Raw genomic sequence first — 449,204 nt, 5'->3', positions numbered from 1 at the left:
AAGGTGTGTTTCTGAATTGTGTTCGGTTCCTCCAAAGAACAACTCCTAATCAATGTTGTCCTGTAATAAAATCAGCAGGGTAAAAAAAAAAAAAACATTGATATGAAAATCAGCATCAATATTTGTTGTGGGTGTGTGGGATATGATTTTCATGATCATATAAAACACAAATATCAAATTCTTACTGAGCCTGTGAAAGCCGATCAAAACATGCCTAATGACGAGCCAAGGCAGTGTACACGAGTAGCCTAAAGGAAACTTCCTGTCCTCAATTATTTAGGACTAGGATCTGATCAAATAAATTGAAAATGACTCAAAGGTAGCAGTGGCTAGGAGTGAGATATGGATTAAATAATCCTTGACCTAAAACCTATACTTGCATTGGTAACATTGTGGTTGACTTCTTTGTCATCAAGGCTGGGGTTTTTTTGTTGTTGGAATGCTGTTAGTGTCCCCAAACCCCTCCTGAACTGTGTAACCATGTCTCTGATATAACATCAAAACGCTCCAATTTCTTCCATTAGCAAGCGATTGAAGGGAACATAGCTGCAGGTGGTGTAAGAAGGGTAATAGTTTAGCTCTGGGTATCCTTTTGCTGCATGCGTTTTGCCTGAGTGTGTGGGTGTCAATGACTACAGTATATGTGAATGGACAAAGCCATCGATCACGTGACACGATTCCTGTGTGAAGACTCAATAGCGCATTGGTCAGGTTAAGGCCTTTGCAGACTGTATGATTTTAGCCGTTTTATGGCACGATTTTGCCATCCCAGACAAAATGTCCACGTTGTCTGCAAATTCTTAGGTTGTAAACAATTTTCGGACGTCTTGGCTCGTTCAGTTGTGACAAGGTCTAAGTACCACTTTGTGCAGTCATAGGCTCCGACAAAGTTCTGGAAGTGTAACATTTGTTTTGACTTAATTGTGTAGTGTGGCTGGTGTTCCGAGCCGATAATATTATTACCGTGAATAGTCAGATGAATATATTAGTTCGATGACACATCTGAAAACAGGCTACCTGATGGGATTTTGATATAAATGCACAAAATCAGCAAACAAAATAAACATTTTATTTTGGTGAAGTTTTGCTGAAGTCTATTTGAGTTCGGACATATAAAGTTTGTACGTGAAAACTAATTCTAAAATGCATTGCTTACGTTCAGCTTTTTTTTTTTTGCAACACACTACACCAGCTCATAAGCATCAATTGACGATTGCGCTGCTGGTGCTGATACATACGCAGATCAAATACATCACTGCAGTTGAAGTAGCCTCGCAAGCAAATCGCAGAATGTGACGACAGAACTGAAGCAAATCGTACAATCTGGCCAAGTTGTTATCAATATTTGTATTTGGTAACATCGAACAATGTGACGTGATAATCGTAAAAGACGCACAGTCTGCAAAGGCCTTTAAAATGACGTCACATGGAAACATAACATGTGCAGTTTGAGCTACTCCAGAAAGTGACTTTGAAGGTTAGCTCAGTGCTGCCCCCTCTCATTGTGTAACTCAAGTTGAAGGCCGACCGGGGTAGTGCATGCTTCCATTAGCAAATAAACTATCCTAACTTCTGTGTGCGATTTAAAAAAGGACATACGTCTGGTGTATTAAAAGCATTATGTATTTGAACAGTGAATATATCATTTAAAATTTGCCTCTATACTCAAGCATTTTGGATTTGAGATCAAATGTTTCATGATTTTACATTTACATTTAAATCATTTAGCAGACGCTCTTATCCAGAGCGACTTACAAATTGGTGAATTCACCTTCTGACATCAGTGGAACAGCCACTTTACAATAGTGCATCTAAATCATTTAAGGGGGGGGGTGAGAAGGATTGCTTTATCCTATCCTAGGTATTCCTTGAAGAGGTGGGGTTTCAGGTGTCTCCGGAAGGTGGTGATTGACTCCGCTGTCCTGGCGTCGTGAGGGAGTTTGTTCCACCATTGGGGGGCCAGAGCAGCGAACAGTTTTGACTGGGCTGAGCGGGAACTGTACTTCCTCAGTGGTAGGGAGGCGAGCAGGCCAGAGGTGGATGAACGCAGTGCCCTTGTTTGGGTGTAGGGCCTGATCAGAGCCTGGAGGTACTGCGGTGCCGTTCCCCTCACAGCTCCGTAGGCAAGCACCATGGTCTTGTAGCGGATGTGAGCTTCAACTGGAAGCCAGTGGAGAGAGCGGAGGAGCGGGGTGACGTGAGAGAACTTGGGAAGGTTGAACACCAGACGGGCTGCGGCGTTCTGGATGAGTTGTAGGGGTTTAATGGCACAGACAGGGAGCCCAGCCAACAGCGAGTTGCAGTAATCCAGACGGGAGATGACAAGTGCCTGGATTAGGACCATGAGATCAAATGTTCCATAATGCATTCATTACACATCTATAAGTATTTTAGGAATGTGTTATAACAGGTCCCAACCACATATTAAAGATTGATGAAATATATCCAAAGCATATCTGTATCACATTCATGTCATACTATGTAAGAGGTCATATTTAGGTATCTTAATAGATGCATCGTTACAATGACAGCGAAGTGTCATCATTATGGCTGTTCTCAAAAGTGTGCTTCTGCCATACCAGTGTTAGTGAATGCGTCAGAATAAATGTATGCTGATATATAGCCTGTACCAACCCCATTTCCCCCACTTGCCAGTATACACCTGTGACTTAACTTCTTCTTCTCACTAAGGTCAATGCTTCAGGAAGATCCCCAGAGGGATGAATCCTCAGGGTACATTTAACAGATCAAATAATGTAGTTGTGGGTCATATCATAACTATTTTGTAACTCATTAACAAGCCCTCCTACACACAACATTTAAGTTGGTCGTGCTGGTCTATAACGCACACATGATGGGTCTATGTATGAATTCCATGCAGTCAATGTAAAGTCAATTCTATTTTCCCATTCATGGAGCATTTATAGCTAAGCACTACATGGTAATTAACTGTGCCGTTTGCTACTCTGATCTATAATACCAACATTAACGGTCTATACAGTGCATTTGGAAAGTATTCAGACCCCCTGACTTTTTCCACATTTTGTAATGTTACAGCCTTATTCTAAAATCGATTGAATAACCATTTTTCCTCGTCAGTCGACACACAATACCCCATAAAGACAAAGCGAAAAACAGATAGTTTGAAATGTTTGCAAATATATTACAAATTAAAAAGTATTCAGACCCTATGAGACTCAAAATTGAGCTTAGGTGCATCCTGTTTCCATTAATCATCCTTGAGATGTTTCTACATCTTGATTGGAGTCCACCTGTGGTAAATTAAATTGATTGGACATGATTTGGAAAGGCACACACCTGTCTATATAAGGTCCCACAGTTGACAGTGCATGTCCAAGCAAAAACCAAGCCATGAGGTCAAAGGAATTGTCCATAGAGCTCCAAAACAGGATTGTGTTGATGCACAGATCTGGGGAAGGTTACCAAAACATTTCTGCAGCATTGAAGGTCCCCAAGAACACAGTGGCCTCCATCATTCTGAAATGGAAGAAGTTTGAAACCACCAAGAGTGGTTCCTAGAGTTGGGCGCCCGGCCAAACTGAACAATCGGAGTAGAAGCGCCTTGGTCAGGGAGGTGACCAAGAACCCGATGGTCACTCTGACTGAGCTCCAGAAGGACAATCATCTCTGCAGCACCCCACCAATCAGGCCTTTATGGTAGAGTGGCCATTCGGGAACCAATCCTCAGTAAAAGGCACATGACAGCCCACTTGGAGTTTGCCAAAAGGCACCTAAAGGACTCTCAGACCAATAAGAAACAAGATTCTCTGCTCTGATGAAACCAAGGATATGTCTGGAGGAAATCTGGCACCATCCCTACGGGGAAGCATGGGGGTGGCAGCATCATGCTATGGGGATGTTTTTCAGTGGCAGGGACCGGAAGACTAGTCAGGATTAATGGAAACATGGATGGAGCAAAATACAGAGAGATCCTTGATTAAGCCTACTCCTGAGCGCTCAGGACATCAGACTTGTCCTTGAGTGGCCAAGCCAGAGCCCAGACTTGAACCCGATCAAACATTTCTGAAGAGACCTGAAAATAGCTGTGCAGCAACGCTCCCCATCCAACCTGACAGAGCTTGAGAGGATCTGCAGAGAAGAATGGGATAAACTCCCCAAATACAGGTGTGCCAAGCTTGTAGCGTCATACCCAAGAAGACTCAAGGCTGTAATCGCTGCCAAAGGTGCTTCAACAAAGTACTTAGTAAATGGTCTAAATACTTATGTAAATGTGATATTTCAGTTTTCTATTTTTTATACATTTGCAAACAATTCTAAAAACCTGTTTTTGCTTTGTCATTATGGGGTATCGTTTGTACATTGATGACAATTTAATCCATCGTAGAATAAGGCTGTAACTTAACAAAATTTGGAAAACATCAAGTGGTCTGAATACTTTCCGAATGCACTGTACATGAATTCTATGCAGTCAATGTAATGTCATTTATATTTTATCATCCATAAAGCCTTTATAAAGCATTTATTAACATGCCTCAATGATAAAAAATAATATGGACAAAACACAGAATGTTAAAGGAAATATTCACATTTTATTTACATTTTCCAGATGTAGCTAGCACAGAAAACAATTGTTGAAGACCAAGTGAAATGTACAATGAAATACTTAACTTGCAAGCTCTACCCAACAGTGCAGTAATCAATATCAAAATAGTTAACTAATACAGTATCTCAGAAATAGCCGACCCTCCTGGGCTTTTCATGCATGACAGTGTATATAGGGTGTCCCAATACTCTTCTTGAGCTGGCCGCCCGGCCAAACTAAGCAATCGGGGTAGCGGGGCCTTGGTCAGGGTGGGGACCATTCCCAAGAATGGTGCAACAAACAAAAAACATCCAGTCAGCCGCAGTCCTGTGGGCGAAAACAGATAGTGGATGAGAGAGGTTGAAGGAGAATTAAGAAGCCTGCAAGCTAACAGGCGGGCCACAAACAGTTTGTGTGCAGAACGGCATATCGGAACGCACAACTCATCGATCCTTTCCACGGAATGGCTATTGCAGCAGACGACCACACCGAGTTCCACTCATATCAGCTAAAAACACGAAGAAGCAACTCCAGGGGACAAGCTGGAGTTGGACAATAGAGGAATGGAAAAACACTGCATCATCCGACGAATCCCAATTCCTGTTGCGTCATACTGATGGCAGAGTCAGGATTTGGCATAAGCAGCATGAGTCCATGGACCCAGCCTGCCAGGTGTCAACGGTACAGGCTGGTGGCGGTGGTGTACCGCTGTCCAATCTGCAGCAACTGTGTGATACCATCGCCTCAGCATGGACTAACATCCCTGGGGAACGTTTCTGACTTGTAGAAGCCGTGTCCCGAATAATTCCGGCCGGCCGTTCTGGAGGTAAAGGGGTATCCAACCCGGTACTAGATGGGCGTACCTAATAAACTGTCTAATATTGAGTTGCACCCTCTGCCCTCAGAACAGCCTCAAGTCGTCAGGGCATGGACCCTGGGTTCCACAGGGATGCTGGCCCATATTGACTCCAATGCTTCCCACAGTTGAGTTGTGTCAAGTTGGTCAGTCTATGTTATGAAAAGAGCAGGTGTTATTAATGTTTTGTACACTCAGTATATATATATATATATATATATATATATATATATATATACACACATACAATATATAGTTTTAAAAACACAACAAATTAGGGAGGACGATATATAAAATATAGGGTCAGTGCCAGAACCAAATGTACAATGTGCAGAGATGGCGCCGACAGAGAGGGCAGGGATGGCGCCGACAGAGAGGGCAGGGATGCCGCCGACAGCGTGAGCTGCCTCACTTCTAGTCCTTAGGAACCTTTGCGGTATTTAGTTTTTTAATGGTTTATTTCTTACATTGTTAGCCCAGAATATCTTAAGCGTTATTACATACAACCGGAAATAACTATTGGATATCAGAGCGACGTCATCTTACCAGCACTACGACCAGGAATACAACTTTCCCGAAGTGGATCCTCTGTCTGCACCACCCAGGGCATTTGAACTGATCCCAGAGGCCAAACCAAAACAACGCCGCCAGAGAAGAGGAAGACGGAGCAGTCTTCTGGTCAGACTTCAGAGGCGTGTACACCACTCACCGCTCCTGAGTATATTACTCGCTAATGACCAGTCCCCCGATAACAAGGTCGACAGAATCAGGGCAAGAGTTGCTTTCCAGAGAGACGTCAGAGATTGTAACATACTCTGTTTCACGGAGACATGGCTCTCTCAGGATATGCTGTTGGAGTTGGTAAAGCCACCTGGACTCTCAGTGCATCGCGCCAACAGGAATAAACATCTCTCCGGAAATAAGAAGAGCGGGGGTGCATGTTTCATGATTCACGACTCATGGTGTAATTGTAGCAACATACAGGAACTCAAGTCCTTTTGTTCACCTGACCTAGAATTCCTCACAATCAAATGCCAACGGTATTATCTCCCGAGAGAATTACCTTCAGTTATTGTCACAGCCGTGTATATCCCCCCTCAAGCCGATACCACGACGACCCTCAAGGAACATCACTGGACTTTATGCAAACTGGAAACCATATTTCCTGAGGCTGCATTTATTGTCACTGGGGATTTTAACAAAGCAAATTTGAGAACAAGGCTACCTAAATTCTATCAGCATATCATCCAGTTGAAGCTCGCATCCGCTACAAGACCATGGTGCTTGCCTACGGAGCTGTGAGGGGAACGGCACCGCAGTACCTCCAGGCTCTGATCAGGCCCTACACCCAAACAAGGGCACTGCGTTCATCCACCTCTGGCCTGCTCGCCTCCCTACCACTGAGGAAGTACAGTTCCCGCTCAGCCCAGTCAAAACTGTTCGCTGCTCTGGCCCCCCAATGGTGGAACAAACTCCCTCACGACGCCAGGACAGCGGAGTCAATCACCACCTTCCGGAGACACCTGAAACCCCACCTCTTCAAGGAATACCTAGGATAGGATAAAGTAATCCTTCTCACCCCCCTTAAATGATTTAAATGCACTATTGTAAAGTGGCTGTTCCACTGGATGTCAGAAGGTGAATTCACCAATTTGTAAGTCACTCTGGATAAGAGCGTCTGCTAAATGACTTAAATGTAAATAAATGTAAATGTAATGTATAAACACCATGGGACCACGCAGCCGTCATACTGCTGAGGAAGGAGACATGTTCTGTCTCCTAGAGATGAACGTACTTTAGTGCGAAAAGTGCAAAACAATCCCAGAACAACAGCAAAGGACCTTGTGAAGATGCTGGAGGAAACAGGTACAAAAGTATCTATATCTATCACGGCTTCCGCCAAAGTTGGTCTTCTCTCCTTGTTCGGGCGGCCTTCGGCAGTCGACGTCGCCGGTTTTCTAGTCACCACCGATCCATGTTTCATTTTTGATTTGTTTTGTCTTCATTATACACACCTGGTTTCCATTCCATAATCATTGTTCCCTATTTAAACCTCTGGGTTCCCCCTTGGTTTTGTGACCTGGATTATTGTCTCTTTTATGGAATATTGGTTTTGAGTAAAGTAACGGTTAATACTCATCTCTGTGTCCTGCGCCTGACTCCTCCTTACCCGCATCACCGCTCAGCAAGGAAGAAGCCACTGCTCCAAAACTGCCATAAAAAAGCCAGACTACGGTTTGCAACTGCACATGTGGACAAAGATCATACTTTTTTGAGAAATGTCCTCTGGTCTGATGAAACTGCTTTGCCATAATGACCATCATTACATTCGGAGGGAAAAGGGGGTGGCTTGCAAGCTGAAGAAGACCATCCCAACCGTTGATATATTGAAGCAACATCTCAAGACATCAGTCAGGAAGTTAAAGCTCGGTCGCAAATGGGTCTTTCAAATGGACAATGACCCCAAGCATACTTCCAAAGTTGTGGCAAAATGGCTTAAGGACAACAAAGTCAAGGTATTGGAGTGGCCATCACAAAGCCCTGACATCAATCCTAAAGAGCATTTGTGGACAGAACTGAAAAAAACTTGTTTGAGCAAGGAGGGCTACAAACCTGACTCAGTTACACCAGCTCTGCCAGGAGGAATGGGACAAAATTCACCCAACTTATTGTGGGAAGCTTGTGGAAGGCAATGCTACCAAAATACCAATTGAGTGTATGTAAACTTCTGACCCCACTGGGAATGTGATGAAAGAACTAATAGCTGAAATGTATCATTCTCTCTACTATTATTCTGACATGTCATATTCTTAAAATAAATTTGGGGATCCTAACTGACCTAAAACAGAGATTTTTTACTAGGATTAAATGTCAGGAATTGTGAAAAACTGAGTTTAAATGTATTTGGCAAAAATGTATGTAAACTTCCCGACTTCAACTGTACATCCTTGTTGATTTGATGATGATGATTTAAATGTTTAAGTTGAAATGGTGCTGGAAGAGCAGAGGCAGGGCTCCTGTTGTCTTTGGGCTGACTTGTGGTTCTAAATCAGGAGTTGTTTAATAAACTGTCGAATACATTAGCTCGCTTGACCTTGCTGCAGGTAATTTAATGTTTTTTTACATGCAATAATTGCTTTGTAGACTTTACCGGACAGATTTTGCTTTCCGATTTTGTAATGAAACAAACCTATGTGTAGTTGAATTTATTCCGCCACTGTGTGACAGATGTCTTTTTGTTGTCACAGACTTATTGTATGGCACGGTGGTGTATGAACAAGTGGGTGATAGAGCAAACAATGCAATTATCACAACATAGGTTATAAAATACATTATTCACCATTCACTTCCAAATACATATGGAGGGGAGTATAATGGTGTGGGAGGTATGTTGGTTCTTCCTGGACTCTTGCGTTCCCCTCCTCCATCATGTCCACATTGACCCTGACCACAGTGACTTAGCCTTGCTACATAAAGTTGGGACATGGGGAGAGGACTGAATATTTATACCTGGCCAGGGGGGGGTAGTTTGCCCTGTGATTTTGTGGTTGTTTCCCCTGTGTCTGAGATTGTTTTGTCCAGAGACTCAAAAGCTAATTGAGCTAATTAAATATGTTTGCCTCGATAATGTAATATCAGTGATCTCTTGTGGAATGTCCTCAGCGTATTCAGTGTAATCTTTCATTTCAATAAATTATACAACAGTGTATGATTGTGTGAGAGGGCACCGATGCCCCTGAGAGAAATGATAAATCATTGGATTTCGTCCAGGGGACAATGGAAGCAACCTACACTCACTCACGGCCCACATTTCCATTTTCTGCTCAGCAGACTTGATGTATGTGGCGAGTCACATCGCAGGCCTGCTCTCTCCTCTGCTTCCCAGCTCCACCCCTCTTCCTGTTATTCATTAGTTAGGATTCCCAGCGACCTTGTGTGTGTGTGTGTGTGTGTGTGTGTGTGTGTGTGTGTGTGTGTGTGCGTGCGTGCGTGCGTGTGTGCGTGTGTGTGTGTGAGAAAGAGAGAGAGTTTGGGTGAGGTTTCACTTTTTTCTTATCAGAAATGATTGCTTATGGGTACCTTCATGTCTGTGTAAATTATTACTGTTCTCGGATTTTTTTATTCATCGATTGTAGATGTGTATGAAAATGTTGTTGTTTTTCAAAACGCTATAGATCCATTGTTTAGCTGGAATGAAATGTTTGGATCCTATATCTTTGACTGTGACATGTGGTTGTCTCACCTAGACTCTTAGAAAATTAGGTGGTATCTAGAACCTAAAAGGGTTCTTTGGCTGTCCCCATAGGAAAACCCTTTCTGGTCCCAGGTAGAACCCTTTTGTGACAGCCGAAGAACCGTTTTGTAACTCTTTTTTGTAAGAGTGTAGACAGATGAACACGCTTATTGTATGTCACTTTGGATAAGAGCATCTGCTAAATGGCAAAAATGTACAATTTTAATAATTTACACACAGATCTTATATTACTGTATTTATATATATATATATATACAGTTGAAGTCGGAAGTTTACATAAACCATAAGCCAAACTCAGTTTTTCACAGTTCCTGACATTTAATCCTAGTTAAAATTCCCTGTCTTTGGTCAGTTAGGATCACCACTTTATTTTAAGAATGTGAAATGTCAGAATAATAGGAGAGAGAATTATTTATTTCAGCTTTAATTTCTTTCATCACATTCCCAGTGGGTCAGAAGTTTACATACACTCAATTAGTATTTTGTAGCAATGCCTTTCAAATGTTTAACTTGGGTCAAACGTTTCGGGTAGCCTTCCACAAGCTTCCCACAATAAGTTGGGTCAATCTTGGCCCATTCCTCCTAACAGAGCTGGTTGTAACTGAGTCAGGTTTGTAGGCATCCTTGCTCGCACATGCTTTTTCAGTTCTGCCCAAAAATGTTCTAAAGGATTGAGATCAGGCCTTTGTGATGGCCACTCCAATACCTTGACTTTGTTGTCCTTAAGCCATTTCAAATCAAATCAAATTTTATTTGTCACATACACATGGTTAGCAGATGTTAATGCGAGTGTAGCGAAATGCTTGTGCTTCTAGTTCCGACAATGCAGTAATAACCAACAAGTAATCTAACTAACAATTCCTAAACTACTGTCTTATACACAGTGTAAGGGGATAAAGAATATGTACATAAGGATATATGAATGAGTGATGGTACAGAGCAGCATAGGCAAGATACAGTAGATGGTATCGAGTACAGTATATACATATGAGATGAGTATGTAAACAAAGTGGCATAGTTAAAGTGGCTAGTGATACATGTATTACATAAGGATGCAGTCGATGATATAGAGTACAGTATATACGTATGCATATGAGATGAATAATGTAGGGTAAGTAACATTATATAAGGTAGCATTGTTTAAAGTGGCTAGTGATATATTTACATAATTTCCCATCAATTCCCATTATTAAAGTGGCTGGAGTTGAGTCAGTGTCAGTGTGTTGGCAGCAGCCACTCAATGTTAGTGGTGGCTGTTTAACAGTCTGATGGCCTTGAGATAGAAGCTGTTTTTCAGTCTCTCGTTCCCAGCTTTGATGCACCTGTACTGACCTCGCCTTCTGGATGATAGCGGGGTGAACAGGCAGTGGCTCGGGTGGTTGATGTCCTTGATGATCTTTATGGCCTTCCTGTAACATCGGGTGGTGTAGGTGTCCTGGAGGGCAGGTAGTTTGCCCCCGGTGATGCGTTGTGCAGACCTCACTACCCTCTGGAGAGCCTTACGGTTGAGGGCGGAGCAGTTGCCGTACCAGGCGGTGATACAGCCCGCCAGGATGCTCTCGATTGTGCATCTGTAGAAGTTTGTGAGTGCTTTTGGTGACAAGCCGAATTTCTTCAGCCTCCTGAGGTTGAAGAGGCGCTGCTGCGCCTTCTTCACGATGCTGTCTGTGTGAGTGGACCAATTCAGTTTGTCTGTGATGTGTATGCCGAGGAACTTAAAACTTGCTACTCTCTCCACTACTGTTCCATCGATGTGGATAGGGGGGTGTTCCCTCTGCTGTTTCCTGAAGTCCACAATCATCTCCTTAGTTTTGTTGACGTTGAGTGTGAGGTTATTTTCCTGACACCACACTCCGAGGGACCTCACCTCCTCCCTTTTCGGCCCCGTCGTTGTTGGTAATCAAGCCTACCACTGTTGTGTCGTCCGCAAACTTGATGATTGAGTTGGAGGCGTGCGTGGCCACGCAGTCGTGGGTGAACAGGGAGTACAGGAGAGGGCTCAGAACGCACCCTTGTGGGGCCCCAGTGTTGAGGATCATCGGGGAGGAGATGTTGTTACCTACCCTCACCGCCTTGGGGCGGCCCGTCAGGAAGTCCAGTACCCAGTTGCACAGGGCGGGGTCGAGACCCAGGATCTCGAGCTTGATGACGAGCTTGGAGGGTACTATGGTGTTGAATGCCGAGCTGTAGTCGATGAACAGCATTCTCACATAGGTATTCCTCTTGTCCAGATGGGTTAGGGCAGTGTGTAGTGTGGTTGAGATTGCATCGTCTGTGGACCTATTTGGGCGGTAAGCAAATTGGAGTGGGTCTAGGGTGTCAGGTAGGGTGGAGGTGATATGGTCCTTGACTAGTCTCTCAAAGCACTTCATGATGACGGAAGTGAGTTCTACGGGCGGTAGTCGTTTAGCTCAGTTACCTTAGCTTTCTTGGGAACAGGAACAATGGTGGCCCTCTTGAAGCATGTGGGAACAGCAGACTGGTATAGGGATTGATTGAATATGTCCGTAAACACACCAGCCAGCTGGTCTGCGCATGCTCTGAGGGCGCGGCTGGGGATGCCGTCTGGGCCTGCAGCCTTGCGAGGGTTAACACGTTTAAATGTTTTACTCATCTCGGCTGCAGTGAAGGAGAGACCGCATGTTTCCGTTGCAGGCCGTGTCAGTGGCACTGTATTGTCCTCAAAGCGGGCAAAAAAGTTATTTAGTCTGCCTGGGAGCAAGACATCCTGGTCCGTGACTGGGCTGGATTTCTTCCTGTAGTCCGTGTGTCATGTCTTATTATGTCTGTTCCTGTTCTTTCTCTTCACTCTGTCTCTCTCTGCTGGTCTTATTAGGTTACCTTCTCTTTCTCTCCTCCAGCTGTTCCTCATCTCCTCTAACTACCTCGTTCACCCTTTCCCCACCTGTTCCCATTTTTCCCTCTGATTAGGTCTCTATTTCTCTCTCTGTTCCTGCTACTTTCGGTGTCAGATTCTTGTTTGAGTTTCTCATGCCAGAAGCAAGCTATCGTCTCATTTGCTTCATCCTTGTCCTATCCTGTCGGAATTTGCCTAGCAGGTGCATCCTGTACACTACTAACTGTCTTTCGTTTGCACTGTGTCCAGTTCATCTGATGCTACGTGAGATCAGGTACCACTGTTCCTCTATGACCCGCGCCTACCCAGAGCGACCTGCAGCCTGTCGCCGCTAACCCAGCTATTCTCCTCTGCTGCTAAGAAGGGGACTCTCTTGTTATTTATCAGAGGGACTTTATGTTTCATTTGTCACCCTCTCTGCGGGTTGTCTATTTTTGCCATTATCAACGTCTGAAGAGGATCTATGTCTTTCCTGTGTTCTCATTAAAGAACTCTGTTTTTGTTAAACCGCTTTTGGGTCTTCACTCAAGTGCACAACAGAAGAATCTGACCAGAAATGGACCCAGCGACTCCGGATCCTTTTCACTCAGCCGTCGAGATCCAGGGAGCGATGCTAGGCAGACACGAGGAGGAATTGTCTGCTGCTCGACATGCCGTTGAGACCCTGGCCGCCCAAGTCTCCGACCTCACAAGACAGATTCACCATCTCCGCCTCGATCCACCGGCCACTTCCAGGGTTTCCGAGTCTCCGGAGCCCAGAATCAATAACCCGCCGTGTTACTCTGGGGAGCCCACTGAATGCCGCTCATTCCTCACTCAGTGTGATGTGGTGTTTTCTCTCCAGCCCAACACTTACTCGAGGAGCACAGCTCGCATCGCCTACGTCATTTCTCTCCTTACCGGACAGGCGCGTGAGTGGGGCATGGCAATCTGTGAGGCGAGGGCTGAGTGTATTAACCAGTATCAGGACTTTAAGGAGGAGATGATACGGGTTTTTGACTGTTCGGTTTTTGGGGAGGAAGCTTCCAGGGTCCTGTCTTCCCTATGTCAAGGGAATCGATCCATAACGGATTATTCTATTGAGTTTCGCACACTTGCTGCCTCTAGTGACTGGAACGAGCCGGCTTTGCTCGCTCGTTTTCTGGAGGGTCTCCTCGCCGAGGTTAAGGATGAGATTCTCTCCTGGGAGGTTCCTTCCAGCATGGACTCCTTGATAGCACTCGCTATTCGCATAGAGCGACGGTTTGATCTTCGTCGCCGAGCTCGTGGAAAGGAGCTCGCGTTCTCCGTTGCCCCCCTCTCCGCATCACTGCCACCTTCTTCCGCCGGCTCGGGTTCTGAGCCTATGCAGCTGGGGGGTATCCGCATCTCAGCTAAGGAGAAGGAACGGAGAATCACCAACCGCCTCTGTCTCTACTGCGGCTCCGCTGGTCATTTTGTCACTTCATGCCCAGTAAAAGCCAGAGCTCATCAGTAAGAGGAGGGCTACTGGTGAGCGCTACAACTCAGGTCTCTCCTTCAAGATCCTGCACTACCTTTCCGGTCCATCTCCGCTGGACCGGTTCATCAGCTTCCTGCAGTGCCTTGATAGACTCTGGGGTGGAGGGCTGTTTTATGGACGAGACCTGGGCTCGGGAACATGACATTCCTCTCAGACAGTTAAGGGATCCCACGGCCTTGTTCGCTTTAGATGGTAGTTCTCTCCCCAAGATTCAGCGTGAAACGCTACCTTTAACCCTCACTGTCTCTGGTAATCATAGCGAAACCATTTCTTTTTAAATTTTTCGTTCACCTTTTACACCTGTTGTTTTGGGCCATCCCTGGCTAGTTCGCCATAACCCTTCTATTAATTGGTCTAGTAATTCTATCCTATCCTGGAACGTCTCTTGTCATGTGACCTGTTTAATGTCTGCTATCCCTCCTGTTTCCTCTGTCTCTTCTTCACAGGAGGAGCCTGGTGATTTGACAGGGGTGCCTGGAGGAGTATCACGATCTGCGCACGGTGTTCAGTCGTTCCAGGGCCACTTCTCTTCCTCCGCACCGGTCGTATGATTGTAGTATTGATCTCCTTCCGGGAACTACTCCCCCCCGGGGTAGACTATACTCTCTGTCGGCTCCCGAACGTAAGGCTCTCGAGGATTATTTGTCTGTATCTCTCGACGCCGGTACCATAGTCTCCTCCTCCTCTCCCGCCGGAGCGGGGTTTTTTTTGTTCAGAAGAAGGACGGGTCCCTGCACCCCTGCATAGATTATCGAGGGCTGAATAACATAACAGTTAAGAATCATTATCCGCTTCCTCTTATGTCTTCAGCCTTCGAGATCCAGCAGGGAGCCAGGTTTTTCACCAAGTTGGACCTTCGTAACGCTTACCATCTCGTGCGCATCAGGGAGGGGGACGAGTGGAAGACGGCGTTTAACACTCCGTTAGGGCACTTCTTCTTCCTTTCGGCCTCGTTAACGCTCCAGCTGTCTTTCAGGCACTAGTTAACGACGTCCTGAGAGACATGCTGAACATCTTTGTTTTCGTTTACATTGACGATATCCTGATTTTTTCACCGTCACTCCCGATTCATGTTCAGCACGTTCGACGCGTCCTCCAGCGCCTTTTAGAGAACTGTCTTTATGTGAAGGCTGAGAAGTGCACTTTTCATGCCTCCTCTGTCCCTTTTCTCGGTTCCGTTATTTCCGCTGAGGGCATTAAGATGGATCCCGCTAAGGTCCAGGCTGTCATTGATTGGCCCGTTCCTAAGTCACGCGTCGAGCTGCAGCGCTTTCTCGGCTTCGCGAATTTCTATCGTCGTTTCATCCGTAATTTCGGTCAGGTGGCAGCTCCCCTCACAGCCCTTACTTCTGTCAAGACGTGCTTTAAGTGGTCCGTTTCCGCCCAGGGAGCTTTTGATCTTCTCAAGAATCGTTTTACATCCGCACCTATTCTTGTTACACCTGACATCTCTAGACAGTTCGTTGTTGAGGTTGACGCGTCAGAGGTGGGCGTGGGAGCCATTCTTTCTCAGCGCTCCCTCTCTGACGGCAAGGTCCACACTTGCGCGTATTTTTCTCATCGCCTATCGCCGTCGGAACGTAACTATGATGTGGAAATCGCGAACTGCTCGCCATCCGCTTAGCCCTAGGCGAATGGCGACAGTGGTTGGAGGGGGCGACCGTTCCTTTGTCGTTTGGACTGACCATAGGAACCTTGAGTACATCCGTTCAGCCAAACGACTTAATGCGCGTCAGGCTCGTTGGGCTCTGTTTTTCGCTCGTTTCGAGTTCGTTATTTCTTATCGTCCGGGCTCAAAGAACACCAAGCCTGATGCTTTATCTCGTCTCTTCAGTTCTTCAGTAGTCTCCACCGACCCCGAGGGGATTCTCCCTGAGGGGCGTGTTGTCGGGTTGACTGTCTGGGGAATTGAGAGGCAGGTAAAGCAAGCACTCACTCACACTCCGTCGCCGCGCGCTTGCCCTAGGAACCTTCTTTTCGTTCCCGTTCCTACTCGTCTGGCCGTTCTTCAGTGGGCCCACTCTGCCATGTTAGCCGGCCACCCCGGCGTTCGGGGTACGCTTGCTTCCATTCGCCAGCGTTTTTGGTGGCCCACTCGGGAACGTGACACGCGTCGTTTTGTCACTGCTTGTTCGGTCTGCGCGCAGACTAAATCCGGGAACTCCCCTCCTGCCGGCCGTCTCAGACCGCTTCCCATTCCCTCTCGACCGTGGTCGTCAGTGGGGAAGACAGTTAGACAGTTATTCTTACGGTTGTCGATAGGTTCTCTAAGGTGGCTCATTTTATTCCTCTCGCTAAGCTCCCTTCTGCTAAGGAAACGGCACAGATCATCATCGAGAATGTTTTCAGAATTCATGGCCTTCCGTCAGACGTCGTTTCGGACAGAGGCCCGCAGTTCACGTCTCAATTTTGGAGGGAGTTTTGCCGTTTGATTGGGGCTTCTGTCAGTCTCTCGTCCGGCTTCCATCCCCAGTCTAACGGACAAGCCGAACGGGCCAATCAGACTGTTGGTCGCATCTTACGCAGTCTTTCTTTTCGTAACCCTGCGTCTTGGTCAGAACAGCTCCCCTGGGCTTCCTTCGTCTGCGACCGGTCTATCTCCTTTTCAGAGTAGCCTCGGGTACCAACCTCCGCTGTTCTCGTCTCAGCTCGCCGAGTCCTGCGTCCCCTCCGCTCAGGCTTTTGTCCAGCGTTGTGAGCGCACCTGGAAGGGGGTCAGGTCTGCACTTTGCCGTTATAGGGCGCAGACTGTGAGAGCCGCTAATAAGCGTAGAACTAAGAGTCCTAGATATTGTCGCGGTCAGAGAGTATGGCTCTCCACTCAGAACTTTCCCCTTAAGACAGCTTCTCTCAAGTTGACCCCGCGGTTCATTGGTCCGTTCCGTATTTCTCAAATCATTAATCCTGTCGCAGTGCGACTTCTTCTCCCGCGATATCTTCGTCGCGTCCACCCGGTCTTCCATGTCTCCTGTGTTAAGCCCGTTCTTCGCGCCCCCGCTCGTCCCTCCCCCCCCCATCCTTGTCGAGGGCGCACCTATCTACAGGGTCCGTAAGATTTTGGACATACGTCCTCGGGGCCGTGGTCATCAGTACCTAGTGGATTGGGAGGGGTACGGTCCTGAGGAAAGGAGTTGGGTTCCCTCTCGGGACGTGCTGGACCGTTCGCTGATCGATGATTTCCTCCGTTGCCGCCAGGTTTCCTCCTCGAGTGCGCCAGGAGGCGCTCGGTGAGTGGGGGGTACTGTCATGTCTTATTATGTCTGTTCCTGTTCTTTCTCTTCACTCTGTCTCTCTCTGCTGGTCTTATTAGGTTACCTTCTCTTTCTCTCCTTCTCCAGCTGTTCCTCATCTCCTCTAACTACCTCGTTCACCCTTTCCCCATCTGTTCCCTTTTTTCCCTCTGATTAGGTCTCTATTTCTCTCTCTGTTCCTGCTACTTTCGGTGTCAGATTCTCGTTTGAGTTTCTCATGCCAGAAGCAAGCTATCGTCTCGTTTGCTTCATCCTTGTCCTATCCTGTCGTTGGACAGACCTCAGCGTGGGAGCTTCTTGTTTTAGTTTTTGTCTGTAGGCAGGTATCAGGAAAATGGAGTCGTGGTCAGCTTTTCCGAAAGGGGGGCGGGGCAGGGCCTTATATGCGTCGCGGAAGTTAGAGTAACAGTGATCCAAGGTTTTTCCACCCCTGGTTGCGCAATCGATATGCTGATAAAATTTAGGGAGTCTTGTTTTCAGATTAGCCTTGTTAAAATCCCCAGCAACAATGAATGCAGCCTCCGGATAAATGGTTTCCAGTTTGCAAAGAGTTAAATAAAGTTTGTTCAGAGCTGTCGATGTGTCTGCTTGGGGGGGATATATACGGCTGTGATTATAATCGAAGAGAATTCTCTTGGTAGATAATGCGGTCTACATTTGATTGTGAGGAATTCTAAATCAGGTGAACAGAAGGATTTGAGTTCCTGTATGTTTCTTTCATCGCACCATGTCTCGTTAGCCATAAGGCATATGCCCCCACCCCTCTTCTTACCAGAAAGGTGTTTGTGTCTGTCGGCACTATGCGTGGAGAAACCCGTTGGCTGCACCGCTTCGGATAGCGTCTCTCCAGTGAGCCATGTTTCCGTGAAGCACAGAACGTTACAGTCTCTGATGTCCCTCTGGAATGCTACCCTTGCTCGGATTTCATCAACCTTGTTGTCAAGAGACTGGACATTGGCAAGAATAATGCTAGGGAGTGGTGCACGGTGTGCCCGTCTCCGGAGTCTGACCAGAAGACCGCATCGTTTCCCTCTTTTTCGGAGTCGTTTTTTTGGGTCGCTGCATGCGATCCATTCCGTTGTCCTGTTTGTAAGGCAGAACACAGGATCCGCGTCGCGAAAAACATATTCTTGGTCGTACTGATGGTGAGTTGACGCTGATCTTATATACAGTAGTTCTTCTCGACTGTATGTAATGAAACCTAAGATGACCTGGGGTACTAATGTAAGAAATAACACGTAAAAAAAAACAAAAAACTGCATAGTTTCCTAGGAACGCGAAGCGAGGCGGCCATCTCTGTCGGCGCCGGAAGATTTTGCCACGACTTTGGAAGCATGCTTGCAGTCATTGTCTATTTGGAAGACACATTTGTGACCAGGCTTTAACTTCCTAACTGATGTCTTGAGATGTTGCTTCAATATTTCCACATCATTTTCCTTCCTCGTGATGCCATATATTTTGTGAAGTGCACCAGTACCTCCTGCAGCAAAGCACCCCCACAACATAATGCTGCCACCCCCGTGCTTCACGGTTGGGATGGTGTTCTTCGGCTTGCAAGCCTTCCCTTTTTCCTCCAAACATAATGATGGTCATTATGTCCAAACAGTTTTATTTTTGTTTCATCAGACCAGAGGACATTTCTCCAAAAAGTACAATCTTTGTCCCCGTGTGCAGTTGCAAACAGTAGTCTGGCTTTTTTCTGGCGGTTTTGGAGCAGTGGCTTCATCCTTGCTGAGCGGCCTTTCAGGTTATGTCGATATAGGACTCGTTTAACTGTGGATATAGATACTTTTGTACCTCTTTCCTCCAGCATCTTTACAAGGTCCTTTGCTCTTGTTCTGGGATTGATTAGCTCTTTTCGCACCAAAGTATGTTCATCTCTAGGAGACAGAAGGCGTCTCCTTCCTGAGCGGTATGATGGCTGCGTGGTGCCATGGTGTTTATACTTGCATACTATTGTTTGTACAGATGAATGTGGTACCTTTAGGCATTTGGAAATTGCTCCCAAGGATGAACCAGACTTGTGGATGTCTACAAAAAAAATTCTGAGGTCTTGGCTGATTTCTTTTGATTTTCCCATGATGTCAAGCAAATAGGCACTGAGTTTGAAGGTAGGCCTTGAAATACATCCACAGGTACACCTCCAATTGACTACAATTATGTCAATTAGCCTATCATAAGCTTCTAAAGCCATTACATAATTTTCTGGAATTTCCAATCTGTTTAAAGTCAGTCAATTTAGTGTATGTAAACTTCTGACCCACTGGAATTGTGATACTGTGAATTATAATTGAAATAATCTGTCTGTAAACAATTGTTGGAAAAATGACTTGTGTCATGCACAAAGTAGATGTCCTAACCAATTTGCCAAAACTATAGTTTGTTAACAAGAAATTTGTGGAGTGGTTGAAAAACAACTCCAACCAAGTGGATGTAAACTTCCGACTTCAACTGTATACAGATGTCACAAATGCATCATCTGTAGAGTTCTTTATTCAAAATGTAGTTATTTAATTTGACGGTGTAAAAAACTACTACTTTTTTCTCTGAGTGCGAGGAGGATATATCGCATTTTGCAAAAAAAAACATGATTATTTGTCTCTGAAATTAATCCATCAAGGGATAGATTTGAAATAATTATGTCTATCATCGAACAACCCCATGCCATGATTCGATAGTGAAAAACACAACAATGTCTTTCATAATTTCTTTAAACAATAAATGCCAATTACCACCATTTCTGTTAATGGATATAAAGCATTTTGGAATTAAACACTTCATATTGACTTGGAGGGAATGGAAAGTGGCAGAAAGGTGGAGAGGGTATGGGGAGTCATCTGAAGAAATAACCCTGATATCATTTATCTGAAAGCTCAGGCTCAGCACAGCTCAGACCTGACGAGGATTCTTTGATCCTGACACAATAATTAAAAACGTCAACCCTGTCTTTTCTATCTGTGAGGAGGGTGGGGTGAGGGTATGGGGGATGGAGGGAGGGAGAGGCTCAAAAGAGCTGATATTTGCATTTTGACCTTCTTGATTCGGGAGAAAGGCTGTCTCTTATTCCTCGCGGCCACTCCGAGACATCAAGCTGGCACAGGTGTGTGTGTGTGTGTGCGTAATAGGGGTTTGTGTGCATGTGGGTGTATATGTGTCCATGACAAAAGATGAATGGCATATTACCAGTGAATCTCTATTTGAATAGCTAAATTGTCCGAGTGATGCGGAAACCAGGGATAATGGTCCTGTGTCCTTGTCGCTGATGGCCCACTGTCAAAGTCAAACTGAAGATCTGAGGCAGTATCAGCTTTTGTGGGGGCAAGACACAGCTCAGCAAGTTCAACAAAGAGAAGGTCATTATTTTGTAATTGTGGTGAAAATGAGCCAAATTATGTGGTCGGAGATTGATAAAGATTTGCCTATTTCCTGTCATTATATTGTAAATGTGCTGTGTGTTGGTATCGTGATGTAAAGGAATTGCTTGTTGGAGGTTATTGCTTTGTTCATTGGACCTTCTAGTAATATGCATGGTTATTGGCTAAGAACTAAGCGCAGGCGGGGTAGGCAACCCTGTTCCTACAGTATAGTGCTGCAGTGTGTGAAAGCTTTTATTCCAGGCCAGCACGAACACACCTGATTTAAATTAACAGTCAACTAGTCTTGATCTTCAATTGAATAGGTCTCTGGACACTGGACAGGAGTTGCCCATCCCTGCCTACAACTCGGAGCTAATCGGATGTGGTCACCCTCTCCTGTGGATCACCTGGTACATGTCCTCACCTCCATAGCTGTGGAAAGTAGTGCTCACCACACTGTCTCTCTCCTTTTTTGACATCATCTCTGACATTTTGTGATTAACAGCCAGCACTTTACATAAAGTCACTCTCGTGAGACAATATAACTTTCCGACTCTCCGCTGTTCCCTCACCCTCTTAAATTGTCCTTCAAAGTGGTTGCCTCTGCAAAAAGAGATTTGTTAAGACAAAATATTGCCTTGAGGGGTTGAAGGGTGTGTTCTGTCCTCACATATGAGACATTGTCACGTCTCACCTCAAAACCTTCCTGAGTCATTTTGTGCTTTAGACCCAATGCTAAATTGAAATATTGAAATGCCACAAAGAATTTCAAATAGATAGTAGGGACATCCGGCATTGAATAGGTAAAGAAACAACCTGGCCTTAAAGATGCAAGAGAGAAGTATTGTCCAGTATTATTTTAAAATAAAAGTCATGTAGGGAGTGTGTATGCTCCCGAGTGGCGCAGCGGTCTAAGGCACTGCATCTCAGTGCTAGGGGTGATTTGCCCAGTTAAATAAATTTGCCCAGTTAAATAAATAAATAAAAAATGTTTCTCATAGGATCATCCAAAGGGTACAGGTACAACAGGATGCTAGGCAGTGCTTGACTTGGGCGGGAGCTGAGTACCGGCACCTTCAATTTTCTATTGCTTGAGCTCCTTTTCTTTTTATAGAATATTAGCTCAACATAATTGTCGAGCTCCTGCACCTAAGTTTAAACAGTATCGACACCCAAATTGAGTCCCGGCACTTATTTCAGTCCAATTCAAGCACTGATGCCAGATAAAAAGTATATCTGGATCTCAGGAATAGAATATATTTTGAGGGAAACCGATCTGCTAGTTGCACCAGAGCTTGAACCCTTAAAACGGATAAGATAAAAACAAGGTTATATAAAAACTCTTGAGAACAACACTAGACACATTGAGTGCAGCACTGCCCACCTAAAAGGAGAGAACAAAGAGAAAGAAAGAGAAAAAGAAGGGTTTAGAAGGAAAGAGAGATGGAGACTGAATAATTCAATCAGTGGTCATTGATCAGGTCATTGATCATGTGAAGATTTGGAAAAACATCCTCACAGTATGAAATCCCATTCAAGGGAGCCATTTTCCCTCAGCAAAAATGTAATTTCCTCTCCACGGCAAAATGAAACACCAAATAAATGTGATCTGGAAGGCACATTTCCTCATTAAAAGATTAATTTGCGCACATTTGAACACATTTTTATTAACAGACTTTGATGATAATATTCTCTCTAACAACTGAACAACCACAAATCCTGATGGCTACCTTTAGTGGCTTTCTACATTACCTGGTTATGTCAATCAAATGTAGCTCAATCAGTCAATCAATCAAATGTATTTATAAAGCCCTTTTTACATCAGCAGATTATTATTATACAGAAACCTGGCCTAAAATCCCAAACAGCAAGCAATGCAGATGTAGAGTCACAGTGGCTAAGAAAATCTCCCTAGAAAGGCAGGAACCTAGGAAGGAACCTAGAGAGGAACCAGGCTCTGAGGGGTGGCCAGTCCTTATAAGAGTACATGGTCAATAATAAGGCCAGATTACTCTTCAAGATCATTTACTTGCAGTTATATTTGTGGATTTGTACATTATAATTTTTGTGGCAAGGCTGAGTCTTATATGCTAAAATGATCTGTACTGTGTTTGTAAGGTACTGTGGTTAGGTAGAAGTGTAGCGTTGTCCGTTCTGCGTTGAGTACTTTTAATTAGGACACTGCCACAACTGTAGGTCTGCTGGTTGGATTCTTTTTTACTTGCCCTGCACACGAAGAGACAACACACAATATTTTAGCCCTTGGCGCAGTCACAGCTCTCAGGCACCTGCGCAAGCACATGGACACTCACTCAAACACTGTCCCAAGTACTCACAAGTTACAATAGGTACCCTAGTTAGCGAGCTCGGTGAAACTTGTTAACAGAAATCTTTATATTGTCCACATTGTAACAAACTTATGGTTGCATAACAGCACATTGTGTAACATTAATTTCGGAGCCAAGAACAACATATCTTGCTAGCTAGTCGAAGGTCAGGCAAAAGAGAACAATAAGGGGGTACAGAAATACAGATAACTCGCGATGGGCCAAACCAAAATGTACAAAACTTTTACAATCACATGTATGTACAATGTTGATATGAAAAAGTGTTTGTACACCAAAAAATAACATTAGCTATGCAGCTGTAATTAAATTGAAAAAACACACTGAATTATTATTATTATTATCAAATGATTAACATCCCCTCTTGACCTGGCCTATTTGAATTGGTCCTTGTGTGCAACTTGGCGCATCATCTAGAGGAATAACATCACACTGCTACATAAGCATACAGAATTTCCCCAAAAGGCAGAATAGAGAGTGCTTGGCATCAAAGGCACATGGATAGAGAAGTGTAGATTTGAAGGTTTTCTAACTATTTCATGGTTTCCAAAAGTAAGATCAGTGGTGGAAAAACGATTGAGTCAAAGTAAAGATACCTTATTAGATAAAGACTGAAGTAATAGTGAGTCACCCAGAAAAATACTAGAGTAAAAGTCTAAAAGTATTTGGGTTTAAAATGGCTAAAATATACTTATGTGTCATAAGTGAAAATGTCAAATTCCTTAGATTTAGCAAACCCAGACGGCACCATTTTTTTCTCTTCTCGGATATCCAGGGGCACACTCCAACACTCAGACATCATTTATAAACAAAGCATGTGTGTTTAGTGACTCTGCCAGATCAAAGGCAGTAGGGATGACCATGGATCAGTAGGGATGACCAGGGATGTTCTCTTGATAAGTGTGTGCATTTGACCGTTTTCCTGTCCTGCAAATCATAAAACGTATAAGTACTTTTGGGTGTCAGGATAAATGTATGGAGTAAAAGGTACTTTATTGTCTTTAGGAATGTGGTGAAGTAAAAATACAATTTGTGAAAAATATAAATAGTAAAGTACAGTTACAGATACCCAAAAAAACGACTTAAGTAGTACTTTAAGGTAGTTTTACTTAAGTACTTTACACCACTGAGTAAGATACTATTTAAATGGAAAAAGAAGACTTTCAAAGTGCATCAGTATTCAATATGATATGTCTTTCAAATAATCACCATAGGTATTGATGTGAATACACATGTAATTCATCGATAATAGTGAAGGATATATCAGTGGAGAGTACTGTATCACTTGAGAGCGTCTTTATTGTGTCATATATTGCCATCTAGTGGATGAAAAAGACCAGTACATCTAAATAAGTTATGAATGACATGAATCATTCTAACCCACAACATCAGCGTTAGAGATTGAAATGTGGTCTACAGCCACTACATTTTTTTTGAGAATCACTGATGTTACAGTGATAAAAACACTTTAGACTGGCATATTCCTAGACTTACAATGTATTTTAAATCAATTGTGGCAAAAAATATATTCCTTAGATACAAATGTGATTCTTATAATAGGGATGCACTGCAATTTTCTTCATGTTGATTATAGTGATGAACCCGATGCACACAGCACATCGTGGACACAAAGGTCCCGAGTACATCTTCTCACACTCACACCGGTTGCACAGGCAGTATCCACAGTTACAGGTCCTCTGACACACAGAGGTTGCAGTCACTTCGCCTGTGACCTGGCAACCAAACACAAACAAAATAGATACTGCAGTTACGTATGTACTGTAGTGATATCACACACTCAAGTCTGCATTAAGAACATGCTTTTGCGTCTAGAACGATAAACAATTATGGTTTTAAGGATCAGGAGTCAAGAGGGACTTACACCTCCACAAAGCAACCCGTTAAAACAGTCACAGTTGAAGTTGTCCCACTAGCAAAACTGGCCAGTGATCCTCTCTCCAGTGTAGGGTCGGCGATCACATTCACACTGCCTGCGCACACACATTAATTTCTTGAACAGATCGGCCTTCCTCTGCACAACCTACAGGGGGCGTCACTGTCCTGTGCGGAGGCGCAACTGTGCTCCAAGATACCCAGGCTCACAGCGAGTAAGATAATACGATTATGCTGTCTGTGTGTTTTAACTTTACCTTGAAGCTATTTTATCACCCCCAGAAACCTGCTCCTTTTACTCTCTGTTCCAGATGTCCTAGACGACCAATTCTCATAGCTTTTAGCCGTACCCTTATCCTACTCCTCCTCTGTTCCTCTGGTGATGTAGAGGTGAATCCAGGCCCTGCAGTGCCTAGCTCCACTCCTATTCCCCAGGTGCTCACTTTTGATGACTTCTGTAACCGTAATAGCCTTGGTTTCATGCATGTTAACATTAGAAGCCTCTACCCTAAGTTTGTTTTATTCACTGCTTTAGCACACTCTGCCAACCCGGATGTCCTAGCCGTGACTGAATCCTGGCTTAGGAAGACCACCAAAAACTCTGAAATTTCCATCCCTAACTACAACTCTCGCTGAGTTCTGTTCTACTATCCAGGTCTGTACCCAAACAATTTGAACTTCTACTTCAAAAAACCACCTCTCTAAAAACAAATCTCTCACCATTGCCGCCTGCTATAGACCACCTTCTGCCCCCAGCTGTGCTCTGGACACCATATGTGAACTGATTGCCCCCCATCTAATCTTCAGAGCTCGTGCTGGTAGGTGACCTAAACTGGGACATGCTTAACACCCCAGCCATGCTACAATCTAAGCTTGATGCCCTCAATCTCACACATATTATCAATGAACCTACCGGGTAACACCCCAAAGCTGTAAACACGGGCACCCTCATTTTTATTTTTTACCTTTATTTAACTAGGCAAGTCAGTTAAGAACACATTCTTATTTTCAATGACGGCCTAGGAACTGTGGGTTAACTGCCTGTTCAGGAGCAGAACGACAGATTTGTACCTTGGCAGCTCGGGGGTTAGAACTTGCAAACTTCCGGTTACTAGTCCAAAGCTCTTACCACAAGGCTACCCTGCCGCACTCATAGATATCATCCTAACCAACTTGCCCTCTAAATACACCTCTACTGTTTTCAACCAAGATCTCAGCGATCACTGCCTCATTGCCTGCATCCGTAATGGGTCAGCGGTCAACGACCTCCACTCATCACTGTCAAACGCTCCCTGAAACACTTCAGCGAGCAGGCCTTTCTAATCGACCTGGCCCGGGTATCCTGGAAGGATATTGACCACATCCCGTCAGTTGAGGATGTCTGTTTTTTTTTAAATGCCTTCCTCACCATCTTAAATAAGCATGCCCCATTCAAGAAATTTAGAACCAGGAACAGATATAGCCCTTGGTTCTCTCCAGAGCTGACTGCCCTTAACCAACACAAAAACATCCTATGGCGTTCTGCATTAGCATCGGACAGCCCCCGTGATATGCAACTTTTCAGGGAAGTTAGAAACCAATATACACAGGCAGTTAGAAAAGCCAGGGCTAGCTTTTCAAGCAGAAATTTGCGTCCTGCAACACAAACTCAAAAAAGTTCTGGGACACTGTAAAGTCCATGGAGAATAAGAACACCTCTTCCCAGCTGCCCACTGCACTGAGCCAGAAATCTTGCTTGTTTGTAGGTGACCAAATACTTATTTTCCACCATAATTTGCAAATAAATTCATTAAAAATCCTACAATGTGATTTTCTGGATTTTTTATCTATTTTTTTCTGTCATAGTTGAAGTGTACCTATGATAAAATTACAGGCCTCTCTCATTTTTTAAGTGGGAGAACTTGCACAATTGGTGGCTGACTAAATACTTTTTTGCCCCACTGTATATATAGTACCAGTCAAACGTTTTGACACACCTATTCATTCAAGGGTAATTTCTTTATTATTATATTTTTTCTACACTGTAGAATAATAGTAAAGACATCAAAACTAGGAAGTGCACAAAGCTGTCATCAAGGCAAAGGGTTGCTACTTTGAATAATGTCAAATAGAAAATATATTTGGATTTGTTTAACACTTTTTTGGTTACTGCATGATGCCATTTGTGTTATTTCATAGTTTTGATAGCTTTATTATTCTACAATGTAGAAAGTAGTAAAAATAAAGAAAAATCTGGGAATGAGTAGAGGTGTGTCCAAACTTTTGACTGGTACTGTATACACTACCGTTCAAAAGTTTGGGGTCACTTAGAAATGTCCTTGTTTTTGATAGAAAATCACATTTTTTTGTCCATTAAAATAACATCAAATTTATCTGAAATCCTCAAGTCCTCAACTGGCAGCTTCATTAAATAGTACCCGCAAAACACCAGTCTCAATGTCAACAGTAAAGAGGCGACTCTGGGATGTTGGCCTTCTAGGCAGAGTTCCTCTGTCCAGTGTCTGTGTTCTTCTGTTTGTGTTAATCTTTTATTGGCCAGTCTGAGATATGGCTTTTTCTTTGCAACTCTTCCTAGAAGGCCAGCATCCCGGAGTCCCCTCTTCACTGTTGATGTTGAGACTGGCATTTTGGGGGTACTATTTAAAGAAGCTGCCAGTTGAGGACTTGTGAGGCGTCTGTTTCTCAAACTAGACACTCTAATGTACTTGTCCTCTTGCTCAGTTGTGCTCCTCTTTCTATTATGGTTAGAGCCAGTTTGAGCTGTTCTGTGAAGGGAGTAATACACAGCGTTGTATGAGATCTTCAGTTTCTTGGCAATTTCTCACATGGAATAGCCTTCGTTTCTCAGAACAAGTAACAAGACTGAAGAGTTTCAGAAGAGTTTCTTTCAGACCCCTTGATTTTTTTCACATTTTGTTACATTACAGCCTTATTCTAAAATTGATTAAATATAACATTTTCCTCATCAATCCACACACAACATACCAAGTTTTTAGAAATGTTTTTAAATTTATATTTTTTTAAAACAACTGAAATAGTACATTTACATAGGTATTCAGACCCTTCACTCAGTACATTGTTGAAGCACCTTTGGCAGTGATTACAGCCTAATCTTTTGGGGTATTACGCTACAAGCCTGGCACACCTATATTTGGGGAGTTTCTCCCATATATATTTTAAGATCTGGCCACAGATGGACCCCACTTTGAGAAACCCTGACTTAGAGTGTCTTTGGTGTTAGCCCTGCAAACATGGGGTTTGTTAGGTATGTGCAGGGGGATTGAGATACACCGAATAGAGTCTACAGTGTTTTTCTGTATACATGCCTTCATTATAAATGTATTAAGCACTGAGCAGATAGAAGTCTGATATTTTTACACATATGTGTATCCTCCTACAGTCTGCAAAAAAATGTATAGCAAAGTCATGTCAACAGCCCTCAGAGAATGCCCATATAACTTAGTTAAATACATTTTTTTCCCCTGTTTTAGCGTTTGGAGTCAAATTTAGTGCACACTGTCATTCATCTTTATTGATTTATCTGTTGTATACATTCTGTGTAAACATAAGAATGTCCAAGACTCAGTGAACCTCTCTGGAACAGGGAGGAACCCAGTAGATTATGGGTACATTATTGAAAAGGCTGTGAGGTTACAGTTCAGTGTGCAGTAGACGCTTGGCTTTCTTCATGTTCTCGGCCACTGTGGAGAAAGGGGCACAATAGACAAGAAGCTTGAGCAAAAATCCATTCACCAGGGAAGGGTTCAATTCCATTTCAAGTCATGAAGAGAATGGGAATGCAATTCAAGAATTGACTGAATTGAAATGGCCCCGACCCCAACCTTGCTTTACAAATTCTGTTAGTAGTCTAGATAGACCAAACAATTCATTATTTTAAACTTCCAGCAATTACAGTAATAATTTGCTTAATTTCTTGACTAATAATAATAATAATAATCATGCTTTCACTTTTCAGATTTTGATTTGAGCAACTGACGCCTGGATTTATCACACTCTTTCCTACTTCTTCAGCAATTTTGTCAGAAAACTTCGACACACTCTTCCAGTAAAACTTTCATATAGTATTCACCCACCCCCTCACCCGCCCACCGTTTCTCCAGCTAAGAACTATCCTTGAAGCATTCTCATTATTTTGTGGTTGCATCTCCCAACTCTCTGTCTCAAATGGTTAGTGGATGAGGTGGAGGAAGAAAGAGTAGAACCTATTAATAAGTAAGTTCAGTTTGTGTTCATGTAAGAAAAAAAAATTGGGGATGTGGGTGTGTGTGTTTAGCACGTAACAGGAGGATAACTGAATCTCATAGGACCTCATTAGGGATGAAGAGAAGAAGCGGTACACTCACGGTACGGGATGTCGCTCGGCTTGTAGGTGAACATGTGGTTACTGTACTTCCCAACAAGCTCAGCACGCACAGTCATGGATGGATCTGTAGAAAAAAGGTGTGTGTGAGAGAGAGGGGGGGATGGGGGTTGCAGAGACAGTTATCAATTTTGGAGGAGCACTATGCCAAAGCTTCAAAGCAGAAGTTATACATTCCAGACAGGGTTGGGTGTTAGAGAATGTCTGCAGCCACATGTTCCTTTCAACCAGAACACATCATTATGGGTGCACGAATAACTAGACTGTGATGCTTTATTCATACGATTCCATTTCTAACACTATGGCGACTCATACATTAGACTGATCCCTTAATCAAAAATGTATGTTGTCTGATTGTTATTAGGCTAATGGCTACTAATTAAAAGTTAAAGTTATACAAGGCACTGAATGCAGTCACATCAAGCATCTCACGGCAAGCATTAGACAGAGGGATGTACTGGGGATTCAGAATGAATGGAGATTTATTTCCTAATTGAGAGATGTCCTCAGATGACATGGGAGAAGAAAGACCCACCAACAAAGAGAATTCTTGGAACGTAGTGGCCATCTGGTGCCAGATTGGAGTCTGTAGTCTCATGCTGAAAAAGATATACAAATTACATTAAAACATACATTTATAATAATCAACATCTATCATCTCACCTTAACATTTAATATCTAACATGTATCTACAGGTAAGGAAATAATGAAATGCATGATTCAATGTTTTACCTGTGATTGGAACATGGTTATAACCCTAAAATTGCATTGCTTCCAATGAGAACATGTTGAAAAAGCATTAAAAAGATCATTACTATCAAATTGAGCATGACAAAATCCTCTTGGGCAAGTTCCTGTACGGCTTTATCAGCAGCAAACGCCTTCTTCAGAGCTGTCAAAGAGCCGTGACAGAAGGACAGTTAGTGAGAATCCCACCTTCAACCTTGACACTTTATCCTCATAAAGTGGAATTTGTATATGCATTGCAACTCCTTTTGTCATTCAAGCACTTACAAATGATCATGTCGAGAATACAATTAAATGTTGATACAAAGAGACCTGAATGAATTGTAAGGCAACAAAAGACCTTGGTTTGGGGGCCCACTGGGGTTAGATGAAGAATGTGTGAGTATAAAAGCACAGCAGTTATCACCTTGACTATGAGGACAATCCTCCATGTGATGAATGACCATCAGGGGCTTCTTACTGTTGGAACACGAGGACACGGTCAAAAGATTAACACATTCCACTGCAGAATAGGCGGTGGGCAGATGTGCTTACAGAGAAGCAAAGAATGTCTCTGGGAATATAGCAAACCCAAGGTCTGAGTGTCATTAAGGATATATGAGAGCACATAGGTTGTGCCAGTACCAAATGGCATTCTAGTCCCTATTCAGTGTACTACATTTGATACGACTCTGGTCAAACGTAGTGCACTTTGTAGGGAACAGGGTGCCATTTGGGATTCAGCCACTGAGTAAATATGAGGATTTCAGTTTCATTTTGATTTGTTTCTCTGGGGTTATTGAATTAATGGGGCATAGTGACATAATCATTGTGAGGATAGGACTGTGACATAAGCAGATACACTACATGACCAAAAGTATGTGGACGCCTGCTTGTCAATCTCATTCCAAAATCATGGGCATTAATATGAAGCTGGTCCCACCTTTGCTGCTATAACAGCCTCCACACTTCTAGAAATGCTTTCCACTAGATGATGGAACTTTGCTGTGGGGACGTGCTTCCATTCAGCCACAAGAGCATTTGTGAGGCCGGGAACTGATGTTGGGTGATTAGGCCTGGCTTGCAGTCAGCATTCCAATTTCTCTCAAAAGGTGTTCGATGGGGTTGAGGTCAGGGCTCTGTGCAGGCCAGTCAAGTTCTTCTACACAGATCTCGACAAACCATTTCTGTATGGACCTCACTTTGTGCACTGGGCCATTTTCATGTTGAAACAGGAAAGGGCCTTCCCCATGGCTATTTTCTGGCCACTCTTCCTGTAAAGCCCAGCTCGGTGGAGTGTACAGCTTAAAGTTGTCCTATGGACAGATACTCCAATCTCTGCAGTGGAGCTTTGCAGCTCCTTCAGAGTTATCTTTGGTCTCTTTGTTGCCTCTCTGATTAATGCCCTCCTTGCCTGGTCCGTGAGTTTTGGTGGGCGGTCCTCTCTTGGCAGGTTTGTTGTGGTGCAATATTCTTTCAATTTTTAAATAATGTATTTAATGGTGCTCTGTGGGATGTTCAAAGTTTCTGATATTTTTTTTATAACCCAACCCTGATCTGTACTTCTCCACAACTTTGTCCCTGACCTGTTTGGAGAGCTCCTTGGTCTTCATGGTGTTGCAGTCTCTGGGGGGTTTTTCAGGACAGGTGTATATATACTGAGATCATGTGACAGATCATGTGACACAGATTGCACACTGGTGGACTCTATTTAACTAATTACGTGACTTCTGAAGGTAATTGGTTGCACCAGATCTTATTTAGGGGCTTCATAGCAAAGAGAGTGAATACATATGCACGCACCACTTTTCTGTTTTTATTTTTAAAATATTTTTTTAAACTTTAATTTCACTTCACCAATTTGGACTATTGTGTGTATGTCCGTTACATGAAATACAAATAAAAATCCATTTAAATTGCAGGTTGTAATGCAGCAAAATTGGAAAAACGCCAAGGGGGACGAATACTTTTGCAAGACACTGTCGGTCCTACAGTTGAGTGTAGTCTGGCCCAGGAGTGGGAAAGTAAACGGAAAGGCACTGGAGCAACGGACCACCCTTGCTGTCGCTGCCTGGCCGGTTCCCCTCTCTCCACAGCAGTTCTCTGCCTCTAACCCTATTACAGGGGCTGAGTCACTGGCTTACTGGTGCTCTTCCATGCTGTCCTTAAGAGTTTTTTATTTATTTTAATTGTACCTTTATTTGACTAGGCAAGTCAGTTAAGAACAAATTCATATTTTCAATGATGGCCTAGGAACAGTGGGTTTACTGCCTTGTTCAGGGGCAGAACGGCAGATTTGTACCTTATCAGCTCAGGGATTCGATCCTTGCAACCTTTCGGTTACTCGTCCAATGCTCTAACCACTAGGCTACCTGCAGCCCCAGGTTGTGTCACTTGAGTGGGTTGAGTCACTGACGTGATCTTTCTGTCTGGGTTGGCGCCCCCCTCGGGTTCGTGCTGTGGGGAGATCTTCGTGGGCTATACTCAGCCTTGGATATTAAGTTGGTGGTTGAAGATATCTTTCTAGTGGTGTGGGGGCTGTGCTTGGGCAAAGTGGGTGGGGTTATATCCTGCCTGGTTGGCCCTGTCCGGGGGTATAGTTGGACAGGGCCACAGGGTCTCCCGACCCCTCCTGGTTCAGCTGCCAGTAATTATGCTACAATAGTTTGTGTCCGGGGGCTAGGGTCAGCCTGTAATATCTGGAGTATTTATCCTGTCTTATCCTGTGTCCTGTGTGAATTTAAGTATACTCCCTCTAATTCTCTCTCTTGGAGGACTTGAGCCCTAGGCTAATGCCTCAGGACTACCTGGCCTGATGACTCCTTGCTGTCCCCAGTCCACCTGGTAATGCTGCAGCTCCAGTTTCAATTGTTCTGCCTGCGGTTATGGAACCCTGACCTGTTCACTGGACGTGCTGCCTCGTCCCGGATCTGCTGCTTTCGACTCTCTCTCTCAACCGCACCTGCTGTCTCTAACTCTGAATGATCAGCTATGAAAATCCAACTGACATTTACTCCTGAGGTGCTGACCTCTTCAACCACCGTTATTATTATTATTTGACCATGCTGGTCATCTATGAACATTTGAACATCTTGACCATGTACTGTTATAATCTCCACCCGGCACAGCCAGTAGAGGACTGGCAACCCCTCAGAGTGTGGTTCCTCTCTAGGTTTCTTCCTAGGTTCCTGCATTTCTAGGGAGTTTTTCGTAGCCACCGTGCTTCTAAATCTGCATTTCTTGCTCTTTGGAGTTTTAGGCTGGGTTTCTGTATAGCACTTTGTGACATCGGCAGATGTAAAAAGGGCTTTATTAACACATTTGATGAATTGTTTAAACCTGTCAGCAAAGGGTGTGGCTGAAATAGCTGAGTCCACTCATTTGAAGGGTTGTCCACATGCTTTTGTATATATAGTGTAGCTATAATAAAATCTTTCACTGAGACAATTGAAAGATTGTTCTAATTTTCAAATGTACGCCACTAACCAAAAAACACAATTGCAATGTGATATGTCTTGTTGTGTATTTTGTCTAATATCTCTGTCTTGTCTTACCTTTCTGTCATTGTCATCAGGGCTTCCTCATAGGTCTGGACCCAAGTAATGTCATCCCCCCATCCTGAGGCAGAATAAAAAATTAATATAATAAAATATGTACGCCACTTAGCAGATGCTTTTATCTAAACGCGACTTACTGTCATGCGTGCATACATTTTGCGTATGGTTGGAAACGGAAATGGAACCCAACTGAGCTACAAATGACCAGATTGGACCAGACTTTAATTTGGTGTTAATGTAATGGCGGACGAGGGGCTGTTTTTAGTAGTAAAGTCCAATGGAGGTGAGATATGTTAAGTCTTACCTCTTGAGAGAGTTTGAGGGCCTTTCTTTGTTTTCTTCTGTATGGACACTTCCATGCAGGTGACAAAGAGCAAAGCAAAGAGAGACCACCGATACATGGCGTTCACCAGTTCTGAGAGAGAGAGAGGGAGAGAAAAGTCAAGTCTACCTGTTAAACATCTTTTTTTGTTACATGGTACCCTATACTAAAGAAAATCTCATCAAAATCCTTACCAAAAGTGGTGGTCAGATTCTCAACTACAATGCCCTATGCAAAAGCCAACTTCTTAATAATATCCAAATCTCGCACCAAATCTCAGGTGTACTGGCCAGATTACATTTATTTTACCAGTCAGTCACAATTAGAGTAAACCTTCCTTATGATAGGGTGGTGAAGATCTTACTCAACTATGTTTCGACAATCGGTCTATAGACTATAGACCTCAAAATCATTTCTGCATGCCAAGGATCTTGATTTAGGATCTGACAATGGAGCAATGAATGAAGACTTTGCAGGCTGTGTGTCAGAACAGGATTGACCGGTTTAATTACAATGATGCATGTGTTAGAATACTTAAAGCCTAAATGGCACAGTGAAAGGTCATATAACAATCTAATACATTTGTATATTGTCTATCACTCTTGCCCATATAAAGTGAAGTGTCATTAAAAAGGGACCCTCTCGAAAAAACTTTGATTTTTTTTTTTGTTGCTATTTCTACACAATTTCCTAATGAATATGCCCAATTACTGTATATGCCTACTAAAACAGGCCAAACTTGTTTGCTTAAGTGTCCTATTTCCTTAAAGTATTCCTTTTCCCGATAATGATACAGGTATATTTCTAAATTGTTTCTAAATGCTAAAACAAAATCCTGTACCGGTATACTGCATTTTAGAGTTAGCGTAGATTATGTTAATTTATTCACAACTTCAAACCATTCATTTGGTTGTCAGTCTGCTTCTTCTTTGGCCAAATGGCCAGGGGGAAAAGGAAGGTTTTAAACATTACTGAATGTTGACACCGATAGGCGTATACGCTACCCAGATTATTCAAATGCTGCACCAAGTGAACATAATAATAGTACAGGTTTCAACTGAGAAATGTTTTTCAATAATATAAATATCTTACCTATTGCACAGGCGTATGAGGAGTGTCTGGAGCCAACGTCCAAGCTGACAGTAACTTGGTTTTGATTTTCAGGTCTTTTTATAGACAACAGGACTTACCAAACAGGTATGGGATTGGCATTACATGAAACAAAGCAAATGAATTGTAAGCACACAAATACACTGTAATAGGAATTTCACAAAAGGAGATAAGTTGTTGCTGAAGTCAATCAAAAATCTATCCAATTTATTACAATTTGCAACAGGGATACACAACCCAGCACAGAAGAAGATAAAATGTCTAACTGGCTTCTTGGAGACAGGCCCTTTATCCTAATCAGACAGGACCAAAAGTTCTGTAAACACCAGACCAAGAGGCTCGTAGGAAGTCAAAACAAAAGTCAGTGACTGTCAGCTGCTACAGAATCACACGTCTCCACAGAATGTCATCACTAAAATACAACAGTGAATAATCAGTGTGTCCTCGGTCCTTGAACCTTCTGTCTGGCGTCAATCACTATCCACAGATGTGAGAATAATCCATAACATTCAGCTTCAAGTCTAGTGACCATTAACCTACAACTTGAGTGTCTCAAACAGAATCCTGAATATGTGTCTTACAGAAACTCGTATGTGGTACATTTTCACAACTCTTAGCGGAAAACTCCAAACTGGTCACATTTGTAATGCAGCCAGTCTTCAAAACCTGTCATTGTGCACTCATTTGGACAGTTAACGTCGCTCACCGCACAACCATTGATTCAAATATATATGTTTCTTGTGAAATGTAATGAGAACATTGGTTTAATCACCAAAACACAACATAATGGGATCTTTTCAATTTAGTCGTTTTAACAACCAGTTAATCCAATAGCAAACAATGCTAGATACGTGTTTCAAATTGCCCTTAAAAGTTCTGAAAGTAAAAGGCTACAGTACTGTAAATTACAGTAGATTACACAGTTTTCATATTAGGCAATATACTTATGTAACCCAACAAAATTGACAGAAAATCTATAAATTCCATAATATCTATCCAATGTGTAATCAAAGATGTGATCACTGAAGACATCCCCCAAAACCCATTCATGCAACAAAACAAAACATAGGTGTACTGTTTGTAATCAAATGTAAGAAATTAAATTAAACAAATGAAATGAATGAAAATAAAACATAACGTTTAGCACGGATTCATTTGCATCAAGCCGGAAAAACTTTTGGCATGGCGAATCAAAGTTTGACATTGGTCTGCATTGATGATGTCACGGGCCTCATCCATGGCCCGAAAGAGGGTGTCACGCTCATGGGGATGGTTATCTTCCACTGCCATGCTGTAAGAAATTCCTCAATATGGTTGAGGAAAGGAGAGTATGGGGTCAGGTATAGGGTCACGAATCGGGGATGGGCTGAAAACCATGCCTGAACCACCTCTGCATGGTGAACCTGACATTGTCCCACACAACGACATAGGTGACCCCTTCACCTTGACAGGCCTGCTCAATTTCATTGAGAAACACAATGAGGTGTACAGCGCTGTAGGATCCAAGTAATAACCTGTGTCTAACCACACCATCTTCAGAGATAGCTAAGCACATGGAGATGTGTTGCACATGAGGTTCTGCCCGCAGTTGCCGAGTTTTGGCCAGGTTGAAGCCTGCTTCATCAACAAAGATATACTTGTGATGGTTCACAGCAGCATCAAGCACCGTCACCCTCTAAAAATATATTTTGTTTAGTTATTTTTACAGTATAGTTCCAATATGATATTGTGAAGTAGCACAATAGCAACAGTAATACAGTATATAGTGCTGTACCTGAACATACTCAGCCCACAGTTGTTTCATCCGGTCGTTGTTTCTTTCAAAAGGCACCAGGTAAATGTGTTTCATGGATTGGGGTGAAACTAATCTGGCAGCCTCTGCCACGCTAAGGTCTGTGTTTACCACATGGTCAACGACGATGGCCCAGACTTCATTAGACACAAAAGTTCCCTGCCGTCTGCCTCCCTCTCTCTGATGTCCACCTCTTTGACGGTGCCCATGCCCACCACTTTGAACTCTTTGACGGGCCCCTTGTCCACGAGCTCTTTGATTTCTTCCTCTCCCTGGCTGTCTATCCTGCTCCATGTTGAAATTGCAAGTGTTCACACACCCCTTTGAGTATTCATTATGTATGGTTATCATGTATCATACAAGTGATTTAGATGTTTATACTTTACATACACACAAAATCCATAGTAGACAAGCCAGTTTAACATCTATAGGTTTACCAAATGGATAAGTGATTAACAAATAAGCACAGTTGGATTAAGTGATGGTCAAATGTATTTAAACAAATGAGAAGAGAATCATAAGAAAAGTATTGTGAGCATTGCGTTTTGAAAGGCAATGACTATACAAAAGGTATTTCTAGATGAAACACTGATTAGGTTAAGTGAAAAAGTCACTGTGTGATTCTATGTGCTGTACTTAGTCAATTGAAGTCGTTTTAAACTGCAATGCAGTTGATTGGTGAAGATTACATGAACATACAGGTTATTGGGGTTGACAACCATACAAGCATTATACTTCCGATTTGTACCTCAACATTGTGAAATACACATATTCAAATAGCCTAAATGTAGTCCAATCTCGCTCTGGGGCAATGAGGAGGCTCAGGATCTTTCGCCCACAGCATATTTCCCCACGCGTTTCCATGACATTTACATCGTTTTGGTCAAGTTCTTTTACTGCATTGTTAGTTGTTGCTATACTCAGCCAACGGCGCTTGACAACCGTGAACGCTTCGCGCAGGCGCATTTCAGATGAATAATGCATTGTGGGATTGGACGCTATTGACATAGCGACAGGAGAGCTGGTAGAGAAACAGTCTTTTTCCTATTTTTTTATCAATATTTTTGGGGAAATTATCATTCCAACAACTGCTATGAACGCGTCAGTGGCTAAAAAGACCCAAGACACTTTGGGGAAAGTGATAAAGAAACCGCCGCTTACTGAAAAACTGCTCACCAAACCGCCGTTTCGATACCTGCACGACATATTCAGTGAGGTGAGCGATTATTTTACTGGCTAACGTTAGCTAGGTAGCTAGTTACGAAGGTAGCTAGCTACATATCTTAAATGGGTTTTTGGAGGATTTTTACATCTAGCTAACATTAGCCCCTGTAAAAACTAGCTAGCGAGTTTAGCTAATGTTAGCTGGCTATTTAATCATGAAGCAGTTGAAAATATTTCCTAAATTAAACAAATGAAATATCTGCCACTGCACTTGCTCACTTTAGCCATCTAACTGCCATGTCGTTTTGTCACAGGACAAGTGTTGTGAGGGTGTTATGAAATGAGGCCCAACCTTCTATTCTAGGTGACAGTCAATGAGTTTCTCTTAATGCACCTGGATTGCTTGTTTGGAATAGAACTGCCTTTCCTTAAGGTATGGTGTTAGGGGGTTCACATAAACACAACTTTTAGAGCTGAACATACCAAATGATACAACATACCGTCAGAAGCATAGTGCACTTTGCTTCATGTCAGTAGGCCTTGCCATTGATGAGAGATTACAATTTGTGTGTCTGAATTCTGGGTCAAAAGGTCACAAGTCAATGGCAAAGCCTTTTTCCAAAAATGGCACCAAAATGACAGGTGGACTCAGATTAACAAACAAACTCATATCTCAAGACAAGAATGACAACATGACATTTTCGGGGGTTATACAATAATATAAGCATGTTAAAATTAAATGCACTATATATACAAAAGTATGTGGACATTCAAATGAGTGGATTTGGCTATTTCAGCCACACCCATGGCAGACAGATGTATAAAATCGAGCACACAGCCATGCAATCTCTATAGACAAACATTGGCAGTAGAAGGGCCTTAACGATGAGCTCAGTGACTTTCAACGTACACTGTCATAGGATGCCACCTTAACAAGTCAGTTTGTCAAATTTCAGCCCTACTAGAACTGCCCAGTCAACTGTAAGTGCTGTTATTGTGTGGAAACGTGTAGGAGCAACAACTTCTCAGCCGTGAAGTGGTAGGCCACACAAGCTCACAGAACAGGGCTGCCAAGTGCCGAAGCGCATAGCACGTAAAAATCATGAGTTGCAACACTCATTACCAAGTTCCAAACTGTCCATGGAAGCAACGTCAGCACTATAAACTGTTCATCGGGAGCTTCATGAAATATGTTTCCATGACCACGCACAAGCCTAAGATCACCATGCGCAATTCCTAGTGTCCGCTGGAGTGGTGTAAAGCTAGCCGCCATTGTGCTCTGGAGCAGTGGAAACCCGTTCTCTGGAGTGATGAGTCACAATTCACCATCTGGCAGTCCGACATAAAAATCTGAGTTTGGTGGATTCCAGGAGAATGAAATCTGCCCCAATGCATAGTGCCAACTGTAAAGTTTGGTGGAGGTGGAATAATGGTCTAGGGCAGTTTTTCATGGTTCATACTAGGCCCCTTAGTTCCAGTGAAGCGAAATCTACCCCTACAGCATACAATAATATTCTAGATGATTATATGCTTCCAACTGTGTGGCAACAATTTGGGGAAGGCATTGTCTTGTTTCAGCATGACAATGCCTCCTGCACCAAAGCCAGCTCTATACAGAAATGGTTTGTTGAGATCGGTATGGAAGAACTTGACTGGCCTGCAGAGCCCTGACCTCAACCCCATTGAACACCTTTGGGTAGCTTCAGACTAGATTACCTGAGAATCTACTTGACACCACTTCAACTTTTTTATACCATAGCAATATATGCATGAAATTCAATGCATTTCAATGGCCATTCGCAACTCCTCCCAGTCCTTATATGCTAGACTCATCAAACGTTTACCCCTGCCTAGGACTGCACAATGTGTGTGTGTGTGTATATGGTGGTGGCTGCTAACCTTCCTGATAGCTATTCTAGCAAAGGTGAGATTGCCAGTGTTCATAAATGCGTGCACAAACCTCTTTCCAAACAGATTTTTGCCTGGGTCTTTCTCCTATTTATTAGCATCAAAGATAAAACGTTCCATACAGGCAGATGTCATTACAGTAGGTGCATCTTGAGTGCCATAGTTCGTAGTGAACATGTAAAGAATACAGGCCTATTAAAGGTAGACTTCGCGACTGGATGTTGCCTCGAGCAGCATCGCAGATTTGGAGATGAGCGAGATGCAAGGCATCGCTTTCACACAGTATTTGCACATGTGCACAGGAGTCAATCACGTCACGCTGTTAGAGCGTGGTAGCCAGGGCCCCAAAACAGTGGTTAAATTGAGCCTTGTATTTCAAGGCTCTTAGTTGTTGCGGAAATTGACCCACTATGCTGTTTATTTTCTGCATCTACGTGATATCGCTGAGTGTGCCTTTTTTAATATCAAACATAATATCAATGCCTTTCAAAGAACTTAATGATTGGAGATTGCAGTGCGACATGGCAGGAGTCATTGTGGCAGGTAGCCTTAGAGTTCTTGGGAACAGGAATGATGGTGGTCAGCTTGAGATTTGGGGATTACCGTGAATATGCCTGCCAGCTGTTCTTTGCATGCTCCGATAACGCTCACTGGAATACCGACTGGTACCGCGGCCTTGCGAGTGTTGATCTGGTTTAAAAACCTTACTCACGCCGGTCTCAGAGAGCGAGATCACCCAGTCCTCTGGGTCCGTGGGGGACCTCTTGCATGGCTCAGTGTTGTTTTTGTCTAAGCGAGCATGAAATCCATTGAGTTCGTCTGGTAGAGAGGCATCACAGCTGGGTCTTCCTTTGTAATATGTAATGGACTGGAGCCTGTGTACCTTGTTCCTATGTGTGACCTGTTTTCAGGAAGCTAGGCATATGTCGCACATCACTACTTCACAGGAGAGCCATCTTAACTTTTTTGGGGGGCAGAAATGCCTTCTGGAAGATATGAATTTTCATGTGCCTTAATAACAAACATGTATGCCATCGGTAAATACGAATACAATTGTTTAATTATGAGCCTAGTTGCTTTAGCCACGGAAAAAGTCAGGAACCTTTCCGCTAGCCATGATTGGCTGAGAAAATAGATGGGCTGGACATGCTGAGAGATTAATTCGGATTGGTCTGCCATGTAGCATGCTTCTGTCTATAACATGAGCTGCCAGTGTGTGTAGATAATCCTTGCTACTATGACTTTTTTGAAAGATATAACGTTAGCCATGGAGAACTGCAAAAGTTGTGCTACTGCTCTCAAAATTGCTGCCCTGAAATTAGCAGGCGATGTTGACACAGATCATTGCAAAAAAGTTGTGATGGACTACTTTCTGCACACTGTCAGTGTGATCCGGAGTGACTTGACACAATGCGGACCAAACAAGCTGTACAAACAAAATGAGTTAAAGGGGTTGTAGTCTGCTGTTGAGCGTTCATCCATGCATACGGGTAAGAGTCAAGCTACATTTTCAGATATTATACGGTTCTAATTTTGTCAGTCGTTTTCATTACAAGTTAAAGCATACTGTTAGCTAGCAAGTGAACATTAGCTTGCTGGCTCGCTAATGTTACGTGTATGACCTGTGTAGTAATATTATTTGTATCTCAGAAACCCATTTGCATTGCTAGTTATAGTTTAATGTTAGTTAGCTAGCTAGCTAACACTGAACAAAGTTATTACAGCATTTCATGCATGGTGGCTAGCTATGACAATCAGTTTGTATTGCTAGTCGTATGGGTTGGGATTATGGTTCATTGTTTAGCTAGCTAGCTACATGTCTTAACAAAAGACTACTTCGCCAGATGATTACATGACCCATCAAGTTTGCCATAATCACTCCCAGACACACCTGGCTATCTATTGTATTTTAGGAACATGTGTACATGTCTGGACAATAGTGACCCATCCACTTAGCTAGAGGGCTCATCAATAGTGACCCATCAAGTGTGTCTGATAGGGGTGTGTTGACATGGCCATACTCATAGTCATAATTATATCGTCGGATTGGATGATACTCGTGATAAGATAAAACAGAAGTGTTTTAATATGCCTAAATAGATGTTGGCAAAATACCTCCCTGCACATTCTCACTGCAAAAAAACTGCAGATTAGAAGCAGCACATGGAGGGGTGTGTGTGTCCTCAATTTGCAGGGGGCTGCCAAGTTTGCTGTCACTCAGTCAGAATGCGCATTAGCGTTATCTTTTTTCCCTACCCGTTTCCACATTTAATAGCAAATGTCCTCGCCATGTGATTTATCATAGTAGCAGGTAGGAGCAATCTGAATGATCAGACAGAAAAAAGGAAAGTGATCAGGTGAAATTATGAAGTGAGTGGACAGAGAAATACAGCTTCACTGTATCCAGTCGGAGCAGCCGGATCAACGTAAAGCCCGCCCTTCTCTTTACAGACAGGCAAACTAGCCAGTTTAGTTATTTAGACTACGCACATGACTGACTCAGACAGTACAGGATGGCTTAGAAACTCTGTGACTGACACATGAGAAACATGCTTGCTGGCACCAAAAAAACATTATTTTTGTAATTATCTGTGATCGGAAAAACACTCTGATCATAATCACAACCAAACAATTACCCATATCCTTTACAATACTTGTTTTGTCCAACTAATCGGCACACCCCTAGTGTCTGGGTCAGCATCATCTAATAATTATAAAATATTTGTATCTAGACATGTTCTATTTTTGATATTGCTACTATCCAAATATGCAAGTAACCATTTGACTATCGTTTACACCTTCTATATCTTGTGCATGTGACAAATAAACTTTGAATTTATTTGATATAGTGTGTGTTTACCAGAGACACTGTGAAGAACATTACCTGCACCAAAGTCCGATTAGGATATAGGCCTAGATAGTGTATTTTAACCTGGAGTTTTTCGTTATTGTAGGCTAATACTTTTACCACTTTTAGTCTTTTAAGTCTTTGGTTTTTTACTACACTACCTTACTCACTCTGTTTAGCACATGACCTCACATGTGAATCCTTTAAAGAGATGGCTGGGGTTAAGGCTTAAGAGGGCGTGACGGTTGCTGAATAGGTGAAGACAGAGGAGCTCACCAGTAGGTGTACCAAAATATTCAATGGCCGTTTTCTCAAAAGTGGGGTTACAAGTTTGTGAACTTTCAGAATTACTTTCCCATTGCTCCTCAACTGCAGTGTATGATATATATACACAGTGGGGCAAAAAAGTATTGTCAGCCACCAATTGTGCAAGTTCTCCCACTTAAAAAGATGAGAGGCCTGTAATTTTCATCATAGGTACACTTCAACTATGACAGACAAAATGAGAAAACAAAATCCAGAAAATCACATTGTAGGATTTTTAATTAATTTATTTGCAAATTATGGTGGAAAATAAGTATTTGGTCAATAACAAAAGTTTATCTCAATACTTTGGTCTATACCCTTTGTTGGCAATGACAGAGGTCAAACGTTTTCTGTAAGTCTTCACACGCTGTTGCTGGTGTTTTGGCCCATTCCTCCATGCAGATCTCTTCTCGAGCAGTGATGTTTTGGGGCTGTTGCTGGGCAACACGGACTTTCAACTCCCTCCAAAGATTTTCTATGGGGTTGAGATCTGGAGACTGGCTAGGCCACTCCAGGACCTTGAAATGCTTCTTGAGAAGCCATTCCTTCGTTGCCCGGGCGGTGTGTTTGGGATCATTGTCATGCTGAAATACCCAGCCACGTTTCATCTTCAATGCCCTTGCTGATGGAAGGAGGTTTTCACTCAAAATCTCACGATACATGGCCCCATTCTTTCCTTTACACGGATCAGTCGTCCTGGTCCCTTTGCAGAAAAACAGCCCCAAAGCATGATGTTTCCACCCCCATGCTTCACAGTAAGTATGGTGTTCTTTGGATGCAACTCAGCATTCTTTGTCCTCCAAACACGACGAGTTGAGTTTTTACTAAAAAGTTTTATTTTGGTTTCATCTGACCATATGACATTCTCCCAATCTTCTTCTGGATCATCCAAATGCTCTCTAGCAAACTTCAGACGGGCCTGGACATGTACTGGCTTAAGCAGGGGGACACGTCTGGCACTGCAGCTGCAGGATTTGAGTCCCTGGCAGCGTAGTGTGTGACTGATGGTAGGCTTTGTTACTTTGGTCCCAGCTCTCTGCAGGTCATTCACTAGGTCCCCCCGTGTGTTTCTGGGATTTTTGCTCACCGTTCTTGTGATCATTTTGACCCCACGGGGTGAGATCTTGCGTGGAGCCCCAGATCGAGGGAGATTATCAGTGGTCTTGTATGTCTTCCATTTCCTAATAATTGCTCCCACAGTTGATTTCTTCAAACCAAGCTGCTTACCTATTGTAGATTCAGTCTTCCCAGCCTGGTGCAGGTCTACAATTTTGTTTCTGGTGTCCTTTGACAGCTCTTTGGTCTTGGCCATAGTGGAGTTTGGAGTGTGACTGTTTGAGGTTGTGGACAGGTGTCTTTTATACTGATAACAAGCTCAAACAGGTGCCATTAATACAGATAATGAGTGGAGGACAGAGGAGCCTCTTAAAGAAGAAGTTACAGGTCTGTGAGAGCCAGAAATCTTGCTTGTTTGTAGGTGACCAAATACTTATTTTCCACCATCATTTGCAAATAAATAAATTAAAAATCCTACAATGTGATTTTCTGGATTTTTTATTCTTCTCCTTTTGTCTGTCATAGTTGAAGTGTACCTATGATGAAAATCACAGGCCTCGTCTTTTTAAGCGGGAGAACTTGCACAATTGGTGGCTGACTAAATACTTTTTTGCCCCACTGTATATATACACAGTTGAAGTCTGAAGTTTACATACACTTTGGTTGGAGTCATTAAAACTTCAACAACTCCACAAATTTCTTGTTAACAAACTATAGTTTTGGCAAGTCTGTTAGGACATCTACTTTGTGCATGACACGAGTACTTTTTTCCAGCAATTGTTTAGACAGATTATTTCACTTAATTCACTGTATCACAATTCCAATGGGTCAGACGTTTATATATAAACTTAAGTTGACGGTGCTTTTTAAACAGCTTGGAAAAGTCCAGAAAATGATGTCATGGCCTTCAGAAGCTTCTGATGGGTTAATTGACATCATTTGAGTCAATTGGAGGTGTACCTGTGGATGTATTTCAAGGCCTACCTTCAAACTCAGTGCCTCTTTGACATCTTTGCTTGACATCATGGGAAAACCAAAAGAATTCAGCCATGACCGCAGAAAAATTATTGTAGACCTTCACAAGTCTGCTTCATCCTTGAGAGCAATTTCCAAACGCCTGAAGGTACCACGTTCATCTGTACAAAGAATAGTATGCAAGTATAAACACCATGGGACCATGTAGCCGTCATACCGCTCAGGAAGGAGACACCTTCTGTTTCCTAGAGATGAACATACTTTGGTGCAAAAAGTGCTAATCAATCCCAGAACAACGGCAAAGGACCTTGTGAAGATGCTGGAGGAAACGGGTACAAAAGTATCTATATTCACTTTAAATGGGTCCTATTTCAACATAACCTGACAGGCCGCTCAGCAAGGAAGAAGCCACTGCTCCAAAACCGCTATAAAAAAATCCAGACTACGGTTTGCAACTGCACATGAGGACAAAGATTGTACTTTTTGGAGAAATGTCCTCTGGTCTGATGAAAAAAAAGAAAAATAGAACTGTTTAGCCATAATGACCATCGTTATGTTTGGAGGAAAAAGTGGGAGGCTTGCAAGCCGAAGAACACCATCCCAACCGTGAAGCACGGGGGTGGCAGCATCATGTTGCTTTTCTGCAGGAGGGACTGGTCCACTTCACAAAATAGATGGCATCATGAGTCTGGAAAATGATGTGGATGTATTGAAGCAACATCTCAGACATCAGTCAGGAAGTTAAAGCTTGGTCGCAAATGGGTCTTCCAAATAGGCATTGACCCCAAGCAAACTTCCAAAGTTGTGGCAAAATGGCTTAAGGACAACAAAATCACGTGTGTGTGTGTGTGATTATAATTTTCTAGCTCTGAGTCTGTCACATTGTCCTTCTGCTTGTTTGATGGCTCTGCAGAAGTTGTAGCAGGACTTGTTGTACTTTTTTGTGTCCTAAGCCGTAGTCTCGGGGTTGAGGGCCAGGCAAGAGTAATTCAGTGTTTGTAAATAAATAAATAAAATAAAGAAATTCAATATATATTTGTTTTACATTCTTTGGGGAGAACCCTGGAATGACCCAAAAGGCTTCCCTGGTAGAGGGTTTGCTAGTGGCTGGGTCTGTGCCACAGGCTATACCAGGCTCAGCAAAGAATATCTAGGCAGAGGAAAGAATATCCAGGCAGAGCAGCCTTTACAAAACTACATCACCTGGACACAACACACTCTCTGAGCCAGTGTGAGGTCATAGGTAATTCAGGGTTAATTGCTTTTGGCCACGTGTTCTTCCCACAAGCAGCTGAGTTGAGTACACTCTTTAACCCCATTTCAATAGGTAGTTTGTTGTCTCCTCCTTCAGTTCAGTTTGTTTCACCTTTCAGTATATGCTCATACATATTTGATTAAGTGTGTTAGCAAGCGTGACTCCATTGTACTGATTATCCAAGTGTTTTCCGCCACTGAATCTAAGTTAAGCTAATTGTATTAAAGTTGACTCCTGCTTGTTAAAATAGGACATAGGCCTAGTGGCTAGCGCTCTGCTGTTTGACCAAAACTTACACTTCTGAGTGTAGCAGTACAAAAAAACAGCCCCTGTGTTAGGCTACTGGAATTGTATTTTAAAATCATAATGGGGCAACCACTGAGCAGGCTCCACTTGTCCAGCTGCCATAAATTGGTCATCTTTCACTTAAGCAATGGGGATGAACCAACCAGAAAGTGTTTATGGATATGAGTTAAAAAAATAAAAAACCTGGCGCAACTTGAGTGCAGGCGCAACTTGCCTGACTGCTCAGTTCACTTGCCCCTGACAAAAGACCAACCCTTAACGTCAATCCCTGCAAAGCATTCTATCCTCTCTCCTACAGGTGATCCGGACCACTGGCTTCATGAAGGGACTCTATGTAGAGACAGAGATGAAGTCAGACAATGTGAAGGTAAGACATTTCCTCCATTTGATCACTTGATGGAGGCCATTTGTGAAACTCCAGAACAGATTGTTGCATTAGGCCCCCTGCCTATGAATATGTAGAAATGTAATATTGTTGTACTACGTGTCAGCTCAGCTAACAGAAGCTAAATTATTTTGAAAAGCTGTGAGTGCTATTTTATATATATAATAAATAAAATGTGTTATTTTTTATTGTTGCATTTACAACTTACAAGTCCTATCATCAACTGATTTCAGCCACTCTATGGCTGTGTTTGAATGAAATGTTGGCGTATTGGCAGTTATTTAGAAAGATTTATGGAAATAAAACTTTCTGGGTAGCTAGCTAATAAACGTACAGGGCAGATAAATTCTTCAAATTCATAATTTTACACTCTATCACAGCACTGGCAAACCATGGTTGACCAACTCCCTGACAAATGGCTGACCTTTATTTGTCTTATTAAGAATGTTCATGTTCGTTCTATTCTTATTTCTAATTCTATGAAAGACACTCTTGGCTCTGGCTCGTCCACTGCTCTTTCTCTCAAGCCTTTAAATGTCAGCTGTGTTTGTGAAATCCAGGTTCTGGAGAGCTCGGGGGCTGAACGGTGATAACTGATATCAAGCAGGGTGCTCTGTTCTCACTAAGCCCAGGTTACTTTAGTGACCAGCGTAATGTTACACTGTTGGCATGGAGCTTAGGTTGTAGTCTCAACTGTGCCTTTCTGGGAACAGATCACAGATGAGGACACCGTTTTGGAATAGGCTGTCTCTACAGTGTAACAACCATAGTTCCGTTGTGCGTCAGTGTGTAACTAGAAAAGGTTGAGATTTCCCTCAAGTGCACATGGTGGAAGAGGTACTTCATATTGTTCGGTTTCTCACACACACGTCTGCATGAACTCTCCAGTAGTCTTGTGTACAATGATATCAATGGAGGGCGCACTTGAGAAAATGATGTAAAGAACCAAGTCTCAGCAGTAGGGCTGTTGCGGTCATGGAATTTTTAATCACGGTAATTAGCCAGGACCAGGACGCTCGTAATCTAACGCCTGCCTCAGATCACCCGTAGAACACCGAAGTGTGTCGTTAGAAGCGCTTTATACACAGAAGATCTCCGCTAAACAAAGGAACACGCGGTTTATCCATCTCTCTCTGATCGCCGATAACTTCAGCACAAAGTTGCCTAGAAATACAATGTTGCCAATGTCTTTGCAGTTGATACAAACAAATGACATATAAAAACAAAATATGCTTCAAATGAAAATCAGGATGGCTACATTAAAATATAAACAGTATTGAAATACATTTAATGTTTAATCGAGTTCTATTTGCTAATTTCTAGGCTACTGTCTGGAATTTGTCTCAATATATTTCATGTGTAGCCTGACGTGCGCAATGATGTGCCAAATCTGTGATTTTATTGCGTTTTTATTGGGTAAGCATTAGCTTTCTCTCTAGGAGCTGATCAGTCATCAGTGTTATGAAATAATTATAATGTTAACTTCTTGAAACTCCCCATCCCGGATCCGGGTTTGTGACTAAAGCCTCAGGCTCATTAGCATAACGCAACGTTAACGATTTCTGAAAATCGCAAATAAAATGAAAATAATGCGTCTGCTCTCAAGCTTAGCCTTTTCCTAACAACACTGTCATCTCAGATTTTCAAAATATGCTTTTGAACCATAGAAATTGACTAATTTGTGTAAGAGTATGCAAAGCTAGCATAGCATTTTGAGTAGCATTTAGCACACAACATTTTCACAAAAACCAGATAACCAAATAAATAAAATCATTTACCTTTGAAGAGCTTCTGATGTTTTCAATGAGGAGACTCCCAGCCACATACCAAATGCGCAGTTTTTCCTGAAAGCGTCTGTGTGTAGGAGAAATCGTTCCGTTTTCTACATTGCGTCTGGCTACCGAAACGAAAATTCAGTCACCTACAACGTAAAACTTTTTCCGGATTAACTACATAATATCGACCGAAACATGGCAAACGTTGTTTGGAATCAATCCTCAAGGTGTTTTTTCACATATCTCTTCATTGATATGCAGTTCGTGGAAGCTTGCTTTCCTCTCTGTATCCCATGGAAAAATACTGGCAGGTGACTTTTGCGCACCAATTTCGGCGCAGGACACCGGGCGGACACCTGGTAAATGTGGTCTCTTATGGTCAATCTTCCAATGATCTGCCTACAAATACGTCACAATGCTGCAGACACCTTGGGGAAACGACAGAAAGGGCAGGCTCATTCCTCTCGCATTCACAGCCATATAAGGAGACAATGGAAAACAGAGCCTCAAAAATCCTGCTCATTTCCTGGATGCCATCTCATCTTGGTTTTGCCTGAAGCTCACGTTCTAGGGCACGCACAGAGAATATCTTGGTCGTTCTGGACACGTCAGAGTGTTTTCTTTCGAATGCTATCAATTATATGCATAGTCGAGCATCTTTTTGTGACAACATATCTTGTTTAAAACGGGAACGTTTTTCATCCAAAAATGAAATAGCGCCCCCCATAGATGTAAGAGGTTAAGGAAAGATTTGAATTGAGAAAGCCCACCCGAGAGCAGCGCCCACTTTTTTCCCCCCTAACTATAATCGTAATAACAATTTAAATGGCAAAAACTTTGCTGCCATAGGAATAGAATGCATAGAACGGGTGTCCCCACATTCAAGTCAAGGATGGCATAATGGGAGGACTGGCGAGTGTACCCAAAGCAGGAAGCATACCCTGGTTCTGTGATTTGTTGTTTCAACTGAACTGACATTATAAAAAATACATTCCATTGCATGAGCCACATCAGTTAACCCCTTACCTGTGGGAATTGCCCTACATGGATTGGGCTAAAATGAAATATTTCTTACAGAAGAAATATGGAATGCATATGCTTAACCATGGTAGCATTTAAAAGGGAGCATTTTGCCGATTTATGGGGAAATTATTACAAGCTGAGGACAGTTCAAGACTAAATCCAAACATTACTCTGTTGATTTTATGTGCAATTTACATTTAGTAATTTTTGCCGCATTTGTTGATAACGAAATCTGGATTTCAGTAACATAGGAATGTTCTTGAAAAATGTGGGGTAGGTGCAACATAAGACAAAAGATTGACATGGGTTTGAGTGATTGATAGGTGTGAGTGGTGTTTCCAATTTGCCACATTCCTCTCCAAAGTGTGCACAGTTCCTAAGTCATTTCAATGTACTTTTATGACTCAAAGAAGAGTCTTCAACTATAAGGTGATTTAAAAAAAATAAAAAATGTTTTGCTCTCATATACCTTTTGAGGAACTCGATCAAGCACACTTGTCGTTTTTTATGTTGTTGTTTGGAACACAGCCCTATGTACCCACCTTTCACACAATTACTCTTGTTGTTGATGCAATCCAAAAAAACAGGCATAATTTGAAATCCTGTTCTATTGCCAACATAAAGCTAAACTATAAAGTATGATCTTGGTGCTAGGCTTTCACAAGGCAATTCAGAGAAGCCAATTTTGTAGTTTTGGTTTGTGTATAGAATGGAGACATGAGTGCATTTAGATGTGTGGTCCGAAGCAAATTTTCTACACAGTACAACAAACGGGCTCATTCTGTTCAGGACAACCCAGGGTATCTTGTGACTAACTCTACATCAAGCATAGTGATCATATACCTTGACACTGTATAAAGTATTACATCAGTTTTATGATATGGAGCTGTGAAGTGCCCATTTGGACTCGCAGGTATTTGGCTTGCTTGTATGACATCAAAGCGGTATTTATTATAACCCTCGACGTCTCATCGTTCAAAATATACTGAGTCCTCGTAATTTACAGCCTTTCCCCTCACTCAGAAAACAAAAAATGTGCTAAAGTTGTCCAGGTAGCGGGAGGGATTCGGGAAGCTTCTTGTCACAAGTGGTGCTCAAATTCAGATGGTCTGTCTGTCAAAATCCATACAGAGCTGTGAAGCGGAGACGCTGAGCTCTGACGTCATGTATAGCATGTAACTGCACATCCACTGCATTTTCAACCCGTATACGGGTAGGAGTGTAAAGGGCTACCATCATTTGATTGAACATTCTACATTACCATGGAAATTATTGCGTCACAATACCAGGCACCCATTGCTAGTGTACCTATTAGTTTGCCAGTCAAATTGCTAGGGTTAGCGGTTCTATTATAAAAAGTTTTCTTAAACCGTTCTGACGTTTATTTTCATGACTGCCTTCATCCTTAACAGTCGTTTTATACGGTAATTGCGTCAGACCAACTCAGCGGTTTTGTTATGCTAACCTCAGAGGAAAAAAACAACATTCCTGTTGGATGATGGACTGGGAACAACAACTTTAAGACCTTTCAATCCCTTTCTACCTCTCTCTGTCTCCTGCAGGATAAGGATGCTAAGATGGCGTTCCTGCAGAAGGCCATGGACGTGGTAATGCTGGTGAGCGGCGAGCCCCTGTCGGCCAAGCCGGCACGCATCGTAGCCGGCCACGAGCCCGAGAAGACCAATGAGCTGCTGCAGGCTATAGCCAAGTGCTGCCTCAACAAGGTCTGTCTGCCTGGAATGATCCATGTTCATGTACAAACACACACACACACACCCCAACACACACACGGTCCACAAAAGGGCCTAAGCAACATACTGTAACAAATAAATTTTACATAGACAGGAGAGGGCACTTCTCCCAGACATTGTAAAGAACACAAGATGGGCTAATTCTTGCTGCAAATACCTTGGTTGTTTCTGGCATACATGCACACTGGGGGAAAACATGTTACACATCAACATTAAAACAGTGTAATCCAGATAAAGATCATGCATGTTTACACACACTATTGGAGCTCCTGGGTCTGAAGAGGATCATTCTAGTACATTTTAATTGGACCCAGCCAGTGTAAATAAAGGGCTTCGAGCTCAGGGGAACTCTGCCATGCCTCCCTGAGGTTTCATTGTAACAGACTGTTCATACACATGTAGATTAATCGAGTAGCTAGCATACACCGCATTGATTGTAACAAGGACCACAATGGAAATAAGTCTGTAGACTTTGTGTTTTTAATCCTCAATAGTTGATGTATTGTTGTACTCGAATGGCTGACGCAACTAGATATGTATGCTACACAGGTCTTTAAAAAATGCAATTAAATTCATTATTGACAGACCGGTGTGCAGGTTGTTCTGGATAAAGATTGATGTGTGCTAGTAATCTGCAGTCCCCATACAATGCATCACCTGGAAAGAAAATGAAAATACCAATAAACAAACTTCATGAAAATTCACACAGTATGGTAGAATGTGAGTTAACGATCATGATGGTCCTCTGTGTCATGTCGTCCCTAGCTGTCCAGTGAGGAGGCAGTGAAGCGGGTGCTGACGGGGGACAAGCTGGACCTCAAAGGGAAGGCCAGCACCTCCCGTTCCCAGGACAAGGAGAACCGGGAGGGACGAGAGCGCCACAGAGACCGAGAGGTGAGACCAGACACCTGGAACTCATCGAGTGGACAAGACTTATCCCCTCAGACCATTCTAATTCTATGGATATCTGTCACCACTAGTTTCTGTCATTCAAAAACCAGTTTCTCTTTTCAACTTTAACCTCTAACTGCATCTAGACTAGTCATACAGGGGCCGTACTGCTGTGACTGTTTATTTTACCACAATGTGTTGAGGCTGGCGGGGATGGTGACAATGCAAGTGTGTGTGTGTGTCTCCCCAGGAGAGGAAGGAGATACGAGAGCACAGCGTCGGTGGAGGCCGGGAGAAGGAGGACCCGGACCAGCCCAAAGAGCAGGAGGACAGGCGAGGCAACAAGGAGAAGGAGCTCCACCGCGAGGGAGAGCGGTCGGAGAAGGCCCGCGAACGAGACCGGACCAAAGACCGCGACAAGGACAAGAGCCGGGACCGAGAGAGGGACAAAGACAAGAGAAGAGAGAAAGACGGGGAACGAGACAAGGAGAGGGAGAAGGACAGAGGCGGAGAGAAGAGCAAAGACAAGGAAACACACAGACCGAGAGACCGATATAGGGAGGAAGATGGAGACAGGGATAAACGGCGAGAGAAGGGAGAAAGGGAGAAGGCGAGAGAGACCAGACACAAACAGGGGGAGGAGAAGACCAAAGTGCCAGAGAAAGGGGACAAAAAGGTAGGGCATGTCAGCCATTCCATGGCTTTGTCCCATTTTTAAATCCTTAATGTAACAGTAGCAGCACGTGTTTCTATGAGATCTGTGTGTGTGTGTTTTTAGGCCAGAGCGTCAGAGGAGTCAAAACACCGACCACATCCAGAGGTGCCCAGTAAAACGACCAAACCTGAACCAGCGGTAAGCTCTCCCCTCTCTCCAATAAGCAGTATCTACTATTGTCAGTCATCATTTTGGGTGCGCGTAGAAAGGAGTCATGAGTAGGGTTGCGGTGTTCATTACATTTTGTCAGTCGGTTATTATCATGCAAAAGGCTGCCGGTTTCATGGTAATTGAATGTTAGTCAAGATGAATATGGATAGCACCACTCATACAAGCTGCATACAAGCCTCTGATGAGCACCTTTGGAACATCTACATTTAAAAAATTCTCGTGAATCTATTGAATATACACCATCCCAATTAAATTAATTCTTTATTTTAGGCAGGTCTAAAGAAACATGATATGGAAATGTATTTCAGAGGAACAGAATTTAAGTTGACCTACTGTAATCTGGTTGTGCACTGTGCCATAGGCTGTAGGCTTGTTCATTTAGCAGACAAGATATGCTTATAAGTTATGTGCCATTATTTTATATTATATGATTTTATAGTAAGAACAATATCATTGAACTGAGTGAAATAGAATGGATAATTTTCCCATTCTGGAGCGAGAGTGCACGCATATGAAGTGATCATTTGAAACAGGTTCTATATGCTAGATTTAGTTATTTGGCAACTTCAGTGAATGATAGACACCTTGGAATGCCTTAGAAAAAAAAAAATATATATATATATATATATGGGCTGCATGATGCTATTGATGATTTAAAAATCTCAACAACAAAAAAAGCTTGCGCTCTGTTCTTGCCTCAGGATGCACACGCTGTTCTCTCATCAAGTGATCATATTTTCATCCATCAGACTTCTCAATTTAATCTTGTTTTTATTAATATGTAAAATTAGTTTTGATTTAATGTGGCCCGTTATCAAACGGTTAAGAGAAAACAAGACATGTAGTCCATATGCACTGGAATGGTGAATAGAGGTCACTTTCCCGCCGGGACATTTTCCGCTCATGTTGAGTAGGCTACTCCGGTAATTTAGCTGTGCCACAGGTGATATTCCACCCAAACTCTGTATGCCATGGGCTCTCCAACCCTGTTCCTGCAGCTACCCAGTGCTTAATTTGGGAAACCAAGTGAAATCTGTTCGGGAACAACGATCATAACATGTATTCACAACTAAACATATTTCATTACGCTTCCGAGTGGCGCAGCGGTCTAAGGCACTGCATCTCAGAGCTAGAGGCGTCACTACAGACCCTGGTTTGATTCCAGGCTGTATCACAACCGGCCGTGATTCAGAGTCCCATAGGGTGGTGCACAATTGGCCCAGCGTCGTCCGGGCTAGGGTTTGGCCGCGGTAGGCCATCATTTGTAAATAAGAATTTGTTCTTAACTGACTTGCCTAGTTTAAATTTAAGAAAAATAAAAGCTGTTGACAGCCCTTCTCTCTGCGTGCTGAAGAAAGAAATAAAGGATAGAGTGGAGGAGATGTGGTGAGATATTCTGTAGCTAAAGGTAATGTGCCAGTCGTAATTGTGAAGGCAAAAGAAGTCCTATTACTAGGCTATTCAAAATCTAAAACAAATTCACTATAATTGTTGGATAAATCTGAATGAGTTTAATTTAGGCTAAACCAACTGTACCAAAGAGATCTTAAATCAGTATTTAAAAAAAAAAAATTCTGCCATGTGTAATATACGGTTGGTTATGTATTGTATAACGGCACAATCATTATTTTAATTCAGGATTTTTTTCGGGCTCATATATATGCCTATGGTTATGCATAATCTCTAATATGCCTATGGTTATGCATAATCTCTAATATGCATAAGGGTGTTTTTGAATTATCACCTTAGAAAGATCTGTCCATTTTGTTCTGTTAGGCTTTGAAACAACATCCACAAGGACCATGTTTTAACCTATTGTTGAACTTCTTTCTTTAAATTGATCAATCACAGTGAGTTTTAAAAGCACATAGTGTTTTGATGATAAATGTTTGGGATTTTTGAATGCGTTTGCGTTGATGTCGGAGTGGATAGAGGGACAATGGAGTCCTGAGTACCAGGCCATTAGTGACCTGATGATTGTTAGCGAGTTGGGTACTACTAACACATTTTTTTTACTGCAGTCATGACTCATGACTGCCCGTGTGGCGGTAATACGGTCAACAGCCCTAGTCATGAGTGCATTCAAGTGTGTGTGTTGCCACTGAATATTTTCTTCACAATAGACAAACGTAGGCTCTTTCTGTTCAGAACAACCCAGGGTATGACACAATGTCATCTTGTAACTGTACATCAAACATCGACACTGTATATGACATGAGTTTTAGGATTATGGAAATGTGAAGTCAAAGCAGTATTTGTTATAATCCTCAATGTCTCATCTTTCAAAATCCATAGTCCTCCTAATTTACAGCATTTGCCTCACTCAGACAACAAAACATTTGTAAAGGTTGCCCAATTAGCAGGAGCGATGGGGGTCACTTTTCGTGCGGGGTGCTCAATTTCACAACGACTGTCAATCAAAACCCATAGATCACTGCGAAGAGACACAACTCTGACATCATGTATTGCATGTTACTGTACTGCAACTGCGTTCCAATTTAGGTGTTTATCAGTGCCCAAATCTGCCATTTTCAACCCATGTACGGGTAAGAGTGTAAAGGGCTAAGGCTTGCCCTATTGCCTAGGGCAAGTGAACTGAGCAGTCGTGCAAATTGAGCCTGCTCTGAGATTGTTGAGCCTGTTCTGAGCTTGCCCCATTTGGGTAGGTGATCAAAAAAAAAATATGAATACAACCAAACTGCAAAGAATTCTAGTAGCCTAAAACTTATATTTTTGGTTCCTCTCCATCGTTTCAGTGAAAGATAAACAATTTGTGGCATTTTATGGCAGTCGGCAAGTAAGCCTGCTGAGTTTTTTTTTACTGATAACCAAAATACAAAGAATACGGGTTCTGATCTAGCATGTGTACACTGACCTCCAACCCCAATGCTGAAGATGATTAGCAGGAGGTACAGTGCCTTCAGAAAGTATTCAGACCCCTTGACTTTTTCAACATTTTGTTACAGCCTTATTCTAAAATTGTCCCTCCCCCATCAATCTACACACAATACCCCATAATAACAAAGCAAAAACAGGTTTTTAGACATTTTCCCTAATTTATAAAATAAGTCAAAAATAAACCGAAATACCACATTTAAATAAGTATCCCAAATTCTTGGGCAGGGTAGCCTAGTGGTTAGAGTGTTGGACTAGTAACCAGAAGGTTGCGAGTTCAAACCCCTGAGCTGACAAGGTACAAATCTGTCGCTCTGCCCCTGAACAGGCAGTTAACCCACTGTTCCTAGGCCATCATTGAACATAAGAATGTGTTCTTAACTCATTGAAACCGGGTGCACTGGAGGTCAATTTCGAGTCGCATAGCAAAGAGTTTGAATACTTATACTTGAATACTTGTAGAAATACCTTATTTATTTGTTAGTTTTAATACATTTGCTAGAATGTCACTTTGTCATTATGGGGTATTGTGTATAGATTGCTGAGGAATTAGTTTTATTTAATCCATTGTGGAAAAAGTCAAAAGGTCTGAATACTTTCCGAAGGCACTGTACATGCATGCATTAGGGGTGTGAGTGTTTAAACGAACTTGTGATTGTTAATGTTATTTAAAAAATCCCAAACCAAAAAAGTGTTTTTAATGTAAATCACAGTGCCGTTATAAACAAACTTCGACGAACAGGTCCCCATCATTATCATCAAATACTTATGCTAAAATGCTATAGCGTTAGTAGGAGATACAGGGTCACGACAAAGTATTTGCCCCTGTTCTGATTTAAATAGTTTTTGCAATTATTTTTTGTTACACTGAAGGTTATCAGATCTTCAACCAAAACCTAATATTAGATAAAGGGAACCTGAGTGAACAACTAACACAAAAATGTCTTCCATGAAATAAGTATCTAATAAACAAAGTTGTGCAAAACCCAATGCCCCTGTATGAGAAAGTATTTTATTATTACAGTCAATAAATAACTTGTTGTGCCACCTTTTAACTGCAACCAAACACTTCCTGTGGTTGTTGATCAGTCTCTAACATCACTGCAGAGGAATTTTGGCCCACTCTTTCATGCACAACTGCTTCAACTCAGCAACATTTATGGGTTTTCAAGCATGACCTGATAATTTTTGTCCCTGCTATAACATCTCAATCACGTTTAGGTCTGGACTTTGACTAGTCTCGGTTCCCAACACTTACCGAGTTCCAAACTGCCTCTGGAAGCAACATCGGCACAAGAACGAGCAGCCGCACACAAGCCTAAGATCACCATGCGCAATGCCATGCGACAGCTGGAGTGGTATGAAGCTTGCCGCCATTGGACTCTGGAGCAGTGGAAACATGTTCTCAGGACAAATCTGGGTTTGGCGGATGCACCAATGAATACTGCCAACTGTAAAGTTTGACGGAGTAGGAATAATTGTCTGGGGATGTTTTTTCATGGGAAGGGAAGGGAAATCTTAACACTACAGCATACATTGACCTTTAGACGATTCTGTGATTCCAACTTTGCGGCAACAGTTTGGGGAAGGCCCTTTCCTGTTTTCAGCATGTCAGGTTAATCTGAAGACAGTTAATTAATTAGATCAACTATATATTTAATTGTTACCCTATTTTTAAATTAATCATGTAACAATTAACTCATTAGGATCTGGGGCACCATGAGAGCAGTTCTTTAAAGAGTTATCATCTCCAAAATTAAACTCTAGAAGGTCTTTACCTATTTGTAAACAGTCAACTTATTAACCATAACCTCGTATCATATCACCATTCTGAACAGCCTTCAAGCATCTGCAAAAACCAAGCCTTACTTGTGATTCAGTACTACACAAATTTGTTTAAGTATTTATTTACCAACTAATTAAATGGGAACACAGGATAAACACACACACTGCACCGGTTATTGACTGGAGATGTAATATGCTGAAAACAGGTCCCTAGCGGAATGAAAACATGGATACTTGTTAAAGAAGAGATGGAGAGAGCGATAGAGACACTTAACATTGCCACATTCAAAAACTACTATCATCTACAATTACCATATATTTGCACACGAACCGCCGCCCACTTTGAGCAAGAAATCATGAATGTATTGACGTGAAATCCCTGGGTTTGCCTGGGATCTCTCGGTTAACGGGCCAGCCTTGGAAAGGGGGTTGGGCCTTTTTGCGGCACGCTTGTAAGGCCCTGATTGTCCGAAATGGTTCAACCAACTTGTCTCCATTTGTCCTATCTTTGTAGTTGTCTGTTACCCGGTGACTCGTCGTGTAGTCCTGAACCGTTCTGATTTTCCCTCCATTCGCCCTGGATCGACTAGCCAACCGTGTCGAAGGTTACCCAATAGGGTGATGATAGTAGCGAAATACGATGGTTTGAGCAGAGCAACCGGATGGTCCTACTTAAATTCGCTTTTGAAGATACCTTATCGGCTCCACGGCCTTCGTCAGAACCTTTGGGATTTTTTAAATGTGGCTAATTTAAAGAACTCACAAAAGCTCTGACGAAGGCCTTGAGGCCAATACGTAAAGCTTATTAAGGAGCAGTGATACTATCAAGAGCAGTGTGCGGGTTTCTCCTTTTTTCTCATTTTATTCAACTGTTGCCATGAACCTGCAAAAAAGTTAGCTCAGATGTGCAAGTGCCTTTTTGAATTTATAACAGTATAGCTAAAACCACTATTGGCTAAACAGGATAAATACATTATTTGATAAACACTTGTTCATTGACTTAGTGAAATGATTCACATACGCAATAACCTCCTATGGGGTTACTGACCACTATTCATTGAATTTATAATTATTAATAAGTGTGGATTTATTTGGCCTTTGGGAGAGCACAGCGCACATGGAAGAAAACAGCCGCGGGAAGGGTGCTGGAGGTTCTGCAGGTAAATTGAAATAAATGTACCATGTTATATAATTAATTAAATGACTCATGTCTGTACAGAAATGAATTAATTCATTGAAATTACTACACCAGAGAACATAAATTACCCGGAGAGGATCAATTGCTTATTTTTTTTAAATTGTGGTGGATTGTGTTGTATCACATCACGAGCGCGTAGGCCTACAGTCAGGCAGCACGCGCGACATTTCAAACAGCTGATTAGTTGTGGCTGTCAATGAACAGCAGGCCACAGCTAAAAGGCCTTTCACAATATTTTAAAATACAATTTCTGTCATTTCCTCATTGTGCAATCTGTGTCTCCACTCTTTTCATTGGCCTATGCTATTGGTTGCATTTAAGACAGGGTCATTTGTTTCATTGCTCTCAGTATGTCAGTATACCGATGGCCTACTGTAATTATGACTGTGGACGATAGTACTTCATTGCTCCCTAGCATTCATACGCAATATGACCATATTCTGCATTGTGAATTCACATGGAATGTTAGGAATATTTCTTATAGTTTTAACGGAAAACCGATTCTAAAGAACGGCAGTTTGACATGCATACTGAGCATGCCCCCATCCATATCGACGGGGCTGTAGTAGAGCGGGTAGAGAGCATCAATATCCCCAGTGTCAACATGACTAAGGAATAAACATGGTCCACACGCACCAACACAGTCGTGAAGAAAGGCAGGACAACGCCTCTTCCCCCTCAGGAGTCTGAAAAGATTTGGCATGGGCCCTCAGATCCTTAAGTTATTTTTTATTTTTTTTTCACCTTTATTTAACCAGGTAGGCAAGTTGAGAACAAGTTCTCATTTACAATTGCGACCTGGCCAAGATAAAGCAAAGCAGTTCGACACATACAACGACACAGAGTTACACATGGAGCAAAACAAACATACAGTCAATAATACAGTATAAACAAGTCTATATACGATGTGAGAAAATGAGGTGAGATAAGGGAGGTAAAGGCAAAAAAAGGCCATGGTGGCAAAGTAAATCCAATATAGCAAGTAAAACACTAGAATGGTAGATTTGCAATGGAAGAATGTGCAAAGTAGAAATAAAAATAATGGGGTGCAAAGGAGCAAAATAAATAAATTAAATACAGTAGGGAAAGAGGTAGTTGTTTGGGCTATGTACAGGTGCAGTAATCTGTGAGCTGCTCTGACACTTGGTGCTTAAAGCTAGTGAGGGAGATAAGTGTTTCCAGTTTCAGTGCTTTTTGTAGTTCGTTCCAGTCATTGGCAGCAGAGAACTGGAAGGAGAGGCGGCCAAAGAAAGAATTGGTTTTGGGGGTGACTAGAGAGATATACCTGCTGGAGCGTGTGCTACAGGTGGGAGATGCTATGGTTACCAGCGAGCTGAGATAAGGGGGGACTTTACCTAGCAGGGTCTTGTAGATGACATGGAGCCAGTGGGTTTGGCGACGAGTATGAAGCGAGGGCCAGCCAACGAGAGCGTACAGGTCGCAATGGTGGGTAGTATATGGGGCTTTGGTGACAAAACGGATTGCACTGTGATAGACTGCATCCAATTTGTTGAGTAGGGTATTGGAGGCTATTTTGTAAATGACGTCGCCAAAGTCGAGGATTGGTAGGATGGTCAGTTTTACAAGGGTATGTTTGGCAGCATGAGTGAAGGATGCTTTGTTGCGAAATAGGAAGCCAATTCTAGATTTAACTTTGGATTGGAGATATTTGATATGGGTCTGGAAGGAGAGTTTACAGTCTAACCAGACACCTAGTTGTCCACGTATTCTAAATCAGAGCCGTCCAGAGTAGTGATGTTGGATAGGCGGGTAGGAGCGGGTAGCGATCGGTTGAAGAGCATGCATTTAGTTTTACTTGTATTTAAGAGCAATTGGAGGCCACGGAAGGAGCGTTGTATGGCATTGAAGCTTGCCTGGAGGGTTGTTAACACAGTGTCCAAAGAAGGGCCAGAAGTATACAGAATGGTGTTGTCTGCGTAGAGGTGGATCAGAGACTCACCAGCAGCAAGAGCGACCTCATTGATGTATACAGAGAAGAGAGTCGGTCCAAGAATTGAACACTATGGCACCCCCATAGAGACTGCCAGAGGTCCAGACAGCAGACCCTCCGATTTGACACACTGAACTCTATCAGAGAAGTAGTTGGTGAACCAGGCGAGGCAATCATTTGAGAAACCAAGGCTGTCGAGTCTGCCGATGAGGATGTGGTGATTGACAGAGTCGAAAGCCTTGGCCAGATCAATGAACACGGCTGCACAGTAATGTTTCTTATCGATGGCGGTTAAGATATCGTTTAGGACCTTGAGTGTGGCTGAGGTGCACCCATGACCAGCTCTGAAACCAGATTACATAGCAGAGAAGGTATGGTGAGATTCAAAATGGTCAGTAATCTGTTTGTTGACTTGGCTTTCGAAGACCTTAGAAAGGCATGGTAGGATAGATATAGGTCTGTAGCAGTTTGGGTCAAGAGTGTCCCCCCTTTGAAGAGGGGGATGACCGCAGCTGCTTTCCAATCTTTGGGGATCTCAGACGACACAAAAGAGAGTTTGAACAGGCTAGTAATAGGGGTGGCAACAATTTCGGCAGATCATTTTAGAAAGGGTCCAGATTGTCTAGCCCGGCTGATTTGTAGGGGTCCAGATTTTGCAGCTCTTTCAGAACATCAGCTGAACGGATTTGGGAGAAGGAGAAATGGGGAAGGCTTGGGCGAGTTGCTGTGGGGGGTGCAGTGCTGTTGACCGGGGTAGGAGTAGCCAGGTGGAAAGCATGGCCAGCCGTAGAAAAATGCTTATTGAAATTCTCAATTATGTTGGATTTATCAGTGGTGACAGTGTTTCCTATCTTCAGTGCAGTGGGCAGCTGGGAGGAGGTGTTCTTATTCTCCATGGACTTTACAGTGTCCCAGAACTTTTTTGAGTTAGTGTTGCAGGAAGCAAATTTCTGCTTGAAAAAGCTAGCCTTGGCTTTTCTAACTGCCTGTGTATAATGGTTTCTAGCTTCCCTGAACAGCTGCATATCACGGGGGCTGTTCGATGCTAATGCAGAACGCCATAGGATGTTTTTGTGTTGGTTAAGGGCAGTCAGGTCTGGGGAGAACCAAGGGCTTTATCTGTTCCTGGTTCTAAATTTCTTGAATGGGGCATGTTTATTTAAGATGGTTAGGAAGGCATTTTTAAAAAATATCCAGGCATCCTCTACTGACGGGATGAGATCAATATCCTTCCAGGATACCCCGGCCAGGTCGATTAGAAAGGCTGCACAGCTGCACCATTGAGAGCAACTGGACTGGCATCACGGAAACTGCACTACAGAGGGTAGTGTGTACGGCCCAGTACATTGGGACCAATCTCCCTACCATACAAGACCACTATATCAGGCGGTGCCAGGAAATCCCTAAACACTGCACGACAAGCAATACCGATACACCAAGTCTGGATCGAACAGAACCCCCAAGCCATAAGACTGCTACATATTTAACCAAATAACTACCCGGACTATCTACGTTGACTCTTTTTGTCACTAACCTTTTTGGCTCCTCACTTATGCTGCTGCTACTGTTTATTATCTATCCCGTTGTCTAGTCACTAACCCTACCTATATGTACATATCTACCTCAATTACCTTGTACCCCTGCACATTGACTCTGCACTAGTACCCTGTGTATATAGCCAAGTTATATATATGTATATTCCTTGTTATTATTTTTCGATTGTTTTTCTCTGCGTTGTTGGGATTGGCCCATAAGTAGGCATTTCACTGTTGTTTACAAAGCATGACAAATCAAATTTGATACATTTATTTGTATCAATCTTTGCTGTAATTGCTCTGTCTGGTTTTGTGTTAGTGGATGCTAATTCGCTCGCTTGCTTCATTTAATTTCAAGGGCTCTTCAGCTTTGCTTGTTGCTAGGATAGAATACATCAGATTAGGATTGTGGTCCATTGTAGCTCAGTTAGTAGAACATGGCGCTTGTAACGCCAGGGTCGTAGGTTCGATTCCTGGGACCACCCATACGTAAAATGTATGCACGCATGACTAAGTCACTTTGGATAAAAGTGTCTGCGAAATTGCTTATATAGGTTTTTGATCCATATTTTTCAAAAACTGTAATCTACAGCACTCTTCATTCAGTAAAACCAGGAGGTTAAACCACCAGATATGGAAAAAGAAGTCTCCACATTTTCTCAGACGGCTATAGACTCACTACATGAACTGATGTTGAATGTGCTTTGGTTGTGTGACAGATTTGACTTAGCTTCCATAGACCACTCGTGCTAGTACCGCATGGCCATAGACCAGGACGAAATTGCCATCAATAGAAATAGACACATTTGCCTTTTTACATATTCGAGAATATTATATTATACTCATGTAGGCTATTTCTATGGTGCTATCAGTGTGATAATGGTTGATTTCTGTGCTCCTTTACCACTGGAAGCTTCCACTGGAGCCTGTTGATACAGCTGATGAGGTATCTCTTCCGTGTCCTTCTAGCCTAATGCCCCCTAGTCTAGCTCGCTAGAGCTATAAAGCATAGAACTGGGAAGGGTAAACTGGGTAGTACGGTATGAGTGTTTTCCGTGGGAGTGTACTACAGTTTCCTAGCGTAGCTGGCCATGCTTTGGAAATAGTGCTATGCCATTTACCATAGGAGCATGGTTTCCTACTGCTTTACTTCCATTGTAGCGCCGTTTGGTGGAAGTTTCGGACACGCCTGGATTCAATTTCTAATCAAATGTTTACCCTATGTTTTCTTTTTTTTAATAGGCCGCAGAAGTCACAGACAAGCAGGTAACCTCTTATTTTCAAAACATGTTTATAAGTGTGTGTGTGCACTCATAAACATGAATGGGACACACTTATTCAATCATCATCTCTCTTCTAATCTCCTCATCTCCTCCTCTCCTCAGTCTGACAGTCCAGCCAGAATACCCCGGCCTTCATCTGCTAAGGGGCAGAGGCGCATGCCCAAAGCAGGAGCCCAACAAGGTAAAAACCTCTCTGCTCCTCTCAAATATCCCAGCTTTCTAGCCTTTCACTAAAGTCATACTTCTGTTTACACAATAATATGGGTAGAGAGAAGAAAGAAAATCTAATACTTTTTTTTGTCGCCTCTTTTCCGGAAGAGTCTGACAGTGAAGGAGGTGAGTATTTCTCTCACTGCACCTATACCATCTCTCAGTAGATGGCGCTGGTGTCTTTTTCATTTAGTGATCCAGGGTGGCCATTTTTTGTGTCTCTGTTCTATAAGCCCGAGCCATCAGCATTTCTTGCTTTCAAGTCCATTGATTGTAAGTTCCAATGAAAGATGTGAGTTCTCATGTCAGCATAATCTTGTGTTGTTGTAGATGGAGACACTCCGTTGGCAGAGAGGCCAGTCCCCCTGGAGAACGGCGATGCCACAGACACAGTGCCAGCCCACATGGCCCACAGGTCTGTGTGGCGTTTGACAGTTGATTTAAGCAAATTAGCAGGGTTTGAGGGCCATGGCCTAACATTTTTATTTTTGGTCAACCAGCCACTGTTTCAGGTCGATTAAAAACATTTTTCTTTTTTTTTAAACAACATTTACAAGCAAAAATATTTTTGGGTCCATAATTACATTTAAAAAAAAAAAAAAAAAAAGATGACCATGCTTTGTAATGTTTCTAAAACAAGAAATGTATTGGTAAGAAAGTAATTTAATTTTTACAAAAAAAATCAGATGAGACAAAATGTTCAGCTGCTCCTTTGAGGGCGATAGGTTACCGTGGTAAGGGGGCCACTCAAGATGTCTGTGGTGTGAGATTTTGGAACTGACTAGTAGTAGATGCGTCTCTTTATCAGTTGAAGAAGCAGACTCAATCAAACATGGAAAAACAACCGAGCTTATGAACAAAACATTTGAAATAGTCAAATATGAGGACAGTTTTACTTTTGTAGACTTCCGAGTAAATTAGACCAACTGTTAAGCCTGTGTGCAGCGCCTCCAAAAATAAATCTATCTGCACTTAACTCCCTGCGCACAGCTCCCCAGCCATGCTGTGTTGCAGTTATGAAACAAATGGCAGAAATACTTTGAAAACTGCTACTGCAGCATTTCTCTGCTATACATCACAACTTGAACATGTGCCCTTACTTGGCTTTTGACATGTAATGCTCGCAATATAGAGCCCTGCAAATTGACCACCCACCTAAGTGTCTGGTGAAATAGACATTCGTACCCGCCAATACCTAAAATCTACCCACATTTGTCAAATGTTAATTGTATGCCCTGTTGAGGGCACCGCTCAATTTGCACAGTCAGCAACAATTGAAATGGTCTCTCCCATAACCTCACTGCTTAAACCTGAAGTTTTGGCCAATTTCTTCTCTGTGGGATAGAAAGAGTTTCGAAACATGCTACAAAAACAAAACTCCATTCACTGATGCAAACCCTCCACTTTCTCCTTTTTGATCAACCCGCCGCACTCAACGGGCGCACTTAACACTGTCTGTGTCCCAAATGGCACCCTATTCCCCACAGAGTGCCCATGTCAAAAGTAGTGCACTAAATCTAGTGAATAGGGTGTCATTTGGGACGCACCCCTGTGTATTCTCAACCCCCTCATTACATTTGATTAGCCACTTTCTCTCTCTTTTACACCACAACAAATTGCTCTGCTAGTCCCCACTCTCAATTACATTCTTCTCAGCGTAACATCAAACACATGCTATCCCATGGTAGACTGAGTGACTGACTGAATGGTTAGTGTTGCAATTGAGGTCCCAATAGAGTAGGGTTTCTCAACTCTCGTTCTGGGGACCACTCTTATTTTCATGTTCTCACTACAACCAGCTATTCCAATTAGACTGAATGAATTGGCTAGTATGTGAATAATTGTTCTAACTAAATGCAGTAACTTTTCACACTGTCCTGATCCTATCTATCTGGCTTTGAATATCTGTGATTCGTTGAAGATGTGATTCCCAGAGTTTCTTGGTTAAATGGTTCTTCTGAACCAACCAATCTGATGGCTAATTCCTGGTGTTGAATTGATGCTCATTTCGAGTACAGTACAGCATACACAGTGTGTCCCCATGATCAGCTTTGAGAGACACTGCTATGTATAATATTGGTGAGAGAGAGTGGGGTTTACTGACTGTTAAAGGAATTTCCAGGTGAACAGAAAGGAGAGCAGTAGAGGATATATGGTCTATCATAAATCAAGTTGGTTTAATACAAGTTGCAACATGGAAAACACCCTCCAGCATAGAAAATGTCTAACGGTCCCTCTAATCACACAGTACCAAATGTTCTGTAAATACCACCCAGAGAGGCTTCTACAAAGTCACAACAAAAGACTGTGACTTTGCCAGCTGCTACAGAATCAAACAATGCTCATAAGGTCATCAATATAATATCAGTGTACCGTCAGCCTGACGTCAATCACTATCGACAGAATGAGTTTTAATAAATAAGTCTGGAGTCAAGTGACCATCAACCCATGTCACAAATAGAACAATTGAAATGTGTGTTACAGAAAGGGAAAACATATAAATATGCTAAGCATTGTGTTATTTACTCTTAACTAAATATGAACTTTATTAATCTTAAATATTCCCCATTACTCTGACTGTGGCTGATCATTCATTAGTGTTGCTTGACTTTCTCATCTTCCCAACCAGCAACCGAAGGATACCTCGGCCCAACAGCGCACGGCCCGCCCCTCCTCGGTTCAAGAGGCAGGAGAGCTATGCTGACGTGACCCCGGCCGAACGGTGACCTCCCCTCATACTTTTTACTTTACTTCCTGTGTCACTATGAATGATACAGTTGGCAGCATTGCATTCAGGTCACATTTTGGAACTTTTCAAAATGTATGATTTAGCGAAAACATGTAGATTTAGGACTCACGTCAGCTCTCTTCCATAACATTTCTATCTGCAAAGTTCCACAATGTTTAGCAACTGAACCCGGGCCCGAGAAAATTATACAGTGGGGCAAAAAAGTATTTAGTCAGCCTCCAATTGTGCAAGTTCTCCAACTTAAAAAGATGAGAGTCCTGTAATTTTCATCATAGGTACACTTCAACTATGACAGACAAAATGAGAAAACAAAATCCAGAAAATCACATTGTAGGATTTTTAATGAATTTATTTGCAAATTATGGTGGAAAATAAGTATTTGGTCAATAACAAAAGTTTATCTCAATACTTTGTTATATACCCTTTGTTGGCAATGACAGAGGTCAAATGTTTTCTGTAAGTCTTCACAAGGTTTTCACAAACTGTTGCTGGTATTTTGGCCCATTCCTCCATGCAGATCTCCTCTAGAGCAGTGATGTTTTGGGGCTGTTGCTGGGCAACACGGACTTTCAACTCCCTCCAAAGATGTTCTATGGGGTTGAGATCTGGAGACTGGCTAGGCCACTCCAGGACCTTGAAATGCTTCTTACGAAGCCACTCCTTCGTTGCACGGGCGGTGTGATTGGGATCATTGTCATGCTGAAAGACCCAGCCACGTTTCACCTTCAATGCCCTTGCTGATGGAAGGTTTTCACTCAAAATCTCACGATACATGGCCCCATTCTTTCCTTTACACGGATCAGTCGTCCTGGTCCCTTTGCAGAAAAACAGCCCCAAAGCATGATGTTTCCACCCCCATGCTTCACAGTAGGTATGGTTATCTTTGGATGCAACTCAGCATTCTTTGTCCTTCAAACACGACGAGTTGAGTTTTTACCAAAAAGTTATATTTTGGTTTCATCTGACCATACGACATTCTCCCAATCTTCTTCTGGATCATCCAAATGCTCTCTAGCAAACTTCAGACGGGCCTGGACATGTACTGGCTTAAGCAGGGGGACACGTCTGGCACTGCAGGATTTGAGTCCCTGGCGGCGAAGTGTGTGACTGATGGTAGGCTTTGTTACTTTGGTCCCAGCTCTCTGCAGGTAATTCACTAGGTCCCCCCGTGTGGCTCTGGGATTTTTGCTCACCGTTCTTGTGATCATTTTGACCCCACGGGGTGAGATCTTGCATGGAGCCCCAGATCGAGGGAGATTATCAGTGGTCTTTTATGTCTTCCATTTCCTTATTTTATTTATTTTATTTTGATTTCACCTTTATTTAACCAGGTAGGCTAGTTGAGAACAAGTTCTCATTGGCAACTGCGACCTGGCCAAGATAAAGCATAGCAGTGTGAACAGACAGAGTTAAACATGGAGTAAACAATTAACAAGTCAATAACACAGTAGAAAAAAAAGAGTCTATATACATTGTGTGCAAAAGGCATGAGGAGGTAGGCGAATAATTACAATTTTGCAGATTAACACTGGAGTGATAAATGATCAGATGGTCATGTACAGGTAGAGATATTGGTGTGCAAAAGAGCAGAAAAGTAAATAAATAAAAACAGTATGGGGATGAGGTAGGTAAAATTGGGTGGGCTATTTACCGATAAGACTATGTACAGCTGCAGCAATTGGTTAGCTGCTCAGATAGCAGATGTCTGAAATTGGTGAGGGAGATAAAAGTCTCCAACTTCAGCGATTTTTGCAATTCGTTCCCACAGTTGATTTTTTTCAAACCAAGCTGCTTACCTATTGCAGATTCAGTCTTCCCAGCCTGGTGCAGGTCTACAATTTTGTTTCTGGTGTCCTTTGACAGCTCTTTGGTCTTGGCCATAGTGGAGTTTGGAGTGTGACTGTTTGAGGCTGTGGACAGGTGTCATTTATACTGATAACAAGTTCAAACAGGTGCCATTAATACAGGTAACGAGTGGAGGACAGAGGAGCCTCTTAAAGAAGAAGTTACAGGTCTGTGAGAGCCAGAAATCTTGCTTGTTTGTAGGTGACCAAATACTTATTTTCCACCATAATTTGCAAATAAATTCATAAAAAATCCTACAATGTGATTTTCTGGATATTTTTTTTCTCATTTTATCTGTCATAGTTGAAGTGCACCTATGATAAAAATTACATGCCTCTCTCATCTTTTTAAGTGGGAGAACTTGCACAATTGGTGGCTGACTAAATACTTTTTTGCCCCACTGTATGTGCTTTGCTCCATTGCCCCCTCTAAGCCCTGTGTGTGTTGTAGGCTGACCAGTGCCAAGCCCCCGGCGGCTGTCATAATGGAGGGGAAGAAGCTCTCTGAGGAGGAGGATGACGATGAGCAGTTTGTGGTGCTGGAGGCTGCTCCTCCTCCCCCCGACATGCCCGACATGGAGATGGTGAGGGAGCACATACAGTTGAAGTCGGAAGTTTACATACATTTAAACTCAGTTTTTTGTAATTCCTGACATTTAATCCTAGTAAAAATTCCCTGTCTTAGGGCAGTTAGGATCACCACTTTATTTTAAGAATGTGAAATGTCAGAAAAGTAGGAGAGAGGGGGATTTATTTCAGCTTTTATTTCTTTCATCACATTCCCAGTGGGTCAGAAGTTTACATACACTCAATAAGTATTTGGTAGTATTGACTTTAAATTGCTTAACTTGGATCAAACGTTTCGGCCATTTGCGACCAAGCTTTAACTTCCTGACTGATGTCTTGAGATGTTGCTTCAATATATCCACATAATTCTCCAGACTCATGATGCCATCTATTTCGTGAAGTGCACCAGTCCCTCCTGCAGCAAAGCACCCCCACAACACGATGCTGCCACCCCCGTGCTTCACAGTTGGGATGGTGTTCTTCGGCAAGCTTCCCCATTTTTTTCTCCATAACGTAACAATGGTCATTATGGCCAAACAGTTCTATTTTTGTTTCATCAGACCAGAGGACATTACTCCAAAAAGTATGATCTTTGTCCTCATGTGCAGTTGCAAACCGTAGTCTGGCTTTTTTATGGCGGTTTTGGAGCAGTGGCTTCTTCCTTGCTGAGCGGCCTTTTAGATTGTTTATTTTGGACTCGTTTTAATGTGGCTATAGATACTTTTGTATCTGTTTCCTCCAGCAGCTTCACAAGGTCCTTTGTTGTTGTTCTGGGTTTGATTTTCACTTTTCGCACCAAAGTACATTCGTCTCTAGGAGACCGAACGCCTCTCCTTCCTGAGTGGAATGAAGTCTGCGTACTATTGTTTGTACAGATGAAAGTGGTACCTTCAGGTGTTTGCAAATTGCTCCCAAGGATGAACCAGACTTGTGGAGGTATACAATTGTTTTCTGAGGTCTTGGCTGATTTCTTTTGATTTTCCCATGATGTCAAGCAAAGAGGCACTGAGTTTGGAGGTAGGCCTTGAACTACATCCACAGGTACACCTCCAATTGACTCAAATGATGTCAATTAGCCTATCAGAAGCTTCTAAAGCCTTGACATAATTTTCTGGAATTATCCAAGCTGTTTAAAGGCTCAGACAATTTAGTGTATGTAAACTTCTGACCCACTGGAATTATAAGTGAAATAATCTGTCTGTAAACAATTGTTGGAAAAATGACTTGTCTCATGCACAAAGTAGATGTCCTAACCGACATGCCAAACTATAGTTTGTTAACAAGAAATTTGTAGAGTGGTTGAAATACGAGTTTTAATGACTCCAACCTAAGTGTATCTAAACGTCCGTTACGTTATGAAAAATAGATTTGAGAATGCCATACCTCTATTAGTTTTTGCACATCCAGGCCCAAGCTCTCATGGTTCAATGTTGGAAGTGAAACATATAGAAACATATTTCAGGCCCTAAAATGGATAACTATTATAAGTTGCAACCAAGAGAAGAGGGCATCAGCATTGTTCATTCTAAATATTTTTGATTGTTACGCCACTATTTTGTTCTCTACAGGATCCTTCAGTGGGACTTCAAGGTGATGAGAAGCATGGTAAGCAATTTTACAAGCCAAACAATCACTTCATTTGATCTTGTAGGTGCTAAGAATTCTAGTACGTATTTCTACAACTTGGTTTATATCAATTGGGACTGTAAATTACCAACACTTTTAAAACTCCTGCAACTTGTTTATCCACAGGTGGGCTGGTGAAAAAAATCCTTGAAACCAAGAAAGACTTTGAAACATCACCATCATCTCCAAAGTCCAAAGACCAGGTAAGATGTAGTGATCTTGATCTCCACTAGAGGGCAATGCAATGACGCCACAACGACTGACAACTCTCATTCCTCTCCTGTGACTCAGTTCTAGATGTTTCCGTATCTCTCAATCAGCGTACAAACTGTTATTTCTGGAAATTCAGTACCTTAGGGATGTGGGGTTACAAAACCGAAAGCATACAGTCTATTAGCTAAAGAAAGCATATCGCAAATGGAGTGAAGTGTAATTGCACAAACCTATTGAAAATCTTGGATCACTTCAGTGGAGCTCGAGAAACAACAACATAAAGTGGGTTGATTGCATCAGCGAGATGTCTCAACCCTTTGTGTACTAATTTAATGCACTCGTTTCACATTTTGTGTTTTGAACGTGTTATTGGCTGAGAAAGTGTTTGCGAAAAGCTATCTAAATTAGGCTTATCTAGCGCCATGTCACAACAACCAGTTTGAAAGTATAGATATATTTATTTTTCCCATACTGACCGAATTGTATAATTTATAATGGAAAATCATTTGAATGAGCTGCATCGATTTAAAGGCCCAGTGCAGTAAAAACGTTTACTTGAAGTGAGTACAGGCTTAACTGAATGAACAACTGAGACGAAAATGCAAATTTGAAAGTTTAGTAAATAGTTTGAGAGATGGCCTTGTCTCCAATAAACGGCCGCCATAGCCAGATGCCGGGATGGCAGGTAGCCCTATGCTGGGCAGCTGGCATCAACTCACCAGCTGGGAGAAAGAGGTTTTGATGACAGTTTTGATGACATGTTGTACACATGAAATTGTGTCATTCCAAACTTAATCCGCAATGTTATGTTCCATTTTTGTGCGACTCTAGAGGTTTCTTCTACCAGCTGTGCTGCACAGGCTACACAGAGACGCAGCACAGCTGTTAGAGGGGAAAGTTGCTCAAGTTGCATAAAATTGAAGTTCGGAATGACACAATTTCATGTGTACAACATCTAAAGACCTACATCGCTACACTGAGAGGGTGCACATTTCTAAGCTGACATATTTGGGTGTTTTTGGAGCTTTTGTTCATGTCTTTTGTTCGCCCCCACAGTGCACAGCGAGGAAGTCTTTTGCGGCTGGGATAGGTTTCTCAAAAACAAGTGAAATCACAAAGTGTCTGCACCCTTCTATAACATGCCATTTCCATCATTTTTAGATTTCCTTCAGAAATAGTAAACCACTCCTTTAACTACATTGCATGCCCATTGTGGGGTAATTTAAGAGTCTTCCCTGGAAACAAATCCTCCTTTTGGGAGCACACTGCATCCCACTACCTTGTCCTCCTGCCCTACCTCTCCCTGTGCTTCAACCATAATCTGTTGTCTCCACATTTCATAATGGATAGGCTTTTCATTACTTCGAACATGACTTCCAGTCTGACGTAACGTATTGCTACCCCTCATCTGTTCCCCCGAGCGTGTTTATTGGCCAAAGAGAGCTCTCACAGTCACTATTTGTATAGTGAATCGGTGTGAAGGCCTCTTGTCCATGCTCCAGCGACGTGGGTTGTACAAATCTGCCTGTTTTGGGTGGTCCTTTCTGCCCAAGCGAGCTGCTTCCTCCGCTCTCTGCCCAGCTGACCACCCGACTCTGATGGATGCTGTGTTTTCGCCCGTCACTCATGCAGAAAGGCCCTGTCTACCCCCCTTTTCCCAACCCCAGCCCTCACCCATCCCTCTTCTCCGGCGAGGTCGTCTGTCCCAGGCCAGCTGCTGATGAGCGGGAAACGGGAAAAACCAGCGCTCTCATCTCCATAGCGTGCGCCAGGCTCTGTCCGGCGTTCCAGCTCCGTCACGGGTTTAGCTCGTAGAGACTCAACAGCAGACAGAGCAGATGGAGCCCCCCATTCCCAGCTGGTCTTCGGATGGACGGCTCCCCCACCCTACACCCACCCCAACACTTCAGATTGCACTGCGGCCCCCTTGTAGTTTTTATTTTTAAATAATCCGACTGAATTTCCCTTTTTCGAGGTGGGGGGTTAGGTAGCGCATAGCGTGGATCGTACGAGTAGACATGCATTCTATTCAGACTGCATAACCCCCCCCCCAGGGTTATCCTAATTGCAGCCTCATCGGTTTTTGGGATTCCAGGTTCATTGTTATAAGGAATCTATCTAATGGGGGGCTGTGTGTTGCTGGGGTGCACTGCAGTCTGAATGAAAGGTATGTCTACTCGTACGGGCCAAACTTTGCGCTACATAACCCCCCCCATCGACATTGCTCAGCTGTATAAAGGACTATAATGGTTTCCTTCCTGACATGATAGGGTTGAGGGTCAGTGTAATAGAGACGTTGCTCTCTTGTAATCACGGCAGAAAATGGAGGGTTAAAAAATGTAAATATTGAGCTTCCCCCGTCCCCTGGTGTGACAGGTCTGAAATTACAGTGGGCTGTGATTCATTCTTAAACGCTGACGTTTATCAAACACCCTGATCAGGTATGATGTTATTACCCTAACTTTTAGGGAAATAGGAACTTCATAACTTCTCTAGTTGTTTTTTTTCCCCCTTCTTCGTGAATCAGTTTTGCTATTGTTATTGCCAATGCTTTTTCAGAACATGGCTGAACTGCTGTAAATCAAAGGGCTTTTGGAGCAGTTAAGGCGCTTGTGTTTTGCCATATCCCGCCACACAAAGTGCACCATAGAAGAATTTGCTGTATATTTATGGGGACGACCTTCCCCATGACCTTGCAGAACACTTGTATATTATTGTAGGATACTTCTCGGAGGCCGTCTTTTTATTTAGACAGACTCGGGCCCTCGTAGCAGCTGCGTTTTCATAAGATTGTTTTTGTACCCTCTCCCTTTTCTTACCCCATCAAATTAGCCTTGATGAAGGTTTGCAATGTATAAATAAACGTGGCATACAAATGGATGGCTGTTGAGTGAGAGTCACGGAGGAGAAATGCCAGAATACTCTACAGAATCATCAGGAAAATAAATAGACCTCTCCCCACCAGGCCTGTGTCTTCGTAAACATTCACCTTTTTTTTGTGGAAACGTAAGGAAACGACCCGGCTGAATTCCATTAGCCATATTGCCCTTGTAAGTGCAGCATTTTGAGATTCCTGTGGAATGGGAACAGGTTTCTGAGAAATACCTTTCTGAACCTCGGAGATTGGACTCCAATGCAGACCGTGTCGTTGCAGGTGTTATTTTTCTCAAGTCGCTTTGATCACGTCAAACGATTACAGCCACATAACCTTAACTTATCAGCTTCAACCTTTTGTGACATAGCCTCCTTAGTTTAATCAAGCCCTTTACTCTGTCCGCAGTCTTTTCTAGGGGGAGGTGAGGTTCCCCTTTGTACTCCTGGGTCCAGGGCAGGGAGCTCAGTTGTGGCCCCTTAGGGGGCTACACACTGACCCTAGCATCCTGTAACCCCCCTTGCCCTTAACCTCACTCATCACCTCACTGACTCCCAGCTATTTTTATGATCTTGCTGGACATTTGGACGATGTCTTTTTTACCCGAAAAATAGGAAACCCCTGAACAACACTGGACTTATCGTCATGGTATAATACCTAGCTTTTTGGCCCCCACCGCTGACACCCTCTCTGGGGACACATTTCAAGACCCTTGGAGGTGGTTGGGTCTCATACAGTGGTGTTTATTTTTTAGGTTCCTGAGCTCAATTTTCTCAAGGAAAGTTGGTACCGACATGTAGCCTATTGTATAATATCATTTTTTTTAATATACAGTACCAGTCAAAAGTTTGGATACACTTACTCATTCAAGGGTTTTTCTTTATTTTTACAATTTTCTACATTGTATAATATAATAGTTAAAACATCAAAACTATGAAATAACATATGGAATCATGTAGTAACCAAAACAATGTTAAATCAAAATATATTTTAGATTCTTCAAAGTAGCCATCCTTTGCCCTGATGACTGCTTTGCACACTCTTGGCATTCTCTCAACCAGATTCACCTGGAATGTTTTTCCAACAGTCTTGGAGTTCCCACATATGCTGAGCACTCTTTGGATGCTTTCCTTCACTCTGCGGTCCAACTCCTCCCAAACCATCTCAATTGGGTTGAGGTCAGGTGATTAAGGAGGCAAGGTCATCTGATGCAGCACTCCATCACTCTCCTTCTTGGTCAAATAGTCCTTACACAGCCTGGAGGTGTGTTGGGTCATTGTCCTGTTAAAAAACAAATGATAGTCACTCTGAGTGCAAACCAGATGAGATAGCGTATTGCTGCAGAATGCTGTGGTAGCCATGCTGGTTAAGTTAGCCTTGAATTCTAAATGAATCGCAGACCATGTCACCAGCAAAGCACCATCACACCACCTCTGCCATGCTTCACAGTGGGTACTACTCCTGCGGAGATCATCCGTTCACCTACACTGCGTCTCACGAAGACACAGTGGTTGGAACCAAAAATATCAAATTTGGACTCATCAGATCACAGGATAGGTTTCTACCAGTTTAATGTCCATTGCTTGTGTTTCTTGGCCAAAGCAAGTCTCTTCTTCTTATTGGTGTCCTTTTAGTAGTGGTTTCTTTGCAGCAATTTGACCATGAAGGCCCGATTCATTCAGTCTTCTCTGAACAGTTGATGTTGAGATGTGTCTGGTACTTGAACTCTGAAGCATTTATTTGGGCTTTAATTTCTGAGGCTCGTAACTCTAATGAACTTATTCTCTGCAGCAGAGGTAACTCTGGGTCTTCCTTTCCTGTGGCGGTCCTCATGAGAGCCAGTTTCATCATAGCGCTTGATGGTTGTTGTGACCACTTGAAGAAACTTTTTAAAGATCTTGAAAAACCCTTGAATGAGTAGGTGTGTCAAATGTGGACGGTTCTTTTTTTATATATAGAAGTGGGGATGAAGGAAATAAGACAAGACAAGGAAATCCTGTTGAGACTACTGAGACCATGGTAGAAATGTGAGGAAACACACGTTTACCTGACCACTGTCACTGGAAATGTTAATTTGTCATATAACCTAAGTATGTCATGCCGCTCGTTGTTACACTGTTGTTGTGTGCGGTTTATACATTGTGTCGCCTGATAATTGAGGTTGATGAAGTGGCTTATTACATCATTATGAAAGCTGATACGCCGCTCTGAAACTGTCCAGCAGTGGCTAAATGAATGTTTCTTTAATTAATGACGCCCCTAGAGGTTGGTCTCTAACAGATTTCACGCATGCAACCCATTCTTCTTGTCAAAATCTTTACTTTGAAGACTGTTATTCTCCCACCCCCTCTCACCAGCTCCTTATTACCACTTCATAAATCATGTGCTTTGCATGCATTTTCTCATTAACCAAATTAGGCGTGAGAGGGTTTGGATGAATTCCACATTGTAGCTTAGCAGCCTGCACTGCAGCCAGGCCAGCAGGTCTGTGAGAAGTTTTGATCTGAAGCCCCGGCATGGGACTAGAGGCCCATCAAACCCAGTTTCCACAAGACGTAACAGTAAAACATTCTGGCACTTGCAAAGTTTCAGGTTTGGATTGATATACTCAGCAACACATTGTTTACAACACGAAACCAGAGGGGACTGAGTAGTTACTTATCCTTGCACTTTCTTGTGCAAGGAAAAGCAAGATTGCAATGCATGACATATCCCTGACAACCCCTTACCTGTATGGATTGAATAGGGCTCCTAGGAAAGAAACGATAGAAAGGGAATTGATGCGCAGCGGTCCAAGGTCGCTGCTGGGAGCCACCTGTTCCCAGGAAGGATCGCCGGCTCGGATCTCCACGGCCAACAGGGCTGGATGAGCTAATGGGAAAACCTGTCCCCCCCCCCCAAAAAAAATATTGTTCTTGGGTCGGGGTGAAAAATAGAAAAAGGAGCGCGCTGAGCCCAACTAGAGGCCCCTATAAAGGGCTGATTTATGCTCGCCTGGACAGAGTGCACCACGCAGACCAGGACTAGTTTCTTTTTGTTCTGTTTTCTTGAATTTCCGAGGGGGTCAGGCTGTGCAAGAGGACCGTAAACAGAGCGTAGCCCGGCTGGGCTTCCGCGGTGCTGCACCACAGCCGGCGGGCCGAATGAGCCGTGGCGTGTTTGTGTAGCCGCCGTGTTCACGGGGCCGAGGGGAAAGCCACCCACATTGCGGACGACCATTAGACATTTCAATCCTTGCACACTTTGCAAACCACAGAGGGAGGGGGGAGACTAGGCGGCCTGTCAGGCATTTTTGCTGGTTTCCTAGAGCAAATGCAGCAGAGTTGAAGTTTGAAGTGTTTTTTTGTATAGTTAAGTTCTATGTAGTTTAGTGTGTTTTTAAGCTGTAATTATTGAGTTAGCGTGTCATAGCGCTCAACATTTAAGTTTTGCTAACCTACCCGGCCTAACACCGTCTACATGACAGTTGGTCTGTTTTGAAGGGGAAGTTGTTGGGGAGTTTACACTGTCATGTAGCGGGAGTAGGATTTCTATGGCCCCGTAAAAGCAGGTGTTTCCATCTGGGGGCCAGAATGACACAAATTGGCCCAAGAGTTAAACTTGAAAGGGCGATAAGTGCAGTAGTTGTTACTGAATACTGTAGTAAAATAACTTCACTGCCACAGCCTGTTACTAAAATAAACAAGGGTTTAAGTCCACAGGAGTGTGGGTGGGTGCCGTCTAGTGTGTGTGTGTGCGCGCGTCTGCAGTCCCACACACACACACACCGACCTGCAGACCCAGCTGAGTAAACATCCCTGGCCTTCACTGTGCCAAGGGGAGCCCCTTCACTCTCCTCCCCTCCCAACTTGAAGCTGAGGGCTGTGGGGTGGCTGGGGCATAGCAGAGCAGGACCCCCCAACCACATGCTATACAGAGGAGGCCTTCAGCTAGTCCCCCCACATTAGCCAGCACAATTCAGCCACGCGTTTGATCCTTATATACACAGCCTAGGTTTGTATAATTCCTGCCTAGCATTTTTTTGCCTTGAAATCCTAAACCACTAAATGCAGCCCTGCGTCTGGCTCCGTTCATTTGATACTTTTTGCTGGCCAGTGTAGAATACCTTAAGGTTTATGTGATTTGGTTGAAGTAGCCTCTCTGGTAGAGAGGAGTGTGTGTATGCGTGCAGGTGTGCAGCAGAGAGGTAGAGAATTCATTATGGACATCCAAAACATATGAAGAGTTGCTTCGCAGCCCATAATGTTATCCCTATAAATTGCCCTTCCTGGGACAATAAAGACTTGCTTAAATTGTCCTCAGAAACACTGGGAAACATCAAGCAGTAGCAGGGTTTCCTCTCATTCCACGGCCACCCTACGTACTTCAAAGTCCAAGATCATCACCATCAATCTTTGGTTCTCTCCATCCCTCAAGCCATCCTTCCCCTCTCTCACAGATGTGAATTTTCCAGAATTATTCAACAATTCCTGCTTATCGAAGACGTCTCCATTCACATATAATTGAAACTGACCTATCCCTAGCCTAAATCCAGATTATCCCAATTACAGGAATAATTTTATATTTAACTGATTTGTGGTCGTAGCTGGATTTATGTAATTGTCATGTAAACACCTTACTCTGCTTATCTTAATTCGCATGAGGTCAAATTTAAAACACCTGGTTTTCTGTGCATTCTTTCACATTTTTAGGAAATGTAAACACATGAATCGGCTATCCAGCGGTGTATTTGATCTGCGCATGTGCCAGCACCGGTAGCGCAAGCCTCTCTCTTTAGCGCGAGTGAAGTGAGTTCGGAACAACTGAATGTATGCATCTTAAAAATCTACTGAACAAAAATATAAATGCAACATGCAACAATTTCAAAGATTTGACTGAGTTACAGTTCATCTGAGGAAATCAGTCAATCGAAATACATTCATTAGGACCCAATCTATGGATTTCACATGACTGGGAGTACAGCTACAACTGGTAGGCCTGATCAACGACGAAACATCCTATGGGGAGGAGGTCAGACCTGGCCAGGTGGTGCCAGAATAACAACCTATCCCTCAACGTAACCAAGACTAAGGAGATGATTGTGGACTACAGGAAAAGGAGCACCGAGCATGCCCCCATTCTCATCGACGAGGCTGAAGTGGAGCAGGTTGAGAGCTTCAAGTTCCTTGGTGTCCACATCAACAACCAACTAGAATGGTCCAAACACACCAAGGCAGTTGTGAGAGGGCACATCAAAGCCTATTCCCCTTCAGGAAACTAAAAAGATTTGGCATGGGTCCTGAGATCCTCAAAAGGTTCTACAGCTGCAACATCGAGAGCATCCTGACCGGTTGCATCACTGCCTGGTACGGCAATTGCTCGGCCTCCGACCGCAAGGCACTACAGAGGGTAGTGCGTACGGCCCAGTACATCATTGGGGCAAAGCTGCCTGCCATCCAAGACCTCTACACCAGGCAGTGTCAGACAAAGGCCCTAAAAATTGTCAAAGACCTCAGCCACCCCAGTCAGACTGTTCTCTCTACTACCGCATGGCAAGTGGTACTGCTTGTCTAGGACAAAAAGGCTTCTCAACAGTTTTTACCCCCAAGCCCTAAGACTCCTTACTATTTGCATTGTGTGCCTCCCCCCAACCTCTCTTTTACACTGCTGCTACTCTCTGTTTATCATATATGAACAGTCACTTTAACTATACATTCATGTACATACTATCTCAATTGTCCCGACCAACCAGTGCTCCCGCACGTTGGCTATCTGCATTGTCCCACCAACCGCCAACCCCTCTTTTTACGCTACTGCTACTCTCTGTTCATCATATATGCATAGTCACTTTAACCATACCTACATGTGCATACTACCTCAATAAGCCTGACCAACCGGTGTCTGTATATAGCCTTGCTACTGTTCAAATGTCTTTTTACTGTTGTTTTATTTCTTTACTTACACACACACACACACACTTTTTTTTCCCGCACTATTGGTTAGAGCCTGTAAGTAAGCATTTCACTGTAAGGTCCACACCTGTTGTATTTGGCGCACGTGACAAATAAACTTTAATTTGATTGGATGTATATGTTGGTCACAGATACCTTAAAGAAAATGGACCTCACAAGTGGGCTCAGGATCTCGTCACGGTATTTTTGTGCATTCAAATTGCCATCGACAAAATGCAATTGTATTTGTTGTCCGTAGCTTATGACTGTCCATACCATAACCCCACCTCAACCATGGGGCACTCGTTCACATCAGTAAACCACTCGCCCACGCTGACGCCATGCACATGGTCTGCGGTTGCAAAGCCGGTTGTATGTACTACCAAATTCTCTAAAACGACATTGGAGGGGACTTGTGGTAGAAAAATTGACATTTAAATTCTCTGGCAACAGCGCTGGTGGACATTCCTGCAGTCAGCATGCCAATTGCGTGCTTCCTTATAACTTGAGACATCTGTGGCATTGTATTTTGTGACAAAACTGCACATTTTTAGAGTGGCCCTTTTTTTGTCCCCAGCACAAGGTGCACCTGAGTAATGATCATGCTGTTTAATCAGCTTCTTGACGTGCCACACCTGTCAGGCGGATTGATTATCTTGGTAAAGGAGAAATGCTCACTAACAGGGATATAAACAAATGTGGTATTTTATTTCAGTTTATGAAACATGGGACGATTTTCTGCATTTATCAGAGTGCTATGAGGTAGCCTTATTTCAGATGTGTCCATGTAAACAGGATTATTGGGGAAATCGTTATTCTTCCAAAGCATGTAAACTTCTGAATCAAACTATTCTATTAAATTATCCACAATAATCACATTTATTGTGTGCATGTAACCATACTCTATGTTGTAGTAAAATTCTCTCTTGGCTTCTCTCCTCCATCACTCAATCCATCCCTCCTTCTCTCCATCCATCTCCCCTATCTATCCATCCATCCTTCCATTCATTCCTTTCTCCAGACACAAAGCCTGGTGTCGGAGGCGGCCAGGAAGAAGGAGAGGGAGCTGGTGTCCAGGGAGATCGAACGGCTGCGCTCGTCCATCCAGACGGTGTGCCGCAGCGCCCTGCCCCTGGGCAAGATCATGGACTACATCCAGGAGGACATGGACGCCATGCAGAATGAGCTGCACACCTGGAGGAGGGAGAACAAGGAGCATGCGCAGGCCCTGCTGCAGGAACAGAGGTTAGAAGGCAACACACACTTTACACACTAAAGCCTGGAGGGAGAACAAAGAAAACACACAGGCCCTGCTGCAGCAACAGATGTAGAAAACCCACAACACATTCATACACACACACAGGACTGACATTACATTTTGTGGTGTGTGTCATTTCCAGAGTGACGGACAACGCTGTGGAGCCTCTGAAGGCCGAGCTAGCCGAGCTGGAGCAGCTGATCAAGGAGCAGCAGGACAAGATCTGCGCTGTCAAGTCCAACGTCCTGAAGAACGAGGATAAGATCCAGAAGATGGTGACCAACATCAACTTCTCCTCGCGAACATGAGGGGGAGCCAAGGTCCAATAAAGGGGTTCGCTCCCTTAAAAAAAACAAGTGTTTGGCTGAGCCTGGGTTCTTACTTAGTCTGGTAACATCCGAAATGATAGAGGAGGCCTCAACTGCACTTTCATTCCTTGTCATCAATGTTCCCTCTAAACTTGGGCGTGTGCGTGGGCCCACACTTCCTCCAGGGCTGCAGTGCAGAAGAAATGCCATGCTGCGCAGAGACGCAAGAGATTGGACTTCACTGAGTTCACCACATTAGTTTGCACTATATAGATCAATGTTTTTTCTGTGATCGAATCAATATTAAATCAGCCCCTTTTCAATGCAACAAACCAAAACAAATCTAACTTTGCAAGATTGAGTCTGTGATTTTGCTGTCGGCAGAGCCAGAGCGCAACGGAGTAGAATTCTATTGGCGGGGTAGCCCACTAGCGGTCTTTCAATCACCCATGAGTTAATGCCTTTTCAGATCAGTTCAGATCAGAGCGCAGAGCGTGTGTACATTTGTTGATATTCTTTGCTAGTTAGCGAGTTGTTAGCCCAGTTATAGATAAGTATAGGTCAGCCATGGGTTGTTACTGCTTCCTACAAGAGCACAAAACATGTAGGATACATTTCAAGCTGTCTTTGAAAAGCCAGTCAGGTGAAAAGCTTACGTCTTAATTAAAGGGGCGGTATTGTATTTTGAGACGGGCTTGAATATGCAAATAAGCCAATATGCAGAGCGGTAGCCTACATTGTCTAATTCTCTGTGTGGTAATAATAATTAGTTGTATTTTATAAAGTGTTTCTTGCATCATGCAACACAATACAATTCCATTTACAATCATCTATTTGGCCCATGGTGTGAGAGACCAAGTAAAAAATTATAAATTAATATCAAGCCTTTTATAATGTTTATTTTATTTTTTAAATTTAAGTCTCATGCAGGCCTGCATTGAACGCCACATATAGGCTATATCATTGAAATCAAAAGCTATTTCCATGTGAAAATGTTATGGGATTTGCTCCATTGGTTTTGCTGGTAGGCCTACATTATTTTCATTGGCTACTGTCAAACTGTAAGGGTACAGCCTCAGAGTTCATTGTAAACGTGCACCGGAAGTTGCACAAAATTCTCACAATGTTCAAGTTTCCGCTCACAAAACCAAAAATTTGCTCAGTTCCCCCAAACAATGGAGGGAACGTTGGTTGTCATGTCATGATGAGGGAAAAAACGCCCCGCTTTTATCACCCCCTCTCTTTTCATGGTGCCTTTGTGGAACATACACACACAAACTAACTGACTGGTTATGGAGAGGGTTTGTATTCAACCCCCTAGGGAGAGAGAGACACTTGTGTTAATTTGTTAGTGCTCCATCCACTTTATGGTGATTGACATACCTTTACATGTTTTTATTAGTTTCTCATTTTTCGACATTACATACTGTTATGCATAGAATAAGGCTTGACTTGAATCTGTATATACAGTGCCAGTCAACTTTGGACACCTACTCATTCAAGGGTTTTTTTTGTACTATATTCTACATTGTAGAATAGTAGTGAAGACATCAAAAATATGAAATAGCAAATATGGAATCATGTAGTAACCAGAAAAGTGTTTGCCGTGATGATAGCTTTGCACACTTTTGGCATTCTCTCACCCAGCTTCATGACGTAGTCACCTGGAATGCATTTAAATGAACAGGTGTGCCTTGTTTAAAAGTTACTTTGTGGAATTTCTTTCCTTGATGCTTTTGAGCCCATCAGTTGTGTTGTGACAAGGTAGGGGTGGTAAAATAACAAGTCCATATTATGGCAAGAACAGCTCAAATAAGCAAAGCGAAATGAAGGTCAGTCAATCTGGAAAATTTCAAGGTCTTTAAAAGTTTCTTTAAGTGCAGTCTCAAAAACCATCAAGCGCTATGATGAAACTTGCTCTCATGAGGACCACCACAGGAAAGGAAGACCCAGAGTTACCTCTGCTGCAGAGGATAAGTTCATTAGAGTTACCAGCCTCAGAAATTACAGCCCAAATAAATGCTTCAGAGTTCAAGTACCAGACACATCTCAACATTAACTGTTCAGAGAAGACTGCGTGAATCAGGCCTTCTAATTTGACAGCCATGTCTTTGTGAGACGCAGAGTAGGTAAATGGATGATCTCCGCATGTGTGGTTCCCACTGTGATCCATGGAGGAGGAGGTGTGATAGTGCTTTGCTGGTGACACTGTCTGATTTATTTAGAATTGAAGGCACACTTAACCAGCATGTCTACCACAGCATTCTGCAGCGATATCCCATCTAGTTTGCGCTTAGTGGGACTATCATTTGTTATTCAACAGGACAATGACCCAACACAACTCCAGGCTGTGTAAGGACTACTTGACCAAGAAGGAGCGTGATGGAGTGCTGCATCAGATGACCTCGCCTCCTTAATCACCTGACCTCAACCAAATTGGGAGGAGTTGGACCGCAGAGTGAAGGAAAGCATCCAACAAGTGCTCAGCATATGTGGGAACTCCTTCAAGACTGTTGGAAAAACATTCCAGGTGAAGCTAGTTTAGAGAATGCAAAGAGTGTGCAAAGCTGTCATCAAGGCAAAGGATGGCTACTTTGAAGAATCTCAAATATAAAATATATTTTGATTTGTTTTAACTTTTTTTGGGTTACTACAGGATTCCATATGTTATTTCATAGTTTTGATGTCTTCACTATTCTACAATGAGAAAAATAAAGAAAAACCCTTGAATGAGTAGGTGTCCAAACTTTTGACTGGTACTGTATATATAAAAAAAAATCCACATCCAACCATATACATTTTATACGCACGTGTAATTTTTAAATATGTCTGTCAATTAACAATTCTGCTGTTCTTCAAAGCCTATAAAAAGCAATAGATCTGAGGTGTGTTTTAACGACTAGGCAGTCGCGAGTAGGAGAAGACATGGCAGGAGGAACAAGACATGTTCCTCCTGGCAACCACTAGCCGTAGCCGTCGGCAAGACAGCATGCTGACTTCTTTTTTTTTTACAACGAGCACGCCTAAATTGACAAATGTAGACACACACAATGAAAAATATTTGAGATATTAAAGCTAGAATTGTTCTAGGCGTACTGGTGCTCCTAAATACAAATTCCAGGTTGCACAGCAAAACATTTTGGCTGACATTAGTTGTCAGTCATCTTTTTAGGATGACGATTTAAAATTCTGTAGATAATGTTCCCAAATTGCATGTGCGCTGTTTGTGATTTGGGAGTTCAAAACTTGATCGTTCTTTCATCTGAATTGGTTTTCAGAAAAACATATAACCAATCTATCCCACCTAGTGAATATTACATGTTTTATGGAGTTTAATTTACATCTTTTTTATCAATCTTCTTAAAAAATCTAAATGATTTGTAAGATGAAGCAATATTAAGGTGGTGAAATTGCCCCACAATATATACCACATGTACAATATAAACCACATGGTTAATAAATGTAGAAAAAAAGTGGTCCACAGTTCAATTCCCGAACAACCCCACATTCTATAGTAACATGTTTATTTGTCCATAACTCTGTTTTTCGCCACACTTGTTTCACTTCCAAAGCAAACATGGTTACTTCAATTGGATAGAGATCCAAACTGTACACTTCTAACATTTACATAGTTCATTATTTAACTTCTTACACAAGTGGAGACAAGTAATACTGTGTACAGATTTGAATCCATCATTTATTATAGCAGGATTATTAGCTAGTAGGGTCGGGCGGTATTCAGATTTTCATATCCTCATGCCGTCCTTCTCTCATCCCAGGATTTATAGTATTACCGGTTTAATACACAAGGGGGTACCAAAATACGCAGAAAAAGCACAGTGGGTCAGAAGTTTACATTCAATTAGTATTTGGTAGCATTGCCTTTAAATTGTTTAACTTGGGTCAAACGTTTCGGTAGCCTTGCACAAGCTTCCCACAATAAGTTGGGTGAATTTTGGCCCATTCTTCCTGCCAGAGCTTGTGTAACTGAGTCAAGTTTGTAGGCCTCCTTGCTCGCACATGCTTTTTCAGTTCTGCCAACAAATTTTCTATAGGTCAGGGCTTTGTGATGGCCACTCCAATACCTTGACTTTGTTGTCCTTAAGCCATTTTGCCACAACTTTGGAAGTATGCTTGGGGTCATTGTCCATTTGGAAGACCCATTTGCAACCAAGCTTTAACTTCCTGACTGGTGTCTTGACATGTTTCTTCAAAATATCCACGTAATTTTCCACCTCATGATGCCATCTATTTTGTAAAGTGCACCAGTCCCTCCTGCACGCAAAGCACGCCCGCAACATGATGCTGCCACCCCCGTGCTTCACAGTTGGGATAGTGTTCTTTGGCTTGCAAGCTTCTCCCTTTTCCTCCAAACATAACAATTGTCATTTTGGCCAAACAGTTCTATTTTTGTTTCGTCAGACCTGAAGACATTTTTCCAAAAAGTACTATCTTTGTCCCCATGCGCAGTTGCAAACCATAGTCTGGCTTTTTTATGGCGGTTTTGGAGCAGTGGCTTCTTCCTTGCTGAGCAGCCTTTCAGGTTATGTCGATATAGGACTTGTTTTACTGTGGGTATAGATACTTTTGATTTGCACTTTTCGCAGCAAAGTACGTTCACCTCTAGGAGACAGAACACGTCTCCTTCCTGAGCAGTATGACGGCTGCGTGGTCCCATGGTGTTTATACTTGCGTACTATTGTTTGTACAGATAAACGTGGTACCTTCAGGCGTTAGAAAATTGGTTCATCCTTGGAAGCATACTTGTGGAGGTCTACAATTTTTTTTCTGAGATCTTGGCTGATTTCTTTTGATTTTCCCATGAAATCAAGCAAAGAGGTACTGAGTTTGAAGGTAGGTCTTGAAATAAATTTCCAAGCTGTTTAAAGGCACAGTCAACTTAGTGTATTTAAACTTCTGACCCACTGGAATTGTGATACAGTGAAATAATCTGTCTGTAAACAATTGTTGAAAAAATGACTTGTCATGTACAAAGTAGATGTCCTAACTGACTTGCCAAAACTATAGTTTGTTAACAAAAAATTTGAAGTGGTTGAAAAACGAGTTTTAATGACTCCAACCTATGTAAACTTCCAATTTCAAGTGTGTGTGTGTGTGTGGGGGGGGGGATTATTTGAAAAATGTCATAAGTAGTTTAATCGGTATTGAAAAACCATCCCATGGCTATTTCCAAATACTCCAATACTGCCCAAGCCTATTAGCTAGCACATCAAGTGTAGATGTTAACATTGGAATGCAAAGGAAGTAACACTTTTTAAAATAAGTTGCTCTAAACCTGTGTAGTAATGCTGTAATGACTTAAGTAACAGCATCAGGGTATACTAACATAGTGCTTGAGCAATTGAATCTAAAATGTTACTCCAAATTCAAAAGGCACTCTCACATCTGAGCAATCTTTTTTGCAGGTTCATGGTAACAGTTGGACAAGAGGAGGGAAAAACCTCTCGTTCTCCCAAACAGTCGTAGTACATTTTAATGAAGGTATGACATTTATACCTTTTTTAGATTTTGTGGCATAGAGAAAGTTAAGATATCAGACACGGGAGGTGATATTAATAATACTCTGAGTAAAAGAGAATGTTTTTGGATTTTCACCCTGCAGACATTCTTTCCTTAAGGTCTTAATGTTGTGAATTTGAATATGAATTATGCCCCTATTTCAGATTACTCAGATCGTTTTTCTTGAAATGTACCCAATGATTTATCGAAACTTGCTCGGTAGGTCAATGTCCTCGTTGTTGTGGTTTTACAGACATGTTCAATACGGCTTATTTACACACTTTATTCTAATATTTATGAAATGCATATTGTTATATTTGGTAGCACTTATTTGTTTTTCCTTCGCCTCCAACCCCTTTCGATGCGTGGAACGGATGTGGGTGGGGCTAGATTTCCATAAGGGTACACATTTTTTTTTTTTACTCACAAAAGCTCTGACGAAGACCGTGAGGCCGATACGTAAGCTTATTAAAGATCAGTGATACTATCAAGAGCAGTGTGCAATCTAAAGTGTTACTAAAATAATATACTGTACAAGGAATTGTTTTTACTGACTGTCCTGTAAAGCAAGGGTCCATTTCTGAACTCTTGTTTCTTTAAATTAGTTATTTCCATATATTTTTAAGATGTGACTGTTTACGCTAAACTGTACCATTCCCACAGTTGCTCTTTTAACTGTATATTATGTCTATCATAGTTCACAAATTAGTATAATTTTGTAGTGAAGTGAAATAAATGGTACATTTAAATAAAATAACTTTGTCCTTTTGATTTAGTTTTTTTATAAGTAGTAACTTATTGCACAACAATAAGCAAGGGAGGGTCTGGGATTGAGTTTATTTTAGGGAATACTGACTCTTTGCTATCGTGAGGTAAACATTACAATGGCATCTTAATAACTGCTCTGGATATCTCACGTTGCATACTGAGCAGATGACAAACGACCAGAGTTTGTGTTTCTGACAGGTTCACCCAAGTCCTCGTGGTGTCTGGCACGACCGAGTCACACTTGCAAGGAGACCCTCTCCTTTGAAGGCTGGCCCAACGTGACATAACTCAAAACATTTACATTTTCTTTAAAAAGCTCTGTATTATAACATCAGCCACTGGACTGTTTTTTTGGCAAGCCATAAAACAGCTGTGATGCACACAAAAGAATTAAGAACCCCTAAAAACTCTTAAGTGCGGTTTTGGTCATTTGGGATAGAAGTTAAGATTTTAGAAGCGCCTTTTATAAAGGCAAGTGGACACCTGCTTAAAGTAAAGACTCTGGCCTTGGTCTGAAGTGGAATAGTTGAATTAGTGCAGGCTGTAGTATTGCACATGCAGCCACTACTCCCATTGTCCCTCTGCATTTGCCCTCCTCTCGTAGAACTCAAGAAAGAGGGTAAACTCTCCTGGAAGACTGAAGTGACTTGTGCCGCGTGTAGGGTTTATATAATGGCTGTCTCTTCACCTTTAGAAAGGACAAGGTTCATCCAACTCAAGTGTTTGGACACTGAGCTTCAGAACGGCTTTCTTTGGTAATGAGCGACTTAATTTAGTGAGTGGGCCCCCACCCTTCAGTTATACCACAATTTACCACTTTACTCAAATCCATTATGTTAAATGGCATGAAAGAGTAGCTAGACACAAACACAGCCATGATATAAAGCATAGACCTTTGAAATGAAACAACATGTTTGACAGGTTCCTTTTCCCACTGTTGAGCAGCCTCGGTGTTTACAGAGCTGGGAGGTTCAGGGTCCCTACGGTCCAGTCTGCTCAGAGTGACACATTGCGCCGCCCGGCCTCCCCTGTTTATTTTTAGAGGCCGCCGTCCAGGGTTCAGCTGTCGTCAGGCAGCAATAAGCCATGCCTGCACACCACCTCCCCCGACGTGAAACCTTCAACAGCGGCACAGTCAAGTCACCTACCAGAGTTGAACAGTGAGTTGAAATTCTGCCTCAAGTTAAGCCACCCAACTCACTCACACTCTCAACTCAGACTGACTGTTGGTCCTAGACCCTAGTCTGTCTGCTTCCTTGTAACCCATGAAAGAAGCTTTATCTCAGGCCATAGTTGCTGAGTCTTACCGCTTTCAAATACTGTTCAAAAAAGGTTATTAATAGCCATGTCACTGGTCCACTGAGCTGTAAGTTGACTTACATCAAAGAAAATAAAGACACCTTTAAATTTGTCTAGTGCATGTGTGTGGTCACTACATTACCAGTCAAAAGTTTGGACATACCCACTTTTCTACATTGTAGAATAATAGTGAAGACATCAAAACACACAAGGAATCATGTGGTAACCAAAAAGGTGTTAAACAAATCAAAATATGTTATTTTAGATTCTTCAAATTAGCCACCCTTTGCCTTGATGACAGCTTTGCCAAGAGTGTGCATTCTCTCAACCAGCTTCACCTGGAATGCTTTTCTAACAGTCTTGAAGGAGTTCCCACATATGCTGAGCACTTGTTGGCTGCTTTCCCTTCACTCTGTGGTCCAACTCATCTCAAACCATCTCAATTGGGTTGAGGTCGATGATTGTAGAGGCCAGGTCATCTGATCCAGCACTCAATCACTATATTTGGTGTAATAGTCCTTACACAGTCTGGAGGTGTGTTGTGTCAAGTGATAGTCCCAATAAGCACTGCAGAATGGTGTATCGCTGCAGAATGCTGTGGTAGCCATGTTGGCTAAATAAATCCCTCACATTGTCACCAGCAAAGCAAAATCACACCACATCCTCTATGCTTCACGGTGGGAACCACACATGCGGAGATCATCCGTTCACCTACTCTACGTCTCACAAAGACACGGCGGTTGGAACCTAAATCTCGAATTTGGACTCATCAGACCAAAGGACAGATTTCCACCGGTCTAATGTCCATTGCTTGTGTTTCTTGTCACAAGCAAGTCTCTTCTTATTATTGGTGTCCTTTAGTAGAGGTTTCTTTGCAGCAATTCGACCATGAATTCCTGATTCACGCAGTCTCCTCTGAAAAGTTAATGTTGACATGTGTCTGTTACTGGAACTCTGTGAAGCATTTATTTGGGCTGCAATTGGAGGTGCAGTTAACACTAATGAACTAATCCTCTGCAGCAGAGGTAACTCTTGGTCTTCCTTTACTGTGGGGGTCCTCATGAGAGCCAGTTTCATCATGGCGCTTGATGGTTTTTACGACTGCACTTGAAACTTTCAAAGTTCTTGAAATGTTCCAGATTGACTGACCTTCATGTCAATAAGGTGGACGCTACCCTGTCGTCCGAGCTGAACATCCCCACTCAGCCCCTCTCCATTCCCATGGAAGTTAGCACTGGACGGGTGCTCTATAGGCCGGGTCACCCACAATACCACCCCCATCAACCTCCGTGTGTCCGGGAACCACAGCGAGACGATCCAATTCCTGCTTATTAAGTCTACTCAGGTTCCTGTGGTATTGGAATTATCTTGGCTCCAGTGACACAATCTCCTTATTGACTGGTCTGCTGGTGCCATCATGGGCTGGATCCCGTTCTGCCACTCTTATTGCCTATGGGATCGACCTTCTCTCAGGCACCACTCCGCCCCGGGGACAACTGTACTCTATCAGGTCCGGAGACCTACATTGAGGACTCCCGAGCTGCAGTGTTCATCTGTCGTTCTGCCTCCCCCGCTGGCGCAGGGTTCTTCTTTGTGGAGAAGGACAAAACTCTGCACCTGTGCATCGACTACCGGGGCCTCATCAACATCACAGTGAAGAACCGCTACCCCCTACCACTCATCTCCTCGGCCTTTGAGCCGCTCCAGGGGGCCTCCGTGTTCTCCAAGCTGGACCTACGGAATGCTTACCATCTGGTGCAGATACAGGAAGGGACGAGTGGAAGACTGCCTTCAACACAGCCAGCGGTCACAATGAGTGTCCGGTCATGCCATTTGGCCTTACCAACGCCCCTGCTGTGTTCCAGGCTCTGGTGAATGATGTTCTTTGCAACATGTTGAACCGGTTCGTCTTCATCTACCTCGAAGACATCCTTGTTTTATCCCACTCCACCCAAGAACACGTGCTCTACATCCACCGCCTCCTGGAGAACCAGCTTTTTGTGAAAGCAGAGAAGTGTGAATTCCATCGCTTCACCATCCCCTGCCTGGGTTACATCATCGCTGCAGGGAGTGTACAGATGGATCCCAGTGGTGGATTGGCCCCAGCATTACATCCAAAGTGCAACTTCATTGTTTCTTGGTATTCGCCAACTTTTATCGCCGCTTTATCCGGGGTTACAGCACCCTGGCTTTCCCTCTGTCTGCACTCACCTCTCCCAGGGTTCTGTTCACGTGGTCCCCAGCTGCTGACCGTGTGTTCCGGGATCTCAAACACCATTTAACCACAGCTCCCATCTTGGTTCATCCTACGATGTGGGGAATCATGAGCTTCACGCGGTGAAAATGGCGTTGGGGGAATGAAGGCACTGGCTGGAGGGGCAGAACAGTCGTTCATTGTTTGGACAGACTACAAGAACCTGGAATATCTCCGCACCGCAAAGCATCAATTCCAGGTAAGCTAGGTGGGCCCTGCTTTTCACCCGGTTCAACTTCTCCCTCTCATACCGACTGAGATCCAAGAATGTCAAGCGTGATGCGCTGTCACTCTGCAATATCCCCGCGGCTACACCCCCAGAACCCGAGACCCCCCATCCCACCTCGTGCCTGGCGATGGCTCTCAGCTGGGGAATAGGGAAGCAGGTTCCTGAGGAAAAGCATTCCCAGTCGAACCCCAGTGGGACCCAGATAACCGCATGATTGTTCCTGACGATGTCCGCTCCTCGGTCCTGGAGTCACTTCAAGCTTTTTGCAACACCGCTTTTGGTGGCCTACCATGGTTCCTGACATCTCCGCGTTCATCGCCACATGCATGATCTGTGCGCAGAACAAGACACCCTGGCAAGCTCCGGCTGGTCTCCTGCAACCTCTGCCTGTTCATCACTGTCCCTGGTCCTACATATCCCTGGACTTTGTCACGGGTCTACCCCGCCTGATGGCAGCACCGCCGTCCTGACAGTAGTGGAACGGTTTTCCAAAGCCGCCCACTTCATTCCTCTCCCCAAGCTACCCTCTGCCAAAGAGACAGCTCAGCACACAGTGCAGCACGTCTTCCGGATCCATGGACTCCCAGTGGACATGCTCTCCGTCTGAGGTCCTCAGTTCTCGTCCCGGTTCTGGAAGGCGTTCTGCACACTCATTGTGTCGTCAGCCAGCCTGTCCTCCGGGTTCCACTCCCAGTCCAACGGCCAGTCGGAGCGAGCCAACCAAAACCTGGAGACGACTCTTTGCTACTTGGTCTCCGCCAACCCCACCACCTGGAGCGAGCAACTACTGTGGGTCGAATATGCCCATAACACCCTTCCTTGCTCTGCCACGGGTCTCTGACCCTTTGAGTGTTCCCTGGGTAATCAGCCCCCACTCTTCCCGGAGCAAGAGCAAGAGGTACCCTCGACCCAGATGTTTTTCCGCCATTGTCGTCGTACCTGGAATAGACCCTGATTGGTCGGCTCTTCTCAAGACCAGCTCCAGGTATAGGTGTCCACCCGAGATCTGCCCCTTCAGGTGGAATCCTGCAAGTAATACACTTTTGTTACTTCAACACTGTCTGCATCTGGGTCTTCTCCTGAAACGTGATACTGTGGGTTTCTACAGTATTCCCCATAGCTATAATGCATTTGGTCCAATTTAAAGGGGCAATCAGCAGTTGCTACATTCATTTTTGGAATGATAAATTATATGTACCCATTTGATACTTGACGAATATAACTTATACATTTCTCATGAGCTTAGTTCAACTGTCTTAACCCATCAGAACCCTAATTGTAAGCTTGCTTTACTCCAATGTTTGTAAACAAAGAAAATGTAAATAAACACTATAGCCTCAAAACATGGTTTAAACTATAATTTTATATAATAGCTGGTCAGTCCTTGCATCTATTAGCACCGTCTATGAATTTGAGAGTGGTTCCTCCAACCAATCCCATCCATCAGCCTTTTACTGCAACAGGGGTTGCTGATTTCCCCTTTATACTGCAACAGGGGTTGCTGATTTCCCCTTTATACTGCAACAGGGGTTGCTGATTTCCCCTTTAACTGACTCCAAGAGCAGGAAGTCTCACTCTCGTCTCTCGGATAGGGAAAGCAAAAAAGAGGATCAGTGAGGTGTCATAAATATATTCCATTACAACAACAATGGCACAACGGACGGTATGACAAAGTCGTTTTGGTAACACTAGCTAGGTAATCACTTTCCTAGTTCTGGCGCTTTTTCGTAGGAGACTCCCTGCAAAGAAGCGTGAGAAGTTATTATTAGGGAGAAATGGCGGACGGCGGAGGCTTCGAGTTGGGTGATGTTGTCGACCCACCCATTGCGCCGAATATCATCTGTCCCCTTGTCACCGTTTCTGACCTACCCAGCCCGACAGCTGCAGGTAAAACACAACACGTTGAATGTTTACACTGTTCTACCACCTAGCTGTGCAAGAGAATACAGCTGCATTAGCATTATTGTGAGAAACTAGATTTATTCTCAGTAAGCTGGATGGGCTATTTGTGGTTACAATTTGCGTTGCATACGCCTGCGTAATTACGCAAACTATACCATGTTAGTGAACTATATCGATTTGAGCCCCTTTATCACTTAATTTATTCGTAATTCACTATACTATCCAGGTAATGTGTACATCAATGACACATCAAGTCAATATGTGCATGCATGGATGGTGTGTAAATTATTTATAGTCGCTATTGCAACCCAGTGGTAGTGGAAATGCTAGGCAAATCAGTTAGCACAGCATCATCTCATCTGGATATTTGGAGCTTTAGCTTTGCTCTTTCTCATCCAGGCCGTAACCTGAAGGAATGGCTGCAGGAGCAGTTCAATAAAAAGCCTGAAGAGCAGAGTGAGGAAGCGCTGCTCCACAACGCTGCTTACGTAGGAGACCTGGATACTCTAAGGAACCTGCTGCAGGAGGACAGCTTCAGAGAGTGAGTGAAGGAGGGAGGCCACTGGGCCTTACTGCACACTCTCTAACCCCATCTCCAACCTGTTTTGCACCCTTCTCACTTCCCACATGAATGTGAATATCCTATGCACACACTGTATTTAGCAAAGTCTGAAAGCCACTATCTTACCCCTTTCATATTCAACACAGTCATATTCAAGATGTAGGCCTATTGCAAGAAAATCCCTTCCACCCTTCTGTATCTTTCTTTAGTTTGTGTGTGTATGTTGACACACTTTTTAGGATACGGCACCATCGGCAATACCGCCCCTTTATTTAACAGCGTTCTGAGTGTTAAAATAGTCTACTACAACTGGTATGAGTTCTGAGCGAACATCTCCTATTGGCTGTCAGGCGGATCAACGAGAAGTCTGTATGGTGCTGTGGTTGGCTGCCCTGCACCCCTCTGCGCATCGCTGCCACAGCCGGTCAAGGGGCCTGTGTGGCCTACCTGATAGGCCAGGGGGCCAAGGTGGACCTAGTGGATGTGAAGGGTCAGACGGCCCTCTACGTGGCGGTGGTCAACGGACACCTGGACTGTGTGACCATCCTCCTGGAAGCTGGAGCTGACCCCAACGGCAGCCGCCACCACCGCAGCACTCCCGTCTATCACGCTGCACGGGTAGGCAGGGTGGACATACTCCAAGAGCTCATCAGGTGAGTGCTTTAACTTTCCATACCAATTTAGTTTATTGAATTGGATGGAATGAAGGAGGCTATAATAGCTATAGGAGGGGTCATCTGCTAGTATTTGTTGATTGAATTGCCTTGGACCAATAATGGAATTTAGGGCTCATTTTTCTTGGCGAAGGAAGGAAACCAATACATTCTGGAAAAAACCTATTGTTTTATGACACAATTATTCTCCATTACTTTTGTGTTATTGTCTGATTGATCAGTGTTGTTCTCTGTTCATAACATGTCCCATCACCATGGTTGTGTTCATTAGGACACGCAATGGAAAACGTGAAAATTAGCTTTTCTTATTGGACAGTCAGGTATGCACTAAATAGCATTTCAATCGGTGACGTCACTTGCTCCGAGACCTTGAAGTAGTAGTTCCCCTTGCTCTGCAAGGGCCGCGGCTTTTGTGGGGCGATGGGTAACGATGCTTCGTGGGTGACTGTTGTTGATGTGTGCAGAGGGTCCCTGGTTCACGCCCGGGTATGGGCAAGGGGACGGTCTAAATTTATACTGTTACACCTAATCAACACGACCCATCTCTCCAGGTTCCATGCCGACGTGGATGTGGACCACCAGCTGGGCGCCAGGCCCCCTTTTGGTGCGGCCCGCACCCTCACCACACTGGTGGTGTGCCCGCTCTACATCAGCGCCGCCTACCGCCACCTCCACTGCTTCAGCCTGCTCCTGGCGGCTGGCGCCCAGCCGGACTACAACTACAACGGACCAGTGAGCCGCGATGCGCTAGCAAAGGGTTTGGCCTCCTGCCTGCTGGATGCAGTGCTGAGACACGGCTGTGAGGCGGCGTTCGTCAGACTGCTGCTAGACCACGGTGCCAAGCCCAGCCTGGTACCCTGGGAGCAGCCCCACCGAGAGGGAGCGACCGCCGGGGGCCGAGAGAGGGTTGACCCCGAAGCCCTGCAGCTCTACTTGGAGGCCAGGAGTGAGTAGAGTTCCAACCTTCACACAGCACCATTATATTTACATTTTAGTCACTTGGCAGACACTCTTATCTAGAGCCATGAGGCGCTATGATGTGAAAAGTCACAGAAATAATAATAGTAGTAGTGGGTTGCGTGTATGAAGAGCATCTTTATGTGTTTGTGTCTATTTGACTGTCGCCTATGAGTTTATTGAAAGCTTACCGTCGCAACATGGCAGAAGTGTTTACCTGAAAAGGGTGAATGTACATACATATACATCCAAGATGGCGTAGCAGTGTAGATGTGGTTTGTTGTCCTATCGTGTACTTTTGTATTTTTCGTCTTTTTTTGTACATATTTCAATTTATTTTCAATCTCTTTTCCATTTTTAAATTAAATATACCTTCCGGTAACCCACCTGACCCAATGTGACGCGGACCCGCTATTTTTTTTAGACCTTACTTGCACATCATCATCTGCCCAACGATCACTCCAGTGTTAATTTGCTAAACTGTAATTACTTCGCTACTATGGCCTATTTATTGCCTTACCACCTCATGCCATTTGCACACACTGTATATAGGCTTTCTTTTTTTTCTGTTGTGTTATTGACTGTATGTTTTGTTTATTCCATGTAACTCGGTGTTGTTGTTTCTGTCGCACTGCTTTGCTTTATCTTTGCCAGGTCGCAGTTGTAAATGAGAACTTGTTCTCAACTAGCTTACCTGGTTAAATAAAGGTGAAATAAATAAACACTGTAACAGCAACATACATTGCACACATCACAAATATGAAATTAACACTTGCCGATACCTTTGCGATCATTGACATTAAACTAAATGTATTTGAAGAGTTTAGTTCCAAAACACTATATATCCATCGTTTAGCTGGAATGAAATATTTGTATTCTGTATATTTGACTGTGGATATATGGTTGTCTCATCTAAATGACTAAAATGTCAAATGTAAATATTTTACATACAAATCTCATATCACTCTATTGATTTATTGTTTTATATTGATGTCACAAATGTATATATTGATGCCACAAATGTATAATTTGTACATTTCTTTATAAAAAAAACAATGAAGTTATCACATTTTACCGTGTAAAACCCATCACTACTACTTATTCCTCCAAGAGTGAGGCGGATTTATAGCGTTTTGCAATAAAACATGATCATTTGTCTCTCTGAAATGAAACTATCAAGTGGTTGATTTCAATCAAATACAGTGCATTCGGAAAGTATTCAGACCCCTTGACTTTTTCCACATTTTGTTACATTACAGCCTTATTCTAAAATAGATTTTTTTTTTATAAAAAAAAATCCTCAGCAAACTAAACACACTACCCCATAATGACATAGCAAAAACAGGTTTTTAGAATTTTTACAAATGTATTAAAAATGAAAAACTGATACCTTATTTATTCAGACCTTTTGCTATAAGACTCGAAATTGAGCTCAGGTGCATCCTGTTTCCAGTGATCATCCTTGAGATGTTTGACAACTTGATTGGAGTCCACCTGTGGTAAATTCAATTGATTGTACATGATTTGGAAAGGCACACACCTGTCTATATAAGGTCCCACTGTTGACAGTGCATGTCAGAGCAAAAACCAAGCCATGAGGTTGAAGGAATGGTCCGTAGAGCTCTGAGACGGGATTGTGTCGAGGTACAAATCTGCGGAAGGGTACCAGCATTGAAGGTCCCCAAGAACACAGTCGCCGCCATCATTCTTAAATGGAAGAAGTTTGGAACCACCAAGACTATTCCTAGACCTGGCCGCCCGGCCTAACTGAGCAATCGGGGGAGAAGGGGCTTGGTCAGGGAGGTGACCAAGAACCCAATAGTCACTCTGACAAAGCTCTAGAGTTCCTCTGTGGAGATGGGAGATGCAGCACTCCATCAATCAGGCCTTTATGATAGATTGCCCAGACGTAAGCCACTCCTCAGGAAAAAGCACATGACAGCGCCCTTGGAGTTTGCCAAAAGGCAATATTCTCTGGTCTGATAAAACCAAGATTGAACTCTTTGGCCTGAATGACAAGCGCCACGTCTGGCGTGGTGGTGGCAGTATCATGCTGGCGGGATGTTTTTCAGCGGAATGGACTACGAGACTAGTCAGGATTGAGGCAAAGATGAACGGAGCAAAGTACAGAGAGATCCTTGATGGAAACCTGCTCCAGAGCGCTCAGGACCTCCGACTGTGGAGAAGGTTAACCTTCCAACAGGACAACGACCCTACGCACACAGCCAAGACAATGCTGGAGTGGCTTCAGGACAAGTCTCTGAATGTCCTTGAGTGGCCCAGCCAGAGCCCGGACTTGAACGTGATTGAACATCTCTGGAGAGACCTGAAAATAGCTGTGCAGCGACGCTCCCCATCCAACCTGACAGAGCTTGAGAGGATATGCAGAAAAGAATGGGACAAACTCCCCAAATACAGTTGTGCCAAGCTTGTAGCATCATACCCAAGAAAACTCTATGCTGTAATAACTTCCAAAGGTTCTTCAACAAAGTACTGAGTAAAGGGTCTGAATACACATGTATGTTATATTTCAGTTTTTGCATAAATTTATACAAACCTGTTTTTGCTTTGTCATTATGGGGTAATGTGTATAGATTGAGGGGGAAACAACTATTGCATCCATTTTAGAATAAGGCTGTAACATACCAAAATGTGAAAAAAGTCAAGGGGTTTGAATACTTTCCGAAGGCACTGTTACATGTCTGTCATTGAACAACCCCATGCCACATCTCTTTCACAAGTTCTTCAAAAAAAATAACAGCTAATTTACAAACATTTCTGAAAATGGATATATAGGGTTTGAAATTAAACTCTTCATTTACGTTACTTATTGATGAATTGATTTTTACATAACTAGCCTCGTCGAGAACCCCAGGCTTTGCCTAATCAGGAAAGCCTGGGGAAGTCAATGGTAGAAAGTGTCTAAAAAGGGTTGGAGACCCAGTGTAAATCAGTGACTCACGGCAACACGTCAAACCCATCAACGACCTTGCTTGGGCAGAGTTCCAAAGCGAGAGAAAACATGCTCTGACGTCGTAGTGAGAAGTTTCCCACTCACAGTCTCATACAGTATGTTGCCTGACTATAATATTTTATCTTGATACGTTAATAAATACCTACTGTGTTCATTTTGGCATGTTTAGCTGTCTAGAATATCCATTGTAATGTGCGTGCAGACTAACTAACAAAGAATTGGTAGCTAACTAGCTACCCACAAACATTGATTATTATGTTACAAGCTTGTGATGACTTTATGTAGTAATCTTGTTTAATTTCTATTGGTCAAAGGTAATACAGTAGCACGGGAGTGCGCACTGCTTCTCAAATGTACATTTTCATGCGTTCTCCACACTCGTCCTCACACAAACCTTCTAAATAAAACGTCCTCGGAGTGACACACGTCAAAACACGCAGCACCCAATCTATGGGCATGTGGGGTGGGAGGGGGGTTCTTGAAATGTACATTAAATGCAGCGCTCCAATCTAGCTGTTTCGGCCAACACAAACATCTTCAGGCTTCCAAAGGAGCGGCGTGACAACAACGTGATTTGGAGGTATGGTAACACGAGACTATTACATTACATCTACACACAATATTTGACATATCTGCACTAAGTATTTATTTTCTCTCAAACTCATTGATGACAATAACACCATTATCTTACTGTACTATCAACCAGAGGTGTGGACTCGAGTCACATGGCTTGGACTCGAGTCAGACTTGTTGTTCCCTCGGTCCTGACCCTGAATCACCACCTGGAGCAGCGGAAGCCTCAAGTCCATTTCCTGAGTGGCCTGGTCAGAAGTCTCCAGGCATCCCCGAACAAATATTTCTTGGAATCTTCATCAATGTGAAAATGGCCAGGACACAAGATGGAATCACTGCCCCTTTTTCAGATCCAGTCGAACTCAAAGCAGCTGCTGTGGATCTGGCTTTTTCTCTGATGTGGGTAGAGCACCATGTGCTGGTCAAGGAGAAGGTCAAAGAGGAGGTGGCACAAAGAGTGAAAGGTAAATATTATTGAGTTTAATGTAACTTTTTCTCATAATTTAATCCAATTGACTGCAGCAATAATACTTGTTCAGTTTAACCCACTGCATCACCAATACTCCAATACCGGCCATTTTGTTTCTGTTATGCTTTAACATGTTTTGCCAGAACTGATTCTGCAAAATGCTGAAGGGACTGAGCAAGCTGTGCCTCTTGTTGATGAGTAAAAGCGAGAGGACCATAGTCTTGGACAAGAAAAATGGCTTTTTGCAGCACACTATAAGAGGCAGAAGAAAGCTGTTGGGACCACTACAGCTAAGTCACTACCTCTGGGCGATGAACATGAAGGCTCTTTCTTCACTGTCCCGAGTGGCCATCAGGGTCTTGGCAGAGTGCGTCCAGTGCGTCCGGTGGAGCGTGTCTTCAGCCATGGTGGCATCATACTGCAGCCTCATCGTGCACAAATGACTGACAGACCTTTATTGAATTTGGTCTTTTGCAAATGCAATGCATCATAGGCCCTGAGATAAGAGAAAAAAATTAACTGTTTATGCATTACACACACACACACACGTAGTCTCCATGTTCAGGTTTTATCTCCCATCTTTGGGATTTGTATTTTTTTTCTCAGACATTCAGGCCAGTGTTCAAATTGTAGGCCTACTTGAAGTTCAGTAGCAGTTGTTTTGATGTACCTTTTAATAAATGATTGTAACTTCATGGCAGGATTGTTTTAGGTGTCTAAAATATATCTGGATAGAGACAGAGAGCACTACAATATTTTGTTTTTGTTGTCATATTGATGTATTTCCATATAACGTTTATTTGTAAAGTAATAAATATATATATATTTTTTAAAAGCATTCATGATTTGTGTAAATTTAATATACTAACTTACTCTTCTTAAAAATATGAAATGGTATTACATTTTGTGATGAGCACATTGACTTGTTTAGGACTCAAAACTCAAAAGTTTAGGACTTGAGACTTGACTTGGGACTTGCCTGTCTTGACTTGGGACTTGAATGCTAAGACTTGAGACTTACTTGTGACTTGTAAAACAATGACTGCTATCAACATCTGCATTGCTTGCTGTTTGGGGTTTTATGCTGGGTTTCTGTATAGCACTTTGTGACATCTGCTGATGTATAAAGGACTTTGATTGATATCACATCTATCAGATTACTTCCTTGAAATTTCATGACTTTTTTACTTCTATGAAATTAGACTAAATTCCTCTAGCAGTTTATCTCGGATCCATGGACCTACCGGAAAATGGTGTATGTTTTTTTTTTTTACATAGGGAACTGCTGACAGGTCAGCAAAGTTTGGCATAGTGTGCACTAGCCATAAAATTAAATGGAACATAAACCACGTTTCCATCCACAGTTTTTTATGAGAGTAAAGCCATACCGTATAATCATTAAAAAAAAAAAATGTTTAACACACCAGCTGTGATGAAAAGAGGAATTTTCTGAACAATTGTATAAATGCTGACAGATAATTTGTTTGTTCAACATGTTGGGATCTTTTTGTGTTGGTAAAATTAATTATGCAAGAAATTGAGGTGGAAACGCCTTTATGCACAAATATTGATATAATAACCATATCGAAGTAAACTTTTCAGTAAATATCGATTGCCGTTTGACAAATACAAATAATATCCATAATAATCTCATCATCACTAGCCTATATCCTCACTGCAGTATCTGTTGTTGGCTAGAGCGCACATGCCAAGTCCAGAGTGGGCACATTTGCGATTTAATGTGGCAGTTTTTGTGACAAAACTATGAGTAGAGTGGAAAATGCGATGGAAACACATTGAACTTCAGATTTTTATTCGGTACATGTTTTTGGGTGCACTACATCATCACGCATTGATTTTTATCCGCACATCACACACTGATTTTTTTGGGGTGTAACCAACACTGGTGAGAAAATGCACTTATTTTCTATATGCAGATTTTAGAATATTCACATCTGTGATCAATTGGATGGAAATATGTATGACATTCATGTAGGCTACTACCATGCGCCTTTGGAAGAGTTTTGTAGATTTATATGATATTTTCTCATAATTGCCATCAGATCAATGTTGATGTGTATCATTCAAGTTTAATGGAAAATGTCATGTCAGACTGTGTGTTTATCCTGTTGATAACAAATTCCTTCTTTTTTCCCCCAGGATGTCCTCGTAGGCTGACCTATCAATGTCGGATCAGTATTAGAAAAGTGATGGGGAAGCATCGGCTAAAACACATCCCTTCTCTACCGCTCCCGGACCCCATTCAGAACTTCCTGCTTCACCAGAACTGACTCTGGCAGGCCTTGCCTTTGATGATCGTTATGCTATTATGAACAGTGACGGACTTACCATTAGGCAGAAGAGGCAATTGCCTCAGGCTTCACATCATAATCAAGGGGCCTCATGAGCTGGGCATAATTTAAACAAATACAACTAGTCATCTTTTTGTTTATTTCTCAGCTTGGGCATCCACCCCCCACCCCACCCCCCATTCTCTGCTCAAAGGCTGGTTCAGCTGCAGCAAAATCTGCAGGAAGCTTCAAAGTTGCAAACGAAATGGGGAAGGTTTTTTTGCCTGGTAATGAGACCACATGGTTGTCAAACATATACCTCCCAAAAAGTAAATGAATCCATATAGCTGAAGAATAATAGATCAATCATTTATTTCTATACAAATACACTAAGTGTACAAAACATTAGGAACACCATCTCTTTCCATGACATAGGCTGACCAGGTGAATCCAGGTGAAAGCTATGACCCTATATTGATGTCATTTTTTTGTCCACTTCAATCAGTGTAGATGAAGGGCAGGAGATGGGTTAAAAAAAATACTTTTACACCTTGGGACATGAATTGTGAATGGGCAAGACAAAAGATTTAAGTGTCTTTGGGGGGGTATGGTAATGTAGTTGATGCCAGGCGCACCGGTCTGAGTGTATCAAGAACTGCAACGCTGCTGGGTCTTACTCGCTCAACAGTTTCCCATGTGTATCAAGAATACACATGGGAAACACCCAAAGGACACCCAGCCAACTTGACACAACTGTGGGAAGCATTGGAGTCAACATGGTCCAGCATCCCTGTGGAATGCTTTCGACACCATGTAGAGTCCATGCCCTCACGAATTGAGGCTTCTCTGAGGGCAAAAGGGGGTGCTAATGTGTTCCTAATGTTTTGTACACTCAGTGTACAGTGCATCAGAAACATTGTTTATTGCTTGTTTGCTGTGACAAAGCCTCCATTCTCTGTATGAGTCTGTATGAGTTGCTTCTTGACTTACTTGCATACCTTCCACATAATTGCAATAATTCCAAAAACATATTTATTTTCTATTTTCTCTCTTTTAGGGCTTTCTGTACCACCTACAAAGTGATCTGCAACTAAAGCAATATCTGTTTCCCCCTTCTTCCCGTCTTTTTGCAGAACAAGAGAGCGCTATCATTTATCTTTCTCACACCCGCTTCCAATTTCATTTTCTTTGGAAAGCACGTCTTTGCCTGCCATTAGTCCTGTTTATACCTGGCACTAACATGGGTCTTGTGTCCTGATCTTGTTCAAATGTACATTTTAATGCTTTCTCCACACTCCTCAGTTCACAATGCATATTTTAACCCCTGTAAATCTAAACCGTTGGGGGGGGGTCATACAATGGCTCATATAGCTATTTGATTTTTAATTTTAGGACCCCTTTAGGTATAAAATATATATATATATTAGAACATTTGATAAAATATAGAATTTTGCGTTAATACTCTGGCCTATAGAAACGGATTGAATAACATTCATAAATGGCAAAAAATACAAGAACAAAAGATAAGGAACAAGGAATTATAAGGGAACAAGGATATATATATATATATTTTTACACATTTAACCCCCTTTTTGGGAAGGTACAAAACTACCCCAATACTTCCATTAATAAAAATAAATAACAACGGTACCGGTAACCTTATGACGAGTCCCGTGACAAAGCTGGGGAACGCCATCTTTTCCATAGAGTGGTCATAATAGTTTGGAGTCTGTAGACGTTTTCACGGGAAGAACGATTTTCAGGATGTCTCATAGTCTGACAAATATAGCTGTAACTCGGCAGCCTTCCACAGCAGATGCCATAGGTGGCCTTCTCTAGTTTAAACTGATGGATTTGGATGGGGATATTTTTATTGTTATTTAGAGATCATCATGCGGGCATATTGATGAGACTACGGCGACAAGTGAATAAACCGCCCCTACCCTCTGTTCTATTGGCGAATGTGCAATCGCTGGAGAATAAACTGGACAAGCTTCGTTGGAGACTGTCCTATCAACGGGACATTAAGAAATGCATTTTACTATGCTTTTCGAAGTCATGGCTAAACAAAGAAATGGATGATATACAGTTGGCTGGGTTTTCCATGCATTGACAGGACAGAACAACAGCACCCGGTAAGATCCTTGGGGGTGGGGTGTGTCTCTTTGTCAACAAAGACTGGTGCGCAATCTTCAATATTAAGGAAGTCTCGAGGTTCTGCTCAAGCTGAGTTAGAATACATCATGATACGCTGTAGACCATACTATTTACCAAGAGAGTTTTCATCTATTTTTCGTAGCTGTCTATTTACCACCACAAACCGATGCTGGCACTGAGACCGCACTCAACGAGCTGTATAGAGCCATAAGCAAACAAGAAAATGCTCATCCAGAGACATGCTCCTAGTGGCCGGTGATTTTAATGAAGGAAAACTGAAATCCGATTTACCTAATTTCTACCAGCATGTCACCTGTGCAACTACAGGTGGGAAAAAACTGTACACCACCTTCACTCCACACACAGAGACACATATGAAGTTCTCCCTTGCCCTCTATTTGGCAAATCTGACCATAATGCTACCCTCCTGATTCCAGCTTACAAGCAAAAACTCAAACAGGGAGCACCAGTGACGCGCTTAATACGGAAGTGGTCCGATGAAGCGGATGCTAACTACGTGATTGTTTTGCTAGCATACTGTAGACTGGAATATTTACCACAATGCCATTGTCCCCACAGTGACAGTACATACATATCCCAATCAGAAGCCATGGATTACAGGCAACATCCGCATTGAGCTAAAGGCTAGAGCTGCCGCCTTCAAGGAGCAGGACACTAATCCGGGCGCTTATAAGAAATCCCGCTATGCTCTCGATGAACAGGCAAAGCATTAATACAGGGCAGAGATCAAATCCTACTACACCTGCTTTGACGCTTGTCGGATGTGGCAGGGCTTGCAAACTATCACGAATTACAAAACTAAACCCAGCCGAGAGCTGACCAGTGACGCAAGCCTACCAGACAAGCTAAATGCCTTCTATGTTCGCTTCGAGTCTAGCAACACTGAACCATGCCTGAGAGCACCAGCTGTTTCGGATGACTGTATGATCATGCTCTCCGTAGCCGATGTGAGTAAGACCTTCAAACAGGTGGCCATTCACAAGGTGGATTACCGGTACGCGTACTCCAAGCATGTGCTGGCCGGCTGGCAAGACTCTTCACTGACATTTTCAACCTCTCCCTGACCCTGCCTGTCTGTAATACCTAAATGCAGACTACCATAGTCCCTGTGCCCAAGAATGCCATGGAAACCTGTCTAAATGACTACCTCCCCGTAGAACTCACACCTGTAGCCATGAAATGTTTTGAACGGCTGGTCATGGCTCACATCAACACCATCATCCCAGAAACCCTGGACCAACCCTAATTTGCATAATGTCCAACCAGATCCACAGATGATGCAATCTCTTGCACTCCACACTGCCCTCTCCCACCTGGACAAAAGGAAGACATACCTACGCAAGAATGCTGTTGACTGCATTGACTACAGCTCAGCTTTCAACACCATAGTGCCCTCCAAGCTCATCACTAAGCTAAGGTCCCTGGGACTGAACACCTCCCTCTGCAACTGGATCCTGGACTTCCTGACGGGCAGCCCCCCAGGTGGTGAGGGTAGGCAACAACACATCTGCCACACTGACCCTCAACACGGGGCCCCTCAGGGGTGTGTGCTTAGTCCCCTCCTGTACTCTGTTCACCCACGACTGCCTGGCCAGGCACGACTCCAACACCGTCATCAAGTTTGCCGATGACACGCGGTGGTGTGCCTGATCACCAACGACGATGGGTAGGAGGCCAGAGACCTGTCAGTGTGGTGCCAGAACAACAACCTTTCCCTCAATGTGATCAAGACAAAGGAGCTTATTTTGGACTACAGGAACTGGAGGGCCGAACACATTGACAGAGCCGTAGTGGAGCGGGTCGAGAGCTTAAATTTCCTCGGTGTCCACATCGCTAAGGACCTAACATGGTCCAAACACACCAACACAGTCGTGAAGAGGGCACGACAACGCCACTTCCCCCTCCGGAGGCTGAAAAGATTTGGCAGATCCTCAAAAATTCTACAGCTGCACCATTGAGAGCATCTTGTCTGGCTGCACCACCGCTTGGTATGGCAACTGCTCGGCATCTGACCGCAAAGCGCTACAGAGGTTAGTGCGTATAGCCCAGTACATCACTGGGGTGGAACTCCCTGCCATCCAGGATCTCTATAACAGGCGGTGTCACCCAAATCATAGACTGTTCTCTGCTAAACCACAGAAAATGGTACCCGAGCGCTAAGTCTGGGACCAAAAGGCTCCTGAACAGCTTCCACCCCCAAGCAATAAGACTGCTAAATAGTTAACCAAATAGCTACCCGGACTATCTGCATTGAACCTTTTTGCACAAACTCTTTTCGACTCTATGCACACACAACTGGACTTTACCCACAAACTCACACATACTTACACTGACACTCCAACCTATATAAACACACACTCATAACATGTACACACAGGCACACATTCGCCACACACACACTTACATGCTTACACACTCATCACATATGCTGCTGCTACTGTCTAGTATCTAGCCCGTTGCCTAGTATCTAGCCCGTTGCCTATTCACTTTACCTCTACCTATATGTACATATCTACCTCAATTTCCTAGTATCCCTACACATCGACTAGGTACTGGTACCCCATGTATAAAAGCTATCATTGCTCATTGTGTATTTATTCCTCAGATTAATTTTTAAAAATTGTATTCTGCTTTGTTGGGAAGGGCCCGTAAGTCCGCATTTAACCGGTAGTCTACAGCTGTTGCTTACAAAGCATGTGACAATTCAAATTCACCAATCTAACTGTTGGCTAATCCACTGAGCTAGAACCATCTTTGTCCAAAAGCATTTCAGCATCGACCCTTCCAGTCTGAGTAGAAGACATTACAACAGGAAGCACAAGCTAAGTGCTGAGTCGTGTGTTATAAATATACCATAATGTTGATTGGCATTGAACTGAAGAAACAGACTGGGGCAGCTGCCCACAGCTTTAGCTACAGACTTCTGGGCAAATATCAAGATGACATCCATCGCTAAAAATAGGCCTTGGATATAATGGAAGGCTCCTTTGAGCTTTGGGGAAGACGTCTACGAAGATTCCCATGATGCTTTATGTCCAGTTCACCAACAATCCCTGGATGTGACTGGAGCTTTGGCGTACAGTATGTTCCTGGATGCTGTGACAGTGAAAACCACATCTTGTTGGAGTTGTAAACAACACAGTAGGGGGAAAAAAAGCAGGGCCTGGGAACTGTTGGACGAGCCAGTGGTACTGGAGAACAGCGCCACTGTAGAGACCAGGGATTCTTGGTCCAGCTGGTCTGGCCAAGGAGGGAAGAGAAGGGCTCTCTAACACTCAGACGCACACATTCAGAACCTCTCTTTACTCCTGTATTTGGAGGTATATTCCACAGTCAGTCCCCAAAGTTGAGATTAGTTCCATTACTGTTCACAACCCATTGCTCTGAAGTCTAATCCTTTCCCACAGCGTGCGCTGTATCACTGCAGCAATCACAGACTTTGGAGAACAGCGGCAGTTCCACTTAGGCTATTGGAGGTCAAGGTGGAAGCCCAGTCTTTTTCATGTTGTTTACACCTATCCGGTCCAGCAAAATGTGTTAGCCACAAGACTCATAGGGCAATGGAACTGAGCCACGGTAGACTCTGAAGCCGGCTCAGAGGGACAGCAGTAATGTAGCAATGCCTCTCATTTCCCCAATTCATCAGTGGAACTGGAGGGGAGCCACTAAGCTGCCTGCCACAAGCCCCACATGAGAGGCTGAGGAGCAGGCAGTCTCCCTGGACCTCTACCCTCCTGGCTCACACTGCAGTTAAACAACATTTGTATTTTCTTTTGTTTATGCCATTTGTCTGGCGGAAAAACACACTATCGATTGTACTGAGGAATGAAACAGTGCTAGGGTTGGCTAGACAGTTCATTTGTGTCCATTGTCCTGTTCTGTGTACAAATGTTCTTCAATGCCATGCTGTGTGAATGGAGGTCATAAAATGTCTGAAAACATGAAGGTAGTGTTTGAAAGAGGTTTAAGAGCGCAACGCATTTGAGCTCTAGATGGCGTGGCAGTCTGTCTTTCGCTCTCTTACATTCCCTCTCCTCAAGGGGAGGGGAGCAGCTGGAAACCTCAGTATCTGTGTGAGTGCTCCTTCTCCTCCTCAGATGTCATTCAACCAAGTCTCAGGGCATCAATAACAGGGCATATACACACACAGACACACGTAGATAAGCTGCTGTGCACTATGTTAGATGAACGTTTGTGAGGAATGGACAGTTGTCAAACCAATATCCTTCTGTGGTGAGTTTCCATTGCAAGGAGGTGCTTCAATGGTTTTGAACCCTTACCAGCCTATGTAGTCCCCCCCAAGGTTTCAGCACAAATACACACACACACACAATCTTGTGGATACCCTCAGACATATCTGGATTCATCAGCTCATGTAACAAGGGCCGAATTATTGCCGTTTTCTTTTCTACATGTACTTACTTGATCAATTATCACTGATTGGCCAGCGAGTTCACGCATTTGGTTTCCCAGGTCTGAATACGGTATGATTAATGGCCCCCTGACTTCAGTCCCGTTTCTTATCCTATCAAACAACTTGTGAATGTTCTATTATGTTGTCTATTTTATTGTGTTATATTGTTTATTCTATAATTTGTTTGTGCCACTGCAATTGAAATCGGGTCTATCTGCAAATAACACCACAGTGTTCTGTTGTTATTTGACATGCAAGAGATGTTAACTGTTTTGTGGCCCACTTTTTAAGATGGCTTTTCTTCATGGAATGACCACACCACGTACCGTTGTTAAGTAGGAAACTGGAATTAAGCTTGCTTCCAAGTGTGTGCGCACATGCACACTTTTGTGTGTGAGAGAGAGTAACTTTCTGTTCTTATTGTGAGCAAAAACAGCTGCAAGTTGTTAGTTCCACACAATCTTTTTGTCTACCTCTTTATCGAGACTCCTTTTTACTTGCAGTTACACTGGCATTTTACCCTGTCTGTAATTGCCATGCACCTTTGTTTGTATGATCTCATACCTAAGACTTTCCAGCACTCTTACTTTCCTCAAACGAACACACTGCTTTCTGCTGTGTTTATTTCACATCACACGAACAACAGACAAGTAAGTGCATGTTTCCAATACATGACATTTAGATCCAAGAAAAGTCAAGCTGTATACATAAAAAGCCAGGAGGCCAACTTGGTTCACTCACACGAGCAGAAGACTGTCACGAAATCAAATATGAATGATTTATGGTCCAAGAGAAACAGTGTTTTCTGTTTGTAGCCGTGTCAGGTCAATTAAACAGGAAGGACAGGGTGTGGTGTGTGAATGTTGATCATATTTTATTGACGTTTCGTAATGTAAGCCCTCCATGTGAAATACAGTACATTTGTATGTCCCCGAGTGCTTTTCCTCTATCTACTGCCACACACACACGACACACACAGGTTTCACACACAAATTCCAGTCTTATTTGTCTGGTGTGAAAAGAGAGGAAAGTCTCTAGAGCTTTATTCAAATCATTACGCAAGTTATGTGGCCCGGAAATATTGAACAAGGCATATTTACCAGTAAATGTGTGCTTGTTGTAATTAAAGGAAACCAAAATGGCTTAATGGTGTCTCATTTGGCTTTTTCTGGTAGTCGAGAAATGTGGCTTTGCGCAGGAAGGAAGTCATAGCTTCTGTAATTATTGTCCCATTTTTACCACATATTGTTAGACAGAATGTTACCCTTTAATATACATTGAGAATACCAAACAGTATACCCCCCATTTTGCACTCAGAACAGCCTCAATTTGTTGGGGCATGGACTCTACAATGTGTCGAAAGCGTTCCACAGAGATGCTGGCCAATGTTGGCGGCAATGCTTCCTTCAGTTTCGTTAAGTTGGCTGGATATCTTTTGGGTTTTGGACCATTGTTGATACACACGGGAAACTGTTGAGCGTGAAAACACCAGCAGCGTTGCAGTTCTTGACACAAACCGGTGCGCCTGGCACCTACTACCATACCCCGTTCAGAGGCACTTAAATCTTATGTCTTGCCCATTCTCCCTCTGAATGGCACATGTACGTACACAATCCATGTCACAATTGTACCAAGGCTTAAAAATCCTTCTTTAACCTGTCTCCTCCCATTCATCTACCTTGATTGAATTGGATTTAATAAGTGAGATCAATAAGGGATCATAGCTTTCACTTGAATTCACCTGGTCACTCTGTCATGGAAAGAGCAGGTGTTCTTAATGTTTTGTACACTCAGTATACCTACTCAGCTTATAGTACTTCACCTTTATCTCCTAATTTCTGTTACTGTTACTTACATTTGTTCTGTGTTACTCAACTCACTGAAGACAGCAATGTTCCACATTTTGAATGCAATAAACAAAAAACAAACAACTTTAAAGGCTAAATAAAGTATTCATGAACCTTTTATAAAGTCCTCATAGAAGCCATGTTAAGGGTGGGAAAAGGGTTACGCCACATCTGGCAAAGTGCCAAATGTATAGACCTGTTTTAACCCTTTTTATACTGTGAATTTGCTTCACAAATCATGCGTGAAGCAGCGATGTAGACATTGTAAAGGGTTTACGGAAGCTTACACCTTTTAATGTTGTTGTTCCTTAAAGGCGAGGTGTCTATTATGCCAAACTACCTTATTGCTTCCATAGAGCAGGGGGGCTCATGGAGATTTTTCCACAGCTGAGAAACGTTGGCAGGGGAACAAAGCTCGAGTCGTGGTGTCTGAGGGAACACAGACTGCCCCTCCTCACCAAACGAACTGGGAATCATCAATCTGTAAAAAAAAACAAAAAAAAAAACACCATCCGACAACAAGACCTCAGAAGAAAGGAAAAAAAGAAGAAAAAGAGGAAGAATAATCCCGCGGCTACCACTGTGGGAATGTTGTGAAATGGGTTTTCTTGGAGGCTCCCGGCCGGGAATCCCACACTGGAACCTGCAGGCATGGAAAGAAGGGCCCGTATCCCGGGAGAGGAGGCCTATCCAAAGGGTGTGTGAATCGGACGGTCCAGGCAGAGTGGTTCACAGGGTTCCGCACAGGATGAGGTCACCGCACCATAGATCATCCTGGGCACTCCAGCCCAATGGCACCAATATTGTACCACTGAAAACCCCCTACTGCACACACACAAACACACATCCTGTGTAACTCGAGCCCATGGCACCAATCTTCCCATCAGGGGCTTCATGCATCCCAAAACTCAGAGGGGGCACAAAGTATGTGAGGATTGCTGGGGGTTGGTTGGAGATTTTTGCATTTTTCAAACAGCTGAAATTGCTTTTATACTGCAGTCTAGAGCCATTATCATTATGCTAAATTCTATGTCCAAAAATATCTAATTATTTTATGCATATCTGCATACCTCTTGAGCTGTCTGTATCCTCCTAATCAATGTGATGATGTTGAATCAACATGGAAAGACAGAGTGTCAGGCCATCGGTTTTTGTCAAGAACTGCAACTCTGGGGGTTTTTCACGCTCATCAGTTTCAAGAATGGTCCACCACCCAAAGGACATCCAGGCAACTTCACACAACTGTGGGAAACAGAGTCAACATGACCCAGCATCTCTGTGGAATGCTTGACACCTTGTAGTGTCCATGCCCCAAGGAATTGAGACTGTTCTGAGGGCAAAAGGGGTGGGGGGCTGCGATTCAATATGAGGAAGGTGTTCTTAATGTTCTGTACACTCATTTTGTGCATATATACTGTATATATTTGGTAAACAATAAAGAAAATCAATTAAGGGTCAACATCTAAATATTGCTCCCAGCGTTGATCAAAGCCCAGAACGCTTATATTCTTGATCTGACAGTTCTAATCCCGCCTGCCTCTTTGTGAATGAGTGGAATCATGAACAGTGGTTTGTTCGTTATGTTCACCTGCGTCACCTGCATTTTCCTCCCAGATTTGCCTTTTTAGCAGCGTATTCACTCTCTCAAACTGCGAACTCCGCCCTCTCACAGCACAGGCCGAGGGTCTGAGATGTGAATCGAACTACCCCAGCTCAGTTGGCTCAAGTATTCAACTAGAAACGCTGCTGACAGTGTGTCGGCGAGATGCTGGACAAAATGCCATTTTGAAATCTTTCCGACTTCTGCAACTCCTGCCGTGTCTACAGACATCACAAGCAAGAACCGACACTCAGAGAATTAGTTCACAACTGGTAAATAGTCGCTTATAGATATACATGTACATCTGAAATTACATTTGTGTGTGAGAGAGGGAGAGACTGACCCCTGGGTCTGACAGAGAAGGGGCCTAGCTCCAAGCCCCCGGTTGTGCGCCACATCAAATCAACCATTTCCTCCCTTGGATAAGGAGCTTCCCAGATCTCCAATAAGCAGAAAGACAGAGAGAATGAAAGAAAGAAAGAAAGAAAGAGGGGGAAAGAGACATTCAGAGGGCTCCTTCTGGCAAAGAGCACCGTTTTGTCTGCAGCTCCCCCCTGCTCCAAGGCTTCTCCACTTTCCCTCTGCGTCAAGGGGGTTGTCCATTAAATAATGGAGTTGTCAGGTAAGCTGCCCCTGCCTGCTCCCATCATCTCAATCAAAAACAGTTGCTTCCAAGCTAAATCTATACTGCGAGTTCATTATGCCTTTGAGAAAAGATGATACTGAAAACAGTCTGTGTGGAAACGCCGGCAACAGTAGACATGGAACACTAGATCGCGTGACAACAACACACTCACGCATGGCTTTCTGAGTGCCTCTGCCCTCTTGATACCTCCCCACTCTGTCACAGCTGTCAGGCGTGTGTCGCTTGCTAAATGTGTGTGCTGCCTGCTACGGGTATGTGTTGCTTACCCTGAGTCATAAATAACCAGGGAACCTCAACTGAGAACCTGTGAAACTGAAAACACTCAAGTAATTTACTAATAACTAGCGATAAGATTAATTCCACTTAACATTCATCCAAAGCAAAATCATGATTCAGTTATTCCATTTCTCACTTGGAGGGATTATTTGTTCACTGAAATTCCTTCTTCCACAGTATTCCGCAACTCCTATTCAGAACGAAGAGCAGTGGAATGATCTGGAATCTGGATGTGTGTGGAGCGTTGGTTGCGTGACAGTGAAGCCGAAATCCAGTCCTCAGTGAATTCCAAACTAGAGTATGCAGCTCTTGTGGTTTCCGAACGCGTTCTGAAGTCCAGGGGAAGAACGCTTGATTTATGCTCTTTCGAGCAGTGTCACTTCTCTGAGACCAAGCCAGAGATGAGACAGAGGAGATGAGTTGATTGTGAGAGAGACAGAGGAGCTTTGCACACGGGTATAGTGTAGATGCCTGTCATTGCCCACCGTTAATCGGTTAATAGTGTGGTGTATTAGTAAATGGTATGATGTGGCCATTCTCTTATGTTTCTCATGTGGGATTCCTCCCTGCTTGCAAAGCAGGTTTCCTAATCTTGATGGAAGCAGCTTGTGTGTGTTTTGTGGATCATTTCCAACTGTAAGAGTAAAACGTTGAGCACAGGAGGACTCCCTCAACTATTTCAGAAGTACTCAACCACTTGGTGTCAAGATCATACTGCTGATGACAATATTTTAGTGGTGTGAATACATTGTTAGTGCAAGCGGCCTTTTGAACCGTAACCAAGGTAACCATGTATTGATAGATTCATGTCTCTGTTACCATTTAGCCTACACTACAATGTTACATTAGAATGGTATGTACATGCAGTTCATTTTTTAGTAAAGAAGAGAGTGTCCTGCTGTATCATAAGTAACTAACAACAGTTTTAGTGGAAACAACCAGGCCACAACTCCCTCCATCTCGCCACCTGGTATGGTGATGGTGGTGTCCTACCCAGCTAAAGACTTAGGGCACTGGTGCACACCAACAGCCATTAGCAGTGTTATTTTTTTAGGACTGGCCTGTGAATCCTCCTCTCGCTGTTTCATCTACTGATTTGTTAAGAGGACAGGGAACCATTAGCACATGCAGCCTCTGTAATTTAGCCGTCAGAGAAGGCAGGATGCTCAATTTACGGCACTCGCCTCACTTCTCATTTTCTCGCCCACACGCCAGCAGCACAGTGTGTGTGAACTCTATGGCCCCTAGCCTGAACCTCCCTGACAGGCAGAGAGAGACTGGAGAGCAGAGAGAGACTGGAGAGCAGAGAGAGACAGGAGAGCAGAGAGAGACAGGAGAGCAGAGAGAGACAGGAGAGCAGAGAGAGACAGGAGAGCAGAGAGAGACAGGAGAGCAGAGAGAGACAGGAGAGCAGAGAGAGACAGGAGAGCAGAGAAAGACAGGAGAGCAGAGAAAGACAGGAGAGCAGAGAGACGGAGCATAGGGAGAGAGAGAAGGCCCAAAGAGAGAGACGGAGCTTAGGGAGACGGAGAAGGACGGAGCAAATAGAGAGCGAGAGAAGGACAGAGCTTTATAGCTAGCGTGTCATTCCTGATAGGACAGTCGTGGTCTCGGGGAGTGGGACGACATCTTCATGGCCCCCTTAACGCCCCGGGCCAGCTGGTCAGCACACACATCTGATTTTTTACTCAAACTCTAAATCAACCTGATCATTTCAGTCAAGCCACCGAGCATCTCACTTTTTTATGGAATTGTTTTCAGTTGAGCATGATTTTACATGAAGGTCAATATTAGCAATGGTTCAAGAGATTTTGTGGAAGGCAACTGAATAAATATCCCTTATTAGGACCTTTTTGTGCCTAAACTTAGTCATTGGTATTCTTGCGAAGTACCACCAGTTCATGATAATAACAATGGATTTGATGTAAAAAATGAAGATTGTGGTTTTGACAAGTCATAAACAGAAAGGGATGAGACCCTTGGAGTGGAGTGAAGTGGAGGTGGTTCGGGGGCTCTGGTTGGCCGCCATATTCCTAACCCCTCCCTGTGGCCAGGATCATTGCTGTCAGGGGGTCCAGGGCATAGCACCATTTACACCCACCCAAACTCCTACACCCACCACCACCCAATAACATTTACTATCATAAACACTGGGTGTTTTATTTTGGTCCAGGTCCAGTTCTGTGAACAAGAGACCAGGCTGAGTATGTGTGTGACTGTGTGTGAGCGTGTGCGTGTGTAAACGATGTGAAATGGCTAGCTAGTTAGCGGTGTGCGCTAGTAGCGTTTCAATAAGTGACATCGCTCGCTCTGAGACCTTGAAGCAGTTGTTTCCCTTGCTCTGCAAGGACCGCAACTTTTGTGGACCTATAGGTAACGATGCTTTGCCGGAGACTGTTGTCGATGTGTTCAGAGGTTAAAGTCCAAGTTGAGGCGAGGAGCGAGACGGAAGCAATACTGTTACATGTTCCCAGGGTGTGTGTGTTTGTGTCAAATGTGTCCTGCATGTGGGCCCATACACACTTCCTCCCATCTCCCCTCTGCCCTGGGACCCAGAGTGCATCCCTTCCACCACCCCCAGCTCCAGAGAGGGGCTATAATCACCCGTTCCCTCCCATTGAGAGTGCACTCCCTCCTGGCTACCACCTCCTCCCCTCTCCCCCTCATTGCCGCAGCCACCTGCCCACACTCAGACAGATCCCTTTAAACCACTAGATTTAACCTCAAGTATTGGCTTTTAACCTACATACCAGTATGTTGACCACATGTCAATATTAGCATTATACTGTAGAGGCTAATGTGTCAAAATCCTCTCACATGTCCACGTAGTTTCAAAACGGGTCAACAACAGTTCATAAGTGTCGGCATATGCTGAGCAGACCGTTACTAAATATGGATGCAAGCGTAGATATGGCGAATATATGGCAGATTGTGGCAATTTATGTCACATATTGTAATGGCAACGAGACTGGTGTGGCTACGAGTTGAACCAGACGGCTCATTCCAAAGGACCCCATATGACAACACACACACACCAACACCCTCCACCTTCCCTGTCTGCAGCCGTTGTCATCCCCCAGAAGATATCCAGCGCTTTTAGCAACTTTACAGATCTCTCAACTCTCCTTCCTATGTATGGGCTTCTGCTCTTATATTTCATGGCTTTACCTGAAGAGAAGGAGTACACATTAAAGGTTGAGTTAAATTGTGATCCTTTATTCCAGACACTGGAGACAGTGTAGCGCTTGGGATGTTTTGACAGTGTCGTAAAGCACAGGTTCACGTGCTTCACGGTAACTGGCCTTGGCCTGCCTGTCCACGGATTCCCAGTGTATACTTTCCCTCTCTGTCTGAGGAGCTCCTATAATTCAGGCAGCCCTTAATTTGAAAGATGTAGGTAGATTCAGGGATACACATGAAAAAAAATAATGGTTCCATTTTCTGGGGATTGAATAGTAACGGTCACAATTCCTGTCTGCCATGAGGATGTGGATCCAATGCCGTAGTATCGTAGGCAGCTGCTGAAACAGACCCTGAATCTCCAAAATGTCCGTTATTTATTTATCTATCATCTGGGTTTATTTATTCTTCCTCTATTCACTTGTAGGTCATTTCCTATGAGAGTAGCTTGTATATGGGATCTCTACTGTATATACATACAAAGACACCCACACACAGTACATTCTTGTTCAAGGTGACACCGACAAGCACACGCAGACGCACACACACTATCATATGCATACAGACAATCACACGCATGTTTGGAAATAAACAGACTCTACACCCACCCACTCTCTCATGCACATATCGTACTCTACCCTACAGTAGGAAAAATGAAGAAAGGCAGTAGAATGTAGAGGCAGTGGAGCAGAAATTAGCTGCACACCCAGAAAGAGATCACAGGAGGATAGAGTATCATCCACCACAGTGACATATGTTGACTCCTAGCTGGAGAGTTGTCCTTACTGTTTTAAGCCTCTTTGTTGAAATGTCTTTTCTAGAGCCATTACAGAAAGGAAAGAGAGAAATGACTGAAGCTGCTGTTCTTACTCTGTAAAACTCAGGGGATCATCAGCAGACTGAGCTGCAGGAGAATAAAGAAACCAAGTGGCATGTGATGATGCTACAGCCGGACAGTCCTCAACGTGAGGCTAGCATTGAACTCAACATGCGAAAGTGCAATTCATTTCAACCTGGAAGGAAAAGGTGTGATTCACACCACTTTCTCAATGCTCATAGATGAATACATTTTGTATAAAAAAAGAATCACATATTGCAAACGCCCCTAGTCTGTCCTGTACGTGCCTCAAGGCTTTGTTCTACACGGGTCCCACGAGGAGGACCGCCATCTAGCATCTCCTTGTCTCCTGGAGCTCAGTGTGAATGCCATCCTCCCTCCCCCCGCTCCACCCTCCCACCCACACCCGCCTAATTCAAAGCATCTTGGGGCGAGTGCGGCGGAGAGAAGGATGTGGTTTAAGCAAACAAAAGAATCATAAAGACAGGATCAAAGGGGACACTGGAAATCCATTCCTTCTGGGCACGTCGGATTTTGCAAATAAAAAAAAAGGGAAAGAGAGAAAGAAAGAAAAAAAGAGGAAAGAAAGAAAGAAGCCGACTACATATCTCAGCTCATGCTGCTCTCTGATTGATGGAGTGGACAGGAGATCACTGCTCTCCCTCCTCCTTCACCCTCCCTTCTTCTTCCTGTCTTCTAAAGACGTCCTTCTCACGTCTGAGACAAAAGGATGTGTTAGGTATTTTTCATAACGCTATTTATAAAGCATGATATTTGACCCAGTGTGTGTATGCAAGTGTGTTTGTGTGAAGGCACATGTTTCTGTGTGTGCGTGCATGCGAGTGTCAAAGGCAGCCACAGATGTTGGCAGAAGTGGATGGGAATTATGAAGCTCAGGCCATCAGGAAGTAGTGTGTGTTGTGCCGTATAGAGCCCTGTGCTTGGCCACACATTTAGTTAGCAGGGCCTGCAGGGCTGAGCGCTGGGGATGTTTTAGCAAGTCACAGCTGCAATGTCCCTCTACCCTTTTAGAGCAACACACACACCGGCAGGCCTATACACTTCACACAGGGATACACAAAGTGGTACACAGAGGTTTCCTAGCTGAAGCCCTTCCAAGCCATGCAAGGCCCAGCCCTGTGCTCCTCCCAAACTGATATCCCCAAGACACCAGTGGATTCTGGGTCAAAAGGGAGCAGAGCCTTGCTTTTGCATGAAACCACATATTTTCGGTATGATGCATCCATCCTCACAATTCAACTGGTGCTGACGTTTTTACACTCAATTTACAATATGTAACGTCCCAGAATCCACAACACATTTTCTGTACAAAAATAAGAAAATATATTATGGACAGACATGACGCAGAATCAAACAGCCCACGCGGGTGAGACTACATAGCGTTACTCAGCTTGTTAGATTTATTTCTCAACGGATCAAAGAATTCAACATTTTCACACACAAAAAAACTGGAAAAACCACAGGATGACACATTTTCCACCGCAAAAACAAATGTGAACATTTCAAGCCTCGTCCATTCCAAATGAGGAAACACACACACAGGTCTGGTGGGAAATACATATTCCAGATTCATCCCTGAAACTCTAGCACTTTCCCTCTCGAGGTCCAGGCTATTGTTTGACTATGTAAAGGGGCCGCATGTCCAAAGGGGTTGGCACGTTTACAGTAAGGGGGGTGTATGCTTCCAAGGTTTACGTACAAATGCAACTCATTTACCCACACCCGCACAAGACAAAGATTTAGGATCAAGGGCCTGATTACCGGCATGTCCACCAATGTCCTTGTGGTCTGTCTTACATAGGGGAAAACTCGTAGAAGACTTAAGACACGGATCAGTGAGCACCGCATCAATATACGGACAGGTGAGACAAATAATCTGGTTGCTGCTCATTTTGTACAAGCTGGACATCCTATTAGCTGTCTGAGATACATTGGAATAGAAGTGGTCAATATGTCACGCAGGAGAGGTGACATTGAGAGGAAACTTCTTCAAAGAGAATCTTTCTGGATTCACAGGCTCAATAAGCCTTAATAAGGAGTTCGATCTAAAAACCATTTTTATAGTTTCAATGTCTAAATTGTGTTTTGTTTTTTTATCCATGGTGTGACTGGGTTTTTGTGGTCTGTCTTGAAGTGGGTACAACAATGAGACTGTATGATGATGTTTCTGACCAGGGTCGAGACTCGGGACAGCGAGAGGAAAGCCTTGTACAAACTCACCAATCTGGTTGTGAGGTTTTCTACGCTCAATGGAAGGCAAATATCCGAGGCCATTGACTTTGCAGGACTTTATTGTGCGTATCCCATTTATACAACTGGAATTTTTACTGGACCAAGTCAAGTGAAGTGCCACAAAATGGGATTCACAGTATATTTATCAAAGAGACACTTTAATACAATGTGATGGATGTTTATGTACTTAAAGAAACGGAACATTTCTTTGCCAACATTGGGTCAAAACAACAGGGTAGCACAAGCAACATTTGAATCTGGGTACCAACCATTTTTTATCATTAAGCCATTGGGGGTGGCAAACCTTCCTCCTGAACAGTTACTGGGTGTGCATGCATTTGCTCCAGGCCTGCGCCGATGAGGCCTGGTGAGCAGCTTATCAGTAGAGTAAGGTGTGTTAGAGTAGGACTTGAGCAATGTAAGCCTGGAAGTTTGATCACCCATAGGACATACTGCTGCTGTAGTTACAGTAAACGAGCCGTGGGGCGGAGGCGGTGTAACGCTCTAGTGTCCCCATTCTACAGCCTGGAGCTAGTCCACATGCCTGGTCTCATAGACTAGACGTGATTTAGTAACGTTACGTTGTCACGTTTGGTATGGTTACATAAAACAGATGGTGACTTAAGGTAAAAACATAAGTAGAGTGGATGGGTGGGCATATAACGTGAAAGTCTAGCAACCCAAAGGTTACTAGTTTGAATGTTATCACAGACTATTTTAGCTAATTAGCAACAGCAGACTAAATTAGACTACTTTTTAGCTACTTTGCAGCTACTTAACATGTTAGCTGACCCTTCCCCTAACCTTAACCATTTTAGCCAACCCTTCCCTAACCTTACTCCTAAACATAAACCTAACCTTAACCCTAACCCCTTACTCTAACCCCTAGCCTAGCTAAAGTTAGCCACCGAGCTAGAATTTGTAACATATCATATGTTTGGCAAATTCATCAGGTAGTATGTTTTGCAAATTTGTAGCATATAATACAAATTGTAATTGATAACATATCGTACGAAATGTGTGATGGACGTCCACAAATTAATACATACCATACGAAACATAACATATCATACTAAATGGAGCATCTCGGATTTACGTATAGAACAATACGAAATGCTCTGAGACCAGGTTGAGTCCACAGGGGGTTTGATCTAGCTGCCAAAGCCATTCACAGTGAACCAGCAGTAAGACGGGCCTGCGTAAGAGTCGACCTAGGCAATCCTCCATGACAGCTGGCATTCCCCCGCAGCCTTAAAACAATACACATTCACTTCCCGTGATGGCAAGGAGTACACGTTTGTTTTCTCATGACGGGGAAGAAAACACCCAAATCATGTGACGGTGAAAAATAAACTTGGAGATGGAAAAGAGAGAAAGAAGGCTCTAATGAACACGCAGTGCGGTGGCTAGCATAGGGTGTCATTGCATAATAAAGATGTACACCTCCCACTGCTCAGTGCTCGAACCATGATGCGCGGAGAGCTCCCAGAGTGTCGTTCAAGAGTTAGCGCCATGAAAGGCATAGCTCCAGGTCATTAAAATACCTTTGAAAATATGGGATGCTTATCAAATAATAGGAACCACATTGACTTGGTTCCCCTGTGTAGCTTGTATAGCCTGGCAGTGGGTTGGTTTGACTTAGAGGGAGAGATATCTTTACCTTTCAAGTGGCCCTTTGAAGTCTGGGCCCTTTACATGGTGCCTGGGAAAGTTGTATAGGCATTATACAGGCTTCTTCACAGTGCACTGGCTTCTACAGGGGCTGTGACCTCTGTGTCTGTCTGTGTCCCTTTCCGAATTTCAGGAAACATGAGCGGTTGGGGGGACTCTACTGTACAGTGTATATATTAGGACATACATGCTAGCTACGTCAAACACCCAATAAAAACTGCATCAAACACTGTTCAGGAAGACAAAAGCAAGGGCTGAACTTTCCTAGCAGCCACTGGGGTTACTAGATGTCCTCCAGATCCAGGTCATCATATGATCTCCGAGGAGGAATCGTCATCACATCGTCCGTTGGAATGTCTTTTGGTATGGACACAGTCAAGTAAAAAGTATAATCCCTGATCAATTCTCCTTTAGTGGATTAAAAGGATAAAGGGATGAATATCCAGAAAGAAAGATAGACAGAGCATCCTGTGAAAACATCCCAGCTTGCACAGTGGATCTGGGCCGATTCTGGCTGAGGCCCGAGGCCCGTCATTCTGGCTGAGGCCCGTCATGTGGCCCGAGTCTGGGCCGCCTTCGGCAGTATTACTTATGGCTAGGATGCAGGGATTGGGATCGGGCCGATTCCGGTGTGAATTATCTGAGCCAAATGTATTACTTGGGGCTTGTGGCTACTCTCTTGCAGATGATTACACGGGCTTCATTCAAGTTTCATTATTTATTGATTTTTCTATATTTTATGTGATCAAAAAATAAAATTAACATTTAAATTAAATTCTTTAAGAGTCCTGTTTGTGGTATTGTATTATTTTGATACTTTGTGCAAGGCAATTGATCAGCATTAAAAACTTTGTGGATGGGGCCTCCCGAGTGTCGCAGCGGTCTGACACTGCATCACAGCGTTGCTACAGATGCTGGTGCGATACCCGTGCCGCCCCCTACCGGGAGACCAATGAGGCGATGCACAATTGGCCCAGGGTCATCCGGGTTAGTTGACGGTTTGGCCGTCCTTCTCCATCGCGCTGTAGCGACTCCTGTGGCGGGCTAGATGCATGCGCACTGACACGGTCACCAGGTGTACAGATATGCCGAAAAAAATATATTATAAAATTACACAAAAAGTGTGGATGGGCATAATTTGTATGTGTAAAATGTATAATTGTCATATCTAGATTACACAATTGGGTGATTTTATATACATTTTGGGGGGGACATTTGCATCAGGCCGCTTCTGGGGGGCATTCTGGTAAGATGCCGGCACAATCGGCTGAATTCTGGGAGACGGAAACAGCTCGAGGTACTTTGGCTGATTCTGGCCAGCCATTAATTTTGATTCCGGGCCGAGTCCGACACCCGATTCCGGGCCGATTCAATCTGCCCCCCCGGAAGAGGGCCGCTTCTGGGCTGAGTCCTCAATGCTAGCTGGAAAGAGATTTATTTTCTTTCCATAATTATGTTTTTTCCAGTGTTAAAAGGTCCAACTGATTTATCTGGAGGCAAAAATACTACGGGCTGCAAAGCACGGCGAAGATCTGATCTGCAACAGACACTTATGCTCAGTGCTGGAGGTATTACCGCAGACACACTGATTTCCATACAGAGGCCAGCAGGTTACAAAAACAGTGCTCTATTCAGGCAGATGGAAAATGGGTTGGTAGTGCATGGGTGAGGGGCAGAACAGGCTGTGGGAAGGGAGGGGTAGTAGTTATGGCAGAGTGCTAGGGGTCTGGCGTAGTGGTAAGCACCCCAGACCCCGGACCACATACAGTGCCTTCAGAAAGTATTCACATCCCATGACTTTATCCACATTTTGTTGAGTTACAAAGTGTGATTAAAATGGAACTTCGGTGTCATTTTTTTTCTCCACAAAATACACTGTAATGCCAAAGTGGAAGAAAATGTTTAACGTTTGTCAAATATGAATGAAAAATAAAACACTAATATATCTTGATTAGATAAGTATTCAACCCTCTATGTCAATACATGTTAGAATCACCTTTGGCAGTGATTACAGCTGTGAGTATTTCTGGGTAAGTCTCTAAGAGCTTTGCACACCTGGATTGTACAACATTTACACATTTAATTATTTTCAAAATTCTTTAAGCTCTGTCAAATTGGTTGTTGATCATTGTTAGACAACCATTTTCCGATCTTGCCATAGATTTTCAAGCAGATTTCAGTCAAAACTTGGCCACTAAAGAACATTCACTGTCTTCTTGATAAACAACGCCAGTGTAGATTTGGCCTTGTGTTTTAAGTTATTGTACTGCTTAAAGGTGAGGTCATCGACCAGTGTCTGGTGGAAAGCAGACTGAACCAAGTTTTGTTTTTAGGAGTTTGCCTGTGCTTTTTTTATCCAGAAAAACTCTTCAAGCATAGACATAACATGACGCAGCCACTACAATGCTTGAAAATATGGAGTGTGTCACTCAGTGATGTGTTGTATTGGATTTGACCCAAACATAACACTGTATTCAGGACAAAAAGTGAAATGCTTTGCCACATTTTTTGCAATATTTCTTTAGTGTCTTGTCGCAAACAGGATGCATGTTTTGGAATATTTGTATTCTGTACAGGTATCCTTTTCACTCTGTTAATTGGGTTAGTATTGTGGAGTAACTACAATGTTTTCCAATGTTTATCCATCTTCAGTTTTCTCCTATCACAGCCATTAAACTCTGTAACTATTTTAAAGTCACCATTGGCCTCATGGTGAAAACGCTGAGCAGTTTCCTTCCTCTCCGGCAACTGAGATAGGAATGACTTCTGTATCTTTGTAGTGACTGGGTGGATTGATACACTATCCAAAGTGTAATAACTGCACCATGCTCAAAGGAATATTCAGTGTTGTTTTTTTTTAACCATCCACCAATAAGTGCCCTTCTTTACGAGGCATTGGAAAACCTCCCTGGTCTTTGTGGTTGAATCTGTGCTTGAAATTCACTGCTCAACTGAGGGACGATGTGTTTTTACTCCTGAGCTTATTCAGGCTTGCCATTACAAAGCGTTTGGATACTCAAGACATTTCAGCTTTTGATTTTGGATTATTTTGTAAACAGTTCTAAAAATGTAATTCACTTTATGGGGTATTGTGTTGGCCAGTGATACACAATCTATATTTAATCATTTTTAAATTCAGGCTGTAACACAACAAAATGTGGAAATGTTCAAGGGGTGTGAATTCTTTCTGAAGGCACTGTAAACTCCTGGCAAAGTAGGTACCCAGCTAGCACATAATGTCCTGAGAACCATACGTTTCTTAGAGCTTGGTGAGAGCGTGGTTGTCCTATGGTTCTTTTGCATACAACCTTCCCACAACATTCTGGAAATGGTGCAGGATAGTTGCTTGACTTTGGAACATTCTCAGCACATTTACAGAACTTGAAAAAATAGTATTCTGTGTTTTCTTTATTATTGTGGTTAGGCCAGGGTGTGACATGGGTGATTATGTGTTTCTCTTGTCTAGGGGTTTTGTAGATTGATGGGGTTGTGTTCAGTGTAGTATTCTAGGTAAGTCTATGGTTGCCGAGAGTGGTTCTCAATCAGAGGCAGGTGTTTATCGTTGTCTCTGATTAGGAACCATATTTAGGCAGCCATATTCTTTGGGTATTTTGTGGGTGATTGTTTCTTGTCTCTGTGTTTTGCACCAGTTCGGACTGTTTGGTTTTTTTCCACGGTTTCTTATTTTGTATATGTATATTATTCACGTTATCATCTTTATTAAAGATGTTCAACCATTACCACGCTGCATTTTGGTCCTCCTTTCCTTCCGAGGAAGAAAACCGTAACAAACATTCTCCAACTGGTTTAAGAAACAATGTTCTTCTGTGGGAATTTCAATACTTCATCTTAAGTTTCCTACAGGTTTCCTCATGGTTCTATTAAAGTCATGATCTCAGAACATTAAGAAAACGAGAAAACATTAACGTTCTAAGAATGTTATTGAAAACCATATACATTCCCTTCTGAGCATCAACAAAACTTTATTTTCTATCCTGTTTAGTGTGTCCAGGTGTGTTGGCTGTTCCCACTAATTGGCAACACCTGATCTTAATGAGTATCTTATTTTGAAATGGGCTGTTTGAATAGACTAAAATGAACAGCTTTGTAGGAGTAAAAAAAAATACATGGCATGCTAGCTCCGTCCTGGAGGCACAGTAGACTAATTCTATGGATAGGGAACAGGAGATCATAGGTTTGAATCTCGCTGATGCAAGTGCCACAATAAAAAAATTGTTTGCGTGACAAAAAAATGATATTTTTAAGATACTCTTTAATTAGGTAGGGTTTCGGGACGTTTTCAGGGAAATGGGCAGGGACTCGGCTGTCCTGACATTAGGGGGAAGCTTGTTCCACCATTTATATAATCCATTAAATAAAATGTCCCCCTATATGAATGAATGTGTTTGATGCCTGACTGACGTTTGAGTAAGAGGGGGACAAGCAGGGAGAGGTGGAGAAATTCCTTCTCACGGCGTAATCAAGGTTGGGTAAACAGGTCTCTGACATGAGGTTCCAAGGAGAATGACCGTCTGTCTTTGACATTTACCTTCCGATCAACATTCCTTCCCAGTCATACCGTCCCAGCATTCCTGATGCGTGGCTCACGCTCCCCAGCTCTGGGCCAAGCTCCAGCTCCCTCGTGGCACTTTTTCAGGAGGAAATTATTTTTCATTGCCCCCGAAAGAGCTGGCCCTTGCCAAGCGGCACTGATCCGCTCTATCCTGCTGTGGGGGTTGGCCAAGTCCTGTCTCAGGCTCCCAGGAGACAGGGCCCCGGCTTCCTCCAGCCTGGGGGGGGGGGGCAGTGGAGGGGTCAGCCCAATGGGGAGAGGAGGTCACAGCAGCCTCAGCCCAGGTTAACGCCCCCTCCACCGCCCCCTCATATACCTCTGTTCATCCCACAGAGCGGGGCCAGGCTGTATATTATCTTAAATGGACTAGTCTGACTTCTCTGAAACAGTAAGAATGTCCAATCCATCTTCACAGGGTCGTCATTACAGGAGATCTTGTCATTCCCCTGATGTTAGTTTTGCTTCATTTCAAGTCAGCGGATGCTCATTATTTTAAATGGGAGTTTCGACATGTGCTGTTAAAATTTGTGTTTTCGGAGTGCTCTGTTACAAGCCTGCGCAATCCTTGCCTGAAGAATGGAACTTAAAATAATCCTAACTGGTTTTGTTGTTGTGGTTTCTTTGGTGATTTACACATTGTTGGAAGAAAATGGTTTGTTTTTGTTCTGCTTTGTCACAGTTGAATTAGAGAGAACTCCATGTTAATGTCACTGCTAATTTGGAGGCTAGGTTAGCCACACACATTCCCTCTGGTACAGTCATGCTATGTGACTCTCATGTTGGGGAAATGATGAGTCATCCTGTAAGCTAGGTGGCGCCACATGCCTGATGCGGCTGACTCAGCAGGAGAACTGAAAGAGAACTGTATTTAGAAGACCACCGTGGAACCTCTCTTTGGCTCTCCGACAATGGGTGTCTAATTTAAGGCTCTGTTTGTATTGCAGAATTTTTTTGGGGGGGGATACCTAGTCAGTTGCACAATTGAATGCATTCAACCGAAATGTGTCTTCCTCATTTAACCCAACTGAGGCAATGTTCTCGCATTAGCGGAGACTGCATTCACGGTCAACGCTCAATATGAAATTACCTATTTAAACAATTACCTTTTAAACAGCAATACAGATTGAATAGACCCCATAACCTTTATTTAGACCGTTAAGTCCATTGAGAACAAATCTAACCATTCAGTAACAATCTAGTTTGCTTCAAGGGATGTTGGTGGTGAGTAAACATTGGGGCTCATTGGACAAGACGTTACAGGAGCACCCATGGGCAAAACCTTTGGAATTTAGTTCATTTGTTTACATTTTGAAAATTTAGTTCGCTGAAACTATTGAATTTTGTGGTTTAATCCAGCAATAGCTGACTCAAATTATATATTGTGAATAGCCATATGAATCATATGGTTCAAATATGAGGCAAAGTTCCAGGTAAACAATGACTTACTAAACATCCTGAATGTTATGTTGAATTCAGCAGCTAACATTGAGACATTCTCGCTTGTGTATTTTGTTGGGCTCTTCAATTAGCTCTATTCCACTTCATTGAGCTCTTCCCGGGCCGCCTTACCATGCTAAAAATCACCCACAAGCCCCCAAAAAAAACAAAGATCCTGAGTCCTTGGGAGTGTTGTCTGGCAAACAGGCCTCCCCAGCCTGACTCGTATCCTCACTGCGCCTGGGGAGAGGGATGGGATGAGGAGAAAAGGGGAGAATTGTGGAGCCTTTTCCGGAGCTAAGACAGACACTCCAGCGGGGAATGTGCTCAAACTGGTATCTCACAGGCCAAGGAAGAGGCCTTGGAGTGTCTCACTGTGTCTGTTGGACCCCTGCTTGCTCTTTTTTTCTCCTTCTCCTTTTCCTTCTTATTCCCTCCCTCTCTCTTGCTCTCTCTCTCCCCCTTTCTCACTCGTACTCTTACTCTATATCCCCCCCTCTCTCTCTTTCTGGTGAAAACAAAATGATTCATTGATCAAATGTTTCTCTCATGAATGCATTTTCCAGCTCCTGGGAATTGTATTTCCTGTTTCCCCTGTCCTCTGATTAGTGTTTATGTTTAGCGATCTGTTTCTTATAATCCTTTGTTTTCGCTTTTTTCCTCTCTCGTTCTCCATATGACATCTTCCAAGATTACTCAAGGATGTGGATTTAGGTGTTGGCAACAGTTGAAGCTTTCAAGAAACAGCAACACCTAAAGCTCAGGCCATTTGATCCAAACAATAAAACGTCCACATTCGATGGGCCTGCAATGGGAAGAGCACATTGCTGCTCAGTACAACAGGCACAGTGATGTCTTTTTCTTCTCTTCCCCTGCTACATTAAACAAACTGTTGTTAATTTAAACTTCAAAAAGATCTTGTTTCATTGTCATTTTTTCCAAGTTGTCTGTGCACAAAACACTCTGCTAATGCTTTGATGGAATGTCTCATCTCCAAACCACATGGTTGAGCCATCACTGCATCAAAACACGCCGTATCGAGCGTTGAGGGCGCTCTGTTTACTCTTTTGTCTTCTCTCTCACGGCGTAAAATTGGAGCAACACCGTAGCGACTGTGACCTTTCCCTGCAGGCCTCCAGGGGTTCTTGTGTTTGGCAATTATGGTTACATGGCCTCTGTGAGAGACCTCGCTTTGTTCTACTCTGCCAACACAGACTTTACTGTGGGAGGCTTTTACTGTGTTGACGTTGTGTTGTAATAACCAGAGAGAGCGAGAGAGAGAGAGGGCTTTCAGGCCGTGTTTCAATACTTTGCAAATGCATCCTCCCCTGGGTATTGGGATAACTTGATTCATGCATACATGGACTTTGTTTAGGAAAAAAGCATCACATCACAAAGTTCTACCTTTTAGGATATATAAGAATTTAAAGTATTCAAACCATTCAGGGCAGTGGTGTTGTGCCTTCACAATCGTGAACCTATGCAAGTGCTCAGAGCTAAATATGTGCAAGGGCACTTCCCCAAGAATATTTTTGTTTCTGTGCCAGGTGCAATTGTGGGATAAACATTCAGATCTTTTTGATGGTGTCTCACAGGAAACAGCACCATGGCGAAGAAGTGAGGAATTTGACTTCACATGTCTACACGTGAGCGAGAGAGTTTGCTGTCATTGTTTTCGTTTTCCTTTGCACATAGCTGTGCTCTCAATGCTAGGGTTAGTACTATGTGCTCTTGTCTCAGGGGGCATAAGTTGGCAACGACTGTGGGCACAAGGGGCAACACAGGCTTTCTGGGGGGCCATGACCCCCTAGCCCTGGCACTGTCACCTGTCCCTTTCACCAAAACCAGCCACCTAATTGCTGTCAGATGTATGCTTTGGTATGCGAACGAGCAGTCAGTGTGTGACTTCTCTCTGTTCTGAGGTTGAATTAATTTATTATGCTGTTCATAAAATATGCTTTTGAATGTCTCGCATTGAGGCTTGAGGTTACGAAGAGATGCGTAGGCGAAAGCCTCCCTCCGCAAAGCTTTGTTGATTGCTGTGAATATCTGTGGTGTATGGAAAGGGCGTACACAGTTGATAATGTCAGATCTTACAATTAGAAACAAGGGTTAAATACAAAATGCTCAGTATGCATTTAAAACGGACCCCTTGTTGTCTATTTGCTATTTCATGAAATACAAAATATCAATCCATAAGAGTTTGATTTCCCACAGACTGCTTTGAAATTTGTTCAGAGAGTCTCTTTCTTTATGATCACCTACTGTGCTGGCTTCAGTACCAGATATACATTACAGAGTTCTCCAAACATCTACAGTTAGAAGTCGGAAGTTTACACACACCTCAGCCAAATACATTTAAACTCAGTTTTTCACAATTTCTGACACTTAATCCTAGTAAAATTTGCCTGTCTTAGGTCAGTTAGGATCCCCACTTTATTTTAAGAACATGAAATGTCAGAATAATAGGAGAGAGAATGATTTATTTCACATTTTATTTATTTCATCACATTCCCAGTGGGTCAGAAGTTTACATACACTCAATTAGTAATTTGGTAGCATTGCCTTTAAATTGTTCAACTTGGGTCAAACGTTTCGGGTAGCCTTCCACAAGCTTCCCACAATAAGTTGGGTGAATTTTGGCCCATTCCTCCTGACAGAGCTGGTGTAACTGAGTCAGGTTTGTAGGCCTCCTTACTCGCACACGCTTTTTCAGTTCTGCCCACACATTTTCTATAGGATGTGGTCAGGACTTTGTGATGGCCACTCCAATACCTTGACTTGGGTGTCCAAAATGTTGCCATTTTTCATAAGACCAGAGGACATTTCACCAAAAAGTACGATCTTTGTCCGCATGTGCAGTTGCAAACCGTAGTCTGGCTTTTTTATGGTGGTTTTGGAGCAGTGGCTTCTTCCTTGCTGAGCGGCCTTTCAGTTTATGTCGATATAGGACTCGTTTTACTGTGGATATAGATACTTTTGTAACTGTTTCCTCCAGCATCTTCACAAGGTCCTTTGCTGTTGTTCTGGGATTAATTTGGACTTTTCGCACCAAAGTACGTTCATCTCTCGGAGACAGAAGGCGTCTCCTTCCTGAGCGGTATGACGGCTGCGTGGTCCCATGGTGTTTATACTTGCGTACTATTGTTTGTACAGATGAACGTGGTACCTTCAGGCATTTGAAATTTGCTCCCAAAGACGAACCAGACTTGTGTAGGTATACAATTGTTTTCTGAGGTCTAGGCTGATTTCTTTTGATTTTCCTATGATGTCAAGCAACTAGACACTGAGTTTGAAGGTTGGCCTTGAAATACATCCACAGGTACACCTCCAATTGACTCAAATTATGTCAATTAGCCTTTCAGAAGCTTCTAAAGCCATGACATAATTTTCTGGAATTTTTCAAGCTGTTTAAAGGCACAGTCAACTTAGTGTATGTAAACTTCTGACCCACTGGAATTGTGATAGAGTGAATTATAACTGAAATAATCTGTCTTTAGACAATTGTTGGAAAAATACTTGTCATGCACAAAGTAGATGTCCTAACCGAGTTGCCAAAACTATAGTTTGTTAACAAGAAATTTGTGGAGTGGTTGAAAAACAAGTTTTTATGACTCCTACCTAAGTGTATGTAAACTTACGACCTCAACTGTATCATCAGCTGGAAAGCTGTTCTCCAGTCAGTGCACTTCAAGGTAGAGCTCAGGGGTTCATCTTTGGTCAGAAGGTTAGGGGTGAACTTGCCAACAACGTGGAGGAAAACCACAGACAGAGCTGTCATTCTTTCAGATGGGCCCTCTTTGAAAATGCTCGCTATACTTTTAATAGCTCAACCTTCCTTATTTTACGCGCCCGCTCTCTCTTTTTAGTTTATATATTCTTGGCACAACCGGGAATTCTTTCCCGGGATGGATGTTTATTTTTTTCTTCATATGCCAGTTGGTAAGTGCGCGACTCGGCTCACATCCCTCTCCTTTTCCTACCTCCGGTATAGGGTTTTCCAGGATATATATTTTTTATGACATATGTTGCACTGTTATTTGTCCTGAATGAAACCCTATAGGTTGTAAGGACAGAAAAAAGCTTTCTATGAATTCCTTTTTTATCCAATACATGACCTCTTAATATCCACTTAGAATGGGGAAAATAGCAAGTTTAACAGTAAACGAGAATTCAAGCCTCTGTCAAAAGAAATAGCCAAGATCTGTGACACCTCAATAAATTTGAGATTCAATGTACCACAGAGGAAACATGTTTTTCAGTGCCGAGTCCGCCAAACAAGGTTTAATGGTGCCAACCCCTTCCTCGTGTAGGTGGATCTGGCCATGGTAACTTCCAGAGAAGCATTAGTAGTATAGGGAAGGATCAGGAAAGGATGATGATAACCAGTGGTGATGGTGATTATGGCTATGGTGATGATGATGCTGTGCATGTGTGTGTGGACGTGTTTAATTATACAATTTGACAATCTGGAGAACATCGTCGGTTTTAGGGTTGGGGTTAGGAGCTAGGTTAAGGTTTTGGGTTAGGGTTAAGGTTAGGATATGGTTTAGGGTTAGGGGACTGAATTGTGCAAGCGCACACACATGCATGCATACAGGTGCATGTGAGTGCGCAAGGTTAGGCCCTTCTTTATCCTGACTCAAAGTGAAAACATGTTTTTATAAATGTTTGCAAATGTATTGAAAATTAAATGCAGAAATATCTAATTTACATAAGTATTCTCTCCCATGAGTCAATATGTGTTAGAATCATATTTGGCAGTGATTACAGCTATGAGTCTTTCTGAGTAAGTCTCTAAGAGCTTTGCACACCTGGATTGTACAATATTTGTACATACTTTTTTTTATTCTTCAAGCTCTGTCACTCCCTGGGTCCAGGGAGAAACGGTTGACCCTCTCATCCACTCTGTCACTCACAACTTGTCGGTCTCTAGCTAGTGTCTGTTGGAAAGCAGACTGAACCAGGTTTTCCTGTAGGATTTTGCTAGTGCTTAGCTCTATTCCACGTATTTGTATCCCCCCAAAAACTCCCTAGGCCTTGCCAAAGACAAACACACCCATAACATGATGCAGCCACGACCATGCTTGAAAATATGAAGAGTGGTACTCAGTGTTGGACTTGCCCAAAACGCAACGCTTTTTATTCAGGACATGAAGTTAGTTTCTTCGTCACATTTTTTGCAGTTTTACTTTAGGGCCTAATTGCAAACAGGATGCATGTTTTGGAATTTTTTTATTCTGTAAAGGCTTCCTTCTTTTCACAGTCATTTAGGTTAATATTGCGGAGTAACTACAATGTTGTTTATCCATCTTCAGTTGTCCGGTGCCATTGGCCTCATGGTGAAATCCCTGAGCGGTTTCCTTCCTCTCGGGCAACTGAGTTAGGAAGGAACCCTGTATCTTTGTAGTGACTGGATGTATTGAGACACCATCCAAAGTGTAATTAATAACTTCACCATGCTCAAAGGGATATTCAATGTCTACGTTTTTTAATTTGTACCCATCTTACAATTGGTGACCTTCTCTGCGAGGCATTCGAAAACCTCCCTGGTCTTTGTGGTTGAATCGGTGTTTGAAATTCACTGTTCAATTGAGGGACCTTACAGATAATTGTATGTGTGGGGTACAGAGAGGAGGTACTCATTCAAAAATCATGTTAAACACTTAATGCACACAGAGTACATGCAGCTTATTATGTTTACTTATGTGCCATAAAAAAGGGGTTGAATACTTATTGACTCAAGACATTTCAGCTTTTCATTTTTGATGAATTTGTCAACATTTCTAAAAACATAATTCCATTTTATGGGGTATTGTGTGTAGGCCAGTGACAAAGAATCTCAATTTAATCAATAATAAGATGATCATAAGATGATCAGATAACAGGTGAGGTGAAAATAGTAACCTAGTAACCTAAGTTGTAGATGTGCCCATTTACTGTCACTATTGTTTTTAAGTGCTCAATGAGAATCCACCTCCTCTCTATCCTATGCTCCCTTCATTCTCTGCCATAACATTTCCTCCACTCAGACCCTTTAAGAGGAGGGGAGTGACAGTGCAAAGCAACACTTCCTTTCTCAACTCCGCCCGGCAACAAACCCAGCCAGACGGTCATTAGTTCGATAATGTGTCCACCAGCCTCTCTCTTTGGTGACCTCAGAAGTCCCCTAGGCTGTTAAGGCTATCTCATGAGGGCTGGGTGCACCTGCGTGTGAAGGCCCCGAGCCCCGGGACATCATAAGGTCTTTATTCCATTGAGGTGAAGTAGAGAGAGGGGACTGGGGTATAGCTGCTATAGTATTCACATCTGGCCTGATTAACAGAGGGATGGCTATAGAGTACACTCCCTGGGTCCAGGGAGAAACGGTTGACCCTCTCATCCACTCTGTCACTCACAACTTGTCGGTCTCTAACTAAACTCAGCAAAAAAAGAAACGTCCTCTCACTGTTAACTGCGTTTATTTTCAGCAAACTTAACGTGTAAATAGGTGTGATATTCGGATGTACCGTTCCTGTGCAGGTGGTCTGCCACTGCGAGGACGATCGGCTGTCCGGCCTGTCTCCCTGTAGCGATGTCTTAGGCGTCTCACAGTACGGACATTGCAATTATTGCCCTGGCCACATCTGCAGTCCTCATGCCTCCTTGCAGCATGCCTAAGGCACATTCACACAGATGAGCAGGGACTCTGGGCATATTTCTTTTGGTATTTTTCAGTCAGTAGAAAGGCCTCTTTAGTGTCCTAAGTTTTCATAACTGTGACCTTAATTGCCTTCCGTCTGTAAGCTGTTAGTGTCTTAACGACCGTTCCACAGGTGCATGTTCATTAATTGTTGGGAAACAGTGTTTAAACCCTTTACAATGAAGATCTGTGAAGTTATTTGGACTTTTATGAATTTTCTTTGAAAGACAGGGTCCTGAAAAGGGGACGCTTCTTTTTTTGCTGAGTTTATATTGGCTTTCACTCATCTTCAAGGGGCAGAGAACGCCGACCTCTGTGAACTGTTATCCCATCTTGTCTGGCATATTTGGTTTGCCCCCAAACAATTGGTTTCCATTTTCTTATCCGAAGTGTACTTTACTCGCATAAAAAGGTTGAATGGAAACCTGGTTAGTTACACACAGCAAAAGTGAGATGGCTGGAGCTGGTTGACCAGTCATCCAGGAAGAAGGTTGTGGCTGTAGGCTTTAACGCCCTCGGTCAGTCCAGCCCCCTGAAGGGGTGTTTGTGCAGGGCCAACTTTATGGGGATGATGCCTTTTCCAGAGCGGGCCAGAAGCCAGGGAGAACTGTCCCAAAGTTCTAATGAGAGTATGTGGCTGCATGTGTCACAGCCTGTGCCTGTGTTCAGAGGGCCTTGTGTAAATCCACACACATACAAGTGTACACACACACACACACACACACACACACACACACACACACACACACACACACACACACACACACACACACACACACACACCAACCTTAAAAAACTCACAGTGTTACTTGAGTGTATGACTGTTTTTCTCTCAATGAATTTGGCACATTTCTGCCAACAAAGTTCCACATTCTTAAAATGTAAAGTCATATCATTCTAGTGCAATCTGCTCATATACATTCATCCAAATGGACACAGTATCTGCTGTGGATCAGAAAGTGACATAAACCCCCACCATTATGGTTCACTGGGAGACACAAATGCAGACCTTCTACGTCCTTAAATAGGTGCAGCGAGGCCTGGAAATCACATCCTGTTGACTCTTTGTTGCATTCAGGAAGTGCGCTTAGCCGTGACGGGGTCCACCAATCACATTTGAGTCCCAATCCAAACCATCTCGAGTGAGAGTTGTGGTGGGAGGCATATGAAGTTGTTCTTAAGTTGCCAGCTAGTGATACAGAGTCAGATATCTCCCACACACCTGATGGCTAAGGTTAGGATTGGTGGTTGGGTAATCAGATCCTAGATCTGTGGTTAAACAAAACGAGACAGGGCTATCACTTTAGTCATGGCAGTCTAAGGCTCCTATCTCTAGCAACACACATGCCCCGCCCACCTGAGGATCAGTCTGTGTCAGCCATCTACACTGTGTACAAAACATTAAGAACACCTGCTTTTTCCATCACACATTGCAGACTAACCAAGTGAATCCAGGTGAAACTATGATCTCTTATTGATGACATTAAATCCACTTCAATCAGTGTAGCTGAAGGGGAGGAGACAGTTTAAAAGGATTTTTAAGCCTTGAGACAATGGATTGTGTATGTGTGCCATTCAGAGGGTGAATGGGCAAGACAAAATATTTGAGTGCCTTTTGAAGGGTGAATGGGCAAGACAATGGTAGTAGGTGTCAGGCACAATGGTTCGAGTGTGTCAAGAACAGCAACACTGCTGTTTTTTTTGTGGAATTGAAAAAAGTTATAATTTAATATCATTAAAATGTTTACAAATTAGATGCGTTGAAATGAAAGCAACTTCCGAAAATGAACTCTAGAATTATAGGTATATTATGTCTGATCTTGCCAACAATGTAATGCATAAATAAGTATGTGTAATCTATAGCCAAGTTTGTTGACTTTTAATCCGAGGCTATCCTGCTATTGAGTTATGCAACAGAATGTGACAACAACAGTAATTAATGAGGCAGTCTAGACAGCGCAGGTAGGCTTAGACAGACCAAGTTTTTGGTGGTTGCAACCCCGTTCCACCCCTTTATGTAAATATATTCACCTTTATACAAGAGGTGGGTATTCTCCTGAATGCTGATTGGTTAAAACCACATTCCAGCCCGTGTCTATTCCAAAAGTTGCCACCGTCTAAATCTATGACGTCAAAATGCCTATTTACTCTGTTCCATCTGACTGCGCAATCCACCGTCCATTCAGCCCAGCCAGGCACTTTATAAACTTGATCTCCAGTATAAAAAGCCTCTAGTTTAGTATTATCTCACATTTCTTTTAGAATAGTTTTCAACAGCGGAGGTTTGTATAAACCTGCTGTCTGTCTAGCTAACATTTGCAACATTGTTTCAATATTCAAATTCGATCTCCTGCTGTCCCATAGTAATGAACGTGTTGGGACGAGAGACAGGCAGGTAGTGTTTCTCAGCCAGTCGAAATCACGAATCAGCAGGCATCATTTTTATGGATATATACAAAGAAATGTCAATTGAAAAAAGGTCAAACGAAACGAAGTGCAAGCAGTTTGCAGTCTTTCCAGCTTCAGTTTGAAGTGATTGTGTTATCTGTGTTGTTGGCTAGGTCCCCAGAACAACAGTGTCCTGACGAGTGAGCACATTTTCTATGCTAGGCAAAATCGCACCTCATTAGATTAGATTCAACTTTGTCATTGAACAAGTACAATACAACGAAATGCAGTTAGCATCTGACCAGAAGTGCAAGTAAGAGTGCAAAAAAAATGTACAAGTAAAGCAAGTAAGTACAATGTATGTTATTAAGTGGGATGTATAAATGTGCAATGAAGGCAAATGGCAAGTGCAAGGAGGCATGCAAATGAAATGTAGGGATAGCAGCAATGAGGTTACCGAGGTAGACATGTACATGTACAACTGAATAATGTCCTTAATCATTTGCAAAGCAATGCCAGAGTCCAGTAGGACCGTGAAGAGTGCAAAGTGAGTAAGGCAACAAGGTCCCAGAGAGGCAGTACTAAGCGGAGGGCGGGTGGATGTTGGCTCGAGCCGTGTCAGAATTCAGCAGGGTTACAGTAGCTGGAAAGAATCTGTTCTTGAGCCTGCTAGTGCGGGAACCTGTACCGCCTGCCTGATGGTAGGAGGGCAAACAGTTTGTGGCATGGTCCCTGATGACGCTGCACGCCCTACGCAGACTCCAAAGGTCTACGATGGCAGGGAGCTGGGTACCAGTGATGTGCCGGGAGGTTTTCACAACCCGTTGCAGTGCCTTCCGGTCGGCCACAGAGCATCCTCCAAACCACACTGTGGCGCAGTTAGTCAGAATGCTCTCGACCGTGCAGCGGTAATAGTTCCCTAGGATTTTGGGAGACAGGCGGGCCTTCTTCAGCCTCCTCAAAAAGTACTGGCGCTGCTATGCCTTTTTGACCAGGTTTGAGGTGTTGATGATCCAGGAGAGGTCATCTGAAATGTAGACACCCAGGAATTGGAAGCTGGGCACACGCTCCACCTCAGTGCCATCAATGAGAACTTGGGTGTGGTTGCAGCTTTTAGACTTCCTGTTATACACAATGACCTCCTTGGTTTTCTTTGCATTGAGGGCCAGGTTGTTGTCAGCGCACCATGCAGCCAGGTGCCTGACCTCTTCCCTGTAGGCTGACTCGTCATTGTCACTGATCAGGCCTGCCACCGTGGTGTCATCTGCGAACTTGGCGATGGTGCTGGAACCGTGTACAGGAACGCAGTCGTAGGTGAAGAGGGAGTACAGGAGGGTGCTCAGCAGGCAGCCCTGTGGCACACCGGTGTTCAGGGTTGAGGAGGTGAAGTTGTCTAAACCTGACAGACTGGGGTCTATTTGTTAGGAAGTACAAAGTCCAGTTACAGAGTGGGGCTGATCCCTAGGTCATGGAGTTTGGAGACCAGCCTAGACTTTATTTACAAGTCTTAGAGGCATGGTTTTTGTTTGATGTTTTCTGTTATCTCATTGTAATGGATGTATCCAAATAAACGTCACTGGAAAACAGCTTAAACAAATGCAAATGCGGCTACTTTGCTGTTAATCTGGCTGCACTTTGACGTGACTGTAAAGTAGCGGTAGTTGGCCAGCTAGCAAGCAAGGGATAGGAACGTTGCCAGCCAGTACGCCAATGGAACATTTAGAACGAACGTCTGGGTTGCTTCCATAGATGCAGAACAAAAACACTGAGTCGTGTCCCTAGCAACCTAACCGATAGAACAAATGACCAGCTGGCTTTATTTTACTATGCAAGTCTGTTAAGAACAAATTCTTATTTTCAATGATGGCCTGGGAACAGTGGGTTAACTGCCTGTTCAGGGGCAGAATGACAGATTTGTACCTTATCAGCTCGGGGATTTGAACTTGCAACCTTTTGGTTACTAGTCCGATGCTCTAACCACTAGGCTACCCTGCCGCCTTGGCTTGGTTAGCAACCTTCGATTTGTGTCGGGACTATCGTGTGGAAGAATGAAACAGTATGAATAAATTCATCAAAATAATGTTTATAATTAAAATATGTCAATCATTATTTGAATAACCCATTGTATAAAAGTGATAATGCTTGGCCTCCCGAGTGGCACAGCGGTCTAAGGCTCTGCATCACAGTGCTAGAGGCGTCACTACAGACCGGAGTTCGATCCTGGGATGTATCAATACCGGCCATGATTGGGAGTCCCATAGGGCGGTGCACAATTGGCCCAGCATCGTCCGGGTTAGGGGAGGGTTTGGCCGGGGGGCTTGACTTCGGCTCATCACGCTCTAGCAACTCCCTGTGGCGGGCTGGGCGCCTGCAGGCTGACTTCGATCGTCAGGTGAACAGTGTGTCCTTTGGTGCAGCTGGCTTCCGGGTTAAGCGGGCGGGTGTTAAGACGCACGGTTCGGCGTGTCATGTTTAGGAGGACGCATGACTCGACCTTTGCCTCCCGAACCCATTGGGGAGTTGCAGCGATGAGACAAGATAGAAAAGGGGGTATTTTTGAAAAAATTGTATTTTTGCCCTCGAAGCCAGTGTTTGCGGGACTTTGTATTGAGCCAATACATCCTACAAACACCAGCTTCTTGGGCATTTTCACATAAATGGAAATACACCCAGTGTATGAGGTTTATATCGTACTATCGTACTATTTATTTTAAGAAAAAAAGTGAATACTAGATACCATTAGAAAATGTATATATGACTGCATTCTAAGAAAGTGACATTTTACAGTACATTGAATACCTGAATTCCAAACAAAATCTCTGAACTCCATTAATTATTTATCCATGCCAGTAAAATGTTTTATGTGCTATAACTCAACCATTGTCTGATGGATTAAAAAAATTCTAAAAGTTTGGAGTACCTTCATCCACTGTCCAACTGTTGCATTTATTATAATTGTTGTTAAAACTTTTAACAATTTTGATGACCATTGCTAGCCTAGATGAAAAGAGCTGCTTGCAAACATGGCAGACTCAAAAGATTGCACTTGGCTGCCATGCCATGCCCCTGGCGTGGAGTAGACTAGTTCCCAGAGTTATTTGGAGAGAGATTTTATCTGCTTTCTCACTCAACCATTCAAACAAACAACATTTGTTTCAATGAGAGGGAATCCAACACTAGTTTATGCCCATTAGAGGTAATGCCACTATAGTTTTTTAATGGTAAATATATGTCACATTTATGGGTGGGTGGATGGAGGTGTGTGTGTATGCTTGCGTGTGTCTGTGTGCTTGCGTGTGTCTGTGTGTGTGTTGTCAGTAGTCTGGGATGCTCCAACTTTACTCTGGTTGGTAAATTGACAATTTCAATAAACGATACGAAATCACATAATTGCGCACATCCCAATGAGCTTGTCATTACTTAAACTGTGCCGTATAACTCAAAGAAACATGAAAGGGCAGGTGTGGTGGGAATTGATTTTGATAGGCTGTTTTTAATTGGCCATTTTCATTAAGTTCCTTGTTTTCTTCAAAATAACTCCCAAGTCGAGGCAACTTCAAAACCAGCGACCAGATGTGTTTGTGCACCGGTTCCAAATACCTTTTCTACTTTCCAGCCTGCATAAAAGGCGCAGTGTCTGGGGAATTCGGATGTGGCCGGCCTACATGGCAAACACAACTGAGATGCTTATGTAATGCTTATGTAATGGTGACGTTCTTCAGTCCCTGATATGTCTGGCCTCCGGTCTTTAGTGTCGTCTAGACTAGCGTTTCCCAAACTCCATCCTCTGGACCCCATGGGGTGCACGTTTTGTTTTTTGCCTTAACACTACAAAGCCAATTTAAATTATCAAAGCTTGATGATTAGTTGATGATTTGAATCACTTGTGTAGTGCTAGGGCAAAAACCAAAACGTGCACCCCTTGGGGTCCCAAGGCCCGAGTTTGGGAAACTGTTCTTGACAAACCTTAGAAGCATCATCATTTGCCAACCAACACGGTGACAGTGGATCTGTTTGCCATTTACAGGGTCAAGGTAAAAGAAAAACGACTGAAAGCTGACCCCAGCTTCATTTGTATACATATTGTTGGCTACATCGAGCAAGTCCTGCATTTGACAGCCGCTTCTTTCACTCCAATCCAAACCTGGCCTAGTCAGCTGCACGTGACCTGCCACTCTGTCTGGCAGAAGGTTCTGACAAGCCCTTGGGCTCGAGGCTGTGCTTCAGGTCAAGAGCAAAGCGGGAAATTAAAAGTAGTTCTCCGTTTTCACCATAACAACTTGGTTAATTTGAATAAAGATTCTTACAATCGAAATCCTATACTTTTGTGCCAAGAGAATAGACTGCTTGGCTTTTAAATCCTCCATGTCTAGCGGTGGAATGGAAGGCGAGGCCTACCATGTAGTGTACGTGTAGGCTAATAAAACATTTAAACATGTCTTAATGAGGACAGAATTCAATAGAACTATTGTTTTGGAAAATAATCCAGTTTTTCTTTCCCGCTACTACCACGATATTCAAATATGATAAATAAAATGGTCAACATTGTTTCGTAAGGATCTGAAACAATATTTTGATCTACAGTTTGAGAATTAAAAGATGGTTATATGCCTATGGACGTTAGGCCTATAACCTACTGTAGGTTCTATGTAGGCATATGCCGGACAATATAGCCTTTAAATCAGAGGCAAAACGAGAGGAAAAGAATGTCGACTTGATGCCAAAACTTCAGTCATATCTTTGTACACATTAATTACCGCACATTTCCTCACCCCGTCGTTATTTACGCCAGCGTTTCTGACTCAAACTGTTTTATGGGCTTTTAACCGTGTAAAAACAAGATGCTTAGCTCGATAGAAAAGCATTCATTAATCAAGTTCTTTCAGTTTCAAACTCCACGTAGGTTTGAACCATAACACTACCGTGGATGCGAAGTGGTCAGGCTTTGGAAACATTGGAGTTGTCGGTTCATTAATTACATGTAGGCGAATTATAGTAATTCGATCCTTGAAAAATAAATATTGCTTTTCAGCGTTTCCAGACGTTGAAGCAAACAGACAAGCGGGGAGAAAAAAGGAAATTAGTCAAACGTTTTCGTCAGGGGAGAACGGTAGCCTATCTTTCCATCGATATGAAGGTTATTTGTCTAATATGCGTGCATCCCATGCTGATATTTTTATTACCTTTGGTCTTGGACCAAACCTGGCAGCCTGGTCGCATAAACTAGACGTAACATATTAAACGTAAATCTGGGGCTGGCATTAGTATGATATGTTACCTTTGGTATGGTTAAATAAGGCAGATAGTTACTTAATAAGGCAAAAACGAAAGTAGGGTGGATGGGTGAGCAGATAACGCCCAAAGGTTGCGAGTTCGAGTCTCATCATGGACAGCTTCATCCTTTTAGCTAATTAGCAACCTTTCAACTACTGAACCTAACTCCTAAACTAAAATACCCAAAGGTTGTGAGTTACTACTTTTTTAGCTACTTTGCAACTACTTAGTATGTCACTTAACCCTAACCTAACTCCTTAACCGTTAACCTAACTCCTAAACTTAACCCTAACCCCTAGCTAGCGTTAGCCAGCTAGCAACTCAAAGGTTGCGAGTTCTAATCTCATGATGGACAACTTTTGCAATTTAGCCTAATTAGCATCTTTTCAACTTCTTACTACTTTTCAGCTACTTTTCAACTACTTTGCATGTTAGCTAACCCTTCAACCTAACTCCTAAACTTCACCGTAACCCCTAACCCTTAGCCTAGCTAACGTTAGCCAGCTCGTTTATGTTAGTCACCTAGCTAGAATTTGTAACATATTATAAAATGTGCAAATTGGTAACATATATTGTACATTTTGCGAATTTGTTACGTATGATAAGTTTTTCAAATTCGTAAAATATAACACAAATTGAAATTCATATACATATCATACGAAATGGGTGGTGGATATCAACAAATTCATACAAACCATATAAAACGTAACATATAAACTGAACTAAAATATAAACTCAAGATGTAAAGTGTTGGTCCCATATTTCATGAGCTGAATTAAAAGATCCCAGAAATGTTCCATATGCACAAAAAGCTTATTTCTCTCATATTGTTGCATATTTTTGTTCAGTATAAATGGAGGGTCCCGGATTTACGTACAGAATAATATGAAATACTCAGACCAGGTTGAGCCTGGAATAGTGGTCAAGTGCAATAACATCTGTGATGACTTAAGCATAAATTATTTCAACGCCTTGTTCAATTTTGGAACCCTCTATTTGAGGCAATAGAGACAATGAGCCTTTGATAGAAGAAAAGGTAGCCCTGTGAACAAAGCAAAGGACACTGCTTTGTGTGTGACTTCTGCATCAGAAATAAGACTGTTGCTTGTCTGTGCTGAAAATGGGCAGGCTTGCAGGTCAACGTTTAATATTTAAATAGAACATTCCAGAAATGAATTCAGAATATAGTGAAATGTATGGGCCATGTTGGATGTAGGCTAATTTGCTCATTTATTAAGATGACATGAAACCATCTCTATTAGTCCGTTGGCTGGGCCTATGGAGCATAATGTAGGCCTATTATAGAAGATGATACAATTGTCCATCACCTCCCACCATGCCTTCACCTGTCTTATGTTAGCCCTAACTGTGAGTTTATACTAGGAAGCAGCATCGCACGGTGAAACATCAGAAGACACACATTTTTAATGGAAGGAAAGCGAGAGAAGCGGAGTGGGTAGGGGAAATGAACCCGAGCAAGCTGAACAGGGCAGGACTAAAGACGGAGAAAGTTTAACTTTATTTAAATCGAAGAAAATCCTGTATTTAAATATCGCAACGGGAGTGACAAATCAAAGCTCACCATACATAGCTTCCAACCTCTACTAGATTGGTTGCCAATGGTGTTGATACCTATCACCATGGGCACAGCTTTAACGGGGAGACATTTTGAAATCCCCCCCCCCCACCAGTTTTATAATTTGATATTTGATTGTGATGAAAAATGATGCAACGGTGTGCTTTAGGACCATGCGGACGCCTTCGAGCAGTCGGGTAGTCTGTTTTGAGTGTTTATCCGACTGGATTTAAAAAAATGTAATTCATTAAATAATTAAAAATGATGTCCCCCCCACTTCTAAAACCAAAGTTGTGCACCTGCCAAGCAATACCTAGCTTTCTTGCTAGCTTGTTAGCAACCACATGAGGCTAGAGTGGTCAAAGATTGTCTACTATATCGAAAAGATAGTCAAGTGACTGCTCTAACAACGGAAATACATGTACACTACTGTTCAAAGGTTTGGGGTCACTTAGAAATGTCCTTGTTTTTGGAAGAAAAGCTATTTTTTGTCCATTAAAATAACATCAAATTGATCAGAAATACAGTGCTGACAATGTTAATGTTGTAAATAACTATTGTAGGTGTAAACGGCAGATTTTTTATGGAATATCTACATAGGCATACAGAGGCCCATTATCAGCAACCATCACTCCTGTGTTCCAATGGCATGTTGTGTTAGCTGATCCAAGTTTTGCATTTTAAAAAGCAAATTTATCATTAGAAAAACCTTTTGCAATTATGTTAACACAGCTGAAAACTGTTGTTCTGATTAAAGAAGCAATACAACTGGCCTTCTTTAGACTAGTTGACCACGGCTGCGTACTATTGTTTGTACAGAACGTGGTATCTTCAGGCTTTTGGAAATTGCTCCCAATTTGCTCTACAACTTTTTTTTCTGAGGTCTTGACTGATTTCTTTAGATTTTCCCACGATGTCAAGCAAAGAGGCACTGAGTTTGAAGGTAGGCCTTGAAATACATTCACAGGTGCACCTCCAATTGACTCAAATGATGTCAATTAGCCTATCAGAAGCTTCTAAAGCCATGACATCATTTTCTGGAATTTTCCAAGCTGTTTAAAAGCACAGACAACATAGTATATGTGAACTTCTGACCCACAAGAATTGTGATATAGTGAATTATAACTGAAATAATCTGTCTGTAAACAATTGTTGGAATAATGTGTTGTGTCATGCAAAGTAGATCTAACTGACTTGCAAAACTATAATTTGTTAACAAGAAATTTGTGGTGGTTGAAAAGCGAGTTTTAATGACTCCAACCTAAGTGTATTTAAACTTCCGACTTCAACTGTAGATATTCCATAAGAAATATGCCATTTCCAGCTACAATTGTCATTTACAACATTAGCAATGTCAACACTGTATTTCTGATCAATTTGAATGTTATTTTAATGGACAAAACATGTGCTTTTCTTTCAAAAACAAGGACATTTCCAAGTGACCCCAAACTTTTGAACGGTAGTGTATAAGTCCTCAAAGATGGAAGGCAGGCGGTAGGAGGCGAGATCAGGTGAGACCATTCTAGCCAATTAGAGGGCAGATAAGTGTGTGAACAACAGGCCATAGAGATAGATAGAAGACATAATGATGCTGTCACAGATGGTATAATGGCACAGATAGCCTCAATGTTTATCTCCATTTCAAAGTAGTCCATTTTCTTCATTGGCTGATGGCTCCCAATTTGTAGGAATTACCCACCTTTAAAAGGGTGGAAGTCCACAATGGCAGTGTCCATGCTAAAATTGATTGTAATCATGATGAGTCTATGACAACAGGCAAAACTACAATAGTAATTTTTTTCAAAGTTGCCAAAATTCCTGCTTACATCAGTACAATCGTAACAACCTAACCATTATGAAACTTTTATTCAATCAAATTATCCTCACTTAGCTAATTAGCAATATTTTTGTTGTTGACCAAATTCAACACTCATTGACCTCCATACAAAAATTCCTCTCTTCGTGGTCTTTATTTTGGTGGACAGATTTTGGGCTGCTGGGACTAGACGAGTACCGCTTGTAAAGCGTAAACAGCTGGTAAGGACAGCTTAGCTTTCGTTTCCTAAGTCGCTTGGAAGAAATGAGTGCTCCTAACTTTGAACAATTACATGCCTTCTTGATGGAGTGTGGCATATAACAGCATGACACGTAACTGAATAGAGCCTTCCCACTGCACAAACTGGTTGAATCAATGTTGTTTCAACGTAATTTGCTAACGTATTGTGACGTGGAGTCTACTTGGGAAATACATTGGATTTGAAAAAAGTAATCAACTGTTGTTTTGAGTGACATTTCAACCACAGGATAATGTTATGGTAACCAATTTAACAGACAAACTAAAATATGTTGAATTTGTAGCTTTGAAACAATGTCAGATAGTGGATATAATGTTGACTATCAGAAAAAAACAGTAGGCTGGATAGCACCTCCCACTGGGGGGGGGGGCAGTGATATCTTCAGCTATTCATTTGGTCTACTGTCCCATGTTTTAACCAAGCCCAGCCCAGCTTAACTTTGATATTGCCACTGACCACTAGCAGTGTTCAATATTTGTGAAGGATAAGATCTCACTGTTGCTATTGAAGTCATTCCAAAGGGTAGGATTAACAGAGCAAATTAAATCAAAAGCTTGTAGTCAGTGCACGTGACAACAGGTGTAGACCTTACACTGAAATGCTTACATTTCGTGTAAACATCTTTAAAAGTCATGCAGTATATTGTTACATTTTAGTCATTTAGCAGATGCTCTTATCCAGAGCGACTTACAGGAGGATTATTTAAGATATTGTTTGATGAGGTAGGGTTTCAGAGGTTTTCGGAAGATGGGCAGGGACTCTGCTGTACTTGCTTCAGGGGAAGTAAAGTGTAAACAGGCAGGCTGCGGTGTTCTGGATAAGTTTCAGGGTTTTGATGGCACAAGCGGTGAGCCCAGCCGACAGTGAGTTGCAGTAGTCGAAACAGAACAAGTGCCTGGATTAGGACCTGTGCCACTTCCTGTGTGAGGTAGGGTCATACTCTAAGGATGTTGTAGAGCATGAACCTGCAGGAGCGGGTCACTGATTTGATGTTTGCATAGAACGACAGGTTGAGGCGCCCAGCCTTGAGGGAGTGGACAGGAGGATTAGATGGTTCACGGTGTCAAAGGCAGCAGATCGATCTAGTAAGATGAGAATATAGGAGAGAGTCAGTTTTAGCAGTGCGTTGAGTCTCCGTGACAGAGGAGCAGTCTCGTTTGCGTGACCCGTGCAGGTCAAGAAGATTTGACAGAGATCACAAGAAAGTTGATCAAAGAAAGCATGCTCAAGTGTTTTGGAAAGAAAAGAAAGGGATACAGGTCTATAGTTTGATGTCAGATGAGTTGAGTGTTGGTTTCTTGGGGTGCAACTCAAGCCATTTTCAAGTCAGAGGGGACACAGCCAGTGGTCAGGGATGAGTGAAGTGAGGAATGGGAGAAGGTCTCCAGAGATGGTCTGAAGAAGGGAGGAGGGGATGGGGTCGAGCAGGAAAGTTGTCAGGTGGCCAGGCCTCACTAGTTGCAGGATGTCAACTGGTGAGAGAGGGGAGAAAGAGGTCAAGGCATAGGGTAGTTCTGTGTGTTAGACCAGTGGACTCAATAGGCTGAGTGAATGCGGTCAAGTGAGGGGAGGGGGAAGGGTGGAGGGGGAAGGAGAAGGTTTAAGAGTTTCCTATGGTTAGAGGCAGAAGCTTGACATTTAAAGTGGCTTAAGCAGTGGATACAGTTGGAAGAGAAGGTAGATCGGAGGGAGTGGAAGGCTGATATGTCCTATGGACGTTTAGTTCTCCATTTTTTGCTCACCTGCCCGCAGCCCTGTTCTGTAAACTCGTAATGAGTCACTCAGCCACGGAGTAGGAGGGGAGGGCCGAGCCAGCCGGGACGAAAGGGGACAGTGCGAGTCATAGGATGCCTAAAGGGAAGCGTGTTAGGGTCGAAGAGGCAGAATCAGGAGACAGAAGGGAGAAGGATTTGGCAGAAAGGAGAGATGATATGATAGAAGAGGAGAGAGTAGTGGGAGAGAGAGCGAAGATTGTAACCATGCATGACCATCTGGGTAGGAGCTGAGTGGTTAGGGTTGGTGGAAAGGGAGACAGAAAAGGAAACAAAGTACTGATCAGAGACCTGGAAGGGGGGTTTCAGTGAGATCAGTAAGTGAGCAGCCTCTAGTAAAGATGAGGTCAAGCATATTGCCTGCCTTGTGAGTTGGAAGGTATTGGGAAAGGGTGAGGTCAAAAGAGGCAAGGAGGGGAAAGAGAGAGTTGAAAGAAATTAACGAAGGCAGACGTTGTAAGGTTGAAGTGTTCAAGTACGAAGAGCGGTGAGCCATCGTCAGGAAATGAGCTTATCAAGGTGTCAAGCTCATTGAAGAACTCTCCAAGGGCACCTGGTGGGCGATAGATAACAATAATGTTAACCTTGAGTTTACAAGTGACAGCATGGAATTCAAATGAGGAGATGGACAGGTGAGAGAATCTCCACTTAGGAGAAATTAGTAGACCTATGCTATCACCGCAATGATCATATACTATCGGACTATGAGAGAAAACACAGTCAGGGGAAGAAAGAGCCGCTGTAGTAGCAGTGTTCTCTGGGGTGATCCATTTCTCCATCAGGGACAAAAAGTAAAGACTGAAGGGCAGCATAGGCTTAGGTGAACTCAGCGTTCTTCAACACAGATCGGCAGTTCCAAACGTTGCCAGAGATCCAGAATTCCACATGGGTTGTGCGCGCAGGGTACACTAAATTAGAAGGGTTGCAGCCAAGGGGTGGGGAGCATCTGTAAAGCCTACAGGTAGAGGTGCAAACAGGTATAGAAAACACACATTGTTGACAAAGCTAACAAAAAATAAGTGCAATATGAGAATCTGTAAATAACTAGGTAAGATACTCAAGTGAGAGGGTGGTGTGAAGACCTCCTCTGTTTCCTTGAATACCTCAGCAGGACATCTCAGCAAAACCGTCTTTGTTCCCACCACTGACACAACCGCCGCTTACAGCTGCTGCTGAGAAACCAGGGGAGACTGAATAAATAACAATAATTGCTGATTGCCTAGGAGAGGTGAAACCACTCCCCCTCCAATACAGCCACTGATTACCAATATAAGTCACTCATTGCCCTGCCCCTTGATCCTGGTTGATGTGTCAACGACTATCTGCAAATTATGAGCAGTCAGCAGTACACATACCAGGTAGACCACCGGGAAATCGGGCAACAGTCATCAACAGCTATTGATTAAATTCAACCCAGTGTTCAACTAAAATAGACAATACATATGCCTAGGGTTTCAAGCTTTGGTTGATTTCAAATGTAATCTTCAAGTTAATAATTAATATGTTAGATTCACATCTCCATCTCAACCAAAAATCTATGTTAAAGAATAGCACTAAAACAAATCAAACTTTTTTAAGTGCATTTAAAGTTTGATTTGATTTGGAGACGTGAATCCAACATATCAGTTATAATTTTTTTTGACAACCTAGAATCAAAGCCAGACTAACTCAGTGGCACAAAATCTCCTTTAAATGTTGATATTTGGTTGCGTTGACAACCAAACATAATTCAATATCACTTTTGCTGTACAGTAAATAGCCTATTAACTTGTTGACAACTTAACAAAATTATATGTTTGATTCCCATCTCCAAATAAACCAAAAATAAAAGTTAAAGAATGTGATTAACCCAGTGGCTCAGATGAAGCCATTGAAGCATTAGATACATCTCTTTTAAATGTTGATATTTGGTTGCATTATCAACCAAACACAATTCAATATGACTTTTATAATATAGTAAATAGCTTAAAGTTAAGGCTGTGTTCGAAACTAATGTAACAGTATTTATTTTCACTTAAAACGAGGCAGGGTAGCCTAGTGGTTAGACCGGAAGGTTGCTAGTTCAAACCCCCGAGCTGGCAAGGTACAAATCTGTCATTCTGACCCTGAACAGGCAGTTAACCCACTGTTCCTATGCCGTCATTGTAAATAAGAATTTGTTTTTAACTGACTTGCCTAGTAAAATAAAATAAATAAAAAACATCTATGGCAACATTTTGAAATATCTCCAAGTTTCACCATCAGCCCTAGGTTTCAATGTCTCAATCAAATATTAATATAGAAATATAAAATATTACCCAAATGTCCACGTTGTAATGACGTGGTGTGCCCAGTGGGTTGGTACTCGAACCACTAAAGAGAAAGCAGGCCTTGCATTCTGCGTTTGCAATGACAAACACTCCCCTTTCAACGAAAATCGTAAAGACTGGTTAAATCAAACACATATGTTAGAAAATGTAAACATATTTACTAAATACATAAGAAACATATATACTTCCCATGGGCAGCAGACACAACATTTCATTAACTTTCCCCGTAATTAGAGGCTATCTTCTTTCACAGGCATAATAAAAGTAATAGACTTTGCGAATGTACTTGCTTTGTGTGGTAAACAGACCAAAATAATAATAATGAATAAAAATAGTTTTGTTTCGGCTTGCTTTTTGTTTTCTAATAGCATTTTTGAATACAAAATGCAATAGACAAGTTGATGCAGGAAAATTATACGTGCCTGACTTGCATCAGACCATACTCAGGTTTGCCACAACATAGACTTTTGCAATGGAAGCCCCTTGCATTTAAAATTCGATCTGTATTGTTGTACCAACACCCTCAACATATTTTACTTGTCTTGCGTTGCTCGTTTTGTAGGCCTATTAACGAAGTCTTAAATTGGGGGCTGTGTCGCTTGATAATTGAGAGCGCTATCATATGTTTCTGACAGTATTGTGTGGCACGAACTGAGATCTAATTATAAACCTATTCTATTCAGATGCCACCCGGTTGACCAAGTGCTAGACGCGGGGCAAAACTGGGCATGAGGCCTCTCAAGGAACGAATGGCAAATAGTCTACGTCGTTTTCTTTGTAAATATGAGGCTACTCTTTGCCCGTTGTATAGGGAACAACTTGAGTAAAGTTTCTAATTGGACACGTGTTTTCCTTCTGTCGGTTATTTGAAGATCAACTGATTCCTTTGTATCTTGCTCCGCTTTTTAAAAGGCAATGAGTGATCTATTAGGGGGGGGGGGGCATATGTGTCCTAATTAGGTCCTTTTCAATCCTTTAGAATATACGCGCGCCCCCTGCTGCGAGCACCCCGCGGCCAGACATGGAAGCCCAGGAACTATTTAATGCTCGGGATGTGCGCTGCGCGTGTCACACAGTCCAGAGATTACAAGTGACGTGTAGCGTACAATCAGACGGTCCTCACAAGCACTTTATTTTGAACTAGGGACTTTTAAACTAGGCACCGATTTCGTGTAGCGGGCTACACGTTTTCTCCTGCCGGGTAAAAACAGTTTATTGAATTGAACAATAATACTTTAAAATGGAAGATGTATTATTTGACTTGGATCAAGATGGCACTACAGACTTTGATTTCTGGGGCCAAATGGACCTTAACTTCCAGTTCCAGGCCCAGTTGGACAGTCTGCTCGTTGACTGCACCACGGTCACCGGCCAGCTTTCGCCATGGTCCTCGTTCGGCGGCCAGTCCATGTTCCCGGACGCGCAGCTGACCTTCACAGACCTGGACTCGCAGTCTCCCGGCCTTGGCGCTGGTGCTGAAGTGGACAGCTCCTCGGCGCACGAGCCCCACGAGATGAGCAAGCGCAGGCCGCTGCGGTTTGTGCCCCATCACCCGTACAAGATCCAGCGACACGCCGCCAATATCCGGGAGAGGAAGAGGATGCTGAGTATCAATTCGGCGTTCGAAGAGTTGCGGTGCCACGTGCCCACCTTTCCTTACGAAAAGCGCCTGTCCAAGATTGATACCCTGAGACTCGCCATTGCCTACATTGCCCTCCTGAGAGAAATATTGATATCCGGCTGCGACCCCAAGTCATATTTGGATGAATGCATGAAGAATGGTTACAAGAATCAAACCAATGCAATATGGAACACAAGTGGTGAGCCGAATATACAAATAGCCTAATTACTGAAAAAGTATATGTTGTCAGAACCATGTTATATTATGCAATGAGATTGCATTTATAAACAATTCGATTCTTTGCTTGAAAGATAAGGTTCTGAATCTGTTCCATGGTGCAAAAGCTCCTGCAATAGGCTATATCTGGCCCCTTAGATACTTTTGCCTCCCACATGGCCGTAATTATATGCACTTACACGTAGAAATAGTCAATAGGAAAATTGAGAATGTGTAATGGCTATAACTTGACCAAATAGTCTACTACAGTAGACTCCCACTGGACACAAACTGGTTGAATCAACTTTGTTTCAACGTAATTTGCCAATTTATTGTGACTTGGAAAATGTGGTCAAAGTCATCAACATAAACTATTTTTTTAAGGGTGAAATTTCAACCCCAGGATTATGTTATTTTGGCAATCAAATTTCAACATAGTCCGAACCTCACATAAAATATGTTGACTTTGTACTTTTAAAACAATGTTAGATTTTCAACATTATATCCACGATCAGACAAAAATAAATAGGCTGGGCAGCACCTCCTACTGGAGAATTGATCTATCTACAGCTACCCTTTGGTCTTCCATCCAGGGTTTTAATCAAGCCCAGCTATGATATTTGTCACTGACTATTATTACCAATGTGCTATTTGAGAGATCATTTTACAGTAACCACATTTTGAGGTTACTGTAACTATAAATGTCTTATGTAATCGTGCATGTTCAAGATAGAATGCATAGGTTGTTGGCTCTTCACAGATCTGTGGAGATCTTCACAATTGCTGTCATAATCTGCGCAATCCAGGTAATATGGTTCTGCTATTAGATGAAACAGTGATAACACATTAATCTGCTGTAGAAATAAACAGCATATCGGACATTGTATTCCCAGTTGAACTTTGCTGTGCATTTTAAATGGTTGTAAGCGCAGTGATAGACATTTGGGTGACAACTAAACCAAAAATCCATCATTTTTTTCTCCATTGGAATTTGGTTGTGCTTTTTAGATGGTTGAAAGCAGAGTAATAACCCATTGGAAATTCAACTCACTTTTGTCTGTCTTTTCTTATGTTCGTCCTATTTCTATTTCTCGTGTGTTTTTATGCTACTTTACTTTTTAATAATTTATTTTTTTATAGTATTGTTGCGTTGTTGGGAAAGAGTAAGAAAGGCATTTCACTGTACTAGTGCACGTGACAATAAAAACTTTGATGGCATTAAGGTAAATCTATATATTTTTCCATTGGAATTCTAGTTTATAAACCAATACTGTGGCCCATATGTTTTATGACTTAATGTTGGGTGTGGGACATTACCAAACCCCATTCACGAAAATTGCAAACAGCAGACAGGATAGACCCAAGGAAGGATGAGGTATTTATAATTAAAGTGTTTATAATTAAATTAGCACATGGAGAAGGGCAGCATATGCTAATAGCTGACAGCAAACTCCAAAGCTCATTGGCTCTTAATTGAGTTTGTGTCACTTAAACAGCTTGCTTTGTTTATGTTTGTTGTGTGTTTTATTCCCAGCTGTCTCTCTCTTTGGTGTGGGTGCTCAAAGGCTCCCCTTTGCCAGAGCACAAGTATTCTCGCTGCACTCAATGGTTGGCTGTATACTTTAGTTAACCAATTCTGTGGGGCTCCACTCCAGCCATATGGAGGGGGCATTGAGGAGTGACTGTACCCCTTTGCTCAGCCCGGACCTGCGACTTATTAAACAATCATTAAAATGTATCTAAAGATGTATCTAAAGCCCCATGTTTGCCTTGCTTTTGTCCCGTCTCACTCTAGATCTGACAGCCCGGCTCTCCTGGATAAAGTGGGATTAACTCAGGATGGAGCGACCCAAGTACGTAGGGGGGGGGGGGATTTACGCCCTCTTCTCTGTCCGTGTCAATGGCAGCATCACATCAGGGGCTGAGTGACATCTGCAGACTTCTCACCAGGTCGTGCACCTCTCTCTGCAGCCATCCGCGCCCGTCACAGCTTTTATTAATTGAATGTGTTGTGGATTGGTAATTGAGTGTCAGTGTTTCTCTGGAGTTGCCCGTTGTTTTACAGTGAATGGGGGACCGGGGGCAGACTCAAGCCCATGGGGATGGTGCTTGTCACAGGGGAGCGAAGCAGGCTGGCATGGGACTGAATTAACCTTGGTAAAAAAAATCAAAAAAAATCGTATGGAGTATGATACTGAAGTGTTCATTTGAAACCTTTTGCTGTTGTTCATTAGACACTGTTACAAGGGACTTGATAATGTAAATTAGACTGTGTGACACCCACATTTCAGTAAGTTAATTTATCCCAATTAATTAATCATTGTATTTATTTTCATTAATTAATGTATTTATTCGTCAATTTGTTTATTTACTTATTATTTTGTATTGATACTTTTGGTTCTTTTGTATTATTTTGATGTATTAACATTCCTTTTTTATTTAATGATTTATTCAACTTTTCTAATTTATGGTTGCTAGTTGTTTATATTTAAGCAATTATGTATTGTCATCAAATGGACCATTTTGATATTCATACTACTTATTATGAAGATACATGTATATTGTTTTTCTAGTGCTTGTGAGTATTGAGGTGAAACTGTAAAGCTGGGTTGGACTGGGGAATGGATTTGTGCTTGATGGCAAATCAGGGAATTCCTAACACAATGAAATTAGGCAGTATGTTTTCCAGATGATTCCCCCCATGCTGACTGTATTCCTCTATGTTGGTTAGGAGTTTGAAACGAAGATGGAATTAATCCAACCAACCTGTGTGTATTTGTAATGGTTCCCGAAGCCCTGTTGGTGACATTGAATCTGCAGCTGTGGTGTCCAGGCCCACTTTAGAGACCTTTAGCTTTCCCTCTGCACACACACAGCAGCATTTGGTTTAGCCATTTCCCTTATGGTTAAAATACATACTCAGGTGACTCCACATTCTGTTCCCACTTAGCTGGCTCTATTCACTGGGACCAGCTTAGCAAGGTCTCACTGACACTGTCACTGTAAATGACTCCCAATGTCATCATGTAATCCATGGATGTCAATGTAGTGCCTGTCTACTCATCTACGTATGGTTTAGTCAGAGACGTAGTAAACAGAGACAGAAGGCATATACCCAGTGCACACACTCCCTCTGTTCTCCTGCACGTGTACTTTTAGTGCTGCTAATGACCCTCACTGGAAACATTTACGCAGGAACACACAGCAATATGGGAAGTCCATTTGGGTGGGGGAGACTTAAGGGGGGATGGCGGTGAGGTTTCTCAGAGGACCCTAAATGGGAGTGTCACCCCTCCCACAGGTGTGTGTGTGTGCGTGTGTGTGTCACCTGTGGATCCATTCCCACCACCTCCTTCAGGGTTACACCCTTTCTTTAACCACCACCTTACACCACTCCCCTCCATGCCCCCTCTACCCCCCACCCCATGTTACATAGACAGGGCAGGTGTTGTCTTTACTCCCCCTTTGCTCCATAGCCTACTGTACACCTGTTTTACTTGACTGTGGATGTAAGTAAGTGCTTTACACTATGGACTGTGAAATAAATAACTTTGTTAGTTTCTATGGTTGTTTACTCAACTTACCATTCATCACAACATCAACAGCCATTCATCTAATGTCACAATTCATGTAATGTGCTTGATTATCTACTGATCTTGGAGGTAGCCTATAATGAATTACTTTCTGACACCTTTGACTGTAATGCTCGTTGACCACTACCTCCCTCTATTGGAAACTATTGGATAGGCATTAAGTGGTGGGGACTGGGGAGCAACCGAACATGGAACAATCTTTCAATTACAGGACAGTCACGCTTTTATTGATTACGGTAGGAAAAATATGTAGAAATACAGAAAATGTAAATCACACACACAATCAAGCCTTTTCCTGCGGTCTTTAAAAAAATGGATGTTTTATTTTCCCATCTGTGGGTAACATAACTTTATTTTTCATTTTTGTTTGTACAGGTATTTTGTTACATATACAATTTACATACATGGTTGGCCTACTTTTATACACAGTATTGCATAGCATATAGTTTTTTGAGATACACATTACATAATAGTGCAGAAGGCCTACTCCAGCCTTTTACTTTGATGACTAGGCTAGAAAATAGGTCTACTTACTCATGATCTCGGTCATTAAATGTAAGGGGAAATCGGCTAATTGTGATTATTGGACAAAGATAAATGATAACTTGATGGACATTAAAATTCTAATCTATCAGTGTTTTCTGTACTGAACTTAAAAAATAAAGTGATCATAAACCTCTAAGGGCTCTGTTCAATCTGTATCACTGAAGTGTTACAGATAGCGAGCTGCAAATGTAAAGGTAATTTCCTATTAAGGCCTACAGCTGCAGCGTTAACCTTGAATGCAATCTCTGCGAAGGCGGGGAACATTGCCTTTAATTTTCAATCACGCTGTAACGCTGTAATTTCCACGATACGGATCGAATAGAGCCCTAAATTACTAGCTATGACCCTGACCCCAACAGCACGCCTAGCCTAGAATGCCTTTCGTATGAGACAAGTGAGCAAAGAGATGGGAAATTCCGAGGTCCACTCCAATCTCCATAAGCACTCCGTTACGGATGTCCACAACAGAGTGGAATCACAACGGCCCCCTTGCGTTTGAAGGCTACATTGAGAGACGGATTCCACATACTTTGTGATAGCTAGCAACTTGTAAACAATTATCCATTCCTATAAGTGAGTACTATTTGAATAGTAGTGTTAAATATTACACATCGGTTGTTAAGCCAATTATATTACATGACTGTTGCCTCCTGTTTTAGTTTATTGTTGTGATGCTCTGCAGCTAGCTTGACTTGCTATAAAGTTAGAGAAACAAGTTGAGGAAAAAGTAATTAAACAAAACATGTTTTATTATCACCTGAAACAATCTATTTATCATGTCTTGAATAAAAAAGGTCATATTTAGCAATCTCCCAAAATAAATGAGATCTCTATGACAAGCGACAGGATCTCCTCCGTCTTGTGTTACAAACACTACACGTGTCCATTCAGTAGCGTGGTAAAATGTTGTGAACATGACGTATGGCATAATGAAATACGTCACCAGTCTGTGGATTGCGTCAAGATTTGTCTAGTTTATTTTTTGCGTCCAATGCTTGTTTGTTGATTTAACATCCGGTTTAGTCCTACCAAAACGGACAAACTCCACTGGGTTGCTAGTTTGCTGTGAGCTGGCAGGTGTATTTATCCGGCGACCTCGTGAAAACCCGGGCTTATATAATTAGCCCATCACATTCTGTTGAGTGACACGGGGATCCAGAGGAAGTAGAGCGAAATGCTACAAATCTCCGGGAGAATGAAAATGATGTTGTCAATTCATCAGTCGGCTACAGTATGGAGGGTTCGATCTGGATTGGGGTAAACCCACTTTTACAAACTCGAAGCAGTTTCCCTGACATAATAGGACATGCTCAGACTGCTGATACAGTGGGGAGAACAAGTATTTGATACACTGCTGATTTTGCAGGTTTTCCTACTTACAAAGCATGTAAAGGTCTGTAATTTTTAGCATAGGTACACTTAAACTGTGAGAGACGGAATCAAAAACAAAAATCCAGAAAATCACATTGTATGATTTTTAAGTAATTAATTGGCATTTTATTGCATGACATAAGTGTTTGATACATCAGAAAAGCAGAACTTAATATTTGCTACAGAAACATTTGTTTGCAATTACAGTGATCATACGTTTCCTTTAGTTCTTGACCAGGTTTGCAAACACTGCAGCAGGGATTTTGGCCCACTCCCCCATACAAACCTTCTCCAGATCCTTCAGGTTTCGGGGCTGTCGCTGGGCAAGACGGACTTTCAGCTCCCTCCAAAGATTTTCTATTGGCTTCAGGTCTGGAGACTGGCTAGGCCACTACAGGACCATGAGATGTTTCTTACGGAGCCACTATTTAGTTGCCACTATTTAGTGTGTTTGGGGTCGTTGTCATGCTGGAAGACCCAGCCACGACCCATCTTCAATGCTCTTACTGAGGGAAGGAGGTTGTTGGCCAAGATCTCGCGATACATGGCCCCATGCATCCTCCCCTCAATACGGTGCAGTCGTCCTGTCCCCTTTGCAGAAAAGCATCCCCAAAGAACAATGTTTCCACCTCCATGCTTCATGGTTGGGATGGTGTTATTGGGGTTGTACTCATCCTTCTTCTTCCTCCAAAGATGGTGAGTGGAGTTTAGACCAAAAAGCTATATTTTTGTCTCATCAGACCACATGACCTTCTCCCATTCCTCCTCTAGATCATCCAGATGGGTCATTGGCAAACTTCAGACGGGCTTGGACATGCGCTGGCTTGAGCAGGGGGACTTTGCGTGCGCTGCAGGATTTTAATCCACCTGGTCATTGACCAGGTCCTGACGTGTAGTTCTGGTCTGATCCCTCACCTTCCTCCTGATCATTGATGCCCCACGAGGTGAGATCTTGCATGGAGCCCCAGACCGAGGGTGATTGACCGTCATCTTGAACTTCTTCCATTTTCTAATAATTGCGCCAACAGTTGTTGCCTTCTCACCAAGCTGCTTGCCTATTGTCTTGTAGCCCATCCCATCCCAATTGTGCAGGTCTACAATTTGATCTCCGATGTCCTTACACAGCTCTCTGGTCTTGGCCATTGTGGAGAGGTTGGAGTCTGTTTGATTGAGTGTGTGGACAGGTGTCTTTTATACAGGTAACAAGTTCGAACAGGTGCAGTTTATACAGGTAATGAGTGGAGAACAGGAGGACTTCTTAAAGAAAAACTTACAGGTCTGTGAGAGCCGGAATTCTTACTGGTTGGTAGGTGATCAAATACTTATGTCATGTAATAAAATGCTAATTAATTACTTAAAAATCATACAATGTGATTTTCTGGATTTTTGCTTTTTTTAAAATCATACAATGTGATTTTCTGGATTTTTGCTTTTAGATTCCATCTCTCACAGTTGAAGTGTACCTATGATACAAATTACAGACCTATGCATGCTTTGTAAGTAGGAAAACCTGCAAAATCAGCAGTGTATCAAATACTTGTTCTCCCCACTGTATGTGTATATGCAGGATGATAGAAATTGCCTATGTTTATTTTAAGAAAAGGCCTATTGGTTAGGCCAGGGCTTCTGATATGTTTTAGGTTTGAGCCTGAAATAATAATGGAACAACAGCACACAAAAAAGTACATGACAGAAACACTATTTGAATATTAGTATGAGATAGGGGTTATGATAGGGTAAGAGTTGTACTAAGCTCCTCATAAAGCATTTACAGCCCATTCTTCAAGAAAGAATAGGTATTATTAATTGAAATAACCATTGTGGCTTTTAGTAGACTGTGATGCCCCAATTCACTCACAGCAACATTGTTCTGTAACTGGGTTCCATCATATGGCTCTAACTTGTTATACTTCTCTCAGAAGGGCAAAACATCAGCTGCCAGGAAAGGGCTGCTTTTGGAACTGTTTATTGGTGTAAGATGAAAAATATGGCCGGCATGTCTATACTTACATGAAACCCGCTCATGGAAGGGATTCCGTGCGATATCGCACACTGAGGTCTAAGTGAAATAAGAAGTCTATGGTAATGGGGGCAGGTAGCCGAGCGGTTAAAAAGTGATGGGCCAGTAACTGAAAGGTGGCTGGTTTGAATCCATGAGCCGACTAGGTGAAATATCTGTCGATATGCCCTTGATCAGGGCACTTAACCCTAATTGCTCCTGGAAGTCGCTCTGGATACGAGCGTCTGCTAAATTACGTAAATGTAACATCACACTGCATCTGGGCTTTACTTCCCATCAAAATGAATCTTCGATCACTCTGATGTTCAACGTCTATTCTCTCCATCCTCCTGCTCAAGCACAGTCCTCAGACAATTTATATTTTACAACTCCCCATGAAATGAGTTGCTTTCTACAAAGTCTTTGTTCAATACGCATCTTTTATCTGGACCGCAGGCCCAAAATTCACTCCTGGGCCAGCAGTGATAGACAGTCTTACAGACTGTGGCTTTAATAGGAAACCAAGTGTGTGTGCCTAGGAAATTAAATACATAAAAGCTTTTACATTTTTTTTATAAAGACCATTTCAGAACTCACAATATTACAAAATAACAAAACATTTCATGAGAATCTCCTAAGTTACAATTAAGTTAATACATTTGATTCAAACCATTTAATTACAAAATAACAGCATCACAAATACCTGAAGTAATTTGGAAAGGCGAGAACAGGAAGAGCCATTTGATGAAGCAGAAGCCGAAGAGAAATGCTGACTAAACACCAGACCGACCGGTGGCCAGTCGGTCTACGCCTCTTTAATAGCTGTGAAACGCTAGTTAAATACCTCATCTGCTTTTCTCATTACCATTCCTCTTCACAGGGCCGCTGTGCTGCTTTAGCCTGGGAGCTAATAACTCAGAGTGGTGTGTGGGGAAAGCCTGCTGTCGTCTTTACAATACGTCTCGGGGCCCTTTGCTGATGGGGCCAAACGGCGGGGGGCCCCATTTGAAGTATTCTCAGACGAGCATTGGGACCTTCAATAATTTCCTCTTTGGATTGGAATCACAGCTCTCCTGGTGCCCAGCACAAACACTCTAAGCAGAGAGTCTAGATAAACAGAGACGCTTTAAGGCTTTTCTAGTTGTTAAGCACTTAGAGGGCTGCAAGCGATTGTAGCAGTGGTTGCTTGTAATGCTAGTCTAGCCTGGATAGAGAAATTGCATGTTAGCATGTCCATACCACCATACTTTTACTCAGTGTGTGATTTTATTATGAAGTGATCATATTGGTGTCTGGCTTGAGCTCCACAAGAGTGAGGTTTATTGTGCTGTAGATAATGCATAAGTCCACTCAACTCCTTATACAAGGCCTAAGGATATGGGCCTGGGGTGTAGGCTAGGTGATATGTAAGGAGCTGGGACTAACAGTTTACTGTAAGTGTTACCTCAGTGTTGACATCCGCTGACGATGACCCCATCTTCACCCCTACGTCTTAGCCAATCAGCAAAGCAAACAGGTCCCATGTTTGCCTATAGTCTTTAGTTTGGTCATCTCCCCTTTGGCCCAGTCCAGCCCAGCCTTAGCCTTCCAGACCACCTAGGCACTGTGTACCTAAACAGGGCACAGTCAACCTAGGCCCAGCAGCTATGCTTTCCATGCTAACCTCGGCACCAGGGTCACAAATACAATGCTAATTATGCTAGCTGTGTTAGTGCAGGAGGCAGAGGAGTGAACTTCCCTCTGTCAGAACCCTACTGACCGTTCCCTCTCCATTCCCTTTCTCACTTTCTTACTTAATTAGTATTTGACTCTCTGTCCCATCAGCAAGAAACCCTCTATTCCAGACGGTGTTTGAAGCTGGGTTCAGATCCTGGAGGTTGTGCATGCATAATGAATATAATTGCATTTTCGCCAACATAATTGCTCTGGCAACACCGTTTTCTTTCACTGTCAAGTCAACGAAACGTGTTTGAGTTGAGTGTGAGTTGAGTCTCACTGTGGGGGGAAGCAAGGGGAGAAAGTTCATGACTTTGCACTAGGGCCCCACTTTCAGTGGAGAGAAATACCAGTTTGATTTTTCCAATTCCCAAAGCAATATGCACAGACAATAGGAACAACGTTTTAGTTTTTTACAACATGTATGCCTCAAACATTGTTACCATGGCCAAGTGAAGCATTTTGATGGAAGTATCCCAAAGGTTTCTCCATTATATACTCATTTAGCTGCAGTCTCTAAGTTACACATTTCTAGAAAACTACTGATTAAACAGATAGACATATTAGAAGTAACTAGCCAGATGTTTTTGTTGTTGATCTATTGACATTTTGACAAGTCCCTTTTTTGGGCCCAATATGCTAGACTTCAGCATTGGGCACAGTCAGCATATCCTGACCTGAGTGTAACTCCACAGTGAGGATAGGCTCCTTGCACATAGAAGTGGAAAATTCCCACCTATTTTGCTCTCTATACCCCTGAATGTACTGGAGGTCTGTCCACACTGGATATTGAACATCTATTAGAAACCTGCATCATATTAAACAATACTAAATGCTTCATTGTTACACACTGCTCCTAGACATTTCCACTTCACAATAACAGCACTTATCAGTTGACAGGGCAGAAATTTGGTGAAAAAGGAAAGGTGGCATACTATGACGGTGCCACATTGGAAGTCACTGAGCTCTTCAGTAAGGCCGTTCTACAGCCAATGTTTGTCTATGGAGATTGCATGGCAGTGTGTACTCGGTTTTATACATCTGTAAGCAATGGGTGAGGCTGAAATAGCCAAATCCACTAATTTTGTATATATAGTGTATGAATCGAGAGCCACTGAGAGGTATACTACAGTGAAGAATGAATCTTTGTGATTTAGTGCCTACGGTTTTATGGCCCCACTAACTGGCCCCACTCACTGATATTGCCTCTTGCTTCATTCACCAAAGGGGCTTACCATAAATACAGGGTCTGATTATCAAACTATAGTGTGTGATAAGGGGCGGCAGGTAGCCTAGTGGTTAGAGCGTTGGGCCAGTAACTGAAAGGTTGGTAGATCAAATCCCCAAGCTGACAAGGTAAAAATCTGTCGTTCTGCCTCTGAACAAGGCAATTAACCCACTAGGGTTAATAAGAATTTGTTCTTAACTGATTTGCCTAATAAAAATGTATTTAACAAAATTACCTGCGTGCCAGGCATATGATGTCATAAGTATAGAAAACCTTGGGCTTCCCAGAAAACCTCTGCCTGGTTTTAGTCCAGGACTAGGCTTAATCAACATCCCCCAAACCAGCCCCAAACAGAAACTCTGTTTAAACCTGGCACCAACATGGGTCATGAGTCGTCATCTTGTCTGTTTTACACTTTTAAGACCTGATCAAAATCAGTTCACAATGCATCTTTTAATCATCAACACCTGTTCAAAAATGTGGACATTATCTGGACATATTGTCTATGACTTGGGGTGTTTCTTTCTCAACGTTCTATCTCACAGTAATCAGAGATTACATTTGTAACTCTAAGAGTCTATGTTCTCTGGTGTTGCCCGAACTTGTATAACCAATACCTATGAGGACATTTTCATTGGTAATGCTGAAGAAGTCCTCCTTACTGGAAAAGAGTGCTGCAATATGGGGAAATCTCTACATTTTGTTGAAAAGCTACTTCCTCCTTGATTGGGTAATGGTCGGCAGTAGTGGTGGTGTTGGTAGTAGTCAGAGATGGACCAGCTATATTGGGTAGTTCTACTAGCAAATGCCAGATGGGCTAGTCCATCTTTAATCAAGTGGGCCTGTCTAAATTGAGGAAAGTAATGCGCTGATGTGTGATCCTAGAGGGGAAAAAATGGGCCCTGTGTGTTAGAATTGCATGGCCTGATTTCTGGCCCCAGTCTTTCCCTGGTAGTAGTGGTCCCTGAACAGGTGATGTTTACAGACTATAGTGTGTGTGGGGGAATTGTTTACTCTCCTGGTTCCCTTCATGTGTCACTCAGTGTGTCCAAGGGTGGCTAACAGAGCAAAGTTTGTCCTCATGTAGCAATTCAGTGTGCCACATCGAACGTGATGTTTAACCTTTTACTGCAGTGGGCTAAATCAGGGCCACACAGTGTTTTATTGGTCATTTTAAACTAATCTACTTTGAAACAAAAGTATACACCTCACACACATGGTTATGGGGCTTAAAAAAAGAAGACACCTATACCATGTCAGATATAGAGTTGAAATGTATTACATTTTGAGTTTGCATCCCAATAGTGCACTTTATATACATCACAGAAGACTGTAATATAACAAAACTGTTTGACATAGAAACACCAGATTTTTGGAGTTTCCCTTTAAATAATGTTAATTAATTAGGAAATTAGGCAAAACATGGATAACATTCCAACCATGAGGCCACTAGGTCATTTAACTGCAGGAAAGGCCTACAAGCTAAAGCAGGACATTTGTGTGTTTCAGAGTAATGACGGTACTAGGAAATGCAGGTTTGGAAATACAAGCAATAGCAATTGCAGAGCAACAGGTATCGATCAGTATGTGATGTGAACGCTAATCTGTTCATGGAAGCAGCAAAACCAGTAGCAACATTAAAAGTGATTGCACTGTTAGTAATTGACACAAGCAGTGCTACCGATGAAAACCAGCTGGAGCTCTTTCTCTGCTGAACATCTTTTGTTCATCTTGGTATGAAACACATGCTCTCCCTCACACACCATGACACATACACACACGTGTGCACACACACACACACGGATGGACACACACACACACACACATACATACACACACACACAAACACACTGTGCTCTCATCTGACTGCTTTAGATCCACTTGCCAAGATCATTTGGGGTAAGCCTTGTAAGGGTTGCGGCCCAAACCCCGAGGTAACCAATCTTGGCATGCACATGGACAGTAAAATTCCACTCATCACAGAATGCCCCAACAAATCATCTCGTTCATAACCTTTCATAACACTTCCCTAACCTTTGTCAGATCTGAAGCCCTTGGCGGGGGCCAAACCCATCGATTTGGCTTTTTAGGCAGACGCTTCATAAAAGCCTTGACTGATGCCGCACATGCCGGGTCATCTTTTTATTATTCTTTTTTTCCACGTCTCCCCCCGGCCACTCGTTGTCTATTTATTACCCTGATCTGAAGTCAGCATGCTGCATGCGGAGGATGTGTGTCGATTGATGTGACAGGCCTCTGTAGAAAAGATCTGGGCTTATTAAGTGGAGGCTGGGCCCATGTGGAGCTGGTTTGGAGGTGTCAGGGAGATATAAATGCGTCATTCTGCCCGGGTGAAATACGGCCCTGAGCTCATCTTTGATCTGATGCGGGTCATCTCATACACACACATGCACATACATGCATTGCAGACACACACACACACACACACACACACACACACACACACACACACACACACACACACACACACACACACACACACGCTGATGCTCAAAGGAGAGAATCACCCCTCACTCTCACCAGGATAAGGCATCAATCTAACAGGTGTTTTACAACATGAAATACAGTATAAGTCAATTATGATGCACTATAAACATTGACTTGTGTCATGATAAAGACAAAACGCCCATATAGGTTGAGTAGCTGTTGTCCCATTAGCTACTGCACAAGCAACAGCTACTCTTCCTGGGGTCCAGGAAGAACATACACTTACATGAAAAACTATAAAAATGTAATAGACAAGAGCAGCTTAAGATATTAGATAAAAATAGAAAAAAAATGTAAAATAGAGTTAACTTGAATTCGATGAAACTGCTTATTCTTGCCCAGAACCACATTGTATAGCCCCTGTTTAAAATCAGCCTCTCTAGCTTAGATCCTCTCCCCTGCTCCCCCCCTAATCTATCCTAGGTAAACTGGCCCCCTGCAACCCTGCTGACATGGAGCAAAAGGTCAGGGGGCATAATCAGAGGAAATCTGTGTGTGTGTGTGTGTTTGTATTTTAAGTCCTGCCATGTCTATTGATGGTTAATGCATATTTCTAGAATGTTAAATATTACATACAGTATTTCTTCAAACCCAAGATATCATCAGCTTCAATTACTAGTGACCAAACTTGACCTTTTCGGAGACTTCCCAGAGTCGGTTTTGGGAGCACTGGGCGTGGGTAAAAGCAGTGTGACATGCATTATTACCATCCTAGTCAAAGAGATACACCAGACCCGGCACAGAGATGGCCGTACAGGCAGGGACCTTTGAGAGGCTGCCAGAATGTCCTCACACCAGGCCCACTTACATGTGTTCAAAATAATTGCGCAACTTAAAAAAATTGGTCTCTGCAAAAAGTACATCTGAGATCCGCTTATTTTCAGGAGGCTAATGTAACAAATAACACAGTAAATGCATTCGGCCTCCATATTTGTAAGACATATAAACATGTAAACCTATATAGCTATTTTGTCAGTAGGCTTGGCTGCATTTTCAAGTGTCGTTCATAAAGTTAATTTTAGAGCAACTCAATCTCACACTCAATTCGTGCAAATATTTACAAAATGTATTTCAGCAGATTTTGTGTGGCTTAATTTGTGTGAACATACACACACTTTTGTGCGACTTCATTCATAGGAAACTACATTTTTTGGGGGGCCAACTTCAGAACAATCTTTTGCACTGCATCTCAATGCTAAAGCGTCACTACAGACACCCTGGTTCGATCCAGGCTGTATCACAACCGGCTGTGATTGGGAGTCCCATAGGGTGGCGTACAATAGGCCCAGGGTTGTCCGGGTTTGGCCGGTGTAGACCATCATTGTAAATAAGATTTTGTTCTTAACTGACTTCAACAAATAATTGGACGTTTTTACAGCAATGCATGAAGGGCAATGGTGTTCTCCACTGCCGTTTTTGTCCCACATTTATTTATATAAAAACACAAATGTGCGAACAACCCAATTTTTTTATCAACCAGATTATCATCTAAATAATAGTAGCCTTATTTGTTTTTTTTGTATATATGCCAATACTGTTTTCTATGCTTGTTTTCACTTAATACTTTAGGATACTGGTGCACTTGTAGTCAAAAAGGCCCTTTTTGGTGTAAGCAAGTGTAGGCCAACACGATTTTCTTCATAACGCATTTCATATTTAGTGGAGCCTACATTACAACATTTTCTTCTTAATGCATTTAATACAAGGCTGTCTCCAGATGTTTTATTTTTTGGTATAGATGAAGATATTTGGGGCGGCAGGGTAGCCTCGTGGTTAGAGCGTTGGACTAGTAACCGAAAGGTTGCAAGTTTGAATCCCCGAGCTGACAAGGTACAAATCTGTCGTTCTGCCCCCGAACAGGCAGTTAACCCACTGTTCCTAGGCCGTCATTGAAAATAAGAATTTTTTCTTAACTGACTTGCCTAGTTAAAATAAAATAAATTTTTTGATTGGGGAATGGTTATACATTTTTATGATGGGAAATTATAATACACACCATAATATACACACACACACACACAGAAACACTTACAAACATATACACACACTCACTTTGTTTGTACTCATGTTATAGCCAACTCATGACTTCTGTATTAATTTTATGTGGCTCAGTCGGTAGAGCATGGCGCTTGCAACGCCAAGCGTCGTGGGTTCGTTTCCCACTGGGGCCACCCATATGCAAAAGTAGTGGCCCCAGCCGACTTGTAAGTCGCTTTGGACAAAAGCGTCTGCTAAATGGGATATATATATAAAAAATTTATTTAAAAAAAAAAAACGTTTTACCCCTTTTTGTCTCCTCAATTGGTAGTTACAATCTTGTCCCATCGCTGCAAAGGTCGAGAGCCATGCGTCCTCCAAAACACGACCCTGCCAAGCCTTACTGCTTCTTGACACACTGCTTGCTTAACCAGGAAGCCAGCCGCACCAATGTGTCGGAGGAAACACCATACAACTGGCAACCATGTCAGCATGCATGTGCCTGGCCCGCCACAGGAGTCGCTAGAGCGCGATAGGACAAGGACATCCCGGCCGGCCAAACCCTCCCCTAGAATGAATTATTTTTAATAAAATATTTGTAGTTAGAAGTCGTGTATTCATTATCTTTAAAAGTTTGCAAAATTTCAGTAATGATTAAGATGGTTAAATAGTCATTCATCTCTGTTTGATATATCTTTTGGTATATTTGCCATTTTTATACATATTCTGTTTCCAATGAAGAAAGCAATAAGCTATGTTCAATGTCAGCAGCAATTTCCAGTGAGAAATGTTCAGTCTGAAGCCATTTGGCGGTGGGTTTCACAGCCCTATAATAATGATACAAGTTATATCACATTAAAAAGGGTTTTATTTACAATCTCTGGTGTATAACATGTTGGGCAAAGTGGTATAGGAGAGTCTGTCATATAACCTCTAATATGAGTTCAGTTTTCGAAATGAGAACCAAGAGGGGCCTAGCTTCATCTTTCATGACTGGGAAAGGCCTCGATTCTAGGCAGCAGAAATCCTACATCCTTCTCATTAGATCAAACAGGATGGATCAACAGTGATTCATATCACTGGTTTGCATCCTTAAAAAAGGACAGTTGTGTTTTGCTGCACAACACACATTATTTGTCTACCCATATTATGTGGGTCATTGTCAGGTTATTTGATACATGCTTCAGTAACAACAGAACACCATGGTTGTAATAACACTTTAAACAGGTAGTTTGTAAATGTGTAGAATGTGTTTGCTTCGGGTCCACACTGTTAAGTTAACTTATGTAAAGTAGACAGTCACAGAGGATTTTCTTTTGAATAACTGGTCAAGGCATAGCCCTTTCCATTTAGCTTCAGGCAACGTTAATGTAAGGCTTGACTACCTGTAGTCACCTGTAGTGACTACTTCTATCCGTCATGCCCATTGTTGCTTATCCATTGTTCACTAGCTATATCAATGTAATTACATTCCAACACAATGTTGAAAAACAGAATGCTTCCCACCACTAGACATGAGCTGGACGTGATCGCAACGCCGCCACCAATGTAGCGGAAAAAGTGAAAGCTGCAACAGGGACTCTAACCAGGGCTCATACGTGGCAAAGTGAGCTCTAACAGTCATTGCCATGAAAACCTAGGCAGAGGCAGTAGGCCTACAATGCATGCATAGTCCTTGTTACGATAGTCTAAGTATATAACATGATTGACAAAATAATCATAATCATCATGAAATGGCCTTGGAAGTGCCAACATAATTTGTTACTTTACATTATCCATTATCCATTTAACTGCTTAATTGATCATAGTCCAGACTCGTTATAGTTCAAATACCATGCAGTTGCACCAGGGAAATTTAAACCAAACAGATTTTCTTTGCAGGTCTTCTGTTTCCCCACATTTATTGATTAATTTATTTCCCATCATGAAAATGTATCCCCATTCCCCAAGAAATACCTTCATCATATGACACAAAAAATCTGGAAAATATAGTTTTTTTCCTCTAATCTGGCAACCCTCACCAAATCAGACATAGCACCAGGATCCTAAAGTATTCAGCAAAAACAAGCATAGAAAACAACATTGGCATTAATCAATTAAAATAAAAACACAAGGCTACTATTACATTATAATTTTTTCGGTGACAACCTGGTTTGATTAACAAAATTGGGTTGTTGACACGTTTTTTATATTTAAATAAATGTGGGACACAAAAAAGGGAGTGTAGAACATCATTGCCCAAAAAGCATTTGCTTCAATAACTGTCAAAAATTGTTCCGAAGTTTGCCCCCCCCAAAAAATATTTTCCTATGAATGAAGTCGCACAATTTGGTATTTTGGTATTTTCACAAGAATAAAGCCAGACAAAACCACAGAAAAATGCACGAAATCTGATTAAATATTTTTGTACATATTTACACGAATTGAGTGTGAGATTGTGTTGCTCAGAGAGGTATTGAAGTAGGCTACAGTATTTGATTTCATATAATTGACCGTTTATAAGAATAACATTGCACAAAATAAAATCTATATCTTGCATCTGGGTGAATATAATCACTTGTTATTCGGCTTCATCCTTCACCAAGCAATTAAACTCATGGTGCAATTCAAGTATTTCACAATTATGAGGAAGGATTTCAATTAATTATATCTTAATATTACAGATAAATGTATAGGTAAAACACATATACAGTGGGATTTTACTCCAATGTTAAAAGCATTTTGGTAGCAGACAATTCGGCCCTTATTACGAGCCACTTGCGCACCGTTATGTGTAGAAAACATGACATCACACATGAAGAGGTGGAACTTTGCCAAAAGGCCAATGCGAAATGTCCACTGGAGGCATTCACAGAAACATTCACAGACTTCCACATGATAAAAGCTGGGAAAGCATACATACTTTTGATTAATTAGTGAACTAGTGTATCTATTCCCAGCTGTCTGTATAGGGTAAGTATTTTCTATGTATTCACAAACTAAATGTTCACTGAACTTATAGATTCTCTCTGCTAACCGCACGGCAAGCGGTACCGGAGCGCCTAGTCTAGGTCCAAAATGCTCCTTAACAGCGGACTATTTACATTGACCCCTCTTGTTTTCACACTGCTGCTACTCGCTGTTTATTATCTATGCATAGTCACTTTACCCCTGCCTGCATGTACAAATAACCTCGACTTACCTGTACCCCGCACATTGACTCGGTACCGGTACCCCCTGTATATAGCCTTGCTATTGTTATTTCATTGTCTAACTTTTTATTTTGTTTTATACTTTAGATTTTTCAGTAAATATTTTCTTAACTATATCTCTTGAACTGCATTGTTGGTTAAGGACTTGTAAGAATTTCACGGTAAGGTCTACTACACCTGTTGTATTCTGCACATGTGACAAATATACATTTATTTGATTTTGAATAGAAGGCCTATTGAGATGCATCATAGAGAGATATCAACTATATATTATTTAGATTACATATAAGCCTATATATATGTAGGTTATTATTTATCGTTTATCTTGATGTCACTATATTAAGATAGTCAGTATAACGGAATTAAATGGGTATTGTTAATTAATATCCAATTAAGAAACAACACACTTTTCATAATTTTAATTATGCATTTATCAAATAAACGTACTATATTTGGAATAGGAAGGCTAGAACATGAATTATTGCAGATAATAATAATAGACCTATTGTTACTTTTGTCATATTTGATTGTTTTGACATGACCATCAACTATGTTCTGACTGAAAGTCGTGGCCTGCTAGAATGATGGAGTGTAACCTAAGACTGTTCCCTCCTGTTTATTAGCTGGCCAATCAGAGTCCAATACTGCCTCCCCCTCCACTCAGACAACTATTTAGCATCTGAAACTTGGATAAAGTTTCCCAAAAAAAGTAAGGAAAAACGTCCTGCGAGAGAAGGACGGTGCCAAGCGTACGTTTGAAAGTAGTGTATCAGACTCCCAAGACGTAAAGAGAAGAATAGTCGTAGAGTAAGACATTTTTTAAAACGGCTTTCTGTCGGTGCCTGGCTGCATATTCGGATATATTTTCTAACTCAGGCTTCAAAAGTGGAGACCGTTTTTTCTTCGATATCCTTACATTTCTTTAAACGAGAAATGGAAGAGGGCTCAAGTTCTCCCATCTCCCCTGTGGATAGCCTAGTGACCAGCGAGGAGGAGTTGGACAGACAACAGAAAAGATTTGGAAGGAAGAGGAGACACAGTAAAAAGTCGAGCGAAGACAGCAGTCCGGGTTCCGTGAAACGGGGCAAAAAAACGAGTCCAAGCAGCAATCAGTCCTACGAGGAGTTGCAGAACCAGCGGTGCCTGGCCAACGTCAGGGAGAGGCAAAGGACACAGTCGCTCAACGAAGCCTTCTCGTCTTTACGCAAAATCATCCCCACTCTACCCTCGGATAAACTGAGCAAGATCCAGACACTAAAACTGGCCTCCAGATACATAGACTTCCTCTATCAGGTGCTGCAAAGCGACGAGATGGACAACAAGATGTCGAGCTGCAGCTACGTTGCGCACGAGAGACTCAGTTATGCGTTCTCGGTGTGGAGGATGGAGGGCGCGTGGTCAATGTCTGCAACGCACTAGCACCCAAAGCCCTTCACTCATTGCCAAAGCGGTAGGTGGCAAATGCAGCTTTTACCTCCCATGAGACGAAACAAAACCAAAAATAAGTCCTAAATGATGACGATGATGATTATTATTATGCATACAAGTTGTGAACATAAAGAGTAGGCCTATTCCTCTAGGCTAGCCAAATTTAACAAGTGATAATAATGGCGAACCTCACATACAGTAGTTATAGCATTGGCACTGGTTAATGACCCTGGGGAAACAAATATTAGGTTGTGGCTTTAGCTGAAAGTCAGCGTCAGGTAGGCTATTGATTTCAAAGCGAAACCAGGTCCCCTCTAATTCTATAGGTAATAACAATGGTATAGTGAATTATGTACGGAATAATTGTAACCTACCCAATTGCTCAGTGAATTTGTATGATCAAATTAATCTGGTAGCTCAATATGCTACAAATAACATTCGTACACATCCATGCCATACATTTCACCAGTCCGCGCGCACCCGGAGTCTGGCGCGCAGAAACGCGTGTGGATGACCTGAGCATGAGCCAGGTTAATACACAGTTAAACAAGTGCTCCATCAGCATTGCTTGACAACAACACTTTTGCTAAATGAGAAGAAAACGGTCTTTAAAATAAGTTAGTGAGGGTCATGGAGTACTTAATTTACAATAAGAATATGGCTGCTTCATGATTTATGGACATGGAAACTTGGTGTTATTAATGTAAATAATGGTTTTGGAACATTGTTTACTTGCCAAGCACCGAGGTAGCAACCAAAGACAACTATAGCTTCACTGACACTGGGGGAGTGAATAATGGTAGAAACGTATGGGGGTTTTCCCAGCTGAGAGTGGCATGACAGCTCGAAAACACATTAAACTCTGCGGTGAGATGTGAGTCTTGCAGTTAGTCCTTGTCCGTTCTTTAACGACATTTTAAGACGGAGGGCCTATGGGAGAGAGAGAGTGGTTGGCCGCATAAAAACGCAGTAGACTTGAACAGCCTACCATGGGTAATTTACATTCACAATGGAGAACTTTCTTGTATGGAGGCCGCAGGAATGGCAACGCTCGGCTTGGGCCGGAGAGGTTAACCCAGCGTTTGATTAAATATGCGAGTCATTAGGCCTAAAGGCTATCTATACTGGCTGGTTGCATGTAAAAAAAAATGGATACGGTATTTTGAAAGTTTCTACTTCCCTTATCATTGCATACCGTTACCCAAACCGTTGTGCGGCTTTGCGCTGTGAAGCAAGTCATTGAGACGTATTTATGCATCACTATGCATGCCACACAACACTCTGAATGCATTTGTTTTCTTGTCCAGTGCCCTTGACCTAATTAGAGTAGTGTAAATCTAATGCACATTTTGTCAAATGGAGAATGAAGATATGAAGATATGGCATAGGCTACAAGTTCAAAAATCAAATAGGAATGGTTAGGAATGGTTTGCTGCTTCAAATAATTATTATAAACATTGTTAATATGCCTAGGCCTACTTCTTTCTAAAGGAGTATAGGCCACACATTTACCTATGCTATTAAATGACATGTCTGCTCTGAATAGGTTAGACCAATTCTAGTGATGTATTGGAAAACATATTAAAGTCGTATATTAGTTGAACATGGATTCAAAATCGTGACAGCGAAGGACACATTTCCAGTGAAATAATGCCTGTTTTTGGTTTGTTTAGCTCCATGGACTGGAACCATGTAGTTTACAGACCGCCCACTCGCAAATCAATCGATCACCAGAAATACTTTGTTGTCTTAGGCTTTAAACCAGCTCTTCTGTAAAGAGGACAAATAAACGACACTATGGCGATTTGTGTAAACACTGTACATTTGAAGGTGGTCCTTCTCGAACTTAACCGGACGTCTTTTCAATATCAAATGCTGCTGCCAATGCTGTTTGGGGTTTCATTAGCCTGTGTGGAATGTCAAAGGAAAATAAGAGAAAAACCCAGAATGACATGTTATTTTTCTTGGGATGTGGTCTTTACATTAATTTGTTCTCATTAAAACGACATAATTAAAATATTATCAACAATTTATGAGGCTCAAATCAAAACTAGGCCCAGAGACTTGGCTACTTATACGTGCATTAGCCTATAGGCTGATGTAATCAGCTTAGCTCTTTTTCCTCCTCACATGGGTTATTGAACAAAACGAATACAAATATGTTTAACCCACACATACTCACTATGTATAGCAAATTCTAGCCTAGTAATATTTATTAAACGAATTCAAGAAACAAAACGGCCATCTAAAGTCTAATAGAAATATAGGCTAATTGCGGCATTTACACTTTGCCTCATAAATTACTGAAAGGAAATGTAGCCAACTGTGGATGAAGTAAAATGCATTTGCATAGACTACATTCGGAATAATATAACTGCATAAATATTTATCATAGATTTATGATGCTGTATGTTCACTCTTCCATAGAAATGAAAACATCCTAAAACGGACAGGTGCTCATATCCCTTACAGTCTATTTGGCCTGCTCTGTTATTTTCCAGTGATGCAATTACATAGGCCACTGTGGTTTATGCACCACATTTAAAATGAAATCCCTTTCCGTTGTTGACATATGGTTTCACTCAGGGCGAAATAATTGTTTCATTAATGACTTCCTATGCCAGTGAACGTTTCAAATAGACACTTGTGCCACCCTTAAGGCCAATAAACAATGCACGGTGTCATTGCTAGCCTTAGCATTCTCTTTCAGGAATTAAGTGCAATAAAGCTATGCATGTGATGTATTAGTTATACTATATTGTAAAGCTTTTGCTTGATAATATATATGCAATAAATCTGTAATATTGGTAATTGGTGCTAACATTTTGATGTGTTTTTTTTTTTTTTACCGTTATAGACTGTTTACTTCTACAAATGAATGAAGACACCAAATCTATTGAAGAACCCACGAACCTCAGAAACATTGTCAAGAGACGTAAATGTGACACACAGCTCTCCTGGAGTGCGTTGAGTGCAATTACCTAATACATGGAACAGTGTGAGAAGGAGTCAAAATAACCTTGAAAATCATGTTGCATACTCAGACAGTGTTGTCAGACAGTGTGGTATGACGCTTCTTGTGTCTACTGGTGCATTATCACGTTGTTTTAATGTCGGTGATGATAGTAGGAAAAGCCATATTTGATATTTTTTGGGGGGAATTATATTTCGTTCTGTTTTTAAAAGCAATACATAGAAGTATATAAATGTTTCTTATTGTACATACCTGTAAGTATCTTCAGCTTGTAAGGGACCAATGCAATTTAGAATACGTTATTGAAGTACGCTCCATGGATGTTCAACTCCGTTTTTTTTTGTTGCCTATTTATTAAAACACATATTTTTGAATGATGAAGTTGAGCCCTTTGATTTATGTTTCCATAGAATACCGTAGCAATTGTGCCATTATGACATATGCTATATCCCCTATATTATATATCAATGTAAATAATTCCAGTAGGCTACATAAATAAAAAAGTTTAAACTCAAATAAACTGAGTAAAAACCATACCCTTTTTTTTCTCCTGATCGTTTTGCATCTTGTTTGAGATTTAATTAAGAAAAACAATTGCATTATTTCTTTGTGACTGTAAGAAAATCCACGACACTACTGTGTGATATGTGTGACTATTGTTACTCGCGAATGACTATTGTTACTCGCTAACAGTGTTTGTTTGTAGTAGGGTCTCTGCCATATTTTCTTCGGATAATTTCATAGACTAGGCGAAAACAAACACTCCTTTCACTGCTTAGTGTGAGATTATGTTGAGCTTTTCTTTCTCTTGTTGTGGAAAAAAAATCACCCGCTAAAATCCGCCAAATTAAAACTGCCGGGCTTTATTAACCGCGGGGGTAATTCGAGCCAGTTTCGAACCAAAGGCATATAAAAGTATTGTCCGCCTTAATAACAACGTAATCATTTAAATAGCGATGCCGCGAGGGGAATTCTTTAACGAGCAAGGGAGACCGAACAACCGCAGATAACGACAATAACTACCGCGCAGCTTTTAAATACCGGGCCCCTAGTAGACCTCTTAATTTTCTCTTTCAATCTAACCAACACACTCTCAAAGCATACAATTGTTTACATTCAATTTTCCCAGACTTGGTTAAGATATACATCTCTAAACAGTGAAAGGACCTTATTGTTAAACACAGTTTGCGCAGTGCGGGTCACTCAGTGCAAGTTCAGCGTTTTGGCATTCATTCCACTTTGACAAACCCTTGCTATAACGTTGCTGTTTACTTTTATTAGCTTGCATGCCCATTGTCAAATTATAGGGTTATTGTCATTTTGAAAAAGGTGCCAGGCTTACAAAAACGTTGAATTTCACTGCATGGCGCCTTCGGGAAATATCATGAAAATTACTTGTAAAAAAAGCAAACTCACCTATGGTGGTTAACCATGATGTTAAGGCATGTAAGACGAATGCCTATTTTGATAACGATGCCTCAACATAGAAGCCTGACTGCAAGCTACTGGCAGACATACACCAAACAACCTGAATAAAGTTCAAGATGAGTGTTCAAATCCTGGTGGAGGAAATCTGGCAGTGTTTTGAAGTGGAAGCACCTGCGATGTACAGTAATGTTCTCCAGTTGTGATGCTCTTGGATGCTGCAGTAGGCTAGCCTTTAGCCTACTCAAATAGGAAGCTGTTACGTGAAGTCACATAGGCCTATCTATTTCCCATGCTCACACCTGCATCCAATCCAGTAGCCCTAGGCCCATATTCATTGCACGCACCTGTTCAGGGCCTCGTTTCCCAGAGACTTCGTAGCGTTAAGATCATCGTTAGAACTTTCTTACCATGTAGCCGAGGTGTTTTCTCTAGGAGCTGATCCGTCGTCACTATTGTGGAATAATTATAATGTTTAAGGTGAGATTTGAATGGAGAAAGCTGATCCGAGAGCAGCGCTGCTTTCTTTTGATCTTATCAGTACAGCATCAACACATGGTTTAATGCACTTACCAAATGTTCTCTCTACTTGCTTGTTTGGGAAACACTTGAAAAATAAAGCTGCATCTGGTATGCTGATTTTACATCTCAACTGGAAAACGAGACCCAATTCAATTAAAGCAACAAGAAGAAACAATCTTTTTTACATTTATTTTATAATAATGCATATTTAAGCACCAAGGGCCGAGGTATATTGCCAATATACCATGGCTAAGGGATGCTCTTATGCATAACACAATGCGGCCCTTAGCGTGATATATTGGCCATATATCACAAACCACCGAGGTGCCTTAAGCTGTTATAAACGGATTATCAATGTAATTAGAGCAGTAAAAATACATGTTTTGTCATACCCATGGTATAAGTTCTGATATACCACCCTGTTAATAATTATCAATATAATATCAATATGTAATTTAACAATAGCACAGATGTTTAGCCTTCTTTGAATAACGTTTTGTCTATCTTACAATTATGTATAATTTAAGCCTGGAGGGGTACATTGTTTTGCAATCTGTATGAAGAATTTGAATATATGTGGTTCTGATTGCAATCAGATATAAAGTGGCAATTAAATGCTACATGTTATGTGGTATTAAGTGACTTATTGATTAAACCCTGGAACAAGTCAGGTATGGATGTTCATGCAACAGTGTAGAAGAGTATATGAATGGATAGCCTATATCCAAGTAGCCTAGAGGTCTGTGCACTGCATATTCAACAGTGTAGAAGAGTCTATGAATGGGTAGCCTATATCCAAGTAGCCTAGAGGTCTGTGCACTTCATATCTTGCAAGTGTGAAACGATTCTTAGCATAGTATAGGCAACTATAAGCTATGAATTTGAAAACTCGACACAAAATGTATTTTCAACATCAAATGTTAGATAATTTATTATATTAGGGCTATTTTCTTGCACTAAAAAGTTGAACTAATTAAATTCAAGAAAGTCATGTTTAGGCCAATGAGCTCATTTGAAAACGGTATTAGACTATAGTCTTGTTGGTTGACCGTGCATTGTAGTCGTGGGTAGTCATGGACGAGGTCCAGGTGGAGATCTGAGTAGGCCTATGCCAGGTCCATTTCGACCTAGTTCGGCCATCGGCAGCGCGTTTGATAACGGCTCATTATCCCGCGCGCTCACAGCCAAGCAACACGGGAAATCGCCCGGGGCCTACTGCTCAAGCAGCGCTAGAGCCCCAGATGTTTCCTGTAAAATCAGACGGAAAAAGCTACAAAATTTTAATTTGCAGTAAAAGGGATAAAGTAAAGGTTTATAAAGTAAAGGTTAAAGTAAAGGTTCCCGTGCGGCCTCAAATAGGATTTCATGTTCAGCAAGGTCGCTGAAATGCTAAGGTTATCATTGGGGGGAGGGGGGGGGGGGGGGGGTTGCGGCATGACTGAAGCGATTTTTGGTGTGGTAAAGCTCAAAGTCAGTTGCAACTGCCATGGTGTCGACCCGACCTCGCATGCTTGCTTGCTATGGAATGAGTCAAGAGGGCTGAGTGTGTGAGTCAGAATATAAATGGGCATACACTGTCATTATTGGAGGAAATAGAGAAACCATTTGATTCAACCAAAGGCCTTACTACAGTGGGGAGAACAAGTATTTGAAACACTGTCGATATTGCAGGTTTTCCTACTTACAAAGTATGTAGAGGTCTGTAATTTTTTATCATAGGTACACTTCAACTGTGAGAGATGGAATCTAAAAACAAAAATCCAGAAAATCACATTGTATGATTTTTAAGTAACTAATTTGCATTTTATTGCATGACATAAGTGTTTGATACATCAGAAAAGCAGAACTTAATATTTGGTACATAAACCTTTGTTTGCAATTACAGAGATCATACGTTTCCTGTAGTTCTTGACCAGGTTTGCACACACTGCAGCAGGGATTTTGTCCCACTCCTCCATACAGACCTTCTCCAGATCCTTCAGGTTTCGAGGCTGTCACTGGGCAATACAGACTTTCAGCTCCCTCCAAAGATATTCTATTGGGTTCAGGTCTGGAGACTGGCTAGGCCACTCCAGGACCTTGAGATGCTTCTTACGGAGCCACTCCTTAGTTGCCCTGGCTGTGTGTTTGGGGTCGTTGTCACGCTGGAAGACCCAGCCACGACCCATCTTCAATGCTCTTACTGAGGGAAGGAGGTTGTTGGCCAAGATCTCGCAATACATGGCCCCATCCATCCTCCCCTTAATACGGTGCAGTCTTCCTGTCCCCTTTGCAGAAAAGCATCCCCAAAGAATGATGTTTCCACCTCCATTTTTCACAGTTGGGATGGTGTTCTTGGGGTTGTACTCATCCTTCTTCTTCCTCCAAACACGGCGAGTGGAGTTTAGACCAAAAAGCTCGATTTTTGTCTCATCAGACCACATGACCTTCTCCCATTCCTCCTCTGGATCATCCAAAATTCAGACGGGCCTGGACATGCAATGGCTTGAGCAGGGGAACCTTGCGTGCGCTGCAGGATTTTAATCCATGACGGCGTAATGTGTTACTACTGGTTTTCTTTGAGATTGTGGTCCCAGCTCTCTTCAGGTCATTGACCAGGTCCTGACGTGTAGTTCTGGGCTGATCCCTCACCTTCCTCATGATCATTGATGCCCCACGAGGTGAGATCTTGCACGGAGCCCCAGACCGAGGGTGATTGACCGTCATCTTGAACTTCTTCCATTTTCTAATAATTGCGCCAACAGTTGTTGCCTTCTCACCAAGCTGCTTGCCTATTGTCCTGTAGCCCATCCCAGCCTTGTGCAGGTCTACAATTTTTTCCCTGATGTCCTTACACCGCTCTCTGGACTTGGCCATTGTGGAGAGGTTGGAGTCTGTTTGATTGAGTGTGTGGACAGGTGTCTTTTATACAGGTAACGAGTTCAAACAGGTGCAGTTAATACAGGTAATGAGTGGAGAACAGGAGGGCTTCTTCAAGAAAAACTAAGAGGTCTGTGAGAGCCGGAATTCTTACTGGTTGGTAGGTGATCAAATACTTATGTTATGCAATAAAATGCTAATTAATTACTTAAAAATCATACAGTGTGATTTTCTGGATTTTTGTTTTAAATTCTGTCTCTCAGTTGACATGTACCTATGATAAAAATTACAGACCTCTACATGCTTTGTAAGTATGAAAATCTGCAAAATCGGTAGTGTGTCAAACACTTGTTCTCCCCACTGTATGTAGAATTGGCTTCAGCTTTTACAAACAAAACAAGTGGGTTTTAATGTGCTGCTATAACGATGAGGAAGATGAAGATGATTATTAGAATTATCATTATTAGTCAAAGTAGTTAGTGGTAGTATTTTTGTAAATTCATATGTGTGTGAGAGTGGAGGTGCACAGCATGTGGTGCACTGGGTACTACAGTGCTAGGCCTATACAGGCCTATACAGTCCACTAACCCTGCCAGGCATCATTTTGACATATGGGCACCCACTCAGCCTAGCTTGTACTGTTTATTATTCCTATTTAAGTAGATCCTGATTAGTGTGAACAATATTCACACTAATCCAGGGACGCTGCTCAAAACATGGAACGTGACGCCCCCGTGGCCAAAAGGGAATAGACAGAGTTTCTCCTCCTCGTCCTCCTCCCTTTCCGTCCTTAATCAGGATCGGTAATACTTTGATCCCCTACAAAGAGGGCCCTCATCATCTGACCAGGGACTGTGGGGAGGGGAGGGGGGTATACGTTGCACCCATGTGTAGAGAGTAGTATTCTGCACTCAGCATTGCAGATGGCCCTAAGCATGTCATCACAACAGAAGGATAGAAGGAGCTACTTCTCTAACGTTGACATTAGCGCTTTACCATGTGATAAAGCTGTCATGAGAATACTATTACATGACATAACATGAGTACTAACATTGTCGGCTGACTTAATACTGTCATGTGTTTTTTTGTGCCATCTGTTATGAGTGTTATGTAACATGGCAGGTGTTTGTCTCTACCATGGTGGTATGTTGTGACAGCCATTATGTTGTTAAGGTGATGTGTTATTACTTTGACAGTAGTCCTCATATCGGTAGATGGCAGGCTGACAAAATGTGTGGGTGTGAGGTCAGTGTCGCCTCACTCATTGTAAGAGCCCAAAAAGTCATATTTTCCAGTGTGTGAATCCACATGCTTATAGGGCTTTTCCCATACTGAGCCAAACCAAGCTGAGTTGGCCTGGTTACACACCCACCATAGTTGCTGGAACTGTGGAGAAAAGGACAATGTGAGAAGTATTCTAAGCTGTGTTTGGGTCGGCACGATAGTGTATAAAAGCTGTGTGTGTGGCACAGTGTGTGTGGCACAGTGTGTTAGCCAGGTGGGGCTTGCTTACATTGTACATAAACACCCCTACAAACTAAGGTTAGCACTCCATCTGAAAACAGAGTCTTCAGCAAATCCCCTGTCATTTGTCAGAGCAAGGGATAAGTGATGAGGTACTGGAAACTGAGCTTTGAGCACAGAGGAGTGGAGGAGTCCAGAGAGATGGATGGATGAGATGACCAGGGAGGGAGCTCCAAACACTGGATCCCTAACCATCCTCCATCTTCCATCCTCCTCCCATCCCTCGCTCTTTCTCTTCTTGCTCTCACCCTTGTGGGTGGCCCCACAAGCTTTCTGAGCTTTTTTTTTTTTTTTTTTTTTTTTACATAAGAGACTGTAAAAACACCAGGAAATCAGGAAAGTGATTTTAACTTAAGAAATCTGTTTCCAAGTATTCTCACACATAATAGAGAGACAGATAAGATCATATACAAATAAGCAAGGCTTAAAATGATTATATTTTAGTCAAACATATCTGTTTGGGCTTCTTGCGGTCAATTTGCAGTCTACAAACTACTTGTAATTGCACCCTGACCATCCGCTCCAGAAAAAAACGACCCGCGGCTGAATCTAGTTGATAATCCATGCAATAGAGGTGTCGCTATAGAGTATTTCGTGCCCACCGTCCAAGCACTACAGGAGGTGTGTGTGGTTTGTGTGTGTGCAAGCGTGTGTCCCATTCTATTCTGTCCCAGTGTCTCCCCTAAGCCACCTTCCCCCTTCATCCTTTGGAGTGCCAAACCTCCCCCTCTTCACCACTCCACATCCCCGCCCCTCCCCTCTCACTCCATTCCACCACAGGGAGATTTCCGCCCGGCTCTCCGAGTGGAGGAATTAAACTGGACAAGAAAATGGGTTAAGAACACTAAAGTGGTTGTAAAGTTGGCTGTAAAAAGGCAGTGGTGGAGGAATGCCAATGCGGGCCAGGCAGCCATTGGGGAAATAACCCACCGGACTGAACTGAAGTGGCCTTCCAGCCCAAGGCCTCAGCCTAGGAGTTTGGTTTCTGTTTGTCAGCCTTTTAAGTGGGTTTAATAGTGTGGTTTCTTTTCAGACACCTGGGCCCTCTGGTCCCACACACACTCTTGCTTAGAGGACGGCATAGTTTAAAGTGCTAACTAGACATGCACATAAGCACACACGCACACACACGTGCGTATCAGTACACACACACGTACACACGTACACTCATGCAATTAGAAAATGTTGGAAAAAAATCATAATACGGTAGGGAACATATCCTATCCCCTTTGCCCTTCAGTTGTTGTCCTGGCAATCTCTCCCTCAACGTGATCAAGACAAAGAAGATGAGTTGTGGACTACAGGAAAAGGAGGACCGAGCACGCCCCTATTTCTCATCTACGGGGCTGTAGTGGAGCAGGTTGAGAGCTTCAAGTTCCTTGCTGTCCACATCACCAACAAACTAACATGGTCCAAGCACACCAAGACAGTCGTGAAGAGGGCACGACAAAACCTATTACCCCTCAGGAGACTGAAAAGATTTGGCATGGGTCCTCAGATCCTTGAAAGGTTCTACGGCTGCACCATTGAGAGCATTCTGACTGGTTGCTTCACTGCCTGGTATGGCAACTGCTCGGCCTCCGACCGCAAGGCACTACAAAGGGTAGTGTGTGCGCTCTACTACATCACTGGGGCCAAGCTTCCTGCCTTCCATAACGTCTATACCAGGCGGTGTCAGAGGAAGGCCCTAGAAATTGTCAAAGACTCCAGCCACCCTAGTCATAGACTGTTACCTCTGCTACCGCACGGCAAGTGGTACCAGAACGCCAAGGTCCAAGAGGCTTCTAAACAGCTTCTCCCCTCAAGCCACAAGACTCATGAACAGCTAATCAAATGGCTACCCAGACTATTTGCATTTATTTATTGTTATTATCTATGCATAGTCACTTCAATAGTCACTAGAACTCTACGTACATTTACATATTACCTCAATTACCTCGACACCGGTGCCCCCGCACATTGACTCTGTACAAGTACCCCCTGTATATAGTCTCACTATTGTTATTTTACTGTTGCTGTTGAATTATTTGTTACTTTTATTTCTGTTAATTATATATTCTTTTGGTATTTTTCTTAAAACTGCATTGTTGGTTAAGGACTTGTAAGTAAGCATTTCACTGTAAGGTGATACATCTGTTGTATTCGACGCATGTGACAAATAAAATAACATTTGATTTGATTTGAATTCCACCTATATATTCCACCATTGGTGCAGTAACTCACTGCAGTCTCTGTCTATGGTCAGAGCTGGACTTGTGTGTCCAGCCTGTGTGATTTGTAACAGTTTAAACAGAAGGCCTTGATCCCGGTCACCTCTGTGGCTGAAACTTGATCTGGCCCCAGGCCCAGCCCCTCACTGTGACATGTTTGCACACCACACCACTTTCCTCTTCATTAGTACAGGTTCTGACCCCGGGGTCACCAAGGGTCAGCACAGGTCAGGCTACCACAGGAGCCCACGCTCTCACTCACGCTGTCCTTTTCTCCTGCCATGTTCTCTCGCTCTCTCGCTCTCTCTCATCCTGCCATACTCTCTCCTTCTCCCACTCACTCACTCACTCACTCACTCACTCACTCACTCACTCACTCACTCACTCACTCACTCACTCACTCACTCACTCACTCACTCACTCACTCACTCACTCACTCACTCACTCTCCTCTTCCCTCTTTCTCCTTGTTTCCCTCCAAGCTCTCACTATCTCACTCTGTGTTCACTCTCCCCTTCTCTCCTTCCATGCTTTCACCAATTATGTCCTTCACAGTGAGTACTCATCTCTTACACAGTTCAGTGTTAACTGATACAGGATGATAGTAAATGGTTAGTGCACAATACAGTGTGTTTGTGTGTGTGTGTGTGTGTGTGTGTCTCCTCCCCCTAGTGGTAGCTCGTTGAAATAAGCAACAAAGTATTCTAGTAGAGATGTGGTTAAAATATTTTGTGTCTCTTATCTCATCATTCCAAGCAAAACCGTTAATATTCTGACCTTCAGTCCTTTCACAGTACTGCGTACGGAGTACTGCGCGCAAAGCACATCTACTAGATCATGTATTATGAAAGATGGGTGACATCATTTTATGAGATTATATCTAGATAACATCTATTGCAATACAAAGGACAACGAGGACAAGACACACACCCAACTTGAATAGATGGTGCTCCTCTTTCAGCCAGTGTGACTTAAATAACAGAGCATCATAAGGTGACATGGCCAGTTTGTCTTGGCATTAACTTGCATTGTGTCGTCATACCTCTAAAGGTAAAATGTTCAATAACAATCTACAATATGCACAGCAGTTCAATGGTCAATTGGGGGGAAAAAACATTAATTCATAGTTTAACATGAATAATTTGCAGTCAACTTTTAAAAGTTTGAATTACAAATAACAGAACTAGGATGACTAACACAGTAATTACCTTTACAAGCCCAATTGGGGACACTTTCTTCCAGATCATCATTATAGCTATTGTTAAAGCAAACAACAACTTTGTTTAGTTTGGGATGTGTGTGTACTGTGGGAGTGTCGGACATGTGCGAGTGTGTGTGTTGGAAGTGTGTGTGTGTTGTATGTGTGTGAGTTGGATGTGTGAGTGCGTGTATTGGACATGTGTGTGTGTGTGTGTGTGTGTGTGTGTGTGTGAGTGTGTGTGTGTAACAAATGCATGTGGTAATGTATTCCTCATGTGGAGCCTATAGGATAAAACATACAGTCTCTTTAACAAGGTTACTCCTGCCTGGGGGAATTGTGGTGCCAATGATCTGAGCCGAGCTAAAATTAAAACTACTCGGAGGGGGTAAAGCCCTTTCCTCCCCTCCTTTCTCTCGCATGTTCCATTTTTTATTTTTTTCTCATTGAGCAGGAAGGTGATAGGTCGCCTGTATAATTTGGTTTTACACAACAGGCATAAATTGAGGTAAGTTTGGCTCTGTGTGTGCCTACAGAAGGTGTGTGTGGAGAGTTAATGTGAAAAATATGGCTTTAGCACTGTGGGCTACTTCTGAAGTCTCTCAAAAAGGAAGATGCAGGGAAAACATTTGAATGTCCCGAGGAGAAAGACATTAATTCCTGAAGACAAGTGAAACTCAAATATGTTACAATTGTAGATTTTTGCATGACATTCTTCTGGCATGCAACGGCATCATTGTAAATGCATTTTTACATGCATATATAGTCTAGTGGAGATCGACTTTATAACAAAAGAATTTGGGTGAAACTTCCCCGTTTAATAATTTTGGGAGTGCCACCATACAACGTACTGTGTGCTTCCATTGGCAATGTTAGGGGTCTGATGGTCCGTGTTGTGTATTTGAAAAGTGGTGTGGGGTTTTCTTCTCTTGCTGTGTGTTTAGTCTAGTGTTGAGCCATCCACACACACCGAAAGGACACACACACACACCGAAACACAAACAGATGTGCCCGCACACACGTACGCACGCACGCACGCACGTGCACCCATGTACTCACACACACACACACAAACACACACACACACACACACACACACACACACACACACACACACACACACACACACACACACACACACACACACACACACACACACACACACACACACACACACACACACTTGTTTTATTATCCGTGTGAGGATCAAACAATTGGTTCCCATTCAAAATCCTTAACCCTAACCATAACCTTAAGCCCAAACCCTAACTTCTCACCCTAAAATTGCCCTTTTCCTCGTGGGGACCGGCAAAATGTCCCAACTTGTCTTAAGTCTTGTTCTACTATCCTTGTGAGGACACACACACACACATTGGGGAAAAAACAACCATTGGAGAAGCGTCTCACATTAAACACTGTCCCATTCAGCTCTTGCCCAGTAAGAGAGCAATGTGTGTGAGACAGGACAGAGCTGAGATACTAGGTCCATCTTCACCCGGTCACTGTGACCCGGAGGCCCAACCCTTCTGTTCCTCTGGCCTGACGCACTATATAACTTACATAACAAATCCTTCCTTATTGTCCCATGGGGAGCAGTGTGTGTGTGTGTGTGTGCGTTTATGTGTGTGTATGTTTGCGAAGGACAAGATACTTGAATTTCGCCGCTGGGGCCCCTGTCATAAATACGCCATCCTTATTGCCTGTAGGTCACATGGTTAGGGTTTCCGATAACTGCGATCTGTAATTTTCAGCGCTTGTCATCCCCCAGCTGTCCTCGACCTTATCCATAGCCACCACGGCCACTCGGGCCTGCAATTAAAAATGATGTGGGAATGATGAGCCACATTCAGATACGAGGCCTTTTATAATATGGGAACTGGTAATGACAGAGCGAACTGACACGGGGAGGCAGGAAGATGGGTAGAGAGAGAGCGAGAGAGAGGGGGAAAGAGAGCGAGAGAGAGGGAGAGGGAGTGATAACCACCACAGATGGGACTGTCATTGTGGGATGAGGTGGAAAATAGCTGGGGGTTTTCCGGGGGTTTTCTGCCAACCAATGGCCCTGCCTTCTGGGGAGTTTTGTTGTGGGAAAGAAGCGACCATTTTGATTTTTGTGGGCTGGCCATAGGAGAGGTTCCAAGATGTGTCGTAACTAAAGGGGGAAGAGCCCTGCCCCTTTGCCGTTCAAGGGTCGCGGAGATCAGCCGCCTGCAGTGTGGGACGACGCAAAGTAATCAGCGGGACGTTTGGAGTTGACAGCAAGACGGTAGGTCTGCTTGCTGGGAGCACAGTCGGTTGTTACCCCGTCTTAGCAATCCAGGACCGCTAAAATAGGAGCGCATTATTTCGCTTTCATGTTGGCTTTGTTAGTCTCATTGATCTCCTGACAGGTCTCTTTCACATCTTGTGAGATGGTAAATATTGTCACTCACATCTCAGTTTGCTCTGCTCCTATAGAGGTGCTCGAGACTTGTCCAGGTCTCTTTGCCTTTGCCACATTACTGTACTCCAACCATGTTGATTTATGAATATTCAAACATCACTGTGACACCAGCGACATTGTTTGCATTTAGGCAGGGGAAGACTAAGGAAGACCATATAACAGTGGTACTTTTACAGTGTTTGACTGACCAGTAGCAGGCTTGGGTCTGTTTTTGTTTGGAGTGTTGTATTAACGCCCCCCCCCCCCCCAACCCACCCCAAACACAGACAATCTTGTGTTTATTTGGACACTGGGGTTGACCTTTGACTCTTCCAAATGGGTGGCTACTGTGAAGCCTAAAGGGCCTAAAGGTATCAGCATGCGCCAGTTTGGCTGGCGCCTAGCCGACCTCGGCTACACGAATCAAACGAGTGTGCTCGCATACTCCATTAAAAAAACTTTGATTAAAAAAAAAAAAAAAAAACTGCAATACAGTACATTTTGTGACGCCGTAGCCAGAATGAATGTTAACTAAATAAATCTGTGATTAATTTTGATGTTTTTCCAAGGAGCTCAGAATGACAGATTTGTACCTTGTCAGCTCAGGGATTTGAACTTGCAACCTATCGGTTACTAGACCAACACTCTAACCACTAGGCTACCCTGCCGCCTAGTGGTTTGTACAGTAATTAGTAAAGTATTTGATCATAGTATGTTCACAATTTGTAAATGCTTAATAATGTACTTCTAATCAGTTATGTCATGAATGGGATATTTATTAACATTAGTGCATTTGAAAATCTGAATATACATGCACTTACTAACATATTAGTTGATGATTAAGATAGATCCTTATAACCATTTAGTAGACAGTACTTGATTCTCCACCAATGGCTACAAATAACCTAAAACATGCAACGGTAAAAGAAGTTGGTTATACAAATCTACATTAATCATCAACATGATGTACTAGTAAATGCAGGTGCTCACATGTATGAATACATTCACTAACACTGACTAAATATCCCATTCATGAAATATATAAACACATGTATATGCATTTAAATGATGAGTAAAAACATGAATCAATCAATCATCTTACGAGTTGACAATAACTACTTTATAACTGGTTTAAATGATAAACCACATACAAATTGTGAACATACTTATTATTTTACAAGTCATTAATAAATGATTTAAGTGTTTATAAATGTGTAAATTACTATTTAGAGATTGCTTACTGACATTCACAATTTATATATAAATGGTTACTGATAAGTAAAAAAGAGGTTTCTGGCTTTCGGTTTCATCAATTCATCCCTTTCAGATCTAGAATTACTTTAAAAGGAGAAAGGATGTATTCCTATATTGAAGCATAACATTTATTTAGTTGTAGTGGTAGAACGATTTTGTAAGTATTCACAGGGTGTCACCTCGTTCTCAAGATCAGTGCAACATATTTTGGTTGAAGTGTGGATTGGAATGTGTTTTCTCATACACTGGGACAGGGTCAAAAATGTCCCCTAGCCATTCTCTAACCACTTCCAGCATAATGAATGTGTCCCTCTACTATTTGCTTGGTCACAGATTTATAACAACAAAAAGCTGACTTGCGACATCACAGCGGCTAAGAAATGCCTTCTATGCATGTACTTTGTGGGTTAACTCATCACAATTGACATATTATAGAACTATCATTTCTGAAAATATTCAGACCCCCTTGACTTACACCACATGTTGTGTTACAGCCTGAATTCAAAATGGATTTGTTTTCTCTCACCCATCTACACACAATACCCCATAATGACGAAGTGAAAACATGTTTTATAAATGTTTATTGAAAATTAATTACAGAAATATCTAATTTACAGACGTGTTCACACCCCCAAGTCAATACTTTGTAGATGCACCTTTGGCAGTGATTACAGCTTACAGAGTCTTTTTGGGTAAGTCGCTAAGAGCTTTTCACACCTGGATTGTACAATATTTACTTTATTTTTATTTTTTATAATTCAAGCTCTGTCAAGTTGATTGTTGATCAGTGCAAGACAGCCATTTTGAAGTCTTGCCATAGATTCTCTTGGCAATTTAAGTCAAAACTGTAGGCCACTCAGGAACATTCAATGTTGTCTTGGTTAGCAACAGCGTAGATTTGGCCTTGTGTTTTAGGTTATTGTCCTACTGAAAGATGAATTTGTCTCCCAGTGTCTGTTGGAAAGCAAATTGAACCAGGTTTTCTAGGATTTTGTCTGTGCTTATAGCTGTATTCAATTTCTTCCTAGTATTACCGATGACACGCATACCCATAACATGATGCAGCCTCCACCATTCTTGAAAATATGAAGAGTGGTTCTCAGTGATGTGTTGGATTTGCCCCAAACATAATGCTTTGTATTCAGGACAAAAAGTACATTTCTTTGCCACTTTTTTTTGCAGTATTACTTAAGTGCCTTGTTGCATGTTTTGGATTATTTTTTATTCTGTACAGACTTTCTTCTTTTCACTCTGACAATAAGGTTAGTATTGTGGAGCAACTACAATGTTGTTGATCCATCCTCAGTTTTCTCATATCACAACCATTAAACTCTGTTTCAAAGTCATCATCGGCCTATTGGTGAAATCCCTGAGCGGTTTCCTTCCTCTCCGGCAACTGAGTTAGGAAGGACGCCTGTATCTTTGTAGTAACTGGGTGTATTGATACACCATTCAAAGCCTAATGATTAAAAAACACTATTATTGAACACTGAATGAGTCCATGCAACTTATTATGTAATTTTTTAAGGACATTTTTACTCCTGAACTTATTTAGGCTTGCCATAACAAAGGGGTTGAATACTTACTGACTCAAGACATTTCAGCATTAATTTTTGATACATATCTTAAATGTTCTATAAACAGAATTCCACTTTGACATTATGGGATATTGTGACACAACATCAGTGACATAACATCTACAGGTAATACATTTTTAATTCAGGAAAAGGGCTGTGAATACTTTTGGAAGGCACTGTATGTCCTATCTGAAGTTTGTGAGTATCTGGGTACATGACTCAAGTACCGATTCATGTATGATTCAACATGGGCCTCGAGTTTGCATTACAATCTTAGCCTTTCCTTTTTTTGTTCAACCAAAGACCACTCATCTGACCATATCCAAACAGGAAATAACAACAAGACAGTGTTTTTTTCCCAAAACATTAGATTTTATAGTGTAGATGTCAAAGAGAAAATGTTAGAGGAAAGGACCCAGGAAAAAAAGCACTATTCTGTAACAATGGAGAGATAAAGACAATTAAAAAAACAGAATATGCATGTCATACATTCTGTAAACCTAGAACTGCTCTTTTTTTTTTTTTTTTTTTTTTAAACCACAGTGGTCACAGATATTACTGGCTGAAATGGAATGGACAACCCTGACGACGATATAGACCATTCATCTGGACAGAGCCCTTTGATATCTCCAGATGTCTCGAAACAAAACCCATCCGTCCCTCAAATGATAACACCCCCCCCCCCAGAATAAAAATCAATTGGTCTATGCAGTTGTCCCCCCGTCTTTAGTTTCCCTAAAACAGTTTTTCTACATAAATACAATAAAATCCATTGTCTGTATGTCACAAGTGCTAGATAAAGATGTTGTGAAGTATTCAAAGTCATTCAATTTGTTGAACATTTTCACAGGTAAAAAGCATATCTGTCAGACCAACAGGGAGCATCGTTCTTCCTCATCGTAGCTCCCGGGAAGAAAAAAAAACCAGTGGAGCAAAAGAACGAGTTCCCACGTCATGCTCTCGTTCTCAAATCCCGATGTTGTAAAAAAACGTACTTCTGTCCATTCAGTGCTCTTTCCTTGTGCAGATATGTTACAGGGACAGAGACAGGCATGCAGACACACAAACCATGCAGATATGTTACAGAGGTGGTGGAAGAGTGCAGTAACCCAACAACCAGGCCCTTCTAATAAACCACAGACAATCCTCAGGCCTGGTTTGGAGGAGAGGATAAAAAGCAGGAGAAGAAGAAGAAGAAAAAAATGCCCCATGATAAAACAATTAAAAACAAAACAAAATGGAATGTCTTTTGTTGAGCATGATTAAGATCATGTTCAAATGACTTATCTGGACACGCTGATAACCAGACAGTATATAGTCCCTTTAAAAAATATTGTTTGAATACAAGTGACTAAGCCATGGCGGCCATTGCTGTGACTGGTGTTTCCAAGCATCCTGGGAGAGCTCTGGATGATAGCTTATAAAAAGGCCCCCAATACAATAACAGCAACCACAATTGAGACGCAGACTGGACTTTTAACTCGTAGTCTGCCCCCTTGGATGAGACTGGGTCCATTGAGATGACCCTTGACCTCACTAGTCATCTTCTACAGCCGTCAAAGGAGAGGGGCGGTTTGGGCAGGATGGGTGAGGTTAAAGGGTGAGAGGGGAACTATTGATGGGTTAACTATGACCCTTGGGCTTATAGTGTTTAGTCATTACAGGGCAACTCTTGTGTAATTATCATGTCATTCCAAGGCAAACCCTACTCAATTACACATCCTTTAATAGATAATATAGAGAAGGTTTTACAAACACAGTTAAAAGTGTTTGGTTGTTGGTCAGAAAATTTTACCTATGTAAGTGTGCGCAATACCAGTGGTCTTCGCACTGTAAACTCATGCTTGTCAGTATTTTAAATGGAGGAGACATCAGAGCTCCAGAAACAAGTGACTTTCAACTTTTCTATGTAGTGTCAAGTATGAATAGAGCCTAAGTCAGTGGTGTACACTGTAAAGAAACAAATGGGATGCTACTGTACTGAACCCTCAGCCAAGGCATCCAGGAATAATGAACAGTGCCCTCTGCAACACCAGGAAGTGCCAAACCAGACCAGCGAATGAAACATGAGCAAATCACCTTGAAATACTAACTTTTTTCCTCCCAAAACAAGATTGTAATATGTAATAATATATAATATACTTTTAGATTTTTTTTGTCATATATAAATCTACTATGAACAGACAGTATAGTAAATACACAATTGTTGGAATCATTATACAAAGTAGAAATATTTGCACCCCCCCCCATCTCTCTCCATCCCTCCCCTTACAACCCCAGATCCTTTTGCCATGAAAAGGAACTGAACTCTCACTTGATCGTGAGACAAGTCAACTGTAGAAAGTGTAACAGAGAGAAAGAACTGAAAATAATACAAAAACAACAGGAATACAAATGAAAAGTACAGAAACCAGAGACACAGAAGTCCACTTCAAAAGACAAAAACAAAAACAAATGAAAAAAATACCAAAAAATATTGGTAAAAACCACACAAATGAAGTAGTCATCAAAACAACTGCGTTGGAAAAATCCGTAAGAAAGATCAATGCAGAAACAACATCAATCTTCCCCAATTCTTCCTCCTTTACCAAAAGTAGAAACAAGTGATTATGACTTCAATGGAATAATGTAGAAGGTAGTTGCCCAGAGGCTAAACATGAGTTGGGGGTGTGGGTGTTCAATACACCGTATACAGATCACTATATCATTCATTCTCCATATTCTGCACTATAGGTGTTTGAGAACTAAGTCAACTGTATGTGGTAAGAAAGTTTTTGGACAGCATGCGTGCAAATGTATTGTATATACAGTTATTTAATGTGTCTCACACAAGATTGAATACACTTTCCTGAACCAAAAAAAAACCCAAACACTCCTAGCAGTAGCTATGACAACTGTGTCTGAGTGTATAAAGAGTTTGTTCACTGGATTGCGACGTGACACTCACGTACACACGCATGAACCTGTTCGCTAGCACCTGACACTTTAAGAGCACCTGTGTGGACAGAGAACATGGGTGCCACTTGCTCCTCTCCGAAAACTCACAGAGGTGGTATGTCCGTCTAATTGCTCTGTCACCATGGTAACAAAGACACATATTTTTTTTGTGTGAACAAAATGCCAAAAGAACGGCTCATTGTATCTACTGCCCCTAAATGACTGTAAGATCGTCTGAACGTTGTGACATTAGAACGTTTTGAAAGGTGAGGGTGAAAGTTAACAAAAATGGGGCAACTCTTCTAATTCTCTCATAGAGAACAACCTTGAATGTAAAGTCATGATAGTAAAATCTGTCTTATAAGCTTACAATACTACGTGGATCCTGACTATTGCGCTGATAGCAACGTCACGCTTTGGCTTAATTTCTTGTCTTACTACTACTATTTTTGAACAGCATTCTCGTTTAAGATGGCAAGTCTCTCTAGTACAGACTACAGTGCATGCTAGCTAACTCTTTCGAAGAGGTGACGTGTATTTGGTTAAGGGTTTATATACCAGCTCGCTACATCATTGGCTGATGTTTCAACCGTTGATTCAACCATTCAGTTCCACTGAAAAAGACTAACCATGTTAGTCCCTGTGTAGCATGGCAACTACCTTCTAAATGACAGTAAAGGGGTTACGACGAGGTCAAAGGGAACAGGGATGGGACAGTGGGCTACAGGGAATTCAGGGTAAACATGCCAAGGGCCTTCTGTCTATGTGCCATCGTGCTGGCATTTCCAGTCTCGCCACAACATAAGGGGATGAGGTTTGAGGGCGAGAGGAGGGCACCTCTCTCCCCTCGAAAACTCATTTAAGGCAAAGCTCTTCGTCGTGAGTTCATCGTAGAATCCACCAGGCTGGGAAAAAAAGGCACAAACTCAGTCTTTTTACTGTCTGTCATCTCGAACCAGAAGACCTGGTCACACGTCCATCGTGCTCTCGCTCTCTTCCTCGCTTTGTACCTATCTTACAACACAAAAAAATGTCTGCTTTCGCCAATCAAAAAGTTGGCCAGAAATTTCAGCAAGCCCTGCGACGTCTCTCTTTTCTCAAAGTCTTTTTGTGAATGGTAACGACTGAAAGTTTGTAAACAGTGTCGGAATTATATCATAGGGCGCTGTTGCTGTTTTTCAGTGAAAGGAAAAAGGAACAAACGACATAAAGATAAAATGAAAGAAGAGTGCTAACTTAGCAATTCGGTGTCTGGAGTGGTACTTCAGACAGAGTGTGTCTGTTACAAAAAAAGCATAGACACTCAAGGTCACCTTAGATCCCACTGGTCCTGAAGTAAAGACCCGAAGAAACCTGGCAACCTGAGGCTCCTTGTGTTCTGCCTCCATACATAGAGACAGTACAACATATCGGCGGCCTTTTAGTCCGTCCACTCCGGATGAGCGAGATAGTGTCGTCTTCTGTTTCCGTTTCATAACCACTCAACATTGTCCCCTGTCCCCCCCGGGGCTGATGTGCCTTCTAGACAGGGCGTGGGAGGGGCCAAGGATTGGGGTCAAATTCAAACGGAGGTTAGTGGTTGGCTGAGGACTAAATGGGTGTTTGAATGGTAAAGGGGGCGTGGTCATCCCTTTACAGAGGCACCTCCTCCTCCATAGGCTCCTCCTCACTCCTGGAGAAAGACAGGACAAAGACACGTGTCACAAACACAACAACCATACTCTATACAACCATAGACCGTCGTCGCACACACACACACACACACACACACACACACACACACACACACACACACACACACACACACACACACACACACACACACACACACACACACACACACACACACACACACACACACACACACACACACACACACACCACCTTGGGAGAGACGTACCTCCTCTGCTTGTTGGCCACAGAGAGGGAGGCCATGGCAGTGACGGTCTCGGCCTCCTCTGTCTCACACTGACGAGCCTCGCTCAGAGAGTAGCCCAGTGTGGAGGCCCCGCGCTGCAGAGATCGCCAGTATTTACCTACAACACACGACAGGACAAAGGTCAAAAGGTGATTATTACATAGAGCAACTGGACAAGATGGCAAACAACGTCTGTTATCCAGGGCCGAGTGCTGTTGTTTACTCTATGGTAAATGCATGCTGGCAAATCAAATGGCAAAATCATTTGCTGGTTGTACTGTAGCTTGGAGCTGGGAAATATGAACCAAAATAAATCCATATTGCAATAAATTGGCTCAATTGATGCGATAACGATAAATAGAATCCGTTTATAACATTAATGTGCTCCACAGTTATACTTAGTACTACTAGTTTGATGGTTGTAGCCATCAATTGTCCCATTAACAATCACCCATATTAGAAAACATATTTAATTTCTAACTTCACATTTCTCGTCAGGTGATCGGTAAAATCATTTTGGGTTTATCGTCCCAGCTCTATTGTGGCCCATAGATTGGGACCGTTTCCCGTGTGAGTAGAGTAAAGGGTCACGCACCATGTTCCTCCAGCACCTTCTCCATGGAGTGGACAGCGTTGGGGTTGGGCCTCTGCTGCATCACCTCCTCAGGGATAGGATCCAACTGGACGGACAACACGCACACAGGAGTGAGTGACAGGTTAGATACAACACGGCGATAGCAGAACAAAAGAAACGGAAGATCTAAAGATCACCCCCCTCTGTGGATGACTACTTCTGACTGGGGACCTCTGCCCAGTGTTGAATCACCCAGCCAGTCCAGTGGTGGAGAACAATTTGATTCAATAACAAAAAAGGCTCACAGATGAACTGCAGCCTCCCACTCGAGGAGCCACTCTACACCACAGGCTACAATGTGTGCTTTGTGCTGGGTCCTGCTTTACACACACACATACAGTGCGCACACACACACACACGAAGAGAATGGCGCCGGAGGGAATAGCAGTCTTTTTACGGGCTCCTGACCAATTGTGCTATTTGGTGTATTTTTTTGTGTGCTTATTTAAAAAAAACAATGTAACGTTTAATCATTTCCTATGACTGAAAAGAGCTTCTGGACATCAGAACAGCCTATCACTAACCTCGATTTGGACGAGGACTTCTACTTCAATGAGTCGGAGGCGAAAGACATATTGAATATCCCTGACCAGGCACTTGAAGACGGAGCTATAGAGGCTGGCGCACAGGCCACCTGGTGAGACTACGGCGGCGAATGAATAAATCGCCTCTACCCTCTGTTCTATTGGCAAATGTGCAATCAGAGAATAAACTGGATGAGCTTCATTCCAGACTATCCCATCAACAGGACATGAAGAACTAAAATATACTATGCTTCTCTGAGTCATGGCTGAACAAGGACATTGATAATGTACTGTACATCTAGCTGGTTTTTGTATGCATTGGCAGGACAGAACTGCAGAGTCCGGTAAGATCAGGGGTGGTGGTGTGTGTCTCTTTATTAATAACAGTTGGTGCGCAATCTCTAATATTAAGGAAACCTCAAGGTTCCGCTCGCCTGAGTTAGAATACCTCATGATAAGCTGCAGACCATACTATTTACCAAGAAAGTTTTCATCTGTATTTTTTGTAGCTGACTATTTACCACCACAAATTGATGGTGGCACAGGGCTGTTTTTCTAGCACAGACTGGAATATGTTCCGGGATTTATTCGATGGCATTGAGGAGTTTACCACATCAGTCACTGGCTTCATTAATAAGTGCATCGGTCCCCACAATGACCATACGTACATATCTCAACCAGATGCTTGGATTACAGGCAACATCTGCACTGAGCTAAAGACTAGAGCTGCCGCTTTCAAGGAACAGGATACCAATCCGGACGCTTATAAGAAATCCCGCAACACCCTCCGACAAACCATCAAACAGGAAAAATTTCAATATAGGACTAACATCGAATCCTACCACACCGGCTCTGACGCTTGTCGGATGTGGCAGGGCTTGCAAACTATTATGGAATACATTTTTAATTTTTACATTTATTTTACCTTTATTTTACTTGGCAAGTCAGTTAAGAACAAATTCTTATTTTCAATGACAGCCTAGGAACAGTGGGTTAACTGCCTGAATGACAGATTTGTACCTTTGTCAGCACAGGGATTTGAACTTGCAACCTTTTGGTTACTAGGCCAATGCTCTAACCACTAGGCTACCCTGCCGCCCCAAATGGGAAAGGAAAACCCAGCTGAGTGCTGCCCAGTGACGCACCCTACTAGACGAGCTAAATGCCTTCTATGCACACTTCAAGGCAAACAACATTGAACCATGTGTGAGAGCACGAGCTGTTCTGGACAGCTATGATCACGCTCTCCGTAGTAAGATCTTAAAACAGGTGAACATTCACAAGGCCATAGGGCCAGACCAATTACCAGGAAGAATCTGCTGACCAGCTGGCAAGTGTCTTCACTGACCTTTTTAACCTCTCCCTGACCCAGTCTGTAATACCTATATGTTTCAAGCAAACTACCATAGTCCCTGTGTCTAAAAAAGCCAAGGCAACCCATCTAAATGACTACCCCCTGTAGCACTCACATCTATAGCCATGAAATGCTTTGAAAGGTCATGGCTCATTACTAAGCTCATGACTAAGCTAAGGACCATGGAACTGAACAACACCCTCTGCAACTGGATCCTGGACATCCTGACGGGCTGTCCACCGGTGTTGAGGGTAGGCAACATCGAATCCGCCACGGTGACCCTCAACAAGGGGTGCTAAATCCCCTCCTTTACTCCCTTTTCACACATGACTGCATGGGCGGGCATGATTCCAACACCATCATTAAGTTTGCTGATGACACGACGGTGGTAGGCCTGATCACCGACGATGAGAGCTTCAAGTTCCTCGGTGTCCACATCACTAAGGACCTACATTGGTCCCAACACACCAACATAGTTGTGAAGAGTGCACGACAACGCCTCTTCCAACTCAGGAGGCTGAAAAGATTTGGCATGGCCCCTCAGATCCTCAAAAAGTTCTACAGCTGCACCATTGAGAGCATCTAGACTGGCTGCATCACCGATTGGTATTGCAACTGCTCGGCATCTGAATGTAAGGCACGACACAGGGTAGTGTGTACAGCCTAATACATCACCTGGGACTAACTCCCTGTCACCCTGGACCTCTATGACAGGCGGTGTCGGAGGAAGACCTTGAAAATTGTCAAAGACTCCAGCCACCCAAGTCATAGACTGTTGTATCTGGTACCACACAACAAGCAGTAGCGGAGCGCCAAGTCTAGAACAAAAAGGCACCTGAACAGAATCTACCCCCAAGCCATAAGACTGCTGAACAGTTCATCAAATGGCTACTTCGACTATTGACATTGACTCCCTTTATTACAGTATTTAAAAAACAATTGTACTTATTTTACACTCCCTTGTACTGGCTCTAAGCACAATCACACGTTACACTGACACACACACACACACGCTGACGTCACACCCGCACACCAGCACACACACCCGCACGCACGCACGCACGCACGCGCACGCACGCACACACACACACACACACACACACACACACACACACACACACACACACACACACACACACACACACACACACACACACACACACAGGGATACTCTGAGTGTTAGGAGAATCAGATGAAGGAAACAGGGCATTCCCCAACCTGCTTTTCCAATGATTACATTTTCCTCTGGCTCACTGTGTGTGCTGCATTTCTTTACCCACTTGTGAGCAGAACCATTAAAATAAAGCCCCAAATACTTCCATGTATAAACACTGGATGAAATATAGGCACACAGACGTCTTTTTGCCCTATCATAACCTTGCTGAAAAGAAAGTGGAGGAGGAGGAGGAGGTAGAAAAAGGCTTGAAACATTAGAAGAAGAGAATGTCAGAAGAGAGGAGAGGAAAAAGGGATCGCCGGTCGGTTCCGTTCGGCCCAAGCTGGAATTTTAGTTTTAATTAAAACAAATAGAGGGTGAGGAGGGGGTGAGGAGTGCGAAGGGAGAGGCCAGTCTAGAGAGAGGGATACTTTAAACCTGGCTGTGGCACGACAAGCTGCATTATACACACACATACATAAGCATGCACATATGCACAAGTACACGCACACACAGCCGCACACACCAGTGATGCGCGTGTTGACGCAATAATCCGCAGTCGCCGCGGTGGGTTTAGGCTCATGAAATATAGCGAGGATGAAGGGCAGGGTGGGGGTGGGCGGGTTAAATAAAGAGAAAACAAAGCATTAAAAAAAAGCCATAAATGTATCATTCTTGTGCAATTCATATCTAAAGGCTACATTGAGGTTTTTAATTTCCTTATTTTGATCTGCTATTAAGTGCGTAAGCCTAAGCTTCTTGGCCTAAGTGTACGTGCACCAAACACACGCCAATCACCTTTAGGGAACTTGGGCAGGAAAAGTTAACCATGTCGGAGTTTAGTTCAATAAGAGAAAGCTGTGAAATGGAGAGTTGAAATTAAAGAGAGGGGCCATAACAGTAGCCTCATATTTGGGAAAGATGTCATGTGCGATGATTGAGGCGCTACACAAATTTGACAGTCACAGGACGGGGGACTTAAACTATGGCACGTCAAGGGAAATGCAAAAGGAAGCAGTTCTTTCAATAAAATGATACACCAAGTGTACATCTGAACTCGGGAACAGGAGTGGAGGAATACTATTTTATTTTAGCATCTTGAGAGAATGAATGCGCGGTTAGGGGACATCTGTAAATGTGCAATCGTTATCAGCATCATAAAAGCTGATAGTTTTTCAAACACATAAAATATGCATCCATGCCAAAGCGAATTCTTATCAGAAACATGTCGGGTCATTTTCACAGCAATTCCCTGAAAACCGTTTAGGGACAAACAGAGACATTTGTTTCCAGTTCATTTTGCGTTTTCTCCCTGGTCCCTAAATGTCTTTGCTGTGCGAGAGAAGCAGAGATGAATGAGAAAACTTTACCGACGTCAACAACATCGAAGCATTCATATCGATGTGTGACACATTTTCTGGTGAGCAAACTTGATTTAGTCTTCCAGGGCAACAGAAGAGAAGCTTCATGTATCTATCTTTGACTGAACAGCGCATTTTCTATATTTGTAGGTTAGGGTCGAGTGCGGCTCCCAGATTTAGACTTTATCACATATAGTCGGATGGTTGCGGATGGGTTATTAGCAATTGCCCGTGGGTGCGGGTGAACAAACAGCAAACACACACTTCCCCACACACACCAATACTGGGGCGGCAGGGTAGCCTAGTGGTTAGAGCGTTGGACTAGTATCCGAAAGGTTGCAAGTTCAAATCCCCAAGGTACAAATCTGTCGTTCTGCCCCTGAACAGGCAGTTAACCCACTGTTCCTAGAGTGAAAATAAGAATTTGTTCTTAACTGACTTGCCTAGTAAAATAAAGGTATATAAAAAAAAAACCCTATAATTCACTCCCTTGAGCAGCACATGGATGGCTGCAAATGTAGAGGAAATGCGAACGTGTGCCTCTACTAAGATCAAGGTCTGGGGCTGTCCAACACACACATGCGCATAAGAGACAACAGAGGACTTTGTTCACTTTGGGGGTCACTCACACCAGGTCCTAAGTGACGCACCATACCCACCAAACAGAAGGAGTTCCCTCTCAAAGCATCCCTACAGAAAAACTGTTTTCACAGTATTAATATCTGTATATCATCCATATTCACACTGCTCTGATATCAATGGTCTTCAAGGACCCCACTAATACTGCTGATTTGGTACAGTCCAATCGTTGCCCTTGTCAGATAACTGCTAGTTGTCACCCACGATGAAATCGGTTTTGACGAATGATGTGTCTTGTCATAGAGATCTGGCTTTTACAAAATGATTGGCACAAGGGGGGCACAATATGAATCAACTGACCGCTGCATCATTTGTGCTGTTGCTTTGTTTGATATGGTCACCCTAAGGGACCCTTGAAATACTGCTGAGTGAGTTCCCTATTACTCATCCTTCTTTTTCCTTTTGTTAAAGTTGGAGAAATTAATTTTTACAATAGTGAGCCAAGATCCACAAATGTGTCCGTGTGTGTGTCTATGCCCCCTATTGTGTTTGTGTTCACCTCCGGTCCCTACCAGCCAAGTAATCTCTCCACCACTAGCCCCCCCCCCACCCCTCTTCCCCTGCCCCACCACTAGCCCCAGAGACCCGCTGCCTCCAGACTGGCCTGGCACCGTAACCAGGGAGGGGGTCCCCACATGGGGCCAGGCTGGGGGGCTCGGGGGGCTGTCTGTCTGTCAGCTTGACGGGCAGCTGTAAACTTTAATGGCTCTTGTCAGCACACTCCGGGCCTATCTGGCAGGTATGACACACACGGCGCTCCCCGCGGCATCCACAGTGATGCAAGGCCTTTATTTGAGTTTCTACCCCCATCCTCCCTCTTCTCTATCTTCACAGCAAGAAAACCATCAACTTTTTCCAACAGAGAGCAAGAGAATAGCTTTTATTGGAAGACGGTGTCCGTTGCTGCCTGCATTGTGTAAATCCAAGCCTTCAAACGCATGAGGGGGAAGCCAACAAATTCGAGACACCACACGAACCAGAGGCTCTGAAGGAATGTGGCCCCGGAATGAAAAAAAAAACATTCTGGGGAAGGCAGTGAAACCATAACACTGGTGGGAGGAATTCGACTTGTTCAGCAGACTCAAGACACAAGGCATCTATTGTTTTTTTGTTTGTATTGCATGTACGTTGGATCGACCACTGACACCAGTTGATTACGTTATATGCTAATTGAACGAGCTAACTAATTATCGAGCAGAGCAGGTAACCTTTTTTGCTGCATTGTTACATTTCCGTTCGCTAAAGAGGGTGAAACGCCAAAGCCAGAGAAAGACAAAACGGACCATGCTTAATGTAGCTAGAGGGTAAGCACAGAGGATAACCTCATCGGCGACTGGCAACAATTAGCGTATTAGCCTGTTGTTTATCAAATAATTGCTAACGACCACAATTTGGATGAGAGGGCGCAACATCTGTTTGCACACTACACTCAATTAGTCACGAGGTCAGAGTTGACTAGCATCGTCGCCAATGCATCATTCATGAGAAATTTAACTAGAGAGGCTTTGGCGATTACGCACTCAAACGGTGAAGTAAAAAAAGGCCTGTATAGTCCATTCACCAATTTGTATCAGTTTTTTCCCCCAACCTAATCCGAGCCACTTTCAAAGGGAACCCAACGCTCATTAAAGCAAAGCTTGTCTTAACCTGCCAATAAAACAGGGGAATATGTTTCTCACTGTGGAGTGGCCAGTAAAACGCTCGATGCACAGACTACGATCACACGGGAGGCAGTGGGGCTGTAAACCCAATCCAGAGGTTTGGCCCTGATTGTGAACTTATTTAAACTGCTAGTATGTCTACATTTGAGATCGTATTCTTAGGCCAATGAGAGACCAATTAATTTTTTGGGTAATGCATTTTAGTCGCGTTGCTTGAATAACATAACTGAAAGCCCTGCTTCTGTGACGTGACAAACAAATAAAGCAGTAGACTAGCTGACTGGCTCATTACCCCTTCATCACTACCTAACACACGCATCCACAAATACACACAACCCCATTCCTCTCTATCTGCCTCATCAAATCGCCGCTGGCGAGAGTCATTGCGCCGCATTCCATCTCCATTACACTGGACCTTATGCAAAGACTGATAAAACACTCGCTTCCTGCCATTTTGATTAGAGACATTTGAACTTTTATCTGTTATTGTCTTCCCTGCCTTGTGTTCTCCTTCTTGTGCCGTTAAGACTTGTTGAACCGGTCATCACACTAACAAGGGACTGATCTGCACTTGTTCAAAGACTGGCTGGGCTTCCCAATGAGAAGAGGCAATGAAAAACACAGCGGGTTTGGCCAATCACCAGTGTCTAAATACGGCGGCGGCTCATGGGCAGTCAAAGGCGACTAATGAGCCGTGTGTTCCAACTCCTTATCAATGGTAATGTGGCGTTTCACGTGTGTTCCTGGCTCTGCATTTTTCCACTTGCCCAACGTCCGGAGTGAAACTCAAACCCTGGAGCTTGCTGGTTTATGACAATAGCTTCCTCCCCAGACTTCGAATGATTCCCCAATTTCCTTTGATTCTCCGATCTCTCTGGGCCTGTCGGTGACCCTGTCGTGAGAGGTGTGAGGGTAAGAGCTTTCAGATGTGGGCTGGTGACGGGGTCCCGGAGAGAAGGGCGAGAAGGGAGCCCTATGGGGCCAGGGCTGGTGCCTCTTTTTCGACTTCCAGACTCCCCGCCTTGCTCACCCATCGACCCCCAAAACAGCCTTCTCTCCTGGCTACTGAAACCTGAAACCTTCTTAGCCCCAATCCTTTCAGGAGTAGCCTTCCCTTGTTCCTCTTCTTCCCCCCTTTCTCTACCCTCCTTCATGGCTCCATATATTAAACCAAGCCATAACCCTCAGTGGTAAATTGAAGGAACTTTGGCGATCCAGCTCAGAGCTGTTAAGATTCTAGTTCTTCTGACATGTTGACGTTGGTCCACTGTGGAGCTTAAATTCCCCTTCAGGCATTGAGGTTTCTTTGGTGGGTTCAGAACAGTTTGACCGCATTTGACCATGTTTCACTCGGCCTCTCATACGCGCCCAGCATGTCCCGGTCACTCTGAATCGAAGCTGCAACCCGTTTGGGGCGCGGTCGCCTGTTGGTCGCTGCTTTCTCTTTGTCCGGGGGCGGCTGGTAGCAGTGACCACGTTTTATTAGCGTGATCCAGCGTTATTGTTCTGTTTGTTTTGCATCGGGCCCAAGATCCACATTGGAGTGGAGCCATCCGGTCTTTTATGGTTCCAAGAGCTTATTTACTGCCTTGTCTGGAGGGAGGACTGGAATAACACAGGCACCAAGGCCTCTTATCAGCCAGTCTAGTATAACCTGACCTCGTTATCTCTTCCTAGCCGTATCCTCTATCTATACTCAACTTCACCAGCATCTTGGGCAATACTAACAGTGAGCATGACTATTCATTATACATGTGCATCCTTATCTTCACGTTTAGCCAGCTAGCTACTCTTCCAATGTCTCTCACTCATTACTCCAGAAATGTGGACAATTAGCCGGTGCGCACATGAAAAGAAATCCCAGCGGTGCCTCCAAATTTGCTACCCATTCTGTTGAGCTTATAAAGTAAACCGAAATGCCAAAAGGTACTGTTTACTTGACTTTTAATCATGTAAGCATGAGGTTTACAACAATAACAAAACATTTAGAGTACATACCACTCTTTGGTGCACTATTCGAGTGAGGTGTGGGTGAATGTATTGGTGTTTAATAAGAGGCAGTACATTACGAGATATAGCCCCACACACCTTGTTAATGGAGGTTTTAAAGTCGCACTGGGCAAACTGGCTAACGGCTTCAGCAGGTTATCTCCTTGTCTGTGTCCCAAAAGGCACCCTATTCCCTACACAGTGCACTAAAGAGCCCACGTTAAAAGTAGTGCACTATATAGGGAACAGGGTGCTGTTTGGGACACCACCTATGTCCCAAAAACAGAAAACACGCAGAGGGTGTGTGTTTGTGGCCTGGGTCGGTCTGCAGCAACACATAGAGGCGGTCACTTGCTCAAAATAAATTAAGTTTATACAAACGCAGGACTCAGGGGCCTGGAAATTCACTTTTATCAGAGGCTCTATTTCAGCCTCTGACCACTGCTCCCCCTCGGTTTTAGACATTACATCAGCACTTCATCTGTGTGTACTAGGCAAGGGTCAGCACTAGCCAAGGGTCAGCACTAGCCAAGGGTCAGCACTAGCCAAGGGTCAGCACTAGCCAATTTATTGTCTTTTAATACGTCAGTTTATTTCAAGTGCGATTATTCATTATTTATAAAGGACGCCATGGTTCCTATCGTGCATTACATACGAAATAGGGTGCCATTTGGGACGCAGTCAGAGAGTTTGTTCAGCTCCAGGCCCAGCCTACACACTCCCACAATTAACCTCAGATTGTACAACTTAAAGCTTGTTACTTCCTCCCTTCTCCCTGGCCACTGGCCATGGGATCCTCCCACATTGGGCGTTGGGGACAGAGAGAGAGAAACAATAGATTAATAAGGGATGGAGAGAAAGAGAGAGGATGCAGAATAAAAAACAGGGTCCCTCCATCTCTCAACTCACTGTTCCAGACTCTCTCTTTCTCTTCCCCTCTCCATCTCTCTCTGTCAACTCACTGTTCCAGACTCTCTCTTTTTCTCCACCTCTCTCTGTCAACTCACTGTTCCACACTCTCTCTTTTTCTTCCCCTCTCCATCTCTCTGTCAACTCACTGTTCCAGACTCTCTCTTTCTCTTCCCCTCTTTATCTCTCTGTCAACTCACTGTTCCAGACGCTCTCTTTCTCTCCCCCTCTCCATCTCTCTGTGTCAACTAACTGTTCCAGACTCTCTCTGTCTCTCCACCTCTCCATCTCTCTCTGTCAACTCACTGTTCCAGGCTCTCTCTTTCTCTCCACCTCTCCAGCTCTCTGTCAACTCACTGTTCCAGACTCTCTCTTTCTCTCCACCTCTCCATCTCTCTCTGTCAACTCACTGTTCCAGGGTCTCTCTTTCTCTCCACCTCTCTCCCTTGGCAGAAACATTGGGCCAAGGCCCTTTATGCATCACACCTCTGGCTGAGCCTCTGATTGGACTAAATGTGTAGAGACAGTCTCCCCAAACAGGTGCAGTGGCAAATTATTGACAACAATTATAGAAACCCCTCCCTCATTCTCAGTCTTACCTCGATTCCTAGCAAAGCAGAGACGCAGGCTTCAGAGGCATCGCAGATGGCAGTGAGGTCATGGCCCCCCTCCAGGGCCAGTACCAGGCGTCCCCCGGCCAGCCCCATCAGCTGCCTGGTCAGGTAGCCGAAACCTGGGGACAGGAAATGCCAGTGGTGGGGGTTAGAGTTTGTCTATGGCAACTCTGGCGCTTGGACGCCGATCAAAAAAATGCAGACAGAGAGTAAGGGGAGGAGGGAGAAAAGGGTATTGCATCATATTTTCTCTTTTAGGTTTTAGAAAGAGAAGGTACCACAGATTTACTGGGGGATAAATGCATAACACGAGACAGATTTCATCTTAATAAATGTGGCTTAGTGTTTTGGCTCGGGCCACCAATGTTTGTTCTTCTGGGGGTGCATTCCGCCATAGCACCCTCAACCCCCCCCCCCCCCCCTACGCCTCCTCAGACCCCCCCCCTCTCTGTAAGCCCCAGCTCTAGACTGAGATCTCAGAAATGGTTTTAGGGAAAGCGCTTTGCTGGCACGCTCACGGTGCTGCTCTACACGGGCCAAAGACAGATGCTTTCAAACCAACTTGATCCTGTAGCTTTGTGAACATGAGGGGAGGGTAAGAGGTTTCCTGCTCTGTGGCATGAACAGGGCATTACAGTTGGATCTGATCGCATGCGGGGGTGTGTGCTTGTGTGTCACCAAAGAGTGCCATGGTTATTAATGCTAGGAGATGTGAGGTAAAGTAGGACTGGTTGTGGTGTTACTGGCGGATTACCATCACAATAGTGTTGATAGGCAATGCTGATGTGTCCATCATGGCAAGGATATAACTAGGCGTAACCAAAGTACATATTCGATAGATTCTGGGAGTGGCTCAGGTAAATGTTAATTTGGGATTAACGAACCTGAACAAAGTGCGAGAATGAGGTCTTAAAATGAGGCAGCAAGTGCTTGTCATGTAATGGAATATAGATTTCCCATATGATCTGTAGGCCTACCTGATGTGTCTGGTGTTGTTTCTCTCAACAATGATATACTTTACCACTCAAAAGTTTGGACACATCTACTCATTCAAGGGTTTTACTTTATTTTTAAAAACTATTTTATACATTGTAGAATAATAAGGAAGAAATCAGAACTATGAAATGACACATATGGAACCATGTAGTAACCCAAAAAGTGTTAAACAAATCAAAATCATTTTTAAATTTGAGATTCTTCAAAGTAGCCACTCTTTGCCTTGATGACAGCTTCACACACTTTTGGCAGTCTCTCAATCAGCTTCATGAGGTAGTCACCTGGAATGCATTTCAATTAACATGTGTGCCTTTTTAAAAGTACATTTGTGGAAATTCTTTCCTTCTTAATGCATTTGAGACAATCAATTTGTGACAAGGTAGGGTTATACAGAAGATGGCCCTATTTGGTAAAAGACCAAGTCCATATTATGGCAAGAACAGCTCAAATAAGCAAAGAGAAACGACAGTCCATCATTACTTTAAGTCAATCTGGAAAATGTTAAGAACTTTGAAAGTTTCTTCAAGTGCAGTCGCAAAAACCATCAAGCGCTATGATGAAACTGGCTCTCATGAGCCCCGCCACAGGAAAGGAAGACCCAGAGTTGCCTCTGCTGCAGAGGATACGTTCATTAGAGTTATCAGCCTCAGAAATTACAGGCCAAATAAATGCTTCACAGAGTTCCAGTAACAGACACATCTCAACATAAACTGTTCAGAGGAGACTGTGAATCTGGCCTACATGGTTGAATTGCTGCAAAGAAACCACAACTAAAGGACACCAATAAGAAGAAGAGACTTGCTTGGGCCAATAAACATGAGCAATGGACATTAGACTGGAGGAAAGTACAAATTTTAGATTTTTGGTTCCAAAGTGTCTTTGTGAGACACAGAGTAGGTGAACGGATGATCTCTGCATGTGTGGTTCACACCGTGAATCATGGAGGAGCAGGTGTGATTGTGCTTTGCTGGTGACACTGTCTGTGATTTATTTAGAATTCAAAGGGCACACTTAAGCAGCATGGTTACCAGAGCATTCTGCAGCGATACCCCATCCCAACTGCTTAGTGCTTAGTGGGGAACTATCATTTGTTTTTCAAAACTAGCCAAGGGTCAGTTTTTTTTCCAAAAAACCTCCAGGCTGTGTAATGGCCATTTGACCAAGAAGGAGAGCGATGGAGTGCTGCATCAGATGACCTTGCCTCAAACCAATTGACATGGTTTGGGATGAGTAGGACCGCAGAGTGAAGGAAAAGCATCCAACAAGTCCTCAGCATATGTGGGAACTCCTTCAAGACCGTTGTGAAAGCATTCCAGGTGAAGCTGGTTGAGAGAATGCAAAAGTGTGTGCAAAGCTGTCATCAAGGCAAAGGGTGGCATCTTTGAAGAATCTAAAATATAACATTTTTTATTTGTTTAACACTTTTTTGGTTACTACATCATTCAATATGTGTTATTTCATAGTTTTGTTGTCTTCACTATTATTCTACAATGTAGAAAACAGTAAAAATAAAGAAATGGAGGGAGAGAAAATAAATGGAATTTGAAATATAAGTCATTATGCAGATGGCAATGATCTGGATGGTGAGAGAAGTATCCACAAGTGGAACGGGAAAGGGGGGGGGGGGTGAGGAAAAGAAAGAAGACCTCAAGAATTTTGGGGAAACTGAGAACGATAAAGAATCTACATACAGTGAGGAGAGTGAGCGCGTTAAAAGGGGTAGTTCGCCCTATTTTCATACTGTAAAAATATTTGTCGTACCATGGAAGTAATCTATGGGCCCGGAGTGAATGCAACCGACACTGTGTACATTGCAGCCACTCCTTGTCCAAACTACTTCTAAGAGAAGGATTTAAAGAGTCTGAAACTAGTGTAAAACCCCCAAAAGACAACAGAGAATGGGGGATGCAAAAGGTCTCCTAAACTATTCAAGATTGTACAGAAAGCGTCAATAAGGAGTATCGAAACCGACCAAGGGAAACAGAAAAAGGACAAGGAAACGACTGCCGTGAAGAAGAGAGAGATGAAAAGAGACAGTCGACAATAAAGTGGGGAGGTTGTCGGGTAGGGCTGTTGTGGTGACTGTATTACCGTCACACCGGCAGTCACGACCACAGTCAAATTCCACGTGACGGTAATCTCCTCCTATGACCCATTCTAAATCTAAAATAATTTCACATATTAGTAAAGACAATATTAAATTGAGAACAGTCCGATGGGTGAGAATATTATAACTAGATGAGAGAACAGTCTGTGCGGGCCTAAAGCAAGGAACAGAGCGCAAGTTTTGCTGTTGACTTTTTCAAAATCACCAATAGTTGCATCATGCAGCCCATATATGTTTTGATGTCTAAGACATTCTAAGGCTTGTATCATTCACAACTAAAGTTGCCAAAAAACTCTATATCTAGCATATAAGACCTGTTTCAAATGATCACTTTTACACTCGGCATAGCCATTTCATTTGCGCACTCGCTCGGGAATGTCCTTAAAATATCCTTAATATTTTATTCAGCTAAGTTCAATGATATTCTTCATACTATAAAATCATACAATATAAAATAATGCACAGGATTTATAAGCATATATTGTCTGCTAAATGAACTAGATAATGGATTTATTGTGATGGTGTACACTGAGTGTACAAAACATTAGAAAGTCCTGCTATTTCCATGACAGACTGACCAGGTGAATCCAGGTGAAATATATGACCCCTTATTGATGTTGCCTGTTAAATCCACTTCAATCAGTGTAGATGAAGGGAATGATTTAAAAATATACAGTGCCTTGCGAAAGTATTCGGCCCCCTTGAACTTTGCGACCTTTTGCCACATTTCAGGCTTCAAACATAAAGATATAAAACTGTATTTTTTTGTGAAGAATCAACAACAAGTGGGACACGATCATGAATAATTTTGCACGCCCAATTTTTCAGTTTTTGATTTGTTAAAAAAGTTTGAAATATCCAATAAATGTCGTTCCACTTCATGATTGTGTCCCACTTGTTGTTGATTCTTCACAAAAAAATACAGTTTTATATCTTTTTGTTTGAAGCCTGAAATGTGGCAAAAGGTCGCAAAGTTCAAGGGGGCCGAATACTTTCGCAAGGCACTGTATATATTTTTAAGCCTTGAGACAATTGAGACATGGATTGTTTGTGTACGCCATTCAGAGGGAGAATGGGCAAGACAAAGTATTTAAGTGCCTTTGAACGGGGTATGGTAGTAGGTGCCAGGCACATCGGTTTCTGTCAAGAACTGCAACGCTGCTGGGTTTTTCACGCTCAACAGTTTCCTGTGTGTATCAAGAATTGTCCACCATCCAAAGGATACCCAGCCAACTTGACACAACTGTGGGAAGCATTGGAGTCCACATGGGCCAGCATCCCTGTGGAAAGCGTTCGACACCTTGTAGAGTCCATTCCCTGATTAATCGAGGCTGAGGGCAAAAGGGGGTGAAACTCAATATTAGGTAGGTGTTCCTAACGTTTAGTACACCCAGTAAACTGATTTATTATACTTTTTGAAATGTATCAGGCCTGGAGATGCTAAACGTGTTTACGTTAATTAATAGTCAATTACCGTGAGACCAGCTGTCATTTGCATGACAGTGAGCAGATGACAAAATGATGACAGCCACAGCCCTAGTGGCGAGTCAAAAGAAATTGAAGGAACAAAAGCGACAGTCTAGCAGTGAGATGACCGTAGGAGAAGAGAGGAAGGAGGGAGAGACCCACAGGATGACCAACCAGAAATGCTCATCACCTTCCCCTTCCTTTAATACATGTTTGGTGTGGTAGGATTGTAACAGTGTTATACTGTAGTAAAGACATAGGTGGTGTGTGAGTTTCAAGTTTGGGGATGCTTATAATTTATCCTACCATTTCTACCGATCTGCGCGCCAGTTATGATTTTTCAAATGTGTATTTTTGTGGAACAGTTTAATTTCAATAATCATTATTTTGTTTCTCAAAATCATTGTCACGTGGTCAATCATGCAAATCTCAATTAAAATGATAAAAATCTAAAAGTTCAAATTCAACTAATGCGAGAGCAACACCCTCTACCATATGGACACATTGATACACCGTGATCCATTGGCGGCTAAAGAAATCAACGCATGGAACTCAAATATTGTTACGGCGTTCTTCGTTTGTCGAAAGAGAGTCGGACCGAAATGCAGCGTGTTGGTTACTCATGTTTTTTAATAGACAAATGACGATACATGAAATAACAAAAACAACAAACGGAACGTGAAAAACCTATACAGCCTGTCTGGTGAACACTAACACAGAGACAGGAACAATCACCCACGAAATACAAAGTGAAACCCAGGCTACCTAAATACGGTTCCCAATCAGAGACAACGAGAATCACCTGACTCAGATTGAGAACCGCCTCAGGCAGCCAAACCTATGCAACACACACCGCTAATCAGCCACAATCCCAATAACTAAAAAACCCCACTATGAATTACAACAAACAATAAACCCGTGTCACACCCTGGCCTAATCAACAAATTAACTAAAACACAAAATACTAAGACCAAGGCGTGACAAAGATAGCTTATAGGCCAACTTCCGTCAACTAAGTAAAATACATAGGCCTAAAGCTGACAAATAAAATAGAAAATATCTTGATGAAAATGCAGGTTCTTTCAATCGCATTCATCTCTCTACTCCGACTGTCTGCCTCCCTTTCTATCCGTGAGCTATCGCTGGTGATGTATCAAATCAATCAACTGGGTCCAGCATAAAACTGTCCTAGCGAACTTGCAAATTATATCAACCAGCCTATTCCGGGTCCTCAGAGATTCCTGTGCCAGTGAGCTCTGAACAGACAGCTGTTTTTGCAGGGAAAAGTGTTTTAGGTATTTTATGACATTTCCACTTGATACAGTGGGGCAAAAAAGTATTTAGTCAGCCACCAATTGTGCAAGTTCTCCCACTTAAAAAGATGAGAGAGGCCTGTAATTTTCACAATAGGTACACGTCAACTATGACAGACAAAATGAGAAAAGAAAATCCAGAAAATCACATTGTAGGATTTTTAATGAATTTATTTGCAAATGATGGTGGAAAATAAGTATTTGGTCAATAACAAAAGTTTATCTCAATACTTTGTTATATACCCTTTGTTGGCAATGACAGAGGTCAAACGTTTTCTGTAAGTCTTTACAAGGTTTTCACACACTGTTGCTGGTATTCTGGCCCATTCCTCCATGCAGATCTCGTCTAGAGCAGTGATGTTTTGAGGCTGTTGCTGGGCAACACGGACTTTCAACTCCCTCCAAAGATTTTCTATGGGGTTGAGATCTGGAGACTGGCTAGGCCACTCCAGGACCTTGAAATGCTTCTTACGAAGCCACTCCTTCGTTGCCCGGGCAGTGTATTTGGGATCATTGTCATGCTGAAAGACCCAGCCACGTTTCATCTTCAATGAACTTGCTGGTGGAAGGAGATTTTCACGCAAAATCTAACGATACATGGCCCCATTCATTCTTTCCTTTACACGGATCTACACGGATCAGTCGTCCTGGTCCCTTTGCAGAAAAACAGCCCCAAAGCATGATGTTTCCACCCCCATGCTTCACAGTAGGTATGGTGTCCTTTGGATGCAACTCAGCATTCTTTGTCCTCCAAACACGACAAGTTATATTTTGGTTTCATCTGACCATATGACATTCTCCCAATCTTCTTCTGGATCATCCAAATGCTCTCTAGCAAACTTTAGACGGGCCTGGACATGTACTGGCTTAAGCAGGGGGACACGTCTGGCACTGCATGATTTGAGTCCCTGGCGGCGTAGTGTATTACTGATGGTAGGCTTTGTTACTTTGGTCCCAGCTCTCTGCAGGTCATTCACTAGGTCCCCCCGTGTGGTTCTGGGATTCTTGCTCTCCGTTCTTGTGATCATTTTGACCCCACGGGGTGAGATCTTGCGTGGAGCACCAGATCGAGGGAGATTATCAGTGGTCTTGTATGTCTTCCATTTCCTAATAATTGCTCCCACAGTTGATTTCTTCAAACCAAGCTGCTTACCTATTGCAGATTCCGTCTTCCCAGCCTGGTGCAGGTCTACAATTTTGTTTCTGGTGTCCTTTGACAGCTCTTTGGTCTTGGCCATAGTGGAGTTTGGTGTGTGACTGTTTGAGGTTGTGGACAGGTGTCTTTTATACTGATAACAAGTTCAAACAGGTGCCATTAACACAGGTAACGAGTGGAGGGCAGAGGAGCCTCTTAAAGAAGAAGTTACTGGTCTGTGAGAGCCAGAAATCTGGCTTGTTTTGTAGGTGACCAAATACTTATTTTCCACCATAATTTGCAAATAAATTCATTAAAAATCCTACAATGTGATTTTCTGGATTTTTTCTCTCTCATTTTGTCTGTCATAGTTGAAGTGTACCTATGATGAAAATTACAGGCCTCTCTCATCTTTTTAAGTGGTGGCTGCACAATTAGTGGCTGACTAAATACTTCCCCCCCCCCACTTTGTATGGGATCATCAGATCAGTATAGTTTTCTCTTTCACACTGTGGCTTGGTGATTATCGAGGACAGGAGACGGTTGGAAAGATTTGCCAAATACTGTGAGGAACTATTATCATTCGCAATGGATGTTTAAAAAAAACAGACTTTGTTGACTTACTGTGTGAGGTGAAGAAAAAACAACTGAGGAGCTCAGCTTAGTTTAAAAAAAGTAGTTTTTTTTTTAAAATTACCTTTATTTAACTAGGCAAGTCAGTTAAGAACAAATTCTTATTTTCAATGACTGCCTAGGAACAGTGGGTTAACTGCCTTGTTCTGGGGCAGAACAACAGATTTTTACCTTGTCAGCTCAGGGGTTTGATCTTGCAAACACCTGGTTACTAGTCCAACGCTCTAACCACTAGGCTACCTGCCGCTCCGGCAGTGGTGGACGTGGTGAGTTAAGACAATCAGAATTAAGCACTTTCCTACATTTGCAAGGAGCACGCCAGGTACGTCTGTGTGTGTTCAGTCGCGCGTACTCCCTCAACATTATCAGGACCCGAGAAACCTGACACATGTTCATTGATCACTAGACATCAGATTCGACCTGCTTGCTTACAGCTGCACTAGGGTCGGACAGCATTCCTGTGTAGATTAAGACACCGTGGAGCCAGCGCGTAATATGGTTCGGAAACATACCTCAATCCAGGGATGAGAAATGCGTTGTACACCGAATTGTCCCATTATCCCAACTGTTACACCGAGAGGATTGAACGACTATTTGTTTTTCTGGGAAACTGTTCTTTTCATCCTCATGCTAGCTAGCAGTAGCCACAGCAGCCATTATGGAATGGCAAGTCACGTTGAACAACAAAGGAGCTGATTGGCTGACATTCCAAAATGGCTGCGTTGGCTACTGCAAGCTAGCATGAAGACGAAAAGGGCAGTTTTCTGGGAAAACTAGCAATATTTCAATCTTCTAAATGGAGCAGTGTGGATAAAGGTTCAATTTGGAGTACATTGGCATAATGTCATGGAGCAGGCATGTCTAATGCCGGCTCCATGGTGTCTTAATCTAACCATGTTCGGACCCCAGTGCAGCTCAGTGTAAACAAGCGTTAACGGTAAGGGAGGTATCTTCTGGCAAATTGCTCACATGGAGCACTACAAACAAAACACAATGAAACAAATGTACAAAACTCGTAAATTAGGGTTATGAATTAAACCCCAAATTGTTTCTCACAAGTGTCGCAAGTTGTGAATGCTACAAACAACGTTTCCATTCCGAGAAAGAAAACGGGATATTTATGTAAATAATACATGCATTAACAGAAATGCATGTAACCAAATTACGGGAAATAATGGTACATTTATTACTGGTGATATATTGAGAAAAAATAAACAATTAAAGGGCAAACTATTCACACAATTAAACAGTGAATGCGCAATAATTGGTGGGACACAGCTGAGCGCATTCTGGAGAGAGAAGCACCATATCTTCTCCACATACCCCTCCCCTTCTTCTATCTATCTATTTCTCATCTCACCAGAGAAATTATCAGAGCGAGCAAAACAGCGCCCCTCTGTCTTACTATATGTAGCCAATGTATCTGATGCTGTCTGGCCAAAAAGAGTATGACATGCCATACCCATTTGTGACTTGTTTCAGGAACCCAGGGGTATGTCTCGGGTCACTACTTCACAGTAGAGCCATTTGAACAAACATTTTTTTTAAACAAAATGCTTTTTTTTGGGGGGTCAGAAATTACTTCTGGAAAATGTTTATTTTCATGTGCCTTAATAACAAACTTGTATGCCATCTGCAAATACAAATACAATTGTTAAATTACGAGCCGAGTTGGTTTGGCCACAGAAAAAGTCAGCAACCTTCCCACTAGCCATGATTTGCTGAAATAATGAGTGGGCTGGACATGCCGAGAGATGAGTTCAGATTGGTCTGCCATATAGCACACCATATAGTCTTTTTGAGCTGGTAGGTATGTGTAGGTAATCCTGTCTAACATGTTTAAAAATATATATATTGTGTAGAAGAAATTCATAAGTGTTGCTCTCCAATTTCTGGAGGACTGAGTTTTGAAATCAGTGAAATTAGAGTATGATAGCTAAGGAGATGGAGAAAACACCTATTTCCTGATTATATCTTCAAACTCAGGCCAACCATGGCATACGTGTCAGGGAGAAAAGTCCATCCATTATGTATATGCTGATCTAGGATCAGTTATGTAATTTACGGGAAAATATTATTTTGGCAGGGAGCACTCTTACTCTGAGATGCTTTGTGAGTATAAGCCCTACTGGTGACCAGTGATGATCATTGCAATTATCTTCTTTCCTTTATTTGAATTATTTCCTTGTTTTTTCTATACTATTTATACATTTCTTTGGGCATTTTATAAATAAAATGCATTTCTTAAAATGAAAGGGTTATGTGTGATTTGCTTTTGTGAGACAAAGACTAAGTGTGGTTGATGAAAATATAATACTAGTGCACACCGCAGAGTGGTCCATTGAACTCACTAGCATCAGCCACAGCAATGCTAATAGCTAGCCTAGAAGTAGCACACTGCTACACACCGCAAAAGTAGCAGGCCCTCTCAGATCAGCCCAGCAAGAGGAATCTGATTTAAACTGATTTAAACTGTCATCTGTCAGAACAGCACATACGCATGCTGGCCAGCCACAATGTTTTATAAGTCTGAGTTTTTTTAAAGTGTGGTTGCAAGACACTCCCTCCTCATGGCCAGAACTAGTGTTTCTGCTTAACTCTGTTTACCATTTACCACTCAGCATGGGCTGAAACACCACATCAATGCAGCCTTTCTTTTAAGGGCGATATGATCTTTAGAACATATCTGAGTGCTGCCTTTAGACTGATAGGCAGAAGGAATGCTGGTTAGGAGAGGTAACTGGGCCAATACTAAAAAATACAGTCTCCTTGCTCACTGATCTGTAAGTGATTGTAAAAGTGAAGGTACGTTTCCACTGTATTGCTTTCAGTAATCCAACCTGGTCAGATCAGTAATTACCTCAATGAAGGAAAAAAATAAGGATGTATTTTGAATGTATTGAAAAAGGCCATTTGTTTATGGTAGGGCAGCATCATGGCTGGATACGTTTCATTCATAAGCAGTGGATTGGTGGAGAGAAAAAGAGGGGAAAGGAAGGAAGTCACTTACATTTGGCTGTTAGCTTGTACCCTCCCAGGGGTGATGCGTGGCCGTCCACAGCATCGAATCCTGAAGACACCAGAACCACGTCAGGAGAAAACTCATTGGCGATGGGCATCACCACCGTCCTGTGAAGGGAGAGAGAAAAAAAAGGGAGTGGGAAAGAGAGCGAGAATGAGCCCGTTAATGCCACCATCCCCTGTTGTGACTCACCTAAACATACGTATTGAGAGACACCACCTAGAGCAAGGATCATCAACTAGATTCAGCCCCGTGCCAATCTTTTCTTGTGTGGATTGTCAGGAGGCCAGAACATAATTACAAGTCATTTGTAGACTGCAACAGACCGTTTCAAACCTTGCTTACATTTGTATACGATCACATACACTGAGCGTACAAAACATTAAGGACACTTGCTCATTCCATAACATTGACTGACTCTGGTGAATCCAGAGCATTGGGCAAGTAACTGAAAGCTTGCTGGTTCGAATCTTTGAGCCAACAAGGTGAAAAAAAGTATGTTGCTGTGCCCTCGAGCAAGGCACTAATTGTTCCTCTAAGTTGATTGGATAAGAGAGTCTGCTACATTACTTAAATATAGCCAATGAACCACTTACAGTGTAATGTACCTGCTCATTTAGCAGCCACTTTCATCCAAACAGTCAGTGAACAACACATAACAGTACATAACCTCCTATACAGGAATCAAGCCACATATCTGGTTTTGAGAACCACAAGCTCCAAAAAACTGAGCCATAGAAACCCCCCGAACGACACAGTGAGAGAAAGGAAGAACTCAGGTCACACGTCAGGGGAGCAGTACATTTACATTACATTTAAGTCATTTAGCAGACGCTCTTATCCAGAGCGACTTACAAATTGGTGAATTCACCTTCTGACATCCAGTGGAACAGCCACTTTACAATAGTGCATCTAAATCATTTAAGGGGGGGGGTGAGAAGGATTACTTTATCCTATCCTAGGTATTCCTTGAAGAGGTGGGGTTTCAGGTGTCTCCGGAAGGTGGTGATTGACTCCGCTGTCCTGGCGTCGTGAGGGAGTTTGTTCCACCATTGGGGGGCCAGAGCAGCGAACAGTTTTGACTGGGCTGAGCGGGAACTGTACTTCCTCAGTGGTAGGGAGGCGAGCAGGCCAGAGGTGGATGAACGCAGTGCCCTTGTTTGGGTGTACGGCCTGATCAGAGCCTGGAGGTACTGCGGTGCCGTTCCCCTCACAGCTCCAGTAAAAGTGAATAGGAGGAATTGAATACACAATGATACTGTAGTTCTGAGGGGACGACACGTTGTTGGTCTGTGTTTATGGCTCTGTGGGTGTGCGGAGTGAGACCTTAGAATCCACCCTCTCTCCCACAGCTGATGGAAGGAAAATAGATAGATAGTGAATTCAGTGTTTTGGTCGTACTCATCAAGCTTTTCACTGAACCACATGTACACGTGCATTGTGCATGTAATTGCGCTCATAATGCGTTATACACGGGTGACGCATAGAAAGTGATCAATCCTTTCCCCCGTATCACGACTGTTGTTAAACATGCTCTTTCCATGTGTAGAAATACAATTTGGTTAAGGCAAATTTCTCTTTTGTGCTGTGGTTGTATAGCTGAAACAGCGTCGCATAGCTGTTCCTTTTACAGATAGGCTGTCAATATTGTGTAGGTGAAGTTGCAAAAGGAATCTGCCTGTGATGTGTCAGTGTTGTGAAGTTGTCTGCGACAGTGACAGCATTGTGTAGACGTTTGTAATCATACTGTTTATTCGCTGTGGGACATCTGATTGACAGCATGAATAGCTCTTCCAGTGTAGCTGTACACTGCCTGCTTTTTGGGGCCGGCAGTATTTGGGTAGGCAGGGTTTTGGTGTGACTGAGAGGTGGCTCAGGGCCGTGTTGTAGTAACCCTCTACTTTGCTGACCTCAAGAACATGGCGCTTGTCTCCTGGCTGCGGGCGTGGCGGGTGAGCGGGTAGCATGCCCAAAGCTCCTGAGCCCGCTTTCCTTCCATTCCGCTATCGCCGCCACAATTATAGGCCTCCACTGAGCAAACCACGCCCCCCCCCCCCACACACACACACACACACACAGCTGTCTGCAGTGGCGGCCTTCACCCAAGAGGGAGAGGAGGTATTTTTAGGAGGCTCCGTACCTCAGACAGCTGAGATACACAGAGGAGAGTGTGCGTCACTGACTGTGTCAGCATGCCTCTGGCACTTGGGTGAAGAGAATGAGTAAGAGCTCCTGAGGGCGCAGCGGTCTAAGGCACTGCATCTCAGACCCTGGTTCGATTCCAGGCTGTATCACAAATATCTGTGATTGGGAGTCCCATAGTGCAGAGCACAATTGGCCCAGCATCGTCTGGCTTAGGTTTTGGCCGGGGTAGGCCATCATTATAGATAAGAATTTGTTCTTAACTGACTTGCCTAGTTAAATAAAGGTCAAATAAATAAAAAGTGACAGAGTGAGGAGGTGAAGGATATAATGAATGAGACCAAATGAGAGGATGAGTAGAGAATGGAAGCATACCTTGGTGGTAGAAATACATCTAAAGAGATGCAACGAGAAAGCAGTACTGTTATGTAAGTATTTGTTCAGCTGCTTTAAAGCGCACACACACACACACACACACACACACACACACACACACACACACACACACACACACACACACACACACACACACACACACACACACACACACACACACGTCAAGCCTCAATCAAAAACTGCACGCATCATCAACCCCCCCACAACCCCTCTCTAAAACAGACGACAACCTTGGGAAAGCCACAGTGATCCATTAGAGAGCCAGTGTGAGTGGAAACAAGTTTTTTTTTTATAGGCCTGCTATGGAGTGAATCAGTGGATATCTATGTGGTAGATGAAAAAGGCTTGGTTAATAAGGCTAGCGGATAACGAGTTTTAACAAGATTTACGACGCCGTCTTAGCTACGGGACATCCTGGGTTTGTAGGGTGGGATCCAAAAACCTTCCTGCCTCCATCAGCTAGTTCCTGCCTGTAAAGTGTCGTCGCTGAGGTGTGCTTCGATGTCGAGGGAAAATTTATACTGTTCTGCTCTGCCATGGCACACAGTCGCACCGAATGTGTTTGTTCAGATTAAAGGCGCAATATGTAGCTTTGTGTGCCTTTTAACCAAATTCACATAAAAATGTGAGGTACTGTATACATCCGTTCTTCTCATTGAAAGTCAGATAAGTGGTAGATCCGTTCTATTTCTACATTTTGTTTTTGCGTCTTTTTACCTTCAGTTTAGATGGTACAATGATTTTCTATACTTTACATTGCTTGTTTTGTAGCAAACTGAAATTAGGGGAACATTTCAGAATTTTGGCAACTAGGTAATGCAGAGTGATTTCTACACATTTAATTTAACTAGGCAAGTCAGTTAAGAACAAATTCTTATTTTCAATGATGGCCTAGGAACAGTGGGTTAACTGCCTGTTCAGGGACAGAATGACAGATTTGTACCTTGTCAGCTCGGGGATTTGAACTTGCAACCTTTCGGTGTCAGCTCGGGGATTTGAACTTGCAACCTTTCGGTTACTAGTCTAACGCTCTAACCACTAGGCTACCCTGCTACCCCATTGTGCCTTTAAATAAAAATAAAGTTGAATAAAAAGTGCTTACAACATGTTTCTGTATTACCTGTTGGACATTTAGTTCCTCAATGCATGGACCTTGGTTGGATTGTGTGCATGTGTGTCTTTGTATTGCTGTGAGAGAGTGTGTGTGTATCCCGACACTGTGGGGGAGCATGCTTGGGAGGACCTGCTAAACCTCAGGGTTGAACACCTCTTTCTCCTGAGACAGTCAGGCCTAACATAAATCCCCCTGACCCACTATAATATCCTCATCACACACCAACACACACACCCAGACTCTCTCTCTCTCACACAAACACACGTATAGGTGCCACGTAGACACACCCACCCGCACATTGACTCGCTACCAGTACCCCCTGTATATAGCCTCGCAATTGTTATGTAAATTCCTTGTGTTACTTTTTGATTTAATAGATTTTTTATAAATATTTTATTAACTCTATTGCATGGTTGGTTAAGGGCTTGTAGTAAGCCTTTCACGGTAAGGTCTACACCTGCCGTATTCGCCGCATGTGACAAATACAATTTGATTTCATTTGTAATTCATCCTCTCTAGCATTTCTGTGAAGATAACACCGCCACCTCTATGACTACTCAATGCGCTCGACCTATAAAGCTCCCCGAACCCACCGAAACCCCGAAGATCAGTTCCGCAGGTGGTCGCCCAACACGTCAACTTTCCCATAGAGGTGGCTCTGGAGTCTGCTATTCCTTCTCCTCTGATCTTTACTGGGGCATTCCTGTAGCTATTGGATTTGAAAAGACGAGATGAGCCACGTCTCTCTCTCTCTCTCTTTCATCTGCACTGTTTTCTTTACCTTTTTCCCAGTGAGGTTGTGTGCTTAGAGTTTGGGAGAGAATAGACTAGACGGAGGTGGGAGATTTGGTCAGAGTGCTGCCGTAGATTAACACTTTTTGGGGGATTGAGTCTTTGTGTAGGGTACTTTGTTCACAAATAGTTCACCCAAGTTCTCAAAATGGCATCCATTCTCTCATTGCGCTGAGTGATAAGATATGCAGACGCACTAACACTCAAACACGAGCGAGCGCACACATACCTCTTTCAGAATGGAGGCAGCTTTTCCCTCAGTGGCATTGACAAGAAACAGGGAAACCTCCCTCTCTAGGAATACTCTCCATCTTCCACTCCTCCTTTTCATCCCCTGTGTGTGTGTGTTTTCATGTGGACTGCTCAACAGCAAATGAGGAGGAAGAGGATATAGCATGACTGGACACACATGACTTCAGTTTACAATCGCTAATTAGCAATACCTCATGTACAGATTCCCCCTGCGATGGACTGAGACCGATTGCGGGAGCCTAGAAGTAGAACCGTCAACTGCCAGGCACCCGAAAAGAGATCCATCCTCACTGTCCGGCCTAATCCACCCAGGAGGGGCACGCCAAGACCGGCTAGGGTAGTAAAATAGACCCCCCCCCGGATACAATACCTCCCAAACCTACTAACCAACAAAGGGTTAACGCTAGCCATGCCTACATGTTAGGCTCAAAGGCTTTTCCGACCGTTCACAAAAAAGCATGGGAGAGCAGGCAAAGAGACAGGGTAGAAAACACATACACAGACAGACACACACACACTTCAAAGCCTTGTCATCTGGCGTTGCGGAGAGCTGGTTTGAATTAAGCTCAATTCTCCTCTCTGTTTCCAAGTTCATGGTGAGAGAGGGAGCGAGAGGGAGAAAGAGACGGTGCTTCTGGTTTTCATTAGGGACCATTTTCTTATCTTTTTTTCTCTCTTTCTGGAGTCTGGCTTGATCCCCTGCAAATGCAACGTGGCACTGGCTGTGAAGGAATTAGAAGATGACGCCCGCGAGGCAGGCATCCTCTTACACAGAGAGAGAGAGAGAGAGAGAGAGAGAGAACAAGAGAGAGAAGAAAGGAGAGAATATGCTGCTTACAAAACAAGAGACAAAATAAGGAGTGAGATGGGGAGGATGTGTGCGTGTGTGTGTGTATGGTTTGTGTGTGTGTGTGCATGTGTGAGAGAGAGTAAGTGTGTATGTGTCTGTGTGTGCCTGTGCTTGAGAGAGAGAGAGAGAGAGAGAGAAAGACAGAAAGAGACAGAGGGAGAGCGGATATATGGACTGTTGGGCTATGCTGGCCTTATTCCTCTGGGTTCTGTTAATCAGAGAGGCCGAGGAGAGACTCTCACTTCCGCACTGTGGAATTGAAAAGCGCCAGGGGCCAGCTGAGTGACATAAGGGGAAGACCCACGTATGCCTTCTCTTAGTTCAATTCAAGAATATTTATTGACATGGAATGTGTAAGAATTGACATTGCCAAAGAAAACATATCAAATCAATTGCCCTCTCTCCCCATCTACTTGTGTAGATCTCATGGGTTTGGATAGGTGTAAGCAATATGGTGGAATTTCCACCTAGCCTGTCAGAGGTTGAGGTGAAGCTAGGAAGTAAAGTTAAGGTTGTATCAATCACTTACAGTATCTCATAAAGGTCATGAACTTTACTCGCTGTCAGCCTGTCAGGTCATTGCTCGAGGACTATATAACCGAATCAACTTTTAGAATATCTGCCGTGGCTGAAAATCTACCTTTTCAAATTACGTTTTTTGTTGTTGTGGGGAAGGGGAATTAACAAAGAGGCAACTCAAATTAACTCTAAAGGCTTTTATTAGACTACATTTAAAAGCAGTGAGAAAAAAAAATCATGCTGCGAGAGGTATCAGATCCTGACAAATAGGTTCCGGAATGAAACAGTCCAAAACTGAGAGGTGCCGGATCCTGTTCCAGCAGGATCAAATTAACCATTGGATATATTGCTATAGAGAAAAACAGCCAATGGATGCCAAGATACATGAGGCATGACAACAGCGTGAGGAGCGACAAAATACGGTTTTCTGGCCTGAACTACTACAGTGTCACAGAGTATCAACAAACAAGCTGTCTAACCCTTTCCAAACAGTTGGTCTTGCAGTTCTATCACTTGCAGCATCAACATTAGGGGGCAGGATGGTTACTAACAATTCATTGTCAGAATCTTAAGAAGTTTCCAAATGTAGCTTCCAAAAGATCCACTTTACACTGAGCCATCACGGGTAGGACGGAAGACATTTTGGCACCAGTACGCTGTAGTTTCCCAATTCCTTGACCAGAAAGACTGGTGTTGGGTGACACTGGCTTCTATACATTTAAGGGGGAGCTACTCTTCTTGCTTGGTTGAGAAACAACAACAAAGGATAGATTTGAGCAACGCATAACATTTTGCCTTGCTTTAAATGGCTCTACAACAACAAAAGAGACACTATCTGAAGATGGGCTACAGGTGATGCAGACGGTAGGGACACAGCGCTTGAGGGTTTTTCACGTGTTGCATATACTGTCTAATAAATGTCGTAGGTACATATGCACCCTAATATGTATCATGTTCCACATCTCAAATGCTATGTAAATCCATATGGCATATATGATATTGTGGCTTGTACAGCACGTGCTCCATCTGCCTTGGATGTGAGAGGGCCAGTTTGGGGTTAGGTGAGGAGCAGGGTTACCGTTGGAAGTCGGAAGTTTACATACACTTAGGTCTCAGTCATTAAAACTAGTTTTTAAACCACTCCACAAATTTCTTGTTAACAAACTCTTGTTTTGGTAAGTTGGTTAGGACATCTACTTTGTGTATGACACAAGTAATTGTTCCAATAATTGTTTGCAGGCAGATTATTTCAGTTATAATTCACTGTTTCAGTGGGTCACAATTCCAGTGGGTCAGAAGTTTACATACACTAAGTTGACTGTTCCTTTAAACAGCTTGGAAAATTCCAGGAAATTATGTCATGGCTTTAGAATCTTCTGATAGGCTAATTGACATCATTTGAGTCATTTGAGTTTCAGTGTACCTGTGGATGTATTTCAAGGTCTACCTTCAAACTCAGTGCCTCTTTGCTTGACATCATGGGAAAAGCGAAAGAAATCAGCTAAGACCTCAGAAAAAAATTTGTAGACCTCCACAAGTCTGGTTCATCCTTGGGAGCAATTCCCAAATTCCTGAAGGTACCACATTCATCTGTACAAACAATAGTACGCAAGTATAAACACCATGGGACCACGTAGCCGTCATACCGCTCAGGAAGGAGACGCGTTCTGTCTCCTAGAGATGAACGTACTTTGGTGCGAAAAGTGCAATTCAATCACAGAACAACAGCAAAGGACCTTGTGAAGATGCTGGAGGAAACAGGTACAAAAGTATCTATATCCACAGTAAAATGAGTCCTATATCGACATAACCTGAAAGGCTGCTCAGCAAGGAAGCTCCAAAACTGCCATAAAAAAGCCAGACTAAAGTATGCAACTGCACATGGGGACAAAGATTGTAGTTTTGAACTGTTTGGCCATGTTGACCATCGTTATGTTTGAAGGAAAAAGGGGGAGGCTTGCAAGCCGAAGAACACCATCCCAACCGTGAAGCACAGGGGTGGAAGCATCATGTTGTGGGGGTGCTTTCCTGCAAGAGGGACTGGTGCACTTCACAAAATAGATGGCATCATGAGGGAATAAAATGATGTGGATATATTGAAGCAACATCTCAAGACATCAGTCAGGAATTTAAAGCATGGTTGCAAATGGGTCTTCCAAATGATCAATTACCCAAAGCATACAAGTTGTGGCAAAATGGCTTAAGGACAACGAAGTCAAGGTATTGGAGTGGCCATCACAAAGCCCGGACCTTAATCCCATAGAACATTTGTGGGAAGAACTGAAAAAGCGTTTGCGAGCAAGGAGGCCTGCAAATCTGACTCAGTTGCATCAGCTCTGTCAGGAGGAATGGGCCAAAATTCACCCAACTTATTGTGGGAAGCTTGTGGAAGGCTACCCGAAACGTTTCACCCAAGTTCAACAATTTAAAGGGAATGCTACCAAATACTAATTAAGCGTATGTAAACTTCTGACCCCCTGGGAATGTGATGAAAGAAATAAATCATTCTCTCTACTACTATTCTGACATTTCACGTTCTTAAAATAAAGTGGTGATCCTAACTGACCTAAGACAGTGAATTTTTACTAGGATTAAATGTCAGGAATTGTGAAAAACGGATGTATTAAATGTATTTGGCTAAAGTGTATGTAAACTTCCGACTTCAACTGTATGTGGAGATTGAGATCTGGGGTACATTAGGGGGGCACGGTATCCTGGTTATCATAGCATAGTGTGCAGCCAGCCATTGAGTGAGTGAGTGAGTGAGTGAGTGAGTGAGTGAGTGAGAGTGAGAGAGGCTTGATGTGTGTCTACTGGTACCGGCAGCTCAGACAGCTCATCTTCAAAGTGGGGCATCGCGAATTGCCCTCTGCCCTGCATCCCACCATATGTCTGTGTTTGTGAGTGTATGCATCCATTCATTGGTGGGTGGGTGAGTGTGTGTATGCACACATTGGTGCCTGTGAACATGCGTGCATGAGTTTCGAGTGGTGTTTGTGTTTTCTTGTGTGTTTGTGTTGTGTGTCTATATGTGCTTGCTCGCATTATGTGTGTGTACAGTGCGAGTGTGTAGGTGGGTTATAAATAGCCCCAGACAGCGGACCTAATGGAGTTCAGCCATGGCATCAGCCTGCTTGGCAGATAAAAGAGCCTTGCCTCGGCCGTGCACTACAACACATCATACTTCATGTTTCATGGCCTCTCAGCCATATAGAACCCACTTACTGTTATTTTTGGACTGGAGCTTTTCACACAGTCATGGTGAACCATGTCCTTTTTCCCCCAGATGAAATTCTCTCAGTACTTCTGCTCTGGATGAGATGTAACGTTGATGTAGTGTATCATGTGAATAGATATTACTCTAAAATAGACAATGTGTGGACAATATGTACACTTTTGGGACTATTTATTTGGTTCCATTGTACAGGGCAAATTAATCAAGTGCACCTGAAGCGTATGGAATTATTTGACATATGTATTTGACCGAGGTTTGACTCCAAATTATGTTAACGTGGTTGTATTTGTGAACATCACTTGTATTTTTGGCAGGGATATTTGACATAATTTGCCCAATCCGTTTTCGTAGTCCTTTTGTTTTTGTTTTCTTCTCTCTAAAAAAAGTCTACTGTTGTCCTGAGTCTGTGATCAACCATTTCTATGTACTACGTTCCAATCCTAACTACTAACAATAGCTTACTGTATCAGTCACTTTGGCTTAAGTTGAAAGCTGTGGACATAGACAACACAGGGTATTAATTTAGATCAAAGGCAAGAAGGCAGTGAGTGATATCGGAGTGAATTATCCCTTTCATGTGCCTCTGTAGACTTGCGGCCTGACAGTAGGGTGTACAGTGGGGTCCAAAATGATTGACACCCTTGATAAAGATGAGCAATAATGACTGTATAAAATAAATAATTCAAATACTGTGCTATATTGCATACTCCAAAAAAGTGGGAAATTATATTATAATAATATAAATGCTCAGAGAAATATATTTTGCTTAACAAGTATATATATATATAGATATATTTGTTTTCTCCAAAAAGGTATGAGTCAAAATTATGATAATAGTAGTCAAAAGTTTAGTAAGTAGTCAAAAGTTTAGTATTTGGTCCCATATTCCTAGTAAATTGGATTATAAATAAAAATAGAATATGTTTCTAAACACTTCTACATTAATGCAGATGCTACCATGATTACAGATAATCCTGAATAAATCGTGAATAATGATGAGTGAGAAAGTCACAGAGGGTCAAAGATCATACCACCAAGACATGCTAACCTCTCACCATTACCAATAACAGGGGAGGCTAGCATGTCTTGGGGGTATGATCTTTGACCTTCAGTGACTTTCACACTCATCAATATCTCATACTCTCAATATATCTCAGTATTTGAATGATTTAATTTATACACTCATTATTGCGCCTCTTTATCAAAAGTGTCAATTATTTTGAATCCCACTGTATATGGTTCCAGAGGTGGGAACTGTCAGGACAGACAGACCACTGGGACATTCAGCCTGTTGAAATACAACCCTCTCCTCAACCGAGTGCTCCCTAAGCACTCCACACTCCAACAGCCAACCCCCACCGCTGCAAATTCCCAACTAAACAGGCCCCTCATTTTCTCGCTTTTTCACTCTTCGGTTTTCATGCGCTGGTGTTCCCAGCTTAAGAAAACATCACCATACTCTGTGGTAGCTAGTCTGTGTTTGTGCGTTACCTGAAGGCAGCCAGGTACTCTGCGTCTCCCATGGGTGGTTCTAGCCCCCCAGTGAAAGCCATGTTCACATTGAAGCCCATGCCTGCCCCAGTGCCCACCTACAACACACACAACACAACATAGGTTAGTCACGCATACAACAGGCAAAATTACACACACCATACACCATAACATCTGAACATTGATTGACCATTCCTCTGTAGAGGGACCATATCGAAGCCCTTTCTAGTAATATATGTAGTATCTCTAGGAAAAGACTGCTGGGATTCCTGCTATTTACCTGTCAAAGCTCAGATTACAGCTGCCAGGCAAGAGCACACACTATTATATGCACGCACACACACAAGTACACGCAACACACACTTTTACATTAAGTCTGAGCAGTTTACAAACAACCTCAATAATCTGAACGAAGTGGAGGTTGGCCTCATCATTAAAAAACATGTATCAGGAAATGCTACAATAGGATTACTGTCAATATTGTAGTAATTATTAGGGGAGAGCCAACAACAGTTGAGTTTTCTTTATGTTGCCAATTTGACTGTGAATAACAGGAACATTTCCAAAAATCTATTTTCTGGTCATTATTGGTTATTGAGCCAGGGATGGCAGAAATTATAGTGCCCGGTGTTTGACTGAATGGTGAAACACGGCCACCATTTAATTTGATGATCAGTGTTCAACTTAGTGAGTGGTTACCAATCGGCAAAATTGCTATAACTTTCAAAAAATTCCAAGGTTCCCCCTCCTGATTCCGGGAAGATCCTGGAATCAGGAGGGAATAAGTCAGAAATCCTCCAACCAGAAATTCAGGAAAACCTGGGGATTTGGGGAAAGTGACAAGAACCCTACGCTTCAGTACATCGTTTTTCATTAGCAAGAGGAAAGCATTGGTGTGGGAAAAAATTCTGGCAAAATGTGTAGAATTACAGGGAATTAGCTTTAAAACTGCAACTGTTCTCTCAGTCCCATGACAAAATGTGTAGAATTGCAGGAAACTAGCTTTTGAACTGTAAAATGGTGTCAACGCCATTGCAAAATGTGTTGAAATACTGGAAATGTGCTTTCAAACTGCTCCCAAGGATGAACCAGACTTGTGGAGGTCTCTTTGCTCCATGGCAAAATGTGTAGTATTGCAGGAAATTTGTTTTAAAACTATAAAATGTTCTCTTAGCCCCATGGAAAAATGGGTTGAATAGCAGGACATTTTGCTTTGAAACTGCAATTTGTCTCTCAGCCCCATGACAAAACATTCAGAATTGCAGAAAACCAGCTTTGAAACTGCAATTTGTCTCTCACCCCCCCCCCCTGCTGCTGAAAAAAATCATGAGGGAAACACCACACACACACACACTCCGCCACTCACCTCATCAGGCGCTCCACTGCCGGGGAAGAAGTTGCCATCATCGTAGCGATGGAGTGACAGATAGAGAATGTTGGGGTCGCTGTAGAATGCTTGTTGCGTGCCATTTCCATGGTGAACATCCTGACAGACATGGAGAGTGGCGGGCTATGGTTACTTCCTGACTAACAACCGATTTAGGAACAGGTCTCCACATTCAAATCCTATCCATAAGCATTGTGCGCTAAACAACATCAACCTTGAGTCAGTCGTCAGATGGGCAAAGAAGACTAATAGCAAGTGGAAACCAGAAAAAAATGTTCTCCATTGTCATGCTTAGCCACTATCTAACATCCTACAACCTTTGTGACTAGTTCCGAGGGTTATTTTAAGAGTCTGTTTTACAAATCCCATTGCTGGGTGACAATATCTATTACTTTCCATTTAATTTCAGTAGACCTACCTACATAGTCAAACATAAAAAAGTGACTTAAGCTTCTATATCGAGGCATGATCTGACACATGAAAACTTTTAAAGAAGGTTATTTTTAAACTAAGTGCCTATTTCTTGACGGGACTGCATCAGAAGTTTCTATAGAGATATTTTCTAATTCAAAAGGCCTTTAAGATGTAAAAAAAGCTCCTCTTTCAGTATCTGACCAACAGTTGAAGTCGGAAGTTTACATACACCCTGTCTTAGGTCAGTTAGGATCATCAGTTAGGATCACCACTTTATTTTAAGAATGTGAAATGTCAGAATAATAGTAGAGAGAATGATTTATTTCAGCTTTTATTTATTTCATCACATTTCCAGTGGGTCAGAAGTTTACATACGCTTAATTAGTATTTGGTAGCATTGCCTTTAAATTGTTTAACTTGGGTGAAACGTTTCGGGTAGCCTTCCACAAGCTTCCCACAATAAGTTGCATGAATTTTGGCCCATTCCTCCTGACAGAGCGAGTGTAACTGAGTCAGGTTTGTAGGCCTCCTTGCACACTTTTTCAGTTCTGCCCAAAAATGTTCAATAGGATTGAGGTCAGGGTTTTGTGATGGCCACTCCAATACATTAACTTTGTTGTCCTTATGCCATTTTGCCACAACTGTGGATGTATGCTTGGGGTCATTGTGCATTTGCTAGACCCATTTGCGACCAAGCTTTAACTTCCTGACTGATGTCTTGAGATGTTTCTTCAATATATCCACAGTTTCTATCCTCATGAAGCCATCTATTTTGTGAAGTGCACCAGTCCCTCCTGCAGCAAAGCACCCCCACAACATGATGCTGCCACCCCCGTGCTTCATGGTTGGGATGGTGTTCTTCGGCTTGCAAGCCTCCCCCTTTTTCCTCCAAACATAACGATGGTCATCAAGGCCAAACATTTTTGTTTCATCAGACCAGAGGACATTTCCCCAAAAAGTAAGATCTTTGTCCCCATCTGCAGTTGCAAACCTTAGTCTGGCTTATTTATGGTGGTTTTGGAGCAGTGGCTTCTTCCTTGCTGAGCAGCCTTTCAGGTTATGTCGACATAGGACTTGTTTTACTGTGGTTATAGATACTTTTGTACCAGTTTCCTCCAGCATCTTCACAAGGTCCTTTGCTGTTGTTTGGTAATGATTTGCACTTTTCGCACCAAAGTAAGTTCATCTCTAGGAGACAGAACGCGTCTCCTTCCTGAGCGGTATGACGGCTGCGTGGTCCCATGGTGTTTATACTTGCTTACTATTGTTTGTATAGATGTACGTGGTACCTTCAGGCATTTGGAAATTGCTCCCAAGGATGAACCAGACTTGTGGAGGTCTACAATTCTTTCTGATTTCTTTTGATTTTCCCATGATGTCAAGCAAAGAGGCACTGAGTTTGAAGGAAGGCCTTGAAATACATCCACAGGTACACCTCCAATTCACTCAAATGATGTCAATTAGCCTATCAGAAGATTCTAAAGCCATGACATAATTTTCTGGAATTTTCCAAGCTGTTTAAAGGCACAGTCAACTTAGTGTATGTAAACTTCTGACCCACTGGAATTGTGATGCAGTGAATTATAAGTGAAATAATCTGTCTGGAAACAATTGTTGGAAAAATGACTTGTGTCATGCACAAAGTAGATGTCCGAACCATCTTGCCAAAACTATAGTTTGTTAACAAGAAATTTGCGGAGTGGTTGAAAAATGAGTTTTAATGAATCCAACCTAAGTGTATGCAAACTTCCGACATCAACTGTACATACCCTAGCTTGACAGTCTTTGTAAGCAGCGTTTTTTGACACAAATGTGTGTCATACTGATAAATGACATGACGCAGAGTGTACAGCGCTCTTTGGTACCAAGATTATTATGACATCTGTTTCACAGATTCTAACGCCAGACATACAGTGCCTTGCGAAAGTATTCGGCCCCCTTGAACTTTGCGACCTTTTGCCACATTTCAGGCTTCAAACATAAAGATATAAAACTGTATATTTTTGTGAAGAATTAACAACAAGTGGGACACAATCATGAAGTGGAACGACATTTATTGGATATTTCAAACTTTTTTAACAAATCAAAAACTGAAAAATTGGGCGTGCAAAATTATTCAGCCCCCCTTAAGTTAATACTTTGTAGTGCCACCTTTTGAGATGACAGCTGTAAGTCGCTTGGGGTATGTCTCTATCAGTTTTGCACATCGAGAGACTGAAATTTTTTCCCATTCCTCCTTGCAAAACAGCTCGAGCTCAGTGAGGTTGGATGGAGAGCATTTGTGAACAGCAGTTTTCAGTTCTTTCCACAGATTCTCGATTGGATTCAGGTCTGGACTTTGACTTGGCCATTCTAACACCTGGATATGTTTATTTTTGAACCATTCCATTGTAGATTTTGCTTTATGTTTTGTCTTGTTGGAAGACAAATCTCCGTCCCAGTCTCAGGTCTTTTGCAGACTCCATCAGGTTTTCTTCCAGAATGGTCCTGTATTTGGCTCCATCTATCTTCCCATCAATTTTAACCATCTTCCCTGTCCCTGCTGAAGAAAAGCAGGCCCAAACCATGATGCTGCCACCACCATGTTTGACAGTGGGGATGGTGTGGTCAGGGTGATGTGCTGTGTTGCTTTTACGCCAAACATAACGTTTTGCATTGTTGCCAAAAAGTTCAATTTTGGTTTCATCTGATCAGAGCACCTTCTTCCACATGTTTGGTGTGTCTCCCAGGTGGCTTGTGGCAAACTTTAAACGACACTTTTTATGGATATCTTTAAGAAATGGCTTTCTGCTTGCCACTCTTCCATAAAGGCCAGATTTGTGCAATATACGACTGATTGTTGTCCTATGGACAGAGTCTCCCACCTCAGCTGTAGATCTCTGCAGTTCATCCAGAGTGATCATGGGCCTCTTGGCTGCATCTCTGATCAGTCTTCTCCTTGTATGAGCTGAAAGTTTAGAGGGACGGCTAGGTCTTGGTAGATTTGCAGTGGTCTGATACTCCTTCCATTTCAATATTATCGCTTGCACAGTGCTCCTTGGGATGTTTAAAGCTTGGGAAATCTTTTTGTATCCAAATCCGGCTTTAAACTTCTTCACAACAGTATCTCGGACCTGCCTGGTGTGTTCCTTGTTCTTCATGATGCTCTCTGCGCTTTTAACGGACCTCTGAGACTATCACAGTGCAGGTGCATTTATACGGAGACTTGATTACACACAGGTGGATTGTATTTATCATCATTAGTCATTTAGGTCAACATTGGATCATTCAGAGATCCTCACTGAACTTCTGGAGAGAGTTTGCTGCACTGAAAGTAAAGGGGCTGAATAATTTTGCACGCCCAATTTTTCAGTTTGTGATTTGTTAAAAAAGTTTTAAATATCCAATAAATGTCGTTCCACTTCATGATTGTGTCCCACTTGTTGTTGATTCTTCACAAAAAAATACAGTTTTATATCTTTATGTTTGAAGCCTGAAATGTGGCAAAAGGTCGCAAGGTTCAAGGGGGCCGAATACTTTCGCAAGGCACTGTATGTCTCATATCATGTTATACAGACAGGTACTGTATGTTGCCACTGAATAACTTGGTCTGTGAAAGAATTATATTAAACTTGCTGGGCTGACCCCGTTTAGTCGACTGGTTGATTGGTTGGTTGTTAGGCTGTTGGTGGACCAAGATTTTTTTTACTTGAGCGGTAGCAAATATACACTGCTCAAAAAAATAAAGGGAACACTGAAACAACACAATGTAACTCCAAGTCAATCACACTTCTGTGAAATCAAACTGTCCACTTAGGAAGCAACACTGATTGACAATACATTTCACACGCTGTTGTGCAAATGGAATAGACAACAGGTGGAAATTATAGGCATTTAGCAAGACACCCTCAATAAAGGAATGGTTCTGCAGGTGAAAAGCACAGACCACTTCTCAGTTCCTATGCTTCCTGGCTGATGTTTTGGTCACTTTTGAATGCTGGTGGTGCTTTCACTCTAGTGGTAGCATGAGACAGAGTCCACAACCCACACAAGTGGCTCAGGTAGTGCAGCTCATCCAGGATGGCACATCATTGCGAGATGTGGCAAGAAGGTTTGCTGTGTGTGTCAGCGTAGTGTCCAGAGCATGGAGGCGCTACCAGGAGACAGGCCAGTACATCAGGAAATGTGGAGGAGGCCGTAGGAGGGCAACAACCCAGCAGCAGGACCGCTACCTACGCCTTTGTGCAAGGAGGAGCACTGCCAGAGCCCTGCAAAATGACCTCCAGCAGGCCACAAGTGCATGTGTCTGCTCAAACGGTCAGAAACAGACTCCATGAGGGTGATATGAGGAATTTGCCAGAGAACACCAAGATTGGCAAATTCGCAACTGGCGCCCTGTGCCCTTCACAGATGAAAGCAGGTTCACACTGAGCACATGTGACAGACCCCTTGTGAGACCATATGCTGGTGTGGTTGGCCCTGGGTTCCTCCTAATGCAAGACAATGCTAGTCCTCATGTGGCTGGAGTGTGTCAGCAGTTCCTGCAAGAGGAAGGCATTGATGCTATGGACTGGCCCGCCCGTTCCTCAGACCTGAATCCAATTGAGCACATCTGGGACATCATGTCTCGCTCCATCCACCAACAGACTGCACCACAGACTGTCCAGGAGTTGGCGGATGCTTTAGTCCAGGTCTGGGAGGAGATCCCTCAGGAGACCATCCGCCACCTCATCAGGAGCATGCCCAGGCATTGTAGTGTAGGGAGGTCATACAGGCACGTGGAGGCCACACACACTACTGAGCCTCATTTTGACTTGTTTTCAGGACATTACATCAAAGTTGGATCAGCCTGTAGTGTGGTTTTCCACTTTAATTTTGAGTGTGACTCCAAATCCAGACCTCCATGGGTTGATAAATTTGATTTCCATTGATAATTTTTGTGTGATTTTGTTGTCAGCACATTCAACTATGGAAAGAAAAAAGTATTTAATAAGAATATTTCATTCATTCAGATCTAGGATGTGTTATTTTAGTGTTCCCTTTATTTTTTGAGCAGTGTATATACACTATACTGTATATAAGTATGTGGACACCCATTCAAATGAGTGTATTCGGCTATTTCAGTCACACCCGTTGCTGACAGGTGCATAAAATCAAGCACAGTCATGCAATCTCCATAGACCAACATTGACAGTAGAATAGCCTTACTAAAGAGCTCAGTGACTTTCAACGTGGCACCGTCATAGGATGCCACCTTTCCAACAAGTCAGTTGGTCAAATTTCTGCCCTGTTAGAGCTGCCCCATTCAACGGTAAGTGTTGTTACTCTGACGTGGAAACGGCTCAGCCGCGAAGTGGTAGGCCACACAACCCCAGAGAACGGGACCGCTGAGTGCTGAAGTGTGTAAAAAACAAAAACACATCAATCCCTGGTTGCAACACTCGCTACCGAGTTCCAAACTGCCTCTGGAAGCAACGTCAGCACAAGAACTGTTCGTCGGGAGCTTCATGAAATGGGTTTCCATGGCCGAGCAGCCGCACATAAGCCCAAGATCACCATGTGCAATGCCAAGCGTCGGCTGGAGTGGTGTAAAGCTCGCTACCATTGAACTCTGGAGCAGTGGAAACATGTTTACTGGAGTGATTAATCATGCTTCACTATCTGGCAGTCAGACGAACGAATCTGTGTTTGGCAGGTGTCAGGAGAATGCTACACGCCCCAATGCAATGTGCCATCTGTAAAGTTTGGTGGAGGAGGAATAATGGTCTGGGACTGTTTTTCAGGGTTCGGGCTAGGTCCCTTAGTTCCAGTGAAGGGAAATCTTAACGCTACAGCATACACTGACATTCTAGACATTTATGTGCTTCCATCAAACACCTTTGGGATGAATTGGAACGCAGACTGCAAGCCAGGCCTAATCGCCCAACATCAGTGTCCGACCTCACAAATGTTCTTGTGGCTGAATGGAAGCAAGTCCCTGCAGTAATGTTCCAACATCTATTGGAAAGCCTTCCCAGAAGAGTGGATGCTGTTATAGCAGGGGGGACCAGCCCATGATTTTGGAATGAGGTGTTCAACGAGCAGGTGTCCACATACTTTTCGTCATGTACTGCTCCCTCTTGAGTCATTTGTGTGTCTTAATTAATGCATCACAGTGTGCTTAAAGCATAAGACAAGCTCAGTAGCCTATATATATTTGTTTTTATTAACACATAGGGTGTGTCTATATAGGGAAAAATACACGTTTAAAAATGTGCTTAAAAGGTGGCTCTCGGTTCGACAAAGATGTTTTTTTTTTGTCGGGGACATGCCCAACGCAGTACATGAACAAATGTTAATAAAGATAGGTCACATTATTTTATATAATAATATATGCCATTTAGCAGACAATTTTATGCAGAGGGACTTAAAGACATTTTATGCATGGGTGGCATCAGCGGGAAACGAACCCACTACCCCCTTGCAAGCGCCATTCTCTAATGACTGAGCCCCACCTTATTCTGTGTGAAAAGAAGGGAGGTCCAAGGTGAACTTACCCAATCCACAATCAAGATCTTACTGACACTGAGCCTCTGCTGCAGAAGTTTAGCTGCGATGGCCACGGAGTTGAAGTAACAGAATCCCCTGTGTGATGGAGTGATGAGAGAGAGGGGGGGGGGGTGATAGAGAGAAAGAAAGAATATACATAGAGTCCAATAGGTATTGTGATTAGGGTTCTAATAATTCGATTTTGCTTGAAATCTCATACCGTTTCCATAACAATAAGAACTGATCCAATGAGAAGAAAGAAACATAAATGACGTGGGACTTACATAGGTGTGCTCTCCTCCGCGTGGTGTCCAGGGGGCCGGACTACAGCAAAGCCGTTCTGCCAATCAGAGAAGAGGGAGCCATGTTACCCATAAGGCCTTGGGTAACATGGCTCCCTCTCACAGACTAACAGACACTTGTACTGCAATAGCACAGATAAACACATAACCCCATAAATACCTACTCACACACACACACACACACACACACACACACACACACACACACACACACACACACACACACACACACACACACACACACACACACACACACACTAACACACTAACACACTAACACACACACACACATTCCAGTTTCTCCATGCAGTATTCAGTTCTCTGCCTCTATGACCCTAAATCCCCTTGTGGCTCACACTTAATTGCTTTGCCATTGACAAGGAGGAGGGTCAGACACTGCCGATGACACACACACGCGAAAATGTTTATTCTATTCTACTGAGCCATTTACTTTATGTTCATATTCTGATCTTGTATTATTTCTTATTGTTGAGAAGGAACCTACAAGAAAGCATTTAGTGGGACAGTGCATACCATGTGTATTCTGTACTTATGACTAATAAATCTTGAAACATGCGCGCGCGCACACACACACACACACACACACACACACACACACACACACACACACACACACACACACACACACACACACACACACACACGCACACACACACACAAAAGGTATGGTTGACAGCTGAGAGCAGCAGTGCAAGGCGTGGATGTTGTGTTAATGTAGGGACTTGTGGGACTCCCGCTGCTCCTGCGCCGACTGTTTACGGTCCTGGTGTAATATGGGGACATATGGGGACTGGTAGGGACGCCCAGTGTTTTCGGGGCCCTGACTGTGGTATGTGTACGTGGTGAGGTGACCTGTGTCCCTGTAGTCCAGTCTAATGATGTTGAGGCAGCTGCTGTGGATTACTCTCCACCTCGCCTGGCCGCAGAGGATATTATTCTAGCAGAGGGACAGAAGGAACTCAGATTCCCTCTGACGATAGGGACCCGCTTTCAACGAGCTGTGTGTGTGCGAGAGAGAGCGAGTGTGGGTGATTTAAAGAGATTAATGGGATTCCATTGAGTTCTATTTTAGAAACATTGATGATGCAGATGCAAGGCTCACTTGAACAGGCATGGGGGGGGGTGGCAGGTGATGTTAGAGTCTGGTTTCCCTCCCTGCGGTTACGTGTGTGTGCGCGTGTGTGCTAAGATGGGGTTAAGGGGCAAGGTCACTTCCTGTGATCTCTAACCCTTATGTAGAGCGCAGTCATTTTTTCATGAATAATTTCAGGTCATTATTCTTAGAAAGAGAGCCATGCCCTCCATAAATCAATCAAGATGAATGGATGAACAAACGAGTCCATGAATGAATAAACCAAGTCAATAAATCTCAGTAACAACAACCAGTGCTGTTCACTAAATGGCTTACATATTCATCAACAGATACACTCCAAACAACAACCTTCAAATAACAATAGATCACATCCATTTTACGGTATGCACTAACTGCCTCCCCTAACCAATGCTTCGAATTCCACTGGAACAAGAAGGAGAGTGAACGTGCTAGTTGAAGCCCTAAGTCCTAGCTGAAACTCTCTGCGAGCGTTAGCAATTTAGCATCCTATGCCAACGGCTGAGAGAGGGATTATCATAAGTCTCCGTTACCTTACCCAGCTCTGCAGGTGGCTGTGGTGGGCAGGCTGATAAAGCCGGGGTGTTAGCGGGGACTATTAGAGTTAGCCAATTAGCGATGCCCGCGTACTAGACCGCCCCGCGGAGTTCAAACAACAGTCGGCCCTGCCAGGAGAAGCCACAGACACAGGAAAGCAGGCGGGCAGGAAGGGAGGAGTGTCTGTCTGAAAAGTGCTAATGAGAGCTGTAGGGAAGGGGGCGGGGGGCATTCCTACCGAGTCTGGAGGTGTTAAGAGAGAGCATGGCTAACAAGGCTAAATTAATGAAGCAATTTCAAATCAAATCAAACTCTACACGCCCCGAATACAAGAAGTGTAGATTTTAACGTGAAATGCTTACTTACAAGCCTTGCAGTTCAAGAAGAAAATATTTACCAAGTAGACTAAAATAAAAAGTAATAATAAAAAGTAACACAATAAGAATAACGAGGCTATATACAGGGGGCACCGGTACCGAGTCAGTGTGCAGGGGTACAGGTTAGTTGAGGTAATCCGCACATGTAGGTGGGGGCGAAGTGAGGTAGCAAACAAACAGCAAGTAGCCGCAGTGCAGTGTAGGGGGGGGTATTTCCGGTGGCTATACCCGGTGGATATTTTTATGAATTGTTCAGCAGTCTAATGGCTAGGGGGTGGAAGCTGTTGAGGAGCCTTTTTGACTTGGCACTCCGGTACCACTTGCCGTGCGGTAGCAGTGAAAATAGTCTATGACTTGGGTGACTGGGGTCTCTGACAATTTTATGCGCTTTACTACGCCTATTATTTTGGTCCTGGATGACAGGAAGCTTGGCCCAAGTGATGTATCACTTGGGCCGTTTGAACTACCCTCTGTAGCCCCTTATGGTCAGATGTCGAGCAGTTGCCATACCAGGTGGTGATGCAACCTGTCAGGATGCTCTCGATGGTGCAGCTGTAGAACCTATTGAGGATCTGGGGGCCCATGCCAAATCTTTTGAGTCTCCTAAGGGTAAAAAGGTTTTGCCGTGCCCTCTTCATGACTGTCTTGGTGTGTTTGGACCATGATAGTTTGTTGGTGATGTGGACACCAAGGAACTTGAAACTCTCGACCTGCTCCACTACAGCCCTGTCGATGTTAATGGGGGTCTGTTCGGCCCATCTTTTCCTGTTTTGCTCATATTGAGTGAGAGGTCTTTGTCCTGGCACCACACTGCCAGTTCTCTGACCTCCTCCCTATAGGCTGTCTCATCGTTGTCGGTGATATGTTGTGTCGTCAGCCAACTTAATGATGGTGTTGGAGTCGTGTTTGGCCACACAGTCGTGGGTGAACAGGGAATACAGGAGGGGATGAAGTACACACCCCTGAGGGCCCCCAGTGTTGCGGATCAGCGTGGCAGATGCATTGTTGCCTACCCTTACCACCTGGGGGCGGCCCGTCAGGAAGTCCAGGATCCAGTTGCAGAGGGAGGTGTTTAGTCCCAGAGTCCTTAGTTTAGTGATGAGCTTCGTGGGCACTTTGGTGTTGAACGCTGAGTTGTAGTCATTGAACAACATTCTCACATAGGTGTTACTTTTATCCAGGTGAGAAAGGGCTGTGTGGAGCGCAATAGAGTCTGTGAATTGTCATCTGTGGATCTGTTGGGGCGGTATGAAAATTGGAGTGGGTCTAGTGTGTCTGGGAGGATGCTGTTGATGTGAGCCCTGACCAGCCTTTCAAAGCACTTCATGGCTACCGACGTGAGTGCCACAGGGCAGTAATCATTTAGGCAGGTTACCTTTGCTTCCTTTGGCACAGGGACTATGGTGGTCTGCTTGAAACATGTAGGTATTACAGACTCGGTCAGGGAGAGGTTGGAAATGTCAGTGAAGACACCTGACAGTTGGTCGGCGCAGGCCCATCTGGCCCAGCGGCTTTGTGAATGTTGACCTGTTTAAAGGTTTTGTTCACATCGGCTACCGAGAGCTTTATCACACAGTTATCCAGAACAGTTGGTGTTCTCGTGCATGGTTCAGCATTGCTTGTCTCGAAGCGAGCATAAAAGGCATTTAGCTCGTCTGGTAGGCTCGCGTCACTGGGCAGCTCGAGTCTGGGTTTCCCTTTGTGGTCCATAATAGTTTTCAAGCCCTGCCACATCCGACGAGCGTCAGAGACAGTGTAGTAGGATTCAATCTTAATCATGTACTGACACTTTGCTTGTACGTTTGAGGGCATAGCGGGATTAGTCCGGATTAGTCTCCCGCTCATTGAAAGTGGCAGCTCTAGCCTATACGGTCACTGTGGGGATGACCTCATCGATGCACTTATTGATGAAGTTGATGACTGAGGTGGTGTATTCCTCAATGCCATTGGATGAATCCCGGAACACATTCCGGTCTGTGCTAGCAAAACAGTCCTGTAGTGTAGCATCCACGTCATCTGACCACTTCCGTATTGAGCGAGTTACTGGTACTTCCTGCTTTTGTTTTTGATTGTATGCAGTAATCAGGACGATATAATTTTGGTCAGATTTGCCAAATGGAGGGCAGGGGTGAGCTTTGTATGCATCTCTGTGTGTGGAGTAAAGATGGTCTCGGATTCTTTCCCCCTGGTTGCACATTTGACATGCTGGTAAAAATATGCTAAAACTGATTTAAGTCCCTGGCCACGAGGAGCGCCGCTTCTGGGTGAGCATTTTCTTCTTTGCTTATGGCCTTAAAACATCAGCCATGTTCTTCGGCGCCATATTAATAGACCTCACTTGAGTGGGGCTAGCGTTAGCACCGTTAATGAGGTTGGGCTAGCATTAGCATTCAGCGTCCGACGCGAGATGGCATTATCGTTGGTAATATAGGCATTCAGACAGACAGCTAGACAGACACACGATGACGAGGGACATGGAGCTAACCTTGAGCTCTCCAGCCGCCACTTTGAAGACCAGCTCCACAACGGAGCCCACAGCCAGACGAGCCGCGCTGGACGAGTGGACCTCGTTCCAAATGGTGTCGCTGTCCACCTGTGAACACGAACACACATTTATGTCATGCGCAATATATACATGTTCATGTAGAATACACAATGTAAACAGGGTAAAGCATACAATTGGACAATGTTGGACCTGGATGGCTGTGGTGCCATTTGTCCTCCCAGTCCCAACAATTCCAGAGGTATAAAGAGTGAAGAAGATATGCGCACACAAGCTACAATACAAAAGCCCCTAACCACACACAGTGTTTACAAATCCCTTGTATTGTATCAAAGCTTGCACAGGGAGAGCGGGGGGGGGGGACGGGGCCGGACGGACTTGATTGCTGAGCAGAAAAGAGACTCTCAGAGTGAGTTATGGGTCAATCCAACTGATGTGAATGACTCCCCTTACAGACAGAAACTCAGTTTGGACAGGCAGGCTTAGTTTCTTGTACATGCACGACTATCCTGCTGGCACACACACACACACACACACACACACACACACACACACACACACACACACACACACACACACACACACACACACACACACACACACACACACACACACACACACACAAAACACACAAACACATGCACATCCTGTACGTCAATCTAAAGGGTAGGGAGAACTAATTTGCTCTTCACACGTCTGTCCGTCTGAGTGTGCTTCTGGTGGGACCCCATGGGGGAACACAAAAGCATGCTAGTAGAGGTGTGATTGTAACGTCCGGGAGAGAGGTGAGATGGCTTTTATTCACAGACGTGTGTCAATATTGAGCCAAGGGAGAAGTTTGGGAGAGATGAGGGCTATACTGTAGACGGAGAGAAATATTAAATATTTTAAAGGGGGGGGAAGGCATGGAGAGTGATGTGGGATGGGGTGGGGGGAGCTGGCTAGTCCCGGGGTTGTGGAGGTGTGGGGTGTGCATGTGGTCAGAGAGAGAGAGGCCAGGCATTCATCCGTCAGGGCTGATTATGCTGACACACGCCTGCTCCGTGGCCCCAATCACAGCGCGCACACACAGTACTTCTACACACATCTTTACTCCTCTACACACCACTAGACTGCATATTGTTGCACCCCCCCCCCCCGGGTTAAGGTTGAATTCCGAGATGGACTAACCTAAGGAGAAGAAAACAGCTGGCAGAGGGAAAGATAGGCAGGAGAGAGAGAGAGCGAGAGAGAGAGAGAGAGCGAGAGAGAGACTGGCTTCCAGTCGAAGCTCGCATCCACTACAAGCCCATGGCACTTGCCTATGGAGCAGCAAGAAGAACTGCCCCTCCCTACCTTAAGGCTATGTTCAAACTCTACACCCCGACCCGAGCACCCCGTTCTGCCACCTCTGGTCTCTTAGCCGTCTTGGCCCTCCAAGCTCTTCTCTGTCCTGGCACACCAATGGTGGGACCAGCTTCCCCCCCCCTACCTCTTCAAACAGTATTTAAAATAATCCCACAGCACCCCCCACTACCTCCTCACTCCCCTCCCCCACTAGCTCTGACCCTGCGACTTTATTGATGAAAACGTACGTACGGTGGCTGTGATATGTGGTTGTCTCACCTAGCTATCTGAAGATGAACGCACTAACCGTAAGTCGTTCTGCATAGGAGCGTCCGCTGAATGACTACAATGGCAACATAAATGTAGCGAAGGGATAGAGCGAGAGGGAGTTTGTGGGGACCTAGGACCTTCTGTGAACCTCGGGGTCGCTGATAGACTCAGCATACATTGACTCTGGTGATCCCTGCCTGCTGCATTTGGCTTTCAACGGCATGAATGCTCAAGGCGAGAGTTAGAAAAGAAAAGGAGAACAGGGGGCCTTTTCAAGTCACGCCAAGAAGGACTTTGTCACGAATTATGAGTCTGCGGTGCATTTACGATGCAAAGAAGACCGGTGGGGAGGGAAATAGGTTGGGGGGAGAAGGCACGGGGGAGTTGAATGAAGATTGACGGCTGCACCAGAGTGAGTGAGTGAGTGAGTGAGTGAGGAAGTCATCAAGGAAATGAATGATAAAGTAATCGAGTGATCAAGCTAAAAAAAAATGGGAGACGTCGACGAAATGTGACAATGTACCCTGGGATGAACTGAGGAGTGTGTAAAAAAGTGAAAGAAAAGATTGAGAGAGGGAGGGAGGGACACAGCTCCAAAGTATGTCACTAGTCCCTGAAGGAGAAGAAAGTGCAACGTCGGAAGGGCAGAGCAGCCTTTGACGAAAGCGACTTGCAAGACTGAGACTGAGGAAGACGAGGCGAAAGACGCACGCCAGTACGACCAAGAGCGATAGGGGGATAAAATAGAGAGGAAAACGAGGGACCAGGGAACCAAAGAGAGTGAGGGAACGTGTTGGAATGAAAGAGTGGTAGTTCTGCTCAGGCTGACAGGGTAATTTGATGAGGCGAGGCGCTGTGCTGGGACTACAGGAAGACAACAATTTAGCCCTCATTTCCATAAAACAGAGCAGAGCCAGTTCTGTTTCCCACCGGCAGCAGCGGGCAGAACAACAGACCCAGCTAGATGCCCTCCGTGGAGAGAGAGAGAGGTAAGGGAAAGAAGAAGAGGGAGAGGGATTGAAAATCAGACCTCTGTCAACATATTGATCTAGGGAGCAACAAACACACAATCTGAGTTCACACACTCCAATACACACTCCCACACATACAGTACGCAAGGGAACACACGCCCCATGAAGACAACGAAATGCAAGCATACAGAGAGGGTCACACACATACACTAACCCAGCTGACCTTGTTCTTACCTGTCCCCCCCTCCCCTCCTTCCCAACCATCATACTGAAGGAACAGCACACACACACACAGCATTGCCCCCCCCCCAACCTCCCCCTTACCCCCCCTCCCCTCCAGTGTCCCCCTCAACACACAGATAGCGCCCTCCCACCCACTCTACAGGACACAGCTTGTTTATAGAAAACATATGGTCACAATTACCCACTCGACAGAAAGCAGAGCAACAGTTTTGGTTGCCTCTGGTGCTCCAGGGTGGTGTGTGTGTGTGTGGGGGATAACACACAACCATTATTTAGACAGGGGAGAATAAGTCGGGAGTGACTTACCCCTACCCCTCCACAAGGCAGTCTCACAAACATGGGAGTCAATGAACCTGAGAGGGAGAGAGATAGAATGGGGGTGGAGAGAGAGAGAGAGAGAGAGAGAGGTAGAGAGAGAGGGAGAGAGAAAGGTCAGAGGCAACCGCCAGAATACTCCCTTGTCACACAGTATGCCCTACCAGTCTCTCCATTCAAGTAGCATCTGCAAGATGACTACAACGTCAACTTAGACATGTCATCCCCTTTGAGATATAAACGAATCTTGACCCGTACTAATTCTAGCAAAAACGTTGTAAAGTGGAAACCCCACACCCTTAAAACAACACCCCGGCGTGATTTGAGAACATAGGCTACACCTGTGTATGTGTGTATGATTTTGTAGTGCCGTCTAATCGAGAGAGCAGCATTTCACCTTTGGGCCTGAACATTTAAAATGTGTCTAGGTGACCATTCACTATTCTTAGTGGGTCCTGAGTTGATCATTACACTTCTGCATTAATATGAATTCATATAGCAGACCCTCCTAGAGCATTGACACATGACAGAATACACAACATAGTCACACATATTTGAAGTAAACAATTTTAAAATGGTGCAAGTGGAAATAGGGAAAGTCCAACAGTCCAAAACAGTGTTTCTCCTGCGGGTACTTGGGGGTCCTTCAGGGGTACTCCGGGCAGAGCAAAATGTACACAGTGCTACAGTAACTAAAAAGGTTGGGACAAAATGACTGTTCTTCGACAGGCGCTGCTTGGTTCACTCCGATATGACAGCCAGGGTGGTCATAGTTCGATGTTTGAGCCAAGCCGTCAGTCTCCCTCTCAACCAATACGAAATATTTAGGTGATGGATCAGAACACTTTGGGTGGACGGAGTAAACACAGAGGGGTGATGTCATGGAACATTGTGTGTGTGCGTGTGTGCGCGCGCGTGCGGTCATTATTGGCAGAGAGGTAGCGGCCTTGACCGAGCTTAGGGACAGACTTGAACGAGCTCCAACTGTGGCGAGATAACACGAGAACGGAACAACAACAAATAAAATGGTGGTTGTTTAGGTAAACAAAACAAATTCTGTGGAGCTTCCTGGCTTTTTCTTTACACAGAAGGCTATAATGCAGATAATAAAGTTGATACCGGTCTGGTAGAGGAACACTATCATTAGACCAGCTCTGCCCTGTAATAACCGACAGCGGAGGTGTGAGAGGGGGGGGGGGGATAGCAGTCTACGGGAGACTGTTATTGTCGTATACACTCTCATACTGTAGGCAATCCTGTTCATGTATTGTACTTTATGCATATCAATCAAATCAAATCAAATTGTATTTGTCACAGGTGTAGACCTTACCGTGAAATGCTTACTTACAAGCCCTTAACCAACAATGCAGTTCAAGAAAGAGAGTTAAGAAAATATGTACTAAATAAGCTAAAGAAATGTTTTAAATAAAAACAAACACAGTAACATTTTCAATAACAAGGCTATATAGAGTCTGTGTGGTGGTACAGGTTAGTCGAGGTCATTTGTACATGCAGGCAGGGGTAAAGTGACTATGCATGGATAATAAACAGTGAGTAGCAGCAGTGTAAAAACAAAGGGGGGGGTGGCATTTGATTAATTGTTGGCTTTGGGGTAAAAGCTGTTAAGGAGCCTTTTGGACCTAGACTTGGCGCTCTTGTAACGCTTGCAGTGCGGTAGCAGAGAGAACGGTCTATGACAAGGGTGGCTGGAGTCTGACTATCTTTTGGGCCTTCCTTTGACACGGCCTGGTATATAGGTCCTGGATGGCAGGAAGCTTGGCCCCAGTGATGTACTGGGCTGTACGTACTACTCTCTGTAGCACCTTACGGTCGGAGGCCGAGCGGTTGCCATACCAGGCGGTGAAGCAACCAGTCAGGATGCTCTCAATAGTGCAGCTGTAGAACTTTTTGAAGATCTGAGGACCCATGCCAAATCTTTTCAGGCTCTTGAGTGGGAAAAGGCTTTGTTGTGCCCTGTTCATGACTGTCTTGGTGTATTTGGACCATGACATTGTTGGTGATGTGGACACCAAGGAACTTGAAATTCTCGACCCCCTCCACTACAGCCCCATCAATGTTAATGGGGGCCTGTTCGGCCCGCCTTTTCCTGTGACCTCCTCCCTATAGACGGTCTCATCATTGTCGGTGATCAGGCTCAGCATTGTTGTGTCGAAAGTAAACTTAATGATGGTGTTGGAGTCGTGCTTGGCCACACAGTCGTGGGTGAACAGGGAGTACAGGAGGGGACTAAGCACGCACCCCTGAGGGGCCCAGTGTTGAGGATCAGTGTGGCAAACGTGTTGTTGCCTACCCTAAACACCTGGGGGCGGCCCGTCAGGAAGTCCAGGATCCAGTTGCAGAGGGAGGTGTTCAGTCCCAGGGTCCTTAGCTTATTGATGAGCTTTGAGGACGCTATGGTGTTGAACACTGAGCTGTAGTCAGTGAACAGCATTCTCACATAGGTGTTCATTTAAGCAGATTTCCGTCGCTTTCTTGGGCACAAGGACTATGGGGGTCTGTTTGAAACATGTAGGTATTACAGACTCGGTCAGATACAGGCCAATCCTAACTTCTGACATGCATTGATAATTTGTGATAATTTGACTTCAGTTTAAGTTGGGATTCACCCTCACTATAATGAGAGCATCTACACAACTGATCCTGTATAGTGTATTAAGCACCAACATCCATTTGGGTATGGGCCATATCCACAAAGCATCTCAGAGTAGGTTTTTTGATCTAGGATCAGTTTAGCCTTTTAGATCATAATGAATTAGATTATTTGGACAGATCCTAGATCAGCACTGGTGTATGACTTACTGTCTAGTTTCTGTCGGAGTGGGTTGGTTCCATACAGAAGGACGTGGGCCTCAGAGTGAACCATCTGCAACTCCTCCAGAGTGGCTTTCCGCCCTCGGATACACTGCAGAGAGACAGAGAGACACACAGGGACCGAGAGACAGAGAGAGAGAGAGAGAAAGAGCGAAAGGGGAGAGAGAATGAGAGAGAGGGGTAGTGAGAGAGGGAGAGAGAGAGGGGGAGAGAGAGGGAGAGAGAGTTGGTAACACTTACTATGACACCTGTATCTGTGATGCTTTATCCATTAGTTATAACACACTCCTGTTTTACTAATCCCCAAGGGTCACCTGAGCTTTTGATGGACAGGAGGGATGGAAAGATGAAAAGGAGGGAGTTGAGGAGGATTGGAGAGGAGGGGGGGACAGGGTAACACCTGTAGCCAGGAATCTCCAATTAGTTACAGTGGGGGTCGTAAAGGGGGACCGATGTGTGTGTGTGTGTGTGTGTGTGTGTGTGTGAGTGAAAGAGAGAGACAAAGAGAGAAAGACAGGAGAGTGAGAGAGGAGAGCAGAGGGGAAGGGAGGGGAGGAAGTCTGGGGATGGGACTTGTTTGTTTGTTTGTGCCATTCAGGAAAAACAGAGACTGCAGCTATGCAACCAAGCGTAGCGCTGACGCAGTGAACGAGTGAGATGCAGAAGAGGTCAGACACAAACACGCACAGCGCAGAGTGTGATGCAGGATAGATCAACCCCATTTAGGAACCATTAAACTGTGTTAATAGCTCTCAGATGAAGAGTAAAGCATGCCTCTTGCTGAGCAAGTTTGTGTGTCAGTGTGGTAAACATATGTGCGCACATGTGCGTGTGTGGATGGTCACAGAACAGGTGCAGCGCGTGATAAGACCCACTATGATAAGACCCACTATTAGCTCAAATTCAGCTTCAACCCACTAGCAGCTTTTAATCTCTACCAGTGCTTCAAAACAACATAAAACTTCAAAAACAACCCCCTAAGCTAAACACTGGCTACCCCCCCCCCCCCCCCGAATGGTTATGGTTAGGATTTGTCAACGGCGTGCCCTACGGGCAACTTGCTGTAGGGTGTTTTGTCAACGGGAAGGTTGGTTTAACACTGCCCTCTCCTGGTCAGACAGGGTCTGAAAGTGGAGGCACAGGTCCATCTCAATAGTCCAGGTTGGATGGGGAAAGGCAGCCACTTTATACTGTTGAGATCGGTTGGCAAACAAGCTTCCTCAGTTACTCTGACAGGGGACCTGAATTTATACTCCAAACTGGATTCCTCTCCTTAGTCTCTGCAATGATCGAGAAGAAAAAAAATAGACTATATGGGTAAAACCCCAGAGCTGGCCACACTTTAACCTGTCCTATTACTTTAACCTGTCCTGTTACCTCTGAATCCGTGCTGAAATGAGGAATACAATGTAAGAAAGCCAGTTAACATTTGACAAGATAGTCATTTAGCAGATGTTCTAATCCTGAGCGATTTACAATTAGTGCATTCATGTTAAAGGTATACTTTGGGATTTTGGCAATAAGACCCTTTATCTAATTCCCCAGAGAAAGGGGGGGGGATTCTTCAAGACAGTCTTTAAAGAGTTTAGAGTTTCATACATTTCCGGGAAGATGGACAAGGACGTTAGGGGGAAGCCTGATCCACCATTGTCGAGCCAGAACAGAGGAGAACTCTGACTGGTTCTGAGCGGGACCCGCCCTCCCGTAAGGGGTGGGAGGGTCACGAATCCAGAAGTGGTAAGATGGAGTGATCGGGTTGGGGTGTAGGGTTTCCGTACCTCACACTTGCCCCTCAGTCCAGTCTCCTGCAGTCGGGACCAGATGCTCTGGATGCGTCCGGCGTGCTCGGGGTGTGTGTTGGTGTTGCCACACATACACTGGTGCTTCTGCATCAACGTGTCATACACCAGGCCTGGAGGGGAGAGGGGCAACGCACAGACACACACACACAGGGTTATGAAAGACAATGTTAATGCGACTGTTTGGGAGACATAGGTTCTGACAAACAGCACACGCACACTGCACTGCTGATCAGTGCGCTGGACACTGGGGCTCTCAAAGTGGTTTATGGGAGAAAGAGAGTCAAGGTAAAACATTTTGTTTTCACAGAGAGAGGACACAGACTAATCTAAGAGAACAGAGAGTGTGTGTGTGTGAGTGAGATACAGACTACAGGTTAGAGAGAGAGTGTGTGCGTGGTGTACCTCGTGACCCGTGCATATAGCCACGTTATAGTTACTCATTGTATATTTATTCCTCGTGCTATTATTTTTCCTCTCTCTGCATTGTTGGGCAGGTCCACACCGGTTGTTTACCAAGCATGTGACAAATTCATTTGATTTGATTCGTGTGAGCGTGCTTGTGTTTCTGTGCTTGCGTGCGAGCGTGTGTTTGTGTGTCTGTGTCTACACATGCGTGTGTGAGAGAGTCTGTATGTATGCGCATTTGTGTGTGTGATACAGACACGGGGTGCTTGGACACTAACCAGTGGTGAAGCGAGGCTTGGTGGGCGGCTCCTGCTGTACCACAATGGGGGGGAAGCAGGCCGAGGCGGGAGATGATTGGGCCCTGGAGAGGGGGCGGTGCACTGGGAAGGTGACTGACAGGCCAGCTGACTCCATGGAAGCCTGGTAGTTCCTTAACTGGATCATCCTCTGCTGCTCCAATAACACAGCCTGCTGCTCACACAAATACAGAGAGAGAGAAACAGAGAGAGAGGGGAGAGAGGCAGAGAGAGAAAGGGGAGAGAGAGAGAGAGAGAGAGAAAGAGAGTGAGAGAGGGGAGGGAGAGAGGGGAGAGAGAGACAGAGAGAAAGAGAGAGAGACAGAGAGGGAGGGGAGAGAGGCGAGACGGTAGAGAGAGAGAGAGAGAGAGAGAGAGAGAGAGAGAGAGGCGAGAGGGGAGAGAGAGAGAGAGAGAGAGGCGAGAGGGGAGAGAGAGAGAGGCGAGAGACAGAGAGAGAGAGATAGAGAGGGAGGGGAGAGAGGCAGAGAGAGAGAGAGGGGAGAGACCGAGAGAGACAGAGAGGCAGTGAGAAAAAGAGAGAGAGACAGAGAGGGAGGGGAGAGAGGCAGAGAGAGAGGGGGAGAGAGATAGAGAGACCGAGAGAGGCAGAGAGAGGGAGAGAGAGAGAAAGGGGAAAGAGAAAGGGGAGAGAGAGACAGAGAGCGAGAGAGAGGGGAGAGGGAGACGGAGAGCGCGAGAGAGAGAGCGAGAGACAGAGAGAAGGTTACACACGCGTAAGCTAATACACACACAACAAATTCTGCTTTTATGTGCATCTGTTGAGCTGCTGCAAGATATCTTACTAGCCAGAAGATGGCGCTTTATGCATATGAATCTATTATCATAAGCTAGACAGACAAGTGAGTCAGATGTGTGAGCGGCTTTAGGACCATTAAGATACAAATGGTATGCAAGTATGCATGCATTTAGTATCCTTTCACTTAGAATCAGCCCAATTCCTGCGAAAGCCTTTGGTGGCACGCACTGGCATACTGGTATGAAAGTATTTAGTATGAACACTATACTATAGGTTTTTGTGGTAAGGTGCTATTGGGATTCAGATTCTAAAACTGTACGGCCACTTAGTGAATTGCCAATACTGTAACTAACAGAGCAGGTTTAGACTGGGGTATCGCTCCTGCTCTAACACTTCCTTTCCCAGGGGCCCCCAGTGCTATACTTCCTGCCGGGGGATGTGGGCGTCATGGTGACAGGATGGACAGTGGATTGGATTTGGACCGACTGCAGGGCTGCATGTTAGACAGGGATGACATGGTGTTCTGGCAAAGTGTGTTTGTGTGTGTGTGTGTGTGTGTGTGTGTGTGTGTGTGTGTGTGTGTGTGTGTGTGTGTGTGTGTGTGTGTGTGTGTGTGTGTGTGTGTGTATGTGTGTGTCGGTGTGTGCGTGGCCCTCGGGAGACTAACTCAGATTCAGCAGTAGAGAGGAGGCGTGAGGCTGACCTCAGCCATTCAGATAAAAACCTGCACGCTATTTCACTTTGTGAGTAGGAGTATAGCGTGTGTGTTATTGTGTGTGCTTGCGTGTGTGTGTGTGTGTGTGTGTGTGAGTGTGTGTGTGTGTGTGTCAATACAGCAAGAGTAAGCCATGTGTGGGTGTCGGTTTCTCGTGAACTGACTAAAAATGAAAATAGCCTACATTCTGTTCACTATCACACATGCAGTACACGTGTGTGTAGTCTTCTTTCTCGGTCTGTCCATTTGGATATTCCAGCTCTCTTCAACTGGTGATGTGAATCACTTTTGTTTTTTAAATGTTGTGTGTCAAGTGTGTATGTGTGTGTGTATGTGTGTGTGTCTGTCTGTCTCCTCTCCTCTTCCCTCTCTCCTACCTGTCTGAAGAGCAGCTCCTGGTCGACCATCCTCTCTCGGTTGTCCCTCTCCTCTTCCTGAGGGTCCGGGGGCTCCTGCTTGACCGTCACCCCGCGCATGAGGACTCCTTCCTGGGGACACAGGGCTTGGTGCTCCCTTAGCTCCTCTTCTGTCTCCTCTGGGTGGCTCTCGTGCTGTCGACCCGGCCCTGGTTCGCTGGGCTTGGCCATCATCTGAGGAGGAGAGGGAGGGGGTTGAGGTCAAAGGTTAGAAGATCTGGCAGTGGGTGTGGATAAGTTACACATACAGTGCTTTGCGAAAGTATTCGGCCCCCTTGAACTTTGCAACCTTTTGCCACATTTCAGGCTTCAAACATAAAGATATAAAACTGTATTTTTTTGTGAAGAATCAACAACAAGTGGGACACAATCATGAAGTGGAACGACATTTATTGGATATTTCAAACATTTTTAACAAATCAAAAACTGAAAAATTGGGCGTGCAAAATTATTCAGCCCCTTTACTTTCAGTGCAGCAAACTCTCTCCAGAAGTTCAGTGAGGATCTCTGAATGATCCAATGTTGACCTAAATGACTAATGATGATAAATACAATCCACCTGTGTGTAATCAAGTCTCCGTATAAATGCACCTGCACTGTGATAGTCTCAGAGGTCCGTTAAAAGCGCAGAGAGCATCATGAAGAACAAGGAACACACCAGGCAGGTCCGAGATACTGTTGTGAAGCAGTTTAAAGCCGGATTTGGATACAAAAAGATTTCCCAAGCTTTAAACATCCCAAGGAGCACTGTGCAAGCGATAATATTGAAATGGAAGGAGTATCAGACCACTGCAAATCTACCAAGACCTGGCCGTCCCTCTAAACTTTCAGCTCATACAAGGAGAAGACTAATCAGAGATGCAGCCAAGAGGTCCATGAACACTCTGGATGAACTGCAGAGATCTACAGCTGAGGTGGGAGACTCTGTCCATAGGACAACAATCAGTCGTATATTGCACAAATCTGGCCTTTATGGAAGAGTGGCAAGAAGAAAGCCATTTGTTAAAGATATCCATAAAAAGTGTTGTTTAAAGTTTGCCACAAGCCACCTGGGAGACACACCAAACATGTGGAAGAAGGTGCTCTGGTCAGATGAAACCAAAATGGAACTTTTTGGCAACAATGCAAAACGTTATTTTTGTTGTAAAAGCAACACAGCTCATCACCCTGAACACACCATCTCCACTGTCAAACATGGTGGTGGCAGCATCATGGTTTGGGCCTGCTTTTCTTCAGCAGGGACAGGGAAGATGGTTAAAATTGATGGGAAGATGGATGGAGCCAAATACAGGACCATTCTGGAAGAAAACCTGATGGAGTCTGCAAAAGACCTGAGACTGGGACGGAGATTTGTCTTCCAACAAGACAATGATCCAAAACATAAAGCAAAATCTACAATGGAATGGTTCAAAAATAAACATATCCAGGTGTTAGAATGGCCAAGTCAAAGTCCAGACCTGAATCCAATCGAGAATCTGTGGAAAGAACTGAAAACTGCTGTTCACAAATGCTCTCCATCCAACCTCACTGAGCTCGAGCTGTTTTGCAAGGAGGAATGGGAAAAATTTCAGTCTCTCGATGTGCAAAACTGATAGAGACATACCCCAAGCGACTTACAGCTGTAATCACAGCAAAAGGTGGCGCTACAAAGTATTAACTTAAGGGGGCTGAATAATTTTGCACGCCCAATTTTTCAGTTTTTGATTTGTTAAAAAAGTTTGAAATATCCAATAAATGTCGTTCCACTTCATGATTGTGTCCCACTTGTTGTTGATTCTTCACAAAAAAATACAGTTTTATATCTTTATGTTTGAAGCCTGAAATGTGGCAAAAGGTCGCAAAGTTCAAGGGGGCCGAATACTTTCGCAAGGCACTGTACCTGCACCAAACCTAAGTAACGATAACTGTTGCAATACATAGTTTGTGAAATGTTCTATTTCTGGATGACCACAAAGAAAGTCCACTTCCTTCAAGCCTATGAGGGCAGTACACTATTTTCCCGATTTTCTAAAATATTTAAGCGGAAATGGAGAGTTAGTCAAGTGCTTCCCAACAGGTGAATCGGGACCCTAAGAGTGGACCGCCACAGCCAGTCCCTCTTGGGTTGTCATGTTATTGTCAATCAAGTGACTCACAGGCAGCCCAATTCTGATTTTGTTTTTCTCCCACTAACTAGTCTTTTGACCAATCGCATCAGATCTTTTCACATCAGATCTTTTTCAGAGGACCAAATAGTGAATAAAACCAATTAGTGAATAACATATCCGAATTGGCTATCTGTTTAAACGCAATCAAAGACATTCAAAAGCCTCATGTCAACACAAAGAAAATTGGGGAACCACTGATCTAGGAAAGCTGCAGCAGAGCCATATATAATCATAAGGATTCAACCCTATCCTTCATTTTCTTCTGCAATGATCCAAGTGTATTCTATCAAGTGCATCTGTTATGATACTGTTAACAGTTAGACAGGTGTTTTGGCTTCCAGTATGATCGTCTATGTGTAGATCGGTGAGTTGATACGAGTTCAAAGAGAGTTTCGCAAACATTTCCTTTCGGAGCACAGAGAAATCCATAAATCCACCAGAGGAACATGTCTAAATTTAAACGGATGGTAAACAAACGTCACTGCTCATGTCCAAACCGCCATCTATTAGCTCAGATGACAAGCTGACTGGCTGGCCCTTATGACTTGTTGCCAGAAGCTGGTTTGTTCAGATTATAAAGGTTAGTCCACCCACGGTCTCCGGGTTCACACAGACTCGCCGTGAGAAAAAGAAAAACAGAATAGATAGAGTGAGAGAGAGAGAGAAAGACAGAGCGAGAGATAGAGGTGAAGCCTCATCATAAAAGCAGAGAGAGAGTAAAAGAGAGAGTGTGAAGGAGAGAACGAAAAGAAAAGGAGAGAGGGCTGAGGTCTCATCATAAGAGCAGGGAGAGGAAGGGAGAGCGAGAGAGAGAGAGAGAGAGAGAGAGAGAGAGAGAGAGAGAGAGAGAGAATGGGAGATTATCCTCTATAAACAGGAGGACAAAGAAGGTACTTCTCTTCAAAAAACAAGTGCGGGAGAGAGGGATCAAGAGAGAACATCAAAGGGGAGAGAGAGGGGGAATGAAAGAGGGACTTTGGGGAAGGTCTAGGTTTAGAGAGGAAGGTGAAGAGAGTGACAAGAGAGAAATCAGAAATAGAGTCAGAGAAGGCAGCCCAGAGAAAGTGGAAAAGAATGAGAGCCAGACAAACTGAAGAAGATTTGACTCCGAAATAGAGAAAGAGTGCGAGAGAGAAACAGACAAGACAGAGAGAGAGAGAGAGAGAGAGAGAGAAGGAAAGAGACAAATGAGAGCGATAGAAGGAAAGAGAAGTAAAGAGAGAGAGAGTGTAATTTCAAGACTGTGGCGGATGTCGCTGTGCCAGGCCAGCTGGGTCCATCCAGCTCGGTCGCCACGGGGATGTCAAGGGTAAATACTACACCCCCCGTCCGTCCGTTCGTCCAGTGTCCCAGGTCGTAGCAACCATGTCTGGCAGACGCACGCACTGGGCCCTGTTGGCATGACGCCAGGGGAACCGGCTCATTGACGTCAGAGCACCAGTCTCTTGCCTCATCCCCCTCTAAACACAAGCCACTCTTTTTACACTTGCTCCCCCCACCCCTCTCTCTTTTATTCCCCCTGACTCCCTCTCTCTTTTTTCGCGAAATTCTCTCTATTTTTTAAAGGGGAAACTCTCTTTTGGGATTTACACCAGCTACATAAGGGATGAGGTTGCTTTGAAGTTGGATGCTAAATAAACACATTTTAAAGTTTTGGAGAGAAAGTGAGAGCCTACTGTAGTTCCTTTAATGCTTAAACACTGGTAGTTAAACAACTCCTCGACACTTAATATCCAAATATACATTTTCTTAAAGCTTTTCAGCTTTGCTGTACCTTTCATCCAAAACATGAAGCAAAAGTCTGTCTCTTCAATTACAAAACTTTTGACAGTAGATGACAATATAACAGCAATATGGAATTATTGACATCATGGAGGCAGCTGATTTAAGTAGTAAAGTGACAAGTGAGCTCTTATGGATCACCAGCAAACAATCAATGGATCCTGAGAGTCAGCAACCCAAAATATGACTGAGTTGTTTTAGCCACATGCTAACCTGGATCCTACCACTCCCATTGCTTTTCAAGCAACAATGCTAATGCTAGAAGGTTGGGAAGTAAACAAAGTCATATTCTCCATACTCTTCATTGCTGACCACTGAGAATCCACATGGATCACTTGCTAGTTCTGAGGTAAATATCGGAGGTAAATTTGTCATTTTGTTGAACTACCCCTTTAAAATGAAAACATTTATAGGCCATATTCTTCATATTCTTAATCGCTGACCACTGACAATCCAATTGGATTACTCGCTAGTTCTGAGATTAATTTGTAATGTGGTAATATCCATTGTTATAGTCCATTAAACACACAGTGATGTCAATGTGGCCATGTGTCAGTGAGGGACATAAGTAGGGGAAAACAACAGAGATTCAGAGGATAATAGCGTATAATCCCCAGGGAATGTCACGACACAGGAGAAATTCAGTAGGGAGAAAGAAAAGAGCAATAATTATCTCTCTACGCCCCCACCCTGCTCTGGCCTTATGATTCTCTATCCTCCCTAATCACCACACACACGCAAACACACACACACCAAGCTCCTTCCTGTGTGACCATATAAGGAAGCGGCTTCCTCCATACGAGGTAGTTGCTATGGCGACGGAAGAAGCGAGCACAGGAACATGCACGCAGGGCAGGCAGACTCTGGCAAACACTTAGCCGACGTACAGCTGTTGTGTTACTGCTGCTGCTGGTGGTGGGGCTGTTGCTTAATGACATAGCAGACACACACACATGTACACAATCACGCACGCCCCCGACCCCTCCCACACACACCCGCCCCCACAACTACCACCTCCTCCCAGACACACACCACACACACCTTGTTGATGTGCAGTTGCTGCTGCTGGAACTGCTGCTTGTGTTTCTCCAGGAACTGCTGGTGCTGCTGCTGGACCACCAGCTGCTGCAGGGCCTGGGCGTTCTGGGGCAGAGGGGCCGACTGGGTCCTCCCCAGGGGACGGTGCTGCCCACGCAGCTTGTGGATGGAGGGCGACTGCAAGGGCAGCCCGCCCAGGCCTGAAACACAGGAAACACCGACAACATTAAGAGGATGACCCACAAGTAACACTGGGGACCCACTAAGTGGAGGCTGGTGTGGAAGGACGGGCTGGTTGTTATGGCTGGAATAGAACGAGATGAACGGCATCAAAACACATTCATTACACTGCAGAAAGTACTATGAGCCGTCTTCCTCTCACCAGCCGCCAGTGAAATGGTCTTTCAAATCCAGTTTTTTGGGGGGGATGATGTGTTTTGGATAGTGCCTGAGACGGAGTGGATATGCTTACAGCAGGACAGACCTAGTGGGTTCTGGGACTGCTCCAGGAGCACCATGTGCTGGAGGAGGGGGTTGTGTGCTGAGCCCCCATCAGTCAGGTAGGAGGGCAGGTGGGCCCCCGGGATGAAGGGAGTGGTTATGGGGAAGCCCTGCTGCAGCCTCTCATGCATCGATAGCCTGTCACCATCCTGCTGGCCTGACGTCATCTGAAAGGAGGAAAAAAATATGCCGGTGCCCGGTGGAAGTTGCCCCTAAACGCAGACCAAGGAATCATCTAACTGTAGTGTATTTCCCTCTAATATATTACGGGGCAAAATACTGCATATCAGTGAACTAATAACTCTGCCTGACTTCACTTGGAAAAGTTGGAAACATGTAGAGAGAGAGAGAGAGAGAGAGAGAGAGAGAGAGAGAGAAAGGAGAGGGGTAAAAGGAGAGGAAGGGGGGGGGCATTCCTTACAAAAAAAAAGGGTTGAATGGACCGTCTGAGGGGGTAGAACGTGCGTCACTGACCTACTGCTGGTCATTGTCTCTCAATGGGGCCTTTCTGAAATGGAAGTGGGGCTGAAAAGCCACATACGGCAGATGGACTAGGTCTAGACAGGGCCCCCGCTATGTGGAGTCCTCCACTGTGAAAGGGCTGTGTGCGCAAGCAAGCCCTCAAAGTGGAGGAGAGGAGAAAGGAAGAACAGAGCGAGCGAGAAGAGAGCGAGAGCGAGGGAGAGAAAAGAGTACATTGGGGTGAGAGGGGAAGCCGGTGGAGAGAGAGAGAGAGAGAGTGTAGTAGGGAAAGGAAGAATGTGGGCGAGAGAAAAAAGGGGAGAACGTGAGATGTCAGGGTAGAGATGCAGAAGAGGGAGGAAAAAGTACGGGAAAAAAAGAAAATACCAACCTAACTAACGAAAGAAAAACAATGAACAACAAACAGAAAACAAACAAAGGAATGAACCAACAAGACAAAGACAGAAAGAAAGAAAGAACATAAAGAGCGAGAGAAAGCGGGAGTATGAACTCACGCTGGACGGGCCGGTGGCTGGCAGGCCCAGGGTGATGTTAGGCAGTGAGGGAGATGTGTACAGAGACAGCTGGCTCAAGGGGCCCTCTCGGCCGGCCAGCCTGTGGGCCAGGGAGGCCTGGAAACAGAGGAGCACACAGTCAGAGAAACACACACACTGAAATGCAAACACTGGCCAGATAAATAGACCCCTCTGGAAAAATGAACAGCCCCTGCAGCCTCCTGTCTACACGGGCAGTCTGGAGCACATGTTGGGTACAGAGACACACACTCAGCGCCTCAAACACAGACAAGGATATAGGGATACACACACTCGTGCACAGACACACGCAAACAAACACAAGCACGTACACACACACACACAAACAGTCACACCGGATCAAACAAGCATGGAAGCACATGTGCACACACGCGCGAACACACAGGCCTTATAGTGTGAGCCAACAACTAACAAGTAACACTTTGTTTGGGTCTGGGCCATATGAGGCAAACAGTCCTCAGCAATGTGACTGGGAGTCAACGTCAAAGCAGATTGAAGAGAGAAGAGTGCATCAGAAGCCCATGGTCACGGCAATCGAACAGCTTGACGCAGGTTCAAGTTACAGTGGCTGCTTACCTCGACTGTACTAGCGATGCCGTTCTCATTGGTGATGTTACTGGAGCTGTTGTTGGGCGAACTGGGGCCCGAGCCAGGTGCGCTGTTGCAGGCCGATTCTGCAACAAAAAAGACACAAGACATGTGGCTCCCACACAACACGCATACTGATCAAGGTACCAGGTTGGAAACCTATCGATTTCAACCCACAGAAAAGCACTAAAGTTACAGATGCAAGGGCTGTGTCGAGTTTGATTGTGTTCCGTTTGGGCTGAGTTGTGCACAGGATGCTTACCAGCCATGTCCAGAGAGCGCTTCTTGGCAGTAGTGATTATTGGACCATCCTTCCTACGTAGCAGTGGGCTACTTCTACGCTCTGTCACCTTCTGTTTAAGCCTGGACCGGAGCTTCAAGTTGGGCTCAGAGGCTAGAGAGAGAGAGGGGGAGAGAGAGAGAGAGAGAGGAAGTGAGAGAGGAAGAGCGAGAGGAAGAGGGAGAGGAAGAGAGAAAGAGAGAGCGAAAGAGAGAGAGGAAGTGGGAGAGGAAGAGAGAGAGGAAGAGAGAGAGAGGAAGTGAGAGATAGCGAGAGAGAGAGGGAGAGAGAGAGAGGAAGAAAGAGAGAGGAAGTGAGAGAGAGCGAGAGAGAGAGGGCGAGAGAGAGGAAGAGTGAGAGAGGAAGTGAGAGAGAGAGAGAGAGAGAGAGAGAGAGAGAGAGGGAGAGAGAGAGGAAGTGAGAGAGGAAGAGTGAGAGGAAGAGCGAAAGGGAGAGAGAGAGGAAGAGGGGGTCCATTTAAGCACAGCTTGAGAGCATAACATACACAACAAGGATTACAGAAATCTAAAAGGAAGAATATGCAGTTCTTAGTAAAGCCTTTTTTTACTGGCATCGCCATTGAGGGCATACTTGAGAGGAAAATGAATTGGGTTGAGAGCCACAAGAGGACCAACAGCATTATATAGGTTGATCATGACACAGATGAAGAGACCGAGGATGAAAGGTGGCCTGGCTTCCAAAATACTCAAAAAGGAGAGAGTGATGAGACACACGGCTAGTGTTACATTTTGCAAATCCACATGCATGACCAGCAGGATTCATTTGAATCAAACCAAATACTTCTGCAAAACATGAATGAATACAACACTGTAACAGGGACCCGAAGTGAAATTGTTCCACGTATTCTGTTCCGTCTGGCACATGATATAGTTAAATAAAGGTGAAAAGAAAAAAATATATATAAAAAAACATGCAGAAATATGGAAGTGGGTATTCATCAAATGACCACCCAGGCTATTTACATTAACCCGTACCCCTCCCGCCCCCCTTTTATACTTTTATACAGTTTATTTAGTAAATATTTTCTTAACTCTATTTCTTGAACTGCATGGTTGGTTAAGGGCTTGTAAGTAAGCCTTTCACGGTAAGGTCAACACCTGTCGTATTCGGCGCATGTTACAAATACAATTTGATTGATAACATTCAGGAGCTGTTATCTTTCTGAGGAGATTCTCGCTGCTCTGGCTTCCCTGGCTGTCAAAGCCCCATAGGGCTTTTGGGCTTCTCTCTCTCTGCTGCAAAACACGCATGTCACTCCGCTCTCGCTCTCCTATCCTGCTGTCTGAAACTGCATGTAAAACAAGAAAAAAAAACTCCAGACCCCAAAACACTGCCTCCCTCGTGGCGACTTCTGCTAAGCGGCGCTCAGTAGAGACCTGAGGTGAGGTCACACTTCTCCGAAATGCTTGGAGAAGAGAGCCTATGCTGGAGAGTGTTCACAATTTAGACACGATTAGTATTTGATCGATGGCGCCAAACACCACACTGTGCTGTGGCGCCGAGAATGAAATGATCACTGCAAAGGAAGCACCGCACGCGGCGCTCACCTGGTACCTCATAAAGGTTAGCCACAGCTCAAGGCATTTAGTGCTAACAAGCTACTCCTTAAAGGGGCTCCTTCTGGAAAGACTGACGGAGCAGATGTGAAACGACTTGACGAGATGAGCTCCAAAAATGTGACAAGGACGAGCAGCACTAGGGGGAAAAGAGTTCTCCAGTCTTGGCAGCTCTTGCAGACCCCATTCTTAATCAAGCCTGTCTAAATGCCAAGCTAATGAATAGCTCTTGTTGTCAAACGCTCTCTATTAAACGAGTGTGTATTGTTTGTGCCCTTATTTTCGGGTTTGCAAAACAGTCGTTTTTGTTCATTCTCGCTTTCTGTGCATAGAGGCGGATAACCTTTCTCTCCCTCCCCCTTCAGTTAGTCCGGACCAAACGCTCACCACCAGTTAACCCTTTGGCTTGGCTCGTAACCTCGTGTGAAATGGGTCTGGCTACAGAAGGCAAGCTACGCTCCATTAGCGTAGGACTCAGGGCCATGTCTGCATCAACATGGGATATTTGGTCAGGGAATGTTTGGTTGTTGGTCGTCCCATCCCTTCCCTTTCAGCTCCATGTATCCTTGAATGTGAAAAACAGGTATAAGAGTTGACCAGGTTCCCTGTTTTAATGCACTCGGAGCAGACAGAGAACACCTCTGGCCCATTTGGGACGAGCGGGGGCTTTGAGTGCGTGGAATGCATCATTTATATGAAAGTGCACTTTCAATTTGAGGGGCTGAACTTGCGGTTGGAACTTATTAAAACTTGATTGGGAATAAAAGAGCGGCGCTTCTTGTAAGTGGAGGGCACGTGTCCAAAAGGCTTGGTTAACAGGATCAGGGGAGACCCGGTCATGAATGTTGTGCATTAGCAGCTGGGGCGTATGGGAACACATTCAAAGAGACAATTCCTCCGAAGAGTCATAATGCAATCTAGCACAAAATAGCCTGACCCTTCCACTATGACTGACCGAGCGAACAATAGTCTGAAGTAGTTGACAGTAAGGTGGTGCAGACTACTTGTATCCACAACAGCTGTCTTGGCGTAAACTAGCCATAGATGGGTGATGTGTTTATTCGTGGTTTTGCCGGCAGATACTGTAGCATAGGATTTTGCGAGAATGTGCCAGAGGGGGGGGGGGGGGAAGAGAGTCTCTGTAGCTCGTGTTTGGTAGAGCGTGGGGCTTGCAATGCCAGGATAGTGGGTTCAATTCCCGGGACCACTCATACGTAAAGAATGACTGTACTGTAAGTCAGTTTGGATGAAAGGGTCTACTAAATGGTATACAGTGTATTGTTATTATATTGGTGCCCGGGTATTAGAGAACGTACATTAGAACTTTGGATAGAAAATGGGAGATAATGCTGGAGTTTCATGCTTGATGATGACGACAGTCGTATAACCAGCTTTATAAGTGAGACAGATGAAGGCGGGTCGAGCTACAGACGCGTCGACGCACTCGTTTGATTAACAGATTAGATGCAAACGCTGCATTAGCATTCACATCTCTCCTGTCGCGCTTCAGTAAAAATCGGCCTAGAACAGGCACCACATAAAACGCATGTGTCCCCCTGTAAAACACTGCAACACTGCAGAATAAATAATACACTCACTAAAGTTCCAAGGAAAGATGAGACATAAAATATGAGAGACGTCAAATTTGCCATTGGGCCTTTCGGCGCTGAGCTTTATTTGCGGTTTGGTGGACAGTGGCTCAAGCAGTCCAAGCGGGCCTAGGCCAAAGGACGTGGCTGGCAACCAGGAGTGGAGAAAGGGCTGAGAAGGGGATGGATGGGTGGATGGATGGAGGTTTGCCTGCCGTGCCAGGGTTTTCTCGGTTCTCTCACGCTCAGAGGAGAGATGGTGGGGGTAAAGTGTTGATGCAGGCAGAACCAGGGGCTTATGGCCTGTCTGCCCTGCAGGCTGGAGGAGCCTGTGGGGGTTCACCCCGGGACGCGGTGACTTTGAAGGGTGTTAATGCTGCCACGCCAAACGACTCACTGCAGGGGCCCACTGCTGACTCTAGCAGTCTCTCTCTCTCTCTCTCTCTCTCTCTCTCTCTCTCTGGAATGTCTATCTATGTGAATGAAGTTTTAACGTTATCTCAGAGGCAGCAAAAATCACAATAAACAATATCACTGTCTGTGAAATCAAACTCCACAGCTAGGCTTTAGTCGTGGTTTCTCATTTCTTCAGTGCACATTGAAAGTTCACATTGAAACATCAAGGAAACGAGACATTTTTTTCACTTCAGTTTCTCCACAAACATGGTGAAAAATAACGTCGCTCCAGCGATAGAGATGGTCCAGTCGCTGTAGTACCACAGACACGATTGAGTAAGACAGGCACGATCAAGTGAGTCAAACAGAGCTACTCCAGGAAACTGAAGAGACTCCTCTTCACATTGTGAATGGGCTGTGATTATCGTACGGTTTGATGCCTGAATGAGCATCATTATCATGAAGATGAACATGGAGATGCTCATTCTACGCTAGTTTCCTGAATTCTGAGTGGATCTACATAAAAGAAAGGAGACTTCTTTGGTACTTTGTCTACTCCTCGTTAGCTTCTATTCCTGTCCGTGATCTTCAAATCAGCGCTGAACAAAAGAGCAGGAGACCAGATTTTCGGTTTGATAACTTGAATCTGTTCGCTGAGGGTCAGTTGATGCATTACCTAAAATCTGATTAACTAGCATCTCAATATGCTGAAATGGACGCTATCTGTGTGATATTTGATCCGAATATAAGTTCACACATATTTTATGACCAATATCTCATTGTTGTCGAATATATCTACAGTATCTACAGTAAAACAATGTATATCTTAGAAGCTAGTTATTTATCATGGGCATCGCTTATCAATTACCTCCTACACTTGCAGCAACGACGTTTAAAATACAGTTGGGGGGTTTTAGATTCCCCACGTTCCAACTGTAAAATCTCCATATTAGAGATACGAGGTTGATACGAGGGAGAGAAGGAGACACGGATGAGCACGGTGACATTTTCCCTCTGACATTAAAGACAGACGAAGCCTCCTCGGAAACGCGATAAGACGGCACAAAACATTTGCAGCCTCCGCCGGCAGAGCGGAGAGAAGTAGCGTCGCAAAAGGCGGTAATGACACACGCCGCCGTCTTCACCCGTGAGTGGTTTAATAACAGCTGAACGCAGATATAAAAAAACTGTTTAAAAAAAATAAAAACATGCAGAGGGTAATGAGGTTTCAATGGAAGGCTAGAAAAGAGATGATAAATATTTCTGTCACGACGTTCCCGCTCGTCGCCAGGGGTGCTTATTTACACTGATTCTGTTGCAAAACGTTTCTTAAAACGGAAGCAAACGGAACAAAAAGGGGTGCGACCAACCGGAGTTTGTCCAATAGAAGAACTGGTTTTAGTTGCACTAATGATTACCCCTGCAGGATAATGCATTCCTGTCCACATCCCCATGGGCGGCAGGGCTGTCGGTGGCCCAGAGCACACAGAGGTTGATCTCCAGCTGGGCGAGCCGGGACAGACGCGGCCAAACGAGCGCAGACGCCGAGTGAATAATCACCGCCTAGACCCCACATTACAGGCAGGGGACTCTGCGCCGAGTTTTACACAACCAAGAGTTTCTCAAAGGCTTTGAAACAGGAAATCTCCAACCAGTGCTGCTGTGGTACCAGACTCTGCGTGTTCCTTAGACAGCCTTTTAGTTTTCTTGTGATTCTCATGTCAACAGTGTTCTGATGTTGGTGATGATATATAAAACCCTACTGGACTTTTTGACCCATGTCTTTCTTCAATGAAAATATATCCCCTTAACAACGGGAACCTTTATAAATATAGAATGGAAATAAGAAAAGGAACACAGCAGAAATGCTGAAATTACTCTCCTTATAAGGTCACGAATGAGCTCTCAAATGTCAAAGATCATAGGTGAAACGTAGTAGTAACCTGGATTGATAATCTACCCCACTGTCATATATTATCTGCCCCAACACTACAATGCTCTACACACGACACTGCTAATGATGCAGAAGCAAAGGCCGCAGGGAACTAGGGGGAAATTGCCCTGCAGTGCGTCACTGGTGTCAACAGTTGTGTCACCCATGGCAACTGTCACAAGGTAACACAGTTGGCTACGTCTACTGGACATTTTTTTATGTCTCAATTATTTTGGACCCATTTCCTCTTGCTGATCCGCCACCATATCGCTTTTAACTAGCCACTATGACTTTAGCGAACACACTTTTAGATGAGTTACAGTGTGGAAAGAGGAAGTTAGACAGGGAAGAGCTTTTTTTTTTTTTTTTTGTTATATTCAAACACAGCCAAGTGAAAGCAACACAAAAAAAACAGCGATAGTTCAATCCGAAGTGAAAAGCGCTCAGGGGTCAGGTGAAGGAGTCCTACCTGTCTTGCGGAGAGGAAAGTCGTCTTTGGGGTCGTACATCCCCAGGATGGCGTGGCTGTAAGGGGACATCCCTGTCTGGGGAGGAGAGCTCTGATCCAGGGAGCTGTGCTGGGTCTTCCTACAGAAGGGAGACAAATACACATTGACAGTATTTAATTTGGCTCCTTCAAAAGGAGCAAAGGTCGACCTTGACTTCTGAGGCAGAGGACGTCTGGTAATTGGAACTAAGATAATTCCCCATTGTAGATAAATACATTTAACAATTGTACACAGTATGACGGATAATCATCAACATGCAAGAAGATGTTGAAAAATCGAAATTCAGCTGTTCAATTATTTCTTGTCATCGTAAAATCTGCTCTTCAAGAAGCATCAAGGCACAATGGGGCCATTATTGAAAAGTCACACACACAAACACAGGATTCCCAGTTCCCTTCCCACCAGACGAAACCTGCTCTCAGGCCGACCTTTTTATTTATGGCCCGGCACTTTGCATGCCATCTCAGATTACCCACAATGCAAGTGCCGAGCCTGAAGTGGTGCGGCACCCTGTGTTTGCAAACAAACCTGCTCTGACAGGGCAATAAGCTGAAACAGATCTGATGGAGCCATAAAAGCTACGACTGCTGCATGGACCTGCTAGTGTGTGTAAGATCTGCTGAAGTTGCCCATCTGTCTGTGCCAGTCTCTCTGACTGGGTAACAATGGTCCGTGCCAGTTGCTGTGGCTAGTGTGTGAGGGGTGTGAGGGGGAATCAGGCATCAGGTATCTGTCTGCCTGTCTGTCTGTTACTGAGTATCCATCTATCCTAAGCTACCATTAAAAAATTGTGTGTACCTGTCTGTCTCTGTGTCCATTTTCCATTTTATGTGGCTGCTATTGATTTATGTGAATGCTGATTTTTACGGTACGTGGGTAACAAACAAGTAAAGAGTAAACAAAATAATGTAAAATTCCTATAAAGCCGTCAAGTGAAATTCATCTCTTAGCTAAATCAATAGAGAACGTGTCATTCATCAATAAAATGAGCGGGGCTTCATAGTTGTTAATGGGAAGAGCAGATGTCGGCACTGGCCAATCATTGGACTAGCCACAGCCTCACTTACAAATAACTTTGACAAGGAAGACACCAATGGGGAAATAAACTTTTCTCCACGCAGTCCTCTCAAGGACTTAACCATGACTACTGGTGTCAAAACTTAGGCCGTGGCTAGCAGAGAACAATTTTTCACAAAAACACACTCATCAACCTATGGAAAAACAGAAGCCTACCACAAACCAGCACAAACACACAACATCAAATGCGTTAGAGACAAGTCTGTGAACACCCCCAACCCCTCAAAGAAAGAGAGAGAAATAGAGAGTAATTTTTCCATCTCCCAATCCACAGATCTCGCCTCAAGAAAAGGTGCAGCAGTGCATGGAGGAAAGGTTGGGAGAGAGAAAGAGCAAGAGAGAGAAAGAGGGAGGGAAGTGGAAGAAAAGAGAGGGGGAGTGAGAGAGAGAGAGAGAGAGAGAGAGAGAGAGAGAGAGAGAGAGAGAGAGAAACGGAGAGAGAGAGAGAGAAAAAGTGTGGTGCCGGTGTGTTAATATTCATCAGGTGTTGCCTCTGAAAGCCTTTTCTGTGCCCCCTCTCATTCCCCCCTTATCAGAGGGCGACAGCCGAGGTGCCGGGTGATGGGTTAGGCGTCTGTGTGAGGACAGGTGAGAGCAGAGAGAGGAGGGGAGAGAGGGCGGGAAGGAGGGGTGAAAGAGTTTGGATGGAGAGGTATGGCCGATGGATGAAGAAAGAGGGGGGAGGGCAGCAAGACAAAAAATGGGGGAGAGAGAGAGGAGATGTAGAGAGAGAGTGAGGGACCAGGGAGAGAAGGATAGGGTGCAAAATCCAGGATAGACATACTGCAGAGGGAGGCAGAGCGTGAAGGAGACAGAACAAGAGAGCAAGAGAGATAAGGAGAGTGAGAGAGAGAGGAAATGAGTCCTTTCCTGTCGTCTCCCATTCACCACCTTATCTTTTGCTTGAGAAAAACGTAGTGTTCAAATATTTACAGAGCGGAGAGGTGGCATCCTCTCTTCTCTTCCCTCTCTTCAAATGCACCAACTACTTAAAGACAGGAAACTGTCAATCACAAACTACAAACAGGAGCCCATTACTTTGTACAGAACCTCATTCCTTCAACAATGTACTTCAATTCAAACAAGTCGATGGGTTAAAAAGAAAAATACAGAATAGACTAAAAGTCTGATGAGAAAAGCACTAAATATTCAACTCGGGTGAAGGCACCCAAGTCACGCACACATTTCAAGTCAGAATTCGGTCCTGAATAGTAGATTTGGTCAGTGGCACAGACAGTAGAACCCGATCCTAAATAGACCCTTAGCCCCATCCCTGTTGAACACTTGTGTAGATCTGGAAGGATTGCTTAAGCTGCAAGCAATATGGAGAAATTCTATGGGTTCCTATGAAAGATGGAGCTATTACCATATTGCATACTTATCCAGTGGCGACCCATCATTCAGGGCAGGGCCCCAACTGTTTAGCTAACTTTGATTTCATTTTAGATTTTTTTTGTGTGTGCCTGTTTTGCATGTTGTTTTGGCACTAATACGTGTTTGCAAACAATGTTAAAAAAAATAATCAACATAATCATTCAGTTAATAAAGCCGCATACAAACATGGTCTCTTTTGCAGATGTTTCAGCTTAGCACAGTGCTTTCTGTGGTGGTCGGGCAGCCAGTGGAAAATACGGAGCGCAGGGGTTGGTAATGTTCTCTAGTTGGGCTGTGAATGGCTCGCAAAATCAATGGGAAGAAATCGAAAAATTCAACCCACTTGGGTGCTGCCATAGAGTTACATTAGAAGTGCCCATCCAAGAAGGCTCAAGGTCATTGTCCACAGATAAAATGACGTCAAATCACTTTATATCTACCGTAGATTTGATTGGACTCATACTTTCAAAATCTTAGGTAGCAAGCTATCAGTCATCATCATGAATCAAGTCGACAATCAACTAGCAAATCCTTCTCCAACCTTGGCATATGAACAGAAATAATGAAGAGAAATTATACATAAAACGTATCGGTGCTCATCGGCTATTGGACATAAATAATTACACAACAAGTTGGAAATTGCAAATTCAACAATGAGTGGTTTGGAAGGAATCAGTAGCTAACTGCAAGCATTGCAAGGCAATCATTAGCCTGCTATCTAGCGGAGTGGGCTTAAAAGGATAAACATTCAACATTGGCCATGCTGTCAATCCATCATGACTTCTTTCCGCTTACAAAACAACTGGAAACTCAGAACTGGGAAATCTCAGATTTCAGTGAGTTCAAGACAACTGGGAACTCGGAAGAAAACAAGTCCAAGTTGTCTTGAAAGTACCACAAATCCAGCGAATGACAGACTTTGATGACATGGTTTGATGAAAAGATTTGCCCACGAAGGACCACCGCGCCACCTTCCTGTTCAAGTGAGCACAGCACAACAACGTGAGTCAAAAAATGTATTGTATGCTGCTGCATAAATTATGTAACATGCCAGGGAGACATGTATACTGTAGCTAAGAAAGTCATATTAAGTGTATGTTGTGTAGTAAGCTGTTAGTAGCCCATGTGCTACTAATTTGGTCCATTTTCCTCTCATAATTTAGCCTACTGTTCTGACTTGGTGGTGCACATGTAGCCTATAATCTGTTTTAGAGAAATGTCATCATTGAATATTGTAAGAGCTTTCATTGTCTGCTTATAGGCCCCCTTTATTTATCCTACGGTTCTGACTTGCTGTACAAGAAGAATACTGTAAGAATGGCCCATGTTCTGAACTCTGTCGCTGTACATTTCAAAAGTGTTGAACAAATAGATATATTGACTAAGTCCGTCCTATCGCGCTCATTAACTTCTTAATTGAAATTACGGATGGCCTCTTATCCGCTCGTCACCCCTTATGCTATAGTTTGTACATCTCAATTGTCAGTAGAAACCACATTTGTTAAAGCAAGTCAGACAGATCAGCTATGTTTTTTTAAAGACAGTAAATGAAGCTGAATTAACTGTTTCACTGCCAGACAAAGATCCGCTGATAGCCAGGTGTAGCAGTTGTAAGGTATTGAGACTGCTGTTGTGACTCCGTTGTTGGGACAGATTTATGTAGGCCCTAAGTTTGTGGGCACCGTTTGTCACAATTATAGTACAATTAATCTATTGTTTAGTGTTGTGGCATTGCTGGCATGCATAAAACATTTTTGGGGGGAGTTTGCCCCATGTACATGCTAAATCGCCACTGTACTTATCATATTAGTTAAGATCTACAGAGGATAGAGGTGAATTTTGGGTTATAAGACTGTGCAGCATCCATGAAGAACAAAGATCTACAGCATGCCATCCTTCGGCATCAGCATGGTGCCACCATAATCAAGTAAGGCTTATCCTATGGTTGGGTAAGGATGTGGGGTGTGGGTATGATACTCACCCGTACCAGTAGCGTGGGTCAGTGTTCATGCAGTGGTTGAGGCTGCGCTGAGCCAGGGCTTTCTTCTTGTTCAGGACAAACTCCTGCAGCCGCATCTTGACCTCCGTGCTGGCCACCGCACCTGGGAGAGATGATCGAGAAGCCAAGGGTTAGGGACTACAACATTTAGAGGACGTGTCATTCGTGTCAAAACAGCCAGGGGGAACACGTGTCATTCCGTTTCCTTCTACAGATATGATTCCTCCTTAGCCTTGTAGAACCAGCCTGATCGTTACACTGATATCCTTTTCCCTGTAGCTCAATCCTTTCTCTAAACTCGCAAAATCAGTGTGGTAGTAAGAGGCTAGTTCCTCCTGGCTTTGGATTCAACTTGTAGATAGATCTTCACCACATCTTTATGACATCACATTATGTATGGAATCATATGCAACCACGACTATCAACTTGGCATGACCCCGTGATATTTAGTTGAAGTACTACCTTTCTTTGTCACTTCAAAAAAATGAACCAGGTAGGCTAGTTGAGAACAAGTTCTCATTTGCAACTGCGACCTGGCCAAGATAAAGCATAGCAGTTCGACACATACAACAACACAGAGTTGCACATGGAATAAACAAAACATACAGTCAATAATACAGTAGAACAAAAGAAAACAAAAAGTCTATATACAGTGAGTGCAAATGAGGTAAGATAAGGGAGTTATGGCAATCAATAGGCCATGGTGGCGAAGTAATGAATAGGGAACTGAATCTAACGAGAGAACAGAATCGAGACGACAACAGGGTCATTCTGAGTGAGATACTAGAACGGATGTGATCTTCCCAGCTGACCTTTGTAGCCTGAAGGAGTGACTGAACAGAATTGAAGTCTGTGGGAGCATAGAGTTACACAGAGTTTCCCTAGAAGGAAAATGCATGCTTTTGTGGGTAGTCCACCGAGACTGTGGCAGTTAAATTGGCAAAAATATTTTCTTTTTTTTCTTCTTCAAACAAGGCATCACAAGGTACATTCTTTCACAGCGCTCTCTTCAATTACCACCTCGCCAACACAGTCAACACATCCCTGAGGGGAGCCTCCACACAGGGAGAGAGAGACAGAGAGAGAGAGAAATGGAAAGAAAGGTAAGAGAGTGAGAGAAAAAGACCCGAGAGTAAAAAGAGAGAGCAAGGGAAGTGTTTCTGTGCGTGTGTGTGCATACAGTACTTCCTTCTGTAAAAGTGTCAAAGAGAAACACACAATTAGTGAAAGAAGACAGAGCTGGCAACAAGTGACTAACATGTCAAGCGGTGAAGCAGTGCGGGAGGGGGGGGGGTTGGTGGTACATAGGAGAATATGATGACTGCTAATATAGACGCATTTTAAATCCCATTGCGGGACCTAAGTGCTGACATCTCAATTTGTACGCCTTGCCAATGAGGCAAATAGGCTTTTATGAGACTGCCTTGGAGGCAATTTACTGCAGCACTTAACAAAGCGCCCGCTGTTTACCATCCAGCGTTACTCTAGATGCAAGCCTATACAGATTACAGGAAAACACAGTCTGAGGTGTAACGTTTCACGGACGCCATCTTGGCACCAAAGGACATACAAATTGCAATGTTGTCGTCAAGAAACACTTGGTGCCAATACGGCTGAGTTTTCCCCAAAATGGCTGCTTTGGTGCTGATAGTGAAGCAGTGAGGTGTTGGGTCAGGCTGCCCTGACTCCTTGTGCTTGAAAAGTTATGGGGAGCCAAGGTGAGGGCGGTTCAAAAGCTGGCACAATGTCTGAGCTAGTGTTAGGAGAACGTTTGGGGAGCTTTAATGACATCTTTGGAGAGTGTGCTGTAGTGTTTTACAAGAGCTTGGGTAAAACGTAAGTAAAAAATAAAAAATAAAATAAAAAAATTGCTGGGCAGCTTTAGGAGGATTTACTACTATTTACCCAACTCCTGCTCTCATCACTCATACTGCACCATCACTGATGCTAATATGCTAACACTGTCCCACTAATACTATGATGGTGTAGCATCAGCCATGATACTGTAGATAATACTCTTTAGCCACAATGTGATAATGTAGCATTGGCCACGGTATATGATAATGTCAAGATAACCACAGCATATGATTTAGCCACAAGGTGATAATGTAATGTTAGCTTGGGGTGTGAATGTTTAAACGTTAAAACTTTTAAACAAAATTGCAACGTTAACTGAAAAACTTCCACAAAATTTGAATCACAGTGCAGTTATCACAAAACTACTACTAACATCATAAAGGGGGAAAAAAAAATATATGTTCAGTGAGCTCAGATCAACCCTTAAAGAGATGAGTGGGGCTAAAGCTTAAGAGGGTGTGAACGATGCTGAATGGGTGTAGACAAAGAAGAGCTTTCCAGTTGGTACCAAAACATTCAAAGGTAATTTTCTCAAAAGTAAAATTACAAGTTTATCACCTTTCAAAGCAGAATAACTTTCCCATTGTTCCTCAGATTCAGTGAATGATATACCATTTTGTAGCTCTGTGTCTCTGCTTTTATACAATGTAAAAGAAAAAAAAATTCAAATGTTTCTACATAAGACTGAATCAAGGCGGTCGGTCACAAATGCTCTAATCGTTTTAATGGGAAAAAATATTTTTTTAAATTGCATTGTAATCGTTACATTTTTTTTCTCCCTTTGTCACATCCCTAGTGTTAATCACAAAGAGATCATGCAGAATTGGCCACACTTTTTGATAATATAGAGTTGGCCACAACGTAGTATTGTAGCATTGGCCCCGTTATATGACAATGTAACGTTAGCCCCAATATATAAATTGTCCTTCTGAGCAACTCACTCTCCTGGCCACGCTCCTTGTTCTTGAGCAGTAGGAGTTTCTGCTCCCTCTGCTGCTTCTCCATCTCCTGCTCTTGGCGGTGTCTCTCCATCTTCCTCTGGTGCTCCAGCAGCTCCTGCTGATGCTTCAGGGCCAGGAGGTCCTGCTGGTGCTGCAACACAATGTTACCACAACATTACTACAAGGGCGGTACAACCACCTGTTGATGTTTCAGGGCCAGGAGGTCCTGCTGGTGCTGCAACAATGTTGCCACAACGTTACTACAAGGGCGGTACAACCACCTGCTGATGTTTCAGGGCCAGGAGGTCCTGCTGGTGCTGCAACAATGTTACCACAACGTTACTACAAGGGCGCTACAACTACCTGCTGATGTTTCAGGGCCAGGAGGTCCTGCTGGTGCTGCAACAATGTTACCACGTTACTACAAGGGCGCTACAACCACCTGCTGATGTTTCAGGGCCAGGAGGTCCTGCTGGTGCTGCAACAATGTTACCACGTTACTACAAGGGCGGTGCAACCACCTGCTGATGTTTCAGGGCCAGGAGGTCCTGCTGGTGCTGCAACAATGTTACCACAATGTTACTACAAGGGCGGAACAACTACCTGCTGATGTTTCAGGGCCGGGAGGTCCTGCTGGTGCTGCAACAATGTTACCACAACGTTACTACAAGGGCGGTACAACCACCTGCTGATGTTTCAGGGCCAGGAGGTCCTGCTGGTGCTGCAACAATGTTACCACAACGTTACTACAAGGGCAGTACAACCACCTGCTGATGTTTCAGGGCCAGGAGGTCCTGCTAGTGCTGCAACAATGTTACCACAACGTTACTACAAGGGAGGTACAACCACCTGCTGATGCTTTAGAGAGGGGTGGAGGGACGTGGGGGGAGAGGAGGAGGGAGAGGGAGACTAAAAGGGAGGGAGATGGGGAGAGGGAGAGGAAAGGAAGGGAGAGAGACAGTCACAGATTAACTATATAAGGTGATATCAGACAAACAAAAAACACACACTTGAACACACACCTCTCAATAGCAAATGTGCATGTATTTGATTTGAAACCAATGGCTGACGTCATATCACTCAATTCCAACAGCTAGTATCCCCTACAGGTTTCATAGCTTGGAAACAGATTATTTGAATTTCTTCTCAAGAAAGAAGTCAGCAAGAGTGAGACTAAATGCCTAAATGACTGAATGATAAAAGCCTCACTATGGACAGTGGCACAGGTGGGTGTTGACTGGAAGGGAGCAGAATTGAATACAGTCAGCAAGCTGTCAAGGCATAATGCAGAGCTAGTGATGTGTCGACTGGAGCTTTCAGACAGAGTTATTTTTAGCCTAGGTTGCCTCGCTCCCATTGGCTGAAGCTGCGGCCTGTTTGCAGAGCGAAATGTTTCTCTCGTTGTCACACACTTGTATGAGCCAGTACACAGTTTCTCAAGGACTGGAGATCAGAAAAGCAACCCAATACAACCGGCGGATCCAGTTACATTCAACACACACACACACACACACACACACACACACACACACACACACACACACACACACACACACACACACACACACACACACACACACACACACACACACACACACACACACACACACACACACACACACACACACACACACACGTACAGACATGTCCTCTCCTACACCCATTCTCTCTGTCCCTAAAACAGCACATTGACAATCTGTTGAGTCAGAATGCCCTCGAGCAAAGGCGATGGAGGGATGGAGTGAGGTGGAAAAACAGGGTGTCGGGGAGGGGGGGCAAACACACCTTAACATGCTCCTGTAGCTGGACCTCATGCTGGCGTGAGAGCTGCTCATGTTGCCGCTGGAACTCGGCGATGAGCAGCTGTCTCTGGATCTGCTGTTTGTGTTTGAGGGCCAACAGCTCCTGCTGCAGCTGCTGCTCCCGAAGACCTGGGACCTGTCCTTGGTGGCCCTGGTCGTCTGGTCGCGGTGCCAGGCCAAAGGGCTGGTCCATGCGCAGGTCCATGGGGATGGCGGCCGGGGGCACCTGCATGGGCAGTGCCGCTCTCACGTCGACTGGGGAGAGGCAGAGAGAGAATAGATTACTGACTGATTTTTCATGGTTGTTGTTTGTTTATGATGTAGGGTTCAATCAAAAGAGAAAGGATAGTCTTTCCCAAGGCTCTTTCTCACTCACTCACTCACTCACTCACTCACTCACTCACTCACTCACTCACTCACTCACTCACTCACTCACTCACTCACTCAGACACAGACACACACTAATGCACATAAGTAGTTGCAGGTCCTACAGTAGCCCATTCAATGACATTGAATGACTCATAGAATAGACACCCGAAAGGCTAATGAGTCCTCATTCTAGGACTACACGGCACGTATACTAGTTTAACTATGGCAGTTTTGACACACTAGGATAAACCAACACGCTGAGTGTGGTGCCAATGTACCACAATAGGAGTTTTGTGATGTTGGGAGTGACGAAAGGCTGCAAACAAAAGGACAAAACCACTGAGAGCAACTAATATGTGTGTATGTTCAAGCATTGTCACCATATGTGTGGACTGGGAATAGATAAAAGGGTGAAGTATGCTCACGAAGAGCAAGAGGGGTGTGTGTATTTGTGTGTGTGTTTGCGTGTCTGCGTGTGTGTTTGTGTGTGTGTGTGTGTGCGTGTGCTTCTGTGTGTGCTTCTCTGTCCGTATGTATCCCAAAAAGGATCCCCACTCATTTCCACTGAGTCAGCGCACAGCAGGGCACTAATCTCAATGCCACGAGTTCAAGGGAAAAGAACAGGACTACAATGACCCTGGCCTGAAGTGAGAGTACGGATGGGGATTAGGGCCTAACAAAAGAGGTCCCCCTCAAAAAGGTCACAGAGTTTATCAATGCAGAGAACAGAATAGACAGACAAATCTTCTTTCCCCCTCCCCCTATTAAATCTAAACTCTACTGTCCCAAAGTAACTGTCTTTCTTTAGGAAGTAACGATAGAAGTAGCCGATGCCAATGAGCTACATGGACAGTGAAAAGACAATACAAAAGAGGACATATGTGACTCCTTTCAGGAAACTAAGTGTATCTCGCGTGTCACTACTTCACAGGAGAGGCATTTAAATGTAAATATTTATTTTTATCAAAATGTTTTTTTGGGGGCAGAAATGCCTTCTGGAACATGTAAACTTTCATGTGCCATAATAAAAAATGTGTATACCATCTGTAAATACAGATTTGTTCAATTACGAGCCTAGTTGGTTTAGCCACAGAAAAAGGCAGGAACCTTCCATGATTGGCTGAGATAATGGATGGGCTGGACATGCTGAGAGATGAGCTCGGACTGGTCTGCCATGTAGCACGATTCTGTCTATAACATGAGCTGCTCAGTATATGTAGGTTATCCGCTCTCACATGGCATTTTTTGAAAGATTCTTTTCACTTTCTGGAAGAACGATTTTTGAAATCAGTGGAATGTCCAGTGGAAGCAGAGAATGATAGCTAAGGAGATGCGGAGTGAGTCGAAAGAGAACACACAGAAGGCTGTTATAAAACACTGGTCTCCAGATTACATCTTCAAAACTAAGGGCAACCATGGCATCCATGACAGAGAGAGAGAAGCGATCATCCATGTATTCGGGTAAGATAGTCTAGCTAGCTACATTTTCAGATATTATACGTTTCTAATTCTGTAAGAAAGCCATATTCAGTTATGGTTCATTGTCTAAACGAAAGACTCAACTATGCAAGTAACCATTTGACTGTACCGTTTATACCTTCTGCATCCTGTGCACGTGACAAATACACGTTGATATAGTGTGTGTTGATCAGAGACGGTAATGTGAAAAACAACATGCCCTGCACCAAAGTCAAACTAGGATATAAAGTTAGGCCAAAGAGACCGTGTCCAAGTTCTCAAATTCTCCGGTAGATTGCCCTGTGTTTCTTTAGTAATTAGCTTGCCATTAACTTGTAAATACTGATCTTGTTGTGAGTTTCTTTTCCTGTAATAATGAATACAAATTAGCTAACGTTATAATGCTGTTAGCTATATATATATATATTTAACTTTATTTAACTAGGCAAGTCAGTTAAGAACAAATTCTTATTTGCAATGATGGCCTAGGAACAGTGGGTTAACTGCCTGTTCAGGGGCAGAACAACAGATTTGTACCTTGTCAGCTCAGGGATTTGAACTTGCAACCTTCCGGCTACTAGTCCAATGCTCTAACCACTAGGCTACCCTGCTGCCCCACATGATCCTTATTTGAACTAGCTAGCATTATTTGAACTAGCTAACAAGCTAGAAACGAACCAAAATATTGTTTTAAACAGATGGTGTTAAATACACCAGTTATGCTATTCTGGACCACCAGCCTGTTGTTTCTGTGTTTATACTTTTACATAACGACAATAACAAGCTTGATGTCGGACGACAATAGAATGTTCATGATGTCACTGTGACAACTGTCTACAGACATGTCGATAGACATAGTATAAACCAGCCTTTAGTCTTGAAATCTTTGGTTGTTTAATAAACCACCGTACTCACTCTGTCTAGCACATGGCCTCAAATGTGAATCCTTAAAGAGATGGATGGGGCTAAGGCTTAAGAGTGTGTGAACGATGCTGAATGGGTGTAGACAAAGAAGAGCTCTCCAGTAGGTGTACCAAACCATTCAAGGGCCATTTTCTCAAAATTGGGGTTAGAACTTTATCAACTTTCAAAGCAGAATGACTTTTCCACTGTTCCTCAACTGTAGTGTATGATATACCATTTTCCGCCTCTGAGTCTCTACTTTTGAAATTTTGTTTTTTACATTAGATAAATGTTGCTACATGTGTCTGAGAAGAAGGGAGGGTGGGAAAAGACGGGAGGTTGGGATAAACTTTGCCTGGGTGGGTAAGGGAGGGCAAGGATGGGAGTGGGGTGATAAGCATGGCTTGGGTGGGGTAAAGAGGGGATAAAACTGTGATAAAGCTAAGAACATAAACATTTTCATACTATAATAACACTATAATAAATGAAATGTATTCTACATGAACCAATATCACTCCCTAAAAACACAACCCTATGGAAAAATCTTTATTAGCATTTCAGAATTCACCAATAAATTGGTCCACATGACTAACTAAAGACATAGAAACCGTAAAATACTTGGTAATAGGAAATACATGTATTTCCATGACAGCATTAAAAAGCATTATTCGATTGACCAATGTAGATATTTTCAAATATATGCAACTTAAAAGTTTTATATCATGACATTTTGATTTGAAATCTTTTGGATATCAGAGAAATCTTGAAGGAATCCTATTTGAGCCAGAAAAGGATACTCATTTGATAGGTAAGCCAAACAAAACCTTGCAGATAGCCTAACTGACAATCTCTTAAATAATATATATAAACTATTGGAACCAAGACTTAAAAATAACTGATATTGGCACAAGATGGAGGCAATGTTGGAACATAACTAACCAATTGCAGTTAATTTACACTTAATCCAGTATAAAAAATATATAATTTATATTACACGAGACAAAATTCACAAATTCTGCAGAGTCATGTCTTACGTGTAACACTAACAATGACTCAATACATACATGCCTTCTGGGAATGTTATAAATTCCAAAAGTTATGGGCAGAGTTACAAAGTTGGCAGTCAGAAGTATTCCAATGTAAATGTACATTTAACCCATCTGTCTGCATAGTTCAAGACATGGCATATGGGGGTGCTGTAAGATACCTGACGGGTTGGCCGATACATCTCTCATCAATCGTCTTGAAAAAAAGTATACTTACAAACTGAAAATCAACCAACGCTCTGTTGTTAACACAATGGAAAGGTCAAATGCTTTATTATCTAAATGTTGAAAGGGCGTGAGGCGACGGAGAGAAAAAAATGGTGCAGCTTAAGGCCAAGTGGCGGAGAGTGATGCGGGCGCTGGAGATGGGGGTGCGAGCATGTGGGTCTGGGCAGGTGAGATGTTGTCGTTTGTATGTGTATGTGTATGTTCTGTATTTTTATTTTTTTATTTTATCAAATTGTACAAAAAAATAATAGTCTGCCACCCTCATCAAGGAATAGCGTAAAAATGTGCTCTGTGACGGCATGGGTGTGAGGGAGGGGTGGAGGGTATGAGCACAAAGGCGGCATTGAGGGTGTATTCAGAGGGTAGGAGGGGGTAGCAAATGCTCTTCTGGACAGGAAGCAACTTTCTGTGTGGTGTCTTTGAGCTTGTTCAGCTGGAGCCTTACTGCTTGGCATGGAGATGAAGACAAAGAGCTGCTACGTAACACATACACCATATGACGTAGACACATGCATGAACCCTTAACATAAATTCTCACACATTTGTATAAACAGTCAGTGGTACAGAGTTGGTGGTGCAACAGTCAGATCTAAGTGACTCCAGTGAGCACAAGATGTTGAAAAGACAGCATCTTTTGCTCATAGGAATGAGTCTCCGTAACCGACTTGTCTTTTCAACATCTTTTGCTCATTGGATAGTTTTGATATGTTTTATACCTTCAATTCGGACAGTAGCTTCAATCCTCTGTAGGGCACAAAGGGACAATATGTGAGATGTTGGATACAATCCACAATTGGTCTACACTGTACGTAAAGAAAAAGTAATGTCTTTCTGTTGAGCCGTGTTTTACAGTTACACTCTTAGCCTAAACGCATGTTGCTGTCTGTCTTGGCAATGACTCCCTTTTGGTTACATAAAGGATAAATAGAATTACAAAACAGAAATGGGTCAGAACGAAAGAATTAGACTTCTACGGAGAGAAGCTTTGGGGCTGAGTGAAGATAAAAAAACAAACAATGTCCAGATAGTTGTTCCTAGTTATCTTTCACTTGATCCCTTCTAATCTGGGTTGGTTGGGACACTCCTGGTCATTGGCCTGCCCGAGAGGAAGAGGATGGCTCTCACACAAACACGTATGCAGTCAAACAAATCCATACACATGTGAACACGCACAAATACATGCACACACACATACACACACCCATACACACAACACACATACAGTGCCTTCAGAAAATATTCATACTGCTTGCTTTATTCTACATTTTGTAGTGTTCCAGCCTGAATTCAAAATGTACTAAATAGATTTTTTCTCACTCATCTACACACAAAATGCCATGATGACAATGTGAAAATATGTTTTTTTGAAATGCTTGCAACAGGTATTGAAACACAGAAATCTAATTTACATATGTATTCACACCCCTAAGTCATGACTTTGTAGAAGCACCTTTGGCTAGCGATTGCTGCTGTCTCCAAGAGATTTCCACACCTGGATTGATCCCAGCCATGAAAGCTGCCAGAGTGCGTGGGGACATTGCATACATCCGCTTTGACAGGCTCATTGTCCACCCTCCCTCCAAGAAGCCTGGATGGGATGAGAGAGCCAAGCCTATGGGTTCGTAGCCTCAACCCCCGCAGCACAGACACACACACACACACACACACACATACATACAGTCACACACACCAATTGATTAATGGACTGCTGAATGTATACATTTTCTCTCTTGCTTTGTCTGCTCTTTTCAGTATTATACCTGTCTCTGATAAGCTACCCAGAAAAGGGCTGAAAATAGCCCGTATTAATATATGCAGCCTTAGAAATCAGCTTCATGAAATCAATAACTTGTTAACATCAGATAACATTCATATATTAGCCATTTCTGAGACTGACTGAGATAATTCATTTGAGGATACATCAGAGGCAATACAAGGATATAACATCTATAGAAGAGACATAAATGCTTATGGGGGAGGTGTTGCTGTATAAATTCAGAACCATATCCCTGTAATGCTTAGAGAAGATCGTATGTCAAGTGTTAATGAAGTGTTGTGGTTGTGGGTTCACTTGGCGCATCTAAAGCCTTTTCTTTTGGGGTGTTGCTTTAGGCCACCAAGTGCTAACAGTCAGTATATAAATAATGTGTGTGAAATGCTTAATAGTGTATGAGATGTAAACAGAGAGGTCTACTTTCTTGGGGACCTGAATATTGACTGGTTTTCATCAAGCTGTCCGCTCAAGAGGAAGCTTCTCACTGTAACCAGTGCCTGTAGTCTGGTTCGGGTTATTAATCAACCGACCAGGGCGTTTACAAACACAACAGGAACAAGATCATCCACATGCATTGATCACATGTTTACTAATGCTGTAGAACTTTGTTCTAAAGCTGTATCCGTACCCATTGGATGCAGTGATCACAATATAGTGGCTATATCCAGGAAAGCCAAATTTCCAAAAGCTTGGCCTAAAAAAAGTATATAAGAGATCATACAAAATATTTTGCTGTGACTCTTTGTGGATGTTAAAAATATTTGTTGGTCTGATTAATGAGGAGCATCCAGACGCTGCACTTGATGAATTTATGGAATTGCTTCTTCCAATTATTGATAAACATGCACCTGTTAAGAAACTGACAGAATTGTTAAGGCTCCATGGATCGATGAGAAATTGAAAAACTGTATGGATGAAAGAGATGGGGCAAAAGGAGTGGCTAATAAGTCTGGCTGCACATCTGACTGGCTGACTTACTGCAAATTGAAAAATGATGTGATGAAACTCAATAAAATGAAGAAACTTTAATATGAAGCCAAGATCAATGATATGAAGAATGATGGAAAAAACTTGAGTACTTTAAATTAAATTATGGGCAGAAGGACAAATTCAACTCCATCTTTCATCAAATCAGATGGCTTATTTATCACAAAAACCATTTGATGTTGCCAATTATTTGAATGATTACTTCATTGGCAAAGTGGGCAAACGTAGGCAGGAAATGCCAACAATGAACAATTGTATTCATGCATTAAAAAAAAATGAAAGAAAAGTAGTGCAATTTAGAATTTTGTAAAGTTAGTTCGGGAGTGGTGGAAAAATTGCTAACGATCAATAATGACAAACCTCCTGGCATTGACAACTTAGATGAAAAGCTACTGAGGATGGTAGCTGACTATAGCCACTCTTATCTGTCATATTTTTAATCTGAACCTAGAGGAAAGGCTTTGTCTTCAGGCCTGGAGGGAAGCCAAAGTAATTCTGCTACCCAAGAGTGGAAAAGAAGCCTTTACTGGTTCTAACAGACCTATAAGCTTGCTGCCAGCTCTTAGCAAATGGTTGAAAAAAATGTGTTTGATCAAATACAATGCTATTTCTCTGTAAACAAATTAACAACACACTTTTTCAGCATACGTATAGAGAAGGGCACTCTATGTCCTGCACTGACACAAATAACTGATGATTGGTTGATAGAAATTGATAATAAGAAGATTGTGGGAGCTGTACTGTTAGATTTCAGTACAGCCTTTGATATTATTGACCATAACCTGTTGTTGAGAGAACTTTTGTGCTATAGCTTTTCAACCTCTGACATATTGTGGATTATATCTAATAGAACTCAAATGCTTTTCTTTAATGGAAGCTTTTCTAATGTCAAACATGTAAAGTGTGGTGTACCACAGGACAGCGCTCTAGGCCCTCTTTTTACTATTTGCTATTTTTACCAATGACCTGCCACTGGCATTAAACAAAGCATGTGTGTCCATGTATGCTGATAATTCAACCATATACACATCAGCAACCACAGCTAATGAAGTCACTGAAACCATTAACAAAGAGTTGCAGTTGGTTTTGGAATCATTCCATAAATCTCTAAAACTAAGAGCATTCTATTTGGTACAAATCCTGAATCTGGTCATGAATGGTGGGGCTGTTGAACAAGTTGAGGAGACTAAATTACTTGGCATTACCTTAGATTGCAAACTGTCATGGTCAAAACACATAGATTCAAATTGTTGAAAAGATGGGGAGAGGTCTAGTCGTAATAAAGAGATGCTCTGCTTTTTTGACACCACACTCCAAAATGCAAGTTCTGCAAGCTTTAGTTTTGTCTAATCTTGACTATTGTCCAGTTGTGTGGTCCAGTGCTGCAAGGAAATACCTAGTTAAGCTGCAGCTGGCCCAGAACAGAGTGACACATTTTGCTCTTAATTGTAAACAGAGGGCTGATATAAATACTATGCATGCCAGTCTCTCTTGGCTAAGAGTTGAGGAGAGACTGACTGCATCACTTATTTTTATAAGACACATTAATGTGTTGAAAATAGCAAATTGTTTGCATAGTCAATTTACACACAGCTCTGACACACACACTTATCCCACCAGACATGCTACCGGGTTTTTTTTTCACAGTCCCCAAATGCAGAACAAATTCAAGAAAAAGTACAGTATTATATAGAGCCATTATTGCATGGGACTTGCATCTCATATTGCTCAAATAAACAGCAAACCTGGTTTAAAAAACAGATAACGCATCACCTTGCAGCACAACACCTCTCCCCTAGATAGTTTGCGTGTATGCATTGATATGAAGGCTACATGTGCCTTTTTAAAGAATTTATGTAGTTCTTTCCTTGAGCTGTTCTTGTCTATTGATGTTATGTATCATGTCATTCTGTATTATGTTTCATGTTTTGAGTAGACCCCAGGAAGAGTAGCTGCTGCTTTTGCAAGAGCTAATGGAGATCCTAATAAAATACCAAATTGTGCAACATTTGAACATTATTCTTTTCAAAATTCCACCAGCTCTGTCAAATTGATTTTTGATCATTGCTGGAGAACCATTTCAGGACTTGCCATATATTCTCCAGTAGATTTAAATCAAGCCTTGTGTTTTAGGTTATTGTCCTGCAGAAAGGTGAATTAATCTCCCAGTGTCTGGTGGAAAGAGGATTGAACCAGGTTTTCCTCTAGGATTTTGCCTGCGCTTAGCTCCATTCAGTTGCTTTTGTATTTTGAAAAAACTCCCCAGTTCTTAACGATTACAAGAATACCCATATCATGATGCAGCCACCACTATGCTTGAAAATATGGAGAGTGTTACTCAGAAATGTGTGGTATTGGATTTGATCCAAACACTTTGTATTCAGGACAAAAAGTGAAACATTTTGTCACATTTTTTCTAGTATTACTTTGGTGCCAGGTTGCAAACAGATGCATGTTTTGAAATATTTTTTATTCTGTACAAGCTTCCATCTTTTCACTCTGTCAATTAGGTTAGTATTGTGGAGTAACTACAATGTTGTTAATCCATGCTCAGCTTTCTCCTATCACAGCCATTCAATTCTGTTTTAAAGTCACCATTGGCCTCATGGTAAAATCCCTAAGTGGTTTCCTTCCTCTACAGCAACTGAGTTGGGAAGGACACCTGTATCTTTGTAGGGACTGGGTGTATTGATATACCATCCAAAGTGTAATTAATAACTTCACCATGCTCAAAGGGATATTCAATGCCTGCTTTTTCTTTTACCCATCTAGCAATTGGTGCCCTTCTTTGCGAGATATTCCAAAACCTCCATGGTCTTTGCGGTTGACTCTGTTTTTGAAATTCACTGCTCGACTGAGAGACCTTACAGATAATTGTATGTGTGGGGTACAGAGATGAGGTAGTCATTTAAAACTAATGTTGAACACTATTATTGCACACAAAGTGAATCTGTGCAACTTATTGTGACTTAAGCACATTTTTTCTCCTGAACTTATTTAGGCTTGTCATAACAAAGGGGTTGAATACTTATAGACTCAAGACATTTCAGCTTTTCATTTTGAATAAATTTGTCAAAAATATACCCCATCATTTTACATGATGGGGTACTGTGTGTAGGTCGGTGACAAAACATCTCAATTTAAAATTCAGACTAACAACAAAGTGTGGGAAATGTCAAGGGGTATGAACACTTTTTGAAGGCACTGTATACAGACAGATTCACACAAGTATTCATGCACAAGCCCAATGAGCAGTGCAAGTGCACGCACACTCACACTCTCAGAGCTGCAGTTTGGGTCCACACACACATACTGGGTTGTATGATGCAACATGGCAACAGAGCAAAAAACAATCCCACTGCAACATGAGTTTAGCGGCGGGGATTTGCTGACACGCCAAGCACTTACAGTGTGTGGGGTGGTTGTGAGTGTGAGAATGTGTGTGTGTGTGAGAGGCAGTATGTGTGTGCTCTGCAGAGGTGTCACTGACGGAAGGAGACATGCTGCCGTAGCTGATGGAGATTGATTTCCTGGGATTGCTGGGCGAAGCCCGTTGCATTGTGGGAAGGGACACTTGGGCCACCACTTGGCTATACATCATGCCTAAATCAGCCCCCAGAGAGGTCCTGCAGGTCTGTCCACACACACACACACACACACACACACACACACACACACACACACACACACACACACACACACACACACACACACACACACACACACACACACACACACACACACACACACACACACAGTAAACAGTAAACAGCGAAGCTACCATTAAATCTGTACTCCATTCAATAACTCTACGCGTCTTCTATCTCATCATGAGTGTATGCAAAACAAAGATACTCTGACCGTCTATCAGATCATCTCTATTTCCTCACATCTTCCATGGAACAGAGTGACTCAGTCAATAACGGGGACTGAAAAACCGTTTGTGTTCCATTAGCAGAACTAACCCAAGTAAGTGCCTGTAGCATTCAGAGTGCAATACATGTACAAGAGCCCTAGCACACGTCAGTTCAAAACATTTCCCTCCAAATGTAACTCACTGCCTTGCTTTTCAGTGGCTGCATGTCTGCAGACTTAGTTTGCATAGCGTTTAAAACACTGATAGACTGTGGAAAAACAGCAAGCTTAGGATAGAGAAATAACAGTATTACATCAAGGCAAGCATACATAAGGATGCACATGGACCAGATGCATACGCGTTAGCAGAACCGTGCATGTGTCACACACACACAAACCCACATACAAATGCACACGCACAAACTCCTGGAATATTATGTGGATGCTTTCAACTCATATTTTGAGTCCACAGTGAGAGAAAGAACACCACGGTATAGAATATCAGGCTCTTTCTCTAATCGATTTCTACTATGAGGAGTGCCACCTGGCACGGTCCCAAGACCAATGCCAGCTAACTGGATATCCTGTGCAACAAAACAAGAGCATTGAAGTCTGCCCTATCAGAGGTGCCCTGGCCTCCCGACTGACCAATCACAGGTTGTGGACTATTGCTGAGATGACTAATGTCCTCTTTGGCACCGGGCGGATTTCAGCACGGGCTGCAACACTATACCTCCCTTAGGGCGGCATACAGAGAAGGGTGGGGCTAAGTCAGACTATAGTCGCAGTGGGGATGATGTGTTCCAGTGATTTTGGAGCCTTGATGTATGGAGAGCTGTCGCACTGAGCGACACACCTATCTTGACCTCTGACCTTCTGTCCATTTGGTCAAGTCTGTCTGGTAGTCTTCAGAGACTGGTTTCCCATTGGCTTCTCAGGATCTTAACTACACATATCCAGCAGTTCCACAGTAGTCGTCACTGTTTCCCCAGGTTTCATGTCCACCAGTTCCAATCACAGCCCCTTCAGTGAAATTGTCGTCCAATGACATGCAGTAGACTTCCACCCATGTGACGTCTGCAAGGACGCGCAAACACAAAGACAAGCATTCTCACACGTGTCAGTGTTTCCACACACAAACAAGCAACAAACACAATGTTAAACCAAAGTAGGTCAAAACGGGGCCTTCGGAGAGAATCATTCCACACATTGAGCCCTTTCAGAAACGTCCAGGCCCTTGTCTGCCCGCCGCACCCTCAAACATCTCCCATTTACGCACACTTTCCCAGCCCTCCACTCTTCACAAACAGCTCAAAGTGGTATGTGTCCTCACCCAGAAAGGCATTGTTGGGAGAAGGAGCCACCCAGCCACAACCCCCACCTCTCTAACTAACTAGGGCTCTGGTAATACCCGGACTTGTGACTATTGATGTGTCAGGGCAATGGCGTGGCAGTGACGTTCGCAGGAGTCCATAGTTAGCTCGGTTCCACAGAGAGGGGTTTGTTCTCTGGGCCCTGACAAAAGGTTTGGCGGTAACCCTCCGATGCCACGGATGCCATGAGGTCGTATGGGAAAAGGGGAGTCGTTGACCCTGCATGCCCTCTGAGACTAGGGAGTAATAGAGTAATTAAGATGGACTACTCCACCAGTGTCAGAGAGAACAAGGACTGGTCTGAGCTGGAGAGACTGATCGTCACACATTCACTGGAGTGACCGAGTGGCTAAACAAGAAAGTTCAAATTGTAGTCCTACATCGCGGTAACTATTTACTTTGACCACATTTAATTTCATTACAATGTTATAAAAGCTCCCAACTGTACTATTAAAGGTGAATTAAATACTGTACATCCATAGCATATCTGTAGCGCATTCATGTCATGCTATGTAAGAGGTCATATTTAGGCATCTTAATAGATGATTCATTACAATGACAGCGCAGTGTCATCATTACGGCTTTTCTCAAAAAGAGTCCTTCTGCCATACCAGTGTTAGTGAATATGCCAAAAGGCCAATCCACGTTTTGAAAATGATGCTGGTCTATATAGCCTGTTCAAGCCCCAATTCCCCCAAAGGCCGGTATAAGCCTGTGACTTACCACCTTCTTCGCGCCGAGGTCAATCGAGCATGAAGATCCCCACAGGGTTCAATCCTACTGTACATTTTACGGATCAAATCATTACCTGCCCTCCTCCACATCACACAATGAGGTTGTTCATACCAGTCTATAACACACGCACGAAGGGTCTATGTATTAACTCTGTGCAGTCAAAGTAAAGTCCAATCTGTTTCCCCGTTTACAAACCATTTATAGCTAAGCACTTCATGGTAATTAAGTTTGCAGTTTGCCACTCTGATCTACAACACCAACGTTAAAGGTCTATGTATAAATTATATGAAGTGAATGTAATGTCATTTCTACTTTCCCACTCATAAAGCATTTGTAAACATGCCTCACATATCAAAAATAATATACATGATAACACAAAATGTTAAAGGAAATATATATATATATATTTCAGGTGTACAGAACTGTAACACTTTAGAGTACTAAAGCATAATACATTGCAAGTTGGGGGATTATCACAATAGTAGCTGGGTTATAAAAAGTCTATTGTCCTGCTAATAGGAAACATTTGCATGATGGGCTACACATGCTGCAGTTGTGAAAAACAAGTGTTTGAAAACCTGTTTCCAAAATGCCTCCAGTTGTCCATCACTACTGTAAATAAAAACACAGCATCTTGTTTCAAATCAAATCAAATCAAATTTTATTTGGCACATACACATGGTTAGCAGATGTTAATGCGAGTGTAGCGAAATGCTTGTGCGAAATGTTTACGTTCTTTATTGTGTCACACGTAATTTGTATTTACCTTTCCAATTACTTTTAGAGTTAGGGATTTACAAATGTGCGCTTTTAATTATTAGTTACATTGTTTAGATCAAACGTGCTGACTTTTTTTCTTTAAATGATTGTTTTATGTAGGATGTAACATTTTTGACCAGTTGAAATTGTAACTAGGCCTTATTAAAGCCTTATAGCGTACCTCAGCCAAGTTAAGTTATTTTATATCGGCCTCAGCTCTGAAGAAATAGACTCCAATTAAGCCCTCTTGTTGTTTGTAAAGTCAAATAAAAATGAAGATTATTGTTGAAATGAATTGCTCGACTGGTGTAGGTTTTCTCCATCTGTTGGTGTGCAACACTTGCATAACAAGATAACTATATTTTCAGCACCAGCCTACCCGAACACCAGCCTACCCCGGCCGATGAAGGCCTACCCCGGCCAAACCCGCTGGGCCAATTGTGCGCTGCCCTATGGCGCTCCCAGTCGGATGTGATACAGCCTGAATTCTAACCATATATACACGTATATATATATTTTTCAGAACATTAACCGTGTGTAGGTAGACACGTGTGTAGGTAGATGTGGAAGGGGGGGTTCACACCGTGCTCAAGTTGTGGGGGGGGTCACACCTAGGTCGGCTATTAGACAATTCTTCAGTAAAGGTTTAATAGTTAATAGTCCATCCTGCGACACTTGTGAAAAACGAATAATAATACTTTTCCCCCTTTCCACATGTCAAAGATTCCAATAGATAGTGTTTCAAATTCAATTCTCCATTTCAGACTCATAGGAATAAATATTGTAGTGAGCAAAGCATATTAACACACTTCCACATTTACCCCTTAATTCACTAATGTTGCATCTACTAGCTAAGCCCCTCTCACATTGTTAATACTTTTTACAACTCATTCAATAAATGTTACAAAATCGCAATACAATTCATGAAACATTTAGTTCAATGTTATTTCACTATTTCCATTGTACTTTTGCACATTATGAACAGAAAACAGAAACTAGTTGCCTTAGTTTGACTGGAGAGGAGAGGTGAAAGGTCAGAGTGAGATCACGTCTGGGTAACAGCCCAGTGTTCTTGAGGCTTCTTAGCTATTTTTGTTATTTTAAATGTGAAAACGCACAACGTCAGTCATGGAATATTGAACAAAAAGGTAAACTAAATGCTTAATTCGTTTTATTTTTTATTACATTTTTTGTAGAAGCGAGAGATCACCAGGAAGTAACATTTCACTGACCTCTCACCTCTCACTCTTCTGTGCAGCCAAAAGAAAGAACGTCATGTTGTTAGAGGTTTGTAACATGCAAATGTACAATGTAAGTCTTAAAATAGTGAGATAGCTACCATTGTCAACTAAACATTTCATGAGTTTTATGACTTTGCAACTTTTATTGACTGAGTTGGAAAACGTGTTGACATTGCCAGGGGCTTAGCTAGCTGCTAGCGAGCGAGCTAGCCAGCTACATTATCAAAATGCTAGCTAGCTTTAACACACTGTGTTAGTCTGAAATGGGGAATTGAATTTGAATGCTTTGAACATAAATCTTTGTTAAATCCATTCAAGAAAAGTCATACTGAACATTTTTATTAGTAGGAATCATTGGCAATGTCCTCAGCATTAGTTTTCTGTGCTAGCTAACTTCCATCTGGAAGGTCTAAATAAAATGTTTATATTTCCCTTTAGCATTCTGTGTTGTGTCTAGGGCTGGGCGGTATCCAGATTATCATACCTTCATATTGTTCCTGTACCATACAGGGGTATACGGTATTACCAGCAGGGAAGCTATTTCAAGGGAAAGGCAGTCAAGGGAAGCTATTTCTTACCAAAGATTTTTTTAAATATGCTAATAAATGTTAACAAAGTACTTGCAAATACCCATAGCGGATGCTAGCTAAACAAATTGCAGGGACAGACAACCCTGCTCAAAGTTATACAACTATCTCAAAAGGCTACTCACAGTTTGCTGCACACATAAAACAAATATTAGACAGCAGAGATCTTGATCCAGGTCTCTGCTGTAAACCAAGAATTTTGATCTTGCAAGCTACCCAATTAGCTAGCAAATTAGCAAACCAGTGCATAGCTGGAGGCCTGAGCTGGAGATAACTATCTAAGATGTGCCAAATAAGTTCACTTATAGTTAGTTATAAGATATTTAGCTGTCAACTGTTAGTAGAGATTTTCAAGTGTCACTTGATCACCTGTCTTGCGCTGCACAACAGTGAATCACCACATCACAAAGCTTCAGTTTGTGCCATGTGCTATTTGTAAAGAAAAATACTATGTGACAGGCTCAATCAGTTGCTTTGGGGAATGGCTTTACATTGAAAACAGGGGAAACGAAGAATGCGATTTGCTTTATCTATTAACATAGTGAACAAGTTGACCGCAAGTATTTATTTAAAAAGAACTTCCACCCAAAAACGATCTTTTAGTATTTGTTTCATTAGTCCATTGTTGATATAGTCCAACAATGTTTTGCATATCAGCAATCAAGTTTTCAAGACATATAACTTTCAAAATACAGAAATACAGACGGTATCAAGTTTGTGGGTGAAGTTTTCCTTTAAAAATAAAAAAAATCACATTCATGTTAAAAACAAGCTAAAACCGTTTGAAAGGTATTGATACTATCATACTGTGGGTATTTCAATGCACCACGGTATATGGCATAGGCCTATATGGTATACTGCCCACGCCTAGTTGTTTCCCTATGATTTTTGATAAGTGAGGCATGTTTATAAATAGTTTATGAATGGTAAAATAGACTTGGCTTTACATTGACTGCATGGAATTCATACATAGACCCATCATGTGTGCGTTATAGACCAGCACGACCAACTTAAATGTTGTGTGTAGGAGGGCTTGTGAATGAGTTACAAAATAGTTACGATAGTTACTACATGATTTGATCTGTTAAATGTACTCATGAAGCATTGACCTTAGTGAGAAGAAGAAGTTAAGTCACGGGTGTATACTGGCCAAAGGGGGAAATGGGGTTGGTACAGGGCAGGCTATATATATATATATATATCAGCAACATTTTCTAAATGTGGTGAGAACAGTCATAACGATGACACTGCGCTGTCGTTGAAATAACGCATCTAAATATGAGCTCTATAGATAAGATCTGGATATGTTTAATTAACCCTTTATATAGCAATCTTTTGTCATCGGTCATCAGGTCGTACTGCTTGTGCTTCCATGTCAGATGCTTCTCTTGTTTCGTTAACGTTCCATGTCCGTTGTTAGTAAACCCTAAAGTGTATCTGCTTCCTGACTCCCTGTGTCTACGTTACAAATACGTCCTTTTAAAACGGCGAACGCCACAACAACTCTGCTTTTCAAGGGATTTGTTGAAGCCCAAGTGCAAGGCATCAGTAGACTGATCATAATTCCCCTCTTTATATGTTGGGCACCCGGGCCTTGTTCAAATACCTTTGGAATGTATCATTCCTTCCACTCTACAAATACACTCTACAACCTCGAAAGAGCTGCGATAACTTCAAGGAAGGAAGCAAGGAAGGTTGTTTTTCTTCTAAGTATCTTAACAGGCCCATGTCAGCAAGATGATATCTAATTTCCTTCCACACACTATCCCTCCTGTCAAATAAGTACATTTAACGTTTTAGTTATCTAGTCGATCAACAGTAGGTATTCCGTGCATACAATATGTATTTACATCACATTAGACCTAACTCTCCCTTTACACTCAAGTGTGGTCCAATTAGCACAATAAAATAATATAAATAAAATATTTTCAAATTATTTTTTGACCAGAAATATATTTTCAACATCTTGTGTTCATAAGAGTAGCTCATGGTGCCGGCCTCTAGAGACCTCTTCCATGTGAGTATAGTCTGCAGCCTTGCACAGCCACAGCTCTTTGGGCGAGCGACGGGTCCTTTCATACCCAGAATGCCTGCTCTACCGTTCCGGCCAAAGAAGGGGTTCGCCTCAGACTCAACACTGCTCTCTTTTACAGGAGACACGGCCGTCACATGCTCAGTCACTTCTTCCACCCTGCGGCCAGCAATTTCCAGGCCAGGATCTACACACACAGAAGTGCACCCCCCCCACCCCATAAAGAGGAGTAAAGCAGAGAAAATGTATCTATTATGCCACTGTGGCACTGAAGAGGAGTGTTCGTGTTACGAGTGGCAGTAGCTAGCTGGCTCCATCCAAACTCATCCCATTAATACAAGTGCAGTAGAGGAGAGGCACGGCAATCAATGGCTGGCGGTGCTAAGGCCAGGGCCCAGGGAATGAATACCCAATTACAGCCACTCATTCTCCCACTGTAGGGGCCAGCGAGAGCCACAGAGAGAGCCAGTGTAATCACTGCTAAAGAACCAGGGCACTCAGGGGCTAACCACGCGACCACATTAGAACGCCAAAGAGAGCTTTATGGGCTAGAGGCTTGGGGATTGGGTTTAGCGAAACAAGCTAACAGGCTAACAGGCTGTGTCTCGATAGCGCACGGCGGCGTCCTTTTCTAGTCACCTTTTCCTCTCGCTCCTTCGGCATGAAAGAACTGGAAAGTTGGAAGCGGAGTATCAGTACATTTTCTCCATATTGCTTTCACCTGGCCTGTGTTTTCAGATCGGATGAGAAGCCATTGTCGACTATTGAGAAGGACCCGAGGACGCAAGTGGAGAATTGCACAGAGCATTGTATGAGGGAAAGGCATACACAGAAAACATAACCTGGTCACTCAAATTGAATGCCATCCAAAACACGCAGGCACGCATGCGCACACACAGACACATGTTTAAGTACGCACACACAAACACACCCCAAGCTGCTTCACTCTGAATGCAGATTGTGGGTGAATAAAAGTTCCAGTTGATGGATATCCCCACTCTGGGTGGATTCCAATAGGAAGACATCACTTTGCAAGCCAGTATAATGTGACTTGATGCTGGTTTTGTGGGTGACGTTCTATTTACAATTGTTACTATTATTTTAGAAGGGCGGCAGGTAGACTAGCGTTTAGAGTGTTTGGGCCAGTAACTGAAAGGTCGCTGGTTTGAATACCTGAGCCGACAAGGTGAAAAATCTGTCGATGTTCCCTTGAGCAAGGCACTTAACCCTCATTTGCTCCAGGTGCTCTGTACTACTATGGCTGACCCTGTAAAACAACACATTTCACTGCACCTATCCGGAGCATGTGACAATACATCGTTATCTTTTTTATATTATTTTTTTTACCTCAGGCTAACACAGAAAACATACACTCAAATCAAATGCCACACAAAACGCAACCTTTCCCTCCACTAGCACAGAGTATACCAAACTCCCTCCTAGATAGGCAGAACAAAGTGCAATCTCTGACGGCTGCGTTTAAACATGACATGTTGACAGTAAATGAAACCTAATGTATAGCGCTGTCACTGAAACGCCGCTAGGAAGCAATTAGGCCAGCTAATAGGAGTCGTCGTTCGCTCTGTAATTGTTTTTTCTGGTTAAACGCTCCCACACGACATGGCCCACACACCGCACGCACACAGACACATCTGAGCAGGCACACAGACACATCTGAGCAGGCACACAGACACATCTGAGCAGGCACACAGACACATCTGAGCAGGCACACAGACACATCTGAGCAGGCACACAGACATACCTACTGTGTCCGCTAATATGGTCAAGTGCAAAAAAAGGAAGACCTATCAAAGTTGCAGCTGGCTCAAAACAGAGCGGTGTGCCCTGAACTGCACACACAGAACTACTGTAACATGCATGATAGCCCTGGTTGACTCTGCTAGTTTTTAGGAGAAATATTACAGTGATCAAACATTTCAGATTGTTTGATAACGTTCAGCTCAGACACACATACCCCACAAGACATTCCACCAGTGGTCTCTTCAAAATCCCCAAGTCCAAAACAAATTCACGTCAACGCACAGTTTTATACAGAGCCCTGATCCATTTCCAATAACTCAAGCAAACAGCAAAAAAAGGACCTTTTTAAAAATATTGAACTACATCTCGTGCAACTGGACTGTGAGGAGACACGCACACAAACACACTAAACACAAATATTTGTGTGGTTGTATTGTTTGTATCATTTCTATCCGTGTCCTGTAAACCAATCCAAATAAACAAATACATATATAATCTAATGTAGATGCACGCGAACACCCTCACAAATAAGCATCCCTGTGTGTGTGTGTGTGTGTGTGTGTGTTTGTGTGTGTGTTCGGGTGTACTACAGAGGACGGTACCACATAAAACTAGGCTGGGAGACTATGTTAAAAAACAGTGACACCAAACTGACCTTAGATCAGAAGAGTCTAGGGGTCAAGCTCCGCCTACTCCAAGTGGCCTCAATCAGCAAATACATCAAGGATCATGGGAAAGATCATAGAAATCGGATATATTTATAGCGCAGGTTCAACCACAGTAGCTACTGGACTGGTATCCCCCCCACAGTAGGGATTAAGGAATACCCATTATATCACGGATCCAAGGACCCACACAGATGCTTTAGAGGGGAAAGAGGTTCTCTGAAGACCCCTGGAGCGAGGCAACTGGTTGGCTGGAGGGGGAAAAGGAGTACAGTAGGTGGACGGACCAATAATTTTTTGTCGTTGGGTCCAGTGGGTTGCGTTTGTGGTGGTGTTTGTGATTACGGTCAGAGAGCACATGGTTGGTAAAGGAGGAGATGGGCTGAGAGTCGTGTGTTTGTGTGTCCTTTTCGTGCATACATGTTACATTTCTCCAAGAGTGTATGCTGCCTCTCTCTCTCTCTCCCACCTCCACTCTCTCCTTTCTCAAGCCATCTCCCTTCCCTCCCTTCTTTACACCCATCTACCTCTCTTCTCCTATCCTCTCTCTCTCTCCTGCCCACCTCTAATTGTATGCACGGTATGTAAACACAGTGATCACAGAGGTTCCACACACAGTGGATAAACCCACAGTCAAACATACCCGACTCAGCCCTTAGGCTCCTTATTACAGTAACGTATCTCTGGTTTACATGAGGTGCTACACTCCACCTGATCACACTCAACCACAAACTGAATCCAACCGAACTCACACTCAACCCCACTCCATCTGCCAGTCAGCTAACATACAGTTTAGAGTCATAGGTCAAATAAATCAATGTAAGGCTTTTAAAACATTAGACAACAGCGCAATGCCAAGGGAAAAGTCGTGCTGCACTCCTCTTTCAGCCAAAGCCTCAATATCATCCATCCTCTATTCCTCCCACCGCTGTCTCCTTTTCTTCTCTCCATCTGTGTGTTTCACACGCTGCTCTGCTTCACACGCTGCTCTGCTTCACTCTCCCTGTCCCTTTCTTTCGCTCCCCGTCTCTCCCTCTCCTTCTCTCGCCCTCTCACCATGTGGTGCAGGGCAGACACTCTGCGCCAGGACACAGTGACGTGGAACACACACACACACACAATTTATGCAACACACAGGAGCATTCACAAAAAACACAAGACACTAACACTACAGACTAAACACTTCCCAGTCCACGTGGTACACAATTTCAAGATTACGTGACACACATAATCCCCCCCCCCCCCAAAAAAAAATATTAAGAAGTTACGCTAACACAAATAGAAGCAAAAAAAAGGAGAAAATCAATTAACTGCATATGGTAAGATACACACAAACACACACGCTTGCTCTCTCACAGAAGAACACACAGACCCACACATCCACGGCGCGCAGTAGTAGGTAGTGGCCACAGCCATCTGCTCCATTGAGTGCTCAAGGCTGTAGAGCAGAGCGTGCAATAACACATCACCACCATTCAACAAACACACAGTCTACTCAGCCTGTCCCCCCCCCCCCCCCCCCACACACACACACACACACACACACCAACAGCCACAGACAACCCCAAACAGACAAAGCACACACACACATACAGAGGACTGGGTACACACTGTACAGCGCAGAGCTCCTCTCACCCATCAGTTGTGCTGTCCAGATGGTGTGTGGCCAACGCGATCGCTAGATCGGCCTCACTGAACCGGAGCTAAACTCTCCACCACTGACACACCACACGCCGTAAAACACAGCCTCAAGTCCACAGCAGACGCCGGTACAGTGCTCTCAGTCGCCACCTCTCTGTTTTCTCTCTCTGTCGCTCTCCTTCTCTCACTCCGCTCTGTTTGCTCTCGCCCTGTGGCTGTGTCTCTCACTGGTCCCCTCCCCTCTCTCTCTCTCTCCAGGGGCTGGTGACATCAGAGGGCAGTTTTAGGCATGCTGAGTGTTTGTGTGCCTCTCTCCCCACTCCCCCCCTACTTCCTTGAACAGGCTGATTTTTACAGAAGGGACAGACCTACTGTGGGGAACTCTGCTTCTCACTGTCTATATCCATCTTCCTCATTCTTTTCTTTCTCTCTAACTCTCTCCTTTCCATATTTTAACTCTCTCTACATCTGTCACTCTCCCCCTCCTTTCCCCCTCTTCTTTTTCATCCATTGACTTCTATGTTCTTCTTTTGTACTCTCCAGATAATTCTTAATCCCCCACTTCACACCCTTCTCATCCCTCACTCGCTGTCTTGTCATTCTTCCCTCAGCGTCCCTCTCTTTGTACTTCTGTTCATGTCTACCTCTTTTCCTATACCTCCTTTGTCAGACTTCTTGTCCTCCATCATTCCACCTTATCTCGCGCATGTCTGCTCGGATACCGCCATCGAAATGCTCTCTTTTTCCATTTCACCTGTTCTCCATCCCTTCATCACCCCTCTCATATCCCTCCATCTCCATACCTTTCCTTTTTGTTTTCTTCCCTCTCTTTCCAATCTCCTTCCCAACCTCCATCCCTCTCTCTCCCGCCCTCCCTCTATATCCCTCTCTCACTAAGTCCACATGGGTTGGGTGTGATTCCAGACTGCTATATGGCCAGTCAGTGCGCAGCAGGCTCTGGTCTACAGGGAAAGTGCTCGAGAGAAGATTTACAGATTAGCAAGTCACTGTGGCGGGGTGGCGCTGCCAGATGCCACAGTTAGATTGCCTCATTTCTCTCTCCATCTCTAATTCTCTATCAATTCTGTCTCTACATCACTATCTTTTCCCTTGTCTATCCCTTCCCTCTAACAGTCTCTTTCTCTATCTATCCCTTCTGTCTCCCTACATCTATCTTACTTAATCTCTCTCTCCTACCTATCTCAAGTTATCACTTTCTCTCTCTCCTTCTTCATCTACACTCATAGAAAATGTTTTGCTATCAAGAACCTAAAAGGGTTCTTTGGCCGTCCCCATAGCATAACCTTTTTGGTTCCAGGTAGAGCAAAATTGGTTCTCCTATGGGGACAGCTGAAGAACCCTTATGGAACCCTTTTTCGAAGAGTGTATCCCTCAATGGTACAATCACCCCCCTCTCGCATTCTCCCTTTCCCTCCCTCGGTATCTCTCTTCATCCCTCTATAGCATGAGTTAATTCGCTGGACTAGCTGACAGAGAGATCGGAGAGAAGAGAAAGATTTGCCAAAACCTTTCCTCTGGGCAGCATCTGGTTTGCGTTTCCATTCATGCATGTCTCTTCACAGTCAACAGCCAGCTGTTTCCAATGCCATCAACATCTCTGGCTGTACATTGCTTTGCCTAATGGCCTCCTCTACTCAATCTCTCTATGGTAACGGTAATGTGGATATGACTTTGAAGAGTACCCTGTCTACTGCTAAAGCTCATTGAAATATACACATGCATATGTGCGCACCTATGCATGCATACACACGCAAGTGCATACATACTATACATGCACACACACGCTTAATGTCCATGCACTGCACACACACGATTAGTCAGTCATATACATGCTTTCCCATACGATTATGCGGCCGTGTGTGGGAAACGTGAGCGTGAGTATGTACCGTGTGTCTGCGAGAGGTAACGGGGAGACATTGGACACACTGTTCCACAGAGAAGATCAATGTAGCATTTACTCCTCTGTGATCAATGCACTAAACGTATCAATAGCAGCCCTCACATATTATTATCAGCAGGATATGTCTCAAGAGGCTTTTCACAAACCAGGGCCCGTATTCACAAGGCATTTCAGAGTAGGCCTGCTGAGCTAGGATCAGGTCCACCCTGTCCACATAATCCTATTAACTATGATCTAAAAGGCTAAACTGATCCTAGTTCAGCTTTCCTATTCTGAGACCCTTTGTGAATACTGGCCCAGGAAACACAAACCTAAAGTTGGACAGCGTTCCTCCGCTGGTTAACTGGATAGAAGTTCCGAGGTCCTTTCGGATAGAAAAGTTTTGTATAAGGGCCTCCAGAGTGGTACAGGGGTCCAAGGCACTGCATCGCAGTGCTTGAGGAATCACTACAGACCCAGGTTCGTTCCCAGGCTGTGTCACAAAAGGCCGTAACCGGGAGTCCCATAGGGCAACGCACAATTGGTCCAGCATCGTCCGGGTTAGTGGAGGGTTTGGCCTGGGGGGCCTTTACTTGGCTCATCGCACTCTCCTTGTGATGGGCTGGGAGCCTGCAGGTTGACTTCGGTCATCACTTGAACAGTGTTTCCTCCGACATATTGGTGCAGCTGGCTTCCAGGTTAAGAGGGAAGGTGTTAAGAAGCGCGGTTTCAACATTTTTTTTTTAAAGAAGCGTGGTTTGGCGGGTCATGTTTCGGAGGACGCATGACTCGACCTTCGCCTCTCCCGAGCCTGTTGGGGAGTTGCAGAGATGAGGCAAGATCGTAATTGGATATCACTAATTTGGGGGAGAAAAAGGGGGTAAAAAAAAAGTGTTGTTCAGAACCGACATGATGTTATGTAGAACAGGGAATCATGTCAGCTCTATTCCTTACACTTCTGAACATTTCAGTTTGCAGAATCCTCTGACCACCCACCAACCCTGTCATGCTGCCCTGTTCTCCCCTGCACACACACACACACAACACCTGGATGTGATTAGGCCACCTTATCCTTGAGCTCTAACGTGCCTGACGTCAATAGCACCTAATGGCTCACACTGTCAATGGACCAAAACACAGGGGGGAAACCCCTCCTCACACTCAGATACACGCGCACGAACGCACGCACGCACGCACACACACACACATACACACCAAACATAAGGAAGTATATAGATAACCATGCATGCCTAGGTGGAAGTGCACATAAAAAATAAAACTTTTTTTATCTACTTCACTGATAACAAATTCAGCCATGCCCACTTGTGGCTTTTATAACCCATAACGAAGTTTCTTTCCATTTAACCTCCGCCCCACACACACACGCACAGACATACACACACAGTCACCCACATACACACCACCCCCACATGGACCTCTGGGCGCACACAAACTCATATGTTTTTATTTCCACCTCTGGATTGAGGGCCACCTTGACGAGAAATAGTGTCAACTTTCCTAAGCATGGAAGGTATGGAGACGATTAGGCATATTCATGAGCCAGCACCCTTCCAAATTTCATTCCATTATTACGGAGGAAGTCTAGAGTGACAGTGAGGTGTGTTTGTTAACTTTCCTCTCCTTCTCTGGGGTGTTTTTGGGTTGTGTTCTCCGTCTGCTGGCATGTGGGAGCCGTCTAAACACCTGCCAGAACAGTGTGCTGCGTGTGCGGTAAATAATGCATCGGCCGTAATGATGCAGTGTGAGTCTGTGTAGGAATCCGCGTGGCAGGCTGACAGATGAGGCTGATGAATAAGTCATGTGTCGGGTGTCCGCTCCAAAACAAGAAGCTCGGGAGGACAACGTCAACTCCAACTCCAACAGAGAGAGACTTTTTACCCCTCCCTCTACTCCAATTTTTTCCTCCTTTCCCTTCGAGACACTAGCCTGACTCCAAATGTGTGAAATACACCCTAATTTATTATTGATTTATATTATTTATAATACCTTGTCTCCCTCTCTCTTTCATTCTCTCTCCCCCTCTCTCTACAAGTTATCCAAGTCACGTTAGCCCTTTCTACAGGAGCCTGAGACATACAAACAGGTCATCACGGTGAAACACGCTACATCGGGCGGGCCGGTGCCAGAGCAAGATGTGGTCGCCCCTTTGATTAAAAGTCGCAATGTTAATTGTACATAGAGAAAACGTTAAATGAAATGTTTGAGGAATTACGTATAGCGTTAGCTACTAGCTAGCATTGCCTTTCACAGAGAGTGTTTGGAAACTGACAGAGAGGTTTGGTTCAGTCTGTGTGTGTGAATACGCATGCGTGCGTGCGAGAGAGACATTGTTGGAGACTGAAGGCCTTCCTTTTGCTAGTGTTTCACTGAGCCAGCCAGAGGCCCTTTGCTAGAAGGGAGGAGCAATTATTATATTCCTGAAAACAAAGTTGATGTGGTGTTTGTTAGCTTGTTAGTTTATCCCCAGCACCTAATTGCAGCCATGAATGGCTGTTTCTTCTCATGTCAGCGCACAAGGCCTCACCGAGACAAAGGACGTTCATTCAGACACACAATTGGGCTTCTACGCACACACAAACACACAAACAAAAACAAACACGAGCAGGCACAGACACACACAACCACACAGACATTAACACAAATAGATAGACAGATTCAAGCACGGGAGGTTGGAGAGAACGGGCTCGTGGTAATGACTGGAGCGGAATGAGTGGAATGGTATCAAATACAGCAATCACATGGTTTCCATCCTCCCCGCAGCCTCCTGTGGATTCTAGGAATAACAATCAAAATGCACAACTAAGGCTGCCTGCCTGCCTCTGCTCTGCTAACAAGCACTGTGCCCCCTAACCCATTACTGAACTAAACCAACACACCAACAACAAATCAACTTGCCTTTGTTCTGAACAACAAACAGTCTTGGAGATATCAATGGCCCCCCTCTTGGTTTTAAAAACAATTGGCCGGAGTTTTTGGGCGCATGATGAGCTCAAATCATAAATTTTTACTGACTCCCTCTCTCCCTTTTACTTTTCCATCCACCACTCCCTCAATGGTAATTTCCTGCTAGCGTAATCAAGAGGGGTTGCAGTAGAGAGGGGGCCATTAGCCGTTAGCTATGCTAGCTCGCTAGCCCAGTCCAGTGCACTTTAAATCATGCGGATCAAAACCACGACCCTAAATAGTTAGCATCACTAGCACTATCAGAGGGTTACAAGAGTAAAAGCAGTTAAAATGGTATATATTTAAAATGGCTATATACAGGTGGTACCGGTGCAGAGTAAATGTGCGGGGGCACCGGTGTCGAGGTAATTGAGGTAATCTGTACATGTAGGTAGAGTTATTAAAGTGAGTATGCATAGATAATAACAGAGCAGTGTAGAGGGGGGGGGGGTAATGCAAATAGTCTGGGTAGCCATTTGACTATATGTTCAGGAGTCTTATGGCTTGGGGGTAGAAGCTGTTTAGAAGCGTCTTGGACCTAGACTTGGCGTGCCGGTACTACTTGCCGTGTGGTAGCAGAGAGAACAGCCTATGACAAGGATGGCTGGAGTCTTTGACAATTTTCAGGGCCTTCCTCTGACACCGCCTTGTATAGAGGTCCTGGATGACAGGAAGCTTGACACCAGTGATGTACTGGGCTGAACGCACTACCCTCTGTAGTGCCTTGCGGTCGGAGGCCGAGCAGTTGCCATACCAGGCAGTGATGCAACCCGTCAGGATGCTCTTGATGGTGCAGCTGTAAAACCTTTTGAGGATCTGAGGACCCATGCCAAATCTTTTCAGTCTCCTGAGGGGGAATAGGTTTTGCCGTGCCATCTTCACAACAGTCTGGGTGTGCTTGGACCATGTTAGTTTGTTGATGTGGAGGCCAAGGATCTTGAAATTCTCAACCTGCTCTACAACAGCCCCGTCGATGAGAATGGGGGCGTTCTCGGTCCTCCTTTTCCTGTAGTCCACAATCATCCATCTCCTTTGTATTGACCACGTTGGGGGAGAGGTTGTTGTTCTTGCACAACACGGTCAGGTCTCTGACCTCCTCCCTTTAGGCTGTCTCATTGTTGTCTGTGATCAGGCCTATGTGTCAACAGCAAACTTAATGATGGTGTTGGAGTTGTGCCTAGCCGTGCAGTCATGAGTGAACAGGGAGTACAGGAGGGAACTGAACTTAGGGTTGAGGATCAGTGTGGCGGATGTTTTGTTACCTACCCTTACCACCTGGGGGCAGCCCATCAGGAAGTCCAGGATCAGTTGCAGAGGGAGATGTTTAATCCCAGGGTCCCTAGTTTAGTGATGAGCTATGGTGTTGAACTCTGAGCTGTAGTCAATGAATAGCATTCTCACAGATGTTCCTTTTGTCCAGGTATGAAAGGGCAGTGTGGAATAGATTGCATCATCTGTGGATCTGTTGGGGCGGTATGCAAATATCTGGGATAATGGTGTTGATGTGAGCCATGACCAGCCTTTCAAAGCATTTCTTGGCTACAGGCGTGAGTGCTACGGGTCTGTAGTCATATAAGCAGGTTACCTTAGTGTTCTTGGTCACAGGGACTATGGTGCTTGAAACATGTTGGTGCTTGAAACATGTTGGTATTACAGACTCAGTCAGGGACAGGTTGAAAATGTCAGTGAAGACACCTGCAAGTTGGTCAGCCAGCGCATGCTCGGAGTACATGTCATAGTAATCCGTCTGAATGTTGACCTGTTTAAAAGGTCTTACTCACATCGGCTGAGGAGACCGTGATCACACAGTCATCCGGAACAGCTGATGCTCTCATGCATGTTTCAGTGTTACTTGCCTCAAAGCGAGCATAGAAGTTATTTAGCTCGTCTGGTAGGCTCGGGTCACTCGGCAGCTCTCGGCTTTATTTAACTAGGGAAGTCAGTTAAGAACAAATTCGTATTTACAATGACGGCCTACACCGCCCTTATCCAAGTCCGTCTCCTTAACCCGTTATACTCTTGGAAATTGGTCTATATGGACAGGGCCAAATTGAAATGTTTCTAACAGAAGAACTATAAAAAGCATGACTATGGTAGCAATTGAGAGAGAACACTGGAGAAATTATCAAACCAAAGGTGAAGACACAGTTCACCTGACACAAGACTGAATCCAAACATTACACTTGATTTTATGTGCATTTTACATTTACTGTACTTTACACAGCATTGTTAATAACGAAATCTGAAAATACTCTGGATACATTCAGTAACATAATAAGAATATTCATGGATGTTTTGGAGTAGGTGAACGATATGAAAAATAGATTATACAGGTATTGAGTGAGAGGTCTAACTGGCGTCTCGAGCTGTATAGTTATATCTAAAAAAGTATCACTTTTTTATGTTTCACTCTTTAGATTTATATGAAATTCACTGAGGATGGTCCTCCCCTTCCTCATCTGAGGAGTCTCCACTGGAGAGAACCAATTTGTATTTGTATTTATTATGGATCCCCATTAGCTGCTGCCAAATCAGCAGCTACTCTTCCTGGGGTCCAGCAAAATTAAGGCAGTTTATACAATTTTAAAAACATTACAATACATTCACAGATTTCACAACACACCGTGTGCCCTCAGGCCCCTACTCCACCACAACCACATATCTACAGTACTAAATCCATGTGTATGTATAGTGAGTATGTTATCGTGTGTGTGTGTGCGTGCGTGCGTGCATGTGTCTGTGCCAATGTTTGTGTTGCTTCACAGTCCTCGCTGTTCCATAAGGTGTTTTTTTATGTTTTTTTAAATCCAATTTTTCTGCTTGCGTCAGTTACTTGATGTGGAATAGAGTTCCATGTAGTCATGGCTCTATGTCGTACTATGTGCCTCCCGTAGGCTGTTCTGGACTTAGGGACTGTGAAGAGACTTCTTGTGGCATGTCTTGTGGGCTATGCATGGGTGTCCGAGCTGTGTGCCAGTAGTTCAGACAGACAGCTCGGTGCATACAACATGTCAAGATCTCTCATAAATAAAAGTAGTGATGAAGTCAATATCTCCTGGCTGAAAATGGAGACATTGAATTCATAACTACATGCATATTATTCATATTAGCTCTCTGTGTACTTCAAAGGGCCAGCCATGCTGCCCAATTCCAATTTTCCTACGTCTTTTTTTTGTGGAACCTGACCACACGACTGAACAGTAGTCAAGGTGCGACAAAACTAGGGCCTGTAGGACCTGCCTTGTTGATAGTGTAGTTAAGAAGGCAGAGCACCGCTTTATCATTGACAGTCTTCTCCCCATCTTAGCTACTACGGCATCAATATGTTTTGACCATGACAGTTTACTATCTAGGGTTACTCCAAAAAGTTTAGTCATCTCAACTTGCTCTACTTCCACATGATTTATTACAAGATTTAGTTGAGGTTTAGGGTGTAGTGAGTGTTTTGTTCCAAATACAACGCTTTTAGTTTTAGAAATATTTAGAGCCAACTTATTCCTTGCCACCCACTCTGAAACTAACTGCAGCTCTTGTTGAGTGTTGTAGTCATTTCAGTCACTGTAGTAGTGGACGTGTACAGTCGTGGCCAAAAGTTTTGAGAATGACACAAATATTAATTTCCACAAAGTTTGCTGCTTCAGTGTCTTTAGATATTTTTGTCAGATGTTACTATGGAATACTGAAGTATAATTACAAGCATTTCATAAGTGTCAAAGGCTTTTATTGACAATTACATGAAGTCAATATTTGCAGTGTTGACCCTTCTTTTTCAAAACTCTGCAATCCACCCTGGCATGCCATCAATTAACTTTTGGGCCACATCCTGACTGATGGCAGCCCATTCTTGCATAATCAATGCTTGGAGTTTGTCAGAATTTGTAGGTTTTTGTTTGTCCACCCGCCTCTTGAGGATTGACCACAAGTTCTCAATGGGATTAAGGTCTTGGGAGTTTCATGGCCCTGGACTCAAAATATCAATGTTTTGTTCCCCTAGCCACTTAGTTATCACTTTAGCTTTATGGCAAGGTGCTCCATCATGCTGGAAAAGGCATTGTTCGTCACCAAACTGTTCCTGGATGTTTGGGAGAAGTTGCTCTCGGAGGATGTGTTGGTACCATTCTTTATTCATGGCTGTGTTCCAAGGCAAAATTGTGAGTGAGCCCACTCCCTTGGCTGAGTAGCAACCCCACACATGAATGGTCTCAGGATGCTTTACTGTTGACATGGCACAGGACTGATGGTATTGCTCATCTTGTCATCTCCGGACAAGCTTTTTTACAGATGCCCCAAACAATCGGAAAGGGGATTCATCAGAGAAAATGACTTTACCCCACTCCTCAACAGTCCAATCCCTGTACCTTTTGCAGAATATTAGTCTGTCCCTGATGTTTTTCCTGGAGAGAAGTGGCTTCTTTGCAGTCCTTCTCGACACCAGGCCATCCTCCAAAAGTCTTCGCCTCACTGTGCGTGCAGATGCACTCACACTTGCCTGCTGCCATTCCTGAGCAAGCTCTGTACTGGTGGTGCCCTGATCACGCAGCTGAATCAACTTTAGGAGACGGTCCTGGTGCTTGCTGGACTTCTTGGGTGCCCTGAAGCCTTCTTCACAACAATTGAACCGCTCTCCTTGAAGTTCTTGATGATCCGATAAATGGTTGATTTAGGTGCAATCTTACTGGCAGCAATATCCTTGCTTGTGAAGCCCTTTTTGTGCAAAGCAATAATGAAGGCACGTGTTTCCTTGCAGGTAACCATGGTTGACAGAGGAAGCACAATGATTCCAAGCACCATCCTCCTTTTGAAGCTTCCAGTCTGTTATTCGAACTCAATCAGCATGACAGTGATCTCCAGCCTTGTCCTCAACACTCACACCTGTGTTAACGAGAGGATTACTGACATAATGTCAGCTGGTCCTTTTGTGGCAGGGCTGAAATGCAGTGGAAATGTTTTTAGGGGGATTTAGTTAATTTGCATGGTAAAGAGGGACTTTGCAATTAATTGCAATTCATCTGATCACTCTTCATAACATTCTGGAGTATATGCAAATTGCCATCATACAAACTGAGGTAGCAGACTTTGTGAAAATTTATATTTGTGTCATTCTCAAAACTTTTGGCCACGACTGTATAATTTTGAGTCATCTGCATACATAGACACTCTGGCTTTACTCAAAGTCAGTGGCATGTCGTTAGTAAAAATAGTAAAAAAGCAAGGGGCCTAAACAGCTGCCCTGGGGAATTGCTGATTCCAACTGGATTATATTTGATAGACTTCCATTAAAGAACACCCTCTGTGTTCTGTTAGACAAGTAACTCTTTATCCACATTATAGCAGGGGGTGTAAAGCAGACTATCATAGATAATGTCAAAAGCGGCACTGAAGTTAAACAAGACAGCCCCCACAATCATTTTATCATCAATTTCTCTCATTTGTGTAAGTGCTGTGCTTGTTGAGTGTCCTTCTCTATAAGCATGCTGAAATTCTGTTGTCAATTTGTTTACTGTGAAATAGCACTGTATCTGGTCAAACATATTTTTTTACAGAAGTTTACTAACGGTTGTTAAAAGGCTGATTGGTCAGCTATTTGAGCCAGTAAAGGGAACTTTACTATTCTTGGTTAGCGGAATGACTTTAGCTTCCCTCCAGGCCTGAAGTCAGACACTCTCTAGTAGGCCTTAATTGAAGATGTGGCAAATAGGAGTGGCAATATCATCTGCTATTATCCTCAGTAATTTTCCATCCATATTGTCAGACCCCGGTGGCTTGTCATTGTTGATAGACAATTTTTTCACCTCTTCCACACTGACTTTACGTAATTCACAAGTACAATTCTTGTCTTTCATAATTTGGTCCGATATACTTGGATGTGTAGTGTCAGCGTTTGTTGCTGGCATGTCATCCCTAAGTTTGCTTATCTTGCCAATGAAAAAGTAATTAAAGCAGTTTGCAATATCAGTGGGCTTTGTGATGAATGAGCCATCTGATTCAATGAATGAAGGAGCCAAGTTGGCTTTTTTCCCCCAAAATTTCATTTAAGGTGCCCCAAAGCTTTTTACTATCATTCTTTATATAATTTCTCCTTGTTTCATAGTGTAGTTTTAATTTTTTAAATTTAGTTTAGTCACATGATTTCTTCATTTGCAGTACATTGGCCAATCAGTTGGGTTGCCAGACTTAATTGCCATACCAGACTTAATTGCCAATCAAAGTCATTGCACAATTTCTGAGCGAATATTGCATTTACAAACGGCCTCCTTTCCAGACCAGTGTGGTCTCAAACAGCCTAAGACACTCTAAACAAAACACCACTGCGGTAGGGGGTCAGGACGTTAATGTTGCTCGCGCTTACCCTAGACATCACGTCAGAGGGAGGATGCTATACGCTAACATTAACCATTAGCCTCTGGCTCCATTTGGTTGGCTTCCCCATAATGGAGGCTCTTTCCCGGATCAGCTGACAGAGCTTTGGTCACAGTGGTCTAGTGTCCGGGAGCTGGAAGCCCCAACAAGGCCTTTAGACCATATGGTGGTCATGGATAATAGATGCAGTAAGCTATATACTGACATATATAACCCCAGTATGGCTTTTAAAATACTTAAAACAATAAGCCCTTTGCCTTAAGAGGTGAGACATTAAGTTCAGAGGAAGAGTAGAGTGTATTAGAGGTGGGAGGGAGGAGTCTTATGTATACCACCTAACCCAACTATATCAAAGCTGGTACACATGAAAACATTTATATGGTGATTTAGGTGGTAAATCGAGGGTTAATGAAGTGTAAACAGTAAACTAATGTAAAGTATGGGCAGATTCTCTGAGGTCACAATCTCCAAATGTCTTTCTCTATGGTCACTGACTGTCAGACAGACGGCGTGCCTAAATCAGACTATGCCCTTTACAACATTTATAACATGGTAAAATGGAACCCCACCATAACCACGCATGCACACACCCGTGCACACACACACATACTCCTAGACAATAAACTCTCAACCTGATATTGCTTTCAGGGTAATGCCACTAAGGCAGATAAAGTAGGTTAGCACATTGCCCGCTCTGTCGGAAGACAAAAACAAGTCTGTGCCTCAGCTCCTTGCCTTACCCTTCACCAGATTTAATTTCAGTCTAGCCTGTGTGTGTGTGTGTGTGTGTGTGTGTGTGTTTAAAGAGGTCAGACTAAGATATATGGAGGCCATACCCTACGGCACGTCTGCAGTTATGTCATTCTATTTGTAACTCAATTTTGCCAGACTATCTACTCTTTTACCTCTGTCATCCCCTTGATTTTAGCCTTCTTTCTCTTGATTTTTCTCTCTGTGTCATCCCTTTATCCATCTCCATTCACTCCTACTGTCTATCCTAGTCTCTCTGTGAGGTCATCAGCCCCTGGGTAGGAGGTCTATGTCAACATCATAGTGCCCTCCAAGCTCGTCACTAAGCCAGGGATCCTGACACCGAACACCTCCCTCTGCAACTGGATCCTGGACTCCCTGACTGGCTGACCCCGGGTTGTAAGAGGAGGCAACAACAACTCCGTCACGCTGACCCTCAACATGGGGCCCTCCCAACGGCGATGAGACAGCCTACAGGGAGGTTGTCAGAGACCTGGCAGTGTGGAGCCAGGAGCACAACCTCATCCTCAACGTCAGTTAGATCAAGAAGCTGATCTTGGACTACAGAAAACGGGGGCGGATGCACAACCCCATCCACATCGATGGGGCCGCAGTGGAGAGGGTCACGAGCTTCAAGTTCCTCAGTGTCCACATAACTGAGGATTAAACATGGCACTCTCACACCAGCACAGTTGTGAAGAACGAGGCTGAAACGATTTGGCATGGCCCCTCAGATCCATAAGAACTTCACAGCTGCACCATCAAGAGCATCCTGACCAGTTGTACCACTGTCTGTTATGGCACCACCCTCAACTGGAGGGGTGAGCTCCCAGCCATCCAGGAAGTAAATGCTAGGTGGTGTCTGAGAAAGGCTTGAAATATTGCCAAAGACTCCAGCCACCCTAGGCATGGACCGTTCTCTATGCTTCGGTCCGGCAGACAGTACTGGTGCATGAAGGCTCAAACCAACAGACTCCTAAACAGCTCATAACCCCTGGCAATAAGATTGTGAAATGGCTAACAACTACTGCTCCCCTTCACACCTACGCTGCTGCTAAAATTATTATTGACTAGATGCATTACTACCACTATGGTGCTGTTCATTGAATACTGATTATCATAACCATTAGTATCCATCTATTTATCCTGCTACTGGTCAGTAATACTCCTGTTTACATGTATATGTTACCATTAGTATATTACCATAAGTATTTATATATTCCTACTACCAGTCACTTTTCAGCCCTGTTTACATGTACAGTACCAGTCAAAAGTTTGGACACACCTACTCATTATTCTACATTGTAGAATAATAGTGAAGGGATTAAAAAATAACATAATGGAATCATGTAGTAAACAAAAAAAGTGTTAAACAAATCAAAATATATTATATTTTAGATTCTTCAAAGTAGCCACCCTTTGCCTTGATGACAGCTTTGCACACTCTTGGCCTTCTCTCAACCAGCTTCACCTGGAATGCTTTTCCAACATTCTTGAAGGAGTTCCCACATATGCTGAGCAATTGTTGGCATCTTTTCCTTCAGTCTGCGGTCCAACTCATCCCAAACCATCTCAATTGGGTTGAGGTCGGCTGATTGTGGAGGCCAGATCATCTGATGCAGCACTCCAGGTGTGTTGGGTCATTGTCCTGTTGAAAAACAAATGATAGCCCCACTAAGCCCAAACCAGATGGGATGGCGTATCGCTGCAGAATGCTGTGGTAGCTATGCTGGTTAAGTGTGCATTGAATTCTAAACAAATCACAGACAGTGTCACCAGCAAAGCACCCCCACACCATCATATCTCCTCCTCCATGGTTCACGGTGGGAACCACACATGCGGAGATCATGTGTTCACCTACTCTACATCACAAAGACACGGCGGTTAGAACCAAAAATGTCACATTTGTACTCATCAGACCAAAGGACAGATTTCCACCGGTCTAATGTCCATTGCTTGTGTTTCTGGGCCCAAGCAAGTCTCTTCTTATTGGTGTCCTTAAGTAGTGATTTCTTTGCAGCAATTCGACCATGAAGGCCTGATTCACACAGTCTGCTCTGAACAGTTGATGTTGAGATGTGTTTGTTACTTGAACTCTGTGAAACATTTATTTGGGATGCAATGTCTGAGGCTGGCAACTCTAACAAACTTAACCTCTGCATCAGAGGTAACTCTGGGTCTTCCTTTCATGTGGCGTTCGTAATGAGAGCTAGTTTCATCATAGAGACTGTACCTGAAGAAACTTTCAAAGTTCAAATTGACGGACCTTCAAGTATTAAAGCAATGATGGACTGTCATTTCTCATTATTTATTTGAGTTGTTCTTGACATAATATGGACTGAGTCTTTTGTATACCATCTCGGGTTGAACATTTTGGGGAATTTTCAGAGGTGGAAACTTTCCGTGGGAATTAACGGGAATATATGAGAGTTAACGGAAATATATGCAAATTAATATTAATACCATTTAAATGTAGATATGTTTTGCATTGGATATATTTACTACATCAGATGAAGACAAACAAACCTTTTACCTTATCATATGTAGACATAATTGCAAATGATCAAATCCTTCCAATAGAAATAAAAAATATTTTTTTTTAAGTTACGAATTGAACTTTAATCAAATGGGTTCACATGGGATGATTTCACTAAACAACAAAAGAAAGGGAATATTGATCCCCAATGATCCATCACATCTCCCAAAAACATTTTCAACATACATCTGTAAAAGTCTAGACACTAAAGTTTTGGTTGTCTTCCTCTCAGGCTTCCATGTCTTCTCTCTGGACCTCCTCAATGTACACCTCAAATCAGACTCCGCGGCCTCATCTTCCCTGTCACTTTCCAATCTTGTTGAGGATGTCTCGTTGTCAGGCTCAAAAAGACTCAAATTTGTCCAAATGACCATCAATTTTTCGACCCTTGTATTGGTCGGCCTGTTGTGTGCTTGGTGTGTGTGTTCCCAAACAAGGACCAGTTGCGCTCTGAGGCGGCTACTGTTGGTGGGATTTGGATGATGATGGAGGCAACAAGGGAAAGAGCCTCAGATCCACCAAGATCCTTCCACCTGGTGGCTGATTAGATATTTTGGCACGACTGCCATATTGCATCTCCATCCCAAAGTTCTTGCTTGGAAGTGTACCTCACCAGACTGCCAAGAACCTTGCCCTCATCCAGGCCAAGGTGGCGAGACACGGTAGTGACGACACCATAGGCCTTTCTGATCTCTGCACCAGACAGGATGCTCTTGCCAGCATACTTGGAGTCCAACATGTACGCTGTGGTGTGTATGGGCTTCAGGCAGAAGTCTTCACACTTTTTGATGTATTTCAGAACTGCAGTTTCCTCTGCTTGGAGCAACAGGGAAGTGAGCAGGGCAGTACGGATTTCTTCTCCTACATCTGCAAGCAGAGTCTGAACATCAGACAAGATGGCATTGTCTCCCTCAATCTGTGCAATGGCTACTGCTGTAGGTTTCAGGAGTTTCAGGCTGCTCACCACTCCATCCCAAAATTCATCTTCCAGGAGGATTCTCTTGATGGGACTGTCCATATTGGCAGACTGTGATATGGCCATTTCTTGGAGAGACTCCTTCCCCTCCAGGAGACATTTAAACATGACAACACCACCCCAATGGGTGTTGCTGAACAGCTTCAATGTGGTGCTCTTATTCTTCTCACTTTGCTTGGTGAGGTAGATTGCTGCTATAACTTGATGACCCTTCACATACCTAAACATTTCCTTGGCTCTCTTGTAGAGTGTATCCTTTGTTTTCAGTGCCATGATGTACTTGAGGAGCAGATTTGATGCATGAGCAGCACAGCCAATGGGTGTGATGTGAGGGTAGGACTCCTCCACTTTAGACCAAGCAGCCTTCATGTTTGCAGCATTGTCTGTCACCAGTGCAAATACCTTCTGTGGTCCAAGGTCATTGATGATTGCCTTCAGCTCATCTCCAATACAGAGACCGTTGTGTCTGTTGTCCCTTGTGTCTGTGCTCTTGTAGAATACTGGTTGAGGGGTGGAGATGATTTAGTTAATTATTCCTTGCCCACGAACATTCGACCACCCAACAGAGATGATTGCAATAGAGACCGCTTTCGCTATGATTTGTTTGACCTTCACTTGAACTCTGTTGAACTCTGCATCCAGCAAATGAGTAGCTAAAGCATGTCTGGTTGGAGGGGGTGTATGCTGGGCGAAGGACATTCACACATCTCTTCCAATACACATTGCCTGTGAGCATCAGAGCTGAACCAGTTGCATACAAAGCTTGAGCAGGACATTCATCAGCACTTCTCTGACTAGGTTCCTCCATTGAGTAAAACAAACCTTCTGATTCCAGGAGGACCATGAGCTGCCGCTATCGATAAGGTGTCTGATCCATCATTTTGACCTCGAATAGAAGCAGAGGGAATGTTTGTCAGAGGTTGATTGGTGTGAGCAACGAGGGAACTTTATGCACTTGGCCAGATGATTTTGCATCTTTGTTGCATTCTTCACATGATTTGGCACAGTATTTGCAAATGTACACAGCTTTTCCTTCTATATTAGCTGCAGTGAAACGTCTCCACACATCAGATAGTGCCTGTGGCATATTCCTGTAAAGATTAGAAATAAATATGTAAAAAAGAAAATACAATTCCATGTACAGATAAATAGTTATGCAGTTAGATTAAACAACTCCTTTGTAAGATAGATGTTTTAAAATGAAACATGTATGGAAACAGGTGAATTAACACTCCTCAGTTAGCAAGCTCAAACCCACATGGTAGCAAATACTAACTAGCAGAAATTGTTACCAAGATAGAAATGATTTCAACACACTTTGCTGTAGGCTACCATTTACTAGTTAACAAGACATCAAAATATATTCACCCCACCCAGAAATGGTAATCAAAAACTTACCAGAAAGCATGTTGTCCATGGCTCAGACAGTGTAGTAGTGTGGGCTCAATAGCATCTCATTTGTGTGCAAGATCTTGAGAATCATGTACATGTGATGGAAGAGTGCACTGCACATGTGACGGAAGAATGCACTGTGCATGAAGAGGGTTGCAATTCCATTGAATTCGGGATAGTTTAACCAAAATATTCCACAAAACCTCGAATTGCCTTATGTGTATGTGGTTCACGGTTATAAGCTACATTTTTTAATGAATTTAAGCAAAATTCCCCAAATTACCGGGATTAACCTCCCATGGAAAATTTCTTGAAAAAAATCTGAGATTTACCGGAAAGTTTCCGATACTTTTCAACCATAATACCACCCGTACCTTGTCACAACACAACTGTCTGACTCAAACGCATTAAGAAGGAAAGAAATTCCACCCACGTACTTTTAACCAGAACACACCTGTTAATTGAAATGCATTCCAGGTGACTACCTCATGAAGCTGGTTGAGAGAATGCCAAGAGTGTGCAAAGCTGTCATCAAGGCAAAGGGTGGCTACTTTGAAGAATCTCAAATATGAAATATATTTTGATTTGGATAACACTTTTTTGGTTACTGCATGATTCCATATGTGCTATTTCATAGTTTTGATATCTTCACTATTATTTGACAATGTAGAAAATGGCAAAAATAAAGAAAAACCCTGGAATGAGTAGGTGGGTCCAAACTTTTGACTGGTACTATATATCTGCCTATCACATTTGACATTGTAGTAATTTAGCAGGCGTTCTTATCCAGAGCGACTTACGGTTAAGTGCATTCACCTTAAGGTAGCTAGGTGTGACAACCACACATCAGTCATAGTATAGTACATTTTTCTTTAATAAAGTGGCTATCACGCCTACACTAACACCCAGCACTTATGCTGCTGCTATACAGTTTATTATTTATCCTGCTACCAATCACTTTCTCCTAATCCCTGCCTACATGTACATATCTACCTCAAATACTCCAGTATCCCTGCACATTGCACATCTGGTGCTGGCACTGACCCTGTACATAGCTTCCTCTCTTATTGATTGTGTTTTTATACTATTTGATATCATTGGGCATGTGACAAATGTGTTGTCCATGCTGTACCCTTGCCCCGTGTCCATCTGAAGCAGTGTTTCCTAACTCCAGTCATGAGTACGAGTAAACTTTTCTATTCTGGCCCAGGACAAGCACACCAGATTCAACGTGTCACCTCATCATCAAGCACTCAATTAAACTAATCATATGTTTTTGTCCCGGGATACAACATAAATGTGTGCTGTTGTGGGTACTCATGGAATGGAGATGGGAATCACTGATCTAAAGCTTAACATTGATGAATGTATCTTGACTTAGGTCCTTTTTTACTACAGGACATAATGTGTGTGTAGTGTGCGCGTGTATCCTCCGAGGGATAATTGAAGAAGGGATGAAACCTGTCTCATACAACTGGGACAAGTGTTGAGTAAGCAACGAGAGAGCGTGAGGGCGGCCCTGGCCATTGGGTAGTATGGGCGGCATACGTTCTATTGATCAGCCACAAGGCCAGTGGGTGTAGTATTACAGCATTACTCTGGGCCAGTCGTTCTACAGCACTAAGTGCTAAGCTAGTGGGCTCCAGCGCCTAACAACATGTGTCTTAATGGTTAGGGCGTGGGCCTGACGAGATTGTTCCTATTCTCTCTCTCAGGGACCAGACTCAGTGGACTGGGAAGCTGCGAGACTCGTGACATGAGGGCCCGCAAATCAATCAATTGTTCGATCAGTTTTATTGGTAGGGTGATTTCATCGATAGTGTGATCAACTTTACTTAGCATGGTGCATATGTAAGGGACAAAGGTTTTGAAAGAAGTGAGAGGAAGAGAGAGACGCTTCCATTACCATGCACTTCATGTAGTAGTCTGCTATTTTAAAAGGTAAAGGTACTCAAGAACCACCAGTTCATCAAGAGGTCAAGAAGACAAGTCCTTGAGCAATGGTTGTGGATGTGTCAGTCAATGTATGTGTGTGAGCGCGCGCTCACCGCCACTTCCGCGGCGTGCGTGTGTGTGTTGCTGTTCTCCAGAACTGAGGCAGCTGGCTCCCTTGCTACCGCCCGCTTGCCCTGGCAACATGACCGGGCACCGATGCCAACGCGGGGGGACGGAGCAGGAGCCGTCAAGGCCATCTGTGAGGCTGGCACCAGGGCTCGAGTAGAGGGGGGGTGCCCATCTGCAAACACATGTACAGCAGGCGGGTGGCCTTTCATTGTGAAAATGAACTGCCACAAATCACTCTGTGGACTCTCTGGTCCCTTAGTGGTTTAATCACTCTGCTCAAATTAGCTAAAGGTCGGTTACTCTGTTCGTTTGGAAATATATAACTTTTGTTATCTGTTTGTTTTATAAGATATGCACATAGATGGTGCATACCAAAATAGACATATACACAAGGAAGCATGAGTTTATTACACAAGCAAACGCGTGCACGCACACACACCCCCGGCACTGCGGTCTAGTGAGCAGAATGGTCTCTGCTAGCCCAGCGGTAGCTCTGCTGTAGCAGACGGCCCCCACGGAGGGGTCAAGGTGACCCGTGATGCCTGTCCTCTGGACTACTCTCCCCCTCTTCCTGTCCTCCTCTCCTGCTCACTCTTTTCCCCCTCCCCTCCCTCTCTCCAGGCCAAATCCACAGCCAGTCATTACACAATGCCTCTGTCTGTTTCACTCAACTACACTGTGCTATAGAGGCACTGCATTAAACATGGATCCCACTGCTGTCACCAAATGTCAAGTTTGGATCTAAATTGTATACAGCACAGACATTCTATATTTGTCTTGTTCCTTCGGTAATACAGTGCATTCGGAAAGTATTCAGACCCCTTGACTTTTTCCATATTTTGTTACGTCACAGCCTTATTCTCAAATTGATTAAATTGTTATTTTTCCCCTCATCAATCTACACACAATACCCCATAATGACAAAGAAAAAACAGGTTTTTAGACATTTTTGCAAATGTTAAAATTACATAACTGAAATAATATATTTACATAACTATTCAGACCCTTTACTCTGTACATTGTTGAAGCTCCTTTGTCAGCAATTACAGCCTCAAATCTTCTTGTGTATAACGCAACAAGCTTGGCACACCTGTATTTGGGGATTTACTCCAATTCTTCTCTGCAGATCCTCTCAAGCTCTGTCAGATTGGATGGGGAGCGTCGCTGCACAGCTATTTTCAGGTCTCTCCAGAGATGTTCGATCATGTTCAATTCCGGGCTCTGGCTGGGCCACTCAAGGACATTCAGAGATTTGTCCCGAAGCCACTCCCGCATTGTCTTGGCTGTGTGCTTAGGGTTGTTGTCTTGTTGGAAGGTGAACCTTCGCCCCAATCTAAGGTCCTGACCACTCTGGAGAAGTATTTCATCAAGGTTCTCTCTGTACTTTGATGCTGCCACCACCATGCTTCACCATAGGGATGGTGCCAGGTTTCCTCAAGATGTGATGCTTGGCGTTCAGGCCAAACTGTTCAATCTTGATTTCATCAGACCAGAGAATCTTGTTTCTCATCATCCAAGAGTATTTAGGTGCCTTTTGGCAGACTCCAAGCGGGCTGTTATGTGCCTTTTCCTGAGGAGTGGCGTCCTTCTGGCCACTCTACCATAAAGGCCTGATTGGTGGAAGGCTGCAGAGATGGTTGTCCTTATGGAAGGTTCTCCCACCTCCACAGAGGAACTCTAGAGCTTTGTCAGGGTGACCATCAGGTTCTTGGTCACCTCCCTGACCAAGGCCCTTCACCCCTGATTGCTCAGTTTGGCCACGCAGCCAGCTCTAGGAAGAGTCCTGGTGGTTCCAAACTTCTTCCATTTAAGAATGATGGAGACCACTGTGTTCTTTGGGACTTTCAACGCTGCAGAAATGTTTTGGAACCCTTCCCCAGATCTGTGCCATGACACAATCCTGTCTCGGAGCTCTACAGACAATTCCTTTAACCTCATAGCTTGGCTATTGCTCTGTCATGCACAGTCAACTGTGGGACCTTATATAGACAGGTGTGTGCCTTTCCAAATCATGTCCACTCAATTGAATTTATCACATGAGACCATCACATGATTTGACTGGATGGATCAAAGTCCCTTAGACATAATGACCGGCATGACATGGCTGTTAAATCAGCCCCTGAATCGAACAATCTGACCACTGTATTTACAATAGAGGAACTAAGACTTCCACATGTCCACCGAACAATGAGGGATGGCTGATCTATTTTCCAACTTGTGACTGGGATGGTTGAGTGCTGTACATGACCTACACATCACACTGTACAGACCTGACCTATAGAGAGTGAGCTTGCGGTGTGAGTGAGTTATTGAGCGAGCGAGCAAATGATGGAGGGAGTGAGTTAGTGAATGAGTGAGTGAGCGTGTGAATGAGGGAGTGAGTGACTCAGTGCAAGAGAAAGATGGCAACAAACATCAAGAGATGATGTAGAAAAAAAATAATGTGGCCATTGGCTGAGATTACTAAAATGACCGCCCCTACCCAGTGCAATACGACATTATACAGCTAGTGGAGGATACAGTCGGCTTTCTGTATGGGGGTATAGAGATGACATACTGCTGACATACTGCAAGCAGATGGCTCAACTAGTTCCCACTGTACCCCCCTCCCCCGCCCCCGCCCAGTGGGCACCCGTATGTATAGGTGCCAGACAGGACAGACTGACCGGGGGGAGGGTCCTGCCTTCCAATGTGTGTGTGTGTGTGTTTTGAAAAACTTACCTTAGGTCAGTGTCTAGGGGGCATATTTATCTGCCTCTACTCCGGCCCAAAACCTAACCCAGGAAGCAGCTTTGAGAATAAACAAATGGTAAACAGGAAGCTCATGGGCATCTTTTCCTGCCTATAAGACAAAGGACGCAACCTAAATGGTGGCATATTCCCTATATAGTGCACTTCTTATGACCAGAGCTCTATGGGTCAAAAGTAGTGCACTACAAAGGGAATAGGGAGCCATTTGGGATTGGCCCAGAGCCTCAGTGCCAGTTGATCAGCTTGCAGCATGCATTAATGATGTGGCAGTGTGTCTGTGCATGTGCATGTGGTATGAAGAGGACCGGTATGCTCGCTGAAAATGGAAAGACTGAGAGGGAATGTGAGAGAGAGAGAGAAACAGAGAGAGAATAAAATAAAAGATGTGAATAGAAAATGAATGACCAAGAGGGAGTTAGAGAGAGAAAGACAGTGTAGGACTGTGAGAGGGAGAGAACGACAGAAAGAGCGAGAGCAGAGGGACTGTGAGAGGGAGATAGCGAGAGAGGGAAGGTGAGGGAGAGCGCGAATGAATTTGATCCGGCTCACACACAGCACTCTCCTGATTTTCATGCTCAAGTTTTGAAATGCTAATGAATCAGGGTTAATTTGCATAGTGTGCCGCTCTTCCTTTCCCTCTCTTCCGGTCTTTCCCTCTCGCTCTTTCCCTCACCCTTCCATTAACTCTCTCCAATCCTCTGCATCTCTCTTTCTCATCTTCCCCCATATCTCTCTCTCTCCCCATCTCCATCTTCTCTCTCTCTCTCTCCAGCACTTAAACATTCATCTATAATTCAGTATGCTAAATAAAGGCTGCTCAGTGAAATGACTGAGACGAGCAAACAGGGTCTGTCACTTACAGTATCCCCCATCTCATCTTCTCTCCTCTGTCGTCTCCTATCCTGCTCTCTCGTCTCCCCTCCTCTTATCTCTCTGCTCACCACTCCTTCACTCCCTCTCCACTCCTCCTCCCCTTCACCTATGCCCTCGCTCAACAAAAGATTGGCCCAACAGGACCTTTCCCTATGAGATAGAGAGAGGGAGAGAAAGAGAAAGGTTGGTTAGAGAGAGCACGAGTGGGAGAGATTTAAAAAGAGAGAAAGAAGGTTATTAAAAGAGAGAGAGAATGAAAGAGAGAGCGTACTGTAGCCAACCCTGGTCTGACAGCCCACTCAATGTGTGAGTGCGTGGGCTGGTGCTAATTTGTGTAGAGAGGGAGAAAGCTGTTTTGGCTGAGGGAGAATGGGCTGAGATTAGTGGACTGTGGAACACACACACACACACACACACACACACACACACACACACACACACACACTAATGCATAGTAATTAAACAAGCTACACACACACACACCATCAGGTGTGGGGTTCCACCTCCATTGCATCCCTCTCACCTCCCAGTTGAAGAAACGGCGAGCGTGTTACTCACACTCTATTAGTATTCACACATACAGTATCTGTCCCAACCAACCTGCTCACCCATCCCTCTTCCTCCTGTTACACATATCTGTCCCAACAAACCTACTCACCCATCCCTCTTCCTCCTGTTACACATATCTGTCCCAACAAACCTACTCACCCATCCCTCTTCCTCCTGTTACATATATCTGTCCCAACCAACCTACTCACCCATCCCTCTTCCTCCTGTTACATATATCTGTCCCAACCAACTTACTCAACCCATCCCTCTTCCTCCTGTTACACATATCTGTCCCAACCAACCTACTCACCCATCCCTCTTCCTCCTGTTACACATATCTGTCCCAACCAACCTACTCACCCATCCCTCTTCCTCCTGTTACATATATCTGTCCCGACCAACCTACTCAACCCATCCCTCTTCCTCCTGTTACACACATCTGTCCAAACCAAACAACCAACCTACTCACCCATCCCTCTTCCTCCTGTTACATATATCTGTCCCAACCAACTTACTCAACCCATCCCTCTTCCTCCTGTTACACATATCTGTCCCAACCAACCTACTCAACCCATCCCTCTTCCTCCTGTTACATATATCTGTCCCAACCAACCTACTCACCCATCCCTCTTCCTCCTGTTACACATATCTGTCCCAACCAACCTACTCACCCATCCCTCTTCCTCCTGTTACACATATCTGTCCCAACCAACCTACTCACCCATCCCTCTTCCTCCTGTTACACATATCTGTCCCGACCAACCTTGTCACCCATCCCTCTTCCCCCTGTTACACATATCTGTCCCAGACAACCTACTCAACCCATCCCTCTCCACTCACTCCAGTACACTCTACCAACAGAAAGCGTACAAATACTTTGAGCATACGCTTGAGCCTGGAGTTCCAGATGGCGCAAGTGTTGCACTTTTGGAGTTGACTAATAACCCACACACACAGTCGACACATTTGGCTTCGGCGGAGCGAAACCACCAACTATTAAAGTATGTATTTGGCGCCAGGTGCTGTTGACAAGCTGGCAGGATGTGGATGAGAAGAGCGCTGTGGTTTTCACGCGGTGTGATGTGGGCGTCCAACACGCAGCCCAGTGCGCCACATCTCCATGTTTCTATTCATTTTCCCTCCCTCACGTTGAGTGATAAACAAAAGGAAGTGGAGGAGTTTTAATATGGCCTGGCTTTGACCCAGGCTGCATCTCAATCATCAGAAGAGGCTCCCTCTCGTCATCTCCCCTCCCTCATCGGTACAGCCAAAAGAGCACTGGCCATCAATCAGAGCCTAGTTCCGCAATAAGGTTTCTTCCTAAGTTCCTGCCTTCTAGGAACTTGTTCCTAGCCCCTGTGCTTCTGTCTCTGCATTGCTTGCTCTTTCGGGTTTAAGGTTGGGTATCTGTTCAGCACTTTGTGACAACTGGCTTTATAAAATAAAATCGATTGAAATGTGATACTGCTACCAACATAGAAGGTGGGTGAAAGCTATATTCTACTTATGTCCTATCAGTCTAAAAGTAAACAGGGAGTAAAAATGACATGAAGATGTGTCAAGCTTCGACCACTACGGATCTAATCTCGGTCACATTGTGACGAGTTAATGATGTGTCGATGGCGCTTCATTCCCGCGCTGGTGTTAGAATGGTGTTGGTTGGCTCATCCCATGTTCCTGTGAACCATGAGTGTGGAGCAAGGGCTTAGGTGACACAAAAACACACGCACATGTACACACCCCATTAATAAAACTGAGAGGTCCTGCTACTACCAGAGAGCTTGCAGAGAGCACCTCACACACAAAGATACGTGCGCAAACGCACACAGACACATTCCACACAAAGAGGCTCCAACACACGCATTCTGTCTCACACACAGCACTTTGACTGAGAACTACAGCGAGTGGAGACGAGACATGCAGTCCGGTGATGAAAGAGAGAAAAGAAGAGTTCAGATGAAGAGAGTGTTTCATTAAAACTTGTGTGCAGGTTAGAGAGGGGTTACCTGGGACCAGTAAATGGATGGTCATGCTGTTTTTGCTTCTAGTTAGTGGCCTGTCCTAGAGGAGAACAACGGGTTACTACTGAGGACCCTCTTATACTGGCCTGACCTGCTGCACTCCTCGAGTGAGGGCTCACCTGTGAACATTTACTATGGTCGTGGGTTCTTCGGCAGCATTTGGAACAAGTTTAGGGGACTTCATTAGTCTTTCCTTTGACGTTCTACAAAGTGTTGTGGTGGCTAGATTAGATTACGTCTAAGTATGTAAGAAAATGCGTCACTGAAACCAGCCGGTTAGCCAGACAACCAGCTAGCAAGCTAGCCAGCCAACCAACCAACCAACCAGTCCTTCAGCAACTCCAACTAACCAGCCAACCAACCAGTCAGTCAGTCAGCCTGCCAACAAACCAGTCCTTCATCAACACCAACTAACCATCCAACGAGCCAGCTAGCCACCCAACCAGCAACACACACAAACAGCCAACCAACCGGCCTGCCGGTCAGCAATACAAAATCAACCTGGCAGTGTAACGCCACCAACCAACACGCGTTCAGTCTAAGCAACATCAACCTATTTTAGAGGCAGACAGACAGGGTCTGGTACTGATCCAGACCCAGCAACATCAAACTGTTTTAGAGACTGACAGACAGGGTCTGGTAGTGCTCCAGTCCCGGCAACATTAACCTGTTTTAGAGTCTGACAGACAGGGTCTGGTAGTGCTCCAGTCACAGCAACATCAACCTGTTTTAGAGACTGACAGACAGGGTCTGGTACTGATCCAGACCCAGCAACATCAAACTGTTTTAGAGACTGTCAGACAGGGTCTGGTACTGATCCAGACCCAGCAACATCAAACTGTTTTAGAGACTGTCAGACAGGGTCTGGTAGTGCTCCAGTCCCAGCAACATCAACCTGTTTTAGAGACTGACAGACAGGGTCTGGTACTGATCCAGACCCAGCAACATCAAACTGTTTTAGAGACTGTCAGACAGGGTCTGGTACTGATCCAGACCCAGCAACATCAAACTGTTTTAGAGACTGTCAGACAGGGTCTGGTAGTGCTCCCTGTCAGAATAAGCAACAGAGGACTTGGAAACCATATCAACTCCAATAGAAATGGAACTATGGTCACTGTGAGTTACCTAATTTACTTTACCTCTGCCTTCTAGTGAGATTATACAAACTGTCATCTCCTACCATTCTGATAGATTGGAGACTGTCAGAAAATGTGGTTGTAATGTTAATAAGTCAGTTGTTATTCAATGGGACTTTTCTCATTGAATATGGCACTTTTAAATGTTAGAGCAATCACTAGTAAAACCTTTCTTGTGAATGGCCTCATTACTGAGCGCACAGATGATTGCATGTTTCTCACGGAAACATGGCTGTCTTCAGACTGTAGTGCCACTCTTATTGAAGCCTCCCCCCAGACTGCAGCTTTTGATACTCTATCATGAAACGGAAAAAGGGTGGGGGGACAGTCTATATTTTTACTAATGCTCTCAGCTGTAAGGACTTTTCATTTGGCGACTTTGGGTCTTTTGAGCATCATACTAAACTGTTTAAATGTCAGCCACCAGTGCTGGCCATAACCCTTTATAGGCCACAAAAAGCACTGCCCCACATTCTTGACTGATTTCTCTGAACTATTGTCTATTGTCCTTGAGAACTACGATAAAATAATTGTGTTGGGCGATTTTAATATTCCTATGGACAAAGAAACTAACTGCGAGGCCATTGAATGTACGAATCTTTTGAGCTCTATGGACTTTATCCAACATGTTACTGGGTCCACCAATACTCTGTAGCTGGTTATTACCAAGGGGCTTTCTATTGGCATATCCTCTATTGTTGATGTTGCTTTATCTGATCACCACTGTGGATTTTTTTTTACTACCTATGTTGCCCATAGCACAGGGTAGTACAGAAGGCATTATTAAGTAACGCTATCTTACTGAGTGTATGAACAATACTCCACCACCTATTCTGCCTTCCTCTTGTGATGATTTAGATGATCACTTAAATAGCAAATTATGGGCAACAATTGTGTGCCATAGCTGCAGAAAAGTTGAAAAGGGCCACATCCAAACAGAGACGAATGAAGAAAATAATAAATTAAAGAGAAATTGCAAAACGGCAGAGCGGAAGTGAAGAAAGTCAAAGTTGCATGTCCATTATGATATTCTGAGAGAGCAACTTGGCATATATAAGGCAATTAGAAATGCCAGACGGGAACATTTTTATAACTTGATCACTAGTAACCAGAATAATTAGAGAGTACTCTTTTCAACCATTGATGGCCTACCCCCACAAACCTATGTAAACTTTCCTCCACATCTAAATGGAATGAGTTTGCGGCATATTTCAGAGACAAGATAACAAACATTAGGCTGGGTATCAGTCAAGCAAGACCTGATGAGAAGTTTGATGATATGTGCCCTGGCCTACCACGCAAAGGCACTATGGAGTTACTCTCCCTGGTTGACACAGACAAGCTCAGGAAAGTGATATCACAACATCAGCCTTCAACTGCCTTGTCGATCCTATCCCCACCACCTTCTTCAAAACAGTATTTATTTGATTTATTTCACCTTTATTTAACCAGGTAGGCTAGTTGAGAACAAGTTCTCATTTACAACTGTGACCTGGCCAAGATAAAGCGAAGCAGTGTGACAAAAACAACAATACAGAGTTACACATGGGATAAACAAACGTACAGTCAATAACACAATAGAAAAATCTATTTACAGTGTGTGCAAATGTAGTAGATTAGGGAGGTAAGGCAATACATAGGCCATAGAGGCGAAATAATTACAATTTAGCATTAACACTGAAGTGATAGATGTGCAGATGATGATGTGCAAGTAGAAAACAAAACAACATGGGGATGAGGTAGTTGGGTGGGCTATTTACAGATGTGTACAGGTGCAGTGATCGGTAAGCTGCTCTGACAGCTGATGCTTAAAGTTAGAGAGGGAGATATTAGTCTCCAGCTTCAGTGATTTTTGTCATTTGTTCCAGTCATTGGCAGCAGAGAACTGGAAGGAAAGGCGGCCAAAGAGGTTTTGGCTTTGGGGTAGACCAGTGAAATATACCTGCTGAAGCGCATGCTATGGGTGTGTGTTGCTATGTTGACCAGTGAGCTGAGGTAAGGTGGGGCTTTACCTAGCAAAAACATATAGATGACCTGGAGCCACTGGGTTTGGCGATGAATATGTAGCGAGGGACAGCCAATGAGAACATAGACTACATCCAATGTTGGAGGCTATTTTATAAATGACATCGCTTAAGTCAAGGATAGGTAGGATAGTTTTACCAGGGTATGTTTGGCAGCATGAGGGAATGAGGCTTTGTTGCGAAATAGGAAGCCGATTCTAGATTTAATTTTGGATTGGAGATGCTTAATGTGAGTCTTGAAGGAGAGTTTACAGTCTAACCAGACACCTAGGTATTTGTTGTTGTCCACATATTCTAAGTCAGAACCATCCAGAGTAGTCGGGCGGGCACCAAATCGGTTGAAGAGCATGTACTTAGTTTTACAAGCATTTAAGACCAGTTGGAGGCCACGGAAGGAATGTTGTATGGCATTGAAACTCGTTTGGAGGTTTGTTAACAGAGTGTCCAATGACGGGCAGATGTATACAGAATGGTGTCGTCTGCATAGAGGTGGATCAGAGAATCACCAGCAGCAAAAGCGACATCACTGATATATACAGAGAAAAGAGTCGGCCCGAGAATTGAACCGTGTGGCACCCCCATAGAGACTGCCAGAGGTCCGGAAACAGGCCCTCGGATTTGACACACTGAACACTATCTGAGAAGTAGTTGGTGAACCAGGAGAGGCAGTCATTTGAGAAACCAAGGCTATTGAGTCTGCCGATAAGAATGCAGTGATTGACAGAGTTGAAAGCTTGGGCAAGTTGCTGGGGGGGGTGCAGAGCTGTTGGCTGGGTTAGGGGTAGCCAGGTGGAAAGCATGGCCAGCCGTAGAAAAATGCTTATTGAAATTCTCGATTATCATAGATTTATCGGTGGTGACACTGTTTCCTAGCCTCAGTGCAGTGGGCAGCTGGGAGGAGGTGCTCTTATTCTCCATGGACTTTACAGTGTCCCCAAACATTTTGTAATTTGAGCTACAGGATGCAAATTTCTGTTTGAAAAAGCTAGCCTTTGCTTCCTAACTAACTCTGTATATTGGTTTCTGATTTCCCTGAAAAGTTGCATATCGAGGGAGCTATTCGATGCTAATGCAGTACGCCACAGGATGTTTTTGTGCTGGACAAGGGTAGTCAAGTCTGGAGTGAACCAAGTGCTATATCTGTTCTTAGTTCTAAATTTTTGAAAAGAGCATGCTTATTTAAGATGGTGAGGAAAGCACTTTTAAGGAACAACCAGACATCCTCTACTGACGGGATGAGGTCAATATCCTTCCAGGATACCCCGGGCCAGGTCGACTAGAAAGGCCTGCTCGCCTTTCTAAGGTGACCAAGAACCCGATGGTCACTCTGACAAAGCTCTAGAGTTCCTCTGTGGAGATGGGAGAAACTTCCATAAGGACAACCTTCTCTGCAGCACTCCACCAATCAGGCCTTTATGGTAGAGTGGCCAGTGCTTTGAGTGGCCAGTGTTATAGGGAGCGTTTGACAGTGATGAGGGGTGATCGTTTGACCACGGATCCATTACGTACGCAGGTAATGAGGCAGTGATTGCTGAGATCCTGGTTAAAGAGAGCAGAGGTGTATTTAGAGGGCAAGTTGGTCAGAGTGATATCTCTGAGGTTGCCCATGTTTACGGATTTATGGTTGGACCTGGTACGTTCCTTGATAATTTGTATGAGATTGAGGGCATCTAGCTTAGATTGAAGGATGGCCGGGGTGTTAAGCATATCCCAGTTTAGGTCACCTAACAGTACAATCTCTGAAGATAGATGAGGGGCAATCAATTCACATATGGGGTCTATAGCAAGTGGCAACAGTGAGAGACTTTTTAAAAGTAGAACCTCGAACTGGTTGGGCACAGACCTGGATAGCATGACAGAACTCTGCAGCCTATCTCTGCAGTAGATTGCAACTCCGCCCCCATTGGCAGTCCTATCTTGACGGAAAATGTTGTAGTTGGGGATGGAAATTTCTGAATTTTTGGTGGTCTTCCAACGCCAGGATTCAGACATGGCTAGGAAATAGGGTGTGCTAAAGCAGTAAATAAGACAAACTCAACACAGTTTTTAAATTGCATATCTGAAGAAGTGCAAGCTATAGTTAATCACTCCCTGTTCACAGGCACTTTCTCCACTGCACTAAAAACTGCTATTGTGAAACACCTTCTGAAGAAAAGTAATCTAAATTCTTCAGCTCTTAGCAATTTTCGTACAATCCCTTAACTTCCATTCTTTTTTTTATAATATGTTTATTATTTTACAATAAAAAAATCAAATATAAAAGACAGCAATACTAACAATGACATTCATTGTACTGTTGAATGGGATGACCAATTTAGGAGAAAACAAAACTTAACTCACACATATACAAAATAAAACAAAATCCTATTAGGTGGTACATGTATATGAAGACAGCATATAGTCATTACAAGCAGTGTAGTTAAGCCAAAAATAAATGTTGAGTGGAGCACAGCACAGAGTAGCAGCAGATCGTCAACCCAGTTATGAAGCGGGACTAGACCATTTATCCAGTATCGGCTGCCATATTTTGTAAAACATTGGACTTCTATTGGAGGTATTGTATCGAATCTTTTCCATATGTATTACATTCCCTAAATCCCGTATCCACATTTCAAAGGTAGGTACAGTCTCCAGTTTCCAAAATTGCAATATGAGCCTTTTGGCTAATAGAGTACAAAGAGAGACAGCTTTCCCTTCGTGGTTATTCCCATCAACTGTACCAAACAGAGCGGTCAATGGGTCTGGGGCTAGAACTCTATCAAAGGCTCTAGATAAATAATCAAAAATGAGAGCCCAGTAAACATGTAACTTAGGACATGTCCAGAATAAGTGGGTCAACGTCCCCTCATCCTGCTTGCACCTCTCACACAGTGGTGAGGTGTCTGGGAATATTTTATGCAGTTTTACTTTTAAGTAATGTAACCTGTGTATCACCTTAAACTGTACAAGGTTGTGTCTGGCATTCACTGAACTGTGGTTTATATTCCTGAGAGCTTCTACCCAGTCCTCATCTGAGATTTCTGACCCAAGTTCTTGTTCCCAAGCCCTTTTAATGGTGTATGTGGATACCTCTATGTGGGCCTGTAGCACATCATACAGTCTAGAGACCGGCCCTTTTGAATGGGGTTTGACAAGGATCAAGCTATCTAATGTAGGACTATTTGGCTTCATGCCATACTGTGGGATATGTGTCCTCACGAAATTCTTGATTTGGAGGTATCTGAAAAAATGTGTTGTTGGCATGTTGAACTTTCCCTGTAATTGTTGAAATTAAGCTAACTGACCATCTATGTATAGATTGCCAATTGTTGTGAGCCCCTTCTCCCTCCACTGTGAAAACACCGCATCATCCAATGCGGGGTGGAATGCATGATTCAGGCAAATCGGGCTGTCAATATATACAGTGGGTATGTTAAGAAAATACCTCATCTGTTTCCAGATCCTAAGCGTATGACAAATGACTGGGTTAGAGTCATAAGTGGATTTTTTCACATATGATGGGCTATTAACAAGTGCAGGGAGTGAGGAACGTTGACAGGAAGCCTGCTCAATCAAAAGCCATGCAGGCATATCCTTCTGTCTCATCGCAGGTAAACTTTCCCTCCAGAAAGACACAATGTTCAGATTAGCAGCCCAATAATACAGTTTAAAGTGAGGAAGGCCAAAGCCCCCCTCCATTTTGTACTTGCATAAATGCTTCTTTGAAATTCTGGCTGCCTTGTTGTCCCATAAAAATGGAGTTACTATTGAATCCAGTTTCTTAAAATGGCTTTGTGGTATGAAATTGGGTAGACATTGGAAGAGATAAAGAAACCTGGGTAGGACAACCATTTTAATAGTGTTTATACGACCAACCAAGGAGATAGGCAGAGTTTTCCAAAAATCTATATTTTGTTTAAGCTGATATATTTTCATGTCCCAATTCGCTTTCAATAGCTGATCAAGGTCTCCCGTCACTACAATGCCAAGGCTTGTGAACTTGTCCATCACTGTTCTAAACGGGGTAGATTGCAGAAATTGCATATCCACAGGCCGTGATATTGGCATCAACTCACTTTTTTGCCAGTTTATCTCGTAGCCAGAGAAAGAGCCAAATGTGTTTATCAAGTTAAGTAAGGGTGGAATAGAAGTTTTAGGCTTGGACAAAAACAAAAGAACATTGTCTGCATATAGGGAAATTTTGTGCTGTGTGTCCTTTATTTTAACAGAAGCTATATCGACACATGCCCAAATGCGAGTAGCAAGGGGTTCCATGGCTATAGCGAAGAAAACAGGCGGCACCCCTTGAACAAGCGGAATGACTGCGACATTTCTTGATTGGTTACCATGGACGCCATTGGGTGTGCATAAATAATTCTTATCCAATTAATAAATTCCTTTCCGAACCCGAAGTGCTCCAGAACCGACATCATATATTTCCACTCAATCCGGTCAAACGCCTTCTCTGCATCAAGAGCTATTACCACTGCCTCAACCTTATGATCGTGATACATTACGTTGAAAAGACGTCTCAAATTGTAGTGTATATGTCGGCCCGGGATAAAACCTGTCTGGTCAGGGTGTATGATGTCAGAAATATGTTTTCAATCTGTTTGCCAATATCTTTGTCAACACCTTGTTTACTATGGGGAGTAACGACACGGGGCGATAAGACGACATCTCCATGGAATCTCTATCTTTTTTCAAGATCAGTGCTATTGTAGCCTCATACAGTGTTTGCGGGAGTTTGGTATTTTCTTTGGATTGTTTAAACATTCGCAACATAAGTGGAGCTAGACTGGCGCAGTACTTCTTATAGAATTCTATTACATATCCATCGGGCCCAGGGGCCTTGCTGTTTGGAAATTGTGCTATCGCTGTGTTAATTTCCTCCAAAGTTATCCCAGCATCGAGTGCAGAAGCTGCCCCCCTGTCTAGTTTAGGAAGTTCACATTCAGCGAGAAAGCGTTCCATAGTTTGTGGATCAGTAGCATCGCATTTTGATTGGTATAGCTCTGAGTAAAACTGCGCAAAGCATTTATTAATATCCTGCGGATCTGTTACTATTTTACCCTTCTTGTCTTTTATTTTGTGAATAGCTCTAGATGCCTGTACAAGCCTTAGCTGTCTTGCTAATAATTTATGTGGTTTGTCACCCAGTTCAAAATAACTTTGTTGCGTTCTAGCATGTAGAGAGCCCACCCGTTTCGAAAGGGTGGTATTGTATTCATATTTTAACTTTGTGATCTTCTCAAGGACTCTATTTGAGGAATTCGTCCTAAAAACGTTCTCCTGTTCCCCTAACTCTCTTTCAATTTCTCTTAGCCTAGTATTTGGCGCGTTTCTTCCTCTCTGATGTATAAGAAATAATGTAACCTCTAATCACAGCCTTTAGAGATTCCCAAAGAGTGGAGTCGTCAACATCCCCCGTGTCATTAGTTCCGAGGAAAAAGGCAATCTGCTCCTTCAAATACGGACAAAAAGCCTCATCTTTCAGCAGGTATGCGTCTAAGCGCCACGGTCGCCGACCTGTCGACATATTGTCGAGTTTCAGGACCATGGACACAGGAGAGTGGTCCGTAATTAGAATAGGGTGATAGGTAACCAACTCAGCTGCTGAAATTAGTTTGGAGTCCAACAAAAAATAGTCAATTCTGGAATATGATTTATGAACTGATGAAAAGAAAGAGTAATCCCTGTCTGTTGGGTGCGTCAGTCTCCAAATATCGACAATGTTAAGGTTTGTCATCAATGTATTTAGACAAACACTGGCATTTGATTGTTGAAGTGACCTTGATAGCTGTTTATCTAAAAGAGGATCTAACGTACAGTTAAAGTCCCCTCCAACAATAACACTTGTATCCGAGATATTTGGTATGTCCTTAAATACCCTTTGAAAAAATAATGGATCATCGAAGTTGGGACCATATAAATTAACCAAGGTTACTGGTTTCGAATTCAGTGTACCAGCCACAATAATATACTGACCATTAGGATCTGAAATCGAGGATGAGTAAACAAATGGAATGTTTTTCCTTATCAGGATTGCTACCCCTCTCGCTTTTGCATCAAAGTTAGACTAGTATATCTGACCGATCCAGCTGACTCGTAGCTTGGCCTGAGCGGAGCGTTTAATATGAGTTTCTTGAAGAAACACTATGTCAGCACCCAGTGATTTAAGATGAGAGAAAACCTTAGCTCGTTTCACCACATGCCCTAAGCCATTACAGTTCCAGCTGACTATCTTTATTCCACCTGGTCTACTCTGTGCTCTGTCACTATGTGACATTTCTTATTTTAGAGCAAATTGTTGCTGTCATACAAAACTCAGAAGAAAAACGTCCCGCCTTGCGGGAGCTTGTCATGCCACCTGTACTAATAATAAATGTGAACATAAAACGCATACCCCATCCCCCCTCCCGTCCCTTTACTGAGTGACTTCCCCAAACGAAGCACTCCTTGGCTAACACACAAACCTTAGGGTGTCTAGACATACAGCTTGAACTAACTCGTCGTCTATAGATGCTCCGCATATACGCTAATATTAACTAACACTTAACACTTAACTCTCACGTTAGGGGGTGAGTGGCGCTAAAACATGATGTGCCAAACAATGCTATATTAGCCACAACATCTCACCAATCATAAGTCCCAAATTCTGATCTTCTAATCGAAAAGCCATAGTCCGGAAATCCAAACACATTCCTGGCCTGTATTTGGTCATTTAGCCGGCTGACACAGCCGTTCTGTATCCTCAGCCAGGGAGCTTGCTTGTCAAGAACAGATCGGCCTCTTTTGGGTCGTCAAACGTACGTGTTGATCCTGCGACTGTCACCTCAAACCAGGCTGGGAAGAGGAATCCATATCGGATGTTGGCCGCCCTGCATTTGTTGCGTACCTCATCATACTCTTTCCGTTGGTTCCTCACCTCCAAGGTAAGATCTGGGTAGAAAGACACCCTGGCTCTGTTGAAGGGGGAACTTTTGACTAGCCAGCTTGAGGATGAGATCCCTGGTCTGGGGATAGTGCAGCCATACAATGAATGGCCTTGGTGGCCCGCCCTTGGCCGGCTTCGTGGCCTGAGATCTGTGTGCGCGGTCGATCAGGATGGCCGTTTTGAAGTGTTCACTCCCCAGCAGGGCCGGTATCAGCTCCGAGACAAATTCAGTGGGTTTCCCTTTCTCAGTGTCCTTCTGGATGCCACATATTCGGATGTTCTGGCGTCTTGAATGCGACTCGAGCATTTCCAGTCGGGCTTTCAGGGTTTTGTTTTTTTTGAACGTTGCGCACTGTTTCTCTATGTCCTGTAGCCTGGCCTCGTGATCGACTGTCGTTTGCTCAACCTCATGCACCCTTCTCTGAGTTGCCTTCACAGTTTCGGCCAAAGTCCCAATACTCTTTGAGATATCAGCCAACCTTGTGTCCACCTTCTTGCTTAATGAGTTTATGGCAGCCAGTATGTCACTTTGCATAGGCTCTGTGGGGGACTCTTGGAAGCTAGCCTCTTCAGCTAACTCCTCGTGGGTTGGCGACGTTGAAATTGGTTCTCATTCAAGTTATCTTGTCATATTTGTTTGAAGATATAGGTCGTGAGAGGTTAAGATAAATACTAATTTGTTTCAAAATGGAGCAGAGCTCTAGCAAAGCACGTCTACTCCATAGCACGCTCTCTGGCGCCCCCTACCTTCCATTCCTAAGTAAAATCCTGGAGATATTGATTTTCAAACAGCTAAATATTTTTTTTGTCTTTGGACCCACCACCGCACATAAACAGCTTTAGTTAAAGTGTTAAATGATCTTAGAGCCAACACAGATGCCAAACAGCTCTCTGTCCTTGTACTGTCGGATTTAAGTGCTCCATTCGACACAGTTGACCATGATGTCCTTCTGGACAGACTGGAAAGGTTGGTTGGCCTCTCCATTAACCAGTTCGAAATTGGTTTAGGACCTATTTAACCGGTTGTCACCCTTGGCCAACATAACTCAGAGAAAATACATATCACACGTGGCGTTCCACAAGGTGCGATTTTGGGTTCATTATTGTTTATATACAGTGCCTTCAGAAAGTATTCAAACCCCTGGATTTTTAAAAAATTATGTTGCAGCCGTATTCTAAAGTGGATTAAAAAAAATCCTTAGCAATCTAAACAGACCCTTAATGACAATGCGAAAACAGGTTTTCAGAAATCTTTGCAAATACAAAACAGAAAAACCTTAATTACATAAGTATTCAGACCCTTTGCTATGAGACTCGAAATTGAGCTTAGCTGCATCTTGTTTCCATTGATCATCATTGAGATTTCTACAACTTGATTTGGAGTCCACCTGTGGTAAATTCAATTGATTGGACATGATTTGGAAAGGCACACAACTGTCTATATAAGGTCCCACTGTTGACAGCGCATGTCAGAGCAAAAACCAAGCTATGAGGCCGGAGGAAGGTTACCAAAAAATGTCTGCAGCATTGAAGGTCACGAAGAACATAGTGGCCTCCATCATTCTTAAATGGAAGAAGTTTTGAACAACCAAGACTCTTCCTAGAGCTGGCCACCTGGCCAAACTGAGCAATCGGGGGGAGAAGGGCCTTGGTCAGGGAGGTGACCAAGAAACTGATGGTCACCCTGACAAAGCTCTATAGTTCCTCTGTGGAGATGGTTGTCCTTATGGAAGGTTCTACCATCTCTGCAGCACTCCACCAATCAGGCCTTTATGGTAGAGTGGCCAGAAGGACGCCACTCCTCAGGAAAAGGCACATAACAGCCCGCTTGGAGTCTGCCAAAAGGCACCTAAAGACTCTTAGACCATGAGAAACAAGATTCTCTGGTCTGATGAAATCAAGATTGAACAGTTTGGCCTGAACGCCAAGCGTCACATCTTGAGGAAACCTGGCACCATCCCTTCGGTGAAGCATGGTGGTGGCAGCATCATGCTGTGGAGGTGTTTTTCAGGGGCAGGGACTGGGAGGCTAGTCAGGATCGAGGCAAAGAGGAATGGAGCAAAGTACAGAGAGATCCTCAATGAAAACCTGCTCCAGAGTGCTCAGGACCTCAGACTGGGACGAAGGTTCACCTTCCAACAGGACAATGGACAATGAAGCACACAGCCAAGACAAAGCAGGAGTGGGTTCAGGACAAGTCTCAATGTCCTTGAGTGGCCCAGCTAGAGCCCTGACTTGAATCTGATTGAACATCTCTGGAGGGACCTGAAAATAGCTGTGCAGCAATGCTCCCCATCCAACCTGACAGAGCTTGAGAGGATCTGCAGAGAAGAATGGGAGATACTCCCCAAATACAGATGTGCCAAGCTTGTAGAGGCATAATCAAGAACACTCTTGGCTGTAATCGCTGCCAAAGGTGCTTCAAACAAGATATTGAGTAAAGGGTCTGAATACTTATGTCAATGTGATATTTCTGTTGTTTATTTTTAAGAAATTAACAAACATTCTAAAAGCCTTTTTTTGCTTTGTCATTATGGGGTATTGGGTGTAGATTGATGAGGGAAAAAAACTATTTAAATCAATTTTAGAATAAGACTGTAACCTAACAAAATGTGGAAAAGGTCAAGGGGTATGAAAATTTACCAAATGCACTGTATTTATTACGCCTATCGAAATGTTAGCTATTAAAATCAGATCCAACAATAATATCAATGGCCTAGAAATCCAGGGCGTAAAACAAAGCTGTCATTGTACACTGATAATCCATTTTATTTAAATCCACAATTTGGATCCCTCCACAGCAACAGAGGATCTAGATACTTTTTCTAACCTCTCTGGATTAAAACAAAAGTATGCTAAGTGTACTATGTCATGTATTGGATCACAAAAAAATACAACTTTGACATTACAGTGTAGGTAACCAATAAAATGGTCTGACGGTGAAGTTGTCATACTCAGTATTCATATCCCAAAAGAAAGAAATGATCTCAGTAAAATACATTTTCATGAATAAGTTAGCAAAAATAGATAAGATCTTGCAACCATGGAAAGGAAAATACCTGTCTATTTGTGGAAAATCCCCCTGATTAACTCTTTAGTCATATCCCAGTTTACCTATTTGCTTATGGTATTCCCTACACCTAGTGACCTGCTTTTTAAATTATATGAGCAAAAAATATTCAATTTTATTTGGAACGGCAAGCCAGACAAAATTAAACGAGCCCATTTATGTAATGAATATGAATTCGGATGGCAGAAATGATTAAATATTAAAGCATTAGACCTGTCACTAAAGGCTTCAGTCATACAAAAGTTATTCTTAAATCTGAACTAGTTCTCTGGCAGATTAGTAAAATTAATAATAACTTTTTTCCCCTATATTCAGATTACAACCTCTCACTTTCAGTTATTTGAAAAGAAAATAATCTCCAAAATATAGCTTCTTTAAAAAAAAAAGCTATATAATGTTGGTTGCAATTTCAGTTTAATCCACCAGAAAAGACAGAACAAACGTCAGAATAAATATTATGGTTAAATTCAAATATACTAATTAATTTGGAAAAATATATATATTTTTGAGAAAAAATATATGAAAACGGCATAATCTTTGTAAATGATATCATAAATACGACTGGTGGAGTTGTCACCCATGCAGTTAACAAAAATATATGGAAATGTCTGCTCTACTCAAAATTACAATTAATTGTCTGTCGGAACTTGTCTGTCGGCCCTACATTAAAGACCATAATTGGTTAAAGAAAATTGTGATAAATACCAGTATACCAGTATTATTTAAGGACCCCAAAAAATTGACAGCCGTTCCATATATATAGCAAAATAGTTGGGAAGAGATTTTTGACATACCGATTCCATGGCACATGGTTTATTTACTGATACGTAAAACGACGCCGGAGTCAAAATGTAGAATTTTTCAATTGAAATTATTCTACAAAATTCTTGCACCCAATAGAATGTTATTTATATGGGGGATACAACCTTCCCAACTCTCTAGATTTTTCTGCGAAGAGACAGAAGCATTAGATCATTTGTTTTGGTACTGTCCATATGTTGCTTGTTTTTGGTCACAGGTCCAGAAATGGCTGAAGAATTGCAATATTTACCTGGAGTTAACCCTGCAGATTGCACTACTGGGTAATCTGAAAAGTCAATCGATCAATAATATAATAATACATGTACAATCTGTAGAAACTATGAGAATAGAAAGGTTCAGAACCTTTGTGAAGCATCTCAGCACAATTGAAAAATATATGGCAAATAGAAATCCAATATGGACGGTGTTAAGAGATAGATGGGAGAGGTTGAATGGAGCTGAGGTTTGGGACTAATAACAACAAGATAACTAACGTAAAACATACTGTGTCCGTAAAATGTATATAGGTTACAAACCTTTGAGAAAGAGCACAGTTTGAAAGATATGGCAAATAGAAATCAAACCGGATGGACATGGGAAATAGATGGGAGGTTGAGGGTCGAGGAAGGACAGGACTAATAACAAACAAAACAGAACTATTGTAAAATAGACTGTGTCCATAAAATGTGCATAGTATGTATAAACTGGAAGTAGAGGCCTAAGCGTCGTTGTTCACTAGTTTACTCCAATTAGGGGAGGGGTTGTAGGGTCATAAAGTGATAAAGGAAAAAATAAATTTTTTAAATGTATGTGTATGTATTTATATGTATGTATGTGTATATATTTATATGTTATGTATATGTGTGTATGTATGAACGTGTACAGTACCACTCAAAAGTTTGGACAGACCTACTCATTCAAGGGTTTTACTTTATTAGTAGCTCAGACAGTCCGCAAAAGGCTGAGAGAGGCTGGACTGAGGGCTTGTAGGTCTGTTGCAAGGCAGGTCTTCACCAGACATCACAGGCAACAACGTCGCCTATGGGCACAAACCCACCGTCGATGGACCAATGGACCAATGGATCACAAAATAGAAGGCACTTCCTCTTTGGATTTTCCTCAGGTTTTCGCCTGCAATATCAGTTCTGTTATACTCACAGACAATATTTTGACAGTTTTGGAAACTTTAGAGTGTTTTCTATCCTAATCTGACAATTATATGCATATTCTAAATTCTGGGCCTGAGAAATAGGCAGTTTCATTTGGGTACGTTTTTCATCCAAACATCAAAATACTGCCCCCTACACTCAAGAGGTTAAAACTCATATTTTCAACTACTCCACAAAATTCTTAACAAACTACTTTTGGAAAGTCGGGATGGACATCTACTTTCTCTATGACACAGATGATTACTTACACTAAGTTGACTGTTCCCTTAAACAGCTTGGAAAATTCCAGAAAATGATGTCATGGCTTTAGAAGCTTCTGAAGCTTCAAGGCTTACTTTCAAACTCAGTGCTTCTTTGCTTGACATCATGGGAAAATCAAAAGAAATCAGCCAAGACCTCAGAAAACAAATTGTAGACCTCCACAAGTCTGTTTCATCATTGGGTGCAATTTCCAAACGCCTGAACATACCACACTCATCTGTACAAACAATAGTACGCAAGTATAAACACCATGGGACCACACATTCATCATACCGCTCAGTAAGGAGACGCGTTCTGTCTCCTAGAGATGAATGTACTTTGGTTCAGAAAAGTGCAAATCAATGCCAGGACAACAGCAAAGGACCTTGTGCATATGCTGGAGGAAACTGATACAAAAGTATCGATACCCACAGTTAAACAAGTCCTATTTCGACATAACCTGAAAGGCCGCTCAGCAAGGAAGAAGCCACTGCTCCAAAACAGCCATAAAAAAGCCAGACTACGGTTTGCAACTGAACATGGGGACAAAGATTGTACTTTTTGGAGAAATGTCCTATGGTCTGATGAAACAAAATAGAACTGTTTGGTCATAATGACCATTGTTATGTTTGGAGGAAAAAGGGTGAGGCTTGCAAGCCGAAGAACACCATCCCAACCGTGAAGCATGGGGGTAGCAGCATCATGTTGTGTTGGTGCTTTGCTGCAGGAGGGACTGGTGCACTTCACAAAATAAACGGCATTATGAGGACGGAAAAGTATGTGGATATATTGAAGCAACATCTGAGGTTTGTAGTTTTTCAAAGCTTGGCCTACCGAATACACATTGAGATATGGATAAAGTTGCACTTCCTACGGCTTCCACTAGATGTCAACCATCTTTAGAAACTTGAATGAGGATTCTATTATAATGGAGGGGCTCATGAGACCTCTGAGTCAGTGGTCTGGCAGAGTGCCTTGGTCTCACGACGCACGCTCCCGACAGAGTTACCTCTCGTTCCAGTGCTTTTCTTCAGACAAAGGAATTCTTGGGTTTGAACATTATTGATGTTTTATGATAAAAACATCTTAAAGATCGATTCCATACATGGTTTGATATGTTTCTAAAAGACTGTAACGGAACTTTTCGAGTTTTTGTCTGGACGAAGTGACTGCGCCTCATGAAGATGGATCTACTGGGCTGAACACGCTAACAACAAGTGGCTATTTGGACATAAATTATGAACTTTATGGAACAAATCAGTCATTTATTGTCAAACTGGGATTCCTGGGAGTGCCTTCTGATGAAGATCATCAAAGGTAAGTGAATATTTGTGGTGCTATTTTTAACTTCGGTTGACTCCAAAATGGAGGATATTCCTCTGGCTGTTTTGGGTTCTGAGCACCGTTCTCAGATTATGCTTTTTCCGTAAAGTTTTTTTGAAATCTGCCACAGCGGTTGCATTAAGGAGAAGTCTATCTTTAATTCTGTGACTAACACTTGTATCTTTTATCAATGTTTATGTTTTGGAATCAAAACATTACTGCACGTATGGCGCCAATGTAAACTGAGATTTCTGGATATTAATATGCACATTATCGAACAAAACATACATGTATTGTGTAACATGCTACCAAATACTATTTGAGTGTATGTAAATTTCTGACCCACTGGGAATGTGATGAAAGAAATAAAATATGAAATAAATCATTCTCTCCACTAATTATTCTGACATTTCACATTCTTAAAATAAAGTAGGGAATTTTTACTAGGATTAAATGCCAGGAATTGTGAAAACTATGAAATAACACATGGAATCATGTAGTAAACAATAAAGTGTTAAACAAATCAAAATATATTTTAGATTCTTCAAAGTAGCCACCCTTTGCCTTGATGACAGCTTGGCACACTCTTGGCATTCTCTAAAAAAGCTTCATGAGGTAGTCACCTGGAATGTATTTAATTTAACACATGTGCCTTGTTAAAAGTTCTATATATTATGTATAAGCTGGAAGTAGAAGCCTGTTGTTGCCCATTAGTTCACTCCAATTAGGCGAGGGATTTTAGAGTTAGGGGAAATATATACCTTTTTTGGGGGGGGGGGGTAAATTTTGCAGACAATTACATTGATATAAGCCAAAATCTATCTGCAAAATTAAAGCTGATCTCCTCCTAAAAATAACAACTGTGAGTATACGACCACAGCCCAAAGCCACCAGTCCAGTGTGTGAGTGTGTGTGCGTTCACAAGGGTGTGTGTGTGCCTGTATGAGTGTATTCGCATGTGCATGTGTTGGTGTGACTGTGTGCATTCATTTGTGTGCATGATGTGTGTGTGTCTGGTGAACTAACATCTTTCCCCACTGAAATAGTCATTACCAAGTGTCATGCTTTGAGGGACGATTGTTGTGTCAGGTTGTTCCAAGCCGTTTCCAAGCCATTTCATACTTCACTCCCTGCTCCATCTCGCAGCCACTCTCACAAAATAAAATGACCCCTTAGCTGACATGCAGGTAATGATGATAGTATTTGACGGGTGATAGTAATCCTAGCATGTAGCAACACAAGCAGTGTGTGTACGTTTACGTGCACGTGTGCTCTCCCATAGACTCTGTGTATGGGATTGTGGGGGTAGTATGGGTTGCATGTGCGCGCAGACATGTTGCTTAGTGACGCATTCTTCCTCTGGTCTCTAGCCTTGAGCCAGACCTGCAGGGACACACATGGTAAGGCATGAGCCCACAGCAGAGCCAAACACACACAGGGAGAGAGAAAGAGGTTAAGAAAGAGCGGGAGAAAGAAAGAAGGAACGAGAGCGAGAGATGCACATGGAAAGAGGGAGAGAAAGAAAGAGATAGAAAGAGAGGAGAAAGAGATACAAAAGAGATAGAAAGATGAAAGAGAGCGAGAGAGAAAGAGACAGAGAAAGAAAGAGAAAGAAAGAAAACAAAAGAGCGAGAGAAAGAGCGAGAGAGAGAGTCATGGTGCTCCTACCAGATTGGATGTGGTTGAGGCCAGATGGCTTCAGAAGTTCCAAGGGCTGCTCTTTCCTGGGTAGTCCATCTGCAGGGGAGAGAGAGGAAGGAGAGTCCGTTTCAAATATGGTCCGCAGCATCGATAACAAAGGGGAATGTGTATAATCTACTGAGGCCCAGCTAAAAGACTACATATCCCAGAGAGAGAGAGAGGGGGGGGGGAGCCAGGGATGGACAGCAGTAGAGAAAACCAGTTGAATGAGGAGAGGAAGAGCAGAGGAAGAGGAGGCTTCTGCCTAGCCTAGTGCTGCAACACAGTTGAAGCTGCATGTGCTCAGCGTTCTGTTATGACTTCAACGTGATTGGTTCAGTGTCTGCACAGAGAGAGAAAGGGGGAGGGAGCGAGGGAGGGAGAGGAGAGAGAAAGAGGCATGTAAAAATAAACTAATGTGGATCGAGGATGCAGGCACCTATGTATGCTTCTACTGTTTAAAACAAACGCATGCATTTCTCGCATGTTTGCATGTGCACACACACACAGACAAACACACACACAGACAAACACGTACACAGACACACGGGTGCGCGTACACACAGTAGGGTGCGTCTTGGTGAGGATGATAATTATAGTGGTAACATGAAAAGGCTTTGGATCAGCTCAGGGAGGACCTGGCTATAAATAGACCAGTGGGGGAGAGGGGGAGAAACACACATATATGCGCACACTCTCAAACACACACACACACACACAGTACTTGACAATCCCACACATATAAAATGACATGATTCTCAAGCAAGCCAAAAACACACGTGAGCATACACATCCACAAACTAACAAAAACTAGAGACAGTAAAAATTGTTGGGCTTTCCTGCAAATAGACAGAAACACACTTTCCCTACTCACACAGCTCAGTGGAGCTTATATACTGTATATAGAACTGCATAACAAGTCTATGGACTCACTATCACCAGACTGGTGGTGACACATACGCCTTCCCTGCTGGCTCAACAGCTGTCACAGCAGCTCTCCTAAACAAACCACTGTCCCCCTCGTTTCCTTCTACTTCTCCTCTATCCCTCCATCCATCACTCCCTTCATCCATCCATCCATCCATCCATCCCCAATGACAGGTAAATCATTGTGAATTGACCCAAAAGCGTGAAAGTAAGTGCGAAGGGACGTGTGATGCCAACGCATGGGCTGACCGAAAAGCAGTCTATTTCTGGGCGTACTAGTCTATTGAAAGGAAGGAAACACTCCCACTTGGAACCTAATTCCTCCTTCTATATCTCTCCGTCTCTCTCTCTCTCTCCCACTACCACTGCTCCAGTCTCATGGCTTTGACTAGCCCATCAAACCACCTTAGCAGGAGGCCAACAGCCGGGGGTGAATCAAGTGAACAGAGAGCTAAATACAGAACTACTCTAGGAGTTTTAATGGGCTGGGGGGGGGGGGGGGAATTGGGGCACAATGTTTACAAAGGTAGACATCCGGTGTGATTCTCTTGTCCCCCGAGCCGAAGCATGTAGAGTATATCAGCTTATGACATTTAGAAGTGTCTATGTGTACACAGACCCACAAACACGTGGCCTGTGTGGTCCAGCGGTTACAGGCACGGACCCCCGGGACACGAGTATGCTAGATTCGGGATGGGTTCTAATCCGGCTCACTAGCGCCCTTTCTTTTCAACACTTTACTTTAGCGACTGCACAAAAACAATATATACACAACGACAGAAACAATTGCGCATTCACATACAGGAACACGCACTGTAATTGCATTGAGATGAGAGCAGAGCCTTAACAACATGTGGATAACAGTGGGAGATAGCCTGGCTATAATGGCTGGACAATGCACAAGTAGAGTAGGTACACACACACACACACACACACACACACACACACACACACACACACACACACACACACACACACACACACACACACAGCTTTGTTTTTCTGGGTTGCACTGTGCTATTTTCAGCCCATCCAGACTGGGGTCATGATTAATACATGATGGAGGGCGAGGAGGGGGGATTAAACATTCATATCACACACACACACTAACGCTAAATTACTAATACACACACATCTCCAAACACACACACACACACTCTCAGAAAAATATAAACACGGACACACACACACACACACACACACTGCATGCCTTCCCCTCTGCTGAAAAAGAAGGATGGTGGGAAGACGAACGCAAAGAGAAAGAGGGAAGAAAACAAAGAGATGGGGTGTGTGTGTGTGTTGGCAGGGCTATTTTTGGAGGGGCTGGTGGAGCAGGCGGGCCGTGATGCCTGCGATGCCATAATGGCATTTTAATTAGCCAAGAGAGCAGAGAGGGGACGCGCCACGCATCACTAACCAGCAGCCAACGCCAGGGGACACAGGCAAATCAGGAAGCGCTCGTGCACACACACACACACACACACACACACACACACACACACACACACACATGTTCTTGCATGCACGCCACACACACACACAAACGTGACATGACACACTACTTTACGGTACTCAAGGTGTTCAAGTGACAAACTTCACTTTTGTCTCACTGCAAAAAGATGCATCTTATTGTGTGCGCGCGCGCGTGTGCGCGCAAGTGTGTTTGTCTGCCGCAAATATAAGTCCTAATGCAGTGTCGTTACAGAGAAGGATTAGACACATTTGGATGGCAGAGATGTAAGAATTGTCGATGGGTAGCATTTGTGTGTGTGTGTGTGTGTGTGTGTGTGTGTGTGTGTGTGTTAGTAGGGTGGTAGTGGCAGATGGCAGAAAGATGACACCAAAGCCTGATGGGCCGGAGGAGGACTGGCCCGTCTGTCTCTCACACACACACACACACACACACACACACACACACACACACACACACACACACACACACACACACACACACACACACACACACACACACACACACCAGAGAAGCTCCTAATTGTAATCTAACTGCACTTCTGTTCCCCCAGTGCCTTCCATTCCCTTTGTGAGAATTTGTTACAATTACACCTTATGTGACCCAAAAGGGAGAGGGATGGAGAGAGAAAAAGAGGGAGAGAAGAAGGTACAACAGAGAGAGAGAGAGAGAGAGAGAGAGAGAGAGAGAGAGCACATGAGAAATAGAGTATGTGAGAGAGCGAGGGAGAGAGATATGTGCGTGCCACAAGGGGAAGTGAGGTGGCAGGGAGGAGGACGCGTTTTCTTTTCATTAAAGCGGTGGAGTGCATTTGAACCTTGACCCCTGACAGCCAGGGAAAGAAGAGAGGGTCGTGAGGAGGCAGGTGGCCGACAAACAGTACAGCCGGTTGAGAGCACATCATCTTCTCCACGGCAACCAGAGCAAACACAGACCAGAGACACTGGTGTGTCCTCAGGAAGCCTCACACTCAACCTTTCTCTAATGAAATATCAAACAGAAGGCCTTCTGGGAACGGGTGGGGGGGGGGAGACAGAGAGAGAGAAAAGCCAAGAGGGTGAGATAGAGAGAGTGCCAGAACAACAAACAGAGGGAGAGAGAGAGGTGGTGAAAGAGAGAGTGAGAGAGAGATAGAGACAGAGACAGAGAGAGAGACAGAGACAGAGAGAGAGAGAGAGAGAGAGAGAGAGGTATAAATAGCCCCCTCCAGCCTTAGGATGGGACCCAGTGAACCGTGGAGAGGCTCATCACAACATGTTTAGAGCAGACAGCAGCCTTTCAAGAGAAAAGCTAAACTGAAACAAACACATACAAATCAAACACACAAACACACACACACTGTTTGGACCTTGCTAAGTATCCGATGGACAGATGGATTTCACTACTCAAAATAGAAAATAACAACCTATGTAAAGCTGAGCTGACCTGGAGCTCAGTCCTGAGCTCAGCTCAGTCCTGCCTTGCTACCCAAATTCCTTGTTCTGGCCAAACGTTAACCACGCTGACGGACATCAGTTTCTTCTACGCAATGAGTCTGGATCTGAGTACCTCCCCGATGATTTCTAGAACGCAAACACATTCTAACCGTTCTGATTGGTCCCAGAACACATGTGGGTAAAGTGGCATGTAGAAATTCGTCATTGGCTTTAATACTGTTGATTGGGTAGAGATTATCCAAATCGCTGAAGACTTTGTTTTGTAAAACACCCCTCATTTTGACATCAACACAAATCAAATTGTATTTGTCACATGCGCCGAATACCGTGAAATGCTTACTTACAAGCCCTTAACTTCTTGGTGACAGGTGGGCAGTATTGAGTAGCTTAGATGAATAAGGTGCCCAGAGTAAACTGCCTGCTAATCTGTCCCAGATGCTAATATATGCATATTATTAGTAGTATTGGATAGAAAACACTCTGAAGTTTCTAAAACTGTTTGAATGACGTCTGTGAGTATAACAGAACTCATATCCAACCAGGAACCAGGAAGTGGGAAATCTGAGGTTTGTAGTTATACAACTCTTTGACATTCCAATATACAGTGTAAATGGGGTCATATTGCACTAGATTAGAGGTCGACCGATTATGACTTTTCAACGCCGATACCGATTATTGGAGGACCAAAAAAAGCTGGTACCAATTCATCGGTCAATTTTTTTACATTTATTTGTAATAATGACAATTACAACAATACTGAATTAACACTTATTTTAACTTAAAATAATACATCAATAAAATCCATTTCGCCTCAAATAAATAATGAATCATGTTCAATTTGGTTTAAATAAATAATGCAAAAACAAAGTGTTGGAGAAGAAAGTAAAAGTGCAATATGTGCCATGTAAGAAAGCTAACGTTTCAGTTCCTTGCTCAGAACATGAGAACATATGAAAACTGGTGGTTCCTTTTAACATGAGTCTTCAATATTCCCAGGTAAGAAGTTTTAGGTTGTAGTTATTATAGGAATTATAGGGGTATTTCCCTCTATACCATTTGTATTTCATATACCTTTGACTATTGTATGTTCTTATAGGCACTTTAGTATTGCCAGTGTAACAGTATAGCTTCCGTCCCTCTCCTCGCTCCTCCCTGGGCTCGAACCAGGAACACAACGACAACAGCCACCCTCGAAACAGCGTTACCCATGCAGAGCAAGGGGAACAACCACGACAAGTCTCAGAGCGAGTGATGTTTGAAATGCTATTAGCGCGCACCCGCTAACTAGCTAGCCATTTCACATCGGTTACACCAGCCTCATTTCAGGAGGTGATAGGCTTGAAGTCATAAACAGCGCAATGCTTGACGCACAACGAAGAGCTGCTGGCAAAATGCACGAAAGTGCTGTTTGAATGAATGCTTACGAGCCTGCTGCTGCCTACCACCGCTCAGTCAGATACGTGTATCTTCTTAACTGACTTGCCTAGTTAAATAAAGATTAAATAAAGGTGTAAAAATAAAAATAATAAAAAACTTCCAAATCGGTGTCCAAAAATACCGTTTCTTATGAAAACTTGAAATCGGCCCTAATTAAATCGGCCATTCCGATAATTCGGTCGACCTCTACACTAGATGTCAACAGTCTTTAGAACGTTGTTTCAGGCTTCTACTGTGAAGTGGGGGGGGGGGGTGAGAGGGGATTGAGCCAGGTGTCTGGCAGAGTGCCACAGGCTCTGAAGCGCGGTCACGAGAGAGTTAGCTCTCGTTCCATTGCTTTTCTACAGACATAGGAATTCTCCAGTTGGAACATTATTGAACATTAACCTCTTGAAGCTATGGGGGCGCTATTTCATTATTGGATAAAAAAACGTGCCTGTTTTAAGCACAATATTTTGTCACAAAAAGATGCTCGACTATGCATATAATTGACAGCTTTGGAAAGAAAACACTCTGACGTTTCCAAAACTGCAAAGATATTATCTGTGACTGCCCCAGAACTGATGCTACAGGCGAAACCAAGATGAAACTTCAAACAGGAAATGAGCAGGATTTTTGAGGCTCTGTTTTTCATTGTCTCCTATGGCTGTGAATGCGCAAGGAATGAGCCTGCCCGATCTATCGTTTCCCCAAGGTGTCTGCAGCATTGTGATGTATTTGTAGGCATATCATTGGAAGATTGACCATAAGAGACCACATTTACCAGGTGTCCGCCCGGTGTCCTGCACCGAAATTGGTGCGCAAACCTCAGCTGCAAGTATTTTTCCATGGAATTCAGAGAAGAAAGCAGGCGTCCACGAACGATATATCAATGAAGAGATATGTGAAAAACACCTTGAGGATTGATTCTAAACAACGTTTGCCATGTTTCAGTCGATATTATGGAGTTAATTTGGAAAAAAGTTTGGCGTTTTGGTGACTGAATTTTCGGTTTGTTTTGGTAGCCAACAGTGATGTACAAAACGGAGCGATTTCTCCTACACAAAGAATCTTTCAGGAAAAACTGAACATTTGCTATGTAACTGAGAGTCTCCTCATTGAAAACATCCGAAGTTCTTCAAAGGTAAATTATTTTATTTGAATGCTTTTCTGGTTTTTGTGAAAATGTTGCCCGCTAAATGCTACGCTAAATGCTACGCTAGCTATCAATACTCTTACACAAATGCTTGATTTGCTATGGTTCAAAAGCATATTTTGAAAATCTGAGATGACAGTGTTGTTAAGAAAAGGCTAAGCTTGAGAGCTAGCACATTTATTTCATTTCATTTGCGATTTTCATAAATAGTTAACGTTACGTTATGCTAATGAGCTTGAGGCTATAACTGGATACAGGTTTTTTTCGTAGCCAAACGTGAACAAAACAGAGCGATTTGTCCTACACAAATAATATTTTTTGAAAAACTGAACATTTGCTATCTAACTGAGAGTCTCCTCATTGAAAACATCTTGAAGTTCTTCAAAGGTAAATTATTTTATTTGAATGCTTTTCTTCTTTTTGTGAAAATGTTGCTGGCTGAATTCTAGGCTTATAGCTATGCTAGCTATCAATACTCTTACACAAATGCTTGTTTAGCTATGGTTGAAAAGCATATTTTGAAAATCTGAGATGACAGTGTTGTTAACAAAAGTTTAAGCTTGAGAGCAAATATATTTATTTCATTTCATTTGCGATTTTCATGAATAGTTAACGTTGCGTTATGCTAATGAGCTTGAGGCTATAAATAGGATCCCGGATCCGGGATTGCTCGTCGCATGAAGTTAATGATAAAAACATCCTAAATATTGATTCTATACGTAGATTGACAAGTTTCTACGGCTGTAACGGAACTTTTTGAACTTTTCGTCCGACGTTCGGCGCGACCTGAACGGGCGTTTGGATTTGTTTACTAAATGCCCTCACAAAAGAAGCTATTTGGACATAAATGATGAACTTTATCGAACAAATCAAACGTTTATTGTGGAACTGGGATTCCTGGGAGTGCATTCTGATGAAGATCATCAAAGGTAATTGAATATTTATAATGCTATTTCTGACTAATGTTTGACTACACAATTTGGGGGATATCTTTTTGGCTGCTTTGTTGTCTGAACGCTGTACTCGGATTATTGCATGGTTTGCTTTTTTTTGTTTGAAATCTGGTTGCAGTAAGGAGAAGTATATCTCTAATTCCATGTATAACAATTGTATTTTTATCAACATTTATGATGAGTATTTCTGTAAATTGATGTGGCTCTATGCAAAATCGCTGCATGTTTTAGAACTACTGAAATTAACGCGCCAATGTAAAATTAGATTTTTTTGATATAAATATGCACTTTATCAAACAAAACATGCATGTATTGTGTAACATGAAGTCCTATGAGTGTCATCTGATGAAGATCATCAAAGGTTAGTTTTAGTAATTTTATCTCTATTTGTGTTTTTTGTGACTCCTCTCCTTGGCTGGAAAAAAAGCGGTGTTTTTCTGTGAGTTGGTGGTGACCTAACATAATCGTTTGTGGTGCTTTTACTGTAAAGCCTTTTTGAAATCAGACACTGTGGCTGGATTAATGAGAATTGTATCTTTAAAATGGTGTAAAATACTTGTATGCTTGAGGAATTTTAATTATGAGATTTTTGTTCTTTTGAATTTGGCGCCCTGCACTTTCACTGGCTGTTGGCGAGGTGGGACGCTACCAACCCACATATCCCAGAGAAGGTTAACCAACAATGCAGCTCAAGAATTGATGAAATAAAGTAAAAAAACAATCGAATCCAAAAGTAACAAGAAAATTCCATCACAATAACGAGGCTATAAACAGGGTGTACCGGTACAGAGTCAATGTGCGTGGGTACAGGTTAGTCGAGGTCATTTGCAAAGTGTAAAGTGAAGATGCATAGATAATAAACAGCGAGTAGCAGCAGTGTAAAAACACTGGGAGAGTCAATGTAAATACTCCAGTATATCCCCGGGAACACAAACAACTTAAATGATCGTATGTAGCTCACGATAGAGCAGCGGAAGAATTCAGCTTGAGTTGTCAGGCAAGTCCCATATATTTGAAATGTCTGTCTGGTCAATTTTGTGTACTGTGAGGGCTATCTAATGGACAGAAAATGTCAACCTGAGTTTTAAATGTCACGATTCCACATAGTAGTAAGGTTATTGTAACCACTCGGTTGGCAAAGAGCTAACTCTCGAACTAGCATGTAAGAAAAGGACAATTGTGTATAATACAATGGTAGGTAAAGTAACCGTTGTGACTATGAACCATGGACAGTAAGGTTTTAGTGGAAAAGACGGATTCTGTGATGTTCCAACTGCATACGAGGTGAGGCATGTTGACAATCAGCCACTCAATGGAGCCATCAGCCAACACAAACCAGGTCAGCTTCTGGCTGAGTGGACAGATCTTCATCTTGACAGGACAGAGCCTGAAGACTCCAATTGCCCCCTTGAGACGGCAAATTACAAGCAAATAAATGAAGGTCAGGAATCAGGGAAAAGGCGGAGACGGCCGTATGTGTGTGTTGCGTTGTGTCAGAGAGCCCATAAAAGGGAGCTGGTGGCGGGACCCTGAGCGGTCACCTTGATCAATAAATAGCCATAGTCCTGAGGCTTGACTCATAGGGAAGGGGTAGAGGATGGATGCATTAGCTGAATAAACATGGATGTGCTCCATATGGTCAATGAGGGGTGTCTGTGCCAAGTTGACCACACTGACAGGACACAGGCTGGTCAGGCAGGAAGTAGAGGTGTGGGGGGAGGCTCTCCTGCCAGGCGAGACCACCCCACTGGGCACACAGCCGGTGTAGTTCAAGTGGAGCCCCCCGATCCAACACACACAGACAGAGACACATGCACACACAAACATGCATGTGTGAACGTACAGGTTGTGCGCACACACTAACACATACTAACCCACCCACACATAACCTCAACACTCCAACAGCTCACACTTACACGTGATAGACCACTGAACAGAAGCCAAGCTGCCCCTCTCCTCCTCCCGCCCTCTCCTCTTCCCTCCCTCTCCTCCCTCCCAGCCTCAACTGGCCTCTACTGTGTAACCTACACACGGGGGCCAAGCTGTCTTCCCAGTGCAGACCAGACTGGACAACCCAGCCATGATGGCTGGCCTGCCAGCCAGACTAATCTACACACAGTAACCAAAACTCAGGCACCGGACAGGTGTAATCAATATGATGATAGCGCCACCCTGTCTTCCATTCATATTGCTGCTAGGTGGTTTAGATTAAAAATCAGCACACCCAGCCTCACTACATCTCAGGATGTTCATCACTGCTCCCCTCTAAGATGGGAGGGGAACGTAGGCTAGGAGGAGAGGCGCTACTCAATCCCCCTGCACGATCCTAACCACTCCTCTCCCCCCATAACATACCCTGCCTTTTGAACGTACAGTGAGTAGATACTCAATATGGAGTAGCGGCAGAAGGAGCAAGCAAAAGGAGCAAAAGGACCCCTCCAAAACTCAAGAAGGGCGCCCATCAAAAAGGATCATGGGATGGTGGGGCATCTTTAAAGCACCCTGGAGAGGATCTGCCAAGGAGTCGAGGACACTGGAGGACTTAATGGGCTATTAGGAGGGTAGGGGTGTTCTGTTGGGTGGGAGGCTGAGGAGAAGGCTCATCTAGCAGGCATCCATCAGCCTCAAGGGAGGGCTAGCATTAGCATGGGCTAACGGAAAGGGGAGACGGTGAGAGGGGGCAGAGTGTGGGTAGAAGGGGAGGGGGGTGAGGAGAATAGAATCCCATGTTAACAGTAAACCTTGGACAAGGACACTAACACACTTCTCTAGGATGACTTCTCCTAGCTACAGAACTTCTCTCTCTCGCTCTCTCCTCTCCCTCAGAAAGAGGGGACCAGAGATCACTGAATGAAAAGAAATTAACATGACCACTGTAGTTACAAAGCACTTTGCACTGTAAAGCTAAATGTACCTCCTTTTGCAGATGATAACCTATATTTAAAACAAGCAGCTCTATCTTTCTAAAACTGTGGTTGGATGCCAGTGTGCGGGTGTGATTTCCTGACACGTAACATCATGCAGAAGTGACGCTTCTGAAAGGCATTTGTCGTCATACTCAACTCCAGGCACAGTCTAAGGGAGAATAGCATGCCGCTAACATGCTGCAAATAATCTATTCTGTATATTAACACATGCAAAAATGTACCGACATATGTAGATACACACACAGACAAACACAGAAAATACACACCTACACACACAGGTGTTAGCTCTGTGTGTGTGTGTGTGTGTGTGTGTGTGTGTGTGTGTGTGTGTGTGTGTGTGTGTGTGTGTGTGTGTGTGTGTGTGTGTGTGTGTGTGTTTCTGTGCGTGCGTGCGTGTGTGAGTGAGTGAGTGAGTGAGTGAGTGAGTGAGTGTGCGTGCAGTGAATCATGTCTGTAGGCAGGTTCACGTCGGTGAGACAAACAGAAAGTGTGAGTCACTGCCTCTGTTCCCTGGATGAACACGCCTTTCAGCTGGTTAAAACACACACCAATCCTCCTCTCAGTCAGCGCTCGATGACACACACACTTTACATTCACAAGAATATTGTACATTCACAACAAGTTTGAACTAGCATTTATAGATATATTTCTTAGGGATGGGACTCATATGTTAGATGAAAAGGCATGAGCAGTCAAAACAGAAAGGAACTCAATCATAAGGTAGAACAAGAACACGGTTCAGTTCTGTGTGTGTGTGTGTGTGTGTGTCTCTAATCTACATACATTTATCAGGAAAGGATCCACCATCTGGTATCCAAGCAGAGTTCTGATTAAAAGACATCCACTACTTAGCCCTTGTCCCCCCAGACAATTTTTATTTTATTTTTTATTTTACCTTTATTTAACTAGGCAAGTCAGTTAAGAACAAATTCTTATTTTCAATAACGGCCTAGGAACAGTGGGTTAACTGCCTGTTCAGGGGCAGAACGACAGATTTGTACCTTGTTAGCTCGGGGGTTTGAACTCGCAACCTTCCGGTTACTAGTCCAACGCACGTTGGACAGGACGGGGGAGAGCACCCTGAGCTTGACTTTGTTTCGAGATGTCCCTCGCTACCATTTCAGCTCCCAATCACTTCCTGACAGACTTCCTAAGAAGGGAATATCTGAGGGTGTTCCACAGAGTTCCTATGTTCCCCACTGTGGCACACTTTTGCCACTGCTACAGTACCTGTAGAGGGTTGTTGCTGTGGCCTTGAAAATCAGAGTTCAGTTGGAGTTCAGTTGGAGTACTTTTGTTACTTTTGAATGCTCTATTCAGAGCAACTTCAATGGGGTCATCTTACTGCAGCAAATTCTATTCATAAAGCCAGGTGTTGCATACAGATTGGACTACAGTATGTATTAATACTCAACAGTGAACATACCGGCATCAAAGATTGATAGTGTTCTGATTCTCCATGGTTCTCCTGAAGTGTGCACTTGTTCACTTACCTTTACACCAGTCCATTCCTTTTCAATCAATGAGGTATAGTGTACATGTGCACACTTTGGGAGAAGGGTAGCCATTGACTTTACTCCAGAAGCACACTAGAATCCAACAAAAACCTCTCATTACACATCCCCTTGTTATATCTACTCTTGTACTTTTGACAAAATAAACTTGGAAAGAGGATACGATACAAACAAATGTAAACTTTAGTATGGCCACCTTATCAGCTGCCTCCAAAAACGATGTGGCCCAGTTGTGTTTCAATTTGACAGATTGTGACGCAATCCACTTTCCATGCAAAATCCGCCAACATATCAAAACGCTCCATCTTCGGATTTCAAGGCCCTAGCTAATAGCAGGAGAGGGGGATTCCAGGCACAGCAACAAGTCCAAAGGGTATGAGAAAGAACCGAAACAGGCCTGCCGTCTCCACTTTATCTTGCACTGCTGCTTCCATAGGCCAGATATGATCAGGAAAGAGTGGGTGAAAAAGAGGGTCTGGAGGAGAAGAGAGGAGGAGAGGTGAAGAGAGGACAGGAGAGCAGAGCAGAGCAGAGAGTGGCTAGAAGAGGAGAGAGATTGCCAGGCCAGAAAACACACCTTTTGAGCACGCCACGCAAGCTGGAGCATTTTACAATAACCCAGGACATTCCAAGTAATTAGCCAAGAATTTCTTACATGTGGCTCCCTCTGACGTCAATCATGTACTTTCCAAGATTTCCCTTCTTTTTTTTGTGTTTTGCAAATGGCATTGCGTAACGCTGCTTTTGTGAGCTGCTCTTGGCATGGGTGTTACATTGGTTCAGGGGGGTGGGCCATGGAGGGAGCTCCCACAGTGGGGGGTGGGTGGGGGGAGGCACACTGACCTCAATCTAACTGACCATTTCATTTAAGAGGCTGGTGTGTGTGTGTGTGTGTGTGTGTGTGTGTGTGTGTGTGTGTGTGTGTGTGTGTGTGTGTGTGTGTGTGTGTGTGTGTGTGTGTGTGTGTGTGTGCGTGTGTGTGGGTGTGTGTGTGTGTGTGCGTGTGTAGACTCTTGGTGGGTCACTGTAACATGAGAGATACTGTACATGACATGCACAAACATGCCTCCTCTGTGAAATTCATGACAAGCTCTTATTCTTGGGGAATTCGGTAATAACAAATAACTCGGCACCAACACAACGGAAGTTACAGAGGATCAAATAGATCCCGATTGAACATTCAGCCTGTGTCATGCCATTGACCTACAGTGTGAGTCTCGGGGGTTTTGGCAATCTCTCTACAGCTCCAAAATACATGCATATAGGTTCCACTTTCAGAGGTACATCTTTTACAGTTAGGAGACATGTCTGTTTTCATTCTATGGAGTCTCAAAGGAATGTAATAAAATTTGTACAAAAAAAATGTAATTAGATTCTTTCATTTTTACATTAGTAGAGGAGCAGTATACCCTGTCGCATCACTGATAGTCAGACCAAGGTCCTTTTCCCAAATTATTTTCAAAGGAGTAAAGGAGGAGCCTCCTTTCTTAGAAAGAAGTCTATAGATATAATATATTTTGCCTTTAATGGATTGTGCTGTGACAAGAAGGGTTTCAACTTCATTCAACTTCATTCAAGTTCTAAACCTCCTCTTGGAAGTAAATGAGGAAATGACATGTCTAATTTGAAGATATTTTTTATAAAAACGGGATCTTGGCACATTCAATTCACTGCAGAGCTCTTGAAAGGATTTCTGTGTAGTGATTTTCTGATGAAATAGGTCTGAAAAGGTCCTGATTCCTAGAGTATGCCAAAGATTAAAGTTGGCATCCCTCAGGGCTTTTGGCAAGTCTGGGTTGCCTACTATAGGCGAGTGAGAACATATTTGGGAGGAAATGCCCAGGTATTTCTTACAGTCCCTCCACGCTAGTAGGGTGCTGTACATCACAATGGTTTTGGCTATGTTGCCCACTTCACTAAAGTTATTAATGAATATAATTGAGCTTAGGGGCAATGAACCACAGGATTGGGCTTCTATCTGAATCCACGTTGACTCTTGTCTGTTTGTGATCCATGTTAGCATGTTGCGGATTTGGGCAGATCAATAGTACAATTGAAGGGAGGGAAGGGCAAGACCACCCTTAGATTCAGGTTTCGATAGAGTGGAGAAATTGATCCTATGTTTTTTATTGCCCCATATAAATTTGGTGATGCTTTGGTTAGTTGTTTTGAAAAAGGAAACTGGGAGATAGCATGGGAGCATCTGAAATAAATAGTTCAGTCTAGGGAGGATGTTCATACGGATGACATTAATTCTTCCTACTAAGCTAATTGGGAGGGTGATCCAGGTTTGGAGATCATTCTTGATTCGATCCAGGAGTGGGAGATCATTTTCCTTGAAAAGGCTATTCAGATCTGGTGTTATGAAGATCCTTTGGTATTAAAGCCCCTGTGTCTTCCATTGGAAAGGCCATAGTGTCTTCATAGAGCTGGTGAGTGTAATATTGAGAGGGCAGACTCTAGATTTGTTAAAATTGATCTTATAACCTGAAAACTTGCCATACTAAGCAATTGTGTCTAAAATGGGAGGGAGAGATTTCTCAGGGTTGGATATGTAGAGCAAGACATCATCAGCGTAAAGCGTAATCTTGTGCTGCAGGCCGCCTGCAGAGACACCCATAATACTTGAATTGCTCCTTATCAACTCTGCAAGAGGCTCCGCCCCCAACAAGTAGAGCAGGGGGGACAGCGAGCCCCCCTGTCTTGTGCCCCGTTCCAGAGGGAATCTGTCAGAGTTCAGTCCGTTAGTAGTCACCATGGCATTTGGATGAGAGTATATTGATTTGATCCATTTAACTTCTCATGACTCTCAAACCCGCATGCGGGAGCGTAACCATAGCCTCAAACTAATTAGCATAACGCAGCGGACATAAATCTTCCTAGAAAATCTACCTATTCATGAAAATCACAAATGAAATATATTGAGACACAGCTTAGCCTTTTGTTAATCACACTGTCATCTCAGATTTTCAAAATATGCTTTACAGCCAACGCTAGACAAGCATTTGTGTAAGTTTATCATGGCATAATGCTATGGCTAGGCTCTGCTACCAGCAGGCAACATTTTCACGAAAATAAGAAAAGCAATCAAATTAAATCATTTACCTTTGAAGAACTTCAGATGTTTTCACTCAGGAGACTCCCAGTTAGATAGCAAATGTTCCTTTTTTCCAAAAATATTATTTTTGTAGGTGAAATAGCTCCGTTTGTTCTTCACGTTTGGCTGAGAAATCGACCAGAAAATGCAGTCACTACAACGCCGAACTGTTTTTAGCTCCATCGACAGAAACATGGCAAACGTTGTTGAGAATCAATCCTCAAGGTGTTTTTCACATAACAATTCGATAATATATCCATCGGGACAATTGGTTTCTCATAAGAAGCGATTGGAAAAATGGCAACTTGTGTACTTTACGCAAGATTTTCTGCGGGAGCCATCATGTGATCACTTGCTAAATGTGGTCCCTTACGACTATTCTTCAACATAAATGCGTAAAAAGAAGTCACAATGCTGTAGACACCTTGGGGAATACGTAGAAAACGTAAGCTCATTCGTAGCTCATTCACAGCCATATAAGGAGTCATTGGCATGAGGCGGTTTTAAAAAATGCGGCACTTCCTGATTGGATTTTTATCTGGGTTTCGCATGTAACATCAGTTCTGTTGCACTCACAGACAATATCTTTGCAGTTTTGGAAACGTCAGAGTGTTTTCTATCCAAAGTTGTCAATTATATGCATAGTTGAGCATCTTGTCGTGACAAAATATCCCGTTTAAAACGAGAACGTTTTTTATCCAAAAATGAAAATAATGCCCCCTAGTTATAAAAGGTTAATAAAATTTGGGCCCATATTGAACTTTTCTAAGACTGAAAACGGAAAGCTCCTCTCCATTCTGTCAAACGCCTTCTCAGCTTCCAGTGAAGCCAGCAGGACAGGGGTCTTCTGGGGATTTACTTGATCAATAATATCAAAAAGACGGTGAATGCTATCAGAAGAGTATCTGTCACTAATAAATCCAGTTTGGTCTGCTTTTATTATTTTGGGAAGAAGAGTATTTAGTATTTTGGCGAGTAATTTGGTCATTATTTTGTAGTCGAATTCCAACAAGCTTATGGGCCGGAAGGACGAGCAGGATAGAGGGTCCTTGTCTTTTTTGACCAAAACTGTAATGCGAGCTGTGTGCATTGAGTCTTGGAGAACTCAATTTTTGCAAAAATCCTCCAGCATTGGCATGAAGATAGGGCTGAGCTGGGGCCAAAAAGCTTTGTAGAACTCTCTGGGGAATCCATCTGGGCCTGGGGACTTATTAGGTGGCATGGAGGTAATTGCCTCCAGGATCTCCTCAGGAGTGGAGGGGGAGTTGAGAGCCTCCGTGTGTTTTCTCTCAGAGGTATATACGTAGTTTGTAAAAATCATGAAAAGTTACATTGATCTTTTTTTGGGTCATATGTGACCTCGTCCTCTGCTGTTCAGATAGCCATGATTGTACACTCTGACTGCTCTTTTTTAAATTGGTAAGCAAGCAATCTACTAGGCCTATTGCTATACTCATGGTTCACATAAAAGGAAAACTTTTTTTATCTCCCGAGTGTAGTCCAAATTCAGTTTGGCTTTGGCTGCTTTAAGTTGACTCCAGAAGGTGCTGTCTGGGGATTGTTTATGTACTTTTTCACATCATTCCAGCTCCCTCTCGAGATCCAGCCTGTGTGCTTCAATTACTTTTTTCTTAGAGGAAGCATATGCAATTAGATGACCTCTTAGTGTGGCTTTAACAGCGTCCCTCCCACATTGTGTCCGGAGAAACAGGAGAATCTTTGCTGTCTTGTGTGTAGTTGTCTATCCATGTAGTTACCAATGTATGGAACGCTTCGTTTGATAACATAGAGGCGTTGAATTTCCAGCTCTTTGACCTCGGGATGTTTTTGGAGGTGGACAAAGGCATGATCTGAAAGTGCTATGGGTCCCATTGTACACGTGGCTGAATTTACGAAAATCTTTGGGATAAAAAAGTAATCTATACGGGAGTAGGTGTTATGGACATTAGAGTAGTATGTATAGTCCATTGATGAGCTATTAGTCTCTCTCCAGATATCTATCAGTCCCATCTCTTTAGTAAGAGAGTTCAACATCTTTGCAGATCTAGGATTTGTGGTGGGGACTTGAGATGATTTGTCTAGGGTTGGGTTAAGGGTACAATTAAAATCTCCGGCCACCACGCCAAATGAAACACAATGCTCATTGAACAGGGTTATCATTTTTGACATGAAAGCAGGAGTATCTGTGTTAGGGGCGTATATATTTAAGATAGTAATTGGTTGACCATACAGTGACCCAGTTATCAAAATAAATCTCCCCTCCGGATCAGATATGTTTTTGTCAGTTATGAATGGAATATTCTTATGGATAAGTATGGCTGTACCTCTACTGTTTGATTTGAAATATGAGAAATACACCTGTCCCACCCAAGCTCTGCGGAGTTTGGCATGTTCGGCATCACAGAGGTGTGTCTCTTGTAATTGAGAGTTTTATTCTGTTTTATTGCATGACCTAGACCTTGGCAGTTCCATGTCAATAGATTTAAGGTAATAGTCATCGTCATCGAACAGTAATCGAGCTTTAGTGCAAGTCATCTCTGGGTAAAAGTGGATAATAGTTATAGCTGCGTTCACATAAAAGGAAAATATATGGTGTACATAAAATAACAATCTCTGAACACCCCAGCCAAGTTCTCAAACAACTCGACATCCCGTTGGATCTATTACCCCCCCGCTCAGTCTCAATTCTGTGTTCCAAAAAAAAAAAAACTCACCCACCCAAGAAATGCCTCATCCTCTCCTCTCCGCCCCACATTGAGTAAATGACAACGTAGCCCCCGTCTAGACCACATTTAAAGAGGGAGAAAATAAAATCAATAGCCCAGCCTACATATACCTCCCCCTGGGACATAGGGAACCACAAGTAATAATAGCAACAAAAAAAGGGGGAAATAAAAGTAGGTTGAAACGTTAGTAGTCCTAGGTTAGGCTATAGAGCCTGTCCCTCTCAGCTAAAGGAAAATAAATATAGATTGGACGGCTCTAATAACATTTGGCGGGGCGGGTGGGTCTTTGGATATCGGCTATATGTTGTCTTACCTCCTTTAGTAATAGCATTATAATCACATTTAGTCATTGGTCTGTTTCTCATTGACCAGGATTGTCTTTCAAAAAATGTTTTGCCTCTTCGGGAGTTTTGAAGTGTCGCAGGGCTCCTTGGTGAAGATTCCTGAGCTCGTTTGGGTATTTGAATCCCCTGAAGATGCCTCGGTCAATGGAGTATTTCTTCACCTCGTCAAACTCTCGGCGCCTGTCGGTGGACAGGTGGAGCCATTCGGGAAGTTTGTCTTGCAGGTAGCGGATCAGTGGCATGTTTCCATCTTCTTTTTCGCCCAGATTTAATAAACACAATTATTCCTTCGCCCCGTTTTCCAGGTCCTCTGTTTGAGGCAGATGGATTCGCCCATCTGCCTCAACCATAAACGCGTGGCGCCTGAACATCTTGTTGTTGATGTCAGGCAAAGCGTTTTCCAGGATTGTCACCTTGCCCCCTATCGCACTGAGCTGAGAGTTAATGGCAACAGGTCCTCTTGCTCCTGGCTAATGGCGCTAGCTTTTTCTGAAGCTAGATTCTTCTTGGAGGCTTTTTCCATCGCTAATGCTCGAGTCCGGGTAAAAATGTCACCTGTAGTGTTGTCTTTTGTAGCCGCCATGACTTTTTTTTACTGAAGCTAAAGGAGTTTAAACTTGAAGTGGAGGTCAGATAAGGAATTGGAAAGTACTTGTGCGGAGCTCTTCGTTCACGCAGCCATCTCGTTCAAGGGTCACGTGATCTCCCGACTACATGCTTTCTGGTAAGTTTTGATTACAATACTGGGTGGGGTGAATATATTTTATATGACATAAAATCTTTTTTGAAAACTAGTAAATGGTAGCCTATAGCAAAGTGTGTTTAAATCATTTCTAACTTGTTATTTTCTGCTAGTTAGTTTTTGCTACCATGTGGGTTTGAGCTTGCTAACTGAGGAGTGCTAATTCACCTGTTTCCATTCATGTTTCATTTTAAAACATTTATCTTACAAAGGAGTTGTTTAATCTAACTGCATAACTATTTATCTGTACATGGAATTGTATTATTTATTTTTTACAGATTTATTTCTAATCTTTACAGGAAAATGCCACAGGCACTATCTGATGTGTGGAGACGTTTCACTGCAGAAGAAGAAGGAAAAGTAGGAAAATAGAAGGAAAAGCTGTGTACATTTGCAAGTATTGTGCAAAATCATGTGAAGAATGCAACAAAGATGCAGAATCATCTGGCCAAGTGCATAAAGTTCCCTCATTGCTCACACCAATCAACCTCTGACAAAAGTCCCTCTGCTTCTATTCGAGGTGAAAATGATGATTCAGACACCTTATCGATAGCAGCAGCTCATGGTCCTCCTGGAATCAGAAGATTTTTTTTACTCAATCGAGGAACATAGTCAGAGAAGTGCTGATGAATGTCCTGCTCAAGCTTTGTATGCAACTGGTTCAGCTCTGATGCTCACAGGCAATATGTATTGGAAGAGATGTCTGAATGTTCTTCGCCCAGCATACACCCCCTCCAACCAGACATGCTTTAGCTACTCATTTGCTGGATGCAGAGTTCAACAGAGTTCAAGTGATGGTCAAACAAATTATAGAGAAAGCAGACTGTATTGCAATCATCACTGATGGGTGGTTGAATGTTCGTGGGTAAGGAATAATTAACTACATCATCTCCACCCCTCAACCAGAATTTTACAAGAGCACAGACACAAGGGACAACAGACACGCCGGTCTCTACATTGCAGATGAGCTGAAGGCAGTCATCAATGACCTTGGACCACAGAAGGTATTGGCACTGGTGGCAGACAATGCTGCGAACATGAAGGCTGCTTGGTCTAAAGTGGAGGAGTCCTACCCTCACATCACACCCATTGGCTGTGCTGCTCATGCATTGAATCTGCTCCTCAATGACATCATGGCACTGAAAACAAAGGATACACTACAAGAGAGCCAAGGAAATGGTTAGGTATGTGAAGGGTCATCAAGTTATAGCAGCAATCTACCTCACCAAGCAAAGTGAGAAGAATAAGAGCTCCACATTGAAGATGCTCAGCAATACCAGTTGGGGTGGTGTTGTCATGTTTGAATGTCTCCTGGAGGGGAAGGAGACTCTCCAAGAAATGGCCATATCACAGTCGGCCAATATGGACAGCCCCATCAAGAGGATCTTCCTGGATGATGTATTTTGGGAGAGAGTGGTAAAGCAGTCTGAAACTCCTGAAAACTATAGCAGTAGCTATTGCACGGATTGAGGGAGACAATTGCCATCCTGTCTGATGTTCAGACTCTGCTTGCAGGTGTAAGAGAAGGTATCTGTACTGCCCTGCCCACTTCACTGTTGCTCCAAGCAGAGGAAACTGCATTTCTGAAATACATCAAAACGCGTGAAGACTTCTGCCTGAAGCCCATACACACTGCAGCATACATGTTGGACTCCAAGTATGCTGGCAAGAGCATCCTGTCTGGTGCAGAGATCAAAAAGGCCTATGGTGTCATCACTACCATGTCTCGCTACCATGGCCTGGATGAGGGCAAGGTTCTTGGCAGTCTGGCAAAGTACACTTCCAAGCAAGGGCTTTGGGATAGAGACGCAATATGGCAGTTGCGCCAAAATATCTCATCAGCCACCTGGTGGAAGGACTTTGTGGATCTAAGGCTCTTTCCCTTGTTGCCTCCATCATCATCCAAATCCCACAAACATCAGCCGCCTCAGAGCGCAACTGGTCCTGTTTGGGAACACACACACCAAAGCACGCAACAGGCCGACCAATACAAGGGTTGAATTGAGGCTTTTTGAGTCTGACAACAAGCCATCCTCAACAAGGTTGGAAAGTGACAAGGAAGATGAGGCCGCAGTCTGATGTCCAAGAGGTGTACATTGAGGAGGTCCAGGGAGAAGACATGGAAGCCTGAGAGGAAGACAACCAAAACTTTTGTTTCTAGACATTTCATGTATGTATTTATGTATGTTGAAAATATTTTAGGGAGATGCGATGGATCATTGGGGAACAATATTCCCTTTCTTTGGTTGTTCAGTGTAACGGTTCTCTTCTGTCGAAGGAGAAGCGGACCAAAATGCAGCGTGGTGGTTATTCATGTTCTTTAATGAAATGAACTAGACATGAAATAACGAACAAAACAAAGAACGACCGTGAAAACCTATACAGCCTATCTGGTAAACACAGAGACAGGAACAATCACCCACGAAACACTCAAAGAATATGGCTACCTAAATATGGTTCCCAATCAGAGACAACGATAAACACCTGCCTCTGATTGAGAACCACTCCAGACAGCCATAGACTATGCTAGATACCCCCACTAAGCCACACACCCAACACCTAACAAAACCCCAAGACAAAACACACCACAATAAACCCATGTCACACCCCGGCCTGACCAAATAAATAAAGACAAACACAATATACTACGACCAGGGCATGACATTGAGTGAAATCATCCCATGTGAAGAGTCAACTCATTTAATTAAAGTTCAACATTTTTTTTCTATTAGAAGGATTTAATCTTTTGCAATTATGTTGACATATGATAAGGTAAAGGGTTTATGTTTCTGTCTCAATATAATATGGTAAATATATCCAATGCAAAAAACATCTACATTTAAATGGCATTAATAATAGTTTGCATATATTCCCGTTAATTTCCACGGAAAGTTTCCACCTCTGAATATTCCCCAAAATGTGCAACCCTAGTCATAATACGTAGCCTAGATGTGGAGTGTGGAAACGGAGGCAATAAAACAATGATCTGTGTATTGGACGGTAGCGGTGAGAAGCGAGTGGGAGGGTTTGCTCTATTGCTCTCAGGCTCTAGTGCTGATGTCATGTAAACCAGGAAGGGGGATTATCAGTAATCACACTCACTCACTCAGGTTTTAGGGAGAGTTTGCAGAGGATTACTTCCCCATCTGATGCCGAGTGGATTGCTGCGTTATCATTATGATTAAATTCCTTATGCAGGCTTGTGTCTGTGCGCCTGTTTCTTTCACTGCTTGGGAGGAAAAGGGATGAGGCAGGTTCCCAGGCAGAGAACGATTGTTGGCATGATTAACGGCACATGTACCGTAGCACATCTAGCCGATTCGATAAGGACAGGGTAAAGGCGCATTATTTGACATTGTCACTATGACATGGACATGACAGTGTCATAAACATAAATTAAACTGTCAATCATATGAACTTGAGTACACCTGAAATCTGTTAAAATGGTCCTTAAGTAACCACATTTCAACCCCAGTGGGTCTAAAACTTTGCTTTAGCCGAGCTCATTTCACATCATAAAAATTATGTCATTGACTTTGGTTCCATTTGTGAACCAACATTTTAATTTACTCCCTCACTTCATTCAAAACGTACATAAACTCAGCAAAAAAAGAAACGTCCTCTCACTGTCAACTGTGTTCGTTTTCAGCAAACTTAACATGTAAATATTTGTATGAACAGTCAGTATCTGGTGTGGTCACCAGCTGCAGTAACTACTGTAGTGCATCTCCTCCTCATGGACTGCACCAGATTTGCCAGTTCTTGCTGTGAGATGTTCCCCTACTCTCCCACCAAGGCACCTGCAAGTTCCCGGACATTTATGGGGGGAATGGCCCTAACCCTCACCCTCCGATCCAACAGTTCCCAGGCGTGCTCAATGGGATTGAGATCCGGGCTCTTCGCTGGCCATGGAAGAACACTGACATTCCTTTCTTGCAGGAAATCACCCACAGAATGAGCAGTATGGCTGGTGGCATTGTCATGCTGGAGGGTCATGTCAGGATGAGCCTGCAGAGGAAGGGTACCACATGAGGGAGGAGGATGTCTTCTCTGCAATGCACAGCGTTGAGATTTCCTGCAATGACACCGCCCCAGACCATGATGTACCCTCCAGCTCCAAATCAATCTTGCTCCAGAGTACAGGCCTTGTTGTAACGCTCATTCCTTCGACGATAAATGTGAATCCGACCATCATCCCTGGTGACCACGACTCTTTTTTTCCAGTTCTGTCTGGTCCAGCGACGATGGGTTTGTGTCCATAGGTGACGTTGTTGCCTGTGATGTCTCTCAGCTTATTGTAGACAGTCTGAGCACTGATGGAGGGATTGAGCATTCCTGGTGTAACCCGGTCAGTTGTTGTTGCCATCCTGTACCTGTCCCGTAGCTGTGGTGTTCGGATGTACCGATCCTGTGCAGGTGTTGTTACACATAGTCTGCCACTGCGAAGACGGTCAGCTGTCCGTCCTGTCTACCTGTAGCGCTGTCTTAGGCATCTCATAGTACGGACATCACAATTTATTGCCCTGGCCACATCTGCAGTCCTCATGCCTCCTTGCAGCATGCCTAAGGCACATTCACACAGATGAGCAGGAACCCTGGGCATCTTACTTTTGGTGCTTTTCAAAGTCAGTAGAAAGGCCTTTTTAGTGTCCCCTAAGTTTGCATAACTGTGACCTTAATTGCCAACTGTCTGTCTTAACGACTGTTCCACAAGTGCATATTCTTTAATTGTTTATGGTTCATTGAACAAGCATGGGAAACAGTGTTTAAACCCTTTACAATGAAGATCTGTGAAGTTATTTGGATTTTTTTACGAATTATCTTTGAAAGACAGAGTCCTGAAAAGGGGACATTTCTTTTTTTGCTAAGTTTATCATTACTCGGCAATGGCTCAGTTTTCCCGTTGATTCTGAATCATACTCATTGTTCTCACTCTGGAGTTGCAGAAGAGTGATTGCCAGAGTTGGGAGCTGGTTTAGGTGTTTGCTTTCCCTCATATAGATGTGCTCAGAGCAGGATTGGCTGGATTTCTGTTTGAGCCCCATTTGTTGATGCATAGATCCCATGCCATCTGATGTCAACAAGCTATTCAGACGATTTAATCCACTTGTGTGAATAGACGTAAGTCCTCCAAATCGCGATTGTCATTGGCACTCCTGAGAAAGAAAGCCACCAGACGGCCAGATGAGTTGGTTTAACAGTACAATGACAAGGTCAACATTTCGAATCCTTGTGCGTCACTGGGGCTTGGCGTAAAATATATATTTTAGGAAAGCAAACATTTCTTAGATCTTCTCCTGAGTGCAATGACAAAATCCACTCCACCGGTAGAAAAGGTGTTACCGTTAAACCACCCAATTCTTTTTAAAAACAACGGTAATGTCTAAGCCCTCCTTTGCAAATCAGTTCCTCCTCCTAAAGCTGAACCCAGTGAGGAGGGGGAATGTGGAAATGATAGGGCTGTCATGATGAGCTCTCTGACAAGCAGGACCATAGCCATTAACATCATGGAGGAGATGCTTTAATTATAAGATTTGCTTTATGAAACAGAGACTTTCCTCACTGGAGAACTCAAACCGGTAATTAGGCAGATATCGGGTGTTATAAACACAGGGTGAAACAGGTAGGACATCTCTCGGATTCTCTCATATTTTAATGTTGTCTCAGTGTAGGCATTCTAACTAAGAGGTTCACATCATCATGATGTTGAGGAGTCAGCCGTAAGACTGCAGCAAGGTGTTCCCAACTAGGCCCTCAATAACTAGTTGGTTCTCATCTAGTCTTGACGCAATCCCTTGCATCCTCTCCCCTCACCTCATTCTTAACTGCATCCAAGGTCCCTCCACTCTGACCTTCTTCTCCAGGTTGCGTATAACGTGTTCACGCTACACGTTCCCCAAGGGCACCCCCCCCCCACCCCCTCAACTCAAAAAGTGGCGCACAGAATGCAAAAATATAACCTCCACACATTAACAAGTCCAATAGCTCAAATGAAAGATAAACACCTTGTTCATCTACCCAGCGAGTCAGATTTCTAAAATGTTTTACGGCGAAAACATAGCACATATGTATATCAAACCACCACAAAGACACAGACGATATGTAGCCATTTTGTCGAACAAAAGATGCAATAACAAACGCAGGATTAAAAGAAAAATAATTCACTAACCTTTTGAAAATCTTCATCAGATGACAGTACTAGGACATGTTACACAGTACATTTATGTTTTTTTCAATAATATGCAATTTATATCCATAAATCTCCGTTTACATTGACGACATGTTCAGAAAATGCTAAAAAATGTCCGGAGAAATTATAGATAACTCCGCCAGAAAACGCCAGATAACAGCAATACACATCATAAACTTTGACTAAATATGCATGTTCTACATATAGTTAGAAAGATACACTGCTTCTTAACCTGTTGCGTCGCGCAATCCCGGATCCGGGATTCTATTTATAGCCTCAAGCTCATTAGCATAACGCAACGTTAACTATTCATGGAAATCGCAAATGAAATGAAATAAATATATTTGCTCTCAAGCTTAGACTTTTGTTAACAACACTGTCATCTCAGATTTTCAAAATATGCTTTTCAACCATAGCTAAACAAGCATTTGTGTAAGAGTATTGATTGATTACATAGCTATAAGCCTAGAATTCAGCCAGCAACATTTTCACAAAAACAAGAAAATCATTCAAATAAAATCATTTAACTTTGAAGAACTTCAGATGTTTTCAATGAGGAGACTCTCAGTTAGATAGCAAATGTTCAGTTTTTCAAAAAAATATTATTTGTGTAGGACAAATCGCTCCGTTTTGTTCACGTTTGGCTATGAAAAAAACCTGTATCCAGTTATAGCCTCAAGCTCATTAGCATAACGTAACGTTAACGATTTCTGAAAATCGCAAATAAAATGAAAATAATGCGCCTGCTCTCAAGCTTAGCCTTTTCTTAACAACACTGTCATCTCAGATTTTCAAAATATGCTTTTGAACCATAGCAAATCACTAATTTGTGTAATAGTATGCTAAGCTAGCTTAGCATTTTGAGTAGCATTTAGCACGCAACATTTTCACAAAAACCAGATAACCAAATAAATAAAATAATTTACCTTTGAAGAGCTTCGGATGTTTTCAATGAGGAGACTCTCAGTTACATAGCAAATGTTCAGTTTTTCCTGAAAGAATCTTTGTGTAGGAGAAATCGCTCCGTTTTGTACATCACATTTGACTACCGAAACGAACCGAAAATTCAGTCACCAACAACGTCAAACTTTTTCCGAATTAACTCCATAATATCGACCGAAACATGGCAAACGTTGTTTGGAATCAATCCTCAAGGTGTTTTTTCACATATCTCTTCATGGAAGCCTGCTTTCTTCTCTGAATTCCATTGAAAAATACTTGCAGCTGAGGTTTGCGCACCAATTTCGGCGCAGGACACCAGGCGGACACCTGGTAAATGTGGTCTCTTATGGTCAATCTTCCAATGATATGCCTACAAATACGTCACAATGCTGCAGACACCTTGGGGAAACGACAGAAAGGGCAGGCTCATTCCTCTCGCATTCACAGGCATATAAGGAGACAATGGAAAACGGAGCCTCAAAAATCCTGCTGATTTCCTGGATGCCGTTTCATCTTGGTTTTGCCTGTAGCTCACGTTCTAGGGCACGCACAGAGAATATCTTTGCAGTTCTGGAAACGTCAGTGTTTTCTTTCCAAAGCTATCAATTATATGCATAGTCGAGCATCTTTTTGTGACAAAATATTGCGCTTAAAACGGGCACGTCTTTTTATCCAAAAATGATATATAGCGCCCCTAGAGTTTCAAGAGGTTAATGCAATCGCTTTGTCACATTTATTTTTAACGTTACAGAAATCGTTTGTCACGCCTTGGTCTTAGTATTTTGTGTTTTAGTGTATTAGTTAGACAGACCAGGGTGTGACATGGGTTTATTATGTATTGTAGTTTCGTATTGGGGTTTGTAGTAGTTGGGATTGTAGCTGATTAGGGGTGTGTGTGTTTAATAGGTTTGGCTGCCTGAGGCGGTTCTCAATCAGAGTCAGGTGATTCTCGTTGTCTCTGATTGGGAACCGTATTTAGGTAGCCTGGGTTTCGCTTTACATTTCGTGGGTGATTGTTCCTGTCTCTGTGTTAGTTTCACCAGTCAGGCTGTAATTTGGTTTCACGTTCCGTTTGTTGTTTTGTATTTATTTGTTATTCATGTATAGTTCATTTTGTTTGTTTCACTATTAAACATGAGTGACTTACACGCTGCATTTCGGTCCGACTCTCTTTCGACAAAAGAAGAACGTCGTTACAGAATCACCCACCACACTCGGACCGAGCAGCGTGTCAACAGGCAGGTGCAGCCCAAAGAGGAGCCGCGTATTAAGGATTTCTGGACATGGGAGGAAATCCTTGACGGAAGAGGACCCTGGGCTAAACCAGAGGAATGTAGCCGCCCAAAGGTGCAGCAGGCGAAGAGGAAACAGGAGCTGGAAGGAAAAGGACCCCGGGCTCAGCCTGGTGAATATCACCGCTCTAAGGAGGAATTAGAAGCTGCTGAAGCGGAGAGGCGCTGGTATGAGGAGGCAGCACGGCGACGTGGATGGAAACAGGAGCAGCCCACAATGGAATACAGTATGGAGATAACGACATGGGAAGAAATAGACAGGTGGGCGGCCGACCCAGAGAGAGTGCCGGAGCCCGCCTGGGATTCGCTGGAGCAGTGCGAAGAGGGCTATAGAAGAATGGAGTCGAAAAGAAAGACACGGCGGCGCAGAGCGAAACCCGAAAAGCAGCCCAAAAAATTTCTTGGGAGGGGGCTATCAGGGGGAGTGGCTGAGTCAGGAGACAGACCTGAGCCAACTCTCCCTGTTTATTGTGAAGAGCCAAGGAGGAGGCCAGAACCTGTGTTGGAGGTGAGCGAAGCAGAGACTGTGAAGGAGTAAATGGGGAAATTGGAGGAGAGTTTAATGAGGGAGTTGCTAGTTTGGTGCTTTAGGTACAATATTCGTCCGACGGAGCGTGTCGGGGATTTAATGGCACCTGGGTCAGCACTCCATACTAGTCCTGAGGTGCGTGTTAGTCGGCTGGTGAAAAGTGTGCCAGCCTCACGCACTAAGCCTCCTGTGTACCTACCTAGCCTTGCACGTCCTGTGCCAGTCCTGCACTCAGGCTCTCCAGTACACCTTCACGGTCCAGTCCATCCTGTGCCACCTTCACACACCAGTCCTCCGGTAGTAGCTCCCCGCACCAGGCTTCCTGTGCCTGTCCTTTATCCAGTACCACCTCCACACCCCAGCCCTCCAGTAGCAGCTCCCCGCATTAGGCTTCCTGTGCGTGTCCTCGGCCAAATACCACCAGTGCCAGCACCACGCATCAGGCCTTCAGTGCGCCTCGCCTGTTCAGCGCAGCCAGCGCTTTCTCCCTCTCCTGCGCTGTCGGAGTCTACCGCCTGTTCAGCGGTTCTAGAGCCTTCCTCCTCTACAGCGCTGCCGGAGCCTCCTGCCTGTATAGAGCAGCCTGAGCTGCCAGTCTACATGGAGCAGCCAGAGCTGTCAGTCTGCAAGGAGCTGCCAGTCTGCAAGGAGCTGCCAGTCTGCAAGGAGCCACCAGAGCTGTCAATCTGCAGGGAGCAGCCAGAGCCGCCAGTCTGCAAGGAATTGCCAGTCTGCATGGAGTTGCCAGTCTGCATGGAGTTGCCAGTCTGCATGGAGTTGCCAGTCTGCAAGGAGCTGCCAGTCTGCAAGGAGCTGCCAGTCTGCAAGGAGCTGCCAGTCTGCAAGGAGCCGCCAGAGCTGTCAATCTGCATGGAGCAGCCAGAGCCGCCAGTCAGCATGGAGCAGCCAGAGCCGCCAGTCAGCCAGACTCTTCCAGATCTGCCAGTCAGCCAGACTCTTCCAGATCTGCCAGTCAGCCAGACTCTTCCAGATCCGCCAGTCAGCCAGACTCTTCCAGATCCGCCAGACAGCCAGACTCTTCCAGTCAGCCAGACTCTTCCAGATCTGCCAGTCAGCCAGACTCTTCCAGATCTGCCAGTCAGCCAGACTCTTCCAGATCTGCCAGTCAACCAAACTCTTCCAGATCTGCCAGTCAGCCAGACTCTTCCAGATCTGCCAGTCAGCCAGACTCTTCCAGATCTGCCAGTCAGCCAGACTCTTCCAGATCTGCCAGTCAACCAGACTCTTCCAGATCTGCCAGTCAACCAGACTCTTCCAGATCTGCCAGCCAACCAGACTCTTCCAGATCTGCCAGTCAACCAGACTCTTCCAGATCTGCCAGTCAGCCAGACTTTTCCAGATCTGCCAGTCAACCAGACTCTTCCAGATCTGCCAGTCAACCAGACTCTTCCAGATCTGCCAGTCAACCAGACTCTTCCAGTCAACCAGACTCTTCCAGATCTGCCAGTCAACCAGACTCTTCCAGATCTGCTAGTCAGCCAGGATCTGCCAGTCAGCCAAGATCCGCCAGTCAGCCAGGATCTGCCAGATCTGCTAGTCAGCCAGGATCCGCCAGTCGGCCAGGATCTGCCAGTCAGCCAAGATCCGCCAGTCAGCCAGGATCTGCCAGATCTGCTAGTCAGCCAGGATCCGCCAGTCAGCCAGGATCTGCCAGATCTGCTAGTCAGCCAGGATCCGCCAGTCGGCCAGGATCTGCCAGTCAGCCAGGATCCGCCAGTCAGCCAGGATCTGCCGGATTCAACTGCCTGGCTGGGCTTCATCTCAGTACTGGGCTTCTTCTCAGTACTGGGCTTCTTCTCAGTACTGGGCTTCTTCTCAGTCCCGAGCTGCCTCAGTCCCGAGCTGCCCCTCAGTCACGAGCTGCTCCTCTGTTATGTAGGGTTCTGGGTGAGGACTATTCGGCCATGGTCGGCGGTGAGGGTGGATTATCCCCAGACACGAAGGGGAGGAATAATGACATTTATGAAGTGGGGTCCACGTCCGGAGCCGGAACCGCCACCATGGACAGACGCCCACCCGGACCCTCCCTATGGTTTTTGAGGTGCGTTCGGGAGTCCGCACCTTAGGGGGGGGGGGGTTTGTCACGCCTTGGTCTTAGTATTTTGTGTTTTAGTTTATTAGTTAGACAGACCAGGGTGTGACATGGGTTTATTGTGTATTGTAGTTTCGTATTGGGGTTTGTAGTAGTTGGGATTGTAGCTGATTAGGGGTGTGTGTGTTTAATAGGTTTGGCTGCCTGAGGCGGTTCTCAATCAGAGTCAGGTGATTCTCGTTGTCTCTGATTGGGAACCGTATTTAGGTAGCCTGGGTTTCGCTTTACATTTCGTGGGTGATTGTTCCTGTCTCTGTGTTAGTTTCACCAGTCAGGCTGTAATTTGGTTTCACGTTCCATTTGTTGTTTTGTATTTATTTGTTATTCATGTATAGTTCGTTTTGTTTGTTTCACTATTAAACATGAGTAACTTACACGCTGCATTTCGGTCCGACTCTCTTTCAACAAAAGAAGAACGTCGTTACATCGTTAGCTATTCAATAATCTGAGACGGCGCTCAGACGTAAGCAATATTTCTCCGCTATGTTGGAGTCAACAGAAACACAAAATTACAACATAAATATTCCCTTACCTTTGATGGTCTTCGATCAGAATGTAGTGGAAGGAGTCATACTTACCCAAAACAGTGTTTGGTTTCAAGTCGTGTGTCTTTGTGTTAGCAAATGCGACAAATTCCAGCTGAAATGCATCCCAAATTACTTCTGGTCTCGAGGGGTTGCGTATCAAAACTTCAAAATTACATATTATATGTCGACTAAACTGGTCAAACTAAGTGCAGAATCAAGCTTTAGGATGTTATTAACGTACAAAACAATTGGCAATTCGACCAGACAAAAGCAACTCCACTCAGACAATCTGGAACGAAGGAATGACTGTGTACAATTCGCACCAGAACGCGCATCTATTTTCTCGCGACACCCAGTATTTAGCCTGCCAAAGGGTCAAAGCACAATTACACACTCTACTGATAGAAGACATCTCGCGGAAGACATAGAAACTGATCGCAGATCCATAGCTGGTTGGGAAGGGTGGGGGCGATGACGTCAAAGTTGGCCCAACTTTCCTGACGAGAAAAATAGTTTGGGAGATTGGCTGCCCTGTGAGTTCTGCAATACATACAGACATAATTCAAACGGTTTTAGAAGCTTTAGAGTGTTTTCTATTCAATAATTATTATTATATGCATATATTAGCAATTTTGGACAGATTTCTTTCCAGTTTACTATGGGCACGCAATTCATCCAAAGGGGGCAGTATTGTCCCGAGCCTTAACAGGATAACCAAGCAAAGATTAGTGCGAAATCGGCTAGCCTTAGGGGCCAGAACAGTATTGAAAACGTTTCCCAGAGTAGGAGCGCTGATCTAGGTTCAGGTCTCCGCTGTCTATGTTGTCCTATTCATTGTGATCTACAAGATAAAATGTGATCCTAAATCAGCACTTCAACTCTGATACGCTTCAAACATATATCCCCAGTTGACTATGTGCTAGCTGGGGGTCACGAAGTTATACAGAAAACATGCTTTGTGCCCCAATCCCAGCCACAATTTGAAGAGCCATTCAAGTAGCCTGTCGTAACAACAAGGCTTACTGACACATTGTCTTTGAACCGTCAAAGCCCTAATAAATGCCCCTGGCTAGCACTGAAGACACACCACCTGGGCTCACACAAAACAAAAAGAACAACGGGAGCAAAGTGAGAGAGCCTCGCTTCATGTGATTGGCTTGCTTCCTATGCCAATTAAAATCTGCACGGTTGCGTGCATGCTCCGAAGCCAACACTCCAAAGAGCCTAGAATGGCTTGTTTGTTTACTGCGACCCCATTGACAAAAAGGGGCTTGATCGTAGCAAGCTCAGGGTCAGTCTTCTTCTTAAATCTTCTTTCTCCCAGCAAAGAGTTCAGTCTTGCTTACCCAAGGTATGGAGAGAGAACCTGGAAGGGACAATGCCTAAACTGGAGGTGGTGGCCATCCTAAAGGGACAACTCTGAGAGGACGTAGAGGAGGGACCAGAAGTCAAGACCAGAAACATGGCTCCACATAGAAACGAACAAACACACATGCGCACGCACACACACACACTCCCACAAACACCAATTGGTACACACATGCACACACACAATATTTGCTTTTACATTCCCTTCAGAGCCTGAGGTTTTAGACCCAATACGACCGCTTCTCCGCCCCGCTTGACGTCAATGGGGGCAAAGGGGCCAGGCGATTACCCAGCGTAAGCGGCGTAAGCCAGGGATGATTGTTTACGTAGGTCATCACCGTTGTCGTTATTATCAAGGCATTACTTTATTGGATAATGGAAGGGTCTTGATCCTCCATGGATGTAATACTGTAGTAAAATGACGCTGGTGATATGATCTTACAGATTAGGTCATTTCCTGATTCCCTTGGTGTTTCTTTGGGGAGCATGGCTTTGGATTTCTCTAATCCATTCTACTTTTTATTATCCAGAGTGTCTTACTGGAGCAATTAGGGTTAAGTGCCTTGTTCAAGGACATAGACATATTTTTCACCAAGTCGGCTTGGGAATTTGAACCAGAGACCTTTTGGTTTCTGGCCCAATGCTCTCTTTGGCCAACACAGTTTAAACGCATGACTATGAAAACATAGGAATGACACGCAACTCAACACAATCGCAACAGCTTTTTTTAAATTATTTCCCACCACATCATAAGTAACAAAAACAAAAGTGAGTCACTTGTGCCAAGCACAATGCTGCGTTACTCTGTCGACTTCAGAGGGGGTCTGCTGTGTTCTGTTGACAGCTGCAATAGCGTGGAGGGTTAGTGAGATGCTGGGCTGATGAGACACATGGAAGGGGAATCTATTAGTGTGGTGACTATGGTCAGATCAGTGAGGGGAGGCTCAACAGTCACCCTCTTTGTGCATCTGAACACATGTATGAGAGTGTGTATGTGTGTGTGAGAGAGATACAGAGTTGGCCTTTTGTGTCTATAAATATCTGTATTTCACCCCCCAATGCTCTGGCGACCAGGGCAGCTCTCAGCATGCCCTCTCTCCATCCCCCCCCCCCCCTTCTCTCTCTAGTCCACCCACACTTAACCCTTTCAGGCCTGGTCTGCTCCCACACAAAAAGGCTATACCACAATGGTGAAGTTGTTATAGGTTCATCCTGAAGGAAGGTCCTTGAAGAAGAGGGGATGGTTTAGAGCGCTAATGGTTGGTAGCCAATGGGGATGGATAATAAGGTACACTACATGACCAAAAGTAAGAGGACACTTGCTCGTTGAACATTCATTCCAAAAGCATGGGCATTAATATGGAATTGGTCACCCCCTCGCTGATTTAACAGCCTCCACTCTTCTGGGAAGGCTTTCTACTAGATGTTGGAACATTGCTGCGGGGACTTGCTTCCATTCAGCCACAAGAGCATGAGTGATGTCGGACACTGATGTTGGGCAATTAGGCCTGGCACGCAGTCGGCGCTCCAATTCATCCCAAAGGTGTTTGATCGGGTTGAGGTCAGGACACTGTGCAGGCCAGTCAAGTTCTTCCACACTAATCTCGATAAACCATTTCTGTATGGACCTCGCTTCGTGCACAGGGCATTGTCATGCTGAAACAGGAAAGGGCCTTCTCCAAACTGCTGCCGCAAAGTTGGAACCACAGAATGTCATTGGATGCTGTAGCGTTAAGATATTGTTTCACTAGAACCATGAAAAAAACTGACCCAGACCATTATTCCTCCTCCACCAAAATGTTCAGTTGGCATTATGCAGTCGGGCAGGTAATGTTCTCCTGGCATCCGCCAAACCCAGATTCGTCCGTCGGACTGCCAGATGGTGAAGTGTAAATTCATCACCCCAGAGAATGCGTTTCCACTGCTCCAGAGTTCAATGGTGGCGAGCTTTACGCCACTCCAGCCGACGCTCGGCATTCCACATGGTGATCTTAGGCTTGTGTGCCTCTGCTCAGCCATTGAAACCTATTTCATGAAGCTCCCAATGAAGAGTTCTTGTGCTGGTCGTTGCTTCCAGAGGCAGTTTGGAACTCGGTAGTGGGTTCTACAACTGAAGACAGATTATTTTTACAGGCTACGCGCTTCAGCACTCAGATGGTGCCACGTTGAAAATCACTGACTTCTTCAGGAAAGCCATTCTACTGCCAATGTTCATCTGAAATAGCCAAATCCACTAATGTGAAGGGGTGTCCACATACTTTAATGTTTAACGCATGAGAGGTTAACACATGCCAGTTCTAAACATAGCTTAATTTGACCCACCCCCTGTGATTCCTGTGTATCTAAAGCTTATGGGAGTTTGGAATATATGTCAACAAGTGCATGTTAAAGTGATTGGGAGAAAGAGAGACTGAAAGACAGAGAGCAATGAACTTAAAGAACTCCATTTCTCCTTCAGTCGTTCATTCATCAACCCGCTGCTTGAGAAGCCTATGCTGTCCCCAGAGCGTTGGCACAAGGTTAGCAGACCGGCAGTCTCCCCAAAGCGACGTTTCTCATTAGCCGGCGCTACCCCGCTAGCTCATTAATCTAGCTAGCGGCTAATGGGCTGCAGCAGCATCGCAGGCGAAATGAGAGAGTGGGCGGATGACAAATCTCCCCACCACTCGCCCGGCACAACATACGGGTTGTTGCCTCTCACACAACCTGGGCCGTGTTCAGTTACGGCGCACATCGTACGTGAAATGCAATTGAAAAAAAAAATCTGCTTTGATAAGTTACGGTAGTGCCTGCCCGCTTTACCTTGTCAAAACACTTTATGTAGTTGTTCTTATCTCAGAAGTGCCTGAGACAAGCTTATTCTCAAAAGTGCACAAAATGCCAAATCACAGTGAGATGGCTAGCTCAATGGGTTTATGAATGACAGGCCAATTACCCAATGGGGAACAGTTGGGAGGATGGGTCATGGTAGGGTTTTTCTCTGACTCGGCGGGACTTTGAGCTAGAGGCCAACCATCAAAAATGGTTTCAGTTTTTGAGATGCTCCTACGGAAGTTATAACAAAGCATTACCATGTTTTTCCATATCTCTACGGTCTCCCATATATGAAATGGATGGTTGCGTAAAACTATTTAACTACAAAAGTGGTTGAATTGATATATATTGCAAGCTCTGATATTGCTCAAATGTGGAATACAAGTAGTCAGTTGGTTGCCATACATACACAAACACACAACATTAGGCTCTCTCAATGCATCTTAGAAATACAGACCTACAAACAGATACATTAGGAGGAAATATCAATATTCATGATAAGCTTGACTTTTTGGTAGCTGTTGAATAAACAACTTTCTAAGTCAAATATGCTCTCATTTCAGTGCTGTATGGTCCTGCCTGACAAAAAAACGCATAATTACACTTTTTTTAATGTTGTGGCTATTGTAATCGTCTCTAAGTGCACTCATACACTGAAAACTGTCATTTTTGGCTCACTGCATTTGTGTTGCACATTGGGATGATCCGGTGCACTCTTATCCTGATCAGGTTGAGCTGGCAAATTGTTTCTTCCAGACAGTCTGCCCTGGAGTTGCCTTATATGTTGACTTCAAACCAAATTGTATTAGTCACATGCAATAGTTGTAGACCTTGAAATGCTTACTTTACGAGCCCCTAACCGACAGTGCAGTTTCAAAAACTACGGATAAGAATAAGAGATAAAAGTAACAAGTAATAATGAGGAGCAGTAAAAAAATATATATATATATATATAAAATATGCGGGGGTTAGTTGAGGTAATATGTACATGTAGGTAGAGTTAATTAAAATGACTATGCATAGATTACAAAAGAGAGTGGCAGTGGTGTGGGGAGGTGGAAGGTCAATGTGAATAGTCTGGGTAGCCATTTGACTAGATGTTCAGGAGTCTTATGGCTTGGGGGTAGAAGCTGTTTAGAAGCCTCTTGGACCTAGACTTAGCGCTCCGGTACCGCTTGCCGTGTTGTAGCAGAGAGAACAGTCTATGACTGGGGTGGCTGGAGTCTGACAATTTTCAGGGCCTTCCTCTGACACCGCCTGGTATAGAGGTCCTGGATGGCAGGAAGCTTGGCCCAGGTGATGTACTTGGCCGTTCGCACTACCCTCTGTAGTGCATTGCAGTCAGAGGCCAAGCGGGTGCCATACCAGGAAGTTATGCAACCATTGCTCTCGATGATGCAGCTGCAGAACCTTTTGAGGATCTGAGGACCCATGCCAAATCTTTTCAGTCTCCTGAGGGGGATTAGGTTTTGTCGTGCCCCCTTCACGATTGTCATGGTGTGCTGATGATGTGGACACCAAGGAACTTGAAGTTCTCAACCTGCTCCACTGCAGCCCCATTGATGAGAATGGGGGAGTGCTTGGTCCTCTTTTCCTGTAGTCCACAATCTCCTTTGTCTTGATCACGTTGAGGGAGAGGTTGTTATCCTGGCAACACACGGCCAAGTCTCTGACCTCCTCCCTATAGGCTGTCTCGTTGTTGTCGGTGATCAGGCCTACCACGGTTGTGTCATCAGCAAATGTAATGATGGTGTTGGGAGTGAACAGGGAGTACATGAGGGGGCTGAGTACGCACCCCTGAGGGGCCCCTGTGTTGAGGATCAGCATGGCGGATGTGTTGTTACTTACCCTTAACACATGGGGGAGGTCTGTCAGGAAGTCCAGGATCCAGTTGCAGAGGGAGGTGTTTAGTCCAAGGGTCCTTAGCTTATTGATGAGCTTTGAGGGCACTATGGTGTTGAACACTGAGCTGTACTCAATGAATAGCATTTTCACATAGGTGTTCCTTTTGTCCAGGTGGGAAAGGGCAGTGTGGAGTGCAATAGAAACTGCATCATCTGTGGATCTGTTGAGGCAGTATGCAAATTGGAGTGGGCCTAGGGTTTCTGAGATAATGGTGTTGATGTGAGCCATGACCAGCCTTTCAAAGCACTTCATCGCTACAGACGTGAGTGCAATGGGTCGGTAGTCATTTAGGCAGGTTACCTTAGTGTTCATGGGCACAGGCACTATGGTGGTCTGCTTGAAACATGTTGTATTACAGACTCGGACAGGGAGAGGTTGAAAATGTCCGTGAAAACACTTGCTAGTTGGTCAGCGCATGCTCCCAATACACGTCCTGGTAATCCGTCTGGCCCTGAGGCCTTGTGAATGTTGACCTGTCTAAAGGTCTTACTCACTTCGGCTGCGGAGAGTGTGATCACACAGTCTTCCAGTGCAGCTGATGCTCTCATGCATGTTTCAGTGTTATTTGCCTCGAAGCGAGAATAGAAGTAGTTTAGCTCGTCCAATAGGATCGTGTAACTGGATACGTCTCCGCTGTGCTTCCCTTTGTAGTCTGTAATGGTTTGCAGGCCCTGCTACATCCGACGAGCGTCAGAGCCGGTGTAGTACGACTCGATCTTAGTCCTGTATTGATGCTTCGCCTGTTTGATGGTTCGTCGGAGGGCATAGAGGGATTTCTTATAAGCTTCCGGGTTAGAATCCTGCTCCTTGAAAGCGGCAGCTCTAGCCTTTAGCTCAGTGCAGATGCTGCTTGTAAACCATAGTTTCTGGTTGGGGTATGTAGGTACGGTCACTGTGGAGATGAAGTTATCAATGCACTTATTGATGAAGCCAATGACAGACGTGGTGTACTCCTCAGTGCCATTGGAGGAATCCCGGAACAAATTCCAGTCTGTGCTAGCAAACCACTCCTGTAGCTTAGCATCTGCTTCATCTGACCACTTTTTTTTATTGATCTAGTCACTGGTGCTTCCTGCTTTAATTTGTGCTTGTAAGCAGGAATCAGGAGGAGAGAGTTATGGTCAGATTTGCCAAATGGAGGGCGAGGGAGAGCTTTGTATGCATCTCTGTGTGTGGCGTATAGGTGGTCCAGAGATTTTTTCCCTCTGGTTGCACATTTAACGTGTTGATAGAAATTAGGTAAAACTGATTTAAGTTTCCCTGCATTAAAGTCTCTGGCTACTAGAAGCGCCGCCTCTGGATGAGCGTTTTCTTGTTTGCTTATGGCGGAATACAGCTCATTCAATGCTACCTTGGTGCCAGCCTCTGACTGTGGTGGTATGTAAACAGCTACAAAGAATAAATATGAAAACTCTCTCGGTAAGTAATGTGGTCTGCAACTTATCATGAGAAACTCTACCTCAGGCGAGCAATGGCTCGAGACTTCCTTAGATATTGTGCACCAGCTGTTGTTTACAAAAAAACATAGACTGCCGCCCCTTGTCTTACCAGACACTGCTGTTCTATCCTACTGGTATATCGTATAATCAGCAAGCTGTATGTTGATATTGTTGTCGTTCAGCCACGACTCCATGAAGCATAAGATGTTACAGTTTTTAATGTCCCGTTGGTAGTTTAATCTTCCCAATTTTTATTGTCCAAAGATTGCATGTTTACGAGCAGAATTGAGGGGAGTGTGGGTTTATTTGTTCACCTCCTACTCCTCAGAAGGCAGCCCGCTCTCCAGCCTCTCTTTCTCCGCTTCCTCTTCACACAGATCACTGGGGTCGGGGCCTGTTCACGATGGAGCCGTATATCCGTCTCAGTCGTGAAAGAAGAAAAAGGATTCTGCTAGTCTCTGGTGAGTAATTGCAGTCCGGATGTCTAGAAGTTATTTTCGGTCATAAGAGATGGTAGAGGCAACATTATCTACAAAAATAAGTTACAAACAACGCAGATAAACGAACAACAAAACACAATCTGTTGGGGGCACGTCATGACTTGGTGACATTATGGTGTATGAGGAGGATGCAACCATGACAAGGTCATAAGGCAGGTGTTCATTACAATGAACCAACACAACGTGACACTCATTGACAAGAAATGCCATCAACATAGGCCTTCCCATCATAGGAAGTGGACCTCTCCAATGTCAATGCTATCCTGAATCTCCCAGAACTGTCCTGGATAGACCCGCTCAAACATCAGTCCTCCCCTCAGGCAGTTACTACAGACAGAGACATCATGGAACTGGGCTGCCGTCTGGAAATTGCCATACCTATTTTGCTACCAACCATAGCTGGCCAGCACGTGACACATGAACTGGACTCGAATGTGAAGAATAAGCTCTCATGCTGGGGTGATTCATGCATGGGTCTTGGAAACTGTGCAGTAATCCCAACATCCAATTAAGGACATATGCCATTTATGTCAAACAAGAAGCACCGTAAGATGGTAAAACCTGCTGTATGTGATTATTTATGGTGGTTGGGGATTGACTGTGAGAGTGGTGTTTGTGCACAGTGATTGATCAGCCTCCTCTGCAAACCTTTTTACCGTCCATCAAAGCCCAGGGATCATCTTCAAATGTATGTGTGTGGAGCTGTGCTATGTCCCTCACAACCAACGCTTCTTAGGTCACAGCCTATGACCTAGCTACACTCTAACCTCTCTAAGTAAGCTGAGGTCAGCCCTCACATGTTCTATCACTTTCCACATCTACTGCTGGGCGTGGCCCAGTCCGTAATTAATGCCAACCGCCCCCAGTTAATATCTGCCAAATTTCCATCCTACCCAACTTCCAAAGGAAGATAAAAAAAATATGTTGGATGTGACCTGCTGGAATTGTTGCCATATTAAACATAAAACACTCCACACACATGCCAATTGGGCCACTAAAGGAAAGTCTGTGTGGGACAGACTTTCCGTCACAACCAGACAACCAACCATTTCACTACTGGAGTATTCCCAGCATCATTTAGGCTGGGATAACATTCAGTTAATCAATGGGTCTCATTGGCATGCAAGCTGCATCTGCTCACTGCCTATAAAGAACTGTAGAAATGGAAACTGATCACCCCACAGACCAAAAACCCCACCAGTCATACAGGAAGGATACTATGTAAGCTGGTCAGGCCCCAGAACTACAACCACCACTAGTAAGTTTCAACAGGATCTTCTGTTGCGACGTCCCCTGAAGGCCTATCTACTATCCCCGGTCTGCTAGCTGTCTGAATCGCCATGTCTCCAGCTCGCCTAGCTACTCACTGGACCCTATGATCACTAGGCTACACATGCCTCTCCCGAATGTCAATAAGCATTGTCTATTTCTGTTTTAGTTAGTGATTATTGTCTTATTTCACTGTAGAGCCTCCAGCCTTTCCTAGCCCTTTAGTTCCACCCCCCACACATGCAGTGACCTCACCTGGCTTAAATGGTGCCCCTAGAGACAAAACCTCTCTCATCGTCACTCAATGCCTAGGTTTACCTCCACTGTATTCACATCCTACCCTTGTCTGTACATTATCCATTGAATCTATTCTTCCACGCTCAGAAATCTGTGTGTGTAATGGACCCAATACGCCTGCGTGCGTAATGGGTCCGCGGTCAAACGACCATCCCTCACCACTGTCAAACGCTCCCTAAAACACTCAACGAGCAGGCCTTTCTAATACCCTGGCCCGGGGTATCCTGGAAGGATATTGACTTCATCCATTAGTAGAGGATGCCTGGTTGCTCTTTAAAAGTGCTTTCCTCACCATCTTAAATAAGCATGCCCCATTCAAAAAATCTGGAACTAAGAACAGATATAGCCCTTGGTTCACCACCAGACTTGACTGCCCTTGACCAGCACAAAAACATCCTGTGGCATTCTGCATTAACATCGAATAGCCGCCGCGATATGCAACTTTCAGAGAAGACAGGAACCAACATACTCAGTCAGTTAGGAAAGCAAAGGCTAGCTTTTTCAAACAGAAATGTGCATCCTGAAGCATCCAAAAGGTCCAAAAGGTTTTGGGACACTGAAGTCCATGGAGAATAAGAGCACCTCCTCCCAGCTGTCCACTGCACTGAGGATAAGAAACAGTGTCACCACCTATAAATCTACGATAATCGATCATTTCAAGAAGCATTTTTCTACAGCTGGCCATGCTTCCACCTGGCTACCCCTATCCCGGACAATATCTCAGCATCCCCTGCAGAAACTTGGCCAAGCCCCCTAGCCTATTTAACCTCTCTTTCGTATTGTCTGAGATCCCCAAATATTGGCATGCTGCCTCAGTCATCCCCCTCTTCAAAGGGGTAGACACTCTAGACCCAAACAGTTATAGACCTATATCCATCCTGCCCTGCCTTTCTAAAATCTTTGAAAGCCAAGTTAAAAAGATCACCGACCATTTAGAATCCCACCATACCTTCTCCACTATGCAATCTGGTTTCCGAGCTGGTCATGGGTGCACCTCAGCCACGTTCAAGGTCCTAAACGATATCATAACTGCCATCGATAAACGACAGTACTGTGCAGCCGTCCTCATCGACCTGGCCAAGGCTTACGACTCTGTCAATCACGTCATTCTTATCGGCAGACTCAATAGCCTTGGTTTCTCAAATGACTGCCTGGCCTGGTTCACCAACTACTTCTCAGATAGATTTCAATGTATCAAATCTGAGGGCCTGTTGTCCGGACATCTGGCAGTCTCTATGGGGGTGCCACAGGGTTCAATTCTCGGGCCGACTATTTTCTCTGTATATATCAATGTCATCGCTCTTGCTGCTGGTGATACTCTGATCCACCTCTACGCAGACGACACCATTCTGTATACATCTGGCCTTCTTTGGACACTGTGTGCCATACAACACTCCTTCCAAGGCTTCCAACTGCTTTTAAATGCAAGTAAAACTAAGTACATGCTCTTCAACCGATGCTCGACTAGCATCACTACTCTGGACGATTCTGACTTTGAATATGTGGACAACTACAAATACCCAGGTGTCTAGTTAGACTGTAAATTCTCCTTCCAGATCTCCAATCCAAAAATAAATCTAGAATCAGCTTCCAATTTCGCAACAAAGCCTAATTCACTCAACCTGCCAAACATACCCTCGTAAAACTGATTATTCTACTAATCCTTGACCTCGGCAATGTAATTTACAAAATAGCCTCCAACACTCTACTCAGCAAACTGGATGTAGTCTATCACAGTGTCACCAAAGCCCCATATACTACCCACCATTGCGACCTGTATGCTCTCGTTGGCTGGCCTTCACTACATATTCGTCGCCAAACCCACTGGCTCCAGGACATCTATAAGTCTTTGCTAGGTAAAGCCCTGCCTTACCTCAGTGCACTGGTCACCATAGCAACACCCACCTTGTAGTACGCATTCTAGCAGGTATATTTCACTGGTCATCCCCAAAGCCAACATTCACTTTGGCCATCTTACCTTCCAGTTCTCTGCTGCCAATGACTGGAACAAATTGTAAAACAATCACTGAAGCTGGAGACTTATATCTCCCTCTCTAACTTTAAGCATCAGCTGTCAGAGCAGCTTACCGATCACTGTACCTGTACATAGCCAATCTGTAAATAGCACACCCAACTACCTCATCCCCATATTGTTACTTATCCTCTTACTCTTTTGCACCCCAGTATCTCTACTTGCACATCATCATCTGTACATCTATCACTCCAGTGTTAATGCTAAATTGTAATTATTTGACCTCTATGGCCTATGTATTGCCTTACCTCCCACTCTTCTACATTTGCTCACACTGTACAGAGATTTTTCAATTGTGTGATTGACTGTACGTTTGTTTATGTGTAACTCTGGGTTGTTGTTTTTGTCACACTGCTTTGCTTTATCTTGGCCAGGTCGCAGTTGTAAATGAGAACTTGTTCTCAACTGGCCTACCTGGTTAAATAAAGTTGAAATAAATACATTTAATTAAAAAACTAGCTACATTGTCTCCTCACCCTGCTCGGACACACATGTCCTGGTCACCTCAAATACTGTACTTTCAATAAACATTGCACACTGTCATGCCCTGGTCTTAGTATTTTGTGTTTTCTTTATTTATTTGGTCAGGCCAGGGTGTGACATGGGTTTTGGTATGTGGTGTGTTTTTGTCTTGGGGTTTTTCACAGGTATTGGGATTGTAGCTTAGTGGGGTTTTCTAGCTTAGTCTATGGCTGTCTGAAGTGGTTCTCAATCAGAGGCAGGTGTTTATCGTTGTCTCTGATTGGGAACCATATTTAGGCAGCCATATTCTTTGAGTGTGTCGTGGGTGATTGTCCTTGTTTCTGTGTTACTTTGCACCAGTATAGGCTGGTTCGGTTTTCGTGGTACGCTTCTTGTTTTGTATTGATTTGTGTTTTATTAAACATGAATCTCAATAGCTACGCCGCATTTTGGTCCGACTCTCTTTCACCTAAAGAAAGCCGTTACACACACTTAGTTATGATGGGGAAAAGAAGGTGTACATACACTGCTAGAGTAGCAGACTGTTGTATTACAGTTGTTTACCTGTAACTTGGTTATGCTACGGTGTGCTTGTGTCGTGAAAGGCTTGTTATTCTATTTTGTGGAATTGCCCATTGTTGATATGCTGTGTGAATGAGATTAAAACATGAACACACATTGAAAAATGAGTTGGCTTGGCTTTTTCAAAACACAACAAAGGCATGGCAGTGCCACTCCCAAGATATTCCAAGAGCCTTAAGAAACCCTTTAAAAGTCAGAATAACACAATACAAAATGAACAAGAGCTGCTTATATGCAGGCGACGGTGTTTTGAGTGTAATCACATTTACCATATTGGACTCAGTATAACATATTTACACTAACAGTCTATATAGGCATGAGTGTTGTACACAATTCTGAAAAATGACAAATATACATATTTAATATTTACAGGGGATTTAATCTCCATCAAATGTTATTATCGAAGCCATATTGGATTTTGGACCCCATATTGTATTTGTGGCAAAAATATGTGTGTGATGGCCCCCTAACTTAAATGCAAGAGGCTAAAGATAAGTGCTAAAGATACAAAATCCTTTAATGAATCTTGGACCCCAAAAAATGTCACTTCGATGTTGAAGCCCACATGTTTACTTAAGAGCCAATTACAATAGCCACAACATCAAAAATCATGTGTAATTGTATGTATGTGTCAGGCAGGACCATACAGTACTGAGAGCAAAGTTGTCTATTGAACAGCTACCAAAAAGTGATGTTAACATTTACCATAAATATTCATAGTTGATATTTCTGCCCATTGTATCTGTGTGATTACAGATCTATATTTCCAACATGTGTTAAGATATCCTAAATGTTGTTTGTGTATGTAGGGCAATTGACGACTCGTATTCAACAATGTTGCAATATCAGAGCAATATTGGGTTACATGCACTTGTCTGCCCCCCCCCACCCAGGCATTCTGCACTGTTTGAGTTAAGGGGTGTGTCAATATATACATTTAACCACTTTTGCAGTAAAATATATCTAGGAACCATCCATTTCATATATGGGAGACCTTGCAGATACAGAAAAACATGGTTGTGCTTTGTTATACCTCGGGCAGGGCAGTGGAGAACTAACTGTAGGACCTAGGCCTTCAGAGGGACCAAAAACCGTCCAAAGTAAAACACGCAAAGATGTAACTTAACGAGAAGCATAGAAATAGCTTTAAAGCTGTAATAAAAAACTTTTTGGGTGACCTGACCAAATTCACATAGAAGTGTGAGTTATAGATCTTTCATTCCAATTGAAGTTGAAGAAGCAGTATGTCTGTTCTATGTGTGTTATTTCTATGCTTCCCGTTCTAAAGGTTCATTATGCCATCTTTTACTTTTGGTTTTCTAGACCAGCTTCAAACAGCTGAATGTACAATATTTTTGGTTATGGAAAATATATCTCATAGCGGTTGGGACGGTACAATGATTCATAAACTGAAATTAGTGAACCATTACAATTTTAGCGACCTGGAAATTTCTGCATAGTGCACAGTTAACCCTTCTCTTGATACACAAACTGAAGTTATGAAATCATATTTTTTATAAAGATGAAATATAAATTAAAACATTTATTTATTTATAAATATACTTCTCTGAAGGCCCTCACGGTTCCCCATTGGGATAGCGGTATCTCAACATTTTGGGGGACTTGCCACTAGCCTACTAGTTAAGCCATTTCTCTATCTCAGGTGTGTGAGCAAGAGCAAACCATTCCCAACACTCCTACTGATTTGCACCAGTGGTTGAAGTTCCTGCACTTTGTAAAAAAAATAAAAATAATTTAAGTCCCTGAATGACCGTGGGGCAACACACACAAATAAAATAGCAATTCAGCAGTACTCATCAACATTATAACTCCTGAATGCTTGATGAAGCTCTGTTCAATACTGACAGACCAGAAGGCAAAACGTAGCATCTGACGTCTTCATGATGTTCTCCTCTGGTTGTAAAGTCGTTTTTTGGATGAGAAGATTTCAGAAGACGTCATGATGACATCATTGTAACAATTGTTGCCTGCTGGGAAACTCGGCAACAAGTGGAAAGGCAGCTCTGGAAACAGGTAGCCTTGAGGATGGTAGCTGACATTACTGAGGTGGCCTGCTTGTTTGGATAATGCCCATCCCAGATTAAAATGCATCACAATCCACGGGAAAGATGGAGATAATCTGGTAAAGAGCAACAATGACCGAGGCTGAAACCTTAGTCTGAAGGGCTAGAGTACAGTTGGTTCCTTTCTCCCTCTTTTGCCAATCCACTCAAATACGGAGTAATGGATTGATAGAATAGCATCTCTTAGCTACTCTAAGCTACAAACTTCTTTACTGCATAACTGGTAGACTACATAGAAAGAGGCGAATCCACGCCAGCATGGAAGGAAAATGTTTTTGTTTTGTTTCTCACAAAGAAACTTCATTAGGAGGAAGGATGTTTGATATTATTTTTAAATGTGTGTGTGTGTGTATATGTGTGTGTATATATATATATATATATATATATATATATATATATATATACGCACACAGTTGAATTCGGAAGTTTACATACACTTAGATTGGGCTCTTTAAAACTCGTTTTTCAACCACTCTGCAAATTTCTTGTAAACAAACTATAGTTTTGGAAATTCAGTTAGGATATCTACTTTGTGAATGACAAGTAATTTTTCCAACAATTGTTTACAGACAGATTAATTCACTAAATTGACTGTGCCTTTAAACAGCTTGGAAAATTCCAGACAATTATGCCATGGCTTTAGAAGCTTCTGATAGGCCAATTGACATAACTTGAGTCAATTGGAGGGATACCTGTGGATGTATTTCAAGGCCAAGCCTCAAACTCAGTGCCTCTTTACTTGACGTCATGGGAAAATCAAAAGAAATCAGCCCCAAACAATTGTTGACCTCCACAAGTCTGGTTCATCCTGGGAGGACATTTCCAAATGCCTGAAGATACCACGTTCATCTGTACAAACAATAGTATGCAAGTATAAACAAGATGGGACCACGCAGTCGTCAAACAGCTCAGGAAGGAGACGCATTCTGTCTCCTAGAGATGAACGTAATTTGGTGCGAAAAGTTCCAAATCGATCCCAGAACAGCAGCAAAGGACCTTGTGAAGATGCTGGAGGAAACAGGTACAAAAGTATCGATACCCACAGTAAAACGAGTCCTATATCGACATAACCTGAAATGCTGCTCAGCAAGGAAGGAGCCACTGCTCCAAAACCACCATAAATAAGCCAGACTACGGTTTGCAACTGCATATGGGGACAAAGATTGTACTTTTTGGAGAAATTACCATCATTATATTTGGAGGAAAAAGGGGATGCCTGCAAGCCGAAGAACACCATCCCAACTGTGAAGCACGGGGGTGGCAGCATCATGTTGTGGGGGTGCTTTGCTGCAGGAGGGACTGGTGCACTTCAGAAAATAAATGGCATCATGAGGACGGAAAATTATGTGGATATATTGAAACAACATCTCAACACATCAGTCAGGAAGTTAACTTTTTATGGCTGCAGGGGCAGTATTGAGTAGCTTGGATGAAAGGTGCCCATATCAAACGGCCTGCTCCTCAGATATAGTTGCTAATATTTGCATATTAGTATTTGTATTGGATAGAAAACACTCTGAAGTTTCTAAAACTGTTTGAATTATGTCTGTGAGTATAACATAACTCATAGAGCAGGCAACAACCTGAGAAATTCCACTTCCTGTTATTTTCCTGGAGGTGGCAGATTTTCAACCAAGGTCTCATTGAAATTACAGCGAGACATTGATGAGTTTTCACAATCTACGCCTTCCACTAGATGTCAGCAGTCAATATAACTTTGTCTGATGACTCTAATGTGAAGGGGGGTCGATTGACACAGGAAATAGTCACCACAGCTATGAGTGGACCATGCTTTCACCGGGCACGTTCACAGGGGAAGGACTTGCGTTTCACCGCTCATCTGAAGTAATTCTAACGGTTGGAACGTTATTCAAGATATATGTAAACAACATTCTAAAGATTGATTCAGTTCATCGTTTGACATGTTTCTACTGACTGTTACGTAACTTTTGGACATTTCGTCACGTTATAACTTTGCTTTGTGACTTTGGAATTGTTTACCAAACGCGCTAACCAAAGTAGCTAATTGGACATAAATAACGGACATTTTCGAACAAATCAAGCATTTATTGTGGACCTGGGATTTCTAGGACTGCATTCTGATGAAGTTCAAAGTTAAGTAAACATTTATCATGTATTTTCTGGTTTCTGTTGACTCCAACATGGAGGCTAATTTGGCTACTGTTCTGAGTGCCGTCTCAGATTATTGTATGGGTTGCTTTTTCCGTAAACTTTTTTTGAAATCTGACAGAGCGGTTGCATTAAGGAGAGGTATATCTATAATTCCATGTGATTAACTTGTATTATCATCTACATTTATGATGAGTATTTCTGTTGAAACGATGTGGCTATGCAATATCACTTGATGTTTTTGGAACTAGTGAATCTAAATTACATAACTCAGATTTTTTTAAATATAAATATGAACTTTATCAAACAAAAAATGCATGTATTGTGTAACATGAAGTCCTATGACTGTCATCTGATGAAGATAATTCAAGTTTAGTGATTGATTTTATCTTTATTTATGCTTTTTGTGAATGCTATATTTTGCTGGAAAATGGCTGTGCTTATTTTGGTTTGGTGGAGACCTAACGTAATCGTTTGTCGTGCTTTCGCTGAAAAGCCTATTTGAAACCAGACACTTTGGTGGGATTAAGGAGAATAGCTTTAAAATGATATAAGACACATATGTTTTAGCAATTGTAATTATGAGATTTCTGTGGTTTGAATTTGGCTCCCTCTACTGGTAGTTGTCATATCGATCCCGATATCGGGATTGCAGCCATAACAGGTTCAAACCTTGACAATGAAGATCTTTGAAGTTATTTGGATTTTTAAGAATTATATTTGAAAGACAGGGTCCTGAAAAAGGAACGTTTTTTTTGTTGCTGAGTGTTATATATATATTTCACACACAATGTTGAAGTTGGAAGTTTACATACACCATAGCGAAATACATATAAACTCAGTTTTTCACAATTCCTGACATTTAATCCTAGTAAAATTCCCTGTCTCAGGTCAGTTAGGATCACCACTTTATTTTAAGAATTTGAATTTTCAGAATAATAGTGTAGAGTGTTTAATTTCAGCTTTTATGTCTTTCATCACATTTCCAGTGGGTCAGAAGTTTACATACACTCAATTAGTATTTGGTAGCATTGCCTTTAAATTGTTTAACTTGGGTCAAATGTTTCGGGTAGCCTTCCACAAGCTTCCCACAATAAGTTGGGTGAATTTTGGCCCATTCCTCCTGACAGAGCTGGTGTAACTGAGTCAGATTTGTAGGCTTCCTTGTTCGCACACACTTTTTAAGTTCTGCGCACAACTTTTCTATGGGATTGAGGTCAGGGCTTTGTGCTGGCCCTTCCAATACCTTGACATTGTTGTCCTTAAGCCATTTTGCCACAACATGGAAGAATGCTTGGGGTCATTGTCCATTTGGAAGACCCATTTGCGACCAAGCTTTAAACAGCGTTTCCCCATACTTGTTCAATGAACCATAAACAATTGATGAACATGCACCTGTGGAAAGGTTGTTAAGGCACTTAAGGCTTACAGATGGTAGGCAATTAAGGTCACACTTATGAAAACTTAGAACACTAAAGAGGCCTTTCTACAGACTGGAAAACACCAAAAGAAAGATGCCCAGGGTCCCTGCTCATCTGCGTGAACGTGCCTTAGGCATGCTGCAAGGAGGCATGAGGACTGCAGATGTGGCCAGGGCGATAAATTGCAATGTCCGTACTGTGAGATTTCTAACACAGCGCTACAGGGAGACAGGACAGTCAGCTGATCGTTCTCTCAATGGCAGACCACGTATAACAACACCTGCACAGGATCGGTACATCCGAACATCAGACCTGACGGACAGATACAGGATAGAAACAACAACTGCCCGACAACTGCCCACCAGGAATGCACAATCCCACCATCAGTGCTCAGACTGTCCTCAATAGGCTGAGAGAGGCTGGACCGATTATGGACCGGAATGGCTGATTAATTAGGGCCAATTTCAAGTTTTCATAACAATCGGTATTTTTGGACACCGATTTGACCATTTTTTATTTTACTTTACACCATTATTTAATCTTTATTTAACTAGGCAACTCAGTTAAGAACACATTCTTATTTTCAATGACGGCCTAGGAACGGTGGGTTAACTGCCTGTTCAGGGGCAGAACGACAGATTTTTACCTTGTCAGCTCGGGGATTCAATCTTGCAACATTACAGTTAACTCGTCCAACGCTCTAACCACCTGCCTCACGTGGAGCCTGCCTGTTACGAGAATGTAGTAAGCCAAGGTAAATTGCTAGCTAGCATTAAACTTATCTTATGAAAAACAATCAATCAATCATAATCACAAGTTAACTTCACATGGTTGATGATATTACTAGTTTATCTAGCGTGTCCTGCGTTGCATATAATCGATACGGTGCGTATTTGCGAAAAAGGACTGTTGTTGCTCCAATGTGTACCTAACCATAAACATCAATGCCTTTCTTAAAATCAATACACAGAAGTATATATATTTTAAACCTGCATATTTAGCTAAAAGAAATCCAGGTTAGCAGGCAATATTAACCAGGTGAAATTATGTCACTTCTCTTGCGTTCATTGCACGCAGAGTCAGGGTGAATGCAACAGTTTGGGCCGCCTGGCTCATTGCAAACTAATTTGCCAGAATTTTACGTAATTATGACATTGAAGGTTGTACAATGTAACAGGAATATTTAGACTTATGGATGCCACCCGTTAGATAAAATATGGAACGGTTCTGTATTTCACTGAAAGAATAAATGTCTTGTTTTCGAGATGATAGTTTCCGGATTCGACCATATTAACGACCCAAGGCTCGTATTTCTGTGTATTATTATGTTATAATAAAGTCTATGATAGAGCAGTCTGACTGAGCAGCAGCAGGCTCGTAAGCATTCATTCAAACAGCACTTTCGTGCGTTTTGCCAGCAGCTCTTCGCAATGCTTCAAGCTTTGAGCTGTTTATGACTTTAAGCCTATCAACTCCCGAGATTGTTGGTGTAACCGATGTGAAATGGCTAGCTAGTTAGCGGGGTGCGCGCTAATAGCGTTTCAATCGTCACTCGCTCTGAGACTTGGAGTGGTTGTTCCCCTTGCTCTGCATGGGTAACGCTGCTTCGAGGGTGGCTGTTGTCAATGTGTTCCTGGTTCAAGCCCAGGTAGGGGCGAGGAGAGGGACGGAAGCTATACTTTTACACTGGCAATACTAAAGTGCCTATAAGAACATCCAATAGTTAAAGGTATGTGAAATACAAATGGTATAGAGAGAAAGAGTCCTATAATTCCTATAATAACTACAACCTAAAACTTCTTAAGTGGGAATATTGAAGACTCATGTTAAAAGGAACCATCAGCTTTCATATGTTCTCATGTTCCGAGCAAGGAACTTAAACGTTAGCTTTCTTACATGGCACATATTGCACTTTTACTTTCTTCTCCAGCACTTTGTTTTTGCATTATTTAAACCAAAATGAACATGTTTCATTATTTATTTGAGGCTAAATTGATTTTATTGGTGTATTATTTTAACTTAATATAAGTATTCAGTATTGTTGTAATTGTCATTATTACAAAAAAAAATCAAAAAAATTGTCAGATTTAATCGGTATTGGCTATTTTTGTCCTCCAATAATCAGTTTCGGCGTTGAAAAATCATAATCGGTCGACCTCTAATAGTCGGATTCACGTTTATAGTAGAAGGAATGAGCGTGACCCCGAGGCCTGTACTCTGGAGCGGGATCAATTTGGAGGTGGAGGGTCCGCCATGGTCTGGGGCGGTGTGTCACAGCATCACCGGACTGAGCTTGTTGTCATTGCAAGCATCTCAACGCTATGCGTTACAGGGCAGACATTCTCCTCCCTCATGTGGTACCCTTCCTGCAGGCTCATCCTGACATGGTCCTCCAGCATAACAATGCCACCAGCCATACTGTTCGTTCTGTGTGTGATTTCCTGCAAGACTGGAATGTCAGTGCTCTGCAATGGCCGGCGAAGAGCCCAGATCTGAATCCCATTGAGCACGTCTGGGACCTATTGGATCGGAGGGTGAGGGCTAGGGCCATTCCTCCCAGAAATGTCTGGGAACTTGCAGGTGCCTTGGTGGAAGAGTGGGGTAACATCTCACAGCAAGAACTGGCAAATCTGGTGCAGTCCATGAGGAGATGCACTGCAGTACTTAATGCAGCTGGTGGCCACACCAGATTCTGACTGATGCTTTTGATTTTTACCCCCCTTTGTTCAGGGACACATTATTCCATTTCTGTTAGTCACATGTCTGTGGAACTTGTTCAGATTATGTCTCAGTTGTTGAATCTTATGTTCATACAAATATTTACATGTTAGGTTTGCTGAAAATAAACGCAGTTGACAGTGAGAGGATGTTTTTTGCTGAGTTTATACACACACACACACACTACAGTACCAGTCTAAGGATACTACTCATTCAAGGGGTTTAGTTTATTTTTGTACTACTTTCTACATTGTAGAATAATAGTAAAGACATAAAAACTATGAAATAACACATATGGAATCATGTAGTTTTCAAAAAGGTGTTCAAAATATATTTAAAATTCTTCAAAGTAGCCACCCTTTGCCTTGATGACAGCTTTGCACACTTTTGGCATTCTCTCAACCAGCTTCATGAGGAATGCTTTCCAACAGTCTTGAAGGAGTTCCCACATATGGTGAGCACTTGTTGGCTGCTTTTCATTCACTCCGCGGTCCTACTTATCCCAATCCATGTCAATTGAGTGAGGTTGGGTGATTGTGGAGGCCAGGTCATCTGATGCAGCACTCCATCACTCTCCTTCTTGGTCAAATAGCCCTTCCACAGCCTGGAGGTGTGTTTTTGGTCATTGTCCTGTTGAAAAACAAATGATAGTGAAACTAAATGCAAACCAGATGGGATGGTGTATCTCTGCAGAATGCTGTGGTAGCCATGCTGACTAAGTGTGCCTTGAATTCTAAATAAATCACAGACAGTGTGACCAGCAAAGCAACCCCCACACCATCACACTTCCTCCTCCATGCTTCACGGTGGAAACCACACATGCAGAGATCATCCATTCACCTACTCTGCGTCTCACAAAGACACGGTGGTTGGAACCAAAAATCTAAAATTTGGACTCATCAGACCAAAGAACAGATTTCCACCGGTCTAATGTCCATTGCTCGTGTTTCTTGGCCCAAGCAAGTCTCCTCTTCTTGTTGGTGTCCTTTAGTAATGGTTTCTTTGCAGCAATTCGACCATGAAGGCCTAATTCACGCAGACTCTTCTGAACAGTTGATGTTGAGATGTGTCTGTTACTTAAACTCTGAAACATTTATTTGTGATGCAATGTCTGAGGCTGGCAACTCTACCAAACTTAACCTCTGCAACAGAGGTAACTCTGGGTCTTCCTTTCCTATGGCGGTCCTCATGAGAGCCAGTTCCATCATACTGTTTGATGGTTTTTGTGACTTCACTTGAAGAAACTTGAAAAGTTCTTGAAATATTCCGTTTTGACTGACCTTCATGTCTTAAAGTAATGATAGACTGCCATTTCGCTTTGCCTATTTGAGCTGTTCTTGCCATAATATGAACTTGGTCTTTTACCAAATAGGGCTCTCTTATTATTTATGTATTATGTATTTTTTTTATTTCACCTTTTATTTAACCAGGTAAGCTCGTTGAGAAGAAGTTCTCATTTACAACTGCGACCTGGCCAAGATAAAGCAAAGCAGTGCGACACAAACAGCAACGCATAGTATACCAACCCAACCTAGTTACACCACAACTGATTGGCTCAAATGCATTAAGGGGGAAAGAAATCCAAGAATGAACTTTTAACAAGGCACACCTGTTCATTGAAATGCATTCCACCACCTCATGAAGCTGGTTGAAAAAATACCAAGAGTGTGCAAAGCTGTCATCAAGGCAAATGGTGGCTACTTTGAAGAATCTCAAACTTAAAATGTATTTTGATTTGTTTAACACTTTTTTGATTACAACATGATGTGTTATTTCATAGTTTTGATGTCGTCACTATGATTTTACAATGTAGATAATAGTACAAAATCAAGAGAAACCCTGGAATGAGTAGGTGTATCCAAACTTTTGACTGGTACTGTATATATAAAAGCAACCTTTTTTTGATCCGCGGTTGAACTATTTGATTCGTGACTGTTAGGGCATTTAACAAACATGATGCTGTTGTTCATTTTGCTGGTGTCTACCCTTGGCTTTTACAATGTTGACAATACATTTGGAGCCCGTTGCACTGTGAATGAGGAAATATATGATTGTTTCTCCCTCGAGTATTGTGAGAAACCCCACGCTTGCTCCGGAAATACACATGAGAACTATGCACATTTCTCTCTAAAAATATGGTAGAAATCGGACTCTTGCGCTTACATGTCAGGACTGTTCTCTTGGTACTTAACCATGTCTCTGGACTTTACACATCTCCTGAAATATGTGGCGTTAAAGACTCTGGTGACTATGGATTCTCGTTCAAGTGCTGTCTGTAACTCCAAATGTTGTAACCCTCGATCTAGACTTGCCATTATCTTGCTGCTTCTTTTGTCTGGAAATGTCCAGTCTAATCCAGGTCCTGACATCCCTGCCGAATTAAGTAGTCAAAGTGGCCTGAAGTTTTTGCATATGAATGTAAGAAGTCTTCTGCCGAAGCTTGATTTTGTGAATATATGGATAAAAACTGCCAACCTGGATGTATTTATGCTTTCTGAAACCTGGCTTAAAAAATCTACTACAGACCAAAAATATTGGCATAAATGGTTACAATGTTTTTCATACAGATGGTAAATCTAAGGGTGGTGGTGTTGCTGTATATGTAAAAGACAAGTTCTCAGCGGTCGTTCTGACTTCTGTTACAAAACCTAAGCAATTTGAAAATCTGTCTTTGAACCTAAACCTTGGCTCATCTTTAAATATTGTTGTATCTTGTTGTTATAGACCTTCATCTGCTACTGTTGGCTCTCTGGATTGTATTTTCAAATTGTTATCACAGAATGTCAATTCTGAGTTTGTCCTGATAGGTGATCTGAATCAGGACTGGCTAACATCTAGCTCTGATCAACTTAAATTCTGTGCAATACCTACAATCTCACTCAGATTGTCAACAGTGTAACTAGGTTGAATATAAAATATCCTCTGAAATCCTCTTTGATTGATCTGATCTCAACCAATAGTCCTCATCGTTTTAATGCTTCTGGTGTTTTTGCAAATGACATAAGTGATCACTGTGCTATTGCCTGTGTGAGAGATGGTAAAATTCCTAAGAAATCTCCACGTGTTATTAGGAAAAGAAACTGGAAGCGGTTTGATATTCAATGTTTTTTACGTGATGTATCTAGCATTGAATGGAATAGAATGGAATTAATCCCTGATGTTGAACTAGCCTTTTCTTACTTCCACAACGCATTCCAGGATGTATGCAATAGGCATGCCCCTTCTAAAAAAATCAGGATTAAGGGTAGAGAGAACCCTTGGTTTACTAAGGAACTTACAAAAATCATAAGGGAACAATATGCTATGTGGGCTAAAGCAAGATGGCCTGGTTTGGCAGATGATTGGATGGCTTTTAAACGTCTTCGAAATATGGGTGTGGCTATGATCTGTAAATTGAAAGCAGACCACTACCTGAAATCTACTTCACAAAATTTAAATAATCCATCCAAATTTTGGCAAGTAGTGAAAGGTTTGGAGTGCAGAAAAGATTACACAGCTTCCTAAACAGTTGTTGGTCGACACAGATTGTAACTGAGAGAACCTCCATTCTGAAAGCCTTGAACCAACATTTTTTAGATGCAGGCAGTTTATTTGAAAAGGTCAAAGGTATAATTGAGCCCCCTATAAATTTACCTGACACCCCTGTGCACTCCTTCACCAGGTTCTCCTCTTCATCCTTCTCTGTTTCAGAAGTGTGTAAAGCCCTGAAAGAAATTGATTTAAAAAATCCCCTGGCCCTGATGAACTAGACCCCGACTCCTACACCTAGCTGCAGACATCATTGCTCCCCCACTTAGCATGTATTTTTAACCTTACGCTTGATGTTGAGGAAATCCTCCCAAGTTATGGAAATCTGCTTTTGTATGACATTCACTGTGCTCTTGATAAGAAGTTACATTGTGTGTCTGTTTTTCTTGATTTGTCAGAGACTTTTGATACCGTGGACCATGCTGTGTTAGTGCAAAGGTTAAAATGTTGTGGAATTACTGGTCATGCTCTAGATTGGTTTATAAATTACCTATCAAGTCGTACACAATGTGTAATGGCAGATGGTTGTAAATCTGAGTACATAGAGGTGTGCTCAGGTGTTCCGCAAGGTACTATTTTGGGCCCACTGTTGTTCATTTTGTATATCAACAACAATGGGGCTCTTATTGAAACAGCGGATGTTCATTTTTATGCAGATGATACTGTTCTTTATTCAAGTGGAAGTAGTTTATCTTTAGCTTTTGAAAATGCCCAAAGAGCATTTAACATCCTACAAGATAATCTGTATGATTTAAAGCTGATTCTAAATTCGGGTAAAACAAAATGCATGGTATTTTTAAATGCCAGGCATGTTACAAATCATGTCATTGCTACATTGGCTGGACATACTATAGAGCAAGTTAAAGTGTACAAATATTTGGATTTGTGGATTGATGATAAGCTGAGCTTCACTGTGCATGTAGAGAACTTGATAAGGAAGCTCAAGCTTAAAATAGGATTTTATTACCGGCATAAGGCTTGTTTTTCTTTTGAAGCCAGGAAGGAGCTGGTACGATGTACATTACTGTCGGTTTTAGATTTTAGTGATGTTATATATATGCAGACCTCAGCCACTACCCTGAGAGCACTTGATTCAGTGTATCATGCAGCCCTCAGTGTCACGCCCTGAGCTTAGAGAGCCTTTTTATTTCTCTATTTGGTTAGGTCAGGGTGTGATTTGGGTGGGCATTCTAGTTTGTATATTTATTTGTTGGCCGGGTATGGTTCCCATTCAGAGGCAGCTGTCTATCGTTGTCTCTGATTTGGGATCATACTTAGGCAGCTGTTTTTTCCACCTTCAGTTGTGGGATATTGTCTTTGTTGCTCTATTGCACGACTAGCTTTACGGTTGGTTTGTGTTCATTGGTTTATCCCGGTGTTACGTTTTCAAATAAAGAGAGAATGTACGCCTACCAAGCTGCACCTTGGTTCGGTCATTTATCATCCAATGACGAGCGTAACACTCAGGTTCAATACAAATCAGAAACGTCTAACAAATCATTGTGATCTCTACAGCGCTGTTGGCTGGTCGTCATTGACCTTGCGTAGGTTTAAACACTGGTATACACTGATTTATAAGGCCATATTGGCTAATATGCCATTTTATCTGTTTCTTTTTTAGTCCGGTCAGTAAATAAATATGAATTACAGTCCTATTCTGATTAGCTTCAAACAGTACCAAAAATTAGAACTGGTCACGATAGAAATAGTTTTAGTTACTTAGCACCGTGGTCCTGGAATTCTCTCCTGAACATTTTAAAATGTGATGATCTAGTTTCGTTGGTTTCGTTGGAGTTTAAACACTTGATCGATGTATATATCATAGAGTGTAATTGTTTTTAGGCCAGCTGTTTTTAGTCAAGATGTTTGTGTTTTTAATGTAATATGTAACTGTTGTACTGTATGTGTGTTTAGATTTTTGTTTAATGTTGTGTTAGTGTATGTAAGTTGTTTTGTCTGAAACATTGTTCCCCCTGCTGCTATTGGACCAGGTCTCTCTTGGAAAAGAGATATTATCTCTTTATAAAAAGAGATAAAAAATATATTTTTAAAAAGTGGACACCACTTGAAATTTGTGGATTCGGCAATTTCAGTCACACCTGTTGCTGACAGGTACATAATATCGAGCACACATCCATGCAATCTCCATAGACAAACATTGGCTTTTAGAATGGCCTTACTGAAGAACTCAGTGACTTTTAAAATGGCACCTTCATAGGACGCTACCTTTCAAACAAGTAAGTTAGTCAAATTTATGCCCTGCTGGAGCTGCCCCGGTCAACTGTAAGCACTGTTATTGTGAAGTGGAAACGTCTAGGAGCAACAATGGCACAGCCGCGAAGTGGTAGACCACACAAGCTCACAGAACGGGACCACCGAGTGCTGAAGCGTGTAAAAACTCATCTGTCCTTGGTTGCAACACGCACTATCGAGTTCCAAACCTCCTCTGGAAGCAACATCAACACAAGAACTGTTCGTCAGGAGCTTCACGAAATGGGTTTCCATGGCCAAGCAGCCGCACACAAGCCTAAGATCACCATGCGCAACGCCAAGCGTTGACTGGAATGGTGTACAGGTAGCCGCCATTGGACTCTGGAGCAGTGGAAACGGGTTCTCTGGAGTGATTAATCATGCTTCACCATCTGGCAGTCCGATGGATGAGGAGAGCGCTACCTGCCCCAATGCATAGTGCCAATTGTAAAGTTTAGTAAAGGAGGAATGATGGTCTGGGGAGTTTTTTCATGGTTTCGGACTAGGCCCCTTAGTTCCAGTGAAGGGAAATCTTAACACTACAGCATACAATGACATTCCAGATGATTCCGAGCTTCAAACAGTTTGGAGGCTCTTTTTCAGCATGACAATGCCCAGTGTACAAAGCGAGGTCCATACCGAAATGGTTCGGTGTGGAAGAACTTGACTGGCCTGCACAGAGCCCTGACCTCAACCCCATCGAACAATTTTGAGGATTAATTGGAACGCCTACTGCCAGGCCTAATCGGCAAACATCAGTGTCCGACCTCACTAATGTTCTTGTGACTGAATGGAAGCAAGTCCGCGCAGCAATGTTCCAACATCTAGTGGAAACCTTCCCAGAAGAGTGTAGGCTGTTGTAGAAGCAAAGGGGGAACCAACTCCATATTAATGCCCATGCTTTTGGAATGAGATGTTCGACGGGCAGGTGTCCACATACTTTTGGTCATTTAGTGTATAATTATTGAATCACAAAGCATAACACTGTACCTATTTGAAGGTTTGTGTCAAATTTGAATTGGGTTTTTAGGGCGGTGCTAAAGTGATCTTAGTGGCTTTGAGAAAGATGATTGCATGCAATGATGACGAAAAAAATGACTAGGTATCCCCCCTTACCCCAGTCACTGTCCATTTCTTGTTTTTAAAGGATGATAGAAGTGCTACACCTGGTGGAGAGAGATTGTAAGACAGAAATAGTTGCTTTATGCGTGCTGTACATTACGACATGACAAGTCAAGATGTAACGGAGGGTCTATTTTTTTCTCCAATGGTATAGAGCCATTACCATGTCGATCAATGCTTGAATAGAAACCTAGTTCACACCCCCGATTTTGACGTCAACACAGTCTCTACAGTCCCATTAGTTTTCTTTGTATCCTCATTTGAATGTTGCGGTTGCGAACATTTGTACGGAATGGGGTGAGTTTACGTTACATACTGTCATGTCAACAATCTGCACATTTCTATTTAGCCAGCTAGCAAACATTAGTTGAAACAAAGCATTAGAGTATCTCGTGAGGTTCATGCATTTTAGAAGATGTCGATACCAAGAGTAGACTCCTTATTAAGTACAAAACAATCCTAATACAAGCTGCAAGCCAGCGAGCTAACGTGTACTTATTTTGTAAGTCGCTCTGGATAAGAGCGTCTGCTAAATGACTTAAATGTAAATGTACTTATAGCTACATTGTCAAACACACAAAGGTTAGCAGCTAACATTAGACAGCAAGTAGCTAGCCGGCTAACTTGATCATAAAGGCAACAATGTCAACACTGACCTGAACAGGCGAACTTTGGCCATTTATTTGTGACTTTGATACTTGTCAGTGACTGTTGTGAATGAGTCTGGCAGCAGGTGCAGCAGCTAGAGATGCTTTCTGTCACTCCACTGGCTCCAAGAGCGAAACACAATGGTTGTTCAAGTGGCTAGGATTTAGCGCAAAGACACACAATGTATCTCTCACAACACAAGCTGTGCATTCTGTTGAGAAAAGCAACTGCGGGTCCGGGCTTTAAAGGGATACTTCAAGATTTTGCCAATGATGCCCTTTATTTACTTCCCCAGAGTTAGATGAACTTGTGGATACCATTTTTATGTCTGTGTCCAGCAGGTAGACATAGTTTCGCAAACTAATGCTAACTGGCTTTCGTGCAATGACTGGGAGTCTATGGGTACATGCTAGCACCCTGGTCACGACTCCCCACCGGTGGTGAAGATCCTCATAAACTTCATTCACAATGGAGTGGAGTTTTAGTCCACTATGATTAAGACTGAAATTCCCAGGAAGGACATGTCTCATTCATGATTGAAACTTTTGACATTAATTACACTGGAAAATAGAAATGTTCCCCTTGGAGAGGTCCGTTAGAATGGCCCCTTTACCTAGCATAACCCTGTCTGGACTGAGATGACACAGGGCAGAGTTATCCAGAAGAGAGGCCAGAGAACCGACCGATAACTATAGAGAGCACTCGAGGACAGCTCTGAGAAATAAAACAGACAGCCTACCAGGCAAATTCAACCCATATTAAACTGTGTGTGTGCAACGCAGCCAACACTACTCCATAGAGCCTTTTAAAAGTGTCAGACATAGCTACGTGTTTCCTCCCATGAAAGTGGGATAAACTGAATTCCAAATTCTCAGAAGGGTGATACAGAGAGAAGAAAGAAGAAAACGCTGCTGCATTCATCTTAAAAGAGACCGCATTCTCCTGAAAGTATTCCTGTCTTCTCCGTATTGCTGAGGTGGGGAGAGAAATCCCATCAGAGGGGGACTGTAGAATGTAGAATGAATAAAGAAGACTGGATTACTCATTGGGATAGAGAAGGTGATAGAGACTTTGAGAATTCTGGTTCACACTCTGGTTCAGTGGGTCAGAGAAAGAGCACATTAGCAGACCAAACCACGGGTCACTACTTCTGCCTACTGAAATACCAGAGCACTGGCCTTAGGTCTTCCCACACTGTACCATTATTATATGTCACACTGTGCGATGTTACCAAATTAAAATCTTCATATCAACCTTGCAAGGCTGCGTCAACTGCAGCGGTGTATTTGCTCTGCGCATGTGCTAGCAACAGCAGCGCAAGCCTCCCTCAATGCTCATGCCCGAACGAGCCAAGGCACCTGACAATAATTTACGACCTAAGAAATTGCCCACAATGTGGATGGCAAAATCGTGGCAAAAGATGGCTAAAATCGTACAGTCTGTGCGGGCCTTTAGGAGAGGGATAGGGAGGAGAAGGAGGAAGAGAGATCCCTCGGTAAAGACAACAGTGGTGCTGGCGCTCCGCCCTGGGGCTCCCATGGACAGAGGGGGCCCGCCGAAGCCGCCGGTGCCCAATCAAAACACACCCTGGCAAGGGGAGAGCAGAGGAATGTGGGGGTTTCATGGTGACCACACGGATAACAGCTGTGACAGCAAAACACCACACACACACGTACAAGAAACACATAAAATCACACAGATGTAAAGGAACAAGCGAGTGGAGGCAGAGAGCCCATGTCGACCATACCCTAGACACATGTGAGCACACTGAAACAAACACATATGAGCACCATTCAACATAAAACACAATACAATACACTCATGCAAGCATGTGCATGTCAGGATGAGTATGGACGATGAGACTTCTGTCGCTGGTTGCTCTGCTGCCAGTGGTATTGTTCTAGTGCTTCAGAAGGAAATGGCTCCATTATTGACACATTGACAAATCCTGCCAGCTATTTCACCATTTCCCTTCCAACTGTTTATGTTGATTTACCTTGAATTGAGCTGAATTCTCTGTCAGAGATGTTTCCCAGTTCTCTATGCGATCCATTTAAGACACGTGCAACTGAGTAGGAACTACTCATGGTGGTGGGCTTAACAGGGGAAACACTAACAAAAAAGGATATAGTTCTCCAGGCTGCCAGGAGTTAGGTCTTCGTTGCGGGGCTATCCGTGGGATTAGTACCTGGAAATGTTCGAACCCAAAGTGCCGTGAGCCTAGCCTATTGAGATTGTGTAACCGGAGGGGGGAAGGGGGGTATTTTATTTTCCACAAGAAGCCTAGGATTATGTCCTCACCCCAACTGCTCCTCCCACGGCTCCCTGTCCCGGTTTGAACCCTATCCCAGATTCCACCCTCATTTACTGAGGTAACCAACCTGACTGGAGGTCAATTTTGATTGTTTACTATAAATGGTGGGGAAATTAAGAGATAACAAGGCATGGGTTCAAATGTATATATTTTTCAGGTGCATTTAGCTGCACTTGATTGAGTTTGCCTGGCACAACGTAACCGGTGGAATAGTCCCAAAAGTACAAACCTGCCCATATGGCACTCCAAGCATGCAGGAAAGGCTCAATGAAAGGCTCACTGTATTTGAAAGAAAACTATTAGAACCCTGGTCTGGAGACAAACCGAACATTTGCACTTAGTATGCTTTAAAACAGACGTCAGTCCTCATGGTTTAGTCTGAAGTTGTTGCCTGTTCCTAACTGCCATTCTGTGATGTCTAGTTTCTGCTGTTGCAGCGCTGGGGTGGGCTGCATCTGTGCTAGCCTATAGCTGGTCTAATGAACAAACTCTTCTTTTAAAACAACCACAAAGGAAGATTAACCACATCCTAATACTTATTTGTAACAATAGTACACTGAATCTTGAGATTCCTTGAAAAATGATTTAATTGTAAACATCCCTTTTGGCATAGCAGTGCCTTGAGCATTCACCAAATTCATTACAAAGACAATATGCCTGCTTGGTTCATCCTCCAATGAGATTAGCTGAATGGAATATTATGGAAAACTGTAAGAGAGGGACTGATGAGGCAGTATAATCTCAACTCCACAGTCAGCTCCATTGTTCTCCAGAGGATTTGTTTAGTCTGGTCCCACTCTTATTATGCCTTCATTTCCATCTTTCCATTGAGGACATTTTTCCACAGTAGAGGATGAATGAGAACCAAAATATTTTTGATGTTCAACGATCTACTCAAGATACAAGGGAGCGTTATTTCTAATCCCTCGGCCAGTTTTGAAAATCGGTCGATACATTAAGTACTTGCCGGTTGAAAGAAACCAAGAAACTGAACGTGAGGCATCTGTAAAAGGGAGAGAAAAAAAAAGGTTTGATATCTGAAGCCGCCTCCTTGATTAACTTCAAACATATTGAAGCAGCATTTTAAACCTCTTCCCTGAATTATATCAATTAACATCGGGGAGCCTTTTCTTGGGCCTTTGCCCCAGTGAATGGGGACTCTTCTGGGAGGGGTGGTGGAGGTTAAGCCCCTCTTTTGAAGATAACGCTTCGCTTTCCAGTCGCACTGCCCAGAGACTAGACAACCACAGTAATCCACCACTGCAGGCTTTTGATTGCTCCCAGAGCAAGTCATTATTCGATTAAAAAGAAAGAAAGAGAGAGAGAAAGATAGAAAGAGAGAGATTGAGAGTTAGCGTGACAGACAGAGGAGATTTAGTTTTTTGGGATGTAGTGAAGGAGCATAAACTAAATTCTAAATGCTCCAACTAAACTGGGGTGACCTAGTGAGATGGATTAACTGCGTCTTTCCGATGATGAGGTGACACTTTGAAAAGACGTCAAACTGATGTAAACTCTCCCTATATGGGGTAGTATGGGTAACTACTGTACATGTATACCACTCTATTGTAAGCTATTGTCTCAAAATCAATAACAATATACTACTCTTGTGAAGCTGCTGTCACATGGCAACAAGGGTAGTCACATATCAGTGTGGGGTAAATGGGGCTTGAAATGTCACTGGACCCAACCATTTGATTCCTACATCTACTTATGTACCCAGCTCCATGTATCAGCTGTGTCTTTGCCAAACCCTTGCTGTAGGTAACAACTAGCCTCACCATCTCCTTACCCTTTTAACCCCTACAGCTACTGTTGTTTTTGCTCCTCTCCCATACCACTTATTTTTGTATTTGACTAAAACATAGCAAAAACACTAAAAAGCTTTAGAAGCAAAACTTCCCATTCTCTTTAGTGTTTCTTGTGAGCAAATGCAATTTTAAAAAGCCATTTGTAAAACACATTCTACAGTACAAGTATCTTCTTAATGTCGTAAAGGGAGCGAACGGTGTTGACATCCCAAAATTGTGCTTCTCAAAATAAATGACTAGTCTTGTGATGCCAGTGATGGTCCCCCAAGTTATTCTAACATGGAACGGAAAGTATCAAACTCCTCCAAAAAAAGATTTTAACAAACTGGTACTCAATTAGAGGCATTCCCTTTTGCTTAATATTGCAGTGAGATTAATTACAGGAGTGAGTGTTCTTTGCTATTCGTTGTTTACAATCCCTTGTTTCCTGTGAGATTAGTCCTTCTTAAAAGTCTCTGAATAATTTTCTCTCTCTGATATGTAATAATATTAAGGATAAATCTGCAGTTGGCAGTGCACTTCCCGCAAATTTGACATTAATTATTTACAACCATCTGCCACAGATCGAGAGTCAGAACAGGACTCAAGGTGCTTAATGAACCGTCATTCTCTTGGTTATCCCCCAAGCTGATATACTCTCCGAAAGACCTGGCAACCCAAGCTGACTCGTCTCAGTCTATCCAGTGTACTCTCTCCTCCAGAACTGGCAACTCTTTGCTGGTGGGGAGCAGGTGGAACATTGATTGATTTTGATTCATTTATTTTATTTGTGTCATACACCAATTGATACACAGCCCATATGTGCGTATCAAATATGGCATTGGTGACAGAAGTGGGATCCTAGGCAAAGAGAAGTGGCAATGCTATTTTGGGGGAATAATAGTGAATTGTCGATCAGCATCGGCAACACTGTCAAAGTTACAACTTCAAAAGCATTGGATAAAACTCAGGCCTTGCTTGGATCACAAAATTTAAGGGATCCTACTAGCATCCAAATCTAATAAAAACATTATGTTATGTTCTGTGCTTAACAACAGATAAAATATCAGCTCAGATCTACCCTCATTCACGTTGGACCACACATCTGAACCATCTCTGGATGGCTCCCTCACAATGTATCCACACCCAATAAAACCAGCACGCTCATACTTCACATACTATGGAAGTTCGTAGGCCTGCGAGGGCCTTTAACTAGGGCTGGCTTGGGTCTCTCTTCTCAGCGCTTCGCCCTGTCTGTGTTTGTGTTCCAGGCAGGGGAGTTGCCCTTCATGCCGATTTATTGACGCAAGATCCCCCCGGCTTGGCCTGCCAGCAATTACTCACAGCGGGAGAGTGGAGAGGAGAGAGAGGGGAGGGGGCTGGCTCAAACATGTGCGTATGTGTGTGCATGCTGGCTCGACATGAGTTAGCTCGACCTGGCCAGGGATGCAACCCAGTTACAAAACGCCAAGCAAAACGTACATGTCACCCAGCCAGGCATCGCCACCCAAGTCTAACATGGTCAAAGGCCTTCGATTGGAGACTGTTGCACTTGAAGTATGTAGAGAGATGCAACCCAGGACTGTTCTAGAAATGGAAAAGGATTAACTCTAAAGAAGTGGACAAGGTTTCCGCTATATTTCAAGTGGACCAGTGAAAAATCTTAGCTCCTGGCTCCTAGTGGGAACAACCTGTTGACCAAGGAATGGCTTGTTCAAATAAAAGACCATCCTGATAACATTATCAAAAGTTATGTGGCCCTTTATCCAATATAGAATAAGGTCAGCAAAGACCTGCATTATCGGCACTGTACTGCAGCGCCAGCTGTGCCATCAGAGACTCTGGGTTTGCGCCCAGGCTCTTTTGTAACCGGCCGCGACCGGGAGGTCCGTGGGGCGACGCACAATTGGCCTAGCGTCGTCCAGGTTAGGGAGGCCTTGGCCGGTAGGGTTGCCCTTGTCTCTTTGCGCCCCAGCGACTCCTGTGGCAGGCCGGGCGCAGTGCGCGCTAACCAAGGTTGCCAGGTAAACGGTGTTTCCTCCGACACATTGGTGCGGCTGGCTTCCGGGTTGGATGTGCGCTGTGTTAAGAAGCAGTGCGGCTTGGTTGGATTGTGTATCAGAGGACGCATGACTTTCAACCTTTGTCTCTCCCGAGCCGGTATGAGAGTTGTAGCGATGAGACAAGATAGTAGCTACTGAAAACAATTGGATACCATGAAATTGGGGAGAAAAAGGGGTAAAATTCAAAATATATATATAAAAAAATAAAAGACCTGCATTATCATGGATCATACAGAGGGCCTGTAGAGAATCCCTTTCCCAATATGTAGGACTGTGTTGTCAATCCGATCTCATTGCTGTGTTAATCTGTATTGGTCAAAGGTCACATCCACAGCAGTTCAAAGCTGACCCATGCTTGATGGGTTTCGATCACCTGTTTGCTGTTGACAAGGGTTCATCACCGTCTCAGTTTGATAATTGTTACATCTGGAATGACTTCACGAAATTTCACTGAAAAAGACCGCTAGTTAAAAAGCTTCTGGTTTATTGTCATTTCATTTTCGTTCCGTTCGCCCTGGGAGCGCATTCCTGACGCATGCCAGTGTGATGACGCAACGGTGAAAAGAAGCAGAAAATAACACGCCTGCCTCAAGATCGACGACACTGAAATTCTAATCCGGCCTCATGAACTCTTTGAAGACTTTCAACAACTTCAGGGAAAAGCAACGGGTCTTCAGCCAAAGCACATGAGTCAGAGAAGCAAAATAAACACGCCAGGGAAAACATGATCAGAACTCAAATGGAACGTACAATGTGGCCTCCTTCCACAATCAATTTATATAACCAAACTTACAATGGCAAAGAAAAAAGTCGGGACCCACTCTACCAGAGAGAGAAAGTAATAGATAACTTTGACCTGAGACAGTAAGGCACTGCAGTGTCCAGGCTGACGCATAATCCCTTGGATCCAGAACCCGAGAGAGGTCGCACCAGCATTCCAGATTGACCTGACCTGCACTGGGTCAATAGCGCAGCCATAATCAATCAGTGCCTGGGACCTCAGCTTGTTAGACACGGTGAAGATGGCCAGAACATTTGGGGTAAGACACAATTGGCCTTTCATTGGGAGGCTAACATAGCAGGATGTTTGTTGGATAAAATATACCCTAAAATAAATCTCCGAGGCACACTGCAGCAGGGAAACCCCTTCCCGTGCTTCAGCAACCTTGATACCATCTGTCCATATAGATTTCGTTACTGATCTCCCTCCGTCTGATGGTTTTCACCACTATTATGGTTGTTGTGGTCAGATTCTCTAAATCTTGCCGTTGTATCTCTCTCTCTCTCTGGTTTGCCTACAGCTCTCCACGTCACTGAGGCACTGTTCCAGAAGGTCTTCCGGCACTATAGCCATCCGGAGGACATTCTCTCTGACCGTGCCCCTGATTCATGTCGCGGGTATTGAGAGCCTTCATTGAGAAGCTGGGGGCCATGGCCAGCCTCACATCCGGGTACCAGCCTCAGTACAATGGGTAGGCGGAGAGGACCAACTAGGAGCTGGGGAGGTTCTTTAGGAATCACTGCCAGGATCGGCAGGGTGAGTGGGCCCGGTTCCTTCCCTGAGCAAAGTATGCCCAGAACTCACTTCGTCACTCCTTCTCTGGGCTGACTCCTTTCCAGTACGTGCTGGGATTTCACCCGGCCCTGGCCCCCCATGGTCGTTTACAACTCACCACTAACAACCGGATATTTTCATGTTTCCCTCCGGCCAGTGGTTCCTGGTCCCCTGGCTGATGCCATCACCCACGACACCCCTCTGCCTCCCCTGAACATCGATGGGACCCCCGCCTATGCCGTCAGGTCCCTACTGGACTCCCACGTCATGGGGGTCAGCTTCAGTACCTGGTGGACTGGGAGGGGTACGGTCCAGAGGAGCGCTGTTGGGTCCCGGTGGCCAACATCCTGGACCCCAAAATTATCCAGGATATTCATCTCCGCAGTCTGAGGGCGAGGAGCGGACCAGTCTAGGATACTGTCACACCTCTCCAGTGCTCAACATCGCCATTGGTCCTGACACCACTGGTCCTGACACCATTATTACGTACAACTGGACCTCATCATCACCTTGATTACTCTCCCTTCATTTAGCCCTCAGTAGCCTCAGTCGCCAGGCAGTATTGGTCACATTCAGTACACTTCTCCTGTTTTGTTTACCTGCCTTCTCTCTTCATCACTAAATTCTTCTTCTGCACCTGCTTCCTTTTATTTATTCATTTTTTATTTAACCTTTATTTAACTAGGCAAGTCACTTAAGCAAATTGAACAAATTGAACAAATTATTATTTACAATGACGGACTACACCGGCCCATCCCGGACGACGCTGGGCCAATTGCCGCCCTATGGGACTCCCAATCACGGACGGTTTGATACAGCCTGGATTCGAACCAGGGTGTCTGTAGTGACGCCTCAAGCACTGAGATGCAGTGCCTTAGACCGCTGCGCCACTCGGGAGCCAAAGCGTTCCTGACTGCAAGGGTATAAGTTACACACTACACATCACTACCGGGACAAGCTAATTTGCTTTAAACAATGCAAACAACGTTTAACAGTACATTATGTATTAACATTGATACACAGTTTATTGTAAACAAAAATAGGTATGATGTATAACTATTTGTCATTATGAAGTGTTTTTCATGGTTGCAAAGGCAAGGGATGCAAATGCCACCGCAATTAAAGAATAACTCTGGTGCAAGTTTATTGCTGTATCCCGCTACAGCCTTGGTATTATCAACCTCGGTATTGGGGCAATGTGCGGTGCTACATTGGTTCAATTAGCTGGGGAGCATCCTGGGCAGAGGTGCTAAGTACTGGGGCTGACAGTCTTGGTGGACTGTTCAAGCCCTAAGACCAGAGCACTACTCAGAGGGACAGACGTTTTAATCTGTAAAGGCGTCTGCATGCTTCCCAGACGAAACAGTTCGGAAGAGTTTGGTGACGTTTTTGTTCCTGTTGGACTTCGGTGAGTTTTTTCCCCCGCCTGTTCGGGCACACAACATTTTTTCTGGAGACAAGCTGAAGTCAGTAGCCAAAGTCTACGTCACTTCGTTGGTGATTGGTCAACAGTAAGGATTCTTCAATAAAGTCTTTGTTGTCATTCAACGAGAGACGACTCGTTTTCATGCAAATTCTTTCATTGAGAAATACTGCACCAAACAGCTTAGGCAGATGTAAAATTGCGTGACTAAGATCTCCTCTGCAAAAATGTAAAATGCTTAGGGGAAAAGTAGGATAGACATTAACAGGCCAAATAATATAAAATGATCATGAAAGGTTGGCTGCAAAACACCCTGACACTGAAGACCCAACAGCAAAACACATACAAATATGAAGCCAACATGGAGAGTTTACGAGTTAAAGGGTGTTATTCTGTGTTAAAGGATAACTTTTGGTTGACCATGAACTGTGGAAGTGTGTATTTGACAAACTCATAAAAAATATGTCAAATGTGAAAGAAATGTGTGTCAACAGGGTTTCAAATTTTAAGACAGCTATGCACCTAAATGACTGGGATCCCTAATAACCTATAGTCTCATACAAAAACACAACTAAGCTTGTTACCATGAGACCTTCAACCAGTCACCACAATATCTGCACGATAGCTTTCTAACTTCTAGGAAACCTGTACAAATGTGAGAGATGTGTGATGTGTAATCTTTCATCTAACTAGGCAATACTACAAGCAAAAGGTCAGAAGAAAACAAAACTGTAAAAAGGAAATGTCTGTGGTTAATCTGAAACATTATTTCCTATGTTGCAAAATGTCACAAAATTCTGAAAATTACTATAATGATTATTTTAGAAAATTAGAAATGTATTTATTTGATTCTTTATCTGTGTGTCCACAAGTATTGTTAAGGAAAAACATTAAAAAGCAAACTCATGTTGTTTGAAAGCATTTAAAAATATATATATTTCTGCCCAGCAGTACTCTCATAAAACATTTACAACAAGACACATTCACATATGAACTTTGTCGCGACAACTCCACATGTCAAACAGAAACGTTGGCACTGCTCTGGAGTGTCATACAACAGACTTTTGTAAAGAGAAATCTAAATCTATTTCCATGTGAAAATGTTGTGGGATTTTCTCCATTGGCTTTGTTGGTAGGCCTACATTATGCTCAAATAGCCACAATAACCTATTGGCTACTGTTTAAAAACTGTAAGGGTACAGTATATGTGTTCACTGTAAATGTTGCACATAATTCACACAACGTTTCCAATCACAAGACCAAAACTTTGCTCAGTGCCCCAAAAAATTGGAGGGAACATTGGTCGTAGGGAGCCAGGTGTGGTGGTGGTATTTCCTCATATATAAAAAGTTATAGTTCTTCCTCTAGTTAACCATGACCAGGCATCAAAACGAAGGCATCCGGCGCACAACCAGCACAATGTTGCCAGGAAGTTGCAGGATCTATGGCTACGTCTCAAATGGCACCCTATTTCCTGTATTTCACAGTACTATTTTCTTTACCGTAAAACATGACACCATCTCTCTAAATTTACAACGGGGAGGCTGTAATATGTTTTACAGTAAGGAAAAATAGTACTGTGAAATATATTACAGCATCTCTGCTGTAAAGCAAAATTACAGTACTAAGCTGCCAACTCTGGTGCCAAAATAATGCTGTAAATTTACAGGGGAAAGTTTTACAGTGTGGGGCTTGGACAGAAAGCCTGACAACAAACCATCAGACTATCACAATAAATAAATGTGATATTTACGAAAACAAACACACACACCTTCCAGCCTTAATTGTGTGCAAACTGTGGGAATTTAAGAGAATGACACCCTAAAAAGCACAGAGAGGAGAGAAGAGAAGATTTTTCAATTTCAGAGAAGTCAGAGGGATTATTGCCTGTGTTCCCAGTGTAAGTCGGCAGCGCCTCGATTAATAAATCATTAAGACATCTCAATTAGGGGGTCTACCGTGTCCCTCACTGTGGCATCGTAATCCTCCACTGCTGCTGCTGCTTCCGGCATGCTTGGGTTGTGTTCCCAGAATAAGCTTACCCAAGCAGTCTGGCACAGGGACAGATTTACCGGAGGGGAGGAGCAGGCACTAGGGGATTGTGTGTGTTTGCGTGTGTGTATAGTACCAGTCAAAAGTTTGGACACCTACTCATTCAAGGGTTTTTCTTCATTTGGACTATTTTCTACATTGTAGAATAATAGTGAAAACATTAAAACTATGAAATAACACATGAAATCATGTAGTAACCAAAAAAGTGTTAAACAAATCAAAATATACTTTATATGTTAGGTTCTTCAAAGTAGCCACCCTTTGCCTTGATGACAGCTTGGCACGCTCTTGGCATTCTCTCAACCAGCTTCACCTGGAATGCTTTTCCAACAGTCTATAAGGAGTTCCCATATTTGCTGAGCACTTGGGGGCTGTTTTTCCTTCACTCTGCGGTCAAACTCATCCCAAACCATCTCAATTGGGTGGAGGTTGGGTGATTGTGGAATTGTGGAGGACAGGTCATCTGATGCAGCACTCCATCACTCTCCTTCTTGGTCAAATATCCCTTGCACAGCCTGGAGGTGTGTTTGGTCATTGACCTGTTGAAAAACAAATGATAGACCCACCAAGCACAAACCAGATGGGATGGCATATCGCTGCAGAATGCTGTGGTAGCCATGCTGGTTAAGTGTGCCGTGAATTCAAAATAAATCACAGACAGTGTCACCAGCAAAGCACCCCCACACCATCACACCTTCTCCATGCTTCACGGTGGGAACCACACATGCCGAGATCATCATCATTCTACTCTGCGTCTCAAAGACACGGCGGTTGGAACCAAAAATCTAAAATTTGTACTCATCAGACCAAACGACATATTTTCACCGGTTTAACATCCATTGCTCGTGTGTCTTGAACCAGGCAAGTCTCTTGTTATTTGTGTCCTTTAGTAGTGGTTTCTTTGCAGCAATTAAACCATGAAGGCCTGATTCACACAGTCTCCTCTGAACAGTTGATGTTGAGATGTGGCTGTTACTTGAACTCTGAAGCATTAATTTGGGCTGCAATTTCTGAGGCTGGTAACACTAATAAACTTATCCTCTGCAGCAGCGGTAATTATGGGTCTTCCTTTCCTGTGGCAGTCCTCATGAGCGCTTCATCATAGCGCTTGATGGTTTTTGTGACTGCACTAGAAGAAACTTGAAATGTTCTTGACATTTTATGAATTGACTGACCTTCATGTCTTAAAGTAATGATAGACTGTCATTTCTCTTTACTTATTTCAGCTCTTCTTGCCATAATATGGACTTGGTCTATTACCAAATAGGGCTATCTTCTGTATACCACCCCTATCTTGTCACAACACAATTGATTGGCTCAAAACGCATTAAGAAGAAAAGAAATTTCACAAATTAACTTTTATCAAGGGACACCTGTTCATTGAAATGCTTTCCAGGTGACTACCTCATTAAGCTGGTTGAGAGAATGCCCAAGAGTGTGCAAATCTGTCATCAAGGCAAAGGATGGCTACTTTGAAAAATAAATCAAACATATATTTATTTAATATTTGAGATGTAACACTTTTTTGGTTACTACATGATTCCATATGTGTTATTTCATAGTTCTGATGTCTTCACTATTATTCTACAATGTAGAAAATAGTAAAAAGAAAAGAAAACCCCTGGAATGAGTAGGTCTGTCCAAACTTTTGACTGGTACTGTATGTGCACATGTGTGTGAAAGAGTGCGTATTTCCATCTGTCTGTACATATAATCAAAAGTGAATGACGGTCGGTCAGACAGGCAATTAAAAAGTTTGACCTCGCCCGGTTGAGACAACCAGGATCTTAGTGGTGTTGGGTGGGTGATCCCTGCTGGATCATGGATGGTGAAACAGTTGGGGGTCCCTGGCTGAAAGTTCCCTCTCTCAGATCCTGTTTCTTTAAAAGGATTAACAGGCCGAGGCAGCAGAAGGTGACACCCAGGTCTCCAAAGCTCTTTACATTGTTAGATCATTCTAAAGAATTAGTGGGGCAACACCACCAGGGATCTTGATTGCTCTCTCTCAGACTTGTGATCAGGGATCTGTGGCCTTAGGCTCATAAAGGACTCAAGGAGCACGGTTACATACATACAACAATACAATTGTTTATAATTGTATAATACAATTGTATTATTGTGGATAGTCAGATTAATATTATACTCTGTTTAAAACATTTACATACGATTTCCCTAATAATCCTTTTTACATGAACACATCTGAAATCAGGCTACCTGAAGGAACTTTTGATGAATGCAGAATACACTTCACTCATGCAGAGGGTTGGGTAGTTTATAGGGATGCACAATATATGAGTGAACATATAGGAATCAGACGATATTAGCTAAAAATGCCAACATTAGTACCGGTCTATTTTAACGCGGATGATGAAAACATCTTCGTTTATAACATAGGTACAATGCATAATGACGCTAGAGGTCGACCAATTATGATTTTTCAACGCAGATACAGATTTGGAGGACCAAAAAAGGCAGATACCGATTAAATCAGATGATTTGTATATGTATATATTGGTAATGACGACAATTACAACAATAATGAATAAAAACGTTTATTTTAACTTAATATAATACATAAATGTAATCTATTTAGTTTCAAATAAATAATTAAACATGTTCAAATTGGTTAAAATAATGCAAAAACACAATGTTGGAGAAGAAAGTAAAAGTGCAATATGTGCCAAATAAAAAAGCTCATGTTTAAGTTCCTTGATCAGAACATGAGAACATATGAAAGCTGGCGGTTCAATATTCCCAGATCTTCAATATTCCCAGTTAAGAAGTTTAAGGTTGTAGTTATTATAGGAATTATGACGCGTCGACTATTTCTCTCTATAACATTTGTATTTCATATACATTTGAAGTCGGAAGTTTAAATAGTTTTCCTGACATTTAATCCTCATAAAAGTCCCTTGTCTTAGGTCAGTTAGGATCAGCACTTTATTTTAAGAATGTGAAATGTCAGAATAAAAGTAGAGAGATGTCACGAGTCCGACCGAGGGTGGCTTCCCTTCCCGGTCGGGTGGCGCTCGGCGGTCGTCGTCACCGGCCTATTAGCTGCCACTGATTGTTTTTCCTCCCCCTCCTTGTATGTTTATTGGTAGCACCTGTTTGTGATGATTAGTTGGGCTTCTTTAGATAGCCGGCCCTCCTGTTTGTTGTATGGGATTAATTATTGTAACCTTCGCTCTGTAGTAGAGGAACGTGTTTGTTCCTGGTCGTGCATTTTTCAGTTGTACATTTTTCATTCCCCGTGTTTGGGGCCGTTATTATTGTGAGCACCCTGTGGTGCATTGGTGCATTAAAGAGCACAGCATTGCACTCTCTGTCTCCTGCGTTTGACTCCACACCCACGACACCTGGAGCATTACAAGATAATTATTTGTTTCAGTTGTTATTTATTTCATCACATTCCCAGTGGGTCAGAAGTTTAAATACACTCAATTAGTGCTTGGTAGCATTGCCTTTAAATGGTTTAACTTGGGTCAAAAGTTTCGGTGTAGCCTCCCATAAGCTTCCCACAATAAGTTGAGTGAATTTTGGCCCATTCCTCCTGACAGAGCTGGTGTAACTGAGTCAGGTTTGTAGGCCTCCTTGCTTGCACACACTGTTTCAGTTCTGCCCACAAATGTTCTACGATTGAGGTCATGGTCATTGAGTTGTGGCCACTCCAATACCTTGACTTTGTTGTCCTTAAGCCATGTTGCCACAACTTTGGAGGTATGCTTGGGGTCATTGTCCATTTGAAAGACCCATTTGCGACCAAGCTTTAACTTCCTGACTGATGTCTTGAGATGTTGCTTCAATATATCCACGTAATTTTCCGTCCTCATGATGGCATCTATTTTGTGAAGTGCACCAGTCTGACCTGCAGCAAATCACGCCCACAACATGATGCTGCCACCCCGGTACTTCATGGATGGGATGGTGTTCTTCGGCTTGCAAGCTTCCCCCTTTTTCCTCCAAACATAACGATGGTCATTATGGCCAAACAGTTCTATTTTTGTTTCATCAGACCAGAGGACATTTCTTCAAAAAGTACGATCTTTGTCCCCATATGCAGTTGCAAACCGTAGTCTGGCTTTTTTACAGCGGTTTGGGAGCAGTGGCTTCTTCCTTGCTGAGCGGCCTTTTAGGTCATGTCGATATAGGACTCGTTTTACTGTGGATATAGATACTTTTCTATCTGTTTCCTCTAGCATCTTCACAAGGTCCTTTGCTGTTGTTCTTGGATTGATTTGGACTTTTTGCACCAAAGTAGCGTTCTGTCTCCTAGAGATGAAAGGTCTCCTTCCTGAGTGGTTTGACGGCTGCGTGGTCCCATGGTGTTTATACTTGCATACCACTGTTTGTACAGATGAACGTGGTACCTTCAGGCATTTGGAAATTGCTCCCAAGGATGAACCAGACTTGTGGAGGTCTACATTTTTTTTCTGGGGTCTTGGCTGATTTCTTTTGATTTTCCCATGATGTCAAGCAAAGAAGCACTGAGGTTGAAGGTAAGGCCTTGAAATACATCTGCAGGTACACCTCCAATTGACTCAAATGATGTCAATTTGCCTATCAGAAGCTTCTGAAGCCATGACATAATTTGTGTAATAATAATGTGTCTGTAAACAATTTTTGAAAAGATTACTTGTCATGCACAAAGTAGATATCCTAACCGACTTGCCAAAACTACAGTCTGTTAACAAGAAATTTGTGGAGTGGTTGAAAAGTGGTTGAAAAACACGTTTAAATGACTCCAACCTAAGTGTATGTAAACTTCTGACTTCAACTGTACCTTTGACTATTGGATGTTCTTATAGGCTCTTTAGTATTGCCAGCCTAATCTCGGGAGTTAATAGGCTTGAAGTCATAAACAGCGCTGTGCATCAAACATTGCGAAGAGCTACTGGCAAAACGCAGTAAAGTGCTGTTTGAATGAATGCTTACGAGCCCGCTGCTGCCTACTACCGCTCAGTCAGACTCTATCAAATCATAGACTTAATTATAATATATTTAACACAGAAATACGAGCCTTTGGTCATTAATATGGTCAAATTCGGAAACTATAAATTTCGAAAACAAAACATTTCACTGAAAGAATAAACATGGAACCATTCCGTATTTTATCGAACATGTGGAAACCATAAGTCTTGGTTGCTGTTACATTGCACAACCTTTAATGTTATATCCTAATTATATAAAACTCCGGCAAATTAATTACAGTCTTCAGACAGTTCGCAAAGAGCCAGGCGAACCAAACTGTTGCATATACCCTGACTTGCACTGAACGCAAGAGAAGTGACACAATTTCCCGAGTTAATATTGCCTGCTAACATGAATTTATTTGAACTAAATATGCAGGTTTAAAAAAAATATACTTCTCTGTATTAATTTTGAGAAAGGCATTGATGTTTGTGTTTAGGTACATTTGTGAAACGATCGTGCTTTTTTTGCGAATGCGCTTTTGTTTAATCATCACCCGTTTGGCGAAGTTGAAGTAGGCTGTGATTCGATGATAAATTAACAGGCACCGCATTGATTATATGCAACGCAGGACAAGCTAGTTAACCTCGTAATATCATCAACCATGTGTAGTTAACTAGTGACTATGTAAAGATTGTTTTTTATACAATAAGTTTTAATGCTAGCTAGCAACTTACCTTGGCTCCTTGAAGCCAAAAGGTCCTTTTGATGCTGCACTCGCGTAACAGGTGGTCAGCCTGACACGCAGTTTCCTTGTGGATTGCAATGTAAATCGGCCACAATTGGCATCCAAAAAGGCCGATTACCGATTTTTATGAACATTTTAAAATCGGCCCTAATTAAATCGGCCATGACACCACATAAAATGTAGCCCTACACGTGAAACACAGCATTCTTAACCTACCCCACAATGTCTGCTCAGTGGATCGAGCAGTCAACAAGTCGAGCAGTCATTTGAAAGAGTAAGACAAGAAAACTCAAAGGCGAAATCCATTAAAACACCAAGATAATGGAATTCATTACCCTTGACAATCAACCGTTCTCTGTCATGGGTGATGTTGGCATTTGCCGAGTGATCGAGCAACGGTACCTTTTTTTCCCTTTGTTTCTATTTTTCAAATGTTGCCCTACAGGGAGTTACACAGTAACCTGTATTAACTTCAAGACTGAGATTTGGACCAGCGATATCAGCCCCATGAGCATGCTGAGTCTGACAGCACAGTGGGTCATCGAGGATTTTGTACTGAGGAAAGTCGTATTGCATGCTCAAGAATGTGCCGGTTGTCATATCGCTGCTGCCATTTCAATTGAATTTGAGAACATGTTTGAAACATGAACACACTCGCTAGCTCCATTTGTACAACTGACTCGAGAAATAAGCCTCATCAACTGTGCCTGCAGCAGACGTGATACCCTCTGTCATGGAATTGAAACGCCTGCTCAACAAAACTGCCAGGGATGTAAACAAATATGTATAAAATTTGAGATAAGCTTCATGTGAGTATTGAACATTTCTGGGATCTTGTTTTCAGCTCATGAAACATGGGACAACACTTTACATGTTGCGTTTATATTTTTGTTCAGTTTAGTATTCGTATTCTAATTCCTAATTCTAATGCCACCGATTCTGTCACATAACAGCGGATTGTGCATGCCCATTCTGACTTTGCCAATGCTAAACTAACCAGTTAGCTATCAGCTAGTGTGCAACGTTAGTGCTGACTAGTTTCCCTTTATGGCCCTTTATCCCGACGGGGTAGATATTTTTACTGGCCCACATTGGCGAATGAAACAGTTGACCTTGACAACAGTTTTCCCCGGCAACAAAACTGCCCACACAGGCTGTGTACAAGCGATTCGGTGGTGTTTTCTCTTTACTGTGTCGCCACCATGCTCAATGCTATGTACAAGGACCGCTACTTCGATGCAGACAAGAAACAGGGATAGCGTAACGTGAAATGTTACATACACAGCTGGACAAGATGGAAATGGACACAGTGACAGTGCGTACTGAGGAAGAGAGGCCATGGACAGACAGAGCTGAAACTTCACTGCTTGACATGTATGATGCAATCCTGGTTGAGAATGAAACAACTGAACAAACGAACAACGAACCAGCACAGCCAGTAAGTGAAAGAAATAGGTTTTGATTATGTTTTACTGGTAATGGGAACATACGTAAATGCCAACAAAATAACTTTTTGGTCAGTGTGGTGTGTGTGTGTGTGTGTAACCTTTATTTAACCAGGTAGGCTAGTTGAGAACAGGTTCTCATTTACAACTACGACCTGGCCAAGATAAAGCATAGCAGTGTGAACAGACAACAACACAGGGTTACACATGGAGTAAACAATAAACAAGTCAATAACAAAGTAGAAAAAAAGAGACTCAATATACATTGTGTGCAAAAGGCATGAGGAAGTAGGCAAATAATTACAATTTAGCAGATTAACACTGGAGTGATAAATGATCAGATGGCCATGTGCAGGTAGAGATACTGGTGTGCAAAAGAGCAGAAAAGTAAATAAATAAAAGCAGTATGGGGATGAGGTAGGTAAATTGGGTGGGCTATTTACCGATGGACTATGTACAGCTGCAGCGATCGGTGAGCTGCTCAGATAGCAGATGTTTAAAGTTGGTGAGGGAGATAAAAGTCTCCAACTTCAATGATTTTTGCAATTCATTCCAGTCACAGGCAGCAGAGAACTGGAAGGAAAGGCGGCCAAATGGGGGTGTTGGCTTTAGGGAGGATCAGTGAGATACACCTGCTGGAGCGCGTGGCATGGGTGGGTGTTGCCATCGTGACCAGTGAACTGAGATAAGGCGGAGCTTTACCTAGCATGGACTTGTAGATGACCTGGAGCCAGTGGGTCTGGGGACGAAATGTAGCGAGGACCAGCCGACTAGAGCATACAGGTCACAGTGGTGGGTGGTATAAGGTGCTTTAGTAACAAAACGGATGGCACTGTGATAAACTGCACCCAGTTTACTGAGTAGAGTATTGGAAGCTATTTTGGAGATGACGTCGCCAAAGTCGAGGATCGGTAGGATAGGCAGTTTTACTAGGATACGTTTGGCGGCGTGAGTGAAGGAGGCTTTGTTGCGGAATAGAAAGCCGACTCTAGATTTGATTTTAGATTGGAGATGTTTAATATGAGTCTGGAAGGAGAGTTTACAGTCTAGCCAAACACTTAGATACTTACAGATGTCCACATATTCTAGGTCGGAACCATCCAGGGTGGTGATGCTAGTCGGGCGTGCGGGTGCAGGCAGCGAACGGTTGAAAAGCATGCATTTGGTTTTACTAGCGTTTAAGAGCAATTGGAGGCCACGGAAGGAGTGTTGTATTGCATTGAAGCTCGTTTTGGAGGTTAGATAGCACACTGTCCAAGGAAGGGCCAGAAGTATACAGAATGTTGTCGTTTGCGTAGGTGGTTCAGGGAATCGCCAGCAAGAGCAACATCATTGATATATATAGAGAAAAGAGTCGGCCCGAGAATTGAACCCTGTGGCACCCCCATAGAGACTGTCAGAGGACCGGACAACATGCCCTCCGATTTGACACACTGAACTCTGTCTGCAAAGTAGTTGGTGAAAAAGGCAAGGCAGTCATTAGAAAAACCGAGACTACTGAGTCTGCCGATAAGAATATGGTGATTGACAGAGTCGAAAGCCTTGGCCAGGTCGATGAAGACGGCTGCACAGTACTGTCTTTTATCGATGGTGATTATGATACCGTTTAGTACCTTGAGCGTGGCTGAGGTGCACCCGTGACCGGCTCGGAAACCAGATTGCATAGCGGAGAAGGTATGGTGGGATTCGAGATGGTCAGTGATCTGTTTGTTGACTAGGCTTTTGGAGACCTTAGATAGGCAGGGCAGGATGGATATAGGTCTGTAACAGTTTGGGTCCAGGGTGTCTCCCCTTTAAAGAGGGGGATGACTGCGGCAGCTTTCCAATCCTTGGGGATCTCAGACGATATGAAAGAGAGGTTGAACAGGCTGGTAATAGGGGTTGCGACAATGGCGGCAGATAGTTTCAGAAATAGAGGGTCCAGATTGTCAAGACCAGCTGATTTGTACAGGTCCAGGTTTTGCAGCTCTTTCAGAACTTCTGCTATCTGGATTTGGGTAAAGGAGACGCTGGGGAGGCTTGGGCGAGTAGCTGCGGGAGGGCGGCGCTGTTGGCCGAGGTTGGAGTAGCCAGGAGGAAGGCATAGCCAGCCGTTGAGAAATGCTTGTTGAGGTTTTCGATTATCATGGATTTATCAGTGGTGACCGTGTTACCTAGCCTCAGTGCAGTGGGCAGCTGGGAGGAGGTGCTTTACAGTGCCCCAGAATTTTTTGGAGTTAGAGCTACAGGATGCAAATTTCTGCTTGAAAAATCTGGCCTTTGCTTTCATGACTGACTCCATGTATTGGTTCCTGACTTCCCTGAACAGTTGCATATCGCGGGGACTATTCAATGCTATTGCAGTCCGCCACAGGATGTTTTTGTGCTGGTTGAGGGCAGTCAGGTCTGGAGTGAACCAAGGGCTATATCTGTTCTTAGTTCTGAATTTTTTGAACGGAGCATGCTTATCTAAGATGGTGAGGAAGTTACTTTTAAAGAATGACCAGGCATCCTCAACTGACGGGATGAGGTCAATATCCTTCCAGGATACCCGGGCCAGGTCGATTAGAAAGGCCTGCTCGCAGAAGTGTTTTAGGGAGCGTTTGACAGTGATGAGGGGTGGTTGTTTGACTGCGGAGCCGTAGCGGATACAGGCAATGAGGCAGTGATCGCTGAGATCCTGATTGAAGACAGCGGAGGTGTATTTGGAGGGCGAGTTGGTCAGGATGACGTCTATGAGGGTGCCTTTGTTTACAGATTTAGGGTTGAACCTGGTGGGTTCCTTGATGATTTGTGTGAGATTGAGGGTATCTAGCTTAGATTGTAGGACTGCCGGGGTGTTAAGCATATCCCAGTTTAGGTCACCTAACAGAACCAACTCTGAAGCTAGATGGGGGGGCGATCAATTCAAAAATGGTGTCCAGGGCACAGCTGGGAGCTGAGGGGGGTCGGTAGCAGGCGACAACAGTGAGAGACTTATTTCTGGAGAGAGTAATTTTTTTAATTAGTAGTTTGAACTGTTTGGGTATGGACCTGGAAAGTATGACATTACTTTGAAGGCTATCTCTGCAGTAGACTTCAACTCTGCCCCCTTAGGCAGTTGTATCTTGATGGAAAATGTTATAGTTGAGTATTGAAATCTCCAAATTTTTGGTGGCCTTCCTAAGCCAGGATTCAGACACGGCAAGGACATCAGGGTTGGCAGAGTGTGCTAAAGCAGTGAGTAAAACAAACTTAGGGAGGAGGCTTCTGATGTTGACATGCATGAAACCAAGGCTTTTTCGATGACAGAAGTCAACAAATAAGGGTGCCTAGGGACATGCAGGGCCTGGGTTTACCTCCACATCACCCGCGGAAGGAGGAGTAGTATGAGGGTGTGGCTAAAGGCTATCAAAACTGGTCGCCTAGAGCGTTCGGGACAAAGAATAAAAGGAGCAGATTTCTGGGCATGGTAGAATATATTTAGGGCATAATGCGCAGACAGGGGTATGGTGGGGTGCGGGTACAGCGGAGGTAAGCCCAGGCACTGGGTGATGATAAGAGAGGTTATATCTCTGGACATGCTGGTTGCAATGGGTGAGGTCACCGCATGTGTGGGAGGTGGTACAAAGGAGGTATCAGAGGTATGAAGAGTGGAACTAGGGGCTCCATTGTAAACTAAAACAATGATAACTAACCTGAACAACAGTATACGAGGCATATTGACATTTGAGAGAGAGACATACAGCGAGGCATAAAGTAATCGCAGGTCTTGATTGGGAGAGCTAGCTAAAACAACAGGTGAGACAACAACAGCTAATCAGCTAACACAACAACAGCAGGTAAAATGGCGATGACTATGCAGAGAGGGTCGGATTAACTACACACAGAGCCTGAGTTCGCGGCTGGGGCCAACAGATAAAAAATAAATAAACAGAATGGAGTACCGTGATTAATGGACAGTCCAGCAGGCATCAGCTATGTAGCCAAGTGATCATAGTGTCCAGGGGGCAGCAGTAGATGGAACAGGGGAGCCGCCACTACGCTAGCACTCGGGCGACACGGCGTTTAAAGTTAGTAGCCCTCCGACGGAGGCCAGTTGAAGGCACAGCGGATGGAGTATTTGTCGACAGACCAGTCGTGGAGGTGTGGCGGGGGGCCGTGTCGACAGAGAAATCCAAGCCAGATGGCGAAATAGGGATTGTAGAATTGAGTTTGCTAGCCGGGAGATGCGCCTGGCTCACTGATAACTGGTGCTAGCTTCGTGGCAGTGGCGTTAGCCACTATAGCCAATTGGTAGCAGCGGTGAACCGGTGCCAAGGTCCAGAGTTTACAGCAAGGATCCGGTGGAGTATTGGGCTCTAGCCGTGTATGAGTGAGGTTCGGGTGAACAGTGAGTAGGCCGGGAGGTGGGTCTCAGGGATAGCTTCGGTACTGGATGCCACGGTGAGCGCAAGCTAGCTGTGAGCTAGCTAGCTGCAAGCTGTGAGCTAGCTAGCTGCAAGCTGTGAGCTAGCTAGCTGCAAGCTAGCTGTGAAGATCAGAAGTAGTGGTCCAGTGATTACGGCAGGAATCCGGCGTTGTTGTGGAGAGACAGTCCGATACTGGTAGACTGGCGAGTATTATCCAGGCTAAGAACAGGTCTGGTATCTGTGCAGAAGGTAAAAGCCGCTAACAATGACTAAATAGCTTGTAGCTAATTAGCTGGTTAGCTTCTGGAGGTTCTTGAATGTGTTCTAAAATGTAAAAAAATGTAAAATTATAGCGATACCGTATCACATTGGGTGAGACAGGTTACCGGAAGGTATAATCGAATTAAAAATCGAAAAGAGAATGAAAATAAAGTTGAAATATATATACAAAAAATATGAAAAATACAAAAGTACACGAGGCACGAACAAAACACGTCTTCACTGCTACGCCATCCCAGGTACCCTGGGTCTCTGCTTCATTGCTCCAGACCAGCGCAAGGGGGAGTTAGAGCACTGATTATGCTTTTAGGTCCCAATGCACTACTGTGTCTCTAATTGACAATAAATGGGTGACATAAACCAAATAGAAACTGATAATAGTGCACGAATTCAGCAGCAGGCTGTGAATTCTGCAAACAACGTTTCAAGCAGGACAATATAAATTGGTCATATTGGTCATGGCTCCCGAGTGGCGCACAATGGGATTGCCTTGCAGTTCTCCAGCTTTATCCCCTGAAATAGCGGTAGGCACGAGGTTCAAGGCACAGGACGTGCCACAGAGCAGCGCACAGAAGACAGACCTAGCCCATGGGGAATGGAGGAGGAGGGGGGTGGACCCCCACTGGGTAGCACAGACCCCCACCCCGCCCCACTGGGTAGCACAGAGCAACACTTTAAGGGGCATTGCATTAATGATAGCACTGACCAGGGAAAAGTTCCCGCTAATCTTAGTGCCTGTCTGCATGTTCAAACTAAAACAATGTAACTAATAATGGCGCGAAACATTCCCCTTAGATACAGTGGGGAGAACAAGTATTGATACACTGCCGATTTTGCAGGTTTTCCTACTTACAAAGCATGTTGAGGTCTGTAATTTTTATCAAAGGTACACTTCAACTGTGAGGGACGGAATCTAAAACAAAAATCCAGAATATCACATTGTATGATTTTTAAGTAATTTGCATTTTATTGCATGAATGACTCAACCCGAAAAAGCATTAAAGACAGAGTTAATGAGTACTTGAGGTCACCGAGAAAGTCTGGACATGACCTGCTCTCCCTTATGTAAGGAATTAGGCTCTTTACCACGTTTACAACAGTATGTACTGTAGACTATTTTTATTTGTCAGACTGTACAGTAGCCTAATAAACAAATGCAGGCGGCTTCTATTAAAAATGCTTTAAATGCTTTGTTATCCAAATGTTTAAAGTGAGTGTGGGCGACCTCATGCAACCTCAAAATGCCAGATAAAGCATATACTGTACAGCACTGTATTTCTTCAGCATCTTTATGCTTTCATTAATAATATTATGATAAAAAAATAATTACAAAATTACGAATTACTATGGGAATAAATATTACTGAATGACAGAAATATTGGAAAAAGTAGGCTAATGAATGTAAACTAATTGTTGCGTACTGGAAAATACTCTTTCAAACACACACGGTCACAACTACAGATTGCCCCTTTAAGTCTATCAAAAGTGTGCGAGTTTGAGCATGTGTCCATTAGGCCTATGGATATTTTTTTTCATCGGCATGATTTGGATTGAGCAATAAAAGCCCCACTTTTATTTCATAGGCTGGGATCCGCACTATGCAGCTGTTGCAAGAGTGCATATTTCACTGGCTGTCCACTGGTTTTGAAACAAAGATTGATAGGCAGCTTAAGCTTCTTCAATTCAACCATTATTGTGTTCAAATACACATTGTGAACAACCATCCACAACAACCACAATCCGTAAGGCGCAAATACTGTAGCTAAAAATGAGAGCAGCAGTGTAATTCACAATCACATCAATGTGCTATGTAGTGATCAATAATAAGTGATATCCGTATCGCCGTAGACTTCACCACTGCTGTCATCCTTACCTCCAAGTGTTTATTCAAGTTGGATAATCTTTGGATGCCGACAGCAGTCGCACCACTGGAAGACATAGCTTGGACTGTAAAGCCTATTCCTGCTCTTTTCCCGCGATCCATCAAACACATTTGGTTCATCATCATAGTGGTCTCTCGCTTAGGTGGAAAAAACTTAAACTTGCACCTTTTTCAATCCTGATTTGAATGTCATTGAGAAAAGTGTCAAGTTTCTCCCAAACCTCCTTTCCGAATGTCAAAGTAATCCTCAAAGTAATCCTCTAGTTTTTCAAAAGTATCTGTAATCTGATGACAAGATTTTTGTAATCCATTACTCCCCAATCCTGCTCGCGCATAAGAGGGAGGCTTGTGCTACAGCTGCTGCCACATACACAGATCAAATACACCGCTGGAACGCTGACTAAGCTGTTAACATGCACTAACAATTCTAGATTGCACGGAAAACCAGGTATTTTTAAAATCGCATATGCAAACTTCGGTTATGAGCTTACTCTTATTAGTAGTCATACTTCCGTCTGCCATAAACAGTTTAATGTTGCATTATTCATGTGCATGTAAACGTACTCATCGTTTCCCCCATATGCATTTAGCAGCGGCAATGTATAATGTAGATGTATGGATGTAGGCCCCAGGAATGTAAGCCCCAGCAATTTCCCTTATGCAAAACCATCTAAGACTCAGATCATAAAAAATAATGTTACAATTACATCTAAACTGTTTTAAATCGGAATTTGATCTATGGCCTTAATAATATTGGGTCAAATGACATTCATTAGGCCTGTGATTCATTATTCATTGAAGCTAAATAATTGAATGTATTCAATTTATAGTTTAGTTCCAAAGCGACATAAAAAAAAGCACTTTGAGGCTCATTTCTGAAGCTTCTATCGCGCAATAGGTCTACACACCATCGAACTACGATTCCCAGAGTGCATTTCAATTCCCAGGGTGCTAGGGCCGCTCGCTGGCTACTGTTTGCAGGCCCAGACAAACTCTTACCTTGTCGACTGTAGGAATTCATCGTAGGGTACCACTCCTGGGAGGCGAAACTGATGAAGAGGATGAGGACAATGGCCTCAGTACTCCTCTTGGAGGTGTAAGATGAACACCATCCGCCGTCCGGCTGGATGGACACTACGAGGAAGACTATGATGAAAGGGGGGGTGTCTCAAGGGCTCATTCTAGACAAAGCAGCTTTCAGGGTATTGCCTTTGGCTTGCTTCTTCACTCCTGTGAATTCAACCTGTCAAGGGCACATGAACACACAAGTTTGAGTGAGGTTGGTCACATGTGGACCAAGTATGCTCCCATTAAATAAAAACTATATAGGCATATTACGTCACATATAATGCACCTGTACAAGCCATTGTACAGTGCCTTCGGAAAGTATTCAGAACCCTTGACTTTTTCCGCATTTTGTTACGTTACAGCCTTATTCTGAAATAGATTAACGTTTAATGAAACTTTTATAAAAGTGATAATGCCCTCGAAGCCGGTGTTTGGAGGATATATTTGCACGGTTTGCCATCCCTCGACCTCGTCTCGGGCCTAACATCAGCCGTGCCAAAAAATCCACATTTATAAAAATTAAAAAATACAGTTAACAGTGCAATTCAGAGCAAAAACCAAGCCATGTGGTCAAAATAATTGTACGTATAGCTCCGAGAAAGGATTGTGTCGAGGCAAAGATCTGGGGTAGAAGGGTACCAAAATATTTCTGCAGCATTGAAGGTCCCCAAGAACACATTGGCCTCCATCATTCTTAAATGGAAGAAGTTTGGAACCACCAACACTCTTCCTAGAGCTGGCCACCTGGCCAAACTGAGTAATCGGGGGAGAAGGGCCTGGTCAAGGAGGTGACCAAGAATCCGATTGTCACTCTGACAGAGCCCCAGAGTTCCTCTGTGGAGATGGGAGAACCTTCCAAATGGACAACCATCTCTGCAGAACTCCACCAATCAGGCCTTTATGGTAGAGTGGCCATACGGAAGCCACTCCTCAGTAAAAAGCACATGACAGCCCACATGGAGTTTGCAAAAAGTTACCTAAAGACTCTCAAATAATGAGAAACAAGATTCTCTGGTCTGATGAAACCAAGATTGATCTCTTTGGCCTGAACGCCAAGAGTCACGTCTGGAAGAAACCTGCACCATCCCTACGGGGAAGCATGGTGGTGGCAGCATCATGCTGTGGGGATGTTTTTCAGCAGCAGGAACTGGGAGACTAGTCAGGATCGAGGGAAAGATGAACGGAGCAAAGTACAGAGAGATCTTGATAAAAACCTGCTCCAGAGTGCACAGGACCTCAGATTGGGGTAAAGATTCACCTTCCAACAAGACAACAACCCTAAGCACACAGCCAAGACAACGCAGGAGTGGAATCAGGACAAGTCTCTGAATGTCCTTGAGTGGACCTGCCAGAACCCGGACTTGAACCTGATCGAACATCTCTGGAGAGACCTGAAAATAGCTGTGCAGCAACGCTCCCCATCCAACCTGACTGAGCTTGAGAGGATCTGCAGAGAAAACTGGGAGAAACTCCCCAAATACAGGTGTGCCAAGCTTGTAGCGTCATACCCAAGAAGACTCTAGGCTGTAATCGCCGCCAAAGGTGCTTCACCAAAGTACTGAATACAGGGTCTGAATACTTATGTAAATGTGATAATAAATAAATTAGCAATAATAAAGGAATTAAAAACTGTTTTTGTTTTGTCATTATGGGGCATTGTGTGTAAATTGATGAGGGGAAAAACAATTTAATCAATTTTAGAATAAGGCTGTAATATAACAAAATGAGGAAAACGTCAATGCACTGTATATGTGCAGACTGTCTCTCTTTCAGTCCTGTAGACTATTAGATATCATCCTGTGCAAAAATAGTCAGTCTCAATTCTAACAGATTCTTCACTACAAGGGCAGTTTGGGTTACACATGCTAACAATGAGATCGCCTCCAGTCCTTCCCAGTACACAAGGTGCTTAAAAGGTGTCAATGCTGTCCACAGGCTAGGGCAAACAATGAGACAGTGACAGACTCACATACAGGCAGTTACACCCACACGCACACACTGCCCTCCTCAGTAGAGAGAGAGGTACTTAACAATGAAAAGGTCAGTCCTGTATTTAACCACATAAATAATAACAGCCAAATATGGCCTTCATTGGAGTAGGTTAATAACTTATTCAGAAGACTGGGCCTGGGCAAAACCCTAGGCCTCAGCTGCAAAAGCAGCATCAGAGTCTGTCTTACAGCTATTGTACAGCACAATATTTTCATCACCTTCGACATTCTAAACAACAGTGTTTACTTTCCGGTTGTCAACAATGCACATTAGTTCCATTGCTTTGGTGAGGCTACACAACACATTGTCTCAATCTACCCCCTCTGCTCCAATGTAATAGTCCAACCTGTCAAACAAGACACCATTCAGTTGTCTTCACTCGCTATTTGACACAACACATAATTTCCACTCTTTCTGGCATGGCACACATCCCTAAAAACAATACACATCTGAGCAACACTCAACACTCTCAGGCTGCCCTCCGATTCGCCATACACCCACCCCCACCCCACCCCGAAGTGTGCACTTTCATGGATTTACAAGGAATGGACAGGTGTGAGCAATATGGTTAAACACATGCTTATACCAATCCAATGGTTTGAAATCAATGAGGGAGCATGAACAAGTGGACATTGGCTAAGTAGGGTAGAGATTTGGACTGCAGCCCTTGTACTGGAACATCTGCCCTTCTGTTTCCTCAATGCAAAAGGTTTCCAAGGTCAAGCAATTATTTGACGCCAAATGAAAATCAGATTTGTGTTCAGGAGCGAGAAAACGTTTAGAAACGAGGAGGTAACAACTGAACTTGTGCAATAGGAACACAGATGTTCATTTACAAAAGGCTCTGCTATGGAATGTGCCCTACTTGGTTTGATACCACTCAGGAGGAACGGGTCAAAAAGACTTAAAATACTACAGTCTGTGCTGACGAGATCTCCTCAGTGTACGTGTGCATGTGTGCGTGTGTAATAACATATGGCCTGGAGGGATCCAGTGACATAATACACAAAAGTGACAATCTGGTAAGGGGGAGTGTTGGCTTCTTGTTGGATCTGCCGCGCCATGAGAGATTTCCAGCGCACGTTTGCACTGCTATAGTCACCCCAGACATATTTTCTAAATCAGGGGAAGTTAAGGGTCTGTCGCATATAAATGTCGTAAAATACAGAAATGTCAAACCAAAGCCATATCATGTTGAGCATTTGTGAATAGACGAGGGTTCTTGACAAACAATGTCATTATTTTACTGAAAAGGCTCATTTGTTCTTAATGACTAACCTGGCTAAATGAAGGTTAAATAAAATTGTCAACACTCCATTGACGGCTCATATCAACATGACTACTCATATCAATATACATGGATGATTGAGTGAACTAATAATTACCTTGCTAATCTGTCTTAACATCATCTTAAAGGCCCAGTGCAGTCAAAAACATGATGTGTTTTAGATATTTCCACACTATAAGGTTGGAATAATACTGTGAAATTGTGAAAATTATGATAATGCCCTTTTAGTGTAAGAGATCTTTAAAAAGAACGCCTGAAATTCCAGCCCATTTTGGTGAGATGGAGTTTATCACCAGCTTTGCCCTCCCCACTGAGACCACTCCCAAACAGTCCTGGCAAAAGTCTTGCTTTAGAAATTGTTCTTTTCTAACAAGCTATTTTTTGTTTATTTTTGAGCATTTTAATTGAAAACAATCACAGTAAGGTTTTTAATTGTTACCCAGAAATGATTTGATATTAAGAGCAAAACGGCTGCATTGGACATTATTAATGTTCCCAGCTGTAGGCCCTTTTGACCGACCGATAGGATAAGAAGTGCACATCAACAATATACAGGTCTGAAAATGTCTACTCACTTGACAGAAATGTGTCTCTTGCAGCCAATAAAGGAATTCATTTCCCCAGTGCTCCAAACTGTACCGAAGGTAATCATGTCTGCATAAAAATAACATGGGGTCGAGATTGCCAGTGGTAAACAACAATTAGGGCCGTGCGGCGCGCAAAATTAATCACTGAAATGTACTTCTGGTGTTTGACAGTTACTGCCTGCCTCTCGGGCCTAATTGAGTATGAATAATTCACTCAGGGACCACAATTAACGGTAGTGTATGTACATGCCTGCACGTATGTATCGGAAAAATTACGCGATGGCGGCTAGACACATTATTGTGTTTTTGTTGTGGTTGGAGTTTTTCTTCCATTTATTGACAGAGGCTGCTCCTGAAAGTTTTAGTTAAGGCAGGTGATGGCTGGGGTGGAGTGGAATGGGGGGGCGGATAGGAACAGGTGAGCGTTTAGGGTGCAAAGCCCCTCCCCAAAAATATTGTCTGGTGTGAGGACCATGGTTGTCTGAACTCATTGGTGCTGATGGCAGGGCACTTGGGAGACAACAGGGGAGAGGAAAGGGAGAGAAGGGAAGGCGGGAGAAAGTGGAGCCTGGCTGTGCTGAGAGGAAAGTGACACCTTATCTGACATGACAGAACCCTCCCCGTGTTGACACAATACTCGCTGCTGCATGCTCATGTTCTCAAGAGAAAAGAGAGACGAGCTGTAGCCCGCAGGTTACACATCAATCAGCAGTTTAAAAAAAAAAGAGGACAGGCACAAGCACCGACAATCGCTGGGATATTGCTCAGTGTGACGTTGGAGTTCTCGTAGGGGCAGGGAGTGTGGTATGTGTTGGCTAGGAGAGCGTGGGGGCTGGGGAGAATCGTATCTCAAAACTGAATAGGTAAAAGTCTTGACCCTTTCAATGTGTAATGGACAGCAATGCCTCAAAACTGACAGTTCTGTCAAAAAGTAAAACATTCTCAACAGTTGACAAGAACAAAACAGCCCTTGGAAATCCAACTGACTTCCCAGCTAAGGATTTGGTTAAACGTTAGGCAGTAAAAAGCGCTTCTGACTCTACATGCACTTATTTCAAGTTATTATACTAAATGTCTGCCAAATATTTGATGGTGGAATGCAAACAGAGGTAACACAAATATTATTCCATATTCTCGACAAAGCTTCCTGTAATCCACAAGTCTGAGATGAGACAATTAAAACTACATTAACATTCAACTCTGGCACTGTACTATAATTGGTGCTGTTCACAGACTAAACTACACTTCGCATTAGGCTTTCTGCCATTTTGTTAGCTACAAGTGCCCTGACACCAATGTCTGTCAGCTTTAAAGCTTAGAACTGTCAAACTTTGTGAACACCAGACCCTTCTACACAAGAGCTATCATTTAGATTTCTTATCTAGGCGTTGTATAGAAGTCTAATGTGGTGAAGACACTGTCATTTAAACAACGGGCGGGTCTAATCCTGAATGCTGATTGGTTAAAACCACATTCCAGCCGGTGTCTATTACAAAAGTTGCCACCGGCTAAATCTATGTTGTTAAAATATCTATTTAATATGTTCCATCTGACTGTGCAATCCACTGTCTCATCAGCCCATCCAGGCAACTTATAAACTTGATCTCCACTATAAAAAGCAGCCAGTATGGCAATAGAACATATAGAATGAATGACTGGGTCGCGTCTCTAGTAACCCTTGATTTGTGTCGGCACTAAATCTTGTGGAAGGATGAAATAGTATGAATACATTTATCAAATTAACATTTAATGAAACTATGTCAATCATTATTTGAAAATGTTGGTAACCCGTTGTATAAAAGTGATAATGCCCTCGAGACCGGTGTTTGGAGGATATATTTGCAGCCCTCGACCTCGTCTCGGGCCTAACAACGCCCGTGCCAATATATCCTCCAAACACCGGCTTCGAGGGCATAATCACTTAAATATGGCTTTGTGGGCTTGAATTGTTAGTTGCTGAGATTTGATGTTTTGAGGTTATTCTGTTGTTGAACTTTAACATTCGCTGTATTCATTATGTTATAGACTGGCTGCATATACAGTGCAATCGGAAAGTATTCAGACCCTTTGACTTTTTCCACATTTTGTTACGTTACAACCTTATTCCACAATTGATTCAATCATTTTTTTCTCTCAACACACAATACCCCATAATGACAAAGTGAAAACAGTTTTTTTAACATTGGCAAATGTATTAAAAATAACTAAATGAAATACCTTATTTACATAAGTATTCAGACGCTTTGTTATTAGACTCGAAATTGAGCTCAGGTACATCCTGTTTCCATTGGTCACCCTTGAGATGTTTCTACAACTGCCTATATAAAAGGTCCCACAGTTGACAGGACATGTAAGAGCAAAAACCAAGCCATGAGGTCGAAGGAATTGTCTGTAGGGCGCCGAGACAGGATTGTGTTAAGGCACAAATCTGGGGAAGGGTACCAAAACATTTCTGCAGCATTGAAGGTCCCCAAGAACACAGTGGCCTCCATCATTATTAAAAGGAAGAAGTTTGGAACCACCAACACTCTTCCTAGAGCTGGCCACCCGGCCAAACAGATCAAATGGGGGAGAAGGGCCTTGGTTAGGGAGGTGACCAAGAACCCGATGGTCACTCTGACAGAGCTCTAGAGTTCCTCTGTGGAGATGGGAGAACCTTCCAGAAGGGCAACCATCTCTGCAGCATTCTACCAATCAGGCCTTTATGGTAGAATGGCCAGACGGAAGCCACTCCTCAGTAAAAACACATCACAGCCCACATGGAGTTTGCCAAAAGGCGCCTAAAGGACTCTCAGACCATGAGAAACTAGATTCTCTGGTCTGATGAAACCAAGATTGAACTGAATGCCAAGCATGAATGCCAAGCATGAATGCCAAGTCATGTCTGGAGGAAGCCTGAAAGCATCCCTACGGTGAAGCATGGTGGTGGCAGCATCATGCTGTGAGGATGTTTTGGGAGACTTGTCAGGATCGAGGGAAAGATGAACGGAGCAAAGTACAAAGAGATCTTTGTTGAAAACATGCTCCAGAGCACTCCGGACCTCAGACTGGGGCGAAGGTTCACCTTCCAACAGGACATCAACAATAAGTATACAGCCAAAACAATGCAGGAGTGGCTTTGGGACAAGTCTCTGAATGTCCTTGAGTGGCCCAGCCAGAGCCCGGACTTGAACCTGATCGAACATCTCTGGAGAGACCTGAAAATAGCTGTGCAGCAACGCTCCCCATCCAACCTGACAGAGCTTGAGAGGATCTGCAGAGAAAACTAGGAGAAACTCCCCAAATACAGGTGTGCCAAGCTTGTAGCGTCATACGCAAGAAGACTCTAGGCTGTAATCGCCGCCAAAGGTGCTTCACCAAAGTACTGAATAAAGGGTCTGAATACTTATGTAAATGTGATGTTTTTTATGTTTAATAAATTAGCAAAAATAAAGGAATTAATAACGGTTTTTGTTTTGTCATTATGGGGCATTGTGTGTAAATTGATGAGGGGAAAAAACAATTTAATCAATTTTAGAATAAGGCTGTAATGTAACAAAATGAGGAAAAAGTCAATGCACTGTATATGTGCAGACTGTCTCTCTTTCAGTCCTGTAGACTATTAGATATCATCCTGTACAAAAATAGTCAGTCTCAATTCTAACAGATTCTTCACTACAAGGGCAGTTTGGGTTACACATGCGAACAATGAGATCGCCTCCAGTAGCTGTGCAACCACACTCCCCATCCAACCTCACATAACTTAAGAGGATCTGCAAAGAAGAAAGGGAGAAACTCCTCAAATACAGGTGTGCCAAGCTTGTAGAATCATACCCAAGAAGACTCAAGGCTGTAATCGCTGCCAAAGGCCCTTCAACAAAGTACTGAGTAAAGGGTCTGAATAATTATGTTAATGTGGTATTTCCGTTTCTATTATTTTATAAAATGAACGGTTTTTGCTTTGTTATTATGGAGTTGAGATTGATGAGATTGATGAGGGGAAAAAATATATTCAATCAATTTTAGAATAAGGCTACAGCAAAAATAACAAAATATGGAAAAAGTCATAGCGTCTGAATACTTTCCCGAATGCACTGCATGCAGTCATTTCTCTCAAACGTTGCCTTGCAATCTTATAGTGCAGAGTTTACTTGCTGATTTTCTAGTTGCTGATCAACCATGTGGTAAAACAAACATTATTACAACATAAAATAATGAATCCCAAAAATAATATAAGCACATAACAGGTAGTGATGGGGGAGGGGATTTGATACAGTTCTCCATTAAAGATATATCGTATTGTATTGGCAATATCGCAATATTATTTTTGTGCTGGTTGGCGCAAGTCATTTTCCTTCATAGCTTGTTCTCCATCTTCATTTTAAATAGAGAGCCAATCACGTTTTTTCAGCACTTTTATTTCTATGACTGAACAAAACCTGTCTTCTCATGGCTGTTTTCTCATGGCTCTCTCTTGTCCCTCTGCAGCAGATATATATATGGTGAGCAATATGTTTGGAATCGCAATAAAATCTCAATATCAAATCGCAATACATATAGAATCGTGAGAATTGCAATACATATCTTATTGGCACCTAAGTTTTGTGATATCGTATCGTGAGGTCCCTGGCAATTCCCAGAACTAATAATAGGCCTACTCATTAGTCCTAGTCTAGTTAAGGCGGAATCAGCTTTTTTAGTTCAGTGAAGGACTAACTGTCAAACAAAGATAAGTTTGCATTCAAACCTATTTTATCTTTAGGGGACAGCAACGCTGCTAGACATCTGGTTAATAAAATAACATCTTATCCAGTTCTATAAATGTTAGCAGCAGTTAAACATCTCTTTCAACAGTGCAGTACTATGTCAGAAATGTGCTATTTTAGTTTACAAGTTCAGCTCACTGGAGAAGAAAATACTTGGGAAATGTAAATTCTGTCATGTGTAGGCTAAGTTCTCGTCCAAGCCTCAGCATTGAGTGGTTACTTACTCAACATTGACAATAAACTCTGCTCCGCGTGTCGCTATAGTGGGAACCCTGACACCCCGCCTTGTGCCGCGGCCACAAAAGCCAGTCAATTTTCAGCCAAAGAAAAAGCAGGAAGTGAACACTTTCCCTGCCAACTACCGAGCATTCTAAACGACATCCGTGTCAACTTGCCCTCTCTTCCAAGATTTTACAATCACTTTCTTTCACTGTTTCTCCTACCTTCCCTCCGCAATGTCATTAACCTGTTCTCTGCCATTCTCAAACTCACGGTACCACACTCACTCCATCATTCTTCCTCCATTTCTTCACATCTCCATAGTCGTTGCAGCACTTTAACAAGCAGTAGAATGAGGGAGAACGAGGTAAACTCTGTTTACTGTGCCCCGCTGGTGAGGCGTAGGCGTCATGTCACCTTGTCTCCCTGACATTAATGGACCATTAGCATTCATTAGAGCGACAACGTCAACAAACAAGACCGTTCTAATTGACAACTCTGCATAATTGCCGATTCTTGGGGACTTTTTTAAATCGTCTGGAACGGGCCAAATAAACAACAGCCGGGATTGAGTTCCGAGCCGCTCAATGGGATGCTAAACTGTTTGTTAATAGGGCTGAGGGGGCAATGGGTGCAGGAGGGTGAAGCCAGGGCTATTCTCAGAGCCCCCGGCACAACGGTCTGAGAACCCTTCCATTGGCTGAGTCATGTTCAGTGGGGAGAAAACGTTTTAAAATAGACTGAAACGGGGAGGTACTAACTGAACGTATCTAATAGGTTCATTTTTGTTTTCTGTTGCAAAACATTTGAAAAGTTTGCTATGATGTGCACTACTGAACAGGACCCTGGTATCAAAGCACGTCCTGTGAAATCAGATTAATCTGGCCAGGTGTTGTTACGGAAAATACACATAAGATTTAAAAAAAGAGTACAAAAAATATTGCACCACCTCTCTTAATTAAAACGTACCATACAATACAGCACACGCGTTGACTCTTTGACTAAGCATATGAGGCATTTATGTGTTTTATTCTTCATATATCATATATATCATTAATTTATACAGTAAGTCCAAAAATGTATGTAGCAATTATGGATTCTGGCTTTAAACAGATTTTTATTCTCAGCAGTAGAAAACTTGGGTTGTTACACTATTCAGTCCCATTCCCTGAGATCGAGTTGTCATTAAGGAGCGGTCCTCTGTTAGTGCCAAGTTCTTGAAAGGCTGCTATGACCTTCTTCCTGTGAGGATTGGAATTTACGAGTCAGGAACGCCAGTCCTTGAGAACTGGAATGTGGAAAAAATAGATTCAGCTAGACGCTAGGTGCAAGAGCACAGATTAGAGCTTGTATGTTTACTACTTAACTTGAGGCCTCTGGGAAAATCTCAATTGCATTTCCTTGATTCCCCATGTCCTCTCTCCTCACCTCCTTCTCAAAACACATTTGATAGGAAGGTCAGAGGGCCTTCCCCTTTGACCTTCTCATCCAAAGGATTTTGGGAAGGAGGCGAGGAAAGAGAATGAGATGAATAAAGGCAATGCAATTGAGATTCTCACTCTGACTCCAGTTGAGCTAACCCTGATTCACTGATGTCACCTCCTCGCCTCATATATGAACTCAAACACAGCCATAGGCCTACAAATACCATACCATCACATAACCCCAATAAGTCAAGTTCAACACATGCAAAAACCAACAAACTCTGACATGCACATTTGAACAATCACTAACAATATCATAACATGATTAATAAGGAACAGTGAATATTCTACTAATTACACAAACTACTCAATCCCATGTATATGCAATAGCAATGCGTATAGCCTGCAAAACAAGTATTGAAATGCTGTAAAGTTAAAGCTGCAATATGAAACTTTTTGGGAGAACAGACCAAATTCACATAGAAATGTGAGTTATAGATCTGTCAGTCTCACTGAAAGCAAGCATAAGAAGCAGTAGATATGTTCTATGTGCAGCATTTCTATGCTTCCCGTTTTTAAGTTTCGTTTTTGCATCTTTTACACCAGCATCAAACAGCTGAAAATACAATATTTTTGGTTATTAAAAAGATATTTCACAGCTGTTTAGATGATACAATGATTCTCTACACTTTACATTGCTTGCTTTATCACAAACTGAAATTGGGCAAACTATTAGAATTTTATGGAGGAGCGATTTCTGCATATTGAGCCTTTAATACAATGTTACAGGTTTAAGAGAAACTTAAAGGGGCAATTTGCAGTTCAAACACCAACAAATAAAACTATGGAGTAGCCTTCCACAAAGCACAAGCAAATTATTAAGCAAATATGACATCTATGCCGTAGAAAATTCTGGCAAATACTGATCTACTAATTGAAGTAAACAAGATGCCACTGAGTAGCGTAAATCGATGTGAACAGCAGGATTTGTTAAATGTCACCTGAAAACATTGTGGGGAATCCGATATGGTAAATAGGGTTCACCCTCTCTGCCCAGAGTGGGTGAAAACGCACTTTGGTGATGAAATTTCACTTCCTTATGTTATAAACTACATTTTAGCAAGACAAATATGATTATTCGTTCTGAATTGTTCAGTGAGGTCTTTCTCTTACATGTGATTAAGAAAATATCCCAAAGTTGGATTTCATAACCTTATTCATCAGGTAGTAAGCACCGAGCTCTGCTGACAGACTGGTGCCGCTTTCTCACAGCGACTTTTGAGGATTTTACATGTTGTGGTGGTTGTCTGAAAAGTTGTTTCCACGGGTCGTAAAAAACTAAATTTAGATGACAGGAGCGGAATTAAATGTAAAAGGCTTTGAAAATAAAAGGTGCTTTGTTGACATTTCACAAAGACATGCTTGTTTTTGTGAGAAATCTAAAAAAAAAATAACAGGAATTTCGCATTAATATAAAAAGCATATATTAAAATACTACATGTCACGTCTCAAAATCGATATGCTGTTGCTGATGACTGGGATGAGCAGATTTCAGGAGCAGGTTACCCTCTTTTTGACTGATGACTACTGACATAAGGGCACATACATGATATGCCTATCTGGCTTATATGATTATGATGTTCATAATGCTTCTTGACAGTGTCATGAAGTGTATTTTCTTAGTCCAAGTAAAGTAGTAAAGTTACACGGGATGGCCATCAGCAACCAGTATTGGTTTGTGTGTAGTGGACTACATATCATTTTGCAGTAGCTTGGTGGGCGTTAAACTAAATTAAAATCTTTGTTAATTACTTTTTTTTTGCCATGTAGAAGTGTAGCTAACTACTGGAAGTACACACTACTTTTTTTCTCAAATAGAATAGGCAAGAAGTAATAGGCAAGAATTTCCTTTCTTTTTCAGCATCAGACCTGCCTAATTATTTCATAAAACATGTTTTTTTGGTTTTATAAGCTAAATTACACATTCTGCTAAGATCTGACTCCAGAGTGATCTGTTCTTTTAATTTGTAGTCTATGACATTTCACATTTAGATACGATAATTTGGTAACACTTTACATGATACCCAGCGCTAAAACACGTTATGACACGGTCATAGCCAGGTCATAACAGCTGTCATAACACTATCCTGACCCATATATTTACACCTGCAGTGACATATATTGCGTTATTTTAGGACACCTACATAAGTCTCAAAACCCACATTTATTCAAATGTGTTTATTCCCTGCCAAGAAGTTTCCTTTCGTTGGAAAGTTTGCTTCTTAAGTCCTTTGTTGTTGTTGTTGAATTCTGTTAATGGTCATGTTTTTTTCCATCATATTTTAAATAACTTGCAGAAAATACACTTTATGACACTGTCATGAAGCATTATGGCCATCCCGTGTAACTTTACTACTTTACTTGGACTAAGAAAATACACTTCATGACACTGTCAAGAAGCATTATGAACATCATAATCATATAAGCCAGATAGGCATATCATGTATGTGCCCTTATGTCAGTAGTCATCAGTCAAAAAGAGGGTAACCTGCTCCTGAAATCTGCTCATCCCAGTCATCAGCAACAAAGTATTTTGTTAGGTGCATGTCTGACATCAATTTTTGGGCAATGATCTTTTAATATGGTTAGTTTCAGAAAATGTTATATAACATAAACATACTCTAAACAAGTAACCATAAAATAGCTATTGGGTAGGTTTTGATTATCTTATGTAAGTGTCATAACCAGCCATGAAATGATGCAATATACTGTATGTCACAACAGGTCTAAATACAGTGCACTTGGAAAGTATTCAGACCCCTTGACTTTTCCCACATTTTTTACATTACAGCCTTATTCTAAAATACATTATAGTTTTTTCCCATCATCAATCTATGCACAATACACCATAATGACAAAGCAAAAACAGGTTAAGAGAAATGTTTGCAAAAAAAAACCCACTGAAAAATCAAATTTACATAAGTATTCAGACCCTTTACTCAGTAATTTTTTGAAGCACCTTTGGCAGCGATTACAGCCTCGAGTCCTTGACACACCTGTACTTGGGGAGATACTCCCATACATCTCTGCATTCTCTCAAGCTCTGTCAAGGTTGGATGGGGAGCGTCGCTGCACAGCTATTTTCAGGTCTCTCCAGAGATGCTCAATCAAGTCCGGGCTCTGGCTGGGCCACTAATGGACATTCAGAGACTTGTCCCAAAGCCACTCCTGCGTTGTCTTGGCTGTGTGCTTAGGGACGTTGTCCTGTTGGAAGGTGAACCTTTGCCCCAGTTGAGGTCCTGACCACTCTGCAGCAGGTTTTCATCAAGGATCTCTCTGTACTTTGCTACGTTCATCTTTCCCCTCAATCCTGACTAGTCTCCCAGTCCCTGCCGCTGAAAAACATACACACAGCATGATTATGCCATCACCATGCTTCACCGTAGGGATGGTGCCAGGTTCCCTCTAGACGTGAGGCTTGGCATGCATGGCTGAGAGTCCTTTAGGTGCCTTTTGGCAAACTCAAATCGGGCTGTCATGTGCCTTTTACTGAGGAGTGGACTCAGTCTTGCCACTCTACCATAAAGGTCGGTTTGGTCGAGTGCTGCAGAGATGATTGTCCTTCTGGAAGGTTCTCCCATCTCCATAGAGGAACTCTGGAGCTTTTCCAGAGTGACCTTTGGGTTCTTGGTCACCTCCCTGACCAAAGCCTTTCTCCCCAGATTGTTCAGTTTGGCTGGGGCGGCCAGCTCTAGGAAGAGTCTTGGTGGTTCCAAACTTCTTCCATTTAAGCATGATAGAGGCCATTTCTTTCTTGGGATCATTTTTTTGTTAACCTTTCCCAGATCTGTGCCTCGACACAATCCGTCTCTGAGCTCTACGGACCATTCCTTCGACCTCCTGGCTCGGGTTTTTGCTGACATGCACGGTCAACAGTGGGACCTTATATAGACAGGTATGTGCCTTTCCAAATCATGTCCAATCAATTGAATTTACCACAGGTGGACTCCAATCAGGTTGTAGAAACATCTCAAGGATGATCAACAGAAACAGGATGCACCTGAGCTCAATTTCGAGTCTCATAGTAAAGGGTCAAAATGCTTATGTTAATAAGGTGTTTCAGTTTTTGATACATTTGCAAAAAAAATATATACAAACCTGTTTTCGCTTTGTCTTTATGGGGTATTATGGGGTGTGTAGATTGAGACATTTTAGTTTAACCCGTTTTAGAATAGGGCTGCAAACGTAACAAAATGTGGAAAAAGTCCACGGGTCTGAATACTTTCCAGAATGCACTTTATATGTGTCATGACAGTGTTATGACACTCCAAATTAGAGAAGAAAGAGTTCAACAGCATCCAGCCTAGCTGACGCAATGCTATTTTCCATATTTTTTACCACTTTTTTCTGTGGCTTTATTTTACTCATTCGTCAAAAACATGCGTTTATGATTGGACACCCTCTAATTAGCAACCAATACCAACTCAGCATTGAAAAATTGACTTGAGAAATTAACTCCATTAACTACATGAAATGACATACAGGATTTCACGAGCTACAGGTTTAAAAAAAAAAAAACACAAAAAAACGAATTCACACAAAAGTAAAGCGTAATAGTGTCAATTTGTAACATGCATAATCAGCGATAACCCAATGATCTTATTTCAACTAGTTACACACTGGGGAGCTCAAGTGATGTATGTAATAGTTGTTGTGTTCGTGGAATCTTACAGGACTAACGTTACATGTTTATCCGATTTGAGTATTGGACCACGGAGATTACTGTATTGCTTCAAAATATCGCCCGTGTAAGTAATGTAGCTCCTCATGAAATACATTATGACATTAAGATGTTATCTGACATTAGGATGCTACACACCCACCACTTTCCAAAGATATGTAACTAGGCGATACTTGATTTGAAAATAAAGTCAAAACCATAGCTACCAAGAAATAGACCGCGATAACAACTTCACCTCGGTATAGAGTTGCAAATTATATCAAATCAAGCAAACATGGTTTACATTGTCCAATCTCACAACTGCTGTATCAGATTGTCGTGTTTGTGTAAAAGAAAGCTACCTGAACAAACGCCCTCCTGAATGTTGTGATTTCTATCCAGGCTCCGTATGCAGCAGCCCGACTCTATCGAACATGTAGAATTTAGGACCCGTTGGAGAAAACGCCAGTGAGAGAGTCATTCACAGATTCCGCCATACTGGATTTTGACTAGCCAATAAATCACGTGTCGTGCGCTATACCTCAGTGGTCGCGCTCTCTTGCATTTCCTTAGGAGGCGGTCGGCTTGTTTGACACTGGAGTAACTTCATGTTGCCACAGAATGCTGTTCAGGGTTGAGTAGCTTGCTTTCGGAGTGTAATCTGTAACAGTTACTAGTTACCTGTCCAACATTGTAATTAGTAACGTCATTTTTTGGGATTACCCAAATTACTTCCAATTACTATCCCCTCAAAATGCATGGATACGTGGTCCCTACTCGGGTCGCCGGCCCGTGAGCGAGTTTAATGTGAGCGGTTCGAGAGATGCAATATGAGGGTGATCACCAATAGCCAATGAGAGCTCGCAAGAGAAGCAAGCGAGATGACGAAGTTGTTTCGCATCACCCAGAATGTGTAGACTGGAGAAGGAGCGATGACTAGGGACAACTACTACGAGTATGCACTACTAGTATGCGTTTGTGCTTGCTAAAGTGTCAAGTTGTTACAGCTCTGACGTTCACAAGCAAGCAATGTTATTCAATTCAAAATGTTGGCTAGATACAGTATTTCAACTCTGTATATGGCAATTGTGAATGTCTGACTGAAAACGTTTATGAGGCTGCTTTGAGCCACAGCTCGTAGCTAAATTACATTTAATCACATCATTGTTTTCGCGAGACAGCGTTCAGGGTTGGGCAGGTTACGTTCTAAATGTAATCCGTTAGTTACTAGTTACCTCTCCAAAATTGTAATCAGTAATGTAACTTTGGATTACCCAAAATCAGTAACGTTATCTGATTACTTTCCCCTGAAGAGGAGTTAGAAGAAGACACAAATGTATGTTACCAATTGAATGACGTCTATTTTAGGATAAAAAAAAAATTAATTTAAGTTTACATAGCTGGCCATATATGGATGTTACACTTTACTTTATGGGTTGATTATGTAGGCTTCGTCTAACCCATTGCTTTCTACTACATATAATAATATGATTTGATTATATATTTACATTAAAAACAAAGTCTATCAGAATTCCAGTCATTCCAATCAATGTTTAAACCCCTTCTTCAAGAATAGGACATGGAAATATGGAAGTATAGATTAGCCAAATTGTTTTACCTGAGCATAACCCCAAAACTAAGGACTGATTAGTCAGCCCTAGTGTTGTTTATGATTTTGTTGTCATGGAGGACTGGTTAGGCTCGTTGATTTGAGTTGAAAAAAATGCTGCTCTCATGGCATGCTTTGAGCACTATTGAAAAGTGCTATTTACATGTCAAAAATGAATGCCATATTCTGCATTTGCTTTAGGCCTATTGTTTACCTTTTTGTTGGTGACACTTTGATGTCTTGATAATATGCATCTGTTTATAGGGCAAATCCACAAATGAAACAATAACTAAACAGTTGCCCCACCTCTGTTTTGGTAAAAAGCTGAGGGATGGGTCTGGGGAAATGTAACCACTCTCGTATTACTAGACAGAGCTATGGATGCAAAGACTGACCATCCGTGATATAAAAATTATTGTTTTAACAATGTTATGAGGCTATACAGTGTTTGTTTACATTTACAATGTTCTCATGGATTGTGACAGTTGAACTTAGCTCATAAGGGATTTATAAGTTACATTTTTCAAGAATCACTAGATATACATTACCGTTCAAAAGATCGGGGTCATTTTAGAAATGTCCTTGTTTTTGAAAGAAAAGCCTTTTTTTGTCCATTAAAATAACATCAAATTGATCCGAAATACAGTGTAGACATTGTTAATGATGTAAATGACTATTGTAGCTGGAAACGGCAGATTTTTTATGGAATATCTACATAGGTGTACAGAGGCCCATTATCAGCAACCATCACTCCTGTGTTCCAATGGCACGCTGTGTTAGCTAATCCTAGTTTATCATTTTAAAAGGCTAATTGATCATTAGAAAACCCTTCACAGCTGAAAAATGATGTCCTGATTAAAGAAGCAATAAAACTGACCTTCTTTAGACTAGTTGAGTATCTGGAGTATCAGTAGTTGTGGGTTCGATTCCAGGCTCAAAATGGCCAGAAACAAAGAACTTTCTTCTGAAACTCATCAGTCTATTCTTGTTCTAAGAAATGAAGGCTATTCCATGCGACAAATTGCCAAGAAACTGAAGATCTCGTACAATGCTGTGTACCCTTCACAGAACAGTGCAAACTGGCTCTAACCAGAAAACAAGGACATTTCTAAGTAACCTCAAACTTTTGAATGGTAGTGTATATATTTAACCTTAATTTGACTACGCAAGTCAGTTAAGAACAAATGCTTAATTACAATGGCGGCCTACCCCAGCCAAACCCTAATCCGAACGACACTGGGACAATTGTGCACCGCCCTATGGGACTCCCAATCACGGCCGGTTGTGATATAGCCTGGAATCGAACAAGGGTCTGTAGTGACGCCTCTAGCACTGAGATGCAGTGCCTTAGATCGCTGCCCCACTCAGGAGACCAAAATATATCTACAGTATCAGTCAAAGGTTTGGACACATCTATTAATTCTAGGGTTTTCCTTTACTTTTGCTATTTTCTACATTGTGTAATAATAGTGAAGACATCAAAACTATGAAATAACACATATGGAATCATGTAGTAACCAAAAACGTGTTAAACAAATCTACATTTATTTTAGATTTTAGATTCTTCAAAGTAGCCACCCTTTACATTGATGTCAGCTTGGCACACACTTGGCATTCTCTCAAACAGCTTCAAGAGGAATGCTTTTCCAACGGTCTTGAAGGAGTTTCCACATATGCTGAGCACTTGTTGGCTGCTTTTCCTTCAATCTGCGGTCCAACTCATCCCAAACCATCTCAATTGGGTTGAGGTCAGGTGATTGTGGAGGCCAGGTCATCTGATGCAGCACTCCATCACTCTCCTTCTTGGACAAATAGTCCTTACACAGCCTGGAGGTGTGTTTTGGATCATTGTCCTGTTAAAAAACGAATTGTAGTCCCACTAAACACAAACCAGATGGGATGGCATATTGCTGCAGAATGCTGTGGTAGACATGCCGGTTAAGTGTGCCTTAAATTCTAAGTAAATCACAGACAGTGTAACCAGCAAAGCATCCCCACACTATCACACCTCCTCCTCCATGCTTCATGGTGGGAACCATACATGGGGAGATCATCCGTTCACCTACTCTGTGTCTCACAAAGACACGGTGGTTGGAACTAAAAATATCAAATTTGGACTAATCAGACTAAAGAACAGATTTCCACTGGTGTAGTGTACATTGCTCGTGTTTCTTGGCCCAAGCAAGTCTCTTCTTATTGGTGTCCTTTAGTAGTAGTTTCTTTGCAGCAATTCGACCACAAAGGCCTGATTTACGCAGTCTCCTCTGAACTAGAGGCTGGCCGATTATGATTTTTCCAACACCGATATCGATTATTGGAGGACCAACAAAAGCCGACACTGATTAATCGGACGATTTTTAAAAATGTATTTGTAATAATGACAATTACAACAATACTGAATGAACACTTATTTTAACTTAAGATAATACATCAATAAAATCCATTTCGCCTCAAATAATGAATCATGTTCAATTTGGTTTAAATAATGCAAAAACAAAGTGTTGGAGAAGAAAGTAAAAGTGCAATATGTGCCATGTAAGAAAGCTACCGTTTAAGTTCCTTGCTCAGAACATGAGAACATATGAAAGCTGGTGTTTCCTTTTAACATGAGTCTTCAATATTCCCACTTAAGAAGTTTTAGGTTGTAGTTATTATAGGAATTATAAGACTATTTCTCTCTATACCATTTGTATTTCATATACAGTGCCTTGCGAAAGTATTCGGCCCCCTTGAACTTTGCGACCTTTTGCCACATTTCAGGCTTCAAACATAAAGATATAAAACTGTATTTTTTTGTGAAGAATCAACAACAAGTGGGACACAATCATGAAGTGGAACGACATTTATTGGATATTTCAAACTTTTTTAACGAATCAAAAACAGAAAAATTGGGCGTGCAAAATTATTGTATATATTTTTTTGAATGACAACATTTAAAATGTTCCATTTTTTTTGCCCTTTTTCTCAACATTTTCGTAGTCGAGAGCCGTGTGTCCTCCGAAACACCACCCAGCCAAGCCAAACTTCTTCTTAACACAATGCCCGCTTAACCCGGAAGCCAGCCGCACCAATGTTTCCTCTGACCAATGTCAGAGGAAACACTGTACACCTTGTGGCCGTGTCAGGGTGCATGCGCCCATCCCGCCACAGGAGTCACTAGGGCGCAACAGGACAAGGAAATCTCGGCCTGCCAAACCCTTTCCTAACCCGGAAGACGCTGGGCCAATTGTGCGCTGCCTCATTGGTCTCCCAGTCACAGCCAGCTGTGACACAGCCTGGGAACGAACCCGGGTCTGTAGGGATGCCTCAAGCACTGCAATGCAGTGCCTTTGACCGCTGTACCACTCGGGAGGCCCCCGCAAATTGATTTTGACAAACAATTGGTCCCCCAAAAAATGCGTCTCTCCGTTGAATTTCAAAATCCCAATGTCGCCCTCGAGCCCAAAAGTTTGCCCACCGCTGTTGTACGGTGATCCCGTCTGTGCCACATCTTTTAGTGTGAGTGACACTATGTTGGCTAGACAAAAAAAAACTACAGAAAAGATGGTCATCATCATAGTGCTCTCTGACTTGTGGTCAGATTCGCACAGGTGAAAAAACTTAAACTTCCGTGTTTTTTTCAATGCTGAATTGAAGGTGTCATTATGTATGTTTTTTCGCAAACATCCTTTCTGAATTTAAAAGGAATCCATTTTTTCAAAAGTATATGTAATCTGATTAAAATATTTTTGCTGGTAGCGTAACTGATTAGTTGTTTAAAAAAAAAATCAGATTACATGTAATCAGTTACTCCCCAACCCAGAGGCTATTATATGTCTTTTTAAAATTGCATATTAAACTGAGATGGGTCCACTTTTACAATTCCCAATATGAAGTAGCTATTCTGATTGTGTTGGGAACATGGCAATTGTATCAATATCAAAACAGTCACTCATAGGTTGTTTTGTTTACAAGAATATTGATTTGATAAAGACTTTCAGGATCTGCTCCTACTTAAGGAGCTGATCATCTTGAAGTCATGACATATTTACATTAAGGTAGACCTACTTAAAAATCATTTGTCAATGGGTGTATAAGTAGTTTAGGAACCTTTATTAATTTATAGATAGTTTATTTTGTGTCATAACACATTATAATACATTTGTTGAAATTGTGTTAGTAATTTGGCTGCTTGCCAAAGTACTGAGTTTATATATGACAATAATGACAGTAATAATCAATAACAGTGCAGTCAAAAATAATAATGACATTGGCTAGAAGCAGTTTCTACTAATGAACCCATTCCTCTTTGTCGTCGGGGTCATTGACGTCAGTCGTTATCTGACGATTTGCTTCACCACTCAAAAAATGACGTATTGGCGTGGATTAACAAAAAGCACAAGTTAAAAGCAGATTTGGAATTTGTTCACTGCATGCCATAATCCCATAGAAAGCCAATGCATTTTAATGTGGTGGGGAAACATATAAGTATGCACGCAGAAACACACGCACGCAGAAACACGAGCACCCACGCTCACACACACACACATACTTGCACACACACACTCTCTGTGTTCAAAGACGGGAAGACTGCCAGGAATGATGCACAATCATCCAAGCTAAATAGTAGTGTTATGAATAATGAGAGGTTCTGTCAACATACCATTATTTCAATATTTTCTATAGAAGAAACATAGATTTCTGGTTCATATGTTTGCAAATTACCTGCATCTGCATGATTATACATGAAAATGCTGTTTTGTCTAATGCAGCAGAAGTATTTGAATAAGCGATACCATTACTGGACGGACTAACTCTACAGCATCAGATGGGAGCTGTACTCAACAAAGAGCCTATAGCATCATTATTTCCAGCACATTGTGGAAAAGGCAGGTGGAGCCATCGACATCTACATTCATATATTTTTACATCACTACTGACAAATTATAAATGACGATTTTAAACTACTCTGATTGCTAAGAGGAAAACTCTGGGTCGATGGCTCCACCTGCCTTTTCCATTCACACTGGGCCTCAAGTGTGAGCAGCACACATTTGTGCAGATATAATTTTTATGAGCAATTTCACAAACATTACAGCATTGACCAAAGTTTTTATAGCTCTGTTTAGTTATTAATTCAAATGATCCATTAGAAAACATTTGCATAAACAAATCATGTCACTGGTACAGCAGGCTGTTTACCCATCACATGGCATTGTTTGAGTATTTGAGCCATACTTCCCGAACATTTCCTCTTCAAAAATAAAATTATCTTATATCACTGGCTCTTCCTCTCGAGCTACAAATAAACAAAACATTTACAAAAAAAGCACTATGTACACCACACTATATATATAGCAGTCTCATCCACTCACAAGATAATGTCCACTAAACTGTTTGGCAAGACAATTTCCTGCATTGTAAGTCAAGAGATAACACATTCATTCCCCTCCCAAAATAATGGAAAGGACTCAGTTTTGTTCATGAAGAAACCAGCTAATTCTTCAGTGGATTTGCTTAGTGAATGCACATCACCGTGATGATATTACACTCTCAGTGAAGCAAAGGAGAACCGAGCACAGCATTAAACATCAAGCTTCTCTGCTTCTGGCAATGGATGGATGGTTGGATGGATACGGAGATGGATGTCACTGAAGGGAATGGAGGTGTGTTGAGATCTGGAAGTGAGCCCTATTTTGGTCTCAGTTAGAGGAAAATATTATTATTATTTCCCTGCGAGGCTTCTGCTTTCTATACCAGGGATACTGTGCCACAAAGGCCTCCCATCCACTAACACTATCCAAACCCTGCTGATGTAGACTAGCATACGGTACATTTCAAGCTGGTCCATGCTGGTCAGATTCTTGTCAAACTGGTCTGACCAGCATGGTTTAGCTGGTCAGGCTGGTCTGACCAGCATGGTCTAGCTGGTCCTGCTGGCCGACCAGCCCTCGTGTTTTGCTGGTGACCTGCCTTCGTTTGTGTTTTTGTTAGTGACCAGACTTAACTGTGTTTTGAACACTGGTGACCAGCATAAGCTAAAGCAAAACTAGCATCATATCACATTATGTTAGCTTGCAAAGCAATGTTTAATTCCTATTGGAATCCAGACAGAGTGGATTCCCACAATCTGCATTCAGAATAGCTGCCAAGGTCAGAAGGATGAATAAGTAAGACTTCCCTAACCAGTGGAAATCAAACTTTTTCAGCGGGGGACCCCATTTTCTTTTCACCAAATATTTGGACATTGTCCCATACAATTCTTGTTCCAAGTGTTTGGTTTAATGCTTTGATTTTATTTTAATTTTGGTTAACCCCACTGCAATTGAACACCAACAGAGATATGGATATAAGATGAGATACAGTACTTATTTCTCCGCACTAACAATGGGATTCATTGTCCACAGAGCGGAACAGGAGGCTGTCAAGCTCCCCCTATTTATCTCTTTGGATTGGTGTATACATCTCGTTTTTGAAATATTTTTTTAACTATTCGATGAGGAAAAGTTAGATGCTATGCTAGCCTCATGATTATGCATAGACTCAAATTTCACACTTTCATGTATATCATTACACTCGTAACAACCTAAGGATTACGGAACTATTAGATCAAATAAGTGTCATGTATCAAAATAGCAGTTCATGTTTATTTTGACTAAATTCAACTCTTTCTCATTGCCCCCCCATAAAATAATCCCCACATAATTAAAATTAAGGATCTTCTTATCATGGACAGATTTTCGGCAGAGATAGGGCTCTCGCCTTTGCCTCTCTCTCCACTAATAAACCACCATACTGAAACAACCATTTCAGTAATGGGTGCAATGATTCCAACAAACAAATTGGATTAGTTTAGAAAATATGTTATTTATCTTTATGTAACATAACATAAATTAATTGATTAGTTCATCAATCAATGTACAAAAACACAGACATAGAAACAAACAATGCTAAAAATCTAACTGAAATAGAGCATGCTGGGAACACTGCACCATGGAAAAATGTATAGAATAACATGAGATTAGCTATAAAACTGCTAATTTTTCTCGCCTCCCCATAACAATGTGTCATGTCTTGTTATGTCTGTTCCTGTCCTTTCTCTTCACTCTGTCTCTCTCTGCTGGTCTTTTTAGGTTACCTTCTCTGTCTCTCATTCTTCAGCTGTTCTACATCTCCCCTCTCTAGCTCATTCACTCTTTCCCACCTGTTATCTCTTCCCCCTCTGATTAGGTCTCTATTTCTCTCTCTGTTCCTGCTACTTTCAGTGTCTGATTCTTGTTTGTGTTTTTGATACCAGAAGCAAGCTGTCGTCCCGTTTGCTTCCACCTTGTCCTATCCTGTCGGAGTCCGCCTGGCAGGTGCATCCTGCATTATACTAACGTTCTTTTTGTTCCATTGACTACGTTGGAAGAGGATTTATGCCATTCCTGTTTTTCATTAAAGAACTCTGTTTTCTGTTAAAACCGCTTTTGGGTCTTCACTCAAGTACATAACAGAAGAATCAGACCAAGAATGGACCCAGCGGCTCCGGACCCTTTTCACTCCGCCGTCGAGATCCAGGGAGCGATGCTAGGCAGACACGAGGAGGAATTGTCTGCTGCTCGACATGCCGTTGAAACCCTGGCCGTCCAAGTCTCCGACCTCACAAGACAGGTTCACCAACTCCACCTCGATCCACCGCCCACTTCCAGGGTTTCCGAGTCTCCGGAGCCCAGGATCAACAACCCGCCGTGTTACTCTGGGGAGCCCACTGAGTGCCGCTCATTCCTCACTCAGTGTGATGTGGTGTTCTCTCTCCAGCCCAACACTTACTCCAGGAGCGCAGCCCGCATCGCCTACGTCATTTCTCTCCTTACCGGACGGGCGCGTGAGTGGGGCACGGCAATCTGGGAGGCGAGGGCTGAGTGTATTAACCAGTATCAGGACTTTAAGGAGGAGATGATACGGGTTTTTGACCGTTCTGTTTTTGGGGAGGAGGCTTCCAGGGCCCTGTCTTCCCTATGTCAGGGGAATCGATCCATAACGGATTATTCTATTGAGTTTCGCACTCTCGCTGCCTCTAGTGACTGGAACGAGCCGGCTTTGCTCGCTCGTTTTCTGGAGGGTCTCCTCGTCGAGGTTAAGGATGAGATCCTCTCCCGGGAGGTTCCTTCCAGTCTGGACTCCTTAATAGCTCTCGCTATTCGCATAGAGCGACGGTTCGATCTTCGTCGCCGAGCTCGTGGAAAGGAGCTCGCGTTCTCCGTTGCTCCCCTCTCCACATCACTGCCACCTGCCGCATCACTGCCACCCTCCTCCGCCGGCTCGGATGCTGAGCCTATGCAGCTGGGGGTATCCGCATCTCGGCCAAGGAGAAGGAACGGAGAATCACCAATCGCCTCTGTCTCTACTGCGGCTCCGCTGGTCATTTTGTCACCTCATGTCCAGTAAAAGCCAGAGCTCATCAGTAAGAGGAGGGCTACTGGTGAGCGCAACTACTCAGGCCTCTCCTTCTGGATCACGCACTACCTTTCCGGTCCATCTCCGCTGGCCCGGTTCATCTGCTTCCTGCAGTGCCTTGATAGACTCTGGGGCGGAGGGCTGTTTTATGGACGAGACCTGGGCTCGGGAACATGACATTCCTCTCAGACAGTTAGGGGAGCCCACGGCCTTGTTCGCTTTAGATGGTAGTTCTCTCCCCAAGATTCAGCGTGAGACGCTGCCTTTAACCCTCACTGTCTCTGGTAATCATAGCGAAACCATTTCTTTTTTAATTTTTCGTTCACCTTTTACACCTGTTGTTTTGGGTCATCCCTGGCTAGTGCGCCATAACCCTTCTATTAATTGGTCTAGTAATACTATCCTATCCTGGAATGTTTCTTGTCATGTGACCTGTTTAATGTCTGCTATCCCTCCTGTTTCCTCTGTCTCTTCTTCACAGGAGGAGCCTGGCGATTTGACAGGGGTGCCGGAGGAGTATCACGATCTGCGCACGGTGTTCAGTCGTTCCAAGGCCACTTCTCTCCCTCCACACCGGTCGTATGACTGTAGTATTGATCTCCTTCCGGGAACTACTCCCCCCGGGGTAGATTATACTCTCTGTCGGCTCCCGAACGTAAGGCTCTCGAGGATTATTTGTCGGTTTCGCTCGACGCGGTACCATAGTCTCCTCCTCCTCTCCCGCCGGAGCGGGGTTTTTTTTTGTTCAGAAGAAGGACGGGTCCCTGCGCCCATGCGTGGATTATCGAGGGCTGAATGACATAACAGTTAAGAATCGTTATCCGCTTCCTCTTATGTCTTCAGCCTTCGAGATCCTGCAGGGAGCCAGGTTTTTCACCAAATTGGACCTTCGTAACGCCTACCATCTCGTGCGCATCAGGGAGGGGGACGAGTGGAAGACGGCGTTTAACACTCCGTTAGGGCACTTTGAATACCGGGTTCTTCCTTTCGGCCTCGTTAACGCTCCAGCTGTCTTTCAGGCACTAGTTAACGACGTCCTGAGAGACATGCTGAACATTTTTGTTTTCGTTTACATGGACGATATCCTGATTTTTTCACCGTCTCTCTCGATTCATGTTCAGCACGTGCGACGCGTCCTCCAGCGCCTTTTGGAGAACTGTCTTTATGTGAAGGCTGAGAAGTGCACTTTTCATGCCGCCTCTGTCCCTTTTCTCGGTTCCGTTATTTCCGCTGAGGGCATTAAGATGGATCCCGCTAAGGTCCAGGCTGTCATTGATTGGCCCGTTCCTAAGTCACGCGTCGAGCTGCAGCGCTTTCTGGGCTTCGCTAATTTCTATCGTCGTTTCATCCGTAATTTCGGTCAGGTGGCAGCTCCCCTCACAGCCCTTACTTCTGTTAAGACGTGCTTTAAGTGGTCCGTTTCCGCCCAGGGAGCTTTTGATCTTCTTAAGAATCGTTTTACATCCGCACCTATTCTTGTTACACCTGACATCTCTAGTCAGTTTGTTGTTGAGGTTGACGCGTCAGAGGTGGGCGTGGGAGCCATTCTTTCTCAGCGCTCTCTCTCTGACGGCAAGGTCCATCCTTGCGCGTTTTTCTCTCATCGCTTATCGCCGTCAGAACGTAACTATGATGTTGGTAATCGCGAACTGCTCGCCATCCGCTTAGCCCTAGGCGAATGGCGACAGTGGTTTGAGGGGGCGACCGTTCCTTTTGTCGTTTGGACTGACCATAGGAACCTTGAGTACATCCGTTCAGCCAAACGACTTAATGCGCGTCAGGCTCGTTGGGCTCTGTTTTTCGCTCGTTTCGAGTTTGTTATTTCTTATCGTCCGGGCTCAAAAACACCAAGCCTGATGCTTTATCTCGTCTCTTCAGTTCTTCTGAGGTCTCCACCGACCCCGAGGGGATTCTCCCTGAGGGGCGTGTTGTCGGGTTGACTGTCTGGGGAATTGAGAGGCAGGTAAAGCAAGCACTCGCTCACACTCCGTCGCCGCGAGCTTGTCCTAGGAACCTTCTGTTCGTTCCCGTTCCTACTCGTCCGGCCGTTCTTCAGTGGGCCCACTCTGCCAAGTTAGCCGGCCACCCCGGCGTTCGGGGTACGCTCGCTTCCATTCGCCAGCGTTTCTGGTGGCCCACTCGGGAACGTGACGCGCGTCGATTTGTCGCCGCTTGTTCGGTCTGCGCGCAGACTAAATCTGGGAACTCTCCTCCTGCCGGCCGTCTCAGACCGCTTCCCATTCCCTCTCGACCGTGGTCTCACATCGCTTTAGATTTTATCACCGGACTGCCTTCATCAGCGGGGAAGACAGTTATTCTTACGGTTGTCGATAGATTCTCTAAGGCGGCTCATTTCATTCCTCTCGATAAGCTCCCTTCTGCTAAGGAGACGGCTCAGATCATTATCGAGAATGTTTTCCGAATTCATGGCCTTCCGTCTGACGTCGTTTCCGACAGAGGCCCGCAGTTCACGTCTCAATTTTGGAGGGAGTTTTGCCGTTTGATTGGGGCTTCCGTCAGTCTCTCGTCCGGCTTTCATCCCCAGTCTAACGGTCAAGCCGAACGGGCCAATCAGACTGTTGGTCGCATTTTACGCAGTCTTTCTTTTCGCAACCCTGCGTCTTGGTCAGAACAGCTCCCCTGGGCAGAGTACGCCCACAACTCGCTTCCCTCGTCTGCTACCGGTATATCCCCTTTTCAGAGTAGCCTCGGGTACCAGCCTCCGCTGTTCTCATCTCAGCTCGCCGAGTCCTGCGTCCCCTCCGCTCAGGCTTTTGTCCAGCGTTGCGAGCGCACCTGGAAGGGGGTCAGGTCGGCACTTTGCCGTAATAGGGCGCAGACTGTGAGGGCCGCTAATAAGCGTAGGACCAAGAGTCCTAGATATTGTTGCGGTCAGAGAGTATGGCTCTCCACTCAGAACCTTCCCCTTAAGACAGCTTCTCGCAAGTTGGCCCCGCGGTTCATTGGTCCGTTCCGTATTTCTCAGGTCATTAATCCTGTCGCAGTGCGACTTCTTCTCCCGCGCTATCTTCGTCGCGTTCACCCGGTCTTCCATGTCTCCTGTGTTAAGCCCGTTCTTCGCGCCCCCGCTCGTCCCTCCCCCCCATC

At 43.2% G+C, this 449,204-nt stretch overlaps 6 protein-coding genes across 15 annotated transcripts; 4 read left to right on the top strand and 2 right to left on the bottom strand.

Moving 5' to 3' along the window:
• Positions 1-28,383: 28,383 nt before the first annotated feature.
• Positions 28,384-35,219, bottom strand: agr1 (anterior gradient 1). Its single transcript, XM_064975788.1, has 8 exons — positions 34,957-35,219; positions 33,847-33,957; positions 33,540-33,603; positions 30,413-30,465; positions 30,075-30,151; positions 29,795-29,858; positions 29,243-29,326; positions 28,384-28,579 (listed from the first exon to the last, which is right to left on the bottom strand). The coding sequence occupies exons 2-8, from the start codon at positions 33,941-33,943 to the stop codon at positions 28,530-28,532; spliced, it is 489 nt and encodes a 162-aa protein (XP_064831860.1). The 5' UTR covers positions 33,944-33,957; positions 34,957-35,219; the 3' UTR covers positions 28,384-28,529.
• A 2,526-nt stretch (positions 35,220-37,745) lies between these two features.
• traf3ip1 (TNF receptor-associated factor 3 interacting protein 1) lies at positions 37,746-84,222 on the top strand. Of its 2 annotated transcripts, XM_064975786.1 has the most exons (17): positions 37,746-37,982; positions 46,883-46,951; positions 51,330-51,491; positions 52,284-52,412; positions 52,660-53,085; positions 53,188-53,262; positions 63,573-63,605; positions 63,902-63,925; positions 64,045-64,123; positions 64,261-64,278; positions 64,483-64,567; positions 66,782-66,874; positions 69,197-69,329; positions 70,881-70,917; positions 71,065-71,141; positions 80,975-81,198; positions 81,354-84,222. In XM_064975786.1, the coding sequence occupies exons 1-17, from the start codon at positions 37,860-37,862 to the stop codon at positions 81,517-81,519; spliced, it is 1,953 nt and encodes a 650-aa protein (XP_064831858.1). In that variant the 5' UTR covers positions 37,746-37,859; the 3' UTR covers positions 81,520-84,222. The 2 variants fall into 2 exon arrangements, with proteins under 2 accessions (XP_064831858.1, XP_064831859.1); XM_064975787.1 differs by lacking the exon at positions 63,573-63,605.
• Positions 84,223-93,128: 8,906 nt separating this feature from the next.
• On the top strand, positions 93,129-103,321 carry asb1 (ankyrin repeat and SOCS box containing 1). Of its 3 annotated transcripts, XR_010456670.1 has the most exons (6): positions 93,129-93,476; positions 93,891-94,032; positions 94,404-94,706; positions 95,279-99,238; positions 99,365-99,695; positions 99,844-100,538. XR_010456670.1 is itself a non-coding variant. In XM_064975794.1 (5 exons), exons 1-5 carry the CDS (start codon positions 93,365-93,367, stop codon positions 101,989-101,991), a joined length of 1,083 nt encoding a protein of 360 aa, XP_064831866.1. In that variant the 5' UTR covers positions 93,129-93,364; the 3' UTR covers positions 101,992-103,321. The 3 variants fall into 3 exon arrangements, 1 of the variants encoding a protein (XP_064831866.1); XR_010456669.1 differs by having other exon boundaries at positions 95,279-99,695; XM_064975794.1 differs by lacking the exons at positions 99,365-99,695; positions 99,844-100,538 and adding an exon at positions 101,861-103,321 and having other exon boundaries at positions 95,279-95,673.
• A 46,601-nt stretch (positions 103,322-149,922) lies between these two features.
• LOC135547105 (transcription factor 21-like) lies at positions 149,923-154,377 on the top strand. The gene is made up of 2 exons (XM_064975785.1): positions 149,923-150,800; positions 152,613-154,377. Exons 1-2 carry the CDS (start codon positions 150,221-150,223, stop codon positions 152,648-152,650), a joined length of 618 nt encoding a protein of 205 aa, XP_064831857.1. The 5' UTR covers positions 149,923-150,220; the 3' UTR covers positions 152,651-154,377.
• A 15,286-nt stretch (positions 154,378-169,663) lies between these two features.
• On the top strand, positions 169,664-173,729 carry twist2. The gene is made up of 2 exons (XM_064975783.1): positions 169,664-170,396; positions 173,232-173,729. The coding sequence occupies exon 1, from the start codon at positions 169,880-169,882 to the stop codon at positions 170,363-170,365; it is 486 nt and encodes a 161-aa protein (XP_064831855.1). The 5' UTR covers positions 169,664-169,879; the 3' UTR covers positions 170,366-170,396; positions 173,232-173,729.
• A 16,855-nt stretch (positions 173,730-190,584) lies between these two features.
• Positions 190,585-436,856, bottom strand: hdac4 (histone deacetylase 4). Of its 7 annotated transcripts, none has more exons than XM_064975777.1 (27): positions 436,432-436,856; positions 421,026-421,269; positions 336,312-336,380; positions 271,398-271,669; positions 269,613-269,763; positions 266,797-266,917; positions 262,325-262,443; positions 256,343-256,474; positions 256,069-256,166; positions 255,454-255,570; positions 254,448-254,643; positions 253,979-254,175; positions 248,970-249,182; positions 247,100-247,292; positions 246,393-246,526; positions 244,603-244,705; positions 241,774-241,820; positions 238,640-238,747; positions 234,091-234,146; positions 233,815-233,902; positions 226,865-226,984; positions 225,499-225,596; positions 214,696-214,814; positions 204,020-204,153; positions 193,789-193,873; positions 193,176-193,311; positions 190,585-192,947 (listed from the first exon to the last, which is right to left on the bottom strand). In XM_064975777.1, the coding sequence occupies exons 2-27, from the start codon at positions 421,045-421,047 to the stop codon at positions 192,908-192,910; spliced, it is 3,168 nt and encodes a 1,055-aa protein (XP_064831849.1). In that variant the 5' UTR covers positions 421,048-421,269; positions 436,432-436,856; the 3' UTR covers positions 190,585-192,907. The 7 variants fall into 7 exon arrangements, with proteins under 7 accessions (XP_064831849.1, XP_064831852.1, XP_064831851.1 ...); XM_064975780.1 differs by having other exon boundaries at positions 254,460-254,643; XM_064975779.1 differs by having other exon boundaries at positions 436,611-436,856.
• Between the last annotated feature and the right edge of the window lie 12,348 nt (positions 436,857-449,204).

Source organism: Oncorhynchus masou, chromosome 10 (assembly GCF_036934945.1).
Source record: "Oncorhynchus masou masou isolate Uvic2021 chromosome 10, UVic_Omas_1.1, whole genome shotgun sequence".
NCBI lineage: Eukaryota > Metazoa > Chordata > Actinopteri > Salmoniformes > Salmonidae > Oncorhynchus > Oncorhynchus masou.
This window is presented reverse-complemented; position numbering and strand designations above follow the sequence as displayed.

Excerpts from the sequence above, each read along its gene's own strand:
- twist2 (XM_064975783.1), top strand. The coding sequence starts at position 169,880 with ATGGAAGAGGGCTCAAGTTCTCCCATCTCCCCTGTGGATAGCCTAGTG.
- LOC135547105 (XM_064975785.1), top strand. The coding sequence starts at position 150,221 with ATGGAAGATGTATTATTTGACTTGGATCAAGATGGCACTACAGACTTT. Across the intron at positions 150,801-152,612 it reads TGCAATATGGAACACAAGTG|ATCTGACAGCCCGGCTCTCC; the intron begins GTGAGCCGAATA and ends GTCTCACTCTAG.
- asb1 (XM_064975794.1), top strand. The coding sequence starts at position 93,365 with ATGGCGGACGGCGGAGGCTTCGAGTTGGGTGATGTTGTCGACCCACCC. Across the intron at positions 94,033-94,403 it reads CAGGAGGACAGCTTCAGAGA|GCGGATCAACGAGAAGTCTG; the intron begins GTGAGTGAAGGA and ends ATTGGCTGTCAG. Across the intron at positions 94,707-95,278 it reads ATACTCCAAGAGCTCATCAG|GTTCCATGCCGACGTGGATG; the intron begins GTGAGTGCTTTA and ends CCATCTCTCCAG.
- traf3ip1 (XM_064975786.1), top strand. The coding sequence starts at position 37,860 with ATGAACGCGTCAGTGGCTAAAAAGACCCAAGACACTTTGGGGAAAGTG. Across the intron at positions 69,330-70,880 it reads ACATGCCCGACATGGAGATG|GATCCTTCAGTGGGACTTCA; the intron begins GTGAGGGAGCAC and ends TGTTCTCTACAG. Across the intron at positions 71,142-80,974 it reads CTCCAAAGTCCAAAGACCAG|ACACAAAGCCTGGTGTCGGA; the intron begins GTAAGATGTAGT and ends TCCTTTCTCCAG.
- hdac4 (XM_064975776.1), bottom strand. The coding sequence starts at position 336,432 with ATGCTGCGGACCATATTTGAAACGGACTCTCCTTCCTCTCTCTCCCCT. Across the intron at positions 226,985-233,814 it reads AGATCTTGATTGTGGATTGG|GATGTTCACCATGGAAATGG; the intron begins GTAAGTTCACCT and ends CATGTCTGTCAG. Across the intron at positions 193,874-204,019 it reads CTGCTTTGCTAGGAATCGAG|TTGGATCCTATCCCTGAGGA; the intron begins GTAAGACTGAGA and ends TTGTCCGTCCAG.
- agr1 (XM_064975788.1), bottom strand. The coding sequence starts at position 33,943 with ATGTATCGGTGGTCTCTCTTTGCTTTGCTCTTTGTCACCTGCATGGAA. Across the intron at positions 30,152-30,412 it reads GGATTGTCCTCATAGTCAAG|CTCTGAAGAAGGCGTTTGCT; the intron begins GTGATAACTGCT and ends GCTCTTTGACAG. Across the intron at positions 29,859-30,074 it reads TTGTCATGCTCAATTTGATA|CATGAGACTACAGACTCCAA; the intron begins GTAATGATCTTT and ends TATCTTTTTCAG.